Source organism: Melospiza melodia, chromosome 14 (assembly GCF_035770615.1).
Source record: "Melospiza melodia melodia isolate bMelMel2 chromosome 14, bMelMel2.pri, whole genome shotgun sequence".
Classification (NCBI taxonomy): domain Eukaryota; kingdom Metazoa; phylum Chordata; class Aves; order Passeriformes; family Passerellidae; genus Melospiza; species Melospiza melodia.
In genome coordinates, this window is record NC_086207.1 from 12,326,705 (window position 1) to 12,805,958 (window position 479,254).

General features: G+C 40.3%; 1 protein-coding gene across 1 annotated transcript; it reads left to right on the forward strand.

The window, feature by feature from the left end:
* The first annotated feature begins 145,911 nt into the window (after positions 1–145,911).
* On the forward strand, positions 145,912–410,105 carry SPOCK1 (SPARC (osteonectin), cwcv and kazal like domains proteoglycan 1). The gene is made up of 11 exons (XM_063168721.1): positions 145,912–146,186; positions 146,564–146,731; positions 230,511–230,556; positions 297,493–297,607; positions 323,437–323,569; positions 355,160–355,274; positions 391,914–392,030; positions 398,543–398,764; positions 399,371–399,433; positions 404,474–404,611; positions 405,605–410,105. The coding sequence occupies exons 2-11, from the start codon at positions 146,564–146,566 to the stop codon at positions 405,793–405,795; spliced, it is 1,308 nt and encodes a 435-aa protein (XP_063024791.1). The 5' UTR covers positions 145,912–146,186; the 3' UTR covers positions 405,796–410,105.
* Positions 410,106–479,254: the final 69,149 nt, after the last annotated feature.

The window sequence follows — 479,254 nt, forward strand, 5'->3', positions numbered from 1 at the left end:
ATTCCAACCTATATGACATGCAATCCTAATTATTCCTGAAATGGTACCCACCTGAATCAGCTTTGACCCGGGGTTGAAGGGCAAAATATTGCTTTATGTCTTTATATTACTTCCAGCATCTCATGAATTTTCCATTCTCCAAAGCTACTGGCTGGGATGACTGGCAGCTTACAAGGGTATTTATGAATAGTAACCCTGTTGGCTGTACAATCTCATCTAATATCCTTCCACATTAAAAAACTGAAATAAATGCCAAAGTCTCCTCACATTAGAAAACATAATAAGCAGAATATGTTTTTATTACTCACTCTCTGTCTAGTTGTGAACCTTTATATGGAAGACAGTTTTATTCACTTTAGTGCCTTTTTTTCTCTTGAAACTTCTTTTACTGACCTAAAAGCTTCAGGATAACTTTACTAAGACTAGCAGCTGTCTACCCCCAACAACGAAAAAAATTGATCATAAAAAAGTGATAATCCTCCGATAAAAGAAGCATCAAGAGAACAAATGGGTTCATTTAAGGTCCTATCAGTGATATGATTGGTCTGACAAGATCTTTTAACCCATTTTACCTCAAGAACAATTTATATGGTAATCAGAACTGGTGCAATTATTTCTCATTATAAAGGCATGATCCTTACATATATAAAAATTCTTCTATTAATAAATTGGACAGTTAAGAGTTGAATCAGAAGAAACTCTGGAATACAAGTGTTTCATTTCCTATTCAACCTCATTGCCGTTATAAAGATACAAATACAGAAAAAATATTTACAAATTAAATTCCGGGACAACTTTAAACTTGAAAGAGAAATTCTACTCCTTTCTTTTAATACATATAACTATTTCCTTCCTGATATTAAAGACTGCTTTCCTTATAAAAGTGATGAGTAGTTTTTGTCAGGGCACAAGACAGTGATGTTTCTAATCATGTCTTCTGTACATTTCTTGGCTGCAGAGGCCATTGTAAATATATTTTTGATGCACATTTTAACAGCAGTGACAATTCTTTATTTTCTGTGTGAGACCTTACTGGCTGTGTATTCTTTGCTGTTTACAGAAGTTCATGTGCAGGTGTTTGAGGTTTTGCTGCTGTTTCCCCCCAAACAGTAGGATGATGAACCTTTGCCAACCTCAGATTTATGTCTTTTAAAGCTTCAGGTAGCTTCTCTGCTCTCCTCCAGTTTTACTGCTTCTCTACAACCCTTGCCAAATCTTTCTAGAGCTTTTATAATTTTCTTTGTCCCATTTTCCTCTTTCAAGTGTTTAATTATTTTTGCTCATCTTTCCTCCTCATCACAGTTTCCTTTCTCCTGAGGGTACAGGTTGGGGACGAGTTGCCAGATGGCCATGCTCACACTTTAGCATATAATAATTAGCCCTAAACTCTTTCCATTTCCCTTCTGAATCCTTTCCCTCTGCTGTTTTTTGTAATCAGATTTTATGCAACACTTCCTGCACGCTTCCCAAACACATTTGGTTGCAGACCCCATGGCCATTTCCCCCAGCGATATTTTCACTTTCTGGATCCCACTCCAATTGCATCTAGATGTCAGAGTATAGGTATTGCTCTCATGGTGCTCTCCATCCACTCTCAAGAGTTCTACTGATGTGGTCTGAATTACTTATATTTCAATTAAATATTGCTCCCTCCAGAAGCATCATAGAATATATATATGATATCTCTCACCAGAATTAAAAAAAATGTTCCATGTATAGGTAGAGCTTATTATGTGTTTCATTCATTTTTCTCTCTCTCAGACCTGCTCAGGATTTTTTATAATGTTCAGCTCATTTTTTTTTGTTCCTCTGTTCACAATATTGTAAATTGGCAGAATTTCAAGGAAAAGGAATTTTATTCTAATTGCATAGTACAGAACATTTACATCTGTTAGTGCCAAATCTTCCTCTATGATGAAATTAAATAACTGCTTAAGGGAAAAAGAAACCCACAAGGTACAAAATTGCATACAATTGTGTGATTACTAGAGAGGATCCACAGAATTGTGATTGTTCAATATTTCCATTTCTTTAAAAGTATTCCCAAGAACAAAATTATTGATAAAACTCTTCACTAAAATATTGTACATAAAGAAAAAACAATATAAAGTAATTAATTTTCATGGGAATCAATACACATGAACGCCAGAAACAAGAGCCCCCAAAAAGATGAATATGTTTTTTGTTGTTTGGAATCAAAAAATATTTATGCAATCAGTACTTGAGAATGTGGGAAAGACATAAAATAAACCAAAATATTCCATGTAAGGATCAGAATGGTAAATTCTCTTGTTGGATTTTTTTTTGGGGGGGAGCAAAACAAACCTGGAAAATTGCAAAATCACAAATGATTTTTACATTACCTTAGTTATAAGTCAAAGAGACATCTTTGCTTTTCCAAAGTAAGATATTTGATACTTTTTTTCACTATCTGATTCTAGAGTATAATCTGTAAACATGGCATCATTTTAAAGTAAAAAAATGCAAAATATTGATGCTTTAGTATGTTTTTAAAGCAAGTGTTTAACCATGTATTAGAGAAATGGCCACTTAATGAAAATCTTACGTTAACACTAAGTTCTCAGTTCTAGTACAAATTTTAAGCACAAAAACCTTTTTCACTTTTCAGTCCCCAGAAATATGCACTGTTCCAGGCCCTTTCAAAACTGTATTTTTGATACCTCTTAGGGAATGAACACAAACTCTACCAATGCCAGTCCAAGCCCTCAGCTTGGCCATGCTTATCCCATAGGTTTCCAAAACAACCAGAATAATAATATTATCAGCGAGAGTATCAACGCTGCTGTTCTCTCACCCAGTTTTCATCAGGGATAATTTAGGGCAGTTTAGTGCTGTGGGGAACTCGAGGGTAGCTCTGAACCCCCATGGGGACCTTCTCCAAGGCAGGTGTGGTCCTGCTGAGCCTCTTGGCCATCAACAAGGTCCCAAAAGCCCAGCTACACTTCCCAACTCCTCTCATTCACAGCAGAAAAATCAACTTCAGGATAACTTTTCAATTTCTTCAAGCATTTGAAGAAGCCAAGAAGCAGAACCCAGATTAACTGTGTCTAAAAGAAGGAACCCAGATTAACTGTGTCTAAAAGAAGGATTTCTACCTAAATGTTTGTACTCTGGAAACCATATATAACATGGGACAGATGATGACCTGCTTCATTCAATTTCTCTCTCCTTGAGAAGAGCCTGAAGCACAAGCTACAAAATGAAAAGCTTAGCCTTTGAAATGAGGGTTTCCATTAAATTTACACTTGAGTCCTTGCAGACATGGAGAGTTCAGACTGTGCTGGTGACAGCAACATTGACAGCACCACTGCTGTGAATTTTTTGTAGTTAGCAGCCTGTCCTAAAGCATCCTGATATGTGTTCTGAAAGTCAGCATCTCAAAACATTGTTCTGAATCTGGCTTGGTTTTGGCCTTTCCTCATCTCTGAAGCAGTTTTGTAAACAGTGTTATCACCAGACCAAGCTAAAGCCCATCCTCTTAGGGATGCTGATGTGATACCAGTGCTCTTGGAGTTATCAGCTAAAGCAAACTGGCTGAAGGTGAACTTTCCTGCAGTACTTAAAAAACTTTAAATCTCAAAATTTATAAAAAATCAGAACCAGATATTTGAGATATTTCAAAGCCAAAAAAGTTGTTAGAAACCATTCACAAGCAGTTGCTTTTGGAAATAGCACAGTGTGATCAGCAGCATTGGACAGTACGACCACACAATGGCATTTCTTCTGGCTTTGAAAGAGTGACAGAGATGAAGGATTGGCTCAAGCATGGATCAATCTCTCCATCTGAAAGAAACAAGCCTTGAAATAATTTAAATTTTCATGCAGGAGAATAAAGTGCCTCTCAGCAGCCTCTAGAGTCAGCAGGAGGAGGTGAGGCAATCCAGATTAACCACTGAAAGCTGATGAGTGAAAGGTTTATTAACTGCACCAAGTTTAGCCTGGAGGAATCCCATGCATTTGTTTGACATAATATGTCTACACACTGATTGAGCAAAAGAGAAAATTAGCAGAGATGACAGCTTAGTTCACAAAACCACTGGTAAATTCCTTGTCCACAGGACATTGAATGAAATCAACAGACTCCACACACTGCATTTATTCAATTTGTTCCTTCTTTGATCTTCCATTCCAAGCACTTTAATCCCTAACAGTTTTTCTTTCCTTAAATAAAATCCACAAGATAAAGGCTATTCTGCATAACATTGTGTTCAGCATGAAGCTTAGATTTGTGGGTACCTCATATTCTTCTGTGCATTTTCAACACAGAAGAGAAGATGAAGAAAAAATATCTGAGACAATTTTTTTTATGTGTGTGTGATTTAGTGCCTTTTAGCAAAATTTGTGTTAATGTCATCTTTGTTGTGCTATGAAATATGATTGGCATTGTAGAATTAGAATAAAAAAAATACAAGAAACTAAATCTTAACAGCATTTCAGAGTGCCCCAATTTGATGCTTCCATTAAATGAGCACAATAGTCGGAAACAGATTCCAAAGTGGAACCTGCCTGTGGATGAATCCCAACAAAGTTCTCTGAGTGTCTTCCAAGTAACCAATGGTCAGAAATGGTTTACAGAAAACAGACAATTGTTAAGCCTTCAGAAATGCTTTAATAAAGAATATCCATGTCATGCCAGCCAGGCTGTGAGCTTCAGATGTGCCTTACAAAGTCCTTACTCTCAGTGATAACAAAATCAGCCTGAGCAACATGTTACATAGATAGGAATCTTTCTGGACATACTCTGTAATTCAACCAAGTCTGTTTTTCTTCTGAGGACAAGCTTATTTGTTCATATCTCTTCAAAAAAATATCCACAGAATGAAGGTATTCCATAAACATTCATCTGGAGACTAATTGAAATAGTTATCAGTAGTTGATATGTGATACCTGGCTTCCAACATTAAATTCTATTATATGCTGTAAGAAGAATAAGACAGATAATAAACCCACATCAGATCCTTTTTGAAGGCTAGCAGTCAATTACTTGCCTTAAATGCCTATTACCAGTTTGGCCACTGCCTTGGCTTCCTCTTGGATAAGAAAAACTCAAGAGAAAAATAGAGCTTTTATTCCTTTACCTCATGTTTCGTACTGTACACCAATACTTCAATTATATGAGATTTCTCTTATCACTCGCAGTGCAGCCCCTGGCAAATGAAGTGAGCTCAGAGATAGGACTTTTAAGCTGACAAGTGAGTTTTGATATTTGGATTAACAAGTTGCAGTCTTAATCAGAGCATCTTTCCTCCATCCTTTGCAGGGCAGGCCTGCACCCAGCAGTGTCACACCCTGCAGTGCTGGTGTCCCCATCTCCAGTTCTCATCACTGGGGAATTCAGCACAGGCAGGGTGCAGGCTGAGCTTGGAGCACAAATCCCAGTGTGGCACAGGGATGGGAGGTGTCAGACTCAGCAAAGGAAAGAATTAAGTTATTTAACTCAGCCATAATGTAGCAGTTCAGAAACTCTCTAGTGGAACTTCTCCAGTCAGGAGTATTAGGTTGTGGCATTTTACAGTTCTAAAGAGTCAGGATCAGCTCCACACAGGTATTTTCACTGGGATTGCTGCTGGGTACCCAAGCAAATCAAAGGCATATCAGCCCCTCAGCATCTATTTAGCAACTTTGCAACTGAGGGGTTCAACTCTGCAAATTTCTTCAACAGCAGTTCAAAAAGTGACAGATGTAACCCATGTACTATTGCTGTAAATCAGCATGTGCCAATTGTCTTCAAATACAATTCCATTGCATTAAAACTACCCCTGATCTACTTTGTTTTCTTCATGTGCCTAGAGCACAAAATTCTTGCTCTTTACTATACTGGAAAATTAGTTTTTTGAATTACTCCCTCAGAGCATTTGATATGCACTTCATTTTAAAGGCAGCAGCATTTGATCATTCTGGAAACCACATACTTGTTTCATGATGAAAACAAAATGTCAATAGTGTCATCTTTGAAAGGCAGGGAAATAGGGCTTTCATTCCACCTTGTTGAGTACATCTGTAAGTCATTTAAAGTTACACTTGACATGCTCCTATTTTGCAAAGAAGGTTGCAAGAAAACAGGATTTAAGAACAATAGATACATGATACATTATCACAAGAAAGCAGTAAAAACTTAACATACCTTTCAAACAATGTTGAAAGACTTGGAAATCTCTCCTGCATTTTATATCCTGAATTTCATGTCAAATCTTTGTGAATCTAACTGGTATGATAAATACCTCCTCATGTTTATTTTAATCTATGTAATAATCGGTGGTCATATTTAAGAATTTTTCATTGACTGAGTTTTGAGTTTTGGTCTTCATTGTTGATAGATAGCAAATAGACAAATATTTGAGCAAAAGAGGATTAACTATGCCACTAAATTTTTTTTCAAACATCATTACTGAAATGTATTGCATTCTGCATATAAGGCAATATAAAATAGTATGCACTGACGCCTCAGAGCCAGTTTCTTTCTGGAACACATCTGTTATTTATTTATTATTAATTAAATAATTATTTAATATCTCTACTTCACATAACCTTCTCTGCCCTTCAGAAAGGGGTAGTATTGGCTAAAGGACATTGGTAGGAGAACATTCTCTTCTTTTTTTGATTAGAAACTTACTTGGGAGGAAAAAATCTGACCATTGAAATAGTGGTGGAAAGTAGGTTCACTCTTTTCTCTTTTCTCATGCTGTTCAGCTTGGACTCAGGGATCAGATTATTTATTCTTCAAACAGTGCCACAACTACCCAAGTAGGTTAGAGAATGGATCCACATGTGGTAAGAGCAGGAAAAAGTGAAATAACATTCCTTTTACTCAAACACAGGTTGGGGAGATGACAGTCTGAGGAAGTCTGAACCAGTTTTTCAGTGAAAACTTTTGAAATTATGGGTTTTTTTAAATGTCAGTCATTGCTTTTAGCCAGTTTGTCTTATATTACTCTAACCTAAATTGTTTTGATTATATATGAGCCTTCTCATTAGACCCCAGGATTTAATTTCTCCCCAAATTAAAGCAAAGCTCAAAGAGTGGAATAAATAGCATCACACCTACTTCATATGCACAGTGCTCTTCCCAAACCTCAGTTTGCCAGCCTGGGAAACTCTTATGCTGTGTATTATTTTCAAAACCCTTCAGATAACATTTTAGGCATAATTTTTTGTCTTCACTTTGTGCTTAAACACAAAAGCTCTCTTGAAGAGCTTTTCCTAATCACTGGGGAGGACAGTTGTGGTAAGAATCCCCTTTCCTCCCCAGCCTGGTGCCACTGCTGACTGCACAATGCACACTCATTAATGTGAACAGCCCACTTACCCGTCACAGTCTGTACTGTTTGTCTCCCTCCTCTATTTACTCTTAAAGAGAAGCAATCAAGGGAAGCTATGAATGATGAGGTTTAATTAAGCTGCAGCTCCATTAACTGAGATCCCCCAGGAATTACCCAGCAATTATTCACCTGCAGCAGGTCATCCTTCCTTCTGCCATTTCCACCCAGGGAAGGGAGCTCCCGTTGACCCTCCACACCTCAGCCTGAGCTTTGCTTTTCCACGGGGCTCCTGCTACATGAGAAGCTTGTGGCTGTAGCAATCCCTGCCTCCTTTCTGTACCTCCTGGGTGTGGGATTCATCTCACCTGACAGGGGTTTACAGAGAGAGGAGGCAATGGCACTCTGGACTGGACATACAGCCTCTCTTTGCTGTCAAAGGAAAGAATTAAGCACTCCCAGGGTGAGAAGAGCTTTGTTCAGATGCCTTAGATCTATTCCCAGCATACCTCTTCTCCTCCTGACAAGACACTAATGTAGACAATGATTTAAGGTACAGTTACAGGCATCTCAGTCGAAAAGGACAAATCCCACTTTGAAAGAGCCAAGTCACTATTTATAAAATAGTACCTGCAGTGGATGAGGCTCAGACTGAACACTTGCCACAAGATGATTGTCCTGCATGCATCCATTCAACCAAATAATCCTGAATTTGGAGAGGTAACAATTGACTAACTTTAGAAGTAAATTAATTCACCAGATGAGGACATCTTTCATCTTCCTTAACTTCAGAACACAATATTTAGGGTTTTGCTTAATTTCTCAATTTCTTTTTAAAAAAAAAGGGCTAGAAAACTTACAGTCTACCTAGCCTATTGTCTTCTTGACCCTGACAAGCCTGACAGTTCCTTTTTGCCTTGGCTTTTGTTCCAAAACTTTATATTTGTTTAGAAGACTTTCCTTCAAATACTATCACCCTAAATCCGTCTCTGTCCTGATACGGCACTTTAAACCTCAAACTGATTCCACTCCTTTTCCTTGGAGCCACCAGTCAATGACCCATCACTTTTAAATCCTTCTCTCAAACTCAGTAAAAAATTGCAGTCTCAGCTCTAGAAAAGTGAGACCAAACTGTGTGAGCATGAAACCTGATTGTCGTAACTCTCCTTTTATGCCAACCAGCACAAGTCAGTATTTTGCAAATAAATTGTCTGGGTAGATGTCTGCGCAAAAATATTTCCTGAAAAAATGACCCAAATGTAATTACTGTGGATTCTGCACTTGCAGTTTAGTTTGCACAGCTTAATGAATAACACATGGTGGCTGATGCTTTATCTATTATCATGATTTCACAGTGCTGATTGGAATAAAGATTGTGGAATGAAAATCCTTTTTATAATGGTCATTTAAGCAAATAGGTAGGTCAGATCTTCTTGATCATTACAAGGTTTTGTGCTTTGTCTGGAATCAGCAGGAGTTTTGTGACAAAATCCTGGAGATTCAGTAAAATTTCAAATTAAGCCAGATTAGATTTTTGTGTCTTCGGATAATCAGACACCAAGTGAACATTTTTGGGGTGGCACACATAACCTGATGGTGCAACAGAGGCTTCAGCCTGCTACAGCCTAACATGCCACAATACAGACAAAAGCCAATGCTTCCTGGGGGAAACAAAATGAATCTGTGCCACTCCTGGAGTCATCTTCACAGACCTGGACTGAACCACCACTGGAAGAAAGCATTAACCATATCAGCAACACCACTACAAAATGCTGGTTTCATCAGTGGTGTAATTTTCAACTCATCTCAGTCTTTAGGAGATGCTTCACTGTACTAAGACAAAGCTCACGGCCAAGGCTCATAATAAATTTTATGAGTGCAAATAAATCATCTTTCTATGATCAGTTTTATTTGTTAGAATCTGTGCATCTTAAAGCAGTGGAAAAAGAATGTTCTGTAAATTTTTGCCACATGCATTCTATCCACAACCACCTTTGATAGCCAGATAAAAAGCCCTTATCTCCCCAAAACACAGGTAGGCAGTCTTGTCAATAAGAGATGATTCATGAAAGCCATTTGCCTTATGCTGTTCTTCAGGGAAGCTTGGAAGGGTGAGAAGGTGCACCTCACAGAGATTTATCAGGGTGATAATGGAAGAGGAGAGAAATCTTTCTTTTTCACTGTTCTAATGGAAATCCAGCATCATTTCCTCCACCAGTTCAGAATTTTAAGAGAATACTCAAGGGATGACTGGTGGGTTTGTCCGTCTGAGCAGTGCACACAGTAAACAGGAACCTGGGGGCTGTTTAACAGAATCTCTGGCTCAGTGGCACCAGTAAATGACCAAAGGTCTAAAGTAAAACTGAACCCAGCAAGCAGAAAGAGCACTGAGTTCACAGGGCTTCCCTTGAGCACATCCAGATATTGTGAGTGATGCTCCTCCTGAAGCTTTTCTGCCCATTTTTTCCTACAAATAAAGATGCTGAGTTGATAACTGGAGAGAGGTTTATGTATTTTGGTTCACATTTATGACAAGCACAATATTCTTTTAATGTTTTTTCACGCTTATTTTGAAAAAGGCTAACCATGCTCAGAGCCTAATGCTTCCCCTGCTGAGAGGTTTCCATGGAAGGATTTAGAAGGTAGCACTGAAGGTCCTGCTCAGGCTCACACTGAGGAAATGCCTTTTCAAAACCCTTTTCTACTGGGTTTTCTTTCAGGAAATAGGAGTATTTTTAGCTAAACCAACCTGAGTAATTTGTACAGACAGAGGTCACTGTGACTACTTTATACTTTCAGATTTATTTCAGTTTTGAGAAACTGTGCACACCACCTGCCTCTCCAGTCTGCTGCTTTTACTATGAGAAGCATTCAAATCTTTTGTCTCTACTTACTTTGAATACTAAATTAAAAAGGAAAATCTCCCTTCTTTGTTTACAATAAGTCTTTCAAATATTACTGTTAGGACCGCAGAAATAAAGAACAGAAGAGTAATTTTTCCTTATAAAAATGCAGAGACTATAAGATTGTTTAAGTCTGTCAAAACCTAAAATAAAAAATGTTTCAAAGCAAAATGTTTTTGCAGCATGGACAAAATCGTTGTAAGATCAAATCTGAGTCTATTTGTAAACCCAAAGCCAGTTCTGGTCTTTGAGCAGAAATCCTGAGCAAACATCCTGAGCAGCTTGTGTGTGTGCTCCACCTTGTTACACAGAGCAGGGAATCCAGCACATCACTGCTGCAGTTTCATGATTCCTGGGGCCAAGATCAGAGCACTGCAGTGCTCATCCTGTTGGGTACAGAACCCTCTTTTCCACCATAGCAAGGGATGCCTTGGAGAGGCTGCCTAGAACAGAGGCTAGACAAGGTTAAGAGAATAAAGTGGGTATGTATTAAAGGCCTTCAATAGGTTCACCTTGGGCAGTCTCTGAGAGGGGCTACACCCAAGACGTACAATGGTCATGAGTTTTTCAGACAATTTTTAGTTTGGTCCATTTACATATCAGGGGTTAATCCTCCAATTACAGCTTTCGGTAATGAAGTCCAGTTACATTCCCCCAGTTTGCTTCCTCCCAATTCACTTTTGTTTATACTTTTCAGGGCCTAAGGCAGTAGGGTATCCTTGAATTTCAGGCCTAGAGGGATTGTTTTGTCTGCCCAAAATGTGAAGACAGCAGCTATCACTCTATATGGAGATTAGAGTTATGCACTAATGCAGTACAGGATTTGAAAAATATAAAAGCTAAAATGTTAAGGCATCCCAGAAACAGAGTATTTGCCACAAGACTGGAGCGAACCCTGTGCAGGCACATAAACACTGGAATGCAGTTTCCAGATATGGCAGCTTGGTGATGTTTTGCTTTGAACTGATTTTCTAAAATGACCAGGAAACAAATCCAACATGAGGGCTTTTTTGGGGGAGATTGAAGGGAAAAATACAGCTGCAGCCCCTTGTAAGCCTAATAGGAAAACAAGTTCCATAGGAACTGAGGAGTGGATAATTATGTGCTGCCTAAGAAAAAGAAAACTGTTCCCTCCTAGAGCATATTTTGTTTTGAACTTAAGTACTGCTGGTGGATTTCTATTGAGGCAAAATAATCAGAACAGAGAAAACTGGGCAGGAAAAGCTACATAAGGGTTTGTATACAGGAGCAAGAGAATATGCCAAATTAATTTCATGGAATCATAGATCATTTTGGGTTAGAAGGGACCTTATAGATCACCTAGTTCAGACCCTTCTGGTATGGATAGGAAATCTGGACTTTTTTAAATATCAAAACAGGTATTTTGGAGATGGTGAAGTAGTTATTTAATGAAAGAGAAAGCAATATGCCTATTAAAGAGGTATTTAGATATATGAGAGTCAATGGATTTCTTAAGGGGAAAACTTGAGTCCTTTAAGAGAAAAAATAGCCATGAGTGCTTTAAGAGAGAAAATAACCATGTTTCACTAGATAAATACATGGATCATATTTTTCCTATAAACCAACAGCAGTAGACACAGAGAGATGAGGTAAAACTGCAGGGGGCTTCTTAATGGTGCTTGAAACTAAGAAAAAAAAAAGCAACAGCAAAATAAAAAAAAAAAAATCCTTTTGAAAACATGCAGGGATTGGAAGGAATGTGAAGATCAGATTCCTTTTAGGTGTGATTAGAGTGACAGGAGGGTTCCTTCTAGGACATGCTCCCCACAGTCTGCTCTGGAGGCAGCCAGAAGTGCACGAGTCAGGCGCAGTCATGCTGAGGACAAAACCAAGCTGGCTTCAAGTTTGAGAACCCTGAGGTAGCTCAGGGCAGGGAACTCACAGAAACAGTTCAGCACCAGCCTGAAAGTGGTGGAAAGTAAAGGAATTTCTTGGCTGAACAGAAAATGAGGCAAGACACAAACCCAAGAGAGTCTGGTCACAACAGCCGTGCGATTAATGAAAGAAATTTTAACAAGGACTGCTGTGCCTGTGCTCATTTTAGGTCACACATTTTGAATTCACAGAGGTTAGAAAGGACATCTGGAGCTGATTTGGTCCAAGCCCCAATTCAAACAGGGCCACCCAGAGCCAGCTGTGCCCAGGACTGTGTCCAGACATCTTTCCAGTTTCTCAAAGGGTGCAGAGCCCCCAGCTTCTCTCTGCAAGCTGTGCCAGTGCTCAGTCACTTTCACAGCAAAAATTCATTTCCTTGTGCATTACCAGCCCTTGTAGATGGTTTGGCACTGGACATGTCTTTAATTCCAGTGGTGTGATATATTACCTTCAATCAGCTCACCATGCACTTCCCTTCCAGAACTGAGTTTTCACACCTGTAAATCTCAACCACAAGTCCTACACACAGATTTAAAATTGGGTAGTGGGTAGGAGCTACTGCTTTTAATTCTCTTTTAACTTTTGCTGAACTGCTTCCTTTAAACCGGTGTCACAGTCACTTAATTTGCCTCTCCAGCATTACCAGTTGGTAGGATTTTATTTTGCTTGCATATTTTGGCTTTTTTTGGGAGTTATTTTTGGGGGCTTATTGTAAGTTCGTGGTTCTCTTTTGAATGGTGGAAGAAAACATCCCCATGACAGTGATGCAGCACAGAGGATGGGCCTTGAGGACATCCTGGCTGTGCCACAGCAGCAGGATGCTGGCAGTGCTGTGCCACAGGGGGCTGGTGGCAGAGGTGGGCCAGGACAGATAGAGGGAGGCTGGTAGCACTGCTAGTGGCACAAAATCAGCTCTCTGCTCTGGAAAAATGAGCTCTCTCTCACAGGACAGACAAACACAGCACGCTGGGATGCTGCGTGCGAGGATTTGTGCTTTCAGAGATAAGGAGCAGCCTCTCGGCAGGCACTGACCTACATTTACAGCTGCAGAGGTAGAGCTGACCCACAGGGAGCTGCATCCACCCGACCAACACACAGGGAGTGCTGCTCAAATGGACTGGGCCATTTAAAGTGCCAAACGAAGCTGGAGCAGCTACTTGGGGACAGGCTTTGTTCCTGCTGCCAGACATAAAAAGTAAATGAGATCAATACTTAATTACCAAGGATTATCTGTAATTGACAATACCCTTTATGTTAGATGAAGTTTGCACAGTTTCCAGTGCAATACACACTCCTTAGTGACTAACAGAGGTTTTATTTTCCTTTCCCAATCTCATTTAAGCAGTGCCAGCCCCACTTCTGTCCTGGCTCCCAGCAAATGGATCAGCTGCTTCAAGGTAAAAAATCTGTCCAGAACCAAGAAAGCTCTGCTCTATTCAAAATTTCAAGGCAAGCTTGTTTTCATAAACACTAGGCTTGTCTGTTTAGAGGTTTGATGTGTTATTGACAGCCATACAAGCCAGGTTATGCAGATGGAAGAGATGCTGCCTTTTTTAGGTACAATTAGCATTTCATTTCCTATCAAACAATTTCCCCATCATGTTGAGCACCACCAGAGCAATGGGAATATTCAAAAGAATCCTTCATTGCAGATTTTTGGTATTAAAATCCCCCAACCAACAAACAGAAAAACCTAAGCAATTTCTGAACTAAGGGATATTTTTTGACCTTTTTGTTTGTTGTTGTTATTGTGTGGGTTTTGCATGCCGTAATTAATTTAGTAATTAGTGAATTAATACCACATATCACATCTAAACCTTTAGAAAGGTTTGAACTCTCTATATTTTCTAGTGTTATTTAATTTCTCTGATGGATTTAAAAGTTGCCTTATTAAAATTCTTCTTGCAGAAGGGAAGTTTGTAGTGAATATCATAATAGAAAGGAGATCAGTAATTTCCTTGGCTTTTCTCAAACCACCAGGGATTATTTCCTATTATCCCCAGTTTCTAAGGGGCAAGGAAGAGGGGATGAACCTCCTGTTAGACCCATGCCAGGCTGTGTTGGGATTTGAGTGCTGCTGAGGAAAGGGCTGGGGGTCAGCATCTCATCAGGTCACAGATCCAACCCCAAGAGTCTGAATCTCTCACACCTCCAGAGGATTATTGTAGGCAACTGTTAGCCACATCTCCTCATTTTGAGAAAATTTCCAAGGGAATTCCTGTCAAAATTGATGCATCTCTGGAAGAAGTTTGGGATTTTGTAGGAGGTTTTCTCCCAGCTGATCCCTCCCCTGTGGGCTGAGGTCCTGCAGGCTCTGGCTGATAACAGACAGAAGATGACACCCTTCTGTCACAAGGCTACATGATCATTACAGTGCTTGTCTGATTTCTGGGGGGTTCTCTGAGGATGTGAAAGGACAAACAGCCTGATTCCTGCTGAATCCTACCCCAAATTCACCATCCATAGACATTTTAGCGTGTTGAAAGAGACCAACACCTGGCATTGTAATTTACAAAGCCTCTCCCTGTCAGGATTTAACTACAGTTTGCCATAGACTCAGCTGCTGCTTTAATAGACTTGATGTGCCATTTATGCTGCTCCTGCCTCCCACAGACTTCTGCAAACCATGAGCAATGCTCATTTTGCCATTCAGTGACAGCAGAGTGCCCCAGCCTCACTGTCTGCTGGGTGTCAGTCTAGTCACAGTGCTAAATACACCCAGAAAAGCAGGCTGGAGCTTTAGAGCCTGCTCTGGTGACATTTGGGGCTTCACAGAGGGCTATCACACCCAGTGGAACTGCAGGATCCTCAGGCTGTCATAACAGCTGAAACAGGTCACAGTGGAAAACCCAGGGGTGCTTCCTGTGCTAAAACAAAAGTTTCTAAAAAGTCATTGTGTAACCTCAACTATCCTTTGCAGAGGGAATACAGAACAAAAAGAACAAATATCTATGGCCTCTAAGCATAGTATTTCTACTTAAAAATGCATTAACCACTTTGAAATTTAGGTTTTCTGGTCATGGTTTGATTAGAATAGAGGTGAGTGGCAGCTGTCCCCTGGCAAACAGAAATGTCCACACCTGATGTCCACAACAGGGCAGTTTTAATACCCTGTACACAGTCAATGAGACTCTGGAAGAAATTAGCTATAATTACTGTAGAAGGAGTAATTATAGTCGTAGAAGGTGGCTTTACACTTTTCACACTTTGCAGAGTGACCAGTTACTTTCCAGTTTAGTAATAATACTGATCTTCTGCTGTTATGAGCTCTCAGGCACATGGTGTGATTCTTGGGGTGTTCCTGTGCAGGTTCCCATCCAGGAGCTGGGATTCAGGGATCCTTGAGGGTCCCTTTCAGCTCAGGGTACTCTGTCATTCTGTGTTTCTGTGTGATCACTGGAGAGAAGTTTTAAAGAGACAATTTAATAATACTTGAGCAACAAGAGTTCATAGTGTATTAAGTTGAAAAATGAACTGTGAAAGGTTCTAACAGCAGGGGTTTGATTTCCATGGTAATTGGATGTACACAATAGAATTGTACTTCTTTAAGAAATTATCTATAAGATTGTGGATTCTGTGTTAACTACAGTCTGAGACTCCTATAGCCATGCTTAAGCAAAAGAACAAAACAACCCCAGAAGATTTTCAGGCTTTCTTGTCACCTTGAGATAAATCTCAAAATTCAACTAATTTCAAAGGGAGCTTGAAAAATGCAGCAATAAAATGAGAAGTATTGGGCAACCATTCATATTTATTGAAAGCATTAAAAAGATTTATTTTCTGTATAATCAAATCCACACATAAGCATCTGTTTCTACTATTGTATTCCAATAAAAGTAAATTAAATTAAGTCAGAATTGATGGCTTTTCCTTGTGAAACAGATAACAGCCCCAAATGAGTCTATGGAAAGGAATCAAACTATAGGTCCAATTCATATTGTTTAAGGATCAGGAAAATCAAGCAGCCATCTAAGACAGACTGGGATGGTAATTTTCCTTCATTCCTTTTACACTAAAATATTTTTAATTATCTTTTTTTTTTTTACTGAGTCTTAAAAGATTAGGAATGATAATACAAGCCAGTGGCAGCCAAAGAAAAGAGAAAAAAGTTTCAGACATTGACAAATCTCCATCAGCTCCACGTATGAAAGCATTTTTAATCTGGGCTGTTTCCTTGTGCTGTGCTGCCAGATGAGTCACAGATAGATGGAGGAGTTTGTAGTGGAGCAGACATGAAAACTGTTCCTTATAAACCAATAGAGGAAATTGCACACAGAAATGCTTTATTTAAAGGCAGACATGCCAAAGAGTTGCAAGGAGCTGTTCCTGCAACCTCACTGCAGCCCTGGCAGGCTCAGACACTCCTGCAGCCCCCAGTGCTGCCCTGACACACCAGCACAGGAACAGCCCTGGGGGCTCTGATCCCAGCCCCTGAATCCTGAGACAAGGCTTGGTTCTCCTGCTTTAAACATTTCTGCCTCCATTGCTATTCAATTTGTACATGAAAGGAGACTGCCATCCCTCAAATATCCCTGGGCTTGCACAGAATGTGGCCTTGTCTTGTGGCATTTACTAAACTTGTTGCTTGACTTTGCAACCAAATGTTCTCAGCGTGGAAGTTCAGCATTCCTGCCCCTTTATTTTTCAAAGAGAAAAAGGCTTAAACTTCTTAGCATGTGTGGCCCAGACAGATATTCATTGGCTCCATAAGAAAAGATGAAGTTCAAGCTCTAATCAAGCCAGCAAAAGACCTCTCTTGACTCAATAAATTCAGCCTCTGCTTTGGATTCCAGTTCCAATCCATCACTGCATGAGAGCTGAAGGAGCAGGTGGCAGCAATGATTTGGGACTTGGGACTCCAGGCCACAGTGATCCAGAAAATTCTGTTCCAAGTATCTATCCCTGATATTTGGCTCAGTAGGATGTCCTGCAAAGGGCACAGGAGGAGCAGCTGTCTGGAAGAGCCAAGGTGGGATTGAAACCCTGGGAGAGGGATCAAAGACAAGAGCTGCCCCTGGCTGCCTCTGTCCCTGCTGGAACCCCAGCAGGAGGACAGAAACCAAGATCATTTAGACAAATATTTGGAGATGTTAGAGTAAGTTAAAAGTTATTGCTGTTATTTTCAGAAGGACTTGGCCCCTGTGCAAAATGAGTTGACCTTATGTAAAGCATGAGGCTATGTCATATTTCTGCTCTCCTGCTTAGTGCTGGCAATCAGAGGCAGAAAAGGCACAGGGCATCTCTCAGTTCTCCCAAGGTGTCTCAAATGACCTCAGAGATTGACTACAAGGACACTGCTTATATTTTGATCAAATTAGGCCTGCATGATTACCCTTTTTAGAGAAACTTTATGATTTAGAAATACAGCAGCATTTGTTTACCCTGTCTGTGACCTCTAATACAGAAGAAATTCTGACAATTCTGTTCTGGTTTCAGTCAGCAGCAACAGCAAGAGCTGAAACTGCAATTAGGAGCCAAGCAAAACCCAGTATTTTTATGCAATGCCAAAATGTGTCTCTTTAAATTTTTAAATCTTTCTAGTGCCATATTGGAAGCTAACACTGAATACAATAAAACAAACCAACCTGCAGTAAATTACTTGCAAAATGAAAGATCCAAAGTATTTTTTGTCTCTAACAAAAGGTAATAAATGGAACAGCTGCACTAAGTAATAAAGAAAAAAATTCTAATTTATGGAATGTTAAAAAAGCTATATTCATCTAGTTACTCTGGGGAAATGGTCTGTAGTAATAAATATTCTTTAAATATAGCCAGATAGGAAATAGAAACTGTCTTAAAATAGAAAAATCTCACTATATAAACATTGCTAAATGACGATGTCTAGATCCAAAACAAAAGGTTCCAGTCCCTGAGAGACAAATGTAAGACTGACTCATCCAAAGCACTGATGTAAGAACAGCTCTATACCACACAAGGGAGAACATCACAGTGTTGTGTAGTCCCCACCTATAATGCATTTCTGAATGTTTAAGATATCAAACACATTCCTCTTTCTTTAATACTTTTATTAGTACAAAATGTTACTTGAAGTATTTTTGACATTTGACCAATAAAGAGACACTCCCCAAACCACAACCCAACTCGGGCAGAGGTAGAAATAAAAGTCACATGTGACAGTGTTCACGGGGGTCCCAGGATGAGGGAAGAGATGGGGATCTGACTCCAAGTTTCAGAGGGCTTTATTTATTATTTTATTACATATATTTTATTAAAACTATACTAAATAATAGAAGAAAGGATTTCATCAGAAGGCTTGCAAGGAAAGGAATAGAAATGATAACAAAAGCTTGTGTCTGACCAAGAGTCCGAGACAGCTGACTGTGATTGGCCATTAATTAGAAACAACCACACGAGACCAATCCCAGACGCACCTGTTGCATTCCACAGCAGCAGATAATCAATGTTTACATTTTGTTCCTGAGGCCTCTCAGATTCTCAGGAGAAAAAAATCCTAAGGAAAGGATTTTCCATAAAAGATGTCTGTGACAGTCACATTTAACACATAATCCCCACAGTAGAAGAGTTTCCTGTAGCTGACTGAGCTGGTCCTCCCAAAGCTTTCAGCTCCTGAACAATTTGAAGTGCATGTCTTGAGTCCTCAGCAAGAGCTCTGTCCTTGTACACCTCTTAATGTAAGCACAGAATCTCTTATTGAGCTGGAAACAAAGAGTTCATTCTATGAAAAACAAAAGCAGAGTGAATAAGTTATTATTCATTTCTCATCCCTTCTCTAACACCATCAGATCCATGCCGCAGAGCCTGGTGATGATGTTTTGGGACAGGGACATGCACACATTGTTCTACACTGAAAGAGAAAACTCTTGGGATGGCTTGTAGGCAGTAGCCTTAAATAACCTAGAGAGTTTGAATAGTTTTGGAAATTATTCTGCACAGGTGAACGTAGGGAGAGAAAGGAGCATGGAATTAAAGAAGAGAGAGTAGTTGAACAGGGGAATCAAAGGACAAGAAAGCAGAAGTTTTTCATAGGTTTGCCATTTATATACACAGAAAAAAATTAGCTTTTAATAGTAACAGAAATTTAAAATAAATTTTAGGTACTTAAAACAGTAACAAAAATGTATTTTCCTGTTCATTGAGCAAGGCAGTACCTTGTACATATGAAATAGGAACTCGTAGACAGAAAGTTGATCCAGTTCCCAAAAATGAGAAATTTTAGCTATTTAACTAATTGCTATTCCTCTAAAACATCATAGTGACCTTTATGGATTGTTCCTTTGATGGCTTTTATCCTCTGTTTCAAGGCCAGTATAGCTAAACACAGGAATTTCCATAATCCTCCCAAATCTTCTTTTCTCTCACTGTAGACAACAGTCATACAGTCCTACTTCCCAGGCCATACCTTCATTTCCCCTTCTAGGTCACATAGATTTTTATGCACCTTAATTCCAAAAATAAAAGTTTTCCAGAAAATAGAACTTTTCCTAGATTTCCTGAGACAAAAACTTATTTTTAAACTTTTCATCTCTTCACCACAGGTTTTTTTTTTCCCTTTCTTCACTCTGAATTCTGCTGAAAGATCATTTTCTTTGCATGGCCTGTTGGTGTGAAATCTCTATTTCCACATTTTGCTGCCGTCCCCACTCTGCTGGTATAAATTGAGTGTCCAGCCCTTCCTGGTCCTTCCCTGGCCAGCTCATCCCTTGGCACAGAGCCCTTGGCACAGCTCTGACCCATCCCCAGACCCTGCCCCATCTGCATGCCACATTGCTAAAGACATATCACCATCTTTCTCACCATCCTTCTTCCTTACGGAGCTCCCCAAAACTTTTTCTAGATCACCTCATTGTTTATTTTCAACCCTCCCATTTTTACCACTCACAGACATTTAAGATGTCTTGCTCTTGATAGGAATCTGCCTTCGGGCATGCGAAGATCAGCCCCTGTCAAACTGACAAATATCTTCCTATTACCTTGTTTACTCTCATCTATCTGTCAACATCCATCATATCCAGCACTCATACTCTTGGAATATTATATTTCTCAGCAGGTATTGTCTTTTTCTGTTCTAGAGACCAGCACAGCTGTGAATTTTAGGTGTTCTCCCCCTTCCCAAAAGAGCTGGATGAGTTCACAGCAGGTCACAAAAGTTGAATTTAATTTCTCTCATTAGGAAAGGGACCAAGGAGCTTTAATGCAGGATTTTCTCAACTGAGGACTACAGAAACGGATAAGAAAATGCAGTAAAAATTGCAAAATGATTTATGTTAAATTTTGATTTATTTTATCATCTGAAAGCAAAATGCATTTATTTAGGCTGAAAAAAACCCAGTTGGCCAAGGTGGACAGGGCTTGGAGCAACCTGCTCTAGAGGAAGGTGCTCCTGCCCATGGCAGGGGGGTGGAACTGGATGAGCTTCCAGTCCATTCCAACCCAAACCATCCTGGGATTCTGTGGAAGGTGGAGGAACAGGGTCAGTTTAGAGCTGAGGGGCAAGAATTGCTCTTGTTCCAGGAAGTCCCATGCTGGCCCAGTGCCACTCACAGCAGGGAAATACAGATCCTGCAAAAAATACATAGAAATACAAGAAATATATAACCAAGAAATACATAACCTGCAAAGGTACAGTTTCATGTCCCCTTTTCCCTTGATCCTTTACCTATAGCATACAATTAACATTTCAAGCTAGACAAAGCATTATCATTTTGATTAGAAGGCTAGATAAAAGGGATAAAATATGTATTTTAATTCTGGGTTTTGTTCAAGTTATGATTTTATTCGTGACTTGTGTTTTCTAATTACTTTGGATTACTATCTCAAGAAAATGTCATACATCAATCCCTAGAGGTCTCCAGCTAGAAATCTGAGGGTGTATCTCTAAAGGCAAACAATTGAAATCCACATTTGCTGCATTATGCTCTGTTCAAGGTTCACACTGAAGAAAAACAGTCAAACAAGGACCGTGATTGTTAAGGGGGCAGGTAAATATGTATTCTCAAAAGAACAGAAATAATAATATAAAGGTGAGCTTCCTTTAGCAGCAATTTCCTAGGAGACATTTCCTAGAACATCCTAGGATGGAACATTTTCTGTCTCTGTAAACTCACAGGAGGTCACCATCAGGTACAGGCTGCAGAACTGAACCTGTGCATTGTAGTCTTGGGCAGTGCAAAGCCACAGTGAGATGCCACTTCTTTCCAAACACAATCCCTCCATACAGCCAGTGAGAGTGAGAAACTCTCACTTAATGGGATTTAGAGGGCTCTTTGTGCTCTTCATGAAGGTCCAGCAGAGAAAGGCACACTCAGTACTAAATTACTGAAAGCAAGCACTGAAAATATATTTTTTTCAGTACATGATAACTAAGCACAACTGCCTAATAGCCCAGGAGACTTCTAACATGTATATTTAATCTTTTTAATTTAAACATAAAGCTATATATTTAGATCCAACATGAGCCCTTAGTAGTTACCATCAAAACTACACACAAATTACTAACCACGGAAATCACTTTAATTTTACAACTAGTTATTATTTCCATACTTCACTATGAGATGTTTTAAGTGAATATGAATTTTTCTTCTCCTCCCCAGGCCTAGATAGTAGATATGGTCCCTTCACATAGCTCCAGGGACATAATTCATTTCATAAGAAAGGAAGTAATAATACAAGTAATAGAACCATTAGTGAGAGAAAAGGAACATTGTAATTATTGTTTACAATATTGGTGTTCTTCACACACTGGAGTCATCTCAACTTCTCTACAAAGAGAGATACTTTTGATACTTTGCTTTTGAGAAAATATTAACTTGATTGCTTAAATGTAACATTCAGGTGTTGCAAATACTTGTTTGGATTTTAAAGAGATGGAAAGCAGAAAAAGGTAGGCACTCCTGGGAATAAGCACAGCTTGAAGCCTGATTTTTTAAATATATCATCAAAAAGATTGTGGTAACAAAATGTGCAGGGAAAGAGGCCCATGACTAGGAGCAAATGCTGTCCACAAATCCTGATTTGCTCAAAACTTATCTGGAATTTTAAGAGGCCTGTCAATATGTTCATATGACTTCTCCAAGCATCTTACTACCAGACAGTTTCACTGAATATTTCTGTGTACTTACCAGATGAATCTCTTGGTAACATGATGCTCAATTACTCCTACCAGTGATCTTCTGTCTCCCACTTCAGCATCAGGCCTCCCACACAGACATTCCCAAAACAAGCTAATCAGTGCAACAAAGATGATCACATTATGCCTTCATATTTGTGTATTAGTCTGATTGCACACAGCAGAATGTTTAGCTCCAGAGCTTGGGGATTTTACAGCCATCACAGGTACTCTATTCAGTGCAGATGGAACTTCTCACTTAAACCAGACAGGTCCTGCACAACGCAATAGAAAATAATAGAACAGAGCCCTTGCACAGTGTGTGTGGGGGGGAAAGCACTGAAAACCATTTTTCCTGCAGGGGCTCTGTCCCTCCCCTTTGCCTGCTCTCTCTGGAGAAAGCACATCCACTGCAACAGGGCTGCCCTGCCAGGTCCTGCCAGGCGAGTGAGCATTTAGGAAGGAACCAGTTCATATTCAAACACCTCTATAGATTGCATCTGGAAATATACCATCCAGACCAAACAACTGGATTGCTCATTAAAATCATCTGATTGCAAGCACTTATCTTTGTGTTCACAACAAAAGAGAGAAGAAGAAAGAGGAGCTGCTTTTTCCCATTCCTTTGTACCATCATCTCTTTCTATTAGAGTCTGCCTATTGCACAGAGATTTTACCATGATTGGTTTCTTTGACATGTGTTTCTATTGCTTTTCATTTGAAAGGAGAAGGTGACTAAAAATTAAATGAATTGTTCATTTAATGGTTGCCCCTGCTTTGAGAAAAGGTTATCCTTTCTTTGGATTCTTTGATGCTGTGCTAACGATGCTTTTTCTTCCACAGGCTTTGTGCATAAAAGGAAAGCTCTTGGGGAAAAAATTGGAAAATAAACCTTCTCCAGTCCACCCCTCCCATGATGGTAATTTAAAAGATAACTGTTTTCAAGATAAAGCTGATTTCTGATAACAAAAGACTCACTGTTTAAAATGGGAGTCTGAAATTCTTAGCAGATGATTGACAAGAAAAACGGTCCAGGAGAAGGATTGGTCATATTGGCTGATGGAGACTTACAACAATGAAAAATAAAGTAGCAATCATAAATCAAAATTACTCCCCTCCTCTTTCTGGGCTAGAACTGTGTTTCCTTTGTTTGTATTTTGATTTAACTATTGGTGCATTTAGACACATCAGGAATGTAGGTCATCTCATGTGAAATTGCATCCAAAAAATAAAAAAAATCAGCCAGTTTCTTGCTTCACCCATCCTCTGTCTGTTTGCAGTGCAGACATTCTGAGTTATGTGGGTTGTGTGGTGGTTTTTCCTCTCTTATCTTTTGTCTATTACTGCTAATAGAATAAAGTTTATTTGTTCTTAAAAGAAAAGAAGTTAGGGGAATGTAAAAAAGACAATAAAAATGAAGATATGCTTGGGATTAGCATTTATTATTTCTTGAATGTTGCCTTATTCAGGAATATGTTTATAAGAATTTGTAGGTTAAAGTCCAAGAACAATGTTTTAGATTAATATTTTTTTTTGCTGAGGGATGCTTTCATACTCAACAAATTACAGAGCAAAATATCTAACAACTCAAAAGTGTCATGACAGATGTAGAAAAATGATGCATGATTAAGTTCCTTGCCTAGTGAGAAAGGACATATGCTATTTGCTTTATTAATTATTCTGCTGCATTGTTCACCAACTATGAATATATTGATTGGAGAAGAGGCAATAAATGTCACCCAAAGCCCCCCATTAATTATCATTATTCTTTCTCTACTCAATTATTCCTATCCTCAAAACATTTATATTCTGCATGCATACAGAACAGAGTATGGTGGGTAGAAGAGCACTGAGTAAAAGAGATAGGAAATAGGTGACAAAATAAACCAAAGGAGTCAGACATGGCCAGGAGGTGCTAATATCAACATTAATTGGACAAGAGGCTCTGGAAAAGCCTCTTCAAGAAGAGTTTGGGTGCAGTGCAGCAGCAGCAAACTCAGAATTACACACCAGGTAAAGGGGCTGCAGTCTGCTGCCTGGGGACCTGACCCTGCACTGACTCCAGTCAAGCTGAGTTTGCTTTATTACTAATAAATGAATGTTTAGATGGATTCACTACAGATTTCGAAAGGCTTGCCAAGGAATATCTTCATTTAGGAGGCCAAATTACCCTTTCATAGTTCTATATATGATAAACCCTTAGAAAATTTCCCTCAGAAATACTTCTGGGGGTACATCAACAAGGACTGAAGGGTTATGAGGTGCTCAATCACTGTCCATCAGCCCATAACTAGCTCTATAGCTAGCTCTCAGCTCTGAGACCTCCAGCTTGCACTAGCGCAGGTGATCAGTGCATAGGATGTGTTAGGCTTTTAAAGACAATGCAAAGTCTCTCCCTTGGCAGTACCTTCCAGAGTGTTCCAGTGACAGCAGGAGAACAATGAGTTGAAGCCAGCACCAGGTCAAACTCCTGCAGCATAGTTTTGGTTTTTTCAACCCCTTCTTCCCCTGGAGCTGAGCAAAGCTGGATGCTGCTCCACATGCACTTCCGAGCCTCAGGGACATCTGCAGAGCACATCTGCTGCAGAAGACAAGAACAGCTGGGTGTCTGCAGCACTCTGGAGCAAGGAGACCCCCAGGGTCTCAGATAAGTGTTAAACAGCAGACCAGAAAGTCCAGTTCCCAGGGGGGTCCATATGCCAGGGTCACAGGGGACAGGAGCAGCAGATGTTTCTCCTGCTCCTGTGGGACCTCCCTGTCCTTCTTTCCCTCCTCCCTTCCAAAGCACTGACACTGCTGGAGCGACAGCCATCTGCAGCTGCATGTGGTCCTGTGGTTTGGGCAATCAGCATTCATTGACTTTTTCCTCCAAACTCAGTAGGTCACTCGTTCTGATCATCCTTTCCTCCAGTTGTGTTCTGCCAAGGCTGCTGACACTGTCAGGGTTCTCTGGAAGGTGCTGGGCATTCCTGAGCCAGCTGGAGCCCTTACAGCTTCCAGCAGGACTGGATGCATTGGCAGAGCCCGTCCTGAGCTGTGAGCCCAGACACTGTACACATGCCCCTGTATGATTATTGATGAATTCTAGATAGCTCTGAAAAGATACAGCTTCAATAAAAACCTGAAATATAATTCTGAGAGCTGTTTGCAGAAACAATCAACAATCATAACAAATTTTTTCCTTAGCAGAAAAAAGAAATGACCATTCCATTTTAACCAGGAGTTAAAGTTGCAGTTGTTTGAAAAATTATTGTTTCATTTATCTCAGTTCTTTAAAATTAAAATGAAAAGGGTGGATGACTGTAGGAGCAGAAAACATGACCTACAGCAGATCTGAAGTAATTGAAATCATCCAGCCTTGAATATAAGAGACTTGAAAGAAAACAATAATAGCTCTAAGATAAAGAAAGCAAATTATCCACCATGACATGCTCCACAGCCATAATGTATGTGTTGTTTTGACAAACATTTTTTTCTGTATGATTACAGTGACTTTTATTAAAATAAGAAAACTACCATTTGGGAGGGAAAAGGGGAGGAAAGTGATTAATTGTATCTCATTTCCTCCCAAAATTTAAGAATCAGAAGCTGCATATAGCACAATGGTGACACATTTGTTTGGAAATTATTTCCTAACGGCTCATCTCACTTTAGGTGGGGAAGGGATAGATTTTGTCACTTAATTATATGTATGAAACATCACTCAAAAAGGCTGCAAAGATGCAATGGAAGCAATGGAATGCTGAGAAATGAAGGGAATAAGATGCAGAAGCCCAGAGATTATTGTGAGCCCTGTTCCATTGGTATCCAATGGTACTTTTTTAGAAGTGAGCAAAATCTCCCAACATAAGCAGGGTGTTGCATGGGAATCAGGCCTATCACTCAATATGTCACTATGTTTTTGTTATCTATTCAATTTCCATCATTTTTAGAAAGGACTTGAAAGAGGGAAGCAAAAAAGGAGACAGATTCAGTATATTCACTGTTATTCTGTATTTCATGCACATCTGGGCATCTTCACCTCCATATAAAGGTACATTTTAGTGTATTGTTTGCCATTCTAAGGAATCATAGAAAAATACATGATCATTAATCAACTGAAGATACACATTCCATTTGAGACAGATGTACAACAAGCCTTCTTCAAGCCAAGCAATCATATGTTATCAATTTATCAGTAAAGTACTTCATTTTCCTACAGTTTTTAAACTCTTGTATTTCATAGTATTTTTTCTCAAGTATTCTTTCAATGAATGAATGTAACTGCAAAACTTAAATAAGGTGACAGCTTACTGCTAGGGAATCTGTGAGCTTGGTTTTGTTGTTTAAAAACAGCAAGAGAAGCTGAGTTACTATCACAACTGCAACTACAGAAAGATTCAGTAGCTTTATAATTCCACTTGTAAAAATAACCCAAAGGAACAAATAAACTGTAAATGAACCAATCTTTTTAGCTCCAAAATGGAAAATTTAGGAAGTTACCTTGAATAAAACCTGCACCCTTGTACATGCCAGTTGAGCTCCTAAAATCTGGAAGAAAAAAGGCTACAGTGATATTTTCAGAACACTTGCAAAGAAAAGTAAGGATAAAATTTCATTGCTATGAAATCAGCACCTTTCCAGCTACTTAGAAAATACTAGCACAGGTAAAGGCAGCTAAGTAATAGTTAATGAGAATCTGAGAAGTAGCTGGGCTCTACACACCTCTTGTGTTCACTGAGGTGAAGTTCAATTAAAGTAGGGGAGAATTAATTTACCTGGAGCCAGGAATCCATGGGAGGACTAACCAGGCTCCTCCTCCACTTCCATGAATGCACAAAAGCATTTTGGGAGGGACAGGTTGCCTGAGTTTCTCTGAAGTGTCAATAAGAAAGGCAGAAGATTTCTCTGCTCTGAAATACCCAAGAAACCAAAGAAACAAAACATACAAAGCTGAAGATCCCTAAATATAAGGAGGTGATAGTGTCTGCTGTATTTCAGGCACGAACCAAGGCTTGATGCCCCAGCTCATGGAACTTCCCTGCTGATTGTCCTGTCTGCAGCTGCAGAGTGATGCCTGAATCAGGATCCCAACGTCCCTGTCCTTACCTGGCAGCTGTCAGTGTGTGACAGGCATCAATCAGCCCCCAGGGCCCTTCCTGGGTATCTGATTTCTGGTAAATAACACAGCATTCATGGGAAGATCCATCACCTCCTGCTTTCAGTAACAGCAATATTTTCATGCAGCATTTGCCAGAGGACATTGTCACAGACATTTGCACATGAGCACAAACCCACTCAGCTGCGCCAGCATTTCCCCCAGCCTGGGTGATGGATGCAGGGCAATCTTTGTTCCCTCAGTGTGCTGCACAGGAAAGAGAAAATGCAGGAAAGGATATGAGACTCACTCAGCAGCCCAAGGTGGACTGTGTTTTTATAACTGATTAGTATTGCTGTGCCATTGCATTTCTCATTAAAATCCCTTTCTTGAAGCTAGGTACAATTTGCACCATGTTTTCCACTTGTTTGAGCTTCAAGCTGTCGCTCAAAAAATTAATTTTAGCTGGGTTCATCTTTCCATCACAATTTTTTTGTCACAGTGGTTGATTAATTCTATGTCATTGTTTGCTCTTTTGCAAGATTAATTGCAGGATGAGAGAATAGATGACTTTCTGGTGAGGGAATATATGAAGGTATTGTAATTCCACAATGCTGGAAAGCAACTTTTTCTCCATCTGACTTCAGGCAGCCAGAAAATGATGTAATGAAGCTGCTTTGGTCTGTTATTGGATCAATAACTGATCCAAGGAAAGACTTTGTTGAATTTTTTTTTGTTAAGTTCCATTTAAAATCTCCAAGCTCTAAAAGTTTGAAAAATATATCCTGAGCCCTGGAAGGAAACAAGCCACATTCACAGCCCAGGCAGACTGACCAGTGATGGAGAGGTTTAACATTTAAATAAGTATTTCCTCTGGAACTGTGCAGCATTTCATGGTAGGAAGCCCTGTGACAGAGGTTTCCCCAGGTGGGGCTTGTGCCACTCCAGCCCAGGTGAGTTGGCATCTCCAGCTGTAATACACTAAGGACACAGCAGATTTATCTGAAGTAAGGACAGGAAGGGGGCTTTGGGATGGTTTATTCAGTCTGTAAGGACACAAAACTGACATTATTTTGTATTCAGTCATTGGTTCCCTTTAGTATACATTTATTTCCCCACAGAGCTGCCTGGCAGAGCACATCTTCAATGCTGCATGATACCCTCATGGAGTTCTTTTCTATACAAACCTTATTTATTCAGCTCTTATTCCATTTATTCTGCTTACTGATCCTTTGCAAAAAATACTACTCACTTCTTAGACAACTGAATTGATATTTCTCTACGGTTTTTTATTTAAGTTTGAACATAGTCTTTCATTTACCCATTGTATAGAGAAATAAAAGGTTTTCCAGAAATGTCTATGCTCCCAGATGTATAATATTGCAGTTGCTTGTCCTTTCCTGCTCTGAAGGCAAGGAGAATATTTCTCCAGTTTCTGTGAGAGCAAGTTTAGGCACTGCTTGTATAAATTAATTTCATGAATAACGAAGAATGAATTGCTTTGCATCATAAGACATCCAACCCAAAAATTCATGGTGCTGCATAAATGCAACAATATTGTCCATAGTCTGTGAGATTTTTACTATTTGAATTAAATCTATAAATATAAATTGAAAGTGGCTTTGCAGTGTTCAGCAGAACTGTGTAAAAAAGGAAAATGCTTGATATTTTAAATTTTTTGTTAATTTTCTCCAATCAGCTGTAATTTTTTGCATTCCCATAGTTGGGTGTGCATTGCCAGAATATTGCTCTTTTTTGTCCCCTGACACTTGTGAGCTAATCCAGTAAAACCAATGGGGATAATTCAGGTAAGAGGAGGCAATAAAACACATCAATTCACTGGTGTTAAACCCTCTAACAGAAGCCACAAACCACCTGGAAACAGCATCTATTCAAAACTGCCTTGAACTGCATGAATAAATGAATAAAACCTGAATGTTAATCTGAATTTTGCAATTCTCATCAAAATAGATAATGAACACTAAAAATACCTACTCCTCTGCAAGGGGATAACTACAAATTTGTTTTTCTTATTTCTCCTTTTTTTCTGAATTTAACCAGGAAAAAAAATTACTTTTTTTAAGAATGCACTTCAATGGATTATTTTCAATTTTTACTCTTTGAAAGCTGAGCTGCACATTTTATTCTTAAAAAGACCCTCACTCTATTTTCTTCAAGAAAAATGCACTGCAATGTTGGAAGCATGTACTAGCCTTTCATAGTAAAAGCTGACTGTCAACAAAATCCACCCCTCCTCAGAGTACAAATGTAATAAAATATTTAGAGTTTCTGTATACAGCATCAAGCTACTCATGCAGCAATGAGGGGAAAGCACTGGGGTGAGGGCCTGAGCTGCTTTAACAAAACAAGAGTTTTGGTTTCTGCTTGTATTTATTGGCCCTGTCTAAAGTCTTCCCTCCATGAAGGCTGCTGGGGAGGATCCCTGTGCACAGAGGGATGAAAACTGACCACTTGAACACAGGGAGGGGGAACAAAACCTTAGAAACAGACGTTGAGAAAGGGCTGTGACCCCCACAGCATGCAATTACCTCCTGATTTATGTGTCAGGATTGCTTTAGGAACAGGGAATGCAAGCCCCAGATCAAAACCCAGCGGCCTGTCCTGTTTATTTAGTTTACTGTTTTCCATACTCAAGCTTTTCCAATGTGTCCTGTCCTTTCTTGTGAGACAAATCTGCCTCCTAAAATCCAGCCCACAGAGGAAAGCAAACCTGGTTTGACTTTTCCAGATAATAAAAATATGTGTTCTATGGGGAGCTGCTGTACCCAATTGAGTGAAATCATCACTGACGTTACAGCATCAAGCCTGTGATTTTGAGAGTCTGACTTTGGGGACTCACTTTAGAATTTAACAGGAACTATGTGACTCAATCCCATCAGGAAAATCCCACGAGTAACTGGAAAATTTCAGTATTAAAATTGAAATTCAGTGAAATACTGTGGGAGCAATCTCTATGTTCCTTTTGTCCAGGTAAAAATGATGAAATCATATCCTGTGTGGAAGAGGCCAAAGAAATATGTGAGATGTTGTAACTCACAAAGAATACTCTTTTTACAGCTATTTTACCCACAGGAATGTTTAATGCATCCCTCTCCATCATCCAATGCCACACTGTGATGTTCAAGGAGGCTGAGTAATTTCTGCAATTCCTCTTCAGTCCCAGCTCTTTCAGCCTTCCTGCACCACAGCAACGTGTCTGGGGGAGAATTTGCAATTTCTTGTCATAAGGCAGCATCTGATAATCAAAATATCATCTGTGCTATAGCTGGCAAGTCAGGAGATGACTTAATGAGCCATTACATATACATAAAGAAGAATGCATAGTTTTAAAAAACTCATGGTTTTCTCTTTCAATGAAAAGCTTTTCTTAAGTATTTATCAAAACATCAGGATTTCAAGAGAATTACTCAGATGTTTAAAGCTTGTTATTTGTTTAAATGTCTCATAGCATGAGGAAACTAAACTTAATGAGCAAGTTTTGCTTGTTCACAATATGCAATTTTTTTCCAATCTTGGGACTCTTGGGCATTATACTGAACAATTTTAGAAAGCAGTAATAATTAGGTAGAATTGCAGCCAGAAAGTAAATCTCAATATATATAGCAGTGTGGGATTTTACAGGACTTTCCCCCTCCCTTCAGGCCATGGTACTCATTTAGAAAATATGCAAAAGGAAAATATACATCAGTAAATGAACAAAGTCTCAAAACAATTTACATTTTTACATACCTCTGAGGAATTAGGACAGCTTTATTAGCTACTATAAGGTAGCACAAATAACTGCAGATTCAACTGCCTGGTTTTCTGAAACTTGTCAGAGAGCTTAATAGAAAGATAAATGAGACCTGCAAGCTCTAGGCTTCAAATCCTTGGGATATGTCAAGCTACAGCTTTAATGCTAAACTTCATCCCTAACACAGTCTCCAAATTCAAAATGAAGCTATGAAGTGTGATTATAGGCTTTTATTTTGCATCCTAAATTCCATTCTGGTGTTCTGTTCAACATACTGGATTTCTGGGAAGTCCTTTGTGTTTCAAAGTAATATTGCACCTCATATCAGACCAACCTGCCTTACTTTTCCCAAAAATGGTTTTTATTTCTTTTTTGCGACGCAGTGGTGTGGACATTTCATAGTTTTCTTTCAAGTAGAAATTGGGATGACCAGATTATTTTCCCTCTGAAAGGGGCTGTTTGGAGATTTTAATTCCTCTGTTATCTCATTTATCAGGGGAGGCATCACCTGCTTCAGATTGCAGGACTGTAATTTCATGCCAGGGATTGAGGGGTACATGGTTTGTTTGGAGACAGCAAATTCCTGTCCCTGCAGCTGGCACTGGAATTGCATAAACAACATGGATATATTAGTTTTCTCTAAACAACATAGTATATTGGTTTTCTCTCAAGAAGGCAGTGTGTGTGTGTACACTAATACTTTATCCCTGTGTTATCTGTACTTGCTGTTAGAATGAGAATTTTGCATCTGTGTAATTGAATTTCAAGAGGGCCAATGTCTAAACAAGAAAACAGAGATCTGCAGCAACCCAGCTCCTGCTCTGTATGACCACAATATCTGAAGCCACTGCAGCATACATTTTCAAATATCCCATTACCCAGGAAATTGCTCTTTGACTTATAAGCTTTTAATCATAGCACTTTTTTCATTGGAAAAAGTCACCACAGTTTGCTTGCTTAAAAGAAAAAAAATCCCAAGCCGGGTTGAACACTTTCAAAATAACCATGTGCCCCTGGCATTTCAGGGAAAGAAAAGAAGACAAGTCCAAGACAGAATATCAAGATTTATAAATAATTTTGAAATATGCTCTCCATGATTTATTTTAGAAATACTGAAAGTCCTTCTAAGTTAAAACTGGTATATATGTATTAGTAAATTCATGTATATTTATGACAACATTTTTAATGCTATATTTTATTCCATCCAGGAGATGTCCTTTCCTTACAGCTTTCATTTCCCTGCTAAGAGCACACTCAGTGCACACCTTTTTCTCGTGCAAGAAATCAGGCACCAGACTTCTCTGTCCTGCATGTGTAATCCAGGAATTGTTTTTCCCCTGCAGACAGCAATAATTGGTAGTTGTTGATTTGGTTTTCTTGGAAAAATAACAACTCAAACAGCTCTTTATCAAGGCTGTAAAGAACAAGGCTTTTTTCCTCCAAACCTTTTGCTTTTTCCTACCTGTGTATAATTATCCACATACTCAGATCAATTTATTACCCCATACATAAACACATTCACTCTGGTTTTCCTTTCCCCTGGGACCTTTACATTAAGATGACGACTCAGACTGCTCAAATAGCCCAGCTGCAAATGCCCTTTGAACAAATGATGACTCAAGGAGACTCAAAGATTACTTCTGCAGGGAAAGTCAAGGCAAATTGATCAGTGCTGTCACTGGAGAGCAACAGCTCCTGAAGGACTAGATTTAAAATGCATTATCTTTAATGCAATCAAAGGAGCATTTAATTTAATTTTAAAATGCCTTGCAATATTTGTTAGTGCTATCATTTCAGGGTGTTGCAGGGACAAAAGTTAATCACACTGACTAGACAAACACTAATTTGTTTAATTAAGGCTATCCTGCTTTCTTTGTGTAGTGTTTTTCCAACTTGGTCTACGCACACGTTATTTTTGAAATAGTAGGAGCACAGATGTAAATAATATTTCATGGCAGAGCTGCTGAGCCTAATGAGGTATGAGAGAGAAACTAAAGAAACTAAAGGAAAGTAAGGAAATTAAAGAATAGAAGTATCTTTTTCTTACCACCTCATAACTTATTTAAAGGACAAGACACTAAACATGTCTATGGCATGGATTTTCCAGAAGTAGATCATAATCCACCCATGGATTACCCAGGCAGCATGAGTGAAATTTTGGTTTGCTGCCTGGACACTGCTCCCAGAGCCAGGGATTAGGGGGGTTTGCAGCCTTCTGCTGTTTTCTGTGCTGGCTTTGCCCTTCTGAGCTGCAGCAGTGATGGTGCAAGGTCTCCAGAGGCAAAGCCCTTCCCTTGCCAAGGAGCAGGAGGGATGTGCTGGGAGGAGAGGCTGAGAGCCCTTAAACCCAAAGATTTTCCCTCCCAGAGCTGCCCAGGCCTCAGAGCCCCACACAGGGCACCAGACACCGACTCTGGCTTTCTCAGCCTGGTACAGGCAGGCTTTGAATGCTTGGATGAGGCAAAGCCATGCATTTGCTCCACTCTTAGGAATTCCCATTGGCTCTAGAAAGCAAGTCAGCACCAAGCTGGCTCTTCCTTATAACTTTCATTTCTGTGACAGAGGCTCGTTATCCTCCCGGTTTATCCACTCTTAAATGACAGAGTTAAAGTAAAAGAGAAATTTAGGAACCAGTGAAAAGTGGACACCTGGAGTTAAATAACTGTAAAATAGAGCAGGGCAGGGAGGGAGAAACAGGGAAAGGATGTCTTGAAAATGGAGTTCTGAAGTGAATGACACTAAGATTAATGTTATTTCTAAGGATCCTCCAATGGTTTTTTCCCGTGTAACAACCCACAGGCATAAAATGAAACTCAAACCTTTAAAACCTTTAAAAGGGAAAGAGATGGAGTCTGAAGAGCTTCTGTACTTTCCAGATATCAAGGACATTAGGCATAAATCAGGAACCAACCACAACCTGGAGAAAAGATCATAATAATAAGAGAAGAACCAGGACTGCACCAAGGAAAATATGAATTAAACAACAGGGAGCCCTAATTAATGAAGCCACCTGGCTGTGAACCAGGTGAGGACACATCTTCCCTGCCCATCTGTAGGATACGGGGTTCCCTAGAAAAATAATTTGCCCTGGATTCTGTCTTTCAGTGCAAGAACATGGTGTCCCATGTGCACCTGTAAAACCAGAATAAGCACAGGGATCTTTGAAGGGTGGTTTTAGATTTACAGTTGTTATAGAAAAGAAAAATCTCTGTTATTTTTCTCCACCCATATTTTTTAGATGCTTTTTTTTTGTTCAAGAAACTTCATGGTGAGTAATTTATTTGTAGTAGAAATACCTTCTACTTTAAACAAGTCCTACAGCAAGAAAGGTTTGTTTAGAGCCAGCCTTTACTCTTTTCTTATTTACTTTCCGTGAAATCTACACTGCACCCCACAAGAACCGGACTTAAACATAGTAAATTTGAGTGAAAAATTCCTGTTAAATAAAGCATTTATTCACTAGCATAACATTATCAAACCATGGGCAAGACCCAAGATTTAGGAGACCAATGTAAACATTTTATGACATTTATATGTCTGCTTCCCTATAATGAAATTGTGTTTGAAAGTCTTCTCTTCAGCAGAATGGGCACAGAGCAGCTCTTTTTCCAGGATGTCAGTCCTTGTTCCACCATTGCTCACCTTCACACCAGTCATCTTCTCAGTCAAGCAGAAAAGTGAAAATGGAAGTAACACATCAAGTCAAGAAAATAATAAAAAGCAAGTTCTCTGAACATGACAATTTGGATAAAAGCATTTCTGTGCATCCTCTCTCTTTGTTGCAGAAACAAGAAGGGGGATGTGTTTGATCTGTTTTTCATTCAGGGCTCCAGCTCTGGGCACAGCTGCAGGAGCTGTTCCCAGAAAAAGCAGCAAGGTATCATTTTTGGATAAATTCCTAAAAATGCAGAATCAGACTTTGGTGTATGTGGAGTACTGGTGCCCCAAGTATAGCTGACTTCCAAGAAATATTTAGTCCACTCCCAAAATCTGTTACAGAGAAATGTTGGGGCTGTTTTATGATTCACCTAGCTCTAAAATTTTCTCGGGATGTTCAGCTATAATGGATCTCTTCTGTCAAAAAGCCCTAAAAAGGTTCAACCTGAACTGGTTCTTGGGGTCACTGAGGTGGAAAAAGCATAGACTACCCCAATGTGTTTGGGTTTTATTATGGGTTTGTAGCTGGTCATGCCACTCAGTTGACTTGCAATGCTGTTTCCTTTCAACACACACAGAGTCTGAGCAATGAAAGAGGGATTCAATCTTCCTATTTCTAACAACTGCGTAATGCTATGAGAAAATATGGTTTGTATTTAAAAATCCCAGGTTTTCACTAAATTTCCTTCAAGATTTCATTAAATTAGACAACAGCAGCTGCATTTACAAACTGTCCCTTTCCCAGGACGGTCACTCCAGACCAGTCTATGGACTTACAGCTCAGCATCATGATCAGTTTGAGCAAACTGATTTTAAGGCTCTTCTTTTTGGGTTGGAAGGAAAAGAAAAAGGAATAACTTATATAAGCCACCTTTTTTTTTTCTTCCCTTTTATATTCAATAAAGCATCTTAAATCTTACCCTGATCTTTTGTGAATATCTTGTATATGATGCCACAGAAAAAAAAAAGTGAAAAACATTCACTCTGTGCTCAGAGTGAGAAGCATTCACTCTGTACTTGTTACAGGCAAGTAATAAGCAACAAGGCTGCAGGATTTATTTGCAATAATCCTGGTTCAATGCCATTAACTACCAAAAAATCCCTCTCCCCCCAAAAAAAACCCCAAACAAGCCACAATGTTGCCTGAAGTCCACATTTCATGTACTCAATGCAAGTGCATGGCACCTGCTAAGCTGAAAGGAGAACCAGAGGAAATTATTTCTGGTGATTTACAGGTGAGCAGCAGTAAGGCCCTTCCAGGGAATGGAAGTAAGAAATGTGTTGAGGACTTTGGGACAGAGAAAATAAAAGGTAAGAAGAGGAAAACAGAACAGTGGGAACAGAGAGAATCTCAGCCTGTGTGGTCTCCAGTGTGCCAGTGGGAAAAGACCTTGTCAGAGTGAAGCAACAGGACCTCAGGGCAATATAAATTTCTGGCCTCAGTTTGATCTCAAGCTCCCTTCACAGCCTGGAGCAAGTGACTCCAGAGGAGGAGAACAGCAGCACAGGTTCAAATGACACCTTGGCAGAAAGCCTAAAAACTCTCTGCAGGCTCCCACTGGATCATTTCTCCTGCTTCTTATGGAAAGTTTTCAGCCCAGACTGCAGCCAGATTTAATGTTCAAGTGAGCTGATTATGACTTATTGTCCCCATCACAGAGCTGCCACCAGGCCACCCCAGCTGGCAGTGCCATGAGGTACTTTGCAAAAATAAGATGGATAGCAGCAGCAGGAGCAGGAGAGCAAGCTCTGAACCAGGAGCAAAAGCAGAGCTCATTTAAGTACTTTTTGCACTGTGCTGCAAAAGCCTGGGAGGGAATAAGAGAAGGGGTAATGGTTTAAACCCATATTGATTTATATTAAATAGAAGGAAGAATTTTTCATAGTGAGGGTGGTAAAACACTGGCACCCAGGGAGGTGGTGGGGCTGCATCCCTGGAAACATTCAAGGTCAGGCTGGACATGGATCTGAGCCCCCTAGCTGAGTAGGAGATGTCCCTGCTCTTTGCAGGGCGATTGGTCCAGGTGAGGTCACTTCCAACCCAAGCTGGTCTGTGATTGCATGAGGAACTTTCCTTGGAAGAACAGAGGCTGGACCTGCAGAGGTCACATTGGAGGGATCTAAACAGAACTCTTCCTAAATAAAGACATATTATGGTTAAAATATGTATATATGTATATGTATATCTATATCTATATCTATATCTAATATATATTTATCTATATATCTATCTATATCTATATCTATATCTACATCTATATCTATATCATCTATCTATATCTATATCATCTATATCTATATCTATATCATCTATATCTATATCTATAATTGTGGGACAAAGGGAACAGTGGAAAGGATTGTAAGAAAATCACAGGTGTCGCAGACATTTTTTCATAGAAATCTTTCTTTCAGATTTGTCCATCTTCTGGGAAGCTGAGGCCCCAGAAAGAGAATGTAAACAATTGTTATCAGCTGCTGTGAAATGCAATAGGGTGCACCTGTGATTGGTTCATGTTCCATGTGTACCATTAAGAGCCAATCACAGGGCAAGCTCTCTGGAACACAGGGACAGAGAATTCTTTTGTTTTTAGATTCTATTCTTATTCTTAGCTTAGCTTAGCAAGCCTCTGCAACTTCTCTCTTTATTCCTATTAGTATAGTTATAATGTATTATATATCATATATCAATAAATCCAGCCTTCTGACCAAGAAACAAGATTCTCATCTCTCTCACCCCAGTGACCCACTCAGGTCGCTGTAATACACAGGCAAGTAAAAAAGTAAAATATTCCTTCAGTATTGGACCACACCCAATTATTTTTTTGTACTGTACTCTCTTGGTCTGCTGCTGAGCATCCCTGGCTACCCTAAGTAGCAGAGCCTCTGAAAGCCCAGACAATTTGCCTCTGGATATAATGCAAAGAATAGAAAGGAATATATAAAATCAGTAAAGTGAAGAAACCTTCCTTTGCATAGGTAAATACTTTCCCATTTAATGTAAATGAAAATCTTCCAGTAGCTCTCATGGAAGAGCAATTCTATCACAAACAAATCATTGATACAGAGGATTATTTCTGCCATATGGACTGGTCCCCTTTGCATGGCATCAGTTACAGTTTAGGGTTAAAAGCAGAACATCTGTTGAAGCTTTTTCCACTTGCTTTACACACATTTTCTACCACCACAGCATGAAGATTTAGGATGCTGGATGTTTATTCCAGCTTTAATTTTCTTCACAAATTCTTCAGCTCTGTGGCAAATTAAAGGAGCAGATGCATCCCTGGGAAGGTTTCCAGGCTGATTTTGAAGAAAGTGAGACATCCAATACTTGCTGAGCTGAGCTTGAGTTTCTGATCAATGGCAATACCACACACAGGATCAAAGAAGAGCTTGCAGTAAATAACTGATGTGCAGAGTTGTATTACATGGTTAGGGTGCAGATGGTTTCTGTACCTCCCCATGGACTGCTGCTGAAGACATAAACTGCTGATCCCCATCTTTCATTATCACTCAGATCATCTATATTGCCTTATCCTTTGATGCAGCTGAATGCTCTGCTTTATTATATGGGTAAGTGATGAAAGCCCTTCCAAAAAATAAATACTCATGTAAATGTTGTATGTACAATATTATTAAACCACTGTGTTATAATCCAAAGTCTTTTCTGCAAAGACATGACTATTATTTCAGATTTAAGGCATGCAAATAACAAATCCCAATAATTCCTCTCTGCTTCCGTGGGCACTTCAAATAAAATGGAAAATATCAGCTCTTTATTTTGCTTTTAGTGCAGGTCCTAACTAAGTGTTGCAGAGCATTTCAAAAACTGTAATATTCATCTGTTCAGCTTATTGGAGGTGAACTCCCACTGATTTTCAGGAGGTAATGAGGATAAATAATGCATTGGAGAAAATTCAGTTATAAAATTAAACTGATCATTGTTCACCTGATGAAATAAATTCTATCCCTTAAGCACAGGCAAGCAAGAGGTTTGGGGATGTGGTTTAATCCCAGAGGGGCTGTGAAAGCTGATGGAGATGGCACAGTTTTTCTGCATAAAACCCAGAACGAAGCTGGATTTTATTTGGTACATCAGATAGAACTACAAATAGATTCTTCAAATGCTACTAAATGACCATTTAACTGACACAAACAAGCAGAAGTTTGCAATGAGAAGGCAAAAACCTTATTTCTAATACCAACAGAAATCTCTTACTTCAGTGGCCAATTGTCCTTTTCACCACATGAATCCTTGCCATCTCTTGGAAAAAGACATTTCTTCATTCTTCAGTCTTCTTGAGAAGACTGTTTAGGTTTTAATCATGTGGGCAAAGTCTGAGGGGAAATTGTAATAAAAGTTGTAATTCACTCATTTCCTTTCAGCTCTACAATTTCTTCTGGTGTGAGATTGGCCAAGAGAGTTTTTGTTTCATCCTCTTAACTTTGTATTTCCTTTAGTATGGAGTAAAGAGACACTTTTTGTTGCTTTTGTTGAAGTTATCATTGTTATGTTAAGATCAAAATTGCAAATATGAAGAGAATGGTTTCATTTATAATAAAAAACATACAATTTTCTATGAATTATGATGTTTGAAATGTGTATTTTTCTCTCAGAAGTACAGTTCATTGCACAATATGAATACTGAATTGCATAGCTAGGCCTTCAGAAGAGCCCCAAAGGCCAGAATTTGCAGTTCTAACATGTGCTGCTGTATTAAAAAATGTATATGTGGGAAAAGAAAAAAACCCAATAACCTGCACTTTCATTAGGAAAAAGGAGAAGGGATTACCCGGCTCTTGTGCACTACACTTACACCCAGAAAGTGCAATTCACACCCAGGGAAACACTTTCAATGCTGGCTTTCTGAAAGAACTATCTGATAAATTCAATGTGTTGAAGTGAGAGCTCTCATACCTTCTGGGGAGAGCTCTGCTGAGCATGGAATTGGAGATCTATAATTTAATGTAAAAAGTAATTTCAGTATAACCCGATTTCCCAATTTAAAAAACCCATAGATTGGCAAGAGGTTATTTTTGTATACCAAACTCAAGCAGTTTTTCTGTTTTTACTTTCCTCTTGCACCCACTTTTTCATTTGGCATCTGAATTGGCACACTGGCGTGCCCTGGAAGGGAGAGGGTATGAGGTGGGGATGGGTGAGAAGCAGAAGGACACAGCAGAGCCAAGAAATCCCATCACTTTTGTCAGGGACACACTGATGCCAAGACAGAAAAAAAGTCTATCCTCTAATAAATCTCTGTCTTGTCAGCTCTAAAACACTTCTTAAAACATTATCCACTGCCATACTGTACTGCAGGACCTGGATAATCAAGGGAATGTGAGTGTTAAAGTAGAGTGAAATTACAGCACCCTCATGTAGCTCATTTTATGCATTATTTGAGGGCAATCTTAATGAAGGGCTTTCCATCAAGGCAGAGGACCAGGAGGTACTTTCAGAAGTGCACTTCATTGCTGAGATCCTGTGCTGAGCCCCAGAATCTGATATTTTACAGGATTAGCACTAAGCTGCTGTGCTTCCCTTCATCCCACTGTGACTGGAGCTATTTGTTGAGCATTAGTGAAGCAGCTCCCCAGTGTGTGCCACCCCACGGGGTTCTGGCTCTGGGGACCCTGTCCCATGCCACCTTCTCCCCTGCTGCACCGGGGAGTCTCTGCCTTTCCCAGAGCTCTGCCATCTGCTCTCCCACTGCTCCAGCAGCAGTGGAAAATTCCTTTTTGTCTGAAAGGGGAACTGCATGGTAAATCTCAGTGACAGGATCAGGAAACGTCTTAAACCAAATTAGCGAGAAGCAAAGCTGAGTGAACAAGTTATAAATTGTATTACCCATCCTAAGTGTCCCTCTGGTCTCAACTCCTGCTTTTTGCTTTTAATCTTGCAAAAAAATAGTTTGTGCTATTATTTTCCTAAGGCTTCTTCTGCTCTTTTTGGGAAGAAGAATTCAGAAGCAGTGGAACTGCAAGGAGTGATGTCTCCAACCAAATACAATGGCATGACCTATTCCAAACTGCAGTACAACCCTCAGCATTGAAATTATTTGCAAAAATAAATCAATTAAATATATTTACCAACCCTGGGTAGCAATATCTTCCAGAAAACACACACACACACCTGTCAGGAGATAGATATCAAGTCCTTTCCAAACCTAAAGGAACAAAACCATGAGCCCACGAACGAGTTAACAGCTCTCTCAAACCTGTGTGTGATTTTGCTTCTATTTGCTGCAGGGCCTCTTCCCTTCCTCCCTTCCTCTATTTTTCCTCCTTAATTTGCTAGATACAAACCTCCTTCCCAATATATTTTAAATACAGAAAAACCCACCACAGATTCAGTGATGCACCCAATACAATGTGGTGATACAAAGACAAGAACTTCATTTTCAATCATTGCTCAACACCCAGCCGTTAACACTGCAGAAGGACAGTGCAATACAATGAAATCCACAATAATTAATCAGCATCTGGTAATTTGATCTTTCACTACCATTCTGAACACAAGATAGGATGATTTTTGGAGATTCTTCCTGTCTCGAGACTGCAGAGGGACTTGTGGATTCACTTCTCCCTAACTCAAGCATTACTGAAATAAGAATAATGTTGAAAGGATTGAAAGATACTTCTTGTCACTTGAGCTTAACTTGTACTTTTTCAGCAGCTACATAAAAGTATCAAAGTCACTTTTTCACGAAAAAATAATCCCAAACTGCATCTATCAGTGTATTTGAAATTATTTTCTGTTGTTCGGCCTGAAATCCTATTTTCAACTGACTTTTAAAGGGTGCTCTCAGGACTCTCCCTAATGTTCTCCAAGCTGTAAAGTCTAAAGACTTGATAACTCAAAGAGAAGATTCTTGGAAATCTGAGGAACACAAAAGTGGTGCTACACAGATGAAATTTTCTGTGTTAAATCAGTGATGGAAAATGTCCACCCCCAGCCTGCCCTCCTGTTTGTCAAGCTGTGAATAGTGGTGGGAATAATAAACAAGAGGCACAACGTGCTGGATTTCCTTCCTAAGGATCAACCTGTTTCTTCCCCAAAGGCATCCAACCATTTCTGCTGACAATACAGAGCTATGGCAAGCTTGGGAGTGAACATCCTAAGCAGGGAGAGCTTGGAAGGACTTTGAAATAATTTTAAAGAAACACTTTACAATTAATGTGAGATGGAAGATGCAGCAAGCCGTGTGAGCAGGGAAGATTTTGGTCTGGACCAGAGGAAGGAGTTGGGGAGCTGCAGTGCTAGACCACACTTAGGAAATCTGCAAAAAAAGTCTCCAAAATGCTCAATATGACTCTGCTCAGCATTGCTAATAAGGAACTTTGTCCTTCAGAAACACATTATTAGTTCAACTTCTCAGTATCCACAGTTCAGCTGAGCCCAATTACTAAGGCTGTGAATTAATCTCCTTATGGACTATTTGCTTTCCTCCTGTAAAAACTGCCTTGGAATTTAATGTTTAAGACAAGATTTCTCTTTTCAGAAACACCCACCCACCCACCATACACTGAGTTTGCCAACAATTAACCAGACAATCTGTCTGTAAAATGGCTAAATATGTTCTAAAGAAAAAAAAACAAACCCTTTCTATTTAACTAAAACAATTACAGAACTAAACAGTGTGATTTTTTGCCAAGTTCCATTTTTTGAAGACAACATGGCTTATGTCTTGTGTGTACCAATTATAAGAAAGTTGTGCTTAAGACCCAACAGCAAAGAGCTTGATCTCACAGTATCTCTCATACCTTACTCAAATTAATGTTCTTTTCAAAAGTTGTTCAGCAAGGCTGAGCAGCCTCATGCTTCTGTTGATAGCAACCTGAAATGTGAACTTTCAAATATGGATCTGTGGCTTTTTAATTCTGTCCATTCACTTTGGTGTGAATCTCCCAAATACTTAATTTCAAGAACTGATTAGAATTTAAATTAATAAAATTAAAATTAAATTCCATCTCACTCATCAGCTATCATGCAAACTGAGCCAAGACATTTCCCTCAATACATTCTGCAGTACAGATTTCATCTGCAACACAGCTACAGAGAAAGCAGCTTGTGGATCCACACAGATTCAGGAGGTATCACCACACAGGACAGTGTTTGCAGAATACAAAATATCTTTACATCTTACTGTAAACCTGTCACCATGGCTGCTCTGTTTTGGATTGCTCTTGTATTTAATTTCTTCAACTTCTTTTTTGACATTTGCACTTCTTAAAACTATGCCTGAATAAATCTCCATGCCCTTTCCACTTGCTATAATTAATCACCTTCCCAAAAAACTGCAGAAGAGAGCTTGAAAGTATTGAAAAAATCTTCCAAACTAGACATTTTGTGAATACCAAAGTTTCTAAGAAAAAGCAAAAAAAAAACAAGAAAAAAGCCACAGTTGAGTATATTTGCAATTCAGTGCTGTAGATATCCCTGGGATGAAGGGCTTGGTCCCTCGAGGTGCTGAGTGTTGGCCATAAATCAGCATTCCACAGCCTCAGGGTTCAGCAGATAAACAGTCAGAGTTCAGTCTCACTTTCCCCAAACAGGTTGCTCAGGAAGTGAGGTGGATTGGAATGAGATTACAGAATTGTTATGCACTTCAGCAGTACTAGCTCAAATTGTTGTTGAAAACAGCCCTAAAGCAGTGATCATAATTTTTTAGCAGTTCTCAGATTTTTAATGGCACAAAAATCAGCCTAAATTTTCTAGGATATAGAGTGTATAATTTTTCAGCTTGGACACCTCAGAATTTCTTCAATTAAAATTCATTTCTATGTTTATTTAAATTCTTGAATTATTGACAAATGTTGTATTCAAAGAATTTTTTACTTCTGCAGCAGCATATGTGCACAAATCTGCAAGACAGATGATGCCTGCAACACTGCCAAGCAGCATTTTGCCTGGTACAGCATATTTTAATTTTGAAGACTGAAATGTACTGGTCTAAGAGATCAGTTCCAAAATTCAGGTTAACACCACATCATAAATTAATGATTCATTATAGCATACCATGGATGCTTCATTTCTCTTCTCCCTAACACATGATATCTATCTGATTAAAAAAAAAAAAAGTGAAAGAAGAAAAAATGCAAGCTGAGAGTTGTTTATTTTGACAAACTGTCATGACCTCTCCCAGTGAAATTTACATACAAATGTTTCTAAGACTTTTTTATTACATTGAGAAAATGAATTCACATTTTCCCAGGAAGTATATTTTTTCTGGAAAACATGACCCCAAGGAAAGAAAAAAAGAAAACCCCTCTGTTAAAACTGTATAATCAAAATTACATTTGGGATGCAATTTTCAATTCTCTACTTTACCCTACCTGAAACTCAGGTCTTACATATCATGAGCACAGGCAACACAAGCAACAAGACAAAGATATGTAAATTCACTGTACAGCAAAGGTTTCCATTAAGGCACCCAAATTCTGAATGAAGCCAATTTGCTCTCATTTACAGCACCCAGATCCTGCCCAAACACTGCTGGAACCACACACCACAAGTATTTGCTTTACCCCAGCTCCTGCTTCCCAGTTCCCCGCCAAAACAGCCTCCTCTAAAAACCATGAGAGTCTCATTCTCCATGAAATAACAGGTATTCCTCAATCTAAGGGCTCACAGTTGTTGCAAGGCAGAGCAATCCCTCTGAAGCCAGGGGAGATGGGAGACCTCACACCACTTCCACTGCTGCTGAAGATCCCACACTGAGCCCTGCCCTGCTTCTGATTGCCTGCTGTCCCACTCGAGCATGCCCTGGTGGGCTTTTGGTTTGTTTTTGTTTTGCTTGTGGCTTTTTTGTTTGGTTCTGGTTTGGTTTTGTAAGGATAGTGTTTCTCTTTAAATCCCTCCATCCTCATGCCTGAAGAGATTAAAAATTTCCCAGCTAGGTGCAAAATACACTGATCTGCTTAATGCCTGTGCCAGCTCCATGCTACCAAGATCCCTGCAAAGCATGTGGGAAGGAGAAAGCTCTAGTGGAGGAATGAGCAACTTCCATATTGATTGAATGTGTCTCACAACACTTATTAAAGAGATTGCTCATCACTTTGCTTTTACTTGAACACCCAGATGCTTTAAAACTTCCACAATCTACATTTATGTGTGTCCTGGTTGCATTCTCAAGTTCTGAGAAAGAAACCTACAGTTTGATGAATTTTAGCTCAACTTGAAGATTTTCAAGAGGTTTGAGGCAGTATCAGTGCCTTGATTTCCTCTGTCTTTGATGCCAATAGGAGGCAAAAGGGTTTAGGTAGCCAGAGGTACTTGATTTCTGCAGAGCCTACCCCACTAATGTGCCCATCTCACAGGCAGTGCAGAGAAACTTGATTACCATCCATGCACATTGCTTTAGGAACATGAGGTGGAAGTGCCTTTGATCAAAAATGCAGCCAGAGTAGGATTTTCAAAATATTCAGCTCCCACTGAAATCCAAACTCTACCCACTAGCTTTAAAGAAAATAGATTTAGGCCAGAACTGAACACCTTTGAAAATCCAAACCTGAAGTAGAAGAGCTCTACGTGGTCACCAGTCCCTAAAGTAAAAAGATTCAGATAAACCAGGTGTGATTGGATGTGGAACTTCTGGAATTTACCTAAACCCATGCTTGAATCTTTGCTGAGTTTCGAACAGTTTGTTTTCATTTAATTTGTGATTTTTCCTTACTTCCCAAACGATGAGCTCTGGGAGCAGCTGGGAGTTGGACTGTCATAAGTGTTGTTTCCATAGCATTTCCAGTCTGACTGGAAGCCAAAAACATTAGAAAGCTCAAGAGACAGCCTGTTTTCAAGAGTTCTCAAGCAAATTTTGGCTGATCCACTATGTTTTGATGACTTCAGAACAGCATCCAAACTGAGGCATATCTCATAGCCAAGCTAACACCAAACCCTGGAGAAAATTGACTGCAACAAGATGTGATTTGAGAAAGAAAAAGATGGCCAAATATTTTCTGTGGTTCATTAGAAACCTTTGAAGGCAGGCAGAGCAGAGATAATAAAAACAAAGAGATCCTGAAATATAAGATTGACCAATTGTTTTCCAATTCAAGCCTTCAAACATTACTAAAATCCACACTCCTTGGCACGTAACAACATTACTGTGGGCAAAATTAATTTTGGTAGGGTTTGAAGATGGGGAACTGGGGTCTCTACTCTGGACAGCATATGTTTCTACATGCAAAAGAAGAATAATTGCTGTTTTCTCCATTTTACCCCAGGAAAGGGTGGACTCCAAGTTCCTGACATGATACCAAAGCATAGGAAAGGCTTTTTTAACAAGGGAAAAGTTGGAAATCTAGACTCAGGCTTTGTATCAGTAATTCACATTTTCATTCCAGTGACAGAGCCTTTCCTTCAGCAAGTTGGATATTATCTTGTTATCAGGTTTTCCTTGAGTGCCAAATTGAAACCAGACAAAAATAATAGTTCATTCCTCCAGAAGACTTCTAGCCAAGGTGTCAAGTGAAGAGAAATTCATTGTGGTGAGAGCTTGCAGCCTGAGCAGTCAGGGAAGTAATGGATTTTCCTGGAGCTGGAATGATATTGAAGACCTGAGAGATGAGCTGGGAGAAAAATACAAGTTCAGCCTATCTTTGGTTGTTGTGAAGCCCTTCCAGTTTTTTGTAAGCATTTAGAACCCTGGTTATTTCTCTGCCGGCCAGAACAAAATATGGAAACATGCTCCTTTCATGCCTCACTTCATGTCATGGTCAGATGCACAGAGCAGCACCTCTGAGAGCCCAGGTCCATCAGAAAGGCCAGGGGCACACAGGAGAGGAGCTTCCAGCAGCTTCATCTCACTGCTCTGCCTGGTGCCTGGCCAGGGACATGTGAAGGGCTGGCAAGAGCCTCCTGTAGCCTTCAGCTGGTCCCCAGATCCCCAAAACACCTGGCCTGCAATGTGATGTGTGCCCTACTTTCCAGACCCCCAAAACTGCTTCCTCTCCTCGGGGAGGATGCCTTCCTTCTGAGCAGAAAGGACACAGCTTCAAACAGAGACCTTGCTGCCTGTTCCTGGTGGAAGCAGAGCTGCCTGCTGGTGCCTCAATAAACAGAGGGAGAAAAGCCATGAACAAATAAAAAATTGAATTAATTAATTTACCATGCTCTCCATGAAGTACTGAGTGTATCATTTTCTGTAAATCGAAGAGAAGATGAATGCTAAGTGTGCTTCCATCTTCTCAGGGCAGATATAACAAACTATTTCTTGGCTCCAAATCTCAACCAGCCACCATGCAAGAAAATACATATGCATGTTAGTATTTCTTGTTTGATCAGCGTCAAGATTGCTTCTATTTTTTTTTTTTATTATTTCAAAAGAAACTAAGAAAATGCATTTTTAAAATTCAGTGCCAAGCACAGATTCAGTGAGAAGATCAAACTCCCAATTGATTGCATCCTTCACGGTCACTGCCACAAATTCAGGGTACCAGCTGTGCTCGTCACCCTCTCAGAAAGCAGACATGGTGCATTAGCAGATCTTTAGTTTTATTAGCTGCACCACAGGTCCCAGAGAGACCTCAGCTCAGTTTGCTTTTCTTTCTGCTGCATATAATGCCTCTGGCTTCTGCTGGATGTGCTACTTCATTCTGCATTTGAATTTCTTATTTTAAGTTCAGAAATGTGGCGCTCATTTCCCCGAATGGACTTTAAAGCTCACAAAGCAGGCCAATCCTTGCACATAAATATATTGATTTTAAGAGCACACTTGTATTTGGGAAGAAGACTTTGCCTTTGGAGCAATATTCCCTGCTAATGTCTCATGATCCAAGTAGTGACAGGAATTTTTCTCAGTCGAGTGTGTGGTTACTCATCACAAGGTGTAGCTGCAAATTTCACACAGCAGGACTCCTTTGTCGAAACAATCCTCTGCTGCACAAGTCTCTTCTGTGGGAGCTCCACAGGGCTCTGAGTACTCTGACATTTCAATCAAATTCTCTCAGCTCACAACTCATTTTCAGCTCTCTGTGCTAAGCAGATTTGCTCTGGAATGGCACAAGGAGAAGGTTCCTTTCTGCTCCAGCAGCTCTCACTGAGTGCTGCTCTCAATTCCCCGTCAATACACTCCATGGAAAGCAGTCAGGAGATCAGTGTAGACCCAAAGGCAGCTTGGAAAATATTTCAAAGAAATGATCTGAAGTTTTGCCTGAGCCTCCTTGCTTTTCTTCAAATATAAAATATATACACATAAAATGTATTCAGTGATTTGTAATCTGTGTGCAAGAATTACTGAGAAAATGTACTTTTCAGCCGGAAATCAAGGTAATTCCTCAGTTTCATAAAGAGTTTCATTCCTATTTATACTTTCTTTACTCCCTCCTGCTATCAGGTCCTAAACTGGATGAACTAACGACATGTTTCTTAATTTTATTTAAAGCTATACTTAATACTATGTCAAACTAGAGGCTGGCTGCCACCAGACTGGTTAAAACCCTGAAAAATCCTCTCTCAATCCATCTAATTGAATCTCCCTCTTCTTGTCCCTGCAGATCAGAGATGCTTCTAAGTTTTTTGACTTTGCAAACTGGGTGAAGCAGCATAAAAAATGAGAGTGCAGCTGCCAGTCCTGTGACCTGCTACAGAGCCGTGGCTGTGGAAACAATCAAAAACTGAAACTGGGAATACTGATTGAATTTAATCCTGAAGACTTATTTTTTGCTTTTGATTTTTAGATACAGAAGGAAATATAACAATAATAAGTATAATTTTTACAAGGAAAAGAGGAAAGTTTTTAATCCCATAAGTATATTCAGGATTGTAGCAGAATAAAGCTAGAAAAATAGATTAATACCTGGAAAACGTATTCCAACAAGTTTCTTTTGGAGAGGAGAGATTACTGGAAGGAACAGTGAGATGTTGTATTATTTTATTTCAGCAGAAAAGTAGGGAGAACAATGAAGAGGAAAGGAACCCTAACTTTGCCCATGAAAACAACCTATACAGTTTTGTGGTTTTTAACACAAAGAACAATTGAGCTGAATACCAGAAGGTCAAATACCATATTTCCAGGGAAAATAAAATTCACTTTTCAAAGCTTTTTTTTTAAGAAAAAAGTGTTACCACAAAATGGATGAAAGTCACATGAGACCCAGAGATTTTCTTGTAATCACTGGAGAAGTTTTTATATGAGAAGGCAATACAGCAACAGTAACATGGATTTAGGTGGAGAAAATCCCAACGAAAATTGACCAAGAACAAGGGAATTGAGATGAAAACACCTGATTGTTTTAAAAGAAATGGCTCATTACAAACATAATTTCTGAAAACTCATTGAATTATCAAATTGTTTCAAGGATAGCAATGGATAGTTCTTTATTTGAAAACATTAAGCACTTGTGAGGCATAATAATTAAACAACAACCAGCACAAATTAATCTAATTATCAGGTTGTCTAGCAGCACAGTGACACATGGAGTTCAAATAAATGAAGAATATTTTTTTTTCCAGATTAATTTACAATGGCAAGGTTACTGCAAAAGTAAGAGCTCTTAAATACGTAAAGTGCTGCACTTCACCTAAGGTCACAGTTTGTAACCCAAGGCTGAAAATCATATAATATTAAGTCCTTTGGAATTTTCTATCATTATCTTGTTGCTCTTTGTTACTACTTTAGTCAAGCTGGATTCTTAATGTAGTATTTTACAATAGCTGAGCAAATACAGACAGGTAATAAAGTAGATTAATTTGGTAATAATGTTTTTTTTTTGATTTTTAGATTGATTATTCAGCACCACCATTACCAAGCACTTCTTTTTCCTCACTAAAAAGATCACGCAACTCACTGTGTTAAACATAATTTTGTTCCAGTTATTCAATTAATGTCTGCACATATGCAAAAATTAGAACTTCAGCCTAATCCACTTTACTGTAAGATTTTTCCTCTTTTCATCCATCACTCTAGCAAAATAAGAATCCATACATATCCCACGCCTTCTAAGTAAAATAAATAAGTTTGAAACAAGAAAGTTAATTCATTTACTGGAACTGAGTGTTCATTTACATTTAGTGATAAACAACATCAGACCAAACCATCCATATTGCACTTCAATACTCCCATCACCCTTCAGACAGAGCCCAGGTGCTCCTGACCCCCCAAAAGCAGATATTTACAGATATTTACCTGGGTGAGCCCCATCTCCTGCCCCTGCAGGGTGTTTGTGGCCCAGCACAGAGCTCCTCATCCCGTGGCTGGGGGCAGAACCTGGCGGGAACAGGGGTGGCTGAACCCCAGACTCCACCTGCAGATCCTGGGGGATCAAAGCTCATCCAGGCTCGCCTCACCAGGGCTGTCAGCCACCCCACGCCTTCCAGGTGATTCAGATTTGCCTTTTAGATCAGTCATTGAGCATTTGTTTTATGGTTCAAACACATTGAGATCTGAAGATAGGAGAGCTTGCCCCAAAATCTAGGGTTTTTTTTCCCTTGGTGAGAAACAGTGCAAAACTCAGGGTAGCCTCTTTTTTAAAATGAAACTAACCAAATTCACATTCCAAAAATGGATACTGAGAGCCTTTAATTTGAAGCTCTCCTTAAGAAATTATCCTTTTCTGATAGTGGAAGCCCCTTTCTGAGTAAATAACTCTTTTCCAGTTTCTTCTGTAGAACTCAAGCAGTAATAGTTCTGGAGCATATCTTTTATATAATGAGCATATATATATATTGTCTATATAAGTTCTAGACTTACTTACATGAATATAGATGTAGCAAAATGAGATTAGGAAACAAATGAAAGATGGAGAAAATGAGCTATTGGTACAAAGCCTCCATGCAGCCTTCATTTCCTTTTAATTTTCTATGGGTACAATAGCTGCATCCTCTGTGTTTTTCTCAGCTTTCCACTCCCACTTTATCACATTCTGCACAATAATGTGAAAGTTTTTGTCTTAACTGTGCTCTGAGACAGCTGACAGCATGGCAAGTAAATTCCAAAATGGAATGGGCTTGAATATTGGAACATGAGATGATTTCAAAAGAAAGAAATAGGATTATTTTTCTTCTCCCTTCTGACTATTGCTTATTTTTCACTGCCAGCCTTGGGATGAGGCTTCTGAATGGAAAATCCCTAGTTCATGAGATGATCCTGTTTTCCACTCTTTCCCTGGTTTGTCAAAGTCCTGAATGTTTTGCAGTGTTATGTCTCTTTTATTTAAGATCTAGGATGCTCCTAAGTAAGACAGATAGTCTGTTTTCAGTGCTGTGGCATGTGTCTATTTATGAATAATGAGTATGACAGACAGACTGATTAATAGGCATTTTCTATGTGGGAAGAGGCTGGAAAGGAGGACATTGTGTGGAATAATTATTAATGAAGTACAGTCAGCACCATGGAATGGGTAAGGAGAAGAAAGGGGGAACATAAAGGGAAAACTTCCCAAAATCTCCAGAAAGACTGGAAAGTAGGTGGTCAAGAAGAACAGCACAAAAGAGGAATAACATGAATGAAAGGCAGTGAAAAGTGAGCCAGAATCACATAAACTTAATTCATGAGCACAAAGAGCCTCTCTTAGGTTCTCTGCAGGTAAATAACAGAGATGATCACAGCAGTACCCCACTGGCAAAATTGTAATTTATATTTTATCCTGGATTAATGAGCACACAGTGTGTCAGTGTCAGCAGTGCCACAGCCTGAGTCTCTTTCAGTCACTTAAATCTGCCACTCAAACCTTAAATCAGAGTTCTCAGATTAGAGATCTGCCGAAGTGAGCACCTGCTGGCATTTCCCCACTGCTGGTACCAGCATCTCACAGTACCTGACACAAAGTCCCAGGCTGAACTGCCCTGTCCAGGAGCTCCCATAACTATAACTGGAGAACATATGTGCATTTCTTACAAAGAAAATAGAAGAATTTTTAAAGATTCAACCCTGAGACAGTCAGGTTTGCATCACCTGAAACTTGTTTTTTTCATATTTAAGAACCTCAGCATGCAGTAGTTCACCTCTAGTGACAAACACTTGTCATGGTCGTGTTTTAGCTGTTCATTAATAGCTCCTAAAATTCTCAGTAAAGCAAAGGAAGAAAGAGAAAAGAGAAGAGAGAGAAGAGAAGAGAAGAGAAGAGAAGAGAAGAGAAGAGAAGAGAAGAGAAGAGAAGAGAAGAGAAGAGAAGAGAAGAGAAGAGAAGAGAAGAGAAGAGAAGAGAAGAGAAGAGAAGAGGATTTTAAAAATGAGAAGTTGCTCTGTATGTCCATGTCCAACCATCCATGGCTGATATTGTTCATTGCTGCTCTTTATTAACAAGTAGTATTTTCACCCTCTAAAGAGGCTGTAAATTAATCTGAAAGTAGGCTTATGTAACGCCTCATTTTTAACAATTTTCTCTTTTTTTCTCCTGAAATAATAACTTCCCTGGGAAACTCTAGAATCCCCTGTGAATGCCCACTGTGACAAGCAGAGACTCAGAACCAGCATGAGACCTTCAGCTCCTATTCCCAGTCACAGGAAATTTTAAAAGTCCCTTCTCTATCATAATCTCTTAGGAAAATAGTGGCTTTTTTCTCCTGTTACCCCACTTAGTCATAAAAAATGAGTATATTTGCAATCCTGCTTTATTGTGTTTTCTCCATACTCTCCTCTTCCTCACTGAAGATACAGTGGAGAAATATTGCAATTGTGGCTAATTATCGTTATTGGGACCCCAGAGCTGTGTGAGGAGCAGAGCTGCCCTGGCACCCTGGGCACCCTTGGCCAGCACAGGGGAGGCCAGCAGTGCCAGGACACCCAGGACACAGATCACAGGGGCTGAAAGGCCATCTTTTCATTTAAAATGCATGAATACCTGAAAAGAACCTGTAAGCATGTTTACTCCTTTTGTCATCTGGATCATAAATAAAGAATGGCCAGAGAATGGGATTTCTTTGGAGAGCAGGGAGCTAAGTGCCTTGGCACTCACCTATTTTAGCATTTCTCTGGACTGTAATTTCCAGTTTGTTCGGTTACCAGCAACCCTCATTGTTTTCATGTTTAAGAGGTGATTTCAGTGCAGTTTGATCCTTTTAGATCTGATTTGTACTGGTTTGAACTGTCTTTGTCTGGTTGGCTGCAGCTGGATCTGGTTTGAACTGGTTTGGTCTGGTTTTATTCAGTTTGATCCAGCTGGAAAATGTTGCCTGTATATCAATCCTTACTCTAAGGAGATCTGCAGAGCTCAGCTGGAAAGAGCTGCAATGGATTTTACTCATCTGTTTTCACAACTATTTGTTGTTCTGCTTACACTGCTCACAGGTTTGTCTGTTCCATTTCCTCTTGGTCCCCATGCCCAAACTCCAGGATTATTTTGTTTAATTCAAAGAATATCTGCCTCAGTGATATGTGGAGCCAGGCAAAAACCTCATTTGCAGGATGTAATTTCTATTTCCAGTGCCCAGTCCTGTCAATCAACTGGTCTCAGGCTTCCCCAAAGCTGTGTCAGATGAAACATTTTTCATACTATCCCCTCTAATCAGTGTGAAAAGGAAAATAATTTTATTTCATCTACAGTGTTTCCATATTAAATAAAAAGTTTGTTAAACCTCACCGAGATTCAGCAGGCACAGATAAGACAAAGCCTTAATTAATTTTTCAGCATCAAGTCTGCCCACTCTGGATCACTCCTTTCCTTCTCTATTTTTATTTTTGCCATTCATTTTGTCATGTATACAAAATGAAACAATGAAATTCAATTTTTAAAAGGGCAAAAAAGCTGGAAACCCCATTGACTTGGTGTTGTTTATTTTAGTTTATTTATGAGAACAAATTCCTGTCTCTGAGAAAGGGGTATGAGGATAAAGAAGATGATGTATTCTTTGGAAGGACACAGCCTGCTCAAAAACACGGAGTATTCTCTGTTTGTATTTCATGTGTATATCAAAATCATAAAATAACCCCCTACTAGACTTTTTACCATTTTTTATCATTCTGCCCATTTCAATTTGTATCTTTTTCCTATAAAATGTAAAAGCTTCTGAAAATTGCTTGGAAAAGGACCATATTACAAATGAAAACATCACAAAATAAGATGAACAGTATTTCTTTTTAAAAGCTCATCATCAGTTCCCTCAAGAGAATACTTGTGTCTCTGGAAAGAAAAGCACTTCAGCTGAAATAATTCCTCAGATTTTTAATTAGTACATTCCTCTTCAGAAGTCGTCTTTTAATTGCTAATTCCTTCACCTGCCCCTTTTTCTTAATTCTTGAAAACAATTCCCTCAGAAGTTCCAGCAGTGATGTGCTTTGCTCAATGACATTTAAAGATAAGTCTTAAAAGAAACAATAAAACTGACCAGCTCAGAGATTAATTTTAGAATGAACATAAAATAAATCCCAGCTACTTTTTAGCTCTAATTTTATTTCTGTTAATGCAAACAGAAAAGAATAGACACAATATTTCCCTGAGACACATAATCACAGAATGGTTTGGGTTGGAAGGGACTTTGAAGAGCATCTGGTTCCAACCCCTTGCCATGGGCAGGGACACTTTGCACTAGACCAGGTTGCTCCGAGTTCCATCCAGCCTATAGCCTGTGACCTTCTCAGGAGCAGAGAGGGGCCTGCACACTCACCAGAAATGATGCTCACCTGTGATTTTGGCAGGTGGAAACCTCTCGTTTTAAGTTATTATTTGGGAAACTTGAGAAAATTAAGTCAGAGCAATATTAACATTTTATGTCATATAATGATTCCAGTTCAATATTGGAGATCTCTCAACCACGCTTCACACTGTGCCTTCAAATCTACAAGCAAAACAGTAAAGAGTTCTCACACACAAATATACACGTGGTGTTGAAGTAAATATTCTGCTTTAAAGTATGAGAATTGTAAGTAGCAGAAAAAATAAATTACTCACAGAAAATGCATATTCGTCTTTTAAACTCCTGTACAGGCTGGTTTTTGGAAGACCTAAAATTGCAAATCAACTGATTTCTTATTTCTGCACAATAGGCTGCCTGGCCTACTGCTGCTCAATGATTATTTTCATGTGAACTTCAAGAACCTCTGCTTTATTTAAAAATACATATTTTATTTTCTCCTTCATGCAGGAGTTTGCTTTTTTCTCAGCAGTAATTCCATTTGTTCGGGCGCCGGTATCACTGAACTCAAACAAAGCTGTTTATTCTTCGGCAATTTGAGTCACAAGAAGAATAAACCCAGATACCAAAGTGTCTCTGAGCAATGCCACACTAAAAGCAGCCCCTCAAGGTATTCTGCACACTCACACAGATTGTAAGATAAAAATTAGAAACCTTCCAAACATTTACTCAGAGATACAAATCTGAGCAATTTCATTTCCACATCCGTGTTTGATCTTACTGTAACTCCTAATTGCTCAGATTCATTCTTTATACTTTCATTTATATTTTGAAAAGTTAAAAGAAAAATTACATTTTTTACAAGGAAAGCGCTTGGGCAAGGCTTTCAATTGAAAGCATACAGATTTAGATCAGACATTAAGAAAAACTTCTTCCTTGTGAGGGTGGTGAGGCGCTGGCACAGAGAGGAGCTGTGTCTGCCCCATCCCTGAGGTGTCCAAGGCCAGGCTGGATGGGGTTTGGAGCAACCTGGGACAGTGGAAGGTGTCCCTGCCATGGCAGGGATTGGATCTGGATGATTTTTTAAGGTTTTTTCTAACCTAAACCACTCTCTGATTCTAGGGAAGAGCACATTGTCAGGCTTCACCTCCAGGACATATCACGTTTGTGTAGGACCAGGACAGCTTCACTGACTTCACCAATTTTCGTCTGAAGCACAGAATCACACATCAAAATCTGGATCATCAGCCTGATTTAATGGTACAGAAGGACTTTCAAGCAGAGTGATTCATCACAGGGACTGATTCCCAGGGCTCTGCTGTGTGAAAGGCTTGGCTGGATACGTGCCAGGAGAGAGCAGGAGATTAAAAAAAATATAGCAGACATATTCAGTGAGCATCCTTTTCTTTTTTAAGTCATCAATAAACACAATAAATATTTATGCTAAAATAATGTTTTAACAGCTTCTGAAAAATGAGAAAATCCCAGTGTTGGGTAACAGCTGACTGCTTCAAATCTAACACAGCTGATCAAGCAGAGTTGATGAAATTGAGGAAAGCTGTGAAGATTGGTCTCAAAGTCACACACACACGAGTACAAAAAAAAAGAGAAGGTCTATAGAGGAGAATTTCTGACAAAGAAAGTTTGATTTTGAGAGGGTAGTAAAAGAAATGCCTACTTAAAACATCTCTTTCCTGCAAAAGGTGACAGCAAATCAAGTGCCTGGTTGATGAAAATTCGCTGCAGATGTAAGGGATGAGTGGAAGATACAGGTCTGCAGCTGCCTGGCTTTGTCTGTAACTGCTGATGGGATTTGGAATCTGGCCTTGGCCATGGCAGCCCCTGGTGAGCCAGGGTGGGCAGGAGCTGCCCCTGGTGATGGGTCAGTGAGGATTGGAGACAGAGCAAGAGCAGGGGTGAGGCTGAAGTGAGGGGGATGAGGGTGAGGCTTGATCCCAGTGGCTGCAGCAGTGAGACAGCTCCTCACATCCAGAAAACTGTGAATTTTTAACTTCTCTTCAGGCTCTCTGCTATCAAGAAGTTGAGAACACTGGTAAGACACAACACATCTTCATATACCACAAGTAAGAAATTAACCCTACTTAGCAGAAGTTATTTTTTGGAAAATTACCTTTTTTTTTTTCTACTTCTGCTTAACATGAAGCCAAATCCCTCAGTGTCCAGTAAAATAGAAGCTCTATAACTTTATATAATTGAAAGATCTAAAAAAAAATTTTAAAAATGTATCAGTACAGATTTTTAGCAGTCCTGCTTTTGAAAGTAAAGCTTTTACATTAATTAATGTCTCCACATGCTTACAGATTTGGAGATGTCCCAGAAAAGTTTCTAGGGATTGGAAGCCTCTGGCAGACTTCAGCAAAATACAATAGGTCAGAGTAGAAAAATCCATTAATGCTCTGCCCATCCCATTGTGGAAAGAAAAATGGCTTCTGTAAATGAATATTAAATCAAGACCTTAAGCAAGAAGAGAATTACATTACCTTCTGATTTCAAATCTTTATAAACAGCACAGAAAGAAGGATGGCCAACATCTTTGGCCCAGAGGCATCTCCCTCCCTTCCAAACCTTCAAATTTGCATTTTCCAGGCAGGGCCCCTTGCCCTTCAGTGGCTTCCACAGAGCAAGTGAACCTGGGAGCTGATATACAATAAATTCCATCTGAATAGAAGAAAAATCTTTTCTGTGAGGGTGACAGAGCACTGGAAAAGACTGAGCAGAGATTGTGGAGTTTCCTTCCCTGTAGATATTCAAAAGCCACATGGAGAAGGTCCTGGGCACCCTGTGGCAGGTGAAGCTGCTTTAGCAGAGGGGCTGGGCTGGAGGCTCTGCACAGGTCCCTTCCAGCTCCAGCCCTGCTGTGACTGAGGGATTTGAGCAGCTGCCAGGATCAGGACATAGAGCACCTTGGGGCAGCAGGTTCTATTACTGTTTTGCAAGTATTTATTTTCAAAGCCTGTGGTGACCATTCTGCTATAGCAGAGGTTTGGAAGAGATTAATGTGTGTTCTTCAAGCTGGAAAATATATATTTTTCTATTCCTGAAACTGCACTGATTGCATATTAAAGCCACTAGTATTTAATATTTCATCTGAAAAATTCTTAGCTGTAGAAACTACCTTGCAACTGTCCTCTTATATTCAAGACATACCTCTACAAAAAACAAAATTAAAAAATGGTGTTAATCCAGAGGGCATTTTGGACCTTTGGTTCAATTTAAGGGAATTTTTTGCCATATTTTTATGAAGACCTAAAATACTGGCTTGTTCCACCATACCTCACGTGCAAATGAAAATCAGAAAATAATCAAGCACATGGAGACCAATCATCAAGTAAAAGGAAAATGATAACTAGACAAACCAAAGTGCTCTGGGGCAGGACAAGATAAACATTTGTTCCCGGGGAGATGGCAAGCTGTACTTTCCTTGGCAGCCAGGAAAAACACCAATTTACACCAGAGGAAAGAGCCCAATTAAAGCAATTAAAGAAACACCGATCAGGAGTTGACCAAGTTGAAAGCTTTTCAAAATGCAAGCAGTTATGTTCATGATTGATGACATTCCTGTGTGCTGGGGTATTTCATACATTTTCTCTCTTGATACAGCTCCTGTTTGATCAGTCAGGGAGTAGTATTTAAGCATAAATGTTGCTGTAATATACTTCATATTCCATTACAAGTTAGACAAGAATTTCCATAGTGAATTGGGGTTAAGAGAATAAGTTAGAATCCTATTTCCATATCTTGTACCTTTCTTGGTAATAATTTGACAGTTTTGTTACGAAAACCATAAATCTGGTTGAGTTCATCATAAAGGCAATGTGAGAAAGGCAAAACTAACTGCTCTCTCAGCTTAGAATTGTTTTTAATTCAGGAGAAAGAATTACTCCCCTGCCCAGAAACAGGGCTGGGTGGATTACCTGTAGCTGCCTCAGGGTGATAACCTGGGCGCAATCACAACCAGAAAATGCTTGAAAACTCTGCAAACGAGCCTGATTTTGCAATATTCCAGTTTTTCCTTTTGCTCCTGCGCACAGAAGCAAAACTTAGCTTGGATGGGAGTTGTTTACATCTTATTCTAGCACATTTACCATGGCACAGCCATCTGTTTGCAGCCTGCTGGCTCTAATGGTACATCAGGGGAACAGTGACCCCTCAGGTTCCCTGCATCACAGAGAGGGCTCAGGCTTTGTGCTCTGCCTGTGCCATTTGAGCTTTGCTGTGCTGGCAGGGCTGGAGGGACACACTGTGAAACAGCCCAGAACTGAATATCCTGCCTGGCTTCTGCAAGTAGGGAAGGGGAAGTCAGTATTAAGGACTCTAAACATGCCATAAACTCAGTGGGAAAAACCTTTCTGATGATTTCCCAGGAGGTATGGAAAGGTTAATGCAATTATTCATTTATACGCTTTTATTGCAGCTTCTCTAAACCTCCCTCTACCCCAATAAAAGCCAAACCAAACCTATAACAAATCCCACATATTTTAGACGTTGTGTTTTTAGAGGGGTGGAGTCAGGCATCCCAAACTAGACAACAGCATCCTTAAGCACATGCTTAATTAAAACACAGACTATTGGGAGTTAAATATTTCTTTAAATGCTTTGTTCAATTGCACCATAAAGCAGAATGTCACTTTCCAGACCAAATTTCAGCTATCATTGTCTTCCCCACAGCCTTGTGAACAGCCAAGCTGCTACACAGGTTCCTCAGAGCACATCAGGGTTTGATTCCCTGCCAGCTGCAGCTGCTGCAGCTTGGAAAATGCCTCTGACTCACATGCCAACCCCCAAATAGCTTTTCCTGCCCCAGGGCCCTCTTCCACTAATAAACATAAATTACAAGGGTTTGCCTTTGGATTTACATTTTCCTTATCAGCCTTAAGGAACCGTAGAAACAATATCAGAAATTTCAGCTTTGGAGTAGTCATTGTCAACATGGAGGTGTTTCTATTTCAAACATTGTGCCATAGAGTTTCCAAAGTTAAACAGTGCAATTTCTATTACAAATTTATATGCTCTAATGTTTTTTGTAAGTATCCCTTAAAGCACCAGCCCTTCTGCAGATTATTTGGGTTTTAACCAGCTCTGAGAGTACCAGTGGGTTGTCCTGTGTTCCTTAACCCTACTGCAGCTCCAGTACAAGGGAAAGGGAGGAGAAAACTGTCCAATATTCAACAGTTTGGGAGTTTCATTTACCCTTGAAAGACCACTTTTCTTTTTCAAAATAACCACTCTTCAGAAGGATTTCTGCCTGACAAACCCTGAGAAGCCTCAGCGTGAGCAGACTGAGAAGCAGAGCTGGATCCTCCACACGTGGCACAGGTACTGCCAAGATGTGGTTTCAACAATTCCCAAGGCAACTTTCAGCATTTCTTTGAATATACCACATACAGCTTGCAAGCATTTCCATAAAGCTCATCTAGCAAGAAACAATCTACAAAACACCAATCACCTGCAGGACAAAAACCAACCAAAAAAACCACTAAAATCAACATAAATATATCGCAGAAAGCATAATACTGCAATATGCTTTTTAATATTCTGAATCAGAAGTTTTAAAAGGGAAAAAAAACCAACAAAATTAACAACGGGGGGAAAAAAAAGCCCACAAAAAAGAGTCAGAAAATGTCCTTTGGCTGTTAAGAAACACCTGTGATTAATTCTGGCAGGGCAGGTGTCCTGGGGAGGGCTCATGGGTGTTTTTCTGGTTTGTGGCAGATCTGTGATGATGCTTTAGGTGGCTCAGGGTGGCACTGGGCTCAGTATGGATGCTCAGCATGGCACAAAGCCTGGAGGCACTGACCTGCTTGCATGGATGAGGTTGGTTGGGAGCCCTTTTACTTCTGATTTAGACACTCTTGAGTTTCCTCTACTTAAAAAGTGAATTATCCTGATTTGAACTGTAATAAATCCTTGATTTGGTGTGAGAGAATGTTGATCTCTGCAGGGAGCTGCTGCTGCACAAGGCAGAGTGCTGGCCTGGGGTCTGCTCCCATCAGGAAGCAGTGATTGAGTGAGTGCTGCTTCTAAATTACTGAACCTGATTGAAAATTTTGTGGGAGGACAGTAGGTAATGTGATCCTCTAATCCGACAAATTTTCAAACTAAATAAAAAAATTCTTAGCTCTGCAGGTTCTCAAGGGTGTTTATGTACTGTATGCTGTAGGACTGCAATGTTTCTGAATTATTGCAGGTGCCAACAGGAGAACAAAAGGAATTTTCATGCAAAAAAATATTTACTTTGGTTGGTACTTTGTCCTTTTCCTGTCATTTGGAGATGATAGTATTGCTGAAAACTGCAACAAATTAATGCAAATTTCCAAGGTGGGTGCATTTTTTTAACCCTAACTAGGAATACTGATTAGTTATTAAAAAGGAGGTTTATCAAATTTTATCATATTTAGTCTCTGTGAATGTTTGAGTTTCTTAAGGGAGGAAATGAAGAACTGAAAGGTGAAACCTTAATTTTCAGGTTTTCTGTTTCTTTTACTAAAATGTAATTTTAAAGAAGCAAAGAATAGTGTTGGGGAAGAGCAGGGCAGCAAAGGCACCTGCAGAGCTGCACCTCTGTGCTTGGGCACTTGGAAGCTGCTGCTGAACGAGCAGGGGTTTGAAGGCTCAAAATCAGCACCAGCTTTGACTTGAAGGGCTGGAGCAGTGAGAAGGAGGAAAATTCTGGAGGACAATGCTGCTGATTGTTGATCACCTAGAGGGAATTTGGGGTTTTTGAAAGAAGAAATAGGTTTTGGGAAATGAGGTTCTGGAATCAGGCTCTCCAACAGGAATTTTAATGTAAGTTTAATTTATAGAAGCAGTAACACAAGTTGGCTGCTGAGGCCTGGATTTCAGGAGGCACCACTGGGTCCTGGGCTCCCATGTTGCTTTTTCCAGGTGCAGGGCAATGAAAGATCCTGGCTACAGCAAAACAGGGAAACAATGAAATAGAATAGTGTTCTTGTACTCGCCTATTTTAACAGGCTCATGGAAAATGAGAGTTACAAAACCCATTGTTTGCTTTCTTTTTTACTGACTTTCTGGGATCAGTAGGGGAATTATTCATAATCATCGACTAATTTATAAAATCATCAAAGTAATATTGCAATATTTTATCATTCATTGATGGTGCTCAGATGAGTAAGTAAATCACAGGGTTAACAGCCTGAGAAGTGTTACAGCATTTGCAATGCATAGCTGGTTCTAAAAGCTACTTCTCAAAGCAGCTGGTGATGATACAATGGTGCTGCACAAGAAAAAGATTGTTATCCAGCTGTCAACTGTCTTACATGTTTTCATCCATCAAGTGCTTTAAAGGGGCACCTTCCTACACTGCTGTAATTTAAGCCACATAGCTGTGACATCCTAGGTCCATTTTATGCAAATATGAATTATCTGTATGCCAAAAAACCCTCTTGATCTCCCTAGTGTGATCTTGAAAATTGAAAAATTCAATAGATCTTTCTACCCCAACTACACAGATGCACAAAGAAGAGCATTTCCTGGCTAAAGAGTTCCCCTGAGTAGTAAATATCTCCCATTCTTTTCTTGGGTTTTGTTCCTTGCTTTTGCTTTTATGGATTTTATCACAGTTCTTACAATAAATCTTGTGTGTATTTGCAACAATAGCTCTGCAGAGAGATTGGTTGTTCCCTCATTTCCAGCTATTCCAATACTCAGGATCAGATTGTTCACAGTTAAGAGTAAGACCACAGGCATATAAAATGTACTTTTTAATTTTTCTTGCTGTTTCTGTCATTAAAGTCTTCCTGTTTTATCTTCTCAAAGCTTATCTCTGAAAGGTGTACTTTTAAGGGTGTATAACTACTTTCATTAAAATAATACTTTTTGCAGTTAATCACAAATCTAGAAAGATCAGACTAAAGATTCAAAAACTTGTTTTATCTCTCATAGCTTGTGATGTTCAGTTAACCTGCAAATGCTTCTATAGCAATCAGGGAACAGTCCTAAGGCAGTTTTGATTGCTCTTGCAAGTGTTTTTTTAGCTGTATTGAAGTATTTGGATGATTCAATATGGGAAGTCTAACAGCCATAATATTTGAGTGAGGTCTGCCAAATATTCATTGAACTTACTGACTTCCTTGATAGAAAATATTCATGAAGTAAGGGTAACTTGGATTCATGTTTTAAGAGGAAAATGGGTACTGAAAGCCAGATGTTGCCTTGCACTGAGCTGTTCTCTGCACCTTCCAAAGACAGAGATGAGGCAGAGCCAAGGCAGCAGGAACAGGGCTGATCTCTGCTCTGGCATTTTGAAGCTCTTGCCATGAGTCTGGATGGCATTTCCAAACACGAATTAGCTGCAGGAACATGAGCTGGATTGGGAATAAGTGTGTAGTGCAAGTTAAATGCTATTGCCACTGCATTCCTCAGCTTTGTGCTGATGTTTGTCTGGGATGTGCTGGATCTCTGCCACTGTTGGGTTTATTGGGACCCCTGGCTGGAAATGAAGAGAGCAGGAGGTTGATCCCAGCCCATCCTGGCTCGCTGAGGTGATGATGTTCATGCCAATGTGCACAGGCTCCACCCAGCCTTTCAGCCTTCTGTGGCTTAGCCTCATGTTCACAGGAGCTGGAATGCTGGGATAAACATTGAACTTTGGCTTATGGTCAGCCCTTATAATTGACTTCAGCCTGAAACTCTGGTAAATACTCCTGAGTGTATTAGTATTGACCTGGCTGCAGGATCAGTGCCTGTGGTTCAGCTGGGAATGGATTTGAACAAATCTGTGTGGCCTGAATGGATTGAACAAATCTGCATGTATTTTATAATACTGTGTTTAATGAGCTGTTCATTCTGTTTGTTGCAACTGTATAAAACAGATAAAACAAAACATATTTTCTGCTCCCAGAACAGATAAATCCTGGTGCTGTTTCTCTGCTTAGTTGACACTGCCTAATAGCAACACTCTGCCCTCCCTGTCAGGGTGTGTGTAGGAGTCTTTCAGCCTAATTTTGCATTCTGTTAACACCATGTTTCTTTTCAATGTTTTCTCTCATTGCTGCAGCTAATGTTTTGTAGACTTGTGCCCATGCTGACACAGCCTGGTGCAAGGAACACCAATTTACCTCTGGTTTGCTGTTCATTATTTTCTCTATCTCGACTGCAATTCACAAATCCACGCCAATGTCACATTTCCACAGTCAGAACATCCCAGGTCCTCTTGCCACTAAATTGGAAGCACTCTTGACAGGAGTGACAGATATGCCTGAGGAAGTAGTAGTGTCTAGGGGAGAGTGTTCAGATAAAGCTGAAATTAATAAGCAGATGAGTTTATGATGATGCTCTTGAATAAAGTGGCTAATCAATAAAGTACACTTTAACAAAAACACTCATCCTTTATGAGTGCAGGGACTTGTCTGTGGCTGGAAGAGACAAAACATGTGAGAAATTAGTTTTTGTGGTGTTAACAGGGCTCTTACAGTTAAAGTTTTAAAGTAACCTTTCAGATGTATTTTCCAGAAATGTCTTGTAAATATTTTGTAGTTAGAACAAGGAAAATAGGTAGGGATGGTTATAGGATGTGTTGTTGGAAGAATGCTTCTTTTCCATTACTGGTGTGGAGTATTTTTTGCTTTTGTTTTTGTGGGGTTTTTTTGGTTGTTGTTGTTGGGGTTTTTTTGTTGTTTTTTTTTTTCTTTATTTTATGCAAAACAGCCTAAAGGGGCACAGCTGCTACCAATTTACCAATTGGACAGGCTGGCATTAGGAAGGATACGCTGTTAAAATGACTTTTCTATTTTCTTTTTTTTCCTCTCACTCTTTTTAAAAATAAATATTTTTTTCTGATTGTACATTCAGTACCATTTCTGAAACCCCCAAGCAGTCTCCTTCTGCTTCCTTACAGCTATCCCATCAATGAAAAATGTGACTTCTTAAGTGTTCATCAAGTGCAGTGGATGTGAGCCCACACAGGCTGGTCCATAACTCTTAAATGCCATTTTCCAGTCTTTTTCTCACTTGGTATTTATATTCTAATGGTTTTATTCCTTGCAGCCAAGCAAGGCAGGTTACTTGTTATTCCAAAGTTATCAAAAACCTAACCCCTTGCGTCTATCTATCCTTCATTCTGTCTGTCCTGGATTTTTCTTTGCAATGAGACAGGTTCTGTTTCATTTTACATTGTTGGATTTGTTATTGGCAATGAGATTGACCCCCAAACCGTAGATAGCCACTATAAAATAATATCCTTAAGCAGCTGTAAGCAAAGTGTGATTCTCAGTGCTTGCCTGTGGTGCATGCTGCTTTCCCCATGGGGTTTTTCTGGTGTTGAGGAAAGTTCCTTCACATAAATGAATTTCCCTGGCAATTCCTTGCCCATTACACTCATAGCCATGGAATTGTTTAGGTTGAAAAAGATCTGTAAAATCCTCCGGTCCAACCATCAACCTAACACTGCTAGGTACAGCACTAACCCATGTCCCTAAGCACAAAATCTGCTTGTTCTTAAATCCTCCAGGAATGGTGACCCCTAAACCTCCCCTGGTGCGACATGGGGCTGTGTCCTCCTGTCCTATGAACACCCAGCTGTTCAAACTCCAGTTTTTATTAAGCTACAAGTGTCAATCATGCAGAGTCAATTGCATATGTTGTTCAGTGATAACTTCTGCTGCAAGGAAACAAATTCTCCTTTTTACCCTTTTTTTTTTTTAAATTTCCACATACTTCCTGCAGGGGGCTCTTTATCAAGTATGGAGGTTCTGTGTCAATAGCTCCAAAGTGGGAGTTTATGGTAGCAAGGACACATTTGTCAAATTACACACTGTGACATACACTTAGCAGAGTGGCCATGGCAGGGATGTTTGGGATTTGGAGAAACAGTGCTGTGAGTTTTCCTTTAGCCTTTAATTTCTGATCTGCCTGTCTAATCAATATTGTGGCCTGCAACTCTGGAATCAGCATTCCCAGGAAGGAATTCTCCTCACTGAGGCATCTGGCAGTTTTTATCTGCAAGCAGGAAGCTGGCCAAACTCATAAAGCATCTGCCTTGTTAGTCCTGCTCCTCTGCCTCCATGGTTAGCTTTATAGTTGCGTGATGCCTTTCCAGATTGGTTTAAATTTAAAATATTACATGGAACACATTTCAAAACAAGATTAAAATGACAGTGCAGTTTGGACTCCATCCTAAAAATATTTGTTTGTCCTGTTCCTTAAGGACACGGACTCTGCTCAGATTTGTTTGCTGCCCTGGGTTTCAGATCCAGCCTGGGCATGAGAACACCTCATGTGGGTACAACCCAGCAGTAGGAGACCCCTCTAGCTGAGACAATTTGGCCCCAAAGTTCCATGGAATGGAACTCCTCTCTCATGAGGCAGTGCAGAACAAAGCTGGAATACAGTTCCTTTTGTCATAATATGTGTATTTTGCTGTACCTTTTGTTTGTACTTTAAACAATAAACCACCAATAACAGCAGGTGGGGGAAGCTGCTGAGTTTTTTGGACTTGTTTTCCTCTCCCACTTTCCTAATCACTAATGAACATTATCCAAGGAGCTTTTATTCCTGTGGGAAATATTTAATTTCTCATGCATTATTTGAGGACAAATAGTCAAAATGGAAAGAAGTGGAAAAAATCCCCCAATGCCTCCCTGAACTACACAGGTGTTCATTTGTGCCTCAGTGGAATAATGCAAATATTTGAGTGACTTTCCTTTTCCTTAATTTTGTTGAGGGAGTGGATCCCTGCAAAAGCATCAGTGTTACTCCACAAACCCTGCCTGTGGGAAAGCCCCATTAGGAAAATGAGCTCTGTGTAAGCCTAGTAAATTTTGAAGCAAGGGAACAAAAGGGACTGCAGTCAGATGGCAAAACTCCCATTGTTTCAGCAGGATCAATACTTCAGTAATTTGTGCTGCTTCTCCACAGAATGAAGAAGGAAAGACAACATGCTCATGTGAGAGAAGTGGTATATATACATAGCATAGGAGGTACTTGTCAAATTTATTTAAAATTTCTGATGAGCATCTTCTGATTTCCAAAACAGTTGTGTTGGTGAAAACAGGAGTTTTTGCAGAAATGTTCTCATTTTTCTTGTGTGCTTTAACTTGACATTATCAAAACATGTAATTTCTAGTATTTTTCAAGTTGTGTGGGAGCATAAGTTCAGCAAATCTGTATGATAAGATTTTATATACATACGTTTTATGTGCTGAAAATTGGAGATTTAAATTTATTGCTGCTATTTCAGTGTTTGGGGTTTTATTTTTTTTAAAATGCATCAAATATGAGGTTCCCTTGCACAGACTAAACTAATTCCACTTGTTTTGCTGCTGGGGCTGAGAGGGATCTGGTGCAGTCAAGCCTGTCTCTGTGCACTTGCATCCCAAGCCCCTGCTGGTAAAGGGAACACTTTTTCCTTTGCTGCAATGTCTAAAATGGTTTTTCTCAGCCTCTTGTAAAAGGAGCAGGCTTTTATCACATCTCCTCTTGACCCTGCACATCCCCTCAGGGATGCAGTTTCTTCTCATGGCTGGCTGTTACACAAAGCTATAAAATCACACATGGCCACACTCTGCCACCACAGCAATGTGTGTCCCCACCACGGGGTGCATTTACCTGAGACTGGCAAATTTCCACTAAATCATCCCCTTTGCTTGAACCTGTTTCCAATTTCAGTAATTAATGTGTGTGCACTGAGCTGAGGAATTAGGGGGTTGTGTAAATGAATGTAGGGCATTTGCAGAGCCCCCACTCCAGCAGGTTAAATGGAATTGTGTGTAGGAAATATTCCCTTACATCTCCTGCATGGGAATGAGGTGTTCAGGCAGGCTGCAATCACCCCTGTGACTGCCAGCAGCATGCTATGGATGGATTCTCTCTCGGGGGTTTAATTGCAAAAATGAGCCTGAGTTTTGTGGCTATTGATTTTGCTATTTGCTTCACCAGTCGTTTAAATGAGTGTGGAAGGGAACTCTTGGGTGTTGCATTGCTGAGAAATAATTTCCATAAAGTAATTGTGGTTTGTGTCTTTACTAAGCATCCTGACTGCATTTCCTCTGTGGGAATTCAGGACAGGGAGGGGGACAGGATCACTTTGCTTATTAACCTTCTGGCTTTCTAGTCTATTATTTCCTGAGCACTGTTTTATAACATACTTTATGTAATTAGTGCAAATCCTCTTACAAAGGCAGCTCTCCTTGCAAAAAGATAATCTGAGCCTGGAAGGAACAGTTTGGGTTTTGGTTTCTCAAAACATCACTCCTTGGATAAAGGAATTGCTGGAATTTGATGGGTCCAAGCTGAAGCTGATGACAAACAGCCCTTGGGGGGCATCAACAGGGCCTTTATTCATCTTTCTTTTTTTCCCCTCTTCATAAGAACTCTTTTACTTCATCACCTGAGCAGGGTTTCAGATACTTGACCACACCTGGCTTTTCTGAAGCTTGTGTCAGGAAAAGGTCTGGCACAGTAAAAACCACAAATTTGCACGATCTGTGCTGAGGCCAAATCTTTCACAAAGAAAAACCTCTCTACCTGCCTGGTGATGTGCAGCAAAGAATACAGAAATAGCACAGATGAGACCTTAAAGAACAAACCTGCTGAGCCAGAGAAGCACTGAAAACTTTGGCAGAAATTTTCTCAGTCCCAGAAGGTCACAGTGCACTTGTGGAGCTTGCAGAGTGCAGAGACAAAAACAACCAAAAAACCCAAAACTACCAACTTCCCAACCTTCCCACTCCCTTCAAAAAACTCCTCTTCAACCAAAACTTTGTACACTTGTGAGGCAATTGGAGATTATTTACACCTATTTAGTGAAAGACTAATTTAATTTATTTTGTAAATGGGTGTTTTCTGCATATCTGTGTAGAAGGAAAGGATACCTTGGCTCAGGTTGGTATGGTAACAGCAAAAGAGCACATGTTTATTTACTCATTAAAACTGCTGGCAGGGGTTTTGGGTTCAAAGATTCTGTCCCTTGTGCCTCCATCTTTAAAAGAGCATTAAGTTAAATTGTCAAAAAATATGTCACTACAGTTTCTGGACTAGTTTTTAGGTCTTTTTAAGATCAGAAGGATGCAAAGAAGTACCTAGAATATTAATTTCTTATTACTTGGGGAGCTGCAACAAGGCCACATTGGGAGATGTATAATTTAAGTGCATCAGAGGCTCTTTATGAACAATTTTCATTGATTTTTAGTTACATATTAAAATATATTAAAATTACTCTCCTGGACTGCCTTGCTGTATTTTACTGGCTTAACTTCTGCACAGTCTGAAAGACTTTTCCCTACCTCTACATCTTTTCCTTTGTAATTACAGGAGATAGCATTGAGGTTTTTCCAACTTTCCAAAAAACACACAGGGTGTGATCTTGCATTTATTTTGTGAACAAAATGTACCTGAATGTTAGAGGAAAGCCAAGTCTTGTTTCTTTAATCACGTTGTGTAAATGGATTTCAGAAAACTGAACGAGAATCAGTGTAAGTAGCATAAGCTTTATTATCAAAGTCTCATCCACCTCATGGGACTGACTTAGCTATTCATCCAGGTTTTTGCCCGAGGAGGGAAGATTAGAAAAGAAAATTTAGTAGGAGCTGGGCTCCTTTGATCACCCATTTTATGATATATCATATATGCTACATTTTAATGCCCAAAGTTTGCTAAAAGTTCAATAAATGGCTTCAATTTATAGGTGGCAAAGCAGGCAACCTTTCTGTGGAAAAGATCAGTGAACTGAATGAGTAGTCATATTCTTAAATATAACAGATGCAGCAAAAATGCCTCCCCTGATTATGACAGGCTTTCCATTAATCTGAGATAATTTCTAAAGGCTGACTTCTTGTAATCACTTCAGAATAATTTGCCCAAGATTTTAATGTTAAAATGGAAGTGTCCTGACCTGCAGGGTAAAGATCAACAGGTAAATGACAGGCAGTCACCCCAGATTGTTAAATTAGATGTAAAAAATGGCCTTATAGCCTAACTGAAGCTCACCAAGAAACACAAACTTCTCCTTTTCCTTAAAACCTTTGCATATTGTACAGGAAGTTCTTGGAATGGAGCCAGCTATAATTTATTTGGGTTTTTTTGGATTTTTTAATTATCAGCTCAGTCACTGAAATAAAAAAATAGAAGTAGACAGGAAGGCACTAAACCAAACTTCTGGTGTGAGGTAAAGTGTTGGATCTGCCAGGAAAACAGAAATTTCTTTAGGATGAAAGCCCAATTATATATACATAATAATACTGTTTTCTTTGCCTGGAAAAGAGGTCTGTATTTCCACCTTCAGCTACTATTTTAATAATTAACATAAAAATATGCCTTTCATGCATGTTAAAATTGTCCTTCACTGGAGCTTTTCTGAAGGCCAAATTCATCAGTGTACTGGCAAAAAAATATCTGTAGTAAATGCAAACCTTGTTTTGCACAAACTAACTCACACTGATAAAGCCATTTCTTGAGTGTCTGTTTTTCCCTTTTATTAGGTCTAGTTCCACACATTCTTTTTAGGGTCTAAAGTCCATTTCTAATTTTTATGCCCTAGAAGTTTTTATAGTCATTGTCTGTCACTGGACCCAGCTACATAGATTTTACTCTTTTAATCTTTTCTAATAAGTCAGTCCACTTCCATCTGCATCAGTTTATGCTGCTCTCAGTACCCCCAGTGTGTCCCTCTCCTGTTAATGAGGTGGAACTGCCACCCAAACTCTTTCCCTGATTGCTGACATGACCCTTTGTGATGGGCTGTACTGGACCACAAAAGGATTGTGAGGAGGAGACAAGTGGGGAGCTCACAGACAGCAAAATGTGTGTTAGTTGTGTAGATCTGAGGTGAGAGAACTGATAATTCTCACTGACTGATAATCAAGTGTCTCTTGAAGCATTAGGCACTTTTTTTTAATGTACTCTAGAGCCCAGTCCTAGAGGCACCTGCAAGATAGAGAGGACCAACAGATTAAGTTTAACTTAATAATTAATTGGGAAGCCAGCCAGAAGGAAAGATAAGTCCTTACAGTCCTTGGAGCTCAGGAGATCTTTGATTGTGCCTGAACCTACACAATTTTCCTAGGGAAGAAAATGAAATTTCAGTAAGTGAAGAAGAGTGGTTTCATTTTGCCACTGGCAAAATTTTAGTTACACTATTGAAAACTACTTCCTTGCTTGTCTCATATTTGGGATTTGGCAGGCTACTCACCAGCAGCTTCCAGTAGTTTGTTAAAGTCTCCATTATGTTGTATGTATTGATGGCCTTGGTATTTTCCATCACATGTTTTGAGTGAGCTTGGAAGAATAAGGGTTCAGTGCCAGGCTGGATGAGGTTTGAGCAGCCTGGTCTAGAGGAAGGTCTCCCTGCCCATGGTTGGGAGGAGATATTCTTTAAGATCCCTTTCAACCCGAGGCATTCATGGTTATATTTAGATGTTAAATGAGCTTGTTCTTGATGCAGTTTAGTTGAACCCCTTCTCTTGAGCTGGGACAGTTCAGTCTCAGGGCGCAGGTCTGGCTGGTGGCCACAGAATTCCCTGCCATGGTCTGTGCTGGGTGCCTGTGCTGTGGGGGCTCCATCAGCACGCCAGCCCTGGTAAGAGAGTGAGACAGCAGTGCTCTGCAACCCACAAAATTCATTAAAAATTCTAAGGGAAAATGAAACTACCTGGATGCTGAAAAATCCTGACATCCCCCTCTGAACTCTCACAGTTCACACCGAAGCCTTGTGGATGTGTCCATATATATACACGTTGCCACATTTCACAGAGAAAAGCAAAGCACAATTCTTCCCAAGGATTTCTGATATTCAAATTGTCTGAACCTCAGAGGAAGAGAAAATACAATTCTTATCACTTGCTGTGCCTGTGTTGTACCAAAGTGGGATGCAATATAGAGATTATTTACCCAAAGTGAAAATGTCTTGTCTCCTTGGCTTATCAGGGCCAAGAGTGTGTGTGTGTGTGTGTGTGTGTGTGTGTGTAGATTGTCGAGTGACAGTCACGAGCTTCAGTGCAGAGTGTGTGCAGTTGTGTGCAGAGTTAAGTGCTTAACAAATTCAGTTTCAAATGTATAGAATAATATAATATAATAAAGTAATTAATTAACCTTCTGAAATCAATAAAGTCAGAAGCAATTGTCTCCCCTTCGTCAGAGTCACCTTTGATGTACTATATACTAAAATATATATATAATACTAAAATATATATATATATATATATATATGTATTTATAAAGGGGAGAGGGGGAAAAATATAATCCTGTGAAGCTCTTCTGGCATTCTGGCACAGCGTGCTCCTGCTGAGCCCTGCTGGGCTGGCGAGGAGCCTGGAAGGAGCCGGCAGCTGCCTGTGGATCCCGCACAGCTCCGTGCTGGGCAGGACCCTGCCTGCAGCACAGCCTCAGCTGCTCTGGCACCGCAGCACAGCAGCTGAAGCAGAGTTCATGTTTAAAAAATATTTTACTGTTGAATTACGGTTAATTTAAATAGAGTCTGGCTGATCTTCTTCTGGCCCTCCTGGTCTGGGAAAGGCAGACTGCGAGCCTTTCAGTGCTGCTCTGCACAGCAGAGCTCAGCTCAGGATAAAGTTATGGAATCTGTCTCTTTTCCTGCAGTTTGCATCATACTATAACTTTTTTTTAACCCATATCATTTTAGAGATTTACTTCTATATCAGTGTGATTTTGTTGTATGAAGGCAAAGCACATGCCCATTTAATTTTCATTATCTGAATTCCTAGCACTACTACTCTCAAGACATTTTGGCTAGACAAAACAGTGATTTAAAACATAAAGCAGCATTTATGGCCTATTTTCCAGTATTTATAAAATTTAGTAAGCATACATGCACGATGAATCATGGTAGTGTCTTCTGCAGACAAAGCTCCCTGGAAAAAATACTTGATGCATAGTCAAGCAGAGCTCTGTTTATGCAAAGCAGAAAATGCAGATACAAGAGTTTCTGTCTTTAAAGATAATCCTAAGGTAAGATATTTTAGTTGGCTGTTTGTTTTTAATAACAGGAGGGAGAAAAGAGGTAGGACTTTTAAGGAACACAAAGCAGGGTTTGCGTTCACATTCAATAACACTGATTTTATATTTTGGGGTTGGGAAAAGGCTTGTCTTACAAAATCAGCCCAAGTAAACATTGCATACAAAGCTGTAATAACACCTGAAATATCACTTGATGTGGCTTACACCAGGCTGCCTTGAAGGGTACATGCTTCATTGATTTTCAGAGTTTATTGCTTGTAATATTTCTGCAGCACAGTCATTACAACTCCTGGCTGTTATCGGGCTCGGAGCAGGCAGCTGTGAGCTGACAATAACATCTGAAGCTGCAAACCCCAGCTTGAGAGAGATTTACCCTTTCCAACGTGATTATGTAGATCAAACCAGCACTTTTTTTCTTTTTGGAATTCTCTTGCAGTGCTCGCATATAACATTTGTACAGTATCTCAGTGCTCATCTGAAAGGCAGCTTGTTCCAGGCATAAAGGTTCACATCTGTGCTGCTTTTGTAAGAAAGGAGTAGTGGGGAGGTTGATAATAAAATTAGTATTGCCAAGAACCTTTTAGAGTATAATCTCCAAGCTAAACCAGTTACCTGGATGTTTGTTTATCCTGCACCCGGGTAAATACCAGCAGGGTCTGGGTTTTTCCTTCTGGACAGTGATTGACTTATTTTTCTATAACAACAGGATCTGGATTATGATCTACTTGGAAATTGAGCTGAACCTCTTCTTTTTTTATAAGAAAAAAGTTTCCCTGGACGTACAGCTACCACTTCAATCAGGACACTGGAGGACTGAACTGAATTCTTGGGACCTAATTAACAAGAAAATATACGTTAAGATAGGGGTAGCCTGATAAATCAAAAGAGTTTGTGTCCTAGACATCTGTGTTGGTTTGGTGCTGTGAGTTGTCTGGCCTTTGAAGGAAAACAGATACATATTTAAAACTCTAATATAAATAATATATCTTTGTATAATACATAAATAATTATAAAATATAACATATACTATATATTTATAAATATATAAAAAGTATCTGAACTCTATAACTTCTGAAGTATGGGTTCAACTCTTATTTGTTCTGGTTTAAGCTCTGGCTTTATTCAGCTTGGAAAATGAAGTCAGGTTGATTTAGAGTGCCTTGAATCAATATAATGGAGGGTTATGTATTCTAAGAGGGACAAAGGAAAAAATCAGTCAAAAAATTTCTCTGCTTTTTTTTTTTTTCCCCACTATTGCAGGTACAATTTTTTCCATTAAATTAAAACTGTCACTAACAAATTGCTACCTAGATTTAGGATGCCAGAGAATGTATCTGACACAAACAGCAAGAAGGAGAACAGTGCCCACATCAGGGAAATCCATCATGAAGTGGAAACTCCTGAAGGGCTGTTACAGTCAGTGCTGAACACATTTATGCAGAATAAGTCCTTAGAGCTTGGTAAAGCTCCTGGCACCTTTATGATGAGAGGCTTGAGCAGGACAACATCCCAAGGCTGCCAGTCCCAGGCTGTGCTATCTGCATGAAAGGCAAAGGGTTTTTAGCTGTGGATGGAAATCTCTGATACCTCCTCTCACAAAAATGCTTCTCTCATTCCCTGTGCCCTGCAGTGGTGTGTGGTGAGAGGCAGCAGTAATTCATCAGGGCAGGAGCTGCCTGTGGGACACAGCATTGAGCTGCCATTGTTTTCCCAGCTCTTAAAAACATGTTTTTGTTTTTAAAAAAGTGATGAAGAATGATACCAGCTGTCAAATCAAGGTGATGTAAAAGCAGGTATTTTGCCTAATTCTGTCAGGTTGTTCAGTTACTGAATTTCAATCCTGGCCCTTTGCTTTCCCACTCATGAATTTCTGTTATTGCAGCACAAGGTTCTTTGACACTGCCAGCCCATACCTGTGATGGGCATTAGTGACACAGTCCTGCCTTCTCACCTCAATGTTTGGGAGTGATTTCAAACTTGAGATAACAAACACCCAAGGGCTGACAGCCATGAGCTGACTGGGTCAATACTTTGCTGCCAAGCTCCTCTTTGCACAGGAATTCCTGACTGCAGCCATCAGTGGAAACCCACCATGCCCTGGCTGTTGTCAGTGACGGGCAGTCCCCACATGGGTGGCACTTCCCTAGTTCTGCCCTGATTAGGGTTTGACAAGAGCACCCTCCTGGATGCCCCAAAAATTCCTCATTTCCATAAGCTTCTTGGAGGGGAGAAGATGTTCATACAGCTTCCCCTGTACATACATCACTGTTCCAGAGAAGCTTGAGCAATTTTTAAGTGTTTTTTTATAGCTTAGCTGTACAAGATAAAGGGTTTGTTTGCACCCTCCCAAATATTCACATATCTCTGTTTATACATGTGCAAATGTACAGCATGCAGGCTTTGAAAATGCAGTGTTCGGGACATACCCATTTATACTGGAAACCTTTCCTATAAAACTTGATTTCTTTAAGGGAATGGGGGACTGAAAGGTGATCTGCATGGTTACTAAATATAACCATCCTTCAGAGGGCACAGTTGTGCCTCTAGTTAGCAATACCAAGGAAAAGCTCTATGTCAGACTCCAGAGCAGGAAAACATTGCAACCATTTATGTAAACAGGCTGGCTCCTTCATTATAGAAAGTTTCCTTGCTGAGCTAGATGTACAATATATTTATTTTTTCATGAATATAAATGCCTGCTACTGATGGAAACAGTCAGCTGTCACCATACTACAAATGCAAATTGCAACCTGATGGTTGAACAATTAAGATCTAGTGCACAGAGCTTATTGCCACTGGAGGACTGTAATTGAATTCCTATTGCTGTCAGACAGGTTGAAAATTACTGTAATGAAGAGGATCAGTTTTCTACTTTACATCTCGTTGTTTCCCAGCCAAAGAGCATTGGTGCTATGAGGTTCCCACAAACAGATAATTGAATAGAGAGCAGCAATGACAGAGGAATGCTACCTGTCATTAAAGAGGAAAGTAATTAATGCTCTTTAGCTTGATTGCCTCATGCCCATGAGGTCCAGGGATCTAAAATCAGGGTACTTCCCTCAGTGGTCCTGGCTGTGTTGGTGTGTGTGTAATTAGAGATCAGACAGCTGTGCACCCAAGTACTGGGTGATACTGTTAATAATTGGATTACTTGATAGGATTCCTCTTAATACAGAGGAAACTTATGGTTGTGTGACATATGAAAGAGATCTTGAAGTAATCTTTGGTTATCTGTGTGAAGGTAGAGACTTTTACTAGTACCTCCTTTAAAATATTCATGGTGTGCATGTACACATGTTCATTGCATCTTAATTATAAGAACTCTGAATAATCTCTGGAGTAAGCAAATAAGGAAAGATTAAATCATTACTTACAATGTGCATTATTTGGTGCAAACCTCCTGTTTCTTACATAGATATTTCTCCTTCTGATATTGCAGGGAAAAGTAAGAGGAAACAGGGAAATGAAATAGGGAGCTCTCTAATAATAATTTCTTTGAGTTTCCTTTTTGGGGAGGTTACAGCTCACAATGAGAGAGTTCTGTGCTGCTCTGTGGAGGAGGCTGCCCTGCTGTCTCAACCCTGACATGAGCTTTGCAGCCATTGAAGGTGACTGGGATGTCCCACACCCCTCCCTTGGTGATGTCTGAGGGCAGAATGTCTGCATCAGCTGGGCTGGTCCCTGGGTCAGGAACTGGAAAGGGATGGGCTTCCCCAAGACCTCCAAAAACATTGTGCAGGGCAAAAGAACTCAGTCCAAGCTGTAGCATGTGTATTGGACAGTAGAAGTGTTTTCTGTGCTGAATATTTGGAGTTTAAGCTCTCTGCCAACAGTGGATCTCACTCAGAAATGCCCAAGAGGTGCTGCACTGTCAGGAAAAAGGGAAGTGAGGTCTGATGGGTCACTCATACATCTTCTTGAGCTGTACCAGCCTTGATCCACCTTGATCTAAAGCTTAAACAGATGCAGGTGTGAAGATCCTGTCAGCTGGTGTAATTTCAGAGAACAGAGATGTCAGCTTTCCTGTAAAAAGGGACTTTAAAATTTTTGGGCATCTAAGATGGATTGGAGAGTCTATCAAGGGGATAGGGCTATTGATGAAGTATTTGGCTGTGAAATCTGTTTGGCCAGGCCCTGACGTGGCAGCAGCCTGGAGTTGTGCCTCAGACAATACAGGTGTGGATCCAGCAGTACAAAAAGAAAGCACCTGCTTCATCTAAGCAGCTACAAAATTTTTGTTAGACTATGTTATAAAGGCCATATGTTGTGAAACTTATTTGAATTTAAAATATTGCTGCTGTGAGTAATTCTCTGTTTAATTTTCAATTACCCTGCTCAGCATGATTGTGCACATATTCCAGTATATTAAATGTGAAAAGAAAATGAACATTCTGGAATACGAGCAAGCAACATGCTGTAATCATCTGAATAGACATTTTACAATTTAAAATAGTGCAGTAGAAAAATAAATTTGAGGGTTCTGAACAGCTTTCATGTCTATTTTATGATCTTCAGAGATGTCCTGCATGTATTCCATATGTGAGTGTATACACCCCACCAAAAAAACAAAGACAAAATGGCAATTTTTCTGCTTACTTTGTAAGCTGCACAGCTCTGATGATGATGAAGAAAACGGACTCTTAGCCAGTCCAACAGATATTATTCCTGAGTTTGTTATTTTCAGTATCATGGAATACAACTTTCTTGCTCTTGTGGTCATCAGTGCCCAGAGCTCATTAGTACCCTGCTTGTGGCTGAAATCACTTTGTACCAGCAGTGAATCCTGAAAAGAAAATTGCCTGATGTTTACTTCTGTTTCCTTAGTGGAAGTGTAAATCCATCTGGATGTTGTAGGGAAATTCTATTGTCACACTGAATATTTAGTACTCCTTAATAGAATTCAATGCAGTATTTATTATTTCTGTAGAGATCAGCAGTTGGTGGGACCATGCAGCTCTTATTGCTTCAAGAACCATTAAATCAAAGCAGAAGAACAGCAGTTCAAGACAGATGTGGTTTTCTTTAAGGCACTCCAGTGCCATAAATGTTGTGCTAATGCAGAGATGGTAGTGACAAACAGCTTCCTTTTGGCAAAACCAAACCTATTACAATCTACTAAGTGTTACACCCCAGCAGCTAAATAATTCATGGTATTGGCAGAAAGTTTCTGTTCTATAAGTCTTTTCAGTTCAATGGAGTGAGATGTAAATAGATCTGAGGAGCAAGATCCATCTCCTCCCTTATTAAGAGATTATTGTACATTAATAGAAAAATGTTCCCACATACAGGGTTTCCCAGTGCATTGTATGATGTGCTTGAAAACCACATAATCTAGTGCTTCAAAATTAAAATGCTTTTTCTTTCATGGAATGGTTTTGTCCCTGATGAATACTAAAAGTCTAAGCTTTGCTTCAAGTAACAAAGACCATTTTCTGTACAATGATGAACGATGTACCCAGAGTGGGTCATTTAACAGCAAGTTACACACAGACTGTCCACTTTTCCAGACTAATAGTTTTATAACCAGTAATTGCTTGATTTTGGTGCCTGACATCTCTCATTGAAAAAGATCTTTGCTCATGCTGAAAAAACACCAGGATATCTGGAAAGCTCAGCTCTTTTTGGGCTCCTGTCAGCTGTGTAATGTATTCCAGGCTGGTGACACCTACCTTGGCAGCAATGGTTGGGGAATTTAAAGCATGTGCCTCCCTCAGCTCATTTGATAAAGGCAAGTGATCTTGTTACCCTTCACTTAGTGGTATTCTATACCAAAGTTAGAATGGACCACATAGAGTAGGAAAGAGCTATAAAGTAAGAAGCCCACTTATCCCAAAAATACTCATTCTTGTTTAGACTGGTGATTTTTCAGTAAAAACAAGAGCAGACAACTTGTGCTTGCTTTCTCACTGAGCATCTGCACTCACCCATAACCTTTTGCTTCCTTGGATACTTTCATATTTTCTGGTGTCTTCACCTTTTCCTGATTCCTGAGCACTCTGATGACACACACAGGGGACACATGGGTGAAATTGTCTGGTGATGCCAGAGGGAAGGTTTGGTATGCAAAGTGTTTAAAATGGCTGATTGCTGTGCTTTTTGTTCTACTTTTGGCACTTAAAGCTGTTCTGTTCCAGCCAGCCTTCCTGCTTTATGCTCCTGTGTTGCTTTTTCCCTGGAAAACACCAGAAAACCAAAGCAGCAGCAACTGGGGGCTAATTGGTGCAGCCTGAAGAGTGTCCAGTTCCCATGGTGTGGCCCAATCTCTATGAATAAAATAAGCAAATAATCCTCACTATGAAAGGATTTGTTATAACTTCCAGTTCATTGGACTTGTTCCACATTGAAATGACATTTCATGTGGCCAATTTCCAGGAGCACTAAGCCAAGCTTGCCTGCACAGTGCCTGAGCAGGAAGGGTTTTCTGTGTGCTGTGAGGTGTGTTGATTAGATGCAGTGCTGGCTGCTATCTCAGGGAAAAAAAATAAAATCTGGCACCAAAAGAAATGAGGGCTCCTTCCTGAAAATGATATCTTCAATGTCAAAATTGTGTGTTTAAATTCAGGTGGTTTTTGTTCTAGGCCTAATGACAGATAATCAACCACTTTATTTTCTTATAATAATTCACAGAAAGGCTTTAGATTTGCTAGACTCAGGGTTTTTTTTCTCTTGAATATATATAGATGCCTTTAAGAGTGGAGGGAGAAATCTGCTTTTGGAACATTTCTCTGCAAAGAGGAAGACAAAATCTTGTGGACTATCCTTACTTCAGATAGAAAAAAAGCAATTAATACATCAAAATCTCTTTTCTTCCCCACCAGATCTTTTTTATTTAAAGGGAGCTCCATCACTGTTTAAAAGAAGAACAACAGTGGTTTTCAACTTCCATGGGTGCAATCCTTCTATAAACCTAAAAATAAAAATTCCTGAGGTGTTTTTGTGGTTAGACTCTGCAGCAAGAGCCACATTCACAAGATGAAACTGCTAGATCAAACACACAGATTCAGCTATTGGTGCTGGATGAGCTCAAATGTTTATTGACATAACTTGATATTGACCCCAGGAGAACAATTAATTAAATGGCCTCAGCAGTGAGTGCTGAAAACATTATCTGCAATGGATGTGTCCTTGTTTAGTGTTTGGTTTAATCAGCAGAGAGAGCAGCTAAGTAAATATTGTTATCTTCACCACCTTTGTCTTAGCTTAAAAATATATGAAAATCTCTGCTGTGCTTTTTGCCATCACTGATTTTTCTGAGAAAGCTTTTAAAATTCATATTTAGAGCCAAATTTGCTTTTGCTATATGTACAAAACAACTGACATCACTGCAAGCATTGAAATGAAGGAATGAGTGAAACCCCTGCTTGGAGTGGATTTGTCTATTGGTTTTGTGATCAGGAAAACTAACATTCAGCTTGGCTGCCATGCTGAATTCACTCCACAATACACTTCATGTTTTACCAAATACTTTATTTCTAATTCTTTCTGCTGTGATTTGACTGACAGGCTCAGGTAGGCTCACAGCTGCTAAAATAATCTATTGCACGCAGGTAAAGGTTTTTGCTGAGATGAAAAGTGCTGTTATCCCATGGAACCTTTTCTCCTGAACAGTCAAAAATGCTCCCCAGGGAGACTCTGGGTGCACTGGGTTCCTGTAGATGGAAGCATGTTAAATGCTTTCTCAGCTGTGGTGACATTAATCCTGCAGCTGTTGAATGAAGCATGCAGAAGGTACTATACCTTATTTTGAACCATTTTTAAATACAAAGCCTTTAAAAACAATAATATACTTTTTAAATGGTTATCCAGAGTGTCATTAAAATTACTGTCTCGATTTTACTGCAATATATCCAACAGTCAGACCCCAAACTTCAAAACAAACTATCCAAATCATGAAGATTATTTCTTAATAAGTACATTAGTAGCTGCTGTAATAGCAAGGGGATAAATTCCAATGCAAGAGAGAATGAAATTGTAGATAATGTTTTGGTAAGATCTTTTAAATTTTTCCTTCTTTTTAAAAAATTCTTCCAGACAGTCAGAAAATTATGGACACTAACTGGAAGCTGTTCTGGCAGGTTACAGGAATTACACAAATAGCTGCTGTGTAAAAATTCAGTATATGCTTAAGAACAACAAGCAAGACTGCCAAATGTATTAACAAATCTCAAGCACTAGAGTACACTGTGTGGGGAGATTAATGATCTCGGACACAAAAATATCTTCCTGAGGAACTGGAAAAGCACTGAGGTATGAATGCAAAAGAATTGTACCATTTACATAAACCCTGCTCAGGCTCTAAATCATCCTTGGTCAAGGTTTCTGTGTTTGCAAGCACCTACAGGCACAGATCCTCTGTTTATTCCTTCTCCTTTTATCTCTGCAAGGTCAGCCCTCAATGAGTCCTTCATTTATTGTTTGCTGAATGATTGCTGAAATGACTGCAAAATGTACAAATAAGCTGAACAGAAAATGTCTATCCAGAAAAAAATTATTGTAATGGCTGCGTAAAATTATTCCAGTTTCTACAATATCACAGAATCCTAGAATGGTTTGGGTGGGAAGGAAATTAAAGATCATTTAATTCCAATGCCCCTGCCACAGGCTGACACACATTCCAAAAGACCAGGTTATAGAAACAACAACATAATCCTTATCTCCATGATTTTCGGGTCAAGAACATTAAAACCACAAGCATACACACTGAATTTGGCTGTAATTTTGTTAGTAAAGCTATTGTAACATTTATGCTATGAGATGGCAGCTCAGCAACCACCTGAGAATGGCTGGAGGTAACTCTACATCCCAAAGCTTATGGCTCACACTAAGTATAAGAAAACATGCAATGCCTTGTCATATCCTACATTATGGCTGTTGAAAAATGCAATGCAATATGTTTTCCATTACCACCTGTACGGCAGATTATCTTTGTCAAGTGGGCAGTTTGCCTTATCTCTCTCTTTGAGTGACCACAATCACACCTCCCTTGGAAGGGGACATCTGCTGATAAAAGACTGTTGAATGTCACTGCATGGCTGATAAGAACTACAGCATCCCATTGGGAGATGCTCCGCCCAGAGGGAGGAGCCAAGCATTCCTACCCCGATATAATCCAGAGGTTTTTGAGACACCAGCACGGCTTCTGCACTGGATTCCCCAGAGGAACAGCAGCTCTCTCTTCTTCCACTGGATCTTCAGAGGAAGAATACATCCTTCTCTACAGATCCCCCTTGCTCCAACAGAACCACCCCTGACACTCCAGGAGGACTGCAGCCACAATTCCAATGGGACTGCTGCCAACACCCCACAGGGTGTCAGGTTGGGTTCTGATTCTGTCAGAGTTGTTCTAGTGTGCTGCATTTTTTATTTTATCCTTTTAATTTTTTTACTCTTCCCTCTTAGAGAATTGTTATTTCCTGCTCCCATATTTTTGCCTGAGAGCCCCTTCATTTAAAATTTATAGCAATTCAGAAAAGTAGAGAAAGTTTACATTCTCCATTTCAGGAGAGCTCCTGCCTTCCTTAGCAAACTCCTGTATGTCCCAACCAAGACAATGGCAAAGCAGCTGGCTCAAAACTCAAAAAATGAACTGATGTAGCCAAAGCAAGAGCTGGAACCTGGGCACCTCCTGTGCCAGCAGGTTGCTCTGTGGGATGTGCCACACAACATTCAAATGATACCCAGGAGCCACAGGTGCCACAAAGGATTCCAGGTGAGCAGAGACTGGTGCTGCTGGTAACACAGGGTTGGTAATTCCTCAGTAACACCACTTCCAAAGGTCACACTGATGCTCCCAAGAAATAACAGTCACCACCAGGGTCATCCCACTGCAGACATGGCCTGGCCAAACCACCTGCCCATGTCAAAAACTGTTGCTGGTAGAATGCGAAAAATTTTATTTAAGTATTTAAGCCTCGAGTATTTTGAGGCTAAAATAAATCACAAAGCTATGAAATAATGAGAAACAGTGGGGCATATAACTAGATACAGCATATTTCTATGTCTTTGCCAATAGAAGAGAACAAAAAGATTATAAAGCCCTTCCCTCAAATTACCCAGGGGTCAGGAGGAGTGAGAGAGGTTTCTGATGCGCTTTTTTCCTGGATCTATTTCTGCTCACCATCTTCAGCTGAAGTCACTCTGCATCTATTATCTCCTTGGCCTTTCAACTTTTTGTGGAGAGGCCTGGGCCTATAAATAACTACAGCCAAGTGAATGCGGTGCTTTTTGCAGTGGCAGAAGGATCCTTTGAAGGCTGGTCCTGAAAACTGCCTGGTTCTGAACTGTGTCTCCATGAAGTCACACAAACAGAGGCGGGTGAAATTAGAACATTGAGAGACCAGACCAGCCTGCATATTTATGGGGAGGGAAAAGTGGGTTTAACAGGTAAAACTTATTTAAAATGCATCAGAGGAAGACCCCAGGTTTTTCCAACTACCCCTCCTAGTTATCTCCAGGGATTAAGACAAAGAGAAAGGCTGATACTCAAAGCAATCAGGGTCCAACTCTAATTCTGCATTACCCATGTTATAGAGATTACAAGGAAGATGCCCCTTTTATTTCTTGGCATATTCTCATGTTGCTCCTGTCAGCCTGATTCTTTGGATTTGGATGTCTGTTTTCATTCTGTCACTGCAAGTGAAAATGGATGTGGAATCATACCAATAATCCAAATATTTCCCCAAACACCAAGAAAAATCAAATCTGCATTGAAACTTGCTACCTCAGGCACTTTATTAAATGCAAATTATTCTCATTAAAAGTAGTATACCCAAGGCTGATCTCCAGACATACTATTGACTTGATCAAGCCTCCTGCTGAACAACTCTATAAATGTGATTATAAATATTAATGAAGTTCATGTAAATAACATCTCCAACAGTGCTGCTGCTGCTGCTGCTACACAGGTAGAGTGCACAAGAACTTTATTTATTTATTTATCATCTTAGGGAGGTGGTCCCCTTCTCTATTAGAGGGAAAGAACAGAGCCATGAAAAAACACAAGGAGTACCAGGAGCGAGGGAGTGGCTGAGTCACTGGGAAAGCCAAACCCCTGGAATTTGAAACAAATTGGTCCTGGAGAGCAGAGATGGCTATTTCCAGACAAAGGATTCCCACTCCACCTTTGGACAGTGCTTCACAAGGCTGATTCAGTGCCCAAAAGCCTCTCACAGCAGTGAGTGGTTCATTTTGCAGGGTTCCTGAGCACTGCCCAAACACATCCCTGTCCAGGAAGGACGGGGCTGCCTTGGCACAGGGAGCTGCCCATGGACTGGCAGATGCAGCTTCAAACAAGCTCAGCCCACTCAGTATTGGGCTGCTCTGTGGACAGGACCAGCTGGCCTTGAGCTCACCTTTAATTTGGACCCTGAATCCTCTCTGCTTCTTTACCAAACCCACACACCCTTCACAGTTATCCTTGGCAAAAGTTGGGTAGGTAAGCCGGAATATCCTCCCAAATGTGCCAGCCCCTGGTGCTGCTCCATGGCAACGCCAGGGGCAGAGAGGACACATTTCTGCCCAAGGTGAGCACACATTTCTGCCCAAGGTGAGCACACATTTCTGCCCAAGGTGAGCACACATTTCTGCCCTAGGTGAGCACACATTTCTGCCCAAGGTGAGCACACATTTCTGCCCTAGGTGAGCACACATTTCTGCCCAAGGTGAGCACACATTTCTGCCCAAGGTGACCACACATTTCTGTCAAGGTGAGGACACATTTCTGCCCAGGGTGTGGACATATTTCTGCCCAAGGTGAGCACACATTTCTGCCCAAGGTGAGCACACATTTCTGCCCAAGGTGTGTCACCTCAGCTGCTCCATGGCAGGATGGCCTCAGTGGGCAGCTGGCACAGCCCCAGGGCCACCTCACCAATCCTGACAGGGCTGCAGATCAAGGAGCTCTGCGACAAGAACGTAATGCAGAGTGAAGGGTGCCCAGAGCTTTTCCAGAGCACTGAATTCAGCACCACTGAGAGGTCTGAAAGGGAAGATCCAGGCCAGACAGCTCTCACTTCCTCTCCTGCTCTTTCAGCAGACAGCTGCTGCTGGGGAGTTTCTCAGATCATGTCTCTGATGTGCTCCATAATGAAGGAGCAGCTCCCACACGCCTTCAATGCACACAGGGCTCAGGAGGTCACTGAAGTCACTCTGCATCTGCCAGCAGGAGTTCTGCCATTACTGAGGCAGTTCCTGGGTTATTAATGCTGTGATTTTTATCCTTTATTTGTGATTGTGTTTTGTCCTATTTCATAGGGTTCAGGACGAGAGAATAAAGTCTCTTCAGGGGAGGAGAAAGGGAATTTGAGGTAAAAGTCTCATTAGTAGATCATTCTGGTAAAACTACTCTGAACCACTCTCCTCTGGAGAGAGTAATGGCTACAAAATCTTCCCTCTTATTTTATTTTTCTATCAGAAAATCTTCAAACTAAAAAGAAGTCTCATCACTAGGGAAAAGAATGTTTGGTGTGGCTTTGTTTTGTTGCTTGGTTTAGTTTTTTTTTTCCTAATGAGAAGTTTTGCTTCTATTTGCTTATAAATAAATAAAGATTCTTAACAGTTACCTTTCTTTACATTTCAATCTTGCTGTGCTGATCCTCCCTGCACATGTTTTCTTAGTCATCAACAGGCAGAATATGTACCTATAAGTATTTTTCCATGAGGAAACATTGAGCTATAGCTCATTAGTGAGCTGCACTTATTTTTCATTTTGAAATTACCTTGTAAATATTCAGGAGCATGATGCAGAACAGGACCTACCTACGTGCCTCCTATTCATATCACTGAGGTGCCTTATTTTGGGAGTTTAGGAATGTGTGCAATGTGCATGAAAGAGATGAATAATTATCATGATGATTGCCAAGAAAACAGAAGCAAAGCTCATGAATGACAGTCAAGATACACAACGAGTTGGAGAGCCAGCACAAGGCAAGAGGACAAGCAGCAACAATCACAACTCATTGCTATGGGCTCAGCATCGATTCTGTTTTCCATGGCCAGGGTGCCCCTGAAGGAAGATGGGCTGCGGAAAGCCATTGCCTGAGTAGAAAAATTTTGGGTCCAGTTTTTCTTACATAATAAGAGGGAAAATTTCCACAACCCAGAGCTGAAATGTTACTCCTTGCATAGAGGGGATGGGATGCAACTCACAAGGGGAGTGCTCTGGTGCTGTCACACTTGGGGAATGTCACCCGCAGACAGCCCTGCAGCTCCCTCCCTGATCTCTGTGGGGATCCCCAGCAAGAGGACAAACCTCTCTACCCACAGCTCTTGTGCTCTGCATCAGAGGAGCTTGTGTTGGGTATGGTTTTCCTTCCACATTTTTTAATTTGTAGGGATGCTTCTTTCATTCTTCTCCTTGCCATAAATGGGAAGATGGCATCTGCTCCCCCGTTCCATGTGTCATAACACAGGCTTGGCTCTTGCTGCCTATCAGCAAAGTTTGAATTTATCTATTTCCCGGAATTTGGAGAGAGCAAATGTAGGTGGCAGACAGGACTGATTCTTGAAACAGCCTTTTCTTCATGTTAACCAGTGCTGTGAATGTGAATGTGTTTGATTGTCTGCAGCTCAGGCAGCTCCGTGCCTGAGCAGCTGGAGCAGCAGCCAGCCTGGAGGAGGAGGTTCCTCCTCTCCCTCCTCTGCCCTGCTCCCCACAGCACTGTCAGATGAGCCTGCCTTAGCTGTTCTTAGCTGGATGCACTCAAGACTTCTTGCCAAAAATTGCCAAATCCTCTTTTCATCTCCCCAGCTGGATTCTTGGAGTGAAAACAGGCATTCCTTTCAGGAAGAGAGGCACTGCCTTGTGTGAAAGATTGATACTGTAGGAGACTAGAATTGAAGGTAAGTGCTTCAAAGGAGAAGTAAAAAGATTTGCAAAAGTTAAAGTGAATCTGACTGCTAAATCAGAACTAGTTGAAGCATGGGTGTTTAAACTGGTTTTAATTCAGAAAGCAAATAAAGGACAAAAAAAATCAAGAAAGAGCACTAAAAATCTGTTATAGGACAATTGCCTGAGAGTATTGATCACATTCAGCTCAAGTTATAGCAATTATGGACAGGAATAAAAATAAAACAGATTCCACAAGACAGGCTGATGTGGTACAACCCTGAAAGAGAAGTGTCAGGACAGAAACATGGCAGTGACTGCCAGAAAACTGCAGAAAACTGCCATGGTGTTAGTTCTGCACATGGCCCTTCTGCACAGCTCTGCAGCTCCTAATCTATTCTGGCATTCCATACATTAAATGGGTTATATAAAAGCTAAAAATATGGGATACAGGCATAATGTGCCTGTAACAAAGGACAGATAAGTAACTACATGAAACAGAATGTGATTAATTGCAGATTTATAAGCAATACTGGATATACTAAACAATGTAATCTTTTAATGACATGACATGTGTGTAGGCACATAGCCACACTTATGTCCCCAGCTACAGATTTGCCACATAAACTGGAAAATTTCTTGGTCCATCTTCTCTTGCAATGCCTCTTTCACTTTCCTCACATATGAAAGGTATTCCAGCATCACCAAATCCAAAATTCGGTGATGTTGGAATATAATTGAGAATTATTTAAAAGTCACTAGTAACTCAGTGACTTGCTGCATGTTTTCTTTGGTTTAAGGATAAGGGGTGTTTTTGTAACAAGTATTTGTTCTGAAAAATAATTACTCCGTGTCTGTCTTTCACAAAAATATTGAAACAGACAGTCATGGTCTTGGCATTCTAATAAGGATGTGACATTTCACAGCTTAATGCTTATTCTTGCAGGGGAAGATGGGGAATTCATTTTTCATTGACCCATGAAGAGTCTCACTGAAATTTTTTCTTAAACTCATGGAATGATGAAAGATGGGACAAGAAAGTATTTCTAAAACTATATTTAGCCTATTCTCCTGTCCCAAGACACAGCCAAGAATACTACATCATTCCTTGAAAGTCTTTCCTTTAACATTCAGGTTAAGTGAGAAAAACAACAATGAAAAATAACCCAGGGAAAAAAATTAGAGAGAAAACTGAGCAGGGAACAGACAGGCTGCCATGAAAAGATGGGAAGGCATGCAGGTGAGGAAATAATGCAAGGCCAGATCTCAGCAGGAGTAAATCAACCTTGAGCCCCTTGCCTCCACACACCTGTGGGACAGAAGCTGTGCAGTTCCCCTCACTGATAAGCTTACCAAAACTTAATTTCTACCAAAATGAAATTCTTACCAAGACTTTTATACAGGCAATAGGCCGGGCAGGAGAGTGTCTGGGGAGATAACTTTTCTTTAAAATATTAACTTGCGTGGGCTCAGAGGTTGGTTTGGGTTGTAAAGGATCATCAAGGATCACCTATCCCAACTCTTCTGATCATGGGCAGGGACATCTCCCACTGGACCACCCAACTTGACCCTGAACACTTCCAGAGATGGGGCAGGCACAATTTCTCAAGACAACTTTGTTAATCTCAAAGTTCACTTTGAGCTGTTAGCAAGGTTCTTCACAGGGAGGACATTCTGGTAGCAGGAGGAAGGTAAAAATGCAGCCATGAACCAAAATCAGGTGGAAGCTGAACAAACAGGGCTGAATTGCTTTGTTAGCATTTAGCCAGTCATGTGAACCTAGTGACTCATCTGGCCCTCAGTCCTGAAGTTAAACCTCAGTGAAGCTGAGCAGTTAAATACACAATTAGCTTTCAACCACTGACACTTCAAATGTATTCCCAAAAATCACACCTAGTTCCTGAACAAATCAATCAAATGTACTACTCCTTTTAAATTTTCTATGTACAAAGAAATTGTAGCTATTAGCCCAGAGGGAATAATCCCAGCAAATCCATCAATGTGAATGTAAGAATAAGGGATAAAACACCTTATGTGAAAGGCACATCAGCAATATCCCTCCTGAGCTGGACTGAGAGCTTTTTGCTAACGTCAGTCTCAGATATTGCTTCACACAATAGCCAGAGCCAGCAGCCTTTTCAAGCATTACTCATTAAAAATGTCAAAGACCACAAAATATTTGATATAAAGATGTGACCTTCAAGGGAGAAAAATACAGAGGCTTTTCCTTCTGAATGGCTGGTACTCTTAAGTGGAAACTAGGGCATAAAGAAGAAACTCAGCAAAAATTACATTTTATTTAATAAGAACAGTTCACCAGGATACACGTGGGCCTTCCAGGAGAGCAGGCTAACATTGGATGGCAAGGGATGAAACCAACCTGTGGTCTGCCAGAGGAGTGAGAGCTCCTGAGCAGTGTGAATAGTTGTTGGGGTTTTTCTGGGGGGGATTGGCTTGTTGTTTTGGTTTTTTTTAAATCGGGGTGGGGTGTTTATTTGCTGTTGAGCTGCTCAGGGTAGCATGCACTTGTTCTCATGTACCTGGGCAGAAAGGAATTGCTCTCTGTGCCTCTACTGCACTGATCTTTAACAGGGAGTTCCTTCCAATCCTTTGTACACACTGGGCTCATTTCTCCCCTCTGCTTTCTCATGCAGGAACATTTCTATTGAACAGCATGTTCTTCCACCCAGGACAATTCTCCTGACTGTACCACTCTTTTGGCACCATGACTTTTTAGGCCAGCAGAAGACCAGAAGGACTCATTAGACAAATTCCCAGTGGTGTTGTTTGCTGTGTGCCCTCGTCCTTGTGGGCATCCTGCTCGTGTGGGAAGCACATGGGACCCCTCCTGTGCTGGCAGGGGAGCTGTGACAATGTGCTGCACTGAGTGCTGCTCTGAAAGACATGGGATTTTCACCAGGGTGTGCTTGTCTCAAGGCTTGAATCACCCAGGGAATAGCCAGCAAAGCACACAGACCTCTCAGTGGAGACATTATCACTGAGAAGTGCAAAATCTTCTTTGGCATTGATCAGTTTTTGTTATATACACAGAAATAATTCTTGTTTTCATGAAATCAGCGAGTCTGTTAGCACAGCATACTCACTCTGGGCTGGGCCTTTAGGTGTCCTGTTTTTATCTCACTTTACCAAGGAAAGACAATTCAACTCATTCCTGCTACCAGCAAGAGTCTACAGTTCTACATGCAGTGATGCTGTGTAAATTCAGTACTAAAAATCTCCTGCTAGAGGGATGAAAACAGGCATGTTATAAGGTTTGAATAGTTTAATGTATTTCAGAGAAGCTTTTCTCTTTTATGACTAAGGACATTTCCAGCTGGAGAAAGCCAAGAAAGGACAAGGCTTAGAAGTCAGTGCAGAATATTCTGTAAGTTCACACAAGGAAAAGAAGATACACTGAACTGAAAGAACAGAAGATACTTCCTCACTCTCCATCACACCCCAAAATAAGGTGCAAATGCAAAGCCCTCTGCTTCATAACGCCCACATCTTCAGGGCAACACTGGCGCTGGTGGTTACAGCTCTCCCTGAGGAAGAGCAGCTCCTGCAGTCCCCAGACACAGCACAGACTCTGCAGAGTACAAAGAGATCTGCATCATTCCTCCAACAGTCTCTGTTTTCCTGAGCAGTGAACACCTTCCTTCAGGGGAATAACAGGGTGACTCAGCTCTGAAGGGGAACAACAGAGCCAGAGGAGCACTGGGGAGCAGTTTGTGAAGGACTCTGAGCAGAGCAGCTCAAGCAATGTTTGTGCAGCCAACACCAATCATTTCACAAATTATTTCTTACCAAAGCCGGTTCAAACATACACCAGAAGGTGCCATGTACTGCTGTGGATTTTTTATACAGAGATATTCACAAACAGAATTTGGGCACAAGAATTACGTGAATTGCACTCCCTTCACATTTTACTATTAAAATGAAATGTGAAACTGAAGCTGGCCTTTCCAGATGGCCTGGCCAGTTCCACCTGGGGCCAGACATAAAACAGTAGCAAATACAGAAGTTCCTGACAGAGGGACCAAAAGAAAATGGGCACATGAAAACAAGTCCTTCAATTAGGCTAGAAGCCTTCTGCCTGGACAGTTTCCCAAACAAGAGCAAACTTTGCTCTGGGTTCCCAGGATTCAGAGAGCTTTAATCTCAACCTTGAGGTCTGAGTCAGAGTTTTGCTTTCATTTAGCATTTCCACAGCAGTAACTAAGTGAAATAAAGCCTCTTGGTCCTGTTTCCTGTGGGATTTACAGTAATAAACAAACATATTAATTGGTTGGGTATTTCTCTAAAAGAAGTTTTAGCAGATTGAGTTGTTTCTTCAGTGGAAAGCACCTCTTGCCCAGGATATCTCAAGACACACATATTGCTCTGCTGTTCTAATCAGCCTGGGGACAGCCTGAATCACAAAGATTATATTTTTACCATTGAAAATCTTTAGCAACTGTCAAAGCTTGTTTCAGTAAAACACACTCAGAGGGAGCTCATAAACATTCAGGGTGTGAATCACGCCTGAACTAATACAATATGAGCTGTGATTGGAAGGGTAGGAGGAACCCAAACTCTAACAGTTTGCTTCACAGTTTAGAAAATAAGGCTGTGTTGTATTCCAGGGAGTAGCTGTCACAGAACTGGATGTGTCTGAATAGTGAAACAACCCAGTCTAAGAACACTTAAAGCACATCTGTGATCCCTGACCTGATGTCACCTCAAACACATTGTGGCCTGTTCTAAAATACAGCAGCACAAGAGACCCAGCAGTCTGCAGCACTGCACACCTCATCTGCTGCTTTGGAACATGCCAAATTTTTTAAAATATCAATTCCAGCCTATGCAGACCCAGGAAATAATTAAAACATTTTTACTTGCAAGTGAAAGATTAAACTCTAGCCCAGACCTGCCAGAGTGCTGCCTAGGGAGCCACAACACAGAAAGAAGCACAGGTTGCATGCTGTGAGAGAGCAGCAGGAATTGACTTCTGAAAGGGAAGTCACTATGAACAGTTATCCATCCATGACAGCTATGATGCTTTAAATAAATTTTAAATATATGCTTCCACTCCAACAACTTAACCTGCTGTTTGTTTGACCGCCCAGAACACCATTGCCACTACCTTATTTCAATGCAGTGTGCCTGGATACTGGATGATGTGGTTTTCAAAACCCTAAATCTAGGTGCAAGCCTAACCCCAGGTGAGGGCATAAAAGGAATAAAGGGGTGGGGCCATGCTGTGCCAGTTCTGTGTGCCCCTTGGGATGCCTTTTGCAGCTGCAGTGTGCCTGGAGCTCTGGGCTTTGTGGTTTTCAGAACCTTCACCGTGATGCATTTTCTGACACAGTAAATTGTCACCATAAGGAAAGTTTTAGACTTTCTATAGTGATAATAAACTATCCATAGGAGGGGAAATTGGTGGGAATGATGATAATATATAAATAAATGTGTGTTTATAGTTAAAATGGAAAAATTAAGGCAAATCTTAATATCTGTATGTGCTTTCAGGGTTTCACAAACACTCACTACTAAGGCACAGTGGAGAATCATAGCTTCACCTCATTAGGAGAAAACATTTAGGTATAAATGTGAATTAAGACTTATAGTGTGCAAACTACATTAATTAAGGTAGATTTACTGCAGTGGCTGGCAGTGCTGCTGTCCACATTGTAAATAGAATGATTGAACAGTGGTCAAGGGTAAGAGTTTCAAGATCAAGACATTTTACACAAAACTTCTACAAAGGCTCTTTCCATTAATACAGACAGTTGAGAGAGGATGTGATCACCAGACAAAGTTGCTTCTGCAACAAAAACTCTTAATTGAGGAGAAAAGGGTAAGAGCCAGTGATTGGAACCTGAAACTGAACAAACCAATGTAGAAATGTGATGGGTGTTTTTATCAGTGTGCACCATCAGCTCCTGGAACAACATGCTGAGGTTGTTAATACCATCAGGGTTTTGTCTATATCACTTCAACTCTTTACCAAACCATTATATGACAACAGGTAAATATTTTGGTAGCTAATCTATTAATGCCATCTTCTGCTGCCAAAGTGAAGGGAAATTAGAACCTTCACTACTCAGTTTTGAAGGAGTCTAAATATGTTGTGAAAGGGGTGAAAAGTCTAGGATTCATCTGGGAAAAACAAATGGGGAGATAACAATTAATATTGCCATCTGCTATTTGGCAATATGAGGGGGTTTTTTTGTTCCTTTAATCATTAATCTGTAAATCTACAGATCAGAATAAGAAACAACATCAGTGCAATTGGAAAGTGGCTCCAATGGAGTCAGCAGTGCTAATTGCATAAATGCTGAGGAAATGTGGCCCCTGGGGCAAGGATGAGAAAAGCTCAGGGTTTTCACTGTCAGAGTGGGCGTTTTGTGTCTGCCTTGCATGGAGAGGTCGCAGCAGGAATGCATCATGGTACAGCACCATAAGTTAAGGAAGGTTGAAAGTTAAGGAACACTGAAAATGAAAGCAGCAAAGCTGCAGAGAGATTTGGGTGAAGGTTTAATTTGATTCTCATCACATTTCAACTAGTTAACACAAATGAGTATTTTTATAATCAGGGTTCAAAGGTGACAAAAGAGAAGCAAACTGCAGTCAAAATGGGATCATTTCACTGGTGACACACACGAAACCTTGAAATGCTGCTTGACTTTTATAGGAAGCTGTAAATCAGGCCTGGATTGCTTGAAAAGTTCAAGAGCCCTAGAAAATGTTTTAGCTAAATGCAGCTGAGTTTTATGATTTGTGCTTTTATGCACTGAGCTCTGAAAATGAGCAGTGCCATGAAGTATTTCAGAATCTCCCTACAGCAGAACGTTGTACCTGCCAAAATGAAAAGCAGGAGTTGGTGATGTTTCTTTTGTCATCTTTGTAGATGTAGCTGTGCTGTTCACCAGGGTGAAGGCATGCATAGACGCAGCTTTTTAAGGGCTGTAATAGGTATTCCTTATGAGATTAAAAAAAAAATCACAGAAGAGATATTTGTCACAAATTTGTCACAGATTTTAATCACAACTGTAGAGGTTTTAAGGGCAATGTGTGCTTGGTCCTATGCAGGAAAGCAAAAGTAGCAATACCCTTGAAATGCTGATATTGTTACCTGATTGTAATTCAAGAATATAATATTAACCATTCTGATGTCAAAAGGGGGTCAGGGAGTTTAGAACTTAGCCTGTAACACAAATGTGCTGCAGTGGTTCCTGGCAGCTTTTTCTACAGCATAGGAAAAAGGGGAGTGTTATATCATTTATTTACTTTGATCTATTAATAAAAAGGCATGCCATGAGAAAATGCAGGTTACATTTTTCAGAGAAACAAACAATGTTACTGAACCACAAATAAAATCCTTATAGCCATGCCCTGATTAACCTTTAATGCTTTTTAAGCAAAGCAGCCTGGTTTGGAGCAAAGGGCAGTTTCCTCTGCTGCTGTCCTATTTATAAACTTTAAAGGCTTGCAAAATAACTGGCAAGCAGAGATGAGAATCTGGAATGTGCCTGTTACAACCTGGCAATGTTCTTTGTTAGGTTTTAGGAAATTTGAACAGGAATCAATTTTAAGTGCTGAAACATTTTGTGAGTTGATACCCAGCAGTGGTGTGCTGCCTGGTAAAGAATGCAGAGGAAGGGAGGAGAGGTTTCCATGCCAGCAAATGTGTCTTTGACTGTACCAGAGAACAAAGTGTACAGACCCTGACTATAATTTATATTTGCTACCAGACCTAGAGATGCCAGAAGACATCACGTTAGTCAGGACAATTCAAATTGAAGGATCTGTACTATGCTTCTTTAGCCAGAATGTCTCAAGTGGGAAAAGACATGTTGAACACTTGAAAAATGAGTAAAACTTGGTTTTATTTCACTGGCAACTGTACATATCATTTGCAGGAAAATCACCAGCAATGTCTTTGTTAGCTTTATGTGTTATTTGCAAACAGCAATTCCTTTAAAAATGCTTCATCTTTTCTAGATCATCATTTATGCCAACAAGCCTCTCCCTTGGCTCAAATCCATGCTCAGGTGGAGGAGAGGAGGCTCAAGGGGAACCTTCTTGATGTCTCCAACTCCTTGAAAGCCAGGTGGGGGTTAGTCTTTTCTCCCAAGACACATGACAGGAGGAAATTGCCTCACGCTGTGCCAGGAGAAGTTTAGACTGGATAATTCAAAAGATTTCTTCACTGAAAGGGTCATTAAGCATTGGCACAGACTGCCCAGGGCAGTGCTGGAATCACCATCTGGATGGTGATCTGCACAACAGATGTGTAAATGTGGCACTTGGGACATTAGTGGTGGCTTTGGCAGTGCTGGGGGAGCAGCTGGGCTCCATGATCTCAGAGGGCTTTTCCAACCTGAACAATTCTGGGATTCTCTGATACCCTCAGCTGTACACAAGCATTTGGACAAGAGCTCTGTAAAGACCTGCTGGGCTGATGCATCAGGCACAGAACCAGGGGTGGAGATGAGGTCAGGGATGGCTTGGAAAGCAACAGAAAGCTGTGCAGCCTCTAGCACAGGGACTTGGAGAGTCAAACTTTGGTTTAACAGGTTATAGCTGCAATTATTTCTGTGGTAGGGAACGACAGGGCCTATACAGAGAGCTAATCAAATAAACAGCACATGCATTTCACAGCAAGAACTGATTCCATTTACAGATGTATCTCAGGAAACTGAACTGAAAGGTTGAAATTATGGTGGCAGTCATTATTGACTTTGGCATTAACTTGCTGGGATGCAAAAAATCTCTCTGTAGGAAGTAAATTAAAAACCATGAATGAAATTAATTTAATTTGTACTACCTGACCAGTAGACTTTATATTCCATCAAGATGTGATACAGTGTGTACTAAGAAGTCATTTTCTCATGGTCATTTGAAGGAAGGGGAGCAGCAAGCAGAGACTGAAGAGCGGACATGTCAGAATTAATTTGCACCATGGTGCTTTGGCTTTAAACAGTTATAGCCACAGGTCAATTCTAGCTTATAGGAACTTCTGCTGAGCCAGGAAATGGTACAGGTGTGGAAATAAGGAGTTTGGATAGCAGCAGGGGTGACTCTGTTATCAAAGTGCTCAAAGCAAATGGCCCAGGTCCTGTGCCTGGGGCTGCAGGCTGCCCCCATCACCCAGCTCTCCCTGAGCCTCCCCAGGAGGGGTTCAGGAGAGCTGACCTTAGACAGAGTGTTTCAGAGGTCACTTCCACCCCTTTCTTTCTGTGATTTCATATGGAACTTGCCTTTTTAAAGGAAAACCAGCTGCTTTATTCTAGGAGATAGACATCCATTCCTGGGGTGGGGATGAAATGTGATGTCAGATTTGCTGTTTCTCTTGGTGCATTTTCTGCCTGTGCATCTGCTGAGGCAGACCGAGAGGCTGGTGAAAATCCAATACAATCAGCGTTGTGACAATTCCCTTTTTTTCTCCTCACTCCTTGCATGTCTCTCTGTCTCCTTTCAATACTCTGGCAGTTCTCCAGACTAGAAATTTGATGAAAGAGCAGGGATGTGTTATGAGCACTGGCAAGGTTTCTCATCTTTGCCTCCTTGTTCTCTGCTTGCTTACCCTCACATGAGCAATGCAAAACCATGTCTGTGGTTGGGGTAATGAGGACATGGTATCCTGTCACAAAAAGCAGATGCTGCTCAAAGCATCAAACCACAAGAGTATCTAATGAACAAAGACAGTAATAAGTGTGTCTTCTGACACCTCTGAGCCTGTCACAGGAGCAAAGCCTTGGATATCTTTATCAGTTTCCAGTACTGAAGTAAATGGACATGTCCCTGATTCTTCATTATAGGTTATGTTCTTTTATTTCTCAGGAATTAAAACATACCTTGGAATCTGAAATCTGCTCTGAGAGTTGACTGCTTAGTGCTGTCAAACCTAGTAAAAGGCAAGACAGCTTTGTAAGCTCTTTTTGCCCTGGAATTGATGTAAGGTTGACATGAGTAAGTGCTCTTGCTCCTTAGGGCAAGTGCATCAAATTCTTTCAGGTCTTGCCCTCTTATCCTCTGTTTCTGACAGCTTACCCTGGGAAGTTTTCTCTGCCAGAGATGAGTTGAGAAATAACTCAGGTGTGTAGAGAAGCAGAAGTGTGCTGCTCCCTGCTGCCATGGAGTGAGAGGCAGCTCTTGTAGGTCAGTTTCAGGTGGTGAAATGCAGGAATTCCCAGCTTTGCAATACTCTTCCCAAAAGAGAGCATGAACAAGAACAGGACTCATAGGCCACCCCACCCCTCTGCAAATCAGCTGGAGAGAGAGTTCCTCTAGACTAATCCTCTGCAGACTCAGATCTCTTACAGAGCCCACAGAATTTGAACCTGAGCTGTGTGGAATAACTTCCCATGACTGCCAGCATTGAAACACTTCACAAAGGGAACATTTTCAGTTGCAGCTCACTGCTCCCTCTCCAGGTACATCCAGCTGGGCTCGTGGCTGTACAGGGGGACAGTGATGAGGGGCTCAGAGAAGACCTGGGGGATAATTACTCAGTTTTGAAAACCTGAAATTTTCTTCCTGAAGCTCAGAAGTGGATGCTCCCTCTCTTTAGTGGTGATGGATGCCCTAGCTGTGCCAAGGAGGCAGCCCTGGGTAATCAGAGTACGGGGAATGTCTGTGCTCAGGAACTTTCCCTCAGGTGAGCTACTGATTGCTGAGCAGGGAGGGCTCCAGACACAGGCAGACCAATCTTTTCTTCTTAGCATGACTTAAATAAAGCTTTACATCATTTCAGCCCCTCTTTAGGTATCAGAGACACTTTCCACTTTCCAGAAAATAGACGCTGCCCATGCCCAAGCAGTGAGCTCCCTCACAAAAGCTTCAACAGGGATGGCTGATTGTCTCAGTATTTGGGTATTTTCCAGCCTCTCATTTGGGCTTTCTGATCCCCAAGAAGGGTTGTTCCTGCTGCAGTAATTCCATAGCAGAGGCATTAAAGTCTCTTCTCCTCTTGGCTGTCCATTTGCACAGAGTTGGCAGAGACCTCTTCTCTCTGGGATAGCAATGCCTTTGTCGCACATCATTCATTTGAGGGAGAAGGAAGCAAAGCATTAAGGCTAAAAGGCATTAAAAAGTGAACTATGGACAGGATTTCATGTACTGAAAAGATCTATTTGGATTTTGTGGGCTTATTAAAAAAAAATATTCACGATTAATTAATGCCAGCGACAACAAAAATTGGTCCCAGCATCACAATGACAGAAATTACAGATGAGCTTTCTAAGAATACAGAGCTTCAATTTTATTAATAGAAGACAAGACTGACTTTTTGATAAATGACAGAGAAATTAGGATAGACTTAAAGACAAGTTGTACTCTCTAGGTACGATTCTTCTTATAAGAGAACAAAAAACCTCCCAAATTACTCTATTTTTCATGTTTCTCTTAGTCTTCTAGTTCCTTAAATACTCTGTTCCTCCAAAGCTAAGCTGCTTTAATTCACAATCTCAGCAAGCCTTGTCCTCAAAAGGTACCAAGTGAAATGTCACATGCTGTATCTGAGAAGATCTTGGTATTCAAAGCTTTCATGAGATTTGGGAACCTTGGAGAAGAAGGAAATTCTCATCAAGAAGTAAACTACATATGTAAAAGTAGAAAGGTTTCTGGTTTAAATTTTATACTTTAAATTCTTTTGTTATTATTGTTGTTATATTGTATTATTATTGTAACCAGTATGGTGATCTCTGTGCAGAAGTTTATTTGTAACTTTGACACCCAAGAAAAGGCAGGCCAGTGGAATATAATGCATTTAAAATTTAGTGTAATCTATGCAAGTTTCTATGTCTTTTCCCTTTAATGGGGACTGTCCCTTTGGAAGTGTTGCTCATCTTTCCCAGATCTTCAGTGTAATGTGGGACAGCATCAGGTTATAACATTAATATTTTTCTTTGGTGCTCTGTTAAACCTAAAATTCACTTTAATGAGACATCCCCATAGTGTGGCTTACAAACAACCTACTTGCCCCTTTTTAGCATGGCTGACACACAGCAGAGCCACCTGTACTAAAAATACAGGAGAGGCAATAATTATAACTGAGCAAAAGCAAATATCCTTGACAATCCCATAAATCTGAGAAGTCTCATGAGGATAAAAGAAGGCAATGAAATGAAAGGGGAGCTCAAAGCTGGAATGAAGTTGGGAAGTTTGGGAAGATGTGTACAGGCAGGCTCAGAGCTGGGATATAAATAGATTTGCTGTCTGCTTTTCTAGAAACCCAAGGGAAGGTGCAGCTATGCTTTCCCTTCCTGCCAACTCCAGATTCTGTGCAAAGATGGCAACATTTCTGCGTGGCACTCCCAGATAAAATATTGCACAAATAAAGCAGAACTGTAGATTTCCAGGCTGAAACACATATGTGAGATCCTGAGGCCCATGTGAGCACACAAAGGCAGCATCCTCTGCCTTTCTGGATGCCAGTCCTGCATCTCAAGGCATTCCTGCTCCTTCAGAAAAATAGGGATTTTCTTTATCACACAGCTCCCCATCTCCCAAGCAGTTCTGTCCCAGAAAGCTCTGGAGAGCCCTGGCAGGAGATGAACATTTCCAGCTGATCCCTGTCTGAGGGACCTGCCCCAAAGGGAAATCCAGAGTTCATCTGTGCAGCAGAAATTGCTGTCCCCAAACTGCTGCAGTTTGACCTAAAACCCTTCTGGCCCCAGGCTCCCTGCCCTTGGCACAGTGCTGCTGTAACTGTGCAGTCTCAGAGAGGTCCAGGATCAATTCTGGCTTCACCCAGCAGAATTGGAGAGTCAATATAAATTATCTGTTCTGGACCTGAAACCACGAAGTTTTTATTTCCTGAATGACAGACCCCTTTTGGAACAGGGCAGAGGGCATTTTGTTACTGTGGAACCCAGAAAAAGGAGGAAAAAGGGTACTATAGTCCAACTTCTCCTGAAAAGAGGGCAAGGGGGTAGAAAAAGCCAAGCAGAACACATTGTCTTGCCTTCATGATCTTTACTAACAACTGTGGGGTCACCAGTTTCATATTCACTGGCAAGAGGAAGCAATTAACTAAAGCATCTCACACAGTTTTGTCACTGCCCCTTCCAGGCCTGAGACAGGAGGGACATTTATATCCAAAAATTGAAAGATTCTCTTGCTGGCAGTATTAGTGTGTGCCAAAAACAGTGAGATACAGAAAAATTGATTCAGGGATATTCTGCCAGGAACCCACTTATCCAGGGTTCAAAACCAGTTTAAACTTCAGTCTCAGGCATAATTGTGGAACCCAGAATCATTATGTGACCATGTTCACAGGGGTCTTAGGTTGAGGGAAGAGATGAGGATCTGACTCCATGTTTCAGAAAATTTGATTTACTATTTTATGATATATATTATAATAAAACTATACTAAAAGAGTAGAAGAAAGGATTTCATCAGAAGGCTAGATGAAGCTAAGAATACAATAGGAAAGAATGATAACAAAGGCTCTGTCTTAGACTCTCTGTCCAAGCCAGCTGACTGTGATTGGCCATTAATTAGAAACAACCACATGAGACCAATCACAGATGCACCTGTTGCATTCCACAGCAGCAGATAACCATTGTTTACAATTTGTTCCTGAGGCTTCTCAGCTTCTCAGGAGAAAAAATCCTAAGGAAAGGACTTTTCATAAAAGATGTCTGTGACACATTATCAATGCTTTATACATACTCACAGGACTTTGCTTAACTGCAGTATGGTCATGGGCATTCAAAGAGGGTTTTTTTGTTATTAAACAATAATTTTTTGGTATGGCTTGAAAGGCTTTTGTATGAAATTGAGGTCAGACAACAGGGTAAGAGTGGCCCAGGGGCACATGCCCAGGTGCGCTGCCCAGTCACCCCTCCCATCACACCTGGATCCTTTATAAAAGGAAAGAGAGAGCATTTTAGTTGAGATATTGTTTACAATAAGGAATTAATTTTCCAAACATGTACCCAACACTTAAAGAGTCATTTTGATTGTGCCCAGGGAAGAGGCTCCAGACAGAGATTCACTGCCCACTGCAATTACAATCACAGTGTGACTGCTGGCCATTAAATGCAAAATTTTAATCTGTAAAGATGTAAAGGGTGTCAGTCAGACACTTCCTGGGTAACCAACCAGCTGCTTTGTGTGTATAAGCATTGGAGAAAACCATTGTGTATGCTATGAAGCCTCAGTGAACCCCAAGGAATAATTTAATGCATTATTAAAAATCCTCAAATTCAGAAGGAGAATATTAACTGTGTTTGGTGCTGAAGTGGAATATTTAATGAATAGAAGGAAGCAGAACAGTTTTGATAATAATGGAATTTCTTATCTCTTAGTTTCACATACTTCAAACTAATTTAAATAATTAGGTAAAGGTCACTGTTTCTGCCCTCTGTTCCAGGTGGCAGCAGCATCTGGTTTCAGCTGATTCTGTGTAAACTGACAGCAAGTTGTTCTTCTGAAACACATTTAAATGATTTCTTTAGTTCGATGGAAATTCATCAATTCATTTGATTTCTGATTAAATAACTGAAATTACTGTCACTTATTTGCTTGTGAGCAATTTAAGATCTGTATAATTAATTAACCCTACTTTTTTTTTTTTTCCTTAAAGAGGAGATAACCCAGATGTGCTAGTCTGGACTGTTCTAACTGTAATGTGACAGCACATCTGGGTTATCTCCTCTTTGAGGAATTCCTGCTCTCAGTGGCACACAAATAGGGGGCAAGAAGTTCTTGCCTGGAGGAGAATAGAGAAAGTGCACGGCTTAGAAGTGATTACTTCTCACATTCACCCTGAGAAAGGGCTGCACTCTGGGCTGGAAAAGCTCACTGAGTGAATTGGGTATTTGGAAAGCACCAGAGGCTGCATGCCAGCATCCTGCTCTGCCCTCTGGATCAGGGCTGGGGCTGTGCAGAGGTGGATGGAGCCCTGGGGAGGGTCACAGCAGCTCTGTGCTGACCAGGACCCATCCCCTGCTGCTCAGAGAGCTCTTGGAGGAGCAAAGGGCAGGGGCTGGCTGCTTTCCATCTCCAGGGAATCCTCTGGAAGGTCACTCATTAATAAGATCACTGCCACTGTGACGCTGTTAATAGCCTTGGCTCTCCCAGGACTTGTCAGGTTTTCTCCTGCCCTTTACTTGGTTCAGTGCAATAGAATAATTTCTGGTAATTGCAGAGCACCTTGAAAGCCTCCCTGGGTGCCCCATGAGTGCACAGCAAGGGGCAGTCACCTCACTGTGGGTTGTGCAGCCAAAGGCAGAGGGCAGATGGGCCCAAGGGAAGGACAGGGAAGCACAAAGCGCCAGCAGAGGATGGCTGTGCTTTCTCATTTATCTCTGGTGCAGGAAAGGGTCAGATCTGAGGGATAATTTTTTTGGGTAGAATAAGCTCAGGAGATGGCAGAACTGGGTGTTTGAGTGATGAAGGAAATGTCACTTAGCAGGGAAGCACAGCATTTCCAGCACTTGTGATGTCTAGTAAGGAACAGTGACAGATTCCCTGCAGGCCCATTCTCCAGGTGCTAAAAAATGATCAAATATACATCTCTGCCCAAATGATCAAATATACATCTCTGCCCAGCCTCCTGCTGGCACTGTTCTGTGTTTGTTATGAAGGCATTCCAGAGCTGAGGGAATTATTGCCCTGCTCAAAACACCAAAGCACAGACAGAAAGATCTGTGGGCAGCCCCCCTAAACATCTGCTGTATTTGGGACCTTGTTAATCTCTGCCTTCCATCCCTCTGACACAAGGTCCATCCCAGGCCACTGGCTGTGGGTTAGGCATGTGTAAATCAAGAGGTATTACTGCCAGTTGAACTGGAATTTCAATTTTTAATATCACTGTTCCTTTTGCAATGCTTTTTCTTTGCATACTGAAAAACCCATCGGGAGGGATTTCTGCTGCTGTTCTGTTTTGTCTGGCAGGATGCTGGTGCCATCTACTGCTCTGCCCACCACTGCTGTGTCTGAATTCTGAGACATTTACTCAGAGGCACCTCTCCCCTGCTAAACCTCATGGGACAGAAACAAACTATCCTGGCAAGGAATATGTCCTTAGTAGTTGAGAAAAACTTAACAAAACTTAGCTCCTCTGAATTTCTCCCACAAAGAGTTTTTATTATTGGGGAAAAAATATCCCCAGTAAATTAAAAACTATTGTGTTACTGACTGGTTTGACTGGTGTGTAGGGGTTTGGACATTACTACCTGGCTGGGGTGTTGCAGTCCCTGCTGTACATCCAAAACCCCCACATCATAGAATCACAGAATTGCTAAGTTTGGAAAAGCCTTCTAAGGTCATTAAGTCCAACTTTTACCCCATCACTTCCAAGGCCACCACTACACCATGTCCCCATGGACCACATCCACACCTTTGACATCTCTCCAGGGACAGTGACTCAACCACTGACCTGAGCAGCCTTTCCCAATGCTCCACAGCCCTTCAATACCCAACCTAAACCTCGCCCGACACAACCTGAGGCTGTTTCCTCTCATCCTGTCACTTGTTATCTGTGAGAGGATCCCAACCCCACCTGGCTATAGCTCCTGTCAGGCAGTTTTAGAGGGTGAGAAAGTGCCCCCTGAGCTCCTTTCTCCAGGCTAAACACCCCCAGCTCCCTCAGTCCCTCCTGCAGACCCTCCCCAGCTCTGCTGCCCTTTCTGGACGTGCCCCAGCCCCTCAGGATGGAGGTGTGTCTGCCTCAGCAGCTGTGCAGGGTCAGTGTCTGAGTGCAAACAGGATTTGAGAGTCTGCATTTGGTCCTGGCAAGCTGTGTCTTGGTCATGCCACAGACAAACCTGTTGGGTGTAGTCAAGCTAAAAGCAGCTGGTTCCCAAGAAAAGTCCTGGAGCTGTGATGCCACCTTGCCCTCCCTGTTACACAGTGTTAAAGCCACCTCTGAGGACTCCATTGAAGGGAGTGACATTTTACAGTCTAATTAAGGGAATTCTGTGCTGCTGTAGAAAGATTCCAGTGTCTTTCCATATTTTTGGGGTGTTCCATTAGCTCTGTAATTTTTGCACAGTGTATTTTTATCCCATTGCTGTATATTTTTAGCCACATTCCCATTTGCAAGTGACACTCAGTACGAGGGCTGTCACTGCCAGAACACTCCTGTCTGGCTTTCAGCTAATCATGCACTGTCCCCTCCAACATCAGCATTTCATGTCTCATAGAATACCTGGGGCTAAAAATAACTCCCCCTCCTACTTTCAGCTGCTTGGTGCAGAAGCACCGGCACGTTTAACTTTGCAATCACCAGATGTAATGTTGTATGTCAGGTCTGTCAGCAGCATTTCATCCTGCAAGCTGCTCCCAGTGATGCTCAGGAGATTGGGTACATTGGCCACCACTGGCTGCTGACTTTGATGGATGGTTTAGTCTTGTGGCTCTTTACAAGACACCAAAGCAAAACATGAAAACAAAAAATATATATAGCTAGATCTTTAAAAGATACTTCATTGCCTAGCTTCTGTTGATAGGGTCTGTGTTTATGTGGCAAAAGCAGTGTTTATGTATAACCTTTGTATTAAAAACAGTAGGGAAAAAGAAAAAAGAGAAAGAAGTGCAGTATCACATGAAAGTATTTGTGACAGGGGTAGAAGTGCCTTTTGTCATTAGGCCTAAGCTATACATTTTTTTTCCTTCTGTCTAGTCCATGCCAGGGGTACCTTGGATGCATTTGCAGTTGGATAGATTTCCAGGAGATAATACAGGAAAGGATGTACACAATACTGGAAAATTCAGAAGAAAATGTAACTGTAAAACTTCTTTACCACTGAACTTTTCTTTATTCTCCTTTCATGAAGTGATACAAAGGCTGGGCCTCAGTGGAGCTGAGAGCTCACCCTGGGACAGGGTGATGTCTCCTCCCTTGCTGAAGAGAGATTGGATTCATTCTTCTAAAGCAAAGGCAGCTGCAAGAGCTCTCCATAATCTGTAATTTGGTCTGACTGCACCACTTGCTTTTATAGAGAGTGATGTTTTTGCTAGAGACGGGCATTATTTGCTTTTGACAATGAGCAACTGTTGTGTGAGTGCAGTAATTTGTGCTTTTTCACAAAACTTTGGGAAATAAGAGTCTGAATGGATTTACCAGCACAGACCACTGCCTCTGCCAGCACAGGAACCTTTTGCTTGTCAGGCTCCTCAGGAGCCAGAGCAGTCATCTCCAGGCAGCCTTGGAGAAGAAAAAACGGCAATTAACTCTTTGGTCTGAAGCAGGGAATTCAAGAAGATGCTGGAAAAAGGGCAAATCAGAATGTAACCAAACACAGCAGTGCAGTGCAGAGCAGCAGGTGCTTCTCACACCTCCTCAGGCACCCCCAGCACACAGGCAGTGACTCCTCTGCCACAGCAAACTGCATTTCTGTGGCTCTATCCAGCTACAGCATCACAGCCTTGAGAGTAAATAAGCCTTTATTCTGATTCTTTGCAGATTAAATACTCTGGCTGTGTTTCATAATGTTTCTGTGTCTTCTAGACCATCTGCATTATTACAGAGAGATCAGTAATCCTTGGTGCTGCAGTAGTTCTGTGTTTGTTTTTCTTATTTCTCTTCGCACAAAGCAAAACCCCTGAGTTTCCATTTCATCTTGATTTCCAAAACCTGAAGGAAAAGCAACCAAGCCCCTTAATTCTTTTATCTCAAGCAATCTTACCTGTTCAGATGTTTCCTTGCTTTTCCTTCATCTCTTTATTAGCCTCTGCCCTCCCTCAGATTGATTCCTGCAGTTGTCTGTAGTCATGGCTAAAACACCATTCCTATTGCTCCAGGGCTTTTGTATTTTTGTATTGCCCCAGGGCTTTTAAACTAGGTGTGTGAATTTGTGATTATTCCTCCCTAGACTTCAGTTGTGCCCATCTAACTTTATTTTATCTTTCATAACTCTGCATTATCTGTTTATTCCTGGTTGTAATTTGTTGGTAGCAGCTATTCTGCCACTGGCCATAAATTATTTTGCTGGTGTTTCAGTGATGCTGAGTACACATGTAGGATCAATGCAGCTGCTGGGCAGCTGCTGAAAAGGCTGTCTATTGCTGTTGTGATTAAGCTTTGAAAACTTTTAGAACTAAGGTCTGAGTTACAAACTTGAGATTTATAGTTATTTTCACACAACCTAAAGGGGAACTTCAGAGGAACTTTGCAGAGTTGCTCAGAAAAACCTAAGGAAACTCTCTTGAGACATCCCAATGTAAAGAAGAATTGGGATAGCAGAGGCTTAAGTGGCAAAGAGCCAAACTAGGTAATTTGAACTGTATTTTAAGTGATGTATATTAAAGTAGTGCTTCAGGGCTCCTGAGATACTTTTCTAGGTGGTGATGGGGGAGTAGGAGCTACTCTGAGGGGAGGCAGGGTGGGCATGAAGCTGGAGCCACTCATGGCTCACAGGGGTCTTGTGTCTGTGATGATACACCAGGGGCAATGGGGAATTTTCAGACTTTCATCCAAGTCTGGACAATTTCTGGTTTATGATATTGCACCTGGACCCAAGTCCTGAGTATTTTAGCACCTAAACTGGCACCTGGTGAGTTCATTCTGTAATTTATTTCCAGTTGGAAATTTTTCTTTGTCTTCATATAGGCTAAAAGTAAGTCTAAGCATGCTGGACCATGATTCAGAGACCAAGTACTCTGCCTGACAGCCCGACATCCGTCAGTATCTAATATTGAAAATAACAATTAGAAAAACGATTTCAGAATGGGTTTGTTTTCCACTGGTGCTTAGTGTTGCACACATCATATGTGTTAGAATACAAAGAGGAGTAAAGTAAAGGCAAAGCACAAGTTTTACAGCCAGCAGTTTGTAAATTCCTGCTTTACTGAAGGAATTCAGCAAGAACCCCGAAGAGGGCACTGTTAGCTTCCTTAAAGCTTCAAGTTGCAAAGAGCTTTTTCTATTCAATCCTATTCATTCCAAGTCTGCTCCTACAGGAAGACCCTCCTTACATTTGGCCAGGTAATTAAAGGCAGTCTTTGCCCAGTAGCATTTACACATTGCTGTAACAATTAATAAAAGTGCTCCTGGTTAAGTCAGTTCTAGTCAGTGATAAACATATCTCTGCAAACATAAACACATCTGCCTCCTAAACTCTGAGCCCTTCTGTTCCCAAACCCGGGTGAGAAAGCAGGACCCCAGCTAATGCTCTGCCTGCTTGAAATTACTAAAGCAGGGGGTCACTGGCCAAGTAAGCCCTTTGGTCCCAGTTTCATGAATCTTTTCACTACAATTTTTGTGCTACAAAACTCAGGGGTGGGTGTGGATGGTCAGACAGCCACTGAGGTCCCAGGACCTCCCTCCTTTACCTTGGAGTTCTGCCCAGAGCTGCCCCAAACACAGGTGAGCTGAGGGCTGCACAGCTCAGTGTCCACTCTTAATATTCCTAAATAAATTCTTCTTTGTGTCTAAAGGAAACAGCAGCCAGATACCAAACACAAAACCAAACCCTTCTTCTCACAGGAAGTTTTTAAGCAAAGATGAATTTTGCTCTCAGGTTAATCATTGAAATACAAGACGAACACACAAGAAATCTCTGAGAATATGAATTCAATTCAAAGGCTTGGCTGGATGTGTGTCCCAAGAGATGCCAGTGTGTGGGAGGAAGGGTCAGGAGAAGCCTTTGCAAAAGACCCAGATCAAAGAGCTCTCCCTTGCTGACAAATCTGGTTGCACAAAGGACAGCCCCTCTCTCCCAAGTTCAGGCTTCTGAAGTTGTCTTTAGAAGTGTGAAATCAAAGGCAGTTTATTGATCATATGCCTTTAGATCACAGTGATTTCCAGGTCATCACCTTAACTTTGAGCAGGTAGAAGTGAATGGCAGAATTTTCTTAGGTTTGCAGGGGGGAGTTGTGCATCTCTCTTGGCAGGCCAGTCAGTGCCAGAGCTGATGCCTTTTTGGGACTACCTAAAAACAGAGGCCAGACAAAATTAGGGGAAATAAAAGCAGTTATATTTATTGAAGGGTCTCCAGGTACATTCCAGGCAGACAAAGCCCCCCAGAGGCTACAACCAAAAATCAATGACAGGTCATGGAGTATTATACTTTTATAAATTTGGTCTATTTGCATGTTGGAGGTTAATGTTCCAATTACAGCTTCAGATAATGAAGTCATTTACCCCAAGTTTGCTCCCCCCAACTCACTTTTGTTTACACCTCTCAGGCCCTGACACAGATAGGTGTCCTCGATTCTCAGGCCTAGAGAGGAATTGTTGTGTCTGACCAAAATGGGAGAACAGTAGTTAACACTGTATAGGGAGTTAGGTTATATGCTAAAGAATTACAGGATTACAAATATATAAAAAATATAAAAGCTGAAGTCGTAAGGCATAGACAGAGCCCTGCTCAAGTGTTCCTGTAATGAGCTGACCAAGTTTCAGACTTCTCTTATGCAGATGTTACCTTAAAAGGGTGATTTACTAGAGGCTGTACCTTTATCTTCAGATAAAAACCCCAACACCTGTTGGAGATGATGAAGGTGTTTACCCATGCCAGATTTCTCCTACAACCCTCACCTCTTCCAACAGCACTGATTTCCTGCTGCTGCTGTTTCCTTTGCCCTGGCTGCCCGTGGTGTGTCTGACACAAACACCCCCAAAACACCAGGAACCCCCTGGCCCTGCCATCCTGGGCTCCCTGAGGATGTCACAGCATGGAATTCCAGCAGCACCTGGGATTTCCCACACACAGCAAAGGCTCCTTCCCAGGGCCATCCACATCTACCAGAGCTTCTTCTACATGGCAGCATCTTCTTATGCAGGTTAAATGTTCTACATTTTTTCTGTTTGTTCTTTTTCTGCCTACATAAGAGGAAAGAAGAGAAATGGTAAAAACAATTCACTGCTCACAAGTCTCATCAGTCCCTCCCTTGCCCACATGGTGCTGAATGAATCTGTGAGTGGTAAAGGACATTTATGTGTGACTTCATCCATGATTTTTGCCTGTATATACACTCCCAGCTTTGCAGGGCACCTTGTCCACAAGAAACTTCGTCTCACATGTGCTGTAAATATTTGTCCTTCCACTGTACCTTTGTTCTTGGGAGACAGATTGATTTTGCTGACCTTCCTTTCAGAGGTGAGTAATTTCTGCTCCTGCCTTTTAAAAACATGTAGAAAAAACATGATATCTTTGCCTAGGACATGAATAATGTGTTTTCAGCTTAATTTAGACAGGAAAGCAGTAAAGTGTATGAGAGAAAATTGGAGGACATAAGGAGTTTTGAAAGCTAGAGAGCAGCAGTGTTCCAGGAAGAGAAAACCAGCAGGAAAAAGGAACATTACAGAGGGCTGTGTTAAATGGAAACCTGGCAGGGTCACAAAATCAAGTGAGCATCTGAGATTAACAACAGGCTAAGAATTAATGAGGCAGCAGAGCTGTCCTCAGTGAGCAGCAGCAGTGCCTCGTGCCTCGTGCATTGCCTCTTGTGCTCTCCTGCTCACCACACCTCATCTCCCATCGATGCAGAATCATTTTGCAAATCTATATTAAATCCAGGGAGAGAGCACTTCATGGGCAATGTGTTAGGTCATTCTGTCATTGAAGCTACAAAAGCCAAATTTCACAGTCCTGAAGTCTGATGCTTCCCAGATGGGATCTTGGGATCCAGTCAACCCAAGCAAAAACCTAAAGAAATGGCTGGTATCTGGCAAGATGAATATTTGACACATTTGCATCCTCCTGTCCCGTGGCTCTTTGGTCACTGTTACTGTTTGCAGGGGACAAAGAAAGGCCTGAAGCCATTTCAGTCTGCTGTGATATTCTATAGGGATCTATAGGGATGTTTCTCAAACTACAGGTTTGTTGGACTGAAAAACAGAATTGCAGCTGGACTCATCACGTGAGGTGTTTTTAATTTGAACATTTTAATATCACCAAAAAGTTAAATACATTTTAAATTAAATATTAAAAATATTGAATGCAACCTACAATGAGCCTAAACACTTAAATGTAGTCAGCTTTAAAAAGAAAATAAAAAGAAAAACAACTGTGGGCTTGCTTACATGGGTATAGCTGATATACAGGTTGCTATGATGCCTTGGTTACTGGTAAAATGTGTGCAGAATGATTACAGTGTCATGCGTGAGCTTCAGTGAGAAAGTTTATCCATGCTGATTTAACACAGTCCATCCCTTGCATTTCTCCCTCCCCAGTGTTTCTTTGTGTGCTACATCCCCTTTGCATTAGAATTTTTCAGAAAAAAATTTCCAAGCTTTTTATATCGTTTTGCTCTATCTTCTTCCTGCTCTTAAAACACCTGACAATTCTGGCTTGTAAAGAATGTAATTCAAAGCTGATGCCACAGGGTTTTAACCCAGGCACCACGGGGTGGATCCAAATGAGATGCAGAGGTAAAAGGTGTATCTGAAACAGAGAGATAAACACATTTATTCCAGGGGCTCTCTCAGCAGGGAGAGGCGGTGAAAGTTCTCTGTATCTATAATCAAGGGCTCACACTGCCATACATTTCTAGTGACTTGAGTAGGATAGGATGCAAGAGCTTCTTGCATAATTGTGCTATTTAAAAGAAAAAAAAAGGTATCTGTTGTGGACTGTAGTCAACAATACACCAGAAAATAGCACACAGTGTTTGTTGAAAATGGCACCCCCAATTCAGTTTCTGAAAATTCATGGTTTAAGAGTGATTTGAGTTTTCTGTAGATCTGCACCTTCCTCTGCTGCTGAAATGCAGAAGGAAGGAACACACTTCAAACCAGTCTCTGCTCCCCATCCCTTTCCCTCCTGCCTCTTCCCAGCTCAGGTCAGAGATGTTGTGTGACTCACACCCTGAACTCATGGAAACTTTCAACCAAGTGAGTGCAGGCAATTGCAGACTACTGCCAACAACAGGATAATTTACTAAGAATTATCAAAGTTACCACCAAAGCCTGCTTGATCAAAGCCTCTATTGAGAAGTGCCCTTTGGTGAGAATGAAAACACAGATCAGAACTAGGTTTCAAAGTAGTTATTTGCATATTATTTGTTCTGATGTTACTCAATAGCTCTTGCAGTCTCACCCTCTGGGACTGGGAGATGAGTGGATTCCTGTGTTCGTGGGCTGTGTCTAAGCCCAGAAGAACCATGGTGATAATCTGCTCTGATCTGTGGCAGGGCTCAGCACAGGAGCCTTCCCCTGCTCTGCTTTAGCTCTCTCCTCCTACCTGAGATGCATTAGTTTAATTTCCATGTGTGGGTCCAGCTTGTTTGGTGGTGCCATAACTCCAGGCTGCTCACTGGGGGAGGTTAAACAGGAGATGGCTGTGCAACCTCAACAGAAGGTGAAACAATAGACTTCAAGGAGCTCAGATGTTGTTTCCAACCTCAGAAAACCTCCCAAATTAATCGCCCTTCACATTTGCTCTTGTTAAAGGTTAGAATAATCCATTCCCTTCCATTGCTGTAACCTAGCACACTGTTATCACTCCTAAAACCTTATTAAATTTCAAAATATGATTAAGTGGATTCTTGAGGGAAGCTGGTGTGGGGGCAACTGGGGTGGTTTTTTTTCTCCTGAAAGGTTAAAATATTCATTTGAGTATCAAGCACACAGCTTGTAGGAATTCTTCTATTTTATGGTGGCATGTGATACCCAGAGGCATTACATATTAAGAAAGCCTATTGATCTCTAGGTTTTAATAAACACTAAACTACTGCACTTGTGAAAAGAGTGTTTTTTAATCGGGAATGATTCCATTATGATGAGAGAAGTATCACAGTGTTTCAACCTGCCTTTTTTCCAAAATGCTGCCATCACACACAGTGACTTGTTGAGTCAGCTGCAGGGAGCTGTGAAGGGGACAGCAGTTCTGTCTCATTAGGGATGGCAATCATATGAAATGGGATTTTACTCTGGATCCAAAGAAAAGCAGAAAAGGTCAACATTTCTGAAGGAATACTCATGCATTTGTATCTTTTGCTCCAGCAAAAAAGGGAAGTATTATACTTCATGAATTTTTTTGAACTTGTGGGTTTTATTTTTAATGGAAATCCAGGGGAAATAGCCCAGCTGTGGTGAGACTGAGGAGTGCAGTGAGTGGGACAAGGTGCTGGCACCTGGCACTGGGAACAATCAGGGAATGCTCACCTTGCTCCCACAGCTTATGTGAGAGCACAAAGCTCCTCCAGTACACCTGGTTCCTAATTACCTACAGGCTTTTTGCCCCCCCTTTTTTTTTTAATTAAGGCAGAATTAGGTCATGTTGGTACTCAGAATGTGATATCTGTAAAATCCTAAGCTAAAGCCTTTGCTTGATATTGATGTTATTGGGTGGCTTTCCAAATTACTTTAAAAATCAGAGGACTATTGAGCTGGGGGAAAGAGGAGAAGTTGCTCAACCAGCACCTCTAATACATTCATGAGCTGCAAGACAGCTCCCAGAAAGAGATCACTGTGTGTCAGGGGACACCAGATGAAAGGACAAGATCAGGAACATTGCTTAGGATATCCAGTGCCTGCCTTAACAGCCAGCTGGCCTCCTTCCAAGGGAGCTCAGACAGCTGCTTCATCTCAAGGCCAATTTAATGCTCAGAACAAACTTGGAGTTGAAGTATTTTCAGAACAAGGGTAATGTGAGAGGACTGAGTGCATCACCAGCACCATTTCCAACCACTGAGAACCACTTGCATGCTGCTCCCAGCACAGATGCATTTGAAAATTCCCTCTAAGATTCCCTCAGTGATGAGGTGTTTGTGCAGAAAAACACTACACTGTGGTGTAAGGGAAACAAAAGGGAGAAGAGAAAGCAGTTCATGTCATTTCTGCTGTTTGAGAGCTGCCCTGGTACTGGAAAATCAAGCTAAATATAAGGCAAAATTGCAATAATTAAATATTAAGTAGGTAACTTCTGTTTCCAGTAGCCTGTATCTGTTCTTGCTGATAAGCATGTCTGTCTGCTGCCTGTCCACCAGGCCACACATTTCATTTCTTTAAATCTTCATAGTTTGGGGCTATTCTGTTATTTATAAAGTCATTTATTTTGATGTAGATTATGCATCTTCAGAGGGTGTATTTCATCACTGCTTCAGAACTTGTTTGACACTTTTCTTCTGGCATATCTGTCTCCTGAATAAGACATCTGTGACATAGGCTGCTATAAATCATGTATGGAAAAAACAGCATCAGGGACAATTTCTCTGAGGGCAGTAACACTGAAACCCTCTATGGGCAGGTTTTGGATAAAGATGGATTTTAAATGAAGGTAAAATTGTATTACTTCTAAAATGCAATGAGATCACTTGATGGGAATTCAGTCAACATTTATTCCACAACATTTGCCCCTGAACATTTCATAAGTGCATAATGTTTTAGGACATCCATGTGGTCATGAGCCAAAAGGTGTGTTGAATTAGGAATCAAAAAAGCTCCAATATCATTATTAATTTCTAATTCCCCATCTGCAAGGTGTAACAGATAAAGAGCCTGTGTCCTGAAATTGCATTTGACAAGTGGAAGAAAAATGCATGTCAGCAGTTGTAATGAGAAAGGGAGGCTGAAGAGGGAAAGGAACTTGCACATAAAGGATGTTAAAAATGTTTTAACAGAATAAATGTGCATGAAAACTCCTAATACACCAGTATTGGAGGCAGAAGCTTCTACATTTGAGAGATTTTATGAAGTGATTTGGATGTCAAAAAAGAAATGACATTTAATACCCACTTTGCATAAGTGTTAACAACTGTACAAGATTCAAAAAATGGGAAGTATGGTCCATTTATTTCATCTGGCACAGTATGTTATAGTGCAGTAATTTGCACAGTAAACTGTACTCCAAGAATGTCAAATTTATCATCTTGTCACCAGAATGTTACTGTCCACCAATCTGAGACCCAAAAGGCATAATCAGAGCTGCATCCAAGGAGAAAAGATTCAAAATCTTTTAGTCAATACCTGTCAAGTAAATAGGGTTTGAGAAGTGGAACTCTGTCATTTAACCCACTCTTCAAAGTGTACATACAGCTGATAGAACAGAAAATTCACTGCAGAAAGCTTCACAGGGCTCCTTTTCCTTTTAGGAACAGTTCTGGAAAGTGCTGGAGGGTGCTGGTTGTGCAGCTACTCAGTGTAACCCCCTGAAGAAAACAGGCTTTAAATTAAAGCTGGATTTGGGACAATTTACACAAATTAACATACAAACCAATGCTTGCACAGCTCTGTAAAGGAGTGGATGTGTGTGCAGATATTCTTGCCCTCCTCCCATGTCGGCCATTTCACTCCTGGGGTGGTGCTGACACCTGGATGCTGCACCAAGCCCTGTCCAGCTGCAGGCAGGACCCTCCTCACTCTCCTCTTTGGAATGGGAGGGTCTCACCTTGAAGCCAACCTTGCAGCCCCTCACAGTTACGAATGTGACACTCATGGGGGGGATAGAATGTAAGAAAATAAATAAAGTGCAGAAGGCAATCTCACCCCTGAGGAGTTGCAGCTGTACTAATCACCAAAGATTAGGAACAGGCCTGCCCTTAACAGGCCACAGCTGTGTCCAGTGAGGATGAGGGCTATAAAAGTGTGGGGTAGCTGGGTGAGAAGGGAACTGGAATTTGTTGGTTGTGTCGTGAGGAAGGAGTTCGTGCTGTGAGGAGGTGCCCATAAGGAATCACCAAGAAAGTATGGAACTGTTTCAATCAGATGACAGTGACAACAGACAGTCACTATGATGGCCAGCTTCCCATCAAGTTATTTCCTGGGCTGCCCTACCATTTTTTTGGTTTCTGTAATTAATCTTGGGTTTAGCTGCTGTGGCTCAAACAGCAATTGTCCTTTACAAGATTACACTAAAAAATTATTTAACACTGTATTACACTGAGCAAAGGGTGATACTAAATACAGGCAAGTATGCAAACATTTCAGTAGGCAGGTAATCACTGTAGCCAGAAGAGTATATTTGCTAGGAGTTCTGCAAATATTTAGCATTTAAAGGTTGCTGCTGTTATTTTACAGCCTTATAATGTCTTTCCAAATTATACTTCTCTAGACTGAAAACTAATTTTTTCTTCAGCAGAAGTCATGGATACAAAAAATTTAGTCAGCTTGGAAGACTTGGTTCTCTGCAGGTATGTGTGGTCTTTTCTGTAAGCCAGCACTTCAAAGCACTTCATGAATGATGCAGGATAATGGAATCCAAGTTGAAAAGCACTTCAAAAGTTGTAGAATACTCTGTCAACACAAATGCTCCAAACTGCTGGATTTATATTATGACTTTTTCTAAAGAAACCACTTCTAAACATTGAAATATCACCCCTTGTAATACATAATCTTATAATTTTGTGTGACAAAGAAAGAAATAGATTATTTTCCTCACTGTTTTGGCTTCTGACTGCTTACAATGACCAGTTCCTACTTACATCAGCAGTAGTACCAGTGTGGCTTCTCGTACAGACAATCAGACATGCAGCATTCTGATTCAGCTTGGTAGCAAGAAAACTGATTATTTATTTCAAATGCATAAATAAGCCTTGGAGTTCCCAGCCCTACATCCCCAAATGCTTTCTCAAAACAAGGAGATAAATCTGTTGAGACAGATCCCTGTGTTGAAAGCTGTCCTGCAGCCACATCTTCCCTGAAATGTTAACAATTTCAAACCCATTTTTCTCAAATAGAGTTTGGACCTCCTAGAAAGTCCTTGTAATACTTAAATTGAAAGTACATCCATTACTTGTCCCATTAGTTTTCTTTTTTAAACTTTTTTGTGTTTAAAATGCAGACTCCTCAGCCGCCTTCAGTAAAACACCTTCTGAAGGGTTGTCAGCTGGAGGCGTCACAAAGCTTCCTCAGGTTTAATTTCATGATCTTATAATGACCAGAGGCTATTTCCACCCAGAAGTTCTACAGCCAAGATCCCAAAAATGGTATTACAGGTCTAAGAAAGTCAAGGTTATGGGGGGCTCTTGCTCAGCTGCACTGGAGCAAACCAGGAGTAGCTCTGTTGGTGTTAATGTACCTGCATCAATTGGGAGCTCATGTAAGGAAAAAATAAACATGTGGGTTATCTCCCTGCCACTGCCCTTTAATTTGTAATGCCAGAATTATCAACAACTTCTTCTAATCATCTGCTTTCCTCTGAAGATTAATGCTACATAATAGGATTCAAGAGAAAAGATTTTTATCCTGTGAGGCCCTGAGTGCTACTGGAGTATTTTCCTGTAGGGAGTATTCTAGAGGAAGCAACGGGGATGATTAGAGAGGGGACCAGACTTGGGGACTCTGTTAATGAGGCTGACATTGGTCTCGTGCATAGCAAAAAGGTCATTTCAGTTCCCTGCCCCAGCTTCTTCATCCAGGCTGCCATGAGGATGCTCCTTGCCCTCCTTCAGTCCAGCACCTCTCCTTCTTATTCTGAATATCTCTCTCCCCTTGTCCTTGTTATGGGCTAAGCCATACAAAAAATATTTTCTGAAATAGTTTGAGAATCAAGCTCCTCAGAACAGCAAGATATTTGGAGATTAAAAAACCATTAAAATTAGTTTCAATTGGGTTGCTTTTTGGTTTTCTGAGGTATTAGAAGTTACTGGTATGGGGTTCAGGGAATCTAAGTAGTTTAGAAGATAGAAATTTGCATTTAAAAATAATGACAGCTAAGATTCTCGGGGGAGTTGAGAATCTTTAAAGGAAAGTACTTTGAAGCATAAGAAATGTTTTAAGAACTGAGAATTTGAAAACTATACTGTGCTTTTCTGAGAGGCTCTGCAAAGCTGCTTTTTCTTTTCTGAAGATATTTGTGTCTTACTCTCAGAGGCCAAACTGTGCTTTAGATTAACACCCGAGTATTCCTAAACAGCTGGCTGCAAATGAAGAGTCCTCTTCTCTCTCCCCCACACATCCCATTCACCACAGCTCCTTGGGAGGCTGCAGGTGACTCATTCACCTTGGGGTCACCCTGTACAGCAGCACAGACATGAAACAAAGGCAGCCTGAGACAAGGGCATGGAGTGATAGAAGGAAAAATGCCTTCAGACTGACAAAGGGCAGGGTTAGATTGGATATTAGGAAGAAATTATTCCATGTGAGGCCCTGGCACAGGTTGCCCAGAGAAGCTGTGGCTGCCCTATCCCTGGAAGTGTTCACAGCCAGGTTGGATGGGGCTTGGAACAACTTTATCTGGTGAAAGTTGTCCCTGGCCAGGGCAGGAGCTTGGATCTAAGTGATCTTCAAGGTCCCTTCCCTCACAAATCATTCTGTGATTCTAAGAAATCAGCCTAAGGGTAAACTGGAACCTTGGCAACCAGAGTCTGCTCACACTGATAATTTCCAATAAAGGTTTCTCATACTCCCAAAGCTCTCTTCCCACTGAGAAGTCTGCTGGGCTTTTATTCTGTGCTGTTTTCCAGGTGCCCTTTAGAGGACTCTGAAGGCTTTAGCTGCAGGTCAGCAGTGAGTCTGATTGACTCATCCCTCTCTGTGACTCATGCCTCTTCCATGGGCACATGTGTGGCAAAGACAGGAAAATATTGCTTGAAAAGGGACCAACCTCTGATCATTTGGTGTGGTCTCTATTTTCAATAACAGTAAGGCTTTGAACAAAAAATCAGTGCTGAATAGATGGCTACAGAAGCTGTTGCATGCTGAGACAAAATAACTTCCTGTGCTGTTCTGTTTGAAATATGAGTTGGGTTTTTTTCTGTAGTAACAAAAATAAGCATTGTAACTGTTCCTATGTGTAGGGAAAGAAGAAGAGATGTCATTACAGAGCAAACTGGACTGTGGCACCACCAGGTAAATTAAATGCTAAAATACATCTTTGCATCCTAAATCACAATGCAGGTAAATAGTAAATCCAGAAAGGTTAATGTAATTTCACATCCATCAGTGGCAAATGGAATCAAGGGTTTTGATGAGGCATCAGAATTCCACTTGTGCCAAGAATTGTTAAGGATGTTGTTAAATTTGATTCCTTCTTTTGAAAACTGAAGAGATTTGAAGGTTGAAAGACCTGATTGTTCTTTAGGATGTAAAGAAACCAAAAGTTGCAGAGTAGCAGTTGCAGACATTAATTTGTGTTTGTGCAACTGCAAATTCAAGGAGATTCCTCAGTCTCCCTCCCAGGTGCAGAGGGATCTCTGGGTGTGTATGTGCACAATCCCTCACTTTAATAGGATGGGCTTTTAGTAAAACAATGTGCTGGCCTGAAGAGAGAAAAGCTCCTGGGAAGCAGCAAAGTGCTGAGCAGCCTCACTCAGTTTTCTGTTTGGCCATCCCACAGGAAGCTCTCAGCACTTTTTGTTTGAATCTCTGTTGTGAATCCCTGAAGACTTCATCAGAAGGAAAAAAAGGAAAAAAGTTCCACTGCTTGTCACACTCATTTTTTTCCTGAGTCTCTGAGGGATAGAGTGTCTCTGCAAAGACAAAAGTAGAACTCCTCCTTTGTCAAAAAATAGTCCAGAAAGTTAATACCTTTATCTCCACACACAGAGTACTCGATATCTCTGAGAGCTTTTTTAATTTATTTTTAAATGGAGCTATACATTTCCAAAGACTGGCTCCCTTTGTGTGTGCAAAGGGCTCTTTCTCTACTGGTGGAATTTACCATGCATAACCTTTCTTTCACATAATAAACTCCCCCAGGAGAACAGGTCTCTGCTTTTGGAACCTTCAGCTCCACCAGCCAATTGAAGGGTCACCCTGCTCTTAAGGGACAGGTTTCTTGGTCTTTTCAGCTGTCCCTGTGTGACAAAAGAAGAAAGGACTGAGCAGGCAGGTGCAAGAGGTTGAATTGTAATGTCAGAGAACACCCCACCTTGTCCATGGGAAAACTTTAGCAGAATAAACTGCGCAAATGTGAAAAAAAAACCAATAAAAAGGTATTGCTCTAAATTATTAGAGTGAAATAAATTAGTAATTTTCTGAAGTCAGCTGTGCTGTTTCAATAGCTGGGTTAGAGGAAAGGTCTTCACCCAGGTCATGAGACACTGTACATAAGAACCATGTCTAAATGTGGATTTCAATTTTGCAAAATGTATTTCCCCTTTTTTTAATAGATCACTAAAATCTGACATTAAGACACTCTGGCACATTAAGGTCTTGCTACTACTTAGAGGTAGAAGACCCAAGGGTCAAGTTATTCTACACATGTTGCAGTCTACAGAAATTTCTCTGGGCTTTCAGCAGTGACAGCCTCGCTTGTGAATTCAGAGTTAGAGGTTGGCTCAGTGATAAAGACTTAGGGAGCATCTGCCAAGGAAGGCTTTAGACAGACCCAAATACTCCGAGCTCCCATAATGAGCTGTCTGGTGAGCCTGAGCAGATCCATGGTGGCTCTCAGCAGGAGCTCAGTGCTCTGCTCAGACCTGCCCGACCTCCTCAGGGCTTGCTGGCCTGGGGCAAGAGAGGGCTCACATCACTCCTGCAGAAACGTCTCTAAAGAAATGGATTCTAAATCCACTGGGAATGAAAGGACTTTGTTAAATACTTGTGAAAATCCCTACCAAGCTCCTCTCCTGGCAAATGCAAACACTTTAATAGTGACTCCTAGGGTCTCACTCACTCTCAGTCTTACCTTGTCTTTAGAGTCCTGCCCTCCTCAAACATATTAAAAAATAAGGAGCTCAACCAATGTAATAAACCAGGGATTGCAGAAGAGTTCATAAGGGAGAGCATGCTGATACAAGTATCATAGTCTGATTAAGCTCTGATTCAAATAGAATTTTGAATTACAATATAATATTCAAAAGCAGGAGATGAAGACATACAGTTTTCACACAGAGTAGATATCATAGTATTGCACAAGGCTGCAATGTCTTTATTTATAAAACTCTCTAGTATGAGAAACTTGGTATTTGCTCCCACAAACAGTGAGATTTTAGCTCATGTAACTGTTCTAGGAAGACAAGTCACAAGATGTGGCAAATGGGATGAAGTAGAAGTACAGATTCCAGCAAGGATGGCCGCTAAGTTTTTGTCATGGAGATTTACCCTTGTTGATCCAAAACACTTGGAGCCATTGCAAAATATTTTATATCAATGTTTTAACTGTTTTATTAAGTTAGTTTATAAATAGCCAGATAAAGCTGACTGGACCACTAGAGATTGCTTCCATTTTCAAGAGCAATGTGTTCCCCAGCTCCCCTTGGCAGCACTGGGGTCCTGTGGAGCTCTGCTCTGCTGTACAGGGGAAATGCACTCCAAGGGAGTGTTCAGGTCATGATCCATTTTCCATCCAAGTGAGCAAGCTGCCCTCAGAGGTGTTTGATGTATAGCTGGGATCTGAAGGGACATTTCCAATGAGGACAGTGCTTGAGCAGCAGATAACACCAGGCAGAATTACTTGCTGCAGAAAATACTAGGTCACGGTTATTCTTTCATCCTGCCCAAGGGACAGGTTTCAGCTGAGATTTTCAAAGTTACAAAGTTTATGGCTTAATTCCTATGAATTAAAAGATCTTTATGGAAAATTTAAGCAACTGGAAAGATATTTGGAATGTTGTGGTTTCCTGCTTGTGTACCAGACTTAAAGAAATGAATTTTATTTAACATGGGCTTTCTTGTTTCCCAGTGCACTATTAGATTGGATTTTTCCTCTGTACTCTTGCTTTAGGGAGTTAATCAATGTAGAGATTTGGATGCTGGACCTCATTGGAAAGTGTCTCCATTTCCTGTTGCTGGCAGAAAGGATCCTGATAGTAAAGGACTAGAGAGGGCTGGGTTTGGGATTATCCAACTCCACAACCTTTAGTCCATGACCACTCTCTAATCAGGAAGAAAACTTATTATACAATATAAGTATTTGTGAATGACTAAAAGTTGGGTTTGCCCCTGGGCACTGCTCCAGTTCCATGGTGTCCCTGGCTGAAGCTGGCTCCAGGGCAGGCTGTGTGTGGGCAAAGAGCCAGGCTGGGGAAGGAGCTGATGTGATTTCTACTCCAGGCTTCATGGTGGCAGAGCAAATATGTACTTTCTATAGCTCCCCAGCTCAAGATTGTTCAAACAAATAGCTGTACCTATTTTATCTTCCTCTAGCTTCCCAACAGGATGCCTTTTTCAGTAGGAAGCAGAAATGTGCATTTCTAAACTGCAGCAGGCTTATCCCTAGAATGAGGTCTGTGTGATGACCTTCCTCTAGCTGGATCATTTTTTGTGGTATTTTCTGCAGATTGCAGCAGGTAGCAAATAGTTTTAGTCAAAGCTTTCAAATACAGTAATTTGATGTTCCAGATGGTGCTGTATGATGTTATTTTGACTTTGCTGCTATATTATTTGATGCTCTTTTTGAGATCTAAGTACATCATGTGAAAAAATTATCATTAAATTATTCAAATATTTTCTTATGAGTCTGTAATACAGGTAAAATGTGGAAGGAAAATAATTGCTGGAGATGTTCTTTTCTACTCAAGAACTATGATTTTCTAATAAACATAATATTCCTTTCTGAAGAAGAGATCTATTTATTAAAAAGAGCCATTGTTTGCTAGTCAAGGTAACGTTTTAGACTTTTGTTTGCTTCTTCAGACTGAATGAATAATGTGTATTTACAGCCACTGTGTATAAAGCTGCATTATCTTTCATTACTCTTGCAGCCTTTCTGGGGTGTTAGGTTGGGAAATGTATTGTAATTAAAAACGTGGAGCTGGCTTTAAAAAATAGTTATCCGTGGCTGTGCCTGGGAAAGAAACATTATTTCCTTTGTGACAAAAGAATAATAACCCTGGCAGATGGGCTGCTGCAGAGCTGGAAGAAAAGCTCTGTTAGAGAGGGACTGACAAAGCCATCTGTGCCGAGCAGGAAGTCCTGTCGTGGAGGTAATAAAAAGACACAGTTTCAGTTCAACTGGTTCCAGATAATCCCTACTTTAAGCTTGCCTTCTGACTTGCTAGGAAATGTTATGGTGCCAGGATATTAATGGCTCTTCTAGCTTATTGAAATGACCTTGTTGTTGTTCCTTCAGCAGAGATTATTTGAGAATTGAGCATCCTGCCCTCTTCTCTCTGCTGGTTTCTACCAGCACCTGAATCCCCTGGCATTAACACAGAGCAAGGCCCAGGAATTGTGGCAGTCAGGGCTGTGACAGCTGTAGATGCATCGCACTGATACAGGAGGAGAGGAAACCTCCCTGTATTTGCAGAGTGAGATGAGTCTTTGGGGAGGATTATCCCGAGCAAACTTCTCAATAGAACCTCAAGAGAATCGTTTCAATTTGACTTTTGTTTTGTTGACTATTCAATGTTGCCCAATCTTTTCCTCTCTTAAAATAGATTAATGGATTTCCTACCAGTCATTCCTTTTTTTTTTTCCTTCCTTTTTCTGTGGTTTTCAGCTGATTTTGTCAGGGAGGAAGGGGTACAGATTTAAGTATTACAGCCTCCTCTGGCCTGTTTTAAAAATGAGACAGACTGGATCCCCACTATTTGCTCTCTTATTTTTATATTCTTTTTCTTTTTGCTAAAAAAGTCCATTTAAATGAGGTGAAGCAGAAAAGCTTCTTTCAAAAATAATTAGTTAGAGGCTTTCCAGCCATGTGAAAATGAAGAAAATCTAAAAACCTAAATCTTCAACAGCGAAATGCAAAACCATTGGTAATAAGCCTTATCTTGAAAACACAGAAAAGTGCAAAACAGAAAATTTGATACAAATGCCATGGTTTCTTCTTGAGGAGGAAGATGACACAAAATTCCAGACCTAATCAGGATGCTGTCCTTTCAGGATGGGCACAGTCCCACCCAAGCAAGCTGGAGCTTGTTTGTGGTTTGATCTGAGCTGCAGCTCCAATATTTGGTTGAAAGGCAAGATATCAGCAGGGCCCTTGATGCTGGGATCAGTGCTGTGTTTGAGAGTAGCAAGAGTCTCCCAATAAACAGCAGGGATTGTTTTCCTATTTTTGTGGAGACTGAAGTAGTGTAACAGCTTGCAGACATTTCCATTGTGACACCTGACTTCTCCTGGCATCCCAGTCCCAAAACTGCTAAAGATGGAAACCTGGGCATCCTCCTGAGCCTGCACCCAAGGATGCTCCTCGGAAAGCTTTGGTTCAAAGCAGGTGGGCTTGGGCATTCCTTTTGTCTGAGGCTGTGAATTTAAAGGGAAAACCACTCCCCTTGTTTGAGTCCTACCCAGGATATACTGATACCTAAAAAATAACTTATAGGAGAGCAATTATTCATAAAAATAATGAGTTCTGGGTAAAAAAGTTGGTACTTGATTAATTATGCCTTTTTTCTGGGTTTGTAAGAAGGAGCTGAACAGGGAAGGAAGAGCAATATTTCACAATTTAGTGTTTTCATATGTTGCTGAGAACAAAAGAGCTCACAAGAGTACTTGAGTCTCACTAAGCTAGGGAAAAAATGCTTCAAGAGCACAAGAAGGTTTAGCTCTTTGTTTTCCTAATCTGTTTTCTAAGTCCAGACTCAAGTTTCTTTGCTTTGCTTTATTGACCTTGAAATTAGCAATGGTAAACAGACCAATATAAATCACCTTGCTAAGATTAGGCTCTTTCACAGTCCCTCTTATAAAACAGCTCTGGGGAGTCATTGCAGGAGCCTTTGTAGTCAAATAAGTACCAAGCAGCCTTGGTTCCATGGATGAACAGAAACCACATTGTTATTTAATGGTACTAGCAAGGTTAATTAACAAAGTGAGATGATTAATTCACTGAGACATCTCAAGTAAACACAAGAGTTTGAGTTTAATCTCTGGATGTGCCTCCACTGCTAAAACTATTTTATTTTTCTTTTAATAGGGAAGAGAAGGTAGAGTTGATGTTTCTGTCAAGAACGTGCTTGACTCAGCCAAAGATATCACAGTGGCTGTTAAGGGGCTTTAGATGTCCTGTCCATGTTGTAGCATTCACAATTACTGTTTTAAGTGTTTAGATTAACAAAGGGTATGAAAATAAATTTATAGAAAATTAGATCTATAGCCTTCTGCAATAGCAGAAGCAATGATAATTGATGTAACTATCATTGCACCACTTCAGTGAGGAGTGTAAAAACTTAATTCAAATCAGTGTGAATGATGGCCCCTGAAGTAGGTACCAGGTGAGCTGCAGCTGCCAGGTTCCAGCTGCCTGTCTGCCACAAGACACCTGCTCTGAGGCCACAAGGCCACATCAGCCCCTCTTAGGTCTCACAAAAACACAGGATGAGACATGGGTTCAGATGAGACATGGCATGACACTGTGCCAAGGAAAAAGTAGTTTAATCAAATTTCAAAAGAGACTGAAATGCAGCAAGTCCCCAGTTTGTTACCTGCTCTCTCTCTCAGCAAGGTGGGTTACTGAAGGAGAAGGTGGGATCCTGTTCCCTTCACACTTAAGTGAACTGTAATTCCCCCACTGGTACTAGAGCTGCTGTGTTGAAGCACATATTAGTGTTTCAGTTGCTTAATTATTGGCTGCTTTGGGACCCGACCTTTAATTGCATCCAACACAGCATTAATGGCACATGAAATACTCACTGATAAATTCCAGTACTTTGGTGCTGACCTTAAGCCCACTGACACTGAGCCTGGTTTAGGACCCTCATCACCCAGTGACCAAATTGCCACTCTGCACATACTCCTCCTGGGCTGCAACCATGGATTATTCTGAGAATAGCAAGCAAAATTTCAACAAAAATGTGTTATTTTGGAGCACAATAGGAGCTGATTGTCAATATATAAGTACTGAAAGTTTTCTTTTGTGTGGAGAATGTAAGACAAAACTCCCTGTTAACAATTGCCTCTAACTGAGGATTAATTAGTCACTATTGGAGTCTTAAGACTAAATTGGGCTCTTTAAATACAAATGTCTTTATATTTTAGCTCAGCCCCAATTAATTTTTTTATTCTCCTTGAAGGGAAGCTTAGTAACCATTAAGTATCTTCTAATCCTAGAAGATAAACCAACATATGAAATGCTGTGTCAGGGAGTCAAAAATAGGAGGCTGAAGTGAACCTTACTATTGGGGGAATGAAAAGCAATCTTTATGTTCAGTGTTAATAGTCCCTCTTTGCCTGTTTAAGAGACCTTCTGTAGTAAAACCCATTAAACAGGTGATAACAGCTTTTCAAAACAGGTTGAATTAAATGTTGAAATTTCAAACTGTGTTGAGCTTCTGTTTCTGACAGAAGAAAATTAAGTGGAAAATGAACAGAAACATTTAGAAACTACTTTTATACCTGTGAAAGTGCTAGGATGGGAAAATTACTTTCCTTTGTTAGTAATCAGTCCATGGTTCAGCTGCTCAGGGGATATTTCATCCACAGTAGAGAGAGTGGGCAGAAATATCCCAGCATTTGAAGAGCCATTCTTGAGGGAAAGTTTATAATTGCCTTTGGTTGAACACACCCATCACTGTCTTATGCACCAGGGAATTCTTTTTAGTGCCTTCACCTTTGCTTACAGAGAATATAACACCCTCTTTCTGTTCTACCAAACATTCTCCATTACAGCAATGTGAATGAAATTTTGAACATTCTGAGCATCATAAAGCTGGGCAGGCTGCACCCAAGCCAGTTGTCATCATTCTTTCAGAAATAATACAATTTTAAATCAATGCAGTCCCAAGTGTTCCCTTTAGTTATCACCACAAAACAATGCAGGGAATGTTGCCTGCTGCAGCTGACATGAAGACTGATGGTGGCCCATTGAAAAGACTGCTCACTTTCTTAAAATGCAAATACCTGCAGACCAGATCTGAAACCAGCTAATGAGCAATTGCCCTTGGAAACATATTAGACAGAAGACATTCCATCCTGATCTTTTATATATTCAGAGGCATGACTTCCAGGTAATTCACCAGAGCCATAACTCACCATATGATTCAATACATGTTAAAAAAATGTCTGAAGTTGTCATAAATAAGATGACAAATGTGCAAACTATATGTGCAACTCTGATGAATCTGCAGAATATGAACAAAGCAGACTTTCCTGCTCTTTAGAAAGTTCCAAAAATGATTTTAAAATTCCCAAACCACAACACTCCAGCACAGGGATGTCCCAGTTTAACAAAAGCTTTCATAAACTGTTTGTCACCACAAATGTATCTGTTTAATTCTCAGCTAAATCTTCTGTAGTAAATTGTCAGATCTTGTGACTAAAGACTAAAATAAAAGCAAAACTTCTGAATAATCATACTACAGATCTTAGCTATTCTACCTAAAATGTTTTGCTTGACCAAGCACGAAGAATTTTTCTGACGGCTTCCAAGATTCAGAAAAACTTCAATATATTATTAAACTACATTTAAAAAGAGAACAATCTTGCTCTAGTTCTGAGTAGCCACACAATAAACTTTTAGACACTGCACAGCAATGGAAAATTCTCCAAAGCACAGACTGCATCATGCATTGCCTTTTGAAGGCCACATCACTACATCCATGTGCAGTCTCTGTTTAAAACCACTGCAGCCTGTGCCTGGAAAAATGGAATGTTCTGGGCATCCACTGCCCTCTTCTTCTGAAGAGATTTCACTTTAGAAAGTTTAGTGTTTTGATGGTCAAATTGCCTTTTCCAGTTTATGGGTTGAACTTGCTCCCATTCAGATTGCCTGGGAGCTAAGCAGCACCAGGAGTATTGAAGAATAAGATAGCAACTGGCAAAGGTGTGTAAGGAGGAGGAAAGTACTAAAAAATGCAAACCAAGTTGATCCAAAGTCCTACAAATCTGATACAAATGAGAATAAATGAAGGACTGAAAGTTTAGTTATAGGAACCTTTCTCTGGAATGACCATGTTAATTCATAGAAAACCAAATGCTCTAGGTTGATATTCTTTACTGTTTGCTACATGTTTTTATACATTATTTGGACTGAGATCAAATGATGATCAAAAGGGTGCTCTAATAATGACAACCATTTACCTTTAGCTGTACATCTACTCAGTGCTATAATTTTGGAATTATACCAAGGGATTACAGATAATAAACTCAAGTTTTTATTTCAACTAACAAAGGTTCAAGTTATATTTCTGTACTGTGTTACACCACTAGTAATGTCTAGAAATTGAGACAAAATGGTAGTGAAACAAAGAAAATGGTCAAAAGAGTGGAGAGTTCTAAACCAGTATATCTCTTTCTTTTTCTTATGTGCACAACATTACAGATATATACTTTTTCCAGGCAGTGTTTCTGCAGAGCTAAAAGGCTTCTAGATTCAACTGAGGTCCACATCATGCCATGAGATTAAAGGAATGGGGTATAAAGATAAAACACAGGAATGACTTATACTCTCCATGAAAGCATTTTGTTTCATATCATTGTAAAAAGTCTTTTGATTATGGAGAAAGGATCTAATTTCACAAGCCTTTCATGTAAATAATTCAGCTCTAAGAAACATGCCAGGCTACTTTCTTTTTGATGCTTTGCAATATGTGTGCAACAGCAATCCTAACAAAGCAAAACTTCTTGTGCTTTTGAAAGATGCTGACGACTCTCCAAGAATATTTATAATTTGCCAAGTAGCCTAAGTGCATTAACTTTGAGTGCATTATTTAAGTTTTTAATTTCCTAATCAAGACTTGCACATTTCTGAGGAATCAGCTGTGTTGCTTCCACTGCTGAGACTTTGTAACTCACTCCTTTGCTGCAAAGTGGACACAAAAAGACTTCAAGGTTTCCAGCAGCTGAGAGGTCAATTCCCACTGTGAGCCTGTGGGTGTGATTCCTATTTCAAAGCAGTGCTGCTACCCCATGGCCAGGATATTCTGCCTGCTGCACCGACTGCCAGAGGCACAGAGAAAATGGAAAAGGAAATGCACATGGGTGCTGAGAAACCTGTCCCTATGTCAATCCCCAAACCAATCCCTAGGTACAAGGCTCTGTTCTGAGACTCTTGTACAAATAACATCAGCTAAACATGACAGAAACCCTGAGCAGTACACAATGGAGGGAAACCTGTGCTAAGGGGAAGGGAAAACAGCTCAAAGAAGAACTTGCTAGGTTACCATGGGATGCCAAGAAAAAGATTTGGGTTCCTCTTCTGACAGATTATTGTACACTATAGGGGAAAAAAAAAGCTTTACTGTGAATAAAGAGGCCAGGAATTTAATTCTCAGGCTCCTACAGGAAAGGCAAGCCCTACAGGAAGACTGTGGTTTTACATGGTCCAGAGCTGAAATGTTCAAGTTGCGATCAGCAACTGAATGCTTTGATACTGCTTTTTTCATGATTGGTCTCACAGGGCTTTGGATCCTTTCCTGCTCACTGTGATATAAAGCTGTCAAATCTTGAAAGCTGCCATGGAGCAGAATGTGCATCCTCCCAGCAGCTTTGCCTGTCACAGACATGATTATTTCCATGCTACATACAGGGTGAAACAAAGCTGAGACATGAAAGGATAAACCTCCCCTCTACATTTTCCTTCAGGCTTTTGTCCTCACTTATCCTCACATTTATCCCCTTTCACCCTTTGGTTACAAGATCATATTGTTCATTTCATATCATATTGTTTCAGTATGTGGCTTTTGGAGTCAGAGTGGGCCAGAGCCTTTGGGGAATTTGGAGTCTGGGTGCCTGGGGAGCTGCAAGCTCCCTCCTGGCACTACCCCTCACTCAGACTTGTGGGTGGCTCACAGTAACCTTAAGTAAGAAAGGGCTGCTTAAATGATGGGTGATTTAAGCTTCCTGGATTGATCTTGAGCTCAAAGAGACAAAAAGAACAATTCTGCAGTGTGACACCAGTCATGGTTGGGAGGGAAGCCCAAAGTCTTCTCCTGGCATGTTCAACTGGCTCTGAATTATTGTATTTGGGAAAGGTGAGTCAGGCAAGCCAGGAAAGCCAAATCAGAGGGGTTACAAACTGTCAGCTTCCTTCCTGATGTTCATTCCCACTAATCACCCCAGCTTTTCCTTTAAACCATCTTGTTTATGTGGGCACTGTGTTACACAAAAACAAACACTGCTTTGAATCAATGATTTCCCTGCATGGCATTTGCAAGATTTATTTCCTCTCTTATGTGTTCTCCCTTTAGTTGGGAGGGTCAAAGCCAGCCTTTCCTACTCCTCTCACTGTGCTGCTGCACTTTTCCTGTAATTGAGTCCAGTCTCCTGCCTGTTCTCGGGGGTTTGACTTCCCCACCTTCACATCATTATCTCATGCCCTTGCATTTCTATTTAATGTGGACAGTTGGCATCTAGGCTGTTCTTTATTATTTACAGTGAAACATTGTGACTCCAGTAACAGGCTACTCCTGAGTTGGAGACAGAATTATCTCACTAAATATTCCTACTCCTTTGTGCCATTTGTTTTCTCAGGAAGGAGCTTCATTCTGTTTTCACAACTGCATTTTTCTAGCAGAATCTTAATACAAGGATCTTATGATTTGAGATTCTCAGAATTTGAATTTTTTCCCCCTGGTGCTGCATAGTTTTGACTTCCATAAGTTAACTTCAGTGAATGCAGTACTTAAAATTCCAGCAACTGCGTTAGCTCTCTTGGTTATACATATATTGAGAGAGAAGCTCAGTACAATTTCATGCATAAAAAGGCACAAGTACCAAATTTAAGAGTCCTTTTATTGATCTAAACATTGAGGTGTACCTGCCTTACAGAAAATATCTTCAGGCATGTTAACTCCTAGATGGGTGTGTGCTCAGAAGTGGAACAGAATATCACAATGTAATTATGGCCATTACAGGGAACTGTTTTAATGATCATGAATGTGCCTACCTTGTAATAACATGGCATTCTTTACACAGCTAACAAAAATACTTATGAGCTGCTGTGTGACTTATGTACACAGCTTGCCTCACACACTGCAGTGAGTCTGGGCTGTGTTTTATAGGACTTGGCACAAAACAAAGCTATTAAAAGAGTGAGCTAGAGAGCCCACAGGGGAAAGGATCTCTGCTCTGCTCTGCCTGGAGAGGAAAAGAGGCAGCTCTTGCCATCGTTTATGCAGCACATGCAGGGCTTAGCTCACACACTGAGATGTTGATCCTTGTTGACTCCAGGTATTGTGCTATGTTGTGCTCTTCAAGGCTCATTCCAACTGTTTTGTGTAATTGGGCAGGAGTGTTTGGTCAAGGTAGAGGCTGGAGAATATTACCCAGTAGCCCTAAAGTGAGGGGCAGGCTCAGGAGGGGCACTGGGGCTGGATGTGCCAAGTGAACAGCTCAGCTGTGCCCATGGTGTCCCACACGGTCACCCCGTGCCCACTGGGAGACCTGGAATTCTGGCACACAACCAGCAAAATAACAGCCTGGCTGCTGCAGCAATCCTGTGAGGGCTCATGCAGGAGCTCTGATTATACAGACACTGATTTGAAAGCAATGAATTTTGGGGGAACTGTCTCAAGCCACTTATTTGACCATAACAAGAGTTGATAAGAATGTGTGCCTGAGGTGAACAAGAGACTGTAATGGTAATAATCTCCAGACCCCACTGGTCTAAGTAAATAATAACCAGAGTTGTGAGATGAGCTAACAGCTCCTGACTATCTTTTGCTGCCTAGTTAGGTGAACTGTGTCCATCTCTCCCTTTACATTTTCTGGCAAATGAAAGACACACTCTGTGTTCTGAAAGTTGCTGTATGGGAGCAGAGGACTGAACACTGTTGAAAATACCTGGAAGTATGAATAAGAAATCTGAATGGCAGAAATATTTTTTTAATATTTTTAAAATAAATTTTGACTTCTATCTTTCTTTTCTTTTTTTTTTTTTTTTTTTTTTTTTTTTTTTTAGCAGAGTTCTTTGCTTTGCTAATGACAGACTGCATAAAGAGAGGAACAGATTTTAAACCCCAGAGTGATTCTTATGGGGTGTGTTATGTATTGGGGCCAGAGAAAACATCCTCTTCTCCCCTGTCTTGGTTGAAATGATGCCAGGGATTATGGGTCTCAGAACTTGTCTGTGGGGTAGAGGTCTGAACTGGAGCAAGGGTATCATTAGATACTGCTAGATTGTGGTGACCATATCGTAGCATTTCAATAAACATTCTCTTTATTCTCTAGTTCTTGAATAATCTGCACATAAGGCAATAGAACAGGTTTATCTCCTGACAAAGAATTGTGTACCAATGCTGTAGGGCACAAATACTTGGGGAGGGGAGATGATAGGTCTTTTTGCAAAATGTCTTATTTCATTCTGTTGTGCCATGGATCCAGATAATGATGAGTTGGGGTTTGGGTTTTTTTCTCTCTTTAGAAAAATGAAATATATTTCTGTGGATCCTAACAATGAAATTTACATTACAATACATGGCCTTTCTAACCTTCTGCCTGCAGTGTTCCAACTTTCCTTGTTCATAGTAATGATTAAAAATCTCCCGAGCATACAGTATTTTTGGATGTTAAGAGATTTTATAAGAGGAAAATCTTAGATTAAAATCTGAAGTTAAACAGCATATAAGGACAATTAAATACACAATTCTCACTTCCTTACATTCTCCCATTTGGTGTATTGCCTCAGGTTTCACTGCTTGTGATCAAAAGATGAATACAAAGTTCAGACAGACACAAATAGGTCATCCTCTCTTGCCTGGCGGTATCAGCATTGTGCAGCTGTAGTTGAGGTTTGCAAGATCTTTAACAGAAGTTCATTTCTCATTCAGAACACAGACAGATTTGTGTTGCTGAATCCTTTTCACATCCACTCACCACACAAAAAAGCATGTGCTAAATTGAGTTCAGCCCATAGCAACTGTTCTTCTGATAACCTTGGAATGCAGACTGCATGGACAGAGGACACTTTAAGTCTTTAGGAGGAATACTTATTAAATAAGCCCCTGCTTTTATAATAAAAGCCCAATTTTAATAAAACACTCTCAGGCATTCTCTTTCAAGTAACTACTGCATTTATAGAGCCAGGTGCTCCTCTTGCTTTTATCTCACCACTTGTAGCACAATCTCAATTCATGGTTTTAAAATTTTTGCTTTCTGGCTTTTGTCCATCTCTCTTTATAATTGGGCTTCTATGGTTAACTCCATGCTTGCCATCATGAAATTGTGGAAATTCAGTTGCTACTGCTGTTTGTGTGTTGCTATTTCAATTGTTTAGTTACAGTGCTCCTGGGACTTTCTATCCTGTTTTTTATCAATCTAACCCAGATTTAATTCTGAGGGGAAGTAACAGTGGGGAACAACAGAACTGAGGTGATATTTCACACTTCTCTCTCTGTTTTCTGGCTCTGAATGGTAGGGAGCTGTGGGAGGCACATGGACAAATTTCTACTTTTCCTTTCCTGTCCTCAGCACTTGCACCCTACAGCAAAAAATCAGACATTGTTCTTCTGGTCAAGCTTTCTAACAAATAGAGTTCAGCATTATGGATGTCTGCTGGAAGGATCCTGGAGTGGGCTTACACTCTTTCCTTTTGTTCAATACCATGTGCCCTGCTCACCTTCTAAGTATTTTTTCTTTGTCTAACAATGATGATGAAGCAGCTCCACAAAGGCAGATTAATGGGCATTAGGTGATGCTTGTCTGTGTGTCCTCTCTCTAGCACCCAGAGGGCTGGCCTGCAAAGGAATCCAAGGAAAAACAGATAAATGCTCTTTCAACAGATTATCATCTGCTCTTACTGGGTAGAACAAAGCAATATAAATAAAATGCTGTATCACACAAAACTTTCAGATGATAAAAGGTGAAAAAAATCCCATTAAAGCTGAGTGTGCATGAAATGTTTTTAGAGACTTATCTGCCTCTACTTTCATGGCATCATAGCTGCATATCTTTATCATTATCCTTAATAAAACTCTGACATGTTCTATTACCAAAGCCACTGAAGATGTTTGCTGGTTCTCATTTTAATTTTACCCTTCTGGATTTTGTCCATCACTAAGTTACATCCTGTCCCTCCCTCTGGATGTACTTCCTTTCTAACAAAACACAGTCCTATAAGCAATAAGGTCTTTCTATCATCCTGCACCTTAATATGCTGTGATCCATTCTTTAGGAATGCTCTGCATACCTTTGCTCAGAAATCAGTTCTGTTGGCTCCCACTCAAGTTGGTGTTTCTTATCTAAATTGCCTCCAAGTTCCTTCTTGGGTTTGGATGCTTGAAGTAGAGAACTAGATCTCCAGCAGGCATAAATCAACACATCACTATTGATTTTAATTATGTGCAGTGTCTTCTTATACTGGCAGATGATCCACCCTGAAATTACAGTACAATAGATGCCTTGTGCATTTCAAGGAAGGAGGCACATTGTTTTCTCCCTAGAAGCGTCCAGCTGTGTTTCTTGCACCATTTTTTCCAACAGCAACATTGCACAGGGTTAACAAGAGTTTTCTAAATCTCATCCTTTAACAGAAGAGGTGTTCTTGTCATACAGGAGAGCTTCTTCCAGAATTAACCTTCCCTGGTTCAAGATACAGTCATAAGCTGCCAAATCTGTGTTCACACAGTGGTGGATCTGAGCCTCCCAGATAAAGTAAAAGCCTTTCTGCTTTTTTCAGTGTCTCTGGGATTTAGTTTGGTCTCTTCTCTTCAAGGCATGATGAAGAGATGAGGACTTGATGCAATAATGCTTAATATTTCTTCCTTAATGGTAAAGAAACACTGTGGATTTGGACATGATTGAGTAAAAGGCTGGTTCTAAATCCCTGCTCTGACAGAAGACAAGCATGCCAGTATATTTTATGAGATTTATGTGTTAATTAGACACTTTCTCATCACCCATCCTGAGACAGGAATTATGTTCTCCAGAAAAAGAGTCAAGATCTTCTTTAGTTGCTGTGTAAAATATACCTGATTTGGTTGCTAAATCTGATATTTACACATAGGAACTAACACTCAAAAGCATACAGAAAAGTTGAAAACAACTAATTATCAAAAAAATTTGGCATGATTCTCCATCTGAAAAGACAAAAAGAGAAAAAAAAACTAAAAATCCAGTTAAGTTAGATGCTTTTATGCTAGAGGAAGGACACTTGATACAGCAACATAAGTGATAGCAAAATTCACCAGCTAAAATTGTTTTTACAGTTAGAGATGGCAATTACAAACAACTTATAGTCCTGATTGAAATAAACAAAAGAAACAAATGAAAATAAAACTCTTTTCTTCAAACACAGCTCATAGACAGAATGACTAAAAGAAAAGAGAACTTGGTTTCCCTCCCATGAAAGCAAAGAAGAGTTGAACTGCCACTTCCTTAAGTCAATTCTTAATGCAGTTTGTACACTCTGGGATACAGAGAAGACTGAAAGTGATGAAAAGTGAGAGTAAGATGAGGGAGTACTTACATTGGCACCACTCTATAATGAAGTGAAAGCTGTGTTCTATTCTCTGGTCAATGCCTGACATAAAATATGTGTACCCCTTATACTGGGATCAAATTCTGAGCCTAATTGTTATAGACTATAGACTGAATAATAAGTTAAATTCTGCAATCCGGTCTGATTATGTGCAAATTCAATGTGACATAGTCCTAATTTGAGACGTGTAATTAAAGGTCACAGCAGCATTTCCTAGTTTCAGAGATTGATTTTTTTTTCCCACCCTAACTCAGCTACTCAGATACATTTTGAAGAAAATTTTATCTAGGAGAACAATCACACCATTTTAAAACTTCTTTTCATATTCATATTTGCAGAGCAACGTTGACTGAAAAGAGTATAAACAATGACTTCAGGGAGACTGTTTTCATGAGTAAGATTGTTCACTGTAAATATGAATTCTGGAATTAGACCTGACTGGCAATTTTTGTAAATGCACAGTCCTGTCCATAATGATATTCAGCACTTGCTTTGACCCAGGTTTATTAAATTTATCATACGTAGCTGCATCACAGCAATTACTGCTGGGGCTGAAGACAGGAGATGGTGAATGCTAAACTCTGCAGCAGAGCTGAATTTTGAAGACAGGACCTGTGTTTAGGCAGATGTTGATTTCACAGAGCAGCTTTGCCATTCAACAAGTCAGTGTGTGTGGGAGGGATGCACAGCTGGATGGATGTGGAGGTGCCTGCTGAGCACTGCAAGAATGTCCAGATGTGTGCAGGGAATTAATGCAGTGATGCTGTGACAAAGAAAGTCACAGGATACTTTGAGGTGAAAACTCCTGTTCTTTACATGTGGAAGGGAGAACTCAAAACCAGGAAACCTGGGCTCCTGTTACAGAAAACTGGTTCTGTGGACCATGCTTCCTGAGGCAGAACCTTCCATAAAAAATTATTCACTGCCTGCCTTGGCAAGCCTTGGACACAGCTGAGCACACCTAACTTGGTCAGTAGAGAACTCTGAACAGACCCACTGGAATTCCTCAGCAAAATTACCCTCACCTTGCAGACTGACAGCGGGTCCCACTTCCTTCCCCTGGGATGAGACACCAGGAAAATGGCACCTAAACAAGAACTGCAATGCAAGACAAATGTCCAAAGTAACAGGAAATTAATGCAGCTTCCTGAAAGCAAACCTAAGCAAATAAAATGCCTCATATGTTATCTCATGAGAGGGGAAGAGTAAATAAATGCTATCTAGGGTTTCAAGAAAAGAACATGAAAAAACAGGCCATCAGCATTTCTGCTGCTTATCTGAGCCCTAAGCAGTCAAGCTAACCAATTCAAGCAGTAAGGTTCCTCTGAAGATATCTCTGAAGGTCTTTACTGAATTTCTGAGCTTGACTTACCTAAAATTTTAGCTGTGCTGCAGAATCTGGAAGAAGGAAGTCACTAATGGTTGGGCTGAGATAGTGTATCATGCTTCTTTGATATTCAGCCTTAGCATTACATTTTCAAAATAAAAAGGCAAGTAATTCTCCCTCCTGCTAAGGAACAAAGTTGCTACAAAGATGGAAGATGGTTGTGTTTCCTGAGTTTCTTTTACTACTCTGCTTCTCTTAAATATCCTGCCACAGTGGGAGGGGATGAAGAAAAAAAACAAACAGGGAAAGAAAAAAAAGAAGCAAGAGAAAATCCCTGAAGTTTCCTCTAAGTTTACCCACAAGGTCACATCTATGTTTAAGTGCTTTGCTGAAATAACTTCTGCTATTAGGGTTCTGGCAAGGACTGTCTCATATTTTATGTATGAATTCTGAAACCCCTGGTTGATGTTATAATATAAACACCAGTAATTATTTTTAATATTAAGGCTGAAGATAGCAGTCAGCTACGGGATGCAGACTATGAGGCTGCCCTTGTCCTGAAAAGTTTACAATCTAATTAGGAGTTGAAAGTGGTCTGAGGATCAGCAGTCACACATCTGCATACACATACATTGTTCTCCACAGTTCCCCAAAGAAATGCATAAAACCGAATCTGCACTTCATTTAAATCTACATTTAAAGAAAATTAGATCTCATAAATAAAGCTGAGTCTGAGGGGAGAAAAACACACAAGTAGGATTTCCCAAGTTGCATGGAAAGTGGAGAATTAGGAACAAATATACTCAAAAAGTTATTCTTTTATTAGGCAGGATCTGTTCACACAAATTAGACACTAATCAATGAGAGTCAAATAAGTACTTTGTTATAAATTCCTATCTTTAACAAAGATAGACTTAGTAAATTAACATGAAGGTCCCAAAAGCCTCATGTAGACAGATGCAAGGAAAGCTTCTAGAACAATGCTCTTAGTGTGCTTCAGACTTCACCTTGCATGATGAAGCCCATGAAATAACAGAAAAATTTTAGCTAAAAAGGGCAAGGTAGAATATAGATGTAGGAATATTTAAGGATGGAATAAGACAAAAATCTCTAAGTTGTTTCAGTTTAATAAAATAAATATTACAAAACTCAAGTAATGAATGCTATAAAAACAACGGAGAATGTGAGCCATGTAAAAGGTCAAAAAGACATTCTGCCATCTTTAGGGTTTGCCAAAGCTGTGCTTAGATGTTGCAATCCTCATGACCAACTCTACTGCAACTTTGAAGGAGAGAGGTCTGTATTTAGAGCAAAGTTGTCAGAAAGTGCAGTCAGAGCAGGCTGTTTGCAGAGGGATGGGGCAGGCACAGTTTGTGCAGGAAATCTCAATCTAAGCAAACCCACCTTGGAACTTCCATCTCAGCTGCAACTCTTGCATGGCTTTGTGGTCCATCATTGTTCCAGCACAGCATGGCCCACGTGTTCTCTCTTCTACAGACCATATAAAAATAAAATACCGGATAAAATAGGATTGTACTGTGTGAGGTGATGGGAATTTTCTTTTATACCAAAGCTAAATGCCAAAGATCTTTGCTCTAAGGGAGAGCTATATCACCACTGTCCATGACAAGTCTTACATATATCTATCTATATCTATATCTATATCTATATCTATATCTATATCTATATCTATATCTATATCTATATCTATATCTATATCTATATCTATATCTATATCATCTATATCTATATCTATCTATCTAATTAAACAACTCAATATGTTGGATTGCAGATATAAAATATACACTATGAAAACTGTGACCCAGACTTTAATTCCATTGCTCTGACTTCATCCTGTGCTCCTATAAAGTTTGGCTCTGCCTCAGAGTTTGGGAGCAGACTCTCAGCATTTTGGGTACATATCTGGAAAGCACCAAAGATCATCCAAAAGTTTCTCCTGTTGGGCTTAGTGGCCAATAAATGATGCAAGAAATGAAGAAGATATGAACTCCTTTTGTGTATGGAACTCTGGAGGTATTTATTTATTTGTTTGTGTTTCACCAGGAAAATCCTTTCCTTTTAAAGTGTACTTTCACAAAAATTGCTTCCATACCAGTCCTGCATTAATATTCAGGATCTGCACTCATAATCCATTGCTAAGCAACACTTAACAAAATTGATCTTGCATTAAGCAAGCTCTGGAGCTTGAATAATACATTATTTCCTCTTTCTACTTAAAATCAGAGAAAACCTTTGGTTGCTTTTTGAATGTCACAATATTAAAACTGCATTTTAAATACAGATTTTAATTGCTGGGAAAGTCCATTTGGATTAAGTATTGGATGCAAATTCACCGTTAGTACTCTTTAATGCTAAGAGTAAATAAATTGCAAAAAATTGTTCAACCCTTGAAGAATATGGAAAAACTTATAAGTGGAATGTAGTGTAATACAGAGCAGCCATATCCCATTTTGCATTCTGACACATCCAGGGCAATACCTTGTCAGTTTTTGTGTGTGTATCTTAAGCATCTCTGTCACTGTTTATTTATATTCTGTATTAAGATTACACAACTGTGTGCATTTATATGCTGAATAGAGGAGTTTGTGATTCCCATACATGAATTTTATGTACATAGGAAATAACCTTGCCTCTCTGGAGGTGTCTGAATGGCTGCTGGGGATAGAATTCCATGCCTTGAAGTTGCTAGAAACTACCTGTTTTGTCTACTAGCCCATTTCTCTGCCACTGCAGGATAGTTCCCCAGAGTATTTTCACCAATGCCTTAATCATCCTCTTCTTAAGAGTCTCAAGCAATGTCTCCTTTGGGAGTTCTCTGCACAGCCTATTAGTGCTAGACAGTGCTTATTTGTATCCATCCTGCATTTATTAAGCCAGAGTCCTTCCTGTCTCTATCCTCCCAAGCCCCTGCTACACCAGTGCAAGAGAGAGTGCAAGAAGTGATTACTGAAGGTGTAAGGTTGGGATAAATATGTATGACTCCACTTCCATGGAATTATTATCTGTCTTAAAACTCTAAAAGTTGAGCCCTAGAGAATTGATTCATATTAATTATCTCACTCATCATTCAATAGGAACTAAATCTGAAATATAATCCTCAACAGGATCCAGACACAGGGTTAATTTACTGACACATCTTATTATTTTTGTTTTTGCTATCTCAGTCTTCATCAAAGTGTCCAGTATCCACCTGGAACACCTGGGACTGATGTGAGGAGCTTTAATCAAAGGCTCTTCCAAGAATCTGTACTTTGCATTTAGGAAGTGTATGAGTTGTTTAAATGAGTACAGAATATAAGTTATGTATCATTTGCCCAAGAGATTTTTGGTAAAATTAACCAAAACACTCCATGTTCTTGTCTGGAGGTTAGGCTTTTTTAAAAATTTGTCTTCATCAGTGTAAAACTTTATGCTGTGACTTAAGGAGGGAGCGAGTTATATTTTTTCTGTGCAGTTATATTTTTTCTGTGCAGTTCAGAACAATTCATTACACAGTGCTTTCCCATAAGATCATAAAAAGCATTTTGCTTTTGCTGTATTGTATCCCATATGCTTCCCTGTCACTGAGTATTTATTAGGCACAAACCTGGATTTGTAGAGTCCTTGTACTTTGCAGGGAGCACAAGAGTTTGGATTTACCCCTAAGAAGGAAGAGGGAAGCTGTCACATTTGGTGTCCTTCTGTCCTTCTGTCTGGGTTTCAGGGGCAGGGAAGCCTCAGGTGAGAGCTGTGGGATGCACCTGGGACCCAAACCATGCTGCTGCTTTTTCACTTTCTTGTGTAGCTCTGTGTCCCCTAATGAGTGCAGCTTTAAATTTTGAGCATTCAACAGGTTTTCTGTCTTCTGTTGAATAAAACATCAGCAGGTGATTAAACTAATTAAATTTATTTTTTAAATTTTAATATGAAATTGACTGGAAACAAGTCCAGTCTGTCTGGGCAGGCTCTTTGTTCTTTTGACACTTTCTCCCAGCAACCCTTTGGACTATGAATGATGAGGAATACTGGGCAGGAATCTGAAGCCACATTTCAAATTAATGGCTTAAACTGAAGCCACATACACCAAGCAGTTTATTGAGCTTGTCAGTATTTACATATGTAGAAAAATAAACTGAGACACAGGATTGCCTATTTAATTGTAGTTTCTTGCAAGAATGCTGCTGAGAGGGACAGAATAATATGACTGTTATATGTCTGTTTCTAGACATTGTTGTTAAATTCTCGGGTTGGAGAGGACAGCAGAGGACAGGCAATTCTTTCTATGTTGCATCAGTGTGCTGGTGATTATCTCCTAATGTGCTCTTTCACTCAGTGTGGTCTCTCTTGCTGGCCTAGATGACAATATTTAATAGCACATGCTTCATTTGAGGCAAGACTTCAGACCTTTTCTTAGAGTTTTTAATGTCTAAAGTCACCTTTGTGTATATCTTCATAAATTTTTCTATGAAGCCTTGGGGAGTCACTATCTTTGCCTCTTTAACAATTTAATACTCTCATTTTTAAAAGTATATGGGCCAGGAACATGCAGAGCTGACTTCTGCTAATAGTATTAGTTTTTTTTTCTTCAGGGGATCTCAGATGAATATTTGGAATTTGCAGTTTTTACTTCAACTCAGGTTAGACAGGCTGGTTTTATGAACTGGATTCAGAAAAGCATATATAATCAAGCAGTACCATTTATTCTGTTGCACTTTTGTACAATATTCTGGAGTGTGTGTATGTAACCAACAGCTCTGCACTTGTAGATGAGCAAAAACAATCTCAAAAGATTATTTTTCAGGTCCTCTGGCAATGGTATAAATTTTCCATATTTAGTTTGAGCTGGCAAAACACTTAAGAAAAGCGTTTACTCTGCTTGAGATTAAAAGATTGTTTTTCTACTGGAAAATTATTGTTATCTTTCTGCAGACATAATGGTCTCCAGAGTAAGAGAACTGACCAGTCTCCTTTTCCTTCTTTTCCTTTTCCTACCCCTGAAGCTGCCTGTGAGAATCAGACTTTCAGAACCCTCATGCCATGCCTGGGACATCAGGTCCACAATCCTCAGATTCCTGAGAGCTCCCCTGGCTCCCAGCAGACTCTGAGGTCAATCCTACCTGCACCTCTTCCCCTTTTCCAGCCATTGCCACACCCAGTGCCTCCCTTCCCAAACTCTTCATCTCAAGCACTTGGGCTTCAAGGGATTTGGTGGTTGTGTGAAACAGCATTTGGCTTTCCAGAAGGGTGCAAGTTATTGGCAAAGAGAATTGTAAGCTTCCCTAGAGAGTTTAAGCTTCACACCTAAAATGTAGTGACAGGCAGAAAGAAAATTGTTTCCCTGCATTATCTGAGAGTATTTCATTCCAGCACATCTTCACACTATCCCCAAAGGAAAGCACTGAAGCCACAAAAACTGAGGAGGGTTTATGAGTGTGCAAACCATTATGGCTCAGCTGTGGCTCATTTTTATTGTCCTCATCTATAGACATCAATACTTGTATTTTATTTTCTTTAATGAAAAGAAGGTTTAGTGAGAGCCAGAATATTTGGTACAATAAATCCCGAGTTCCAGTTGTTTCCACATTACTCAGCAGATTCCAAGCTGATGATAACCATATGCAGCTGGGCTGATGCCAAGCCTGGCCTTGAGCTGCAAGATGTTCTGGGACTCCTTGTCCATCAGGCAGCACTGGCTCCATGAGCTGCAGGAAAGCTGCTGCTTTTGTCAGAATTTTAGTATGTAAGGGAAAAGGGGGAAGGAAAGAGTGAAGTAAACAAAAGGAGAAAGGGAAGAATGGAAGAAATTATCGTGCAGAACCATAAAGGGCTCACAATGTGAAGGCTGTGTTAAAGATCAAAGAAAAATTGCAGCAAAAATGGGGAAATATGAGAAAGTTGAAGGAGAAGAAAAGAAAGTACAAGGATACTTGAGTCTTCTTTAACATTTACATGAATGCAAATTTAATGTATGTAGTTATACCATTAATGATGCTCCATCTTCCATGCAAATTTAATTTCTGAAAGCTGACTGTTAATGTAAGTGGTGCTATTTATTATTGTTTTCTGCTGTGGTGCCTGGCAGATGTTCAAAACAGATCTTACTGTGGTAAATATTGAACAAACCCATTTTATATTCCACTTGTTAATCTCCAAATCTCTGCTTCTGTTCATATATTATAGAAAGGCTTAAGGCAACCCTGTAAGACAGCTTGACAGTAACAGCTCATGGCATGATATTTTCCAGGTTGAAGAGAACTACAAAACTTCATACCAGTGTTTCATCCCAGCTAAGTAAAAAGTCTGAGAACAAATTTAATTCTAATGACCTTTTCCATCGGAAAAAGAAGGCTGCATTGGCAGAGTTAACTCTGGCATTAAATGGTGAAAGCTCTTCACTGCAATATTTATGTTAACCGATTTTTGTGATGTAATTCCTAGTAAAAGTTCCAGTTGTAATAAAAGACACTATAAAATATGGTTGCCATTTTACAAGATACTTTGTGAAATACTATAAAATTACTTTTGTCATGATCACCAGACCCACTAGAAAGATAAAAAATTGAAACCATTTGTCAAATATGCAGGGATTAACTTCCCATTAAATACTTAGTGTTTAAATTGATGAATGTTCTGATGTGACCCAAAAAGACTGATTCATGTCAGTTAAGTGTTATTTTTTAATGTTACTCTGCAGGTCCTGAGGACAGCAATCACAAGCCTACCTTACACCTAGTGTGCCTCTGGTTTTGTAGGCTCTTTCTGGAGTTGATAACATCCTTCACAAAACAATCCACAGTGGCTAGGACAGCCATCTGCCCTAAGGCATCATTCAGAAAGAATTGTTTCTTTTTGCTCATGACAAAGGAAATTGAGGATTAGCCTCAAAAGACACAAGTTAAACATTGTGAATACCTGCCTCAATCTCATTTTTCAGTTTAAGTGTAACCTTGTATTTGATTATACATTTTATGTGAACATGAGTCTTTTCAATTTTAAATGTATTTTTCTCTTCTCACTTCTAGACAGACATGGGTAAGACAGCTTTTCAACTTGAGAAAGATTTACCTAGAAAACCACCTTGCACTTTTTTATGTGATAAATAATTTTACTTTTTAATTTTTTACTGTACTTTTACTTGAATTATTTTGTTTCTACTGCTCTTTACCATAATCTGTGTACAGCTTTTAATTTGTCCAGGACTTGCCAGTATTTCAACTCACTTTAATCTGGGTAATTACAACTAGCAAATAGATTGCAGAACATGATAACCTTTCCTGGCCATTGGATGTTTTCTCTTTCACTGAAATCACTGACATTAAGTGATTTAATTTATCATGTTAAGGGGTTAAGTGCTTCAGAAGGATGAGAACATGGAGGATTGCACCAACTGCAATGTCACCAAAGTAAATGGGGACACTGCCTGCTGGAAACCCATAACTCTCCTGCCATGGGACATACTCACAGCACCTCTGGTGGCAACAATTTAGCAAATTCTTGCAAAATTCCAGGCACTGTTGCAATAAAATGTGGCTGGCACAGGGAGCAGAGGCCAGGAGCAGAGGCAAATAAAGAGGTCAAATCAGAACCTGTATTTGCAGTATTTTTAAAGCAGAATTATGGCCTGTTGTAAAATGAACAAATGTCTCAGGAACTTTGTATAAGCCACCAATCACTTATTGCACAGGTTAAACTAGGTTTTTTTCTGCACAATTGGCCAGCAGAGCTAACAAAGCTGAATCTGCAGTTCTGAGACTCACAGGAGGAAATAAAACTCCTGTCTATTAAAAGGATACGACAGTATATGGAAGATACAAAGGGTCGTTAAATAAAGGTCTATCCAGCTGCATGCATCTTTATAGTGATATATTTTTAAATCTGTTTAAATTACCAGACCTGATTTTTTCTAATCCAGTCATGAAGGACTCTGGTACAGTAAAGAAATTCGCTTTAAACATTGGTCACTGTAAAGATTTTCTTTCCTTAGTGAATGTTAAAAAAAAATGAATGAGAGGAATTGTGGCTCACAAGAGAAGGAGGAAAGCCATGAATAAAAGTCCACAGAAGCTTTGAGGTGCCACTACAAAGGCTGCAGCCTCTGCCTCAAGAACTATGGAAGCAATCAAGGTGGTGAAAAAGTGAATCTTGCTGCCAAATATAAATGGGGGAAGTAAAATCCTGCACATGCTTCTGTGCTATTGCTATGGACTTTACCTTGCTGGGTACACAGCCTCTGGCTATGGGCTCTGCTGGGAGGCCAGGTGAGGGGAGCTTCAGGGAAAGCAGGAGTGCCTGGCTTGGTTTTCCTGTCATCCTTGCTTTGTGTTTCTGCTGCTGGCAAGGCTGGTGCTGAAGGCTCTGTCGTTACCTGAGAGTTCCAAAGTGCCCTATTAAGATAACAAAGACATTCATTCCTGTGCACGGGGGAGCTTGGTCTTAGTTGAGATCTGTCCCTTGATTCTTTTGTGTGTATGTGTGAAATTCTTTCTGCACCAGAGGGTTCTGCTTCCAGAGCAAACCTGGACAGGCCACAGCACAGGGAATTGGCAGGGTATGGCTATTAATACAACTTCTGATCAAAAGATTTGTACAGCTGAATTATCAAATAATATCCAAATTCAATACTGTGGCACTTTTTACAGCTGTAAGAAAAAAAAGAGAAAAACACCCAAAAATAAAAGAAAGGTTTTTACCTCTTCAGTATTTCTTCTAATTTGGAACAAAGAAGCTGTTTACATCCAAATACCAAATACTTAAGTCATCCACAACAGGGAGATCTGCAATACTGTATTTTTGGAGGAGAATTAGAAGCAATTATAGCACCATCCCAAGATAAAAACCAGCCGACAAGGGTGTTTCAATTCTAGTCATGGATGATAAACAGTGTGGAGGTGAAATGCAGCAGCTGCTGAGTGATAGAGATTGCTATCAGGATTAAACAGGAAGGCTGTGTTTTACAGGATCAAGAAAGATTAGCCATGTGTTGAATATGGGATTATGAAGTAATTAAATAAATGAAGACACATTTCTGACACAAATTCTACATGTAAGAAAGTAATTACTCACTTTATAGACAATGTTTCTGTAATTTATCATTCAGCTCTTTAACTGGCAAGCAGAGCAGCCTATTTCATACTCAGTGAAGTCAACAGTACTGAGGTCACCAAAGGACTGAGCCTGGTTCACTGTGCTAACAAGTGTGTTTTACAGGGGTGAACTAACTGCTCCTATAAATATATAACAGGTAGAACTCCTGCAAGTTTGGGGGGAAACAATGTTCTGCTGCTTTTTACCAAGCCAAGCCTAGGAATTCATGAGTTGAAGAATTGGTGAAGGGAGAATTGAGTTTGTTGGATCTCCAGTGGGATGAAGAAAGCAGTAATTAGTGCATCTGTGCACAACTGTCATGGTGCATAAAAGTCCTCCAGTATTTAGCAGGTAATAGGGTTTGTGCCTGGTGGTGCTGAAATGCAGTGGTGTCTGGGGTGAAACACGAATCAAATGGAACTGTGTAAAGCTGAATGGCCATGGATTTCTGTAAGGTCACAGGGAAAATCTCTTAACCATCAGATTTAAAATGGTGAAAGATCTTTAATGTCTGTGCAGAAGAGACAAACTCTCTATTGTTAAAAGCCTTACAGAAAAGGCCCATACAGAGTAAACTGAACAGTATCCCGTTAATCTAAGTAAGAAGGGAGGGAGCCTGTGTTGACTCTGCCAGGTGGAAGTTATATAAACCTTATCTCCCACAGAAATGAACAGTTTATAGGATGGTCTGTGCACAACACAGAGAGATTTGAGAGGAATATGTGCCCTGGGCCACCTTCAGCAAAACAGTACAGTCCATTGTACAAAGGAGGGCAGAGCAAGGCTTTTAGGTAAGGATTTACATCCAAATCTGCAGGGCTTCAGTTTGGATTTCTTCTATTTGTTGCTTTTATTGGGTTATATTTTGCCCTCCTGCAGGCATGTACTTTTCATTAGATTCTATGCGCACCAAGGGGAGGATTCAATGCGGGGCACTTCTGTGTTTGTTCTCTGCTGTTAAAATTAATAAAACTTCACTGTTTTTTTTAATCCCATAGGATTTTATTGAGGTAACATCACATTTGAGAAGTGTATTTAAAATCAGATTTAGGAATAGATCTGTGTCCTGCATTCAGTGCTCAGATGCAGCAGTAAAAAAATAAATAAACGTGACCCTGTTCTGTATTACTTAAGAAATGCCTACTGTGTCTGTCAGAAAATGTGGAATTAACCTTGTTGACTGTTTTTTGGAGAGAAAAAGCATTATTTACAAGACATTTAATGAACCATATTTGAAAAATATCCCATGTAACAGTAGTCACAGCTGTATTGAAAATGACCATCAACAGTGTATATCCTCATTTTAGGGCATCATATGATATATCAGGGGATGAGTTCCCTGATGTAGGAAAGCAGCCAGCCTCTCCCTCTCACCTCCTCCACTGAGAATGGAGAAGGTCTCCTCCTTTCAGCCCAGTTCCCAGACCAATGCAGTTCCCCTTGTACGTTCCTCCCCATTTTTAACAACAGGAGCTGTTCTCACTGCACCCTTCTGACCTCCCAGGCAGGGTCTGAGGTCATTCCCCAGTGCAGGAGCAAAACCTTTTCACAGTGTGGGATGTGCTGGCCCAGGGAGGGAGCGCCTTCCCGAACAAACCTGGGATGACCTCTGAGCTTTGGAAATGTCACTGCTCCCGTAAATTGTAAAACCATTGACTCAAGACAGTCATCCCTTCCAGCTTATGAAAGCTGTGGTTTGATAGGATTTTATGTTTTTAAGGCCACTTTTATGTCTCTTCAGACTGCAGCGGTAGTGAAGACTTGACTGAGGATTTCTCCCAAGGGATCATCCCCAGACATGATCACGGGCACTCTCTCCAGGTATCCTCAAAGCGGATTCTCCCCAAGATTCCTTACAGATCTCCTTCCCAGGATTGCTTAAAGCCCTCCTCTCCAGGTATCCTCACAGAGCATTCTCCCTAAGATTGCTAACAGACCTCCTTCCCAAGATTCCTTACAGATCTCCTTCTCAGGGTTGGTTACAGCTCTCCTCTCCAGGTATCCTCACAGTCACCCTTCCCCAGGTTTCACTGAATCACCGAATTGTTTGGATTGGAAGTGACCTCTGGAGATCACCCAGCCCAACTCCAATGCCGGGGCAGGGTCACCTGGAGCAGGTGACACAGGACCGTGTCCAGATGGGCTTTTAATGTCTCCATACAGGGGCACTGCACGTCCTCCCTGGGCAGCCCGTTCCAAGCACCCTCCACCTGAAGTTCTTCCTCATGTTCAGGTGAAACTTGCGTTTAATCTATGGCCATTGCGCCTTGTCTTGTCTCTGGGCATCACCGAAAAGAATCCACCATCCGCCTCTTGCTTTGCGGTATTTAAACGCCGACTCTTGTTTGTGTTTAACGCCCCCCGCACCTCACGGGCCCCGCGGCCCGGCCCGGCCCGGCCCTGCGGCGGCGCTGCCCGCGCTCCGCCCCTGCGCTGCAGCGCGCCCCGCGCCCGCCAGGGGGAGCCAGGCCGCGGCCGCGCCCGCCCCGCGCGCACCCGCAACACGGACACGGCGGGCTCGGGACGCGCCACGGGCAGCGGCTCCGCGCGGGCTCCGACACACAGGCACACAGACAGACACACACACAGACAGACAGAGAGACAGACAGCGGCACCGCCACAGCACAGACACAGACACAGAGCGCAGCGGCACCGCGGCACCGCACGCAGCTCAGCGGCACCGCGCCGGGCTCGGGCGCAGCGCAGCGCGGCACCGGCAGCGGGAGGAGGACGGGCGGCGCACGGTGCTGGAGCCCGGCCGGCGGCACTGCCCGGAGGTAGGAGCTGCCTCTCCGCCCTGGCAGCCAAACTTCGCGGAGCCAGCGCGGGCTGCGCCCGCGGGGGGCTTGGCTGCGGTTCCGAACCGCTGCTGTCCCCTGGCTGCTCCCCGCCCGGCCCCAGCGGCCCGGTTTGTTTTTATTGTTGTTATTATTGTTGTTGTCATTACTGTTGTTACTGATGCTGTTCCCCGCCCCTCCGGGCTGGGCCGGGGTACGGCGGGTCTCGGCGGAGCCGGCAGCTCCGCAGGCAGAAGTTGGCGAGGGCCGTGAGGGGCGAGTGGCCCCGAGTTGGGTCCCCTCAGAAGTTGGGTGCCCGAGGAGCCGGGGCTGCCCCGCTGCCCCCGGCGCTCCTCGTTCCGCTCCTCTCGTTGCAGATGTCGGGGGTGCTGGTGATCGCTGCCTGGTGCTTCCTGCAAGTGGAGAGCCGGCATCCTGAGATCATCACGAGTAACAGCAATCATGGCAATTTCCTGGACAACGACAAATGGCTGAGCACCGTCTCGCAGTACGATAAAGACAAGTACTGGAACAAATTCCGGGATGTGAGTACTTCTCGCTTTACCGCATGTTTCTCGTTCTGTTGTTGACCGTAGCATCCTTCCAGGGGGCTGCTGGCTGCCGAGAGCTGTGGGAAGAAGAGAAATGCAGCTTGGGCAACCGGTTGCTGCCTGTGTGAAGGATGCTCAGGGTTGTTTGGGAGCTGGACAGACAGTCGTGGCATTCTTGATTTACCCCATCGATTGGGGCAGCCTGGGCTCCGTGTCAGTCTCGCTGTTCTTATGGTCTTCGATTTTCCTCTGAGGAACTTTGAGTGAAGTTTCTTGTTCAGTGCTTACTGCTTAAGAGTCTGCTTAACTGAAAAATGATAGAATGGTGTGTGTGTAAGAAGGAATACTTACCAGTTCAAGCCACAAGGTGGTAAACAGCGAAGCTTTTTGTGCCTGCAGCTTTTGTGGAAAGGATTTTATTGTCAATTCTGCCTGTAGAGATCTTTGAGGCTGGTGTAGTGTTGGAGAAAGCAATGCTTTAGCTCTTTTTTTTTTTCCCTTTAGTCTGGAAAAAAAGGATATTTTCAAGATGTGTTATCTGTATAGAACAAATTAATTTCTTAAGCACAGAATTAATTCTAGACTTCCCCTAGTTTGAATACAATCATGTATTAAGTCAATAACAGCAGAAAGGGAAATACAACTTTTTAAATAGAAGTAATATTTAAGTAGTTCCTCTTACTTCTGCTGTCTGTACACTGAAGAAGCTTTTTTGGAGCACACAGAAAACCCTGCTTCAGTCTGCCCAAGACTGTGTGATGGAAGCTTTACTGATTGTGTTGATCATGAGCACAGAGAGGTTAAATGTTCTTTATTTTCTGGGATTTGTGCACCGTTGCCACAGTAAAATTCTAGGAAAGGGAAGACTAGAGCTGGCTAGCAGTTCTGGTAGTGCCCTTCTTTAAGAATTTGTTTATTTAGGAATCCTGATCTTTTACAGGATATTAACAAGTCAAACTTTTATGCTCTGCTTTTGTCTCTGCGATCCTAAAATTGGATCTGACTTTGCAAAGGGGAAGTCAAAGTATTGCAGTTAAATGTGGTGTGTCCCTGCTTAGCTTATTCTCCGTGTGTTTCTCTGTAGTTTTGGTCAACTCTGTGTGAGAAATGCTGCTCAGAATCTCAGCATAACAGAGTGTGGCCTTAGCAATGGTATCAATTAACAGCTGTCTTGGAGTGTGTCTTCACTTGCAGTCACTGATCACATCCGCCTGCTGGGACTGCTGAGTTCTTGTACAGAAAAGGGCATTCCACAGTAAAAATGGATTCTTAGATTTACCAGACTTCAAGGGAATCTTTGTAAATATCTGGTTTAGTCTTCTGGGGAACAGAGGTTGAGGATTTCACTTGTTAATTTCTACATCCCACTCGACGTGAGAATTGACCAGCATTTGAAAATGGTAAATTGAATGAAATTGACACATTAATCTGACAACACTTCTAACTAGAGACAGATTTGTAGCAAGCAAGCTTTCAACAGTCTCCTTCCAAATGATGGCCTCATGTTAATCACAAGGCCTAAAGGTTTTATTTAAATTGATGTAATTTTTGTTTTCTGCTTCCCTCTTTCTTTTCTCTTTAAAACTGGAGTCCTTGCAACTTCTTTTCTTGTCCCTTTTTCCAAGACACAGTCTCACGAGTCCAGAGAAACTATTCCTCTCCTTGTGGAAAATATTAATGAATACCTTTCATATTTTAAGATTTCACAGCTAAGAATGCTTTTTTAGACCTTCTGAAAATGCTAAAAAACCCCATAAAGCCTCAAAACTCTTTTATGTAGGCAGAATAATTCTATGGAAAAATAAAACCAACCTTAACCAGTAGTCTACCAAGCAAAAGCAGTAACACAAAGTTCATCAAAGCTTAGGTATCTTTCCATCTGTCCATCTTAATGGTTCTATTGAATTACTTCAAAACTAGCATTTTACATATGATTATTCATGAAACCTTTTATGGAGCAAATTAGCAGAGGCTAGTAATCATCTCCTACTAAGCCTTTTCCAAAAAGAAAACATAAAAGGCTTACATATGTAATTAAGTTCTTAATTACTTGTCTTCAACCAGATTGATTTACTGGATCATAATATTCCATCAGAGCTTCTGTGCCCACAGGTGAAGACATGCATAGGTAGAGTTGCTGCCAGCATAGCAGTACAACAATGACAGCACAATTCTTGCATGAAGAAATGTGGTTAGAAGAAATCTGGTCCTTACTTAATGGCTGTGCTGTTGGGGGTAGTTTTTAAAAATATTTATTAAAACATTTCTTAAAAGGCTGCCCAGTGAGATGCATCATAAGAGTATTAATTGCTGTGGATGGACTAGATCAGCATTTTGTGGATATGTGTTATTTCTAGGAAAATTATCTTCCTTCTTCCCCTCTTTGCCAAACTAATAAACGAATTTTATAGACACCATGTCTACATGAGGTTCTCAGTGTAGGCTTTGCACAGGAGGCTGGAGTGCAGAAATGGTGTTGCTGTTAAACTTTCTTGGATCTGACACTGCAGTCACTCCAGGGCAGAAGCCTTGTACCTCGTAAATCAGCAGAGGCAAGGTTGCAGTAATTAGCACAATTACCCTTAGCTGCTCTCTGAAATTTATGTCATGTTATATAAACATATTTGCACAAATATTTGCATGAATATGCCCTTCTGGATGGTGGGGAAAAACACTGAAGGTGTGGAGCTGAGATTTGATGCTCGAAGCTCTCAGTGGGTGTGGCCACTTTATGTGCATCAGCAGAAACATCTGCACACACAGATGTGCATATAAATCTGTCATAATGTTGCAGTACTGGGAGGGTTGTTTACCCAGATGATGTGAATTGAATACAAAATTTTAAATTAAGCATTTCTCAACATTTTCAGTTATTTTCAAAATTAATTGGTTGGTCAGCCTTATTGAGCTATGGGCCAATATGGCCTAATTTGAGGAGAAACTAATGATTGATTTTTTTTTTGTGTGTGTGACCCATATTTCTTTTGGGCAAAGGCAGAAGGGTAGTTGCACTTATTGTCTCAGCAGTCACTACTTTTGTGTGAAAAGAAGGCACAGAAGTACACCTAATTTGAAATCTGCATTACAGCTACAGAATCATGTTAAGTTTTTAAATGTGACTGAATTCAATAGTGTGAAATGTGTCATCATTTTCCAAAGGCCTCAAGGGATGTGTCTAAAACAACAGTTTACAACACAATCTTTTCATGTGATTTGAACACAATTTCTTGGTTAAGTTCTCCATTAAAAAAAAACAAAAAAACAGCTGTGTGAGACCAGTGTGACTGATCTGTTGTGAAACATTTGCTGTTGAAAATCTTCTATATTTTACATCTTCCCAGCATCAATAACAGTGTAATGTCTGTGGGATTAATAAGTTTTCAGTGCAATCTAAACCTGCTACTCCAGTATGTCTTTCACCCCTTTTTCCTTGTCTGCCATGGACTTTGTGTGATACATGACAAAATCTTAAGTTTCATTTTACAGCTGGGGATAATAGTATTTTTCTTCCTCACAACTATATGTTTAAACTGTAAATGAGAAAGGACAGAGCTCAGAATCTGTGGTAATATGGAATTTATTATTCACCTAATCCATATATTGAATGTGGCTTGGTACATACTTAAGTAACTGACTAGTAAGTTTCTTAAAAATAAGAAGTAAATCAATGTAATTATTACTGGAAAAAGAAAAAAGTAAGCAAGATGCACTCTCTGGGGAGGACCTCCAGCTATTTCCCTTGTGCAGATCTGAGGCTTGGAAAAGCAGACATGAGGATTATGAAAGTCAAATTAGACCTTCTGATACCAAGAACCCAAATATGAAGGCCTCAATCTTTTGATCAAACCTGTGCAGAGGGACCCTTTGGCTTGAGAGGAGCTTCAGAATAGATTTGGTTGCTGAATGAATTCTTACAAGCCCTGGGATGTAAGAATATTCCCTTATTGTTATGGAATAAACATACATGTTGTTGTAACAGGTCACACTGCAGCATCTCATTGTGCTCATAGAGGCTTGGCACAGAAGGCACAGAATAAATGTCATTTTAGTGTTAGATCTGTCTTTAATCAAAATTATACGAACAGACTAATTCTATTACTTCTGCTTGGAGTTATGTCTATTACATTATTAATGCTTATATATAAAAAGGTAATAAGTTCAACTAGCCATGGATTAAACTGCAAAAAGGAAGAAGAAAGTTAAATGAACTAAGAGGATCTAGTATAAACCCCACAAGGAATTTCTATGAAGTTGAAAGCTAAGAATCTTGGCATGAACTCTGGTTTCAGTGCATGTTTATGCATGGCAGGCTGCCAGACCACGTTCTGAACATTAACTAAGCTGTTTCTCTAAATTTTATTGCTTACAGAGTTTCAGTTGAGGCTATCATGTTAAAACCTCCATGTATTTTATGCCTGGAGATGCTTTGAGACTGTGCAAACCTAAGAAGCAAGGAATGAAATGTCATCATCTGTGTGTACACGTTGCTCAGACTTGCTGGGGATAAATAGTTACACATAACTATTCCTGCTGAGGATGGCTATCAACAGGTTAGATAGATATTAGACTTCTGACACAAACCACTGAAGGGACAATTTTGTCAGGTATTAATGTACATCACCTTTCTGAGCCTGCAAATTCCTCCTCACACCTGATCAGAAGTGCAGTGTTAGGGGACAAAACAAATACAGGATTAGGAACTGGGGGATTTGTATTGTTCCAGCTTTGCCACTGATTTTTGTCATTTGGGCTGGCTCTTCACACTTCTTCACTGTGTTTGCCCTTGTTGGCTCTTACCATTTTCTGATTTTTTTAGCCCCAAATTAGAAGTGTGGTAGTGAAACTTGATAGCAGGGAGTTGGAGAACATGACCAGTACTGAGAAGGGTTTGAATACCAAGCAGGCAGAATTGGAGGACCTTGGGAACTCAGGTAATAGAAATGAAATGAAATTTAAAAGTACAAAGTGGAAGGTCATGGAATTGAGAGCTAACACAAATTTATTCTGGGTCCTGGCAGCTCAGCTTGAAATAGATGAGAGGGAAAGCCTGTGTACTTTCATTGATTTGCAGAGTTATTCTAAGTTGCAAAAGTAATGCTACTCTGAGGAGAGCAAATATATTGTAGGAATGCAGAAAATGAAAGATTTCTGCTTCTATTGAAGACATAAAAATGTACAATGTATAGAAGGGACCACTTAATTATGAATATTGTGAGTTCTTCTGATCAGTAAAATTAATGAAAGATTTTTATGGAGTTGTTGATCCAAAGGCCTTCCAGCATCATAGGAGAAAAGACCCTGTTTTGAAATAATATAATACATTCATTTACTCAAACAAAAGTCATTACAAAGAAGTTTATTTTCTTCAGAATGTTTATTGAGAAAAAGCCACAAAATCCAGCATTGTGTCAAGATTCTAAAGGTCTTGGATTTTTAGATCATGAGATTTAAAGCCCCTTGCTGGATATTGGCTTGCTCCTTATCCATGTAGTGTGGTGGAATCTTATCTATGACACCCAAATATCTCCTGCTCTGGTGGGATTTTTGAGATAAGAGGTCATTTCTGTAGATTGGGTTCGTTCTGCTGTTTCTTCCCTGCAAACACCTGCCTTCAATGGGTCTCACTACCAGATTTGATATTGCATTTTCTATTTTTTTTAATATTTTATTTAGGTCTACAGGAAGAATTAAGTATTTTTCTGCCGATAACTTGATCAACAGAACATATCTTTTTTTCTTTTTTACCTCAAATATAAGCACAAGTATTTCTGTGAAGCAGTTATTGGTACATTCAATACATACATTCCTGGAGAATCCATTCAGGTCCTGATAATTATTTGTAGTGAATTTAGTCATAAGGAAGGTTACAGTACTCTTGAAGAATATTTCCTGGCTGGGTAATGGATGTACCAAGTGGCTGGATTGTGACAGGGCACAGGTACCTCAGGCTGGCTTCCCAGGAGATTGTCATTGCAAGCCCACCTTGAGATTTAATTGAAGGTGAAGACTGTGTGTGTGTATTCCAGTGGATCTGCAGTACAACAGAGTTGAAATGTGATTTATAAGCCTACCCAGGCACTCCTAGCATAGGTTGTCTCTTGGAGCAATTCTTACTCAACAGGGGGACAAGGCTGGAATATAAATGTGATCAAAAAGTACAGCTGAGATGTACTTGCATGAAATTTAAAAGAATAGGAAAACATGAAACTGAATCTGTGCAAGTGTAATGCATAATCAGCTTCTTACAAGAGAGGAGATATGCTTTTTCAAAAAGCCCTTCTCTAACTTGACACTTTCCTTTTGCAGTGGACAAGGGGAAAAATAATGGCATTTATGTCAGAATAATTAACTTAAGGAAGGTACAGAGAGCCAGCTTTTTCTAATTAACTGACACTTATCCAGCTTCCCTAGGAATTACCTAAGACTCTAAAGTTAAGTAGGTCAGTACAAAACTAGGGTGTTAGTTTCTGTATTATGTTTCAAATTATAACTTTAATAGTTTCCTCACTGACAGAAGGGTTCTACAGACTGCAGTCACAAATCCTATCCCTACCATGAAATTCTGTGCTTTTAACGTTTTCTCCAACATGTTTTATGCATTTTTAGAGTAACCATTCTTGTATTATATTGCTTGCCCCTGTCCTGTCCTCACCCCAACCTCCTGGTGGATTTCTTTTCTACAGGGGCTTGTTTTATTCCAAATTCAAAATGTAATTTTGTCAGATTCCTGAGAAAGTCACAAAAGGGAAAAAGGAAAAATGCCACAAAAGTGAGCCATGTCTCAGTGTAATATCAAATGGGTGGATTGAAAATCATTATAGGAGGCTGAGTTCTGATGCTGGTTAGTGTAAGAGCTGCTATAAAGCTCAGGTGTCTGTGGGTAAATGATACTACTTTTATTTTAGATAAGTTGTCCAGGGTTAGGGTCCAGAAAAAAAAGTCCATTATTCTCAAGGGCCAAAAGGGTATTTATGATACCCTGTTTTGACCATCAGGGATACTGTCACCTCTTTTTTTGGGGGGTAGGGGAGATAGGGGATGGGATGGGGTTTCTCAGAAATTTTAACTATTTGCTTTATACTTATAATTTTAACCATGAGGCTAGAGATATGGAATTCCAGTCAGTGTGTCTTTATTGTGTGTGTGTTTTGAGGCTAAAATTCAAGCCTGTCTGAATTTAGGGTGGAGCAGCTGAGCTGCTTTTACAAGAAGTAGGACTTCATGAGGAAAGTGGAGCTCAAATATTACATCTGGGGTGTGAAAACCTATTTCTTTTAGATAGCATCTGCTTATGCAAGGACAGTTTGATTATTCCTTTCCTTATGTAACCAAAACTGAGATTTGTCCAAAGGAGATGTAGTGAACCCTTGGTTATATTGAAACTAGTTGTCAAAAATTGCCAAATTGTCAAAGACCTTAGTGAAGCTTGAGTTTGATTCTTGTATTGCTTATCTTCCTGTTCTCTTGGACAAAGATCCACAGTACATAACAGACCAGTTAGATTAAACAGTTCTCTTTGCCTTTTGGAGGACATTGTGGAATTGGAAAAGTCTGAAAGATCAGGTGTCTGGCTGGTAAATAGAAGAAGCTCCCTCAAAGTCCCTGGAAGAATCAAACTATCTGAAAATCAAAGATCTGTAGTCTACAAAGTACACATTTTATAGATTTCAACCAAAACAACAAAGCAGAATTGACACAGAGTAAAATTAAGGAGGTGCTGCTGCCTCCAGTGTGATTTTCTGTACTTCCACCACTTAACTCTTCCAGCTTTAGAAAGGGACTTGTTGCTGTGGAGTTACCAAGTGCTAACTCTGAGTAAGCAGTCTGTTATCAGCTAGATAACTCCAGCAGTTATCTTTGGGGGATTTGCTGTAGCAGGTTGGCAGCAAAAATTGAATTACACATTTGGACTGAGCAGCTAATGTCTAATGACTTTCAAGGCTAAGATATGATTCAAAATTCAGTTTACAGATAAATTGCTAAGCTACTCAATAGTGGCTTTGGCAGGGAGTAGATTGGTCTTTATCTGTCACTTCTGTGACTTGGCTTGTAATCCTGGGTAACAGAAAATCATTCTCATTAAATAGGTACATGGGGACTTCAATTAATTCTGTGATCTTAGCTGTCCTCTTAATGAACTTTGTGTCATAAATTTACTTCACTGATTGCTTTCTCCCAGGTAGATAGAAAAATAGTTTATTAAAATTTACTGTCAGAGTAACTCTTTTCAGATTAGTTTTTGAAAAAGGTTTCAATATATCACGGCTTACAGTTGAGTTCTGACTAGCACAGGGATTGATAGAGGTAAGTGATACTTGTCTGTCTCTGCGGGTTGCTTTGAAATTGTCTAATCAGAAAATTCAGCAGTGTACACAATTTCATTTGAAATTGCACAGCATAAATTTTGTGTGGTTTTTAGCTTGGACATCAGTCTTCATCCTTCTTTCCCTGCATTCCGTTGTCCCTTCAGAAGTTTATTCCAGCACTGTCTTCTAGTGTTGTGTAGTATCTTCTAGTGTTTGGCCCTTCTGGCTTTCTCTTCAAGTGGCAGCATTTAGAGAACTTGAACCTAGACAAAAGATTGAGGTAGAAAGGGAAAAGTAGCTGCAGTCATTGGAACTCAGTAGGGGGGATGCTTAAATGTTAGAGAATGGTAGAGAGGCTGAAAATTATACTTGTATGATTAAGAAGAAATTAGGCTAAGTTGTTTCTTCAAGGGAGTAGAAAACATTGCTGGTAGAATAGTGTTTCTGTGTGTACTAGGGGTGTTGAAGTTCTTGGCAGAATTTGATTACAACTGGTAAATATTTATAAAAATAATTTTGAGAGAATTCAGAATTCCCTGGCATTTCTTGGTGAATAACAACAGTGTTGCACTTTTGAACACTTTATTTCTAGAACAGCTCTGTCAGTCCTTCTGTCTGTGTACGTGTGCCAGTGCCCGCTCTGCTGCCAGAGCAGAGTGCAGCTCTGCCTCTTGCAGGGTTTGCCGAGGGTCCAGCAGAGGCAGCCGGGGCTGGAGCCGCTCAGAGCCCGGCCGTGCCTGTCCAGGGCTGGAGCATCTCAATGAACCGACCGTGCTTCCCGGTGCTGGAGCATCTCAGGGGCCCGGCCGTGCTGCCCGGAGCTGTCCGGTGCTGGAGCATCTCAATGAGCTGGCTGTGCTGCCCGGCGCTGGAGCATCTCAATGAACAGGCTGTGCTGCCCGGAGCTGTCCAGTGCTGGAGCATCTCAATGAACAGGCTGTGCTGTCCGGAGCTGTCCAGTGCTGGAGCATCTCAATGAACAGGCTGTGCTGTCCGGAGCTGTCCAGTGCTGGAGCCGCTCAGAGGACCAAGCTGGGCAGTGCGAGTTGAGGACCCTTCCTCTCACTTGAAAATCCTGAATCTTTTTGTGTCATCCCGTACTACATGGGAAAGCACTTTTCTGACATGGTTAAGCACATGGGGATGTATTCTAGATTAGACAGATGTGAAAGCAGAGGATAAAGCTGGTTCAGAGTTATCCATCAAGCTAATGCCAGATATAACAACAATATTTATGTCGTGCAAGTCCCAGGACAGTGCTCTTCTGCAGAGCGATGAACTGTGCTGGAATACAGAAAGACAAAGCTTAACAGGTCTGTGTGGATATATGTGCCACTATCTGACAGCAGTGTTTATTGGCCCAGATTCATTTCTTGTTTGATAACATTAACTTCACTCAAGGTATATAAGGGATAAATTTTGTTCCCTTTTTTTTTAAAAAGTAACGTCAGGGTAAGCAATCTTTTATGCTAGCTAAATGTTATTTATTATTTATTTAACACTAGGTGAATAGCATATTGGAGAGGGACTAGGTATTTCCTGTTAAAGCAGAGGTATTAGGCAGAGTGGATTTCCTGTGTTTATCTAATTTTTATATTAAACTACATCTAGTGAAACTCTTGAGGCTCAGGTCTTTTACATCTACTGATCTTTTTAAAACTTGTCTAAAAAAACCCCTGTTTTAATAAAAGTACGCTGGAGTGCTGCATTCAGTGGGGATATCTATAAACATATGATAATCAGTGGTTTAAATACAGAATTGTATGCAGTATTCCTTAAGCATAACCATGAATCTCTACATTATGGTTCACTCAGGACAGCAGCATCCAAAAGGAAATTATGCCACATTTAATTAGAATAAATATAAACTGCTAAAATACTGCATACTGTCAGTTATGTGTAGAACTGCAGTTATGCAGCATGAAGGAAGCTGGTAAACCAGATATATTTGCTCATAAGGAAGGATATGGTGATTCACATCAGTGACCACAGATTTATTAGTCTCTTCATGCTTGTATAACAAAGTTAAGTTGAATATAACAAGACACTTAAGGGTTTGTTTTCATTGGAATATGAGGCAAGATGGACTGAAATGAGGATTCTTCTGTGACACAAATGTCTGGTTTTATATTTAGTCTCCTTTTTATAAAGCCTTTGTCTCTTCTGATGAAGTGCTTTCTTTCTTATGAATGTGTCTTATCTTAATAAGTTAAAAAGCTCAGCAGAGCAAAGGTTTTGTGACTTGTAATGAACTTATAACCTGAGATGAAATGTAATCCTTTTCCCCTGGAGACAGTGCTGTTGCAGATTGTGAGCAAGCATTTCCTATCCGTGTGCACTGCCTGCAAAAGAGAAAAGAAGACTGAACACGAGTACAAGGAACTTTAATGGATATAGATCAACAATTTTTGAGCATTCACAAAAAGCTACTATAAACTATTTTAGAACCGTGATAAAATATATTGAAACTTCCCCTTGTAAAGTAACATATGGCATCACAAATAGTCCTATCTCAGTATGTAAAGGAAAAAGAAATCCAAACAACTTCTTATGGGCCATATTTTGCTATCAGTATTTTTTTAAGTAACTTCACAACCTTAGCATCAGTTTCTGTTGAGATACTGCATCCACACTTTAATGGCAGACTATGTCCCTGTGTAATCAAGAACGAGCAATATTCTATTACAGCAGGGCAATGCACAAATACAGACAGATGTGGCATGTGCTGCAGTTTCCATTAGCAAAAAAAGAAGCTGCAAATAGGAAGCAATTTTGAAACCTGCCACCATAATTGCAAACCCATTACTGATCTATCAGGGATGGTGCAGCTGATGTGTTCCCTCCAGAATGACACAGAGTTGTCTATAAAATCTGAACTCACTAAGGAGAGATGTGGATATAAAATAAGATGCCATAAGATCCTTAAGGCATGGCTGATTTTAAAGCTGAAGCTCTCTGAAATTAGGAATTACTGAAACAGCGATGATGGAATAAATGTGTTTTCTTCAGTTATTTCTATAAGTGCAAGGAAATAAATAAAATTTAAAAAAAAAAAAAAAAAAAAGAAACCAAACAAAAGGCCTCCTAATACAAAAAAAATCCCAAAGTCTCAAAGCATACAATTTGTGTCAGAGGCAAATGAATGCTGCATGATTTAGTGGATCCAGAGAGAGGAGTCATGACTGAAATGGAGACATGGTCCATTATGTGAGAAACCATGTCTGGAACAATCTTTACTAAAGCCCAGTGATTTCTCCTCATGGAAAATAATTGGCAGAAAGTGGAAATAAGAACATGACATGTATCTGTATGTATAGCAGGTAATGAATCTATAAACACAGAGAGAATGGGAAAAAGGTAGATGAGGAAAACCATGTTTCATTTCATTCCAAGGAATTCCAAAATGACACTTTGATGATGGTGTTAGGGTTAGAGGGAGAGGAGAACAGGAAGGGATTAAGGAAGGATGCAGCTGAGAATTGTTTACCTACTGAGCAGCATCCTGGTGACCCTGACTTGGGCAGCAAAGAGTTCTTGTGAGCAAAGCTGCTGGCAAGCCCCATTTCAGATGTGTGTGTGATTCTGCACAGTTTTAAGCTTGTCTTGATGACTGTACACAATACATTTTGGACTCTGAGTAATCACCAATGGCTGATTGCCAGATGAGGAGCTCTGAACATCTGCCTTTCTGTGGTCTTCCTGCTGTGGGACGTGTGTGGTGGGTGGTATTGCTTTTCATTTGAGATGAACAATGAAGATGCATGGCAGAAAGAATATATGCACTTTAATCACTTTTTTTTCCTTGCAATGTAGTTGTGGGTATTTGTAGCATTCATAATTAGCCGAGGAACAGATGGTAAAAGCTTGGTTTAAAACAGAGCATCCATTGAGTGATCATGTGCTGCTGCAAGCTTATTTTGGAAGAAGTTTGCTCTGTTAGATGATGCTCCAATACAGTGGTGCAGGAGTAAAGTAGGAAGATAATTTCTAACAGTTGGTGTAATTTAGTGTGTAGGACATGGAAAACATTTAAACTTATAAAATATCTCCTGGATGGTCATGTCCTGTGCTTCAAAAGGATCATTTCAACCTTTACTGTTCTGCAAACCTGAAATCTGTTATGTGTGAATTTATGTGTAGGGCAAGTACAGCAAAATGTCCCTATCTCCCCCTTTCCCTGTCCTATATCTGCACAGCAGGGAACAATTCAGTTGTTCTGTGCTCAAATTTCAGTAACTTTTGTACTGTACCTTAATCAAAAAACACCCCCAACAAAACAAATCAAAAAACCCTGGATATATATTTCACTTGTGTGCTTCCAACATGAACATGGTGCTGCAATTTTTCAAAGCTGGAAAACATGAGAGAATTTTGTCAGCATTTCACCATGACACTTGTTTCACATAGAAAGCCAGAGGGCAAAACAAAGTGGTTTCTTTTGGTCCATGTAATCTTTTTAGAAGGCAGTGGTAGCCCGGCAGGCACAATCACTGAGATATGTATGAGGTAATGTTGGAAATGATGAGATTCTGGATGTAAAGCCTGATTGATTAGTTGCGTGATTCCATGTTCTAAATTCAAAACTTAGAAATATTTGATTTTAAGGAGAGGTAGGAGCAAGGAGAAGGTTGCTGAAGAGAAAAATAAGCTAAATCTGTTTTTCATTGATAAAGTAGAAATATGGGATTCTCCATCCCAAAGGAGCTGAATGGATTATTGCAATCATCCAATCTAGTCGAGATCACATTTTCTTTTTTGCTTTTATCTTTTCTTAAAAAAAGATAAATGAACCCATGTTGAGATATTTATCTCTATGAGATGACCTGTATCTACCTTCAAGTCACAATGAACTGGATATTCTCTTTCTCTGTGAAACTGTATCACTCTTTCTCCCTGGAGACTCTATGGATGCAGATAAAAAATATTTCTGTGAGAACAGTAGTGCCATTCCCTCTATGTATGTAATATTTTGGAGAATATCTGTAATAGCCAATGAAATTATCTTTGATAGTGCCTATTTTTCTCCAGATGCTGAGCTGTAAATTTAAATATCTTTTGAGCTGTGTTTTCTTTTTCTTTTGTGAACTCCCTATATCTCCTCACAGAAAATAGTTCACAGAATATGGTAGTTTTGTGTTTGTCTATAGATGATTGTGCAAAAGCTGAGAGTTCACTGGGGCCTGTCATCTTTCCAAGTACTGCTGACCAGTATAAATTTTAAAATACAAATAATTAATCTTTATCTCCAATTGACGTGGTCAGTAGTAGAACTGAATTAAAACAACCATGTCAATATGGGGTTTTTTTGTGTTGAAAATCTCTCTGTCTTCTGCTCTTGTTAAGAGTAGTTTTCTCAGACTATAGACAAATTTCAGCTAAGTTTATTGAAAGAGCAGCACTGTCACAGGATTTGACTGTTCCTGGGACTCTCTTTTCTTCTGCAGATCCCATAAAACCAGTTCAGGTTCAGAAATAGCTTTTTCTAAGTTAGCTGAAGTATTTTCCCTTTCGGGATTACCAAAATAGTCACAACATCTTAGCATTCAGTTACAAGAGCTACAAAAGCAATATAATTTCAGTTGCCCCATAGCAGAATTAAGCCCAAACTGTTTGTAACTTTAGTCAGAAATGGTTCCTTCACCAAGAATTTCCAGAATCTATTGACTTATTACAGCCACTTGAGCCAACAGGCCCATGAGTTGTAGGAACTTTGCCCAGTAGAGCTCTGCTTTCTCCCTTGTTTTTGAAGCTTTCAGTGGATTTTTTAAGATGCCATTCCTCATAGTGATTGCTGAACACCACCTCAATGGCTCTTAGTTGCATGTTAATAGCTTCAGAAGATGCTTAATTGCTGAAAGTATAGAATAGATAAAATGCCATATCCATCACCCAGGGTCTGCAGTGACTGCAGCTGTGCTGCTCCAGCTGCCTTCAGGAGCTGAGGAATTACATGGTGTTCCCCATAATGACAGGGCTTACAGCTACCTGCTGGGCTGGGAATTGTTCCTCACAGCTCAGACTGTTACTTGCACTAACATGACTGTGCAAAAAGCTGAGGAGGAAATCCAGGCCACCTAATCCCCTCCCCTAGTGCCACCAGCAGCCCAGTACTTAGGGCTGTGAGTTGAGTGGATGGTTTGAGAAAGTGTGGGGGATGTTCCTCAGGAATGTACAGAGTGGGAGAAGACTTTTGTTTTGAAAAAGATCATTAAGTGACTGCTCAGCAACACAACATGAAAAATGTGCTTGGTATGGTGAAAATCTGTGAAATCCAACAACAGGGAGTAAACATCTTGTTAACAACTGGGAGGAGTGACAGGAGGGAAAACACAAAAGGAATTTCATAAAACAAATTTTAATTTGCTGCCTATGGAGTGTTTCTTTCTGGGGAAAGGCAGAATGCAAGTTGTTGCTCACTTTTGTCCAAAACACTGTTTATAGAGTGAATTCCTGATTTGGGGGCACTCCTGCCTTTCTGAACTTTCTAACAAGTGCAGTGTTAAATCAAGCCATGGAAGATTTGCACCCTGCTGTGATCATGCAGCTCCTTCTCCTCCCTCCTCCTTTCCATATGTCAGCAGCAGTGCTCAGCCTTTGCCTGCCCACCCTTCCTGAGCACTGCAAATCCTTTTTGCTGGGCCTGTACACAGAGCCCACAGAGGGAGGAGATGGTTGGTGACTTCCTTTGTATTCCTGCATTGAACACAGCAACTACCCCTCCATGTCTGCCAGTTCATCACTCCTTGTAAATCTGACACTGATTTCACTTCTGTGCTTAGTTAAGAGCACTTCTTTTATCCTTTGCTTTCACAGTACACAAATAGCAAATGCTGGAACGCTGTGGGAATAGCTCCTCCTTCATTTCAGCCTCATCACTTCTGTTACATAAATGGTTTTATTTTTATTTTCAGCTTCCACTTGCTGAAAATCAAAGCAACATATATGGATTTTTAATCTCTACAGTCTTGTTTTTACCCTACTGAATAGGAGAAAAATAAGTCTGTTTTTCAGAGATAGACCTTGGATCATGCTTCACAGTTTCATGACAAATTCCCAAAAGTGAAGCAGTAGGAGCTGTCACTGTAATTTTGGAAAATAAAAACAATAAGAAAATGCCAAACTAAAAGTCATGTCCAACCTCACTTTACAAATGAAATGACAAACTACCAGCCAGAGTTAAAAAGAATATCCAATATCCACAGGCTGTGCTTTTATCCCTGTAGCACTGGCAGGGCTCCTAGATTGGTGCCTGGGAGAGTGTTGATAATTGGCCAGGGTAGGGCTGCCCATAAGTGGGAGAGGCCACTCAACCATTTGGCACTTGTGGCAATTTTATGCCAAGAGAGCCCTGAGATTTCTGTGAGTCTGCAGCAAGCGGGATGACTGCTCTGGAAGAGGAATCCTAATGTGCTTGAGATCTCTGTGGAAGGGATCCACTAGCATTTTGAGATGTTCTGGCACCATGAAGCACTGATATCCCTATTACTGAGATTCTGAGGGCAAAAAAGGCTGAGTTTAAGAAAAAATTAAAAATCATCCAACCCAGATTAAAACTGTCTCTGGCAGTTTGTTTGTATGAAAATTTTTCACACACTTATTTACAATTACACAAAGTATTGTTTAAGATTCACAGTTTTATGCCTAAATGTAAACCTGTTTAGATACGTTTTACTGTTTATTCTCAGAGAAAAATCTGAAGCATTTTCTGCCAAACCTGTATGCACATTTTATAAAGAAGTCATCTATAGAATGAATTTACCTTGTTTTATAAGAGCTTCTTTGTCAACAAAGATATATTCATAAGCAAAGAGGCAGCTTTTTACTGTTCTCCTTGCTATCAACTAGAGTAGAAATGTTCTATGATTCTATGATGTTGTTATAGTTCTGTTCAGAAATAGCTGATATTCCATCTGCTCCTCTGCTGTATTTTGCAGTGAGTTAAGCTGTGTAGGATTCCCTTAAAACATGTTGAACTCTCCCATGGAAATAATAGACTGTGATAACAGAGGCCAAACTTTCATGATTTCTGGAGTTATGAATTTTAATGTGATACTAGAGCTGAAAAGAGTCTTTGAGAAAGAAAAAAATGATGTTTCCTTATCTCCATTTTGAAGTGTCATGTAGAGAAAGTAAAAATAATTAAGTGCCCTTCATTTTTTCCTTCTGGTGACCAGCTTTCTGACTTTTATCCATTTGGTGACTATTTTAGCCTCAGGCTAAGTCCCTGAAAACCAGATAGAATATCTTCCTGCCTCACACAAGGTTAAGTCAGTATTTCTGAAAGGGCTGTTACTAGTATAGATTATCCTTCAGGCAGTGCTCTCTCCCTTTGGAAACTCTGCACTGACATTTAAAATCCTGTATTTGACATATTCATCAACAATATAGGGATAGGTGATGTGCTTCCTGAAAGAGATTTAGTTATAAAATATTTTGGTTCATGTGCTGGATAAAGAGATGTCAGTTGAATTAAAGCATCTCAGATTTTCAAAATAGGTTCTTTCTGTTCTTTAAGGCTTCCTGCTTTGTCTCCAGGTTCCCAGGAACCCTCCTACTCTTATTTATCTCTGAAGTTGATTTTAAGCAAGAACTCAGCTCTCAAGGAAAGAAAACATTTTAATGGGTTTCTCATAATAATGTTGCTAGTAAGGCATGCTTAAAAATAAACTGCTTCTCTCCTTCCCTCCCTTCTGGAGTGAGCTGAGAGGACAACAGCCAAATCATCTCTCTGAGTCATGCAAACTGCTGTCATTGCTTGATGTAAAGATGAACTAAAAAGCTGTCATTTGCTTGAGAATATTTTTATACTTGACTCACTTATCTAGTGAAGGGGAGAATTTTTGTTAGTTTTGTTTTTTAATCTTTTTGCCTCCTTTTACATGGAAAATTACAATGAAGCCGTTTGTCATTGTAATAGCTGTAAACTCTGCTACTAAAAAAGCCTGACAGAAATCTTCCACCTCAGAGCATCTGTCAGTCTGAAAGTGTGGCTTTTTTACAGTTGTACCCAAGCTCTGTGAGGCCCTGTGCAAACGGACCCTTCCTTCAAAGGGTTTGTGCAAACACCTTCTGCCCAGCTGGGTGCTGCCTGAAATGATTCACTCATCTCTGGACTGTCCATGCTCTGCCCCTGATGTTGATCCTCAGGTTCATGTGGTTTTGCTTTTGCTTTCACTTTCCCACCTCCATCTCTCATTCTCTCTTGGTTTATCTTGCTCTATCTCTTGTAGTTGACTCTGTAGCACCTTCTACTCTTTCTTTACTCTGTCATCTCCTTTGTCCATCATCTTTCTTTTTTCCTAGTGTTAATCTTTCTCCCCTCTTATTATATTAGATATCTGTGGGGGCATAGAATGTAAGAAAATAAAGATGGTGCAGAAGGTAATCTCACACTTGAGGAGTTACAGCTGTACTAATCACCAAAGATTAGGAGCAGGCCTGCCCTTAACAGGCCACAGCTGTGTCCAGTAAGGATGAGTGCTATAAAAGAGTGGGTTAGCTGGGTGAGGAGAGAGTTGGAATTTGTTTGTTGTGCTGTGAGGAAGAAGGAATCAGTGCTGCAAGGAGATGCCCATGAGAAATCTCCAAGAAGGTATGGGACTTTTGCAATAAGATTATAGTAGTTTTTTTAAAATATTTTCTTCCTTCAGATCCAAGTTCTTCTAAGTTCTGTGAGTTTGCTGCTAAATATTGTTAGTCAGTAAGTCATAGCAGAGCTGTTTTATTCAAACTAATGATGATGTGGTCAGTCTGATTTTCATCTTAAACCTGGCACACTGAAAACTGGTCCTTATGCCTGCCCAGCAGTCCCTGCCATCTGGGACTACAGGACTTGAAAGAGTGAAGTAGTGCTGAAAAATGATATAACCTTGGCAGAAGTGCAGAGGCTAATTCTGAGTCCTAATTTCTCTAGCAGTCTGTCTAGCTTGTAAATGCTAGCATTTATTTAAGCTCCCTAAACACAGTTTCACCAAAACGTGGAGTTTTTCAAATCTGTCTAGCTGGAAGAAAATCTCTACTTCCAGTTCAAGAGACTAGATAGGAGATGAAGATGCAGATTCCCTTCATTGCTGTGTCTACCATAAAACTTAACACTACTGACTAAAGGGCAATTATTATTTCAATATCCCTGAAACAAGTAATGGGTTTAATACATTTCTTACCTAAGGAATCTAATGCAAATCTCACATGAACTGGAGGACTTAGCTGTCCAGGTTTTGTGCTCTTAATGTTTTTTTTCTAGGACCCACATGAAAGCAAAGAGTCTCTTTGAAGTGTAATAATTTTGTAATCTATTACAGTTGATCTCAAAATATTAAAAGAAGTGAACAGTGATATTTCTGCTTCTGTAACACTACAGGATCATTTCTTTATACTCTGGAAGATGGAGTTTATGTCTCTTAAGCTTTGAGGCTAAGTCCAAGTACCACACTCTCCACTGTGACTTGCAGGCAGCACTATGATATTTTTTCCTCATTTTCCCCTAATCAGGACAAGCTTCTTTTCTGAGATGTATCTCTCTCCAAAGTTGGTTTGTATGTTTTGAATGCTTCTTTTGTTTTGGAATGTGTTGGATTTCAAGGGAAGTCATTTAGAGACACCAGATTAGAAAGATTTTGGATTCCTGAGAAAGTGGTGGATAGCTACCAGATCAGTACAATCTTTCCTGCAAGCCTAAAGCCTACCTAAGAACATTAAATTTTCTGGTAGACAGGAGATCATTAACAAGTGTAATTTTGTCTGTCATGCAAATAAATTGAACAGAGCCCCTTGAAACACCCATAAGGGATAAACACTAATGTAAAGCAGATATAGTCATTTAACATGGGAAATAAAGGTATTGTATAAAGCAAGTTGCATTATGTGAAAGAGCTATTTGAAACCTGGGGTTAATGTTTTATATTGAGTATTTACCATTTTATAGGTGCTAGAGAAATTAATTTAGTTTGTAAATGTCATGCTGTCTTTCAGGGAAATGGTAGCCTGACCATTATTATGTAAAATACCATGGAATTAAATTGCATTATTTTGATTGAGTCAATATAATGGTTAGCTAATTTCTCTGGCCAGCAGTACTAAGCAGACAGCATGGCTATGCTATGGTTTTGACACCTTGCTGCAAGCCTTGAACAAATTGTTGTTTTAATGAAGTGAAGTCCTCACCCTGATAAAGCTTTATCATGGTCAGATTGAAGATATTGCTTCAGCATATTTCAGAAATGCAGAATAATCTCCCACCTGCTTCTCTTATCTTCATGACAAACCATGGTTTCTACTTATCTGATCCCTTGTGTGTGTCAAAGCAGTTTCCCAGAGAGCCTGAGAAAATTAAGTGTGAGGAAAATCACTGCCTCTCTGAGCCCCTCTCCATTTTCTGAAAGATCTACTGAAATTGGTTGCATCCTTCCACTTTGCCTGCACACATACTGTGTAACCACAGGAATGAAAGTCAGTCATATTTCCAAAAATTTCAATGAATCTTTATTTTCACATTTGAGCTTAGCCCCAGTGCAACCAGCAGAGTTTTTGCAGACCCCAATAAGCTCTTCAAGCAATTGGCCTCCTCATACTTTGAAGTAAAAGAAATATATAACCTTTCCTTTCTTTTTTACTGGTTTTATCATCCAGCTGAGTACAAGTTATCTTTCTATTCAGTTGCCTTCTGACAATTTTGCTTATGATTCTTGTGTATGATACAATAAGGTGTAGCAATCTGTGACATCAACTGAAGTTTTATAACCAGATTCCTTGCAGCAGTCTCTTCAAATGCATCTACTTACCCATATTTCTTTCTGCATGGTACTTTCCTTGATGTGAGTAAATAGGAAAACTACAGGAGAAAAGGCTTGCTTTGGGAAGGAGGTGAGGAGAATGCCTTCCTTTCAAAGGAGTTTAAAATAAAGAAAACTGAATTCTGGTAGCTGTAACAAATATGTTAACTATCAGTTCTGTTAAATATTCACGCATTATGCTTAGAGTTGCCAAATCTGTAAATATTTAAGTAGGTGTTCAACTTTAAAGAATAATGATGAATTCAGTGAGCTGGTTTGCCTTCTCCAAATTAGAGTTTTCCATAGCTGTTTGCAGGATTTCTGTTTAGTGATGCATTTCATTAGCTTATGGTTGAATTTTGAGCCCAAATATGTAGCTGCTTAGTTACAAGTTTCAAAGTCTGTTTGCCTTCACTGGAAAGCTTTTTTTTTTTTTTGCAAAAGTAATTTAATCACTCAGTCCTAATAAGACTTTGGTAATAAGCAACCAGAAATGCTGTGTTTAATGTGGTGGATGTATGTAGATGCCATAAATCTACAAATACATTACACAAAAGAATAGGTGTGTTTGAATCCTGCAAAGAGTATTAAGGAAAATCTTCTAGTGACTGATTTATTCCTAAGACTTCATAAAATCATGGAATGCTTTACTTGCCTTTGAAAGGCAGCTGTCTGCAGGGTAAAATGTAGCAGCTGGTCTTACACACAAGAGTTAACCCAGCCTGACCCTGCTAGGCTTGGAATCTGACAAAATCACAGTGGGAGGCTGTAAGGCTGCAGGCAGACCTGCAAATAAGCAGTATAAATTACTGACAATTCCAAATAAATGACTAAGTGTTGCAGGAGATATGGAATGTGCCATTTTGTATTTTGTGAGATCACAAAATGTATTTTATTCTTTTCAAGCTGAGCTTGCCTTCTGTTTTAGTGGGGTTGATACTTCTGTATGAACCCGCTTCAAGGGTTTTGATTATAGGACCATTTCAGAATGACAAGGTGACATTATTTTCTTTCCCCATTTCGGTGTTGTTAAATTCTGAGTGCTGGCAGGGCTCAAAGATTAGTCACTGGGACAGATTTGCCATTATTTTCAAGTGGTCTGGTGACATATTGGTGCTCTGAAGCCTTCACTTTAAACAAAACTAAACCCACCTTAGTGGTTGTCGTAGCTCTTGTTTCACTGTTGAGCACTTCTGTAGCTGATGTGCAGCTCTCTGTCCTCAGCTGCTGATCAAAATCAAATAGTTTATTCCTGAACTTGAACCTCTCCCAGTGTTTTTCAATTTCTGCCCACTTACAGATGTTAGTTATTTGTAATTTTCGAGTGCCTGTTGTTTAAAGTTGAAATTGTGGTCCCACTCAAGTCAGTTGAATTTACCTCTAGTGGGGTCATGCTTTCCACATGAAGGTACTAAATACTACACAATAATTTAAAGCTTCTTTGTCTTAAAAGACAAGAAAACAATCCTATCAGAAGAAGCCTATTTTTTCTGAAACACGTCTGTACTTTGCTTTCTAAGTCAGTAGCCTCAAGCAAAAATAAAGAGGTATAGGCCAAAAAAATATCATTTCAAGTCAGAACACAAGAAAGCAGTTGCAAGTGGCCTTTAGAATTTGTTCACTAGCACAATTCAGGTAATAGAAGAGTCCCAAAGCATACACTCATATATGTCATGTCCAATACTGTTACAATATAATACAAAAAGTCATGGAAATAGTAACAGCTTCTAAATAGAAGAGAGGGAGGAAAAAAAATTTCAAACCTTGAGCTATCTTAATGTCTCGCTTTGTTTATAGTTTATAATATGTGCTAACTGCATAAGGATATGTGAGGATTATGATTTAGCAGTTTAAATCTGTTTAAATTTGCAGGTCTGATCTAAAGGATTTTACTGGTATTTCTGCTCAATCACTCTGTGTGTCTGTTCAGATTTCAGATACAGGCAGTCTTCTCTATTGATTTTATTCCCTGTGATACTGCATTTGATATGGCAATTTTTCCTGCTAGCATTTCATCTGATAGCCCACTGAATGTGCCCCAAATAAAGTACTTTGCCCTGCTTTGGTTTGCATCCAAACTGAATTAGAGTATTAAAGCCAGAGCTTGATGGAACTGTTGGTATTCTTCATGGTCAGCTCCCATACTTCCCTTGGAAAAGGTTGGCATGGGAAATTTGAAGCTTTACATCCAGGCTTCCTTGTGTTATCCTCAGGTATATACAATACAAATTTATCTTTCTAATCCTCTTAAAAATAAATGTATATACATTCAGATGAGTAGGACATATTCCACAAGAATAGTTTTGTAATGTAATGATTCATATAAAGAATTATTCTTTTGAACTTTAACTGTGAGAAATGTGCAAATACACTGTTTTTTTTAATCTTGTTGGAGGTATGACTGGAAAGTAATGTAAAAAAGAACTGTAAAGTAAAAAGCTTTTCAGTCTTGTGTCTTCTGGAAATTCATGTCATGTGAGGACTTAACTTGAGCAAAGAATTTTGATTTTCCTTTTTCTGCTTTATGTGAATTCTTATTCCCAAGAGCAAGACGTTGCCAGTGACAGGAGCTTGCCAGTGTGAGTGAAATTGTTATGCTGGACCAAGGGAGCTACTTTTGATTTCAACAGTTGAGCAAAATAACATAGTGGTGAAAGGTTTATGGTCAGAAAACATGAATTCAGTCACTTTACTGGACATCAGCAGCAAGGGAGGATGATCAAAAAAGAAACAGCTGGATGTTGTTCCCTCTCTACTCAGTGTGTCACTGTCAATGTGGAATCAATGCACTCAGGTTTTGGGCTGTGCAGCACTGCCTGGTGGATGGCTCCAAATAACAGCACTTGGATGTCACTGAGAGACTGGGAGCCCTAGGGAGGGAGAGGATCATGTTAAGAAAATGGACAGAATAACTGTTCCTCATTTATTGGTCTTAACTAGATCTACCTCCATAGGCTACATCACACTTGCTGTAGATTAGATTTTTATTTTGAAGTAGTTACTTAGTAATCTATGAAAGATTTTCCAATTAAATATTAGCATTGATCTTAATGAATGATGCTACAGTATTTTGAAACACCTGACTTGTTAATTTTTTCCTTTTTTTTCCTTCCTTTCCATGTAATTACTCTGATTTAAGGTGGCTATTGATTTGTTATACACTCGTCCTTGGTGTAAATAGATAACCCTTAAACATCAGATAAGAGGGCAGGAGTGACACTTCCCATTATACAGCTCCTGCTGTCAGTTACTGGGAAACGTTTCCTGCATTGGAAAGGAACCTCCAATGGATTTTCTTTTGTTACAGAAATTCTTTTGTGGTATTTGTTGACAATACTAATGACAATTAGCATGCTTCTCCACATCAATCGCTGGTGAGGAGCCTGTCCCCAGGGCAGCTGGCATGTTTGTCAGTCCTGGAGATGAGGGTGTGAAGTGAATCCTGGTGGGAGGCAGGACCTGGATGGATGCAGCTCTAGAAAGAAGTAATGGAAGGGAAATGCCTCATTATTGCACAGTAAAATCAGATTCTTGCCACTTTGAAATTCTTTTACAAAGCTATTGAAGTTTGTAAGGAATACTCACTGATGACCTAAGATAGAAGGAACTGTTCCTTTTCCCATAGGACATTCTTGTCAAAAGTGATGGGTGTTTCCTGAGCATTTCCAGGGGACAATAACTCTCCCAGCAAGTTCCCCTGTTGCAGTTAGGGCTGCTGGTGGTAGGATTGTTATATGTGAGTGGGAGTTGCTGTCTGAGTCAATGACTTACTGACTGGTTACCTGAGAGACTCAGGGTGCTGCAATTGGTGCAGAAAGACTTCTCAGTAAAAAAGGAGAAGGGATGTGTAGCTGGCTGCTTTCAGTGAGAGCTCATTGCAAAGTTTGCCACTTTTAGTCTGACATGCTGAGTACTTGCTGACCTTCAGAGGAAATAGAAGAGTTCTTTTTTTTAATGGAGATTCTTACTGAAAACTTTTCCCTGGGAGGGATTTTTTCATACACATTTTGCTTCTGCTTTGAGGCCTGATCAGATTGTCACATCATGCATGGATGCTGCTGCTTTAGGTGGCTGATTGTGTCATTGGCAAGGCTTTCTACAAGGCTCAGAAGAGATGCCCTTTCATGTCTGTCCTTGTGAATGACCTGCAACAACAAATGGAACACATCAGTAAAATTTAACTCTTACTGTCCATAGTCTAAGGAATTTTGCCTTTGATAACACAGTAAACCCTTGAGAAGAATCCAGGCTCATCTGCTAAACGTTTTTTAATGCTCAGGAATCTTAACATAATGCTGATTAATACACTGTATTTTCTAGTTTTGCAGAGCATGTCACAAGTAATTGATCTAGGATCGTATTTTGCCTTTATTGCCATGCAGCTAGAAATATATACCACCTACTTAATTAGAGCCAGCTTTAATGAAGATAATGAAAGGAGCAGCAGTAAATGGAGCAGAAGCAAGATCTAAGTATTGCTTAGTGCAAGTTGCAATATAAAGGCTTAAAAACATTCTTTGTGGGTCCCTGATTGTGAGGCAATTCTGTGCAAGGTCAGCAGGGTTGAGGTTTCTGCCCCCTATAATGAATGCCCTGTTCTAGTCCAGCAGAGTTCTGAACCAGACTGGAGATGTATGGGTTATAAGAGTCTCACTGTATCCCTTCTCTTGAATATGTTCTGTGGCTGAAGATTGTGAGATGGAGGAATTTATCCAAGAGATTGCATCCTGAGCAACAAACTTTGGCCAGATAAATATCTAGCTATACTCAAGACATACAGTGTTTTTAAATTAGAGGCACCAAATGAAGAAAATATCAGTTAAAATAAATACATCACCTAGGAATCACTAGAGAGGATCCAAACTGCTACCAACAAACTGCTTGTGGCATCATGTATTATGGCAGCAAATCAAATGTATCAAAAATGTAAATTCAAAGCATAAGAAGCAACATTTAAAATCATTTGCAACAACTGATAGCTGAAGAGAAATAGAACTGTGATTGCCACAGCAGCAAGTGTTTTGCAAGGTTATGGAGCTGCAAGAGGAGAGCAGTAAAGCTGTAATCATTTTTTTTAATCAGAGACAGATTGGCAAGACACAACTCTGAGCCCAAGGGCTCAATAAATGAAACTACAAGGACCCACAAAGTTACTTTAATTTTGCGAGGAGTTTGGGTAAGTGGCAGCATTTTACACATGCATTCAGAAGTGAGAGGATGAATATTCAGTTTGCATTCAACCCTGAATGCTCTGATGGTGTTTGGAGCTGTTCAGGCAATGACCCCTGTAATTCAAGGGCTGAAATCTGCAAGCCATCATCCACCCTTGCCTATTTTTCCTTCCTTTCTTGTTTTAGGTTTTATTTGTTCTGTTTGGGCTGTATTGTGGGGATTTATTTTCTTTTATTTCTGAAGCCTCATGTTTTAAATTGTAAATTTAAATCACACGGTCTAGGTATATTTTTTTCTTGGTAAGTGATGTGCACTATCACTGGGTGCATCCAGAGGAAGGTGCAAAGTTTGCTGGTTTTCTAGAGAACATATTGAGTGCAAGCATTTGGAAGATTATAGGGGCTCTAGTTCAGCGTTAATACAGTGTATTGTTTGTTTATCAATCTGCACACAAAAAAACCCCTCAGAAAATTCTGGTGGACTGTGAATTCTTTAGAAAGGGAGTCTAGGAAATATAGTAAGTTTTTTTCCTGAGCTGTGCTTTTCATGTCAACAATGACAATTTTCAAAATCTTACAAGAAGGCACGCCCCTGTTACCTTTTGACTTTCATGTAAAATTCTGTTTCATCACAGTGTACTGATTTTTGCAAGGCTGTTGTGAATTTCTGTTTATTCATTACAGCTGTAGTGTGTGAATAAGTATCCTATAGGAAAAGGTAATTCAAAGTGAACCCAATTATATGAAATTATTTACAGAGCTCTAATTGCTATAAATGAGGGACCAACTCATGATGGAAATTCCAGTTACAAAAGGAATTATCTGCTCTGCAGCGACTAGTTGTGTGACATTTATAATACACAAGAAATCATGAAGCTTAATTGTTTGCATCTTCCACTGCTACAGATGCTGCATGGAAATCTAATTAAACAGATCCAGTAAGATTTACAAATGGTAGCCTACAAGTAAAACAAGAATTTGCTGATCCATGCATTGTTTTTAAAGGCATTCATGACCTCTAAATAAAATGGGAATCAATCTTTAATGTATTACAGTGTGAAAATACATTGCAAATCAACAAAATATTTACACATTGATTCAACATATAAGGATGAAAAATTGAATACTTTCCTTAATCTCAGAATATCTCTACCACAACACTATCACTTCTGTGGTGCATATTTTATGAACTTGACTGCAAAAGAATTTTTCTTGCCTTAGGAGTTGTCCCAGAAATAAAAAGGGGAGGTTCTTTTGATGGCAGACTTCCTCACTTCCTTTTCACCCACACTTCATATTCTTAAGTTTCTCAAATAATCCAGTTCAAGTGGGGTTTAGAGATCTTTCTAATGAAGCCACTACATGAAATTTGAAAACTGGGACCAGATTTTCCTTTACACTGACACTGCACTTCAGGTGTTGCCCCTGCCCTTAAAATGAGTCATTGAGATCAGGCATTTTGATCCCATTCTTGGAGAGGACCACAAAGCTTTCTCACTGTTCTTGAGGTGTCTTAACGTGTCCACAGAACTGACAATGTAGTCAACACCCCTAATGAGGTTGGAGTACTGGAAGGCATTACTCTTACACCTTGTGCTTTCTCTGAAGTCACAAAGGGTGTTTCTACTTTGGGAATCAGAAGCAGAGTGATGATATAACTTTTGGGTTTGACATTTTACTGGGTGAAGGGCAGAGCCACAAATAGAATTCAGGTCTCTGCAGTGTGATCCTGCTCTCTACTTGAGCCTGCTGTTATAGAGGCTTTGCTGACCCAGCTGCTAGCAAATTTGGGGACAGACAAATTTTAATTTACTTGTATGTGTTCTTGATGCAACTGCAATTAATGCATTTTTCTTTCACTTAATGAAAGCTGCTGCACTTGCATCCTTGTTAAATGACAATTCTGTCAAGCAATGGAAGATTTGCAGTGCTACCTGTGGGAAATGTTGCATTTGAGTGTTTATTACAAATTCCTTGCTATAATGGAAAATTAGGAAGCATGGGGAACATGCTGAATAGGTGTAAAAGAAGGAATGATACAAGTTTCCCTAGTGTAGGTGAGGAAATGCTGACCAGCTCCTGAGAATTGCCACTGAACACTTGGAAGGCAGTTCCAGTGTGTGGGGGAGACTGAGTGTCCAGCTGATCAAAGCTGATAAGACACTGCTACCTTGGCAAGATTCTGATTGTAATATAGAAACTTGGCACTGGATTCTGCAGTTTTATGACTGGGGAGCAAAACAAAGGTGCAGTGAGATCAAAAACACCAATGTGCTCAATAGCTTTGATTTCCAGGGCAGGCTGTTGAATAAAAAGGTTAAGACAGTTTTATAAATGGCAATATCACTGCGTTGGTTCCTGTTGTATAGGCCACACATTAATCTCACACCATGGGGAGCATTAGTGCAGCAGTCCCAACATGGTTCTTTTGTAGCAGTTCTGTCTTTTGCAGTGATTAATGAATTTAGCATTAATCTATTATTACCACTGGGAATTGAGTGGAATCAGGCATATACAAGTTATTAGTTTCCAAAACATTTCTGAACCAGGCATTATTTGTCTTTTGAGGGGTCATTTTATTCTTTCGTTGTTTATTTTAAATATGTTGCATATGATTTATTTTGATTTATGGAGCTGACAAAGACTGGATTGTTTGGAATACAATGAGTAAGTTTGTCTATCCATTGAATAGTAGCTTTTGTTGGAAATAAACTATTATGTTTCAGGGTGCTTCTTAAGTGTAATTTTCCTTCTTTCCTCTTATGGCACTTAATGATTTTCAGGTTTATCTTTGTAGTAATTTTTTTATTCTGTACGTAAGAAGTTCAGGTTCTGACTCTCTCTTTTTCTGTTGCTCACAATTCTATTCAATGCAGTACACAGGAGGAATTAAAATACTCTCAGCCTAGCTCATTCTCATTGTTTTTAAGTCAGTGTAACTTTGCTGAAATAATGAGATTAATAAAAACCCAAAGAAAAATACTAAAATGCTGTTCTGTTGAATTTGGCTTGGCTATTATCCAAAAATCTGCTGATAAAACTCCAATAATCCTGCATTTGCAGAATGAAGTAAACCAGGTATTTTTCGGGAGCTCAAAAGACTCTAAGACTGTTTTCCTGAAATTGTAATATACTTTATTATTGTTGCATATTTCTGAATTTTCTAGAATCACACAGATTTTTCATTATTAATATGGGATCTCTGTTAGAAAGAACATCATGCATCTTCATGTGAGTGTCACCTGACAAGTAGCCACACTTGAGCAATAATATGAAATCCTTTGAATGTACAGAAAAAGCTGATGTTCACTGGCATGAAAAGAACATCCATAACAGTTCAGCCTATATCTCTTAATCCTAATGAATTGTTACAGAAGTTATTGAAAGGTAACTGCATGTTTTTCCAGCAGTGCCTTAAAGGAAAGTATTGATCAGCATGGATGATGTAATGTAGTATATTAAGACTTTTGGCATGTTCCAAGCTTCAGGCTGGTTTGCTTATACCATGGTTTTAGCAGCATTCAGGCAAATAACAAAAATGAAGATCGATAAAAGCGTTAGAAATAAATGTTATTCTCTTGGGTGAAGTAATCCATTGTGCTGCACCTGAACAAAGCCCAGGTTTGCAATTAAGTTAATTTATAAGCATGATGGGCTGATTGATAGAGGAGTTGTCTCAGATATCCTGTCTTTAATATTAGAAAATCAATTATATGGATAAGCTTGCATAGAAAGGAAGCTTGTGATATGGGAATTCCCAGTAGTGCTGTGGAAACACAGTGCTGTCTTCTGACCAGCCAGTGCCATTGTACTGTGTATTTCAGAAGATATTTGGTTTGTATGCAGTTGGGCAATAGCACCTTTGCATCTAAGAAGCCAGAAGAGATCCAGTTTTTTGGATCTGGGGCAAACATCTCTTAAAGCAGCAGTTCCTGACTCCTGTAGGGAGCAGTTGCTGAGATGATTGAGCCCAGATGTCCAGGCAAATGCTTGCAAGGCACATTCTTGGAAGTAATGGGCCATGAGGGCAGTCCCAGAAATTTGTTGCACATCACAGACTCATGTGACAAATGTCTATTGCCTATTTCTGTATATATTGGGCATTAATAATTCACATATGTGGAGAGTTGTATATCTGTGCTTTATCTGCCACACCTGAATGATATGGTGTTCTATGACTCATGTCCTGATACAGAAGTTTTCAACCAAAAGGATATGGGATGGTTTTGTTTTTTGGTTTTTTTTTTCTCTTTTTACTGTGTTTTACAACTTCCAAATTGAGTCAGATAGTGTGAGAATTATAGTTGTTTATGTACTGGCAATTTATGACCAATGAGAACTTAGGTTTTCTCTTACAGACGGTGGCTCTGGAAAAGCCAGACACCTAGAGTACCCTCAGACAGAATTTCTTCTTGTTTCTGGTGAGATGGAGGAGGGGAGAGACAAGAGCCAGGGGCTTCATGAACTATTGATGATTCCTTATAGCTGAAATTTGTTGTCATTGCTGAGTGGCTGCACGAGCAGTTGTGATGCCTGTGACTCCTGCTGAGCTGTGCTCTGTGGGAGTTGAGACATGGTGTTCTTTTTCAGTGGATGTGGCTGTCAATTTCAAAGCTTAATGCTTATGTAAAGTATGGCTTTTAAATATTAGGGTGGGTTTTTTATTTTTTTTTCTTCTTTGTATGATAGTAGTGCAGTTCTTTCAGCTGATGGTTTGTCATCTTTATGTAACGATTTCAAGTTGGTTGAGGTTTTTCTTTGTAGTTATTTCTCTGAGGGGAGAGTCAGGGGTATTGTCAGGAGATTGTCTGCCAGTGGTCAGCCCTGCTATCACTCACATGTCCAGTGTTTGCTGTGTTGGGATGCTGAAGGGCTGAGTCAGGCTGTCAGGGCAGGCAGGTGGGGGGCCCTGCTCTAATACCCTGATCACAGCTCCTCTGGTTTTGTTGGGTTTAGCCATCAAACAGCAGCATTCTCGTGGCAGAGAGCTTGCATGGGCTGTTTGGGTGAGTGATGGGATTGAAGGGGAGAGGAAGGCAAAACAATGCTTTCCATCACAGTTCATTGGGCAGAGGCAATGGTGTGAACCCTGACAGACAAGAGATCTGCTCTCTGTGAGCAGTCTGCCTCAGGAGCACTGAATTTCCTAAAAGAGTATAAATTAAAATTGTTCTATAGCTTTACTGGGTGACAGAGAAGCCTCAGATTAGATGAACTACATTGTGTTATTCTGAAATAGTGTTCTATAATGTTTTGTTCTATTTAGTGGGAAATGCACCTGTATAGGAAGATAACAGTAATTTCAAACCCTGATCACAGGCTCCTTGAAGATTTGCAGGTTCTATGTGGTTGCAGTAAAATGAATGGTCCCATTGAGGATATTTCTCTCAAATCCATGAATTAGGAGTATGAGAATTGCTAAATGTTTTTGCAAATAGGGAAAATGGAACAGCTGTAACATTTCAGATAGGCAGGGCAGAAACCAGGAAAGGGCAGAGGAATAAGTTGCCACATTACCATGCATGTGTACAGAGATATGAGATCCTCATCTGCCTTCAGGTTTGAGTCAGTGCAGGAATGGAACCTGCTCTGCCTTCACTCAGCAGTAATGGTCTGTATTGTTTCAGTATGTCTGATGGGGTAAAACACCTTAAAAATGAAAAAAAAGAGAATTTAATTGACATAAGGAAATACTTGAATTCATTCAAATTCTGGACTTTGAGTTGTTCTGTCTCTCAGAGTGCAGTGCACTGCTTTTTGTTTAGAATACCTTGTTATAGCGTTTAAAATAACAAATAAATGTAAGTAGCTTATTGTAATATTAGTCATATCATTGGATGACTTGGTTTGATTTGTATAGTGCAAGCTAAAGGGTCACATGCTGTCATGTGCCCATAAATGCATTTCTAGTCATGCTGTTTGATGTACAACACAGCTGCTACTGTGTTACTGACTTTTCCATATAAGTAAAATCAGTTTCTGCCATGTACAGCCTGATTAATCAGCCTGTACACAAAACTGAAACCAGGCTGTAACTAAAACATGCCACCCTAACCCATGACTGGACTGAAGAATATCCTATTTTTTATCTAATGACTGGAGTAGCAACTGCAGGCTTGAAGTGTGACTTGTGCTGTGTTCAAGCCATCCATCACGTGTGTATAGATCCAAGTTTTATTCTACTCTCTTGGCTGTTTTGGACCTGTTGAGGGGGCGATTTCCCAAAGAAGGCAAACATGCAGGTATTTCAGTCATGACAGCTCACAGAGGAGGTGTGGCTCCATCAAGGAGGTGCAAGGCCGGGATTTAGAAAACTTGTTTCCTATTTACTCCCTCTCAGGTTTCCTGTATGACCGAAGCCACTAAATTACAGAATATCCCGTCTTCCTAGGCAAACACCCTTGGAGTTGGCATTTGCCTGGAAGGGTGTACAGACCATAAAGTGGCATTTGTGTGGCTTGCAATGGTCACCATGCCACGGCCCCACAAGTACCTTAGATGGACCTAGGAGGTTCTTAGTACTTAAAGTGCTTTAGGAAATGGTTTCCTCAGGCTGTTATTGACTCTAATTCTCTGGAGAATTCAGTTTTTCCATAAGCTAAAATATCACATATTAAAAGTGCTAGGACTTTTCCCTGACCTTTCCTTTCCATACTTGCTTCTCATTATTCCAGTGTTCCCTGTTTATCATTCCATAGTTAGCTGAAACAATTGTGGTTCCAGCAGGAACACCTGCAGTGATTAACTGAAGAGCCATATGTTGGCTCAGCAGGGCAAAGTCACCTATAAACTATTTAATTTTTTTTTTTGATGGTGAGGACAGACCTTATTTTCAGGAAGCAACTTGTATGTGAGGGTGGTGAAAATCCCTCTCTAAGGGAAGTGGCATCCGTGTCCATACTGCTAGGCAAGCAGCACAATAATGTTTCAGTCTTGGTTTTTTCATTTCAGAATTATGCCAGGCTGGTGATCTTTCAGGCTTTAATAGAGCAAAAGATACACTTTAAATGCAATTCATCTGATCTAACCTGAGCAGGCTGCGCTATAGTTGTACTTCAGCCAAGTGGTTACACTTGTTTTGCAGCCACTGGAGTGAAATGGACAATTAATTTCAGATGTGGTTCATCTGACCTAATTTGGATAGCTGTGTTAGCATGAGATGAATGGAGCCTGCCTCAGCTTCCTGGCTAAAGGAAACCCAGACACCAGCTAGAGGGATCCTGCCTTTCAGATTGATGTTCAGGTATCTCCTGATGCAGAATCTCTCTATAAGCTCAATCAACACATAGTTCTGAATGGAATATGAGTTTCCTTATGAAAATGACACTAAATCTTACCAAGTCAGTACCTTTGGGCTGCAGAGTTTTTAACTTACCTGTAGATGTTATAGAATGTAAATGAGTGCAGCTGGGGCACTCAAGGCAGTCAGCAGCATGGAAGAGCCTAGTGCCACCTTATAATTCTAATAAATCTTGTATTTAATATGCTACAGTGATCTTCTCTTGGAAACATAAATAATTTACTTATTTTGCAAAAGGGGACAAAGCAATGTACAACTCCAGAGGGAAAAGTGAAAGAATGTGGCCTTCTCTTTACAGTAATAGGATATTCTTAACAAGTAGGCCACAGAAGGAAATATATTGGGAAGGGAACAGAAATAAAACATTTTCTCCTCTGTTATGCCCTAGTGACCCATGAGTTTTCTGATACAGATATACACAGAAACTTGGCATGTAAAAATGGACTTAATTTTCCACTCTAGAGCACAGAGGGAAATGACATTCTATCAGGTGTGGGGCTCGCCTGTTGATGAGCTGCTGTGAGTACTGCCAGCTGATAACTTATCTGCAGCTCAGAGGGGGTGCAGTCACTCTTTCCATGGTGTGACTGAAACAGAGGAGCAAATCTGAGAATGCCCAGGAACTGCAGAGCTAAAGACCCTGCATGTGTGGAGAAGGCAGGGGGAGCCTCAAAGTCCAGAGCTGAGATGGCAGGACAAGGGGACATAATGTCACATTGCAGACCCAAAGTGCTGCTCCAAGGAGAGCATGGATGGAGAGGGCAGGACACAGCCTCACCCTTGAGGGGAAAGATCATCCAGTTGGGATCTGAATATGAAACTTCAGATCTGCACCTTTTTCACTGTCAGTTCTCTCCTGTTTTGCTGATTTGAAGGTGTTGTCCGTGGTCAAGCTACTTCTGGGACACATCAGGTAACAGCTTTGTTCAGATAATCCTGCATTTTATTCAAAAAGCAAAGTGGCTCTAAAATTAAAGACTATACCTGCTGGCTTTTCCTCATTTATATGGTAATACCATTTGGGGAAAAAAGAATCTTTGGTGTTTTCATGGATTATTGCAGAATTAAAAAAATAGATTAGCAATGAGAAGCTGGGTTAGAAAAATATACTTTAAAATGAAAATTATGGTGAAAAGTAGAATTCATTAATGTTATAATCTTTCTGTTCGCGTGCTTTGTAAACACGAAGTTTTATGGTTATGTTCCATATTTCTGCACCATCTGGAGAGTAAAACTTTCAGAGCAAAAGTTTTTTTCTTATTTTCATCAGTGAATCAAAAGTTTGCTTTAAATGCTTCAGGAAGAGCAGTTTTCTGACATAATGAACTTGAAAGTGAGCTTTGACAGAGTCCCCCATTTGTCTAACAAGTACAGTTCCATAATACACTATATGCAATTCCTGCTGAGAATTTCAGAAATTTGGAGTTCTAATGTGCAGGTGGCATTTAAAAAGTAGCTAAACTCTACTTAGGACATTATATGCTTTTTAACAAATTATTTCACCATTTCAAATTCCACCTGAAAAAACCAACACACTTTAGCAGTAATACCCTAGAATATTTTTGACTAGAATCCTTGTTCTAGTGCATTCCACTCTCAGTTTTTTCTGAATGTCTGGTTATATGTTTGTTTAAAAAAAATATTAAATGCAGAAGTAATTTGCTAGTGTTCTAATGTAAATTAGATTGAACAATTAATCAGAAATAGCCATTGAGAAGCTTTTCTTCTGGAGAAGGCCAGCAATGCATTAGCACAGAGCAGTGTGCTGGTACAAAAATGCTCAACTGAACACGTTCTACCACACAACCAAGGACACTTAGAGATTCCAAAGTAAAATCTGACCAAATCAGTGGGTGTACAGGTTAGCGGTTTTGTCTTTGAGGCTTGTTCAATGCCTCAGAATTAGCATAACTATCTAAAAGTATTTCTGGAGGTAAGAGCCAATATTTCTTATTGGCTCAGAGTCAGCTTGAGTGCCTGAAGACACAATATGTGTGTAACATTACCAGATGCTTGCAGAAGGGATCCTGCCTTTCAGGTCAATATTTTCTTTTTAATGTCCTAGTCCTACAGTTAGTTATATTTCACTCTCATCTTTTATGTGTTTCAAGACTGTGTAGAAAAAGTTAGGAAGCCACAAGTCAGTAGCTGCTAGGCTTACATATTTATTTTTCTAAATACAATAATCAGGAATTTAAATTTTTTTTGTGAATCACTTTTTTATTTGGTAGCAGCTACTCTCTTATTCTCTGAATGTTTGGAGTTATTAATGCTTAAAGTTCTCTCTGCTGGCACATAAGATTTTCCATGAGACAGTGGGACTGCTCTGTCTGTTATATTGCATGTAGCATCAGGAAGCAAAGCAATGAAAATTTGGAGACCTTTTGCAAAAGTCTCGGTGGATGCTCCTTGTACTGACAATCAGAGCATGTTTGGGACAAAACTGCTTTGAAAAAGTTTGTTGCACTCTCCTTAATATCAAATGCAAAGGGAGCCAGGTGGGGAGTAATGTCATGTTGCTGTTAAATTTTTAAACTCACAGCCCAGTAGCTGAGAGGGAGAGTTGGAAATTACATAATCTGAAAAAAAAAGCTTCAATAGGACCATTAACAGACTGAGGCTGCTATACCAGGTGGGAAGGGAATTCCCTGGAGACAAAGGACATTTTTTGTATCTCTAGGAGTTTTCTACTTATCTCACAATGCATGTTTCCAAATTCTGTTATTCTGACAGGAAAACCTCATTCTAAATGGACAGAATGACTTGGAGGAAAATTTGAGGAGGAGGCTTCCCTACTTAGGGAACCATCTGGTCCACAGTTGGAAGCTTCCTGCTCTACTCTTTTGTCTTTAGCTGCAGTGACTGTTCTAAATGTGTCCCAACACTGTACATCTGATAGCTACTGTAAACCAGACAGAATATAGATGTGTGAAACTTCTCTCAGAATTTTGATTTTTTGATCAAAATATTTATAAGTACTATTTAAAAGAGTACATTAGGTGGCATTAATTTAATGATTCTGCATTTTGGATTATTAACTGCATCATACCACACTGAAGTATTCCTGTGGATTATTTTCTCCTCTCTACATTCAAGAGATTTGCTTCAACAGACTCTTCAAGTCACAAAAGTAGCATCCTTACCCCTGTGAGCAGTCTTACTAAAGCTGCCAGCTGATTACTTACTGCGGAATATAATGGATAAAAAACCCCAGAAAGTACTTGCAAAAAACATTCCAATTGCTTCTGTGGAGTTCTTCACCATCTTAAATAGCCTTTGAATGTCTCCAAAAGCTGTGTCTGATTTCCTATTTCTTGCCTGCTGAAATTGTGTGAATTTAAATTTTTTTAAAAAGTGCTGTGTGTAATGACAAGTGAAGTACAACCAGTGAGTAAGGGCAGTCCATCACAACCTAGCCTTTTTTTCCAGCATAACGGATGCAAACCTTTGGTTGTGTCGTCAACAAATAGAGCTGTTTGGCTCTCTCGTGTTCTCTCACTCTCTCTGTTCAAATAAAATTGGATTGTGGCCAAGAGAATTAATAGTTTAAATACTTTACTTAAAAGTAATGTGGAGGTCAAAAAGTAGCTTTATAACAGGTCAGACACGTTGAGAGTTCTGTGCTTGGTGCTCAGCCACTCCTGTGGAGCCATGGTGGTGTCCTAGAGCAGGTCCAGCAGGACAAGAATGATGTCTGCAGAGGGACAGCTTCAGAACTTGAGAAACCCTACAGTTCTGAGGATATTACAGTTGGCATTGAATTCTTCTAAGGCAGAAATCCCAACCTTATTGGGGAACGAAACAGAATGAGTAAGTTAGTCATAGTCACCAGATGTGGATATGATGAAAATGAGGAGGGAGTGAAGTGTTTGCTGACAGGCCTGGTTTGAGGACTTTAGAAGACTTCTGTCTTGTGTTCTATTTTTGTTGCACCATCTGAACAGCTGTAAGTGATGGATTTCTGATTTGAGTTACAAAATCATCAGTCCCAGTTCACAATTAGGAGTTTAGACACCAGCTATGCTCTAGATTTGCTCAAGTTTTGGTCAGAAGAGTCAACTGAACCTGTAACTGACTCCACTTCTCTTGTGAACAGTCACTGCCCTTACATCTTCCATAATGTTCAATCTTAAAAAAAAAAGCAGAATAATCTTAAATACTTCTCAGGGTCAGTTTACTGAGTAGAAGGGGATTTCTTAGTTCAGCTTCTATATTTGAACAGGGGAAATCAGTTTTAGTGAACCCAAAACTTGGTAGGGAGCATTGTTTTATATTTTAGAAAGTCTATACACATAGTAAATTAAAAACTGAGTGAACACTATTTCAATTTTTATGTGAAAAGCTGCTTTCTTTGGGGTTTTTTGGGTTTTTTGGTTTGTTTTTCAGGTTTTTTTTTTGGTGGTTTTTGTTTTGGTGGTATGCTTTGATGAATTTTACAGGAGGGAGAGAATTAATGCCAGGGATGCATTTTCTACTGAACTCCATAAATGTTCTGACCATGAGGATGCTCATCTTGTCTAGCTTCAGCTCAGCACCACAGGAATATCTTCTCTAACAACCTTTAGAATGGAGCCTTCATGTCCTCTGGTGCTGAAATTCAACCAGTTGTTCAGGCAATTCATTCATGTACAGCCAGGCTGGCAAATGGTAGGCTTGGAAGACTGGCTGCCTGTGAAGTGAAATAATAATAACCCTAAGATTATTACAGCTTAATCCTTTTTTTTTTTTCCCCCTCCATTTATTGCTTCTGGCCTACATTTGGCTGGTAGGATATGAGAAAGTATCAATTTTTTTTTACGTATCCCTAATTGTATGCTGATCATATTAACATCACAATAAGTGCAAAAGGGGGTTTTGGGTTATGATTTAAAAAAAAATTATTTGAATGAAAATTCTGCCTGGAACTACTGGAATATTATTTAAAAGCACAAAGGTTGAAAATTTCCATGAATTTATGGTTTGGTTAAAATGGGATGAAATAGGATTGTTTTATCTGATATTAAAATTGTGCAAGGCAAAAATGTATTTTAAAATAACTTGCAAAAATAGTGTTAAGAAAGCACAAGATGTACATCATAAATTCAGTGCAAAATGTTCCTGCTAACTTGACTACTGACTGAAGAGGAAGGGATCTCTACCAAAGCAATTTGTTAGAATGGTTCCTGGAAAAACAAAATTAGATCATTTATGACCAAATAAACATATCTGATAACAGATGAACAGTATTAACATAGAATTATAGAGTAATATAATTAACTGTATTTTCTGTTTGTAAGTGGCCTGTAGCCATTTGTAAGTCAAATTTGCTTGGGGTATTTCTGCAGTTAATATGTTAAGTGCACAATTTAGCTGATGCAGTAAAATGGACAAGCTGTTCTGTCTCACTGTGTGTATTTCAATGGGGCTAGAGGCAATTCAAGGATCTGTTCTCAACTCATTTCCAGAATTCAGTGGCAGCTCTTGAAAAGTGACTTAGCAGTCCAGTCTCATTCCTACAGATCATCATTACAGTCCCTCTTAAATCTTCCTCTGATGGAACTGAGAATGAAAGCTGCAGCTGAATAATTACCAAGTCGTTGTAAAAATACCTAGGAGGGGTGTGTATATATATATATATATATAGTAGCTTTTAAAAAGTAAAATCTTGTTAGAGCCCATCAAGAAAGCTAAAATAATTTGCATGTTTTTCCAGTAGAATGTGTCACATAACTTCTAAGCATAACTTCTAAAAGTGTATTTATGTTGGCTTGCAATTAAACTTGAAATGTTGATGTAGCTGCACCCTGTGCTACATGCAAACCATAAAACAACCTTGGTGTGTGTTGTTCAAGGGGCAATTTAGAAAGCTGCAAGTTGAGTATCAGCATATTGCTGCAAGCTCCATGGGATGTGGACTGCCCCCAGAACAGGGCAGAACAGTAAATCTGAGGATGTTTCAGAAATACAGAGAAGGCAGCGGCCTCTCGACATCAGGAGTTAACATATCCAGGGTTTCTTGTCTAACACTTGTAAGGACCTTTCAGATTTCCTTCTCTTGCAGAACTTCAGGATTTTCTTTTCCATACACCTTTTCACTCAGGAAATTGCCACATGAGCAATGAAACTGATTTCTTCTTTGTGTTTACATATACAAATAGAGCAATGAAGGAAAGCAGGCTCTGTGTCCTACATCTGTTTCTATATCTGTACCTAGATATCTTATGGCAATGGGCAATTTCAAGGCATTTCAGTGTTTAAACTTGCAACTTCAGTTCCTAATGAAGTGAAGACTCTTCCTACCTGAAATTCTTACCTTCTGTTGAGTTGTACCTTTGATCTACGGTTTCATTGAGCTTCAGGACGAAAAGGATCTCCCTTTCCCTTGCCACAGAGTCAGCAGTTGCAATTTTTTCCTACTGAGGGCAATGTGTCATTTACCCTTTCATACTTGGAGAGCACTTGGTTTCCCTGAACCTTGACTTCATGCTGGCTTTCCTGGAGGAGCTGAGCCATGCCTCATTCTCTGTTATTCACAGCAGTGAGACCTTCTTACTTCCTTTTGACGTAAACAAAAGTAAATTTAATTTGTGCGTAAGTACCAGTCCAGGAAAAGTCTTCCTGGACCGGTGTGGGAATTTGGAGGCACAAGTGACTCTGCCATATGATGGACAATTACTCTTTTTTAGCAGTAATGATTAATGCTTCCTTGAAAGTGATTTAACATGACTTGAGACTTTGTATAGATATCAAAGTTGTATCCAGATTATGAATGAACAAATAAAATGATACACAACATTAAGTAGTAAGATGATAGTATTTGTTTTGGCTCATTCAAGTACTGTTAAGGATCTCCAAATAGTTTTTGAAAACATGCTCATTTGCTGAATCCTCTGAGGGAGCAAAACTTGAAAGAAACCAAGCCATTTGAAATGTGTCAGGCACACATGACTGATATCTCTGTCTGCCAAAATTATTTGGCTTCATTTGACTTTCTGAAATAGGGCTTCTGCAGCAGTGTTTTACATAAGAGATTATTAATAGGATGAGGAAAATAAGGAGCTGAATAAAAAAAATCAAAAATAATTTCCTTCCCTTGTGTTATTGCAGGGTTAAAAAATTCTGAGACATCCTACAACTGTTAGAAACTGTTTCAAAGAAAGCTTTTTGCCCTGCAAACAGCTCCATGAAAAGTAAGCATAAAAAGACATTGCCATTTTAGCAGCATCTTTTGAACAATAAGTCTCTCTTCTTGTACATTAAAACCTCATCACTTTCACTTATAGTCTGGGAATTCTCTATCTTTGAGGTAAGGCTGAATCTGTGCCTTTTTGATCTATTTCATGTTTAGGGATATTAACATATATTCAGGATAATGAAAACCATTTCAAATGCACAGATCATCTTTGTTGTCATGAAAGGGCTGATGTTAGCTTCCTGCTGAGGTCTGCAAAACCAGAGCTCTTGAATTTAACAGAGCTCAGAGGCATCTGCTGGACTTAGATTGGGTTAGAAAGGTTCTTCTTTGCCATGCTGGGCTGCAGCAATTTTTGGTGTTTTTTGGAGTGATGGGGTTCACTTAGACATGCTTATTTATTGTATCTTTCTACACAGGGACTCAAAACATGATTCTGTGATAGAAGTTGTAAAGTTCTGAGGTCAAGGTCCTGTGCTGCCTACATATTAATTAATTGATTTATTATTTTCAGCTGTTGGAGTTTACATTTTTCTTTCTCCTTGTCCTGTTGGAGTTACATAAAGAGTTTTGTGTTTAAATCGCTGAATATAACTTGATTTACAGACTGCTGAAAAAAATCCATGGTATACCATAGCGATGAAATCCCTTTTGTGATTCCCTCTGGTAATTGATATACCTGGAAATCTCCTTATATGATAAGGACCTTTTGTTTCAGTAAAGTTTCAATAGAATTTCCACCTTCTTCTGATTTTTCTGACCATTAAATCTTCTTTTCATTAATTTTTAGAACCAAGTGGATTATACTCTTTTCTCTTTGTGGAAAGACTAAAACTTTTTTCTTTAATCAAGTCATCTCTGACTGTGAATATAAAGATTTCTTCCAAGTGTTCTGGCACACCAAAACATTCACATTTTTTTAAGGACAGCAGATGTCATCTCCAAGAAACAGCATTTTATAAAAAATGTTGCTTTCAATCAAAGTGTGTTTTTATAGAAAATTTTCAACTAGTCTAACAATGCATCACCTCATGCATGTCAGTGATTACAGTTTGGATTTGAGGGGAAAGAGCTTACCCAAACTTTGAGGCAGCTTATTATATCCTTGCCATGTTTCCTGAGGACAGAATACATTTGACAACTGTTTGTCATTAATTTAATCAAAAATTCCTTCCTAGGAAATTACCAGGGTAAAAACACTGACAAAAGCAACTAAGGCAAAAGTCTGTTAGCTTTGTTTCTTCAGGGAAACATTTCATAGACAGAAATTATGCTCTCAAGAGTGAGGAAAAACTATTATGAGAGGAATTTCATTATTACTGAAAACATAAGAGGTGTGTGCATGACTGAGAAGGATGGGATCACTCATTTGAAGCCTCTCAATGCACTGGTGACTTCAGCATTTCAGCAAAATGCCAAAAAAGATGCATGATCTGAACCTTGGTGTCTTTATTACTGCAGCATATTATTCTGGCATATTCAGTAAGTGCCATTGAGCAGAGCCAACATTTTGGAGTAGAATTCTTCCTTCTCAATTTTTTTTAAAATGTTTTCTTACCACTTGGTTCATTCTTCCTCACCCTGATCTTGCTTTGTCATTCTTAGACCTCTTAGATCTTTTGCTTTCCTGTTTCTTTTATAGCCATGTTAGTTAAGTAATGCTAATTGCCATTTAAGAAACTGAGGAAAAACTTTAAGGCTTGCATCTGATTATCAGATTGTCTTAAAAGTGAAAATTCAGTATCATTCAGGCCTTGTTCCATTACTCTTAGGGAGTTTGTCTTGCCGTTATAGGTAAAAATAAAATTATTTATGAAGACAAATCAGGTGTGCATCATTCTCCTAGCTTTCAAAAAGGGCTGCATATCACATTATGTAAGTCAAAGAAGTGTGATAATATTAATAACTCTGTCAGTCAACTTAATGTTTCATTTCAAGCCATGTTTTACCTCTAATCCTCTAATCTTAAAGCAGAGTAGTAATCCCCAGTTTTAAAATATCGCTCACCAATCCATTCCAAAGTGCCTTTCACTGTATTATTCCTATTTTTTAAATCAGGAAAAACTGAAGCAAAAGTAAAATTAACTGTCTGAGCCTTGTTCAGCTTCTTCCCTGATGCCATTAGACTTTGCTTGTGATTGTAGCTCTTTGTTTAAAAGTGTTTTCATTAAGACAGGAATCTTCTCTTGGACTCGCACCACAGTCATGGTCATCTCTCATTCTGTCCTTTTGACTGCAGAGATGTGGGATAAATGGCTTTTGCTTCACTGCCACAAATGAGTCACAGGGCTCGTGAATATATGCAGGGGGCCTTATTCTACTCTGAAAAGAAATTTAGCCTGAAATAATTCCCAAGCCTTTCTGGCCTTGCCCTTGAATTGCGCAGGATTCTGTGAAGGAAGCTGGTGTTGTTGAGATGAATAAACCTCTGTGGGAGCAAAGACATTGACACCTTGTGCAGTGATGCTGATGGCAGCTGTGACATGTGCCAGCTCTTTGGTTTGGCATCAAAGAAAGGACCCTTTTTAAGGTGAAGGTAACTTTTACCTCTTAGGATGGGCTGAGGCTGGGATGGACTCTCACAGGGAATAATAGTTGGGTTAAGTATCTCAGATTTAATATCCTAATTGCCACCCTACAGTTTCAGTCCCTAAAGAGATGCAGGTTCATCCTCCCTCTGGTGCTGTCCTCATGCATCTGTAATGGTTTGGTGCCCAGTCCAACTCAGGTGTGTGTGACTGGTACAGGGGGACACAAGTAGTTGAAATATGTTCCATAAACATACTCACAATTTTGATTTCTCTCAGTTTATTCCACACTGTGAAAGCCATGAAGATTCCCATGGAGAGATCTGGGGTGCTGTGGTCAGCCTATCATGATAATGTGGGGTGTAACTTTTTTTCATTTGCCTCTTGGCAAAGAGAGGGAGGAGTGCCTTAGAGATCCCCTCTCTGTCTTGCCAAGCTCTCATACAAGTCCTTTAGTTTTATCCAAACCTAACAGGCTGTCTCCATCGTGGAGGAGGGAGAGGGTTTTTGCACTGTGGGGATGTGATTAGAACAAGCATTTCTGCTCCTGGGGGCCGTTTAATGGGAACAGGAGAAGCAGGTGCCCCATCTTGCTCAAACCGAGGTCTTTGCACATCACACTGGCATCCACACCTTGGTTTCCTCAGATTCGTGTACTGCCTCCAGGCAAAAAAGTCTCTATGGTCCTATGTGCTCTGAAAGGTTATGTCTAGAATGGTTATTATTTATTTCTGTTTTCTTTCCAGCTTTTAACACCATGGTGTTTCTGCACATCTTGATTCCCAAAGTGTAACTGTTGATTATGTGCTCGAGTAAATGTGCCCAAGTTGCCAAGCATTCATTCCATAAGTAATACTCAAGTGCTCTATGAATGCTGGTTAAAAACAAACAAATCCACAACTGTGGATCTAATCTTTTCCTGATGCAAACTGATGTCACTCAGAAAACATATAATTCAGAATATTTCTGCTGGGAGTCAACATGGGGTAAACTTAATAGCTGGAGGTTGGGAGACACAATTACATGGAACCACTAGACACTTCTGTAAAGGCACTTTTAAAACACTCTCCACTTGAATTTGAAGGATGTTTGTGGCAAATCTTTTGAAAGGGTCATTGACTGTACAAGGATGAAAGTTGTGGGCGATCAGGTTCTGTAATTTGTTTCTGCCTACTGAAGAAAAAGGGCATATGTTTCTACAGAAGTTTTTGACTTCTCATCGTTTTGATTTTTATTTAACATACAAACTTTAAAGGAATAATTTTATTTTGGAACAAACACGCATAAAAACATAACAGAAGACTATTTGGCATAAAGCAAATTACCAAGAATGCAGACAGTCTCAGAATTTCTGCTTGTGAAGTACATGGCACTGTTTAGAACCTGAGCTTCAGATTTCATTTTAAACTAATGATTTTACTTGACTGTATTTGATAGAATATTTATAAATTTAGAGTAGACATTCATAGGTGATGAGAAAGAACGTGTTTTCTCAGATTATTTGGCTGAAGATGGGGTTAAAAAACAAGTCTGGGGTGAAGGGGGAGCAAATAACTTGCTTAGCAAGCTGTTGCCAAGCTGTGACCTACACAGCTGTTTGTTTGAGAACTTTTGCCCATACTCTAATTTCAGAGATGATAAATGTGAAGCAATTAGCACTGATTCATGCTTGTAAGTGCTACTTGAGAGTTCAGTTGAGGAACTGTGCCTTTGTATGATTTTGTGTAAGTGGTGCTTCAGCATATTTAATAAGGTCAGTTATAATACATGTTTGAAAACTGCATAAATGCAATCAGGAAAACATTTCTGATTGCATGAATAATAGTTGTTGCATATGCTTAAAATGCAGTAAATTATAATGGGATATAAATTGAGCTCTAGAGACATTTTTACATTAATAGCCTTAAAATCTCATGTATTTTGACTAAGTGTTCTGATTAAGCAGACATTTGAAGAGAGTGAGGGGGGAATACCCTGTTGCTGAAGAAAAGGCAGTTGCAGATGTCACTGAACAGATTTCTAACCTGAGATGATGACACAGACTAGCATGTGAACAGGTTTTGTGCGGCTAAAATGTAGGTTGTGCTTAGATAAACTATTTTATGAAGAGGTTTTAAATCGAAGTACAATAGGCTGGCAAGACCTTTAAGTTATTTGGCTGACCCTTTTGCTCCAATACCTGTGCTTTTCCCAGCAAATATTGAGTCTGTTAAAACACTAAATATTCCTACTGCCTGTTGTTCCACAGCTTGCACATGAGCTTTGTTCCTCTTGACTTAAATAAGATTTTCTAGTCTCTAGTCAGAATATTTCTGCTGGAATTCGATGTGATTGCTTCTTTTCCTATTTACAAGAATATAAAGAATAGACACTTCCTTCTGCATTAATCTTTTGGGGACTGTTCCTTATCTTACCTGCATACTGCATGTGTTAAAGGTTGAGAGGGCACAGTATCCAATTTTCTCCATTTCCAGAGTGACTGTGAGTTTCTCTCACTGCTGTTCCTTTAGTGCCTGCTCCCATGACACTGTTCTATTCCCCAGCTTTCACTCCTGGGGCAATTTCAAAGGGCCATTGAAGAATTCAGTGTCCATGAACAAGTTAGTATTTCTGGTTTCTGGTTCACTTAAATTTCCTTCCACTTAAAACTGCCTCTTAATTGTGTTCCCCATATCCTTTTGATGTGCAGAATAAATGGGAAATTTATGTAAAAACTGTTTCTAGGTGTTCTGCTGCATTTAAAAAAATGAAAGAAAAGACAGTACTGAAGTTTCTTAAGACTCAATGAATTTTGGGGAAAAAAGTCTGTAGGACTTGAAGGGCCACTGTGTTAGGGGAGAAGAATGTAGGGATGAGGATGATGAATGTGGTTTCATAGATGGATGAGAGTTTAAGGAACTCTGGAGAGCAATTGGCTTTGTGCTTAGCCTCTAAAGAGAGGAAAATTGCATTGACTGAGACTGAAGCTCCCTTGGGTTTCTCATTCAATTCCACCCTTGTACACCCTGGGCCAATAAACAGATAAAGAAGAACTAATAAAAAAAAATCAGGTTAAAGAGAGAATCTGTAGCTGCTGGTGCAGCTGCAGTTAAATCCTTTCCCTGCATCGCAGATTGCTCCCAAATAAAATCATTCACTCTAAGGCTATTGAAGAGACAAAAGCTTCTGCTTTTTAATCGTTGCCTGCTGAAGGCTTTGACCTTTGGCTGTGCTGAGGCAGGAGGACTGTGAAGAAAAATGCAGATTGGGAATAAGTCTGCCTTCCTTTTGAGGTGTGTTCCCTTCCTCAGTGCAGGAAGGAGCTGCCAGCAGGTTTCTCAGAGCCACTCAGGTGGCTCCAGGTGTCTTTACAGCCGCCACAGGTTATGGATGGTGTTGGCAGTTCTTCAGGTGCTGGTTCTCTTCCTAAAGGCCTGCTCTGCCCTCTGTTAGCAGAACTGTACCTTCCCTGCCTGCTCTGTAAAACATGAGATCTGAGTTAATTTCTGTTTGTTTGCATTTACCCAATTATGACTCTGACCCACTTTCTGCCCTTTCCTGATTTAAAAATATACATTGTCTTAAGAAAAAAAAAATCCCTTATTACAAGCTGGCAGTTGTACATATATATCCAAGGGCAAATAAAGCTTTGTACTTTGCTTTTTTTAAAAATTCTTACATTAAATTGCATGACTATAAACCTTTGCTTAGCTTGCTGTATTTTCCCATCCTATGCTATGATGTCAAAGCAAAATGTAACAGAAGAAGTTAATTAAAATGGAAACTTTAAATTGGAATGAGTTTTGAGTCAGGCTTCTCAATGTTGCAGCGTGTGTTTGGTACGCCAGTTCCCGGGGGTACGTGCAGCACACTTCATTCTGTGGACAGCTTAAATGTTATGAGGTCTGGCAGTTCTTTATTTCACTGCTGATTAGATGACCTATGAGCAGTGTAGCATGTCACCCTTGCATTGGAGGAGAATTGGCACTGCCCGTGGAGTTGGATTCAATTGTTGGGATGTATGAATGTCTGCTTCCAAATGCTTGACAGAGATAAATAAAGTGCAGAGTTTCTTAGAATCAATGGCAAGATGGCAGATGCTGGTTTCTTTGTCCCTTTTTTCCTTGGGGGTAGTGTGGGGGAAGTTGCATTTTCAGAGTAACAAACATCATAAAGGCTCGGGGACAGCTGATGTGGGATTCTGAGAATCGTGTTCCTCCTGTGGGCCTGCTGTTATATATAAATTTCCACTTGCTAAACAGTAGGAAGGTGTTTAGTTTGGGTTTTTTTTTAAATTTCCTGTTAACATTTCAGTGCAAGTTTGGGTGTGATGTTACTTTTGGGAAGATTTGTTCTTCTGCAAATGTGTTCCCTCTGAGGAAGAAATGAGATACCCAGCACCTTCCACAAAATAGTCCTCAAGGCCCCTCTGAAAAGCCAACTCTTTTTTCAAGCTCTGTTCCAGCTGTTCTGAATTTTAAAACCTCTAAGACAGTCATGCTATTCAGTGCTATTTTATAGAATAAAAAGCAAACCCCACCACTACCAAAAATAGAAGCTATTGATGTGTCAAAAAGTGTTAATGTAAACCGCCTACATGTACTTCACTTGGTCTGTTTTAATTCTTCTCACTTTTCCCCTACTCCCCCACCATTTTTGAAGAGTTACAGGGTATGTGTCTCTTCCTTTGCAACTCAGGTCCTGATGTGGCTGAGAAAGAGGATGGACAACCACATCTTTGTGAAGGGGACCTAGTGGGGCCAGCTTTCCATAGAGTTATGTGCTCACCTAGTAATGAGAATGTTCATTTTAAACACCATTTCCCCAACAAGTATTCCTTATTTATATCTTACTGAAGACTCTTGTGTGAGTTAAGTTTCTGTAACCTTCCTTTGAGACCAACTGGCTGGTGGTGAGAGAGTTTTTTCTGAATACAGTTCCAGAATCAATACCTGAAAAAGCAATCCTGGATTTTCCTGTTCCGTGGACTTTGAGGTCATTTAGTTCTTTCTGTGATAATAATGAGTGCCTATTAAACTGGAGTTCAAGGGAGCTAGATAGGAGGTAAGAGATAAAGGAAAAATGTGTTTTAAATGCTTGATCTACACTGGCAAATTTTCTTGAAAAAGATCTGCAGAGGCATAACACATTCTTATTGGTGGGTGTCTGTAGGAAGCAAATGGAAGGAAACCCTTTTCATCACTTGCAGATAAATTCAGCTACAACATAAAAACATACTGTAGCGGGGGGAAGAGAGAATGTATGTTGAGAAGTTGAAAGGCTATTAGGGAAAAAAATCATTCTAATCTAAAGAGTACAAAGGAAAGACAGTTTGGTGAAGGTTTCCAACATTAGGTTACACATTTCATTTCTCTTATCGGTATAGCATGTAGGGAGTGTATTAAATAAAACATATCTTATTATGGATTTTAACTGTTAGGTAAGAAAAAGGATTATTTTTCATATGGGTCAATATACAGAATTCTTTCTGGTTTTGCTAGCAGCTCAAATGTCTTCTATAAAAATTTTGCCATCAAAATTTGCTGCATAAATAAATAGAAAAGGCTTACATCGGAGATTGAATCCAAGTGATTAAATGGGAAATTGTCTTGCCTTTTCCTAATAATGGAAAAAGCTAGAGGCTTCAGAAAATGAGGGGGAAAAAATCAGGTTTTAACTCCTCTTATAAGTAATAGCCTTTCTAAACTTTATCTTAGGGTTTTTTTTTTAACATTTTCCTCTTGAAAACCACAAGTTAATTTAATCCAAAACCTTCTCATGGGAGGGTATCTGTTTCCATGGCACTGTTATCAGAACAGGATGGGATTTCATCTCAAGCTGTGTTGAGGAAGACAGGTGAGAGAAGAGCAATGATTGGTATCAGCTCAGATATTTCATGTCTGCCTGCAGTCCTTCCTCTGACTCATTATGTGAAGGATTCAGGCTATTTCACCAGAACCTTCTCAGTGGAAGTTCAAGTCTAGGCAGTTCCATGATTTTTATTTTTTTGTGTGCGTAAATCTGCCTCTGCAGCCCACCGGGCTGTGGTGATGCTCCAGTCAAGATGTTTGTCCTCTCAACAGCTGCATATGGTTCAGGTGGGGCTGGAGGAGCAGAGCTGCCCAAGCAAACATTGCCACAGAAAGAAACCTCTCTCAAATTAGACCTTAAATGCCAAATATATTTCTTCTTGCAAAGAACTGAACCCAGTGCTGCTGCCCTTGCAGTAATAAACTGCTTCCTAAATTTGGTCCCCTTTGTCTCAGAGCTTCTCAAGGGAGAATGGCTCTCAGAGATGGACTGATGATTTTCACCTATGTTTAAATGTATTCTTCCTCTAGCCATTTTATTCTAGTGAATTTTAATGTGAGTACAGAAATACTTAATATGAATATAGAAATATGTTTTTTTCTCTTCTCATTTTGTCAAAGTCCTATTTAATGTGGGCTTTTGTTGGAAATAGAAACTATTTAGTTATTAACTAGAAATGTCAAAGGAAGAAAATCAGTGTTGAAAAAAACCAGGTCAGCTTTGGACCTTTAGGAATAAAAACAGGCTTTAAAGTTCTGAAATTCTGTCACAAGGTTTTGCAGCCATTTTTGCTCTTCAGAAAATTCTTAATACCCTCCTCTTATCACTTGCTGCAGTTTTTTCAGCTCCATTATGAAAGCTCATGGAGGCCAAGGGATGAGTGATTTCGCAAGAAGGTCGTCCATCAAGTTGTTCTTCACTCTCTGTAATTAAGCTAAGAGCACAGTGGGAGGCTCATCTTCATACTCTGACCTTCCTGCAAGAAGGGAGGTTATGAAATAGCAAAGCAAAGTTTCTTCCCCAGTGTAATCAAATCTCTGGGATGTGGTTTATGTACCTGCAGCTTCTTACCAGGACACAAGACAGAGCCCTAAACTGGCAGGCTCTTGTCCTTGTCATAGGATGAATGCATAAAAAGTCACCTTTTGGCAGACAGATACATTTCATGATGTTTTTTATTTAGGATTTTTCCATCTCTCATTAGTAAAACCCATTAAATTGGGCAAGAAGATTTCCTGAAGATGGAGTGGGGAGGTGAGATGGGGAGTTTCAGAGTATGGTACTAAACCCAGATTAGTAAAAGACCAACAAATAGGTAAAAAGCATATTAATGAAGTGCATAGGCAAGACTGAGCAGGAGAAAATGGGTATACAACTAAGGCTGTCAACAGTCAATAGAAACTGAGAAAGTAAAATCATATAGAAAATAACAAATGGAGAGCCTTCTATAAACATCCAGCCAGTATGTGTGGAAAAAGCAATTCAAGAAACACAGGCAGGTTATTAGATAAGACACAGTGGTGGCAGTGGGAAGCAAGTGAAGCAGAAGAAATGCAGAGTAACAGATTTGGAATTTCAAGGTTATATCTAACTCCATAATTACAGTGTACATGGGGTTGCTCTGACTAAGTTGGTTTCTGGTTTACCCATCTTCCATAGTGAATTAAATTCTACTTCTTAAACATTTTCCCATGTAAGGGCATATTATATGGTCCTTCCTTGAATTGTGTGCACTGAACCACGCAGTGCATTGTCCTTCAGGATTTTCAACGTAATCAGAATCAAATCCCTATGACTGGTACCTAATGATGACAAGTTTCTGAAAGAGTAACAAAACAGATACTGCTGGGGTGGCAACCACGACTCAGTGGATACAGGAGAAATCTTCTCCCTTTGCTGGGTTGATGTATCTCCCTGTGCTCTGTGTATTTTCTGGCTCTGTGTTTCAGCTATGTTTGGGGTCCCTGACCCTCATCTTACTCATGCTGCAGTGATGTACAGGAGTCTCTCTCTGCCTTGATGTGTCTGCATTCTGAAATGTAGCTGTCTGCTGTTTGACTCTTTTATGCTTTGCAGAGATGGAAATCTACTGCTAACAATTACCTTGTTAAGATTTAGGGATACAGAGCTGTGGAGGATTTTTGTACAAGGTTATTTTTTGTGAGGTTATAACACACTTTAATAGGTTGCAATTGTTTTAACCAGAGGTTGTAAATATTAGAGAGAATTACATAAGCTGTAACTTCTGCAGGCTGTTAAACAAAATTATATAGGAGGAAGAGGGTGTAGGAGAATGCTTGCATGGGAGATGCATATTCTGGGTAAACAGCCTAATGGGAGCACAGGACTGGGATATGTGGGTTGTTTCCTCAGCTGTGGTTTTGGTCCTGCTGGGTGACCTTGTCAAAACTGTTCCCAACTTTGTCCCTTGGTTTCCTTATCTGTGCAGCTTTAACAGCTTCACTTGCCCTGCAGTTGCTGTCTAGGGCTGGAACACCCTGTCCTGCTGCTGCCCAGGCAGCTCAGTGCTCCTGGGGCCTTGACCTGTGTCCTGCTGGCATTTTCTTTGCCCAACAGTTGTGGGTGAGAAAATCTGATTTTTTTTCTTTTTTTTTTTTTTTTGAAGACAAATGATGCTAGATGTGTCCCAGTTTGCAAATTGCCTAGACAGCAGTCACCACTTATTTTTAGTAAAGGTCTGGATCTGCAACTTAGATGCCAACATACATAGACAAACACCTATCAGGATTTCAAAACTCAACCTATATTTCCAAACAGTCCCAGAAGCTTTCTCCATCTGCTTCCAGTTCCCTACCCATTTATTAACTCCAGTTCATTAATTCAGTTTTATTTAAGAAATTGATACAAGTTTGGCAGTGTTGTTCTCTTTCTGGATTGTAATAATTAAATGTATGCATCTCTTAGCACCTAATATTCATTTTAAATATTGGGTCCAAATAAAACAGATTTCTGATGCAATGCTTAGAGGCAAGAAACTGAGGGGCAGAACTGAAAACAAAGTATTCTGAGGTCATAAAGTGGAACAAAAGGAATTGTACAAAATATATTTTAGCATGTTTGTTCCGAAATATTTTATTGAATAAATGTCAAGAAAGCAGATAGTAGATAGATTCCAGAACCGATTGTCTTCCTTCCTATTATTTTCCTACCCTTTTTTTAACCTTTTTTATTTGGAAGGAAAAGTCATGTCCTGTATATAAATATCTGAAACAGTTTTTATAACAAGAGTGGACAGATTGATAGAAGGTGCATTCCTTGGAGAATATCTGACTGGTTTTCCCTTGCAGCTGTTAGCAATATTTGTCACTCAGATGATAAAGCTGTTCACTGGCAGTTGGTCCAGAATACTTGACACTATTTTAATAAACATTGCATATTTCCCCTGTGTTGAAGTGAACTGCTTTTATCTGATGGGAGAGGCATTTGTTCCAGGCACAGGAAGGGCCCCTGACAGTGGTGCCAATGTGCCACTTAGAGTTATATATTGATGGACAACCAAGCCTGTTTGATTCACTTTGAAGAAGCCAAAGCACTTATTTCTCTGGGGATATGCTGTTTATTCATATTGATGAAGTATAAACAAAATACAAATGAAAAAAAAAAGTGAAAAAATTATCATACTAATTTTGATTTTAGATTTCTCCTAGGATTTCAAAAGGAAAAAAAAATATAACAAAAGAAAAAAACCTGAAAATTAGCGTGGCTTTCTTGCCAAGTGGAATAATAATAAAAGGAGGTGAATAGCATTGAAATCAAGGCTTCATCTTTAAATCTAACTTCTGGAAATGGCATGTCCTTTATTCTGTGTATTACGCTTACTGTGAAGCCTAATTATAAATATAAACCCAGATGCTTCTGTAGCTTCTGTCTAGGAACCAAGCTGACTGAAAAAAAGAGATGAGTTTTCAGCCTAATACAGACACAAAATCCCTGTTTTCTATTTCTGTGGCAACAGAGATTCATGTTGAATTAGAGTGACCAAGTAAACATAGCTTGAGTAAGGAATTTAGCCTAATCTGTGGTATTTAGTTGGCATAAGGGAATAGCTGCTATCCTGATGACATAAGCAGGGCAAAGCCAGCAATCTGAGCTCTGTTTTACCCATGTAATAACACATACCATTACATTTGGTGGCTTTACTTGGGATTTAGTGTAGAATGAGATTGCACTTCTTTAGAAGATTTACAAATAGACACAATGTTTTATCTGGAGCCTACGGAGCTCAACTTGTTCTAGGCAACCTTGAGATCCACAGTCCCCAGTATGGATGAGGAGAAATAAATAGATGATGGGAGGTTGAATGTGGGAGGAAGCAGGACTGGAATGCTTCAGTGAAATGAGGACAGGAGCCCCTTGGGATATGCAGGATGAGAGGGGATTTTTGCTGAAATTTGGGGCTTTGACAGCAGCTTCCCTACAGCTCCATGGTGTGTGTGCTCTGGATTGTGCACAGACCATGGGGGAGAGCAGTGTTTGAATATCTGGTACCCAGTTTGATGTGTCTTCCCTCCTTGGAGCAGTGCATAAAGCTTGTCTGCTTGCTGCAGCCTCCACAGTGGTGTTTTGTCATAAAGCAGTGATCAGATATGTGAGCATTTTGCTTTTCTGACCTAGTGGTGTGGCCTTACCTTGGGTTTGCTCTTAGTGGTGTGTGAAACAAGTCACTGGGTAGAAAAAGTGAGAGTTTCAGAGCAATGATTGATGCAGGGAGTGTAATGTGGCACCAACAGGAGGTGAGCCTGGCTCCTAAGCAGATAAGGAGAAAGGCTGGCTGGGAATTACTGCTGCTTTTTAAATTTTGATTTTTTTTTTTTTAAGTTGCAAGATATTCTCTGCTTTTTCTATACTATTTCCACAATTAGATCAAGTAAGGTACTGTGTTTTAGATTTACCCATTTCTTTCCTCCCAGGAAAGTCCAGGCTTGTCTGTCATGCAGCCACCATGGCTTCAAGTCATGATAGCTGAATCCTCCCAGCTAAAAATCTTTGACAAGCCTCTGATGCTGTGTTTAATTCTAGGTTTGTTGTAATTGTGATTGTATATTCTGCATTTCTGGGACATGATTATAGATGTGAATAAAGCTTGTGAAGAAGTCACTTCAAGGCTTTATTGGTTTTGGCCACTGATAGACATGACAAATAATTTGGTGGGGAAGAGCACAGTGCCTGTGTCTAAGCCTGGGGAGTGCTCTGGCATCACGGGGTGAATCCCACACTGGTGTTGCTCCAAGGGACCCCCAAATCCCAACTGACAGGTCCCCCCACGTGAGTGCTCCTAGTAAAGGCACAGGAGGCTGCAGTCTGCACCCTGATGTGACACCAGCTCACTGAGACTGGAGCTCAGGCCAGTCTGCTGCCATAGGTACAGCCTGTCATCCTCACAACATCACCTCTTGAGGAGGAAAGCAAGCTGGCTTTCAGTTACCTGAGTTACCAGATTTCTTTTTTCATGATTTTGGATGAAAGGTTGGGTTTTCTTCCTTCAGATTTCTTATAATTAAGTGTTCTATTCAAAGATTTTTTCTTTCCCTACAAAACGGACGGAGGTGAGGGCAGGCAGAGACTTACAGTGCTGTATAGAGAATAACTTGATTGGCCAGAAGCTGAAAAATACAGCTATGACAATAATGAAAAAAGAAATCTGTATTTTAATAATACACAAACTATGGAATAATGAAACCTGCTGACTCATTGGATTATGATGTAATAATAATAGAAGCAAATGGATTTCCAGAGCACTGTAGGAAACTCAGAGATTTGGGTAGGTCAGGTACCTCGAGATGAGCCCACAGGTGTTTGGATGTTTATCTGAAGTGCGATAGGTTACCATCTCCTTTGGTATCAAAATTAGCAACACAAATCTGACATTTCCGACAAGTAGTTAAGTCCAGAGATCAAAGATTGCTCCAGAGGCTGAAAGTAAATTGCAATGTTTTCTTAGTATATACCTCCTACTAAGTGCCACCATCTGATGCTGAAAAATGTGACACCACCTCTATTTTTAACACTTTGGGAGGGGGAGATGCTGCTTTTCAACACAACCTTTAAAAGGCCATGTGATGTGCAAGGAAGTTACTTGAAAGTCAACTTAAAGAGTAATTGCTGAGGTGACTCTGAGAGCTGCCATTAAACAAAAGGATGAGCACAAAGCAATAAACTATTTGGATTCAATAGCTTCCATGAATCTGTCTCCTTTTAAAGCAACTATTGATCTTCACCATGAGATGAGGCAATCAGTCACTCTCTCACAGTCACACATATGCATGCAAGCAGCAATCATGTGGGGCACCCAGTTTCCCAGAGAAGCATCTGGTTTGGGGTGTGGAGGTTTTGGTGATTTTGTTAAATTTATTTAGAGTGTTTCCCAAACATGATTTCTTAAAAAAAAAAAATTCACCACACAGGTGTTTTATAGCACTTTTGGTTCTTTAAAGCTGTGAAAGCTAAGGAATAGCAGAGAGGCTAGTTTAACAGAAAGATTGATTTTTAGGAAGGTTACTGAAGTCTTAAATGCTTAACTGCTTTATTTCGATTCAATTGTATTGAAATCACTGCTCTTATCAATTGGACAAGTCAGAGTTATTTGCTTTCAAGAAAGATTTAAACATTATTTGCTCTGTTGTCCTTCAAAATAGGTCTATATTCTATGTTGATGCATTCTCACTTTGTGGGAGCAACAGACAATTATCCACCCAAATCATTTAAGCTAAAGACATTTTAGTTTCCAAGCATCTGTTAAAAAAGAAAAATTCCACCAGAGGACTCAAACACTGGGGTTAAGGGTTATGATTGTGCTTTCTCTCCAGTGTAATCCCTTGAGCTGGGAATGTGTTCTTTGACTATGCAAACTGAAACAGGCTATATCTAACAATTCCCTAAAAACCTTGTTGTATCCATAATGCAGTTATCTATCTATATAACCATATATCCATGTGGTTATTCCATATCTCCCTACTACTGTGCCTGTGGTGGAATAGGCTTCCATTTACTATTATTTTTTTTAATTGGCAAAATGAAGACTTTTTGGGGTTGGAATGCTTGCATTTATCTTGGGAGCATTGATGGCCTGTTATGTATTTACTGCAGTATATTTAATATGAGAAGAATTGTTCTCTCCAGGTGATGTTTCAGGCAGGCATCTGATTTTTAATTTTTGTTATTAAGAATACCTGACTTGATTCAGAGAAAATGTTTTGGGAAGAAAGAGTGATCAGAAACCACTGAGAAGAGCACCTTGTTTCTGAAAACTGTTTTTTATTTCAAGAAAAAATATTTTGAGGCTATTTTGTTTTCCATAAATGATGGAGTCGTAATACATTGAAAGGTTTCTTGCATAGTTATTTGCACTGAAATCTTGACTTCCTGTAAATCAAAGATAAAAACAAATTTTAAAAATGGGTGTCTAACAAAGTTATGGCTTTGCTCCAAATCATAGAATCATGGAATGGTTTGGGCTGAAAGGGACCTTAAAGATCATCTAGTTCCAAACCCCTGCCATGGGTTGTGGCACCTTCCACTTAATGAGTTGTTCCATGTTTTTCAGGAGATGTCTGAGTAAAACCACTTATTTTTATAAAATGATTTCTTAGACCATAAAATGAAGTTTTCATTTTGATAGGACCTGTTTTTTTTTCTTTGTGTGAATGAAATTTTGAGGTTTTCCTTAGATCTAGAATTGCTTTAGAAGCACAGGGCATTTGTAATGTGTTGGTTGCATTGTCACTCTGAAGCTTCTGAGTAGATCACTGATCTTGAAATTCACAAGAGCTCTGAACATATTTTTATTCCTTATGTGTAAGAAACACATCAGGCAGAGTCAAGAAAACTATAATTAATTTTGTTGTGCTCTTAGTATTGAAGTAGCACAATTTTAAAGCAATCCTTCCAGTACTGGAATCTGTGGACAACATTTGAAACTTTTAATGCTGGGAAGCTTTAAGATAGCAAAGGATGTACAATCCCTATACCTTGGCTGGCATTAATGGAGAATTTGATCAGCAGACACTGTTTTTGGGAGAGATTCCAAGGCCCAAAAGCATCCTGAGAGGCGATGAGGTATGATAAGTAATTGCTCATTTTGCAGCATTTTTAGAGGTTATTCTCAAAGCTGTGTTTTGTATTTTCATGTTTCTCTAAACAACTGTCAAGGAAAGATCCCCATCAATAAAATATACCATCAATACTGACCTCAGGTCCCCTGGCTTCAATAAGACAGTCAGCTACAAACTGTTCTAATTGAACTCTTGACACCCAAAGTATGCTGATAAGATTGGTGCTGCCTTCTGCTGAAGGATGATAAATCATCCGTGTGAAATCTCTGTTCATTTAAACAAAGTCATATACAGGATTGGATTTTATTTTCTGGGAGAAAAGGGGTGTATCAGTAAGAGTGGACTTCAAGCCAAAAGGATTGTTCTTTGAGCTGTAAAATAATTTTCCAAAGTAAAAGCCTTGGAGAATTTAAAGTAGTCTATGGGAGGCTCTGGTGAGGCAGGTTACTTTCTCTAAGAATTGTTTCCTGTGCATGACACTTTTACCCCCGGGGAACGTAATTTTATAGAGGGGACTTTTAGAATTCAGTTCAAGGCTTTTCATTTTACATTTTTCCTATTGGAATTATTAAAAAATAATTTAAATATAATACATTAGGGTTTTGTCTTGGGAAACTCCATTTAATGTTCCAGACCCTCTAACATAGAAATGTGAGAAGCTGGGCCCTTGGAATGGTGCTGTGTTGAAGCTGATCTTCAAATTTGGTCCAAGAGGAGATCTAACATGGGAAATAAATGCACTGTGGGATATCCTCAGTCTACAGCTCGCAAGAGACAGCTGAAAGGCTGGATTTTGGGAAGGACATGAGGCAAATCCACTGTAATCAGCAGCAGAGAGGGCCAGAGGTCCCCATGTGTAATTCCTAATGGGGAAAATTCTGTTCAACCCTTTAATCCCATTTCACAAGATTAAAGGTCATTACTTTAAATAATTTAAATTTACATTTAATTTTAAAGCTCTTGAAAAGAGATGTAGCAACAGAATTGGATAAGATGCTCTATATTCATGTTTGAGTTCTTGAGGGTTTGAATCTGGGAAGAGAATGAAACATTCCCTTCTGTGCTGACCTAGAAGGGGCTCAAAGCCATCCCTGTATTTACTGTCTATTGTGGTTGGGAGTTGTTCTCTTGGAGCTCTCCTGCTGTATAATTCAGAATTGATCGAAGCAAAAATAGTGGGCAGGAGAGGCCATAAATCCCAGCCTGTGTAGGAGAAGATGAGCATATTTTCTAGAAAGATGACCAAGGAAAAGCAGTGAATGTGCCCAGGAGAGCTCCTGCCCACGTCCCCAGGGCAGGATGTGGGGTGGGAAATCACCATTTGTGTCTGTGTGACACTGATGTGACACATCCTGGTGTGTCCCTGTGCTCGGGCCTTTGGGAAAAGATTGAGATTTAGGAGTATAATAGGCACATCTACACATCTTGAAGCAAATATAATCCTGAAGATGTTTCAGCCCACCAGGGCAGGGCTCTGTGCTCCTGACCCAAACAAGGACAGTGGGATGCTCTAGCACAGGGAGACTCCCACTGACTCAAGCCAGGTTTTGTTTGTTTTGTGTGAGGGCACAGCAGAGAGTGAAATTTGCAGGAAGCCTTCATTTGGGTATTTCAGACAACATTGGCATCAACCCTTTCATTATACATCTAGGACCCAAGACTGTGCACTGAGGTTTTTTGATCAGATCCCCCACAAAAACAAGCAAGATGTGCAACTGCAAGTGTGTGATGTCACATGAGTAGTTAAGTGCCTCAATTCTAATATCTAAACCCAGATTTTGAAGGAGTTTTTATTTATTTATTTGTCTAAAAATGTGAGGAAAACTTTTTTCTGCTCTAGTCTCCCATTTTCATCCCAGAGCTGCAGGAGCTGAGTGAGATAGATGGGTTCTCTTGAAACCAGTAGCTACTCATGAATTCAAGGTAAGGATGTAGTGGCCAAGACAAATAAAATTAAAACTTTAAATTTCTTTAACCAGTCCTTTGTTATAGTCTCTTGGGAGGAATACCCTCATTACTGAAAAAAAAAATTTTGAGATTTTCAAAACTTTTTGACCCTTTGATTTAGCATTTCAACTACTAACTTAAAAGCTGTGAAATAGTCTCAGAGCTATTTCTATATTCACTGTACTTGTGAGTTGTCAGTGTGGGCTCTGTTCACAGACTGAGAGATGAAGAGTTTTATAAATGCAGGGGGTCTAACACAATAAAATATTAACTTTAGCACATCCCTTAATACATTAGTTATGTATTACATTTATCATTAATACATTTAGCACATTAATATATTAAATTGTATTAGCCAGGATAACAATAACTAGAAGCAGTTCTTCCTCTTCCTCTATTACTTAAAACTCTGGATGACCCTATTAATTTCGATTAGATGTCATCTATGGGTATTTGTATTGCAAGGTATGGTGGAAGAAATAAATCAATTTTTAAGACAGAAATAGCCTATTCTGAAATACAGATTGTGTGAGTATTGTCTGATACTGTGTATTAAGTACTGTTTTTCTGTTCCATCACATTTTTACCCCCATTGTCTATGGACTGCACAGATGAACAGCAAACTGTTCAGCAGGGTGATTTCTCTGTCTTGCTAATCATAGAACTGTGTGTATCTGCAGTGTGTTTTGGGCAAATATTTTATGCAGCAGTGTTTTCATATCTTCCAGGAAAGACCAGACTATTTAATGAGAAATCAAATATTTTCTGGGGTAGTGTTTAAAAGCAGAGAATGCGCTTAGGCAAAGATTTGCTGTGCCCCGCTAAAATCTTTCACCTAGCTATGGACATTTAACCTTCATATCCCCAGATGGTGAGGAGATGTCTTGTGATGTATTTTATGCTGTGTGCTCTCTGACTCCTTGGTTAAGACTTTTAAACTTCCAACAAAATTGTGTAAATATTAATGAATGCCCATGTTACAGTCCATTTGGGCTGTCTGCCAACTTATCTGTCTATCTGGCAAAAAAAGCATCTGCCTGGCCTTTTGGATTAATCAATATTTAAGTATCTTATGCAAAATGGAAAATTTTCAACAGGAAAAGAAACAATTCCAAGGCAAAGCAGGGATATGCAGCTAGTCAGAGAGCTCCTTTAACCCTCAGTGGGAATACAGCTGCTCTTGTGTACTGATCCCTTATCTTTGCTGCACCAACCCTGCAGAAAAGCTCAAGCCTCCTGCAATCTGAGTTAGTGGCATAAATATAATGATGTAGTTTAGGAGTTTGTTTTGGTTTGAATTTTTAAACTGGAATTTTGTTCAGGGTTAATTTTGTTTTGCTTTTGGAGTAATTCTGGGATGTGGAAAGATGGAAAAATCCATCTCTTAGTGGCTGCTTTGAAATGTTGTCTCCTTTTTTAATTTTGTATTCTTTAAAAGAAAAACCTGAAAATCCCAAAATATTATGTTTATAGTTTCTTCTGTCTTCAGGAATTCCTAAACAACACAGCTTATTGACTGATCAATAGCAAGAATTCAGTTCATAGACCCAAGTAAGACAATTTTAAAATCACATCTTCCATTCCTATAATGAAATAATTTTTCAGAGCAGTTTTGACACTGCTGATCTGTGCTGCTGTCAGTACCTGCAGCACCTCAGTGGCAGTGTCTAGGACTGATGCAGTATTTCTGTGTCATCTCAGCCATTCCTCACTTGCCACTGTGGCAGCATGAATGAGAAATACACACACATAACAGGCCTGTCAAGTGAGAACCTTTGCCTTCAGAGAAATCTTAGCATCACTTGGTCAAGATTCTTCCCTGCCTGAGTGTTTTGAGTATTGACCTGTGGAATACTCCTTCACAGGTGTGTGAGACACTGATTACCATGTGTCAGGGTAGCACAGGACACTTAGCTTGGCTTTTCCCCAGCTGTGATAATCATGTTTTCTTCGGAGAATATCTGCAGAGTAAATTATCTTCTTCCTGAAGTGTAACAAAAATGCTGCAGTGATTCCAGTGAGGGCCATGTGAGTAGTTAGAATTAAACCCTAAAATACTTGGGAAAATGTAAAGTATTTTTAGGATATTTGGGCTTCCTAGAAGCTTGCTACTTTTTTGTCTTTTTTTTTTTTAACTGTGTCAAGTGAACTAATTGGTCACAGAGTGAGAAAAAGTTCTACAATTCTATCAGGCTTGTTCATCTTGCTTGCATCCCTTGTCAGCTGTGGGCCAAATGCCAAAACCTTAGACTCACAGGTTAGGAATTGTAGAAAACAGATAAGTCTACAGTGTCTGCGCTGATAGCTAGATTGGAATCAGTAAATATTCACTGAGCAGCAAATTAACGAGGCTTGGTTTCCTACAGATTTGTGCCACGTGAAAGCTTTTCCAGCTTTCATAGAGCATCAGGCACATGAATAATATATGTGTTCTTACCACAGCCTTATTATTCTAGCAGAGACTGTTGGAAAAGCTCTCTTATCATCCATTTCTCCTATTGGGATATAGTTACATGTGAAGCCCCCTGCTCTTTCACCACACTGATTTAAAATCAGTCTGTGTATTCAGAGCTTGGTCGCTTGTGCACAAACCCCAACACAGAAAGAGTGTTTAAACACCATAATCCTTAGGCAAATATACTAAAAACTTAGTGTAGCTGTGGAAAATGAGCGAAGTTTAGATTGTTTATCAGGGAGAAGTCTTCACTGAAAGGACTGTCAAACATTGGAAGAAGTTTCCCAAGACACTTTGTAGATGTGACATTTGGGGACATGGTTTAATGGTGGCCTTGTCAGTGCTGGGTTAACAGTTGGACTTCATGATTTTAGAGAGCTTTGATTCCCTGATTCTGTTCTATGTTGAAGTCTTGTAGAATGGGAGATCTGCAGTGGCTGCATGGAGTCTCTGGAGCTCAGATCACAGGATGGTGATCCTATCTTCAGTCCACCTATCTCAAGCTGTGATTTCAAGTCCTTTCTAGTGTTTCCCCAGAAATAATGGCCTTACCTACAAGTTGATCTTCCATCTTAGTTTATGGTAATGAAGTTCTGCCACAGCTCAAGAACCTTCGTTTCCACACATTTGCTGTCTTCTCTGCATCCTGCAGAATGACCTCCAGAAGCAGCCACTTTCTGCAAATGGTATCTTACGGCTGTCTGAGCTGTTGAGTGGACTGTGGGTGGCTTCAGTTTCAAGGAATTAGAGGAATAAGAACATGCAAAAGCACCTTTATATATGCAGCTGAGAATGCATATTGTTCCATTCTTTGTATCAACTATATCATGTTTTATGTTTGTACCACTATTACTTTGCCACCATAATTGCATTCCATGAGTCTTCACTCTAGTGTTATTAATGGCTATCATATTGGCAAGTTAATTTGGATACAGTTATTTCCTTCTTCTAATACAAACAAGATTTGATTAATGAGAAACATTAGGAATATACAATGGGCCCATTATTGCAGTTGTGTGTTTGCCAGTGTGTATTGATGGCTGGAAGAGGCATTGTGGTTTTTTTTGCTCATGCATGCATTTATTTCACTTGCATTCTGCATTTTAAATAACAGAAAATTGCTAAAGTGGGGAAGCAGCAGTAGAAAAAAGTGTTTAGAGCTGCTGATTAAGTCGTGTGAGTCTGTTACACTCCAAGGTGTGTGCAATGAATATGGACACAGTTAGAAAGCCTGGTGATTTCCATAGTGTTTTAGAAGTTCAGTATTGTTCCTCTTCTGAATTTGTGCCAGTGTCAGTGATGGAATGTTGATGTCTTAATGCTAATACTCACTGGTACCTCCTGGGTTGCAAAGGCATCAATGACAACATTAATATAAGTACAGAAATAGTTGTCCTGCCTCTTTATGGAAAGGCTGAATTAGGAGAAATAAATGGGTTGTGTATATCAAGGAGGGTATATGGAGCTGAAGCTGTAATCTTTCCAGTCCAGCCCACTCCTCTACCTTCAGAGCTTTCTGACAGTTAAATCAAACTGCACTGTTTTTATGCTTGGTCTCTGCCCAACCTTCCTCCCACCCCCAGATATCTGGGTTTGATTTGTAGGAGAAGGTGATATATGCAGAAATCCTCCTTTGGAAATACTTCAAGCATTTTTGTTTGGGTTTTTTTTGGACAGGAACATTTCTAACTTTGAATCTTGACGTAAAAATTGTCCTGATGGCTTCAGGGAGAACAAGATAAGAATAGGCACTCATGAGATCCCTTTCCAGGGTTTCTGGCTGGAATCTTAAATAATTTTAGGAGTCTAATGAGGACTTGGCCCTTTACAGCATCATTACACACCCTCTCTCAGCAAGCGCTGAACAAACCATTATAAACACTAAGCAAAATAAAAAGTTGTGAATATTACAAGTGGCAGGGATTCAAGGAATGCCACATCTCTGGTAATTTTCTGTACATCACATAGCTCTAAAGGTAGAACAATGATACTGTATCCCTTTCTGCCATGAATATAAGGAAATTCCAAGAGATGCTGATACCTGCTGCTCAGTAGCCAGAGTGAGAACATGAGGATCCCTGTTCAGGAACACTTTCCAGAGTCTGCATGGTCACTCCAGTGTGTTCCCTGCAGCACTGAGGCATGAGTAGAATCTGATGTGCAGAAAAGGGTCATAATACATATGTAAATTCTGAGCAGTTTGAATTCATGATGTGTTAAGGAGAATTAGAGAGAAATGCAGAGGATCATCTTCCTCTGTGTCTTCTGGCCAGGAACTGTAGTTTACAGATGCTTTGTAGAGTTTGAACAGCCAGACTGTTCTGATGAGTTTGGTCCTTTAAGTATATAGAAGTATTGTGCTGGGTGCTATTTTCTAAGCAGTAGAGAATTTTTATTCATTCTAAGCCAAAACATAGTTTTTAACAAAGAAAACACTGCTATGATTTCAGTCCTTTTATATGGAGTGGGAGCTGGGTTCTTCTCTTTGTCCTTCTTTCTCAGAGGTTTTGCAGAGGGCTCTGAGATCACCCCTTGGGTGTATTCTTGTAGCAAATTACTGAAGTATGTCTGTGCCTTGAAAAGTACTGAGAGTAGCTGAGTACTGCTCAGTGCCACCTGGGCTTGAGTGATTTTCAGCATCCTCAAAGGAGATCCAGTTGATGGATAAGAAGAGCAGGCAGGGAGCAGAGTTATCCCACCCAAAATTCTAATCAGTGCAGTTCCTTACCCAGGAGTACTCAGTTGTGTGAGTGGTTGTGCTGAGACAGTGGAGAACTGGTACAGGGAAAAATAATGACAAAGAGGGTGGGGCTGGTCTTTTCCAGCCCATGTCAGGTTCAGGCAGCTGTGAAAATGTATTCCTCCAGTAAGGAAGCAATTCTTCTTTCCCAATGTGGTGTTGTCTCGCAGTGTCCTCAGCTCCATTATTTGGACCTTAGACAGGACCCCCAGGTCTGAAGGGAGCAAACAGAATAGAGCAGCAAGGCTCTGGCATATGGCTTTCAGAAGCACAAAGCCTCATGAATAAAGAAGATAGAGGATTTATTCCAAAAGTTACAGCATATGGTTGATCCATTTCACCTCTGATGTTATCCAGGAATTAGGCTGTCAGTTTTGGCTAATCTATGGAGGTATTGATATTATGAGCATCATTCTGCCGTCTCAGTGCTTACATTCTGTTGTATATTGGTGAAGAAACATCTCTAATTTAATTAGTTCAATTTATGGCATGAATGAGTTCAGGAATTATTATACAGTGGATGCTTACTTAAGAGAGACTTAATTATTCATTTCTACATTTGGGTAACAGTAACATTTCCTCACCAGAAATACATTCCTGTTAAGCTTTTAAGTATTAGTTTCTTCCACTGAGCTGTATAAAAGTCTGATGAAAGAAAAATCTGATGCAGACACAGTAAATTACCCTGCTCCCACCTCACACTGAGATTGAGTTTAGGAATGATTAATGTGCTATAGATTTCTATAGCAGGTTAGAAGATGCAAAGAAAATGATCCCCTCATTCTCACCAGGACACAACAGCTCTGGTGTTTAATATGTTCATCCACGCTTTGTCTGTCTCAAGGGTACGAATTTGGAAGCCAAAAAGGCATTTATCTTTTTTCTGTGTAGAGAAGGGAGAGGCTGACAATTAAATTACATAATGGGAAGGCTAAGCCTCTGCAATTTGTATTTGATCTAAAAACAACTATTATCTAGAAAAATGGATCAAATTCTACTTTTGGGGATGTTACTACCCCGCAGTGTTAACTAGACAGCACGAGTGTGACTGAAAAACCTTCTCTGGGTTTGTTTCATTTCATTAAGTCTACAACTTAATGTTACTAATTAAGAGTAAATCCTGAGAATTAAATGGGTGGTTATTGGGATGAAGAGGCTTTTTTCTCTATACTTTAATTCATCATCTCTCTCTCCTGCTGTGTTGTGGCAACAGTTTACATAAGAATTTGCTTAGCCTAGATTTTGAAGCAGAATTCACTTTTCACTTCTGGAGTAATGGGCTTCACTTCAGGACATACCTGGGACATGTCCTGTCCTGTCCTGGGAGAACTGGAAATGTTCTTGTGCCTGTGTGGCAGTGCTTCCACAGCAAACTGACACTTCTGCTCCTGTTGGGGCTTTTCTTTCTTCTACAAAGTGATTATCTATAGGGGAAGTTGATGTTCTGTAAGAACATCCCAAAACCTCTGAGGTAGGTTATTCTAGCAAGAACAGCTGGGTGGGTTTTTGTGGGGGGCATAGAATGTAAGAAAATAAAGATGGTGCAGAAGGTAATCTCAGCCCAGAGGAGTTGCAGCTGCACTGATTACCAAAGATTAGGAACAGGCCTGCCCTTAACAGGCACAGCTGGGTCCAATAAGGATGAGTGCTATAAAAGAGTGGGGTAGCTGGGTGAGGGGAGAGTTGTTGGAGTTTGTTGGCTGTGCTGTGAGGAAGAAGGAGTCAGTGCTGTGAGGAGATGCACATGAGAAATCACTGAGAAGGTATGGGAGCTTTGCAATAAGATGATAACAGGTTTTCCAGAACAATTAGTTGTTGTATTCAGGCAGGACTTCAATTCAATTGACAGACAGCTGCAAAGGTGCTTTTGTAAATATTTGAGGAAACAATAAGTGGTCTTTTCTCAAAATAGCAAAGTTTTATGTCTCAAGCCAAGATATATTAGGTTATCCAGGTAGTTATTTGTGCAGTTTTGTTGGAATGGTTTAAATTATACGTCAGTTGCTGCCCCGGAACATGATCTTCCCTCTATTAGCAGTCATCCCTCTCCCCATGTCCAACTTGAATCTGGCATGAGTCTGAAAGCAAAATAAAGCTGTGTGTGAATCATAACAGAACTCAAATAACAAGGAAAACTGAAGAGGGCTCAGCTTGAAAACCATTTCAAAGAGAATGGAGGAGCCATTTGGAAAAGCTTTTCACAAACAGATTCAGGCCCAGGCTGCAGCAGAGCAGTGACTCTCCAGAGCCCTGGACTGTGCTCATGTCCTTGCTCCAGAGGGCTCCCCCATCAAAGCTGATTGTGCTGCCTGCTCCAAAATGCCCTCCCAGTGCCACAAGCTGTGCCAGCCCAAACTGCCAGCGTTGCATACAGGTGAGGGCTTAGTTTCTCTCAAATATTTCCACCAAAAAAAAGGCATTTTCCTTGATCAATACATGTTATAGGTACATTTTCATTGTATCAAAAGATGCCCTTTTGTTATCTTTTTTTTTCCAATAAAACTACCCCCACGGACCCAGATTTTTATCTGCTCCATTTTTCATGTCTAGTTTTACTCAAAAAGTAAATATAATGTTTCAAACAACAAAACTAGAAAAAATGCAGAACATATCAAAGGTACATACCTGGGAAATATAATCTGCTTGCCTATTTTTTCTTTCTTTTTGGCTTTTTTCTAAAGGAAAAAAATTTTTCCTGAAAAATACTTTTGCACTGCTTCATGGTGAACTCAAACATCTCAGAGTCAGTGCATAAAACCAGCCTCAATTCACCTGCTTTCAAGGTTTAGTCACCTCTCCTTATCTGGATGTCAGAATTTCAGCAAATCTGTTCTGCAGGAAAATTTAGCTGCTTCTTGAGCACTGCAGTGCAATATATTCACTGTTCTGTCCTGGTTTATTTATTTTAAACAAATTCCTTTTCTTGCCTATGATAGGCTAGTCATCATCAGAAGTGATCCCTGATGTTTGTTGATCAGGAGTGGATGCTCCAGAGGAAAGGGAACATGATGCTGTCACGTTATTTTTTTGGGGAAATATATGTGTTAGTTTTTATCAGATAATGATACTCAGGGTTGTGTTAGGATCCAGTCATTCACATTGCCATACCAGCTGATAAAGGGAAATCTGTATGTTTAAAAAAGTAAACATAAAAGCCTTTTTCCTTCCCTTTTCCCAGTGTTCCTCTCAGTAGCAGACAGCAAGCAGCTGAAATGAGTGGGGTTTATGGATGGCTGCAGAGGCTGTCTCCATTCCCACCCTGTGCAGATCCATCAGCCACTCTGCAGCATTCTCTGCAGCAGCAGGGGAGCAGGCAATCAGCCCCATGCCAGTGGAGTGTCTGATGGCATGGAGAGGCTGGACTGTGGCTTTCTGTAGGCTTGGAAATGCACTGCAATGAGAAGTCTTTTTGGAGCTTGAGCACTCAGAGGCACTTTTTGGGGGTAACCAGCACCAGCAAACACACATATTAAAACCCTTGGATGTTTTAGAGTGAAGGGAATTGTTCTGTGTAATTTTTGGTCGTTCTTTAAGGCAAAAATTGCTTATTGCAAAAAACTAAGTACCCATTAAAAAATTTGCAGACTCTACCTTACCTAATCAGACTTCTTTACATTACAGCAACTCAATTTAGAATACAGTTGAACATACAAAATATATTTTTTTCATCTGTAAATCACTTTCAAGAGCACTCCACAGCTCCAGTTGCTAAAGGGAATATTGCAGTAAACAAGCAATGTTAAGAGCTTGTTTAGCATACAAAAGTGTAGGTCATCACACTTCAAATGGAAGAAAATGGTTTTAAGTAGAATTGAGTATTTTGTGTATTTATATGAATTTGACACAGGAGATGAGAGGTCCCCAGAACATCCCCCAGATTCTCTTTGGAATTACTTTGAGTGATGAGCTAAAATAAATAACACTGATATAGAAGGCAGCAAGTATAACATGATTCTTGCTTTGGAAGGACTTTTCTGTTGGTTGTACATCCAACCCTGCTCTATCAGTCTTCCATCTCAGGATTTTTTTTTTTTTTGGTATGCATTCCAGAAGAGCTAAGCATACTCTATGACAGCCAGGAGAATATATATCATGTATATAAATAAAACAAATATTTCAGCTATCAATCTGCTGAGCAGCAGCAATACCTGTAGTTAGCTCAGAGGTGGCTCAGAGCACTGCACTCCAAAGAGCCAAGCAAGTTCTGACATTTGAAGAGCTATATTGAGAAAAAAACCAAGGCTCATCTCTGTTATTTGAAGGGTATTTTGGGGTATTATGATTTATCAACATTTGGATTTCATAGTCTTAGCTGCTAAAACTTGACTAGGTCACTTTTGGAGGGGTTAGCTGCTCCTGAAGGGCTGTTTGCCAATGCAAGCCTGGGAAAGGAGGAGATATTTTAATTGCTTGAGGAGAGAACTGAGAAAGTGACTGCAAGCGCAAGAAAGTTGTTGGTGTGGTAAAGAGAATGGTCTGGTTAGCCATGTGTGGAGAACAGTCAAGCACATCAGACAGAGGAGCAGACACAGCACAGCCCACGTAGAGTTTGGGAATGAACAAAGGCCAGCTGCTGCCTTTTTGGGAAAATTAACAATTTTAACTGTGGCCAAGCTACTGTCAAATCTCACCATGCTGTCTGTGGAAAAGTAAGTCTCTAGATCAGAGTTGTGCGAGCAGCCCATAAAACCATGTAGCCAAAAAAACTTGGGTAAGGGATCAGAGACTTTTCTCCTTCATTGCATTCCTCGGTGTTCCCACTGCACCTGCCCCTGGGGCCAGCAGAGCCCAGCCCAAGCTGCCCAGGAGGCCTGGAGATGTGCCCTGGGGCAGGGCTGTGTGTGTCTGTGTCCACATCTGAACTGATTTCTGCAAAGCACCTTTGCAATCTTCACCATCAAAGAGGAATCAGTGTTTAAATCACAATTGGGAAGTGATGGTGGATTAGAAGTACTTGGAGGGTTTCTTCTTAGTGAAGTGGAATTTTAATCCATTAAATGAAAAAATATACAAAGTTATTGCCTGGCTAGAATGGACTGAAAGTAGAATCAGGTATAATCAGTGTGAAAATGCTGGAATTGTAATAAATTGAGAAGGTTATTATGTTTTGAGCTTACTGACAGTAAGTTGTTGAGGTGGGTCCAGGGGATGTATTGTGTCCAGCTTTCTAGGGATAAATTCTTTGGCTCAGCTTTCACAGAACCACTGGAAGATTAAAACTTCAGACAAATAAACTACAATCTAGTTTGGCTTTCTCTGGAAACTGATGTTGTCTGGCTTTGAAATTCAAAGTAGGAAGCAATCCATTGTCTAGTTGATGAGTACTACAGGTACAAATAAGCAGTGTTCATCAGAACACCATCAGAATCTGCCAGTGGCAGGATGGTGAAGAAAGGCAAGTTTGTGTGAGCACTCAGTAAATAATAAATTTTCAGGAAATTCCATCCAATTTCCTTATATTATAAAGGCAGATAAGAAATAGACATGTGACTTTGTTTTACTCTACAGCATAAGCAAGTCATGAATTGCTGGCTTTGCCAGTGCTGTTGCTGCAGATGACAGAAAGGAATTTGTTATGCTAAGCATAGGAAGAAGTGTTGTAAATTCTCAGCCATGATTTTCCATTAGATGTATATATATGGAAAGAAATTAGATGTTATTTCTTTAGTCAGTATTCCACTCTCATTTCTGTCACTTTTACATCTGTACAAATCTGTTAATTTCAGTTCACGTACTCCTGATTTATATAATCTGTCCCAGTGAGTGCAAAGTAAACAGAGAGAAATAGGTAATTAAAGATATCAAGGACGTTTAGGAGAGAGAAACTCTAGTGACAATCCATCAAATGCATTGGGACAGATGGTGAAAAATCATGGTATCTCCATGACAGCCAGAAGTGAAATAGAAGGCAGAATATGAGTTGTTTTTCTGACATAAAGAATTGCCAGAGTGAAAGATAGTGAGAATACATTGGAGGTGTGGATTGCAGAAAGCCAAACAGCCAGGCTAAGCTCATAATAAGAGGAAATAAAGAATTGGGGGCATAGCTTGAAGAACAAGTTAAAGATGCTTGAGTGAAAAAAGGAAAGGGACTGAACAGGGTTAACTGTAAACTGTCTTTTACAAAGAAATGCTAACATGGATGGCTGAAAGCCAGTATGAAGTTGGGAGAAATTTAACAGATCAGTGAGAGCAAAGGAGGTTTAGCCTGATTGAATGGAAAACTAAGAAAATCTGAGCCAAGGTAAAGAGATCCAATAAGAAATCTTTTAGGTAGTTGCATACTAAAGTTGAAGCAATAAGCTCAGAACAAAAGCAGCTAACAATCTTCAGTAAACACTCCTTTTGTTGCTGGAGTTGTCAGCAGTCACAGAAAAATCTTTGCAGTGTTTGTAAACCACAGAACCACTGAACCTTGCATAAAGAAATAAAAGATGTACAGGTAATTGTGCAGTTTTCTTTAATGTCAATGCAAACCTGTAGGAAAAAACTGTACAACTGAAGGGGCACTCTGAAGGTCTTAAAATCCAGAATTATGAAAATTTTTGATCAATGAATTTTTGCTTCCCCATCTTATTTTGAAATGCTGATATTTTTTTTTTGAGGCAGGAATGTGAAATTAAGCATACAGAACTTGATACAATAAGCTGTAAATCAGACAGTGCTAGGAGTCTTAAGAGAGGCAAAGGGCTGCAGTTGAGAGTGTAATTGCACAGATTGGTAGCCAGGAAAGCACACTACAGGGTCACCTTACAGTGAGAAAGTCACACAGAATATTAAATATGGTTATTTTAAGTTCCAAGTGTATGGATTTAGTGTGGGTTTTTCAAAAATCAAGGCTCCATTTTTTACCCCATTTATAGATACAGAGAAGAGGGGATTCTACTGAGCCAAAACACAGCCAAATAAAGCAGTGCTGTTTCCTGCAGGGATGTTGGTGTGGAGTGTATGTTTATTCATCCTTCTGAGCAGATGTGAGATTCATTGTGGGCATTTTCTTCAAGCTCTTCATGGCTCTTGTCATGATTAATGACGCTTGATTTTTGAAAGGATATTTGCCCATGTATAATGGTGCCTTCCAGCAAATTTCAGGATCTGCCAGCCTGTCTCAGAGGTGAACTATAGATGGAATCTCAGAAGAGGGTCTGCTATAAAGAAAAGAATGATTAAAAAGTGCAAAATATGGTCTGTTGGCAGATGGCTTTTGTGGTTCCTGCTTGCCCTTTTGCTGCTGCATTGTACTTCACCTTCTGGATTCATCTCACCCTGGGTCAGACTTTCCCCTCAGTTTTTCTTCAGTCAGTATTATTGCTCATCCCACAGCAGTTCAGCTGACATGATCTAGATTTAGCCATCCTGTATTTAATCAGGATCTATTTTAGTTCTTGAAGCAATGTGCAGTGAGCACGGGACATTTCTTCATTAGCATTTTAGTTTCCATCCCAGTCTACCTCAGAAACAAACTTCCCATTTGTTTCCAGTCACTGCACACTGCAGAGCACATCAAATGGATTCTTTATTGGTGCAAGGAGAAAACAAGATGTGTTTGGAGATACGTGAACCTAACAGCCAAGAGATCAGTGCAGAGGATCAGGCTGGAGCTAAGTGTGAATTAATGAGCAGAGCAGATGTTGGATCCTCAGTGTGAATTATCCTGTTCTGCAAATCCAGTCCCCAGGCAGCCTGCCCTTGTTGGTGGAGGTGTCAGACTCTGCACTGCAGGAGCATTTTCTGTGGATCTGCTTTCCTTCCCTGAGATACAGCTGCAAACCTGCTTGTGCAGATTGCCACTGCTGAAGGGTCTGGTCCTTCCTCTGTCACATAAGTGCTTTTCAGACATCACATGTTCTCAATCCTCTGTTAAGAAGTGATACACTAAGCCATAATTTGCATTTTATTAGCTGATTGCAAGATTCTAACATGAAAACAAGTGCATGCTGTTTCCTTTAAACCACTGTAGCAGTCTCAGTGTGGTTAAACCATTATTTTCTGAGGACTAGACAAACTGGGAGATCTAGAAGAGGGCAGATTTTTCCAGTCTTCCAGCTAATATTAAAATTCTCCAGGATATTTTTCATTCATCTGGAATTTTTTTCTCTTGAATTCCTGTTGCAGTTTCCCTCACAAACATTTCTCAAATTACTTGGGTGAAAATGAGTTCAACTTTGAAATATTCCTCCAGCTCATATTATGTTTGACTGAGCTGACAAATGGCTTGACAGCCTTCTTGGAATCTGCCAAAATACAGTGTCAGGAATGACAATGCCATGCAAGGTAATAATCTGAATGAATGTTGCTGCAGCTGAGCAGTCACATTCCTGACTCTCTATAATTCAGGTAGAATGAGGCAAGTCCCCAGATGTTTGTTTCATAGCAATTGGAAAAGTTTGGGTTGTGTTTCCCTATTAACACATGATTATAATTCACATTTCATGGTTAGCTTGCTACAAATTTAACACATTTCAAATTATTCTGTAAATAATGGTGCTTTATTAATCTGTTCAAACTCCATTGGAGCAAGGGCTGCTGTTACTTAGTTTCTCAGAAATCCCAAACATACATGAATTAGAAGTTTCATAGTGTTTGTGGAGGTGAATTTAATTTTGTGGAGCATGGAACCTTAGTGGGTTTGAAGTGTAATTTCTAATTTGAGCTGTCTGAGAGAACCTACAAATAGACTTTAAAGCTTTAATGTAAAAATTATCTTCTTTGCCTTACTAAAACAAGTCTTAATTCCATCAGTACTTTAATGGCACTGTATTACCACAGAATCAGAGAATGGGTTGTGTGGGAAGAGACCTTGGGGATCATCATCTCATTCCAACCCATGTAATGGGCAGGGACACCTTCCACCAGAACAGGTTGTTCAAAGCCCCATCCAGCCTAGCACTGAACACTTCTAGGGATGGGGCAGCCAGAGTTTCTCTAAATTGCCAGGTAATTTAGTGTTTTATATCTTGTAGTGAATGTTTTCAGAGATCCTCAGCACATTTCTTTAATTCCATATCCTGTAGTTGCAGCTGCTCTCTAAAGTACACATTTCCTTTGATTTTATATCTCTAAGGTTTGGAGATTAGTTGCACTGCAAGTTTGAACTATTTTCTCAGTTGTTAGAATTAAATAGCTAGTTGTACTAGACCTCAGGTGTAAAATTACAGCTGATCAAAATGCAAATGTTCTCTTTTTCTTAAAGAATTCTCTATGACCTTCTGTACTCTTCAGATGTCTGTCAATGCTGGCTTTTTCAGGTTCTGTTCTTTGCTAAAATGCTGTTTTGATTTTCTTTAGACCCATTTTATGATTTAATCCCTTCAAGAGTGTGCAACTATAATGTCTAGAGATCAGGAGCAGGCTTCTATTTACAGCTGAACAGTTCAAAAATTTTGAGATCTGGGAGCTCTCTATTCTCTTGAGCCACAGGCTCAGGTTCCTGAGACTGGAAAAAAAAGTTTTGCTACATCTTTGTTTCTCATGTCATTGTTCACTCCATGCCACACTACATGCTGACCTTTTGTCACTGATGCAGAGGCTCATGTTCTGGCAGCCTCAGGAGTGCATTATGTATTCCTGCAGGAGTTCTTTCAGATGTGTGGCCTTGATCCCAGTGCATGCTACTGGAAGAAATGAAAGGTCACTTAGTTTTCTTGGTTTTATCTGAACTTAGCTTGAATATTGCTTTATCATTATGATCACAGCTGTAGAAGCCTAATACAATATATATTTCCTATTTATAATTTAACCTTTTCTAAAGCAGCTCAGAATGTAAGTAATTGAAACTGAATGTGGTTTCTGGAGTGCTTACTGTGTGAAATTCCCTATGTACACAGCTGCAATTCTTAGATGATGAACCAAGTGCCAGTGCAAGCATAAATAAAATGATCAAAGTTTCTGAAAACATGTAACACCAGTGAGTTATCTTTGAACCTTTCTGCTCCTTTGTTTGACATGATTCTGAAACAAAGAATCCAAGTATATTAACAGAATGGAGTTTGTTATTGACTTCCAGAGGAAATTATTATGTAGGATTTGCAGCAGTACTTCTGGGGTGAGCAGTTCTGGAATCAGTGCTTAGGGTATGAGGGGTCACTGACTCCCTCCCTCCTTGAGGGGAAGATGCTGAGATGGAGTAAAATCTTCATCCAGTAATGCTGGAGTTCCTTTGCCTCTGAGGAGTCCTCCTAGCAGAGGTGTGCAAATTAGAGCACCTTCTCCATCGCAAATGCAAGACTTCTGTGGCTTAAAATGCTCAGCGTGGATCAGAAGTTGCCTTTGGACAGTGTTCTGTGAGCTTCTTAAAAGCAAATTATGCACAAATTGAGTAGTCAGGTGCTCTCTTCTGCTAAAATAAAGTAGGCTCAAAGGTAGTGGAAATCTGTGCTGTGGACACCAACAGCTTTGACATTTGAATCCCACTGGAACCATTACTGCAGTTTAGCTATCTGATGCCTGAATCAGAATATTCTGTTTCTTTGGCCTTTTTAGCTTACTTTTTTTAATCATTGTTATTGATTACTTGAGCTAAATCCTTTGAAATACCATTCCAAAAAAGCCTGCTTCTCTAAAAAATACTATTGCTTCAGCCAGATGGCAAGTAGCAGTCACTGAGGAAAGGTAACTTGTCATTATTACTTTACAACTGACACAGAAAATTAATTTCTTAATATTCATAACATATTATTTAATCAGTGTAATAAATTAATGAGGAACTGTCACTAAAAAAAGTTGCATTTGTGTATCTCCGATGACTTTTCAGGAAATGGGTAGAGATAACACAGGTCTATCAGTAACAGAAGAGCATAATGAAGGACTTTTCTGAATGAAGGGACTTAACTTGTGGATGCCCCATCCCTGGAAGTGTTGAAAGCCAGGGTGGATGGAGCCCTGAGCAACCTGGTGTAGGGGGTATCATCATGGCTTGGAACTGGATGAGCCTCAAGGTCCCTTCCAACCCAAATCATTCTGTGACTCTGATGACTGAATCAACCAGCCCCAACTATTATGTACACTTCCATCACATGATGACTTTTATAAACTGAGCAAGATACTAAAATAACCTGCTGGGTGTTGAAGTTGTTGACAACCAGAGTGAGGAGCCTTTACCAGAAGGGGAGCAGCGTTTCTGTTTGCAGAACTGCTGCACGTTTTTCACTGGTTTGCTCCCATTAACCCGCCCTCAGTTTTGCATAATGATTTTTGATGTAGTGTTCTTTTTTTTTTTTTTTTAGAATGGATAAAATGTCAGAGACAATTAAGAAAATGATGTTATAAACTGGAATGGAAGCTGCACATTTGTAATGGCTCACAGGGTTTCTGATCTAAAATGTGCACAACCCTCTCCCATACTCAGCAGCTGGTTATGTCATGGACTGGTTGCCCATGACTGCTTCTTCCTGATGCAGTTCTAAGAAATTTCACATATTGGCTAAAACTGACTAAAAGGCTGCAAAGTTGTCCTTTTCAACAGCAGCACATTTGATTTCACCTTTTGCAGAGATTTCTTCAACAATACTTGGAGCTGGATTTTCTTTGAAGCTACAAATGAAGTACAAAGTCTATGTGCTCCCAGGGACAGTGCATTGCTCATAATCCAGTATAATTTATACAGTCTCCTTCCAATCATTAGTTATGCATTTAAATAAGTATTTGAAAGACTTGGGACACTGTAACTAATTTAATTGTCTCTACAGAAAATTTTGTCCCTAAATATCAAAGTTAGATAAGTTGATTTTATTCAACTGCTGTTTGTTGCCTTGTATGTTTTGACTATTGGGATTTGTATATTTGAGTGGAACATCAGTATTTTATGCATAACTTCTATTTTATAACTTTGATATTAGGCGAATTATCACATTTTTTTCATAATGAGATTATTCCCATTTTGGTAAATTTAAAAAAAAATTTACATGACTCAGAAGAAATTTCTGAAAACTTGTAAAATAAACCAAGAACTAGCAATGTATTTAATCATTATGCAAATTGTTCTTCTCTGTAAAGCAGTTCCCATGTGTGAAAGCAGTGGTAGCATTAGATTTTTTTTATGTGGGTGTTGTTCTCCAGATACAACCCCATAAATGATCAGCTAAAAAGAACCAGTGATTGTGTCAAAAACAGCTACTGCAGAATATTGTCAAAGCAACAAGGGTACTGCAAGTGCAGCCACATTGCCAATGGCTTTATAACCTTCAGGTTAATGTGTTTGGCTTTCAAGCTGCCTAAAACCAGTTGCTTTCTAAGCGCGTAATTTGAATTTTTGACTGAAAATTAAGATGTAGAAAGAGTTCAGCAGCTTTCTTTTCAAAGTTTGTTTTCAGTATTACCCCTGTTGAGAATATGATTTATTAACAATACAAGTCTCTCTATAGAGACCCTGCAGGGGCCATTCCCCAGTAGTATTTGCAATTATAAACTGAGATCAAGGCATGGTGGTTTTGATAAGAGGAAAACAAGCAAATGATCATATGAGAAAGCATCATTAGGCCAGGCTGTGACCTGTGAATCTTCATGTCACATGGTCAGCACTTCTGTTATTTTTGTGCATTAGCTGGGACCTTGTGAGGCTCACCAGAGGCAGTGAGTTCACCTGGCAGTCCAGCTGGGAATTTCAGAGAGCAGAAGCAATGCTGCTTTGAGCTGCTCACCTGGAATGAGAGGGAATAGATTTGTGTTATCTCTGGCTCTGCTTCTTCTTTTCTGTCTGAGTGGGTGCTGCTCAGCTGGGGCAAGGGGGAGCTGATGGTTCCCATTCCAGGGGTCAGTCTGGCCCAGCAGGGATCAGAGCCCATCCCTTGGGAGTTGTGCCCTGCTGGCCTTGTGAGAGCTGTGCAGCCTGCAGCACAACCTGCTCTGACCTCTGAAAAGCTTTATGAAGTTAGGGAGAATTATTTAATTCAGGCAGGGGTAACAGGATTTTAGCACATGCTAACGAGAGGAGGAGTTCAGGCAGAAGTGCATTGTAGTTCTGATGTTAGTCTGCCGAAAGGGACAGCAAAGAATAACAAAACCAAGGCACTTTTTCCCTGCCAGTCCCCCAGTTTTAGATATTTCCAGCACAGATAGTTGTGTGATTGTCCCAGCCACCCAAATATATCAGCTCTATCAGGCATGTGTGCTGGCACAGGGCTGTGCCACAGTGGCTCCCAGCTGGCCTCATTCATCCTGCTTGGAGCACAGGCACTGAAAATCAGCATCTGTTTGCCCTCAACATTGGAGACATGCACTCTGGCTTCATGCTTTTGGATAAATAAAGAGTGGTTTGGAGTTTTTGAAGAAATATTTTTAATTTTTACTATATTTGTCTTTTTACAAAACACCCTAACAGCTAAAAAACCCCCACCCCTCAAAAAATAACAACTCAAACCAGCCAAATAAACTATGAAACAAAAACCACCAACTGCAAAACCCAAGAGAGCAGCAGGAAGATTTCTATATAAAAGCCCATGTGATTGAGTTGTAAGAAATTACAATTTTTATTCTAGCTGATATGGGCTCAGTGGTAAGGAATATTTAATTTTTTTTTCCAAATATTGTAATTTTTAAAATTATTGCCACTCCAGTGAACGATTGTGAGTATGGTTAAGAAAGGTGAAACTTTCAGCATAGACTTTTCTCAGTATTACTTGTGGAAACTTCTGCAAAAGTCTTTTCGCAAAACAGGAGTGGCAAATCTTTCCTAATATAGCAGAAAAAAAAAGCCAACCAACCAAAAAAAACCTTTTAATTTTTGAAAATAAGAAACACAGTAACATTCTGGGCTGTTAATATGGGCAGAAGAAGTTGGTGCTGCACATTAATGGTATCTGAGCAAAAGTCTGAGAATTTGAGTCTGAGAAATCTGAGATTGTAACGTATGGTCAAGGATTTTTTCAATGCCATACACATCTGAGGCCTCATTAGGATATTTATTTATGAATTTTATACTGTTATTAATAAATCACTGTTAATGTACTTGCCATTATATAAGAATCTAATGTGAATGGTTATACTTTTATCAATTCATTATATTTTTATTAATCACTTAACATTCTAGGCAGGTCCTGATATTGCAGACTTTTCATCACATGTGACATTGCTTCTTCTACCATGGATTCACAGTGTCACCACTCAATGTTGGGAGCTCCTTCAGTAAACCTGGATGTTCCTGGCCTTTTTGGGACATTTCTCCCTAAACTTAAAGCTTTCTCATGCAAAATTTAAAACTAAATATCTCCAGCAGCAGTATTATTAATTCACTAAGCCAAAGCATCCTGTTTGGATGCAATTCTCTGATTCCTGGAGGGGAGAGAGCATGGAATTGGTTAGAGATATCTTAACATAGAGATCTCATTGGGGAGCTTTGTTCACTGGAGTACTCAGTGGGTAAAATACATTCTCTTCCTCTTAAGCAAATAAAAGAATAAATAGATAAATAAATAATGTGTAATTTGCTGACACAAGCTATTTGCTTAAAAAAGGCAATAGGCCTTGGGGGGATATTTATGACAGGCTGGATTGACTTTAGCAAGCAGCAGCTGGTGCTTTAACACTGCTTGGTGTTGGAATGATCTTCTGCACCGCAAGGTAGAGAGGCAGAAAATGCAGCTGCATCTTCCTGGAGCTAATTTTAACAAAAGCAATGAGCTGGTAATTACCACTTTTTCCAGCTGGTCGTTATGAGGGTGAAGGGTTTATTCATAGATGGAAGGTGAGACAGGGAAATAGTGAGCAGACTGCAAAGCAGTGTTAATAAATTGCCCTCCTGGAGGTACTTAGAAATTCAAACTCATGTTGGCTAGGAGGGGCTGGGAGTGAAGATTGCTTCCTCAGGGGTCTCTGTGAGTCCTGGGGTTCCTCCTTGGTGTAGGAGCTTCCTCAGGAGGGCCCTGTGAGCCTTCCCTGATGATTCTGCACCTTGGAGACTCCTGCAGTCCTGAGGGATGCTCCCAGGCTTGGGGAAGCAAACTGAGCTGAGCTGCCTCTGAAAGGTACAAAATCAGGGGAATGTTTTCAGTCAGCATCTGATTTCTGCTTGAGTCATACAAATAAGTTATAAGCTCAATTAATGCAACAAATATAAATATTTATGAAGGCATTTAACTAATGTTTGGCTGTATTGATAAATAAGAGCATCTTGCAAGAGCTTCTTTTTGACAAGTAAATAAAGTGTAGAGAGTGTTTGTGTGTTAAATTATCCATGCTTCATTAACTCTTCCAAAACATCAAGTCTTAGGTAATAACTAAATTCAAAGTGACAAAACAGTAGGATTAGTGGGAATAACTTTAAGTATTAAACTTCAGGAGAACAAGAAGCTGTTGTTTGCTTTCTTAGCTGGCAGGGGAGAAGAGGATAAATGTGTTTGGTTTTGCCATTAATTTCATTTTTTTTTAAACTGTATTGTTATTGTAGTGATGAGAGGGGCAATAGGAGAGAAGAGCAGTCTCATTAATGTTCTGGTCTTAGGGACAATTTCTATTTGCTGGCTTTTCTGAGGTGGCTAATAGGAAATTGTATTAGACCCAGATCTACTTCAAGGTTTGATATTTTTTGCAAATCAGAACCCAGTCTATGAATTCTGATGAATCTAAGGGTTCTAATGAAGGAGAACTTTGAAATTTCTGATACAAACTTTTTGTGAACTGTTAAACAAATGTTTTTATCATGCCCTTTGCATACTTAGTTTAAGATATGATTATTCTCTTGATTGACTTTGTTGATGGCACATCGATCAAGTTGGCTGGATTTGACAGCCACATACTGAAGGCTAAAAGATCATTTTGGTCTTCTTAAGAAACAAGGATTTATTATGCACGGTGTGGCAAAATGGACTTGAGAACATGGTGCTGGTGATGCCAAGGTCATTGTTTTGATCCCCATGTGGGCAATTGCTTAAGAGTTGAACTTGATGATCCTTGTCAGCCCCTTCCAGCTCTGTGATTCTGTGAAAATGTGTTTGTTCCAATCTCTCAATTGCTCCAACTAACATAATAAAAATGCCGTGAAGAACTGAGGCCCAAGTCTAGCAATTTATATTTGCTTCTATATATTTTTTTCCATTTATGTTCACAATTGGTTCCTAAGTAAGATATCCCGAGGGTAAAATCTAAAAGAAGGGTTCCCTGATGCAAAACTGTAAAGGCGGCTCCAGTCTTGCAATTTAATTGGGGTGTGGAAATCACTGGTGAGCTTTCTTCAGTGTGAGAGCTCCTGGGCTCCCTGCCTTGCTATGCCCACCTCAGGCAGGCAACAGACTTCATCCAGGGGGCAGAAAAGGATCTTACCAAGGGCTTTAACCCACACCTAGTGAGAGGAGAATACAACTCTAGGTTTCCTCAAGAATTGCACTGGGCCTGGTTTGACAAGAGCTGAATTTCTTTTCCTGAAATTGGAAGTGAAATATTTAACCTGTGATGTGAGACTCAGCCAAACCAACCCATCACTCTTCTATAACCCTGAATTTAGCTAAGGGAGTAAGATCCACCCTTGGCTTGCAGTATCAGCTCTTCTCTTCTCATGCATGATTTTAGGTGTGCAGTCCCTTCAGTTAATTAAAAGATTGACTTAGTCATATGCAGTCACTGAACCATGGGCAAAACCTTCTAAGTGTGAATTCTGTGGAAGAAGAAAGATATTTTTAAATATTTGTTCATCAAAAATATTTCTCACTTGCTGTCACCTGCTGTATTGAAGTGGCCCTGTGCCTGGTTTTGCATTCCCTTCAAAGTCCATCCAATAAATAGTCTTTAAATTCAGCTAAGAAAAAAATTAAATTATGTCTCTCTCATACCATGTATGTACAGGTGAGCCTATGGAAAACACTTTCTGGTGGTTTTACCTGCCAAAAGGGAATGAAAAAGCCTTTTTTTGGTGATCTACAAGAAAGAAACACATTACTAGAATGGCATTTGGCTAATAGTGCAGCAGATAAAAAGTAGGTCATGGCAGCAGAGGTGGAAAGGGCAGAAAAGAAAGGAGAAAATTGTTTCATTTGTGGGTGAAGGTCATCTGAAATAAGTGATTTCACATTTAAAAGGCCACTAAGGAGATAACTGATGAATGTTAACCTAATTTTATATTGCTTTATTTCATTCTTTTTTTCTTTTCTCATTTGTAATGCTTACGTGTTCAGGAAGTTGAGGTAGGTTTTTCAATTTTAACTTGTAAATATCCATAGAGTAAATAAAAATATTTACAATATATCATAATCCATTCTATATTTGAAATTCTCTTGATCAACTGTTGATTTTGTTATAAATGAAATGCATTGATGTTAACTATTGTGTTAATATTGATTAATTAAAATGTTAATATGAAAATTGCTTAAGTTTCATTTGTTGCAGAAGGCATAAGGAATTTTGAGAACATTAATATCAACTCTAGTAGAATGCTTAGAAATGCATAGATTTATGTCAGGAAGGTCTTTTACTGAATGGAAATTCAAATATCATAGATCAAGTCGATTGTGTATATATATATATATGTGCTGCTTTTCTGTTGGAAGAAGTTACAGTGAAATGATGATATTCCTTCAGAGTTCCACCTTCTAACAAAGTCATTTGAGGATATTGTTATAAATCTCACCCCTTCCTGAGGACTGGCACAAAGCCCTGCCAGCTTCTGAGACAGAGCTTGAGGTGTGTATTTAAATGTGACACAGATTTTCTGCTCCCCATATCCACAGGGTGAGTTTCACCTTTATGGTGCCACAACCCTTCAGTCTCAGTTCTTGTCTGAAGTGAAGCCCAGGCTCTGTATTTTGTGTTGTTGTGGTTTAATCCAGGTACCAACCAACCACCCTCACCCTCCCCATTACCTAGGTGGCAAAGGGAGGAGAACTGGGGGGAAAAAGGTAAACCCCATGAGTTGTGATAAGAACAGCATTATTATTATTATTATTATTATTATTATTATTATTATTATTATTATTATTATTATTATTATTATTATTATTAGTCCATAAGAAAGACAAGTACTGCCCAGTACAGTTTTCAGCACCTGCTGAGCAGTGCCCCCTGTACTGACCATCTCTCCCCAGCCAACTCAGCCCAGTTTCTATTCTGGCCTTTAAGGTGTGGAATATCCCTTTGGCCAGTTTGGGGCACTTATCCTGGCCATTCTTCCTCCTGGCTCCTCTCTGCAAAAACCTGGGAAATTGGAAAGTCTTTGGCTTGGAGTAAACACTCCTCAGCAACAACGAAAACATCAATGTGTTATCAACATTATTCCCATCCCAAATCAGTGCTGTACCAGCTGCTAAGAGGAAAATTAATTCTATCCCAGCTGAAACCAGGACAGTTGTCCAACTTGCAGAAGTTATTTTGAACTGCTCTTGACTGTATTGCTCTAATGTATGTATAGTCATTATTTACTCCTATAAATAATAATGGGGTTTATATATTGAAAATCTCAAAGGTTTTCCCTATTCCACCTTTTAGGGTTTTTTTTCCTGTATTTTCTATGTTATCACACTGTGGTTTCAGGCACATTCTAAAATAAACATAATTTCAATTTTCAAAATGGAATACTAAACAGGCATGCATGAAGGAGAAGAGGAGGAATAATAGATCTACAGAAGAGATTGCTGTGTTGTAGGGGGTTTTTTTAAGGAAGGTGCATTTTTTTGTAAAATATTCCTTTGACACTGAAATTGAGATAAACCCCCATTCCAATCCTTATTTCAAAACTGGTTCCATATGCCACCAGCATAAGAAATCCTTGCTGGGAGTTGAATTATTTAACAGTTTCTGATGCTGAAAACCCAGCAGCAAAGCAACACCTTGCAAAATATTTAAGAAGGCAAAAAAAGAATATTTTGTTGCTGAAAAAAATTCCTCTATAAAAGCTGAAAATCCAACACATTCTGAAAAGTGATTAATGCCTGGTGAATTTAGCAGTACATCATCATCAGTTACAAAGCATTGTATAACCATGAGGGGGTTTTGTATTAGCAAAGCTGTGAAATTCAAAGGCAAGCCTGTGATTCTATTTCTGGTGCCAAACCCTGTACTTGTGAAGAAAAAAAAAAAAAAAAGGATACTTTTGATGGATTTGAAATAAATTATGGGTAACAGTCTTTGCTGTTATTGAGGAACATTATCACTGTCCATGAAGTCAGTATGACACTGAGCATGAGCATATTGGTTAAAAAAATATATACATTTCCTTCTGCTAGTCATGCAGAATAATTTGATGTAACCCGGCATTTGGCCATGATTGCCTGCTCCAGAACAATCCTGTCCACAGTGTTCTGGAAGGAACATGGAGTGCATCTCATGGTGCTCACTGAGGCTGTGGAGTCCTCACTCCTGTAACAGCCTGCTCTGACCCCATAAAGTCATGCTGACTTCCAGGTCTCCAAAATATTCCAGGTCAGGGTGAGCTGGATAGCATGAGAGCGTGTGAAATTCAGTTTACTGGAGATAAATGGCAAATGTAGCCCTATGGAAGAAATAATTTAGGTCTCTTATTTACACAGATGGGTTTTTAGTTACCATCCTGGCAGGAAAAAGAAATCTCAGTGTCATTCTGGACTGCTTGATGAATACATCTCTTTAGTGGCATCCCTCAGGAAATGAATATAGAATACTGGATATATTAAAAAGGAAACAAAGATTAATATGCAGAAAAATATGACAGTGCTGTAGAAATTTTCTATGCTTCCCTGTCTCAAATAGATAATTCTGTTGTTATCACATCCTCTGAAAGAGGACACAAGTGAGATACACAGTGTGCTGAAACTGATATATCAGCTGGGCTTAACTCCCAGTTCTTCAGCACTAGGGTTGATGGCACTCTGAAGCAGGGAAACTTTGCCTTCAGATAAATATTTGCTCAGTACACAGAATACAGATTGATCCAATACATGCAGTTTTCCATTCTTTCTGGAGAGAGGCTAGTTTGCAACAATCATTATTTGGCCAAGCACTCTGACAGTCCCTGCTTTCTCCAGTGTAAAATCCTGTGAGAATTGTGCAAAACAGAACCACAACACTCATAGCACAATGATCTCTTTACATCAGATTTTGTAAAATTTTTAAAGTTCTGTAGTGGAACAGTGACAAAAATATTCACTGTAAGTGCTCCTGGAAGTTGTTGTACTATTTAAATGTAATGTTTGCAGTATTACTCCTGTATTTCTATACGTTCACAGTGGTGTTATTTACATGTGAGGATGTATCTTTGAATTTAGTCTGCTGATCTTTCACTACACCAGGATGGTGTGGATCATGTTATACTACCTGAACACTGTGTTCTTTCTTTTCATAGACTGTAGGCTAACATGAAATCATACAGAGTTATTAAAAAATATTTAATAGTGGGCATGCTTTCAAAAACAATCCAGAAGAAAAATTCAAGGTGCTGAATCCAAGGACCTTTTATTCTTTAATTTCCAACCTGCATTTACTACTCTTTAGGACACAACATGTTGATAGTGTTATCTTATTGCAGCTAAATCTGTTAGAATCCAAAAGTTGATTCATTTAGTTGTGTAAAATAGTACTGAAAATACTAATTGTTTTTTTTTTTTTCTTTTTTTATCCCTATTTAGGATGATTATTTCAGAAACTGGAATCCAAACAAGCCGTTTGATCAAGGTAAACTCAGTACACATTTTGTGGTTGTCTTCTGCTACTTTGTGATATCCCCATATGCTTTATGCCTCCCTTCCTCTGTCTGTCCCATGCATTAGTGAAGAGCTATATTCATATTTACATCTCCTTCCCAATTTAGTCACAGCTTGAGGTGGTTTATGTAGAAGAGTTTGACTCATCTCGCTATTTTTTCACCATGTTTTTAAATCCCCATCCATTCCACTTGCTGTTCAATGATGAAATGTGTGCTCAGAGAGATTCTCTGTAACCATGAATCTTGGTTTAACATGTAATTTAAAACAGGAATCTTCACGTTCATTTTCTTTCATGTTAAAGCCTTTGCTAAATTAATGTTGTAAATGTAACCACTGCATTTTCTAACACTCAAGGGGCCAATTCTTTGAAATCAGCTGTAATGCATGGATTTCAGTGCTGATTTTAAAAGGGAAATGGTGCTGTGTATATGCTGCTCTTTCAGATGCAGGCTTTGTAAACGATATTTTGCACTTTGTCTTGGTGAGTGTTTAAGTTATGGCAGTACCTCAAATATTTCAAGGTCAGCCACTAAAGGAGAGGAAAAATACCCCAAAAAACCCATTCTAATTGTGTCCAGGATAGCACTGGATACAACAGCCATACTAGGAAAAAGAAATTCAAAATTACTGAAGTGTTTAAGAAGAAAATACTTACTTGAAGTCTTTGAAGGTGCTTTTGAAAATTTCACTTTATGTCTATTTCTATATTTCATTGCCAAGCATGTTCCTTGTATTGTCTGTAGCTCACAGGAATATCTTTGGAGTTAGAGCTTAGGAGTGTAGATTCTCTGTCTTTAGGGAAATGAAACTTCAGTGTCAAAGGAAAGGCAAAGTTGATGCTTTTGTCAAGACACATATCCACAGAGGTTTTCAAAGGCATTCGAGGGATTTAGGATTACAAATCCTATTGACTTCAAATACAACTTATGCTCCTACCACTTTCGGAGGCCTTGTGACCCTCTGTTTTCCCAAGAGGAAAAACAAAAAGGTAAATCCTGGCAAAGTATTGCAGGGAGATTTTGAATTGACATGCTTTAAAACTATCCTGTATATTGTGTTACTGAGATGTCTGACTCTGGGCAAAAGCAGGAATGCTTGTAGAGAATCTAAAGTCACACATGGATACCTTGAAGGGATATGTCGGATGTCTGCTAAGATTTCTGTCTCTTTGTAAAGAAAAGGATCATTTCTTTTTCAGGGCTGAGTTTCTCTGACACTGTGGATGTCTCTGCTCAGGAGACAGAATGCAGACTGTGGGTGCAGTCTGAGCAGGATGCTCTGCCCTGCACAAAGAACTGTGCGCTGCTTTCTTCTCACTGAAATCTTACAAATGGGTTTTATTTGGCCAATAGATCATTCTTTTTGACAGAGGTCACTACTCTTGGTTGTGGCAAAACTCGCCCTGTCTGCAATGTTAAAAATAGCCACTCACTCAAACATTTCTAAAGAGATTTATTATTAAAAAAATATATATATTGCTTGAAAACTGTTGATTAGTTTAGTTACATATACACAGAGCATGTGAGTCTTTAGGCATTGATCCCAGTGTTGTCACCCAAAAAATGAAGAGAAGTCACATGCTGCTGCTTTGGGCCCTATGAGTCAGATGCTGACAAGACTAATCCTCAGTTTATATTTGCATATAGGTATGTATATGGGTGTAAATGTATACATGATATATTTATGTATATATAGAGGGAGTTGTATTAAAATAGAAACTGCTGAGATGAAGGAAGGAAGGAAGGGAAGCTTTATCTTTCCCAGATGTTCCCACCAAAGCTTTAATTTCTGTAATTTTCCACAGAGAGGAAAAAGAACAGTCAGAAGAATTTGTCCCAGCTCTTTTATGCCACATGAGCTGCAAGACAATTGTTTAATCTGTTTTTCTTTTTCCATTCTCCCTGCCCTGGTATTTTTTCCCATGTTTTTCTGTTTCATTTTGGAGAGTTTAAATGTCCCTTATGCTCTTGTATGGTTTTGAAGATAGAAAAGCTTTCATCTTATATTTTTGGGATTCTGATATCCAGAGAATTTGTGCACATCCTGTGGTGAGGAGCCCTACCTTGCTCCTGTGAATTCACTGGCAGGTCTGTGTTCTCACCACACAATTGTTATTTAGAGAGATATCTCAAAGGCTTCTTTTAACCTCACAGGACCAAGATTCTTCCTAGTTACTGACGAGAAAAAAACTTCTCCAGTAGGTGAATGAAAAAAGATTTGGGATTTTATAGAAAATCTAAGTGTAGTGTTAACAAGCTAAAGCTCTTTTTGCAAACACTAACTTTCTGGGACAGGTTTATGAGTTTTTAATATTGAAAATCTACTTCTCAATTCTAAATCTAAAATCCTGCTTGAATATTTTAATTGTGAAGTCTTTATGTGGAGCCAGAGTGTAGAACCAGGCTGGGAGGGCAGGGTTGGAAGTAACTGAAGGCAGGAAGTATCTGCCAGAGGGATCTCACAAAAGTAGTGGAGCATTCCACAGGTTTAACAGATTTAAAAACCAACAGTGATCAGTGCTTTTGAAAATCAGCAGAGTTCTGATTCCAGGCTTGTACTTCACTTACATCTCTTAAAGAAGTCTGCTGCATCCAACCAACCCTGTATCCTTTTCTAACAAAAAGCTGGCTTTATTCAGCAGGATGAATTATTTAATTGTGCATTGAAAAACAATAACAGTGTAATCAAGCTGTCTGCTTTCTGCTGGCAGTGTGGAGAGAAATACCTGAGTGTTTCTCTCAAGAAAAGAAATTCCTTGTTTTGTAAAAAAAGCATTCATGGCTTTCACTGAAACCTCTAGGGAGTGACATGAGGTGTGTTTGATAACAAACCTGTTCAAGGGAAGTCAACTTGAGTCGTTCAAACTGCAACTCAGAGGACACTTGAGTGATCAGAGAGGGTTTTTTTCAGCTGAGCTACCAGCCCAGCTTTATATTCATCTTTAACCCAGCAGAAACCAATACAAAAGTAAGGATCTACTGACAGAGCTGAGCTAACAAGGCACTTGGACTGCAGAAGGCAGCAGAGTTTGCAGCCTGGAAATGATTGCTGGTCATTAATATTGAACTTGATTCTGTCACAGTAACAGAAGCAAGAAAGCAGAAGAGCAGAAGGGGCAGGTAGTGAAGATTTTGAAATATGAATCAAAGAGTTGGGTTTTTTTCCTGACAAGGTCATTTGAGAGTTCTTAAGGAGCTTGACAGCTAACCTGGCATACTTTCCTAGTCTTCTTCATCCACTTTGGAGAGAGAAAAGAGGGAATAGGGGAAAGCTTTAGCATAACTCAAGTAAGAGATTTTGAAATGTGTCTCATATTCAGCACCTATTCAGACTTGCCAGAAAATGAACTCATTAAGACTTTATGGATTCTGTTAATTGAAAACTGTTAAATAAAAAAAAATAAGTTTAAGTTACTAAAAATTTCTGCTAGAAGCCACCCCTAAAATTGCTGGAAGCAGTTTGGAATGGTGTCCAGTTTTCCATATGACTTTTTAAAAGCATCTTTGCCCAGAACATAGAAACTGTGGAAGTAATGGGGTGTACTTTGTATTGCAGATGCATGAGCTCTGAATCAAAACACCTTTAAAACATTCAGCTGCCATTATTATTATTAACACATCTCTAGAAGGATGCAGTAAGAGGGGTAAAAATGTGATTCTGTGGTGGTGCTGATTTTTTTTCCCAAATATGTGTTTAAAACCATCCACTGAACTGTGTAATTTTCTGTCCAAAGAGTTGCAAGTTTCCCCCTTCCCATTTGGATTGTGACAGTCAGATGATTGCAGTGGATGGAGCTGGCCTGAGTCCCCTCCCTCAGCTCTGCCTTCAGCACTGAGGCACCAAGGACTGGCTGCAAACAGGGTACAATTTTACCCATTGCTGGTGGTAGCAATACCAAATGTTCCAAACTTCAGGGGGAAAAAAAAAGCTCTTGATTAGAAACAGTCTGACCTTTCCCCCTTGTCTTCCAGCCTTTGTCTTTCTTTTCACTTCTATTCCCAATCCTCTTCCCCAATAACTGAGAAATCTGGACAGGGATGTTCCTTCTCAGGGCTTTCATTATCTGCCCTTGGAGAGGAGGGAATACAAAAAAATTAAAAATTCAGACTCCTTATTCCAGTGTATTGTGTGAAAACCTTTATCTGCCTGAATTGAACCTATCAATGACTGACTCTAATGTCAGACACACTCATTTAGACTTGACTATGGTTATTAATTACAGACATGTTCTCATTTCAAAGAGCTCCCCTTGAGCACTAATGAAAGGCTGAACTAGCAAAATACCCTCACTTTTGAAGAGGAAACATTGCTTTTGAGTGGACTGAGGCCTCCAGTGTAGCATAGCCTATGACTTTGATAGCCCAGCAGCCCTGTGAAGTGAATTTACCAAATTTAGAGCATTACATTTCAAGATGAATGTGTTGGTATCAGTGCTTCCTCTCCTTGTGCATCACATCCAACCTGTGTCTTTCCAGTGTTTAAATCACAAATCTAGACTCCAGAAATGGGCTTCTGCAGCTGTGCAGAAAAAAAAGTTTGCCTAAAATTCATAAGCCTTCTAAAACAAAAGGAGTGAAAATTGGAAGCCTGAGATGCAGGATGAAAATCATAGAACCTGCAATTATTTTTGAACATGTAATTTTCTGTTAGCCCAGTTAAGATGTTTTTTTCAGAAAAGCCTGAATAAATTCCTCACAAAGAGATGTTTAGTACTGAACACATCTCAAGCCACAAATATATGTTAGTTTTATAATAAATGTTTTCTATTACAGTGCCTCAGATGGCAGATTTCAATTGAATAACTTATTTTGCAATTTATTTTTTGACTGTGCTTGAATTAGTTTTAGAGGCTTATTCATAGTGCAAGTGCACATGAATTATGTTTGCAAATCTTCAGTAAATCAGTCCAATTTTAGAACATGTTAACTGAATCAACCAAAAACAATAGCTGAGATGCAGCACATGAAATATACTGTCTCCCATTAAATGCATTTCAGGAACATATGGCTGCTCATCTCCAGGCAGATGCACATGGTTCTTTCTGCATGCTAGAAGTGTATTATTAAATTCCTTATAAGCTTGTAAGCAACCAATTTTGTCATTAAATATGGCACAGGGAGTGACAGGCTGGGGTCCTTGTGTGTGATTGCATTATGGCTGATGTGCTTTGAGCAGAGGCAGTGATCAATAGGCTGCTTGGCTGGAATTTTATTAGCACTTGGGGAGCACTTGTTAGTTTTGTCAATAATGGTGCTGGCTTGCTTTTAATATCTCTTACTTCATTGACTGTGAAGCAGACATGATTTTCAAAGGGGAATTCATGCCCTGCCCATGCTCAGCCAGCTTCCATTGAAATAAGGGCATTTTGGAGGAATATCACAGAACCCAACCCTGCTCTCTTTGGCATCTCTCAGGGAGCAGAGGTCTCCTTCCCTGAGCTTCATTTCAGGATACAGAAATTCATTTTTGGTAACCTACCTAGACCTTTAAAGATGATGTTTGTAAAATACATGCCTGGAAATCTTCCTTCCTTATTTGCTGTGAGAGAAACCACAGAGCATTATCCAAACAGCTTTGGCTTGTATTCTGATTGAAGGCCAAACCAATGAGGGGCAAAGTCTCCAGTTTTGAAATCTTATTTGACTTTAATTTTGGATGCCAGAGTGACCCTTGAATCACTATCCAGTCAGAATAATAGTTTGAACGGTATTTAAACATGTTTATATGCTTGTCACTTAATGGATGATTACTGTCATTTAGTTTCAGCTGAAAAACAGGAACTCCTGTGGAGAATAAAAGTAGAAGGCAGAGTGGCAACAGCCATAAAAATGCATAATGAAGAATTTTTAGAAAGGGAAAAAGATCAAAATAATGACAAGTTGTTTCAAATATAGATTTAAGTAAACTAAGAATTAGAGGAAGAAAAACAGGGATAATTAGCATTTGCTCAATGTAGGAAGCACAAACGTGAATTATCCAAAAGCAGGAGCCTGGCTAATGACAAGACCCTTAATGATTGTAGTGACAAAAGGTTGCCTACAGAAAGTACAGATAAGTAGACTCTTAAGAATGGTAGCCCCAACCCAAAAAGTCAAGTACAAAACAAGATGTATAAGCTAGAATTCAGAAATAACAATTTTTACAGGCTTATTAGAAGCAAGAAAAGGAAATCAAGAAGAATGAGGCTCAGTGGAGAGAAATGCTCCTGTACAGGCACTGCTGAGAAGGCCAAAGCTTTGGCACCTGGCTTTGCTCTGGCTTTCACATAAAAGGGCTGCTGAGACCAGGTGGAATGGTTGATATCTTCGTTTGGAATGTAAGATTCTGGATGAGGGAAAGGACAGGCTTGGGTAAATTAGATATCTAAAAATCAGCTGGAACTGATCTATGGTTTAAGGGATTTAGCTGAAATAATTTTAGAGATGCTAAAAATTATCCTTGAAAAGTTATGAAATTGTACAAGATTGGGAACAGGCAAGCAACATTGGGTTTTTTTTCATTAAGGAAAGGAAGAAAATGGGAAAATGTATCCTGTGAGTTAAACCTAAAATCCTGGGGAAAAAACTTACACACTAGGATAAATATTTAAGCCAATATTTGTTAGTATCAATAAGATAAGGGGGGTGAATAAAACTGACGTGGATGCCAAACTAAACTCAGGTTTTTTTCTGTGACAATTACAGGCCTTGAGAGTCAGGAATAAGCTTGCAGCATCACATATCTTGACTTTATAAGGTTTTTGACATTGGTTTCCATTACTGCCTAAGACGCAAGTTAAAGAAATGCTGTCTAAACTAAATAAGTCTTAGGTGGATACAAAATAAGTTGGAAAGCTGTGTTCTGGTAGTAGCTGTCACTGGTTCAGTGTCAGGCTAGGAGGATAAATTGAGGTCTCTGTGATGTCTTTTGGGTCCAGTATTATTTCCCACTTTTTAACATTTACTGTTATTTACCATTTTAATTAAACTATAGATGCTGAAATTAGGCTGCCTATTAAATGTGGCACAGAAATAAAATTCTGTCACCTTAAGAAATTTAAGAAATATTCTGAAAACAGGGTAAATTTAGTCTAGGCAGATGCAAAGTTCTTATCTAAGAAGAATCATCTGCACAAAACAGGATGAAAACCAATGAGTAATAAATTTGGAGCAAAGGGCTAGGGGATTATACTGGATTACAAATAGAACATGAGTCAACAATGTCATTCTGCTGCAAAAAAGGGCAAATGTTGCACTGGCATGTGTAACCATGAGTAATCCTTCAGCTCTAAGCAGTGCCAGTAAGACCTTGGCTGGAATACATTGCCCACATTTGAGTACCAGGATTCTTGGGTACTGGGAATCAACTGGAAAGGACCCAGAGAAATGTAATAGGGATGATCAGAGTTGCAGAAAATATCCTCTGTGAAGAAGGAATGAAGGAGAGGAGCAAACCAACAAAACGGCAAACCAAAATAAAGCACAAAAAAGCAAAACAGTGCACAAATACTGATTCCAAATACTTAAAATTAACTGCAGGTGGAGGGCTGATTCTACATCCATTCTGGATATAACAAGGGAGAGTAATTTTACACTGCAGCAAAGAAAATTAATTTTAGCCTTCATAGTGGCAGCAATATTTAAGTATTGGGGGAAATATTTTAAAGAGAATGTCAAGACTCTGTTCAAGATGCTCTGGAACATGTTAGACAAATGTCTTGCAGATAGTGACCCAGGGGTAGCTGATCTACAATGGAGAGGGGGAATGGAACCAGCATCCTTCCCAGAACTGCCATTCCAGCACTGTGACTCTGTGATTGTATTTGATTAATGAAAACCAGCTAATTCCATTGAAATCGCAGAAGAAATGCTGAAGGAAGTGTTTCTTAAAATAAATTTCCAGTCAAAGTAAAGAATAAAAAATAAATGAACCAATATCCTTGACAGATGTTTTGGCACCACCTGCAAAAATGCAGGTTTTTATTTGAAGTGAGTAATGTTCATAAAGTGCAAGATAGGCACTAAGCATGGCTGTCATGGGCTTGCAGAGCTCTGTGAATGTAAACAGGGACTGGCAAAAGGAGGCCCATTCTCTGTGACTGCTTCTCCCTCTCTCTTGCTTTCTCACAGTCAGGAGCACTTCCAGGGATGTTGTACGTGGTGTTAGTAGTTTGTTGTGATTTAACCCTAAGGCTAAAGATCTGGGTGAAAAATCCATTACCTGTTCTTTTTCAGTTCATGAGCTAAGATGTGATGATACCTATGTATTTAGGAATTAAGTCTCCCTCTGCTGAAAACCCAAGTGCCCAGGTCATCAAAACCCTAAGTGAATCACAGCCATCTTACTTCCTCTTCTCATTGCTTCAAATTAAACATATTTGCATGAAATAATATTATTTCTTCTCTAATATGATTGTTTGCATTCTGGCTTTGCAGCCTTGGTCATTTGGAAAGTTACTTTAAACTCCAAACTGCTGATGTTAAGCAATCAATGGCAAGATGAATAAAGGAAATTTTCAAATATATTCTGGTGCTATTCTGTGCTAAAAAATTCCTTAAGCATATTATGTTGAAAGTTAGTTTGGCAAGTGTTGTTTAGTCATTTGATCTCATTCTGTCTTTTCTCTCCGAGTCCTCTGGTTGTAATATATCCATGGACTTCAGCATCAACACCTGTTTGTGTTTAGCAGTTATTGCCAACAGCTTTGAAAGGCTTGTCAAATTTACATATATTTCTTTAAAGTGCAAGGACAGGAAATCTGAAGACTGAAATTTTATTTCTGCTGCTCTCCTTGGAAGGTCTGTTTGAGGGTTTATTCTGCTTTACCCAGGGAAGATCAGTAGCAGCATTGTTTCCTTATGGATGTACATCCTTGCACTGCCCAAAATGTTAGATTCACTTTAACCACAAGGCAAAGCAGTACAATAAAACCTGCAATATAAGTATGTTCTACTCCTGGGATAGCTTTAATTTATAAACTGAGCAATCAAATCAATCTCTCACTTCCCATCTTATCTGTAACAAGTAAACAGAACTCTGTGGTAACTGGATGTACAGTAGAGCAGTCCTAGGGATCATTGCACATTACAGCCACCTTTAATGCAGTGTAAGTGAGCATCATTGTAATTATTTTTATATGATCTATCTGTGTGTTCATGGAGTTTATCCTTTATTTAACTGCTGGGGTTTAAAATTCCTTAGAAGAGGCACATATTCTCTAAGAACAAATGTATCTTTGCTGGAAAGGCTCCAGCATTGAGGCTTGTTTCTCTCTTCTTTAGGCCCTTTTGAATGACCTTTCATATTTAAATCCAGTGAAAGCTTACTGATATAACCAGAAGGCTGCAAAACTGAAAGGGAAGAACCTCTGCACATCACAGTGTTAAACACAGGCATCTAACAAAAAATGTCTGGTTCTGTCTCAGTGGACATAAAGCTGCCTAAGGACTCAGTGTTAGCTAAAAGAAATCCAGTAGCCATGGTTTTGTTAATCCTGTTCTCAACTCTAGCATATGGTTATAGTTAATTCAGTCTAACCCAATGGATTTATTTATCCTCAAAATCCAGATTATGTTTAGCTATCCCAAAGAAGATAAAAGCAAAACCATGAAAAGCCAGGTTCAAGTAGAGTCGCAAAAAGCACAAGTCTATTTGAAAAATACCAGGAGGATGTTAATGTGAATGCTATATCCAAGTGTCAGAAACATAAATGTATTTGTTGTGATAGTTTAGACATAAAGACAATGAGTTATGTTTTTCATCTTTAGATACTTCATCAATAGAACTCCTAAATATGACATTGCTGTGTGCTGGCCATAGGCTGTGCTTAATTGTTCCCCCTCCTAATTGCCTGACATAGCTCCTGGCTTCATCATTATTCCATTGCAAGAAATGGGACTTGATATTTAAGGAAACATTATTTATTTTCCTTATGTTTCTACTTCTAAGCTGCTTTTTCATGAAGTGGCACTTGTATATTTTCCTACACAGAGCTGTGGCAATAACATTTTTCCCAATGCCTATAAATAAATTAAGTATACTGTGGCTTGAAAGAGAAATTGCTATCCGCTGATGTTCCACTACCTACGAAACATTTTATCTTCTTTCAGTTTCTATTACTTTGCTCTCCCTTGATTTTGTAGGGGAAGTTGTGTTCCCTGTTAGTGTCATGTGGTGCATTTGTGAGCAGGATGCTTGATGTATGGAACTGTGGCAGGCGCCCGGTGTGGAGAGCTCTGCCTTGGAAATTGCATTGAAGAGGAACTTTTTGGCAGATGAAAGTGTTGATATGATTTGGAAATAGGCCTGTTCGTGTCAGTCAGTCAGGTACTTCATTTTTTAAGACAGGAAAAGAAATAAAGGTTGGAGATGAAAGAGGAGAGAGAGAGAGACCACCTGTCTAGAGGAAGCAGAGAGCCCAGGAGGAGGAATGCACTCCAGGGCTATATTTATGGCTTTTATAAAAATGCAACAAGTTAACTTCACAGGCTGCAGATTTAAAGAAAGGATGTAGTTGCTTAACTTTTCTCACCTGCACAGTTACCCAAAAGCTGGAGGTGGTTGTTCCTTTTGTCTGTGGTTCAGATTAGGAAGCCACTCTGAGGTTTGGCTGAGCCTAATTAACCTCCAGCGGGCTAAAATTGGATGGGACCAGGTGCAGACAAGATGCACACAGGGCCTCTTCTGGGCACTGATCTCAACTGGGACACAGCTCATGTTAGTTATACATAAGATATTTGGAAATTGCTTTATCCACATTTTCTGAAATATTAAAGAACAACTAATTCTGCCAGGCTTTCAAATGAAGACAAGACCTTGGAGGAAATGTGTGGAATTAAATAACCATGACAGGTGTCCTTTAAGCAGAAAGGTTCTCCTGGAACACACTCCTCAGCCCTTGTGTTATACTCTGCCAGAGTATTTGAAAATTACACAGTTTTAGTGGAAAAAATGGTGTGTTGGAATATAAAGGCTTCAGGAGCTGGAAATTTGTGCTAGTGTCCCTTTTACTGTTTTTTTTTTTTTTTTTTTTGAGTTGGGAAAGGATGAGGAAGAAGGAGAAAGCGGAGAGAAGCAAAAATAAAGTATGCAGAAGATGATGTTGAGTGCTTTGAAACAGGATCATGTGGATTAATAATGGATTTTTTGTGTGGCAGTCCCCTGGCAGGGCAGATTTTTTGCCTGCCTGTTAGTGTGCTGTATTTTTCATTAATCTAGTAGAGAGAAAAGAGTCTTTTGCTTGCTTTTCTGAAATAACAGGAATTCTGTGATCTCTGTACAGGTTTTCAATTATTTTTATTTTTTTCTTTAATTAAAATATTGAATCCATACTCTTTACACCTTTAGGATAATGAAGTTTTTATCTCACTTTAGTTAGTATTCAGGGAAAGGGGGGTTGTGGTTTCAGGAGGTTGCTGGAGCAAGGTAGTACGAGATGGAAATAGAGCTTTTTGTGTGGTGAAGGCAAGGAGTGAAAAATTAAAGGTATATCTGGAACTAAGGTGGTTTTTGTGAACAATTTTATTTGTTTTAGGGATGTCTATGTTAAATTCTATTTCACTATTTCCCTCCATGTGTTTGTCCAGTACATTGGCACGAGAGGTTTCAAAAGGAAACTGTTAAAAACTAGAGTCTGAAATATTTACAAGCTTGTTTTTTTTAAGTACTAAATAATTATGAGAGACCATTATTATGTAAATCAGCAATTTCCTCAATGATAAGAATACTTAGTTGAGAAATTAATTTTTGGTATGCTGACTAAATAAAAAATTTCATTAAAATCTTTGTAGGGTCTGTACTAGGGAGGTAATTACAATGTTTTTTCTTGTATTTCAATTAGGGTAGATGTGGTTTAACAAGTATTTTAATAAAACTTAGTAGCATTTATTTTCCACCAAATGGTGTGAATTTAGGTGACATCTCTGACACATAAAGAGCCTAGGGTTGGATATGTGTGGTGAATGGATTTTATTTTAATGAATTATAATATAATTTTCCTGTCTTAACAAATAAAGTTGGGCATTAACTCTAAATTCATTAATTCCTTTGCATCCTTTTTTCTTTGGGAAAGGATGTACTAAAAATTCCTTTAAGCTTATGAAACTGGATGGAGTGTATGACAAATAGATTTAAATGGATTACTGAGGGGTAGAACACAAAGGCAGAATTCCATCAGTGTCAAATTCTGCCCTCAGCTACGTGCAGGCTCCTTGGTGAAGTTACAGTCATTTAAATTGGGCTGAGACTTACATAATTTGGATGGAAAACACATGTTCATTGGGTATTTCTCTTTTTCAGTCATTCTGATCTAAACCTGGCTACTGGGCATTTGGATCATGTACATTTTCCTGTCCATGAAAGCATCATTAAGGCAATAGTAGGGGAAATGTGGCTGCTTCTTAAGCTTTGATTAATTGCTTAGCTTGTGCATTTAGGCCATTTCTCCTCTCAGATAAAAGCACTAAGGTGAAAAAGCAGTGTTGATGATGTTGGTAGAATTGTCTGACACTTTGGAGGGATTAAGAAGCCTCTTCTCATCTTCTGCCTTCCCTTCACACGACAGCCAGAGCAGTGCTCAGATCCCTCCATCAGCTCTGCTGAGGGTGTTTGAGGAGTGGCCAGCACCTTGTGGGCTCCTTGCTTCTCTCTTATTGTGGTGTCTGAGGTATCCAACCTCATTCTTCAAATGCTTATAAGGTCATGGATTTGAAAGAATTCTCAAAGTAAATCAAGCAGATGAAGCAGAGGGATTGTGTGTACATCCCCCATTTTGTAATTTTGCCATTCAATGCTGTTTTCTCGGGCACAGTTTCATTGCAGAGACTGAAAAAGTGTCAGTAGTCCAACCATGAAAAAAATAAGCATGTGACCAGATCTGGCTTCCACAGTTCCCTAGAAAATATGGCATAAACAAGGAAACTGCAGATGCAGAGGGGAGTGATGAGCTCAGCACGATCCTGAAGCCTGACAGTCCTGTTCTTCTAAATGCTGTCTGATGCTGTTATGTGCTGAGTCCTTCTGCTGAAGCAATTTCACACCTCATCTGCTAGAGATGAAAATGGCAGGGAACAAACTATAAATCCAGCTAAAACTTACTTTAGTAGATATATCATCCTATCAGAATCTTTTTATATAAATAATTAGTTCATCACTTCCTCAATCCACTAAACTTGCAAAGCTTGGGAAATGACATGGTGTCATTATCTCAAGACACTCTTAAGGAATTAAGTAATTCACCTCTTCCCCCAAGGCAGCATCAACCCTATCTGCATCACTCCTGACATTTCCTCACTGTCCACAGTCTCCCCAGCAATTTATTCTGATATTCTTAACCACTGGAAATTTGTCACCTGAACTTTCCTTTTCTGCAGTTCAAGCCTTTGAATTGAAAACTTTCATATTGTGTGCCATTGAAGTGATAAACAACTGGATGTCACCTTAAATGTAGTGGCTTTTTCTTTATATGAAGACTTGGTATGTTTCCTTTCAGTGCTGTCTTAACCACAGATCCCTGAGTTCTTCCTCACAGAAGAGAATGTTTGAAACAAATGGTGTTTCCACATTGTTTGAAATAATTTCAGCCTCATTGCGTTCATCTGGTCAAATAATCCTTTAATCCATGCTCAGACCCAATTGATCTTTTATTTTTTAATGTTTTCTTAGTGGATGCCTATATTATGCTATAGTAGTGCAGATAGAGTATGATTGATCAGTTAATCAAATGAGAGTTATTACTGGATCATTAATTCTGGCTACATAGATAATTAAAAGTACAGATTTTTACACCTAGAGCCAGTGGTATTTTGTATTTTTTATAATATGGGTTTAGAATATATTTATGCAAGCAGAAAATTGAATCAGCATTACCATCAGTGCATTAAATGACCAAATTTTATTAGAGAAGAATTCTGTTAAAATATAACAGTAGATATAGATATGGAAAGAATCCACAAAAACCATGAGAATTACCATGAAAGGTTTTGCATCTTTAAATGACAATTTGATCTTTAAAATATTGTGCATGCCCAAAATCATTCCTTTTGCATGCTGGATATCACTCCCATGTGATTTATGTGTTCTCAGTGTGCACACCTCTCTCCCTGAGTCATGAGACGCCCCTGATGATTTGGTTTATGTGCTTTGATTTGTGCAGTCTGAGTATAGTCTCCTAAATAAATTCAAATAAAAGAAAGGAAGGTGAAAATTCTTTGCTATGTGGAGGGACTGAGTTTTTTTTCTGCATTGTGAACAAGTGAAATATCAATGTGACAAAGAATAACTATTACTTAAACTTGACTCAGGGCAGCACTTCTGTGATTGAGGAGTCTGCGCAACCTCTTTGTCTCATTCTGGCCATGCTGGAAAGTTCTCAAGACTGGTCTCTAACTACCAATAGAAAACAACCATAGGAAGTTATGGAAGATTATTTAAATCCCCACTCCTGGAATTTCTTAAACAGTGCATAGACCATGAGACAAGATGGTCTAATGGTTAAATCTATCCTTCACATCTCTGAATGAGCTTCTTCCCTAACTCCATTAGAAATTAGATTGAGAATCTTGAAATAAAATTTTGTTTTCTAGCTCTGATGTCAGCTTCTTGGGAACCTGAGATGAGATCATATAAACTGAGTTTTAGCTCCATGTGCATATAATTGGAATAATAAAATTTTCTTTTTCCTCTCCTCCCCTGCTTAGTTTAAATGTTCATGTGTGTGACTTCCATGAATTGTGTACTCTGCTGTTCTGTACTGGGACTACCCTCCTAATTTCAGTAGAACTACTCAGGGGAAAAAAAGAAACAGTTGCAAAATTCTCATCCCTTCTCTTCCCAGGTAGTCCATCATCCTTCTCAGGTTCTGCCACCTTGATGGTCCCAATTACCAAATCAGGAATCAAGGTTCAGTGCTCATTAATCAGTAATGAGGCAGTTCTGGGCTAACAGAAAGGGAGGAGCAGGAGCCCCTCCAGGTGCGGGTGGAACAGGCCCCGAGAAGCCAATTGCCATTTAACACCTTCCTTCTTCCCTCAGCCTTCTGCTCACCCTGCCCTGGACTGATCAGTACCCACAAGCTTCCAGTGAGGATGAAACCCTCCTGTTGGCCCCACATCCCTTTAGGGCCTTCATCGTTATTCACTGCCAATGTTCTTTCAGCTCTTCCAGCTTCTTGCCGTTGCACTGTCCCATGTGGCCAAGTGAACTTTTATAATAGCTTTGAGTTTGCTCATGCAAATTCTATCCAATTTTTCATTCAAATGAAAAAAACCTTGCACTTCTGTGTACCCTTCAGATACTACTTTCTGTAAATTGATAAGAAAAAAGTGATGATATCTTTTTGACTCTGTTGATTCTATGTAATCTTGCAGGTTCTGAAGTTCACATGCTCAATATGTTCTGAGGATGAAACACCAACTCTCTTTGTAGTCAATGGGAAATCAGTCATTTATCCTAGTGGAGGCAGATTTTCAACCCAGATACTTACATTCTTTTTGGTTCTATTTACTTCAAAATTACATATAGAGACTTTCAGGGGATGAGAGGGGAGATGAAGTTATTTGGGATAAAAGACAGGATGCAATAAAGCAGAATGGTTGGCTCATCTGAACTTCTTCAGAGACTGAAAGTTCCTGTTGAATCTCAGGATAAGACTTTCTTAAATCCATTGATTTTTTTTTTTTTTTTTTTTTTAATTGGGTCTGGTTTTTGGCTTCATTTTCTTTCAGAATTTCTGTTGCATTTTCCAGTACTGTATCTTCTGGCTTCTGTGAACTTTGCTGTTTTCTCTGCCTTTTCAGCCTTTTCTTCCATTCTACTACTTTTGACTCTCTCCATTCCAGCTATTATCTGTTTTCTTACTGCTTCAGCATGGATCCCTCTCTCTTGTGAAGTGCTGACATGTTCCCCATCAGCAGAGTTGATTGCTCCCATTAATGCTTTTTCAGTGTCTTTTTGTAGGAGTCGCTGTGTGATCAGAAAGGTCAGATCAGCCCCCAGTTGTGGACACCTGGTGTTTTTGCTATCAGAAATAATCAGGGGAAAGGGAAAGATAAGATCAGGGAGCAGCAAGATGCTTCCTGACTGTAGGGCAGCTGGGAATCATGAATGAAAGGCTTGCTGTCAAAAAATTGCACATCTACATTGAGGCAGAAAATAGCAATGCTAAGAATGTGAAATTAAAAAAAAAAAAAAAAAAAAAACACAACCAAAAATCCTAGCCAAACAAAAAAACCTCTAAAGGGTCAACCTTTTACTTAATGAAGTCAGAACTGCAAAATCCAGGGTGAAAAAAATGTTGGTTCTTCAGGAGTTAAGAAAACAAAGTGAGTTTGTTTAAATATGATCTCACACAGTTATGCTCAACCAGGTAACTAGAAAAGCAATTAAGGGCAAAGCATCAGCAAGGAGACCTGCCAGAATGAAAATGAAACTGAAGATTACTGTTGTTTACCTTCAGCCTCTCTGAACTGAAATTGCTTTCTGTTGCTTGTACATTCAAAGAAAAAGACAAGAGCAGTTTAATCTATTTTTTATCTTTTCAGAACCTCCTGATGGGAATGATCATTTTTCCAATCTGCTTTATTTGGTCATAAAGAAATAGAAAAGTAGCCAAAATAATATGTTATTTTAGTTTTTTCCTTCACTTGCAAAATTCAGCCCTTACGGTTTCTCTCAAAATTTCTTTTTATCTTCTCCACCTAACTGTCACTCCAAACATGATCTAAAATGAATGTGCTCTAGATTTACAGTATGCTGTGGAAAGATATAATGTCATTTGGCTTACATTTTTGTCATGTTAAGATGTGGTAGTGTTTTTACTTTATTATACCACTGAAAGGGGATTATAACCAATTTTAACAAAATTTGATAATTAAAATAAGTAAGATATTGCCTGAAAGTATGGAGTAATTTTTGCTGCTACAGTCAATCACAGGAAAAATTATTTCTAATATGACTGCCACACACTGATTGCATGGAATTACACCTAAATGTCCCTCATGCACTCCCCAGAACCTCTGTCTCACACTTTGAGTGTCTAAAGATGACCAGGAAAATGAGGATGGGTCATGTTCACACTCAAACTCGATGGACTCCTCAAGGATAATCAGCACATTCCTCATTGTGCTCTTTTACTTAAAATCTGTAACCCAGCTGTCTCTTCAGAATTCAGAAATTCAGTCTTTTCTTCTAATTGTAAAACTCTCCAACATGAAACGCTCTCACCAGAAACAAAGCTCTTTCCTTGGCTTTCTGCTCACCATATTCTCTCCCAGGGAGGTGGGGGATGAATTCCCACTGCTTCCCCAATGTTGGAATCTGAACAGGAATTCTCATTTTCTTTGAAGTCATATTCAAAATTTTATCAGTTTTACTGTCCCCCCCTGAACTCTTATCCTCATTTTACCTTCTTATCCTGTGTACCTTGTTCATACTTTTACTCAGACAGAGACATGTGCCAACTGAGGGTATCAACAATGCTTAATAGAGCAGAATAATCATCTCCTGTGCTTTAGTTAAGACTTTCCTGATAATACACTTCAGTTAAAAGAGTTTAGTTTTGTTGCAGCAGCTTGACAGTTTTGATTCCTATTCAGCCTGCAGTTTGTTGACACGCTGGGATCTCATTTTGTATTTTTTCTACCTAGTCAATCCCCATTTTGTGTTTATTACTTTGATTTCTGCTTTGTGATGCTGCTGCTTTGTTTTTGTGTGTACTGACTGTTGCCTTACTCATTCCTCTCATTTCCCAAGATCATTTTTAACTGTAACCTCCAGAGCATGACAGCTCCTTTCCTCAGTTCTGTGGCTTATGACCCTGCTCCCCATTCCATTAGCCCAACAGTTGGGCTATGTTTTTTAATCTCAAAATACCTCCTCATTTAACTGAATCATGCCAATTAGCAAAATACCCTTTGTGTAAAGACAGAATAATGTGAAAAAAATGAACTCAACTCCTCAGATGCCTGTGTTCATTTTAGCACATTTTGTGCTGGCTGGGCAGTTTTGCCTGTTGGTGTCTGGGGAGTGAGGATGGATGCTGACTGTTTAGCAGCTGCTCTGAATTATCCTGTATATTCCACATTCTCTGAGGGCTGAGCCTCCAGAGGTGCTGAGCCTGCCCAGCAGCCCGGAGGGAAGGAACAGATGTACCAGCTTCACACATCCCTAGGAGCAGTTTGCTGAGCCAGGGTAATGTTTGTTCTGTTTGGCAAGGCCATTATCAAACTGGTCAAAGCCCAGGAGCCTTGTTCTCACTGTTGGGAACTGATCATCCTTCCTGCTGAGAGTGTCTGAACCTAAATCAAAGCCGTCAGGCACTAAGTACTGACAAAGTGACAACAAGAAGTCAAGGTTTTGTCAGAGTCTTTTTTCATAGTCAGAAAGTGAGCTGCTGAAAACTTTTTAGCACTTAGATATTTCATGCAGTGAAACTCAGCTGTCTGAGGCTGATAGCTGCAAAGGAATAGAGTAAGAGCTGCAAGTCCTGTCTTGGTACACAAAAGAAATTTGGGAGTGTGAATTTTGTCCACTGCCCCAGTGTCCGTGCTGCCTGCAGGAGAACTGCTGTGGCTGGAGCTGTGGACAGATTGAATGTGATTGTTGGAGGCAGAACCAGCCTGTGGCTGTGCTGGGGTTGGCAGCTGAACCACCGGAACCTCCATTTCTGTATCAGCAGGGACAAGAATATCCCTTGGGGACAATCTTTCCAGATTTAGAGCTTCTCCATGTCAGCAAACTTACAATTCAGAATGTAATTCAGCTCTGCTGAAGTAAATAATATTTCCAACAATATTTGATACTTTTCTTTGCATTTGTCAGTTGTTGTTTTTTTTTCCCTACTCCTGTGCATGGGGAAGTCACATCTGTGCCCCTTACAGATGTTATCATGCAGTCTCTCCTGGGAGCCAGGTGTGTCAGTTCTGTACAATGCACTTTGATCCCATGAGGTGTCACCTCAGCCTTTACCAAGAGTGAGGTGTAGATGGCATGTGTGGTAAACACTTTAATTTGGTCAATAGTTTAATTTGGTTTGCAACTTAATGACATTTGAAAGTATGTGCTGGCATTTCTGCTAGGCTGCCTGCCATCATTTTTGCCTTGACATGGCAAATAAAGGCTTACAACTCAGGATGGAATTAGCATGAAACATGTCCATCAATCTCCATAAAGAAGCATTATGTAGTAGATTTTTATTAACTCTGAAGTAAAGGCAGTATAATTGAACAGAAATGTGTGCAGCTACTGATAGGCTTGTTTGAGAAATTCTCAGTGCTTCTGCTTTTCATTCTTTTTGAGCAGAATTTTAATTCCAGCTGTGTTTCTTTTGTTATCACTCCTCAGCCTGTGGACAATACTAAATATTTTATTTTGAGAAGCTTTGCAGAAAAACCTGCGTTTCTTTCTCCTCAAAAGGGGCTGACTGACCTGAAATCAGATAAGGTGCAAAGAAGGTTCATTCTATAACCCCTGTGCTGCAAAGTCAGCTGCTGTTATTAGCCCTATCTAGCAAAATAGTTCACAACATCCCATATTGATAGCAGGAGATAAATGTTACACTAGATGCACTTTAAAAGTTCATTTCAATTTTAGAAGCATTACTAGTAGCTGAAATATCCAACAACTTAGGTATGCAGAGTATCACTGGAGTTGATATTGCCTCTGCAAAAAGATTTTGAGAAGCTGCTGCAAATTAGCCTGGCTATTATGAACACATTCTATTTTACAGCATTGTATACTGCAAAGCATGTACACTTTGGAAAAAATGGACATAAATTAGCCTTGTAAATTGTTTCATATCTTGTATTAAATGAACTGCTGAGAGTCTAATCAAAAAAGCATGGACATAAAACAGATTCCCATTGATTTCAGAGGTCTTGGGTTCAGATCCTACGTGTGTGTGCTTGTAAAAGTCATGTTGTGAATCCATTCAAACTCCAGAAAAATTAACTTCCCTCAGCTGCTTAACTTTTAAAGCTCTGGGTTTGCACATTAGTTAGGTGCAGGAATGCCTTATGCATCATTATCCCTCTTCCTCTCAGTGCACAGTTCCTGTTGACTGCAGTAGGAGTTTCCTGCTTGGAGAGACAGAAGGATCAGCCTTAAAAAAATGATCGAGCCAGAAATGACCTGCCCAGCTTTCATTACTCAGAGTGCGTTACTCAAGCTCGGTGACTTTTCTGTCATTAATTACAACTGTCGGGAAGTAAGGTTGAATTAAGGATTTTTCTTTACTCCTAAGATTGTGTTTTACAAGGTATCCTATAGGTTCTCCAATTTGAGGTCAAAGTGTTTGTGCCAATTGCATATTTGTAACTAAATTGTTGAGATTGCCAAATGTTGAGAAACTCTGGTAATCACCAAATTTTTACCTCATTCTCATTTACCTCAAGTTCTCTCATATTCTGCAGTCCTATAGGTCCTTAGCTGAAATCCACAGCCTTGACATCAGAATGAGGTTTTTAGTTGCCTGAGTAGATAAATGATTTTGTGACACACTTTTTAGTGTGATTAACATTCTTAATTTACTTAAAAAGCTTATTCAGTCCCTGATATATTACAACTAAAAAGGGACTGTCCTCTATCTCTAGAAGTCTATTTCACTGAGAAAGCATCTTTAACTTCAGAGTGAAGAAGCTGTGTTAACTTTTATATATTGCTACCCACCACCTAGCTATGATTTGTTAAAATTGCATCTTATGCAGAAAAAACATCCTTGGGTTGGGAAGTATCTTAATATTTTAACTCGATAGATTTTTCATATCCTTTTAGTACTCCATAGTAACTTGCAACAGATTTCCTTATACAAAGCTGAGCAAGGAAAAGACAAAAATAGACAGAAGTGCATTAATTCTTTGCAATCAGATCATTGGAGATGTGGCACATGAAACTCCTGATTAACTGTGATTTAAATCACATAAAAATACATTTCACTTGCAGCTCTTTCTTTGAAGTACCAGAGGCCAGATGCACAGGACACTAATAACTAAAAACTAATTCAGTTATCTGTTACCTCAGTTCAGCCCATCAGCTTCGTGTGGCACTTTGCAGAATTCTTCATTAGTGAGTTCAGGACCCTGGATGAAGCAATGCCCTGACCACCCTGGTTCCCTGAGTTTGCCATCAGCAAGTGTAGTAAAGAGATTGCTAATTGCTTTTGTGAAATGATTCAGCTTGATGGTATGCACAAGTAACCCTTCAGATATCTAGGATCTCAGCTCTCACAGAATTCTCTGCATTGTTAAAGAGACATCTTTCTTTTTTTTTTTTTCAATTTTATTTGTGATGCAGAGTCAAGATTTGCATTTTTATTAGAGCCCCCAGATGCCTGGTTTGGCTTTGCTTCAGTGCACTGATATTTTTAAGCCTGCTAAGTACTTCTACTCTCATCACTCATGTTTGTGTGTCTGTTTTCCTTCCAAACACTCACTATTGCTTTCTTAATCCATCATTGTTTTGTTCTGGGAATGATAAAGATAAAAGCTACTTTACTGGTCAGCTCACTTGTGTCTTCATTTAATTCATCCTAAGTTAGGTTGCCAAAACTCAGCACATAACTTAGACTTTGGGTCTGCAGCTCAAACTTTTCTAATTCCAGAGATGTGTAACCCTGTTCTCTCTCCCAACCCTGCCTGTGCATTCCTTCAGATCACTTGGACTTTATCCAGCATGCCTTGACTCATTTTTTTCCCCTCAACTTTCAAGTGAATCTACAACTTCTGTCTGGTTGGTTTTCCACTCAAAAGCCCTGTGGTACTTACTCAACCCATTTCTGAGTGTGGCAAGTAAAAAACTGGTCTCTGGCTTAAATATTCTTGAGCATGAGGCCAAAATTGGATTCAAAAATCAGCAAGGAATGGAAAGAAAATATTAGAGAGAAATATTTAATGAGAAGAAGTGATTGCATGGCAGCATGGATTAAGTAGGTGCAGTATTGAGACAGAAGTATTTCATGCAGCATTTTGCAGGAACAGCTGTTTAGCACTTTTAAACACCAACTGAGGAGCTTCCTATGCATTGCAGCATTTGGGATTGTGTAGTGAGTGATGTGCAAAGGTCTAACAAGGCACTGGCATGAGGTATTTGACTCATTTATTATAGATATCATATTAAAAGAAGTAGTTCTTAGTTATGCAGCTCTGTTTTTCTATGCAAATTCTCCACATTCATCTGTATAAGTTGTGCTCTTTCTGTCTTTGGTTAAAGGCTATTCTTTTCATTTCAAGGAAGGCACTTTTTCTAAAAGCTGGAAGTAATCTGATTTTTTTTTTAATAAATCACTCCTGGGATAAGATATGAATTTGAATTGCAAAAAACATTATTAAGAATGCAAATATCCTTTAATCACCCCAAATATGACTGTCATCTCAAATGCCATATAACTCATGCATAGCTCAAGTGAGGCTGTCTTGTGAAAGGAATTATGGCTTGATGTTTACATTTCTAGGTCTTATAAGTATAGCTGTGGTTTTTTTCCCTTTTTCTTTTTTTTTTTATAATAGAAACTTGAGAAGTGAATCTTTTTCCCAGTGATACAGCTGAGGTCAGGCAGGCTAGTTCAGTTGCATGTATTAAATGTATTATCAAGATACAGCTCATCAAGTGATAAATATGTAAATACATCAGTTTAAATGGGTCTGGGCAATAAAAAATTAGCATCTCCAAGGGTATTTCCTGGTGTCCTTTAGTGACCAGAGCTTCAGAAATGGGCTGTAGGAAGATAAGCTTTTAATTCTTTAGCATCAGATTTTTTTTCCTGCTATATAACAAGGGCAGCCAGAATGTGGGAAAATTCAAAGCTTGCAATTTTTTCATTGCTCTTAGAATTTCAGGTAAAATAAAATAAATGAATAAAAGGCACTCAGGGAAACAGTATTTGCATTTTTTCTAACTTGGGGCCCAATTATCACATTCAAATACTATACTGTGTATTTTACTGTGTATATACTGTACTGTGTAGTACAGCTCAGGACAAAATGGGAGAAACATTTCTTGGATAAGCATTCTGAAAAAAACCCAACATTGGAGGTGTGATGATCTGTTTGGTTCAGGTGTATTGACCAAGCCTGGAAAATACACTTTTTGTTTTCCCTTTTTGTCTTGTGCTGAATGCGCTGTAAATGCTTCATTGGAATCAGTGTGAAATGTTCATCATTCTTGTTCCTTTTGTGCGTTTTGCACAAATGTATTTTTCATTTGAGATATATGTCAGAATTATTTCCCTGATATGAAAACTGAGGAAATAGTAATTTGTCATTCAAAGATCTGATAAGCAAAGGGTTGAGGACTGGAAAACAAACAGGTCCCAATTTACTGTGGCAGTAATAAGTGCATTCCATTCTCAAAGGAGGAAAATATTCTATTGTCACAAATTTGATCTGGAATTTCTTCTTGGGTAGAAAAGAGATGCTGATGTTATACTAAAATCTGCTGCAAGATAGGCACATCATTTTTTTATAATTCTCCAGAAGTCCAAACCTTTGCACTGAAAGATTTCTGAGTTTTTTGTTCCTTATTCCATAGGAGTAAGAACTCTCTTCATTAAAACTACATGATATAGTGAAAAGAATTTTTTATTATTCATAAATAATGGCAGTTGACCTGGAGAGCAGCCAGTGAAATGAGTTATACAAGGAGTCTCTTGATTTTTAAAATTTTTGTTTATAATTGAGCTCTGGCAGCAGCCTTTTGCTGAATTGAAGTGTTAATGCACATCATTTGGCATGACAGAAGATCATCTCCAAACCATAAATCCATTGCTTAAGAGCAATGTTAATCAAGCTGCTCCTCAGATTTGATTGAATTAATGAAAAATAAAGGAAACATAAATATAAGCAATGTAGAGAGGGAAAAGAAGCATTATGGACAACTTCAAGTTGTTTGTAGATAGATAAGGAACGACCTGAGATGACTGCATGAGCTGGTTGTCAGAATAGGAATAAGATAGAAGCCATTTGCATCTGTTCAACATTTTATTCCTCTGTGTTGCTGGAACTGTTTGTTCAGGTGCATTAAAGATGAAAATGTGCAGACCAAATATTTCAGCAGGGAGGCAGTAAAATTGTGAAGCCATGATAATAACTTTGGGGAAAAAAAATTATGTCTGTATTCTGGCATCTGCATTTTGGCTGTTGTTAGTTGTGTTGGTTCCATGTTTCATGGAACAAAATTTTTTTCTAGTGGTTGTTTTTTGGCACTAGGAGAAAGTTGTGGAAGCTTGAGCAGCATTAAAGTAGTTGTTAATGAGTTGTAAAATCATGAATGGGCAGGGGCAAAAAATGTCATTACAGAAAAAGATGCAGTATTTTGCAAACCTGAAAATTGATTTATTCCATTTTCTTCATTTGCCAATAATTTTAAATGGCTTGGGGGCACTTGAAAGAGTAGGAGAGAAATTATTTTGTTTAACTGATTTGGCCATCACTATCAGCCAGTAGTCTGCAGTGTAAACAGCCTTCCCAGCAAGGTCTAGGACTGCTCCAGAAATTGCCTCTGCCTGAGGTAGGGCTGTGTTTTGATATCCCTCAGCATTTTAATTCTCTTAAATGGGAGCAGGATGTGAGGATGACCAAGTGCAGGATCTGTCCCAGCAGTCACACTGATGTGGATCAGAGGTACAGCTGCTCTTCCTGAGTTTTCTCCTTCCTGAGAGCAAAACTTTGCCCAGCAGGGCTCAGGGAATCCCAGAGTCAGCTCTTGGCACAGGTGAAAGATCAGCTCATGAAAATGCTGTTCACTTCTTCCTTCACCTTGCTCATTAGTCAAGTTTAGGTGCTTATATGATTCTACCTGTTTTCAGGAGAGGTCAGAATGTTTTTCCAGAAGTTCAGGTATATTAAGGCTATGTTACATTAATTTTGGATTATATGGAAAGCAGAAAACCCTTTCTCCTATGATTTCTTAAATAAATTTTTCATGGAAATTGATACTTCAGCACAGTAGATGTTTTCAGGTATGCAGAGGTGCCTGTCCTCCAAAATTTTAGGCTCATATATTAATAGTTCTAAAACCCTGTAATTTCTTCTGTTTTCCTTGTAAACATTTTTTAAAAGCTATTGCTGGCAAATCCTCAAACTGTTCTTTCAAGTCTCATACAAAATGGTAAATGTCTTTGATATGTAATAAAAGGATTCAGCATACACTTATGCAATCATCTTAGCCAAGCTAAAAAGGATGGAGCTTTCACACTTTATGCCTCATCAGAAGATCCCTGAGAGCCTTAAACTCTTCATGGGCAGAAATTGTTACTCAAGTGCTTGATTTTGTGGGATGCTGTGATCTGTAGTCTTGAATGATGATCACTCTCACTGAAATCTACAGGAATATCAATAGGCAGAGATGCAATATTCAATAGGAACTGTTCTCTGCATGACTAAATCAAGCTTGACTGAAGATGATGGAGATTTTATTGATTGTGTTGGGCATAAACCAATGGGCCTTATTTCCACCTCCTGGGCGATGGCTGTTTTCTGTATCTGTGCAAAATGGACATAAGAAATTGGGCTTTGTTACCAAGTTTTTATGCCCACTTTACTCTGTGTCTCCTTAAGTGCAAATAACACTGCAAATTTTTAGAGGAAGGCTCCTTATTGGTTCATACCCAGTTTTGAAAACAAATTCTTGTTACTGTTGTTCTTTGGGTGAAGGCAAGGTTTGTTGAGTGATCAAGTATTAGCATAATGTAACTCCTGTAACTCATCACCCAGAGTCTACCATTGGAAAGGAAACATTTTAAAATGTGGCTTTTGAACTGCTTGCACACCTGTGTAACCATTGGTATATTCAACTATCTAAACAATTTCTGAATTTTGGACTGGATGGATCCAGGAATGAACTGGATCCAGGAATGGATGCTCTGATTCTCTTTGGAAGGTTCCATATACCTTTGTAGTAATTTCCATACTTGTAGCATTGATCTCCAGTTAATGCAATCAACCCTGCCTGGCAGCCTTTATGTCCCATAATCCCGACTGTCCTTTGTGATGTACTGGGAGATAAGCAATCAGCAGACCCAGGGTAACCTGACAGTTATGTTAGACTGCACCACTTGTAGAGAAGAAGGTATAAATATGCTTTATCAGCTTCCACAGATTTTAAACGATTTTGTGAGCTACTTATCTTCCCTGATTTTATTTGGGGAGTGAACTAACTCATTTCTATAGCTGAATGGTTTTGATCTAACAAATTAATGGCAAGCAAAATAAAAATAGGTTAGATTAAAGATGCTTTGCCAGATGATTTGTAATTGGCTGCTTTTGTGACAGTGACAGATGAAGTGTAGGGACTTTTTTGGCTGTGGTGTATGTTCTGTCAGTATGTGCAAACCTCAGGTTTGGAGAAACATTCATTCAAAGCATTACAGGAGAGCTGCAAGGAGTAAATAGTTAATTAACAGATAAAGAACCTGCAGATGGTGGTTAACAACATGGCATAATATCTGGGTTCTGTGTGCCACAGGAAACTCACTGGAGGTTGGAAAAGGGTTTTCTGTAGCAGCAATTTGCTTCTTTCAAAGGGGGGCATTATGTGAGGTAGTAATCAGTGGGGAGTAGGATAACATGCCTGCCAATGTTAAAAAGAAAAATTCTCTATGGGGAGAAAAGACAAAGCCTCACTGTTGTGTGGTTTTGATCCTTCTTCTTATGCTGAGGAGAGAACATGATGTTAACAGTGAGGCTGCTCCTCCAGGTACACATAAACAAACCAACCAGAAAGATCAAACAGCACAAATGGAAAAGTACCAAGCCCCAGCCTGTGGGCAGATGGACATGAAACAGGGTTTATTTACTGTTGAATATTCTTTGGATCACAGTGGGTGCTGTATGAGAAGCTCAAAACATGAGCAGAAACACAAACAAAACATGAGCAGAAGTGCTGTTACACAGACCAGCAGCAATTAGCCAGCAGCAAACAAAGGGATCCACACAGAGCTCCAGGAGCACTGCAGGAGTATTTGCAAACCACAAAAATGTCACAAGATACTCAAGCCTGTGCAGTCAGGGGCCTGAATGAACACTAAAGTACTATTTAGCTGAGCTGTGCCAAGTGATTGAGTCATGCAATTATCAAATCTCAAAAGATGAGTTAATTCCTGATAGATCAGTAATACAAGCAAAGAGAGAGATCAAATGAGCATTCAGAGAATCTATCCGAAGTCTATCAAGATCTCCAGACATTTAAAAAATTCTAGTCATTAGGTTACACTGAATGCAGGATAAAAGGAGAAGAGATAATTCATTAAGTTAGGGAATTAATGAAAACAGAAGAATTGAAGTAAAATAAATGCAAAAATAGAAGCATACACTTAGTCATGAAAATAATTGAATACCTATGGGTAGTGGCAGAAAATAACATGAGAATGAAAAATAACCTGCATGGGGACTTTTGCTGTAATGGCAGCAAAACAAAGCAAACTTGTAGATGGGAAAATTGAAGGGACATGTTAGCAATTTAGTTTTCACACACTGGACATCAGCCAACAGATACAGATGCTGGAGAATGTCAGTTGAGATTAGTCTGGCAGGTGGACAAACATCAATACTGAAAACAAAAAAATAATAACAATAATAGCATGCAAGGGACTGTAGAACTGATGGTATAATGTTGTACAAAGATGTAGAAAGACAGTGGTTTCTAAATTTCCTAAGAGACTTTCAGCATAGAGTGGCCAAGCACAGAGGAGGCCAAATGAGAATTTAATTGTTGTGAACTGATTTGATCAAGCTGTGAGGAGCAGAGACATCCTTGGCATGCAGCTGCTGAGTGCATCAGAGCTGCAGAGATGCCCCAGTTGCCATCCAGTGACAGCACTTCTGGCCAAGATGCTTTTCCATTTAACCTGTCAACTAGTGGTCACATTTCTCATAAAAGCACTAATACATTCAGGAACTAGAAACAGAAACTAAAATTATCTACTGAAGCAGGCACTTCAGTGAGATTTAATTAGCAGGACACAAAAGGAATCCACAGCAAAGAGACCAGACTCTCCGAACACTGTCACCAAAGTGCCAACTCTAACACATTCTGTTATCATCTGAAGGAAGATTTTCCTAGATTATTGCATTAAATTGCTTGTAGCTTATACACAAGGCTTTGTCTAATGGGAACACTTGAAAGTAGGTCCCCAAAAAACCTAGTGGAAAATTGCTTCAGTCTGAAATAAGAATGAAGATAATCATGTGGGGACCTTTGTCATAATCAGTACTTTTACCTGGGTTATGGGAGTAACAGTAAAATAAAGTGCTGAATAAATAATCTGGGTATGATATTCATGCTTGATATTGCTTTTTAGGTAACACAACAGAAGTTTTTTTGGGATAACTTCCCAGCAATGTATTATATAATACATAATTATTACTTGCTGATATCCTTAAGCAGCAAGTAAAACATGGGAATATCAAAAATGGAAAATGCAGGAAAGAGGTTTTCAGGTGTAGAATAGAAAGAGGATATTTGTACATGAGCAGCATCAAAATACCAAGCTTCAAAGAATTTTAGCAGCTCTGACAGTTACTTGGACTTAATTATTGACATTATAGAGTCTACTAGTAAAAACTCATGTGTAAAATATTTGTGGTTAACCAGTTTGTGTCTTCTCCCACTCTAGGAAAAAAGGAAAAGGAATCCTTGCTCCTTGTCCTACTGTGTACCCATACAAACTAGTTTTTCCTTAAATACATCATGATGGGTGAAAAATGAAACATAAACACTGTGTCACTATAGATAATAATAGTTTTAGTCTGATGCTGTCACAGATTAAAGTTCTAAAATGAAAAATATGTATCAAACCAATATACCATAGAAACTCTGTGGTCAGATTACAGGAAGAAACAGGTGAAAAAAGTCAAACATTTCCGGAATATGAAATCAGAAATCATAATATGAAAGCACTAAATCAAGGATATAACATTTTGGTTTGCATTCTGCAATTAGTTTTTTGCATTTTTAGTCTTTTTCTATCCTGATCTGCTTGCAGGATTTATTTCTATAACAGTAGCTTTTAGTTATGTAGTCCACAAAACATCTCAGAAATTTATGGGTTACTTTAAAGGAGCTAGGAAAAGGGATTCCCAGATAGTAAGCCTGCTGCTAAAAGAGTTAAATTTGTTTGCCTCCCCAGTGGAGCTTTCTTGTTCATCTGAAAATCAAAGACATGAAAATTGATGGCATTACAGCTTTGCTGTTCTCTAGTAGCACAGACAAACTGTCAAATACATGGATTAAGGGAAGTTATCTATATTTTCTCACTTCCATGATAATGCTGATCTCTCACAATATTTATTTTTGCATCTCCTTTAACTGACTTCAGCATTAATTTCTGCAAAGGCATTTTATATGAAGTAATATAAGTTTAGTCAGGTTCAATCAAACATAACATTTTGTAATCTTCTTCCCCAGGTAGGAATAAAAAGTCTCCTGATATTTACCTAACAAATTGTTATGAAAATAGCCCCTGCCTGTAGTAACAGTCTTCATTTGCTACTTCTGGAAAGAAAATTGGGTATTCCTCTATCAATTTGAGGAAATACAAAAGAGAACGTATTTCCTTACATTTCAAAATAATCATCTCCACTTGTACTGCTTATAGTTTGGGTCCACCCCCCCTCCCCAGCCTTTGGTAGCATTGGCTTAAAAAATGAAGCATACAACAAATCTAGAAGGAATAAAAGAAGTTTAAAAATAAATACTCTGTATTGCTGAAGTATGTTTTCTTTTTTTAGTATACTTTGATAATAATGACATTTGTCATGCTTTCCTAAGGTTAATAGAACACTTTTGGGAGCCATCTTGGTCAGTGATGAAGTGCATTGATCTGGTGACACATACAAAAAGGTTTTGAAATGCTGAACATTTGTATTCTTGCTCTCTGCTTAAAAAACAGGTTCTTTTAGCCTTTTCTTTCTTCCTTCCATACCCATAAAAACTCAGGTCAGTGGTTCAAGTGTTGCCCGTGTGAATGTTAAATCATTGGGAGATGCATGGCTGGTTTCTGACAGCCTGCGTTCTTGGGTTTTGCCAGCAGAATAAAAATGTTTGAAACATTTGGGAAGTTTGCTTTAACCTCAGTGTTTGGCCTTTGGCCCCATTGTAGCACTGTGGGTTTGCTGGGAACAGAAGAGGGGAGAATTTGGGAATCTTTATGAGTTTTCACTGCCTTCTCCCACTTCATATGATGGGAGAAAGTCAGCCCAGTGTATTCAGCTCAGGCTGTGCTCCTCCTCTGGTCTTTGTAGTCTCTGAGGTACCTCAATATTCTTACCCTGCTGTCTGCTCCTTCCCCTCCTCACACAATAAATGTTGATGTTACTGCTGACCATGTTTGCAGAAAGGCTGAGGAACAATCATGTGCTCACCAGAATACCCATATAGACATCAGTGTGTTACAAAAGAACAGTTTTTGTCTAGAAGTAAGGTTTGTTCTAAAAGCTTTGGTAAAATTCTCAGTGGATTATTTTTCTTAATCAGCAGTATACTCTTGGGATCTAGCTGGTTCTGCAATTACTTTACACTTCTTCCTCCTGAGGAAAAAAAAAAAAAAGGATTAGTGTAATATAGCTATGGTAAGACAAGTTGATTTCATCCTTGTGCTGTTTAAGTGATTGGAATTGTCAGATTTTTCTCACTTTAATCCCTTTTGATTAATTTCCCTATTTTATCCTTAAAGTAATATCTTTCTCTTCTGTAAAATTGTTCCACAATAACCTTGAATATTTAGGGACACTTTTCTGCTCTCAGTTATCAAACTGTAAATCCACAGTAATGCTACACAGTTTCAAGGCTTTGCTTTCAATTTACACTGGAATGTGCAGAGTCCTGGCTCTTACAGTAAAAGTAAAGGAAAAATAAAAAAGCTGTCCTTGAAATTTTATACAATAGTAAAACTACAATCCCAAGGTAGCAGGAAATTCTGCTGCCAGCTCTGCAGGTTTAGATAGGAATGTGTGACTCCATCCTCACAGTGTAAAGGTCTTGCTCAGAAGAAAATTCCCTCCAGATTGTGAGCATCTCATTGAAGGAATTAATATTTCTCCTTTTTCCTTTAGGCTTATTTCTTGTGAACTCAAAATTTCTCAAATGAGTATATTTATTGCTGCACCAAAGTGATTGCATTATACATTAGTTCTGTGTGAAAAGATATATTAGGGAAATACACTGCTGTTATAAAATATATCTACTCTTGGTATGTTTTAATTCTGAAACTTTGAAAGTTTGCATTTATGTTAAAATGACTGTCTGCATTCCCTATAGGGGAACAGTCTTTTCCTAAGATTTTATTTACATGGCAGAAGATTTCAAGGCTTGACTTGAGCAAGTCAAAATCTTCTGGTACATTGATTAATGCTCCTCTCTTCACATGTGTCCCCTCTGAAAATTAAGTTATATGCTAAAGAATATAAACCTGCTGTTTGCAGTGAATAAATATTCCTGTTATAAAAATTTTGGGTTTTGCTTAGGACTTTTGGAAGTCTCTGGACTTGTGTTAAAATGGACAAAGAAACCTTATTGCCCTTTAGGTTAGGGAGGTTGAATGATAAAATGTCAAGAAGCATTCAGGTTCTTTGCATTAAATTTGTAAGTTCTCTTTTCTGGAGCCACAAATAACCTCAGTTTCCAAGGCTGTGAGACCAGTTTATCATCTCTATGGTTCTTAAATTTAGCCAAAACAATAAAAGCAAGTTCCAGGAGCAATTTCATTTACTGCCAAGTGACAAGTGCCTTAGTTTCTTTCTAGACTGACAGTGAAACTCCTGGAGAACAGAACTGAAAAGCAACAGGTGCTGAAAAGCCTCTCATTTTACCTCTCACTTTCAGCATTATCTGCAGAATATTTAAATAACTTCCCTTGAATTTTAAAACCTATCATTATACCATATCTTTAGGCATCTTTGCAAATTTCTTTCTCTCAGGTTGGTTTTTCTCCCAACTTGTCACTTTGATTAAATAATTTAATAAGAGTGTAAGAATAAAGACTGTTCCTCAGAACCATGTGAAATGGGTTCTTTTTCTTACTTATATTTTTCAATTGATGTTTCCTATTAAATCTCACCATTGGTGTAAAAGCTTTATCAAAACCATTTATGTTAACTCAAATGTTTTCAGATGTCTTATGCATTAAAATGGAAAAAAAATCCACTTTCATAATTTACTTTTTAAACTCTGTTTAAAGTGTATTTCTGCTGTAACATGAAAACAATAAAATTCAAAGCAATGCTTGGAAAAGCCACAAAGAGAAGTTCTGGGGTTAAGGAAACCCCTCTCTACAGAGTATGACACAGAATAGAGTTTGTTTTTTCTCTTGGTTTCATTTTTTATATACTCCTGGAACAGGAAGCTCAGCTCAACCTCAGCAGCAGTTTTTCCTGAAAAAAAGATTTCATTATCAGGTCCCAAAGCTTTGATTTCACCTGGTGATCCATCAAGGTTTTCAGCAAAGCATTCCAGCTAGAGCACAAATAGAAATCTGCCAGGGAACTTTTAAATGTATGTGGATGCCAGTGAAGGTTATCAAACATTGATAAGAAAACTAGAAAGAAATCTGATAGGATTACACAACTTTTCTTCAAACACAGGTGCTAAGCAGAATGGAAGGAATTTTCAGCAGAGAAAATGCAGATGTTAAGAATAAGTCAGCTATAAAGCAGCTCTAATCAGTTCTCTGAACAAATAAAAACCAGATATCATCAGTTCTTGGAGTAGCACAGACCAGGTCAGGGAGAACTGACTTTCACCCCACTGCAGAAAGCAATCAATTAGTCAAGTGCTTTGATTAGTTGATTAAGAAACACCTAGGTACTGAATATGTATGAGATTCCTAAATCAGCATCCTCAGATCAGTAGATGATTTCTTTCAAATCATTTGTCCAGCAAATTGGAATGATTTGCAGTTCATGAATATACATTTGTCCATGCATTTATACATGAAATCCCTGGTTCTGCTCCTGGACCTAAATAGGAGGTGGCTGTTGACAGTCAGTCTGTGATAATAGTGTGTAATTTATTTTATTTTCCATTTTCCTTTCTTGTTTCCAACATGTCCCAACACAATCATTTTAATGTGTGAGGTTTCTACAATCCCCTTCTCAATAGAGCTGTACCTAAACAGGAACTCACATTTAGGAAAAGCCATGAATGTTGGTCAGGATGGTATTTTCGTAGGTACCTGTGCTTTTCTTTAAAATCAAAGGTGTCCTGGGTACATGGACTGCAGAAATTTCTGCCACAGTTTGTGCCTTCTGGGTGATTTGTGTGGTTAATTACTGTCTTGGGGGTCTGACCACGTTCAGTGCTGCTGTGCACTGAACATTGGTGATGCATTGGGACACTGGGACATTGCCCATCCCTTTTCCATTCCTTTGCATCCTCCCTGCTCCTCTCTCACTCAAAATCAAAGGCAGCCAGCTCTGAAATCTCCAGACACCCTGGAAAGTGTTGCAATCCAGCCTAAGCACTGATAAGTCTAATGGTGCCAGCCTTTGAAAATGTTGACCTGGAGAATTATTTGTCTCATGTTGAAAGAGCTGTCTGGTACCTACCAAGGCTCTTACTTGTGCTGCATTTCCTTCATCTCTAAAATGAGATTAATTATATCCTCCATATAGCTGAGTTAGGAGGGTTTTAACATGTTCTACTGCACTTCAAAAACAGAAACTGCTCCCTCAGTGTAAGCACTGTTACTGTGTCACGGTAGGTCCTTACTTCTGCTTCTGTCTCACAGATTCTGATTTATTTCAAGGAATGGAAGCTCCTGGTCCTTCTTTCACCCATCTGATTTAGCTGGGGCTTTGTACTGCCACAATCAACATTACACACTGATACACAACTATCAACATCTAATTTTAACACCAATTAATTTAAAATGATAAAATCTGAATTTGGCAGCAGGTTTTAGATAAGATCATGATACAGCTGCTGGGACTTTTTTCAATGAAACTAAATTATTTGCAAGAGAAATATTAAAATCCACATAAAGGGAAATTGAAATACTATAACGTTATATTTTTGTAAGCAAATATTAGACCAAGAGTACTTAAAGTTAATTCAGAAACAGCAGGGAACCTCATTAATGTTATATAATGCAGATAAGTATGTCTGACTTCACAGCAAGCATCTTTTCTTTTGAGTGTGTTTATGAGAACTGTAGAAATATTTCAAGTTTTAGTTGCAAATATTCATTATCTTCTTCCATGAAATTATTAGTATTCTGTTGGTTCCTATTTTGTTGTCTTGTTCATTAAATTCTGAGCACTTATAACACACTTGTCAAGCAGAAATGCCCTTTGTACACCAAAGTGACAAGCTGATAAAAGAGTTACATGAAGATTTAAGTCCTGACTTCAATGCAAGTAAACCCCGGAGGAGGGGGGGGAAAAGCAATCCTATGTCAGCAATTGTAATAGATACAAGCCCAATAGATACCCCAGTGACACTCCAAAGGTTTCAAGACTTGGCAAATTCACAAGAACCTCATTTGGCAGTGAATTTTTTCAAGGAGGGGATAGATTTTTCTTTGAAAAAGCGACAGAAACAAATTGACAGTCATGTTTTGAAGTTGTTGGGGTTTGCCTTCTTTGAGAGAGGAGAAAATTAACAAAGTCTAAGTGTTTCATCATTAAAACTGAGTGGTCCATTTGCTTATTTGAAAATTTGGTATATTTTCCCATTATGTACCAGCACTGTTAAATAACAACAATAATAATTATTATGTATTTATGAGAATACATAACTATTTATTTTACCTTTATAAAGAATATGTAGGTAAAATAAATAGTTAAATAATAAACCAAAAGAACCAAGAAGTTAAAAATGGAAACCTTGAAGCACATTATCATCTTGGGAAAAACAAAATCTCTGGTTATGCTGTAAATTTAATTTATTCTGAAAGAATTCAGTTAGTGATGGCTCCTCAGAGGATTAGTGCATTCATTTGGTGCTTTTGAGAAAGAACTATATTATGGTTACAGAACTCATTACAGTTGCAGCTTTGATTAAAAGCCTCTTGGTTTGCTGAATAAGTTAAAGGTGAACAAGTTATTTTCAGTAAGATTCACGAAGGCAGCACCACCACACAGTCATGTGCATCTTGCTTTGCTTTGAAAAACATACAAGTTTCTAGCCTGAGTCACAAATCTTCCTCTTAATGTTTGATATTAAATGATATTTGTCACAGTGTTTCAGATTTTTTCCATTGCTTTGAGGGGAACTTTGATGAGTTGCAGCAGAGTCTCTGTCCACAAACCCCTGAAGCACTGGAGGCTTCCTGCAGCCTCACAGGGAAATCAGGGGGCTCATCCTTGAGCTGATGAAGAACATGGCTGCCCTGTTATTTCCTTTAGAGTAGATTCAATTTTTTGCTGAATGGGTTTTTATTTTGAGACTGGAAAAACACTGAGTCCATGTAATATATACCAAGAAGGAGAGTTTCTATCCATTACCTGTTTTATTGTAGAGTAGGCAGTAATTGCAGTCTAAGATTTCACGGACATTTTGTTCCTGGTATGTTTTACTGAGATATTTTTGTGAAATATACACCAAGAAAAACAACCTGGAAAAACATTTCTGTCTCTTTTTTTTTGTGTGTGTTTTTGTCTTCTAGAGGAAATGTCAACAGTATTACAGAAATAGGTAAATTGTTAGAGTAGCTGTGGGGACAAAGACATCTCCCACATTCGCCAGGGAGTTCAGCTTTGGCACATGAGGGGAAGAGGAGCATGCAGCAGACATTGGAACAACAAAAATTAAAAAGGAATGATAAATGAAATTTGAATTTGCTGTGCAGGTGCCCTGTATAATGAAAGCTTGCAGATAAAAGAAAAGGTTAAATAAATTCAGGAGAAACGTTTGGTTGGTTTGGTTTAATGGTGTCAGACTAACGTGAAATCAAAGTTTTTCTTTTCTTGATACTACAGGGTCTGAAAGTCCCGAATTACTATTAAAATTAATGAATTTGAAAGTATTCCTGAGGAAAGAAATCACCTGTGAGTGAGATTTTTGCTTCCCTTAAGAAAAAAGGTTCTTAACAAGTTTTAGTACACCTAGGAGAACAAACATTAAAAAATGTCAGCTTTACTTATCTTAACTTCAAATTCAGTATTTCAGAAAATAATGTTTATATGATAAATGCTTCTTCCAGAAGTCACAGAGAATGAATTGAACCCTTTTTCCCCATGGTGCCCTGTCAGGTAACTGTGATTTGTGGCATTTGTTTCAGCTGCAAAATTCATAAAGATGAGCAGCTCAGATACTTATCACTGAATGCAGCCACTTAGTCAAAAAGATCTACAAAGCAAGGAAGCTCAGAACAGAAAATGTTATGGACCTTCTGGTATTCAGCTTCCTGAAATGTTTGAATTATGGATAATTCCTTCCTCAGTTCTGGCATTCTGCTGCCTCCTCTTTAGCCTCTTATGGTATTTTAAGTTATCTTAACATCTAACAAAATGAGATTTGATTTAGAGAAGAGTCGCAGTGCACAGAGGGAGCAGTGCATGTCTCCCTGCAGAAATGGAAAATGGAACAAGCTTGGCCCATTGAGCAGAGGCCAGAGGGAGCAGAGCAGGTGTTGCAGGAGCTGTGTAACCATGTGGAAGGAAGGAGAGCCCCGTGAGATGGGTTTGGTGCTGCAGAATCCCTGAGGGCTTGTGCCACGCTTCAGTTTGTGATGATGTTCTGTGGTGTGAAAAGTAAAAACAGAAAGTGTTTCTGCTTGTTCCAGAGGTGTATTCAGATGATGTTGAGGTGCTCATGCAAGGGAATATGCATTTAAAAAATATGTGCGTTGGGTGATGACCTTGTATATTCCAGTTTACATTTTTATCCACCCGTTCAGTGTTGTCCAGGCATGACTGAAGAACAGAACTTCTCAAGCAGCTTGTATAAATCAATTTTCTGTTTTAAATGCATTCCAGGCTATTCTCTTTGGTCCAGAACAAACCATTTGTTTCTACAAGGGAATTTGTTTCACAAAGCATTTGCAAATCTGAACCCCAACCCTAGAGGATAAATGGAGATTTTAATGCAGCCCATGGGCTCAGTGTTGACAGCACATCAGAGCTGGTGATTTCAGAGATGCCAGTTCATGCAGATCTTGATTCATCTAACAATTAATTAGCATGAAAAAAATAACAATAAAAGCAGTGAAAATAAAGCACATATCTCAGAGGAAGATTTCAACTGTGGACTCCCAGTGTGTTAGTGATAAAGCAAAGTTGTCTTCAGGGAATTAGGATGCTGATGGAGAGGAAAATGTGTGATCATTTGTAAGGCAGCAGCCTGCTCAAGACTTGTGTAATGGTTTCCTTACTCCTGTAGAATAGAATTAATTTGTCCTATCAAACACAAATCAGTGGCTGTCTGTTACAGACTTTTTTGTGATTCTTCCATGCAATCATAGCTTAAAGTGTAAGGTGAATTTTGCAGGATGAAGAACTCAGTTATTGTAGACATTTGTGGTATTTCTAAAAGGCCCAATATGAAGCATTATTAAAAAAAAAGTCAAAACTACCACAGAGTATATTTACTTAGAAAAAATAATTGTTTTCATAGCTCATTTTTGCTTTGGTATTGCTTAAAAAATATATCATAGAATAACAGCTTAGAAACACTGATGCTATGGCCTGTAGAAGTAGCAGAGAGTTTTTAGATTACTGCTGGCTGAGAAAGGATTTCAACAACTTTAGGCAAGGAAACCATCATCTGTTGGATTAATTTTACTTTTTTGAGAAAATAAGACTTTTTTTAAAAAAAATGAGAGTTTCACCTGAGTCATATCCTACTGTCCTTCTAAGAGAGAATCCTGCAATAACTCAAATTTTCCCTGTCAGCTCTTTCAGGTTAAAAAAATGTGATGATTTTACAGTCCCTGTCACTGTAATATATGAATCCTTTGCAGTCTCACACTTTTACATTAAATATTTTTGAAGTAGGCAAGAATGGTAATATGACCTGTGCAGAAGTGAAGTTCAGTTACCATACCTATAGGTCTGAAGCTTCCTCAGGACAGAACCCAAGTTTCAGGGGCTACAGTCCAGTGCCTGAAATACAAAATCCTCCTTCCTTCCCTCACCAGGTTTTCCATAATATATTATTGCTGTTTTCAAGTAGCAAAATAAAACAAAACAAAACACCACTTGTAGAAAAGAAACTGAAGATGTGTTGTTTTCTACTGAATATTGTTTCCATTTGTAAAGGATTTTTAAGCTACTCTGCATTCCAATTTTCTCCTGATAGTGCCACTTGAGGTATATTACTATTCTATCCTATGTGTGTTGTCAATAAACAAATCAAGAAAATATGCCTAAGTCTGGGAGCTGGGTGAAGGATACTGTGTTTTTACTTATTGTACCTCCTCCTATTCAAGTGTCTTTGTTTCCTAGCTACCATTTGTATTTTCTTCCAATCTCTGCTGAACATGATCAGAATTTAAACAGCTGTGATGCCAAGATCCTTTTGGGGCAAATTTTGTGGTGTATTCATGAGTGTGCTCTCCAGACCACGCATATCCCTGGTATGTGTAGAGTTTGCAGTGAGCCTTCACATGGCATTCTGAGTTCAGAGGAATCTGTAGATAAATAAAAAATGCAGTACTGAGCATGTTCTAGACTATATTTAAAAAAAAAACCTCTTCTGTGTTTTAAATAGCAGTATAATTTGTTATTGTTCCAGTTGGGATGGTTTACACATATTGAGTTTGTGTAGAACCTCTTGGCAGGGCTGAAGTTTGTGTTTGAATTGGGAAAACTTGACCTACTTGAAAAATGTTATGTTAATTAGGAGGACACCATGTATAGCTGTTGTATTTGTGAGGAATATTTTGAGGAAAGTTATTCCAGCACTATGGCATTGTGGAAACATTTGGGAGGGAATGGGATTCCAGAAGCTGAAGAATGATTACTTGACTATTGCAATGCTAGTTATGATAACTTCTCTTAGGAAAGCCCTTCCTTAAATCTTTGATCTTATTTTACCTATCTTGATCCTCCTTTATTTTTGTCTTTGCCTCCCACCTTTTCTCCTTTCCTCCTGAATAGTACTTGTATGGCATTGAACATCATTGTTATCACTGTTTCAGCATCAATGGGGGGGTTGAAAAACAGCTTTAGGATCTTCACATATTCTGTCAATGCAATGGCTCCCACCCTGCTTAGAGATGGGTTTTACACACTCAGGGACAGGTGCCTCTTTATGAAGCTGACCTGAAGCTCTGGCAGTCAGCACAGCTCCAGGCACAGCTCTCTGATATTGTTCTGCCCTTGCAGAAGAATTCACAGAATGACCAGGTTGGAAGAGACCTTCAAGATCATCAAGTCAAAACCAGCCCCAACACTTCAACTATCCCTGGCACCCAGTGCCACATCCAGGCTTCTCTTAAACACATCCAGGGATGGTGACTCCACCACCTCTCCAGGCAAGGCATTCCAGAACTTTATCACCCTTTCAATAAAAAACTTTTTTCTAGTATCCAACCTATATTTCCCTTGACACAGTTTGAGACTGTGTCCTCTGGCTCTGTCAGTTGCTGCCTGGAGAAAGCGAACAATCCCACCTGAGCACAGCCACCTTTCAGGGAGTTGTAGAGAGTGATAAGGTCACCTCTGAGTCTCCTTTTCTCCAGGCTAAACACCCCCAGCTCACCAGGGTAAGGCAAGGGAAGGGGTGACTCTGGCTGGGTACAGCATGAGTGATTTGCTTTATCCTCTTTCTGTCCCGATTGGGCAGCTGCCATTGCCTGGCTGGCACAGAGTCAAGTTCTTATATCCCCAGGAATCTCTGTAAAAAGATTGATCTGTCATTTCACTCAAGGTTTGCAATACAGCACTCTCCAGACATCTGTTTTCACAGCTATGCTCAGAAATAGCCTCTACTGAGACATTTAATGAAATTCAGTGAGCTATTTTAAAAATTACAACAAACGTTGAGCCACAACCCTTGATTATCTGTGGAATACATTGTAGCTAAGCAAGTTTGATATGACAGTCATCCCCACAATGCAGCACAGTGCTCTAGTAAATGTGGAGGCAGGAGAGCTTGGGGGTGACAGGTTGGGACAGGTCCTTGAGCCCCTCTCTTGAAGTTGTTAAGGATTTATATGTCATTTCCAAGATCTTAGACATCATCTTTTACAGGAGAATGCAACAGGGCAACAGTATGCAGTATGCCAGCTAGGCCAGTATTGTATGTTGTGATAATTAATACATTTTTATAGGCTTTGCTTCTCCAAATTACTGCATATCTCCTTGGGGGGGATGCAAGGTCCCCCATAAGGTCCACTGACACTGATGAGTTGAGGCTTGTTTAGCCCTCTTCTTGTTCAGTTCTCTTCACAAGAGCCCTCAGAACTCTTTTGTTGCTACACTCAGTCAAAGCAGAGTTGAGGCTTTTTATATTCACCTGAGGGATCAGGTCACTCCTGGTGTTAGAGAACAGGTTTCAAGCACTGCTTCTGTTTTTGCAAGTGCCAATTACCATAATGTTCCTGTGTTGTAGGTGTCTTTTCGTCTTGCTCCTGAAATGGCATTAATCCACCTACTCCAATTTAATGGATTAAAAGGAGACAATCAGTTAAAGTAATTGAGTATCGAGACCATCATTTCATCATCTTTGAATAGGGCAAAGTCTTGTCCTTTGCTGTAGGTCCTTGAATGGCACAGTACTGTCAAACATTACATCATTCTAGAGCTGCTTTGTCACATCACACAAGAGGAAATGTTCTCTAGCACCATGGAGCAGAGAACATTTTAAAATGTTTAGGAGTGCAACAAGTACAAATTCCTTCTGCCTCAGAAATCCATTGGAAGTAAAAGATGGTGTAAGTCACCAAAAGAGGCTATCTTGTGCTGTACATGTGCATATTTTAGTATATAGAAATATGTATTTGCAGGTATTTTTATTTAAAAATTATCAAGGCTTTTAATCTTCACACTTCATAAGTGAACAAGAAAATCTCATCTTGGGCAGCAATTATCACCGAATTTCTCACTAATATCTGATGAAGCTGTGCCAGTTGTGTGTCATGAAATTTAACCCTGCTTCATATCTAAATGGTTGTTGGCAGCTTTGGGCCCTTATAATGCTTTAAAACTGCAAAATTATTCTCACTGCTTCTCTCAGAAGAAACCAATTTGGGAAGAGAGTTATTCATGTGTGCAGTAAATTGATGGTCCTTGCACTGCAGTGGATGGAGAGTCATCACAGTGAACCTGTGGGACAGAGAAGCCAGAGGTCAAGTGGGGATGACAGACATGAAATAGTTTAGGGCCATCAGACCATTACTAAATTCCAAGATTTTAATGGTAGGGTTTTTCCTCCTTTATACAAATTTACCTCAGGTACCAGCCTTTCAGGTTATTTGCAAAGACAAACCTCTCATTCTGAGCCTTTGGTACAATCAGTGCAATGTGTGTAAGCAGCTGGGGGGATTGAATGTGGCATTTTAAGGTGCTGGTTAAACAAAAGGCTTCTCTCACCTGCATGTCCCCATGGGGGAATGGAGCAGCAACTCATTTCTAATTCTTCCTGACTCATTTCTCACTCTTCTCAGTGGGTGAAGCACTTCCTGTTTGCTCTTCTCTAGCAGTGAAGATTGGAGAAATGATCTTCCCATGAAACACATCAGTTGCAAAAAAATCTGAGCTCTCTTTCATCTCTCTGAAGAGAGGGGGAGTTGAGAGGGGAGAGAGCTTGTGGTCAACAACCTCAAAAGGCTCCAGAGAGCCCAGGCAGCTCCTCAGCCATAATGGGTTTTTAATATCATCCATTGCTTGTAGCTCTGAGAGCCAAAAGGCCACACAGGTTCTGTAGTTCCATGTGAGTTTTGCTGAGTATTTGGGGATTCTGTCTGTAGCTCCCAGGCTGTTCATTTTTTTTTTTTTTCATTTTCAGTTGAGTAGATGTGTGCTTTGTTTCCCAAATACTTTGGAAGAGAAGATTTAGAATAGTGTTGCCTGTATTTGTCCACTCCTTAGTTACAGAGGTTGCATTTTTTTTCTTTGCTATTTACAACTATATTGATACATAAATATATATATAATATGAGTAAAATTATATACTCTATAAAGGTTTGGGTATAAGATGAACAAATTACCGAGAAGGATTTTTTTTCTCATGTCACCAACGTGATAACCCAGAAGCAGCAATGTAAAACATCAAAAATTGCATTATAGAAGTATCCTATGTTTAAAATCCTGGCGGTCTAAAGGCAAGGGGAATTATTTATTTTGAGATTCAGTTTTTGGCATGATTTACTGATTAGCAAATTCCATGTTAATTTGTGTTACTGAGCTTGAGTTTATCTTAAATATTACACTAATTAAACCATCTTTCTTAAAACTTTTCCTGTGATTTTTATCACAGGAAAACTAAGGTTTCGCAGTGAGTTTCTATTTTTTTCTTTTTAATTTGAGAAATATTAGATATATCTTGTAAAACACTAAGGGCAAGCAAGTCGTACAATAAACTGTTTCTGATCACAATCTGTAGTAGTTGCCCAGGTTGTCAAGAGTCAATTATATTGAGGTAAATTAAGGCTTAAGGCATATCTTATTCATCTTTAAAACTCATCAAATGCATTGCCCAGGCATTGAAGTCATGGAACTGTTCACATTAACTGTATTTATTCCTTTTATAAATATTGCTCAGAGGATTGCTAGGTAGCAATATTGTGCTCTAATGAGCATATGTATTCTGCAGAGCTTTCAGAGAGATTTAGTTCAGTGATTACAACTCCTTGATCTGCCAATCTGCACATCAAAAGAAGCTATTTTGTTTTAATACCCTGTCTACCAATATTAACTTCATGGAAGAGGTGACCCCCCCACATGTCAGTATGTTTTAAAACTATTTGGGGATTATATTTAAGCCACTGTAACACTACTTCTGTCTAAGGGCACCTCAGCATCTCATGTAGCAAAACATCCACAGATGAAAGGCAGAGAAGATAAAAGGCAAAGAGAATGTTACTAATTAACTCTGGATATTGACAGGCCCCATTTCCAGTCCAGTCTCCCAAAAATATCTGGCATGCACAACAGGCTCCAGATGGATTGGCTGCCATACTCATATGGCTACAAATAACCAGTGCACATGTCTTGGGCTTTCCTTGTTGGGTTCCTGGCTCCTGGGAATGGGATGGCTCACAGCTGTGACACAGAAACATTGAGATCCCAGTGCACTAGCATTTCTCTAATAATTATTCAATAATTTTAGGCCCAGATGGGAGGCAGTGGTTGTTGGTCTTAACTAAACATTGAAGGGCTAGAGCTTCTTTTCCCATTTCATGCATGTTTGACACAGCATTGTTGGCATTTCCTGGAGTCTCCAGTTGTTCTTATGAATAATTATAAATGCAGTGAAACTTATAACTTTAATTTGTTCTATTATTTCACTCTCTCTGTGAAAGTGAAATTTCTCTGTAAAATTGTTTCTCTCTCTCTCTCTGAGGTCAGTTTTGCCTTTTGAGTAAGTCAGCCACCTGCACAGCCTATTTGGATTTTAAGTCTGCAAATGTCTGTCATGCTGGCTGGATAAAAACAACAGAGGAAAATGGGAATTTCTTTTCTAACTTACACGAGCAAGTCCAATGTCTCCTTTTTCTCAGGGGATTGAGGCAGATGCATTAGGAAAAAAAGTGTGTTAAAATTGGACAATAAGCAAATAGGCAGGAATTTCCTTCACACACAGCACTGTCCTTTGAAGGCCACTTCAAAGACACCTTCAGAAGCAGAGAAACTCCCTGTAGCTGCAGGCAGCAGGGCCAGCAGGAATGATGCAGAGAAAAGAAGACCTTCTGTAGCCAGAGCATACGTGGATTCTTAATGTGCCAGTGAGGGGTTTGGGATGCCAGTGTGTGCAGAGAGCAAGTGAACCAGAAAGGAGCCACACACAGTTACTGTCACAGTCATCTGTCACTGCCACCCAGCACAGCTGCACACTTCTTCCCATTAGGTCTTCTCCTGGGCTTTCACAGATACCAGATTAAGCCTTGAAATAGTTAAACTTTAAAATCCTTTGTGTGGTTAATTATGATAATTCCAGGTATTCTTGCTGTCTGCATAAATGCTCAATCCTTTGGGGACCTCGTTAAGTTATTAGCTTCATCACTTTCCTGTGACAGTGATGCTGCAGTTCTGGTCAGTGTGAAAAAAAAAGCCCTTTTATCTGTGAATTTCCATACAGCAGCCAAAGTTTTGAATTCTGAGAAACTGAGCAAAGAATTTGCTGATATTTGAGCTTCTGTTCATGTGCACAAATGTCAAGTTTGAAGAAGGGCATCTTGCACACGTGGAACTATAAATGGACTGGGTTTTTTTCACTCCAGGGAAGCTTGTTTGAACATCCCAGGGGAAAATTCTACTTGCTGTTTTAATAAGACTTGCCTGTGCTTTGCCTGAAGAGCAAGAAGTGTTGATACCAGCCTCAACCCTAAAGCTTTCTTACAAAAGGCAGTACACAGGGCAATGGAAAATCTGCCGTGCTGCCGGTGCCCTGTTGTGCTGGGAGCTCTCTGCAGTGTTTGTTTACCACCTACCTCAACAGAGGAAACAGCAAATGGGGCCTTTGTTTCCAGTGACAGCAGAGATGCTGCTTTAATGTCCTCGCTGTCGTTCCTGTGCCTGCCTGGCTGTGCGAGCCGGCCGTGCTGTCAGGCAGCGGGATCCCGTGTTCGGGCAGGAGGAGCACTGCTGGGAGAGGAATCGCTTCCATAGCAGGAGAGGTGGCAGCATGCCCACCTCTTTCAGGTCTGTTTGAGGTTACTGAGCTCCATATTAAAGGCTCCAGACAATCAGCAGCTTTGGTGAACCATTGCTTTTGTAATTTCTTCATATTTATTATGACACTGCCTTGACCAAGATACCTAAGCTTTTGGGGACAGAATTGAAAAGAGGATTTAAGAGACAGCTCCCCAGTTGTGATAGCTGTTTTCATACTGAATGAATCAAGGCTTAACACTCACTTGTGGCAGGTATCATCCACCACCTTCCACACTTTCATGTTTCCCAGTCCCTCCAGAATGCAGAGTTGGGTACTTGAATATTTCAGTTGTTTTTTCCAGGGTTGTGACTACAAGAAAAGTCCAATGGTTTGAAACTTGGGCATTTTTCCTGCCATGTTTTACTCATCTGGCAACCTGCTGTTACATAAAATGTAATTTGAAGTATGGTGCTTCATTAGATGATTTTGCAGTATTAGAACCACCCAAAAGCTTTGATGTAGAAGATAATTAGTAAGAAATTATGAGGAGATAAAGGATGGGTGGGCAGACAAGGCTAATGAGTCACAGTCAGCTAAAAGTGTGAACTGCTGTAGTTCTTTGTCATTAATATCCCAAGTATATTCCTGTTGCTTTTATTCCCCAGGCATGAGAGAAGACACTGAAAAGATGCATTTTCAGAGCCAGAGGTTAATTCTAATCTGCCTGTGTGGTCTGTCAGACAGTTACAGCAGTGCCATTGATAAATCACAGTGCCTTGATTTCTGAAAATTCAAGGTCATAGATATCAGACTGATTCCAAAATAAGGTTTAAATGGTTTAAATGGTTGGTTTTGTCCTCAGTCTGAAATATTCAAAGGAAGGGTGTTTTTTTAGGGTAGCTTCATTTCAGTACTGATTTGACTCTGTTTTCAGACTTTGTGACTGCTGAGAAGGTTATTGAGCTTCATCTTAAATTTAAGCCTATGTAATAGCACCAAGTCCCACAAACACACTCTTCCCCTTCAGCCTCTTTCCTCTCATCTGTTGTTTCATCAAGAGAAGGTAAGAATCATGGAAAGAAATTATTCAGTATTTAGCATCCCTATCAGTCATGACCAACCAGAAAGGTATCACCAGGTCACAGCAAAATTCTGCAGTTTTCATTTGAGGTAGCAAAGTGGTCTCTGTTTGGGAGTTTGGGTTTTGTTGGGTTTTTTTTAGTAGTGCCAAAACTATTTTTGCTTTATACAGAATTTCAAGGCTGCTGACCATTTTCAGATGTCTTAGATTTTGCTTGAGTCATGTGCATAAAATGTTTTCTAGAGAAAATGTCCAAGGTGATGATGAGTATGATGTGGTATATCTTGAAACCAAATATACCATTATTTAATCAGATAATGGTCCATAGGTAAGGTCTGTTGGTTCATTGCTTAAGGAAAAAATACATAATTGAGAAGACAAAATTAGAGAAAGTTTTCTATTGAGATTTTCCTTCCAGCTAATCACATATGTTATTAGAGCATTCCTTTCATTCAGCAGGAGATGGTTTTAGACTATATTGTATTTTAATAATCTCTTCCCTGGTGTTAGCACTGCCCTTACCGTGTCCCTTGCAGTTTGTCTGTGTTCTGTTACTGACAGAAATTGCAGTTATTGTCTCTTGTATCCACAAAGCTGCCTTCCTGAGGAGGTAACAGGGTATCAGCTCTTGTAGTAATTTTTAATCACTGTGTAGAATAATTTCTTTCTAATAAGGCAAGTGATTAATTATCATGCCCTTTTTTATCAGTGTAAAGCCTGCCAGGGGTGCACTTGCTTTCAATTACAAGCTTCCAAGGTTTTCTTTGGTAGAATCCAGCATACTTAGAAAGACAACTCCATAGTTAGGCAGCCTTTTTTCTGTACAAGCAATAATTATCTCCTCCATTATTGTTCTATTTATGTACAAATCAAGACCAAATATCCACAGTGGAATATATAAAAAATAATAAAAAATTCCATTACCCCAACACTGAAGAAAAAATTGACATCAGAAGCTTGATGGAAACGGAAATACACTATCCATTTGCATGATTAGAGAATATGAGCCCTTTACAAGCCTAAAATAAATGAAATACCAATATGAAATTAGGAATATGTTTCTCATTTATAGAGAGTCCTGAAGCAAGATGCTTTTGTCTTTCCCTAATAGCCTCACTTCAGACTCAATTGTTATAGATTACTGTGGAGATGGAATGGAACTGTGCAGCAGTACAGAAAGAAGGCAGGAGAGCTGTGCCTGAGAATCCAAATAAAGCAGCAGGAATCTTTACAGAGAGAGTGTGAAACTGCTTTATGACAAACCATATTGCTTGCCTCTTCATAAATCTGTAGGAAGGTCTGGCAAAGGAGTTGAGGCAGTTCAGATCCAGAGGTACAGAGTGTCTCCCAAAATCAGTGTCACTTGGGGTGGCCACAAACCCATCCTCAGCAAAATCTTGGTGTTCCTCATGCTAATTGAAATTTTCCATAGGCACATCAGGAACAGTTCTCTCCTAGCCTGTGCCTAGGGAAATAAAAACATATGTGCCCCTTACTGCTTTGGGAATTTTCAAGTGGACTTGAAATTGTTTCCATCTGCCTTCTGTGTACACTCTGTTCCTTGAGATGCCCCTGGTTTAACACCAAACTCGATGAGCTCTTTAACCTGCTCAGTGGGAATATCCACTCTGCTTTTACACCGGGGTATGAAAGATTTCCTCCACAGAGGGAACAAACACTGCCATTTTGAGTGTTTGCATAAATACCTGAAGGATTTGGAGGGGCACAAATCTCCTTCAGCAGTAATCATATTTTTTTGTTGCTATTAGTGTAATAAACTAAAAATCCTTTTGCTCATAAAACTCATTTCCCAAAGGGGACTGTTCATGCCTTTAAAAACTCTTAGGGTGTGAAGCAAGTGCATAAATAAAAAGACAACAGGAGAAAGAATGAATATTTATACAGTCAGCATTCAGGGCATTAATAAATCTTTATTTAATTTTTTCTATCTATAATTGAAACAACCAACAAATAATGAACTTTCTTATTGAGAAGATATTCTTGGAGATAAAGCCTCCCACTAGGCATGGGGATATGGGGATGCTTCTGCTAATCCTAAAATCTTCTGATCCAATTCTGCCCTCACAAGAAGTTGTCAGAAGGCACATTTCTCTGTCTGACACACTTTGAAGGGATCATTACTTAAAAACTCAGCATTTCATAACAAAGAAAATATTTGGAATTTGATTTTAGTTGGAGATACAGAAAATATTTTTTCTCAAGTTTGCAACTTCGTTTTGAAATGCGCCAGTCAGCCTAATCTGAAATACATGTCCAGCTACAGTAGTCCCAAGAGCACAAATGTTTTTTTAATGGCATTGGCAACACAATTCACTTTCTATTGCTTCCTGTGCTTGATGTCCATTAAGCTAATTGTATTCAAATCTGGCCATGATTTATTAATGCCATGTGAATTCTAGTTTACCTATTATTCCGAATTCTTTCTCCCATTGATACTGGTTCTTTCCCTTTTTTCTTGTAGGGAGTGTACTGTGTGTATAAGGGGCGTCAGTTCTCTTTGTGAGTTCTGCAGAGGGGTGGGAAATTCTCCCCAAAACCAGCAGAGTTTGCAGTTACAGGAAATGTTCCTGTCCTTGCCTTTTTCCCCCAAGCCCAGTGCAGTGTGAGAGGCAGCACAGCACTCCTGGCTTGGCTGCCCGTGTGTGACACTGTGCACTCAGGAATTGCTGCCCAGTCCATCCCTGCAGAGCCTCACCAGGGAGCTCTGGGATGGAGCCTGCATCTCCCCCAGGATTTACTGTGTCATATTCCCATTTCTGTGAATATACAGGGGTTTTTCTTGTCTACAGCACAAATAAAATAATCCTCTCTTTAATCCTGACACTGCCAGTCTTTCAGCCAGCCAGGACAGGCCACTCCTGGTAACTGAGGTCTTTCTCACATGCAGTTGCATCCAGAAATATCCAACTTTTGCAAATGCGGAGTGCAGCCTACAATTTGGCTAAATCATGATGACAGAGAAGCACATTTCAGTGAACTGGCTGCCAGGGATACCAGAATTCTTTGTCCAGCTCTGTCTGTTTTTCTCCATATTTCCTTGCCTAAGACTGATAAACTTGCTTCCATTTTCCCCACCGGCTAAAGTGGCCCACTGCTGCAATTTTAAAACATTCTTGAGGGATTACTTAAGATACTTAAAATCTTCCTAAGGTGCTAATAGTGTTAGGCTGTATCTACCAGAACAGCTACCAGTTCTGATAGATAACTGGAATATAAAAGCTCAGGTTAACAAAGTCACTGTAAATCATGTAGTCTAAACGGGGAATCCATAATCCTGCTTACCAGGCTTATAAACCTCAACACTCAAAAGATACATTCAGAGACAGGTCCTTGATTTCAGGTACAGGGATGAACATGCTGCTTCTTTAATAAATAGCTATGGTACCTGTTGATATATCTGCTGACTAAATTCAAAGCATAAATGCTTTTTGATTTTTTTTTGATGAATAATGGAAGATAAGATACCCCTCTCTTTCTTCTTATCTAAGGAAAGCACTTTAAAAATTGCCCGTATGAAATAGCCAAAGGATGGATTTTATGAATTCTTCACAAACAAATTGTATGAGACTCCCTCTGGTCGAGTTGTTTTTTTTTTTTTTCCATGATAATGTTGTTAGTAATTAAATATTTTTAATTGCAATACCTCAGTAACATAGGAGCTTGCCAAAGTTCTCTTTTTTCCCTGTATGGATTGTTGCAGTATCCTTAGAGGGTGTATCATCACAGCAGCAGAGATTCATCTGTCTACATTTCAGTGTTTGTTACTATGGATCTGATTGTCTGGATTCTGTTTCTCATCAGTACAGGCAATAGATACTCCAGGGTGTAATTCAGCTCATAGTCAGATTGCTGATAAAAACAAGTCAGGAGAGTGGTTGGGTTTTAGATGCCTACAGTGTGGGACTCTAATGTTAAATGAGATGGCTTCCCACCTGGTATGTTTATGTCTTGACATTTCCATATCAATATAATTTCCCAGCTGGTAGTTGTCAAACACTGGAGAACTTTTGATTTTTTCAGATTTAAATAGAAGTGTCAATGAGTCAGATTTAAGTGATATAAATGTTTTCATTTCTTGTTTTAGTCTCTCAAATGGAGCAACTCACACTTTTGTCCCTTTGAATTATACAGACTGCAAGGAAATGTGGAACAGAATGTATTAAGGGATTACACTCCCTTGTCTGAAATGGACACCAAGTGCTTTAGATTGCTCCAGCTACTAGAAAGAATGTTTTAGTTTGAAAGTGTGTTATTGAAATGGCAATTGCCCTCACCACAAGCAGCCCCTGCACAGAGAAGCTCTGTGTCATAGCTCTCCATATCACAGATTTCTCAAAGCAGGCATTCAGCCAAACACTTTGGATAAGAGCTTGAATTGGACATGTAGTCAACTGTCCTTGGTAATTATTACCTGTTAATGAAGTGTAATCATTACAATAGCTTAGGACCTTGAAAGCCAAATTCTGGCATCTTCTAATTGCTGCCTGTTCCCATATTTTCATGTCTAGGACATTTCCAACTAGGAAATGTATTATCATTTATGTTTGTTCCCTCTTGGAGAAGTAACTTGGTAGGTGCTACTTAATGAAATTCCACTCACACACATTCCCACCACACCCACCCCAATTAAACATCAGCATCGTTTCCCAGGTCAATATTTCAAGGCAGTGCTGATGAGATAGGATGTCAAGTTATAATAAAAGATTGTGTTGGTAAGTAAATTTAGCACTTACTCATTCCAACTGGCAAAACTGGGGAACAACTAGATTTTCAGAAAGTTAATTGGATATTGAATCCTTTGAGTTGTTTTAAGTAAGATGAGCAAGCCTCAAAGCAGAGGATACAGCCTAGAGTTAAATTAAATGCTGGCTGCAAACTGAATTAGCAAATGGGATCTGGGCAAAACTCTAGAGGGGAAAATTAGGATTATTTTATGCCATCAACCAGGCAGCCTGTGGTTAAAGTACCAAAACACACTGACATGCTGAGAAACAGCATTTATGGGGGACTTCATTTGCCTTTGCAAGCTCTCAAGTAATCTGTGTGCTAGAGATAGGAGTGGGGTCAGTGAGCCCACAGAAGATGTGACAGAAAGAATCTCTGGTACTTCTGTCTCTTAGTACTTCTCTCTCTCTCTTCTCTCATGCATTTCCAAGAGCATTAGCTGATTGATATTTTTTAGGTCTGGGGCTTTTTTTCTACTGGAAAATGCACAGTTGCCAGTGTATGAAGCCTTCTGTTCTTCACGTAACATTAAGTGCTCCCTGGGGGCTGTTCATGTAGGAGTTCTCAGCTAAAGATTTGCCTCAGGAGTCTGAGGCAAATCTACAAGAAGAGCACGTATCTTTATTTTAGAGTCATCACACTGGTTGATGCTCACTCACATTCTGCTTCATTAACTGTTTCTCATTTATTTCCTTCTCTTGCCAGCCCACTTAAGCCAGATCCCCAGTGTACCCCCATGAAAGCTTTTACCAGTTTCAGGCAGAAGACAGATGGCCTCATGCCCAATTCCCTCTCTCTGCAATGTATAAATTTTATCTGGGACATTTCTTTCAAATGTTACCAAAATAGTAAATGCACTCTTTCCTTTCTAATAAAACAAGCATAGCTACTTGGTTTTATACTGGATGCAGAAAATTCATGGTCCTAGAGAGGAAGAAACTTGACATGGGAGTGTGGACACAGCTTGAGATGTCATTAATGGGCAGCAATACTCTGTTAAGGACTTTCTGTCTTTCCCCCTAAATCCGAGGCTGTACTGTGCATTTGCATATTCTCACAATCTGACCTAGGACGGTTGATAATAGGCACAATTAATCCCAAGGAAGTAGTAAAAAGAGTCTAGAAGCTCTTAGGTGTTGATGGATAATGTAATTAAATGTGTAATCTAATGCAATAAAGGGGCTTCCAGCTGATCTTCTTCTTGGGGAGGGCCCAAAGCTTGTTCTGGTAAACAGTGTGTTCAACTGTGGGTTTCCTGATCTCCATGTGGGATCATTTCAGACAGTATAATGGTGTGTTATATGGCAAATCCTCAAATGGGGTGTTGGACAAACTTGAGCATTGTTTGGAAGCTATGTGCATTATCTAGATGTTAGCAGTCATGTGAGGCTTTTATGATTTCCTCTACCAACACTACGTGTACACGCACACGTAGGAATGCACGTTGTCATCTTTACATGAACTTGGGGAAACTGGTAAGTGAACCATGCAACACATCCCCTATGCTTTATTACTTAATTATCTGGTTGTAAGGCCCTGCATTCAGCAGTTCAAGCAAATACCAGAGTTGTGAATTATGCATTACAGGAGAATGAAAGATTCTAGCTGTTCCAGTCTCCTCTTTTTGACAGCTCTATCAAGCATGAGAGACAAAGATATTGGCACTATAACAGCATGCAGAGATGGGGTCATTGACCCAACCTGTCCCTACTGTTTGGTTTGCTTTTTTTCTTTTAAAACATGGTGGGAGCAGTGATATGTATTGCTCAGCTATCAGCTTTTTCATGGTGGCAGGAATGTTTGTGTCTACTGTTATTCTATTTCCATTTGTTACTTTCTGGTGTGCACTTTTTTCTCGAATGTGTCAGCAGTACAATAAGGTATTTTAGTCCTGTAAGTGACCAAGGCTACTGTGTAGATAAGCATTTCCCTACTTTCCCGTTGGTTCTATCTTATGAGTCATTTAGCAAAGCCCATTTGAAAGCAGAAAGTGAAATCCTCATCCCAAAGAAGGCAAATCTTCCACCAGTCTATGATAATGTCTGGTGTTTCGTCATTGAAAGATAAGTATCTGTAAAAATATGGCCATTTGCAAATTTGCACATTTTCTGATGGAGGCACTTAGTACTTCCCATGCAGGTAATGGCCCTTCATGGATGATGACATTTCTATAGCAAGTTTTAATTGCCAGTGAATGCCAGCAGAGGAAGTTGTGGATAAACAGCTTTATAAAGGATCAGCACTCCAACTGTAACACTCTGGGATTTTAAGCAGGACGAATACCTTATTTCAGATTACTCACAGAAGGAAGCAACTATATGTTCATTTTATTTCACTACAAAAACCTGACAATCCACTGTCTGTAAAAATACACTTCACTTCTCTGTATTTGTATCATGAGCCTGCCAAGCTTCCTCTTCATCTGTTTGATTTCTCAGGCTTCAAGGAAATAAGAAGGGTCAGTAAAGCCTTTTAGCTGCAGCCTTTTGGCTTTGTCCTGTTTCCTTCAAAAGCCAAATGATCCAGAAATCGACCTGAAATGTAGTTAATGATGTGAAATTTAGACATGTTAGCAAATTATCAGTAGGAGAATATGCTGAGTTTCAAATCATCCTGCAGCCTGGAAGACTGCTAAATTAATTAGCTTGATAGGAAACTTTAAGGAGGAGCCACTGAGACAATCCACTGGAAGGAGGAAAGAAGGATGTTTCTTTGGAAACAATGACATTGGCAGTTCGACACCTCCTGTTCTGAAGTGTTTGCCAAGCCCTTGAAAAAAATCAATCTATAAATTAATGTCAGTGTGGCACCACCCAGTTCAGCAGACTGGGACCAGTAGTAAGGGCTACTACACACGTGCACTAATGGCCACGTCCCACATAGAATCTGCCGTGTTCAAGGAGCCCATTATGCCTAATAAATATCTTGATTGTTATTGACCGTTCAACTCACATTAAAAAACCTCCTATGGTAGTCTTCCTTTAGAGAACAAAAAAAATCACGAAGATTTGTGGGCCATTTAAAAATCTATAGGGCATGAAATTGATACTGTGTGAGAAAGAGAGAAAGGAATTCCCTCATTAGGTCTTGCACATTAGTACAATAGCTGTTACTGTAGTTTAATCTGAGGTTTTGTGATATTTCCTCGTAACTCATTGGTACCAGGAATGCACATGGAATAATACACTAAAATCCTGTTATTTCTTTTAATTATATTTTCTTTATGTCTTTACTTTTTTTAAAAATCCATATGTACTGTCTAATCAAGGGATAGTTAAAGTGAATAGCTGAATTGAATACCCTGCGCTGAAACGCTGACTCTCTGCATCTAAATTGTGACGTATAACATAAAGGCTCTCAAGAGAATTACAAGGGCAGAATTACATTTTTACTCTGTTGTTGATGAACTTAATGGTACCCAGCACTGAGGCAGCAGCTGAAGTGATTTGCCAGTGTTCCTTGTGATGGAGAAGACTGGACTGGAATTTAACTGCTGCTCAGGCTTATTAGTTTGTACAGCTGTCCCCACCTCTGGATCTCAGGAAATTTTCTTTAATATCCCAAGTGTTGGAAAAGGGTCAGAGCACAGAACATGAATCTCTCAGTTATTTTTTTCCCTTCTGCACTCCTGGCATGCTCAGATTGTCTTCAGTCTTTGTTCTGATGTGGTTTTGAGTGGATAAAAATTTTGAGTTAGGCTTTCTGTCAGCATCTGTACCCTGAAAAGTGCTGTGACATCAGCTGGAAAATGATCTTGCCCAAATTATAAATGCAAATTCAGTATTCATGTCAGACAAACACATTTTCTCTGAACAGATTTTAATGTTTGACTATGGCAAAATCAAGCTAAACTCATTTTCCAGTTCAGTGTCAGCCCAAATATCACAGGGGCTTACTGCAAACCCTATGAAGTAGAGAGGAGGAATCAGAAAGGAGCAGAGATGTGAGATACACCCTCACTGAGAGTTTCTTACTGAACACCTTGCTCCAACCTCTTCTGGAAGTATAGAAGACCTCTTTGTAGTGAAGTATTAAAATGGCAATTTACTGATTAAAAGCAAATAGAAATATATTCTGCAAGAGAAGCAGTGGAATGGATAAATTATGCTGCAATTTATGTTTTCTCAACGTAATATCAAATTTATATAAATGGCATTTTTTTAATCTCCTTAATACTCAGGTCAATTGTGCCGTTTCTAATTGTCATTTTCCCATAAGGATCTTGTTTGGAACTGAAAAGTATTTGGTGCAATGCCTCCAGATATGTCTAGAGACAGATCAGACAATTTGACTCTGGAAATATAATATATATTCCCTGAAACTCAGTAAACCCCACTTTCCAATTCCATTGCTACTTTGTGTTTAAATTATTCACCTTTACTAATACATAGGGTTCCTTTTTATTAGAACTCTGTTTTATCTTGTTCTAATAGAAAAATATCATGTACATCAGGAACCCTGAATAATTCAGTCTGACTTCATAACTCAGGGAGCTTGCTCTTTTCCAAGGAAATTCTTGCCTAGGTGTTCCAGAAATCAAGTAATTCTCTTATGAACAGTTGTTCCTCTGTTGTAGAAGTCAATTTTAGCTACCATGCTGAGTGCAAGGTTACAGAGTTTGCTGTTGTATTGCCTGAGGCAGCTTCAGCTCTTTCTCTGTAGGAAAAGGACAAAACAACATTTTAGTTATTCCACGGTTACTCAAAAAAGGAACTGTTCAAACTTTAATTCTTCATGAAGGATCTTCTTTCAGAATTATTTTAGCTAAATAGTGGCAAGAAACAAAACGTTTCTCCTCTGTCAGATGAGATCTTCATCAATGCATTTTTTTAAAAACATAAAACATTTTAATTAACTATTAATTCCTTAATAAACTATTAATTCCTTGAAAGTCTTCTAAACTTTGGGTTTGTGTGTTTAAAAAGTATCACTTATCAAAAGACCTATCATGATGCCCTGCGATGCATTAATGAGACAAGAATTGTAGCATTTGTCAGAGAGCTATATAAAGACAACTTTGATTAGAAGCAGCTCTCTAGAGGTGATCTTTCGTTGTTAAAAATTAATTTTGGGGTCTCAAAACCAAGATAGTAACTTCAGGTTGTGTGAATTAAATATTGGGTTATGAGATGCCAGCAACTAAATTGTAGCAAGGAAAAAAAAATTGCAAGAACCTAAGCTTGTTTTTTGTTTTTTTCCTTCTGTACATAAATTCTTCAGTGTGGTACAAGTCCTGTGACTTCATCTTTTCGTTGCTGTCATTCCACTCAGCACTTCTAAACTGCAATGGCAATTCTCTTCCTTGTGACCACTTTCTGTCTTCCAGCCCATTTGACAATCTGCTTTTTCCACTCCTGAGGTTACCTGCTAATTTTACCCTTTCATCTCATTCTGTGCAGAAAAGTCACTGTTCTCCTACTTTTAGAGACGCCCAGTCTCAAAATTTCTACCTTTCACACAATTCCAGCAATTACTGTTCAATTCCAGCAGAGTGGAGTTAATTTTTACAAAATGATTTTGTAATTTAGGAGTTTTCATCTTTATTTGTTTCACACTAGAGTTTCTCTCTTGCATTTTGGAGTGAGCAATGGTATCAGACACTGGTTTTCCCAGAACTTGTTTCTGTTAAACTCATGCTTGAAGAAGGAATTCTCTATGCTGTATTTATGTTTGCTATACTTTAGAACCAGGCAGGCTGGGTGTTTGTCCTTTCATTTATTTCCCATTTAAACCTCTTCCAGATATCAATTATATGACTAATTGATTATCCATAGAGAAGCTTCATCTTTTCCTGCTTAGGTAATTCCTCTCAGAAGCAATGAAAATTCCATTAGGCAACAATCTATTACACCAGTCAGCCCCAGCCAATTTCCACTTCTGATGTGTTTCCTTTATCTGGATTAAGTACAAGCCATGTGCAGCATCAGAAGCAGCACTCATCATTCAGGGTATTTTTGATTCTGTCTGATGGCTAAAATCTCTATAACTGAATGATTCTAGTGGTTTCTTCTGACCATAAATTCTTTACCTGTAAACATACAATTCTGTGATTTTTTCCATTTTTTTCCATTTCCAGAGGTGTTCACAGACCACTGCCCATCTGCAAGGTTTTCCGCAGTGGTATCACCTTGGCAGGAGGTGCTTCCACATCATAGCACTGAAACTGCTGTTTTCATAATGAAATCACTCTTTCAAGAGCCTTTTATTTTAGTATTTGTTTTGCTCAGTGTGCACTAAAACTAATGTAATATGGAAATAAATCTTCTGTCGGTGAACAAGATGAAGTGTTTTTCTCATGTTTCCATGGAGACAATCAGGCTGCCATAAATGCTCATTAAATGGGTTAGTTCTGCAGAGTTGGACTGTTCTGGAACCATTCCCTTACAAGTCATTCTCAGGCTCCTTTGCTTGTGTTCTGTGATGCTTCCCAAGAGTCCCAGGCTGGTTTCTAGACGAGTTTTGCTATCTCCATTTTAAATGCTGGGAAAGGTACTGAGGCACAGAGTGACAAATTCATTTATCTCAAGGGATAAAAAAGGCAATAATAGAACAAGAAGACAGTATAAGGGTGTTCTTGCTGCCCCATTGACTAGGACAGCCACTGCCTGTGCACTAAGGTGCTAAGAACACTAAGAAAAAGTGCAAATTTGAGAATTCTTCCCTGACATATTGTTTTAAAGAATGTTATCAGTGTTCTGGCTTATTCATGAAGTAGAAAATCCCAGTAGCATAGAATGTTTTGAGATGGCAGGGAACTTAGAGATCATCCAGTTCCAACCCCCTGCCATTTGCAGGGACACCTTCCTCTACACCAGCTTGCTCCAAGCCCCCTCCAACCTGGCCTTGAACATTTCCTGGGACAAGCTTATAAACTTTATATGCAATAGCTGATAATGTTTGCAGCCAAATTCTGTTTCATTTATCCTAGAGAATAAGCTTAGGAACTTAATGGGAAAAGTAGATTTTTTCTCATTTCCAGAGCAGAATGTCTTCCCTCACATTTAAATCCAGGCATGTGGAGATAGGCAGCAGCCTAGCTGGAATTGCTGTAACTGTAACAACATTGACATTCAGTCGACAAATAGAGCAACCTCGTCAGCCTTTCAGAGAACTCATACCCAGAATTTTTATTGCTTGCTTAGCTCTCTACAGTGCTGTGTTAGAAAAGAGTTGTAATTATGCATACTGAAATACTGATTTGTAAAACCAGTTTGGTCCTTATTTTTTACTATTTGCTGATGGAATCAGGATTAATAGTGATGCAGTTTTTCTTCTGCATTATCTCTAAAAACAAGCATTAAAAATATACGTGTTGTTCATGTTTTGAAATGAGATTTAATGACAAAAAAATCTATTGAATAATAAAATGTGATTGGTTAAATATTCTCTGTGAAAAATACAGAAGAGTTACTGTTTCATTTTTTTTTTTCTAGTCATAGTTCATAGTATTAAACTTCATTATAGCTTTTAATCAGAGTTGGAAAAGGGTTCAGTGTCTTATGAGTTAGCTATCTGAATTAAATCATAGCAATTTTCTACCTATTATATTACTAGTTCAGTTGAAGTATAAATTCCAACAACTTCAAGAGTATTACAGAAGTGTTTCACAACATGCAGTGCAAATCCTCTCTGAGTATGTTAAAATATATATTTGCATTAATCTGAAATGGGAATGGTATATTTTTAATTATGCATGAATAATTTCAAATATTATTTTCACAAGAATGTATAACCTGGTTTGTTTTCATTGGCCTTGGAATAACATAATTTTTATTAAATTAAATCCCACTAAATAAATTATAATTCACTCCAGTGTAACAGAAAGCAGAAATAATCTAACTCAGTTCACAGGAGAAATTATATTCAGTACTTCAAACTTACCATAGGGTTGTTAAGTCCAAGCCTTCAGAAATCTCAAAGTTAAGTTAAATATACTTTCTCCTTTTTAATTTATTTATGATGATATAGAGTCTTTTGTATGGTTTCGATGTTATTAAAACTTTTTAGTTTTTATTCTCAATATTTTCCTAGCAGCAAAGAGAATAAAATCTTTCAGGTATTTGGAAAGAAGCAGAGCTCTGTTCTGGTGCTGGGATCTCAAGGTTTAAGGGGATCAGGTGGTGTCACAGGACCCAGTTCAATGACAGATATGCAAAACGCAGCCTCAGCCTCTTACAAAACTTCAATTTGACTTAGAATCCTTTGGCAAGGTGTTACCAGCCAGCCTGATCTACCAGTGCAGAGCTCCCAGGCTGTCTCTCTTTTCCTCACACTCGTTTGCCAGGAAATTGAAAGTGGAAGTGCAAGGGAGGGTGTTCCATCCTGGATGAGGGCTTGGAGCACCCAGGGGGACCAGGTCAGCAATGCTTCTCCCAATGCTTCTCCCAATGCCTCTCCCAATGGCCCTCCCCCAATGGCTCCCCCAAAGGCTCTCCCCATGGCTCTCCCAATGCCTCTCCCCCAATGGCTCTCCCCATGCCTCTCCCAATGGCTCTCCCAATGCCTCTCCCCATAGCTCTCCCCATGGCTCTCCCCATGGCTCTCCCTATGCCTCTTCCAATGCCTCTCCCCATGGCTCTCCCAATGCCTCTCCCCCAATGGCTCTCCCCATGCCTCTCCCAATGGCTCTCCCAATGCCTCTCCCCATAGCTCTCCCCATGGCTCTCCCCATGGCTCTCCCCATGGCTCTCTCTTCATGGCTCTCCCCATGGCTCTCCCAATGCCTCTCCCCATGGCTCTCCCCATGGCTCTCCCCATAGCTCTCCCCATGGCTCTCCCCATAGCTCTCCCCATAGCTCTCCCCATGGCTCTCCCAATACCTCTCCCCATAGCTCTCCCCATGGCTCTCCCCATGGATCTCCCAATGCCTCTCTCTCTGCTGGGGCAGAGCAGGGAGAGGCTGGAGTGCTGGAGATCCCTGGAGAGCCTGGGGATGGGGACTGTGTCCTCCCTGTGTTGGTGAGAGGCCACAGAGCTGAGCAGGAAATTGTCACCTTTAGCTCTGCTTCTGTCCTGAGGGTCTCTCCCAGCCCATCCTGCAGAACTGAGCCCTCCATGCAAGGCAGACACAGAGGGTTCAGCATTTCCTTCTGTTCCACCAGCTAAAGTTTAGAGCAGTGTTTTGGAGCTCTCCCTTCCATCCCAGGAAGTTTGAAGCTGGACCACCTGGGGATTTTGGGAACTCTAAACCAGAGTAGAATCAGTAGAGCTGCTGTCATTAAACATCTGCCAAAGCCCTCTGAGTCCCAGAGAATGGGGTGATTTTTATACCCCTCTGCTTCCTGGAATTAATAATTGAATGTAACATCTGACCAATATGTTTCTGTCAGGGGCCTTTTTTAAGTCTGTTTTGCCTTCAGTGAGATATGCAGAAACACACCCTCGGGTACACGTGCAAGCACAAATTATCCAACAGTGGAATTGCCTGGAGCTGAGGGAGCACCGTGGCTCTGCTGCAGGATTGTACTCATTGCACTGATGGCAGTGAGCCATCCTTGCACGTAGGGGAAACCTTGCCTGGAGGGCAGGAGAGTTGTTTGTGAAAAGGGCCCCTGCACTGAGGGTTGTGATTCATTATCACACCCACCAGTGGAAGCACATTTCCTAACTTCCAGTCCTGTCCTATTTCTCTTTTCTTCAGCTTTTTATTCTTTTTTTAATTTTTCCACTGAATTGGATTTCTGTATATTCATCAGAAAAATTAATTTAAATACCAAGGGTTCTTATCCTTTTCTTCAGAAAGGAAATCTGCAGAGTCCTTTGAAGCATCTTCTGCCTTGGATGGCCCTCAGCAATGTCAAAACCAATTATATGTCAGTTATAAAAAGCGATTTTTAAAGTGTCTGTAAAAATTAAAATAGATGTTTCTGTGCACTGTATCAGCATCTTCAGCCTCTCAGATGTTAGAGTGCTCCAAAACAAAGCTGTACAAAAATACTACACAGGGATGGAGCAAATGCTGACAGTTTGAGATGTTATTGCCTAACTGCCTTGGGAAATTCCATTTATTGAAAATAATTCACATATGTGTTTGAAACATTCAGTAATTAATGTTCAGCTGAATTGATTTCTGTATCCAAACTGCTCAGAGGAGAGAGATCGAGACTTAGATATCAGAGCTGGTGGTTGGAGGACATGTTCTCTCCTAAACTTGGGGGTGGGCTAACACAAATTTTCTCCCTAAAGAAGCTGAATGATTTATGCCAAGATTTGCAGAAGCCGAATAAAACCATTGGTATTATTTACATTTATATGCTGGGTGGGTCTTGTAATCCTTTGTTAAATAACACTTTGTAAGACCAGAATTATTAACAGTATCAACTCTGAGAATAAATGTTACACTTGGCTCCAACAAAGAACAAATTCTTCTGAATGGCTGTAAGAGCCTGAAATTCCATCGAGGGCTTCCTGGGACATCTTGTCCATTCAAGGGGGATGGGGTATTCCCATTGCACCTGGATGGAGCCCCAGTGACAGTCTAACCCCAGCTCATGGATTGGCTCCAGTTTACCACTAGAGTGTGGAAACTTACCATGCCTTCACAGAGAAATGCTCTTTAAGTTAATATGTATTACCATTTTCACCTCAGAAAAAATAGCATAAATTCACCATGAAACTGATGAAGCTCTAACTCTGATAGGAAGGCTGTGGTGTACTTCAAATAACCAAAATGTTAAAGACAAAGCTGGTCTTAGCCAGCATGTGTTGGAAATATGTCCTTTCCCTAGCAAAAATCAAGGCAGCTTCTAGGAATTTTTATTAACATGTTTCAGCTGGCTTAATGGCTCCCTCACATTTGCTCCATGATGGTTTTCATGGAAGCATAGAGTAAAATTCCTCCAAGGCCCTACTCAGCAGCCTCAGTCACTTTCTCTTTGGTCCTCACTCTGCTGGAAGTGGACACACGATGCTGATTTGAAACCTTCCCTCCTAGATCTGCAGGTTGACATTAGATGTCACCTCAGCTTCATGCTGAGAGGGTAGGAGGAGTCAGAGCCTTCTGTCCACTGCCTGCCCAGAGCTGTTCATTCACAGCTTTCCCATTCCTGCCCCTCCCTTCCCTGCTCATTTCCTGGCCTCTACAGCCAGGAACTGTGCTTTCCTTCTCCTGCCTGCTTGTGAAGCATAGCTGGAATCAAGTAACACACAGTGATATTGAAATGCACACATATCATGTAATGCATCGTTAATTGACTTCGTTTTATCATCGATCTCTTTTGTATTAAAATGCACACTAGGATCTTTGTATTGAAAACAGCAGGTCTCATTTTCCATTTCATCATACCTCCCCAGCAGATGTTCTTTTCTTGTATAGTCAGAACAGTTTCAAGGGGATTGCATAAAAGCAACTGCTCTTGACATTGCATTATGCAGGACTATTTTGTCACTGAATGATCATAGTGCTTATTGGCAGGCAATCTTAAATACAAACCCCCCAATATTTACATAGCACCGTCTCTTTTTTATTGTGCAGTTCATTTCAGCTTCACTAAACAGCTACATTTTGAAAATACTCTCTTCCCCCTAAGGAATGGTCATAAAAACAGAATCAACCTCATAAATCTTGTTGTGAACTAGTTGTACAGTTTCTGCAGGATTACACATCCATTTCTGTGAGACACTGAAAGTATTTATTTGTTATCACCCTTTTAAAGTCAAATGTGTGAAAAGCAAATTGGCTCTGTTGTGATTAACACAGTGACCCACTGGCACAACATATGGGACTACATCCTTACACAGCAACTTCCCCCTCTACTGCCATTGACTGAACTAAGATTTCCTGCAAGTCATAAGTCTTTTTTTATTGTGGTAATAAATAAAAATGTGAAATGTAATAGAAAAGTATTTCAAACACTGTTGGTAGGTCTTTGTCCAACATTGATTTATATTGCAAATCCACAGCTCTGGTGAATGGTGCAAGGAGGGGAGAGAGAAAGTGTGTTCAGTCCATAGGGGAAAGTTCTCTGGACTGCTGTGTGGAGCTGGGACAGAAAGAGATTTGGGATGCAGTTGGTGTTTGTAGCCCTTTTGGTATTGGAAAGCAATGTCACCATATCATTAGGAGGTTTTTAAAGAATGATGCAATCCTGCAATCCCTGGTATTTATCATCTACCGATTACTTTGGTCTCTCTCTGATATTACCATAGAAGATTTATCATTTTAAGGGGGAATTTAGGTTGCCCTGCATAATAAAAGCTAGGCCAGAAAAAAAAAAAAAAAAAAAAAAAAGGAAGAGACTTCTCAGCTCTGAGTACCAGGCCAGCTTCCCAGAAAGTAAATGTCAGCAACAGAAACTTCTGGGTGTAAAGTGAGGAAGAGTGAGATTCATGAGCTAAGAAGATATTTTTCTAATTTCCTACATCTTTCCAAGATAAAAATCTTCTGAAAATTATTATACTGAGATGTCCAGTACTATATTTCAGGCAGCTGCCTCCTGGGGTGGATCCTTTCCTTGGAGACCCAGTATCCATGGAAAATTCTCAGAACAGGAAACCGTGGAGCCTGGGTTCAAAAAATGGTAGGGAGGATGACTGAAGGGGGCTTTCATCAGAGACTTTTTGTCCAAGTGAAACATTTAATTCCAGTACTGGCTGGACACATATCTCCCTACATAAATGTTGAATGAATGCTCAGCGACTCTAAAGTGAGATTAATTAGTCATATCAGTTTCACCTTCAGACTCAGCCTAAAGAAAAATTGGGAAAATGTTCACATCTCAAAGCCAGGCTTAAGGTATTTTTGGTATTATTGTGCAGCCAGAGCTGAGTGCAGACTCTCTGACATAGTGAAGGGATGGCTGTAGTTTTCCTTTCAAGCTGATAAAGTAACATCTTCTTGTCACTTTGTTTATTTGTACTTTTAGCTCTTCATTTTCAAAGAGTTCATACTCATTGCTTTAGGACAAAAAGAACTGTAATGACAAATATGGTTGTTATGTTTCATCTTATTCCCAAGGGTGTGTTCTTCTTCCAGTGATGAGCATCTGCTCCTAGTCATGTAGAAATCTGATTAACAAAGCATGATCTTTGATTAGCATATTTCAGAAATTGTTTCTTATTACAAGCTCTCCTTAGGGCTTGTGTTGCTTAGCAGTAGAACAACCTTCCAAATGGATTTAACATGTTGAGGAACTTTGTAGACTTATAAATCCATACTTTGAACTTTTATGTTCATATGGATCATGTATTCTGCATAAGGGAAAAAATATCCAGAAATAACAATCCACATCATGGGGTTTTGCTGTCTTCTGACTAAGTCCACACTTTGGCTTTTATTTGATAAATTACTGTTCTGAACTGCATGTAAGGGCTGTTTGTAATGAATAATAAATTATGTTTCTATTATGTGTTCCATTTAAGGGTTTTCATGAGGTTTTCCACCATTGGTCCTTTATATTAGGGAAGATTTTGATGCCATGGGTGTTGAAACTAATGACAATGAGATTCAATGCCTGTGGGTGAGAATTGAGGGGAAGGCCAGGAAGAAGAGTGGACAACCCATTCTATATACAGCTAGAGAATGTTTCAGGATCACCAGCCCTTGTTCTTGTCAGTGATTTTAACCTACCAGACATCTGCTGGGAACTTAATGCAGCAGAAAAAAAGCAGTCCAGGAAGTTTTTAGAGTGTGTAGAGGACAACTTTTTGTCACAGCTGGTGGGTGAGCCCACCAGCCACCAGTCTCAGTGAGGGGCTATGTTAGACCTGTTGTTTGCAAATAGAGAGGGCTGGTGGGAGATGTCGTGCTTGGAGGCCACTTGGGGCACAGTGATGATGAAATTGTAGAGTTCTCAATACTTGGTGAAATCAGGATGATTTATTGTCAACATTATTATTGTTGTCAGATTTTAGAAGCAAGTCACCAAGGTATAGAAATTTGAGGCCAGATTTGTAAGGAAATGGAGGCTGGGATTTCCAACCACATCTTTTCCCATTGCTTTCCTTCCTGATGATTATTCAACAGTGTTTTTTCTTTTAGGATAGACAATTTTTAAATTTCAAAATACTGAAAGTTGTGTTCCTGTTACCAGTAATGTATAGTGTGATGCTATTTCAGAACTGCATGCATTTTTATTGCCTTAGAAGACCTAAATAGCTCCTGGAATGGATTCACCAATTAGAGTAAATTTTGCTGTGAAAAAACACTAAGTATTGTAGCTGTGCATGATGTCTCATAGACCATGTGGGCCTAAATTTTGCTCCTTATTCATGCCAAACTAGTATTGACTTTCCAGGCTAAAGCTACATCCCCACTCCTCAGGTTTTGGCTGATGGAGCACTGAGCACAAGGCCAGGCTGTGCTTACCAGCAGCCCAGAGCTCCTGGCAGCTCTTAGCCCTGGGCTCCCAGCCAGTTTGCGCAGCGATTTTTGTCGATGCAGCATTTTGCATCAAGGATGTGTTGCCAGCAGAAGCAAACAATGTTCATGGGCTCCAGCAACAGAGCAAGGCCAGCTGCAAGAGAGCAAAAGTTCTGGTCATTAATTTGTGTGTGGATATGACCTTTGGACCACCTCAGGCACTGAAACGATGATGTGGTGACCCTGCACGCTCCAAGTAGTGCTCACTCATTACAGGCTTTGCAGAAGGAAGGTGTTTCACTGGTTTGCAGTCTAAGAATATCCAGGTAGACAGCCAGCTCAGGAAACTGTGGCTTGCCATTTAAATCCCCGTTGAAGGTCTCCCTCAGTCCTTAACTCAGCCCCCAGTGAGAGTGAAGTAAGAGGATTAAGAAGGTGTCTCTCACTGTTTGTGTTCTGGGAATGTAAAGGGCAGGGAATCAGATACTTCTCATCTGTCTGGCTTTAAAAAAGACACCAAAAGGCAACAGCAAAACATCCCTGAAGAGCCTTGACAGCCTTTGTTCTTTCCAGTGGGATAGACCCTGTCTCCTCAAACACTGCCGATGTATTTTCCTAACGGCAACACATTGAATGTTGCTGCCTTATTGTTTATGGTGTAGGAAACAGATGGTCTTTTCTCCTTCCTTGTTCACTTCACCTCTTCTATCAGTTTTAATGGTTTAAAAGAAAAAGCTTTTAGCACTTTTGCTTTGTTTTTACGGTTTCCCCCTGTCTTGCACCAAAGGCATTCCAGTAAATACATATGCACTAGTGAAGCTTAATTGCCCATCACAAATGTGTAATGGGTGTTAATGTGGCAGGAGCTTGTAGCTGTGGTTGTTTAACCCAGCACAGAACATCTGCAGCACTTCAGACCCGAAGGAAAACAGAAGAATCCTATGCTTGTTGGAAATATATTTGCTCTCAGAGAAATCTGGTACACAGCAAACTGAAACTTCTTCTATTTCAAATAGTCTCCTTTGAAAGTTTCTCTGATTATTCAGTAGAAATCAGAAATGGTTTTTGTAAAGGGCAAGAAAGAGCTTTATACCATCCCCAAGATAAAACCAAGAGTTGCCCATTTCCAAGAATGGACCAAGATGTGAGGAGGTATGGGAGAGGGAAAATGGGATTTAAAGACATTGAAGAGGAACAGAAGTCAAATCCATGGCAACAGAATGTCCAAAAAGAGCTTCTCTAAAAATCACTTCTCAAACAAAAGTGAAATTTCTCTGTGTGACTGGTATGGCAGAGACTTTCCTTCTGACATGTTAACATAACCATATTTTGAATACTTGTAATTCATTTTGGCAGAAAATGTCTTATTGCTGATTTTAGAAACCTTCTTTTGTAGAAGAATGAATTTAGACAGATACCTTTCAACTGGGACAAGAGCCTGGACATGTTTGCTCTGAGATGGCAAGTCATGGTGCTGTCTGATCCCAACTCTGACAGCATGCTGGTGCTGCAGGTTGTTGTATGAAAGCCAGGATTATTTTGTTGTAGCTTTTCTACTCAAGCATTTTAAATACAGGGGATGCTTAGCTGTAAAAAATTAAAAATAATCTCTAAAAATGTTATGCCTGTTTTACAGCAGCTGTGAAATTAAATTTATTAGCACTCTGCATTATATCAGTTATTAGTTAGGTTCTAAAATACTGGTCATTTTATTATTTGAGTACATTTTATCCAGACATAGCTTTTCTGTGAAATAAACAGCGTGATATAGATTGTTAAACCAGAACTTCATCCCAAAGTCTCATGTCTAATATTAATGTGAACACCAATTAGATCACTGCTCAGTAATGAGTCTTTAAGCTCTCCATCTATCTTTTCTGTGTAAACTTCTCTACTTCCCATGCTGTCTGAAAACAGCAGCACATACTATAAAATATCAAAGTATTTGTTCACTCACGTGTGGGAATGTTCCTTCTAACCAGTTGTCACCTGCTGGGAGAGCCTTCTGCGTGCATTTCTCACTTTCTTTTTTAAATGATTTTATAATTTAATGATAAATCTTTTTAAAAATTATTTAATAATTTAATGATTTAGTGATAATAATTTTTATTTTTTTATAGCCCTTGATCCATCCAAAGATCCCTGCCTGAAGGTGAAGTGCAGCCCACACAAAGTGTGTGTCACCCACGACTACGAGACCGCGATTTGCGTGAGCCGCAAGCAGCTGGTGCACAGGTGAGGAACCTTCCCCTTCCTCCAGGCTTCTGTGTCTGCCACAGACATCCAGTGTGGGAGAATAAGGAAAATGAGAAAACTCCAAAATTCATATCAAAAACCCCATCATTTTGCAACATTTTTTTTTAAATTTAATTTGGGTTAAAAAAAAAAAAAAGACAGATGTTTTGTATTTATAGCTGAGGCTATTTAAAAAAGATGACCCAGAACATGATGTATCCTGTGGTGTGGATTGCAGAATTCTCTCCCAGTTCTGGGAGGGATTTGCTCCCCCCAGAGAGCAGTAATTATGCATATTTTAAAAACTGAAAACATGAAATATGAAAACACTGTGCCAGAAATATCTACACTTCTGGTAACTTAATTAGAAGTAATTAGCAGGAGATTAATAAGGATTTTTTTTAAGTGTATCAAACGTCTGCCTAAATTTGCTAAAGAGCTGAAAAATGTTGGTGGAATTTTGTAGAGCAACTCCTTGAGAAGTCTTATAACTAGAGAAATCAGCAGATCAGATTGCTGAATGACTGAATTAAGAGCAAATGGCCTAGCTAATATGTGACAAGGCCAAAATGTTCAAATTAGACCACAGAACTTCACTGAGAGAAGCTACAAATAGAAGAAGAAAAGCCTACTGATCATGGGTTGAGATATGTTACAACCAAGAATTGAGACGTTTATAAACAAATGTTGAGGAAAAAAAAGGTAACTTTGCCCTATTTTGGAAGGAGAACTAGTAGAAGCAGTAGGGAAATTAGAGTTGAGTATCTCCAGAGCATGAGTCAAGACCCAGAATTAAACTGGAGTTATCAGCCCCTCCACCTGCCTGCAGATATAGAACAGAATAAATCGTGTACTGCTGTAATGAGCAGCTCTGAATGCTTGGTCTGCACTTTAAGGAGAATACATTGTCTTGCTTTCATTGTGTTTGAGTGATAAATCTGGGGACTGCTATTCAGTTTCTCTCTCTGTTTAGTATGGAAGAAAAAATTTGCCTGTAACACAGCTCAGGTCCCCAAATGTTGTTGTCAGCCAATATTGTATTGAATTTAGTTTAAGCCAAACTGAATTCAGGATCATCTGATTCCCATGTACTACATCTCATCTTTCCTCACTGTCACCTGGTTGAGGAAGCTAATCCTGTAAGAAAAATTAGTCCTTGATTGATAATCCAAAGTTAATGGTGTAATGTGCATGAGGCAGTGTGTTCAGTATTTGGTTTTCAGTATGGAATGATCCTTGGAAGGAAGTTAGGTCTTCCTTCCTCATAGAGTCTGCTATGTGCAGTGCTTACACTCTAATGATATTTTTGACATTATGTAGCTTATATTTTCTAGTGAGGATGGATTGAAACCTGGTTTAAATCCTTGCATTATATAGTTGTCCTTGTGATATATAGACATAGATGTTGAGCCAAATGCTTTCTGAGCTATTTCCAGTATTTAACGTCTCCAAAGTAGTCAAAATGTTCACAGGAATGGTGCAGAGGAACTGAATATCCTTTCTTTGCAGAAAGGAAGCTGTGTTTCATGTGATCTCTCTATGATTCCTCCACTGCCTGCAGCTGTTTCAGCAAACCTTTGAGTAGCACTGTGACTACGGAGATAAATCGAAAAGTATTGAAAACTTACTTTGAAAATTCTCCAAACAATTTCCAGCAAGTTTTGCAATGCTGAAAGAACTACTGCTGATATGTGACCGTGGCACACATAACCCCACAGTGATTTTATTCTCCATGTACCCTGCTAGCCTGGCCTCAGAGGGTACACAGGTCAAGGAGGGAAGTAACCAGGGCAAATTGTCTGTTGATTTGAATCAGTGGAGTGACACCCCCTGAAGGTTTTCATCTTCAGTCCCACAGCATTCTGGTTTTTTCTGCGCCTGAGCTGAATACTGCTGTACATCTGACTCCAGTCATATTAAATGCTGTGTTAATCAGGAGTAAACAAATTAAAAGGGGTGGAGTTGCACCTATGTAAAACCAGCTAAAATCTGAATATATTAGTGAGGGCACATGTAGTAACAATTACCAAATAACATGGTGCTGCTGTGATTGTTTTGCACATCCAAGGTGCTTTGGAGGATTTTCCATTTCATGCATCATTATCAACTTGCTGCAGTGGCTTTGCACAGGATGTTGGCTCAGCAAGAAGTAATGGAGAGCAACACCTTTGTTATTGCTGAGCCTCCCAGACAGAACTGTGCTGGTTTGTGTCCCCCAGTGCCTGCCTGGCTGGAGAGCTGTGGTTTTCCAGGCACAGTGTGCTGCAAACTCTGAAATCACCAGTGCCAGCACGATACCATTCCCATCTCATCTCCTTTCTGCTGGAATGCCTGCTTTTTAAACCACTGCAGGAGCTCAGTAGCAGTGTAGAAAATTGAGTTGCATGGAAATGTGTTATTTGAGCTACTGAGACCCTGCCCCAGGGGCAGTCTGGCCTCTCCTGTGCAGCATCTGCAGCCTCCTCCTTCTCTGCTCCTCCTCCCCTGCACAGTCACCTCGTGAGCAGCCCTGGGTCTTGAATCATGGAATGATTTGGGTTGGAAGGGACCTTAAAGATCATCCAATTCCAACCCTCTGCGCTTTGGATCTACTGATACTATCAGTTGGTTCCCCAATTAACCTTGCTGTGTTTGTAGATTTTTTTTTTTCAGTCTCTTGTTCCTTTTCATACTGATTCTGAAAATAATTGGTTTTCATTTGATTACTATGTACAATTCAGGGAAAAGGACATAGCCCAAAGGGAATTTTGCAAAATAGCATCATTTGGATTCCTGTTGGTATATTTATCCCCGTTAATTGTTTGTGTTTTATTTGTATGTATTTTCTTGAAGAGCCTGTCACAAGCAGAAAGATGGGAAAACCCAAACAATAACAGGGGAGTACCACTGGGTAGTTTATTTATGTTTTTTTGTCTTTCTCCATGGGCATTAACCAACTAATTTTTCTAGTAAGCTGTTAGTACTTCAGAAGTTAAGGCAGAAGATGTCTGACAGGTACTTCAGACAGATAATAGAGTTTTGTCAGCACATCCTCTCAGCACATACTATTTACAGTATGAATTGGACAGTACATTTAGAGAAAAGGCAAGACTGAGTTGTAATTGAAGAGTGTGAAAAAGATAAATTTGGAGGTGCCTCCTTACGTGCTTAATAGTCCTTGTACTAGTGATAGAGTCTTATGAAATCTTGAGTGGATTAAAACCCCTTTCAATTTGGACATCTATGAGGAGAAGTCTTTATTAGCTCAGTTTTGCATGAAAGGCAGTAGTTAATGTCTCTCAAAGTTACCTCATGCATTCTCAGTCCCTTTACTTTAAGCCATTTGTGCTGCTGGTGCTGACAGTGCAGTGGATGGGAAGGAAAGATGTCACTCTTGGGCTCTTTTCAAAAGAACAGAATGAGAAGAGAGGATTGATGTGAAAATAATGGCCATATTACAATGTCCAGGGTTTACAGCTTTGTTCAGTCAATTTGGCCAGCAATGACCAATTAATTCATCACTGCAATGGAAGTCACAAAGATAATCACACATCTTCCCTGCTTCTCTGCTGTGTCTTAGAAATCCAGCTACTTACTCACTATTTCTCCAGGACTTTTAAGGATAATGCTGCTGACAAAAGAGTCTACTACTGAGTTTCTCACTTTTTTTTTTAAGATCTGGACAAGTTCCCAGATAAAACATCTGTTCTTCTAAATTACACGTCAATGCCTTGGTCTGACCAGCATGCCAGTGTTGGCAACTACACTTACCCACAAGGAGCAGACAAATCTCCCTCTCTTTCTTTACAAATCCTGCAGCTGATGCACCATTTCTGGTTAGGAAGGACCCTGTTCAAAACAAGTCAAGTAAAACATCCCCATATGTGAAATAGAGCATTTTTATAGCATTGCTCTTGTTTGCCAGTGAGTGCTTTAAATTGTATTCAAAAGGGGAAGTCAAAGCAATCACTGCCAGGATATCAGTGACCCACCTGCTTTGGAGAGCTGCTGGGAGCATTACAGAAAAATCTCTGACCACAGCAAATGCACTTTCAGGGATTTACTGAAAAGTTGTTCACCTAAGCAAGGATTTGAAACAGTGCTATTCCTCAATGTCTATGATTACATCAACAATCACCTTTTAAAAGCTGCTAAAATAGGGCCTAAAAACCCAACCCTGTTGTTTTACTGTTCTCTCTGACTTGTGTTTTTTCTTGTTTGTCCCATTGCTAATGCTAATGAAGGGTTGGCACAACACCAAGGGCTCCTCTGGGGGTTACAGCTTCCTGTGCTGAAATTCTGCTCCCACATTCCCAGTGCCCTGACTGGTGCCATGGAGGGCTTGGTTCTCAGCTCATTTAATTCTGCCTGATTTATGTGGTAATGTTTTTCAAAGCCTGAGTAGGTGAGAAATCCATAGGACAACCGAACTTGGGCAATGAACATAGAGTCCAGTTGCCAGGACTCCCCAAGAATCCCCCCAAATGCCTGAGAGAATTGTCCAAATACTCCTTGAACTCTGTCAGGCTTCATGTTGTGACCACTGCCCTGGGGAGCCTCTTCCAATGCCCAAACTTCTCCTAATATCCAACCAAAACCTCATAAATATCATAATTATTTTCTGTATCTCCAGTGGTCTTGGTGAATTTTGGGATGAATTCACAGTTATGAGTTATTTTTTACCTGCAGATTTATTTATGAGCATCAATTAATTCTTTTGCTGATTAATGTTTTCAGAATTGAGGGAAGAAAACTGAACAGTTCAGAGTCAAAACAAAATCTTTTGACCATTGTTTTATTATAAAAGAAAGCCATTTCAAATAGGTTGGATTTTTTCCCAATTAACAATACAACAATATTTACACATATCTGCAAACTGATTTGAACTCTCTAAATCTGACTTTTCCTAGGAAGAAAAACAGAAAAAAAAGAAAAGGAATGTTTTTATGAAAAACATTTTATCTACCTCTAGTGCTGAGTATTGATTAATCTACTGGCATAAATTTTTGCTTCAGAAGAAAGAGAATTGAAATATTTGATGAAACATGCAACCACAAGACCAAATAGATTGCATTAAGTTACTTTCAAACAAAGCCATTGTGCTGGGGAAATTGCCAGAATTTAGGCTTATTATTCCCAAGGGCAGCTCTGATAGAATCTTGGAGAGTTACTTTAATCCTCAGTGAATGAAAGTTCTAGACATGAACAGGATTGAGTAAATGTTTGTTGTTTGGGGTATTTTGTAAGTTGTTAACTCCAGTGCATTACTCTGTAAAGACTGTTATTCTTACTAATATCCAATCCCTCACGGTACATTGCACAGTTTAACTGTGGCTCATGCTGTTTGTCCACAAAGAGAAATGAGAAGCAGAAAAATCAAGGAGAGAGGGGCCTTTGAGGTCACAGCCAAGTGCAGTAGATAATGTGATATGCAAGGGGTGTGCAAGTGATATGTGCAAGTCCTTGGAAGAAACTTGAAAGCTTTTAAAGTATTTCATCTCCAGATTGCCTGACCACAAAGGTGCCTCCACTACAGCACAAGAGCTTGGGATTTTGCAACAGGCAAGTAACAGACACATGGAAATAAGGAATGTTTGTTTTGTTATGGAGTCCAAGTTGCCTTGTCATAAGACAAAGAGCACATGGCATGATGTGCCATCAATCTATAAGTGCTCGAGGGGACCACTGACTATTAAGAGAGAACAGCATAAGAGTCTGGCACTATCCTTTATTCCCCATTACATTATTTCTAAAATTTTGATTATGAAAATTATGATCTAAGCATGAACTCCCAAAGGTTAATAGCTTTTCCTCCAAGAGGTTTTCCATCAGTAACTGCCCAGGATTCAGTCCAAAGACGCTTGAATATTCAAACAGCACTCACTGGTGTTAAAAGCAGATATTACTCGACTGAGCAGGGTCATTTGTAAACTGTAGGTCTCCCCCTCAAAGTGGTCCATTTCTCAGTTTCAGCTCTGCCTGCATTAAATTGCTTTTAACTGAAGAGACCATGTGGAGAGGCTGTGAAGGGACTGGCTTTCATCCCACACATTGATGTGAGCTCACTCAGTTCTGAGCCTCCAGTGACCTACTTGCTGCCAGGGGTTTCTGCACAAACACCCTCCAGCTGATTGCTTTCTGGAGGAAGCTGGCTATGGTCTGTCCTCTCAACAGATGAGAAATCATGTTCCTTTTAGGCTGTTTTCTGGCTTTCCCAAGCTCTAGGTATGTTGTTGACTTTGGTATATTTGAAAACTCAGAGGCAAAGACCCCTGAACAATTCACAAACTTACGAAAGATCTTTCCTTGGCTTTAAGTCAAAGATGACTGCAGTCATCTTTAAATTCATATTGGATTACTGACTCAAAAATTCATATTGGATTACTGACTCAAAGCAAAAAAGAGCTCAAATTTTACACCATGCATTTTGGTATTTCCATGAATTTCCAAACTTCTACAGAAAAATGTACACATGAAAAACCATGGTCAGGCAGAGCACAGACACCTCCCATGGGAATTGCACAAGATTGTCACCAACAGCCTGGACTTTCTGCATCCCAAGGCCAGGTAGCCACTCTGCTTCTCTCTCCACAGAACTGCTTCATACTCCAACAGCTTTAGGCCTCATTAGAGTAGTGCACGGTGATGGGCTCTTCCTAGACATGAGTAATTTTTTTAATATATGGTAATGCACAGCTCTCTAATAACAGACTTTAGAGTGCATCCTCATCCCTGTCTGCACTGGCCATGCCAGGAGATGAAGTTGTTCTTGCTGTCAGCAGGGGATTCAGGGTATTTTACTCACAGCCACCAAGCTCCAGGCTGCTGGGTGAACATCTCACTGCTGAGGTGATTGGCTTCTTCCCTGCAGCTCCTGCCTCACTGTGCTCTGCTTTCCCCAGAGAGAGCTGCAAGCACAAAGGAGGCACAGCGGGCATTGAGACAATCTCCTGCTGGTTGTTCCTTTCAGACCAGCTTCAAAGCACTCACTGAAACCACGTGAATACTTCTGGGTACCTTTGCTATCATCAGAACGTTTTCATATTGAACAGAATGAGAAAATAATTTCTTTTTTTCTGCACTTTAATTAGCATTGATAAATAGTTTTTTGCGTTTAAAGATACTATTACTGAATGAGTTTAATACCTCTTTGCAATATTCCCGCTTATAATATTTCTAGTTGTATGCTTTTAGCAGTATATAAAAATGGACTAGAAGTGACTTCTTGGATCATTAAGTCTAATCCTTCTGCAAAAGTATAAAATAAACTTTTTCATAAGCCTATCAAGTTCTATCTTAAAGATAATAATGTTTTTTGCCTCCTTTACTCCATTTGGATGAATCCTGAACATCCAAACCTTTCTTGTTGGAAACTGGCTAATATCTAGCCTAAGTCTATTCAAATCCAGTTAAAACTTTTGGAGTTTTTCTAAATGGTTCTTCAATATTTATTTTAGAATAATTACCTTCTATTGTTTTGCTAGATTTGGCAAATGTTCATAGTCTTTTCTTATAAATCAAGCTCTCGTACAAAGACATTCCTCTTGCCTGTTTCAGTTTTCCTTTGTAGCAGAGATCATTGGGTTTGGCTGCTAAGATCAGTAAAGAAAGAAACCCAAAATTATCATTTCATCTTCTTGCTGTTTAAATTCTTTTTAGATCTTTGGTTTTGCAGTGACTCTGAGTTATCAAAAAAGATGTTAAGATTTTAATTCTTAATTTTTATTTCTGAAATTAATCCTCTTTTTAAAATGGCTGTTCTATCCACGCCTGCTTTAAACCTCTGATGATTCTTCCATCACTCCTGTTGGAATGTGTGCAGCTGGGAAGTCTTTATTCCAGCTGGGCTTTCACCTGAGCTTTCTGGAGGACAGCTCTGGCTTTGACACTTTGTGATCTCTGAATTGATATATATTGTAAATATATAAAGCAGTAAAGCAGTTTGCTGCTTTAAGTACTCCTGCATAACATTCTGTATTTGTTTCATCCTTCTTAGAAACACGCACTAATTATTTTCTCTGTAATGTAAAACATTTTTTTATTAACATGATAACAAAAAGGAGGCCAGGGGAAGAGTTTGAAGTAAATGCCATACCTAGTTCAGCATTATATACAAACCATATATAAAATGCAGTGTTTAGAGCTCTGACTAATATGTAAGCTAATGTATAATGATGGAATATGCATGTCTGAAAGTTACTGTGTGAATGTAAGTTTGTGCAGCAGATTCATGGGAAACACAAGCCAGCAGGAAAACTTAAATATATGAAAGGTAAAACAAGGACAACATCATGTTTGTTCTTCAGTGGTTTTACTGTCTCAGTGGGTTCTTTTGGAGACTATATCTTGGTCATATATAAACCCCTTGGCATAGCTCTTATCAGCTTGTTGAGAGCCACCATCCAAAGCTAAGATAGCATCCAAAAGTTCCTGTTTCCCTCAGGATAGCTGGAAGGAGGCAGAGTTAAAAGTTCAGTCACCTCCTCCATGGCATTTCTCTGTTCCTGACTTGGACTGTGAGCTGTTGATAGCATAAGGGATGTTGGATTTTTTGTTGTTTGTAAAGCTCCTCTTGCTCACTTTAAAGTGAGCAAGAAATGAAAACTGTAATTGATATAAATGTCATCTGCTTGGCAAATGTCACGAGATCTGCCAACAAATGAATAGTGAACAAATGAATAAAATTGGAAGGGATTCACTGCCTCTGAATCCTCATTCTCTAAGAAGCTGTTAGGCTTTGCATATGGAGTAGCCTCATAATTCTTGGATTGTCAATGCTTTTTCAATCATTCAATCTTCATACATCATCATCACTATCACGAAAACACAAACAGGTTGGTGTAGGAGGATGTGGGGTCCAGGAGGGCAGTTCCACATTGGATTCTTGTCAGCACCATTCCATTTCACCACTGGCCCTGGTGGTCACATGGATGTAGTTTTACTTTGCTGTTGTCTGACTTCTTCTATGACTACATTAATCCTCACATGACTTGGAATCTGCAATATTTTCGGGTTTATCACAGCCCAGTAAGTTAAGGATGTATTTCCTGATTCACCTTTTTTGCGTTCTTTATAAAAATCTTAACCATAGAATTGCTGGAAGCAAATTTGTGATAATATTTAATATGTGCCTGTATTTTTGCTTTTTATCCCTATCTTAAATCTGTTGAGTAATCCAGTCAGTCGTAAATTACTATTTAATGTTCACAAATGACCTCCAATGCACCAAAAAATTATCTTGTGTTTATACAATAATTTGTTTAGTGGAGATTCTAAATTTATTGCTGGTTTTTGCTGTAGAAGCCTCAGGACATAAATGTGTTCAGTGGAAGTCTTTTTAGTGCTAATAAAAGCCATGCTTTTGTAAGATTGGGACTGATGTTTACAGTAAAGGAATTTTATTGAAGTTTTTCTTCAATTTCCAGCATCCTGTTATATTGGAAAAATGTTACACATGCAGCATTTAAATTTAAATCTGCCTTTTGGTAAATGGCATTATACATTCCAATTGCAGTCAATATTACAAACAATATACTTTGTACGAAATTTGCAAATTAGGCCTTAAAAATATTGCATTTCATTTGATGCTGGCCAGTTTACTGCTTTTTCCAACTGTGTGTCTTCCATGTGGTGCAGACTCAACACACATAGCTTTTAAATCAACTAAAAACTGATCTTTATTGGTTGCAAAACAGTTTTTTTTTGTTTTTTTTTGTTTTTTTTTTTTTATTTTACCTTTGCCCTGATGAGATTTGCCAGTTATTGCTTCTGAAGCCTTTCCCTGGCAGTGAAAGGCACCAATAACAAAGGCTAAAATTCTGATCAGCTGGGTCAGACTCTTCCACACCTCCTGCCTTGAGTATTCACAGCTTCCTACCCACATGTAGGGCTCTGCTGGGGGAGAGCTTTGGCTCCACCAAAGCTGAGAGTGGTTTCCAGCAGAGTTCTGCTAAATTTCACATCTCCTTCAACATCCTTCATTTCAGGCACAAAACTTCACTAGGAAAAATGATGAAACCATAGCCAAGACTACCCTAAGGAATTCATCAACGAGCTTTCATTTTTGAGTTGAAGCTTGCAAAAAACTTGCGCTGTGAAGATATTTCCACAGAGGTTTGCCAGTTCCAAACTAGATTAACAACAAAGACGTGAATGTCAGCTAAAATAGAAAATTGAAAAAGATAGTCTTTGGTGTTTGATCCCTTTCAGAGCCATGCAGTTCCATCTAATGGCATTCTTCTGAAAGAAATAGCACATGAAAACAATGAAAAGGAGCTTCTTGCATCAATCATTTTCTTGTTTGGTGCATGTTATGTTATCAAAATTAACTTTTAATCTATTACTTCCGGCTTCTTTAATATTTCAATTTCTATCATTCTCTTTTTATTAACAAGCTTATGATTACCTCCTTAGTGCTTGGCCAGAGCTCATCAAGAGTTCTACCTACAGATTTTCAATTTAGTAATTTTGTATCAGATTTCTTCAACCAATGAACCACAGATGAGATTATTTATTTATGGACATGAGCCACCAAAGTACATTCTGCTCAAAGCTTTGTATGTAGGCAGTGCTAAACATGATTAGAAATCAACCCCAAGTATTTTGCTTCTTTAAATGTGTTTGCTCAGGTATCACTGTTCTACTCCCAAATTATGTATAGATAGGTGACGCTGAGCCATTCACCTTTTGGGCACAAAGAGTAATACCTGAGAACTTTTGAAAGAATATTTGTTCTCTCTCAAGGTTTAAAGCAGTCTTGTAATATATGAGAATTTAATTCCTATGAGCACCTTCTACATCTTGAGAGGCAGGGCAGAAAAATCATGGGCATAAGAAAAACGTTCCTGCTCATTGCAGGGGGTTGGACTCGATGATGTTTTACAAGTTCCTTCCAACTGAAACTATTCTATGGTGTCTTTGATCTGTATAGTCATTCTAAGCTGCTTAACCAGCTACAGCATAGAGCTGTCTAAATAAATAAATAAATAGGAAATACATCATGATAGATTCCATTACATTAATGGAGCATAATTATCACAAAACATTTCTACAGATCTGTGTTATTAAATTTTTGTGAAATAGCAAGGGCAGGAAGATTAACAAGTTTTCAAATTAGTTAAGAGAGAATTAACAAGCCTTCATTTTGTTATCACTTATTGCATTTATGTTCTCTACTTTCACAATGAAATCCTAAAAGATTCATTACAAGCAAATACAGAATGTTCAGTAACTACAATTTAAAAAAATAAAAAATTCTGACACATCCCATAGAGTTATTTCCTACTCCAACTAGTGGTAAAAAACAAAAAAGCTGAAATCTTGCACTGCAGTCACTGCAGTCAGTGTAAAATTGCTACCTCTATGAAATCAAGTATTGCAATTAGATAAAGTACTTAAAACTGGGGGTTTTATTGTTCTTGGATTAGCTCTTAACTTTGTGAAATTATCTCTGTAGCTTTTGCTCAGTTTGGACTTGACTCCCTGCTGAGATTTTTTTTGAACATTGGAACATTTTGAGAAAGTGGAAATAGAAATAAGCTCAAAACGAAAACAAGCTTTCAGCTTTAAGCATTGAGTAGATGTGTGCTGGAGTCTTCTGACAAACTGCTTTTCCTGTCAATTCAACAAAACATTTTCTAGCAATGTAAAGAATAGTTCTTGACAAGAAAGTCTCTCACCTCACAAATGTGAGTAGGATGACAAAGAGACCTTGAATGTAGAATGTGAAAAAGAGAGGTTCAAGCCTTGTCACTCAGGTAGAATAGACTTCTGGATCTTCTTGAGTAGTTATTGAATTCTCTTTCCCTGAAAGTCTGGAGGTTTTAGTCCTTTCCTTTGTTGTTAATTGGAGAAGAGATTGATCTCTTCATTAATTATGCCAAATTCACCCAGCAGCCTGATGGTTATGGCACTCAGCTGGCACTCAGGATTCACTGAGTCTCTAGTGCTGTTGGAAATAAAATCCACTTCTACAACTTCCCAGCACACCTTTGAGAAGTCAGTCAAATTAGAATGGTGCTGTCATCACCTCCCATCTTTGTGGACAAATTTATTTCATGCTAAGCTTTTGAAGAGAGTCAGTAGCATATAGACAGCTCCAACTGACTCGAGTATTCAATTATCATTTGCACCTAGAGAAAATAAAACATTATCTTTCATTATCATCTCTGGAGATAGAGATAGAGTATGAGTTTGCTCCTGGAAAAGTGTTAGAGATATTTTTTTCTTCTCTTTTCATTATTTGGAAGTGATCCAGCATTGGTGCTTTCATGTTTTATTTCTAAAATGATAGTTATTAAACATACTGTATTATGATTTGTGAAAGATGAAATCCTTTGCCTTGGTCTTCACTGGTTTCTGATGAATGCCAGCTACAAAAAAACATCCCATGTCTTCTTTCTTTTCCATTTCCTGGGACAGTATCTTTAATAAGTAATAATATTGCAAAATATACTTTCCCAATAGCCTTCAACTTATCTTTGTTCTGTGCCTAGGGAGAATAGGCAATTTCTGTCATTACCTCTCTGCAGAGTTTTCCAGGGAAAGCAGATGCTTCAGTGTTCTGAGGACTTCCTACTACACCTGCAGGATTCAGAAAGAGAAAAAGCTCACAAATCTTGTGAACACTTAGTGATGTGATCGCTCTAATTACTGCAGTGTCTTGCTTACATTTTACTTTAACTCCAGCAGCAAAACTTGTCATGAAATAAACGTTCTCTGTCACTGTGCTTTCTCCTTTCTAGGTCTTCACTCTGAAATTATTTTTTCCCTTAGTGAGGGCTTATGTTATCTCACACATCTGAATGAACACTCTCCTATACAATGTCATGCAGTTTTAAAATAAAGAACAGTTTTTACCTAGAGGCTCTTTTACAACCGTGTCAAATTTCAAAACTATGTTAATTTTTCAAAAAAGAAAAATACATCCAAGGGCTAAAACATGCTGTGCATTTCATTGAAATCTCAATTATTTTCACTGTAATTTTTTTTGTCCTTCAAACCTAAAGGATTGTGCAGCTGATTTTTTTAAGGGGGTCATGGAAGGACGGTCACAACAGTTTTGATTTGGATTAGAAGAGTTTTCTACTACAGGCACAGTTCTGACCCAGACTGAATCATTAATCTGTAAATTTTTCAAGCAGCAGGTCTACTAGAAAAGAATAGTTTTGTAGAGATCTTGCTGAACATATTTCAAGTATTGAAGTTATGTCACTTCTGCAAGGAAATCTTTACAAACTTTTTATGAACACTGTTTGCATTCAAATTTAACATATTTTGTTCAGAATTAACATTCAGCCTGTCATCAATGCACATTGCAGCTTTGTGACTTCAGATTCTCTTGCATTTTTGTCAATTTTTCTTCTGTTTCCCCTTTTTTTTCTCCTTTCACTGGCAAATATTTTGAGCCTTTCAATTTATGTTTTTGCTTACTAATATTAGTAAAAAACAATAGCTTCTGCTTCTTATTTTATTGCAACTGCTACTGTCAGTTTTATTATGATAATATCTAGGAAAATATTCTTTAATATATATGGGGAGTAAGAGTAGGGAATTTTGCTTCATTTATCTGGCCTCTAGCTTTAGTCACCATGCAATCCATCTTCCTTTATGAAACAAAACAAGCCATTCTGATTAGTTGGTTGTTACAATCAGTGATCCTCAACTGTGGAAAATTAATTAACCTTAGTAGTAAGACATAATGTGAGGTTTTTGTTCATTTGCTTAATGAGTTAAAAATTCAGGTGAACAGAGCCGGTTAAAAGAGATGAAAACATTAATGAAGACCCAAACCTGCTCCTCTAGTCTTGCATCCAGTCCCTTGCCTTGCAGTTCAGGAGACAGAAACACAGCAAACTTACACATGCTCTGCTTCTTCTTTCCTCTTTTTTATAAATTCTGAATTTGTACCTTATTGGCATTTAAATAGATGGTTCATGTTGAACAAAAAGGACACTTTATAGTTTTGTTGCATCAATTATTCTGTCCATTATTCATTGCCCTATGTTGTAATGTATGTGCCATTATTCTGGGTAGCTTTAAATCTCTTTCAAGTCCCTTGACAGATTTTTGTAGTTTTAGCTACCCCAGTTTACCCTGAGCCCAGGACTGCCAAGCTGAATTACACCACGGTCATCCCTGCTTAGCACCTCATCCATAGTTAATTTCTTGAGCCTCTATGTTTTATCTGTGCATAAATTTTTCATTTGCAACAACACTTTATCTTAGCCCAGAAATCTGGGGGTTTTGCTAATTAGTACCTTCGTTAGTTCAGAAATTTTTGCTTCATTTTGAACCAGCTGCCTGCCTGTGTAACAGGTTCACAGTGCTTTTAGAAGCTCCCATGGATGAAACACAATGAGAGGTTTTTCATTTCAGAAAGAGTTTCACCCAGCCCTGTGCAGCACACCAGAAATGTGAGTGCTGAAATGGAAACCCTGCCCTCCTCCCAGCCCAGGAGAGAGCTGCTCTGACACTGACACCTCAGGATCACCATCAAGATGAGATAAACTGCCTGCAGAGCCTTGTCAGGAAATACAAGCTGAATTTTCAGTGCTGCAGATATTCAGTGTTTAGAGGGCCCTCTGCTAAATTCCAAAAGGTAGAAAAAAAATGAGGATCAGTAGAGCATGAATCTGAAGCACAGTTATCAATACAAAAAACAGCCTTACAGCTGCTATCATGCAACCCTCAGAGGAAGATTTAACCAGCCTCTGCCTTCCTTTAGATGGAAGGAAATGGGCTTATGAAGAAAGTATCCCAGTGCATGTTTTCAGCTCTGGAAAGAAAAAATTCATATTTTGTATTTCACCTTTGCAAATATGTCCTGCCCTCACCAAAAGTATTACTTACTAATTAGCCCTAAATCCAAAAGTACATTTGTACCCTGAGTAATGTAGAGACAGAAAATAAAATAATAGATTGTAAACAAATGAAATGAGAGAATGATTGCTAAGATAATCTGAAAGAATTTTAGGAAGATACAGGACATAGCTAAAATCATGATTGCCTCTTGGGCATTGTGGAAAGCAGAAGGATAATGTGCTCTGGTTTGCAGCTGGGGAAGGGAGGATATGGTTAAAGAATAAATCCAAATAAATGTGACAGGGAAACAGCAGCTGAAAAAGGAAAAAGATGATGTGGGAAGAAATACAGGATATTTGGTCTTGACATAGTGAGCTTCTAATGTGGACAAGATGTTCCTGAGAGGAAATGGCAATAATAGTGCAAAGAGATGGAAGGATAAGCCAGAGAGGATTCCTATAAAGTTTCTCAGACTTCCAAGGACTCAAGTGTAGAAAGATGACTAAACTATTACAGGTAAAGCACCAAAATGACATTGAGATACAATTTAGAGAGAATATAACACTTAATATGATACATCCTAGCAGAGAGGAAAAGAACAGTCAGGAGTAGATGAAGAAATAACTGCTTCTCCTAGGGGCCTCATTTCTGAGGCTGAATGAAGCAGAAGAAAGTTTCAGAAATAGGAGGGAAAAAGTGTGAGGAAAAGGAGACTGAGGGGGAGGATGTCAGGGCAAAGCAGTCAGGCTGAAAGATTAGAATCAAAATGTTTAAATACAGCAGTGAGTAAGAAAGGACACTGCAATTTTTTCACAATTTTATAAAATTTTTCCTTAAAATAGCTGACCAGATCTTGGGAAAATAGGGCTGGAGGAGAAAGTCAGCCAAGCCGGTCAGGCAGAAGATAGACCAGAGTCTGTAGGGTTTGAGTAAACAAAAGTGTTTTTTGAAGAAATGCAACAACATTTGGGGGAAAATAATAGCATTAATTTACAGTGACAAAGAATTAGTGCAGTCCTTATGTTTCTACCACAGCAGCAGAGAAACTGTGGAAAGAATAAGAATGGAATCCAAGGAATCAATGTGAGTACCTGAAGTGAAATTTGGGTGGCAAGAAGTGATGGAAAGTAAAGGGGCACATCTTGAGCCAACAACACCCAAAACTGATTCCTGTGTAATAACTCAGCAGCAAAGTATTTAATTTTTTTCTTACAACCTGCTAAAGTCCCAGGTAATGTTATGCTTTCTATCTAAACATGCCGCTGATTGAGTCTTTCTTTTTTACACAGTAAAATCAAAAGTAAACTTTTGAGGAAGCAGCTATAAAATGCTGACAATATCAAAAGTATGAGTAGATACATTGCCTTTTAAGACCACCTTAATCTCTGTGGTAGAGGGGCCTCTGGAGCTACCGGTGAAAGAATATGGGAAGAAGGGATGGTTTGTAAGGCACAGGTGCTGGGCTTTGAGATTCAAGGTCACAGCAAAGTGAGACCTTAAACACTCAGTGGAAGTAGCTCATGAAATGTATATCTTGCAGTTTCTGCAAGTATGTCAATTGAACTCATCTTCAAATTTTACCCAAAGGTGTGTTTCACTGTGTGCTGTCCCTGCACTGGATCATGTGCATTCAGTTTGTGTCATAAATTAATGTGATTATGTAAATGCTGTCCATCAGTTGGGCCCTTCCTGAAGCTGTAGTCACCTTTCATTAAGACACAGCCTGATATAAGATGGGTTAATGCTCCTGATGGCCTCATTTGAGAAGCTGGGAATGGTATAGATATTATGAACTCCATCTCCAGCATCCAATAACCAGACAGACAGCACTGAATGTGTGAGAAATTCAGCAGAATGTTTAGACATTCATAGTACTGAGCTCTATAAATCAGCAGTGCTGAATAAGCAACAGGGGCATTAGCCTATTTAGATGCTAAAAAGGATGGGATTTTAAAATTACTCAGCTCCTTATAGTATTTATAACTGGTTTAGTTTGCATGCACTTCACTAACATTCATTTTATTCTGACATAGGAAACTGCATTCTGATTATTTCCCTGAACTTACCTGGAATAGTGGATTTTGACTACACTCTGGAGGTGGATTTGGGATTGATTTTTTTTTTAAATTGTCTGTTGTTTGACAAGCCAATTCTGTTCAGAAATCACACATGAATTCTTAGGTAATCAATGCTAATTGTAAAAATCCTCAGCAGCTTAATCTGCTGTAGCTTTCTTGAGAATTTAATAAGCCTATCTCATAATAAAATGTGTCAGAAGGGGCAAATATTTTGCTAGCACAGCTTGTAACTGATTGTCTGAACCATGGCACCAAGTATTCAAGAACAGGAGTACTGTGTAGTCATTTTTAAATAGAAACATTTGATTTAGTGCCTGAAGGGCAAGAATTTTTACAATATTTTAAAAATTCATTTACTTTCCCATCCCCTACCAGCAAAATGTCAAATTTTTTTTCTGAGGATTGCATGTTATTTGCCTTAGGATAAGCAAAAGCAACATAATGAAGCAGAACACAGCTGAGCTGTCTGAGGATGCTTTGGGGGGGCAGCATTGATTTTTTTTCCCTTGGAGTTGCAACGTGACAATAAGATTTCTGAACTTTTTTGCTTCAGAAAAAAAAACTCTCATACTTTGGGTAGTGGAGCCATTTGGAATGTAGAATTAAGGATTGTGTTGCACACGACAGAATAAATAAGGCTGGGTTATAAACTGAACTGAAGGACATGGAGCTGAGCAAGACCCCAGGGTGAGTCTGTCACCTCTTTCAGGCCATTCATTTGTTCCATCAGTTCCATTCTGCCAAACTGCTGAATGTCTGGGGAGACATCAGAGCTTTGATGGTGCTAAACTTCACAGACCTCTGCATTTGGCCAAGGCTGAGGGTGGTTTGAAAGCTGTTCTATCCTCAGCTTCTGTGGGATTCATCGGTCAGGTTGGAGCTTTAAAATGTTATTAAATGCTGCCAAGAAATCTGCCTTGAATTTTAGCCTCACTAAGTAACCTGCACCTGTTTGCACAGCCATGGATATGCAAGGTTCAACACTGGAACTAGAAATATGAGCTGGAGCAGGGAACTGGTGGGAAATGACTGCTCTGCCAGGTTTGGTGAAAACAATTTTGAACCTGTCTAATTTCATGAAACAGTGCATAGAGAGGGAGGATCAGCTTTCCTCCCCAAACAACCTGACAGCTCAGATTAATCTCACACACCATCAGCAATTCAGCCTCCTTGGAGATCTTGGCAAGTTCTGCCAGCAGGAGGAGGCAGACCTGATCAATGCATTATTTTAATATCAGGGTAATCAGATCCTGGGCAGAGAAAAGCTTCCTTTATCCTTTCAAAATGTATTCTTTGGTAATAGGGGAAAAACCAATAAGCTGTCCTAGAAGGAAATAAAGAGGGCCAGTGCCAAAATAAAGGTAGTACTTGTGCTGCACCCTTCACCTTTATGTGCTTGGTGCCAAGTTCTTGCATCTCATCCAGCATGTGAAATGCAGGACTCATCCTGCAAACTGATGAGTGGTGAATAAGATTTCAGCTTTAATTACAAACTTCCTGCTATCTGCCCTCCTCCTTTGAAATTCAAGGCACTTCATTTTATTTTTTCATAGTTTGGTGTCTGAGATTCCTTTTCATGTTAGTGGAAAAATAACGATGAAAAGGAAAATAATTCTCTTATAAAAATTCATGAGAACAGGCAGAGTTTAGAAGCTGTGTTATTTATTCAGGAGAGCACAATGACTTTTAAGAACATTGGGATTTTATGTTTGTGTGGATTTTTTGGTTTTGTTCTTTTGTTTTGTGTACATTGCCTGTTTTCATACCTGTGCAGCTGTTGAGCATATGTATTAGGTCTAAAAGTTGAAAATCATTTAGAATTCAGATTAAAAAATGAATTGCCTATAAGCACAACAATCTGTTAGCTAAGACTGTAAGTGGAACTTTCAAACACCATTTTTATGCATTAAGTGCTCAAAAGCAGAAATCCTTACGCTTCTCCAATGGTCTTAATAAACAACCTTATCATTTTTAGTCCAGGAATAAGTAAAGCCAGAACTAACATCTCAGAAAGATACTGAAACCCTGATACTGTGCAGAGCTGTCCTGGCAGTTTGAGAGTATCCATATTGAAATTACATGTTATATCTGTTTAGACACAGACCTTGCTGCTTTCTGAGTAGCTTTGCTCAAGTGGCTGCATTTGGGGTTCCCTGACTGGTGTTGCAGGATCTCAGAAGTCACCTGCAGCAGCTGCATCACCTCAGTCAAACTCACTAGAGCTTTTCTGGTCTTCCAGGCCCTCAGAATCTGTGTCAGCTTTTCCAAGTCATTTCTTCCTTTAAAACACAGAGAAAGTAAAAAAATAACAAGATTCTTTCATCTTGCAGAACCAATAACCCTGAGGACCCTGGGCCCCCAGGCCCTTTGTTCTCTTTCCAAAGCTGGTTGCCAGCTGGACCTAGTGGGATCCATGCAGGAATCTTCAGGGCATTTTCCCTGCAAGATGTGTCAGGGGGTGTTCTTGCAAAACATACACTGTACAACATCTTTCAACCTTCCTTACATCCAGCTGACAGGCCCCTTCTGGAATGTTTTTTCCCCTTGCTTATTTCAAAATGTCTTCTTACTGTTGGTAAGAAATGGAGGCTCAACTCTTCCTATTCACTTGGAAATCCATGTTTTCATTTCACTGGAATGACACCTGGTACACTTTCTCTTCAGCACTTGAGATTTTTGCTTTAACTCTTCCCTAAATTTGTCATCTCTAACCCTGTCTTCTGAGTAACCAGTTGCTTTCTGGGAACACTCTGGACAGACTTAATTACTAATATAATCTCATCAATGTCATTGTTTGAAAGAATAGCAAGTAAGTAGAGTATCCATTTGCTGTGGGGGCCAGACTTGAATGAGTTCCATTCTGCCAGAATGGTCCCCAGCCATCACCAAGCCCCATTAAAACCTTTGCACATCTACCAGTGAGCAGTGGTCTTTTTATTTCTTATGGCTCTTTTAAGCCAGATCTGCTGGGGAGAAGATATGAAGGCAGCAAGAGAAAGTAAAACCAGTTAGGTGAAGTTATTTCTTTGAATATTGAAATCAGGGAAAGTGGTACTTAGTACAGTGGGATGATGCTGACATGCAAGGCTGCATGTTATTATTCTTTGTTTCTGAAAATGTAAAACCCAGGTGGAGAAATTGCTGTAATCATATGTCTGTTCTCATTTTACAGTGTTTGTATTAAATAAAGAGTCTGTATCAGATTCAATAGCATAGTACCTTTATTTTTCAAGGTAATATGTGTAGACTATTTTCTTCACAAATCTTGTCTGGTAGTGGCTCAAGGTATACACAGCTCTTGTGAAAAATATGAAAGGTTCTAGAAATGAGGCCAAGCTTTTAACTCTAGCAGAATACCAAAATGATACAAAGAGAGAAGAGAACACTGCCATTTATACTGGTAAATTTCAGGTTTGTCATTCCTTTCCTCGAGAACAAGAGAAACAACTTATGCAAAGTAAAGATGAAAACAGGCAGGCACTGCTGGCTTTATCTTCAGTGTGATAAGCTTCCTTCAGGGGGACATGAACAAACTATGCATGAGGCATGGAGAGGGTACAGACAGTACATTTTAAACTGTTCCCACTGTGAATTGTTCCAGCTTCAGGAAGCCATTCAAGTTTGCTCTCAGAGCTCCTTCCAGCTTCTGGTACCTGCTCTGGTGCACTGAACTTTTCAATTTTGTTTTAATACAGCTTAAAATAGTTTTATGTGACTTAGGAATTTTTGTTTGCTTTAACATCCAAAAAGAAAGAAGGATGGATGGATGAAGTTAATCCTAATCTTGAGGAATATGTCTGTGAGAGCTATAATTGAATCTCCAGTACACAACTCACAGAGCTCAAAGACAGGTTTACCTGAGAATCCTTGCAGTGGGGGGGCCCTCCTGTGGGTGCCTAACTCAAACCTGCCTTCCAGGGAAGAAATCTCTGGAAGAGACTGTTGGGAAGAGTTGGCCTTTCCTGCAACCAACCCAGCTAGGAGTGGCAACATCAATAAAAGTTCAGTAACACCAGTTTACCCCATGAAATAACTTGGATTTGTCAAGTCCGTGTTTTGTACATAAGGCCTGTTCTATCAAAAAAAAAAAAAATCCCAACCAGCTCAGTCCTGTTCAACAGGACCTGAAAAAAGTAGTTGTATGATTTTAAGCCCAGAAAACAAGATAGGTGTAAGTAATTTACAACATGAATTGAGCCAAATTCTATGGTTGTGTAACATCACTGAAACACCAAGTTAAAGAACAAGAAGAGACAGTACCAATCTCACAATTTGTTTACCTGATACTTTCTGTCAGAAGACATTGTGTAACTTATTTGTTGGGGTTTTTGAGAAACTTTCTGCTCTTATTTGCAGCAGACCTTTGAAAACTCACCTAACAAAAACTCCTTTGGGTAAAGTCTTTTTCTTGTCCAATAAAATTACTGAATAAGTTCTAAAGTCCCAAGGAGAAATTTCTATTTACTGTCTGCTTCATCCTAAAAGTTTGTCAGGACTTTCAAAACAGTAGCCTGCCAAAGGAACCTGATTTATAATTGCATTAAACCCATCAATGCTTAATCTGCTAATTTACTGTATGTGCATTTGGGAGTAACTGATCTTGAAGCCAAGTAACATACTCTCAATATTGTACATTTTCATCTTAATGAAAAGTCTGAACATGTGTTAAATATAAAATTAAATGTAAATAGACTGCAGATGTAAAGAAACAAAACATCTTTTTTTCTCTGCAAGTGCATTTATTTTGGCTTTGCCAGAGGTTTTTCCATATATGTGTTTCCATACTGTTTCTGAAAACATTGTTACCAGAAAAATACAGAGATTCCCTAAATAGCTCAGCCTGTCATGCAATCAGGGGTTGGTTTATATTTTTGGGTTTCGTTGCTGTTTTTTTCTTTAAAACTGAGTCAATTTAAGGTGTTTTGTTTGAGAAACTTTTGCTGACTCAAAGGCACAGTTCAAACTCCCCATCAGTGCCCAGAACTGATGCTCCCTGCCAGGCTGGATGGGGCCGGGTGCTTCCCATCCTTGGGGCTGCCAGCTGCACCCAGCTGGGCTGAGCTGGCTCCCCTGGGCACACCTGGAAGCCGTAAAACCTTGAGTGGAGCCACTTTTCCTCAAGGTCCTTTTTGCATGGCTGGGGCTCTGTGCTTGGAACTGTGTGCTGATGTGCAGCTGTCTGTGCCCTGGCTGCCCCAAGCTGCCCTGCACCCTCCTGGCATCTGGCTGGTGGCATCTGCAGAGCCTCAGGCACTGTCCCTGCTCCTGTGCAAGCCAAGCAGATGGCAGCTCCCAGGATTGTCCCAGTGTGTGGTGAGCAGTGTGTCTGTGTAAAGAGTAATGAACTTCAGTCACTGTGCAACTGTGAATGCTTGAGACCACTGACATTTCTTTATGTAACAAAATACAAGAGGCTGAATACTATAAAACTTACTAACTCCATAATTCTTTTTCCTTTTGGTGCATTGGTTCGCCAGTCTGCAAAACAAAAGCCGACAGGGTTTGCCTATAAGTCTTAATACTTGACCAAAACATTCATGTGTTCCAGCTTCTGGAATAGTGAAAATAGTCGTGGATCCTTTCAACTCTGAGTCTTAGAGCAGGATTAAAGTTGGTTGTCAGGGAAAAAAAAGCCTAATTTGCTTTGGCCTGGCTTGCTCCTGACACATTCATTCCAAACCAAGATAATTAGCATAGCAGAGCATTCCCAGAGTATGTGAATGTGCACTTCCATTGAGAGGGGATTTGCTGGCTGGCTGCTTATGGCAGCCAATGTTCTTGTCTAGGTTTTAATTTGTTTGTTTGTATGTTTGATGTGTTGTTAGGAGTTATAGGATTGAAAAGCTTCCAAAAGTCCTATCCAGCCTCTCAAAAATACTACTGCAGAAAAATACATGTTTGTGTTTGGAAAATTGATGTTCCTTTTACAAGATATGTTCTCAGCTGTGGTTTTCCTGGGGTACCTGGGTATCCAGTTAAAACTTTCAGCTGCTGGTCACTTGGCCAAGCTGAAAAAAATTAATTTTGACTTATTTCAAATACAGTGGCACTTTGCACTCTCATTTTGGAAAAACTTGCAGCTTGAGAAGAATATATTAGGTTTTGAAAGCCAGATTGTTTCTTGCACAGAAATGGCTGCTGTGCTACCAGTTCCATGCACCTGCAGGAATGAGGGAGCTTCAGATTCCTTGCAGCATTCTCTGCCTCATTGCACACATTATATGAAGTCCTACTAAAATTGTTTAGTTTTTATTTCATATTAATGGAATGCTTTGGGATCTACTCTACTGTAAATTCTTGTTATAAAACATCACACTTTCAGAGAATAAACTTCCTTTTATTATTAAAAGAAGATCCTGAAGACAAATGTGGGGGTTAGGAAGAGTAAATGTTTTTTTCAGTGTCTGCAGGCAGAACACAGCAAATGGGGCTCAGGTGAACCTGCTGAGATCCCCAGCTGAGGGGACATGCCAGGCTTGGTGTTGTGTTCCAGACAGCTGCTCTGAGAACAGAGCTCAGGCCTAAGGCTGTGCATGTTCTTTATCATCTCTGTAAAGTGATGGAAATGGCCACCAGGCTCAATGAGCTGCTGGAATGCTCGAAACAATCAAATTTAATTACTTTTTTCTTTCTTTTCTTTTTTAAGTGATGATGGGAGAATGAAAAACATCATCAGCTTCAGAGGAATTTTCCAGTAGGAATTGGCTTTGCAATATGAATCTTGAAGGGATCAAAGGATTAAATAAATTGGGAGCAAGGGAGTGTAAGGCCGAGCGGAGATGGACAAGCAGCCCTGTCCTGAGTGGACTTTTCTTTTAATGCGATAATGCAGAATACCTGATGTAGTGTGGTCCACAAATGCTGTACAATGTGTTTATACTTCCCTCTCAGATCCTCTGATTTTTTAGGCATCAGTCTAGCTAAGAACTGCAATATATTTAATTTTGATGAGGTGCTCGTTAGTTCACTCACTCCTCTCCATCCTCCACGCTTCGTGGCTGATGGCTTTGATGATGATGGCACTAAATCATACACTTCAAGTTTAGCATTTCTTGGCTGTTTTTCTATAACTAATCCTAAATGTTTTTCTTAACAATTTTATGTATAGCAAAGGAGCTATCTTTTGAAATTGTAGGAGTTAAAGTCAGTGAAAAATCTGCTTTAAGCTCTGACCTTCTGCAGACTCCAGAGGAAAGGCACAGCTCCTTTCATATTTGTCTCCTAACTCTGCCCATCAGTATCTACAGTACAACATTCAAACATATTTTTGACTCTGAGTTTGTGCATTTCTAGAAGTGTAGGGCTGTAAGTAAAGTAAATGAGGAAATTTTCCTGTCAAGCTGAAAAAAAAAAACCAAAAGTCATGCCTGTAATCCAAAGAGGTCAAGAAAATAAGATAATCATTACATTTTGATAACTAAGCATCAGATCCACAGAGCTGCTTCAGGGGGTTCAGAGCCAGTAAACATCCTTATCCAGAGCATTTAGCACCTGGTGTATTGGTTCCTTTGTAGGCAGAATGCATCTGAAACAGGGAGTGCTGCTCTCTGCATTAAGGAGACTTCTTCAAATAACAAGGGAATTTAGTCTTAAATAGTTGGCTTCTATTTTCATAGTTTATTATATCATGATTGGATTCCTTTTGTGGACCCAATCTTCTTAATAGTACTATTCATCTCTGGCAAAGGTTAGACTTCAGTGAAATTAGGACTGAGATGAAAGAATAGAATTATATTATTTAGCAGCTGGATGTGTCATTACATCAGAGTTGGTATTGTGTAGCAAATTGTAAGCTGCAGTGAAATTGCTTTAAAAAATATCTGTATACATTTTTCTAAAACTGTGATAAAGTCATTCAGCAGCGCATTGAAATGCATTTCTAGCTGAACTGTTATATCATATCTTTTTTCTTCCTGTGGTACAAGAACAGATGGCAGTTATTTTTCTTACCAGTCTCTAGCAAAGCTGCTGCAATGCTTTGCCTTCCCTTGTAAATGCTTTCAAGTGAAAGACAAGTACACACCACCAAAATGAAGCTGCATTGTAACACTGGATTGGGGTATCTAAAGCAAACTTTTCATCAGCTTGCAGCATTAGGCTGGTGATAATTACTTAATGTCCTATCAGTCAAGTAGTTCATTATGACAGGAAAATGAGCTGTTAGAGTCAATGGCACGTTTTGCAATAAGTTTTTGGAGCAGATGTCTTTCTTCATAGACATTTTTAATGCAATAATTGAGTATTCTATAACTTGAACACAAGTGCAGTCACTCCCCAGGGACACACATTGGTGGGTTTGGAGATGCTCCCTGTGACTTTATGGCATTCCTGGGGGACTGTGATTGATCTGAGAACCTCAGCTGATAATTCAGTAGCTGGTGTGTCAAAAGGGCTCCTGGCTGTATATTATAGCAATATACAGAATCACACACAAAAGTGTGATTCTGTATATTGCTATAAGCACAGTATAAATTGCAATGTTTTCTGAAGGATTTTGTTTTAAAATCATTGCTACCTTAGCACCAGTTTGGCAGCTCTGAGAAGGCTTGGTGAAAGTGTCTCTAAATACAACCTGGTATAATGTTGCCTGCATCACCAGAAATGCTGTGTAGCTCAAGAAATGCTATATTCTGAAGTGAAATCATCTGTAGTTATAAATCTAAATGAAACCACCAAGTGCTGTAAATCTAGGTCTGCCTACCAATTTATGACTTTTTAGATTGCCTGCTGTAATATGCCATATTATAAAAGCATTGTTTGGAGCTGTATTTAATTTACTTGCTTTAAATTATGGTTTAGTAGACTTGGCAGCACTGGGTTAATGGTTGGACTCGATGATCTTAAAGGTCTTTTCAACTGAAATGATTCTAAATTAATGCTGTTCTGAAAATCTAGCTTTATTCAGAGAAGCTCTAATTCTTCCGTTTTATACAAACTACTCAAAAACCGTGGTGTGTCTTTATTTTACAGCCTTCGACAAAAGAAAGGCAACTTGGCCCAGAAGCACTGGGCTGGAGCAGCCAACGTGGCCAAGTGCAAAGCCTGCCCTGTGGCACATGCCAGCGCTGTCTGCGGCTCCGACGGGCACACCTACAGCAGCCAGGTAAGGGCAAGGACACACCTACAGCACACACCTACAGCAGCCAGGTAAGGGCACACACCTACAGCAGCCAGGTAAGGACACACCCATAGCACACACCCACAGAATACACCCACAGCAGCCAGGTAAGGACACACCCACAGCAGCCAGGAAAGGGCACACCTACAGCACACACCTACAGCAGCCAGGAAAGGACACACCTACAGCAGCCAGGTAAGGACACACCCACAGCAGCCAGGAAAGGGCACACCTACAGCACACACCTACAGCAGCCAGGTAAGGACACACACGCACAGCATCCAGGTAAGGTGACACACCCACAGCACACAGGTGAACTCTGCCTAGGGTCACACCCACAGCCCCCAAGTGAGCTCTGCCTGCAGCCCCAGCTCCTGAGCAGCACTCAGCTGGGATGTGGGGTGAAGGTGAAATGCCTCTTGCTGTTAGGCAGTATTGAATTACACTCCTTGTTACCCTAGGAATGTTTTTTCATGTAAAAAGTGCTAATAAATGTAGGCTTTTCCATATTTGACAAACAGCAAATCAGAATGCCAAATTGCAATCTTGTGACTTTCTTGATTCATGTTTCTCTAAATAGCCTGTTCTCTTAATGAAGTAGAACAATTTTAATATTGATGATGCAACTAAAAAAGAAATATCATTTGATAAGATTGGCTTGTTTAGACAAGAGGATTTGGGGATAGTTTGTTTGGGGTTAAGACTTGGTCTCCAAATCATAAAGTAACTTAGCAGAATCATTCTTCAGTGATAGATTTATTTTTAATTGTCTCTTTTTTCCTAGACTTCATGGGTAACATATTACAATTCATTTAGCCTGTGGCTTTAATAGGCCTGTGTGCCAGATGCAGCATATATGGTACCATAAAAAAATTCCCATAACCCAGTGGGGATAAATTGACTCATTGTTATACTGAAAATACGATCACCTTAGGGCTTGACTCAATAAAAGAAAATGTCTTCACAGCCATTCAGCATTCCAGATCTCCCATTAGCAAATAAAGCCTATCATGCCTTGGACACATGTCCCAAAAACAGCACTTCAGGCACTGGAAAGCATATTTTAGGGAATACCCTTAAGGTTCTCTTAAATTCATGCATACAAACTAATGTTTAACAGCCAGTAAAACTACCTTTTAAAATCCAAAAATAGCCTTCTCAAAAAAAAAAAAAAAAAAAAAACAAAAACAAACAAAAACAAAAAACTCAACAAACAAACAGGAAAAAAAAGCTATCAAGGAAAAAAATTTGTTTGGTGTGTTGTGACAGCTACATTATTTTCTCAGCTGGGCATTTTGAATTCTCCACTTATTAATGGACACAAATATTAAAATGCTGCCATGCCTTGGTAATTTCAGCTTCTCTCCTGTTCTGGCTGAAGGATTTGCATGGCCAGAAGGAGCAAATGAGAGCAGAAACTCTCATCTGTGCACACAGACTGCAGGAAAAATGGCCACATGTTGCCTGTTAAACAAGTTATTCTTTAATTCTCTCTAGGAGTGTGTATTGCAGTAATTTAGTTTTGGTATTTATGGTTAAGGTGGGATCATTTTAAAAACCACTTTTTCTGTCTGAACTCTTGAGTCCATAAGACATTCTGTAGTAAATAGATTTCATTTCATGTTCTGTCAATCTATGCACTCATTTCTGTGCATCTCACCTGCCTCTCTCACTGTATAAACACATTGTGCCTGACTCTGTTAGCTCCAAAAGGGATTTTGGCCTTCTCTGTTTCTCACCAGAAGATCTAACTGGTTTTCATCAACATACTGCCAATGTTATAAATTCACTGAGCTTTTGTCATTATGATATAAGCCTGACAGCTACAATGAAGACATGAAACATTTCCTGGTGCTGACATGTTTGACTGTCAGAGACACCTCCCTGAAGTTGCCTGTTTGGGTTTCGGGTTTTTTTCAAAGGAGATTTTTTAAAGATTTATTCTGAAACAGCATAGTTTCATCTTTATTTATTGTATGTTTTACAATCAATTGCTCCCGTTGTAGCAAAATTCAATTTTTTACTTTTTTTGGGTTTTTTTAGAAGATTAATTTTAGCAAATGAGCTGAAAATACTTCGGGGAGAGCATTAAAATAAAATAGTGTATGTTAGTGTCCCAACATATAATATTAGTCTATAATATAATAATAATAATAATAATAATAATAATAATAATAATAATAATAATAATAATAATAATAATAATAATAATAATATAGTATGTAATAATAGTATGTATTAGTGTTTGTGATCAGGAATGATCATGAGTATCTAGTATCTTTTACAAAAATAACATACTGCTTCCCTCAAACTCACTGTTAGAATTCACCAGACTATGTGATCCCATTCTCTTGCCTTCAAGTCACTAAAATCAAAGTTTTCTCCCTAATTTTCTTTCCCATGCCAGTGCTGTTGGCAGGAATTATTTCTGGCCCTGCAGTGCTGCCGTGTTCTAGCACTGACTGTGAGAAGGCACCCAGGGGGACAGGAGTGTGGGCACTGCTTTGTGCAGGGATGTGTTTGCTGGTCCTGGCTCTGCATCTCTAAATGGGCAGTGATGAGCTGGGAAAATGGGCAGGTTCCTGCTGAGCTTGTGAACAAAACTTGGAGAGAGGCCACAAAGTTTTGGGGGGGAAAATAATCTTCTGAAAGTGCACATTGGGGTTTTCCTGCTGCTGGCAGCCAGGTGGGACAGGCAGACACAGCTGCAGGTGGGTCTGGGCTCTCCTGCAGGTACAGCTCAGGTGGGAAAAGGGATTTGGGCTCCTGGCCTGGCAGGGCAGCATCAAAGTGTTTCAGTGATGACCTGGAGCTGCCATCCTACAGCAGCAATGGACCTTCCCATACTTTGTTATCTGAGGAAAAAAAATGAATGAAAAGGAAAAGATACAACACAAGTATGACTGGGTGATCAAATGCAGATGAAACTTGGGTGTCAAAAAATGTCCAGTAATTCACATCAAGAAAATGCACATGTACTAAATACACATCTCACAAGTTCTTATTTAGCCATTTCATCCTGGAATAATTCCAGCTATTTCTCAGGAAATGTAGTAGACCTAGAGGCAAGAATTTCTTGGCAAAATTGGGGAAAGTCGACCGAATAAATAATGCAAGGGTTATAGGGGAAAAATAACAAAAGATAAACTAAACCTCAATTTTTGAGCTTACTGGTCGATGTAGACAGAAGTTCAGGATGTTTAACTCAGCCTTGTTGAGCTCCACCAAAGACATGGAAGCCTTCAGCCCCACAATTAATTTATTGAGGGCTAGTCAAAGGAATCTTTTGTCTTTTTAATCTTCCATTGGAAAATATTCAGTGGTGCTGATTTCTAGCACAAAGACAAATGATAGAATGCTAAAAATTATAAAAATGCCATGCCCACATCTTGTGCTACAATGATTTAAGTGTCACCTAAACTATAGGAGACACAAGGTAATGAGAACTTTGATGGCTCTAAAGTTGATTTAGCTTCCTGTTTGGGAGTTGTACTGCTTAAAAAATCTCACCAACTTTTAGGCATTAAACCTTTCTGGGTATTTTTCTGAAATCTTGAGAACTTGATCTGGATTTCTTCATCTGCTATCCGTAAGTGCTAAAACGAAAATTGATAAGACCCCTCATTAGGCTGTAGTGTGTGGTTGGGTTTTTTATTATTCTAGTTCTGTTTTCCAGATGAAAAACTAATTCTTCCAAGCAATGGAATTCTTCAGTTGCACCAATAATTCAGCACTTCTGCATGACAAAATTTGAACACAGATGTGGTCTGTATGTACTCAGTCCCTGTACACTGTTTACAGCAAGTGAAAAATTAGTGGTTTTTGAACTTGCGGAATTTGCTTGTATTTCTGGAAAACTTGATAAATGATCACTCTTCCCTGTGGGCTTTGAACTCTAAGAAGCTTAGGTTTATCAAAGATTGCACTGATTTATTTTTTCTAGTTACTGCTTGAAATGCAGGTATTTTAACATGTACTCCATCTCGCACATAATAACTTTGTACAAAGAAGTTTCCTGGGTGTAACAGCTTCATTTAATATTGTGACAATACAAAGCACTTCCATAGGTTATTACAGGCAGATTTTCAAAGCTCTTGAAAGTACTAATGAATTAAACTTATGAGGTACGTAAGCCCTGTAAAGAGCTCAATGTAATTAGTTAATGTTTTTGTCAGCAACACATTAAGAAGAATAACTTTGAAGATGTCAGTTTTACAGGAACTTTAATTAAGCTTGTTAATAAAGCAATTACATGAACATGACGATGACTGTACTTAACTACTCAGAAAATGAAAATTAGGATCATCTTAAATTACAAAACATACCACCTCAATGACTAATGGTCCCTTCAAAGATGGAAAGGTACATTGGCATAATTATTATGTTTCTAATTAGGTACATTGTTGTTCTGCAAATTTTAATTAAATCATTGTGAACTAATTTAGTCCATAATCATGTCTCTTTCTGTTTGAAAATGTAAAAATCGTGTCCTGTTGTCATAACATTAGGTAATAAATTTGATATTAAGGGATATACAAGAAAAAAAATTTCCAACAATCGTGAAACAGAAGAAAAAAATAACGACCAAAATAATGAGACACTATTAGTTAAATGTGTGCAAAGCGAAGGCTTCTGCATTTAATTAGGAGGGGTCTGTATGCAGAAACACAATTAGCAAAGACTTGTTAAAGTGTCTAACTGTTGAGCATTTAGTGCAATGTGGTTTGGTTTTCCATAATCAATCTATTGGCTGCACTGCCTGTCCTGGAGCCCTGGGGTGCTGCTCCTCAACTGTGGTTTGCACAGCCTTTCCTCTCTGTCATTTGTCTGAGGGATTGCTTGGCCTCTTCTGATGGAAAACAAGATACTCAAAGACTCAGCAAGCCTTAACACTTCTTGTGTGCCCACTTAGATAAGGGTTAGGTTAAATTCTCTGCTAACTTTTAGCTTTGGTCTGGTTTTGTAAGTGAAAACTAAGGAATAAGAGAGGAGGTGGGGGAGAGGAAAGTGAGATGTAACAGGATATGATTAAAGAATTCCATGGGCAAGAAAATCAAGTCATCCTTATGCATCTGCTCCCTGTATACATTTTAAAGATTGTTGGTGGGAGGTACAAGAATAAATTATTCTTTCATATATCTCTTTGTGCAAATTGATAGATCTTATGGGATGTGAACCATTCTGAATGAACTTTCTACAGGAAAAAGATTTTGCAGCATTTTAACTACTTCCTTATTCTAGTAGCAGATTTTCAGCATTATCCCTATTTGATAATAGGGATATTTGACTCCATGTGTTGTTTGATTCCATGTGTTGCAGGGGAGTTCCTAACTGCAGCAATACCTCTGACATGAGGCTTTTAGCACTGCTGACTTTATTCTCCCAAATGGGAGACTCAGAGGACTGTGGGAGAGCTGGAGCTGGCCTGGTGTTGAGCACCTTTGTGTATCCCCTCCTTTGACTGTGGCACATCTGGCTCCTGCATTCCCACAGGCAGATGTTCCCTCAGCCTGTGCTCTGGGCCTGTGAGACTTGAGTTGCGTAATCCAAAAGCTGTGTGAAGCTTTTATTGCATAATCAACTCCTAAATAATAAATTTTGTCTCTCAGAAGGCAAAACAGGCAGAGTTCTGTGCTGTGCATCCACGGCTGCACAGTTTTATTTGGCTTGAAGCATGAGATGAGCAATGTTTTTTGATCAAGTGCTGTGTATCCTAAAGACATCCTGTTGTTCATATGGTGTTCTTCTCTGCATGGTCTCTAGAAATGAGCAGAAAATTGGGAACAAGGTAGATCTGTATTTCTCTGTACCTTGTAATCCATGTCAGTGTCTTAAGATAGTTAAGTGTAAAGGGCATTTTTGCATATGCTTGAAGAATGGCATTTCTCTTTTGGTCAATTAATATGCTTTAGAAATGGTTTTCTGCCTCCTACAGTCTTGCCAGTGATGCCTCCTGAGAGTGTCTTGGCCACAAATTAACAATCCAGGACAAAGATCTGTGCTTCCCCCTGACTGGGGTAACCTTTGTTAAATTCTGAGGGAGCTGGGAAATAGCACTTTTGAACTCTGCTCACATAATCATTCAGTTCTGCAAATTCCTGAGCTTCCTTTCAAATCCCATTTAGTTCTGTGTTGAAGTGAAGAAGCTTTTGCTTTTCAGTGGTGTCAGATAGTAAATTCAAAACCCCAAACAATGCTCTACCAATTTTACATCCTAACCAGGAAAAAAATAGCCCTGCATAACCACTCATCTGTGCACTGCAGCTGCTTCTGTGACAGCTCCCCAGCTAAAGCCCATGAATATATACATGTTTGCAAGGATTTTTACCTGACATAGTATGAATTGTGAGAACAGCCAGAATAGAGGCTTCTGCAGTGACTCAACAGATAGAGGGGGAAAGCAGAGAGCTCTGGGCAATTTTTACAGAGTAAGGGCTGCTTTGTCATATTGCCAGGTTTGAGATTCTGTGAATTAATGAGAAATTGCTGTGGCCCAGGACATGATGTTCCTTCAGGGACTGGTTGTTGCTATCCCCTTAGTCTTTGGAGGAGTCTTCATGAAAACAGCTTTGCAAAAACAGATTGGGGGAGGAAAGTAAAGAAAATAAAAAATGAACAAAGAAAGGAAAAACAACAAAAAAGGCATTTTTAATTCCCTGAATGAACCTCTTACAAAGAAGATACAGATTCTTTTTGTTGGAAACTGGCTACTTAAAGCTCTGTTAAAGCCACGGGTCTGTATGGGAAGGAGATGGGGGTTGCTTTGGTCCTGCTGGAGCCTGGTGATCTCTCTGCTCCTGCATAAAGGCAAGACAGAGAAACACTGGATATATTCTGGGAATAGATTAAAATGGATCACAACCTGGTTTTGTTTTTCCTTGCTATAATATTTCTTAAGAGAGATCACTTAAAATTTTCACTGCTTTAGTTTGTGCTGGGGTCAGTGAGCAAAAAGGCCCTGACAGAACTCAAAATTTATGCAAAGTTGTGTGCCCAAGTTTTAGCAACTATGAGCTAAACAGGCTGATCTAATTGGGGTATGCTGATGTTTATCTCCTTTCTCTAACCTTGCCTAGCAGGGAAAAGATATTTTTAGTTTGTTTTTCCATATTCTAACGTTTCTCAGTCCACAACAATTTAGCCTTGCACAGACTGGGTTCTTTGTGATTAACATATTGTGTCACTTTCTAAATCCATATTTTCTCTTTAATTCATGAATCTGTTATTTTGCCACATTAAGGCTTGTCAGAGTTGAATGTTTTAATTATCAAGTCAAGCCTAAAGACTCTGGAGAAGATTATGATTAAATGCCTCTGTTAGGTGGGTTGCTGCAAGTGGTAACTCTTCCTTCATTTTATTTTGGTGACTTCACTATAGAGAAAAACTGCTCTGAACTCCCTAAAAAATCCTTCTCAATATACAGCTGCAGTAGTGATGTATAAATACCATGCTGGGAAAGGCAGAATGAGAACCTATGCAGAATAAAACAACCTTCAGGTTTCCAGCCCACAGCCCCCATCACTGAGGCACAGGCAGAGGTGAAGCTTCAGGAGCACAAGGCTGCTTCTCTCACATCCAACTCCCCTGAATTCTGTACAAGCCCATTTTCCCAAATGGCTCTGAAAATACTCAGGGCTCTCTAAAGCAACTGAGTGTGCTCATGTTTTAGTGCTGCAGAAGTGCAGGATTTTGGCCTGGTTGTTTTGAGTTTCACCAGTGCTCACACAGCACAATAAACTCTAAATAAATTGTAAAAGAAGAAATCTACTCTTTTGGCAGTTTTATGTTTTTTTGTATTGTTTTCATTTAGATTGACCAGATTTCATTGATAGGATTCATTTAAATTTATCTTCCTTAAATAGATTAGATTCATGCTTACCCACCAAGTGTATCTAGAATCTGCTGCATGATGATGCAGCTCCTCATATTTTCAAATCAGTTGTTACAAAAACACTAAAAAAAAAAAAGAGGAATGGACTGGGAAGATGTGTGTGGGGCTGAGTTATACATATCTAAAATATCTTGACCAAGGTATCCACCAACAACAATAATTTGGGGTTTTGTTATGGCAATTTCTAGCATTCTAAAATAATCTTAATACAGATTTATGTTTCCTTCTGGTTTTGGTGTTTTGTGGGGTTTTCGTTCCTTTCAAGGGAGGGAAATTGCACATTCCCTTTTTTTATATGCAAGGGTTAATGCTGGAGAAGGGCAGCTTCTTGCAGAGAGCTTGGTCCCCATGCTTTTCTGATTTCCCCACATGTGTTTTATTCAGAAGGATGAAATAATGTTTAGAATGTCGCTGATTTTTCGCCTTCCTGTTTATGATCTTCTGCAGTGTTGAGGACAATGTTTTTATTTAGGCACCCAGGTAGGTGCTACCAATAATTAGAAGTCTGAATATGTAACATTCCTGCTGCTGGCTGCTCATTATTCAAAAAACAGTGTTTTTCTAGGGAATGTGTTTAAATATATGTGCTGAAGTCTTACTGAATTAAATAAGACTGAATCCTATTAGCATCTTGAAAAATGCAGTTCTGTGCCTGTTTTAGGCTGGAAGATGTAGGCCTGTCAGCGGTATTTTACACAGTAAATGAACATCTTGTTTAGAACATAATTTCTCTAGATTTTCCAAAAGTGCATGATTTTTCCTGATGTTTGTTATTATGTGGCTGATTTGGGGGGGGGGGGGGGGGCAGGAGGAAGCTGTATTTTTAATTCTTATTAAAACATTTTATTAGATTTCTAAGAAGTATTTTTGGATAAAGCATAGCAGCAGCAATGACTGCTTGGGCACATTACACCAAAGCAAGGAGCACTAGATGTTAAAATAAAAGCAGAACTTGGAGCTTTTTCTTTCCACATGTATGGAAGGAGCCAGCACTGAGTGACAGAAGGCAATGTCCTTATTAATAAGCCTCTGCATTAAAATTACAGCAGGAGCACAGGGAGAAAGAAGCAGCAGTGAGTTGACTGTGACTTGTGTACTTGGAGTTACTGTGTCAGTAATGATGGATGGAGCAAACAATAAAATTTGACCTGTCAGGTTATGCTTCTGAGGCTAGAAGCCTTAAGGCATTTGTAATTGGCTTCAGCCAGTATGTAAATGTAGGTGGTTTGGAAAATCAGATTATTTGAGTGATACAGCTGGTTTGCATTTTTAGCATTCAAAAGAAAAGCCCAGAAACACAAAGGGACTGAAGTCATAATGCTTGTTCTTTGTGAGCTGCCCTGTATAACAGAGCAGGCAGAGGAGTAGTTTTCAGATGAGATGTTCACAGTGTGTAGAATATGAGTTATTTTAAATGATTTTGTGGGGCATAATTCTTAAACATTGTGTGGGAGGTGCAATGCACATAGTTTCCATTACACACATAAATCTCATTATTATCTTCTTCATATTCTACATTATGCTCAAATGTGCCCCTGTAGTATAACAGGACTAGAAAACACTTCTTGGGGTTGACATTACTCAGTGATTTGTCAGTGTGGCATGAGGTGCTTAACTGAACACATTCCTCATAGCTGAAAAAATCTGTGCTGTGTAAATCCACAACTAAAGTGGCTTTTAAATAGCTGTGCACAAAGTAATTCTATCATATTAAATATGTTCAGTTGGTGTTAGAAAGAGATCACATTGATATTATACACATAATATTGAGGAGATATTGTGATAGTAGTTGCAAGTAGAATGATGTGCATATTTTCCAGTGAAAGCATTTTATAGCATAATGTCAGTCTGAGATCCCAGAGTTTTCATCAAAATCAGTATCCTGAACTTTCACTGAATCTAAGGCATAATTCAGAGAGAAATGTCTCTTCACCCTCAAAATAGTGGTACCCTGGGCTGGAAATCAGCTGAGAGCCTGCCCAATGATAACTTGCATGTTGACAGTTCTTCCTGAGGAGATAGGGAGTGGCTTTGGGGAGGTTGGGGGTGATGGGCTATGTGTGTGTTTATTTGGTTTGGTTCTGTTAGAGTGAAGTGGTGGAGGTGGGACAGAGTGCTCCAAACCATCAGAACATGGAGTCATCCAGATTACCTTTTGGTAGTGCTGTAAGCATTGGGCCATTTCCAGAGGGCTTTGTCTTTTCCTTCAAGGGCTGTTCAAATCCCCTTCCCCATTTCCCCCTCCCTATACCTCATGTACTCTGCTCTAAAGTGTTTATTCCTTCCAAGGAGAGGAAATGGCAGGAGAGTTTTGACTGACCTGAGAGCATTGCAGAGGATGTCAAAGGTGGTTTTGGACTGGTGGTATTAGGAGAGGATCTGTGGGAAGGAGAAAAAACAATGCTGAGAATATTATAGGGGAAGGGAAAGACATCAGGATTCATTTCTATGAATCCATAGCAAAATTGGACTCCATTTCACTGTTTGCAGAAAACCTTGAACAAACTGGGCCTGTGCCCAGTCACTGGCAATTAGATGATACAAGTGGAATTTTTTTATTCACTGAGGGTTTACTTCCCAGAGGTAATACTACACAAAACAGAAGCAGAGAGCTCAACTAGTTGCATTCCCTTCATCCAGGATATTTTCCTCATAATTAGAGGAGAGCAGAGAAGAGAATTTAAAATACACGTAGTCATACTTTTTAATTTTTGTTTCCACATGCTCTGCATTGTTCTCCAGTGATCTATACTCTTATTTTCCCATTTTAATGTGTTACAGATAGAAATAAGTATATAAGGAGAAATAATGTTGCATGTTTTAATGTGAACCTTGTAGTTTGCTGTAATGTAATCTTAGTATAAGCAGTTTCTGCTGCAAATACACTTTTATAATTTTTCCTAGGAGAAAAAAGTATATGTTTTGTTACATGTGTTTGAGAGTGGCAGATATTTTCTTATTAATGGAAGTTATGCCTTCATTGTTCTTACCTTTTCAAACTGAGAAAAGAAAGTGAAGTGGGTCAGGGTCATTTTGGGTCTAGCTGGCTGTACTCCCTTTTTCTTGCAGGAGATCTTGATGAAAAGCTAGGGAAATAAAGGAGAGATGGAAGTTTCCAAGTTCAGGTTTCAGCAGTGATGGTTGTGAGATCTCAGTATGAATTTCTGCAGCTGGCTAGAGCAGATATATCAAAAGAGTTATGGTAACCTGCACTGTCTGATAAAAAACCCCAACTTTTTAAAAACTACTGAGATGCTGGAAAGAAAGTACCAAAATGTCTTTTAAAGAGAAGTTTCTTCAGGCAGCACAGGCAGGGTGAGGAGCCTTTGGAAAGTTCAGCAGTTGAATGGGGATGGGGGTGGCGTTCTTCACTGAGTGACGTAGGCACAGCCCTGGTTCATCTGCATTGCATGATGAGAATGAGCTGTAAAATGTAAGATATTATTAATAGAATAGCAGAGGCTTTCAGAGGGGAGATGGCAAAGTTATTCAAGCTGTCTCTTCCAATTCCTGTGTAGGTTAGAAAAGACAGGAAACCCTCATAGGATGCATAATCTGGATTTCTGCCCAGCCTGGCAGAGTTAACCCTGCAGGACCTCTACAAATAGCTCTTGTGTCCTGGGGCAGTACATGGCAGCAGCACACAAATTCTCCCTGCTGGATTGTCTCTCCTGCAAATTATATCCACCCCTGCCTGAGCTCTTGGGGGTGAGCTGAAACTGCTAATGGGGCTCAGTCAGCAGGGGAATATTTTTGTCCTATTCTTGCATGTCTGTCTGCAGCTGTGCACCACATGGTTCTTGAAAATTTGCCTGCAGTCTTAATATTTTATGTTGAGACTCAGAATTCCTTTTCGTGCAGACATGTAATCACACCATGTAATGCATCTTGTCTGCCACCATGTACTATTTGGTTTTAGGTGGCTCTTTGGGGTTTCTTTTTTCTCTTTTGTACACAGGCTAACTGAAGTGTTAGGTTAGTCCCAGCTGACTGGAGAGGAGGAATCTGGCTATTTTCAGTAAGTCAGTAGCTGTCCTTCTCCTAGCTGTGATAAAGCACATCTTTCTCACACCTCCCTGGCTTAGAATGACACAGCATAATGTCTGTAAAAACCTGGTTTGGCTGTAAATGTTCTGGAGGAGCTCTCTCTCTATCAAGCTTAAGGTAGAGATGAGATTTGAAGACTTGAAGCCCTTAGTTGCATTTCCAGTAGCAAATCCAAAAAAACATGACATCCTTGAAGCTTCCCCCCTCCTTGGAGTGTGGGGTGCAGCTCCCTTTGGAGGCTGGGGCACTGCTCAGCACCTTCAATTTGGGCAGGTGCAGGTGCCAAGTGCTTTTCTGGGAGAGGATATCCAAGGATGGAGATCTTTATGTTTTTATAGCCAACAGCAGCATATGGGAGTGAGAGGCCACACCAGTGAAATAAATAGAATACTAAAAGAAAAAGTTAAAACTATTTGTGTCCCAGCATATTTCAAACCTCAGATAAGTATGAAATCGCTTATTTAGCTTGTCAAACCAATGGTGTTCTCAAACCTGTTTTGATATGTGTGCTGTATTTCCACCTTTTGGGTGAGATTCAGTGCATAAATAACTTGCAAGACTTCTTGACACAGATCATGATCAACAGCCAGTTCTTGGGTTTTGTGGGCCACTTTTTGATTTTGACCTAACTCTTAATAGACTTGTAAATGGAAGTTCACAAATAAAACTGGCACAAATTGTGACTACTTCTTTTAGCTGCCCCTCTAAAAGTAACAAATCCAATTAATCAATGGGATTAATTATCTGTGGAAATTACATCATTGCCAGGCAAAAGCAGCACCAGACTATCTACACATTTCAAGCAGAATATCTAAAGATGTAAAATTGAAATCTGCAGAAAGTACAAAATAATTAATTTCATTCACAGGGATTTTTACTGGGGACTGTGGATGCACTGTTTGAAAAAACCTGTCTTATTAAATACCAATTAGATTAGGTAAAAATTTTAAAGCCTCCTATAGATAAAGTCTTTAACTTGTTAATGGACTTTTTTCCTCATAACTTCAGAATTTCAAGTATTTTCTCTTGCCTTTCATGCCAATGAAAAGCTGTTTGCTAGATATTCCAGTTTTAAAGTCTCTGTGTTTAACGTTCTCAAGAGAGATATGTCAGAAGCATCTGCCACCCAGGGGGTGATTGCTGCTACAAACTGTGTGAAGTTTGAAGATATTTACAGATCAGATGTAGCCAATTTAAATTGCAGGGAGACTGAAATGAAAGGCTCTTTCAGCTGCTGTGCTGCACCAGGCTGGGGTAGGGTCTGGTTTGAGCTGGGCGCCAAACCTGGGACCATCTGATCCACATCATGACCAATTCCCGCTGAAGTTGGTAGCAAAAGTTTTTCAGTTCAAAGCAATAAATAAAGAGTAGAAAATGACCAGTCAAAGCTTCTGTAAGGGCACAGAAGAAGAATGCTAGTCTGTATGGAGACCTCTATTTTCAAATCTGAAATCTGTCATCATAAAGCCCATATAGAGGGGTTAGTGCCAGAAGCATTTTTTATTACTTAAATCTATCTTGCACAAGCAACACTGAGCAAGGAAAACCCTTTTGAGTTATATAACTCTTTGATGGGATGCCTTAAGGTCTTTCTTTTTAAGCCAGTAAATTCTAGAGCAGTAATTTAAAGACTGCACTTTTCCTTAAATCTAAAAGCATGTTCTAAATCCTGTTGTATTTAGTTTGAACACTCATCTGATAGGCCTGATCCCATATTTCCAGACTGAGTGACATCACCTGCAGGCACTCAGACTCGCATCTTGAAACACATTTTGCCTTCTGTGAGGCAGCTCTCCCAGGTGGTGGCACTGGGAGGCAAAGAATGTCACCAGCCAGACCTGAATTGGGGGAAACAGGGATCAGAGTGAGGGCTTGGGCTCCTGCAGGAGGCACCACCGTGAGTGGTGGCCAGGGCTGTGTCAGCCCTTACACCTTCAGGCACGGCAGGGTCAGTGTTTTGCCCTGCTGGGAGGTGTCAGTGGGACTGATCCAACAGAGTTTAACCAGACCCTGGAATTCCCATTTCATCAGTGCACCAGAGCTGGAGTGGGACTCTGCACCCACAAGAGGAGGCACAAGCAACCTTTAGGGTTTTGGTGTGCAGGTTTTGTTTGGTTTTTGTGGGCTACCGGTGCTTTTGTTAAAGCTGTAGATGCTGGTGTTTAAGAAAGGGGTCAGGTGAGGACACTTCTGTCTTCAGAGATGCTTGTGTACTTTCTTTGCAGCAGTAATTTTACTTTTAGGAGCTCCTGAATCCAGTCTTGCAGCTCTAAGTGTTCCTGGTGATGCCAAAAGATATGGGCTGCAGGCTGAGGGCAGTTAACTGTTATGTTTTCACTTAGCTGTTTCTTTGGACCATATAGTGTCTATAAAAATAAAAAGAAGCTGTTCCTTGGGAAATGAAAATAGGAAATAAGGCAGGTAACGATTAATTCAGGGGTGTTTATGGACCAAGAATGTTGTGAGCTCATGTGGTCATACACAGAGATAGGTTTTGCTGTCAAATACAGAGAAATATTGGATAAATGTTAGATTGGTAAAAATAATATATATAAATTCATGGCTACAACAAGATGTTAGGATTAAGAATACCTGAATATAATCGGCAATAAAGAGCTTCCATCTGGCTAAGAGCTCACAGCATCAACAAATATAGTAACAGAGATGTTCTTTTGCCATTTTTCAATTAGCTCTGTGCAGTTAGCAGGAAAGGCAGTCAGGATTTTTGAGGCACAAAGGCCATTGATTGGAGCCATGAACTGAGACTCCAGAAGTGCCCAGTGCACCACTGTGAAGGTAGTGCTGTGATCCCAGGGGTATTTGACATAGATTTGCTCATTGATGGTGAAATACAGGTTGATTAGAAGTTTGTTAGGTTTTTAGTCAGCTTTGTCAGATTACTGCAATGATAAAATATGAGTAATCCAGGGCTTTAGATGAGGCAACAGCTGTAATTCAGGAGTGAAGGGTGAAAAACTCTTGAAGATTTACAGGTGAATCATATTCCTACTGTGGTGATAAATTTGGCATTATTATCTAAATTTCATCTCTTTCTGTTTGTTGATTCCATTAGAAAAGTTTTCAGACCTAAATCATAACTGCAAAATAGTAGGATATGATTCTGAGCAACATCCAGGCTGGTCTGTGACTAAACAACAGCAATTGTATTGGTTAGAAAAGTGATATGAGAAGAATTCTTCATTTATGTCAGTGTGGAACACCCCCACAGGCTGATGCAACACAGCATTTGAATGATGGTCAGCAACAGTTTCCTGGTATTTCAACCTTAAATCTCATTCATTCTGGTTTTCTGTTAGTTTAACTTGGAGCCTTTATTTTCTGTAAGTAGACAGTTACTATAAAGTTATGGAATTTTTCTCCTTCTTATGACTAATCTAAAAATTTACACTAAATCTAGTTTTTGTCATTGTCATTTTTGTCATTTTCTTTAATGGGAAGCCTTTTTAATTAGTGTTTTTCTTTTGATGTACCATCATAAACTTTTCCACGTCATCTGTGTGAGTGAGCCCACAGCACAGAATGTGAAAGCTTGGAGTAAGTCTTGTGACTTTCAAAGCACTGAAGCTTACAAACTTCTGTGAAGTGACTTAGAAGAAAGCTTTCTTCATTACCCAGAGTCATCTCCACAGTGCTGTGATTAGTGAAACCCAGTTCATCGGTACCTGAACTGTCACCATTTAATTCTTCTGCAGAGAAGGCTCTCTGCAACTTCAGCAGTATATCTTAGTCTAGCAATAAATTGCGACCCACTTAGAGCTACCTTTGGAAGAGAATCTGAGACGTAAGCTGGCACTGGAACTCCAGTATTTTCTTCCCTTGGGCAAAATCCTCAAGGCTAAGCATACACTGTGCTTTAAGGGTGGCAGATCACTCTGTGGGATTTATTGCTTTGTTAATATGCTCAAGACATCATCTGTCACTGTAGGAGCTGGGAGCACTATCTAGGGTTTTCTGTTCATTGCTCTTCTCTGCCTCCCTTATTTTACAACTTTAGCTTTGGCCTGAATCCTGGGTTTGGGAGAGAATCAGTTGCCACCCAAAGTCTGATGTGCTCTAAGCCTCCTGTTTCCTTTGTACCAGCAGTAATTTCCCTGCTTCTGCTCAGATCCAGGAAGCCACTTTTAGAAATTTTAAAAGTTAATCCTTTGACTTCACAGGTTCTTCTGGATGCATGGTTTGTCTGTTTAGTGACTTGAGTTTCACCTCTGCTTGCATGATTTTGGGAAGGTGAAGAGAAAGGAACAGTCCTTTCCTATTCCTTCCTCCCTCTAGCTGGTCCTCATGATTTCGGGTTTTATTTTCTCTACTTGCTTTGAATCTGTGAACGGAGTCTGCCCAGGCACTGCCACAGCCTCCTCAGAGCTGCACTAAACAACCAGCACTTCCCTCATTGTTAAAAATTATCAAAAAATTGTCTCCACTTCTACCACCACCTCTATTTCCATTTCATCTCAGAGCACAAGACACTTGGCCATAAAATCAATACATTTTTTTAATACAGGTTTTATATTTAATAGCTAAATGCTTCCCTCTTACTGAGCATCATCTTTGCTGTGGGAGCAGGGTGGAGGCTGTGGGATGAACCGAGCAGTCCTGCATCATTACACAGAGGATATGATGTGGATATAAAAAGCAACAATGAATGCAAGGAAAGCATTTTCCTTAGCATATCCAGGAGGCTGGGAAGGAAAGGCAGTTTTATAATTCATGTTGGGTGCCCTTGCCACTGATTGTGAATTTAGTCTTGATCTTGGCAAATCAGTCACACTTAAAGAGTGACAAGGAAATGTAGTGCTGGTGACAGCCTGTATTGTGAATATTTCTAAGGTCTTGGCTAAGGCACACTTCTAGCCCAAAATATAGGCTCAAGGCCTTGCTAGACAGGCACTCTTGTCAGGGGCGATTGTGACAATCTAATCTTTCTAAATTAAATGTTTTTTTCCTATTGAGGGAGTAGTGCAAATCCATCACGTCCCCTCAGTTTCCAGCCATCAGCCCGTGCGTTTCTCGGGGATGGATTTCCTTGGTGATGCCATGTACAGGCTGCAGCCTTCTGCATGCTGCTGTCGTCCTTCAGCATCACTCTGACAGCACAGTTCACCTATTTTCATCTCATTTTTAAACCAAATGATCCTGATCATGGTTCCTTCACAGCACCTTGATGACGGGAGCCCTCCCTGCTGAGGTGAGACAACCCAGAGACCAGGAGGACGTGGAAGGGTGATGAGGCTCTCACCCATTGGGCTGTCCAACCTGTGGTGGGAATAAGGAGGGACTGAGGCCTTTCCTGAAGGATGGAGGCCAATTCTCACTGATTTTTTAAATGGTTCCCCATGGAAGTAAGGGCTCAGACCCCCTGCCAGGCTCTCCAGGGCAAACCATTGGGTGCTGCAAAAATGAACTCTACAGTCATTAAGTGATTGATTTAAAGCAACACAGCAACTCTTTATTTCAGATATTCTTCTCATAGCACCTTCAGCCAGTGTACTAAATACTGTCAATCAAAATATTTACATTATTTTCAATATTTTAATACAATTAATTCTTCAATATGTGCATATATGATAGTGAACAGATAAAATAGGTTAATTTGTGCTTCTATCTTCAGCAATGTTGACCTATCAAAATACTCAGTCTCCATAATGTTCAAGAGAAAAATATCACTGCTAAAACGGCAGATGAAGCTTCAAATGCTGAAGTTGGCCCTTCTGGCACCAGTGCAAAGGAGAGACAAGGAGAGACAAGACTCATTCTCTTCTCTATGAGAGAATGAGTCTGAAGCTTGGGAATCATGTAGAAACCCAGCCTGAGAATTCAGTGTCTGTTTCAGGCACTAAATGTCTGCAGGTTGGGCATATCAAAATTCATTTGAGCACTTGTTATCAGTCACTGTGGCATTAATTCTGAGCTGCAGTCACTTATCGGCTGGACTGGCCTCACTTTTATTGGTTCTTTGGGGAGCTGGACCCTTTCTAAACCCAGACAAGAAAGGCAAGTCTGCAGTTCCTGTCCAAGGCACTTTGCAGTACTGGGCCAGTGCTGCCTCTAGGACCCAATTTCCAGCCTCTCCTCTGAGCAGACACCAACGCTGAGCTTGGAGTTTCAATGAGGCAAAGATGCCTCAAGTCCTTACAAATCAAAAGTGGCATCCTCTGGACAATTGGGGTACTGTGGCACAAGCCATGCACAGATTTTCTCTACTGCAAGAAGTAATTTCCAAGCTCAGTACGGAAGAGCTCAAAAAACTGGTTCCAAAAAAAAAGCAGTCATCTTTGACTTTGAATGTGGTGAAGCTTCAGTAGGAATTTAAAATACTGTTACAGTCTGCAGGAGATGTGATGAATTGTCATTTAGAAGTGTAATTTCTGAGTTCTATTTATGGACATTTCAGGAATGCTGCAGACCTGTGAGGGGTAAAAAAGGAAGGGTTTGTCTGGAACATCACAAGCAGCTGCAACCAGCTTTGAGCTCAGCCATTTGGAACAAATGGAACGTTCACATAAATGGGGGATAAATGCACGTACCAATAGATGAGTAGCTAACTGGTCAACAAACTGTACAGTACTAGACATGAGAGCTTTGCTGTGTTATTCTAGGAAATAGCTCTTTCAAAAGGAGTTTAAATAAATCTCTTTCTGACGAAAGCAGTTCAAATATCAATGGTGTATAACTGGCTGTTTGATACTATGTGAAAAATACTCATTTATTATCTAGCTAGATCTTTTGCTTCTTGAACTATTTATATTTCAGAAAAAAGATCTTAGTCTAATGGGCTGGATTCCCTTCAAAAGGGTAAATGCACTCTTCAAATGTTTTTCATGGACTTCTGAAGCACAGAAATATGACTTCAGACTGCAGTTTTCAGACTGCCTTCTATGGGGGTAAACTTTAGCAGCAACATCTTTGTATTCTTTTTTGCTCAGTCCTGTATTACACAGAAGCAGGAATAGATGGCATTTTCCAGTGCCAAAGGGTCTACTAATATTTATGAGGTCATTGTACTTGTCATGGCAGGAAAACATTTTTAATCTTCAGGAGCCTTAGAGTTCTGTGGGAGATAACATCTAAGTTTTGCTAATAAGCTTCACTCATGCTTGATGAATTTATAGTGGCAAATGAGAAGATTTATGCCCCAAACTTCATCTACCCAGTGGCCATGTGGAGACTGAGACTGTATTAGCCCTAGTATTTAGTAATTTTGCTAATGTCCAGACTATGAGCCACATTGCAGTTCTACTTCATGGTTTTCCTAAAGTAAAATTGTTGGATTTTAAGTTGGTATGTTAAATGGAGAAAACCTGAGAAGTTTTGACCCATTTGTGTGGCTCATTATGTGCAACTGCTAGCAGAAGGGAGGGGGAACACTGTTTTACTTTTCTCAAACTCCTGTAGCAATTCAGCTGTAAGGTTTAGGGGTTGCTTTCACAGAATTTGTGGCTCACGGGCTTTTCCAACTTGAAATCATTTGGTTCCAACCATTCCTTTTGTGGTTTTATTACCAGTCCTAGTGCCACTCAATGCCACTGCTGAGTTAATGCAGGTACAAGTGTGAGACTTGCCAAGAACCCATTTAGTAGTGTGCAAATAATGGGTTTGTGGAGAATGTTTACATTCTTGTTGATTTATGTTTAAAGCAAGTAGTGGATTCTGAAAGGGCATCTGTGGGCACCTGACACAGGCTCTGAGCACTACCTTGCTTGGTCAAGAGAGGTGCGTAAGAAAAGAAAAGCTGCTTTATGAGACTTAATTTTCAGCAACTGGGAAATAAACAATAGTCTGAAAAGAAGCCCTGTGTTTGAGTGCAGGTTTAGTACTCTTATCTGGTTAATTGGGTGTTGTCATCTCTCTGAATTTAAATAGCATCGCTCCCTTCGAACATCCCATTATATTTTCTGCTGGTGCAGAGCATTTGATATTTCCTGCTGCAGGATTGGCTGCACTTGAGCAGTACTGGGTATTTATACCTTTATACATACATAGGACTTTGATGCCTTTGTGGATGAAAGGAGTCATATAAATGGTAATTTTATTGCATAATTGTCTTACTGAATATTTTTCAAAATAATATTTAGGAGAATAGATGTAGTACATCAGGCAGTTAATCATTCTAGTCAATTAAACTTCCTTGGGATTTTTTTAAGGATTAACAAGTATTTTCTGGTGTTTATACAACATGCAATATTTCTGTCACAAAACTTACTTGAATACAAATGTTTATTGCATCAAGGTTGCATCTTCTCATTAGAAATGCCAACAAAGTTATAAACTTTCTTGAGAAATTTACTACCCTTGTAAGAGTAGCATGTAAAGGGTTTTATTTAGGAAATATGTATGCCATAGAATATCATATTAAAATAACAAAAATGCTAAAGCTTTGGAGGAAGTTCTTCAAGTCTTTAGGTTTCTTCAGAGTCCATGACCTTTTCTTCTGCTCCCATAGGGACAGATGCCAAAGCTATTCAGAAAATCTCACTTTTGAACTCACTGGAGTAGCAAAGCTGAAATAAAAAGTGTTGTAAACTAGAATTTTGTGTTTCTTATTATGCGCTTCATTAACTAGAGGGTTTTATTTACATGAGCATTTGTCATCTCCATGTCAGATTTCTTGAAAAACAAGTTGAATTAACAGGACATGTTTAATGCAGTTCTGACAGAAAGGTTAATGAGAATTCAGAAGGCAGCAAGAAGGAAAATAATACATAGATGAAAACTACATGGAACCAGAGTAAGTTGTAATTTGGCTTGTCTTAAACAGTGGTATTCACAAACTCTGCAGTGAATGAAATTAAAAATGTGTTGAGCAATTCCCTCCTTTGGTAATATCCAGTACTCTCTTGGTTCATGGTGCAGAAGACCTAGAAGGTGGGTGCACACTGGATGAACCATTTTGCCAAAAAATCTTCAGGATGAGTCTTTCAGCCTGCATGCTTGGAAAGGAAAAGGATTTCTGCATCTGCCTGTATGAGACTGCATGGGATCAAGGTCTCATGGCTGAGAATGGCAGAAGGGAAAGGTCACATCCTGATGAGAGTGGGTGTTGGTTTATGGCTGCTCCTTTCTCCCATCACTACCTTTGTTTAGCCAGCCCAGTTACTTAGAACACTGAGAAGGGGTACAGGACAGGGATTTGGCTTCCTTGCACTTAACCCTGACCCCTCCAGAGCCTGCATTTTTTGTGTGGCTTGTGGAAAATTCCCAGAAGTTCCCATGCCTGCCCCCAAAGCTGCAACAATTTTCCCTGAAGTGGATGATCAAAGCATCAAGCAGAAAGTTTGAGCAGCTCTGTGTCCTTGTGGCTGGTGACCTGCCCTGTGCCAGGAGCAGTTCTGGGCGAGAACACGCCCTTCGAAAGGAAGCGAGCAGTAAGTGAGGATTGCAAATATACAATTTGTTCTTTTTGGGAAAGCTACCAATCTTGATGATGGTAATCACAGGTCTGCTTTTCTAACTTGATTAGAATCACAGTTGTGACTGCCAAATCAAACAAATTGGCATGCGATGGTCGGAACTTAAAAACCCATCAGTTATGTACACTCCTGCACTAAGGACAGCCTTAGGATTGCTGCTGGTGTTAGTTCCACTTGCCTGCTGTACATTTGGTGGGTAAAACCAGTATTATTTTTAAAATCCTTCTTTCTGCAGTCAAGGTCAAAACAGGAGAAAACTGTTATTTACATGATGAGTCATCTGATACAGTTCAAGTACTGAAAGTTGTGTTCTTGAGTGGAAGAGGAAACAAGAACATAGAGTTTATTGCACCAGCTTGCAGCTCATTATACAAGCTTAAATACAAATATCATTTGCAGTAATTTAGTTACCTTGTTCCAAGCTTTTTCCAAGCTCTATGCCTGCATTCAGTTAACCTGTAAAATTCCTTGTTTCAGTATTCCAGTGATGTGATGTAATGGTTGTAAAAAAAAAAAGACGATTAGCTGCTTTTGGCTAACTGGCTTGTAAGAGACATGTATTTCAGGATTTTTCCTCCTAATGCAGGGAATCGAGAGGGACCAGTGCCTGAGGTGCTTCAGATTTGTGGTTTTAAATGGTCTCTGACGTTCCTGAGAGGTGCCAGCCTCATAGCAAAGGAGAAGGACTTTTATTTTTTCAGTTGCGGAATTCATATTTTGAGCTTTTTCTAGCAAACAGCTTATTTGAGCCATTTGAAACATCAAAGGAGGTGTTTCTTGGCTTGGGTACATCTTTAATTTAAAGCAGATTTATTAAAGGCCAAAACAGGATAATACTGCAAAAGGATTAGCTGTGGGTACTTGATTTCTAAGCAAACAGGCTAATTCTGCTTTCTTTGTATGGGTGTCTTTCACAGCAAGTCCATTCAGTGAGCACTGAACTAGGCCTGGGGTTTGGTTTTTCCATTTTTTATTTTTTCTTTAATTTTTTGTTGTTTCTATTGTGTTCTTTAGAAATCAGAAACGTTGCTGAAAGCTTTAACTTCAAAGCTTAAGCCTGCTTACTCTCCCTTGGTTGCTATGCTCCAAAAGACATTCCTAAAGCTTCTTTACTAGTGACTGTCATATGTTTTGTTCTTAGCATTGGAGATTGTTTGGCTTTTGTTTTGATTACAAAATAAAAATTCTGAGAAGTCAATTAAAAAGCACGCTGGCATTCTTAGGACTTCAGTCTTGTTGCTAATCTAAAAGCAAGCAGAGCAGGGGTACTACAGGATGCTGAGTATTTTATATTTGTACTTACACTTCAGGTTTGCTCTGTCTGTAATCAACAGGCAAAAAGTGTCTCTGAGAGCTGGAAGTTTGCTGGATACTGTACATTTCATACATCTGTAACAAGGAATGAACACTGCTGGGGCCACATCATGGTCCGTGAAATCTGTCCATCCTACTGTGAACTAGTTCATCTAATAGATGTAATGATTAGGATGGGATAACTATTCTAGAGAGCAGGAATAAATATTCCCGTGGCTTCCTTAAATCTGTTATCAGAGAACAAGGAGCTGCTTGGGAACAGAAAAACTCAGACTGGCTTTCACCTCTTGCATGCAAAGACAAAGTTTGGTTAGAAAAAGATGACACATTTGAAAACCAAGCATGCATGCTGGAAGACCTGGTGTGTCCAGTTTTGCAGAGGGACTTCAGGACTTGGTGATATGATTGGCCTATGGCTGGCAGCACAAGTGAACTCCTGATTTGCTGCTTGCTGCACCACCAACTTGTCAAACAAGTCAGGGTGTTCTTTTGCAATATTTCCAGCCTTATCCTCCCACCATTTTCTAGGAAAAAAATGCAGTGAGTTCTAAGAGATCCTTGCTAGTGCAGGATGGACGAGCTCTGCTGCCCAGAGTACAGCACTTGGTCTGACCCTTGTGCTCTGTCTCTCCTGGGAGCCCCCCAGACCTTTTCCATGGATTATGAGATGGTTCCATGTACTTCCTCCTTCTCCCCAATAATTTTATAACAATGGCCCTGGGAAGCACAAAACTTTGTGACCACAAAAATCATAGATTTATTTGGGTTGTAAGGGAATTTAAAGAGCATCTTGTTCTAACCCTTCCATGGGTGGGGATAGCTGTCACTAGACCAGAGCCACATCCTACCTGGCCTTGAACAGAAATGAGCAAAACAAGACCCCAGCTGTTACTCAATATTTGTGTCAAGAGAAAAAATGGCCAGCATAGAACAAATTCAAGACTCATTCACCAACATTTCAAGAGGGGAAGCAGGTGTAGTAGCAATTTTTCTTTAATTTGAAAACTTAGATACATCAGAGAGAGGGTTGAGCTTATCCTGATATTATATCAGGACTTATCCAGACTTTTCCTGATATTCAGTACATACAGCCATAAGTGGTCAGAATCCCATCCCCAGTCAACATCCTGTTGTTATCAGACATCCCAAAAGTAACTGCAAATATAGTACTAAATACTTTGTAATTACTGATTGATAGGAAGAGCCAATATTTTTTTGGGATGCTAAGATATTGCCACCATACCAATTGCATGAGAGCCTTCAGGGAACATGCCTACCCTTTATAGTGGTCACCAGCTGCTGCTTTTGGTCCAGGTATGGACAGATGGGTATGGGAATGACTGTACATGGAGCATTGCTTCATCTGAAATCTAAATTTGTGTAGTCAGTGGCATAGCTAAATTGCTGTGTTTATAATGTGATTGACTGGGTGGAGATCCTGTGCTTGGGGATCTGAGTGCCTGGTGTTGCCTCCCCTCTGCCATATGCAGGTGGTTGTTTAGCTGGTAACAGGAGCAGCAGTGTGTGCACAGAGCCACAGATCGTTACCCCTTGATTATGTTCACGTTATCTGATGTGTCGTCTCCATGAGAGAAATTAAATTGCCTTTAGTAATTTGGAGCAAGTAAAAATGACAAATCATCCTTCTCATGTGATCAGTAAATGGCTGCAGAATGAGAATGAGAATGCATCTCAATTACATGGCAAGTACATTTCAAGCAGCATCGATCACTCCAAATCTCCAATTGTTTTTCCGTGATTTTCTTTACTTTTAATCTAAGATGGCTTTGGTCTATTAAAGGGGAAAAAAATTGTAGCTTCATTCCACTTTGAATAGTGCTATTAGCTATGAACTCTCAGCTCATGATTATGAGGCATTAGAATAGGGAATAATTTCATAGAGGCAAAAGCAATACAATATAAATCTGGAAATGAAGGAAGGCAAATGCAGGAGGAAAGTGATTTTTAAAAGTCCATGTCTTGAGACACAGCAGAGTAGTGTACTGGAAAGCACAAACTCCCATGTGCAGCTCAGAAATGCTCATCATCAGTGACCTGTCATGCAGATCCTGCAGGGAGACAGCAGAGTGGACATTTAGCAGAAAAAGATTTTGTGACTGAATACAGAGTGTAGAATATGGGGTTGGGTGACTGTCCATCATCTCCTCAGCACCTCAACTCCTGCATCTGTGCACAAGAACCATCTGGTACAGCCCAGAGTGTGAGGATGACCTTGGTACTCTGAAATAGTCACCAAAATCAAAGTGCCATAGCCTTTGCATTATATGTAATGGGAGGAGAGCAGGGTGGTTTGCAGATCTAAGCCAGGCTGGTGCTTTGCGTTAAATCTCAGTGAGAAGGGAGGATGGGTGTCTTTATTTATATAAGGGACAGAAGTGCTTTGTCTTCATTTCTCATTTAACTCATTGTGGTCTCATCAGCCAGTGAAGGAAAAGTTGAAATCAACATTGCACAAATGTTTCAACTTATGAATGGATTCTTCTGTGTCAAGTTCTGGCTCTGTTTGGTCTGTACTTCTCCAATAAGGACCCAGATTTCTTAAAAGATGATAAACCAACTGAGAGATTCCCACATACACCCCTTGACCTAGGTGTTTCCAGAACTGGCATCTAAATGACTTGTAAAAACAAGTTCAATTTCTTTATGATACAGTAGATTTTGGTGCCTGGAACTGTTTTCTTGCTTGATCACAGAATAGGAAACCATTTGTTTTCATTGTCACATTACATTAATAAATGGTCCCTTGAATGTCCTTCACCTCCACATAGTCTTGTGGCCTTGAATGCCATATCATCCAGCTCATGCCATCAACTGCATTTTTTAGAATTTCCTGCTTCACATTGAGCTGATTGCCACTTGTTTCTTGGGGCAATGTGCCTTGTAATAAAACAAAATTTTGTGCTTCATTGGTCTGTCCAGAAGTCCCCAAATTAGCTGACTCTGCTCTGGCTGTAAGGGCAGTTTGCAGCAACACAAGTACAGGATCATTTGCTTAGTTTGCTGCCCTGCCAGTCAAACACTGGGATGGTTCAACAGCCTACAAGCAGTCATCCTACTAACTCCTCAGCCATCAGTCACGTTGGAAAACTGTTCTTTTTTCTTTCTTTAATGAAGTCTTTAATATTTATCTTATTATTTTTTTTTATTTCTTTATTGATTTATCAAATCATAGACTCTGCTTAGGAGCAGAGCTGACCCTCTATGGAGCAATCAAGCTCTGTGTTTTCTAAAGTCATTCTGTCTTTGGCTGATGAAAAGAAGGAGCTCCTTCTGTTCTCCTCCTCCTGAGAAGCTGAAGGCTATTTTTAGAGAGGTGTGTACAGTTCTAATTGTAATGCAAAGCCACAAAATATGTAATTATTGCCATCCTGAATTGCATGATTGCTGCCAAATGCAACTCAGCTTGTTCTTTTCTGAAGCCCAAGAATCAATTGTTTCTTCTTGGAAAATGAATCTTCTGACTTTCCTGTTGCTCTGAAGATGGTGCTTTGTGGTTTAAACAATATTATGCTGTAATATTGTTTAAACCACAAAGTATGAAAAACATGTCACTTTCTGATTGTATCTAACAAAAAAAGCTGCTAAAAATTTTAATAATTAAAAAAATTGTTTCATTTTAAAATCTTAAACCTGGCAATTCTAATCTTTAGGACTTGAGCCATGTGCTTGGAGCAGTTGCTGATGTGACTGCCTGACCTACCCTGATATTTAAAGGTTACTGGGGTCTCATGCTTTCCTTCTGTTCCCTGGTAATTTTCCTGAGAGGGCAAAGTCCTGCAGCTGTCCCTCATTAGAGCTGCAGGATTGCAGAGGGCAGAGCTGTGCAGTGTGCACCAATTTCTGCTCCTTGGAGCTTTGCTCTGTGAGACCTTTTGGTGTTACTGCATTTGGCTGCATAAATCTGTTCAGCCCCTTTAATATCAGTGGCCTGGCACCTGGGTCTCTCTCTTCTTGACCCTCACCTGGATGCTGTTCTCTTTTTCTAGCAGATTATGAACCACCAGCCTGTCAGCTACTTGTGCAGTGAGAGACATTCTCAAATATTTGTTGTTTACCTGAGACATAACAAGGTTCTTCATGTCACTCCTTGCAGAGAGGGGAATTTCTGAGCCCATCAGCTATAACATCTGCTTCAAAGCTAGAGCTAGCACACATTTTTAAAAGCCTTTAATATGTATTTACACAATAGATTGGTTGTGTTAATTAGAGTTTATTCCACCACTGGTATGCGTGCATAACTCCCATTAATATCAACACCAACTATGTATTCTCATAAGGAGAACATAGCTCCTAATTAGAGCTCCAGGATTTTAAGATATCTTTGTACAGCTTTTATTGCAAAGATTAAGTGTGCTCGCCTGGTAGCTGTTGTAAGAAGAAAAAACTGGTGTTTTTATTATAATTTTTTTTCCACCAGTCTCCCTTTAATTTTTGTTGCAACAGCACAAGCCAATCCCATCCTGGAGCAGTGCATGTGCAGGGCAGGGGGCCTGGCAGTGGGGAGCTGTGCTCTGTGAGCAGAAGGGTGCCCAGAGAAATGAGATGACTGCAGCAGCCACCAAGTGTTGGTCTGGCCATGGAACAGCCCCTAATGGCACCAGACAGCTGCCCAAGTGGCCAGTCCTGGGGACAGAGCTCAGCCCGTATTTTCAGTGCCCACTGAGGTGCTGTGTCCCAGGGCACAGGACAGGGGGGCTCTGGTTTGCAGAGCAGCAAAAAGGCAGCAGAACCCAGGGCAGGGAGGGGAAGTGCTCAGGGACCACACAGCCCTGTCCTCAGCCCAGAACCTGAGACTCACCTCCAGACTTCACATTAGTGTCTGATTTTTCAATGAACACGAATTCATGTGATTGACTGCTGTCTCTCAATCCTTATTTCAGGATTTCAGGTTTTACAGAGCCTGAAAAGTTTGGAGAATTCCCATTAAAACTTATTGTATATGTTCAGCAGTGGGAGTGCACCATCTGACATTTCTTTTGGGATTTGTAGAAGAGATACTGAACCATTTTATTGTGACAGTTTTTTTTAAAAAAACACACTTGATCTGAATGTGTTCCAAATACTGTATTTTGTTTTCCATCTGATGAAAACTGGAAGGAGAGGCTTATAAAGAAAATGGTGATAAGAGTCCCAGCTAAGGAAGCAATGGCAAGGACAGCTCTAAAGCTTGTAAACAAACAACTCCTCTCAAAGGGGTGTCTGAATTCCAATGGATTCTAATTATCTGCTAAGACAGATAGGTAGGGAACACTACTGATATCAAGAAACTCTGGACTAAAAATATATACATGCTATAATTTTAGGAAATTTTAGCTTCTGGCTGTGGCAGCCACTGGGTAAAAGATAAGGTAGAAAATAATGAGCTTTTATTATTTGTATGTGTAGTTTCAAAGAGACATATTGTGAGTGAACAAAAGATGCACCATAAAACAAACTCTGCCCTGAAATCATTCTTGGTGAAAATGTAAAAAGCTGTAGGGTGATAAAAATGCAGTGTCTTCCAGGCAAGAGCACTGTTCAACAACAGGTTTAGAGACACTGCCATTAATATGATGTAATATCACAGGAGTTTTATGCTAATTAGTATACTATAAAATTTAACCTCCTGTTTCAGTGCTCACTCTTCCTCAAATGAGACTTCATGTTTATCTTTGTCATGTATATTGTCTGCTAATTCCTAATACCCTCCTGGTTAATTCACATTAAATTAACGATAGAAGCAACAGAAGTTTGGAACCTAGCACTTTCTCCTGTGTTAGCATGACTACAAGAAATTTTCAGTTATTGATTTTTGGCTTGTGAATCAATCACACAAAATGTCCCAGGCCCCCTGGGCCATCCTGTTACATCTCAATCACTCTGCTTTGCCACTGAAAGGTGCCATCAGGGCTGGGATGTGCTGCTGTGCCTGGCTGTGTTATAAGCAAATCCATGAGTTGCTTGTGTCAGGATGCAAAGCTCTTCACAGCATTAATGCACTGGGCTGTACAAGCTATCCATGAACACATTCAGAGGTCAAATACACACCCTTGCAGAAAAGATCACAGGAACTTATTCCACAGGATTACTTACTTGCAGGTTAGATGAAAACATGACTGCCAGAAGTTGAAAGCCAGAATAAAGGCAGAGATTCACTGTTTTATTATATCATTAAAAAAAAAAAAAAAATCTAGATTCTCTTCTAGTAGGGACTGGAGGCTGGAGACTAACAGACAAGAATAAAATAGCTAGGAATAAATTTTATGTAGCTATTTCCTTTCTCCCTCAAATGTGAATGCTTATGCAAAACACATTGCTGTAGATTCACTGACAATAAAGAGGGAATCATTATACGAGTAGTGGATTCTCAGGGGAACACTTTAACCAAAACACACTCTGCAGTAATTTCCCACATCTTCGTTGAATAAATTAATTTATGAATTTTCCATGAATATGTTCAACCATTTCTCTCCTCATATACTTTATTGATCTCCATATACATTTAGCAACAAATAACAGAGCTGCTTTTCCATTTGCAGTAAAATAGTTTAGAGATGTTTATGTGGGCCTTGGGGTTCAGAGTAAACAAATGCAGTTCACACACCAGGGAGGCTGCAGAAAAATACAAAGCTTGCACAACGTAGGGAGCTCTACTAGAGCAGCTCAGCAGAGAGTTGAGGCATTTCCAATCATATCAGTGGCAAAATGAGTCCCCTGAAATGAGAGGGACTGGCCCCAAACTGTGGGGCTGCTCCCACGGAATCCTGTGCACAATCACAGCAAGGAGCTTTGTGACTCATGTCTGCAAAATGTATAATGTCCCTTTGGTGTGAAAGACTGAGAGTGTTTCCAAGCACAGTGTATCATTTTATTGTCCATGGTCTGGAGAAAGCCAGTAGGCTCCTTATATGCTGTAGATCCAGTGGCAGAATAATCCAAAAAGTCATTACTGCTCCACAAGACATCCTCTGTGGCCACTCTGCCTCTGAATATCACTTAGTGAGGCTTAGGCAAAGTCATTAAATCCAAAGTTGAGCCACTTGTGTAGGTTGTTACAGTGAGTAAGCACACCATCACATGCAAAGTAAGAGATCTCCATCTTTTCCTTTAGGGAAGGAATAAAGAGCTACATACAGTGATTAGGTGTTGAAAAGTAGTTATTTATTATCCTAATTTAATATTTAAAATGACGGAATTCTTTAATCTTCATCCCCCAACACCAAACATCCCAAACAAGCACGGTGGGAGTCTCGTGTGGTTAATCATGGGTGTAATCTTACTCACATGTGATTAATGACTGCAGCATTGTGATCTTCAAGCTGGGCTCTCCTCCTTGCCCTCAGTCAATACAAACCATTTAAGCAGCTTCTTTTTTTGGTTTGTGTTTAGCTTTTTGGGTGTCATTTTTATCAATTGTCTGGATAGCTGAGGAAAAACTTGCCTTGATGTTTCTAAGTATAAAGTTCTTCCTTTCTTAACTGCACAGGCTTGAAATAGGCTGGTGCCATCTTAAAGGTTGGTATTTGAAGTATAATTGCTAATGCTTAGATACATAATTTACATTTATTATGCATAATAAAATATGTAAGTAACTGATGTTCTGTAAGGGATTAAATGATCAACTCCAGCTGCAGGAAGAAGATTTATAGTAACACATTGACTATCAAAATATGCTGCAGAAAGTCATTGCCTTCAGGAGTGCACTCAGTGTTGTCCTTTCTCCTGTTCTCCTTTCCTTCTGATGTGCTCTCTCTTGTTTTTGTGCTCTGAGCAAAGTGTATTTATGGAGCAAACAGTTGAAAAATAAGTACATATATTCCCTTTAGTCTTGGGAGAAATTGGTGCAAAGTACAAGCTAAGCTTGCACACTTGCAAGCTTGTGTGTGGCCCTGCATTTTCTAAATGAGAAGGGCAGGACATCACAGAGAGCACAGAATCACCCTGATGCATTGAAGCTGAGGATGGTGGGGGGATAATGTCAACAGAATGGGATGTAGGCACAGCATAATGGTCCCCTGCTGCTAGATTAAAGCTTGGGCCACCATGAGCCCTTCTAACAAAAATAAACCCAGGCAAAGCCAAGGTATTTGCAGTACTTTCAAAGCAGGAGGTGTTTATCTTGTAACAACATCCATTCTCTTGGCTCCCCCTGTACCAGAATTGCAGAGGATGGTGCTGTGGGTTTCAGCAGTGGCTGCTGCCCAGTGAGCTCCAGTTGCCCACTGCATCCTCCATGGTAACACCATGGTCCAGGCTCTGTGTCCTTCAGCTGTGTCAAAACACATCCTGTCCCACTGTGTAAGCATGTTGGCCTGCTTTTAAATGAATCATAATCTTCAATAAAACTCAGATCAAAGGGATTTTGCAGCCCTGGATTCCCATTTTCCTTGGCAGGGGGCAATCCCTGCAGGGAGGAGTTTCAGCCTGGGCACGACAGGCAGCACTCCCCTGTGTATCAAAAGTCCTTGGATTCTGGTCTTGTAAAAGCAGGACTTGAAGAAGACAAAAAATAGAGCTGAATTTGGTTCCCTAGGTATCAAGCCAAAGGGAACATTTGTGTTTCTTTCACTTCATTTTATTACTGCATTAGTCCAGTGTCCAGCCACTGGTGCTGCTGGGCACAGAATGGGGAAATACCCATGGGGCAGTCACTGAGCAAAGGGCAACTACACAGGCACAAAGCTCTTGGAGGAAAGTCAGAACTAAAATGTAGGTAATGAAAACAAGAAAGACTCAGAATAGTCAGTGTTATCTTATACAAGTATTTGCAGTAGAGACTGAAGTTTTGCAATCTATCCAATATTATTACTGATAACACAATTTCTCATTTAATCGACAGCTGCTATTTTATAACTTGTCCTAAATAGTATCCTTGCTCTTTTTTTATGCTTGTAGTGCAAGATGGAGTTCCATGCCTGTACTTCTGGCAAAGCCATCACAGCTCGATGTGAAGGGCCCTGCCCCTGCCTGCCAGGACCTGAAAGTTTAAAACACAAGACAGAGAAAACTGGTAAGTTGAACTGTTAATGAAATCATGGCAGATGATTTGGCTCCTGCTGTGTTCTTATAAAAATGTAAGAAAGACTTTTCTTAACTGGCATCTTTTCTAAGGCATTCTGACAAAGAGGTATGGTACAACTAATTATTTTCAAAACAGGTAGTGCTTCCAAACACCTTAATTGCTGCAAAACTAACTCCTACTTGAGAAAGTATCATAGGAAAACTAAGTTCTGGCTAATTAACTGAAATATTTTAAATGAAAATATTTCAAATGGAAATATTGAAAAATCGTAAAAGAAAGTAGAAAAGAAAATATTCTTTAGGTCTCCATCTACTTTCTAGAAGTGTTACTCCAGCCTACAGTTTGAAAATTCAGGTTTAGTATCATTTTTCGAAAATTGCAGACATTTTTCTGCACAGCTCTCAAACTTTGACCAAGTGTTGTAGATGGCAGTGTTCTGAAATCAATATATAACTGTACTATCGCTTTGTGTGGCTTGAGTCTTTTAGTTACAGAATGCCCACTGATAAATTGCCTTATTCATATTTTCTATTTCTTGTAGTCCTTATCAGGCTACAAGAAATATTTCTTTTTCTCTGCCCTTTCTATTTCTTTGCCCTTATCAGAAGGAGTATCAGATTAATAAATCTTCAGTGACATTTCAAGCTTACAATTTCATTCACACAAGAGAAAAAAGATTCTAATAACCCTTATCTTGATAAATGCAATTTGACAGGGTATATGTATTCTGAAACCCAGGCTTTTGTTTTGCCTGACTCAAACTTTAACTCCAGCCAACAAAGCATTAATTTAATGAATTGGGTGATCTGCAGAGCAACTTTCCTGAGGGCTTTTCAAGAGGCCAAACTTGAACTAGCAATGCTCCTGCCATTGCCCTGGTGACAAGGATATTATTATTATTATTATTATTATTATTATTATTATTATTATTATTATTATTATTATTACTACTACTATTACTATTATTAATGTTGGTTATGTGGTATCTTAGTGCTTTCTCACGTGTTCACACAAAATTATTTTATTTTCTTATATGCTACAATAATATCGTTAATATTGCTGAATTAGCCTAAAGATCAGCAGTTTGATTTCTCACATAAAACTCTGAAAAAACTCTGCAGACCATTGGGATTAATTTTTGCTCCTTATTTAGTTGCCAGGTTTGTGAAGTGTAATGTTAAGTAGAAAATTATTGAGAGCTAAACCTCATGCCTTATACAGACATGCCAATGGAAAAATACTAAGGAGAATAACAGTGCAAATGCTTCCAGCAAAATGGAAATGCAGCTCTTCAAGCTCACATATCAACATTTTTATGCCTATTACACAACAAGGTTAAACATATGTGGTTGTGAACTTGCAGTTTGAAGAAAGTTTGCATTAATCTTTACACATTCATTGAACCATATTCAAATATTATTCCATGATAAATTACTTTCAGAAATTAAAAATTTAAAGGAACATTTAATTTCCAAAGTAGTGTAATTCTAAATGTCATGACCTTTTTTTTATACGCTTGTGAATAAAATTGGCAGCAGCATCAAAGGAAAGCAATGTAAGTGTATGTGCTCAGAGGTAACAATGGGCTGTGGTGTCTGACTCTTATTCCTTCCTCCTCCCTGAGCTGCTTCGAAAACATCCCAGCTTTGAGGATGAAAATGAAGACTAATAATCATATTAAAAATTGGAATTCCTTTTGCAATGCTAACTGCTGCTATGGAGACATTAATAAAATAGCACGAATGCAAGCAAAAGAAAACTACACCAGAATTATTACCTTTAATGGCAAGTAACAACAATAAAATCTTTCTACCATAAAGTTAAATCTTTGAGGAGATGGCAGGATCATGTTCTTCATTTTCTTAAATGGAATTTTGAATCAGTGTCTGAGAGGTAGAAAACAGGTCTCTGTGAAGGTACTAATGGAAGATTTTGGCAAAGAAGACAAGCCCTAATGCTTTTACTTTTTGCTGTTTTAAGCCATTTAGATTCCTTTGATTTATCCAAACACTTGATATGCTTCATAAGTCACAGCAGCATCCCAGATTTACAATATGCTTCTATGATAGCTGCTGATTTTCAACTTGGCTACCCAGAGACAGAGGTTGAGCTGTAAACTGCCCTGAGGTTAGCTGCCCTTCCAGAGTGTGTATGCCCTCTGATTTAGTACTGTAAAATGAATAAGGCTATAATTTCAACAAAAGTAAAGGACTAGAAACTAGTGATTTCTGTCTCTCAGTGACAGAAATTATTTAAGGCACAGAACCTTGTCTGCTGGTGGTTCTCAGGTACCTCTTTGCGATAGAAAGTTGAGTCCTCATCAAGCAGAACTTATTTTTATACCGAAAGAAGCTTCCAAAAAACCCACCCTAAATAAGTTCAGATAAGAAACAAACTGTTTCAGTTCTTCAGAAGCTCCTGGCAAGTGGAGAGATTCTTGCCTTGAATGTGCTGTTCATTCTATCAAAACACCAACGCAGTGCAATGGCTGGGCTGTCTCTTGGCAGGTGTGAATTTGTGGTTGCAATAATATGGTTCTGTCAGCTTCTCCCATTGCTCTGTGACTGCTGTTTGGTCTCTGTTAGTGGTGGAGGTGCTCAGGCAGGGTGGTAAATGTTTAACAGCCTGTCAGGGCTCTGTCTGACCATACCCTTTCTGTGCTTTCAAAGTGCTGTGCTCCCAGCACACCAGACTTCATTTGTTGCCATCAGGGTTGCAGAGCCACTGGAGCATGAGTGGATGCAGTAATTTAAAGTAGGTTTATCCCTGTCTGTGCATTGTGTGCTTCTGACCTTGCAGAAATGCCCAAGGCAACTTCTGAGGAAATTTTATTATCTTGATAAGGGGAATATAAAGTCAATAGGCAGAAGGAAATATATTCAAATATGCCAAGTGTTGTTTAAATTTCTAAGGAGAATCAAGGGAACATTTTTAAGTTGCAGAATAGGTCTTGGCAAGCTTGATCAAGAATCTACACTGTTTAGGGTATGAATTGTAGCATTTAACTACCAGCCCTATTGGGTGTGATGGATGAGAAGGTGTAATGTTCCTTTCCTATATAAAAAGAGCGCTCAGTGCATGAAATTCATTGGAAGAAACCACAGTCTTGTTTCCCAAATGAGTTGTATTACTTCTTGTGTCTGAATGACTGACAACTAAAAAATTTAAAGTCCTGAAATCCACTTTCAGCAAATATTTCAGCTTCAAATTGCTGTTCACAGATTTTCATCATTGCAGAGTAGATAATTTTAAAGTTTATGAAGATGAAGTATGAGTCATGAACACGGTTGATTTGAAATTGGTGCAGATTTGTCAGGAAATGTTTCCTTTTGTGGCTTTAGCTTTGAAAAAAGGCTCCTTCTGACACTGAATTTCCAGGTAGATTTCTAAGTTACTTACTTGAGTTGCAAACTCTGGGAATGATAAAAGAAAAGCATTCCAAAATTAAGGTTTCAAAGCTTTAGTATACCTCATGAAAACCAGGTGGGTTTTTTCCTCTGGACTTCATCAGTAAATAGTAGGTTTGTTAGCTCTAAACTATGTAGGATCTGATATTTTTGCTCCAAAATTTTCTGTGTGAATACTGCAATTCCGTTTTTTAATTTGTTACATGATGAAATGAACTTACTCAAGTAAATCTCAGTTATGTAGTTTCTGTAAATAATAATTACTATTACCAATACAATTTTCCTTGCTTGCAAGCTTTTACACAAGCAGATCAGTCTTAATGCCAAAAGCATGGAAAAGCATCCCCAAAGCATGAAAGATTCACTTTTTTTCACCTCTTCAAGATACTGTTTGTGAGTAGCAAAGTAAGTGACTGCACCCAATTAATATTTGAGTAAGGAAAGTCAGGAAACAGGCAAGGACAGATCCCTCTGCTCCCCATGGATGGCTGTTGGTGTCACCCACTCCTCGTGGAAGCAAAAGCCAATAGCTCCAAGACTGAGTCAGTCAAAAATCCAGCTCTTGCAAGCATCAGAAGAAGGAGCAGAGCAGTGGTGGCTGAGGGCTGTTCTGCTGCTTGACCTCACATGAATCCTCCTTTTGTGCACTGGACAAAAGCAAGAGCTGATGGGGGAAAGGCCAGATATAGAATTAATGTAGTGTTTATTCCTGTTCCCAAATACAACTGACTGTGTGAATAATTGGACAACGCATAATGTGAATTGCAAACTTTATCACTGAATAACCAAGTCTAAATTTCTCTTGCACCAGTATATGAGCAGCATATTGGAGCATGTAGGTGCAAACAGCCAAAATGGTAGGATTTAAGAGCTCAAAGCTCTGTTAAAGAGGAATATAGAGAGATTTCAAACATCAAATCTAAAATCACTTTTCAACTTGAGCAAATACTATTGGATTTTTCACCACCATTCAATATTCCCATACTGATGTTCTGAATTATATTTACAAAGTATTCATACAATGGAAATTAAAAGCAAATTTTCAGGTTTATGTGTTTTCCATCATAATTGTGTCCTAAAGGAAAATCAGCCAAAAAAACTTGGTTAGGCCTGAGAGTAAATTTTGGTTTGGATCTGTGATGCCCTAATGCTTTTTTACCCAGGAATATGAATTAAAATATTTTTTGTGCTTTCAGCATTTATGCACAGAAAGCACCCAGGTGCTTTGTGAAGGCTGCTTTGACATGAACTTGAAAAGGAGACAGAAGTGTCCCCTGTAGAAATGTTGTGTTTTGATCTGGCTCTAAAGGTTTGGAACTTAGCACAAAAGCATTGATTGCAGCAGGCCCCAGACAGATAACAAGTTAAGGATGATACCATCCATTGACTAGCTGTCACTTTTTGGCATGATCTTCTATGGATTTGATCAAATTATAGCAGGCTCCAAAATACAGCAGACAACATCTGCTTTAGAGGCAGCACTGACAGAAGGGAGGAGCAGGCAGCACTTTGCTGCTCTCAGGTGCTTGCTGAGAGGATGCTGAGTGCAGTAGCAACATCCCTGTCAGCAGGATTTGCCCTTTTGGTAAATGCATCTCTTTAACAGGCTCTCATGGCAAGAGAATCACGTTGGGCCAAAATTCCTGACACAATTTTCAAGGCTGAACCAGGACATGAGACATAATTCCTCATCATTGCTAAATAAGGACTAATCCCAGATGGCAGCAGGAGACAGGAACTGCATAAAAATAACTGTGTTGTGGTGTAATTATATTAAAAACAGTAGGGTATTCTTTTCAATCCTTTTGAAGTCTTTGCAGAGAGAACTTTTAAGGCTGTTTTAAATCCCTGGCATCTCTGAGGCTGAGTCAAGTCTTATGTTTTCTAAAGCTTTTATAGCAGTTCATTTACCCAGGCTTAGCAGTAAATACAGATTTCACTCCTTCCCCTGGAGTGGTCACCTGCTAAAATAGAAACAATATTGAAAAAATTGATTTGGTGGGTCTCATCCATGTAACCAGTAGCTGTGGATTGCTCAGTTCCACGTTAAATTTGATACAGAATCCAAATCTAAAAGGGCCACAGGTCCCAAGGGCAGTGTGGACATCATCTGGATCACTGACCCTGCAGACAACTTCCTACCTGGACACACAAAGGATACAGGATCCCAAAGGATACTGGGATGCATAAACCCACAAAACCAAAGAAAGCACACTGAGACAGCTCAATGGTTGTTGGTTTCATAAACAGCATTAAAAAAAAAGTTTAAATGGCTATTGATTTCCTTTTCTGGCATAAATAAAAGGTTAGAAAATGACAGACATAGTAAACACTTTGTGTCAGCAAGCAACAATAATTTTCAGACAAGAAGTAATTTGATTTTGGATTGCCAACAAAAAACTATTGAAGTGGCACACTGTGTTAATAGAAACACCATCTAGTAACAGCAGGTGTTTGTGTGCTGATAATGATAATTAGAGCACTAAAATTTCTCTCATCATAAACAAAATCAAATAAATAAGACTGGTTCCATATAGCTTTCTCTCATGGATATTGATTTATGCATTGTTGGGAATATTTCCCTAACATTTATTCCAAGAAGTTTGAAAAATCTCTGGAAACCTGACAATGAAATAAATTATAGTGCTTATCATTGTGGTGTTAAAGGTAAAACATCCCAGTGTGAGGGGAAAAAAAAAGCCCCAAACCTTTTCAGTAAAACACAGAGGAAAATAAGACTTAGGATGTTTCAAATACATAAATACATATTTTTCCAGTTTCTGGGTTGTTTGGGTTTTTTCCTTTTGCTATCTTGAGGACTAAATTCCATCTTTAGTGATTCGAGTATAAATCTGGAATAGTTCCATCAACAGTGTTGAGCTAGTTGCTTGGGGTTAAGTTATTCTGAGTCTATAGAGGTATAAATGAGTATAGCCTAGAGATTAATTGATCTTTCCAGACAGGTTGTAACTTTTTATGCAGCATTGTGGCAAATTAGTTCTTGGTTTTTTCAATTTCTAATTCTTTATTAATGCAGAAGAGGGAAGATGGCATTTGTGATATCACCACCTCATTCCAAATATATATCCTTGCATATTTTATAGCTTCCACTGACCCAACAGGGACCTTTCTACATTAATTTGCCTCTGAAGAATTGCATTTTTTTGTAATTCAGTTTAATGGAATGCATGTAAATCAAAAAATAATGTTATCTGTTTTCTCTGAAGTAGCTGTCTTAGATGTGGACTAGAATGAGAATCTTTACTAAATTACTAAAATCTGAATGATTTGGCTCAGGCCTATCTCTGTCAAATAGGAGTCCAACATGCACACAAAAACACTAAAATATCCTGCAACACAAAAAAATAAATGATGGAGAAGCTTCTAGGCAACCACCATAGATTTTTATACCCCAAATATTAAAATATCAATCTTTCAACATTTTTTTCAGATTCAGGGTCAAACTCTGAAAACTGGATTGGTCACTCAAAATTTCAGTTTGACCTTCCCTGCAGGTTTCCTGATGCAGCCTCTTTGGAGCAGTCCTTGGCATTAGCTTGGACAGTCAAATCTCAAATTTGGAGCTGCATTACAAATTCTTTGACCCTACAAGCATTCAGACAAGCTTTTATAATATTTCTAATTAATAATAACATACAGAGTGGTTAAGATTATTTCTAAGCAATCTGTTTACTCTGTGCTGATTTTCAAACTTGGTCTTAACTACATTTCTATAATATTGTATTCCAATTTCATTAATAGTTTAGAAGGCTGTGTTTATAGGGAAACATTTTCTTTTATGAGACTATACAATGATATCACTATGTGTTTGGATTGAATAATTTATAGTCTTAGCTCCATCTTGCTTGTCTGAAGGTGATTTTACTATCACTGTGACCTATTTTTCTATTTGTTTACAAAGATAGTTGGGGTTCAGGTGTTATCAGGCACAGACAACAGTCAGAAATTGTCCAAATTTTAAGTATAGTCTGTAGCAGCAAGTACTTGCTTATCAGGGAATCCCTGTCAGCAGGAAAAATGAAAACTGGGTAAAATAAAATCATGTCACTGTCATTCCAGACAGCAAGATGCATGTTACAAATGCCTCGTTGATCATTCATGACTGAAATTCAGATTTAAGCTCTCAGTTCTTGAAAAGGTTTCAGATGTCCATGGAGAGTTAAGGATGCAAAAGGAAAAGCAAAAGGGATACCATCTTTTGAAAATCCTGGTTGAGATCACTAGAATTAGGCTTCATTTGGGACTGTGAAGTGACAACAAAATATCCATATTTCTCTCTTTATCATGATTTTCCCAACACTTCTGGTTCATGGTTGTTTATCTCTGTAATAACTCGCTGTGAAAAAGCAATGCCCACGTATTTCTCAAGTGTGTTGCATCCTCTGGTAATGTTATACAATAACATTCAGGTGTGGCTAAACAAATAGTTATATAAAGAAAAAGGTGCCTCATTCTGGTTTGTTGTTCTCACAAAGGGATTAATTAGCTCCTGCCTGAGCTATTTGGTTGAAATGAAACCCAGCAAAAACCAGAAATAACTTTGGAACTGCAGGATCTCCTGTTTTCGGGATGGGACCAAACAAAAACAAACAAACCTTGGGTTTCATGCATGGAAAACTCAAGGTCTGCAAACCATCCCTGTGAATTCAGTATTTTCCATAAGCTCTTGGCAGGAAATGTGCTGGAGTGATACCTCAGCACTGGGATATGGGGACAAAGTGCAATGAGATGGGCCTGGGTAAAAAAATCCTTCCCACATCTGCAGTCCTTTCCTCTGAGCCTGATGGGCTGCAGAGGCACTGGGAGAAGCATCTCATATATGAAGTTTCTTATCTCTAAATTAGATTATTATGTGGGCAGTGGAGACTCAGTTTGAGGGAAATTGCCAAAGGCACAAAACTAACCAGTGTTATGAACTATATATCATGCTTCCTTTTCATTTTAAATATTGACACCAGCATTCTGGACATTACAAATAAAAAAATCTTTCATAGAAATCTTGATATTGTACATTTGAGATTGGTACATGAAGCTTATATATTAATCATTTTCCTCAATTTAGTAAAATCCCATGAGCAATAAGAAGTTCTGAACAAAAAAATATACAAGATCAGAATTTTCAGAGTTTTTTTACCAGCAAATATAACTTTTAACTGTTTTGATTTATTTTTTTTAATTGTATGAGGATTATGCTGTATAGTGAATACAGTAAGTGCATTTGAGAATGCTGTTACCCTGAAGGCAATAAATGATTAAAATGGATTTTTCAATAAACAAGCAAGTGGAAGGAATTGTTATCTGTTCAGTTTACATTATGCCAAGAAATTGAGTTGTTTGCAAAAAACACTGGACAGTATTTAACTTTTTTTTAAAAAAAAGTTCCTTTTTGTATTTTCAATTGGATGTCCTTGGGAGCTGGCGCAATAGAAATGGGAAGAAGTTCATTAGCACAAAGTGCATAATTATACACTTGGGGTGTAATAATGTGAACATCTGCTTTGTCTAAGTGCTCCTTGGTTAGAAATGTCTGGAGGAGGAGAGGCCTCAGTTGTGCTGCTGGTCACAGAATAACTGTGAGCAGCTCTGGGCTGTGAAAAAGACATTTAAACCTCAGGGATGTCAGGAGGGGCATCTCCAGAAATACTGGCAATTCTTGACAGGACATTGGTAAGATTTTGTCTGGGGCTTTTTTGTATATTTAGGTCAGCAATGCTCTATCAGAGAGAGTTCCAAGATGAAATAAGAGACTGAGTGAGTTTTTTTTTTTCACTGCTTTAGTCTAGAGCTGAGCCATTCTTGTCACAGACTTCTTTGCTCTTGATACAAAAAGCTCATAAAAAGTCCTGTCTCCTAAAAGTTAACTCTACAGCACTACTGAAAAGATTTGTTAGAGCTACTTTGGAGAAGCTAAAGGGAGAAAGAAGCCTGGTATAGGTATTTAAATGATAATATAAATACAGCTTTAAGTCAATTCTCTCAGTATGCATTAAGTGGAAAAAGAATTATTTTTGCACATAATTTTTTTAGATTTTTTTTTCTTGTAGTCATATAGCTTAGGGTGTGAAATGAATGAGGAAAGGGGAAAGACATCTGCTACTTGTAAGGGATTTTGGAAAATGGGAGCTCATGGCAGCACTTCACACTGCCAACGTTCTTGCATTGAAAGGCAACCTTGGAAATGTCTATCCACTCATACCCAGGCTGACTTTCTCTGTCTTTCTTTTCCTCACTCTTTTTTAAGACATGTCTGTTAAACATCACTGGTTTCTATTTTTTCCTTACCATCCCTAACACGGTAAAGGTGATTGAGGTGTTTCTGTTCCTGAGCTGCTGTAATTTCCATATGATTTTGCAAGGCTGTGCAAAGGTGATGTGTTACTGCTGAGTCTTGGGACATGAGGCATTTGGCTACATTCTTGTGACAAAGAATTCATAAAACAGAATTTATATGGTGCTTTATGGAACCAGCTGATTAACTGCAGCCCTCAATAAAGGAAAGATGCCATGTGCAATTGAAGTACAGGTATAAAAGAGCTACAATAAAGAAGATGCAAGTGAAAACAATATATTAAGCTCCTGAGAAGCAGATTCATTGTCAGGACTTTGTGTTTCAAAAGAAATTCAGAGCTGCTGATATGTGGTGCTGTTATTTCATGTGGTACGACAGCACTGTTAAGAGCAAGGCATTAGAAATAAACTCCTCCTGACCTTGGGAAACTGAATTACATTAATGCGGTTTATGTTTTAAACAAGCCTGGACTCGTGTGTCACACTCTAAGAATTAGTGAAGGCCACAAAGTTGCTCCTACATTTAACTTCCTATACAAAGAAATTATTTTCTTATTTTATAGCAAACTGCTACCAGGTTCCAAACACGTTTCTGGTTGGTTCCAAACACGTTTCTGTGTTGGATCCAAACACGTTTTGCTTGGGCATCATTTTTATCAGCAGATGTTACAAGAAGTGCTTCTATTTGTAGATAGCTATGCCTTAAGTTTGTAAATAATTCCCAATAATGTTGCAATTATCATTGGAGTTTCAGTTTCTGTAATTGGAAATTTTGCAGATATATGTGAGTTTGAGGTTCTCTGTGACAGAGTCACTGTGTTTATAAAAGTATTGTTAGGCCAACTTATTTTTACTAATGCTAAAGACAGTGCTTCTCTAGCAACTCTGATAGTGAAAAATACTGTGGTTTATTTCTCCTGGTGCTTCAAATACCCTAATATGGATTAAATGTGTTACATTTTGGACTGGTGGAATCCCTGAGAAAAGTGTTGCATGAATTTGGACTGAAATGCAGTTATTTTTCAAGTAGATAGTCAAGGGGCAAATTCAGAAACTCTTTTCACTGGTATGGCAAGGTTCTGAAAGTAGCAAGAAATGTTTTAATTATGAAATAATGGAATGAGAGTTAGCAGTGCAAACTGTGAATATTTTATCGTGTCCTTGCCGAACATCTGTCCTAAAGGCAAGTTAACAAATTGGTTCAGTCTTTCTTAAAAAGCAGCCATAAATGCAAATGTTACATAGTATTATATTATTGCTTAATATTCTTCATGACAGCAAGACAAATTTCAGTCTGCTCGTGTTAGAGCATTATCCTTGGCAACATTTTGACCAGTGTATTTTCTTGCCCTTATTCAGATGCAAGAGAATACCAGTCTCTAAGCTCTTCACAGGCTTTGAGTAATTGCCATTTGTTTTTGTCCTTCACCTCTCTGCTCTTCTGAAAACAGATTGTATTCCACAGCAGGGTTTCAGTGATGAGAGGTAAAGTAAACCGTCCTCTAGCAATTGGATGCTTTGACTTCCTAAAGTCACTGCTGCTTGAAAGAGAAATTGCTTTCCCTTGAGAACATGTGAGCAATAAAAAAAAAAAAAAACAACAAACTGTAGATGAGTTTGTATAAGGGCACATAAAACCCAAATTCCTGGCTGTAGACATTTTTGTGAGGAGCAGAAAAGTGATTCACTTATTACTGGAGTGGCCATTGTATTTGTCTAAGGCATTTTTGAAGTCCAAAGACTCTTTAAAATGTTTATTTCCCTGGGGAGACAAATGCAGGATTCTGTAGTGCAAGTCAAGTATGCCAGCCTTTAACAAGATTATGAGAGCCTTTTCCATGGGTCTGCAGTGTGAAAAACATCCTTAGCTGTAGGTCACAATGAATGAGAGGAGAAGAAAGTAGCCAGAAGAGATCCAGCCAGCTGGCTGGTTTTATGGGCAGTTTGTTAGACTGGCTGTAAAGGACTGGTTTCAGATTTAGACTGGTGCCTGCAAAGCAGCTGGGTGCACACATTCTACTGGAAATACTCCTCTTAATCCTCTGAGGCAAAGCAGTTATAGGATTCAATACTTTTAGGAAATTTATTTTAATAGAACAGAATGCCCTGGACCTCTGCAAATGACTTATCCTCCTCCTTATACAAGGCAAAATTCAATTTGCTTTATTTCACAGCTGACTGTTTTGAGTCCATATCCCAGGCTCTGTATCAAGGCTGAAGAGTGGCATTGATGCCACAGTGATAAGTGCTCTGTTAGTGTCTAAACACAGAGATAAGGCTCGAGGACACTCATCAGCTAATTCAAGATAATAAATTAAATAGAAGTGAGTTGTAATTTATGTTGTTAATAAGTCTCTTCTCCTGTTAGTAACATGCAAATCTATGCAAAATTATTTGTTTTGCATAAAGAAATGGAATTGGAAGGATGCCACATGGCCTAGCTACAGAAAGTCCTTAACAAATTGCATAATTTTAATATCACTAAACACAGTCTAGGTGCATGGCTATTTTCTCAATTCAGTTCCTCTTGCTGTTGTCAAATACCAACCAACATTCTTGTTGTGGGCACTTTAGCACTTTGTGCCACCAAACCCCTTTACTTGAGTTGTTTATGCTCTTTGCTAATGTTAATGGATTCAGCCTCACATTGCCTTGGGGATTCATGTTAATGCACAGGTAAACAAATGAAGACCCAGCTCCTGTGACTCACACACACATCAGGAAACCTCCAGCAGAGGTTTAAAGCTCCAGCTTCAACTGCTGTACTCATCTGATTTCCAAAACAAGAATTACTGTGTCGTAGGAAGGGGACTAGGACACCAGCTGGTTCATCACAGGTCCAGTTTATTGAAGAAAGCATCAAACACTTATACAGCAAATAATAAGCTTATGAATATTCTGTAATCCAAGCAATTTATTGGTTAAACTATACCATGAACTCTTCCTCATTCCTTAGGGGTTACATCTCTCTTTTCTCACGTCTCTTTCACCACTTGTTATCATACTACAGCTAGGCCCAAGGACACACTATCTAGCAGGTGTAGGATTTGGAATTAGCCACGGCTTTGTACTTTTCCAGTCTCTAGCAGCTAAATTCCCAACATTACTGTCCTCCACAGAGAAACATTTCAGTTGGATTTCCAGAGGGCTCTTTTCCAGTTTTTTATGTAGACACCTACCTTGCTCCAGGCACTGTTGTGTCATGCACATGCTTTTAATTTCTTTTCAGCTTTTGAAGACCAACTTCTCCCTTACTTTATCTAATGGCTGTCTTCTGCCAAGAAGTGTTAAAATAGTTTGTAGAGACCATCTGCCCTCTTGCCAAGCTGGAGTATTGGGTTCTCCACGTGGCTGTGACACTGCCAACTTCTCCACTCACAGCAAAGTTTCTTCTCCTACCTTTCACCATACATTTCTAAATATAATTTAGTAATAGAAGACAGCTTCTTGTAAGGCTCTGTCTGTCCTATGGATAAATCCCATATTTGTTCTCTTCCATTTGATTCTGCAATGACTTTTGTATGTGGTTGTCTCATCTTCTGGCCTTCTTCCCCAAAACCAGTACTCTGCAAATAATTGATTTTTTAGTCTACTGACTGGACTGGAGAGTCAGGATTTAAGGGGGTAATTCTTCATGGTAAAGTAAAAGACCTTTTAAAAAACTCTTTTAAAAATGAAATCTGACAGGTTTTGAAGCAGAGACATCACTTTGAAATGAACAAGATAAATGTCAGTATTGCGGTGATTCAGCTTGTCAATCCCAATTTGTTAATTATTTTGATAATCTCAAACTAAATTAACTACATTTTCTGCAGCACAGAAACCATATAATAATAATAATAATAATATTTTTTTTTTTTTCTGCCAAGGAGTGCAGTAGCATCTCATTATTTTCTTTTAGCAATGATTTTGCATGTAACTCTGCTTACCATGTAGGCTTTTGAGTTCCTGGTGTACTTCAAAGACACTTTGTCATTGCATCAGAATTTTAGTTTCTTGTTCATATTTTTGATCCATCTCAGCTCTAAATAGTGAAAAAATCATGGGAAGTTGAAAGAAATTTCTGGAGAATAACAACAGCACATTCTCCCACCATCACAGTGCATTAGGCTAAATGAACCTGGTGTGACCATGCCATATTCTTTCATCCCTTAACATCCTGTCCCTCAGGCATTTGTTCATTTCCCTGGATCTCAGGAGATGCCCATTAATCCTTCCTGGTTCTGCTCAGGGGGAACGTGCTCACATGGTGCACAGATGTCCTTGTCACTGGGCTGGAAAGGAGCCAGCACAAGGACAGGAAAGCAAACTTCCATTTCTGTCCTGCACTGGAGTAATTTAAGGATAGTTCATAGTTGTGCATTGTCAGTGTTGTGACAGCTTATCCTTCCACATCAAGGAGACATAACCAGCTCCTGCATCACCACATCAGTGATTCAAATTGCTCCTTAAATAGCATTTGCTGGTCTCTGTTGAAGTACATGGTAATCAGTTCCACAAAGCTGCACTGATGATTCTCACATCTCTGTGCCAGAAATTACTCTTGACCATATTATGAAAGGAAATGAATGGCTTTTTTCACTAAAGTGGTTTGAGTATTTAGCATATATAATATACAGTAAGTGCTATTATCATTACAGAAAACTCATTTTTCTCTGTCTTTTCACAACTGTTTAATTTCAACTAGACTTTACATTTCTCAGTATTCGTGGCTTGTACCATACACATAGGTCTGTAGGTTGTAGGGAATACTTATTTTCTGTGGAGTTCTCCACACAGAAGAGTTGTCAGTTGGAAAATCAGATAGCCAAGATCTCTGCCTGCTGCAAATCCACTGAGCTCCATTAAAGTCAGGGCTGATTTGTATCAGAGGGACCCATCCTGGAGCTTTGATGTCCTCCTCCTTTCAACAGAAATAAAGCCAGCTCTGTAAGAACAAGAGTTTAAAGCAGTTCATACCAATTTGTTGGGATCTACATCACCATTATACATGTTTAGGGTTCTCTAAATGATCTTAAAAAATTAGAATTATGTATAATTTGCTGATATGTTCCCATAGCTACAATAAAGATGTTAACCACTGTTAACATGTAATGTAAGAGCAAACACACTGTTAACAAATGCAGGCTTTGTGCATGAATTCAAAGGCTTATTACCATGATTCTCTTCTTATCTCACACCTCAATGTCACCAGCCTGGGAATTATGCAAGGCCATGTTTTCACTTTTTTTGAGAAAAGTGTCTTTTGAAGCTTCCTGAATATGTTTTTAAATACCTCTGATATTTGAAATCATTGTCAAATAATTGTTTAGTTTTGAAAGTACACTTGAAATTGGGAAAGGTTACCAAGTCCATCTTTTAGATAGGATTAATTCAACTCTTTTCTGTATGCAATATGATGTGGTTTTCACTGCATATTTTCTACCATTTGGTCCATGGCAGAATTTTCTCACTCAGTACAGAGTGTTGTTTTGGCCATGTCACATTGCAGGGTATAGAAGCCAACAGTTCCATCATATTTTTCCAAAGCTGCACAGCCCAAGAGGCAGCAAAATTGCAAAGGATGAAGCAAAAACCTCACGTAGGCAGAGCAGTTGATGTGTGCTCTCCTGAAGAATTTAATTCTGGTGCAGTCCCTGCCTCTGATTTCCTTTGCAATGGTGCCCATCTTGCTAAGCCAGATTCTTCACAAAGGGTCATTAGCTGCATCTTCTAATTTTCCAGTTTCCTGATTTGAAACCCTGAGGCCTGATTTGCAGAAGTGCTGAGCACTCACAGCTGAAGGGAATGGTCAGTGTGGACCTGTTAATAGTTTTCAAATACTATGGAAAAGCAACTCCTCTATAGCTGGAACTAGAGATCCAAACATTGACTAGCAATGCCCTTCTTATATTGCTTTTGCTTTGCTTTGTAATTCACATTGCTATGTAATAATCCCTATGAATGGTATAGCAGCAGCAAACAGCACTGGTGATTGATTAAACACTTCAGTTTCTCTTCAGAGTTTAATTAATCCTAGCAGCTCTTTATTGCTTTATAGGCTACAAAGCAATAGAGATTATTGCCACTTTAGGAGGGAATAGAGAGGAGCTGCTCTGCACGGTGGTTGTGGCTGTTCCCCTTGCTGAAAGTCTTCCCAGACAAGAGAGCAGAAAGTTAACTTGCTTATGAGTTTTGAATACTTGAAAAACTCTGTTCCCCCATTCTTAGAATGAATAAATAGGATGTGGAGTTAGAGCTTCATAGAGGCTTTGCAGGCAGACTGAGCAGGACCTCTCCCCTGCCCTCACAAAGACCCCTTCCAGCCAGAGCTGCACTTCTCTCTCTGTAATGGGATTCCTTCTAAAATCTCATTAAAGGAGGCTTTTCTCCCTTTTAGGTTTTTGTTGTTGTTATTGTTCATTTCTAAGCGCTCTCCTGTAAGAAAAGCACTCTATAGAAAATTTTATATCTTTGTACTATGGTGGCCATCATATTTTTTATTAATCGTTTGCCATCTCTACTGCCCTTCCCTTCCTTCTCTATATCTGTGAGGGTATTGTGGGGATACATTATCACTCCATGTGACTTTTTGTACCCTTTGTCCAGCCCTTCTTAGAATGATTTTTTTCTTTCTTTTTTTTTGCTCCTGACACAGAATTCATTCTAGAGACTGACCTACTTTCTTAGCCTTGTCTCCCCATCCCTTTTCCTGGGAGAATTCTTGTGCCTGGCTATGGGAGAGTAACTCAGGGCAGCCCCAAAGAGGGAAAAGGAGATGCTCTGGTTTAGAGCAATCCTTTCAGGTGATGGGTCATGTCACCCCTGTTTGATGGGTCATATCACCCCTGTTTGTCCATGCTCTCCTTGGCTGGATAGGTTGGCTTCACCCTGTTTTCTTTCAGCACTTGCAGTCCCCTCATTTCTTGCATGACCCTGACTCCTTTTGCAGTAAATGCTCCCATTTAAAACAATAACAGGAGAAGATGATTACCTGCCACATCTTTACTCAGTGCTAGGTTCACTCTTGATTACTTTTAAATTTCATACAAAATGAAAAACCCTAAAACCGTGGTAGCAGGAAGAGAATTAGCACTGGGTCATAATATACTTTTAAGGGTGAAGGGTGACTAGAGTCCTCCACATCTCCATCAAGAGTAGATTATTTCACACAGCATAAATACATGTGAACTACTGGCAGAATAAAATGAGTGGCTATTACACACCCATCTTCCTCTTTTCCCAAATTCTTTTTGTCACTGACTTAAGAACAGTTATTGTCTGTCATTTCCTTCTCTTCCTGCTTTTTTCTGGGCTGCACAGTAAGAGCACAGAATGTATATATAACCTGCAAGTCACTTGCAGTATGAAGTTAACCTTTTAAAGATTTAGTATTTTGATTATTTACCATTCCACCTGTTCCTCTCACATTACCAAGACAGCTAAGAAACAGCAGTGACCAGGCAGTCAAACTGCAGAACCATGAAAAGGTCACATTAGAAACTGTATAATGCACTTAGTGCATATTATTCTGCTGTCTCTTAAAGACTTTATGGGGGATTAAAAACCTGCCTCTTGTGACAGAGATCATAATGAGAACTGAAAATGTCACAACATAAATTGATTTTATGTTAATGATTGTAGTAAGAATGAGAAATTATTCAAATACTACTTTTTACACTAAACCTTCTGCTGCAGTGTTGCAGTGTTGTGCTGCTCCAGGTTTTAGCATTCCCAGCATGTTCAGGCTTGGGCTGGGGACTGAGCATTCCCCATGTAGGAGCTGCATTCATCTCACCTCATGCTTGGTAGACCTGTAGTTACAGAGGGAACAAAGAGCCTGAATGGGTAAGTTGAAGGAAGCCAAGCCAATATTTTCATCACTGTAAGCCAATCTATCACCAGCACAACTGCTCCTAACTGAGCTTGGAGGTGAAACCCAAGCAAATTAAAATGAAATTTCTCTTGATGTTGGGCTCCCTGGGCAACTTGTTGGTGTCCATGCAGTCTGGTAGTTGAAGAAAACACAATTTTGAATTTAGCTTAGATCATGCTTTAGAATAAAATATAGATGTATGCAGTTTGGGTTCAGGCCTGCATTATTTGCATACTTTTATTACCTACTTTGCTTATTCAGTACTGTATTCTCCTCTGGGAGAAGAATGCTGGCACCCTCCTTATGTGATTCTGGGGATGAGAAGGAAATGTGCAGGGATGTGGATGATCTGATACTGTCTCAGGAGAACTGGGGGAGTTTCAAGTGAACAAGTGAACAAGTGAGGCAGATACTGCAGTGATAGTGCTGTGTTTTCATCTGCCTCTAGAAGGGATTAATTTCAGCAGAATAAGCACAAACCCACTTTCACAAGTAGCTTTGTGATATCTGTGTGATACCTAGTGCTGTCAACAGTTTTGAAAAACCGGTTGTTAGAGTGTAGTTCAAAGCAACTAGCTGCTGTCCTAAAGCTGCTAGTGATCTGGATTTTACCCTTTGTTGTTGTTGTTGATGGATATTGAAACATCTTTTCCAGAAAAAGGCTCACTAGTGTTTCATATGTTGCATATACACCTAGATAAGAAGGAAAAGATAAATGTCACTGTAACCTAATTCTAACAAGACACCAAGATACTTTTCCCTAAATCACTTTCTAACCACTATTAACTTTCTGATAATTCCTTGAGAATATAAAATTGGGTTTATCTGCACATGGAATCATTCTTGAAGGAAGCAGATGTGTTGTTTCCTGTCCATAAATAACTTCATACATAAATAAGCCTTACTGACACCCTGCAAGTATTCTGAGAACATGTAGTAAAAAACCCCCACAGATTTGCAGAAGAGATTTTTAAAAGCCTAGTAATAAATAACATACTTAAAGAACTGACATACATCTGCTAGAAGAAAAATAAATGGCAACAGCTCACAGTGAATAGAAGTTCCCTCTGAGATTTACCACCTGTATGAAAAACAGTACGATAAGGAAAAGGTAGGCAGTCAGATTTCAGAAGTACCTATTTAAGGGTGAAAGAAAGAAAAAAATTACCAGAGTTACAACTTTGGAAGTGAAAAATGAAGTTTTTTGATATAATCAAATCACAGGCCTCATCTTTTGATTTCTTTTTTTCCTCACTGTTAGCTACTGGAACTTTGGGAGTCTAAATTAAAGGGGAAATGGCAAACTTCGGTTGATTCTCTCCAGAACTATTGACATTATCCTTAAAGATGATTATTTTAGTTGGAAAATCATGATAAAATGAGAAGATTTGAGGCAATGTGTGGCATAACAATGAAACAGCAGAAGGAAAGTCTGCGTCTCCTCATCCCTCTTATTACATCCTCTGTCCTAAGGTGTTCTCCTGTCTTCCAACACACCTCAGTCCCTTTCTTTTCACACTCAGTCACTCCTTGGCTGGCTTACAGGAGCTCTGTGTGTCAGCATCCTGCTCTTACAGGAGCTCTGTGTGTCAGCATCCTGCTCTGTCCTCTTTTCCCAGCTCCTGTGTTGCTATCCCAGCTCTGGTGCCACCTGATCTGGCAAAAAAAAGACATTTCTGAATGTGTTGTGTGCCACCAAAAACTTCATTTCATCACCAGCTGCCTGAGCACATACAGGTTGGCTCTTTCCTGCCCCACATCCTTTGTTTGACCCTAACTCTCTTCTCATGAGCACAAGGCTTTTGAAATTGATTCTTTCCAGGAAATGTCTGTCTGCTTCTCTTCTATGTGTGAGCTGCTCCTGCTCTTCAGCCCTGATCTTTCATCCTATTTGTATAATCTTTATTGTACATTATCTTCATCTTAACTCCATAAATAACTTGAGGAAAAGATCATATAGTACATATTATTCACTTTATTATAAATATTCACACATAAATCTGCAAGATTACTTCCCAGTATGAGCTAATGTTCTTTTCAGAATGAAGGCTTGCCCATTAACTAAAAATTTTTTTACATGGCTTCAGCTTCAAACCTGATGCAATTTTATCTGACTTTCATCTGATTTTAATTCAAGAATTTGCTTGCATGTGCAAAGTAATTTCCATTAGTTTCTTCCCATTATCTCTACAGCCCTGTGAGTAATTGCTGCTGTCTATGAGAGAGTATGTATTAATATTTTGTTAGACAAGATTGTAACAGGTGACTTTTTACTCTGATTTTTACAGACTGATAAATGTGATAAAGGATAACTTTTCCAAAAGGCCAGTCTCTTTAAACTTCAGGTCCACATAACAAGCAAGCAGAACTCTTGATTTATAATATTCCAGATAGAACATATTGTGATTAAACTCCTAAAGATGATGAAATATTGCCATTAATACACAAGGAAAATAACCAGAATTTTTTTTCAACTCAGAGCAAAGAGATCTGCCCACATCATGACATTTGATGCCAGGCTTATTTGCACCTAATCATATTTGTTTCAACAAATGGCAAATAAAAAATTACAAATAGAACATTTCAATTTAAACCTGTGACCTTCACTCCCAGAAAATCTTAGTATTTTCTGCTAAGTTGATTCTCTGGTTGGAAAAAAAGTGGATTAATGTGCCAGCAGTCAGCAATCTGTGCATGTAGATCCCTTTGGCTTGTAATTGTTATTAAACTGGTTCACTGCACCCTTCATAGAATGTGGAGTCTCTTGGTAGGGGAGAAAATAGCCCTCTGTTTATTCTGAGAGCTTGTGAACTACTGTAATTCATTTCAGATTTATAGATTCACCATCTTTAAATTGATGTTGTTTTTTTACAAGGAAACAAACAGCCAATTTTTTAACAAACCAATGCATTTAATTCTTATAGAATTTATCTTCCTGTGGATCAACAGCATAACACAATTTTAATTACACTGACCACACTTGACTGAATTCCCTCATTCTGTAGCAAAGTCTTATCAGAGTAAAGCTCCATGAGATGTGTTGAGCTCTGCTGAGCCCTAAGTCACAAGGTCTGCATTCTTATCATACAAAAAATAAAAATAAAAAAGAGCCAGTTATTTACACTTCTCTCTTGGGGGAAGCAATACTTACTATTATATAGAGAATTAATGGAAAACACAAACTACTAAGTGCCTTTGTGGTTAAGAAGTCAAGTGCAAAACCATCTAAAGTATATGATTAGAAAAAAAGGAAGGAAGTGCTGAAGCAGGTCAGCAGCACTAGACTGAAATAATTATTGTCAGTTGTTCGTGATGTATGAATTCACAGCTAAGTGGATTTTACCACTTTCTTTGCAGCAGATATAGTTCCCTGCTAGTGAGGCTTTGTATCAGCCCACTCACACTTAACTGCAATGTTTTCTGAATATATAGATATGAATTCATGGCAGCTGCCTTTGTTGTATCTGAGAGGAAAGGAATACTGAAAGGAGATCCCATCTGATGGCAGGGAGTGCAAGTGCTGTCCCTGTGTCCCTGGAAAATGCAGCAGAGCTGTTCCCTCACAGCAGTCAAGTGCGGGGGGGAAAAGGCCTCAACATCAGTACTTTAATTGCTTTAACACAATTTTCCCCATTTTTAAAATAAACCCATGGAGAGGAATTATCTGAATCAAGAACTATTTTCCTCTATTGCATTTAAATATATTTGAGGGGTTTTTTTTTTAACAAAAGCTGCACAACCTTCTTCGCTGAACTGCCTTTCTCACCTGTTGAACCTATAAATCAGCTCAAGCAGAGAGGTGGAAGTGGTGATTTCCTTCTGGTTTGGGACAAAATTGAGAGATGGGCTGAAAAGGGAGGACCAGGGGGAAGATTTGGCAGTTCCCTGGCCTGACCCCAGTCCTGCAGAGAGCAGGAAAGTCCCCATAGCTGCTCCTTAGAAATTTAGTTTTGTGGGAAAGAAGTTTGGCATGACTTTGGCACATGTGATTTTAGAGAGTTCTGTGGGCTCAAAGCCATTGGAGACATAGGAAACAAATCTGACTTTGTTAGCAAAGCAGACTTTGTTAATTCTGTTATTTAGAGCACTATTTACTTTATTTTTTTTAATATATAAACTGATTAACTGATGGTGGTACTTTGTCTTTCCATTGAAGAGTAGAAATAGCTGGACAATTTAGGAAAAAAAAGTAATTTCAAGGAGTTCTTAGGAAGTCTTAGTCAGTGATTTTGATTTGAAATGCATCTGTAAGAGACTAGAGAGAAGGCAATTTGAAAAAGAGCTCTCAGTCAATGTGCTGTCACCCACCCTTCTTGCTCCTTGGCATCTCTTGTAACGTCTCCCAGGTTTGACAGCAGAAATGGTGCAGTTCAGTCCTACAGTACTTTTCAAAGTACAGATGGGCCAAGCACAGATGGCTGAATTGCATCCTGTGCAGCCTCTCGCTTAAACAAATATAGAATAATTTCCCTGACACTGCTGGGGTGTTTTTCAGATTTACATTGAACTAAATCATGCCATGAATTTTTGATTTTCTCTTTATCATCATCCATCCCAATTACTGGGTTTTCTTTCTGACACAATGCCAAATTGTTATATTCATCTTCATCTCCTTTGCAAGATACATTTTATGCATCTGGAAGGGGTTATACGGTTCTGTATTTTATAGACACCTCCCTTTTAACAATTTCCTTGCTTAGCTAATAAAGTAGTCAGATATTTGCTATGCCCATTTCATGTAAAAAGAATAAAAATATGGTTTCTAAGCAAAAAGTTTACAACCCACATAAAGCAAAGGGAAGGAACAACACTAGCACTGCTAATTAAAAATGTGCCAGCACGGGTCAGCAGTATGTGCAGTCTTACAGTCAGTGCCTCAGACAAGAATTGTCATGTATTTGTCTGGGTTTTTTGTAGGTATCATGTTAAATTCGAGTTTCAGAAGTCCCTGAACATGACTTTGCAGGTGTTTACAGGGAGTTTCTGACAGGTATGACAAGAAAAGCTGAAGATACTTGTTTCAAAATTTAGTGACTGGGTAATAAAGGCTGTCATAGTTAACAGAGAGGAGTCAGGGGTGGCTCAGTGGAGGTGTGATCAGACGTGAAATGTAAAGGGTTCAAAAGTGAGACTTACAGCTCATGTGTGTGTGGGGACTGGGAGAGCAGCGGGAAAATGCAGGGAGCAGAGATGGCCTGGTCAGCATGAGGAGCTGGGCTGTGTTATCTTGGCAAAATTGTCTTTGCAGAAGCATTCTGGAAGGGAATGAAGGGAAGATGGTGAAACTCAGCAAGGCCAGAGGAAAGGGCATGAGAACAGGCAGGAGGAGAACTGATACATTCCCTTACCTGTGAGAATGGATTGGAAATGGTGTTTTAAAGTATCATTTACTGACTTTGCACAACATTTAGGCAGAGATAAGCTTGAGACAGTCCCAGGAAAGGCTGCAGCCCCACTAAAAGTATACAGAAGGGTGGGGGAAAATCTGCAGTGAAGGAGTTTAAACACTAGAGAGGAGCAATGAGGAGCTCAGCTCCGCCTGTGGGAAAATGTAGGCTGACCAGTTGGCATTTTTGAGGTGTATGAAATTTAGACCGAAATTTCAATTTGATGGGAAGAAGTCAATCCATCCATCCTTCATGTGTGTCTTGCCAACTGAACTGAGTTAGTGTTTGTGGAGGACAAAAGGAGAGTGGGGACCGAGGACATCTCCCAGATTGCTGCAGAGAGCAGGAATGGGACAGGCAGAAAAATGTAGGAGCAGAAACCTGACAGAACAAGATTATTGAGGAAACTGGCCTGAAGGTAGCTGAGAGCTGAAGAAATGGAGGAACAGGGGATGGCATCAACATGGGCTGGACGTGCTCTTTTTGGAATGGATGAGTCTGTCTGTACTGGTGTGAAGAGAGGGGATGCTGAGCTGGGAAGGAAATTCTGGTGGTGCTTTGGAACAGGACCCAAGGCACCAGAGGGGGTTGAGTGAGTTCCCAGACAATGGGGAGGTCACTGGGATTTATGGTAGAACTGTAAAGGAGAATGATTGCAACATTCTTAAAGTGAGAAGTCACTTTAGCTATTCCTGCACTGGAGAGCTTTTATTCAGCAGTTTTACAAACATATTCTATTGGCAGGGACAATGCCAGAGCTGCAGCATTTGCGCAGACAATACCAGTATAACAAAAGATACATTTTTTTTAATTTAGTAAAATATACCAAGCTGTTTGAAAGTAAACTGATGGTGAGAGCAAGAGGAGAGAAAAGTGGGTGTCATTTTCATTTTCTAAACAAGCTGAATAATGATCTTTAGAATTCAACACAGCAGCTATTGAATTTTTCATTCTGAGATAATATAAAAGATACAGATATACAACAAACACAATTCCTACAAAAGCAACTAGGTGAAAAAGGCTCAGTGAGATGTGGATAACTGAATTTCCTCTGACAGAAAAGTGATTGGCAGATCAATAGCCAAAAAATCCAGCTCTTGAGAAATATGTGAATATTCAGCTACAACTCTATTGCAGATCACAGTTCATTTCTGAGAGTCCTTCCATCCCTTATAGGAGCTAAAGAATGAATTTATTAATCTTTGTTGACCTATTGACCTCTACTTTTATGTCCTAGAATACAGATTTACTTCTGAAAATCCCCAGTTACTGTGCATGCATACATATTCCATCATGCTGTATATACAGCTTAACATATGGAGAATTGATATGAATCCTTTTCCTTTTCAAAGTGCCTAGAGAGGGTACTGAAAGGGGAAAACAGTCAGCTCTTGCTGGAAAGCAGTCAGCTCAGGAACTGAGCAGCCAATTTGTAAGCTGTGAGACACTGTCAGATGTAAGGTTTCCCTCCATGACCCTGCCAAACCTCCTCTGCTCCCCACTCTCCCTGTGCCCTGATGTCAGGTCACATTCCACATCTCTCACCTAAAGGAAATCCAGAAAAAAAGGTTTTTTATTGGGCTTTTGCTGGCTGGCTCAGAGGTTGGTACAGGCTACCCTGGCACTGAACTTCCTCCCCACTAAGCACTCAATTGCCACAAGTTGTGTTCCTGCACACTTAGAGCTGAGTCCTGTCACCTGCACCTCTGTGGGATCTTCAGGAAATCCTTTGGACTGATGTTTTGTGCTGCTCCCTTGTGCCTGCTGCCTGCAAATACACCAGTGCCTGAGTTCTGCCTCCTGGCTTTCCCATTCCTCTGACACAGGAAAATATATAGACTTGTTTTCATGAAATGTGGGTGCTTGAGATTTTTTTTTTAATTACAGCTGAATCCTGTTACACAGTAAAAAGGCCTTGTAGGCTGAGTTAACATTTTCACTTTATAATTTTGACAGTGCAATAGAGTACAATTGAATTAATCAGGTTTTCCTGAGTTTCTGTTACAGAGATTTTGAGGGTCTCAGTTAAATCATCCTATTTGAAGACTGATTACTAGGGAGGGAATGTATCATTCTGGTTTTAAATTATCTTTCTGGGAACAGATTTAAATCTTTCCTTCTTTTTTTTTCCTATGGAGTCCCATGGATGTATTCAACTCTGTGTTTTCAAAATATTTCCTATTTTTGTCTATTTAATGAAGCGTGTCAAACATCCCTCACTTTTTGCACTTTAGAAATCTGTAGGAGTTCCCTGCTATCTTTTCTTGCTATTTTTCAGAAAGAAGGATTAAGGGTTTGCTTTACTTTTTTATTTTTTCCAAAAAGCATAGAGTCTTTCATGCATGAGAAGTTATTTCCTGTGCTTGTCTAGCATTGAGCATGATGGGTTACTTACAGAAACCAACTTCTCAGCTATGCAGTGCTGGGATTTGGGAGTCTGGCAAAGGGTCAGATCTCTGAGGGACCAATCTGGAGGGACAGGCTGTGCCCAGAACTGCTTGCTTTCTAATGCAGCACAGCCATGCTTCTTTGCTGCTTTCTAGGAGTTAAATGGTCTTTTTGCTGTGTTCCCCATGAGGATTCTGGCCATGAGATCTGGAGCACACAGGGCATTTTTCTGCCAGCTCAGCCCCAGCTCCTCAGTGCTCAGGAACAAGCAAGAGGTCAAAGCCATTTCTGTGCCTGGGGCCAGATGCTCTCTGCCCAGGGTGTGTGCAGGTACTTTGAATCAGGAGCATGAGCACCTGACATTAGGGCTTGGACTCTTTTACAAGAGCTATTGAACTAGAATTTGGATGATTTAATGCCTGACTTGGGGACAGCAAAGTAGTTATCCTGCTGAAGGTCACATTCGATCACTCGAGTCGTGATGAATATGAGAGCGTAAGACAGCTCAGGGGAAATCTTCTTTATTTTTATGAGACAGTCCAGGAGATCCCACCACACTTGTGGAATATATAGGTAGAGGGGAGGTGCAGGGAAATGGTTCTTTTCACCATGTCTTTTTTAGTAGAAGATAAAAAGGATCTATACACTATATTAAGAAATCCAAGGTGTATTCAACCTGGAGAACTGCAGACTCTGCTTTCTTTGGCACTGTGAAAAGTAGGGAAAGAAGGAAAGAGAAAAGGAAGAGAAGTCTTTAATTCCTGTCTGTGACACTACCTAGACAAGCACTTTCCAGATTAGGTATCAAACTGTCAACTACCACACTCAGTTGTGGTCTGCTCCTTCGTGTGCAGTTTTGGTGGAATTTTCACATTTTCTCTGCAGAACTGCTTATGTAACAGGACACTTGCTTTCTTATCTCTCTCTCCACAAACCATTGCTTTTCAATCAAACCAACAACAGCTAAGGTCAGGATTTATGCAATAACATTAGGTGGGAGTGCAAAGGGGAGCTGGAATAGAGGCTGGAAGGCACCCTGAGCCATGGCCAGCTCTCTTCTTTCTTCTTGCAATGTGTCACTCATCCATGAAGGAGCATTAATGCCCTCTGTGTGTACCATCCCTGTACACTCTGCTGGGAATGTGTAATGTTGCTCTTAGTAACAACATTCCATTATTTTCTATCTCACAGTTGTCAATAAATCATCTGTTAAATGAATCAGGCCTTGTGAACTTGAACTGGCAAGATTGATTTTTTGCATGATGTTTCTTTAGGAAATGAATTAAATCTTAGAAAGAAAAATGTGTGCACAGTGGCAGAGCATGCTTTCACAGAGAGAGTATTTATGATGAATAGAAGGAAAATAGAGTACACATGCTTCAAAGAGCACATTCTTGTAATGATGCTCAGTACTAATATGATCTGAAGTAAAGATGGTAAGATCAGAAGCTTTCAATGCAGAAAGATTACCATTTCCTTTGAAAGCATTATTTACTTTTAGATATACATTGAGTTCTTGCATTGTAATTTACCTAAGTCCTTATTTTTTTGGCTTTCCCCTGTATCTGTCAAAATAATTGGGCTTTCAGCAGGGCTTTTTACAGACAGAGGGTATGAATCCAGGAGTGATTTTTTTCTCTTTACTGCCTGCCTTTACAACAGTTGAAGGAGGAAGATCCTCTTGCATTATTACTTGCATGGAGGCAGCTCTGAGTCTGTGAGCAAGAGTGAATGTGTGTCCACATGTTGGAACACAGATATTTAAATCCAGGCTCCTGTTGCTGTCAGGGAAGGCTTCAGGAAGACCAAAACAAAATTTCCAATGAGTTCTCCAAGATTTTCTTAACATTAGAAGTGCATTTCTGTGATCAGTCATACCAAGTGAAGTAGGGAATTATTTTTGATCTTTAGCACTGAGACACACATAGATAATAACCACACTGTGGTTATTAGCTCACAATAACATGATGAGATTGTTGCCTTTGTGGGATGACTGCTTTTCCTGACAGTGACAAGGATAGTAAATGGTGCACTAAAGTCCTGACATCTGCAGATACTTCAGTGTGCAGGAAGGTGTGGCAAAATGGGGAAAGTATATTCAAGCTCTATAGTGAATTAAAAGTTAAAAAAAATAAAAGGTATGGAATGTGAAATTATATCCCTGTATCCTTAAAGAGCACCAAAGAAATAGTGAAATCTAAAAGGCATAAGGCAACTTTTGGAGGAAGATTAAAAATAATACTAAAATGAAGACTAAATAATTCTAAAATTCTTTCAATGTGTGACACCTGGAACTTTCAGCTACCCATGTAAATTCAGAACCTTAGAAAATCACAGGCAAGCCCATAGTCAGGGGATCTTTGCAATCCACAGGGGAGCTATGTTGTCTCATTTGCACTTTCTTATTGAATTTCAATCAGGTTTCCCAACAATTTGCTGGAGGAATTCCTGTGGGACACCTTCAAATGCTCCTAGCCACATGCCATCCGACAACTCCTCATTTTCTCTTCTGTGTTTTCTCATTTAAGAATAATTCACCACATGACAACATTTTACATTAATGAAGCCCTGGTGGTATCAGATATGATGACATTCTGTAGGGAACAGAGAAAATAAGCACAGAGATAGACTCAGTATAAAGTAAAAATCAGCTGATGTGCAAAAAAGTTAATGAGGGGGAAAACCAGCTTCTGCTGGCATATGCTGACTCACGAGTATCTCTCTCTCCATCCTGCTCAAGCACAGGCAAATTGGATTTATCAAGGGTCTCTCAGGAGGAGAGTAAGGATAGTGGGCTCCAGTAAAAATTAAGTGAATCTAGTCAATGGTTTCCCCTTTTTTTTCTGTTTGATAGAGCACCAGTTCCTGGAAGAAAGAGTCTTTCTAATCAATTCCTGGGTTTCTTTGAAGGTTTTAGGCAGTATCTGGTGTCCTGGCAGGGATTCTGGGAAGAATTTGGGGTGGGGTATTTTCCTATGAGAAAGCAGCTCAGTCCTAGTGTTCACTGTCACTCTGGAAATGTCCTGTGCTGGATCCAGTCAGGCTGCACAGTGAGGGTCTTGCTTTTGTCTTTTTCTACAATATTCTGCAGTTTGTTTCTTCAGGTAGAGCAATGGCCATTACTGGGAGGGTGAAGAGCCCAAACATTACCCCAAAACAAGCATACCCAGCACACACTAGCATTTGGATCTTGCTGCCCATAAAAATAATACCTTTTCACATTAAAGCAAACAAAAAAAAACCAATGATCAGCTGGGAGCTCCTTAATTTTAGATTTGAACAAACTTAAAGAGATGGAGTAGTGTCAGAAGGACAGACTTGTGTAAATGTGGTTTTATCCTATGAACAACTTTCATGTGCTTTAAAAGAATGGTATCAAATAATAATTAGTATCTCTTTTTACTATGACACCTTACAAAAATTATCTACTGCCATTGAGTTTTCTCCTAATTCAGTTTAGGTCTATCTATGATTGCACAAAGAACTGTAAAAATTAGAGGTCTCTTACAGCTCATTTTATATATAGTAATATTTTCAACTTCTTTTTGAGAAGTGGTGCATGAGCTTATTCTTCAACATAAGATTCAGTGAAACCACCCTCTGTTTTCACTTTTTTCCCCTAAATATAATCTCTTCATTTTTATTCTTGGATGTTGCTTTCCCATTTCAATTGGACATAAATAGATCTGCTCATTTCTTCTCAAATACTTTCAATTTACTAATTTTACTTCCTGAATTTTGCTCTTTCCAGCTCAAAGCCATTTTCTTTATGGAAAGTAGCAGCTGCCCTTAACATCACCAGCTCAAGTTATTTCCAACTACTGTAACTCAGAACATTTTTACTGAAGATCAGAATCTAAAATTTCTCTTTGTTCAGCAAGTGAAGCAAAACAACCTCCTGGATGTGAAGTTCAGCAGGTTGTCTCCAACATTTTCAGCTGTGGCTTTGGAAGGTCTGTGGGAAACAATTCCTTTTAAAACCCAAATATTCACACTATGGTAGCCAGTCCCACAATTCCTTCATTTTAATCACAGTGAGTTTGTTTCTACTCTTAATTATTCTTCCAGCTTTGCTGATTTGTTATTCCCAATGCCTTGGAGTGCAATATCTGCTGAGCTGTCAGCAGTGAAGTCAAGTATCTGTGAAAACCTCCCATGAGCTGGGAGCTGTGTGTTTACTTTAAACACTGCTTTAATCTCAGAGCAATGGTCAGTTTTTCTGATAACTCATCCCTCTTGGAAAGATTGGCCAGTGCTGGACAGGCCATGGCTAAAGCCAACTGGAGTCTGTGCTCTGAGATCTGCTGGGGACATCTGTTCAGAGTTGAGTGAAAAACAGAGAGGGAGAGAGGGAGGGAAGAAGGAAGGCAAGAAGAGAGATGATGGCTCTGTAAAGCCTTTTTTTATCCAGAGTGCTCCATGAACTGTTGAAAAGTCCACTCAGTCAGACATTTTTATTTGCTCTGCTTTAGTTTTCAGTTGATGTAACTCTATCCCACCTTTCAGCTGTTGGGACAGAGTTGAATGAGGGCATTAGAGTGAGCTGGCAAATGAATTTTGGTAGGCTAAGAAGTATGCAGGAGATAACATTTTAAATAGTACCTGACATGGCCAGAATGTCACAAGGGACATTACTCCCACAGGCTTCCTCCTTGGCTCTGAAAGTCCCCCACCATCATTATAGTTTGGATGTATTTAAAATAAAACTCCAGGCTTCTTAATCACCTGGCAAAGATGCACTTTCCAGGGTTCCCACAATTAATGTGAGCACAAAAGGAAGTAGCAGTAAGCACTAGGAAAGCAGATGTACACTTTGCCTCCAGTGCTGAGGGAGCTTTGTAGCTCTCAATCTTGCTTCACACAGTTCTAGCTGAGCTTTGTGTTTTAAATGTGCCTTTTTAAAGGAGCTCCAGATCAAAGCCTATTTCATCTGCCCAATAACTCAGCTGCTCCTGTAATCATCTCAAAGTCTGAACTGCAGGATCTTGGCATCTGCTGCTGTATATATAAGTAAGCCAAGGCAAAACAAGTGACAGCAGGATCAGAGGTGGTTATCAGCATAGGTGTCAACCCTGTGAAAGAATAGCCAGTGAGTGCCAAAAATGCAGTGAGACAAATATGTCCATGTAGAGCTCTGTCATGAGGTGTTGGTGACCTCAGGAGCAGTTTTACAGGTGAGCTGTTCATTGATTGGACTAGCAAGGCATGTTTGACATGCACAACCTTTCCTTATAGTAACAGCAAACAATCCATTCCTTTCTACTTCATAAAATTATTGGCATAATACTTCATTTTTTATTGTTATAAGAAGCTGCCTGAGGCCTCAATGAAAAGAGCAAATTAGAGCATTACTCCTTCCAACCACGAACAGTGAAATATTTGTGGAGGCCTTTATTGCCCGAGTTGCATCACCCAAATATCACATATAAAACACTTGGGAGTCATCTGCAAGTCACACAGATGTGTGTATGTTTATATGCATCTGTGTGGGGTTGGATTGGAAGTGGAAGGTTAGCACAGCCCTGAATTTATCTTGATGCTTACTTTGAAAGCAGCTCCTGCAGCAGCAGAGCACTATTCTGCATTTTTGGGACAGATCCACCCTCTTAGCCCAAAAGATGCTACAGTTTTTTTAACTGCCTTTTTTAATAATCCACACACGTATGGACCTTGCTATCAGGGTGAAATAAGATGCTGACTTACCTGCAAGAAGGTGTAATGATGTTTGTCAGAGAAAGCGTGGTTAAAATTGCTGCATTTTCTTTTTACAAAGCATGCAAAAATCAAAGATAATATAAAAATTAGTACTCCTGTCAACCTCCATGCTAAGGTACATTTATGTCAAACCTTTTTAAGAAGTGTTGCCACATTGTTTTCAAATATGTTTTACCATATAATTTTGTTGAGTTAGTCTTCAAAAATGCAAAAAATGAGAGTTTTTTTCCCTTCTGAATTGCTGAAATAATGCCTGCCCTACTTCTAAGAGGAGGAATATATCACTATTGGGCAATGTCATTTAGTTTGTGCTATATCACATTTTAATCAAATCTAAACAGTCTTCTCCTCCAGGCTCACAGGACAAATGACTGGGCAGTTTGTACCATCACATGTGCTACCAGCAGAGCTGCTTTCTGCTTGTGAGCAGGCAGGGCTGGGCTCCAATAATGCATCCACTGCCTCTTTCTTGGTGCTCAGGGAATAAAAAGTATCTCAGTCCATGGGCTCTCTTGCAAAGGTTTCTGTTTTTTATTTATGTTTTGTGGCTGGTCACCTCAACCACAACCCATTGATTCTGCTCCGTGCAGCACATATGCATCCTTAAGCAGGTTATTAAAAAGAAGTGGCATGTCCCCAAGCTGAAGATTTAATTTGCATAGGAAGAACACTAACCTCACTAAACTAAATATGCATTTTTTAAAGCTCCAACTTTTTTTTTTTTTCATTTTTGTTATTTCTCTGCATTTGCAGTTTCTTTCCTTCTACAGTACAGAAACAGTGGAAGCTGTTCCACCTTTCAGGGGTGTGTCCCTTTGGCATTCAGGGCTCCTCAATCTCTACCTAACAGACTAGTTAGTATTATATAACAATAATATGAACCAGTGTCTCTACAAGTAATTGGTACGAATAGGAATTGGAATTATTAGTAATACTACTCTAAAAGTAATTGGTAGTAGTATTTGTAAGAATTATTATTAGAATAAGAACAGTAGGAGTGAGAAGGCAACAGACAGATGCCAGAGAGATGCCAGGAAATTCAAATGACACAAAACCTTTTGTACACATTCTGTGAATCTGGTTGCACACTTTGCTTGTTGGGAAGTAGTGTAACATATCACTGTAACTTGTTCCTGGACAATATGGACTTCTTGTTAGCCAGAATATTCCAGCACAGGTGAGACATTAATATGATCCTGCAGGAATGGGCTTCCTAAGTATTAAGTCTTGTTTAGAATTCACTGCAGTAGGAGTTGTGAGGTTTGGGGGTTTTATGTTGTTTGTGGATGGAGATTTTACAATATTGCTTTGCTAGGTTGGAGTAGAAATGGGATGTGATTCAGTATTGATTTAATCTTGTACATCTACAGGTAAGTTCAGTTTTAATGTTGATTTCTATCACTAAGTACTATTGAAAGTCCCTATCTGAAAGAGTGAAATTAAATATTATACTGCTAATTTTCACCACCAATGTATATAGATTGGTATCTGTAGTGCTGCAAAAGTCCATAACAAAAGCAGGCCCATAAAAGCCTGAGCCTTTACAGCATGCTAATGGCTTTCCATTAGGTCAGATTAATGCTTTCTGCTTGGTGAAAATAGGTATTTAGCAACAGTGCTTTCAGTTTGTGAGGAATAAATAACTGCTGGACCAAGTGCTTCACCCTCGGGAATAAATCTGCACTTTGGCTTCTTGTTAATAAATCACTTTCTGCAGGATAATTTGTCACATCAGCAGATGCAGGTCTGAGGATGTTGTTGGGTCCAGCAGCTCTCATATCCTCCCCTGCATTCTCATTGCTGAGACTCAGAGAAGGGGCAGATTCTGCCCTGCTCCAGGTCCCAGTGCCACCCCAGGGCAGGGACTGTGCTCTGGGCTCAGGCTGGGAGCTTTACCCAGCTCCTACCCAGCTCCTACCCAGCTCTTACCCAGCTCCTACCCAGCTCCTACCCAGCTCCTACCCAGCTCTTACCCAGCTCCTACCCAGCTCCTACCCAGCTCCTACCCAGCTCCTACCCAGCTCCTACCCAGCTCCTACCCAGCTCTTACCCAGCTCTTACCCAGCTCCTACCCAGCTCCTACCCAGCTCTTACCCAGCCTTCCTCCTCATCCCTGGCTGCAGTAGCTCCCATCCCACCCTGCTGCTCTCAGGAAAGCCATGGGCTCTGAGCAGATCATCACAGCCATCAGCAGGGGAGGATCCAGGAATTAATGCCACACAGGGGCTGATATCAGATGGCTGCTAAAGAAGTTGACATCAGTAAAATAGCAAGGGTGAAGAAGTGTGGGTTGTTTTCTCTTTAAGAGGGGCAGGAAATAAATTGAAGCCCAGGTCTCTTATCTCAGAGAAGACACACACCAGTGAAAATGCCTATTTACATGTGTGTGCACTTGGTTGCTGACAGTTGACTGGACAGGTTCCAGTTGTGAGAGAGGGGCTGTGCAGAGTCTCCTCCCTTGGTGATTCTCTTCAGGCTGGATTTTTAAATCAGTGCTTCTAGTCATGTCAATATCCATATTGTTTGCAACCCCGGTGTTCTCTCCTTATAAATCTTCAAATAGCAAGAGACCCATTATCACATCCATTCCTCCTACAGCCCTGTGCTTCTTATCTGAGAAATGTGACTTGAAACTTCTATTAATAGTGGAGAGGTACATTTGCACTGCATTTTTCATGAAGAGGGTTCTTAAAAATGCTTTATAACTTCTACTAATGTAAATTTATATGTAAGGATCTCAAATGAGGGGCTCCTCCAAGATAATTGTTTGATATATAACTAATGGGCCCTACCACCAGAAATAAAACATTGAGTGCTCTGGTTCTTAGATGCCAGAGCACTGATTTTGTTTGTATGAAACTCCTGTCCCAAATGTGCCCCAAACCAAAAAAATACAGAATTATTATATGCCTCTGATAATGAAATAAATTAATATGAAATGAAATTCAAATGAAATAAATAAAAATGGAATGCAGTTCCATTGGGTAGAAAGGCAGGATTTTTTTTTAACCAGACATGGTAGCATTAAAATAAAATTTAATGCAAGAAATGTAAAATAAAAGAATGCTTCCTCTATTTTAATGTGCAGGCGAAAGTAAGATTGAGGGCATTAAATGCTTGAATAGAAAATTAACTGAACTTTGCATTAAATTTTTGAAGTCTTGTCCAGAAATTTATTATTCACTCCATATTAATAGCAAAGTTGGCTGCTGTTTGACTCATGAAACAGTATTTATTCTAGTGAAGAAAGACTGCAGTCCTAAGAGAGAACCTCAACTTCATACTCACTGTGGAATCATCCTTAAGCAGCATACTCAAGGAATATCTCATTTACTCACAGAAAATCTATCCAGAATGCAGAAAACTCCAGTTCTGGGCTTGCTGTCAATCATGCCTCAGATCAAATTCCAAAGGAAATCTGCAGGGTTTGTGGTCAGCAAAAACAAAAACAATAAATCTACCCAGGGTTCACTCTCAAACACTGCCCTCAAAAAAAGCTGTTTCTCAACATGGCTGAAGTTCCAAACATGAAAAATCTGTAACGGCTTCATTAGAAATGGTATTTTACAGACCCTGACATGTTTGATTGGCTCAGTTATAGAGACAAGTTGTTCCAAGTCTGATTTGCCATTAATTACTTCTGTTTACCATTCATTAATTACTTCTGTCCCACCTATGCTGTGCATTCAATCCTGGTTTGTATTGCAGTTTAAAAGCATGGATTCCAATTACCCCAGTCAATGCAGCTGACACCAAATGACCACTTTGTGAGGTTTATTTTAGAGACTTTATTTGAGGAGGGCATCCTGCAGGGTGCTGAGGCTGGGAACAGGGGGTGCTCCTTGTTCCTGCCTTCCATACAGGGGGAGTTTGGGAGCAAATCCAGTGTCCCCCAAAGCATTTGGCTCAATTTGGGTTGCTGTGGTGTCTGGGGTTGGCTATGTGTTTGGAAGTACACAAATCTGAATCGGGAAAATAAAATCTGGGAGGTATTTTCTTTATTATTATTTCTTTTTCCTGGGCCTTGACTGTCTGTGAGCTCAGTGTACCTGTCCAGAAGGCACAAGAATGGATGTTTGTGGCCCAGAGTTCCAGCCTTGGCCTCCATGTGCCACCATGATTATTTAATAAGTATCAGGTTTGCACAATAAAACTATATTATTCATTTCTTGGATGAATGAATTGTCTTTTTTTTTTCACCCAACTTGGAAAGATAAGATAGTTTACTATGAGTAAAATGTGATGTTAATTCAAGTGAGAAAATAAAGTGGTAGCTTTTTCAGCAAGGTTGGCCACTTTACAATTATTTTTGTGTTGTCCTCCATTTATTTTACATTGATGGGATTTTTTGTTTAAGACCTGATTTTTCCTTACCTGAACTCAGCTTTAGAGGGATATTGATCTTCATATCTTTATCTTTCATAGGAAAATTTATCAAACCCTTTCAATGTTACAGAAAAAAAAAAAGGAGAAATCTTTCTTTTTCTCCCCCTGAAATTTAGAAAATACTATAATTTCTATTTTTAACTTCAGAGTTATTCCTGTCCCAAACTAAAGTGTGAGAACAAACAAATCCTCAGAACAGCTGTGACATATCAGCAAGTTCCTTGTCATTGGAGCAGTGAGTTAAACTTGGGAGAGCTGTGGAACTCAATTTTCTTCAATAAGGTGGAAGGAGGGATATTATAATGTGCAGTGAGATGGAGAAGACTTATTGTGACTGTGAAGGATGTCTGCCTCTATGGCATAAAGTCTTGCTCTGTATTTCAAGAAATGTCATTTAAAATGTAGAATGAGTGCACAGTAGGAATAATAAAATTGCCTGAGCGTGTCAATTTTAAGCACTAAACATGATACAGAAATAAGAATATTTTTTTTGACAGAAATTCATTGCAAAGGCAGCTTTCTTCCCTAAAAATATTTGCTTCAGCTGAACATTAATCTCTTGGAATAAATTTCTGGGAAAATTAGATACTTCTCAGTAAAATGTATAAGAAAATAAATGTTTTACCAAGATAACAAAATGGAATTGACAACCTTCAGAGGTGGTAGAGTCTCACTTGCAGTAGAACTAGAGCAACATAACAATTTTTTCTGTATATAAATAAGTATATATATTTTCTATTACTGTGATAATAGCCTTATACAAAGCCAAATGTAGTTATAAATTATCCCTAGCATCTTTTTCGAGTAGCATGTCTAGGCAAGGATGTCCCTCCTCCCCATCTGTTTGACTGGTATTTTTCTCTGAAATCCTAAAAGGTGAAAACATTTAAGTTAAATAGTCACATAGCTCTAATTGCCAACTGGCAGGGAGCTCTGCATGGCACTTCTTCCATCACCACTCATGTCAGCTTTCAAGGAAGTACTTGAGCACAACTTAAAATTCAGCATGACTTACATTTTCTTTTTATCTTGCATCCTTTTCCCTGACCTTCTCTTTTTCCTTCAGAGCTCTTAATGAGGAGAACTTTACAACCATAAACACAATTTTCCTAATGGACTCTCTGGGGAGAGGCTTTTCCCTGGTGGCCCTGACTCAGCCTGCTGCTTTGTTCTCTCCTAGCTTGCACAGACAAGGAGCTGAGGAGTCTGGCCTCGAGGCTGAAGGACTGGTTTGGAGCCCTGCACGAGGATGCCAATCGTGTCATCAAACCCACGAGCTCGGAGACAGCACAAGGCAGTAAGAAACCCTTTCCCCTTCAACTCTGGGTGTTGTAGGAGCTTCCAACCTGAGAATTTAACTGAGCACCGCTGCAACATCCTGTCAGGCAGGTGCCAGTGAATAAGCAGCTACCTGAGTCCTGATCCTGCTGTTTTCTGAAGGAGCTGCAGTCGTTCTGTCCCCTCTCTCTGCCCCAAACTGCCCTAGAAACTGGCAGTCAAAGGCAGAGAGACTTTCACAAGTTAATCAGGCTAATAAATGTCTGAAGGCCATGGAGAACACCCCTGTATGAGGAACTGAAACTGCTCAGGGAGTTCTCTCAAGAGCTGGGGTTAATTATTGTGGTGTAGTTTGTGTCTGTACTGTTAAATTCCATCACCTTCCAATTCAGCGTGGCTGCATCCAAATCATTCCTTGGGGTTGGACTCTGGTCACTGCTTAACCACCAGTTTTATCACCAGGTATTTTCTGACACATTGTCAGTGGAATAAGATGAAAATATGGCATACAAGCATAGGGAACATGATGCCAATGTTGGAAAAAACTCACTTAGATTTTACTTTAAAAATTCCTGCTAACAGTTTATGTAAGGGAAAGAATAATCAAAACATCCACATCTGAGCCATGTAGCCAGAAGAGTTAAATGGTGGAGAAAGCTGGAGCCCATTGTGTCCTGGGTATTTAATAACATCATCTTTGCCTTCTTTGGTGCATTTTTTTTTAAGAAAGAAAGAATACGAACAGTCTAGAGGACATTTACTCTCTGTGGGTTAAGCCAACATGACTGATTTTGATGTCATTTAGCCACCAGGGAGGGGAAGGATTCAGATAACAGCGTTTAAAGAGGTCATGCTCATCAGAGAGCAGATGCAAATTCACTTTCTGTAAGGACTCATTAATTCTTTCAAACAGTGTCCCCAAACACGTGGGCCCTTGGACTGCAAAGCAGGATGCACAAGTTTTATCTAGGTGTGTGCTTCACTTCACTGATTCTCTGGGGTGAGCTGTCTAAAGCCAGGGTCCAAACCCAGAATTGGAAGGGTCCAGCAGCTGCTGCTTTTATGGCTTTTTTCAGCTGATGTCCCTGTAGAATGACACCACAGAGGCTACAGGAGCACCAGAGCAGACCCAGCACATCAGGGAGGGCATTTTCTGTTGGTCCAGGTCTCCACAGCCCCAATGTTTTGCTACATCTGAGCTGGGGTAGAAGCAGATTAGCTCTTCCCAAAGAGAATATACCATGGGCAGTATTGCTCAAAACTACAGACAAACCCAGTAATTCCCCCACACATCTTAAAACTCTGTGCTGAAACAAGTCATGTTCTGTGTAAATGATCTTTTTTCATGTGTCCCTTATTTTGCACAGTATTTACAACAAAGTCAGTGTCTTTAAAACTGTATGTCCTACTTATTTCTGAAACAGTGCTCCAAAAAAAGATATTCTCATACAGAGGATCCGAGCCACAGTGCAAAAAGCAACTGGATGTACCGCTAATCATGGCTTCCAGATGTGAATTCACTTCAAACCCCATGACAGAAACCCTTAGAGGCTTTAAACTTTATTTGAAGTCCTTTAGGCACAGAATCATAGGAAATCTCATTTTATCAGATTGTCAAAAGGATGTTTTCATGCAGATGATTCATGGCATCCTCATGGTGACCTTGCCAGAGACCAAATCCTAAAGGTGTTGAGTAGTTGTTTTTTGGGTTTTTTCTCCTTAAGCAATTTCAGTGAGAAAAACGTTCCTGGTAATTCTGCAGTGTTTGCTCTGATTCACAGAGGAGCTGTTATCTCTTTTTAGTTTAGTTTGATTCCTGGCAGCTTTTATTTGAAAGGCTGCTTGATGATTTTAAACACTTGATCTCAACAATGTTCGTTTTTAGAATGTTGACTTAGTTTGGCACATTTTCTACATTTTCTTCTATATCAATTAAAAAAAAAAGAAAGAAACTTTATGCGTTTAGATACCTAAGCCAGTTTTAAATGCCACAAAACTTGGGCTTGTTTTTCTTTTTGAGGTTTTGCAACAGAATTCATGAATTAATCTGCATGTGCCAAATTCTGCAGCTCACATTCTCCCTGGTGGCACTGAAAATACACACAGGGTGAGGACAGCAGTATTTGGCTCTCTCCAACTTCAAACATTTGTAAAAATGAAAGACACCTTAAACAGGGCTCAGAATTCAAAGCAAAGTTCACATACCCAAGCTGTGGAAAAGGATGTCTGTGAATCCTGGCACACAGGACACCCCCACTCTGATGTACACATTGCACTTTTTTATGGCTCAGCCTGTGTTGCCCTCCTCACCACACACTTCCCTTCATTAAACTGAGCTGGTTTGGTTGTGCCTGCAGGGTTTGAAAAGGCATGAACATCCCCAAATAATCCATTTTGGATGTGCCCCCGTGGCAGTGGAAGGAGCAGATGGTGGGATGCCATGACTCCAGTGCCTCGGACACATCAGCTGTCCAGAGGTTTTCCAGCAGAGATTTCTCTGTGCTAGATTAATTTTTCAAGGTGCTAGTGTGAGTGTAAATAAGCATTTTGAGTGTATTATGTTCACCCCCAGGTGAAGAAAAAAAAAGTACACTCCTTCTTATTTTCTTTGTAAGTCTCTTGAAAGGAAAAGGAGGAGGAAGATCATTGTGTTTAGATTTCAAACCTTCTTTCCCTGAGCTCTCTGATCCCAGCAAAGCACTATGGGCCAGGTACTTTGTCTTCTGAAGGCTTTGTGCAATTAAAATCTCCTCAATAAGTGATGTAAGAAACTCAGGGACATGTTTTGACATAGGGAAATAATGGAACTAATTAGGTAGCAAGATCAGATTCAAATTGCTCCTGAGCCTGTTGATAATTCATAACATCCCCATATTGTATCCAGATAGTCTCCCTGGTTGGAGTGGGTGTTGTTTTTCTTTTACTAGAGGTCTATGCAATATAAAGGATTTTTTTCTGGGGAACATTTCTTCTTCTCCTTCTTTTATTTTAAGCGATGGGGGAAATTAGGTTAATTATACCCCTGTTAATTTAATTGTAGTATGCTTTAATAAAATAAAAAATAGCTGATGTAAGTCAACTCTTGAAGGGGGAAAATAATTCTTTTATGCCAGAAGGTGTGTTTATTTTAATAAGGATTTTCACCTAAAGACTTTTTTAAATTTAATTCCATTTTAGTTCAGAGGAGGTGGAGCATTTTCTGTGTTAATGGGATGAGAGACTTTTACATGTAGGTCACCAGCTTGATTTCCTTCCAGCTCTGTAGTGAATGAAGGTTGTCAGGATGCTGAACAGCTGTCAGTTGCAAAGAGGAACAAGATGGTCTTAGTCCAGGTCCTTGTGAGCAGGTGTCCAAATGAGAGCAGCCACCACCTCAGCTGACATTAATTGGCATTTGTGTGGGCAGCCTCTGCCAAGGAGCCAACAGGGATGTGGAGCCTGCACCATCCTCCTGCTTCTCACCAGAGGCACTGCAGCACTGAGCTGATGAGCAGAAAATGCAGAGTTCTCACTGAGGTTGCTTATTCTGGGTCTGTTGTGCTGGAAATCCAGCATGTTAACCAAGCACTGAATTCTTCACAGGATTATAGTATGGGGTTTGTTTCATCCAGAAAATTTCATCATATTCATAGATAAGTATATCAAAAGAGTTTAAAAAGAAGTTAATTCAGTCAACTTGTCCTCAGCAGGCTGGTGGGAGCACATGAAGGTAAGTGAGCTCCAAAAGCCATTTTCCATCAGCTGCCCTGGTTTTGCCATGAATCAGAGCCTGTGCTGGACATTTAGGGGACATTTGGCTTTCACTCCTGGTGCTGGGTGCTGAGAACATCCAGGGTTGTTAGGTTTGGGCTGCCGATGCAATTTATGGGCAGAACCTTTTACCAGGAGACAATATAGAGTTGCTGTTTACCTTGAACAACATACTGGGGGACAATTAAAGAATTAACTTTCCACTGATAATAACCATCTAGCTAAGGATTTTCTGTCACACCTACCACTTCCATATTCAAGGACTTCCAGGCCACATTGTCTGGTAATCCAGCACTGTTTAGTAAACCAGCCTCTTAATGAATCTAATCTGGAACTCAGGTCACAACAGTGAAAGCTCCCTTTTTAATAAGAAATTATAATCAAAACCTCTTCAATTATTGTAATTAACTGTCTTCTCAATGACCTTTCTCAGCTGTATCTCCCATCCAGCCCTGCTGGTGGGTCCCAGAGCAGCTTTGTGCTCCCTGCAGTCACTGCTGGTGATTTGCTCAGACAGATCCATGCTGAGGACAGGCTGGTGGTGAATCCCCATTGCACACACAGGTGGAGATTTCCCAACAGGGAGGGCAACAAGACTCAGAAACAATCTACAGGCATTGTAGGGGCAAGCTCATTCCAGATCTCCCTGCTTTGGTCCCTGCCAGTTAACAGATGACTTTAGGGACCATTAGGGCTGAGCAACACATACCATACTCAACTGATGATACAGCACACCTTGCAGTTGCTCATCTTTTGCAGCAATGTGACCACAGCACGTAAAATCCATTGTCAGAGAGAGCATCTGTGCAGAAAAAGAGCAGACATTGGAAACTAACTCCTTTTCTCCTGAAAACTGGTAAACTGGGATAGCTGGAGCTGATCCCAGCTCCACCATGCAGTTCAATGATCCACCCCAGCCTGTTTGACTACTTTTAACATGCCCTGGGTTGGAGAATCTGGCACCAAACACCAGCACAGGGCAGGACTGGGTGCCCTGCTCCTGTTGCTCTGTAAAGGCAAAGGTGAGGAGTCTTAAATCCTTTCACTTGACAAAAGATTGCACAGTGACCAGATCCTGCTTGCCTTCTTCAGATGACTTAAATAATTGAAGCCAATATTTCTAATTCCTTCAGCAAGGCAAGCAGCTCTCCCCTACATCTATTCACACAGCCTTGTTCTTTTTCACTGTGCTCAAACATGATTAGATAATGTTATGGGAGATAACAGCATAAAAATGTGATGAAATGTTCAGCATGATTTCTCTCTTCGCTTTCTGAGCTGCTCTAGCCCTGAGGAAATGGTTTTACCTTCTTCCTTCCTTAGAGAAACATGTATTATGAATGACACAAACCTTCCCATTAGTTAACCCTTCTGATTGTCCCTCTGTGTCACTGACAACCTTCAGCCACAGCTGCATACAAAAACCACAGCTTCCAGCAAAAAGCCCTGCTCTCCTTTGGATTCATGCCTAAAATAGCAAGTAGGGTGCAGAGCTTGGGCAAACTGTCAGCATGATTCCAGCAACATCTCAGCTTTCACTTCAACAAAGCAGCATCCTGAAAGGAACACATACAGCAAATAAAGCTAAGTCTAACCTCTTTCAGTGAAAGTTGCAGCTGAAGGAAAAAGCTCATCAGGCTTCTCTACATGGCCCAAAGCAGAGTGAGAGTGCACAGGCAGGTTATTGCTCCCAGCTGGAGCAGCGTGAGCACCAGGGGTGTCAGGAGCCCTCTGTCCCTGCAAATCCCCAACCAATGGATTCATGTTTCTGAGTCCTGGTTGAAACCAATACGCTTGTTATCAGATTTATTATCTCTATATTACAAATATACTTCCTTACATTGTAGATAACTTGGAATTTAGTCTAAGCATGGAAAAAATACCATGACAGTGTGGATTTATAGTGCCCCACACCACTGTTTTTTCTGGAGACTGCAGGATCCTGGAACGTGTCTCTCATATACACAGTGGGTATCTATATGCATGACTTGGGCTTTCTGTGATAACCACTGCTGCTGCAGCAGTCTTTGAAGAATCTGGGCTATTAAAATGAATGATGGTGATGGTTTCCAAAGTGCTGGAGAAGCAGAATCCTGTGTTGCTGCAGGAAGGTGCTGGTACAGCATACAAGAGCATGGGCAGCTCCAGCTGAGGCTGTGCCCGCCCTCAGAGTGATGTGAGGAGCAGAGAAACTTCACCTCTTCTCTCCCCCAGACAGCTCACAGTCCAGATCAAAGCAGTTTGTTGTCACAAACCACAGACAGGCCTTTGAAAAGTGAAAAGCAAGGATGAGAGGTAGAAGGTGAGAGCACAGCAGGAAAGAATGTGATCAGGCAACTAGAAACGAGTCTGGGAAACAGGATTTAAATTGCATTCAGATACAGTCTAGGTTGAAAATATGGTGGATGCAGCCTTTTCTCATCACATTTCAGTTTCCTGGAACCAGGCCAAGACACTTGGACTGAGGACTGAAGAAAATTAAAAACCAAGAATTTTTTGAGTAGAGATAACTTTAAATTACAGAAACCAGTTCTGAACCTCAGCCCTCTCTACCTCACAGCTCCCACAGAGTGTGAGTAGTGCTCTGGTTTGTAGCTGTGCTTGGGTTTAAGCTTTACACAGTGAGTTCAGTCATAAGATTTTGTTCTGCTTTGGGCAAGTCAGCTCAAAATTCAGAGTCCAGTCACAAAATAAAAGTTGGCAGGGCTTCACCTTAGAGTGGTTCCTGTGCTGGGGGCACGCTGGGGTTCAGCTGGGGAATATTTGCCTGTCTTCTTACAGGATTTGACACCAGCATCCTACCAATCTGTAAGGATTCCTTAGGCTGGATGTTCAACAAGCTTGACATGAACTATGACCTGCTGCTGGATCCCTCGGAGATCAGTGCCATTTACCTGGACAAGTACGAGCCGTGTGTCAAACCGCTCTTCAACTCCTGCGACTCCTTCAAGGACGGGAAGCTTTCCAACAACGAGTGGTGCTACTGCTTCCAGAAGCCAGGAGGTGAGCTGGGCCATGTGCAATGCAAACAGGAGCTGTTTGGCTCTCCCTGTGTCTCAGGGCCTGCCTGTAGAGTTTGCTCATTGGCAGGCAGGTGTGTTGAAAGCCCTTTCGCTCAGCACCAGTGTGAAGGGCATTCTGGAACCATGTTTATTGTCATAGATGAACTATGTTAACATCCCTTGATCATTAAAGCAAATAAAGTAGTAAGTGTCACTGCACACAGTCTAGAAATAAGCTCTGTTGCTGACAGAAAGCTCAAGAATTTACTCTTTTATTAACACAGAATTTAGCCAATTAACAAGTCATAAATCAGGGAGCTGGCATGATGTCAGTTTGGTGAAAAGAGAGGTAGAATGGTTTAACAATTAAAATGGCCCCCAAACACTACTCTCAACTACACTGTGTTGCCTTTTTTTTCTTTTTTTTTTTTTTTTTTTAATTAGTGGAGCTAATGACATAAATTTGTTTTGCAGTACAGTACCAGCATATGGGCTTCTCTCAGTCCCAGGTGTACAGTAGCCCACATTTCATGTCAGCAGTGAAGCCAGTCATTACAGAGCCTGTCCCGTGCCATCTGGAAACTGATTCTTATACATTATATTTTAGGTCTTCCTTGCCAGAATGAAATGAATAGAATTCAAAAGCTAAGTAGAGGGAAGAGTCTGTTGGGTAAGTTCGATTACTTGCTATTCATTTGCTCAACTAATTAAAGCTTCTGTGATTATTGTAACTTTATATGCAGTAATGGTTTTTCAATTAGAGACTAATGTTTTGAGTCGGGAATATTCAGCACGGAGCGTAGGCCTGACACTATGAAATTAAACAAATAATGAGATAGCAACACACAGAACAGGTGTCAGCATGGCAACGGGTTCAGAGCTAATTTACAGCTCTCCAGAAATGCAAAGCCTTGTCTGCACAGAGCTTAATACTGCCTTCACCACCTCACAGGTCAGAGTAAGAACTGGGAGGCTGCTTGATACTCAAGGCTCCCATTTTTGAAGGGTGACTGAAGGTGCATAGCCAATGCATTCATGTTCCTTCCAGTTATGGTACAATGCAGGCTTTCCTTGGGGTTCAATTTTGCTAATTACTCTTTAAAATATTTCAGTATATTGTGTGTATATGAAAACAGGAATTCATATCACCTTGTTTTAGGCAGCCTGCAGGATGCTTCATGCTGTAAGATGTGGTCATGCCTGTCACTCTCTCTCATGCCTATTGGGAGCCTGAATTGATTCATGACTTACTCTGATGGATATCTAAAATTAGGTTAAATAAATCCCCATCTGGCATTTTCCCAATTAATTGCTGGAAAATCAGGTTGCTGAACTGAAAAAAATTCAAGTGACTAATTCCCTACCCTAAAATCACCCAGTGATGTGTGGCCTGGTGTTTGTGTGCTGGTGTTTTACCAAAACTTGTGTCCCAGCACATTGTGCACACAGAGCCCAGCCCCTGAGGCACAGCAGGACAGATGCAAGCCCTGCACTTCACCCTTGAGGAGTGGCTGACCTCAGCCCAGCTGTCAGCCCCATCATGGAGAGCATGTCAGGCTCCCAGAGCATCCCCAGCTGCAGCCCAGGGTGTGCTCAGCTCTGCTGCAGGGCTGCTCGTGCCTCCCACACTGCAGCCTGATGCTCCTCAGACTCAGCACACCCTGCAAAGCTCAGCTCTGCCGAATCCTGCCTCTCCCAGAGCCATTTGGGCTCAAGGTTCTGGTGCCTGGTGAACAATCCCAACCTGGATTCATTGGTTTAAATGAATAAACATTCCTAAAGGCCACAGGGACTGTGGTTTAGATCCATCGTCCTTTCATAGCAAGTTCACATGAAGATTAGGATGTTTCAGAGTCACAGCTCCTGCTGTTCCTAGCTGTGGGAGCCAAGGGAGGATTGATCACTTGGGATGTGTGTGCTCCATTCAGTAAATATTCTGCATTTGTGTTCAAGGGAATGTTGAGGCAAAGGAAGTCACAATGTTCTCTGTCTCATGGGCATCATGATTTTCAAAGTCACCTAAAAGTATAAGAAGCCCAGTTCTTAACAGATAGCTTTGACTATCCCATATTTATTTTATGCTTTGCTGTTATTTTCTACGTGCAATAAATGTCATCTAGGTTGGAACATAAGTAGTTTGTTCTGGTGTGTGGGAAGAATGATGCCTGGGTTGCAGGTAGTTCAACATGCAGGTGGTTGTAGCACATGTCACTGGATCTGAGCACAGTAGCAGGAGTAAAATGACAAAGTAAAAGCCGTAGGAATGGTCCCTTAGCACAAATAACTTCTAGTCAACTGTATTAATAATAAAAAAAAATAGAAGAAGAATGAAAGTGGTGAAGCTCAACAAATCAAGGTGTCAGGCACAGGTTGTTCCACAAGCTAGAAAACTATAATATAAAGAGGAACTCTTTGCTTCACCTACCCTGAAAGTCTTCCTGCATAATGACACCTGTCATGGAGATTTTAATTTGATATCAGAGCTATTTATACAGCAGAAAACATTGTCTTTTCTCTTCACTGTCTGAAAAATCATTGAAATGGAAGCTCAAACATACACATAACTGGTAGCAATGGTAAAGTTGGAAAAGGGAGATGAGTATTTTCAGAGAAAGTAATATTTAATTATTCTCTTTCCTCCTCTGACCCTGACATAGAGAGCACAGCACTTACAGTTTGGGCACCAGCATGAAGAATGTTTTTGTTAACTCGTATCCATTGATAAAAATGATGACTTTTGATATTTCCTTCTCTGTATATTTTTCAAAACACATGACAGTTGGAACAAAGTACTTCAAAGCCATTGCCATTAGATATGTTGAATTTGGAGGCTTTCAAATGAAGTCTAGCATCCCAGGAGACTGAATTAAAAAGTAAACAGCACTATTCATCTTTTCCTGCCAGATTTATCTGGAGTACAATTAACTGCAGAGACTGTACTTTTAGAGCATACAACTGTGCAGCCTGATAATGCTTCTCCCACTCCACTAAAGTAATAAATTTCTGCTCCCATCACTGTTTTCTCCTATATCAACCCTGTGGATTTAGCTAATATAATAGCTAATACCAGGAGCTGTGTGCTGGCTAGTACTTACTTCTGACAGGCTTTTACCTCTATCTTTAGCATATAATTATTCTCCTCCTGTTCTCTAAGGAAGGGGAGTGTTATATAGATAAGGAAATGATGCAAAAAAAAAAAAAAAAAAAAAAAAGAGGTCTAGGTCTGAGTCCATAGAGGATACAGATGCAACAGTGCTGTTCAAGTTTGTGTGGAATAACCAAACCCTTCCCAGGACAAAGGCAGATGGGGAGGCAGGATTCAGTAGCTTGAGGCAGGGACTCACATTTTGTGAGTCCAGGCTTGTGGGAAGCACTGCCTGTGCAGGAACCTCTGGAGAGGAAAGCTCCAGATGTTCCCTGATGCCAAACCCAGCAAATGGCCTGTCTGAGTGCCATGCTCCAGGACAGCAGAGCTTGCAGCCAGCTCATTTCTGACAGAGAGGCTGATTTGTGTACATTTGTGTACAGTTCACAGGGAGAATCATCACGTTGTGCAACACTTGTTCCCAGCCACTCTCTATCCTCTCCAGATTATCACCTGCACCTGACACATCAGACAGGACATGCTGCATCCTCCCTCTGAGGGTTGGCAAATACTGGGACATTAGTATGCATAGATAAATATTTAAAGCTCCAGTGTTACATACAAATTGGCACGAATTTCCCACGCAGAAGGAAAAGCACCTTCCACTCTTCACTGTGACCCAAAGTGTGAATCTATTCCACACACAGTTATCTTGGCACTGAGCCTGGGCCACAATTTATTTTTAAATCTTCTAAAGCTTTTACAGGCAGCGTGGAACATTTTCATACCTTACAAGAAACAGTGAAACTATGCAAAAAGGCCTGTATGAAAGAAGAAAAAGGTTGCATTGCCCTAGGAAAAGAGAAAGCATGAGACAGTTTAAAATGCAGAAGCTGTTCTCTGCTCACCCTGTAATGTCCCTGAGGTGCCCCTTTGATCCTTCCCTGGAGCCAGATGTTGATCAGATATAAAAGGGCAGCTCTAGTGGTGTGGGTACAGCTGTGCTGATTTACACCAGCTCCAAGTCAGCACCTGAGCACTTTTCCCAAGGTTGTGTATGGTTTGATAAACACCTGCAGTGCTTATCAGAGGCAGGACATGAGCATAAATATGAAAAAAAAATTCTTTCCTAATTTATATTGAAATGAAGTTTTGAACACTGGTTACTAACTTACAAAAACCTGCCAAGGCAAATACATATATTTGTTATTATAAATATTGTCTTATAAATAGTGAAAATTAATCTTTGATAGTTGCTAGCATGCTTACATTTGTACATGAACATAATGGTGATTCCTATTAGCAAACCTGCTACAAGATCATTCTTTGACATTATTTAAAATATTCCCACTCATGGATGTGGTCTCCAAAACTGATCTGATAAACAAAGATTTCTGCAGATGTTCAAAGGTTTCTCTTCTCATCTGCCAGATCTGTATTAGCAGCACTCAAACTTTAGACAAGATCTGCAGAGCAATGAGTTTGGATATTCAGATTCACTTTGTGTGAATTTCAGATTCACTCTCTGTGTGCATGAGACTGACTGACTTCCACTGTTATGTCTTTTATAGAGGAAATCTGGTGACATTTGGGCAGCACCTTCTCATTCATCTTTTCCTGTGAGAAATGTAGTGGAAGTGGCCCCTTTGACACATGTGCTGTCTGAATAGATGCTACACAGGGAACTAGTTAAAAAACTTTACTGAACCACCAGTAAATCACTGGTATCTTTGACAAAGGAGAAAAATGATTTGAGACAAGAAATTTGGGGGCAAGGGGGTGTTTATGTCATGTTTCAAATTGAAGCAATTGACAAAGAAGGGAAAAATGAATGTACTGACCTCCAGTGGGAATAAAGCTAACTCATCTCCAAGAACAAGAGGGCTTTTCATACTGAAGTACATTTGCTGTATCTGCTGAAAATGGTGGGAACAATAACATAGGTTTCTCCTGAGAGTTTCCCTCTCTGCAGAAGCCAGAATGAACCACACTCTACAAGACTGAAATATATTGGTTTTATTGTGAGACAAAACTTGGGCTTCAAATCCTAAGACTTACTGATTCAGATCCTGTTGTCCCTCTCTGTAAAGCCTGTGCATTATTTCTTCTTTTATACATGGGAGCTCTCAGTAAGTCAGGGGATGTGCCTGAGATGAGTATGAATAGCAAGCAGATGGCAGATACCTTCCAGGGATAATTACAGTGTTGTGGAAAGACTCATGTGATAAACACTGAAGGAGTGCAAATGGAGAGAAATGCAGAACTAATGAAGTTGGGGTAATAATCCAGTTGGGAAGAAAAGTTTTAAAATCAGGAGTTAAATGTGAAAAGGCTCTGTGGGAATATCAATCATTCAGGGCAGACTGAAGCTCTCTCTAGAGCTGTGTGACACTCTCCTCTGTGTGCTGGATATGAACAAACATTTATACTCTCTGACCAGGCTGTCTGAAAAGAGTTCACCAGAAATAATTCCTTCGCCCTTTCAGGCACCAGATAATCACACGTATTTCCTTGCCAACATTGTCAAGATCTTCATGTGCATAAGTGCTAAGTTCATAATACCCTGTGTGTGTGTTTGCTCCTGCAGAGGATTGCATTACTGAGCACACCTTATATTTTATTCAGGTGCTTTCATCCCCCGCTGCAATGAGGAAGGTTATTACAAAGCCACCCAGTGCCATGGCAGCACGGGGCAGTGCTGGTGTGTTGATAAGTATGGCAATGAGATAGCTGGCTCCAGAAAGCAAGGCACAGTCAGCTGTGGTGAGTAATGATCTGCTTTCCTCAGACAATAGGGGAATTAACACTGCTGTAACCCTGCCATGGCTGTGCCACCACCGAGGATGATGACAAGAGGGAAAACACGAGTAGCACAGTTCAAAGTAGCTCCTCTGTTTTCCTGTTCACACACAAATGGGTACCCTCATGGGTCCTTTGGACAGCAGGGGTGCAGCACAAGTTAGCAGGCAATAGCCATTGTTAAGGTATTTTTGCTACAAGCCTGGAAAGTGCAGTTAGTGATATTAAAATTAAGGAACTGGGGTTGCTCTGCATGGTTATTAAATATATTGTTCTGTATACTCTGGAATGCACACCTACTGGAACTTTCCAGACAAGGGAAGGCCTAAATGTGTAAAATTGTGTGCATTAGCAACCAAGCCCAATACAACTGCTGACAGGACAATATTGTGTAGGTAAGTGAAATCACCAATTAGCTGTTGTGCCCAGACAAGGAAGATGTCACCTACAGTCCTTCAGAGTGCCTCAGGGATGGTTTTCAGTGCAGCTTTCCTTTTTAAAAAGGAACAGAGACCAAGAAGGTCCAGGATGCCCAGAATAACATCACAGATCTTAGGTTCAAGAACTAAATTTGCAGAGTGAGGTTTATGCACTCAAATAAAACCACTTTTTTGGGTTTTTTAGCATGGTATACAGAGCAGTGATGGAATGAAAGTATTTACAAAGGAATAATGATTTTCTGGGCTGCACATGTTCTGGAATTTTCCAGTCAAGCCTCTAGGAGGAAGACAATGCATAAGGGGGTGTTTTATGCAAAAAAAAATATCAGAGTCTATAGATATGTATTTTTCCCAGTTCAGAACGAAAATTGAAATTTTTAGGTTGTTTCATGAAAGCTGAACCTATTAATTTAAAAAATAACATTGCAAATGACAGTGGCTTGCATGACAAGGATGGTGATTAATGTGGAATTCGGTGTTCTGTGAGGAAATGACCTTTCCTGCTCACCTGTTTCAGAAGAAGAGCAAGAAACCTCAGGGGATTTTGGCAGTGGTGGATCTGTTGTATTGTTGGATGATTTGGAAGAGGAACCTGAAGCAACAAAAAAAGACAAAGAAGGGAAACTGAAGATTCATGTAAGAGCAGCTAATGAAGATGATGAAGATGAAGATGATGATAAGGATGATGAAATTGGTTATATATGGTAGTGCCCATCATGATGAGGACTCACGTTTTGCACAATATTGCAACTCACATCATATCTCTGCAATTGTATCTGAGAGTACCTGGCACAAAAATTCCCTCTCTACTGAGTTTAATTTTGTATAGCCAATTTAATTTGGATGACAACTTTTTTTTTTCCAGCAAAGGACTGTTTGGAATACAGCTTTTGTTCAGTTGGTTTAGGGGATTTTTGTTCTATCCACAGGGGCAATGAGTTTTGTTTCAAAACCATTTCGTGTCTTAATCCTCATTTGCACCACTTATGAAATCCATCTTGTGAAGAAATCCTGGAAGGGGCTCAAAAAAAAAAAACAATACAAAGGCTAAGAAGCCCCTCTCATGTCAGAGAATTTGTGTCATAAATTGTTACCTGGATCATATGAGAAAAAGATTTTTCTTTCATGAAGAAGGAAAAGTAGGTGCCTCGTTTTCCAGTATATATTTATAATGTCCCAGTGAAGAGTAAGTATCTTTGGACAGTGGCTGCCCAGTACCAGGGGTTTAATCCAGAGGAAAACCCAGGACTGGCAGGACTTTCCCTTCCTTCCATTCTCTGAGCATGAGTCAACAGGTTTAGTCCAGCTCACACTGAAGGCAAAACTCCCACCAGGGCACAATCAGCTCACTGACACTCTTTATTTGATAAAGGAACACGACCTTCTTGATCTTAAGAGATGCTGCAGCTGTCCTGGACCAAGGGTGTTTAAGGGGAGAGCATTTGGTGAATTTGTTGCACCATAAGCACCCCCAGAGCTGTTCCTCAGCTGCTCATTTGCACCAGGAGGGTCCCTGATAACACACAGGCAGCTCTGCTCCCAGCTCACACACCTCAGAGCTCTCTGTTCTCCACTGAGCAGCCCTCCTTCCAAAGCCAGAATGCTGCCCAAGACACCAGCCCTCAAGAGGAACTGTCCCTTATTTCATACAGATACAGATACCTGTTCAAAAAAGCAGCTTTAGGTGGTGATATTGCAAAAGCAAAACCCCTTGGCTCAGTGTGGCTGCACACTTGTAATGCACACTCCTGAAAGAGAATAGAATTAAAATCCAGTCTGTGATTCCCTCAATACCTCCCATATATTCAAAGCTCTTGTATCAGAGCATATTGACATTACATTATTTGCAGTGTCCTTTCCCATGGCAGTTCTCAGATGCAGTAATGTGCTGTGGTGATCTTTTATTGTTTTTGCTGTTTTGTGAAGCAGTAAGAGGAACCTTAACCCCACTCTTGCATTAGGATGCAGGTGTAAATATTTTAGCAGAGCCTGTGGTTGGCCAGTGAGTTATTTTGCAGAATGAAAAACGTGTTTTTTATAACAAAAACTAATTAGATTTTTTTTCTGAGTTAATGGTGGATATAGAGGTGGAGACAGCATTGAGTCACAACATGGTTATCTACATAGTTAGTTGAAAGCTGGAAAATACCACACAGGTTGGCAGAAGTCAGTTTTTAGGTACATTGGCCTGGGGATGTTGGCTCTCAGCCCTCTCCAAAGCCAGTGCCTGCCTGGCAGCCCTCTGGGTAGGACCTCTGCTTTCAGATGTGATCAGAAGTGGAATTACTTTCAGGTACCATGTGCTGCAGGGGCTCTCCTGTTTTCTCCTCTTTTGTTTCCTATTTATCCAGATCAATGACCTGAGAACAAAGAGCAAGTCTACATAATCATTATTAATGCAGAAGGATGTGTAAAACCATGAGGAATTTGTTGTTTCACGCCCCTGCATCCTCCCAAAAATCTGCCATCACAGTCATTTGCAAAAGGCCTGCAATCTGCCCTGCCTCAAATAAATCTCTTTGGTTTTCCCATAGCTTTAGAAAAATATATTTAATAATCATTTTCCATGAGCTGCACCACACACACAGACACACACACACACATATGCACACTTTTTCTATTTGCCTTTCACAGAAATCCTGCCAACTTGCAAGAGGAGCAGGAAACCCAGCATTTCTGTCTCCCTAAATATGATTTTGTGAGAAGCAATTGAACACTGTCAGTAGGTTCCTTCTCAAACATCCTGTCTAGTTTTCCTCTGGTATTTTCTTAATTAACCCCACACTCTCTGGGCCTGACTTTGCCGTCCTGTGCAAGACCTGCCTGAGGCACAGAGCTGCCATTTCATTCTGCCATAAGTCTGAGCTCCACAATCAGCAGATTATGCTGATCCTCCTGCCTGGACTCGTTCTCCACACAGAGCCAGGGGGGAGTTTGGCAGTCCTGTGTCCCTACAACACAGATTATCCTGGGCTGTGCTTCCACCAAAGGTCACAGAGCAAATCCCTTCTCCTCCCCAGGGCAAAGCCTGGCACTCTGAGCCCTTGCAGGCAGCACCAGGTCTGCAGGGGGCTGTGTCCCGTGTAAACATGCAATATGGTTAAATTAAAGCTGTTAAATAAGCCTTTAAAAGGGAATGTGAACATCTTCACATGTGCAGACATGGCAGCACCACCCACTGGTGGTCTCCTGGCTGTAATCTTTTACATGTGATACTTCCAAATCAGAGTTGGAATTATAAGTCAGAGCTTTATATCTAACTGTAAACCAATTACTGTCTGTCAGACTCAACAGCTCAAACATGGAGTGGTGAAACAGCCCCAGTGAAACAGCTCCATGCCCAGCACAGCCTGGTGAAGGGTCAGGTGCTTTGGCTGGCTTGGGTGGCCCCTGGTAGCTCATCCCCAGAGCCCAGAAACACACACAGACACACACAGACTGTTCTAGGCATGCTGGCCTGGATGCAGGCACACCCCACACCCCCCCACTCTCCAGTCACCTCTTTGACTCGTGCAAGTGTTCTTGTGGCTCCAGCCAGAGTGGGAAATGTGCCATTTATGGGCTGGGGCAGCTGGGCAGGGCAGCCCTGGCCAGTGCCAGGGTCCAGCAGGCAGGAGCATGCTTGGAAGGGCAGCTCAGAGTCTGGATTGCTTTGAGAGCAAGTTCCAAAATCCTGCAAAGATATTTAACAAAGCCCTTTTGTGATCCACTGGCATCCTCCCATGGTGGGGACCTGGAGCCTATGAGCCTATATATACACATGTATAACTCAGTGTGACTGTATATATGCATTTATGCACAAATATGTGTGTGCATATGTGTGTGTGTGTGTGTGTGTGTCCAGTTTGGGGAGATGCATTAAGAAAATCTTCTATTTAATGAAATAGTGATAAAGAAACCAGCAATTCTACCAAGAACCAGTGCTCCTCCAGATCAAGCCCCTTCCATTTTTCATGCTTTGTAAAGGATTTAATTTGCTTCCAACTTAATTTAATTCAATTCCTTTCTTTTTCTCTTTCCTTTTCCTTTTTTTTTTTTTTTACAAAGCAAGACTTACTTCCCATGTGAATCAAGTCATTGACCTTCCAAACATTTTCTCATTGTGAAAAATGGAATCTGAGTTGTCCCATTCTTTTAGAAACACAAACCAATTTTTAACCTCATTTTCTTTTCAAATTACAGTCTATGAGGTACTGTTAGGCATTGCTTTATGTTCCTTTTAACTAGTGTAGTTAAATCAAAATGTTGAGTTCAGATTTCAGCACAGTTGGATTTTTTTTTGGTCATTACTGGCCTTTGCTGTGAACACAAAGAATCCTCTTTATTTACTTTGCCTTTTTTTTAAGCTATTCTGTACTATTATTTTTAACCATTTGAACTGTTTATTTAATATTTATTCTACAGTTTATATTGAAGATGTAAAGTTTATATTTAAAACAACACTGTTTGTTAGTGAACGCTTCTCTTTGCCTCCCCAGCCTAGTCTGTTAGTCTCAGTGTACATTTCTGGCATGGGAATATTTTGATATTAGGAGTTTTGTAGCCTTTTCTCCCTCAAGCAGCAACTGATGTAGATCTAAGGTCAGCACCTGACCCAGCCCAGGTCGCTCGAGCTTCGCTCCCTCCATTTGTTGGCTTCTCTGCAGCCCCTCCTGTGTCCCACCCTTCCACCCACAGACTGCCTTGTACAGTTCCTACACATCAAAAAGCCCTTTCTACAGTAGGTGGGTTCTGGTCTTTTTATACTTTTCTCAATGCTGTTGATGTCTGTTACTGTTCAATGTGTAGATCTGTAAGGAGAAATCCAAATATTTCGTGTTTCAGTTCGATGTCCCTACTGTAGATGGATGTAGACTATCATAGTAAGTAGAACTGCATAGTAAATTCTGAATGCTTTTTCCATAAGGAGTTAAGTGGAATGTGAGCATTTTGCTACCTTTGGTTAACTGTAAATGCTTAACTGTAGTCTGAAATAGTTGCATTTTTGTCTGTCTCAATAAATTTTAATTTGTCTGCGACTCCTTGTTGCCTGTCCTGAATTTTATTAAACTTAGGGGATCAAAAATACTGCACTACCTTGAGTAAGCATTTAATCATACATGGAAATGGATGCTCTTTTATATTTGCTTCATAACTTATACCTCTGTTCAATGCCAGCTGTAATCTGTGGAGTTAATGCAAGGTCTCCAGAAACCTCTATTTCAGAAGCAGAAATGAAACCAAACAGGATGGAATAACTGTACCAAAATCAGAACTTTTCAAATTATATTAAAATTGATTTTTGAGGAACTAGCAAGGGCAGAGGGGGAAGCTTTCATTTTTATTTCCTCTCCAAATTGCAAATTGTCATGTTTTTCTGTCTCTTCTGAAGGTATCCAGGGCAATTCCACAAACACAGCCACACTCTGCAATGGCCATTATCTACATGATAAATGAAGGCAAAATTATATTAAATACAATTGGTGGAAAGCCATCCTCATTTAGAAATACCTGGGTTTGTGTCTCTATAATTAAATCAGAGCTTGTCTTTAATATTATTAACCAATTTAAACAGCCAGCATTATTGCAGTGCTAATTACAGAGTTAAAAATGTTATTTCATCACCTTTTTCCTGTATGTGGAATATTAAAAGTACCAGGTTAAAACAGAAACCAATTTGCAGGCATTTTCACAATTGTCACCTCATCAGGTATGCACTGATAATATATCTAACCATTGGCTAAGCTGGGCCATCAAGGGTCAGAACCTGCCTGAAATTTCAGTTCAAGTGCCTGCATTCATGAGTTTATTTTTACTGTGGGTACCACACATCACTTGCAGTACATCACTTACCTGACTCTGAGAACAACTGGGTTTTCCCTTTCCCAAGCCACTCTGAGACTCTTTGAAGTGTTTGATCTTCTGTGCTGAAGTGTCTCAGCTGTTCCAGATGTCAGATGCTGTGTGTGGCACTGAGTGCTGGGAGCAAAGCAAAAGAAATCCAGAGCTTAGAGGTGTGTGAGTTGTAAATGAGATTTTAGTTGTCAGAAAGGGTTGATGATTGGAGCTCTGTTTTTTTCTTTTAATATTCCTTCTAGCTTTCAAATTACTGGCACTTTGCAAGCTTTGTTTTGTATTACACATACATAGCTCTACACAGACACACACACCACTCCCTCCTAATTACAAACGTGTATATGAATAGATACATAATACATGCACAAATAAATAAATAAATATGTTTGTATGTATGTATTTATATATGTCTTTAGACCCCCCTGGGCATGGGATATCCACTGGAATTTTGGGATATCCACTTCTGGGAATTCCTTCTACACCTCACATAAGGTTCAGCTCATGTTTTATCACCCCTGCTTTGCTACTCCCTCCTGCACTGGGCTTAATGCTGTACTTTGGTTTCATACATTAAAATACTTGTAGTAGATTAATATATCCCACCTGTCATGTCCTGATAAGCTGGACTGATTTATATTTACCTTCTCCATGACTCTGTCCTCCATTTTCAGAGGAGAATCTTGGAGTAATTTCCATGAGCTCCCTCCCAGGAGATACATCCTGTGCTTCCCCATTGATATTGAAGAGTGTCTGTGACTGAAATGTTGCTTCAGTAATAATAAAAGGTCATTTGGGGTTCAAAGTAAAATGTTATCAAGGACAACTCTTACCTGGAGGACAGTAGAGTTCATCCATACCCAAATACTGTACTTTGCATCTTCAGTAAATTCTGCCAGGCTGGGCAATAGAAGATGGGGCTCATTCCTCTGCATGGAAAGGAGCACTCAGGACAAAGTTACAAAAATTGCCCTTTTTTCACTGTTTTCCAATATATACTTTCCTTATCTTACTAATATTACTTTGCGAATGAATATACTTTTTGTTTGTTCTGTGAAACCTAATGTGAGCTGCATGCATACACTTACACACACACCTCCTCTCTCTCTTGCTCTCTTTTATATCTTCTCTTGCAAAATTTTCTCCTGAGCTCCCCAGCAGCTATAAAACAGAAGCATTACAGCCTTCACTGATGATTAGTTTCATTTTTCCTTAAATACTGACAGTCAAAGGGTGAGATATTAAAAAAGAAAAATCATGTCACAACAGCTTTGCACACTGTATAGCTTTTTGAATAGATTAAAAAGAGGCAGAGAGCTATTAATAAGCTTTTGACTTTCTGAACACTCCCATTTTTGGAATGAGACCAGCTCTTTTAGAGGGGGTGAGGAGGCAGAGTGAAGAGATGGTTTTGTGTAATCTTGGAAAGAGAAGGAAAACAGTGAAACCAGATTTAGGTAAGATGTGAATGAGGAGGATGCATCCCCTGAGCATGGACAAGAGAAGTCCGATCCACTTCTTCCATGACTGAACCTAGTTTTTCTCAGTGGAGAATTCCCAGTGCCTGGAGCAGCTCAGGGTCAGCCCATGGAAGAGGCAGAGGCAGATTCCTGCTACAGCCTGGGCAATGTCAGTAACTGCTTGAAGTGAATCCCTGAAAACAAGGTTAAAGCACACAAACCACACAATGGCACTCCAGGAGGAAGGGAAGAGCAAGGCCAGGAGCAAATCCTGGTGGTGCAGCATTCTGCCAACCCAGCAATGAGGGAGAGGCTCTGGTGTGAGCACTCAGTGGCTCTGCAGTCACCCTCCAGCTGTAGCTGTGCAAAAACCCCTCTGACAGCAGCCTTAGGAAGAAATACAGTCCCTGGCAACCACTGCGCTTGAGCATCAGCTTCTTCTACATATTGCTATAAATTCCTGCAATTCCACACTAAAGGCTGGGGCAGAGGGAGAGTTTGTAAAGAAAACTTAAAATGCAGGGTCTTTGCCAGGCAGTAACTGCCTTTTCTCATCCATAGTTACTCAATAAGAATCATTGTTGGAGCATGACTCTGCTCCATTCCCAGCCAATACATTTGCAATCTGGCCCTTGAACATGGGAAAATTGACTCCAGAGCATATTGCTAAAGGAAATGCCCATAAGCACATTGGTTTGAGCTTTGGAAACACATTACCTCTAAAACAATTTGGAGGGTGTGAGAGGCTTGCAGGTTTGACACTGATTTTTCTGTATTGAATATCACAAATCTGGTTAATGCAAAACTGTTGGAGTGAGTCTGTGAAAGCAGAAGCCCTGACACAGTTTTTCTCCATCACAGATGATGTATCAATTTATCACAACTGCAAAGAATTGACCCAAATAACTATTAGCCTAAAGTAAAATTAAATAAAATAGAGACTGTAACAAGATATAGGTTTTCACAGATTAATGTAGGCTATTGAAATACTTTGGGTTACAAAGAGCTGTTACAGAAGATCAATATCTCCCTTGATTTTGGTACAGGTCACGTAGGAACCCTGCACCTGCAGAGCTTTGGTGGTTGTTAGAGACCCTAAAGCTGCAGCTCAGCCCTGCAGCCCCCCTGGTACTGCAAGAGGAGCTGGGAGGCACAGAAACAACAAACACATCTGCTGAACACCTCCCTCATCATGTACAGCACCAGCCAGCTTGGGGAGGTGGGCACTGAGCAGTCACACAGAAGGAATTACCACAGATTTGTCTTGGCAGGCAGGAGAGCCCCATTTGGCTCAGCTGGCTGCAGTGGTGAGACAAACATCAGGCTGGTTGTTAAACTACCCAGAATAACTCCACTGTCATCCCATCTGGTCTCCAGCCCAGTTTCCATCCTCTGTTGGAATCATTCTCCCCAACTGATTCTTCTCTAGGATTTGGGTTGTTTTATTTTTTTTTTTTCCTTTTTTTTAATTTTGTCCCCAAGCCTGTGTATTAATTAAGTTTCAACAAAGAGCTGTATCATTGTAGAACAGGATATCGGATTGCTCATCTGTTTTACATAATTGATTAATTAATTACCTTGCTAATTGAGTCTCATTAAATCCTCTGCTTATAGTGGAACAAGGGTAAGTCCCAAACCACTGCTACATTAAAATCAGGGCGTTCTGGCTGCTCAGTCTGCCTCAGACTCTGGTGCAAGTTGTGGCACAGCATTGACCCAGCTGGGCTCCTGTAGAGATGCAGAATTACTGAGTGAGCCTTGCTTTCACCTGTACCCAGAATTTCAAACCTTCTGCCCATTTTTCCTTTCCACACCCCCTGCAGCAGCTCTTTGCAGGCTCCCTCAGCCCCCACTCACATTGCACCACAGCCAAATTTAGTAACATTTTCTGGCACTTTTGGGGAAGGGTGAGTGCCAGCATGGCTGTGAAGGAAAGTGACAAAGCAACTTTCCCCTCAACTACCTGGAAACTACACCTTGAGCTCCTCTCAAAGGCACTGCCTTCAACATGCTGTGACATACATCCTTTCTTGGGAGCCATCACAGCTGAAATAAGGCAGAACGTGATGGATTCTCTGCTATTAAATGGAAATGGACTTTCCATGGAAATAACCACTGACAATACTTTGCATTTAAATGCCATTTCTTTTCTTCTTATTGCTCCTAGATGTAGAGCATGATGTATTTTTAGCACATAATATTGTCTGCAAGCCAGCAGCAAGGTGGAGGTTGCAATCTTTGCCCAAACATTGCTCCTGAGGGTGCTTTCCAAAGGAGCTTCAGTCTTGGAGAGCAGCAGATACTTTCCTTCAAATCTGTGCACTAAGAAAACTTTTTTTCCAGTTCTAACCCACTTTCATTTAATGTGACATAAACCTGCAGCAACTGAGGCTGTTCAGCCTGGAGAAGGCTCTGATGAGAATTTTGAGTTTCTTCCAGTGCCTAAAGGGGCTCCAAGAGAGCTGGAGAGGGACTTGGACAAAGGCCTGGAGTGACAGGACAAGAGGAAAGGGCTTCAAAATGAGACAGGGCAGGACTGGATTAGGTATTGGGAGGAAATTCTTCCCTGTGAGGGTGGTGAAGCCCTGGCACAGGTTGCCCAGAGCAGCTGTGGCTGCCCCATCCCTGGCAGTGTCCAAGGCCAGGCTGGACAGGGCTTGGAGCAGCCTGGGACAGTGGAAGGTGTCCCTGCACATGGCAGGGAGTGGAACTGGATGGTCTTTAGGGACCCTTCCCACCCAAACCATTCTGTATTTCAATGATTCCCCAAACATTCAGGGATTCAGGGCACCCACAGTGGGCAGGTGAGCAGAAACCTTCCTGCTGTGCTCTGGGCAATGAGTGAAGGATGTCCTGAGGCAAAGCAACCATGTTGTGAAACAGCAAATGAAGGTCTGTCATCCCTCACCTGCATTTTCAGGAGTCAGCCAGGAGGCCAGGGTATAAATCCACCAGCCCTCATCCATCCCAAATCTCTTCAGTCCATTCTCAGTGCTGATCTCTGGCTGCTTTATGCTCTCAGCAGCAGTGGCTGAGCTCATCCCTGATGCAGGCTGCATGCCCACTCATGCTGAAGGGTCTTGGCATGGTCTGGTCTTGATGATAATTTAATCCCCAGGATCTGGAAAGGATTTAGGACCTGGAAACAGAGATGGGATAAAATCCTCCATGGCGGACAAAAAACTGCCTCAATACATGCATCTGCAGAAGCTGGGAGCAGTGGGTGTTTATTTCTGAATAGCACAAGGATGCCTGAGATGAGGGGGAAGGGAGAAAGTGCAGTCAATCAAGAGACCAGAGTTAGCCTTCAAAAGCCCCTTCTAACTGGCTAAATCAGGAATGAAAAATGCCATCCCTTTTTTAATCTGTCTGTAACAGTGCGAGAAAGGCTGAGGGCATCACTCCTGCCAGGATTATTTGTATGTTGGGGTGGAGGAAGGAAGTGGGCTGGTATCATGTCTTACTTCCACACTGCTAGTGAAGGTTTTGAGTAATGAATCCAGGGACTAATCCATCGTGTCTGCCATTTCAAACAGCCCTGATAACCTCACATCTTCTTGTTTTCTTCTTAAGGCTTTTGCAGATTTGCTAACACAAGTTTTCCCTGAAGAAGGATCACATTCCAGGCCTGAAATGCTCTGATTATTTACAGTTTGTCACGCTGTAATTTATATCTATTGATTGTGGCTTTTATTTACATGTGTTCATTACTTTCTTATTTTAGTCATTTATCTGTATGTTCCCACCCTGCTTTTTCAATTATTTCACATACTCACCGTTTATCAATTATATTGCCAAGATGCATTTAGAGAGAATAATTTGCTTCTAATGCATGATTTTTTGACAGCATGATTTGTTTTCATCCTTGCATTGAATCTAAGGATGACAATGACTTTAGGGCAGAGAATACAAAATTGTGGAGCTTTTTGCTCTGAAGAGTTGTACTCACATGTGCAGCATGCACGTGGCATTGGCAGCCTTTGCTGACCTGCTCATCTGCTCCACATTGGCTCAGTTTCCCTCCTCCCCAGGCAGTGTTAGAAATTTTAAGTGCTCTCTCAGTGCTGCTGCCCCATCAGGCAGCATTTCTGGTGACTTTGGAGGCTGCTAAAGCACCTGCAGTGGGCTGGCAGGGCTGCTGAGCCTGGCTGGCCCTGGCAGGTCTCAGAAATGGTGTTTGCTCCCTTTGGAGCAATCTTTAGTGACAAGGATGACAGGCTCTGCCTGCCCATCACTGGGGGAAGCAAATGGATCCTTTCTGGCAAAGTGCTGTCAGGAAGAGCCTCTGTGCTCAGGTGGGCTCTTAATGCACTCAGCTTCACCCTCATTAGTCCTCTGCTTATTAACAGCAGTGAGGGGTTGTTCCTGCTGTCAGCCTTTTGCTTTCAGAGCTTTACAGGCTGGCAAGGCAGGAGGTGAAAGGCAAAAGGCACAGACCCTCCCAGCACCCTGCAAGGAAGGCCTCAGTGTGCTTCCCTCTCTGGGCCTCACTGCCTGCCTGCATCCACGGGCTGGGGCAGCCTGGCCTCTGCTGCAATGCTGCCCCTCCAAAGAGGCAAGGACAAACATATCTGCTGGTATTTGCCCTCTAAGAGGTCTCTATCCCAGGGCCAGAGCTTGGCAAGTGCAGTCAGCTGCCACTCTTGCCATCTCAACACTTTACCACAGCCATGGCCCTGTGCAGCTCCTCAGGCCAGCTGAGTGCAGGGATGTGCTGGAAAACACTTTGGCAGAGCTGATCCATCCCTTTTGCCTCCTGTCCATGCTCATCAGCTGCCAGAGATGAGCAAGGCTGAGCTCTGACTCTCTGCGCAAGCTCTCTGTGCTTCCAGCATCCCCAGAAATACTCACCAATATTGAGCTTCAATTTACCATTCTGCAGCTCCAAGCAGTGACACTAACCATGCTCCCAGTTTGGGTCATCCCATGACCAAAGGAAGGTGAGGGAAGAAGAAAGGACTGTTTTGGGTGAGAGGCTCACTTTCAGAGCCATGGCACACCAGGAAGGGAGCGAGGACTCTGCTGGACCTGTCACAGTGTGCACAGCAGTGCCAGCTCAGCAGGGACTCAGGCCCAGAGAAAATCCCTTCACCCTGCTGTTCTGAGTCCCAGCATCCAGCAGAAATTCCTCTGTGGTTTGTGCCACAGCCCCAGACCCATTTTCCTGCATGGTTTCTGTCACTGAACCCATACTGTTCAGAATGTTTTCCTCCCTTGATCCAATTTATTCTGCCCAGGTTGGAGGGAGGATTTGTGGCACTGAGGACCCAAGCAGCTGACAGCTCATGCTGAGAGCAAACCAGGCTCCTCAGCAAAGGCTGGATGGATTCAGCCTGGGCACTGCTGTACAGTGACCAGAGGTCTTGCTCTCACCTCCTGGCTGTTTTTTTAAAAAGCCATTTAGAAGAGCCCTAAAGGGCTGGGGAGGAGCACAGGGGATGTGGAATGGTGAGACAATGGGTGTCCATTGAGCTGTTTTTTCTGTCTGGAGAGGTGCAGGTTGCTGAGTGGGTCTTGTGCCCCTCACAGCTGAGAACATTGTCTTGAAAGGTCAAATCTGCCCCCACTGTTTTCAATGTAATATTCTTCATGTCCCTCCTTTTCCTCTCTGCCTGCAAAGCCCTTCCCAAGTGTCTCTATCCTCGGACAGACAGCTCCCAAAAATCCCTTCTCAGCCAAGAAACGTGGGCTGAGCTGGACCTTTGAGCATGCACCTCCAAAAGACACACACCTGCCTTGCAAGATGCATTTCAAAACTAAAACACTTTGTTTTTTCTAACCTGAATGCTGCATTCATGGCTTGTCAAACCCATTTTAGTGAGCAATTCATTTCTCAAGGTTGAAACTGTCTTTCAGAAAGTGTATTTAAGTAAATATTTGGAGAAGATAAGAGGTAGTAAGAATGCAACTCTGAAAGTATTTATGTACAGAAATCAAAGCTTTTCACACTGAATTCAATAAAGTAGTTTTATAGGCTTCTGAATTTGGAGTTTGTTATATAAAATGGGGAGGCAGAAGCAAATTTTGTAGGATTTTATAGGTGTTTGTAACAGAGAGCGTAATCACTTTTCAGAGAAAAAAGCTGTAAACGTCTTACAGCTTCATATAATGAAATTCCAAATGGGACATCAGATGGGATGTTTAATTTCCAGATTGGGTACATTACAAAAAGGTCATTTCAGTTAAAAGAAATGTATTCATTCTTTGTCCAGGGCTGTAAATCAGTGCAGCTCCACTGAAAGCATCTAATTTAAGAAGAGGGATACGGGTAGGACCTGACCTCTATTTTTTTGAGTCAAAAAGAATCCCAGGAGATTCACTGTCATCCCACAGTGCTTATGAAAGACACTTTGAATCTTTGGCCTTTTTTAGGGTTTGAGTAAAACAAGTATTTTCCAAAGGCAAAGCTGCCACAGGAAAGACTCCTGCAGTTCCCAACAGTGCTGTGGGTTATGTCTCTGTGGGATTTGGGGGATGCAAACACAAGTTCCACCTTCCAGCATCCTTAGGACTCTCTCCCACTCTGGTTTCCTTGAAATTGGTGCAGATCCAGCTGAGATCTGGATTTTACACAGTTGGATTTCAGTTCTGGCAGGGGAGGAGCAGGAGCAGCTCCAGCCCTGCACATCCCAGGCTGGCACAGAGCAGAACAGAGGAGCTCCCAGGACATGGGAGAGCTCAGGCTGTAAATTCACCACTGCAAACATTTCCTTTTTCAGCTCTGCAAAATATTCCTTTTTCTCAGCCTTGTGCTATTGGGGGTTTTTTACAGCTGTTCCCACCCCCCTCAACTCTCTGCACAGCAAACTCCTGCATTTTCACCTTCACTCTGACTTTGTAATCCATGGTTGGTTTCAAATCAGCCTTTCAGCATGGTAATGAATGGATTAACTTTCTGCTTTCTGATGAGTAATAGGAAAAATGTTTCTGAATTATCAAAAAATAATTGGAATTAAAATTGTAAATGGTTTCTACAAGGGAAGTTTTTGTAATTAGTTGAATCTGTGTGATGGAAGCTATTATAAATAACAAAAAAATATGTTTACCTAATCACTGGGAAAGTGCACATTAGCTCTCTAATTAGAAGTCCCTCATGGCTCTACTACAAACTTTTGACACGAAATAATTTGTTTCATGCTTCCTTTAGCAGGCAGAGGAAACTCCATCAGCTCTGTTTGTGCATGTCCACCACTGTGGAGACTGCTGGAACTGAATGGCCAAATTCCCAAATTTTCCTCAGCAGGTCCCTGTGAGTGCCCAGAGCCTTGTCCTAAGCCCAGCCTGCAGATCCAAATCCCTCTGTGCCATCCAGTGCAGAACCTGGGCACTGCTGGGGACAGGGGAAGGTTATCAGCAGGTTAAAGCACACCTGGGTGCAGAGGGATGGGATGGAATGGGATGGAGCAGAGCCTTGGCTGCCCTGGGCACTCTGCAGGGGCTTTGGCTCCAGAATAAATGACATTTCCTGTTCCCATGAGCTGGGTTGGGTTTTACTGGCCAATTGCTCTCGTGTCACAGAGTGGAGACTTCATTATCTCTCCTTCCACAAAGACTGACCCTGCCACAAGCAGAAAGGGGTTTATCCTTTCAGACACAACTTCTCCTTTAGCACACCCTACCTGTCCTCCCAGAGAGGTCTGGGGGACAAACTCAGTGTCTGGTGATTAAGTCACACTAGAACAGGTGTTGTTTAACACAGTTGACCCCATTTTGTGAATAGTGAACAAAAATTTGTCCTTGTCAAGCAAAATAGCTGCTTGAACTTGCTGTGTTAAACTGAGCAGAAATGAAGATTTTCTTATGGTTGCAGAGATAAATTCATAATGTGAGTGCTGGGTTTTTTTCAGGATCCACTTTGTGTGATGAAAATCCACTTAAATGACTGAAAACACTATTTAACAAGTGAAAACACCCTCTGTCACTTAAGAATATATGACCTATTTTGTCCACTTAAGAAAATCTCTTTCCTAGCTACATTTGCCACAGAATCAAATTCTGTAAAGAGAGCTCTGCTGCATTTCATAAGAGCTGGCAATTAAAGCTGCTGCCCTGCTGTGATTGCCATCCCACCCCAGCACAAACATCAGCCTGCTTGGAGACACCAAACAGCAAAGTGCTGATGTCCTTTTCTGCAATTTCACCTGGTGGGTAGGCAAGCAGAGGAGCTCTGTGATTGAGGATGACTTCCAGTTTTCCAGGATCTCAGAATCAATTGAAATATTTATCCTTTTGAGATGAAAAGAGGGAAAATACATAGTTTTGGAAATGAAGGTATTAGTTTTGTTTATCTAAGGCTCACAGGCTTAGCAGCCCCCACAGTGATGCAGCTGCACCCCTCATCTCCAGTTCCTCATTCACCTGCTCCCCTCATGTCCAATTCCTCCTTCCCCTGCTCTCCTCATCTCCAATTCCCCCTTCAGCTGCTCCCCACTTCACCCATCCCTGCTGGGACCCAGCTCCAGCTCCTTCCCTGCTCCATGCAGAGCTGTTTGGGATGTGGGAGCACAGTTACCTGGCAGGATTGTCATCAGCACTGGGAAAATTGCTTGGCTCTGCTCATACAGGACATGGAAATGCAGAATCCCCTTCAGTAAAACAGGAACAGCCCAGGAGATGCTGCTGCAGCACATCCAAACGAGCACAAGAGGCTTTAGTGAGCAGATGGTCCCATCATCCTGCTCCATGGGTGATGTTCCTTCAGGAAGGCACAACACCATCAGCCTGTAGTGAGAGCTTGCTGGTTCAGAGCCTCCTTCTACTGGGAATTGCTGTGGATTTTAGAACGGTGAGATGAGGAATGGAATCACAGGGTGATTTGGGTTGGAAGGAACATTTTAGGGTCATCAAGTCCAAATGCAATGAGCAGGAACATCTCCAGCAAGAACAGGTTGCTCAGGGCCCCATCCAACCTGACCTGAAATCTTTGATTTCTTTGAAAATGTGCACAGTGATACAAGTTGTAAGCCTGGATGGTAAATACCCATTTTTTGTCATGTTTTGCTAATGCTACTGGTTGTGGGCAGTAACTGCATGTTAGTTCCCAGGCTGTTGCATGCAAAATACACTTTGCAAGTCTGGGAAGAACTACTGAAAATCTGAATAAGTTGCTGAGGCTCTTACCTCGACATTGGAGGCAAATACCATGAAATCAATTTCTGTGCCCAATTTACTCCCAGTGACACCTGCAAACATTTTAAAGGGCAATTTGTCATTTTGCTCCTCTTGTCACATTATTTCAGGTCATGGGACCATCAAGTCAAAACCTCAGGTTTGACCCTCTGGTCCATAATCCTGAAATGGAAAGTCAAAACACCCCTTTTTTTTCCCCCTCAGAAGAGAAGCCACAAGTTATAAATAAAAGCAGACAGAGCGGGTAAATCACTCCTGGTTTGCTGTCACCTCAGGCCTACTCTATTGTAAGCAACTCTTTTATTATCCCACAGCCCATGATGGGAAAGGACCATTTCGTGTCCAGGGAAAGTGTGATGTGCCTGATGGCCAGTGGGTGATGGGAGGTGAGCATGAACCCTCTGGGTAATTTATCCTCCTCCTTGTTTACACAGAGCTGCAGCCTCAAACAGCAGCAGCAGTAAATGGGTATGGGAGAGAGTGACAGGATGATATTTGGTGATATACTGAGCAATTTGGATGTAGGAAGCATAAAAAGGAAGTAGTGAGATGGTACTAAATGCAGTCCCTATGAGACAAAATGATGGAGGCAAACCAGTAAAAAATATATATACATAAACCAAAGAAACCCATGACACAAGTGGAGGCAGAAAAGGGGGGCAGAACAGAGCGGCCCTTGGCCAGAGGGACATGCAGGACATGGGGAGCAGAGGAAGATGAAGGGCACAAAAGATAAAGCAGGGGATGACCCCACACAACCTTCACAAGGGTGGGCGCTGAGCACCAGGTCCTGGGGGGCTCCTGTGACGGTGTTCACAGGGGCCTCAGGTTGAGGGAAGAGACAAGGATCTGTCTGACTCCATGTTTCAGAGGTTCGATTTATTATTTTATGATATATATTACTTTAAAACTATAATAAAGGAATAGAAGAAAGGATTTCATCAGAAGGCTAGCTAAGAATAGAATAGGAAAGAATGATAACAAAGGTTTGTGGCTTGGACTCTCTGTCTAAGCCAGCTGGGCTGATTGGCCAATAATTAGAAACAACCACATGAGACCAATCACAGATGCACCTGTTGCATTCCACAGCAGCAGATGATCAATGTTTACATTTTGTTCCTGAGGCCTCTCAGGAGGAAAAATCCTAAGGAAAGGATTTTCCATAAAAGATGTCTGTGACAGTCTCCCCTGTGTTTCCATCCTGCCGGAGGGAGGATGGAGAGGACTGAGCTTTGTGCAGCACAAACACAGCTCAGCCATTGCTCAGCTGCCGCCAGGGAAGCTTCATTTATCTGTCCCAAACATAGAATTTATTTGTCTGTCCCAAGTACAGCATTTGCACTGCTCCACCTCTAAAGGCAGTTTTTATGGCCACTCTGGTCACTCCCCCCAAGCCCCTGACTGCACTGCTGGTGAGGGCACATGGGCAGCCCTTGCCACAAAACCCTTCCCAGAGCCCTGCTGTGACCCTGCCGGGTAGGATCTGACCCTGCCAGGTTCCTGTCACCCTCTTGGGATGTCACACATCACCACTGGCAAACAGACCAGGATGCTCAGCAAGGAGAGCCCTGGAAACTATTCTGTGTCCCAACAAGGACTTTAAAAATCCACCAGTGCTTGTGAATCACATTTTATATCTAGATAAAGTTACACCTATAAAATTGCTGTTATTCATCAGTGAACTCCTTTAATAATCAATTGCTAATTAAGTTCCACTGCCCTACTAGATCTAAAGCAAATCCCTGTCTGAGCCTCAGGAAGTGCAGCCAATAGCATTTATTGATTATGCTTGTCACAGGCACTGGAGAGGGAGAGGAACCTTTTTTCCTTGCCCCTTCAGGAGCTGTAAGCCAGCAGGGTCAGGAAAACAGAAATCAGAATTACCAGAATAATTGTTATTACCTAAGTCCTTATGACTCTGGGTGTGAACATATTTTCTACAGGAATAAAAGTACCAGGGAATATCTGGTACCTGCCCTGACCAAGAGAGAGGTGGGAAGAAAGCAGTGTAATGCTCCTAAACACAGAAAAGCTGACTCCTATTCAATGGCTCTTGAATTTCTGCTGGAGCAGCTGCCCCAGTGAAATATATTGTACTAAATATAAAATATATATTTTTTCCCAAAAGAGACGTGTCCCTAAACCCCTGGTTTTGCAAGTTCCAGTGTGGCTTTACCAAGCCTGACCAAGCTCTGCCTGGGGGCTGCAGCCAAACCTGAGTGAACTTTCTGTGGAGACCTGCTCTCTTTCTCTGGGCTGATCCTTGCCATTTACATATTAAACCCATAAATTCCTTCACTAACAAGAAGCAATGCTCCTTACCTATATTTTTCTTAAATTATAAATCTTGCACTTAGAACAATTTAAAACTGACTTACAGTTGCTTTCTCACTGCTATCAATCAGAGATGCCCTTCAATTCCACAGTGCTCTGGGGACCCTGTAGGTTAGAAAAAGCAAATAGGAAAATAGAATGAATATTTTATTTTTGTTATTCATTGCAATAGCCTGAAAGCAGACCATGAAATCTGCTAAAAGTAATAGGAACTGGCTGCCCTTTTAATATATCCTTTTTTAAGGTGTCTATTAGGAATCCAGAGCACAGCTCAATATTCATTCCAGCAGCATGCCTCGAGTATTTTTTTTTATTTAAGCCCAAATTTCTTGTGTGTCAGGCGGACTTTATGCTCATTCTTGCTGATATTTCACTGTGGTTCAAACTTCCTTGAAAGCTGCATGAACATGGTTGTGAGTGTGAGCATGTGAGAGAGGGAGCACCCACCCAAAACCTCACCAGAATCTCTCAGTGTTGGACCTTGGTGCCATTTTCTGTTCATCTGGGGCCACCTGACAACCTAAAAAATGCTCAGTAACACTGGGCATAAACCATAGTTTTCAGCCAACATCCTATTTGTGACTTTTTCCTGAAATGAGCCTTTTTTTCCTCTATATATTTTCTTTCAAAAGCCCAGCTGTGCAAAACCATTACAACCATCACTTATGCCCCAGGCAAACCTTTATTTTTTTTTGCTTTATTTCTACAGCAGGAGGTGATTACTGACAGAAGTTCTCTCATTCTTCCTGAAAATCAACCCAAGTTTCCCATTGCCTCTGGGCATGAATTCCCAGCTTGGGAGCCTGTCATCTGATAAGGACAGAAAGAAGAATCCGGGACTTATAATATGGAGAGAGCACCTGAGTCAGTGTTTAATCCTGCACTGCAAAGATGACATTTGATCATTGTCTCACACACCACATAAAACCTCACATATCTTCAGTTTTTACAAGTGAAAAAAACAATACACTCAGTGTCTTAGCTGGTTTTCAGTTTATGCTTGTGTTCAATTGTTTTTCTTTCATCAAACTGGAGAATAAGAATAGAATAATAATTATGTGTCGCAGACATATATTATGAAAAATCCTTTCCTTAGCATTTTTTCCTCCTGAGAAGCTGACAGGCCTCAGGAACAAAATGTAAACATTATCTGCTGCTGTGGAAAGCAACAGGTGCATCTGTGATGGGTCTCATGTGGATGTTTATAATTAATGGCCAATCACAGTCCAGCTGGCTTGGACTCTCTGTCCAAGACACAAATCTTTGTTATTTCATTCCTTTCTGTTCTTAGCTTAGCTAGCCTTCTGAGGAGAACATTTCCTTCTATTCTTTTAGTATAGTTTTAATGTAATATATATCATAAAATAATAAATCAAGCCTTCTGAAATATGGAGTCAAATCCTCGTCTCTTCCTTCAACGTAAGACCCCTGTGACCAGTGTCACAATTACACACATAATGTGATCTTGTGGGATATCTCACCAAAATGGCTGTGCTGGTCAATAACAGGGAGATGTGGGGTAGCTGAGATAAATCAAGGCTTCCTTGAATCCTGATCAAAAAATGATAAATTGGGAAGAGATTTATCTTTAGTGCCAGGAACAGATCCCAGCCAGCTCCAGATAGAGTTGTTGGGTGCTGAGAGCCCTTCCCTGAGGGTGTGGAAGTCAGAACTCCTGGGAAAGCAAAATGAAAGGATTGAACTCAGTGTCAGGATGGACCCTCCTCATTCTCAGGATGGGCCAGGCCTGGAGGGGCTCAGGGCCCAAATCCAGGCTGGGATCTGAGCAGTGCCAAAGGCAGAAATGCCGCCAGCCTTGCTCCCCATGGACCAGGCCTGGAGAGGCTCAGGGCCCAAACCCAGGCTGAGCCCTGAGCAGTGCCATGGGCTCAGAAAAGCCTCCCCCAGGCTGGGATCTGAGCAGTTCCAGGGGCAGAAATGCCACCAGCCTTGCTCCCCATGGACCAGGCCTGGAGGGGCTCAGGGCCCAAATCCAGGCTGGGATCTGGGCAGTGCCAGGGGCAGAAACGCCTCCAGCCTCGTCCCCATGGAGGGGACACCGCAGGGCTGGGGCAGAGGAGATTCCTGGGCTGAGAAGGGCTCCAGGTCCCTTCCCTTCCCTACTCGGCCTGATCCAGGCAAGCCAGATAAATAAAAACCAAAGCAGGAATGCCTCATTTCACCTGACACTGGGAAAAAAGGCAAATTAGCTGCCTTGAGCGACAATTAGGAAGCAGAACATTTCTCTGGGCATTGCTACAGAAGCTGATCATCCCTCAGAGCAGAAGCCATAATAGCTTTTCAGTCATTATAAGCACTGCACATTCGAACAACAGCGATTTGCACTGAAAATAATCTCAGGAAGGCAGGGAAAGCAGCATTTATGTAAATAAACTAACCTCACTGTTTGGATACATTTGTATTGCACATGGGTGTTGAACAAAAAGGATTAAAGAGCTTCAAGAATTTTAATATTTCACTTCCATTTTGTGGACACTATTTTCCACAATCTGATACTAGATGCAAATAGTTACAGTCAAATTCAGTTCCGTGTTTACCAATGCAATTCCAGGTTGATATCCAAAAGCCACATTTACTCAAACCCAATGAAAACTGCACATCAATCACAATGTCTGAATCAGAACCAGAGCTGGAATATTTTACAAAAAGCTCTGAGAAATTGCCACTCAGAACAAACAGGTGAAGGTGATTGAAGCTGTTACTCCTGTGAGACCCTGGGACTGTCCATAGCAGTACTCCTGCAGCTGATTAAAACAAACCAGTTTTCTTTTTTTTTTTTAAGGAAGTAAAATAAGAAGGAAAAAATTAAATTTAAAAATTAAATTTAATAAATTTATGTTTTTATCAAATTTAAAAGTTAAATTTAATTTAAAAAGCTACTGAGAGAAATAGTAGAGACATGCAGTTCTGCAGAGCAGAGAGCTCACCTAACTGCACTTCTGCACTGTAAGACACCACAAAACATGCAGTTCCAGGTTAAATTAATGCAGTCCAGTTTTAAAAGTTTGTTTGTTTAAGAGAAGCAAAGAACTATTTTCAGTCAAACTGCTCTTCCCTAAGGGGTTTTGCTCCAGTTTTCTTTGTTTTTACACTCATTTTAGTTAAACTGTTCCAGCTTTGCCTACAGGAAGAGCGCCTGGATTTATAAATACCTTTGCTGGGAACAAACAAAACTGTCCCATGGTGCCAATTGTACCAACAAAAATCTGGATTCCTCATGTGGTGTTATCCTCTGTGGTACCTCTCTTCTCTTACTGCTAGAAAAACAACCCAGCAATCCACAGCTGTACCAGTAAGGATGGAAATGCACTCCTTCTGCAGAGCTGTCCCTGCACTGTCTGCCCCAGGCAGCTGAGCCCAGCAGGGCATTTTTGGGCAGGTGAATTTATCAGCAGCGTCCACGCCACGCATCATCCTCACCCATCTCACAGCTCCAGCACAGCTCCCCTCTGAGAGCTTGGGCACAAATTAAGGTGTCCAGACATAATTTGAATAATTTGTTTTACTTGGGCACAAATTCAGGTGTCCAGGCAAGCTTGGAATAATGTTTCACAGAGTCAAGAGTCCCAGATGGAGGTAGGAAAACCCAGAGCCAAGCAAGGCCAAGTCCTCACACAGCTCTTGCTGAATGTCCCTCACACCATGGAGCTCCTGATGGGCTGAGGGGCTGCATGGATGAACCTGCAGCTTTTACTCCAGAGACACACTGCCAGCTCAAAGGGCACCCACACACTGCCTCATGCCCTGAGAGGGACCACAACAACCCTTTAGTGCTGGATGTGATGGGACCCAGGATATTCCTCTGGCTGCCCGGGGTGATTCCAGACTCTGGCAAGGGGCTCAGAGACCTTGGCACAAAGTCAAAAACACGTATGCCTTCCATTTTAGCCCATGGAAACAATTACCAACTTTCTGTGATTTACAAGCCACAAGGGTTTGACTAGAATGACAGTTAATTTGTCACAGGGTGAAAAAGTGGAATTTTGGGGTTTTTAGAATCGGGGTTCAAGGGGCAAGATGGAGAAATCTGGGCATATCCTTCTCCTTCTTCTTATCCTCCATCTTCTGCTGTGATGGTGGCACTTTTGGATTGGTTTAGACACAGACTGTATAACATAGGTGATAGGTCTTGGAAAATTACTGTAAATAAAGTACACATAGCTCTTAGTATTAAAAGCTAACACCACCCCAAGGGCAGACAGTGTCCCACAACCCAACCTGCTGGACAGATCTCAGCAGGCCAGAGAAGGAATGTAATAGGTAAGAGAAAATAAACACCCTTGAAAAGCAGAACTGACAAATCTCAACTTCTACTTTGGTCATGGGGCTGGGAAAGAAAAGACTTTCTAATACCTCAGGGGTCATCTCAAGCACAGAAACCCAAGAGGGATGAAGCCAAAGTGCTCCAGCTCTGGAGAAGAGCCACAGAGGTGGCCTCTCGCTGTGGAGCATCTCCAGGAGGTGGCACGTGCTGGCCCAGTGGCTTGTAGGAATGATTGGCAACATCACACAGGGAGGACTTCAAAGGCCTCAGCAGTTTTGGGGAGAATAAAGCAATTCATCAGAAGTGAAAAACAGTCCCCAACAGAAGTAAAGGTGCGCTGGGCATTCCCCTTCTCCTGCATGTCTCCCTGGAAGCACTGCAGACCCACCCTGGTGAGCTCAGAGCCCGAGCACATGGAGCCCTGCTCTGAGCTCAGCAGCACTGCTCTGCCCCCAGCCCTGCTCTGGGGTCCCTGAACCCTGCTCTGGGGTCCCTCTGAGCCTGAGAGCTTCTGCTCTGACACAGGACATGCAGTGACACCATCAAACCCAGCACACCACCAGCCTGGCCCTGTGCTGTCAGAGGGCTCAGCAGGAGCCAGGAGAATCTCAGATGCCTTCAGCTGCCAAGTGCTGCAAACCTGGGCTCCTCTCATGCTATGGAAACCACACAATCCCTTGTCAAAGTGGTATAAGCACACACCACAAGGATATTCTTACATTTGCTGTCCAGATGGAGGGACACACACCACAGCTGTTGTGGAGAACCCTGCAGGTTCCTGTAGAGGACCAACACAAAAATGCAATTCAGCATCCCCAGCCATCCTCCAGACCTGTCCAGACTGCAGAGTGCCCTGCTCAAAGTGGGAGCAGGCTTGAAAAGCCACAAGTGTAGTCACTGTTCTTCCACCCCTCCAGGCCTGGGGCTCACTCTTGCCAGTTTATTGTTTTCTACGTATCATTTTCTGTCAGATGGGGTTTGCAAATCCGAGACAACTCTATTTTATAAAGTAAATTGAGTTCTCAACTATCTACATAATAAATATTAAAACATCATTATTGTAATTTTAGGCTGGGAATGTTTATGTAAAAACATCGTGCAGATGTGGTGAAAGGCTAATAAAGCAATGCTAATTATCTAATCAATCTTTCTTAACCTTTGTCTTAGACACTGCATAGTGCTCATGCTAAGCTTAGATTCATTTTTCAGGGTCTAAATAATGTTGTAATCATAGCTGTAATGTGTGGGTTCATTGGAAACTTCTCTTTAGATGTAACATTGTCAGTTTACACCCAAATCTGTCTATAAGCCATCTGTTGCAGAAACTGGTCATTATCAATTTTATCAATCTGTTCCCAAATATTGCAGATGCCAGCCACTAGGAACCATCTGTTAGTGTAAAAAAAAGTAACAATTCAATAAGCAGACTATTTGGGGAGGAGGTAGGGAAATATTCTGCAATACTTGGCACAAAAGGCAAACTTACTAATGGCTGCAGTTTTACTACTGACCTCTGAGTCCTTTTGGAGCCATGCCAAGCTCATTGATCAGCCATCAGTGGGAGGGAGAGTGCCAGAGCACAGTAATGACCATCAGCAGGGATGGGAGAGGAGAACTGACACCTACTCCTGCTCTAACATATTGTCCAACAGTGCCCAGGCTGGTGCTGGCAGAGACTTTCCTGCAGCCACCAGTGCAATTGGAGCAGCTCTGACTGATTACCTGGAGCTGTAGTTTAAATAAAGACAGTCTGCACAAACAGGCTGAGATTTTATGTTCCTGTGGGTTTGTTCAGTCTGAGAAATAAAGCAAATTCCAGATCTCTTTCTCAAATGACCAGCCCTCACTGCAGTGCTCAGAACAGCTGGGATCCTCTGAATGCCCCAAAATCAGAGCCCCTGAGCCCTCCTGTGACCTGAGCAGACAAGCAGCTCCTGCAGAAAGAAAATTTCTTTAGAAATCACTGGGAGAGTTCCCAAAGCCATGCTGGACATCCAGCTGGGGCTGGGAGTGTCAGTGCCCAGACTGGGTCTACTCAGAAGTGATAAGAGTAGAAGAGATAGAAGCCATGTTTTGGTCAAAAACCTTTAAATCCTTCATTTTATCATTTATACACCTGTAAGCTTGCACATTAACCATCCAACAGAAACCCAGGTATTGACCATGATGATAATGGCCATGTGGCCATCACAAACTTGCCTGGACCTTGTGCAGCCACCACCTCTCCACATCTGCTTGTTCCAAAGATGCTCCTGCTGAGCCCTGCAAGCCCTGGGTGGAGAATCATGAGAGCTAAAATTTTTTGTTTAAAGAGAAGCACAGGCTTCTCTTTAAACAAAAAAAAAAAAAAAAAAAAAAAAGAAAAATAAGGCTAAAAAGTAAGAAAATCCAAGACATAGCAGACATGCTGACACTGGAGTGCTGGCCATAACCCACCTCCCCTGCTAACAATTACATTTCCCCCTTGCTTGTCTCGTCCACAGAGCAGCCTGATCTGACAAGTACCTGGCAGATAAACATGTAATCCTGGAATAATAAAGCACAGAAGCTCAGTGTTAATGAGCTACTCTTGCAGCAAGAGGAAAAAAAAAACATTTGTTTTTAGACACACCTTTCTCAAGAAGGAAAAATCCCAGTTCAGTTTCAGTTTGTAGGAGGATGTGCATTCAGAAAGTGCTTCCATTTGCAGGTCATAATGGGAACTTTTACTTGAGTCACGTGTATAATTGTTTAAGCAGTTATTCTCTGGGAAAGCTGCTTTTTCCAAACACAGCCACGAGACTCTTTCACCTCAGCAATTTGGGTTAAATCCTTATCTGTCTCGATCCCATTTAGAAGCAAAAAGACCAAGCCATTTCCTTCAGCCAGAATAGACAGTGTCCTCAAAACTACCCTGCCAGCTGATCACCATCTCCAGGCCCTGCAATCCTTAAACATGTTCTGCTGGACATTCTGTATCACAAGATGACACAGAACTCCTCTTGCAATGGTTCCAGCTCAGGAGAGCACCCATCATCTTACAGATCTAATGCTTCTCCTCATGCCTACATATTCATATGCACATCTAGATAAATATATGTAAATATATTTATGTTAATATATATAAATCTAAATAGATATAAATGTTCAGATCCAAAGTGTTTTTTCCTGGAGAAAGGAGCATGGAAGTGGGCTGAGATAAACCAGAGAGTGAATTCTTAGGTTAGAACTCCTACAGCTCTAAGATCATTCATCAATGCTGTTGGGGAATGAAGAAGTGCAAATATTTCTCTGAGGATGCAAGTGTTGGAGTAGGCAGGCAGGAGGCAGTGGGAGAAGCTGATATTTGTAACAATTTGATGGGAATTGATATAGCTGAGCCCTTTGCTGGTAGCAGGAATTGGAAAAAATTAAAAGCTCAATATTCATATGCTGTGAGGCGAAAGCCAGAGCTGTGTGGGATTATTACAAATGGATTTGGCTGTGCTCAGGGTGTTCAATTGGGTGTTTGTAATAAAGAGTAGCTAAACTCTCTTACTCACAGCTGAACATCAGCATGCAGGCCTGCAAGGGTAACTGACCTTTCTGAATGTTAATTATCTTTAAAAGGCCTGTTTGCCCAGAATTGTCTGAACCAGCTGTAACCAGCCAACAGGGTCACTGAGGAGAAATTATGGATGTCATGAAGAGTCATTTGATATCCATTAAAGGGGAGGAAAGTCATTAAAATATATCGGGCCCAGGGACCTTATGAAACAAAGAGAAGGTAATTACTTTAGGCTCAGATTTACCTGCCTGGACTAATCAATAAAAAGACACTCTGAAAAGAAGAGAGGGAGTAGAAAGAACATATTTTGACGTGTCTGTGAGGAACATCTGTCACCAGGGCAGAAGAAAAGGTCAATGTCCATGAGTGCTGCTCATCCAGATGTGCCCAGCAAGGGGACAGGGCTTCAGTGGGCAGCAGGGGCCAAAATACACCTTTACAGGGGCACCACAGGTCAGAACAGCTGTGTCAGCCCAGCCCTGGCTTTGGGTGGGGTGTGGCTACCAGGAGATGCTCAGGTTGCATTAACCAAGCAGATGGAGGTCCCTAATTAGGTGCCTTCGTTTTGCTGTCACTGTGTATGGACTCACCTGCCCTCCCAGGGGCTGGGCTGGGGGCAGCAGAGCATTTCTGAGGCTCAAAGCACATCTTCAGTGGCTCAGCAGCTATGTGAAAGCAACCAAGCTGCATTTTGCAGTGTGGCAGTAAAGATTAACTTTGCAAAAATTCCCTGGATTAAGCATCATCTTCTGGGGCTCTCCACAGCCAGATGCTCAAGGCAGCAGGACTCAAGCCCTCACAAAAGTTTGCTGGCTTTTTAACACCCTGGTGGGCACCAAGCTCTTTGAAAAACCTGATCCCACCTAATCCCTTTTAAAATGTAACACCAATTTACTTCTCCAGCAGGATATGTGCAAATTAACTCAGCTATGGCAGATGAGCAGGGAAGCTTAGGCAGAGAATTGCCACGGGCACCTCATACCCCAGAAGTGATGCTGTCCTACCTTCACTACCATCAGAGGGCATTTCAGCACATTTTTATCCAAAAGCAAAGTTGCTGACTTTATTCTCTGTGCAAATCACTCAGGTTTTTGCAAAATGAAATATCCTCCAAGCCACTTCACAGAGCTCCATGTATCTTCCAAAATGAGACATGCTAAAAACCCACTAGTTAATTTTGTGTCATTACTCACTCTAATTAAAATCTTTGTCAAGGGAATCTATTGCTATTTTTCTATTTTCTGTCTGATGTTGCAGTCCTTGACATTACACTGTGGCCTATAAAGACACAGAATATTAATGCCTCCCATTCTAGGAAAAATATAAGGAGTCTGCTCCACTATTTTGACCTTTTCAGTACATTGTATTTTGATTAAGTGGCCAGCTTGCTTCTGCCCCACAGGTTTCCAAGGCTATAGGGGGACAAAGAGGTGGAAAAGCTACCAAATCACATTTCTAATCACTGGGAATGTTGAAGGGGTGTGATCAAACATCACATCTCACAGATTGGCTGAGGCACAACCACACGCATGGAGGAGAATGTTGGAAAGCAGAACCAAAAGGCTCCACCATCACCACAAGCACCTTTTCCATCTTGAAATTCTGTATTTTTTTCTCTGTATAGCCTCTGCAGGCACTGTCTTCCCTGAGAGCCAATTAATTCAAGTCACAAATATCTGCCCTGAATTCTTGCAGGTAATTAGCACCACGGGTTATCAACAGGAAGCTGGTACCCACAGGCACTTCAGATAATTGTGTTTCAATATTGGCACATTTCTGCTTACCACAAAAGGTCACTTCAGTTTCTCTTCTCTATTTTCTCCCTCTCTTTTACTAAATGAATGAAAAATCGTTATCATTATTTTGAATGCTCTAAACGCTTGGCAAAGGTTTTGGGCATTACAGGACAGATATGAGTGACATGGGCACTTCAGTTGGTTGCAAAACTATTATTTTCTAATCCTCAGTTTCAGATATAACCCCCCTCAGCATACCAGTAAAGAGAAAAACAAACCAATTCTAGTTAAATACTCATGCTCCTGAATTAATTACAAAGAAAAGCAATGGAAAGAATACATAACTAAAGAGTAGCAAAATTATTGGTCACTTTAACCAGCACCTGCAATTTAGGTAAAGCTGTATTTAGTACTGCACAAATCTGGAGGACTTTTTACCTGTTACCTAAATAAATTTTAAAGGATAACCATTCATTTAATTATATGATGAATAACTTCCACAGTCTAAGTCATACATGAAAGACTATGTAATTACTTTGTAAATATGGGATTATATCTGTCCTTGAAACAAGAAAACAAATTAAATCAGCCTTGCGAAATCGCAGTCCCCACTCATAGTGAGTGCAATTCCACTGCAAAAATAAATTACAAATCATCTTCTTTACAGAATGGTCACGGTGAAAGGACAGCTGGGCTGGTTTTTGGCAGGGCCATACAATTTCAAGGCAAGGCTGTATCAAGTGTTAAATTTCTATAACAACAAAACCTTCCCTGCAAGAGGAATTTGAGAGCATGCAATAATTTTGTACCTGCCTTGGACTGCTGAATAAGCTGTGTATTGGAAAATAAGTCAGCAGTTGTGCCCTGTTAAGCAGAAGTTTTGAATCACAAGCATCAGTGCTGGGAGTGAAGGGGGTGAGCCTTGGCACCCCAGCAAGTGAAAGCCAAATTTCCCCCTGCGCAGGGGGGTTTGCACACACACCCTGTGATGCTGGTCTGTGAGGTTCCAACATGAATCAAATCAAATTTGCTTTCTGAATTACTAAAGATGTCGCCTCATATGGAGTGCATGAACAACAGGAGTGCTCTGAGTTACTCCCCTTCTATCATCACTGCATTATTGCTCTTAAGAGTTTCTTTATTGTATCATTAAAGTTAATGAAATTTTATAGACACAGAACTGGTGGGTGGTATAACAGGGAACATTAAAATCATACTCTCATTTCAGTCCCTCACAAAACCAGAAAGCCAACCACTTAACAACTAAAGACTGCAGAGAGCTTGAGTAAAGGGACATCCTGGCCCTTAATAAAAGTGAAAAGGGGAAAAAAGGTGACACTATTTCAGCAAAAGAAAGTGTAGCCATAGTGCAATTCCCAGTAGCCTTCAGGAAATCAATACCCACTTCATAACGCAGAAAACTTTTCCTTTAACCTTTATTCAAGGTGCAGCAGCACAATCGATGCTGGGTGAGGCGGCAGTGACCTTCCCAGTGACACAGCCCCAGCCTCGGGGCAGAGCTGCCACCAACAGTGTCCTCAGGGCACAGCAGAACAACCCTGGGAAAGGGTGAAAGCTCCTTGCTTACAGCCACCCGAGGAACTCTCTGCCTGCCTAAGGAACCAACAGACCACTCACACCTGTCGCAGACATCTTTTATGGAAAATCCTTTCCTTTGGATTTTTCCTCCTGAGAAGCTGAGAAGCCTCAGGAACAAAATGTAAACAATGGTTATCTGTTGCTGTGGAATGCAACAGGTGCATCTGTGATTGGCCCATGTTGGTTGTTTCTAATTAATGGCCAATCACAGTCAGCTGGCTCAGACAGAGTCCAAGCCACAAATCTTTGTTATCATTCCTGGTTATTCTATTCTTAGCTAGCCTTCTGAGGAAATCCTTTTTTCTATTCTTCTAGTATAGTTTTAATGTAATATCTATCATAAAATAATAAATCAAGCCTTCTGAAACGTGGAGTCAGATCCTCATCTCTTCCCTCAACCTGAGACCCCTGTGAACACCACCACGCACACCCAACTGATTTTTCTTTCCTTTTTTTTCCACCCTGACATGATATTCTAAGAGTTATGGACAGTTTTATGCATGCTCACCTCCCACTGTGAAAGGCACTCAAGTACTTTCTTCCTAAAGGAATGAAGCAAAATACCAGGACAGAAGGTCACCTTAGCTCACCTATTTTGGATAAAGATTGTTTTGTTAAACCAAAATCTTTTTATTTTTAATGGGGCCCTTGGGTCATTGAAGCTTTTGTTCACAAAACATAAATGCCTCTCACTGCAGTCCACTGCCAAAGCAGAGTGAACATCATTCCCAACCTGACTCTCACCTAAAAACTTCAGCAGGAATCCTGCAAAGCAATGCCATCTGCACTTCTTTGTGTTTCACACCTCTGCTGCACCCTGGATAAAAGAACAAGAAAATGTTTGCTACTCCAACATAAAGTTTCCAGTAGCCAGTCCAGGGAACACACCTCCTCAGCTTGAATTCAGTTAAAACCCTCTACTGTCCAAGTGTGAGAGTCATTGCTCAAACTTCACTCTTCAAATTTCAACCTACTAATTTCAAACTGCACCATCTCACACAGTCCATGATCTCCTACAACCCTTCATGGTGTAACTCACACACAACATGCAGGGTGTGAGCTCCCAGATCTGCAGCCTCCTGTAAAAAGTGGAGTCAAACAACAAAACTCAGCTCTGGGCCCCCATCCCACCATGAATTTTTTCCAGTTACAGAGAGGGTGCTGGTCTCCATTCACAGAGACATGACAGCAGTGACCCAGTGCATGGCGACAATCTGTGTGTCCATGTGCTTGAAAACTTCATTTTGGTTTGGTTTTTATCTGATAATGTCTATTTGGTTTGTTTGGTTTCTTTTTTATCTGATAATGCCTATTTGGTTTGGTTTTTATCTGATAATGCCCATTTGCAGCATATTTACCTCCACCTCCAGCCCTGAGCATCCTCAGGACAGGGCTGCACACATGTGAGATGTGCTGAAGATGCTCAGTGACAGAGATGTGGGTCTGCACACTGTTACATGATTTTCTGCCATTCACACCTGGACAAGCAGGAGGGTTTGGGTGTGGGTTTGATTTCCTTCTGCCTCCTGAAATGCGTCCAGATGGATGTGCTGGGGATGGTTGCCTTAGAAACCAGCAGAGCTGGGCAGGGCAGAGTCTCTGGCGCTGCCAGGAGCAGGGAGGACTCAAGGCAGGTATACAAATGTTCTCCTTGCACAGTGAAGGGTTTTCCTGCTCTGCACACAGCAGGAGCTCCAGCTCCAAACTGCTGCCAGCCAGGGCCTGGCCATCCCAGGGGGAGCCTCATATCTGTCCAGGCAGAGGAGAGGTGGGTTTTCCCTAAATGAACATTTTATTGCATTAAACAATTTTCCCCTCTGTTTTTATGTGCAAATACAAACGATACGTAGCAGCTACAGATCACTATCTTGATGATGTTTATATGAAGCGATCTGCATATGCAAAGGGTACTGGTATGATCATTTGTATTTTAATTATCAGCACAGTTCTGCTAATTTCAAGCTGTAGCACAAAACACAAAAATCAATGTTTGATAAATGGGAAGAGGCTTCAGTGGGTCAAGGAGGATTATTTCTGCACTTTTAAAAACAGTACAAGAGAAGTAAACAAAAATGTTGGAAGTTATTTAATGAAACACATTTGACAATATCCCTTTAAAGAGGTTTAAAACTTACCTATATTTATGCTGAAACTTTCCCAGGATATTTGAAATCACATTCATTATTTTTTGGGGGAGAGGGACAGTGGGGCAGGAAAAGGTAAGAAAATACAGAAATATTTGAAAGACAATTTTAGAAAATATTTATGTCCTTTTCAAACGTAGTTTAAAGGTCTGCAGTCTGTGCAACCGTTGCCTTCAGTGCCATTTTTGTCAGCTCAGTGCAGTATTCAAAATCCATTTAATGCCATGAAAAGGAGCAGCCTTTTTCATGAATTCTGATTTATTTAATATTGAATCCAAGTCTAACATGGCGCAGAAGCAGCAAAAATTACGCTCAAAGCAACAACCAAACTTCCTTTCCACTTTGACAGGTGAACAAGCAGTTATTACATTTCTGCAGAGCCCCTTGCAGACTCTGTAGCCGAGTTTCCCTATTAAGAAATGCAATTTCACTTGGGTGCTGCAGCAGCAGAACGTGGCTGTTGGGTCATGGCTAACAATGGAGATGTGAATGTGAACACAGATATAACTAACTTCCTCATTTTCCCCATGTGCAGCAGTAATAAAAATGGAAATCAGGTCCAGAGCTGGAGTTGCTGCCAAGCCCTGGCCAGCAGTGAATGGGCACAGCCCATGTGGGCACCGTGCCCAGCCCAGCCTGGCCCCAGGAGCTGGGCAATGGCAGGAGCTGAGCATCCTCCCTCCAGCCCTGGGCACACTGAGCTCACCCAGCCAGGGCACAACCTGAGCACACTGTTTTCAGGGGAGAACACTGGTTTTAGAGGAGAACACTGATTTTAGGGGAGCAGGGCAGCAGCTGCAGCTTTTTCTGACAACATATGCAGCAGCACTTTAGAATCATGAAATTGTTTCCATTGGAAAAGACTTTTAAGATCACCAAGTTCGTAAAACCAGCTCTGCAAAGCCCAGCAGCTTCTAAACCCAAGACCAGCCAGTCCATGCAAGGGCAGCTCAGCAGCACCCAAGGTGCAATGAAACAGCAGCTAAGGGATGCCAAAGCTTAGCAAGTGACAAAGAGCTCCTTCCCCTGCAGGAGGAAACTTGCCCCATGATGAAGAGAAAAGGCTGATTGATTTATCTTGATATCCTATGCTCTTTAATGAAACTCCAGAATGAATACCAGCTAGGGTAGGGATATCAAATAAAGCAATGATTAGATCCATGAAACAAGCAACCAAATATATTGCACTGAGCTCCAAAATTAAGATGCCAACAACAGACAATTACTTATCCTGGCTTTTCTCTGTGTGTGAATTAAGGAGAGTAAACTTCACCAATGGCATTAGTTACTTGAAATGGTGAGGATGACTAATGCCTTGTAAGTAAATTCATTTTACATCTAATTATGAATGTGTTTTGCCAGTTTTTGATCAGGAACAAGTCCCCTCTACCTTAGTGCACAAGGACAAATCCTCCGATGAAGCAGGGCAGCAAAGTCAGCTGTACCTCAGAGTATTTGCACTGCATTTTTCCTGTATAGATACCCTTGACAATAAGGCTGGCAAAAGGATTCCAATACCAAAACAATAAAAAGGTCCCTGTGGTGGCTTGGCAAAAGTTTGTTCGCAATAGCTCCTATTGACAGCACTTGTGCCAGCTCCATATTTTCTCTCCTCAGGTGTTCATGTAAATGTGGTTTAATCCAATAATCCTGCAATTGTGCTCCCCCAGCTCCTACAGCCAGCCAGGATCAGCACCCACAGAGGCTGTGCCAGCACCCACAGAGCACATCTCCCATTTCCAGCTGAGCCCCCCAAACAGCCACCAGGTGTTGTCATCTCATTGCAGGGGATCCATGCTGTTGTCTCCTTATCACAAAAGTTCCAAACCTCCTTGGTGTTTCTCATGGTCAGCTCCTCAGACCACAGACTCTTTCTTCCTCACAAAGCAGCCACTGACTCCAGTTCCCTTCTCACCCAGCCACCCCACTCTTTTATAGCACTCTTCTTCTCACTAGTCATGGCTGTGGCCTGTTAAAGTCAGGCCTGCTCCTAATCTTTGATAATTGGCCCAGCTGCAACCCCTTAGGGGTGAGACTGCTTTCTACACTGTCTTTATTTTCCTAATTTCTGTCCCACACAACCATGGGGTAAACCTAAACTGCAGCCCAGTTAGGGACACTCCCATGGAGAAAGAGGCTGCATTTCCCAGGGAATGGAGCTGGCAGAAAGTGTTTGCTGTGCCCAGCACCTCAGGGCTGCATCCACAGGAGGGTTTCACCTGTGGAGCAGTGCCTGGGGCCAGTCCTGCCTGTCCCACCTGTGCCCAGGTGCCTCCACCTGCACATCCTGTGTGTCCCACTGTCATGTTCAGCCACATGGCCTGAGCTCAACCCCAGCAAAGCAGCTGTGACCTCCCCAGGGCTGAGACTGGTGTTTAAAATAGGAGCAGCTGCAAAGTATGGATCAAGTCACACCCACTGGACAAATTCAGGTCCTGGGGCTACAACATACTTAATGTGATAGGAGTGTGATTTGTGAAGGCTTTTCTCAAAAGACATTTTTCCTGCTGAGATCTGAGTCCCATTCTGGGCAGGGAAGCAGTAGAGCAATTGCTGATTGTCTGCTCCCCTGCATCCCCTCCTGCAGAGGACACCAAGTTACATCTCCCATTTAAAAATACTCATCTCACTTCCCTCTTCCACTAAAGACAGCTACAGACACTGTTCTTGTAACACTGCCATAAACATACCCTGTTGCTGAGGGCATGGGGGAGGCAGAGCAAAATGCAGAAATATCTCAATAATAATAGTTATAATGATAATGATGATAATAATAATAATGATAATGATAATAATAATATATACTAATGGTTGGGAAATAGTTGTTTGAGTTTGTACAGAGCCATCTTGAAAAATAGGCAGGAAACTGGGAAGTAGACTTCATTTTTTCCTCAAGGTTATATTCCTCTCTACTTTATCCAGCACCATTGTAATTCTGTCTCTAAACCTAATAAATTTCCCACAGAAGCCCTATTCATTCTAAAACCTATGTCTGCTGATTCAGGGAACTGTCATGTTTTTCCACGCCAGCATCAGTTCACACTGTACTAAAAAAGGCAAGATAAGAACTAGAAAATAAAAGGGAACATTGTGCTTTTACCCAAAAGCAAGAGGCAGCTTAGAGGGAGTTGACAGTCTTATTTTGCTGATCATCAGTCTCTGCAATAGGTTCTGTGACCAACTAATGAAATGCAGGCTGGAGGAACCACAATTTCATAAGAAATCTGACCTCTCTTACACTGGAATCCAGAGATAAACGTGGGGTGGAGCTGTGTCTGTGCTGAGCAGCCACACAAATGTGAGTGCTGGGGTGGAAAGAACACAACAGGCAACCCTGCACTGCCCCAGGGACCATGGTAAACATCCCCATGAGCAATGTGGCACTTGCAGACCAGAAATGGGGTTATTCTCTTCCTTCTAGCTTTGAAACAGATGCAGCCTTTATATCAGAAAGACATTTCTTTCCTTTTGTAGGCAGAGAACAAGACCCTCTCTGGCACTGCACAGCACACGTGGCACCCCCAAAGGGAGCCCGGAGCCCCCCAACTCGTGGCAGGGCAGGATGGATTAAAGCACACAGCACCTCAGGCTGCCCTGCCCTGGGAAACCCTCACAGCCTTCTGCAGGAGCTCAGCAAAAGGGCTGCGTGGTTTTGATCTGGCATCTGTTCAGGAGAGAGCGATCTGATACCACCAAACTCTGTCATTTTGCCATCCAGAATGGGACATTGCATTCCCTGGTCCCACAGGCAGCCTCACCTGTCTCCTGACACTTCTGGTCACATTTTTCCTTAAAAAAACCATTGATTTAGTCAGATTTCAAACATTTGTTTACACTCATTCTTTTTATCTTGAGTGTGCCCTTTACGTGCTTCTATCCCTTGATCCTGCCGGGCAAAATCAGAATTAACACACAAATATTCAGAGGGCAAGAGGCTGAACAACAAGATTTGCCATGTTTGTACACGTTTCCTTTCTCTAAGGTTATTTCTTTCATAACAGAAGTCTAGGCATTCTCTTTGAAGCTGTTTTAATTGGGGAAGAGCTGGCTCTTGCCAGCTGTTAAAGCATTGATATTTGCCACTGTTGAGGTGCCTTTTGATTTGGTTTGTCTTTTTGCTGATACAATTTGCTAAGCGGCCAACCTCATCTTAATTTATTTATTGGCTCATCTCAAGCAACAGCTACAAGTTAATTACAGTTTGCTTTTTGCAACACAAAATCGTGCAGCACATGTTTTTTTTTATCTAGATTCAAATCCGTGGATTACTCTGTTAATTGTGACCTGGATTAACCACAGAGAGTATTCCAATTTAGGAGACAATTTCCCTGGCTCATTTTTGCAGTCACAAGCCATGTTTCACTGGCAGAAAGTAAGGTAAAACCATTAAGTGTGCTCTGGGAATGGCATTTAATTCCTGTATCAAGAGTTCTCCATTTAAATCTGCCACCATTTCTGCTATTAAAAGAAGCAGAGCAGCAGCCCAGGCTTTTTTTGTAATAATTCATAACCTCTCAGCAACCAGGAGCATGTTACACAGAAACTGCTGCATGATCCATCTCCACCCCCCACGGACTCAACTTTTGTTGGCAGATTTGTCAATCATGTTTACAGGCTCCTTTCTGCTGTACAGTCAGGAATTCTCATCCTATTTTGATTTGTGTCATAAAAATGTACCAGGACTGATGTACACCCAAGGACTTTCTGTTGATTTGTTTCTGTCGCACAGGCAATGTCTAATTTATTTATAACTTATCTCATTCTATTAGATCACTTTGTAATCATATTTAATTTAGATTTATTCCCGACAGTTCAGGCTGGCTCCAGGCATTTAATTAAATTTTGCTCTCTTAAGCCACTTAGTCAGTCTAGATTTTAAACATGATGGCGTTTTCCCTTGGACAGCGCTTTTCCATCCATAACCTTTGAATTGGTAATTTGGGCAGTTGCTTCTCACATGACATTTTCAGGAGCTCTCTGTGCTGTGCAGTGTGAGCACCTGTGAGGAGAGGAAGCCCAGCACCATCCAGCCATGCTTGGATGGGCACTGCACCATTTAGACACCATTTTGTTCTGCTTTTTAACCTGAAATTGAAACCAATGACTCAAACATGGTAGAAAGGATGAGGGCAAAAGTAGAGATTAATAAAGATAATAAACTGTGCTGTTAAATTACAGATTTCATTTGGTTTTGGAGGTTCAAACTGAGAATTAAAATCTGTGTTTCTCAAAAATTATAATATAGAAGTATTGAATACTCCTAGAATGCAATTCTCTTCAGATTATTCTATTTTATATTATTACCCTTAAGTCACTTAAATTCCACTAATATATCTTAATTTTTCACCCAACAATGTGATATATGGTGCCAATACAATTCAATCTTCTTACATTTTTCATGAGTTAAATAAATATATAACTTAAAATTAAGATTAGAAAATAATCTTAACTACAATTTTCATTAACTACTTTGCTTTTCTTCCCTAATTTCTATTAATAAGCAAAAAACCTTTGAATGAACAGGATTCTTCATGGTTTCTTACGAATTACTCCTCTCTTGCTAATTACTGGAATTGTGTCTCTCCTCCTTCTGGTACTGACAAATTACAGTATTTCAGAGAACACACTTTAAATTTCCCTTTGTCCTGCAATTTAACTCACTTTTGTTCCTCAATCTTGAACAAAACCCTCTGAGTTTCACTAATGCCTCCTCCTCGGTGCAAATCCTCCCCCTTAATTCTCTCAAGTCTGATATCATCAAAATGCAGATTAAGACATGAGTCCATGATAGCCACACACCTCTGTGTGCTTTATTGTGGTCTGAAGGTCCTAAAGCACCTGGACATCCTGCCTGCTGCTTTCTTGCCCACACCCAGGGCAGAGCACTCTGAAGAGACAGCTGGGCTAATCATGATGCAAATTCAGTGATAAACTAGTCACTTAAATTCCACTAATATATCTTAATTTTTCACCCAGCAATGTGATATATGGTGCCAATATAATTCAGTCTTCTTACATTTTTCATGAGTTAAATAAATCACATCAAGATAGAGTTCTTCAACCACAGTTTCACTCTGCCTGCAAATCTCCTTCACACGAGTGCAGAGGAAACTCCACATCCCCCTTTATTGGCATCAGGGAAGTGGAACCCAAGGAAATGTGGATCCCAGGAAGCTGCAGGTGATGGACATGGGCAGTCCCCCAGGGCAGCACTCTGGGAGTTACTATTTCAAAAAAGGCATCAGAAGAACCTGTCTGTAAGGAGATTTCCTGCAGCTGCTCAAGCTCAGGCACTGGGATAAGATTAATTATACCCTTTCCATAATTCTGGACTCTCTTTTCAAAGCACAGCAGAGTTGTTTCAACTCTTCCTCCCTCAGCCCAATGGATCCACAGCATCCACAGAAATGTCTGGACCATTTCAGCACTGACATCTTGCCTTCAGCACTGCTGGGCAGGAGCAGTGAATCCATAGGGGCATCCCCCAGAAGTGATTCCCAAAGGGTTAAAGAGGGCTCTGATTTGTTGTGTGTCCCAGCTCACAGCCTCACAAACCTGAGACACCCAGGGCTTCTCCATGCTGCTCCTGCTGGTTCCAGTCTTGCAGCACTCCAGGCTGTTTGAATGAAAGTATTGTAAAAATCTGGTTTTCTCCCCACATTTTTGATGGAAGAGACCAAATGGACAATTCCCATGAGTTAACATCCATTGAGAGCATGCAATGAGCCTCTGGAGGTACAGCAATCTTGCTACCAGAGCAGTCACTTGGCAATCTCAACCTTCATAGTGGTCACTATGGTTTAGGGAATTATAATTCTATAAGAAATGTCTTTAGCATTCCATATCAAAGTATTTTGAGATCATAAAAAATTATAGATCAAGGAAAATGTATTTCATATCCTTGCTTTCCATTTTTCCCTCTCTAGCAGAGGTCATTCTGCTACAGAGCACTTGCACTCCTACCTCTGGCAGAGCTGCTCTTTGTCATCTTCCTTTCATCATTTATTTTCAAAGCTGCTCTATAAACTTCTTATCAATGCATTTCTAATAATCTCAACAGACTTTTATCAAAGAAAATGATAAGTTTCCACTGTCAAGAGGCCTTTCTCTGAGCCTCAAGTGCTGACATTTTTTTGACAATTTATCTAAAGTCAATTGTCTTCTATTGACTTTTTTCAGCTAGTTCCAGAATGACGACACTTTTTAGCTCTGACAGTTCATTTGGCTTTCTATGCTTTCTCTTTCTTTTGGTTTTTCCCTACCATCCATAAATCTTAAAAAAAAAAAAAAAAAAACAAAAAACCCAAAAAAACCCACTGTACTTTGCCAACAATGTCTCTACTTCAAATGTGTTCCATTAATTTCTCTGATTTCTTTGCTCTCACTGCCATCAAAACCAGAAACAACAAAACATTTTTAAAAGGTACTAAGGTTCTTATTTGATAGCCATTTTAGGTATGTTTTCAATTTTTTGGTTTGCTGGACTGTGAAGTGTTATTTGCTCTCATTTCCCTTTGGAATCACTAAGGGCTCATCCTGGAAGGGGCTGGAGCTGACTCAGGGGTCACCTTTGTGCCCAGGGAAGCCAGCAAGGGGTGGCTGTGTCCCTTGGGCATCCCCACTCCCTTTATTCAATTCCTCAGTTTCCAGCTGCTCTGGGCTCTGACTCTGCACCTTCTTTGCTGCCTGCTCATTACAAACTCCCCTCAAGTTCAGCAGAGAAAGATGAAAGCATCATTTACAGCCTTTGCTGAACTGGAACCACATGTCTATTTTCCTTCTGCAACAGACTTTTTTCTGCAATACAACTCCATTTTCCTACATATTCCTTCACTCTTCATACACAAATGATTTGATTGAGTTTTACTCTATATTCTCTACAATAAACCATTTCAGGATTTATTCCAACCTTATGTTGCTGCAATGTCATGTTAGGAAGCAAATTAGGTTTATTTTTACATCACTTTCTTACAAGACTGTCTGTTCAAACAGAGATCTCTTCTCCTCCTACATACCCAGGTTTTTATTCTCTTTCCAGTTCCCATCACCTTTGACTTCCTTCCTTTCTTCTTTCCCTTCTGTTCATTGCAGACCAATGAGGTCTTTCCTTCAGAGCATTATTGTAACACCCCCAGAGCACAGCTCAGACATCAGAGCAGCTCAGCATTTCCAGATTCCTGTATCACACTCACCCATGAGCCCAGGAGATCCTTCAGAAGCCACTGGCCCACACCAGAACTCACCATTATGGCTCTGTGACCCCTCACTGCTCCCCAGCCCAAATAAGAGAAGAAGGAAACTTTTTAATATACAAGATAATCTCTTCTCCCTTTTCCAAACCTCTCTCACTGTTGCCTTTCCTTGGAAATTTCTGGCACACCTCAAATTCCTTGCACCCACCTGCCATGGATTTGTGCCTATTGATCCTAGCTGTATCCACACTGCTGAGAAACCCCTCTCCACTCCATAAAGGATTCTTTAGGTGTGAATTGCAGTTGGTAATTTTAAATTCATAGCTGTCACCATTGAAAGGCCTTCCTCAGCAACTTCTGCCACGTATGTTCTCAGCTATTACATCAAACCCTCCTCTGCTACCTAAGAACAGAACAAATAAATTCTAATCACACGTACAAACATCCTTCCAATATTTGCTAAGCATTAAATCAACTCTTTATCTTCTCTCTTATTATTTCCCAGCATACTCTTAAAGCTCAAGAGAGCCAGAAAATGAGAGGAAATGTGCAGAGCATGCCAAAAGAAAGCAGGAGGGGACTGCACATTTTTGATTCAAGAGAGGAATCAGAGGCTTGAGTGATGGCTGACAGCAGACTGGATGAGCAGCCCAGCCCCAGATTTGAACCTCAATAAAGTCTGAAGCTTATAGCCTTGAGAAATATATTGGGTGAAAAGGTTTATTATTATCAAAGAAGAAAATGTGTAGGAATTTTTGATAAGATATGTATGATATAGAAGAGATTGTCTTTTCTTCACACAGACCTGTTTGGCACAGCCACAGGTGTTGGCACAGCCTCTTCCCATTTTGGTCTCTCCTAATTCTTCATTGTTATTTATTTATGCCACTGTCACAACCTTCAAAAAATCAAGATCTGATTCAGGATGCATTTTTTCTACACTTCTAAATGACTTTGAACCATGAGTCCCTTTTGCTTTTGATAGCAAAGGTGCTCCTAAGAACACATGAAATCTTTAATCTGCTAGAATTAGAGGAGGCAGAGGAGAATGTCTGTAGTAGGTGGAAAACATTGCAGCAGCAGTGGAAGCAGACTCTCCCTCACTCTCAGAGCCCCATTTGCCTCAGCCAGAGGCAAAATGCCTTTTCTTGCCCCAGCTCAGCTGAACACACCTCCAGGAGCAAAGCTGAGGAGAGAGCAAGAGGTGGTGGTCCCAAAGAAGCAACAAAATGAGACCTCTGTTTGACAGACTGCAAAGTCAGAGACAAATGGGATCTCTGACATGCACAAAGCCAAACTAAACCCAAAAGCTTTTTCCTTAAAAAAAGATCAAGAACCCCCCACACAAATACACTCTCAGCACTCAAGTGCAGCTGCACACAGACATGCAGATCCCCCTGTTTTACCAGCTCCAAATCTGAAAGTTGCAAGGACAATGTATTCAATCTGGATTGCCAAATATATTGCTATAAATAACATACAAAGCTATGAAGAATACATAACATTACCAAGAGAATTCCTTCGTTTTATCTGAACCATTCTTTGCAGTTTTCATAATTTTCCTAACTGAACCCACCAGCATTCTGCATTGCACGAGGATTAACACACCCATCATGTTTTCTGTTCCTGAAATCATTGTTTCTACAGTGCATTTGGAGAAGCTCACATCAAAAACATGTTCCCAATAGTGTAAAAAGGAAACTGAAGAGTGTGGAAAGGTGCCTGTGCTATGGATGGAGGCACAACCCAAATTCCTGTGCTGCAGAGCACCTGCAACGCCACACATCCTGTCCAAAAGGTACAAGAGGACACATTTATGGAGAGAAAAGGAGGATACTGCAGGCTAAGGGTGCAGAGAGGCAGAACCTCCCTCCTTTGTGAGGAGTGCCTTTCCCAGGTAAGCAATACCCACAGGGACAGAGGAACCTTTACACTGCTCCATCCTCACCCAGTACGGGTGAATCTCCCTTCCCAGCTCTGTGGCTCCAACAGGAGCTGGTCTCAAGTCTTAATTAGTGCCTTTCACAGGAGTCAAGAACTCTGGGGGCACAGAGAATAAACTGGGCATTTGAAATGCCCATCAGCACACACCAAACAGGATCCTTCTGACAGTGTCCCCCACAAATGTTAGGGGCTCAAGACATCTACTAATTACAGGGAGCAAAGGACACCTAGAGCAAGAATGGTAAATTAAATCAGGGGTGTTTCAATGGAGGAATGGTTCCAAAGCACCTGGCAGAGGGAAGGAACAAGGAAAATGGTCCTGATGCTTAGAATATGCTGCCAGTATTTTTAATGAACTTTTGGTTGTTTAAATTCAGATTTTGTATTTGCACATAACATACACAGAAGCAAATGAGTCTACTCTGGAAAGCTAAGCAGCCAAATCCTGCTAATTCCTGCTAATAACCAATATTCCATTACAAGCCGCTGAAGCTAAAAAAAATTAGTGAGTAAACAAGCAAATAAGACAAGCTAAAAAGCAGAGTATCACAAGCCGGTTTTTATGGGAGTTCAATGGCTTGTAGCTGCTGGTGGAAAGCAGATATGTAATTTTCTACTCTGTCTCATCTGACAGTCAGGGAGGAGGAGAGAGCCAGTAGCTCACATTGCCAGATTGGCTCCATCCAGGGCAGCACATGGACCCCGCTGCAAACTGGTGAGCAGTGGGAGGCAGCAAGTCCTGGCAGGGCAAGGAAAAATTTTAACAGGCTGCAAATTCAACACCATTTCTATAGGTCATGTTACACAGCCCAAGAGGGGCCTGTTAGATCAAGTGACACAAAGCCATTAAACATTATATTTCCCCAGTGCAACTGTAGTAATGAAACACCTAAAGTTAGATGAGTCTGTGCTACTCTTGCCTGCAAATATCAAAGCTGCTGCTGCTGGGAGCTGTGCCTGGATTGAGGGAGTGATGCAAGAGAGCCAGCAGAGATACAGAGCCTGGGGCCAGGTCTGCAGCAGCAGGACAGAGCCCAAAGCACAGCAGAGGATAACCAAGTGTAAATGGGCTTGTGAGGAGCTCCCACCAAGTGCCTGGAGCTGCTCAGCTTCCCAAAGTGCTTTGGTGGGAGAGCAGGACACTTCTGAGGGGCCATTCCACTGGTGACCAAGTGATGGGCACACACAGAGCCCTGGGCAGCAGATGGAGCCAGGCATGGAGGGATGCTGGGACAGCAACTTGTGCCACAGCATGGGCTGTGTGAGGAGGGCAGGAGCTGTGCTCCCTGCTCCTGTCACCCCAGAGCATCCCAGGCCAGCTGGGAAGGACAGGCTGCCACACCCCATCCGTGCTCAGGTGTCACAGACACATTGTATGGGAAATCCTTTCCTTCGGATTTTTTCGCCTGAGAAGCTGAGAGGCCTCAGGAACAAAATGTAAACAATGATTATCTGCTGCTGTGGAATGCAACAGGTGCATCTGTGATTGGTCTCATGTGGTTGTTTCAAATTAATGGCCAATCACAGTCAGCTGGCTCAGATAGAGAGCCCAAGCCACAAGCATTTGTTATCATTACCTCCTTTTCTATTCTTAGCTAATCTTCTGATGAAATCCTTTCTTCTATTCTTTTAGTTTTAATATAATATATATCATAAAATAATAAAACAAGCCTTCTGAAACATGGAGTCAGATCTTCATCTCTTCCCTCATCCTCAGACCCCCGTGAACACCATCACACTCAGGTGCTAACAGAGCTCGGGGTCACTCCCAGGTTCATCCCTGTGCATGAAAAGGCTTCATTGGAACAGGCTGTGGGGTCACACGAGGAGCAGGAGGGGTGGGTGTGCTAACAGGGAGCCAGAGCTGCATGGCAGGAACCAGGCACAGGGTACCCAGACACTCAGGGGTTCCCACCTTGGAAGAGAAAACAAAAGTGAAAAGCTGGCCATAAAATTATTCATCCAGGTTTGATGGGCCCTCAGCAACCCAGGGTGGTCTCCTTAGCAGGGGAGGGGAAGTTGGAGCCAGCTGATCTCCAAAGATCCTTCCAACCCAAGCCATTCTGTGAAATCCATGGAGTCAAATGGTGACAAGGAAATTCAAACAAAGGCCAAATGTGCCCAAAGCTGAGAAGCAGCCTCAGCAGCTCTTTTCCAGCTTCACAGGTATGAAACAGCAGTGTCAACACCCAGAAAGAAAGTTTCCAAAAAGACCATTTTTCTCAGCAATTCCCCAATTAGCTGATTTGACACAATAACCACCCCTGTGCATCCCAAACCCTCTTTATAATAATAAAGAAGGTGTCAGGAGCAAGAGCAGGCAGGCTGGTGGGCAGTGAGCCCAGGGAGAGGGGAGGCTGGAATAGTCCAAACCCTCCCAGCACAGAAGGGAACATAATTTTCCACTTTCCATTTATGATTTATTTTTAAAGCACTGTATAAATCTGAGTCTACGTGAAGTCATTCCCACAGAAGTGCTGCTTGCCAACACTCCCTTTGAAGAAATATTTCCTTGGATTCCATTGCTGCCAGTTGCCAAGCCATGAACACCCTGAGATAAGGAGCCTTGCCCAGGTGCCGCAGCAGCTGCTTGTGGGACAGAGATACCACCCAAATTAGTGTCTGGGAGAGGGACAGAACAAAGATATGGACAGGTCAAGAGCAGCAGAACAGCTACAGGCACTTTACTCTCCTCATCCATCTGCTCCCCAGGGATACTGTCAAGGTCCCGCCCCACAGCACAAAGCTGACAAAAAAATAGTAAAACCAGGAAAATTTTCATTTTTAGTTCAGTTTCTTTCGGTTGAAAGGAAGCCTCCTCTCTTCTATTATATTGTTTTTCAGACTTCAGGATCTGATCACACTCTTAAAAGGTTCCTTTTTTCCTGGGAAGTTGACTCACTGTCACTTTATTTCAACTGCTTGCACTTTAATATCAGCCACAGGCTACTTCAGGAATTATATATATAAAATAAAAAAATAAAAAAGGCACATCCAAAAAGACGAGGAAGTCAAATTATTTTCCCTGCTTTGATGTTTATTTGTGTTTTGTACTGCAGGGCACTTGTGCAATATGCACAGAAATGCCAGGAGAATGAGTGAATCCTGCTCAAGTAATTTAGAGGATGAAATGGTAAAAGCAACTGCTTTGAACTCAGCCCAATGGCCATGGGGAAATGCTCCTCCTGCACCTGCACATTGACACTTCTTCCCAGCCTGGGTTTGTTACCACCAGGGCAAGGCTGGCCACAAGCACACCAGGCAGGCCTGGGATGCTGAGCTGCTTCTTTCTGTCAGGGTTGGAGACAGCAAGAGAGGCAGATTTGATACCAAGGAAATATGTGCCTTGTTTTCCTTCAGAACCCCCTGGATTTAAAAACTTTAAAACCCCCAAAATCTTTAAAAAATTTAGAAAATCTGCCCAAAAGTTGTGAAGGAAATGTGGAAGAGAGCTCTGTAACTGCACCTTGTTTGTGTGAGCACCACATCAATTCCAGTAGTTTGGCTAAATAAACTTTAATACTGCAACTGTAAATTGAAATCCAAACCTTGGCTAATGTGAATTAGTGCTGGATTATAATGCTACATCATGATAAGCAGCTTCAAAATATTTCAAACAGATTTGGAAAGTTGTTTCCATTAGATTATAAATACTATTAACAGATAACAAGCCATAAAAGCCCATCACTTCAAAGGGGATCTTCTGGCCATTTTCTATCAGAGGAGCTGAAGGGACATAGTTTACTGATCTAAATTTGAAAGCAGAAAGCAAATCACAGCATCTAGAATTATTATTGATTCCTGAAGTTATTAACTTAAAGGATTACCTCGTTCACTTCATTTTTGTTAGGGATAACACATTAGCTAGATATAACAAGAGATAAGACAGGCCATGATTTCAGCTCTAATCATTAAGGGCCTTTGAAGTTAAGCATGAAATCCCCATAAAGATGTTGTTTTTTCTTCCCAGAACAATGCTGGGGACAGGAGGGAAGAGCAGGGGGCTGACCTGGGCTGGGAAAAGAGGCAGGAGGCTTTGGCAGGACAAAGCTTCATGTCTGAGACACCAAAGCACTTCCCCATGTCTGCACAGGACACATTTTTGTTAATAGTGTATGAAATAGTCATTATTGACAGATCCACTCGGGGTTATGCCAGCAGCTATGCAAACATGCAGTTAAACAAGCAGCCACAAAAATGTCCTTCCCAAATGAACAAATCACAGAGGATTAACGAAATGGGGCAGCCAAGGCCTCCTGAGGGAACACCAGACTAAATTAAACTTGCCATCAGCTGATCAGCATGAAGTTTTCTTCTCAGCAAAACCCATCAAAACAGATTTCATTGCAAAGCATCTCTTGGACAACTAGTTTTTATTAAAGGGTTTTAAAATGTTTTCCACCTTACTCCAGCAAACGTGTCAAAGCCTTGCCCAGTCTCAGCAACAGCATTTGCACTGACCCAAGAGCAAATGGGGTTTTCTCTCTGTGATTAGAGCTGAGCTGTTGTTGAGACCTATTTTGATCCTGGAACTTGAGATAACCCTGTAGACCATTGGGTCTGTATTTAGATTGTACTGTCCCGCCTCTGATAACAGAGATTTCAAAAAAGTCCTTAATGGGATGGATTACAGCAGGATCTGTCTGTCCAATACCCCTGTAAGCACAATCCCCTCTCCCAAATTCCCAGTGTCCTCCCTATGGGCAGCTTGTCTCGATGGCTATAAATCTCTCATATAAACCACATAACAGGTAGTGACACGTTTACAGCACTTTTCATCTTTACAGCACAGTGTGCTGGTCAGTTTTTATTACACTTACCAGACAAAGTGCTTTCCTTCGTGTCCACTAGCAAAGAGATTTTTATTTTTTTCCCAGACAATCTGTAACCATACAATAAAGATATATACACATTTTGCCATATTACAGTAATTGATAGAAAAGGTAGCTCTAAGCCCAGTATGTTTCTGCCTCCATTCCCAACTAGTCCATCACATCATTCTGAAAATGTTCTTTTTATGGTGCCTTAGTACTTGGCACCAGCTAGGCCTGAAGTGCTCCCCCAAGGGCTTGCATTGGGCTCAGAAAGGATGAAAGAATGAACTAACAAGATCAGAGCTGTAGCAGGTTCAGCTTTAGGGGCCACAGCAAGCAAATTTCTAGTTTGTAACACTTGCTTATTCCTGAAGTTATTAATCGCTCCCGTGCAGTATTTATAGCTGGGCTGCCTGCTTCCCTTTCCCCCAAGCAAAACTGTCACTATTTTAATGCTATAATAAGCTGATTTCCTAATGTATAACTTCAAAGGAAAACTTTCTTCTTCTGCTTTATAAAGTATTAATGGGGCTAATGAAGCATGGTGACATTACACAGAACCCCAAGAACCCTTTTGGGGCTCCAATGCAGCACAGTCCCTGGCTGGCAGCTTTTATTTATTTTTATCTAATAAAGCTGCCTGCAGGAAGTTCTCTGTCTTCTTTCCCAAATTGTGACCAGGGACTGGAAGTATTTACCCACATATTCTGTTCCTTTTACAGCTCCCAATCAAGGTGGTGTCAGGAGAACAAGGAGGAAGCTCCTTCATTTCACACCTGGGAGGGTTTAGCAATGAGGGCACAAGTTGGAGGGATGAAGGAAGAGGGAAGAGCAGCCAGAACAGGGTATGGCTTAAAGCCTCCTCAAGAGAATGCAGAAATGATGCACATACCATCCCAGGCTGTGTCTGCCAGCCAGACCCTCTGCAAATACAAGCTACAGCCAAAAATGCTTCTCCCTTTCAGCTAGAGAGCTGCCTCAGTCAATATTTGATGCACAAACATGTCAGTTTGATCTCTCAAATACAACACATGCACCTGCCCTGGGTATTCAGCACGAGCCCATGCTCCTGCATTGAGATAAATTTGCAGGAACCACACTCAAACCTACTTGAGGAATTCAAACATGTAGGACTGGCTGGAAAGCTGTGAGGAGAGCTGTCAGGGGAAAAGAAAGCTGAAGAATAGCTCAGACAGCAGTTCTTGCTGGGGGCTGGAAGCCACAGGGTGCCAATCATGGCCAGCATCTGCATTGCATAGAGACAGCAGAGGTGCTGAGCTGCAGGAACATTTCAGATGAGACCCTCCTGTCTCATTGTGGCTGCTGGCTCTGCTGCAAGGGAATAAACGCAGCTGTGCTCTGTGGTGATTTATGCAAATTCCCATTCAGGTCTCTCTCTCATTTCTTTTCCCAGCATTGCCAAGGCTTCTGTGTAAAAGGAAGATGCTGCAAAGCTTGGGAGAAGCAGCTCTGCATGCGCTGCAAATGGGCAAATACAGCACGGGCTGGGCTGGAGTGACTGGGTTACACCTTGGGGGTGGTGCTGGGCTATCACTGTTTGTGAGCTTTCTGTCAGACCTTTCCCTGCTCCCCATCTCATCTCATGATGACAGGTATAGCTGCTGCCATGGAGCCCAACCACTCAACCTCAGTTACTTGTCAATATACTCAATATGCAGTTATTTAATCTGAGTAGTACTTACATGAGAAAATGGATTCTGTGCTACTGGTGCCATCCCACGGGTTTAATGTCACCCCTGGCTAACCTCAATAAACATTTCAGCACCCCAAGTCATTATTCATTAAAGGAACATCAGCTTCTGGCCTCTGTAATGGGTCCAGTGCCCCATCCTGCTGTGCTGGAGACAAAATCCCCCGTGCCAGGGCTGCAGCTCCAGCCTTTCTGTGTGGGAATCACACAATCCACTTGCTTATTCATTAATGTTTACTGATGTAGAATGTACACACTACATTAGTCACAATCCTATAAGTAAACATGTTTTTCATCCACACTACATTAATCCTGAGCCTATAAATAAACAGATAGAGCACAGTCATAGCCTGCTAAGATACCCCCTGCAAAAAGAGAGTGACTGTACCAGAATACAGCACTGTGGCATTATGAAGAGGCCTTAGGTTTGGTTATTATTGTAAAACGGGATGTTATTTAAAGGAAAAAATGAGATTTAGGTGGGCAGGGTGGGGAAATTTCTGTACTGCAGCACTGACTTTTGGCACGGTCTCATTTAAAGGTGTGAGCTGCTGCCCACACCCTTGGGTAACAACTTTATTATAAAGCCAGCTAAATAAAGCTTGGTGTCCTATCAGCAGCACCTGAAAGACTGGAGCATGCACAGAGGCTTTTCCATATGATGAATACACAGTGCCACCTTGCCTTCCCACAGGATCCCTTCTATTTGCCCATCATCCTGGAGGAAAAGCACTGTGCTTTCCAAATTAAATACCCTCAGGAATGGCTTCACCAGAGGCAGCCAGATTGCTGCAAGCCAGCTGAGGTGGAGAGGACCCTGCTCCCAAGAAGATGGCAAGGAAGCACAAGGAGGCAGAACATCTCACCCAAAATGGGATTTGAAGCCATCAGGAGTGGATATTGGTGCCTATATAAAGGCTGTAAAAATTAGTTCTGAACAATCCACTTTAGACACCAACCAGCTAAAGAAATGCCAGCAAAGGAAAGAAAATAAAAAGAAAAACCATTAAGATGATGAAAAGGTACAGAAAGAAAAACAGAATGGAATTGGGCCCCTTTAACCTCAAGCAAGTGGGCCTGGAAACTTGAAAATAATTCAATACAAGGAAAGAGAAAGGAAAAGGGAAAGGGAATGGGGTTTAGTATTTAATCTAAGTCACAGTTTCACTGGTTGTGTCTTATTCTTTAACACAGTATTGGGCTAGACCTGACATTTTTGTCTTTGCAATAAATAATAGTTGCGTTTTAACAGGTGATGAACCTACAACTAAGAGCATCTTGCATCTCTGGCTGTATGCACCTGCATCTGTGCAACCTGAATTATGTGCAAGAGGCCATAAAAAAAGAGAGCACTGAGCACTATCAGATGGTTGGTAATATGATGCATTGGCTATTTTAATTAACTTTCCCACTGGGAGCTGGCTGTTTATACAGAACACAATAAAACGCATTCTTAATTTTTAAGACTTTAAAGATAACAAGGCAAAATTGGAGGAGGCTATTTAGGCTGCCCCTAGAGATCAGGAGCGTTGTGCTCCTCTTTCCCCCATGAGGAGTGGAGCAAGACAGAAACACTGGAGAGGCAGTGCAAATGATTGCTAAGGCATGAGACTGACTTGATATACAGAATATCTGAGGCCTGAGGAAATTTCTCTCTAACATTTCCCCCCAAATGTTTTTACTGCATCTTCTTATTCCGTGAAGGGCACTTGAGCAATCAGGACAAAAGTTTACTATTTGCTTCCTTTTCTGGTTTTCCTTCTCAAGAGGCTGTAATCAAGGGAAATGTAATTGTTCATGAAAGACAACATCTGCATCACGTATCCATCCCGTTTCCACTTGGAAAGCTCCCAGTGCAGCTGCTCTTTGGTGTGCATTACCTTTACACTCATCATTAATGAAGTTGATTCCATGATTAGAGACCTGGGAGCTGTAACAGGGGGTGATGTTTGTGTCCAGAGCATCTGTGAGCTTTTGATAGGAGCTGCACCTCACCAAAAGCCGACACAGATGACTAAGCCAGTGGCCAAGGTATGTTGACTTTTGATTTTATTTAACAGTAATGAAATGTAACAAGTGCAGCAGAGGGATGCATTTTCATAAGCAGACAAGCAGATGGGTGAAGAAATTTGACTTGCTATAAAAAGCTCAGAACTGCCAAGCAGCCTGAAAGGCCCCATGGAAGGAGTTGTCTCCTGCACAGTGAATTCTCTCAAAGATTCCAAGTTAGATGTGGCAGCCACTCTCCCTGGCACTCCACATCCTACAGGTGATGAGCCCAACACATGGCTGCTGGAGGCCAGCCAGAAGCCACACACTGCCAGACCACATTCTGCTTTAATTCCTCCAGACTTCCCTCTTGCACAGGGTGGGTTGGGAGGACAGAGGATTAAAAGTGAATTGCTCATTCAATTGATTTCAGTCCATTGTGGAAATAATGTTTTTCTAATAAATTGCATTAGAACCTCAGACGTTCTCTACTTCAAATTGTTCAAAATCACACACATGCTAGGGGAGAGGTTAATATCAACTATCACCAAAGACTGGGAATTAGGCCAGCCAAGCCACAGCAAACCAAATTCAGGTTCTTCCCCAGCTGTATCCTTTCCATACCTTAAACTGGAGAAATTCAGAGTTTGATGGAACACTGTGGGACTTAGCTGTAAATCTGTTTTTGAGTTGAGATCTCCTAAATCTGCTATGACTGCAATGTAGGTATGCTGCTAGATTTTAGTGTCAAAAGTACTTCACATCCTTTCTAGTTGTGATCATTGAATCCGTCCAAAATGCCCACAACAGGCACAAAAGCAATAAAAATGTCAGAACAAGTGGGAGGGAGCACTAAGTGGAATATTCCTCTTTTCCCACACCTGATAACACCACACTGCCACCCACAGCAGCCCTTGGTGGCAAACCCTTCTCATTATGTTCACAGCACACAAAATACAAATTTAACATATCAAAACCACAATCAATAAGACATTTCTTAAATTACCTAGATTCAGAAGAAACAAGGAAAATTAATTAGTGCAGCTTATCCCTGGGTGAAGGCTCACACTGAAGGTCCAGATCAATACTTTTGAACACAGATGCTGAAAGTCAGTCTCATCACCCTGACAAGGCTGGTGGATGGTGGCACTTCTGAAATCCAGGCAGCTCCCTATCAATATTCCATAAGCTCTTTATTGCTCTAGAATGCTTCTCTCAGAGCAGCAATCAGGCTCAAACTCCTTCAACACTTCCCCACACCAACTTGTTTCTTTCTTGTTTGTTTTTGTCTTTGACATTTCACATGCAAACTGATTTTCCTGGTTATTTGTGTTCATTTGCAAGAGGCACAAGTCATCAGGAGCAGGCACAGATGAACACTCCACTGCTCATCATGGGTTTTCTTTTTAATACCAACACAGTGCAACAAGCCAACTTGAGAAATGTGTGTTTATAACTGGTCAGCCAGATGGAAAAATCTGATTTGCTATAAAAGCTTATAGCTGCTGAAAATCTTCAGGATTTGCTGGAAAGACTCAGCTGTAACAAATCATGCCAGGGTACTAAAAAGAATGATGGTGCTTTGTCCAACTGCTGTCTCAGCATCAGCTTTAGAGGGGAAGGGGGCGGGAAGGGGGCGGGAAGGGGGCGGGAAGGGGGCGGGAAGGGGGCGGGAAGGGGGCGGGAAGGGGGCGGGAAGGGGGCGGGAAGGGGGCGGGAAGGGGGCGGGAAGGGGGCGGGAAGGGGGCGGGAAGGGGGCGGGAAGGGGGCGGGAAGGGGGCGGGAAGGGGGCGGGAAGGGGGCGGGAAGGGGGCGGGAAGGGGGCGGGAAGGGGGCGGGAAGGGGGCGGGAAGGGGGCGGGAAGGGGGCGGGAAGGGGGCGGGAAGGGGGCGGGAAGGGGGCGGGAAGGGGGCGGGAAGGGGGCGGGAAGGGGGCGGGAAGGGGGCGGGAAGGGGGCGGGAAGGGGGCGGGAAGGGGGCGGGAAGGGGGCGGGAAGGGGGCGGGAAGGGGGCGGGAAGGGGGCGGGAAGGGGGCGGGAAGGGGGCGGGAAGGGGGCGGGAAGGGGGCGGGAAGGGGGCGGGAAGGGGGCGGGAAGGGGGCGGGAAGGGGGCGGGAAGGGGGCGGGAAGGGGGCGGGAAGGGGGCGGGAAGGGGGCGGGAAGGGGGCGGGAAGGGGGCGGGAAGGGGGCGGGAAGGGGGCGGGAAGGGGGCGGGAAGGGGGCGGGAAGGGGGCGGGAAGGGGGCGGGAAGGGGGCGGGAAGGGGGCGGGAAGGGGGCGGGAAGGGGGCGGGAAGGGGGCGGGAAGGGGGCGGGAAGGGGGCGGGAAGGGGGCGGGAAGGGGGCGGGAAGGGGGCGGGAAGGGGGCGGGAAGGGGGCGGGAAGGGGGCGGGAAGGGGGCGGGAAGGGGGCGGGAAGGGGGCGGGAAGGGGGCGGGGTCCCCACAGATGTCCCAGGGGTTTGTGTCACAGCAGCCCTTCTCTGGATGCACTGGAGGACTGGAGCACATTCCTGGTTCCCAGCTGGGTTCATTTGAAGGGATCCTGCTCTGAGCACTCAGAGATGGCTCTGCCATGCAAACCAGGGCACAAGAAGTGGGACAACCATGGGATTTCCTTCAACAGAGCCCTGTCACCCCAACCACAGCACCACCACAGACAAATCCACACACACAGAGCTCTCCTGGGCAAACAGGAGCCTGGGGAGCAGGTTCACAACCAGTGGAGTGTCAGCTCCAGTCAGAGCTCAGCCCTCTACAAACTACCAACACCCTCTGAAGTCCACATCCCTGCCTCAGTTACATCAGTTTCAGGTGCCTGAAACTCCCAAAGGAGGAGGAGATGATTGTGCCAAAAGTCCTCATGCCAGAAGCTGTTGTCTGTCAGTCTGTCCGTCTCCAGAGCCAGCCTGTGCTGGAGGAGATGCCCACAGCACCGTGGTGGATTTCAGCCCTCCCCAGCACACACAGACTCCTCTCAGCTGTCCCTCAAGCCCAGTTTCCACAGCCCTTCACCTCCTCTGCACCCCAAAGCCACTGTTCTACTTTCTGCTTGTGGCTGAACTGTTTTGCAAGCCCAATTCCAATGAAACTTGCCTACAGACTACAGCATTTCCCCATCATCCACAAGCAGAGCACACTGAATATATATTTTCTTCAGTCTTCACAGGTAAAACATTTCTTTTGCACCTAAAATGAGATCTGTAGAGACACAAGATGTCCAAAAGCTGCCATGGGCTGTTAGTCCAGTTGAACTGGAGGTGTATCAGAGCCGGCTAGTCTTTCCAAGGCTCTGGGAAATGCTTTCCCTCTCCTCTAGGCAGCTTTTCTCCTGCTTCAGGCATACACAAATTTTATCCTGATGGGGAAAAAAATTGCTATTCAGTTTATAATTTACATTTTTGTGAAAGGCATTTTTCATATTTTTTTGCCTCTGGGTCTCTGGAAGCCTGGATCATAAAAGGGTCAAGGTTCTCCAGATATCCATGCTTGCAGGGCAGGTACTGTGATAAGAATAAAGTGTCCGTTCAATATCGATGAAAACAAGAAATACCCACTCTGAAACAGCAAAAATAATAGTCACACTGGATTTTGACATCATAATATGACAGATATCCTTAAAAGCACTCTGGAAGCAGTTTCATCAGCCCCAAACACCCACTAAATGCAGCTGTTGGGGTCACACCTGCCTGCCAAATGCCAGGTTCCCTGTTTCATGCCCCAGTGAGAATTCAGCTTCCTCTGGTAATGAGGAGTGCCCCAACACAGAGCCCTACAGTGGGAAGGCACCAAACTCATCATCCCCACTCACTCCTGCCTTTTTACTGAGGTTGAGGAAAGGGAACATCACTGAAAATCATATTCTGCTGCTTTAAAACCCAGCAGTGATGACTGGAATCCATAAATCTGGAGGGGTGTTTTTTCCCCCAGACTTGTGGGATTGCTCCAAGCGTAATTAGGTTTTGGGTTTACAAAAAATGCCAGCATCTGTTGCCTGCTGTGTGCATGCTGCCAGTCTGGGGGGACTGCTCCAGGCTCACTGCAGCTTTTGTTCTCACAAATAGAGAAAACTCTGTCAGGCCTGGAGCAGGGCTGCTGGCCAAGGGACTCTGGGGCTCACATTATCTGTGGGACTGGGAGCAGAGGAGGAGGAAGGAGAGGAAGGATATTGAACTCAGAATGCCTCATTCTCTGGTTCAATTTAATTTGATGAGTCTCAGTTTAAATTAAGACAGGGAAAACTCCCAATAACAGCTTCTGCCAACAATCCCATTGCAAAATAATGCTGGTGTACAATAATCACAAACATATGCATATCTCCCTCTTTAAAGTCAGTTCCAAGAATTCAGAGACTGGCCAAGGCCCTTGCTGATTAACATGGAAAGATCATTTCCTTGGATGAAATGGCTTTCCTCCCTCATTTACAACAGGGAAAAACATCCCAACAATTCCAGCAGAGCAGCCCCATCTCCAGCACCCAGGGTGCAGGGGGAGGTGAACAGAGAGGGATCTGTCAGTCCTTCTCCTGCACTTCCCCAGGGACACTCCAGGGGAGCTTCTTGGAGACAAAGGAGCCAGCGCCACGCATGGTCATCACACCCACATGGTGCCTCCCCAAAACCTGCTTAACATCAGGCTGTGCAGGCTTTAGAGGAGGCCCATGCCTTCCTTGATTCTTAACAATTAACAGCAGCAACTGCAGGTCACTGCACACAGGATTGCAGTGCAAACAGCACCTGCAGAAGCCAAATCCAGGTGAACTTCTAGGTACATTTGGTTTCAAATCCCTTTAATTCTGTCTAATTTAATACTACTTTCATTTCTATCTAAGCAATTCCACCAGTTCCTCTTGTTTCGCATCTGAGCTCCCAGCCTGTTTGGGCTCAGCACCTGGACTCTCTCCCATGGCCTCTTTCCTTTCTCTGTACATTACTGTGCTGCACATGCATTGCTCAGCCTTGGTGAAGCCCAGAAACACTTTCAGGAACGCTTCCATTATTTCTGAAGTGTTGCTTCACTTCTCCAAGCCAGGAGGAAGTTCATTCCCATACTCCCAGCATCTCCCACACAGGGGGGAACCCATCAGATTATTTGGCTGTAAGCAGCATTGATTCTGACTCTGGGGACCATGTTCAGCCAGCTCAAACTTGAATACATTTTTAGGAATACATTATGTATGAGAGTACAGCTATCCAAATGGAGTTAAAGAAAAAAAAATAATAAAAACTGAATGTTGAGAGGGAAGAGTCAAATTACCTGCCCTGCCTCATACCACAGTTCCAACACAGGAAATTTATGATGTCAATGTGAACATGCATTTAACAGCACTGGGGATTGGCAGGTGGCAATATAAACTGTATACTGTCAGAAAAGGAATGGTAGAATTCTCAAAGACTTTCTCCATCAGGTGCCTCCTAGCCATGAGGAAAATTCACAGCCAAGAACAGGCCCAAGAGAAGGAGGCTTTGCACTCAGCCCTTGCTACAGCCACCAATAAAGAACTGATATAAAACCAAAGTGAGTTGCCATGCCATGAAACACAAGGTTGTGCACAGTCTGCCCAATGAGAAGGGCAGAGCTTCCGCAGAAATAAAGCAAAATCTACCACAAAATGGGTCTAAAACATGTTCAGAGTTGCTGGACACTTTGCCCTCATACACCAGTCTCTTGGGTCCTGCAGGTTTTCTGTCAAAGAGCTTTGATAGCAAAAATACAAGGCTTGCATTAAATGATTTGCCTTTTTATTTTCTTATCTACTTTTCTAAAATGTAGAGGAAAGAAATATTTAAAATATTTTGATGAAGGATTAATTAAGAAGTGCCTTGAACTAAAAAGAGTAAAAAAGCCATTAAGTGGACATGCAGAGGGAAAATGGTATAATGATGTGCTACCTCTACATGATTAAGTAGTTAAAATGGTCTATGAAAAAAGGTTGTATTGAAGGAAAAATAATAGACCTATTTCCAGCACATTTCAAACAAAAGTCTGGTAACATGAGTTGTCAAACATTCCAAAGATCAAAAGACAAAAAACCCACCTCCTGGGGAGTTAAAAAAAGTTAAAAGGAACATTTCTGCTTGCAGGGAGGAGGGTAACTGACACCAGAAATGAACCTTTTCTTCCCTCAAATCTGCTCCAGCAGGAGACACCATGGAGGGCTCCCAACTGCCGGGTTAACAGAGGGACACCACACCTGTAATCCCCAAGTTCTGCAGAAAAAGGGAGAAATAGGCAATGACTCCCCAACCACATTAAACTGGGGAGGCAAGCCTGTGTTAGGACAACCTGGCTTTCCTCAGCACAGCACAGTCCTGCCCTGCCCTGAGAGGCAAAGCCATCGCTGTTTGGGACTGGCCCAGCACGGCCAGGGGGCAGTGATGGGCACAGCAAAGTGCAGGTGCCTCCTTTGCTCCTTTGTGGTGTTTGTTGGGCCCCAGCTGAGCAAATCCTCCTGGGAAAAGGACCAGGCACTGCTGGCACCCTCCAGGGCACAGACATGGGCATTGCTTTGATGCTCTGTCAGTTTTTGGTGCAAAATGGTGAAGAGATGAAATACCTTGAGACCAGCATGAAATGGCCTCAGCCCTGGAGTGCCTCTCAGAGCAAAGGCAATTTCCTCCTTGATTAGCAGCCCTGGGCTGCTCTGTGGACACCACCACCTCCTGGTCAGTTTGAGGTGCTAACCTGGCAATTCTGTCAGAGACCATCTGACAAAATAGACAAAATTAATTGTGGAGTCAGGGTGTAATCGTTTTGAAAAAGCCCTTCTTCCTCTCTGTCTCTCAGTCTAATCTTGTTCAGCCTTTCAGGATCAGCCACATCAAGTCAAGCAATACCTCTTGTGTCACAGACATCCTTTATGAAAAGTCCTTTCCTTAGGATTTTTCCTCCTGAGAAGCCTCAGGAACAAAATGTAAACAATGGTTATCTGTTGCTGTGGAATGCAACAGGTGCATCTGTGATTGGTCTCATGTGGTTGTTTCTAATTAAAGGCCAATCACAGTCAGCTGGCTCAGACAGAGAGTCCAAGACAGGATTTCATCAGAAGGCTAGCTGAGAATAGAAAAAGAAAGAATGATAACCAAGGTTCTTTCTTCTATTATTTTAGTATAGTTTTAATGTAACATATATCATAAAATAATAAATCAAGCCTTCTGAAACATGGAGTCAGATCCTCATCTCCTCCCTCCCCTCATCCAGGAACCCCTGTGAACACCACCACACCCTTGGGTTTGGTTTTTAAGGGACTGGATGCTGTAACAAACAGCACTCCCAAGCCAAGTTTGGGAGCCTGCTGGCTCAAACACCCATTGAATGTCATGTGTGAAGTACATGCAAGATCAAACACAACCATCATGCTTACAGCAGCCCCCCTTTATGCTTCAGGAAAAACCAGAGAGCTGCAGGAGGAGCAAAGGAAGGTGAGCATTATTGTGCAGTGAATGGAGATTCAGCATTGCTGTGTGCATTGCTGGTAGAGGAAGGGCTCCAAGACAATTCACTGTCTACCACAAGCACACATGAAAACCTGTGACTTTTTCTAAAAGCAGTAAAACAAAGCATGAATCTCGAGAGTTTTATGGAAGCCAAAGCAACACACACACAACAGTTGAAAGAAATAATCCTTTGGCAGCTCTAAGTTGTAAAACATGGCAAAGCAGAACCTGTGGTGGCACTTGATAAATCTCCAAATTCCTTGTCATAACCCTGTGACACCATGAGTTACAGTCTCCAGTATGACACTATGAGAAGTGCTTTTAAGACAAAATGAAGGAGAAAAAAAAAAGAAAGAAAAAAAAAAAGTAATCAGATTTTTTTTATTTTTAGCTTTTGTTAGAGGAGTTTGACCATCCTGGAATGCTGTAAAGAGCCTCTATTTAGAAAATACCACAGAACTATGGTACAAAACAGGATTTTGGACATCTTTCATAGCATAAAATGAAAAAAAAAATCAAAACTCTGAACAGAGAAGTCTAAGAAGTACCAATATATTCTGAATTTACTAGTAGATTACTCCTGGATTTACAATAATAACTACAACATTATCTAAATTAATATAAAATGCATCCCAGCTGATGACATGCACAGATTTATGAGGAAACACAAATATTTAGAGGGATTTTACCTCAAAAAACTTTCTGAGACCACACAGAGCCAAAATAGAGTCCTGAAAAAGGCTTGGAAAATACACATGTGAAGCATCAAACATGTAAATGAGGATTTCTATAAAGCAAACCACAATAAAGACCTCTAGAACACATCAGATGAGCTTTAAATGAGGGTAAATATTGTTGCTAGCTTACAGCAAACAACTGAAAGGCTTTAGGACCCCTATGAGGGAAATACAAACTCACTTAGATCTGATGTGCACAAACAGCAGAAAACATTTGCAGGCAAAATTTGGTTCATGCCAGTAGGATCACAATCAGCAGCTGCACTGGCTAATCTGATCAGTAGGACCCTCATTTTATGCACCCAAAATTAGGTAACACTGTTTTAGGTAACACAGTTTTCCAAGGGACGCTTGTGAGACAAATACTTGGTTCAAACCTGATATCAATTTTTAAATGTTGTTTTTATTTTAAACCCACTCTTTTCTCCAGCCTAAGGTCCTTTTGCAAACCTATCTCTGCAAAACTAATGCCATCTTGTGGTGGAAATAACTCCTTTTCCTGAGGGTTTCAGTCTCCTTTAATGGCCAAAATAATCCTTGACTAACTCAGTGTTACAGGAACAGAGACTTTATTCCAAACCAGGAATGTCTCCTCAGGTGGCCCAGCCTCCAGAACTGTATTTCTATTAAACTCCACATGCTTATTCCAGCACTGAAATCAGTCAAAGTGTGAGCTTTTAGATATTGAAACTGCATGCAGATTTCTGCCTCATTCAGAGCTGAGCTGCCAGCCCTGCAGCCAGAGCTTTTGCACGGACAGCTCAAAGCAAGGCTGCTACTCCCAGCACCACCATCTTTCATGGCAAACAACTCAATTTCCTTTCATTTGCTGTGTCCTCCTCTTGCAAAATCATCATTTTCAGACATCTGCACTCCTGCCCTACTTTTGGCTTCTTTCAATGCCACTACAGCTCACAACACTCCGTGCCTCTCCTTTCTATCACCCGGAGGAGTTTCACTGACTTACAGATGCTTTAACTCACTTTTTTTCCCCATTTTTTTCTACTGTCACAGTTTTTCCCAAACTATGTCTTCAACACACTGATTTCTACATCCCCCATGGACGCCCACAGGCTGTGGGTGGATGCTGTCATTACAACAAGGGCTCCATATTGCTGTATTATTATTGCAAGAGTTCCATACCTCCTTGGTGTTTCTCATGGACAGCGCCTCTAAGCCCTGACTCTTCCTCCATCTCACAGCAGCCAAATGACTCCAGGACCCCCTCAACCAACCAATCCACTCTTTTATAGCACTCTTCTCATTGCTTACAGCTGTGGCCTGTTAAAGTCAGGCCTGTTTGTAACCTTTGATAATTAGCCCAGCTGCAACTCCTTAGGGGTAAGATTACTTTCTATACCACCTTTATTTTCTTATATTCTGTCCCCCTACAGGTGGATCTCTGCATCCCTGTGGATCCCCAGATGTCACAGACAAGTTCTATGAAAAATCCTTTCCTTAGGAATTTTCCTCCTGAGAAGCCTCAGGAACAAAATGTAAACATTGATTATCTGCTGCTGTGGAATGCAACAGGTGCATCTGTGATTGGTCTCATGTGGTTGTTTCTAATTAATGGCCAATCACAGTCAGCTGGCTTGGACAGAGAGTCTGAGCCACAAGCCTTTGTTACCATTCTTTCTTTTTCTATTCTTAGCTAGCCTTCTGATGAAATCCTTTCTTCTCTTATTTAGGATAGTTTTAATATAATATATATCATAAAATAATAAATCAAGCCTTGTGAAACATGGAGTCAGATCCTCCTCTCTTCCCTCATCCAAGAACCCTCTGAACACCGTCACACTCATGGGCTGGGGATGGATCTCTGCATCCCCTCTGCATCCCCAGGGCTGCAGGGCACAGCTGTCTCCCCCTGCTCTCACCACGGCTGCAGAGGAATCCCAGCTCTGGCCCCTGGAGCACCTCCTGCCCCTCCTTCCCCACTGGCCTTGGTGTCTCCAGGCTGTTTCCTTCACATGTTCTCACCTCCTCCTCTTCTCCAGCTAGGAAAAAAACCCGTGTCCCACTTTGTTTTGATTTTCTTCCCAAATCTGTTATCACAGAGGTGTTACCAGCCTCTCTCATTGCCCAGCCCTGGCCAGCAGCATATCCATCCTCAGAGCCATGGCAGAATCTTCCAGCAGCTTGTCACAGAAACCACCTCTGTGGCCTCCCACTACCAAAAACCAGACCATGCAAAACCAACACACAATGTTATCACACAAATCAATCTTATAAAGGCAGCCTCCCTTGAATTACTTGATAATTAACCTGTAGGCACAACACTCATCTTGTTGTTATACCTTCATTATCATCAGATTCATTAATTTCATCCTCTGTGTGCTGAGACATGGTTAAAGGCAGCATTTAGCAATATTTAGTCTTGCCAGGGTTCCCCATCCTCTGCTGAAGAGTTTGCTGAAGCAATATTACACCACGAAGAGTAAGAAATTAAATTTTCCTTTAAATCCTTGCTATATTCAGCTAATAGTTAAATTAAATTAATATTATTACTTATTTAGTTGTAATTTCAGTACATGCTGGGCATAGTGAATGGCCTTCAGAGGGATCATGAAAGAGCTTTGCCGGAGCGTGGCTGGGTGAGCATCGTCCTTCCTGCATGCCTGGAGAAACTGGGATCTGCTGCCATGGGGTTTTCTTGGGCCCTGGGGTATGAGTTTCACTGGCTAAAACACTTCTGGCAGCAGCTGAGTTTGTTAATTCTCCTGTTAGCCAGGGCTCTCTAACCAACTTGTCTTTGTCATTCCACAGCTCTTGACAGTGCCTTGCATTGCCAAGTTGTGCATAATCCCCCCATACTCCAATTCCATTTCATATAAACCCCTTTGGAATTGGCCAGGAGATCAGACAGACAGACAGACAGACAGGGGGAGGTGAAGGATGGACAGAGCCATCGAGGTCATGAGCTCAGAGAAGCTCCCCACGTGCTGTAGGTGATGAATCCAGACACAGCAAAGCCACCACATCAGGGCTGGCAGGGTCTGTCCAACCCTTCCAGGCCAAGATCACCAGATCATCTTTCATTATAGCTGTGGTTTAGTAAAATGGGCTGTCACACCATTTATCTTTAAAACTCTGGGCAGTACCTGCTTGCAGAGCATGGTTTTGGTGAGATTCCCCCACCCTCTCACACCCTCCCAGATGCCCTTCAAGAATAATATGAATTATGATATGATATGATTTCAATAATATGAAAGTGAAGAGTCTCAATCTGTGTCAGTTTTATAAAAGCTTCCATACAGCACCATCAGAACAAAAAGGTCCTGTATAAACATAGCACACCAAACCAGATCACTGCGACAAAGAACATTTCTGTGCTCTGTGACCACTGAGAAGAACAAGTACATGGCTAATAAAAATAGTTGTAAATATTCCAGCTAGAGCCATAGGGAGCAGAGCAGCTAAGGTATCAAGTACAGCAATTTTTTTTTAAGATTACTAAATTAAATTTTGTGCTCTAAACACAATATTTTAGCTTCTTAATAAATCAATATCTTTGGCAAGAGGTAGAGATTGATGCAACATCACTTTCAGGTGGGAAGTGATACAGATGCCCTGACAGCAGGTAAAACAGAGAAATATTCCCCTGGCATGCTGAATATATTTGGTAAAGAAGTGAATTAAGTAAATACACATGCAAATATAGGCAGGCCAATTTAATAGAGGCCTTCAAACTCAAGTGCTAACATTTGTACAGCTTATGCTCTGCACATCTGTGTACTTTCAAGCAGCAGACAGCTTCATTCAAGAGGACAAATAAGAGTTGCACTAGAAGAGCAGGTGAAGTGTCTCTCTGGACACTGGAGCCCAGACACAGGATGGAAGATATATTTGGTGAAAGAGAGATGGTTATTATTCTAAGATTATAATACCTGGTTTGGAGAAGAAGGGTTGTTCAAATATTGAATTCTGCAAGAGGAAGAATTCAGTGTCACCTCAACATGACGTGGATCTGGCAGTTCAAAGGTGTCCACTGGGCTGTGCTGCTTTTCCTCCAGATCCCTTTAAAAAGCTACCTCAGAAATGTGCAGTGTTACAAACCAGCAACTTCTGGGCTCCTTGGGAGGTTTCTGTGCCTGGGCTGGTGTTGAACTGAGCTGGGGAGGAGGGAGCTGTGCAGGGACCCTCAGTGTCACCTCCAGGTGACATCCTCTGCCAGGCACCACTCCTGCAGGGAATGGGAATGTGCCTTTTCTTTTAAATAAATAAATCAACTGTGACAGTGTTCACAGGGGTTTTCAGGTGAGGGAAGAGATGAGGATCTGACTCCATGTTTCAGAAGGCTTGATTTATTATTTTATGATATATATTACATTAAAACTATACTAAAAGAATAGAAGAAAAGGTTTCATCAGAAGGCTGGCTAAGCTAAGAATATAAAAGAATGACTAACAAAGGTTTGTGGCTCGGACTCTCTGTCTGAGCCAGCTGGGCTGTGGTTGGCCATTAACTAGAAACAACCAACATGGGCCAATCACAGATGCACCTGTTGCATTCCACAGCAGCAGATAACCATTGTTTACATTTTGTTCCTGAGGCTTCTCAGGAGGAAAAAATCCTAAGGAAAAGATTTTTCATAAAAAGATGTGTGCGACAATAAACCACCCTGACCTCCCAGCTATTTACAAATTTGCAGTCGCATGGAGAGCTGGGGAAGCCTCCTGCTGCCCCTACCCAGCCTTTAGCTGGGCTCTGGACCAGCTCTCAATGGCACTTGTGAGTGATGGATTGTGGGCTGGCACTGCTGCAGCAGGGATCAGAACACAGGCTTGGCTGTGCACTTCCCCAGTGCAGAATCATGCCCAACAAATTAAATTAAATTCAGTTATGCTGAAGCCTGTGACCGCTAAGGACCCATTAAAATGTCAGTTAATTAAAGCTGGATTTACCAAAGGTGATGAAACAAACTGTCATCTGTTAATCTGTCACAATCTGAAACTGAACAGTTTAGGGGATATTTTAAGGTGATCAGGCAATGTATTGTTAGATTTTTTCCACATTTACTTGCCTATGTAAAGCTGTTTCCTGACACAAAAGTAAAGAAAAAGTCTTAAAAATTTTAGTGATCCCTTCAAGAAGCCACAAATAGGGCCAGGTTCCACTAATAATCCTATCCATAAACCACAAGATTTGAGGAATCTGTTGTAGCTGCATAAGATTAAAAATGTCAAGGAAAAATATTTAATTGAAAGGCCTCAGTTAGTACTAAAACTATCTATGCAAATAATCAAGTACCTGATCTTGATTTTACCATTTGCTTTTACATTTGCTTGTGAACAAATCCAGATAATCTCTCATTGAAAGAAGCAGGCCAACTGAAGAGGTATTTTCTAGAAAGGGCAGAATTAGAGGAACCTGCCTGATTTGTTTAAATGGTAATTGTAAAATGAGATCACTGCAAAAAGACACAGATTTCAGAAGGACCTGCTCCTTAGCAGCCACATTAAGAACCAGCAGTGTATGCGTGTCTCAACTCACATACCTTTTCAAAAAAACTAATTAAAAACATGGCATGGTGTCAAGCTTTTGTGTAAGTCTCAGTCTCATTTCCATAAACTAATAGAAGCTTTTCTGGTTCATCAACAAGCCAGTGACAGCACAGGCAATCAGTGCCTTCCTAGGCAGTGCCCACTTCTGGGTTATGATAGAAAAGGGAGATGCTAATAACCTCTGGGGCCTTATTTCATGAGTTTCAAATAAAAAAGCCCTCGAGGCAGGAGGGAGAGTGAAATAAATAAGGGGCTGTGATTTCTACCAAGAGTAATTGTTTGCCCTGCTACCAACTGTACCTGCTCAACAAAATCATCCTGTGGCATCCAGAAATTACTAAATGCTACTTACAGAGCTGAGGAGCTTGTAGGTGATGTCACTGAGACTTGAAATTTAAATGTTGCTTCCATTAGATTTGAATCCCAGAACTCAGCTGTTGGAGAGCAGCATCCTCTCATCCTTGCCTGTCACCTGCACTCAAGGATCAGCAGCTTTGGCAGGATTCAATCAAGATGCAGAAGGCAAAAAGCCAAATTTCTCCCAGGCATCTTTGGCATGTCCCAGCTGGAGAGAGACCCTAAACCTCCTTCTCTTTATCTCCATGCGTAAGGGATGGTTTCTGCTTTGAGATTCTTGAGGGGACGAGAATTAGCAGAGAATCAAACTGTGAAGTGGGGTAAGCCATGACGTTGTTTAGGTTGGAAAAGCCCTCCAAGATCATCAAGTCCAACTTTACCCCAGCACTAGAACACGTCCCCAAGTGCCACCTCTGCACTTCATTAAAATTCCTCCAGGGATGTGACCCCACCACTGCCCTGGGCAGCTGTGCCAGGGCTGGACTGTGTTTTCCATGAAGAATTCTTCCCTGATATCCAACCTAAACCTCCTCTGGCACACCCTGGGGCTGTTCCTGCCATCCTGTCCCTGTTCCTGGGAGCACAGCCCAATCCCCCTGGCTGTCCCCTCCTGTCAGGAGCTGTGCAGAGCCACAAGGTCCCCCCGAGCCTCCTCTGCTCCTGGCTGAGCCCCTTTCCCAGCTGCTCCTCATCACACTTGTGCTCCAGACCCTTGCCCTGCCCCTCTCTGGGCCCACTCCAGCCCCCCAGTGTCTTTTACACAGCTCAGTTCACAAAAGAGTTCGTGACACCCCTCAGAGCTCACAGGCGGCCAATGTTGAGGCTTGGTTGACGCTGCAGCTCCAAGTGCACACATTTTGCCCCCAAGATCAATCAAATGCTGCCCCACACATCAGCTGTTGCTCAGCTCACTGCAGCTTCAGGCACCTCCTACCAGAAAAGAGATGACAAAGTACACGGCTTAAAAGAAACAACCCTCAAAAACTCCAGCTCATTTTTAATGTGAGGCTCAGATGTGATGACTCTGAAGAACAGAGCAGGAAGGATTTGTGTCACTTTCAGTACTTTTCATCCCAATCTGCATGCAAAATACAACACAGATGCTGGAATCGTGCAGTTGCACTGCTTGAGAAGAAAATATTTATATTTTTTCCCCAAACACTGTTCTCAGGAATTCCCCATGAATCACAAAGGCTCTCACTAGCCAGGCTCACGCTCATTTATTTGGCTGTGCTGACCCCCAGAGTCCAGGGCTCTGCATGGCACATCCCGAGCCAAATCCCGCCAGGCTCCTCAGCCTCTTTCCTCCCACTGCCACTGATTCAAAGGGATTTTTCTGGAGTGATTGTTCCCGCAGCCTGGGGATGATTGCACCCTGCCAGCAGCAGAGAAAACAGACATTTACCCCGCGCTGACTCAAATTGCTGCACGCATTTGAAACTGCAGAATTAACTAGATCAAGGGAGGAAAAATTACATAGGCTTTATAATAAAGCACATAGAGAATCTCGTGGGGAAGCTGCCTGATTATATCTAATATCTCCAGCCACAAATCTGGCAAAACCTGAATTATCACTAGATAAGCACCTGCTGGGGCAGAAAGAATTCTTTATATCTGCTACTTGAGCCTAGAGAAAGCTGATACCATTTTCTAACATGCATTTTTAGGACTTTCTAATTCCATTTTTCAGAAAAAACTGTTTGCCATATTAACGATCAAACATAGCAACCAGACATTATTAAAAACACACAAAAAATAGAGAGGGATTAATTTAGGGTTAAACATTCTTAGGTAGTTTCTGCACAAGAGAAAATGTTTAGACCACAGTCACAATGTTAAAATCACTATGACAGACACTGAAATTTCCCCAGGACAAGAGGACACTGAAAGCTGAGTGATTGCTCACTTTTTTTTTTTGAGAGGAACCCTATTTCAATAAATGAAGTTTCCTTCTCTTGCACATAGCACTGAAAAATCATAGAGTTTTCTTTACCCAAATTCAGGTCTCCTTTGAGATGAAGGTTTGCAGCTGCTTTCTAAGCAAGTTTAAAATACCTACACAATTTTTTAACTTTTAAAGCTCATTGCGACCTTCAGTCTAGAAAAAACAAAATTAGTTTGTCTTCAGGTAACGGGCATTTTTCACAACCCAGATGGGAATTATCTTCTGTCTGCCCCCTTGCAAATGACAACCTGATAAATCTCTTTTGTCTCAGGATACCCTTCTGTGAAGACAGAATCTTTCTTGTTCTGGTGCTCCCCAGTCTCTGCCTGGCTCTGCAGCACCCTTCAGGCTGACACTGTGCCCTGAGCTACAGAGCAGCTGAGAGACATTTGTGAGCAGGGACACCCCCCTGGGTCCCCTTTGTCACCAGCACGGAGGACACCAGCTGCAGGACTGGTGACATTGACACCGTGCACACACAGGGGACAAAGGGAAAGTGCTGAAGTGTGAAAGAGAGAAAGAAAAAAAAGTCATAATAAATAACAGCCTGGAAAGGAATCAGAGAGAGCTATCACTTGATGTATCACCCAGGGCTTCCCAGGAGCCCTGTATCAGCAAACAGGCTGATGGCACTGATGGATCACCCCTGCTGGGACAGCCAGGCCAGGAGTCCCACCTGAACCTGCAGCCTCAGCCCAGCACCCTGGCTGCATCCAGCCCCTCAGTGCATCCTGCTGCCACAGGATTGCACTGGGGACCATCACATTCCAGCATCACATTCCTGCAGCCAGCACCTCAGGCTGCAATATTTGGCCATAAACAAACATATCAAATGCTGGAACTCATTAGACACAGAATAGCTTTTCAAGAAAATATCCATCTCCAAGCACAGATGAAGCCAAGATAAATCTGTGGTGCTGTATCCTCAGTGCATCATCTCCCTCTAGGAAAATATCCCAGAATTTTTTCATCCTACAGCATGACCATCAGAGATGCAGAGACGAAGCGCAAAGGAGAGAACACAAGAATTCCCTGTGACCTGGCACAGGTGCCACCACCAACCCTGCCAAACACCCCAATGTGTGCCAGGGAGCCCCCGTGGGGCTGAGAGCTCCCCCTGCTTTGTGGCTGCCCTTTCTGCTGCAGCTCCATCCTCACCCACCCTGCTCTCCTTTGGTTTGGGGTATGATGTCCTGTGGAACCTGCTCTGCCAAATCCTCCTCGTAGTGGGCACAGCTTCCCACAGCTTCCACACAGCAGCTCCACAGAAACCAGACTTGTGTGCACCTGCTGGGACAGGGGTTTGGGGACCAATCTGGTGTGTGCACCACAGCAGCTCCACAGAAACCATCCCCTGCTAGAACAAGGGGTTTGGGACCGACTGAATTTATACCTCACAGCAGCTCTCACAGAAACCAGCCCCTGTCTGCACCTTCTGGGACAAGGGTTTTGGGACCAGCTGGGTGTCTGAGGTATTTCTTGCAGAGAATAATGGGACAGCCCAGAACAGGGATCAAAGCTTCCCTGCTTTCCCAGGGTGGAGGGATGGGTACAAGCGAGCAGCCAACTCCTGTGCTTCAACCAATTGACGGCATTAAGGTTAAGTCATCAAGCAGGTGATCCTGCTTTAAGTCACTTGCTTCCACCTGACTTCCCACCTTTTTTTTTTTTTTTCCTTAACTAAGATTGTAAAGATATTGGTTTCATTTTGTGTTAGATAAACCAAGCTACTCCCAGTGTCACATATGCTTTGAAAAATAAAAGCATGTTTTATGTTCAAGATACAGCTATTAAAAGCAACTTATGTAACAAGTAATTCGACTGATTTTTGAGACATAAATCTCTGCTCTTGCAGGATTTTAAAACCCCTTTTTCTTGGGTTGTCCATGGATGGAGACTAGACCATAGTGCACCACGTATCCTGAAGCATCTTCTCTATCCTAAGTCAAAGATGAGGAGCATTTTAAGAACAATAAGTTATAATAAGTGACAAAATATTGTAGAAAGAATATAATGTAACAAAGTATAAGAAAAACATTGAAAAGTAACATTTAAACCTCTTGTGGTTGGGTAAGAAGAACAGATCCTTTGGGACAGATACTCATACTTCAAAGGGCCCTTTCAGAAGTCTTACTGAGTGGAGGAAAAAATCCCTCTAGCATTTAAGACCAGTAATTCACTGAGCAATGTGCTTAGCAGAGGCTGTAGAGGTTTGCAGTGAAAGAAGGAGGAGGCTCATGATAACATATTTTGTAAATCAAGGCCAAATCAAATGCATTGAGTCTCAGCAGCTGTGCCAATTAAATCTCATTCAATTTGCTGAACAAGAACGTTAACATTAATCACTTTGGCAAATTTCTTAGAATATTTCGTGTCACTGAGTAGTTAAGTGATTTTGTGCCTGTTTGCAGTGCAGAATAACATTTTGTGAGGCAATATCATCAGTCACTGAGCAACTGTGGGATGCTTTGGGAACCCTGGGTGGCTCTTAGCAATGTTTCTGTAGTGGTCCTTTGCCTCCTAGAGGCTTTTTCAAAAGTATCCAACAGATTCTGTTATTTTTTGACTGCAGTTTTCTCTGCCATCCACCCTTAGCACAGCCAAAGAACAAGATTCCAGCCAGAGCAGAGGCAATTTTGCCATCTGAACCCTCCACAGCCACATCCCATCTCCAACTCAGATCATCAGTGCAGCTCAGGGACACAGGGAATTCCTCTTTGGCCTTATTTATTCACAAATGGACAGGTTCATCTTTGGCCTCATTTATTCACAAATGGACAGGTTCATCTTTGATCAGGGGTTGGAGTTTCCATAGCTGAAGTTGTTGGAGTTTCCTGCCCTACCTCTGATTCCGGTTCCAGATGAGTCAGGCCCCAAATCACAAAACCTTTCTGCAGCAGAGGAGGCTACATCACACCCTGGGTTATTCCAGCATGTGTGACACCCAACAGCAAAGAGAGGAGCTGCTCCTCTGACCTTATAACCTCTCTGGAGGAGTCTTCCCCATTTTCTTTCCTTTCCTCACTGCAAAACCCTGACCCTGACGCTTCTGAGGTGAATGAGGCAAGGTGGCAGCTACTGCTATACAGTTTCTGCCCTGTCAAGGGTGACATGTAGGGTGGAAAACATGCCCAAAGGTGAAAATATAAGATTGGTGATATATATAATATAAGGTGAAAAAAAGAAACAATAATAGCAGAAAAAAAATCAGGCAGCAAAGTCAAGGTAGTGAGATTTCTCCCTGGATTGCCAAGGCTTTTCTTTAGCTGCAGGTTCATAGATTCATCAGTTTAAACATGAATAAAAAGGAGCCAGCTGCACAAGAGAGAAGTAATTTTGAAATGAAATCAGGAATAATTGCAAAGTCCCCCAGCTGCATAGAGCAACCCACAATATGTCATTCATTATCTGTGTATCAGGTAATTAAATTTCAGGATCCCACATGGTAGATTTGATGTTGTACGTTGGTATTAATAGACAAGGGAGGCACAAGGAGCATTTCTGGAAAACCAAAGAGCTCAGTGAGACTTTTTGTGAGCATAAAGCAGAATGAGTTGGGTGGCTTGGCTAATGTGTTATTTTATGGTGTTATTAAGAAATATTGAGCCCTTGGTGCTAAACTTTTTGCATTTCTCTCTTCCCAGCTGCATTCCCTAAAAGTTTCTGTCTTCTACCAGCCATGCCCTGAACCAAGGGCTTCCCCAGCCCCAGGAGAAATGCTTTTAACTTGCCTTGGAAAAGGAGCAGAGCAGAATCTGGGACAGATCATCAGAGCAGCATCTCAGCATCAGCACGTGTGAGTGCCACCACCCCACAGCGAGGGGCAGAGTGACCCAGGGCTGGCACCTGCTGTGATTAAATAGGGGACAAATAAAGCCATGTGGAATAATGAGATTGCTCCTCATTGTCAGAAGTCAATAAAGTCAAAACAGACCCAGAAAAGTTTCATTAGTCCAGTTTTTATTCAAATTAAATGATGGGGAACTACAGTGTGATTTTCTTTCATAATAGAAATATGTCAGTGAAGAATGTTTCTTGAGTTGTTCGTCGCTCTGGACAAGACAGCTGTCAAGAGAGTTACTTTGCAAAGTCCTTTGTCCTCCACACTCATGCAAAAAAAATCTCTAATTTAAAAAATGAGCTTAAACAGTCAACCAACTTGTTAGAGTATACTGTCAGCTACTGAACCAAAGTAGTCTGGTTTACAAAACCAAAATTTTTTCACACCCAAGTAAATTACTTCACAATCATTCATTACCCTTGAGGGTCTTTATACATAAAATATACAAATTAAAATTATCAATATTTATTTATTTGTTATCACTGAAGAGGAAAATAATTTATAAACCCATAAACAAAGATAAAGGAGGCTGAAAAAAGTGGATGAGCCCATATTCAGACCATAATATCTAGTACACTCCCAAACACTGCAGCTTTGAGCAACAATGCTCACATGAAAGTGATTTTTAGGCATGATGTGGGCAAAGGGGGCAACTGCTTTGACAATATATGAATAATGAATCCCAAAGGTTAAGACCAAGCTGCATTCATCTGTTGAACCATCACAGTAGCCTGATATACAGCATTTATCCTTTGAGCCATCATTGGTTGATGAACAGGCACCACACCTCGCTGGATATTAAGGATTTTGGTCTCCAAACACTGTAAACCAGAGAAGAGTATTAAACTTTCATGGTGGTGACATGCAAACACTGCCAAGTGCATTTATGGTAATTACTTGTTGTACACATCCATAAAAAGACACTGTTTGGATAAACTGAATGAACTGAAAATTGATTTTAAACACCCCCAATTTATCTATTAGGCACCAATGGAAAAGATGGACTTCATTCAGACTTGTTTAAACAACAGCTTGCTTGAGTTAGATCTGCTGCGAGCCCAGCAGGGTGTGCACCACACATGATGCTCCTGGGGCTGGGGCTCATCCTGGGGGCTTTTCTGCAGCAGCAAAATCCCCTTGAGGAAACCCTGGGCCAGAAACCCACAGGAGTCAAGCACAGGGTGACCCCAAAAAGAGATTACAACAGAATGAAGCTGAGGAAAGTGTTCATATTCACCAAGGACCAACATGAGGAAGAGGTTAAAGTTTGGTCTGTAAAGCTTTTACTAAAACTCCTGCAATGATTTGTCTGATTTTGGCATTCTGGGGGTTGTGCCCAGGCTGTCTTCAAGCAGCTCATGCAGGAGCCAAGGAACAGAACCACCAAGTGACAGCTTGTCCCCCAAACTGCCCAGGAACCAAACTCATGGCACGAGGAAATTAAATCAGGGTATTGGAATCATTGTAAAATAACCAATAATCTAAGGGCCTACTGGTGACTGAGGTAATGGGTCTGAATTTATCTCATAATGTGGAGCCCAGGCTGTCCTTCTAATATTCAAACCAACACAGCAGCTATCCCAGATCTTCCTTACAACATGGCATTTCTTGTGCAGAGAACATACAGAGTCACACCTACACCACAGCCAGCAGAAACCACACTGGAGTGCACGAATTAGATCCAGAAATGTCACTGAAGACCATAAAAAGAAATCCAAAAATTATTTTAAATTGTCTTATAAAAATATTTACAATAAAATTTGTTAGTACTAATGCTACGTTTTCAGTCCTAGAAAAAGGCAATCTGTAAAGGATCTGGCTCAGGTGCTCAAAATGAACAATACAAACACGAAACCACGCATCAAAGACAAATTCCAAAAGCATTTTGGGGGTGGGGGGGCACAGCTGGTTCATCACACGTTGTTTGTATTGCATAGCTGGAGAACGAGGTCACTTGACTTGCATAACACTGCAACGTTTGGGAAGGAAGGGAGGGAACACCACGAGGAGCACTGGCTGGGCTGGGAACAGCATCCCCCACCCCCGGCAAGGGCTGTGAGTCCTAGCCCTGTCCAGCATGCCAGCTCTGGGCCAGCACTGGGCAGAAATGCCATTTTACAAGAGCAGAGAACCACCAAAACCTAGTAATTAAGAAAGGTCTGTGAACAGATGGAGAGCAGGGGATAAAATTATCCCACCTCCAGTTGTACCCACTTTGCCCACCTGACAAACACAGCAAATTGCAGCCTTGCCCCTCTCTAGCAGTACCTACCAATTTTTATCTCCAGCCCACATAAACTCATAGTCTCTGGGTAATATTGGCCTTTACTCCAGTGAAGCCAGAGGTGTGAGAATGTTGGCTGGGAGCTGTTCCCAACTGTTGAGCTGCAGCTGGGCTGCACAGTAGCTTATAGAGAAGTTTATTTAGCTTCATGTCTGTACCAGAGGTAACAAGTGCCCAAATGCTTGTCCAGCCTTGTCCAGTCACCTCTGCCTAACAACAGATGCTACCTTGCACTGAAATGCTTTGTCTGTCCCATTTTATCCTTTATTCCCAGGCTGCATGGAAGGGAAGCACCCTTTGGGCCAGTGAATTGGAATTGAATTGGAATTCTGTCCCAGCTGAGGCCTCATCACCTTCCTTATGATGCCACCATAAAGGTGCATCTCAGGACTCTGACCCCAAGGCAGCTGCAGTCAGGGGAATATTCCTACTCAGGTCATTCCTACTGGGATGTACATTCCTACTGGGTACATTCCTACCAGCCTCAATGGCTTTTGCAGTAAGCAACATCTCACAGGAGAGCAGTATGTCACAGTATTGGTTTTGGCACATTTCACTGCAGGTTGTAAAACTCAAAGGAAAAGGTTTAACGGGTATTATGGAAAGGACTAATTTTTTTTTTAATTATTATTTTCAAGACCTCTGAGCTCACATACAGTGGAAGGGTAGCATAAAGAGTAGTAATGCATTTTCTTTCGACAGTTTGCCTTTGTTTGTGAACAAGAGCATCCCAAGAGGAGTGGGAGCTACCTCACATTCCCCATGAAGGGAGTGCCAGCCCCTCTGCAGGCAGTGACACAACACAGGCAGGGGCTGTTTCCCCACAGTGAGCAGGCACCCATCTAGCAAGGACTGTGTAAACACCAAAGAACACATATTTATAGAAGAAACCCACTCCTCTCCAAAAGCAGCACAAGATGATGCAGCTTGGATCCCTCTGAAATAAATTTTTAAGTATTTTTCTCTTCTACTGTCAAAGGTCACACAGACCAGATCTATGGAGACAGAAACCAGCATAACAGCTCTGGACAGCTGCCCACAACAAAAAGCCTCAGCTGATCTACAAGTGGAAAACAGAAAAAAACCAAACCCAAACAACAAGAAAAAGAGTAGAGAAAATATTTTTCTTCACTAGTTCCCTTTAGCTGAGGAGCTTTTTGGAGCTCACCTCTGTATGCAGAAGCATGTCAGAGCTCATAGGGAGACACAAAAAGGTATTTTAAAGTCAAACATCTTCTTAAACAGGAAACTTTAAGAATTTGGTATATAAGCAAGACAGGTCTCTTACATATGGATCTAGATTTGTCTGTTTGGAATAATCTTTTGAGTTCTTCATACTAATAGAGGAATGCTTTTAGTAAGGGCAAGACT

Bases quoted from the DNA above. Each gene is read 5' to 3' on its own strand.
- SPOCK1 (XM_063168721.1), top strand. From the start codon at position 146,564: ATGTCGGGGGTGCTGGTGATCGCTGCCTGGTGCTTCCTGCAAGTGGAG. The intron at 146,732-230,510 runs GTGAGTACTTCT...ATCCCTATTTAG, and splicing joins ACTGGAACAAATTCCGGGAT to GATGATTATTTCAGAAACTG. The intron at 297,608-323,436 runs GTGAGGAACCTT...TTTATTTTACAG, and splicing joins CGCAAGCAGCTGGTGCACAG to CCTTCGACAAAAGAAAGGCA.